The 487587-nt window shown below is 38.7% G+C and overlaps 3 protein-coding genes and 2 long non-coding RNA genes across 62 annotated transcripts; 3 read left to right on the top strand and 2 right to left on the bottom strand.

Annotated features, from left to right (window-relative positions):
* Nucleotides 1-5530: 5530 nt before the first annotated feature.
* Nucleotides 5531-297856, bottom strand: RIMS1 (regulating synaptic membrane exocytosis 1). 45 transcript variants are annotated; one of them, XM_048938239.1, is made up of 35 exons: nucleotides 297398-297836; nucleotides 190008-190221; nucleotides 188454-188465; nucleotides 165946-165993; nucleotides 162183-162526; nucleotides 159725-160593; nucleotides 137308-137375; nucleotides 136663-136773; nucleotides 135248-135347; nucleotides 133421-133544; nucleotides 128365-128411; nucleotides 127135-127247; nucleotides 126054-126184; nucleotides 125567-125738; nucleotides 125305-125461; nucleotides 123997-124068; nucleotides 118718-118874; nucleotides 118041-118166; nucleotides 114107-114169; nucleotides 111701-111814; nucleotides 111155-111244; nucleotides 105970-106053; nucleotides 101967-102044; nucleotides 99753-99824; nucleotides 94787-94969; nucleotides 93344-93456; nucleotides 87893-87922; nucleotides 78398-78510; nucleotides 70701-70867; nucleotides 45084-45316; nucleotides 14317-14458; nucleotides 11774-11886; nucleotides 9310-9411; nucleotides 8120-8259; nucleotides 5531-7766 (listed from the first exon to the last, which is right to left on the bottom strand). In XM_048938239.1, exons 1-35 carry the CDS (start codon nucleotides 297559-297561, stop codon nucleotides 7548-7550), a joined length of 5085 nt encoding a protein of 1694 aa, XP_048794196.1. In that variant the 5' UTR covers nucleotides 297562-297836; the 3' UTR covers nucleotides 5531-7547. The 45 variants fall into 45 exon arrangements, with proteins under 45 accessions (XP_048794196.1, XP_048794169.1, XP_048794150.1 ...); XM_048938212.1 differs by lacking the exon at nucleotides 165946-165993 and having other exon boundaries at nucleotides 160103-160593; nucleotides 297398-297834; XM_048938193.1 differs by lacking the exon at nucleotides 165946-165993 and having other exon boundaries at nucleotides 297398-297833.
* Nucleotides 297857-324039: 26183 nt separating this feature from the next.
* LOC125690162 (uncharacterized) lies at nucleotides 324040-327482 on the bottom strand. Its single transcript, XR_007375547.1, has 3 exons — nucleotides 327433-327482; nucleotides 326714-326810; nucleotides 324040-324219 (listed from the first exon to the last, which is right to left on the bottom strand). It is a non-coding gene; the product is annotated as an uncharacterized LOC125690162 (long non-coding RNA).
* Nucleotides 327483-363065: 35583 nt separating this feature from the next.
* Nucleotides 363066-393381, top strand: ASRGL1 (asparaginase and isoaspartyl peptidase 1). 5 transcript variants are annotated; one of them, XM_048938255.1, is made up of 7 exons: nucleotides 363066-363173; nucleotides 364696-364928; nucleotides 369116-369258; nucleotides 372903-373057; nucleotides 380236-380354; nucleotides 382313-382423; nucleotides 384987-393381. In XM_048938255.1, exons 1-7 carry the CDS (start codon nucleotides 363088-363090, stop codon nucleotides 385220-385222), a joined length of 1083 nt encoding a protein of 360 aa, XP_048794212.1. In that variant the 5' UTR covers nucleotides 363066-363087; the 3' UTR covers nucleotides 385223-393381. The 5 variants fall into 5 exon arrangements, with proteins under 5 accessions (XP_048794212.1, XP_048794215.1, XP_048794213.1 ...); XM_048938258.1 differs by lacking the exon at nucleotides 363066-363173 and adding an exon at nucleotides 363610-363716; XM_048938256.1 differs by lacking the exon at nucleotides 363066-363173 and adding an exon at nucleotides 363675-363817 and having other exon boundaries at nucleotides 384987-393380.
* Nucleotides 393382-399855: 6474 nt separating this feature from the next.
* Nucleotides 399856-465196, top strand: LOC125690157 (uncharacterized). Of its 9 annotated transcripts, XR_007375540.1 has the most exons (7): nucleotides 399856-399925; nucleotides 407565-407675; nucleotides 436817-439683; nucleotides 441210-446738; nucleotides 448621-451032; nucleotides 460722-460837; nucleotides 463372-465196. It is a non-coding gene; the product is annotated as an uncharacterized LOC125690157 (long non-coding RNA). The 9 variants fall into 9 exon arrangements; XR_007375538.1 differs by lacking the exon at nucleotides 463372-465196 and having other exon boundaries at nucleotides 460722-463359; XR_007375539.1 differs by lacking the exons at nucleotides 460722-460837; nucleotides 463372-465196 and having other exon boundaries at nucleotides 436817-436994; nucleotides 439503-439683; nucleotides 448621-457002.
* A 177-nt stretch (nucleotides 465197-465373) lies between these two features.
* Nucleotides 465374-478771, top strand: OGFRL1 (opioid growth factor receptor like 1). 2 transcript variants are annotated; one of them, XM_048938251.1, is made up of 7 exons: nucleotides 465374-465712; nucleotides 467361-467447; nucleotides 468012-468090; nucleotides 471075-471153; nucleotides 471246-471312; nucleotides 471447-471592; nucleotides 473324-478771. In XM_048938251.1, exons 1-7 carry the CDS (start codon nucleotides 465452-465454, stop codon nucleotides 474069-474071), a joined length of 1467 nt encoding a protein of 488 aa, XP_048794208.1. In that variant the 5' UTR covers nucleotides 465374-465451; the 3' UTR covers nucleotides 474072-478771. The 2 variants fall into 2 exon arrangements, with proteins under 2 accessions (XP_048794208.1, XP_048794207.1); XM_048938250.1 differs by having other exon boundaries at nucleotides 468009-468090.
* The last annotated feature ends 8816 nt before the right edge of the window (nucleotides 478772-487587 follow it).

Raw genomic sequence — 487587 nt, 5'->3', positions numbered from 1 at the left:
TGGGACCCTCTTGCTCTAAGGAGCAGCAGGAGAAGTGGAGGTTGCTGCTCCTGGCTTCTAATAGATACCACTTAGTAACTAAATATTTAGAAAACAATCCCCCTCCTGACCTTCCCTCACTTTTTGCATTAATGCAAATAATAATTGGTCTTTATTCTTATGTGCTAGTGTAACGTTGTCATGTTCACACTGCCTATGGACAGCGTTTCTGCAGTCTGTAAATATGTGTACTAAAACTTATTTCCTCTTTTTTTTTTTTTTTGTTTTGTTTTGTTTTGTTTTACAATATTTGTTAGATTTGCAAATCTTGATTTTGGGAGGATCAATAGTGCGACAAGATTCCTTAAAGCACCTAGAACTGTCTTACTGAACTCTGTATGATTATGCAAACTGTATGATTATGGGATGATTCCATCTTCTAGCAAATGAAGGAAAAGGAGGTTATTAGGAGTAGTTAATATGGATTCACCACAGGGAAATCTTGCTTGACCAATCTGGTGGCCTTCCATGATGTCATCACTGGCTGAGTAGATGGGGCTAGAGCAGTGTCTGTTGTGTACCTTGACTTCAACATGGCTTTTGACACTCAGTAGGAGGTATGGGACACACAAGTGGACAGTGAGGTGGATTGAGAACTGGCTGAATGGCAGAGCTCAGAGGGTTGGGATCAATGGTATATAGAATGGTTGGAGGCCTGTAACTAGCGGGATCAGTACTGGGTCTGATCTTGTTCAGCTTCTTCTCAATGACTTGGATTGAAAGGATGGATTTCACCCTCAGCAAGTTTGCTGATGATACAAAGCTGGGAGGAGTGAATGGCACACAGAAGGCTGTGCTGCCATTCAGCAAGACTAGGACAGGATGGAAAGCTGGGTGGACAGGAACTTGTGAGGTTCATCAAAGGCAACTGCAGTTCTGCACCTGGGGAGGAATAACTGCACACATCTGTACAGGTTAGGGGCTGGAAAGGAGTTCTGCAGAGAAGAACCTGGGTGTCCTAGTGGACGACAGGTTGGCCATGAGCCAGCTGTATGCCCTTGTGGCCAAGAGGGCCAATGGGATCCTAGGGTGCACTAAAAAGAGCGTGGCCAGCAGGTCAAGGGAGGTGATCCTCCCCCTCTGCTCTGTCCTAGTGAGGTCACATTAGTCTAAATGTCTGCTGTGTCCAGTTCTGGGCTCCTCAGTCCAAGAAAGAAGGGGGATTTGTAAAGAGAGTTCTGTGGAGGGCCACAGAGACAATGAGGGGCCTGGAGCATAGCTCTTATAAGGAATGGCTGAGTGACCTGGGACTGTTCAGTCTTGAGAAGAGATCTCTTCAATGCTTATAAATATCTAATGGGTTGGAGTCAAGTGGATGAGGACGGGGTCTTTTCAGTGGTGCATAGCGATAAGACAAGGGGCAATGGGCAGAAAGTGGAACATACAAAGTTCCATACCAACATGAGAAAAAACTTCTTTACAATGAGGGTGACAGAACATTGGAACAGGCTGCCCAGAGATGTGGAATCTCCTTCTCTGGAGATATTCAAAGTCTGCCTGGACACTTTCCCACCTGGACAAATTGTAGAGTACCTGCTTTAGCAAGCGGGTTAGACTTGATGATCTCTAAAGGTCCCTTCCAATATCTATGATTCTGTGATTCTATCAGTGAGTGCTGTGGCATATACAACATTACTCTGTGGAGATCTGTCACCAAACAGCCTAGGCAAGTAAGACCAGACAACAGTGACTAAAGACAAAGTGGAAATGCAGAGGTAAAAGTGATGCTTGGAGAGTGTGATACTGGGGCACGAAACATCATCTGCACAAGTGACTTTCAATCAACTCTTTGGGTTGACAACTGCAGGACAAGGGGAAATGGTTTTAAGTTGAGGGAGGGGAGATTTAGGTTGGATGTCAGGGGGAAATCCTTTACAGAGAGAGTGGTGAGGTGCTGGAACAGGCTGCCCAGAGAGGTTGTGGATGCCCCGTCCCTGGAGCTGTTCAAGGCCAGGTTGGATGGGGCCCTGGGCAGCCTGGTCTAGTATTAAATGGGGAGGTTGGTGGCCCTGCATGTGGCAGGGGGGTTGAAGATTCATGATCCTTGAGGTCCCTTCCACCCCTGGCCATTCTGTGATTCTGTGACTTCCTGAATAGAGGATTGCACAAATTGAAGAAAACAGCAGTATCCTGCTTAGGTGTGTAGCTCAGGAATTCTGTCTGTAGCTGAAATGTAACGAAGTTTAGTGTGGAGGATGTTGCTTCCTGATACTTTCCAGTGAAAAAAAGGACAGGAAAATGTGACAGTTATATCATTTCAGTATCTGAGCACCTCACAACTATTTTTTCCATGTGTAAATTCTGCTCTTTCCATATATATATGATATCTCTGAAATATGGAATTGAATCATCACAAAATCTGGGTACAGAGACCTGGGTTCTCAAAGTCACCCAGAAACCTGCATCCTGCTGATATAAATGAGAAGAAAAAGTGAAAAAGACTCTTCAACTAAATGAATTGTTGCAGATATACTAAAAATCCATGCAGACGTGCAGACAGTGATATCACAAAGTCTTTCACTGTGTATCCACTGTTTTACCAAGTGGGCCAATACTGATTCCTAACTGTACTTTAGAAGGACTTCATAATTGTAAAATACGTGAAAGAAAAGCAATCAGAATGAGTAATTCCTAGTTGTCCTAGGAACACGATAGTAATGAACTGCTGCTCGTAACTTCTTTTTCAAGGTAATTTTCTCTGAGGCCACCCATGGGATTCTGTGAAAGCCTTAGTTGACTGACTCACTTTAACAGACCAGACAGCTGCTGAAATCTCTAAAAAACTCAGCTCTTAAGGATTCATTTCTTGTATTAGAAGAGACAGGTGAGTACAGATCTGTAATATTTGCTTTACCTGAATTGCAATATTGTAGTCTATTGATTCTGTCAACTTTTTACCCTCTCCCCCAGTTGCTGCTAGTGTCTAGCTTTAGACACTTTGACTCAATAAGGCAGAATGTCCAAGATTTTATGTTCTAATACACAATTACGTCTTCAAAGCATGCTAGCTTCTAGAGAATACCCCACAAAGGGTCATTTCATTAGACACCTGTTTGTGCTTTCAGGAGCTGGATCACTGTCAGCATCTATGCTCTTGAAGGAGTGGGAGCAGCTTCTCTTCCTATATCTGGCACCTCAGGTAGGACAAACTTGGATCATAAACTCAGAAGATAGATCTACACGACATGCCTGCAACATATACCCTTCACAACCATGGCATTTAACAATTCTGAGCATACAGAGTCATCCACACAGAACCTAAGAAAATACTTACGTGATGTGAGCAACTTGATCTAGTAGGTGCCCCTGTCCATGGCAGAGAGGTTGAACTAAATGGTGCTCCCAATCCAAACCATTCTATGATTTGTTTTCCTCCTAGAGAGACTTGGCAGACCTGGAAACAAGGAATTAATCAAGAACCTTGTTATACTTGGTAGAGTTTGGTGGCATTCTTAATCACATGAGATGGTCAGAGGACTCACCTCCTGATTTGAGAAACCACGTCCTTTTACAACAATCTGCTTTATTAAAAATTACTTTATTCTGTGTTAGCAGAACTATACTGTAGTAACATACAGGGAATACCAGTAGCTTTAAAGAAAGAACAATTTTGTTGTCTGGCATGAATTTCTTCATTTATGGCAAAAGAAGAGGATGAGGCACACAGTTCTTCTTTGATGGAGTGAAGTGGGCTATGGACAGTGGAGCTACAACTCCTTAGAAGCAGAAAGCAGCCATAATAGAGAAGCAGATTTCATATAAGATGAGTCACTTGTCATTGGTAGAATCCTGAAGGCACAGAACAAGGCACTAAAGATCCACTTGGAAATTTTCTTTGTTTTAGAAACACTGAATCATAGTATTCTTATAATCATAGAATGGTTTGAGTTGGAAGAGCACTTAAGAATCATCTGGTTCCAGTCCCTGCTATGAGCAGGGGCACCTTCCACTGGACCAGTTTCTCAAAGCCCTATCCAGCCTGGCCTTGAACATCTCCAGGGCTGGGCATCCACAACTTCTCTGGGCAGCCTGTTCCAGAGCCTCATCACCTTCTGAGTGAAGATTTTCTTCCTAAGATCTATTCTAAATCTCCTCTCTTTTAGTTTATAACTATTACCTCTTGTCCTATCACTGCAGCCCCTGATAAACAACCCCTCCCCATCTTTCTGGTAAGCCCCCTTTAACTACTGGAAGGCTGCTATAAAGTCACCCTGAAGCCTTCTCTGCTCCAAGCTGACCAATCTGAAATCTCTATCCTAGGCTGAAATCAACTTCTGGGACTGTCATTTGTCAGTGAAAATAGGCAACAAAAATGCATATATCATTATTCTGGAAATTACATAGGAAGGAGATCAAGAAGCTCTGGATTGTCCTACCCACTCAGAACAGTTCTGATGGCTCTCTGTCTAACAGCAACTAGCAATGAGTTTTTAAAAGGCAACAGCCCTTGGAAAAGAAGATCAGCATGTAACTTATTTGTCTACTGCAGTCTACTGCTTCTGTCCTGAATTCATTGCATGTGTGAGCCCTGTTCATCAGAAACACCAAAAATGATGTAGTTCAGTATGTTGGGCTCTTTTTGATGTTACATTTTCTATGCTCTAGGGGGAATAAGAAATGCTAAATTTTACTTATTAATAAGGATCAGCATGGGAAAGATCTCCTAGTACTGGACACTAAGTCATGAGATTTATGAAAGCAGTCTTTTTGCAATGGTATGACAAATTCTATATGTAAACAGATCACTCCCACCCCACAGAAGCAGAGATATAACATGCCTTTTGTTCAGAGATTACCATGTTTAATTCTTCTTTTTTTTTTTTTTTCAATAGCTTAATCATGTATTCAGTTAAATAAAGTAATAAACAAAAGTGTTTGAAGTGAGGCAATATTGTCTTTATGTTATTTTTCAGTTGTGATCAGGTATCTGTGGGACATGGAAAACTAAAATCAAACAACATACATCATCTTTAATTCTCTAACAAAATTTAGTGCCAAATTCTGCTCTCAGGTATGTTTCTATAAAGCAGGATCCATCGTGGCATGACAGAACAACGGCATATTTCTGGGTTTAGAAAGGGCAAAAGGTAAGAAGTTGTTCTCACCTCTTAAAGGCTCGGCCCACACCAAACACTGAGCTGACATGCACCATCCCGCTGACCTGGTGCGAGCAGGTGCAGCAACACTCATTGCAAATAAACTGATCAGATTTCACCAGATTGCAATTTGGCTAAGTGACTTTAATTGGCCTGCTTCAGTAACTGAGAGCACAGTTTGGCTCCTTTCACGGTGAAAAGGCAGCCAACCAAACACAACTTTCACCAGGCCCCAGATTCTGGTCCCAGATTTCAACATACACTATTACATCGATCAAACGAACCATAGAAGTTACTTATCATTTTACTGTTCCTTAACACATTTCACACAGTCCTGCAGCGAGCAGAATCACAGGTGAACCTCAGAACATACAGAGAGCACAACTACTACACTGGACATGAAAAGGAAATTTTATTAAACATGTTTACATAATATGAGTTGGAAGTTCATTTAAAAGCACAGGGGAGTGTTAAGACAAGTGGTCAGAATAGAAAGTTACTATCGAATTATAACTAGTTGGTTTTTGGCCACTAAGACAGAACAGGATCTAGTAGTAGTGCACCAATGCTTGAGTTCTTCCTGCTCAGCAGGTCGAGCAGTACCAATCTGTGCCCTATGGAAAGATGGGCAGAGTAATTCCAACGTGTTGAGTAATAATAAATAGTTCACTTGGTGCAGGCAGTATGTCTATGAGTTAAAACCTAGTGTGTACGCAGTTTCTACATGTGTTACAACCCCACAGTAGGAATCTACACCAAAATATTTATTAGAAGGAATTTGGTCCATACTACATCACGTTTTCCATAGGGTAAAAAATAAAGTCCATCTATAGACATTTAGCACCAGACTCACAGACCTAGCCTGGCTAAAACCTGCAAAATGTCTATAAGAAAAATGGATGGCTTAGATTTCTTGGTTACTTCAGTATTGTAATTACGAGCAAACTGTACAAGTACATGCAACATACAAGCTGGCCTATGTGGAACTAACATACATTATTAAATAACCTTTTTCATCTCTTTTTACAAAACGTGCATGCAGCTTTGAACAGTTCCAAGTCATGCTGCTCTATTTGTGTGACCACAAAATCGAATGGCCTGTAAAAGGAGGGGAAACATAACAATGCACCTGCAGAATCTGCAGTTTTTAGCACATTTACAGGATATCACAAGGGATTTCAAGGCCAAGAAGAACTCAAATGAATAAAAAGCAAATTGAAATTTGACTTTTTTCTCCAAAAAGTAAGATATCTTGCGTTAAAAAATCAAGCCTTGTGCTTGCATCAATCTCAAAGAAATGTAAACTAAAATTTGATAAAAACATTAGTAAGTGCAGAATATTTCAACTGGAATTTCCAGTGAAACACTGAACAACTCATACCATGCTCTATCCAGGGCAGACAGGTGTGTCTGAAGCGACACACGTGAGAGAAGCCTGGGTACAGCTGAAAGTGTCATATGCTCAATCCATTCCTGGTCAACGTTTTGGGAAGTCAAATATACATTTATACACAGAAACATAAGTATTCCCTCTCCATTTCTAGGAGGAAAACTGCATTACCAGTAACATATTCTATGTCAAAATTAAGAATAAAGCTGCTTTATACCAGTCCCCAGCATTAGTTGCAGAATTCTTCAAAATTCTTCCATGCAAAACATCATAAACATAAAAGTTAGTATATATAATGCAAACATATCTGCTTTTTACAAAGAAAAAGTGGCACTGTGATGATTAGTTACTTTTAAGAATATAACCTTGGTTGGTCATTTGTTCTGGGTTCCCACATGGGAGACTCTGAAGCACCAGAACCAAGAAATGATTTGAACGTGCTGGAATCATAACTGGCTGCTGAACACTTTAACGATGCTTACAGAGATATGCTTCAGCCCTTTTTTTTTGTTTGGTTTAGAAAAAGAAAGGAAGGGTCTCTGTTAGCGTTGTGAGGACTTCTACAAAACTAGCAGAATCACATGGCAAAAAACTAGTGGAAGTAACAAATACAGAAAAACTTCTGAAACACCAGGAAGTTAACACTGCTTGAGGGCTCTGTCAAAATGTGAAAAATACAATGTTGTTAACAGAGTGAGAGCTTCCAGTTTGGCTCATATTTGACTTAATTTGAATCTAAAGATCCCTCTCTCTCTCTCTCTCTTTTTTATTTTTGTAATATTTTTTTGTTTGGCTTTGGATCATTAAAAGCATCAGAGATAGACAGACAGTTTGGCTGTATGTTATATACTTTTGTTCCATCAATGTAAGCCGTCTCTTGACAAACAATTCAGACATATTTTTGGATAACTACTACAAGCAAAAACAGAAGTGATTGTCTCTCTCCAACAGTGTTTTTGATCGTGTGAATATCTGGTTCCAATCGTTATCCTGGGTGATGTTTTATTAGGCAGCACCTGCTTCTATGACCTAATGCAGGGAGGCCCAGTTGAACTTTCCAGAGACGACTGGGAAGCTCTGCGTGTCAAGGGAGTCAAGGTTGGATCCACTAGTGATGAAGGTGGGAATAATTTATACCAGCCTATTACCACACTGGACAGATCCAATTCCTCCAGAAGGATCTGGGCAACACCCATGAAGCATTTGTGATCCATTCGGCCATAGTCTCCCCAGACTATTACCTGTAAGAACACAAGATACAGGTTCAGCCTGGTTCAAAGAGCCATGCTCACTCCTGCTGTATATCACGATGTATATAGTAAGGAAAATGTTTTTCTTAAGGGTGAATGATTGCTTCCTCTTATGAGAGAACTTAATGGCAGGACAGGAGCAAGAGTCAACAAAAGAGAAATGTTTAATACAGACAGACATTTCACAGGTCGGAAATCACAAGCCATGAGGATGTGTTTGCTGATATTTAGAAAATTAAATACTTAGTGAGTTGGAATGGGTTTGCATACCTTAATTAAACTTAAGTAAACATACAAGTGCTTTACCAAAAGACTGCCTAAATTGGATTTTGGAAGGAACTGACCTGAAGGACTTTACCCTGTGGACTTTCATCAAAAACTAGTGTCTGTTGGTACAAAGGATCAAGGGTCTTCCGTGCAATTCTTGTCTTCTTCTTTGCTATACATGCTCCATTTTCCAATAAATAAACTTTGACATATGGAGCTGCAAACAAAACACCATTAATTTTATGTTTGGACTTAAAAACTTCTATGTTGCACATCTGAGCTGGAGGACAGATGCCATAAAAGGAAGATGAGTAGAAAGAACACGACATGCTATCTTTGTTGTATAGTCTGAATACAGTTACACTTGTTAAATAAACGACACAGACCATAAGGAACCCATTTCATTTTTATAACCCTTAAATTTAACGATCCAAGATGTTACTAATAACAATTCTGTTTCACTGTTTCATCTGTCATTCTAAAAACACTTTCCTTTGCTAGGAATTAACTGTCTCTGATAGTTAAGCTGGAGTCACTATGTAGGGGTCAGAGATACATCACAACAGAAGACTTAAATATTTCATTGAAAGGAATATTTAAAGCTAAGTCATTCAGATAACACAGACACTAACTGCTCTTCTGTCTTAGGCTCCTAAGGAGGTTGCAAAGTACCATTTTGCCAAAGTGCTATCTAAAACAAGAGTTCCTGTTGTTATAGTGAGCAGTGCTTGTAGCAATTATTATATATCTCTCCTAATGAAGATTTCTATAAATAACTAGGACACTAAAAATATTCTTATAAAATGATATTTCATTCATTATACAGATTACTGACACAGGCACTACCATAACATGCAAGCATACAGAAGACTATGACTTGCAGGTCTACTAAGCTGTTTGTTCAGAGCACAGTCACCTGCTCTTCATCTCATTTTTGTGGGGAATAAACACAAAGGACTTCACGTACATTGGTAAAGCCTTTCTGAGAGATGTGACTTGCCTAAAACACATAGGAATACTTCTACAGATGTTCTGTCCAGAATGGGTTTTGAATTGCTAAAACTAATTCCTTGAAAAGTGACATGCAATTAGCAGATGCATGCGGTAGGAAGTTGACTGATAACAAGGATATATGTCCATGCATACATTCCTTGCAAATAAAATGTATTTACATCTAACAAGGTGCTTAAAAAGCCTCCAATCCCCAATTCACCAGCATATTTCATATTCCTGATTTCTGTTCACGTATTGTTTATTTTTCCCTTACCTGGGGTAGATTTGGAGCCAGGTTTTTGTGTGAGGCCACGGGCTCTAATGACTTCTACTTCTAACTGGCCCTTCTTATCCACCATGCCAATCTGGATATCACCTGAGGGAGAAGAAGAACATTTTAGAGAAGCAGAACAGCCTGGGAGATATGAGAATAAGAAAGAGAAACAGAAAGGTTAGTGTTCTATTGGTCTGCTCCATGAGTGTGCTTGTCACCTCTCCCGATCCCTTAAATTTATCTGTCCTTAACCTAGAACTAAATGGGTCTGTGACCCACGGGGGCAAGCAAATTTACAGCAACATTTCAGTATAAACACCATTCTTTTCATTTCTCATTATGACGTTATGACTTCTCACACAGGACTGCTGCCCCAGCAGCACTTCCCTAGCAGTGGTCCCAAATGCCAACAGCCTAAAACCCAAATTTCATGTTCAGAAATCCCCTCAGCTGGACATTTCTGTCTCCAAGCTGAGATGTAAGAGCTAGGAATGCAATGTCTCCTGTCTGATTAACAGGAAGGGGAACTGCTGATTGAGGTTCACTTTGAACTCTCTGTGCCTCAATTGCCTGAGGAGATCCTTTGTGTAAGGCAAATGCGCCGACCAGTTGAGGCACACAAAAAAAGTAGCTTCAGAGAATGATGCCCTGTCCTCCAGGAACTCAAAAGAAGAGTACTGCAAAGAGCTCTAAGAAGTATAAATGTGTCAATTATTCTATTTTTATCAATACAGCATGCCTATTTTTGTTGTGAATGAAATAATGCAGATTGCTAAAACCTGCTTGTGCTAACTGCTGTTTCCCTGCATGAATCTGACAAACTACATTTCCTGCAGAAAAATGAAACTCCTTGTTCCAAGACCAATAAAATGCATGGAAAGCTACCTTAACTATGGGCTGATGCTCAAAGTGTTGGACCTGTATGATTCCATCTACTCTGGAATCAGCTGGGTAGAAATCTAACAGGCCACTTAGAATCAATTAGAATCAATACAGCATGTAGCTTTGCGACTTCAGTGCAGATAAATGAACTGTCCATATATGCATGCCACATCTGAATATGGAAATATTTGAGATTTAAACTCTGAATTAAAAAAAAATACAAATAGATAGTCCTGAACTACAGAATTAGAGGGTTCTAGATTTAGAATTACAGCATTTTGAAATGAAGCGGGGCATGAGATTTTCACAAGCTTGTGCAATGGAAGAGCAGTGGTTATACCTTGCCACATGAGGTATAACAGAGCAGCAGGGAAGGTTTTTACCTGTCAGACTTTGCTTGAATAAACATGTTTTGTGTTTCACTAAAAACAGTGTAAAGGAAAATTCCAAGAAGCAGTATTAAGACTACATCTCAGTATCGCACAACCAAATAAAAATATGGTACAGGAAGCCAGAAGGGGGAGCAACAATCCGGGTATTTGCCAATGGCAGCAGGATACAGAAGATGTGAAAGTTGTAAAAAGTGTGGTAAAATACTTTTTGGGGGCTGAACCCTGAGCCCTTGGTAAGTAAAACAGTTCAAAGAAGTGAAAATGCACATGACTCAAGGAATCTGCAGAAAAATAGGAGATTAAAGTAAAGATGAAAGAAATTTAGACCTCTGTATTCATACCAGCAGAGCCACTTCAATTTAGAAAATATTCTCACTGATACTTCTGAGAGTGCTGTACTGAAGCACTAGGCTCTTACCATTTCCAGCATGTTTAATGGAGTATATCAAGGACTCCTCGCTTACAATCCTAAACATGTAGTATTTGAAGCATGCCTAAAAATTGTCCAAGTACAAGCAAAAAGATATCAAACCACTCCAAAGACACTTGTACAGTACTGTGCTGCTGCACAGCACTCACACCCTATTCATAATCAAGATACAGCTAACACTAATATAGGGTTATCCAGACTGGAGTGGAGTGGAGACTGGTTTGGAGTACTGAGAAAATTGCAGATAGATCCAGACAACTGCTGTAGAAAAGAATTTTGTCATTAGAAACACTGGCTTTATCAATAACTGATAACTGGGCATTGCAGATATGGGTAGAAATTTCAAGTTCTGGGGTTACTTTGGGATGAACCAAGCTTGGACAAGTGCAGAGTTTGGCAAGAAACCGTCTTCATATCCAGTATAATCTGCGGTGATCAAATATAAATACTGAACAGCTGAGATTTCACAGTGATTGGACAACTCACAATAATGCCCAGTGTGAAGGAAAGTGCAACTTCGATCTTCAAACTGCAAGTGAGATTAACAGACACTTAACATCCGCAGCAATATTGTTTCTCAACTCATTCTGGATGCAAGCATGCTAGAAATACCAGTAGGAACACCAGTGACCAGGTACAGGATTTTCGTGTTTACAGTGAAGGAAGCCACTTCATAAAAGCCTTTTTGGTGCTGCAGTCTAGCAGTGAGTTTGATAGGTACTGTTTTAGTATCATCTAACATATAACATAATATTCTTACCCATGGCAGGAGTTGCTAGTGTTTGTCGGCCTACTAATTGTGCAGGTCCAAGTCCATCAAGGAAATCACTGAACTGACTGTCAGCGCCCAGCCGTACCCCAGGAAATATTAAGCTGAAAGAAAGTAAAAGCGGATTAAGCATAAGATCAGGATTAATTTCCATTGCCGTACAGTATTTCCCTGCAAAATACTTCTTACACAAGGCAAGCAGCACAGAATGTGCAACCACAAAATGTTCTTCAGTGTCATGAAATGCAGAGGCCTATTACTTTACATTCCTGAATGCCTGATTTAATTTTTAATACAATTTTGTACTGATAGACATATCCAAATGTCATCTGCATCAGTTAGGATAAACAAGGAAAAGCAATGCAAACATTAAATGCACTGATTGTTGCAGCTGAAGCCATAAGCTGGCACATAATACTAGTGGGGATGAGACCTAAACCTAATGTCCACCCTATTTCAGGACTGAACTGCATTCACACAGACTATATGTGCATTTACAAACTGCTTTCTTTTGAACGCATATGCATTCTCCAAACAATAATAAAACAAAGAAGTGAAAAAATTCAGAGGAAGAATAATCCATAGTGGGGAAACTCAGCTTCAGTTTCCCCATCACAGTCAGCAGGAACAGAAGAATGGAGTCTGAACTAAGTCTGGATAGCATCTTACCCAGTAGGCTATCCACCATTCTGCATCTATTTCTCCCAAAGGAAATTTACAGTTAGACTCAATAAAAAAGTAACAAAATTTCCTATTTGAAGTATCTAGTGTGAAAAGTTTTGTTTTCCAGATATAAGATTTATATGATACATACAATTCACAGCAAGCCACAGTTAGTGGGCTACAAAAAGTCCATTCCTCTCTTCAAGACTAACTGCTCTCATAATGTTTGCATAAAGACATTGACTGTCTGTAACTAAAACTGACCAGAAAATATCAGCACAGTGCTTTTCATTAGAAAACTTTGATTTACCAAAAGATGAGATTTTCACAGAAGTTTAAAGAAATCTTATTTAAGTTTTCTTTAGGTGGAGGAGAAAAAGAACGTTAGAAGCTTCCAGTTCAGCCATTAGCCTCCCAATACTGGCAGTAACCTAACTCCAAGATTCAGGTTCAAGCCTCATGCTATGCTTGTCAAACCACCCAGTCTGCTTCTTCCCTCAGTGGCACTACTCACCACTCCTGCAGCTGCTAGGAACAGTTTCTCGCTTGTTTTTTGTCCTTCATTGCAACAAACTATATTTAACTTTTTAACCTGAGTTTTGTTATCTGCCTTCTTTGGACCATTACCCTCAGCTTCCCTTTAGAGCCTCTGTTAAATATCACTGTTGTTCTCACTTCACTAGCCTCACTGTTACTTTTCTCTTGCCAGGGACTGGAATAGGGATATAGAGACCAGGGACAGTGGTTAAGGTTAAGGTCAATTGCAAACTGAGTCAGGGAACAAACCGCAGGCATCCTGATGATCAGGAATCAACCAGAAGCCTTTGTAATTTTATCAGTGCGGGGCTCCCATCTCTTCAGTACTGCTCACCAGAAAAATAGGCCAGTCTCCAGTCCCTTAAAGGAGGAATTCTTCATTGCCATGGTGAGTGGAGCCTTTCAGACTGGCAGTTTATTGTAGAGAGATGAAGGATAGGAAGATGGAATGCTGAAGGGCAAAGGTAGTGCCCTATCATCTGATGATGGAGTAATTGCACCTTTACACTTCTCCTTGCCACCATCATGGCTGACTGGCTCTTCATCCCTCTTAAAAACTATCAATTGTGTAATAGTGTAAGCATTTAAAAAGATGAAGCCAAAGAAGTCCCTATTGTCCATTTTTTATCTGGTCTGTAAAACAGAATTCCATACCTTCAGTTTTCACTTTTGCATGGGACAACTTGTAAGAATTCTCTGGTGACCACTGAGCCTTTGCACACAAGCTAGAGTCCTATTGGTATCTGTAGGGATGCTACAGTATTTATTCACACTTTTGTGTCTAACTGGCTTTTGTTATCCTTTCCTAGAGGCTCAGTCATTCAGCAGTGAATGAAAACAGCTGCCCATTTACCCACAGTTGTGTGCACGGTTTTAGCTGATGGTGCAGTTGAAGTCTGGTTTTACAATTCTCAATAAGAGACTTGGACCAAGTCCAAACTAAACTCTCTTTGTATACAGTACTACTGAACACAGTTTCATATCACAGGGATTTACACACAACATCTGAAGTTTAACTCCAAGTTAATCCAAACACAACTCAAAGACGAGTTTTGTTTTGAATAATGCAGTCTGAATTCAGTTCTCTTTTGATGAACAAAATGTCTCGCAGGATAGCAGGGAAAATGTGAAACCCAAAGAAGTCCTCTTTCAATCTCGATCTTCAACATATTACATGCCCTGAATTGTTTAGTTTTGCTAACATTTTCTCAAGAAGAAGAATCTGCACACATACCTATCCCCTCAGCCCAAGCTGGGACCTCTGTTCACATCCCAAGCTTTCTTTAAAAGACAAGAGGTTTTTCTTACATCACTGCACTTTTAATGCCACTTACTTGCCCTCAGAGCTGTAACTATTTATGCTGCCATCAGTGGATTCTCGACTTGGCTGTCGAACCATACGACTTCTCATTTCTGCAGCCATTCCTGTCTCTGTGCTTCTTTGTATCGTGCTCTTTAGCTTCTTATTGCCAGCCTCTGAAAGCAGAGAGAAGTAAAAAAAGTGTTAGTTAGAATGACAGTCTAGCATAAAGCCTTTCCTTGCAGTTTTCTGCAACAGAAGTAATGCAATGTCTCTTCTTCAGCTGAAAACTGGTCATGGTTTCTCTTTAAAAGGGCTGACACCCTCTATTAATGTGCTATTATTAATCTTCATACAACTAGAAAGTAGACAGGATGACTCTGATAGTGCATGTTAACCATAAATTTGGTAAGATATACATCACCACATTAGGTTAGAGGAATACAAATTAATGACTGTCTCAGGAAAAAAGAAGAAACAAAATTCTTCGTGCATTCAACAGGAAAATGTTAAACACTGAAACACTTCGTATCAAAAACATAGTAACATATTTTCATACAGCAAAATCCCATTTTTCACCACAAAGTAATTAGTGAGTGCTACATAATTTCTAAGCAGAATAATCTTTTAGGAATCCCTTTGGAAGACTATGAAGTCCACAGAACTTGAGTTTGCAAATGAATGCTACAAAGTGCATTTCATGAAACCATTGAGCAGCTCGATATGTTTGGAAAAGTTTTCACCACAGTATTTTTAAATTTAAATTTAAAATCCTTTGAGTTCCACTTGCAAGCTTCCAGGTCATCTTGGAGCAGGGAGAGCTTCCAGTCCCTTCCAGGCACAGTTCCGAGCTCCAGATGTAACAGCCAATTTACAATGAATTCTACTCCAAATCTTATGCTTTCAAAGAATGGCAATTGTTTAATAATCTTTAACTGAAATACTTCTACCAAAGTCTCTACGTAACACAGAAATCTGTGTTGCCTTCAGTTCAGTGCCCTCCTTATTTTCTTTTAATTCAGCCTCTCATTCAATGGGTAACACTGATCTCTCAAGAAGCAGTAGATATGACAAGGTTTCACATGAACAAATGCAGAAACCTTCTCCTGCATTTTCCTCTTCATATAAGTCATATGTTCATTCACTGTCTGTGAAGTTTCTATTTTCTTTCTGCATTCTGCTTTCAGGAATACCTCAAAAAAAAAAAAAAAAAATTCTTCTTCCATCTTCTCCTGCTACAGAGACTGAAAACTTTTTCATGTTCCTATTTCACGCAGACATTTGATGTTTGGCTATGACAGATTTTCGTCACACTTCAGACAGAAGCCAGAAATCTTGTAGCCCCACCACAGCTTCAACTTTCTGGCAGATGGCTGGCCTTTGCTCTTTGGGTCTTCAGAACTGGTGCAGAGCAGGGAGAAATCCCACAGGATAGAGCAGCTCTTCCTCTCCAAGGCTTATCGTCTCTTTGGTGCTATCAGAGAAGATGGATAACATGGCCAAAACAAAAAAGAATTTGTATACAGAGTGAAGAAGAGACACTGTCGCATCAAAAAAGGCTGTGGTTTTTCTTCTAAACTTTCTATTTGAGTGGTTGTTTAATTATGGCCATCCAGAAGCAGGGAAATAAATGCCTCTCAGTGGAAGAAATCAGCTACCTACATAGAGCCACAGACCTTTTACTCCCTTTTGAGGACAACAGTTCTGTGGTTTTCCTGAGTGCTTTTGTTGCAACATATCCAAATTTCCAGTACTTGGTGAGCTAAAAATGCATTATTCAATGCCTTGAATGATGGAGAAGACTGGGCTAGATGAGGTGGAGCAGGATCTACTCCCAAACAATGTAGCTGGCTGTAGAGGGTACTTCATAAAACTTAAGTGACTCGAAATATAGGAAAGCATAATACAACATTTTGAACCTATGCTTTACCTTAAAAAACAACAAAAAAAACCAACAGATAATGTGCACACCTATATTCTAGCATGCCGATGCTGAAACATACAATGAGCATCAAAAAATAATCAAAAGACAGTCTAAGCTATAAAACCCACAAGCAGACTCTTACGACGAAGAATTCTCGTATTTCCAGTAGGTATGTATTTGCCACCCATGTTGTCTTTTACTTCTCTCTTCTCTGAAAGTGTCTCTGTTTCCATCTGTTCCCACAGAGCAGGTCAGATTATATAGTTTAAACCCTGCAATGTTTACTGCAGCCAGCCAGATCAGACTGCATGACCGGAAAGATAAAATACAGTAGAGCCTGAAAAGCAAGCATCTGAATGGAAATGCCTGTGAATATTTATGGCTCACAAAACTTGAGTGATGAGACACTAAAGGAACAAGACTATCATGACCTTGGCACAAGGCAAGGAGAGAGATGCTGATTCAGGCCACCTGAACAACGTGGTGAATGTGGAAATCCATTAATGAGAGACAGTTTGCTTGGAAAGTATAATAAAAAGCAGATTCATAGAAATAATAACTATACACATTTCTTTTCCACTGACTAAATTAAAAAACAAACAAACAAAAAAGCCCCCGTGATTTTAGCTTAGAGCACAGCAGAGACTGAAAATTGCAAGTGGTTTTTCATGTAAGAGTAATTTAATACTACTATAGATAAAATTCATGTTGCTGCTTGAACATGCTTCTTAACACCACAGATGTTAAATGCATAGACTGTGCAGACTGTGCAGGACAAATCCTTGCACAAACCCACAGTTTCATCTGACTGTGCCGTATGTATCAGATTGTCTGCTTCTGAATGCTTTTAAAGTTGCTTCTCTCTGCCTTACTGTTCTGGATTTCACTTCTTGTTTACCCCATCAACTTTTTTTTTTTTTTTTTTGGTTGAAGATTAGGAAAAAAAAAATCTTTGTCTCCTCCTGTAACTGTTACCAATATCTGCAGTGTTACTTAGGAAAATAAGCGTCATTGCTCAGATTTTATTTTACAATCTCAATCTTAATATTCTGCAGTACAATAAAATATAACATAAAAGTCACCCAAGACAGAATGGCAAAATGCATGAATTTTATGGCATAAAGAGAACTGCTTTTGCCCAGGACTAAGAACTGAAACGCACATTTCATGGGTTTTTAAAGTTTTACAGGTCAGTTATGCACATTGTGGGTTTTTTTATTTTCTATTTTTTTAATGCCTACTGCAGCACAAGAAGAAATGAGAACAATTTATCTCAGCAGCACATTCTGGTAACCTTCTCAGGAAAGCCTTGTTCTGCACGGCATGAGGTGGTTAAAGCAGAGCTGAGCTGGGACCTTCTACTATTTCTGGAGGGGGTCAGGTAATGCGGAGTCACTCTGGGGTGCAGCTTCCAGTCCTGGATTGACTGCACAATGAGGTGTGGGATCTGATCAACTACCAGTGTTTCTCTGGCTCCTTGTAATGTGTACTTTTCTCCACTATCATTTTTGTCTTGTATTGTATTCAGGCTAGCAGTTCTGCATATAGCTTTGGAACCCTGTCTTTACATGAACAGTAGAAGTTCATTAAAAATTTAAGTTCAATATCTACGCTGTGATACACTGAGAAGATTTTCTACTCTTGTCTGAATATTTATTGGAGAGCACTTGGTCCTGATGCTGATTTGTATTAGTTTGATATGTACAGTTAAATTTTATAATATGTGACAGTTATTTGCCTGCACTGTATAAATTGCATTATACTCATTGTGCAGACTGAAGATAAACTGTCTCTATACTGAATACCATCTAGGGGAAAAATGAATTCCAAAATGTGCTGTATAATTCTATCCACTCTGTCTATTGTGTAAGGCTTTCTTTGAGCAGAAATGCAGATTAATGTGCATAAATACCACTCACACAAACAAATAGTTTAACAGGTATAAGCTAGAGAAAAACGATTACAGAGCAATTGTGATAAACATTTTTGCAGGTTTGATAACAAATGCAAAAGGATCATAAAACAGTCATCTGTAGCTGTAAGACATACTTGGCTTGCACACTTTTTGCCATTCATTATCAGCCCTGTTGTAGCTGCCCTGCTACAACACACCAAGGAGCATGTGGCATTTGCTGGTTCATTCTACATCTTATAAATAGAGTTTATAGTGATTTTTTACTCCAACAAGAAAAATGTTAATGCAATTGACATATTCCAATTTCTGTACTTTTTAATCACCTCCAAACATAGCACCCAGGGGGAAAAAATGACAACAGAACTATATTAGCAAGAAAGAGTCAGTGATAGTACCTATAGGAACAGGATGGCCTACTAAAGATATTTCAAGGCTAGATTTACATTTCTACAGGCATCCAATTCAGAGAGAACAATGCAAAGACAAACAGCTTGTATCACCTGTATCCCTGTAGAGTCATGACTGCTCAGTGCGACACCGTTGTCCAGGCTCTCGATGGTCTATGTATGTGCCCGTAAACAAAACTGCCATTTTCGCCCTTTTTTCAATATAAAAAAAGTCTGAGAATATCTAACGGAGATGTGCCACAGCCCGCTGGAATTAAGCTTTTATGGTGTAATGTAAAAGTGTATATTTGATGCCATGGGACATTTGGGGACACAAACTTGGTGACTTAGTCAATAGGATGCTTTAACAGATCTCTGTAGGACAAAAAAAATGACATGGATATTTGTACTACTGATGGTGAAAGAGACACCTTAAGAATTGCCCAGAATCTCACCTGAGAACAACTAGTTAGATAGCACCAAAAAAACAAAGAAGACATGAGTATGTAGTATGTAAAACTGATGACCTATTCAAAAGAACACTAAAGAAAGCAAAGCATGCACCATTGCTCAATCCACTAAAGGAAGTGATTACAAGCCAGGTGCTGATAATACCACTGCCTGACTCAAGGGCAATTCAAGGTTTCAAGCATGCTCTTGGGCATGAGGAAGAAAGCCTAAAAGGACTACAGTTCCAAGCCAGGTCTGACTGCAGCCTGGTTGGGTTGTAGCCATATTGTTGGCCTGCACATCCATGTTCAAAATAAAAGTAAACAAGAACTTGAAAAATCAGGCCATGATTTATTACCTGATAATGGCCTTAAAAATTTATGCAACTGTTTTTGAAAATCTTGCCTCCTTAAGATGGTGTTAGGCTTATTTACTAAAAATAATGTGAAACCAAGCATGTGGCTATGTACGATAATCTTTAGAAATACGATTTTCCCATGTTGAAAATAACCAAACTACCGAGTCTAACCAGGGCACTTGTATCTTAAGAATCATCTTGAGAAGATCAGCTATGACTTCTTAAATTACTGATATTTTTTGTCCAAAGATTTCCAAATTAATAGTTTTGTCCATACACAAATGAGGTGAAATGAGCTACTGTCTGACAAGCCAAAATGAGGCAATCAGTGATGATATATGATAATGAGCTTTCACTGCTGGGATTGCAATAACACTTTATAAACATACAGAAGTAACAGCATCTTAATTACCTTGTTCACATGTATGAAAAGTGCTATATAAAATCAGAACATGTAAATGGATCCAATAATAGGCACACATATGCCCAGTTCTTCAACTCTTAAAACTTTACAAATTAAATCAGTAACATAAACAAGTCACATTTTCAACAAATTATTTACTATATAAACAGTTTATAAAATTTCAAGTACTTGTTTTTTATATACCCTTGAGTAGTCACTCTGGAAAGGAAAGACATGGAAGAAGAAAGAAGCTCAGAGAACTGTTTGCACTTCAACATTAACATTTTTACAGCAAAACACATTGCCTCCCTTGCTTAAGACCAGCCAGCTCCTAGAAGAGAATTGGCATATGGCAGAAAGAAATCATCTGCCCACTGAAAGGGTCTTGGGACACAGCTGCCAGTAATACAGAAAGGGAGAATGAAACTGTAGTTCAGAAGAAAGCAGAAGAGAGACTTCAGATAAACTAAAAGAAAATCATGCTCCTTTAAGGATTTAAACATATTTAAATAACTGTATAAAGTCCGGAAGTAGTTTCCAGGTATGTGCTGTAATTTCAATTGTAGTGAATGTGAGATTTTTTAAAATAAGGGTCATCATAATTACAAACACTTTGGCATTGATCATTCTAATCTCAAAATGGCAATATAAGGTTAAAAGACGGTATCTTACCAGAGAGTATCAGCTACAGCCAATTTATAAGACACCACTAATAAGAAAGCTTACTATTGCTATCTATTTTCAAGCAGTTTCTTGAGAAATATGTGAAAAAAGTAATGAAAACCCAAAGCCCACTTCTTTTAATAGTTTTCATATGAGCTTTAAGTGGAAATGTTTGTCAAAACCACTGGTACCAAAGCATCTTCTAGGAAAAATTATGTTACATGCTTTTTTTGTGCAACTGATTAGTTTCTGAATAATAAGTCAGCCCTAATTTAACAACACAAAATGCTAACCAGGACACATTACAGTCCTCTCCTTTTACTCATGACAATTACCACCTTCATAACCAATGTCCATATTCTGCATCTTTCCTGCAGTTTGAGCTATTTGGACTGCAAACAAGTCCAAACTTGTTTCAAGTCCTTCAAATTTTATTTCACCACTATCAGCATTTCCAGGTCAGCATTACATTTCCTTTCAAAAACATTAGTAACCTGCCTTTAGAGAACATTTCCAGCCTACCAAATCAATGGAATAGCAAACTGACATAGGCTTTTTTTCATTGCAAAGCTATAACCACAGCTTAACACATGCTGCTAAATGAAAGTGCTATATAGGTTCGTCACAGTAACACACAGAGAATACAGGCTTACCTCTGGTTTAAGCAAAATAAAGGATTGGCTGCAATATAATCCTTAGCAAGCACCCAGTATCTAGAGTAGCTTCACCTTTGTTTAAATATCTTGTGCTGTTCCTGCGTAGAACAATCTCTGGAGTTGCCTCTCCCTCTCTTCCAGCCCCTTGGCACCGCAGCACTGCGAGGAATGATCAAGTTGCTTCACTCACAAGTTCCTTTTACAACTGTGATTACATTACAGGGCCTTGCAGCAAAAAAGTACTGAACTACCTGCCAGCAAGCATTTCATAATATATTGCCCAAAGTTCAAAAATTCACTCAGCTGTGTATTTTCTAGTGATGTGCAAGTAGAGAGGAGTACAAAATATTCTTGGCAACCTTGTTTGATGCATTTTTTTCTTGTTGTTGTACAGAACTGGATGAGGAAAGTCAGATAAACCCAGAAATGCATTTCTTTGTCATGGAGGTTTTGACTCATTCTACATGAATTTCAGTACAGAACCGACCAAAAGACTGAAACTAAGAAAGCACCATCAGTACTAATGTACAGTTACACTGCAGAAAAGCCTTAGTGATGTTACTGAGAGGGGCACTCCAGAGTTATTCGCTGCCTCTTAAGTGCCTACATGTATTATAAGAATAGAACTTCACCACTGAATTATTCCTTTCACCTTTACACTTCATTTTAAGGAAACAGACATTACCATGTAGTTATTTCCACGTCAAATTGTTCAGTTTATCTGACATTAAATTCCAAAAATGTAATACATTTTTCTCTTGCAAGTGGTTAAGAATCAATTCATTTAAACACTTTTGAAAACTTGGTAGTCAAGCATTACAGAGACTGATGTGCTCAATCCCTTTTACAAAGAAAGGAAGATATCCAACCTACTGTACATAATCACAATATTAGGATGACCAAAGATAAGAGGAAAAGGAAATGAGTCAAAAAAAAAACAAACAAAAAAAACACCCCAAAAGAACCAAACAACCAACCAAACAACAACAACAACAAAATATAAAAAGGCTATTTCAAGAATTATTATAATGGGCAAAAAATGAAAAAAACAGTAACATGCATGCAGTAAGTTTCTCTCACTAGAGAGATGATGATGATGTGAAGTTGCCATAGAATCTTAGAATCATTTAGGTTGGAAAAGGCCTGTGATTTTACAGGTCCAACCACCCACCTCACCCTATAAGTCTACTGCTAAAGTGTGCCCCTAAGTGCCACATTCATACACCTTGTAAACGAATCTAGGGATGGAACTACCCCACTTCCCTGGGTAACCTGTTCCAATGTTTGACCACTTTCCTGAAGAAATTGTTCCTGAAATCTAATCTAAATCTGCCCTCATGCAATTTGAAGCACTTTTTACAGTAAAATTCTGATGATTTAAAGTATTGTAAAGTGAGTAACGAGAAAAGTGACATGAATTATATAGTATCTTTCAGCTAATGAACATTTATCATTACTTATAGTTGCAGGTACTGTATAGGTTCCTAACAGCTGCAAAATCCTCTGACGGGATGCTCTACATCTCATGCCACACCCCAGCAGAAACTTCCAGTTATTTTCATTGCATAGGTACAGATTTCCTTCATGGTGTAATACTTGAAGCAATCTGTACTTTCTTGTTCTGTAAAAAGTCACTTTTCAGAGGTCAGAACAATGCAATGCCCATACAATGGCGCTGCAGGAATGCAATGCTATTGCTGCTAACGCCGATGTGTGCGTGTCACCTTTCTGAGTCATGCCTTCTGCATGTGCATGGCAGGGACCACAAGCCCAGGCTGTCATTTGCAGTGTTAATATCCAGCAGATTTATACAAAGTGCTCAACTCGTGTCAAGTACGCAGGATGCTTTCTCTCATGTAGGTTCTTGCTTGAAGCCAGTAAGCCTGGGAGAAACTGAGGTTTAAATAAAAATGGCGGGAAGGCTTTCATGCTGTATGTTCACCGAAACCATCTGTGGGACCCATTTTGGTCACAGCCTTTCCTCCTAGTCCCAGGAAAAATCATTTCTTATATTTCTTGATAGCTGTTTGACCTGCTGTTCCAGATCAGCACTGTTTGCAAATCACTTCTATCATCATCAGTGACCATTCTAAAGTTGCAGCAAAAAGCAGAGCAATGCTCTTCTTCAGCCAAGGCACCTATATTAAGGTTTAGACTGTTTGTCAATTTATTTCGTATTGCCTTTGAGTACTGTTTGAATTGTGCCAATGGAAAGTCCCAAGCAAGCTATGTTGTGATGATGTAAAGACCTACTCTTCATATTTGAGGCTGACCCAGGTAACAGCCACAAAATAATTTTATATTACTTACAACAGCTACTATGTAAAAACACCTACAGAGTCGGGCACTGGATCTGTGCTAGATAAACACTGCATAACTGCAAGATATAATTGTTCCCCTTGTGTTTATATTATTGGAAGTGGACAACTGTACACAGAGACTCAGCTTAGAGACAGATCGTTCAGCCAAAGTTCCCAAACAAGCGCTCTGGAATAACCCTTCTAAGAAACAGTAAGGTTTGCATCCAGTATTGCTGTTCGGTGTCTTCCATCAAACAGGCACAGAAGAAAACTATTGACAAAATGGAACGGTTCAACTGCACTATATACAGACACCAGCATAATGAAGTTGCCACAAAATCAGTATTGCTTTTACTACTGTGCAAGGGAGGGAGAAATGTGAGAATCAGGATTTTTTACAACATTTTTTTTTTTTTTTTTTTTGCCATTAAAAATGCATTCAGGTTATTTTCACAGCCCCACGTAGCTGCCCTTTTCTCAGTCCGCTCAGCTCTCTTTATTGGGTTGAAAACTTAGTGAGGAAGCAGTTTCCTTTATCAAAGGCAAGGGAGAAGAGACAACAGTCAATGTAAAGGTACTAATGGAAGTCAGTGTACTAACACAAGCAGAAGGGTTGTAGTGTTTTCTGCTAAATTTTGCAAAATTTTCACTACAAAGATAGTTGACTTGTGTAATTCATCTGTTACAAACATGTTACAAAGCTAAGAAAAATATAATCATAAAAGAGAATTAGTTAGATATTATAAATGAACATCCGTGACTATTTGAGTTAAAGTCAATTAATGCAAGCAGACTGCAAGTATTTACTGCACTTTAAAGCTCTTGCGAACACAAGGCAGGGTGAGCAGGAAAAAGCAAATGAAATAGTGCTAATACTGCATGCTTTTATAGAAAAACAGGGAACAATCTCCCAAGACCTCTAGTGATTTCTGAAATGAAAACTCTTCCAAACCTTTACACCAAATAAACCACAGAACTACTTGCACTAGATTTTTTTTTTAAATGCAATTGTGAAGGCATTTTAGCAAGTTCAATGATCAAATACACATTTCCTGAAATAACACCATACCTGAAAATATTGTTTCACATATGCTACTAAGAACTGGCATTAAAGTACAATATGAAGTAAATACCTTCAAATTATTTAACAGCAATTTGTATCTCTCTATATTATGCAAAAGCAGAGACTAAGATTTCAATTTTCTTACTGTTCTGATATAAAGAGCACTGACAAGCTTATTCCAAATGCAGCGACGAAAACCATCTTAAAATTATAAAGTGGAAAAACAAAAACTGCATATGAACATCAGCACCAAATAAAAGGAAAAATGATAGCAGAAAATTAAACAACTCTGTATGAAGGGAAACATCAAAATCCACATCATAAAAGCAAATAAAAAAGTCTAAAATAGTCAGTTTGAACCCCAGATTTCAAGACTGAATTTACTTGCAGATAGCATATAAAAAGATGATCACCAGAGTACATGCCACAAAGTGAAAATAAAATAAACAAACTTTATTTTCATGGTCGTAGGCTTACCATTGGTTAAACAGAGGTTTAGTATTGGTTAAACAGAAACTTGCCTTTTAGAGTAAATTCTGCCTGTGTCTTAGCACAGAATAAATCAAGCCAAGTCGTACCACATCTTTCCATAGATTTCAATATATATATTAGCTCATGGATGAAGATCATAAAATAAAAAAAGTAAAACAAACTTGCCTTTTATACCAGGATTACACCATAGTGCTTGAATCTTGCAGAGCTAATGGTTTGAAGGTCAGGCTCTTTGGAACAGATGCACTAATCTCTTATTATCTGTATATTATACAAATGAATTCAGATAGTATTTTTTCTTGGGACTGACACATAAAGCTCTATTTGCTGCTCAGGATTAATCTCATCATTAATGAGAGTGCTTCTTTTTGAGTGTGTTCACACTGTGAGAGGTTAGTTGTTATTGCATATAAGGCTATATAAAATTGTTATATAAACAGCAATGGCCAGTCAAACTGTACGCAAAAATAGGACAGGTAAATTCTGTGCAGGTAACACATCAGCAAAATAAGGTTTAAACACAGTAAGTGCATAGACAAAAAAGACTGCTGTATATAATATGAACAAAAATCACATTGGGCAAAACATAAGATCAAAATACAACCTGTCTCTATGGTTATGATATAACCTGAAGGAAACATCCAATTTTGATACTACAGCTGCTAAAAATTATTTGAATTTATTATTCTTTCATACATTGTGTCTGATTGCATAAGTTTTCAGCAGAATACATATAGACGCTTTTTTTCCTCCAGTTTTAAAAATATGTATTTAATATTTTCACAAAAAGAATACACTCTAGAGGCATCTATTCTTCTCAAGTCAAGAACTTCCAATGTATGGGCAGAAAAATTCTCAAAATTATTCCTCTTTTCTTCCACATAAATTTTTAAGCAAAGTAAGTTTTTCTAACCCTAGATGAGACACCGTTATCCAGTGATCTTCTTTGTATCTCATGAGAGAATGTGAAGTTGGGAAAACAAAGATGTACAATGAAGAACAAAAGTGTTTCGAGGGCTTTAACTTTTCCAGAAATATTTCTGCCATTTTCAGAAGAACTTTGGTCTACATAGGTTCATTGACTATATCAACATAAACATGAAAGCATGAGAAATGAAAAAAAAAAATCCAAAGTCCATGTTCCTATTGATTCTTTTCTTCTACATCTGGAAGAAAGATTTTTGTTATGTCTTTGTTCACAAAAGCAACTCTCACCAAGGTTCATCTTGTGTAGATCTCCATGGGACTATTCCTTGTGAAATGCATAGGACTGGACCTCACCCTCATTTGGACACTTAATGAATCATATTTAAATAAAACTACCAACATGTTTGTAATGTGACCACTTAAACAGTGATGAAGGCAATGCATTTAGAGACCAAAGTCAACTTTCCCATAAAATTCCCTTCCAGTATAATATGCCTGTAACTTGAAAATAATTACATTTACTATAATTTATATAAAATAATATTATGTTTTAAATACAATCCGTAATCAGTTCTTCCACTAATATGAATCAGTGAGTTTATACTATGCTCTCTTCTATTCATCCCAACAGCAGAATAATAAATATAACATAAACCCACAAGCCATCCTCTTATTCAGGAAGGCAAGTAACCAAAGCACATTCAGGCATTTTGTAAAAATAACTTAAGACTGTGATAAGCATTGTGTTGCTAGAAATACTGCTGATCCGAATATTAAAAAAAAAAAGAAAGAAAAAGAGAAAAAAAGAAAAAAAAAGAGTTTGGCACCATATAAGACAGCAAGTGACATCATGCTATGTTTGGAAGGATGTTTTTGGAAGTAAAAGCACGAGCTGAAAGAAACAAGATATATAAATTTTCAAGGCTTCACAGATATTGATGAATCTGTTAGTAATTATGTTAATTTAATTAATGAGCTGTTTACATTGCTTACACTTTTCTTTGTAGTTCAACCAGCTTTATCATATCAAAATATTTTATGGATAACACTAAATTAAGATGTCCTGACTCTGACTGTAGCCAACATATACTTGTATAGTAATATCACTAAAATATGTCAAGTAATCAGGTAGCACTAATTGCTGATTTAACTATTTTTGCATTGCAGAATGATCCATAGTATTAACCCTTAAAACAGGTATTTCCTAGCAGAGTATTTCATTAAAAATTTGAAATAGAAACATTTTCACCGTGAAGGCACAAGAAATGAAAATGCTAAATGAGGCCAAAGATGGGTGTACGCACAACCCACGTTATATCCTAGCAGCACAGAGGTGAGTCCTACTGTAACACACTGAAGGGGCTAAACATCATATACATCACATTGCTTTCAGCCGTGGATTCCCATTTCACAAAGGCTAATACTGTTCCAGTTCAAATTGTAAACATTACTAAGCATATTTAATATATATGTAATATATAGATAAGCTCTAATGTATGGACAGTCAGGGTCCCATGGCAACTTTCCTTAGACCAACACCCCATTTCTACTGATTAAGTGCATGCACACCTAGTCACACACAAATGTGAACAATCTGCAGGCACTCTGGCTTCTTTGACTTCCAGGCATGCAGAATAATTCCAGTGAGATTACTACATCTCCTACAATGTACGTGTGTGTACTTTAAACAGTTACAAATATTTTTAATTCGGTAATTACAGCCAGAAGTTTTGAGGAAGGCTCGATTCCCCCGCAGACCTCCAGAGGGTCACTTCCAGCCCTTGAGTTTGCTCCTCAGTAAAATGGCACAATGGCAGTTACCATTCCTTCATAAAATCCTTCGAGGTCTATGGCTGCCAAGACCACAAATTGCGAAGAACCATCACAGATATTAAGAGGTCTGAGAAACTATAAAACTCAGAATATAAATGAAGAGCACATAAAATAAATCGCACTACAAAACTAAATTCAACAGTACATGTTTACAGAGTATCCATGGCAGTTCTTGCTCCAGTTCGGATTGCAAAATGGTTGGTGTACTGCTTGCTAATGCATGTCTGAACAGGATAGAAAATTTTGGACATCAATCAGAAAAAAACAAACTGAAAGGGCCACCCATTTATTCTACAAAACAGTCTTATCAAATTCCCAAATGTTTAAGCCCCGAAATCAATAGCATTTTTCAGAATCAAGCTCACAAGAGCAATTGATTTCTTAAAAATTAGCATATATCACCATCCAAGATAACTTCTGATACATAAAAAGCAGCCACCTGCACATGTAACACACTGATGCCTATTGGAAGAACAGTCTGAGTGAAAAAGATATGCTCTGATGCAGGGCATAAAGGTTCATTTCTCAATTTCGCTCCTTCATTTCATGCCCAGTGTTCTAAAAAACACTAATGATCCTGCTTATCACTCTGCACTGCTTCTGTGATAAATACTGCCAACGTTGTAGTGATGGGGTAGAAGATAGCCTATATCTTATATGCCACCATAACCTCACCAGCCTTCCTTTTGGGTTCAACCGTTGATCCAACTGGATGTTTGATTTGCTTCATTGTTTCTCCAATTTCAACTAAAATCTAAGTCACCAAAATATTTGTGTTCTTTCAGCAACAGATTATTTGAAATGATATGTAAAACATAATATTAAAATGATAGTAAAGAAGTACGGTATAAATAAAAGCAATAACATGTGGAAAGCTTCTTCCTCCAGCAAAGCTGATAATTTCTTTAACCCTGCACCAAACACATAGCAGAACTAGATGAATAATACAGTGCAGTTTGCAGTGCTCTCCTGTTGCATTCAAAGACTAAACAGAAAAGTATTACCCAGCCTTTAAGAGTAGTGAACATATTTACTTTTTCATCATAACCAAGGCATCAAAGGACAGTGCTACTGCATATTCTGCTTCACAGAATCACAGAATCACCCGGGTTGGAAGGGACCCCAAGGATCATGTAGTTCCAACCCCCTGCTTGCCTGATAACAATACACGGAAAGGCTTGAATCATGACAGTGGTACTGACACTAATTCTTAATAAGAGTTACAATAAATTTACAATTCACTATATTGCTTCCATCTACAGAGCTATTCAATCTTCAGTTTGATTGGAATTATTCATATTAATTACATAGCACCGGTTTTCATGATTACATTTGCTTACGAGAAAAGACATTTAAGAGGCGCATCAGATAAAAATCTGCCTCCTCTAACTTCTTAAAGCCTTCCTATGGGTTTCTAATGGTATTACTTTTCTTCTGAGGCTGAAACTATCCTTTCTATAAATATATCATGCAAACAGTAGATGAAAAGATATATAATGGACACACAGAGACTTAAAACTCTGGTGTTACATCTCTCATCAAATCCTGCCCTTCTTACAGACTGTGAGCCACCAGCAGAGCAGATGAAGGAAGCCTCTTTCAAGGTAAAGAATTTACTCCATCTTAGTAAGACCATTGTTCCATTTCTCACAAAATTAGTGAGAAAAGACACTCGTACCAATGAAAAAACTCACTCTATTTTAAAAAGTGGTCATTTCATTAGCAGAGTGCCAGACTCTTCAATGCGTAATTTGAACTCCGCTGTCATGCAGGAAGATGGAGTCTGACATTGCTACATTGTTTGCTTGTTGCAGGCCAAGCCTCAAGAAGACAGAAGTATCTCATATTACAGAGTTCAGCATCTAGATCACTGCTTAAGAACTCTTCTATCTAGGCAACTCTGCTCTGTGCAAGCAGGGCAAGAAGAAACCTTAAGAAGACTCAGCTACGGGAGAGTCAAAGCCCGTGGCAGCAGATGACATTGCTATTAAGGCCTCTGAATGAAAGGAAGGAAGGAGCAGAAAAAAGGGGGATGCAATCAAGATAAGTAGGACTCATCTTGCTGAACTTCATGTGTTTATAGACCATTCCAGACTCCCTGAGAGCCTGTAGAGAAAAAGAGTCATGTTAGGCTATTGCACAGAATGTACAGAAGTGCACATTTCTCTCCACTGTCTGGAAATAAAGCCTGAAGTGAAGTAGCAGCTACTTTGCAGACAACTAAGCTTGTCCAAATTAATCCCACTCTGTGCTTACAGATCTTGGTTTGCTTCCTCAAAGGATGGTGCCTGACTTGTCGTCATTAACAGGGTTCCTGCTCTCTAGGACACAACTCCTAGAGCTTCAGGAGCTCCAGCTCCTGAAGTACAGGTTATACTGCACAGTACACAGGTGTACTGAAAAAGCATGACCAGGGAGACATGAACACATGGGATTCCTTGATGAGATAAATGGCAGATGAAATTAGATTTGTCTGGAAGATCTGTGCTCAAGCTTTTCTAGATACAGCCTCAGATTTTACCCCCAGAGACAATAAAACACATAAAAACACAATCCCTATCTTGGTCACATAGGTTGAATAATTGTTCTGAAATCTAGTACAAAGATAAAACACACAGTTTTAGAAAGAAGGTTTACTATCTTATGCAACTTGACAAATGAAAGAACTTTGGAAAATGGTTTCAATGCTGCTGAATAAAGTCCTGATAATTTTCAGTGTCATTGATAAAGGAGCTTAACAAAGATGAGCAACACTGGGATTTTGTACTTAAAATAATTAGATCAGAGTGCAGAGGCATCATTGAGCCTTCAGCAGGTCATCTGTATTTGGTAAAATTTCCTACATGACCTTTCATAATGCGAAGTAGAGAAAATAAACAGCAGAGAAAATAAACAAAATAATTAGCAACTCTACCCTATGCATTATTTAATGTCTTCAGCATCATACCCTTGTAAAAGCACTGCTAGCCAGCACTAAGCTTGTTGGGACAAAGAAAAGGAAGAGATAAAGCCATCTTAGATCAGTGTGAATGGCTTGACAGTACTACTGAAGGCATGTTTGATACATGCTAATTAACATGCACTTGTTCTGATTTTGCTTGTTTGTTTAGTTTGATTTAAAGTATGGCAAGGAAAGCAAGCTGCCACCCACAACAGATACTACGTCTGTGAAACAATGCTTGACAACAAATATTCAGTCACCAGCATTTGCAGAAGTTTGTTTCTGGGTCATAATGACAAGGACTGCCTAAGAACTTCTAGCCTTCTTCAGAGTACCCCCTCTACCCCTCCACCATCTTCTGCCCAAAGTGGTACTGCAGTACCCTGTTACAATCTGAAGGTGGGTATTAGAAAAAGTCTCTCTTCTGATTATCTGGGGAAAGTGATCAGATGTTTAAAAACACATGCTCCAAAATAAATGTAAGGCAATTTATTAGATCTAGCATTTTAGTGTGGCAGACTGAGAGAACCTGAACCTTGGCTAAAAGAGAAATTTGGGGATTTCAACAAACTCCTGTAAAGTACAGGTCTGTACTCAGATATGGAGCACACGAACACCACATGAAAAAAAAAAACCAAAACTGTTTACAATTCTGTAGTACAGTTAAACCAAAACTGTAGTTTGCCACTCAAACTTCCATGTCACTTTTTCCAACATGCTGTTTTCCTGAATTCCCCAGTCAATGACAATGGTTTATCTGTTAAGAGCCAAGTATAGATCTAGTTCTAACGGCACAAATATGTCAAGGTTGACTGTTCCAACATAAACACAATAAGCTCTCCTCTAGCTATGATATAAGGCTATTGCCAAAGCTATAAATTTTTTCACATTGAAGAAGAAATACATGCAATATAATTGCAACTCAATTCTGCTGCACCAACTCTGGATATGGTTGTGGCTCAGAAAGGCCATTACTGAGAAGAGGGAAAGAGTCTTGTTTGCAGACCAGCTGAGTCTTGCATGTCACCTGTCTTAAGCAACCACCTCGAAGCACTGTTGAGCTCCTCTATGCATGTAGAACTTGGTTCTTAAGAGACAATGCCTCTAAACTAAAGACAACTGAATCTTTCAAAATCTTTACTGCTTAATCATTCATTTCCTATCAACAAATACTACATTTCAATAAGGGAGTGAACCATATTGTGTATCTACTGATGAGTTTGTTTTTTAATGTCCCTCGAACATTTACTGTATTAACATTTTAGTCACTTTACAGTCCTTATTGTATCAAGCAGATGGATCCAGTCAAAGAAATCCTCCTACCCTGTCCTGACTATGAACTGCAGAAGAGCCGCTTGGGCAGGAGGAAAAAAAACATAGTGGGATAATTTTCAAAGGGAGAGTGATGGGCAAAACTGATTTACTGTTATCTATAAATTCTTGGTCACATCTATACTTAATTCAGTGTTTCAGTTTGGCCATGCTCTGAGAGAGAACACTTTGCACCGTCGAATCTAATCAAATGGCAGAGCTATAAATAAAGCTATCAAGAACCATCTGAAAGCAAAACTAATCAAAACAGCAGCCCTGAGATTTCTCCCTGGGAGAGATGTGCAGGTATTTTAACCTGCTCTGTAAACAGAGAATCTATTTGCATTTTAAGATAACATTCAAGTCTGAGAAGTTCCGTCCTGAGATCAGAGAAAACTCTACAAATAATAATTATTTTTTTTTTTACCCCCAAAATCATAAAAGCCTATGCATAATAACATTTCAATACTGTTTCACACTGATAGTACTAATTAAAAAAAAAAAAAAAAGCTGGGGAGCCATTTTGGGCATTCACCCTGTCTTACCTAACCGCAAAACTTCTGTGCTTCACAAACCATGAAAGTAAGAGCATAAAGACAACTGCTTCTTCTAGGCTTAGTAGTAGTCTCCCCATTATGTTTATGGTCTTAATGTGCTCAGGAGCTGTAAACCATGGGGTAACTGGAGAAGATGCAGCTCAAAGGAAAGCAAGGCAGATTTATTCTTTGCACCAACAGTGTGAAGAGGCACATCACTTTCTCATATAGACACTTCTGTCTTGGTTTTCTTTGTCAGTAATACAATACCCTGTATTTTTCTTAAATTATAAACCAAAAGAAATGAATGAGCAACTCTGAGTTGTCCAACTTTCTAACAGAATTTCTACTGGGGTTGCCAGACATGTAGATTTCTTCAAAATAAAAAGATATTTCATTTCAAGATTTCTTTTAAAGCATCACACCAGAAACAGCTTTTTTTCTTCTTTTTTTCCTCCCATATGAGAAAGTCAGTATGGGTGAATAAAATAAACTACATAGGAGTACTTGTGTGGGAGCATCAAGGACTTCTGTAAACAGTGAATAGTTTCAAAGCAATTCTCAGTTAACTTATGAGGGTAAACATATAACAGATCACTGAAAAAAACCAAAAACATTTTATTCTTTCAGTTATTTGAATGTCTTAAGTTTATGACACTGCAGTTAAATATTTGTAGAATTTGGTCTGAAAATCTCAACAGGTTGTCAAATCTTACTAAACTGAACTGCATGCTCAAGAATGAATCTTCCAACAGAAACCCGAAGGTACAGAGAGAGGCAGCATACACTGTTCACCAAAGTCTAAGCAAATGACTATACCCTGGTCAGTAAAATGGGAAATAGTAATTTAGATCCCTGTTGCATATTTCATGTCTTATTAAGAGTATCTTATACCAAATAACTCATATATGAAGCATATAAGCTTGTAATAGCAATCAACACAGATGTAAACATCAATATCTTACAGTGCTGGTCCCCTTATGAAGTTATACGACCACCATTTACTTAAAATTGCATGCATCAAATCAAAGAAAAGATAGCACAACATTCAAAATGCTGAAACTGTCAACATAAGCCACAGTTTGCACTTTGACAACATATCAATGATTGAGAGATAATTAGCTCCCTAGTCTTTCTTTGTATGCATAATTTGTCTCCCCTTAGCAATTCCAAGAAAATTCAGCAGGTAAGTAAAAAAGATTGCCTAAAAATTACTGCAAGTTTAGTTTAAGCACTTGAAATACCAGTACGTGTTCAAAGGAAAATAATAAACTGTCATTGTAAAAGTTACAATGCATATTTAAACATAATCCTCTGTTGAATTCTCAGTCATTTTCCTTAAAAAGAAATCATGTGTTACATTATAATAGAAGTCATCCATTTGCACAGAGATTGGTCATTTCCCAGCATAAATACTGCTACTCATGATCAGTGTCTTTAGATGGATTTATAATACAGCAGATAGGGAACAGTCCCTGAGGTTTCTAGAGTGTACCGGAGATAACTTCCTGACACAGCTGGTGAAGGAGCCAACAAGGGGGAGCAAAATCCTGGACCTGCTGTTTTCAGCAGAGAATGTAAAGGTTGGAGGCCGTCTGGGGCAAAGTGATCATGAGATGCTAGATTTCTCGATCCATGTTGACTCATGGAGGGGAGTCAGCAGAACTGCCACCTTGGACTTCTGGAGGGCAGACTTTAACCTCTTTAGGACCATGGGTAAGAGGGTTACTTGGGGGGTAGCTTTGGAGAGCGTGGGAGCCCAGGAAAGGTGGGAATACTTTAAGAAAGTAATTTTAAAGGTGAGGAGCTGACTATCCCCAAGTCACAGGAGACAAGCTGGCGGGCAAGGAGGCCAGACTGGCTGAACAGAGACCTTTGGCTGGAACTCAAGAGCAAAAGGAAGGTTTATGGTCTCTGGAAGAGTGGGTGAGCTACTTATGATGACTACAGGTATGCAGTGAAGTTGTGCAGGGAGAAAATCAGAAAAGCCAAAGCCCAGCTAGAACTGAACTTGGCCACTAATGTAAAGGACAACAATAAATATTTCTATAAATACATCAACAGCAAGAAGAGGGCTAAGGAGAGTCTCCATCCCTTGTTGGATGCCGAGGGCAACTTGGTGACCAAGGATCAGGATAAGGCTGAGGTACTTAATGCCTTCTTTGCCTCAGTCTTTAATAGTAAGACTTGTTACTCCCTGGGTTACAACACTGGGAACACAGCCCCCTGCGCTGGTAGATAGTGATGGGGAACAGAATGGGCCCTGCATAATGAGATGGTCATGGACCTGCTCCGAAAGCTGAATGCTCACAATTCCATGGGGTCGGATGGATTGCATGCTAGAGTGTGGAGGGAGTTGGCAGATGTGGTTGCCAAGCCACTCTCCATCATTCTTTGTCAGTCTTGGCTAACTGGGGATGTCCGAGTGGACTGGAGATTGGTTAAATGTGACGCCCATCTTCAAAAACGGCTGGAAAGATGATGCTGGTAGCTACAGACCTATCAATCTCACTGTGGTGCTGGGGAAGATAATGGAACGGATTATCTTGGGAGCCATCATAGACCAGTTAAAGGTCAACCAAGGGATCAGGCCCAGTCAGCATGGGTTTACAAATGGTAGATCCTGCCTGACAAACCTGATTTCATTCTTTGACAAGGTAACCTGCTTAGTGGATGAGTCTATGTGATCTACTTGGACTTCAGTAAAGCCTTTGACACTGTCCCCCACAACATTTGTGGAGAAGCTGGTTGCCCATGGTTTGGATGGGCGTACGTTCTGCTGGGTGAAACACTGGCTGGATGGTCAGGCCAAAGAGTTGTGGTCAATGGAGTTAAAGCCAGTTGGTGGTCGGACACGAGTGGTGTCCTCTGGGGCTTGGTACTGGGGCCTCTTCTATTTAACATCTTTATGAACAATCTTGATGAGGGAATTGAGTGTACCCTCAGTAAGTTTTGCAGATGACACCAGCGTGGGAGGGAGTGTTGATCTGTCTGAGGGGACCTGAATAGACTGGATTGATGGGCTAAAGTTAACTGTATGATTTTCAATAAGGCCAAGTGTCGGGTCATGCATTTTGGTCACAACAAACCCAGGCAACCCTCAGACTTCAGGACTAGTGGATTGAAAGCTGCCTGATGGAAAGAGATCTTGGTGTACTGATGGACAGTCAGCTGAATATGAGCCAGCAGTGCATCCAAGTGGCCAAAAAGGCCAATGGCATCCTGGCTTGTATCAGGAATGGTGTGGTGAGCAGGACTAGGGAAGTCATCCTGCCCCTGTACTCAGCACCGGTGAGGCCTAACCTCAAATACTGTGTTCAGTTTTGGGCACCACAGTACAGAAAGGACATTGAGGTGTTGGAGCAGGTCCAAAGAAGGGCAACAAGGCTTGTGAAGGGCTTGGAGAATATGGCCTATTGAGGAGAGACTGAAGGAACTGGGGCTGTTTAGTCTGAGGAAAAGGAGGCTGAGGAGAGACCTTATTGCTTTCTTCCAATATCTGAAAGGTGCTTACAGTGAGAGCAGGGTTGGTCTCTTCTCACCAGTGACAGGACGAAGGGAAATAGTTTTAAATTGCACCAGGGTAAGTTTAGGTTGGATATCAGGAAAAACTTTTTTACAGAAAGGGTTGTTAAACACTGGAATAGGCTCCCCAAGGAGGTGGTTGAGTCACCATCCCTGGATGTGTTTAAAAACTGTTTAGATGTGGTATTCAGGGACAAGATTTAGCTGTTAGTTAGGGTAGTATGGTTAGGTCGTGGTTGGACTCGATGACCTTTTCCAACCTGAGCAATTCTATGATGACCAAGTTTTCTCCAGCAAGCAGGGCAGCCAACACTACTGAAGAGCCAAGCTTCCTCCTGAAGAATCACAGTTTCATTGGATGCCTCTATCTTTTTTTTTTTCTTCCTCTTCTCTGTGTGTATCAGATGGGTTGGCAAAAAGCAACGTGCACATAAATGAGCTCTGGACTAGCAAGTAGTATGATTTGCTCATTTTCTCCTCCTCTTTGTTCTATTTAAAGATTTGCCAAAGTGGTCATTACTTACATTAATTTAATTTATATGCCATCGAAAGTATGCAGAGGATTGTAGCAATAAATATTATAGAGAGATCAAATTCCTTAGTCACACTGTTTATACTACACTGCTGCTCCTTCTCTTCTTGGAAACTGAGTCAACAATGGACTGGCCAATAGCCCTGGCTAACAGACACACTACCACCGACTGATGCACATGTGGGAACAAGGCCAGAAATTGTCTTTGTTCATCATCTGTCCCTTCCTGTCATGCAGTGCTGCTGTCACCTGGGTCTCAGCCACTTGAACTCCTTCATGGTCTGCAAATAGTAATGGAGGGAGTTGCTTTTTAACACTGCACCTCAAGTGTGCTCTGCACAGTTCTCTAGCTGAAATTTTTCAGCTAATTTTTGTTTCAGCAGGAAAAAAAAAAGGGAGATACAGCAACACTAAAATGGTTTGTGGATCAATACCTGCTCTATGTGATGTTGGCAATGTCTTGTAAAACTTAATTCATCTGAATTCTTAGTTAAGGAAATATACAGACTATATTGTACCCTTTCAAACTGGACATAAGTTCTAATACCAGAAGTCATTTTTCATCTAATACAATAACTTGATAAAAAAAAATTGAAAAATACTGCCAAAAAATCCTTTATGTGTTCATATTTCATTCCTTGTGATTTGAAATTCAGTGTCTCTAAGGTTATTATCTGTGATTCCTCTGTACTGCAGAACTTACAGATATCTACACAGATTTTGTGGTAAAAGCAGCAAGTGATATTATCCTTGAAAATCACTTCAAACGTCTTTTGATGCTTTGTTTTTTGTTAGTGTTTACTGCTTTACATTTCTATTAGCAGCCAAAAAAACCCTAAAAATCCCTCAAAGCTCGCATTCACATTCCTGTAAAAGTGCTAGAAAGATTAAAACAAAGTCTGTGAATCCAATGATACTTTGCATTCAGCTAAATGCACTTTATTAAAAAACTCAACTCACTAATATTTTTTCATCAAACAAAATCAATGATTAAGAATAAAAATATATATATTTTCTAAGACATCCTGAATTAACTAATTTCTTGCCCCTAGCAGCTTGAGAGATATGATGCTGATATTGTAAATCTGGTGCTGGAATCAAAGAAAGATGTTCTGCCAATATTTAGATGCAAAGCCCTATTCTGTCCTTGACTGAAGCTGCACTGAAGCTACAAGCCACAAGAAAAACACTAGAGATGATTGTAAAAGAAGATTGCAGAGAAAATTCCAGTTGTGTGTTTGCAGGGAAGAATAAAGAGTAGCTTTAAAATATTTTTAAAGAGTTTTTGCAAATTTAACATTTTTCAGAAAAATAAAACCATGAATGGTTTGTAAGAAGTACTGTAATACACTGACTAGATTTCAAAATTTCTACTGATAGTACTTTGGCATTGCTATTGTACTTTTAATACTGTACTTTTGGAAAGGAATAAATACTTCTAAATCCCATGCTACCTATATACTGAAAATGGCCCAAAGTACAGTTAATGGAGATAAATTACTGCAGTAAATCTCTGTTAAAAATGTAGAGACAAAGTGCAAATAAACAGAAAATCAAAAGAATACTTTTGATCCTGAGTCAACCAGTGACCTAATAGGAGTCAAAGTCAAAATTTATATTTCAGGAAAAAGGAAAAGAACTACATGAACTACATGTAACACCAACTCAGAGAGCGGTTGGACTTTGTTTGAAAGTACTAGCCCTTATTAGGAAATCTCCTGGAAGATGAGTTACTGGAACTGAATTATGTTTCTATTAACGGTACTGGATTCCTCAGCTAGACGGCAACAGTAAATAAAAGAGAGCACGCTTACATTCACTCAATAGTTTCAAAGAATTAAGTATCATTACCAGAACAAAGAGTTCCTCTTACAAAAATAATCAGGCCTTTTCCTTTGTTTTCAATATTATTTTTCATCTTTTTGTTTTCCTCCTCCTGCAGCAACAGGTTGGTGCATTAAGAGCTCTTGCTGCTTTCAATGGGGCGTTCTTTGCTTTGGTTGCAAGGTTTAGAGCTCTGATCCTGTCACTGTCTGTAGGGTACTATTACTGTCCTGGCTGCTGCACTACAAACATTTTTTTTTAGATTGCTTGAAAAAAAAAGTCTTTCTTCATGTCAATTTCTCTTCATTCTTCTTTTTGTGTAACTGAGTTGTAGTTCTCATGGAACACGGATTACACAAACTCTAATTTACTGCATTGTGCAAAATAACAAACCAGACACGGAAGACTCTTGTAGACTCTTGCTGAGCAGCAAGATGAGGCTAATGAGTGAGGTGCAGAAAGGACCACAACAGTTCCACTGAGTTGCAGAAGGTTGTTTCTCAAGGGTATGCAGTCTAATGTTTAAGACCTGCAAAGTGTGCAGACATGATAACAAAATGCAGGTATCTGTAGGAAAAGAAGCTACATAAATGCCACATATTTTTGCAGAGTTGAACACCCAGTGGAAACAAATACTTTGGAAATGTTCTGCTACACTGTAAAGAAACAAGTGAATTACAGAAGGATAAACTAAGCCTGTAGGGCAACTGCACAACTGTAAGACTTTTGTTAATTCTAATACCTGAGATAATTTTTGAATCTACAGTTAGAAAATTTAAGATCTTGTAGCATTTTGTTTGACTGAACAGGAAATGGGAAACAAATAAACAAACTACAAACCAGCAACAAAAAAAAAAAGAGCATCAGAAAGGAAATCCTCCGAAAATGGTGACAAGATTATGTTAGACAACAGAAACAGGCTGTTTGATCTCTAGTATGTTACATTCCTTGAGAGGTTTAAGATAACTTTCTCCTGTTTTGACACTTAAAAATTTCATTATGATTTCTAGACAAACTTTACTGATTACTAATTTATACCCAATTGTTCTTATGCCACAGTTCCTGATAGCATTGTCCTTTAGCTTCAAAAACATTTTTGCTTTTTTGATGTCTACTCCCATTGCATTTTTACACAACAATCATATCCCTGTTCAACCTTCATATTTATAGGCTGATCAAATCAGGAAATAAATCATTCTTCAGGGTTTCTATTCCCATAAACATCCAGCATTCATTTTCCTGAAGGTTGAGTCACCAGTATTCCAAATGAGCTGTCAGTTGTGCCCCTCTCAATTATCTTCGCATTTTCTTAGCTGCTCAAGGAAAAACCTTCCCTGATACATCGAGGAAAGCATTTTCCTTTTACTTGGCCAGACTTTATAAACTGTATATTCATTCTGTGATTTTTATTATACCCATCTCTTCCACCTACATTCCTCCTAGATGACACACCTCCCAGACTGGATCTGGAAATCTTCATTAGTCATTCTGAAAGGAATGATCTTACAATCTGCATTACCACATTTTATCCAAGTTCTATTACTCTGGTCCTTGAGTCCATCAATCCTTCCCCTATATCACCTGGAAGTGATATGCTTTCCAAACCAGTATCATCAGCATATTCTAGCAGCGCATGCATCATCTCTCTTTAAAATATTAACAAAATCTGACAGTGTTTTTTTGTCTCAGAAACTCAACCAGGCAGCATTCTTTGACTGGCATTTTAAGAAAACTAGCTCATGCCTTCCTCTTAACCAGCATCTTCCCTGATGTCCAGTACTCCTTACTAATCTCCAAGTTCTACGTCCACTCTTACAAAAAGAATGATTTATTGCAGTCTAGATAAAATTAGTCCAAACTTGTCCAAAAATTGGCTTTCTCATCAAATATAATTTTCTAAGTACATTTATTTAATGACTAATATTAAAATAAACTCAGAGGCTGAAAGTTAAAGAAACATGCTCAGAAATGCATTGTCATTTCTTTTAATGGCAATCAATATATTAAAATAATTTGGAAAAAAAAAAACACACACCACTAGATGTAAAGTTTGTTAAGACCTTGTAAAAAATATCAATATTATTTTCCTGAGCTCCCTTCTTTATGAAAGGAAGGAATGGCTTTTCTGAGATAGAAAAAAACCAACCTCCCTTCTCTTAAAAGTCTCCACCATTCAGTACATTTTATTCTCGATTTTTTATCTGCTTTATCTGTACTAACTACTACACTGACATGTATGAAATCCCCTTTTGTGTCATAAAGCTACAACAAATTATTATCTCTGCTCGCATTATCAAATTAAAACCAGATTTTTTTTCTAGCATTATCTACTCTGAAATTATGTAGCTCGGAACTTGGAAGATTTTTTTTTTAATTAATTTTCATGCTATCCAAGCAGTCTTATTTTTATCACAGTGTAGTGGTGCTTCCTAGCAGTCCAGCTGCTAAGGGCAGCCCAGTGTTGTTAAAATACCTCCACTGAACTGTCACATTCTGCATCACTGGAGGATACACTGATACCCAACAAAACCAAGAAACTCTATAACTCTATCCAAAAAGTCGATGCCCTTGGCTTTATTTCTGTTTGCTGAAGTTAAACTTCCCTAACAAAAGACGGACAGCAAACAACTCCAGTTCTTAGGTAGAAATACTTCATTACAGTTCATACAATAAACATGGCAAGGTATTTCCATTTAGAAAAAAAACATCACTATCAGTGAAACATGAAACTGGACATGCTCTTCATTCTTCCAATCTCCTTAGTTTCCTCATCTGCCACTGTTTCAAAGCAGTTATGGAGAATATACACAGTACCCTAGGTAAACTCTCCCTTGTGTCTTATGTATGATCACTAATGCTTTGCAAGCAATGACAGTGGAAAAACAGCCAGAATACTGAGACGAGTGGTGTTGAGCACCATGTCTCAAAACCATTACCACTCACAACACTGGTGGTTTCGTTTATACTTACTTAGAGCTGGCATTTTAAGTCTTTCTACCTGTACTAGCTATCATGTTCCGTAAATCTTAATTAAGTAAACACTTCCAAATTATTTTGTAATTCCTTTAAACTCTTACTCTCATTGCTTTTAACAGAAAAATTGGTCTCCATTGGAGGCGACTAAAGAATGAAAATCCTTCAAGTCCATAATTAAAAAAAATGAAAACACAGACAGCTCACCTGTCCATTTGCCTTAGAAATTTGCGAGCCCAGCAGGCAATTGTATCAGAGTGAACACGTCACAGAGATGCGATACTACCCAATCGCTGGTAGCAAGATGGTGAAGATACGATGGCAGAATGTTTGCAAAACTCTTTATGGACTTTAGAAGAACAAGAAAAAGTGCTCTTCTGACAGCACACTGTTAACAAGGTTAGAAAGCAAAAGGGAGGGAGGGATCTTTTCACTTTTTCTAAGGTATTCTTCTGCACATACTAGGAGATTTGGCACAGATGGGAATATTTCTGTTTACAAGCAATTGATCTTTCCTTTTTTTTCACAGGTGATGCCTCTACCATTGCTTCCACCCACCCAGAAGTGCATTATTAAGTCTCTATTTGTGGTATAAATTCTGCAGTAAAACTTCTACTTCATTAGGTTGCAGTTTCTATTTCAAAACAAATGAAGAACAGCAAATCAAAATGCTGTATTAACAATGTCAACCTAAGTTACTCATTGGCCAGGAAACTATGAGAAAATTATGCAAGTTGAATTAAAATAAAATTGCACGAAACATATCTGGAGTTGTTTTTATGCTTACAGGTCTTCAGTGTGGGTTCCTTCTTTTCTCTTCATTTGTAAGAAAAACTGGTTTGTCATCAGAAATACTGCCTGCAGATTACAAGCATTCTTCTCTAAATTGTGAAATCTACCCAGTTTGTAGACACAACAAACAAACCATACTAAGTAAGGATTTCCTTATTTCAATGAACAAAGAGTATTACAAAATCTGAAACATAACTGGAAAGGCAGGTACATAACTGAAAGGTACTTTTCTTTGCAGAGTTACTTAAGAATGAAATGTAATCCTATCACCGACAATCTTGAGTAAGGCTCAAATTCAGAAAAAAATATTTTCCAACAGCAGTGGCCAATAAGGGTGTACAAAAAATTTTGCTATTGGTCCTGAATCTAAAATGCAAGTAAATCTGCCCCATAAATGCAAAAAGGTTCACGCATGCATGCACAGGCTCACACACACAAACCAGCACTCCTCCTTTTTCTTTGAAAAGAAAATTAACTCTTAGAAATAAATGCTACCTAGTAGCAGTTTCACACACACCTCTACATTTGTATAGGATTAAATCCACACAGTATGCTAAAAACAAGAATTACGTACAAAAATAAAATAAAATGGATTTCAGCCCTAACTGACCATTTCTTCAAATGCAAAATCAAGATGGAAGTTGATTTTACTAGCTTTGGTGACAGTATTAAAAGGGAAGTTTTGATATACTTGTTCCCCAGAAATTTGGAAACTCAGATTTTCAATAAATACCCAATCTTTTGTTATTTTTTTTCTAATCAGTTAGTTTGAGTTATCACACAACCATTTTTAAAGATCTAGTTTATGCTGCATCACCAAAACAGATTTTTTTAAAATTTTTTTTTATTTTTATTTTTTTTACTGAGAGTGGCAGAAACATAGATTTAGTTAGGTGCAATATATTTAAATTAATTACTCATTTTTAGATTCCTCCTCTACTCTTGTACACAAAAAGAAGGAAGTGTGCCCCAGATTTATGCATAAATATTTAGTCTCCAATAATGGATTTTCTTTGGAAAACCTATCAAGTTTCCTGCGTATATTCTTACAAAAATACGTACTGATTAATCTCACTGATTTCTGACATAATTAAAATTTAAAAAAAAATTCTGATTAATAAAACAAACCACATTTTATTTGCTCATGTTATACCAGAGATAATATTGCTTATCTAAGCCACTGTAAGGGAATAGTAAATTTCATTCTCAATTCAATTTTACCATCCCAAATAACACATAGTTGGGGTTCACAGTTTGGTGTTCGCATTTCATGACGTCAGGTGCCCCACTCCTTACAAACTTTCTATTTACATCAACCAACATTTGAAGAGCTATCGCAACTACATGGGGAGAATGGGAACATCTGAGCTTTAACTAAATGATGTTAAAAAGTGTTCAAAAGTCATTTTTTAGTTTTTAAGTTAATAGTTAACCCCATTAAGAAGTTCAAGCAAGGCAAATCATCCCTAATTTAGCAGCTCCCTGTGCCTTCCTCTTAATCATACAACCTGGTTCCTGAGTGCTGCTGGACTTCTGGATAAGATGCTGCAAAGATATGCTCTAGTACAGCAATTCCTGTTTCAAAGACATTTAGGAGTTAGAGAGGAATGCCAGATCAAATTACAGAAATACCCTGTAAAATAGTTAAAATATTTTGTTCTTTAATAAGGGGAGTGAAATGACAATCTGAATCCTTTCTTAACACCTTATCACCTTTTATAATCTAACTGGATGCAATTTTTTCTAATACATCTAAAATAACAGCTTACCTTATACAGATATCTGTATTCAAGGCTCAGATTCAAGCGCTAACAATCTTACAGCACTTTTGAGCAACACAGCATTAACATTCTGGGCTTCAAATATGCCTGCTAGAGCTATTATTTAGTTCAACAGCATGATTATATGCTTTATGGCTTACAACTCCTAAATGAGTACTGCAGAAAAATATTGAAATCTTTTCATTGGAGCTGACTAAGCTTTACATTTTATAACACTTATACTGCTCATCTGTCCATAAAAGAAAAAAAAAAAAGGAAAAACGGAGATACTACTTACCTTAGTCTAGATTATCCTGACTATGTAAGAGAAGAGGTGAGATGCTGCATATTTAAATTCTAAATTCAATGCTAGGCTGAAGATTTTTTTTTCTTTCTTTCCTTTTCTCCCTTCACTTTCTTTCAGTAAGAAAGAACCCTTAGGGTCAGCTCCTGCTCACACTGAAGACAAGAGCAAAAGTCTTCATCAGAATTCAATAGGAGAAGGAAGGGGACTTTAAAACATGTTTGTTTGTTTTTCTCCATTTTTTATCTTTCTGAATGAACTATTTTTTCCTTCAGGCAATGCAGATATTATGCTTTTAAGATCTCTGAAGTAGCACTGAAGAGTTGGAAGTCTTATGTTCCTAAGGAAGCATCATTCTCTAGCCTAATTTAGCTTAATTCACTGACCCTATTTTGCCAGTGTTGTTTTTAAAGAGAAATTATTGGATTTACTCCTGACTAACAAATCAAAGATAGCTTTTAAAATCACATTTTTTGGCACCAAAGGTACAAACTGCTACACAACTTACATCATTGATATTCATTTGCTTAGATTTCAATTCCCTCATTTGCAAACAGAGCTTCCACTATGAAAAAAATTCTATACATAAAAGGTTGTCCCTTGTCAAATGATTATGCACTACTTATACCCACAGATAACTCTTTGCATTTATTTGCCTACCTGTAAACAGGGCTTCTAAGAGATGAAAACACTTTTTGTTGATCAGGACAGAAAGCTGTTACAGTGCATAGCTAAAAGGCATTTGTATTTGTTTTCTTGTAGTTGCCTAATGATCAAAGAACATTAACACATCAGAAATTTTTTCACAGTCGGAAAATCCTTTCTCCTAAGTAGACTATACCCAAATACATGGAACATAAATGCCACAGATGAAAGAACGGTAAACCACATCTGGTGAGAGTCCTGCTTCCAAATAGCATGCGTCTTACTCACCTGTTTGGCTAAGTTGAGATGTGCTTCTGCTCCTTCGAGACACTATGGCAACCACTTTGGCACTAAGACTGGAACGCCTTTTCTTCCCACCTGTTCCAACCATGCCGACAGCCGTGTCCGACTGACTCCCATCATTGTGCTCCAGCTTATACATCTCTCCGCTCACACTTGTGCTCTTAGTGATTCTCCCTGAAGTCCCCATCCGTCTGCCTTGCATTTTAGGAGTAAATGTACTACATTTACAAAGTAAAAACAAACATGTTAATTTGTTTGTGCAGCAGTGCTTTCAGAAGTCTTTTTTTTAATTAAAAAATTAATTGTAAGTTTAGGTAATTTCTTTTTTTTTTATTCACAAATATAAGGTTAATTTGGGTACTCCTCAGGATATATGTTTCCAGTATTGTAATTTGAGCTTCAAGAAAAAAAAAAAAAAAAAGGAAGTGAATGCTTTCCCAATAGCTTATCAGAGCGACACAGGAAACACTGAAAAGTCATGTGTAACCTTCCTGTTTATATCCCCAGAACACAGAAAGCAACAATTTTAGTGCCAAAGAGAATGAATGGGCCAAGAGTATATATGTTGGTTAATACGTGTATCTTATAGGCACAAAAGGCTTAAGACTTTCTAGATGTGAAGATAAAATCTCATGCAATTTCATACTTCAAGGAAAGAAGAGATAACACAACATGCAGGATTTTGTATGTTTACACTCTCTCACTTTTTAACAGTAAGCATGAAAATTGCAGCACGAAGGCAAAGTAAAGGTGAGCTAAAGAACTAATAACCCAACAGAACTTCTACTGACTGACAGAAGAATTCCTGATTCAATTTTGTTTATTTTTTCTTTAGGTATCATATTACATTTGAGTGTTTCTACGATTATTTTTTTTTCCTGGTCCTGCACACAGAAGCTGGATAAAGTATTTTGAAACATACTCATGTGAACAGTCTAAAACATGCACAGGACATACTAATGCACAGTTCTAACACTATGCTATGGCCAGGTGATGCCCTAGCTCTCATGACAGTACTACATTAGTTATCACTCTGCAGGGACACAGTAGTGGGAGCTGCAGCCTGACTCAGTTTAGTCGTAGTTGTTAAATCAGTCCAGTATGTGGAATATTCCTTGAACTTGTATTGCTGAATAGTAGACCTACTGGCAACATACTGGCTGTAGGGTCTGCTTCTTCAGTAATTCTGCATTTTGGATTCAAATGTTGAATTTCCTTGTTCTGTTTTGCTGTCCCACCCAGTGGGTTATCTTTCCAGCAAAAGTAATGGCCCTGACCCCCCATCACCTTAAAAAACAAATAAATAGAAGGGTTCATTATCCCAGAACATGTTCCAGAAAGACAGAAAGTCTTGCCAGGGAGAAATGAAGGCTTCTGCATGAAAGGAGCTGACATCCTGTGATGTGGTAGATCTGAACCCTGCTAAAGCATCATTCAGTCCTTTCTAAAGACTTGAAATCTGCCCTTGTTAATTTCTGATTTAGAAAAACAACTAGAGCCTTTGCATAGAAGAATGTGCTTTGTTGCTCTGCAGTACTCAACACATTTTAGTGGACCACATGAGGCACACAGAGCTTAGAATACATTATCTCTTCTTCTCTCCCATTCCATTGCATCATTAGTGAATGGCTTGTAGTTTTGCATAGCAAAAATGGAAGAAAATGTATTTAGAAATTGATACATGCTCCTCCTCCCCATACACATATCTGTTCTCCTTAGGAAGGATTTTTAACTGTGCTGTTCAGTCTTTCAGAAAGAAAAGATTCACAAAAAGACTACCTTCCACAAATATGTAATTATTAAGGAAAAAGATCTATAAGCAAACTACTTCTTTTCACATTAATGTAAAAATCAAGTAAAAAGCACATTAAAATATTTTAATTTTTCAAAATAAAAAATAGATTTATTCCTGAAAGCTGGTAAGGAGTTATAGGACTCACATGGTGATACACAAATGACAGTAACATCATCAAGGTCTTTAATCTTGACTGCAAAATTTTCTCACAAGTCTTGCTTAATCAGTAGTTCAACCCATTCACACAATTCTTTTGCAAAGTACTAAACTTGCTTTAAAGAGAGATTTTCTAAAATACTTTAGAATCTGTACCCACAATTTTCAATATAGTCCAAATAGTACAATTAAATGTATTAGACTTAAATCCTACTGGCCAGACTAACAGCTTGAAAACAAGCACACTGCAAATACACTAGATTTGGACCCATAAGAGTTCTTAGAAGTGCTTCAATCAGAAGCATTTCTGATACTGTTTGAAAACAGCATTCCAGGGGCATAGTGCACTGTAAAATCTGGAGACTTAAATACTGTTATCTTCCATTACTAGATGGTACAAAAAATATAAGAATTGGTGAGACACGAACCAAACACTTAACTACTGCCCCACAAGCTCCTGATGGTGTAACCTACTTTCCTGAAGAGGCGCATCTCTCATGAATCTCTTGTCTACTTCATTTGAATATAAAACTATTTATTATCATCAAACACTAGTGAAATTTACAGTATAAATAAAAGAGTCCACAGCCTTTTGGCTTGCCTGGGCCATGTTGAGTGAAAAGGAATTGTCTTGGGCCAAATATAAAATATGTAGTTAATATATGTAAGTAACAAAACATTTTAAAAAATATATTTTTCATTAAAGCAAAGAAAAGAGGGCAACAAAAACATTAAAGTTTCTGGTTAGACATATATGTTCTACATCACACATCTGAAAAATACTAACACTGTGGTTTGTTTTCTCAGCTCTAAAACAGATAGCTTTCAATCAAGGTGGTTACACTTCACTAAAATAACACTATCAAATGCATGCTCATGAAACATGAATTAAATGACCTTTCTGGAGCCACCACAAGAAGAACTGTTCTACAGTTCCAAAGCTATAGAGTATCTTTAATCTCAAGCAGTGTAAATTCATAAGCAATGAATATCTGCCAATCACATTTGTTTCCATAGAAGCACATATTTCACAGTACGCATCCTATCAGTCAAGATAGTAAGTAATTAACAGTTTGTTTCTTCAGAGTCAGGAATAATAGTAATCAGGCTTAGACTTTTTGTTGTTGTTTTGTTAGTTTTCTTACCATAATAGCACAGTAATCCCTTTTTCTTCAAAACTTCCTGTAAGCCTTTTTCCCACAAAATATTTTCCAGGTCCCTACCCAGCCATGCCATTCTTTCCTTCATTTTTTTTTTTAACACTGTCTAGAGAGACTAGCAACAGGCACTGAATTATGTGAAGGATGCATGGCTAATCAGTAGATAACTGTAGAGTTCCTGTCTTGGTCTTTCATCACTGAGTGCTGTGTTTCTTTTCCCTCTCAAGTTGCTTTTTGAAAAAAATCTTATAAACTTGAGATCCTGGTGATGTCTAGCTCTCCTCAAACTGGACAGTAAGTGGAAAGTTATCAAGCAAGATGGGATTATTACAGAAAGAAACAAAGTCCCATACAGATACCATGACAACATAAAACTTTTTCTGTCATGAAATCAAGCTATTAGAGTCTAATTTTCTTGAGGAACATAAATATCCTTTTCTTGAATTTATATTAAATAAATGATGCCCCTAAAACAGTACAGATGCTTGCTGAATACACTGCTGTCTCTTGAAGTTGTAAAGGACACTAAATTGTGATGTTTTTGTTGTTGTTCATAGAATGCAATACATTCATATTTACACATTATCTAAGCTAGCAGCTTAGACCATAGACTAGGCATGGTCTTAAGGCTTAGACTTAGACTAGGCATGGGTAATTCCTTTCCACACTGGATTTTAATGACCACTTCTGTGATGCCTATGGTATCTTCTATTTAAAGCTGAATATAGCATTTTTCCCTCATCTTTTGTCATTTATTTAACTTGACAATATTTCACTAGAAGAGAGGGAAGAAATTGAAAATATTTCTGTTGGGAGCATATGTTGACATTTAACACTATCCATATTGACACACAGTATATTGAAATACTGCTTTATAGAATGTATAATTTACAATAAAAAAGAATGAATTACAGAACCTCCCCTGCAATTAAAGAAATAACTGCTTATCATACTATTGACTTTGTTGTGCTAATTTCAAGTATTTATGGATATAGTAAACACTAATACTATCATATTATCATACCATCTGCACATTTCAAAAATAATAATCAAACTGCAATGCTCTAATTTCACATTGATAATAGTTTAGGGGACTGTGATGTCCATCAACTGAGAAATAGAAGTTGATAGTATAATTTTAAAAAAATCCAATTTTTGATCTAATAGTTTTCTAATTCAAGAATACTTTCTAACTAACAGATAAATCACTTTTTCAGAGATGTATATACATTTCAATTTTCATTGTTTGGGACAGATAGAGAAACTAAAAGATTCACCTTAAGAAGACTGAAGTGTTTGGAATTCAGATATTTGTGTTTGTTTTTACCATAAAATACCAATTTCACTTTCCTAAGAATTATTTGCTGGTGTACTTCTAGGAAAAAAATAAAAGTCTCTGGTTTACTAGAAACAAACTTAACTGGATAGGACCAGAATCCCAAGTTGCTCAGTATTCTAAGTCGTTGTAACTGAGCAAACAGGGAAAATGATTAACCTTCCTTCTCATTCACCTAATCCCTGGTCCAGTTTATTATTTGACATTAATTGAAACGCTATAAAAATATCAGACATTTAATATTCAGCCTTCTTATACTGTTTAATTGAATACCTTTAGAAAACAATATTTTTCCATTCCATTACTGGCTATCACTTGGAGGCATAGCTCCTAGCTCATCTTTAACAACATCTATTACTTTAATCACTATGCTCAGGGTCTAATTTATAAAGCACAGAGAAGCAGAAGACCTGCAAGAATTTACAGATACTCTTTTGCACTTAACCCTTCCAATAAAATACCTATTTTTTTCTTTTTCCTTACTTGTCTTTCTGGGAATATTGACACATTCATTTAAATACAGATATGTCTTGTGCAGGCTGAAATTGATAAATTATTAAGTTATATTGTCAATTTAAATCTAGTTATAACATAACAGATGAGTAAATGAATATAAATCTCTATAGGAGGGTAACTGAGAGTATGATATTAATCTTTCACCCACATTTCTATTTATTTTACCAGTTTTAGCAATTATTTAAATAAAGTAAGCAAAAAAATTATCCTATTTCTAATCACTGGCATGGTAACATCATTTATGTTACACTAGCTATTGATGTCGTGTCTGTGCATCTATTTTCATTTGGAACTCTTTCAAAAAGTACTAGAATAACATGCATTCATAATTTAACTTCAGGATAGTCCAAATATATTTTGTTCTCCTACAGCTCTCTCTCTCTTTTTTTTTTTTTATGTAGTGTAAAAATTAATTTTCTCTCTCTTGCTGTTGGTTATTACTTCAGTGCCATACACAATACATTAAGATGAATGAAACAACTGAATAGTAGCTGTATTTCAATGTAAGTATTTTAAGTTTGTTCCAAAGTTCTTATTGGTATTCCTTACAAGTTCTTTGCTTATGTTCAGCTCTACAGATACGAAAATTGTTTCTATACAGGGGACACGATAGGAGGATTATATTTCTTTCCTACCATAATAGGCAATTTTAACAAAATCAGTAAAATACGGTTTAATTTGCAAACAAACACGGATATTGAAGATGAAAAAGAAAGAGTCGCATTACTACTATTTTCTAACTGAAGTATCGCACTGACCCTCGCCCCTCGCCCCGACCCCAGTGGAGGAACCGGCCGTACCCCGGGTGCCCGGAGCTGTCCTTCAGCACCACGCGCGGGATCCGCCGGGTCTCCCGCGTAGGCTGGGCGGCCACTGTTCCCTCTACAAAGCACAGATCGCTCATGTTTTTCTGCCGGAACACTCTCAGTTGAGACAGATCGCCTCTCCAATGCTATCTGTCCTACACAGGTTGAAAGACTGTACTTATACGTCAGCGACCACAGCTGTTAAAAGCAGCAGTATTTTCAGTTTTGCTTGCTGCCAATATCTGAAAGTTGTACTTCACTCATGTCTGTAAGCGTGAAGAAGGAATCTCTAAGATAAATACCTGATTCAAAAAGCAGTTTGAATTACAAGCTGACAGAAGATTTAACTGTGAAGTAAGTTCTATAAAATGAAAAAGTGCAAGGACATTTGCTTATATTAAGCTACAGCACATATGAAACTTAAAGCCAGTTGCATGTATATACCACTACATATCTTTCTACATACAGATCTCTAATGCAGAAAAATAGACAGCAAAAATTATTTGGATTGAGAAAATTATTACAGAGACACACTCAGTATTACCCAACAAATACGTAAAGTATCTGCCAATGGTACATATCACCTGAAAAAGATATTAAGAAATAGGAAGTGAGAGCAAGCTTCGCCCGTAAACTCACCTACATAAAATGCTGAAGTGCATCCTTCCAGGGGAAAAAAAAAAAACTTAAATGATTAGCCATTGCTAAAATTACAGTATTTTCTTCATTATTTTAGGATCATTGATGGCTTAGAAAATAAAAATACTTTTTAGGTGTTTATTTTCTTTTTTTATCTCATCCATTTTCCCAATAACGCAAAACATGAATAAATAAATAATCCTCTGTATTTCCTGCAGCACTGATGACATTGTAACGTAAGTGTCTCCCACAGAATTGCAGTAACTTGAATCTTTAGACTATATCCCTGGCCTTCACAACCACAAGCTAGTGAATTTCCTTTCTATTCTACTGAATGCAGAATCACGTACGAATTCATAGTCCCTGTGGCATCCTTCTGCAATGAGGTAACTCATGAATTCTAATAACCTCCTAAACATATAATAGTTTTGGACCAAATGGAAGATGAGCAATCCTTTAATAATGAGGAACATTACATTTCTAAAAATAATCTACATCTTGTTATTAGTATTACATGATATATAATTAATAAATCCAAACTCAAATTTACCTATCCACAAATTGTTCTGTCAGCCTTGGAATATAGTCATATTTACCTATGATAAATGATGTAAGATTAATTACTATGCAATTTATGTATTCCATAAATCATACGTGGTGCTTTACAAACCAAGGGACAGGAGAGACATTTTTAGAGTACAAAGTTAGTTTTGATTCAATGAAATAATCATTTTCTACAGTCTTGTACCAACTGCAACTACATATTAATCTAACTCACACATTGATCACATATTATATCCATAAAATAAATATTAGAGTCACGAATAATTTTGTTCTGCTGTAAAATCTCTGTATTAGGGTCCTAATGGTGTATTAACAATAGCTGAAATTGTCACCTAAATTATATCTGTTCTTGACAATATTCCCGCTTCTCAGCAACATAAATATTTCCTCTGAAATTACAAAGTCTCAGCTCCTTTGTGCTCAATCTGTAACTCACACTGTGGTACGGGTGGGGAAAACTTCATTACAGAAGTCTCTGGGAGCTTAACAGATTCACATCCTACTTTGGAATGTCAGGAAATTTCTATGTTGGAATATAATATCTGAATCTGCATTCTGGAAATGCTCAAGTAATACACTGACCAGTGAACTGCAAGTTTCACAGCTCTGAAGGATTTGTATTTTTTAAACTTGTAATACCAGCATTTCTCCATGGAATGAACGAATAATACTTCCAAAGGTAATTCTGAACACCAGAGGATCTGAATGGGTTTTCCAAGAACATTTCAGCAAGTAAATTATATGTTCTGAAACTAGCACAGAATTTGTCTCTGCATGCAGAAATCTGTGTGTCTGTCTGTGCGAAGAGCCATGGCATTATCAGCTTGAAGCCAGCAAATACTACAAATTGTAAAATGAAACCAATACAAAAGAAGTCAACTTTTGCTCAGGGTTAAGGATGGCTATTACTGCTGTTGCGGACAGGCTAATGGAATCAAAGGGCAAACAGCTCAGCTGACTCAAACTTGACTGCTAACAGAGATGTATATACTAAATTCAAGGGTACCAAATACAGAAAGCACATCAATGTTAAATCTGGATCAAGAAATTAGGTAGTGTGATTATAAAAAAGGTTGAGTTTTTTTTATGCTCACCACTCAAAAACTTCCTTCAGTGGCAAGAAGGCTGAATTCATCAGTTTTTCTTTCTTTGTATGACAGTCAGCATGTTATTCTCCCTGTTACAACACACTGTGCTTTGTAACTCCCACTGAAAGTCCTGAAGTACCTGTAACCTTTCTGAGTAAAAAGGCTAAATCCCAGATACAAATCACTTACTAGTCCTTTAACGAAGTAGATAGCAACAGGGAATAGACACAAAATAGAGAATCATAGTATCATAGAATCCTTGAACCTAGAATGCAGGGGGAAAATCTAAAAATGCAACAGTAGAATTACAAGAATAACAAAATACAGTAAAGTTGTATAAAAGAAAATAATGCAGGTGAGAGCTACTTTGAAGTCTGAACCCTAGCAAAAACTATTTTTCCAGATTTCTTCATTCTAAAAGTGACATGCACGCTCTGTTAAAAATGTTTCAGGACAATTTTCCTACAATACCAGCTTATATTTTATCTTAATCAACTGCAGTAATGAAATGAAAAATTAATTAAAACTATTTTTCACACTTTTTTCAAATCATAAAACTTCTGGCAAGATGACAGCTTCTTTGAAAGGTAAAGTACAATCAGACAATAAAAATGCACAAGCAATGCTTCCTATTAGATATTTCTTGTACAGATGTTCTGAAGGGATTGAAGACTCCATTTCCCTCCCTCTCTGACAGAGGCATAAAGCAATTTATAATAACAGATTAAAAAAAAAAAAAAAAAGTATTTAGATAATACATACACAGAACATTAATTACTCTGGCTTCACCTTGGTCTTATACAGAAATGTCCTCAGAACCAGACATTTCCATCTGCAATATGCTGTTTTGGGGTAAAAAGGATGCATAATAATATTGTTAAGCAGCTTAGCTTAACTGTGTTAATTTGTCATGCCTCCACATTAACCATTTGGAGGACACTGTCCTCTATCTTCCCAATAAAAGCAAGAGTTGAGACACGAGTTAAACCAGTATGTCTGCCCCAGAAGGGATCATCTAAGGATCAAACTCAATTAACTACAATAAAATTGAAATTTTTGTTCCTCTTTAATGACACTGAGAAGTACAATAATTAATACAGCAGTTTCAGTGCAGTGATAGTTTTTGAGCTACTATTATATATGGAAACAAAATAAGATTTGCTCATTTATGTCAGATATTTTGGTAGGTCTGTAGAAATTTTAGATGCAAAATGCTGGCCACTTATACTTTTGCTGGTTTGGATGTTGGTAACATCTATAATTCAAGTTCGCAAAATAATAATTTGGCTAGAATTTTTCATGCCTGGTCTCTGCACAAGGTTGATTTTTCTTCTTTTCTAAGTTCCAGCAGAAATAGCAGGTCTAGTCCTCTTAAAGGAGATAAGGAAAACACAGTAATTTGACACTGTAACATAACAAACAGATTTTCCTCACTTTGAAAATTGCTTATGTCTGACTGAAAGATGTCAATGAGGTAATCCTTTTATCAAGCAGAAACTGCTTTCTATCTTTGAATACCTGTGTACATTTCAGAAAACAGCATCTTTATGTCCTAACTGTAATGACTTGGAAGACATCAACAACAAAAATATCAAAAGATGTTTTATCACATTCTGTTGATTCTGATCACTTGTAATTCCCACTGCCAATTAGATTGTCTGAAATTATTTCATTTCCTGGCTAGAGGCAGAAAGTCAGTATTTTCCAGGAAATTTCCTTCTATTGACTACTCTGGAACTGGGAAAGTTAGATCAACTGTCCATGACGCAGGAAGGTTGCACCTTCTGTGTTGGCAACCAGGCAAGATGTAAGGCAAGGTCATCTGACTGGAGTGAGATGGACAGTAATCGTTGGAAGGAAAAAGACTGGTTCTCTGAAGAAGGAGCATAAGAAAAGTTTGGGAATATATTTTTCTTGAGGCTCTTTTCTGAAGGCAAAAAGGCTCCTAAAATCCCCAAGGCTGAATGTAAGCCTTTCCAACATATCTTCACAAATATTTATTACCTTATCTCATAAGATGGTCAATTTCTCTTTTGCATCCACAAAACACTATTCCCTCATTCTTCAGAGAAAGTGTATTGCTTTTTCATACGCCAGCAAGTTCTGCAACTGTAACTTAGCAAGCACATAAACAATTCAATCTTTTACTGTGTAATTGTGTTAAGCTGACAAAAATTTTAAAGAGCTTCTTGTGTTTTTTTGTTCCAAACTTTACATATGATGAGGGGACCGAATCCACAGCACTAAGCCAGAATAAACTCAGATGCAAGATGCAGCATATGATCACTAATGAAAACACATTTGAAGAGATTTGTCCATCATCACATAAAAACTCTAGGACAGAAACCTGAAGAGAGAGCAGTAATTATCTACCCGAGCCAGAAGGCCATCCGTATCTTCCTGCCAATCCACACTCCCCATCCCCCCATCTTTCTCATCCTCTAAATGTATTCTAGTTTCTGTAAAAAAAAAAAGGTTTTTAAAAGGATTGGTGACATGCACAGTCTACAGTTATCCCCGGGATAGGCACATCTCATGTGCTGGCAAAAGAAATTTCTGCAGAGAGAGACGTGAGTGTAATTCAATGAAAAAAAAAACAAACAAATCAAAACCCAACAACAGATATACACAGCCAGGCTCAGTCACAGCATTTCCTATCTTTCAGCATTTAGCTTTGCATTACTCATATCTGTTTTGTATGCTGCGTGAATGTTTTCTTTGGTAATCATACTTTATATTACACAAATTTGATTTTACTGATTACTGTCACATTTTACTATGTGACTGGTGTTAGCATTTGTTTAAATGTACAGCTTAGCCAGGGAAACTTTGCTAAAAACGCAGGGTTTTTTTGACTTCTGACATGAGGAATTTTTAATTCCAAATTTTCATTTTGCACTTTATTGAAATTGTGTTTATCTTTCAACAAAACTTGGCTTGAATTCTTCCATCTTATAACTGTATTTTTCAATTTTAAATAGTTGCATTTTAACAAAGTACCAGTTATATCACTGCTACTCAATGCAGTTATGTTGAAGACTGCCAAATTTTCCATTAGCTTGAAGTTTCATTCTGTGTAAAAACTTAGAGTAGATCATTTGTTTTAAGGGTCTACTTATATTGACAAGTATCAGTCACCCCCCACTCCCCTGCGGAAGCTGAATAAAAATACTCAAATAATTGTTTCTTAGGCACAGAAAACAGTCAGACTCCTAGCTTTTAAATAAAAACATAACTGATATACCTTTTAAACATAGTTACAGGATTACCCTCACGCCCTCATGCTAATATTTTCCAGAGCAAAATGTTATAAAAAATTGTAAGAAATGTATTAATGCTTGTAAAATGCATCACTATCTTGAGTAGAGGAGTTTCTAGTGCTGTTTATCACAAACTTCTCTGAAAATTATATTATTGTTTTGACTTACAAACTTCCAATTCAGGAAGACAACCACAACAACAAAAATGTGAACATCATGAATTCACATGTGAACTTTCTGAGCTTCTACCTTTGTTTCCTGTGTTCATTTTGCAATTTTTACAGCCTCTGTTAGTCTATCCACTAACTCAAGGTGGTGAATTTTAACCAGAATTGATACAATGTGAATTGTACACCAAGGTTTTACAAGTTTTCTGAGGTCTGATAGAAAGAAAAGAGATGCCTTATATAGAGTCCCCGCTGAAGAAACCTGCTTTATGATCTCAGTACTTATTATTCTCTTGGTCTGCCAGCTGTATGCCCTGGGTAAGGGAAAATCATGGAGGCACAGTGGATGAGGCAGATGGCTACAGTGTGGGTTAGGATGTGACACTCCATTAACAGAGTAGTTTCAGAACTTCTTGCATGCAATCTTTTCACTACAATGAATATTAAAGTGGAATTAAGTTAATTTATTTTTTTATCAGCTCTCCATGTTAACACATACGTGTCTTTCATGAGCACAGCACTAACACAGACATTTACCAGGGATACATATGTGCATGACAGTGTGTAACATACAGTAAAAACGAGCACACTAAACGTGGAAAGCCTGAATCAAAAAATTTACTGAATCTAGCACCCAGTTTATGGCATTCATTTTCCTGCATTTTTTTTTCTTGCAATAGAATTTTCAATAGCCACTATGAAGTGAATATGTTTTGTTGCTGATTTTAAAGCATCCTGTGCTTTGAAACATACTGAGTCTTATGATTCTGTCCTATACGACATCCTCTGCATCACTAGTATTAAGAGGATCTTTGGATTGAACAAATGCTAACACCAGTCACATAGTAAAATGTTAATTTAAACAACTTATTTTTAAATAAAGACTTTGTAATGGAAAATTCCAAGATGAAAGGAATCTCCTGGAAACAGAGCAGGCTATGAATCTAATACAGGCTTCTATTGTTTATTTTTAACAGTAAGACCCTTGGAAAGTCTTCAGTCTGCCAGCAGCACTGGCTACATTACAGATGCTTTGGGAACCCACAACATCTGTGGGAGGGAGGAAGTTTTCCATAGTAATATCAACTAATTAATCTCACTCAGTATTTAAATACAAAACTAGAAACCACTGAAGTAACTGCACAATAAATGTTGCTTATTGAATTATTTAAAAAGTGAGCCTCTACTTGGTGACCCTAAATGTCTTGTTTATGGTAGAAACCTTGACTACAGAGAAACAGTCATACACAGGCAAATTATTGAGAATATAACTGGAGTCATAAATATAGCAGTTGTCTTAAGATATTTATAACAGTCTTTTTTATACCAGACTGGAATTCCATTATTGTTTTAGTCATGCTTTAGAAAAGCTAAAATAGCCAAATAAATGCTAATATGAGCGATAAAACAATCTAATTCTTAAAGCTAATGCAAATGAAAATGCTTGATAACTCCATGCAAGTGCTCAACACTACACAAAACTCCTGCAAGTCAGAATAAAACATGTAAAGAAGGGTTTAATATAATGACTCAGTAAAACACCTGCCATGTACTTCAACTGCCCTCCTTCCAGCAACTCATTTGTCACAGTACAGGCTATTCAGTTCTCCTCATTTATTTCCTTATCTTCCACCAAACAGCTAATCTTGCTGATAATATGACACTTTTCAAAGTGTCAATTCTCTAAAAATTCCAACCCTCAAAATACACGTCTTAGTTCAAACATCAACCTGACATCTCTGGGTCACCCACAGAACGCATTCCTGGATTTCTATGAAAGTTACTTGAGTAGTACAGATGAATCAAATTACGTATTATATGCATTATCTTATTTTGAGGCCATGGCAAAAAATGATGGAAAGACACACTTAAAGTTTCCAGAGGAGAGCGAAGATTAGCAATAGACTCTTCTCAAAGGTGAAACACTTAAGATAATTTTCTCTTCCATTTAGAAAAACCACTGCCCCCCTTCCCCCTGCCCAGACTAACCTGAAATAATGGGCCGTATAAGTTCCTATAAAGAGAAAGTAATTCAGTAATTTTTTTTCAATAGGCAATGAGGAATTCTATACTTTGTCCTTACTAGCAAAAGACAGATTTGAAGAGAGGTCAGCAAAAGAAACAAGTAACTATTTTTCCTGCTCCAGAGTATTCAGTTCCAGTATACTATTAGAGAAGTAAAAATAAATTGATCTCTGGAAGCCATCTATCTAACACGAGTACAATAACATAACAGACAGCAGTATAATTAAAAATAGTTGCTAAACGTTGAAGTCAGAAAATAGATAATTAGTTCTTATGAAACTAAAGATACTCTACACGCTTATAAATTTGTCATGGCTTCAGTTACAACTTAATGAACTGAACTCAAAACCTAGAAGTTAATCTAGTAGCATAACACTTTGAAGTTGATTCTGCACTTTAATAACTACTAGTATGATTTCTTTATTCAAATTAGAAGAGTCACTTATTTTTTATCATTGTTCTGTTAGTTGTACAATAAAGCACAAAATAAATGTATTCCTTCGTTATAAATATACAAATTACCGTTGAGAATGCAGCACAGTTCCAATATCTTGTATTTCTCTTCTACAAAGGAGGGGTAGCATACTGTACGACGATTTTATACAAAATACTGATACCAAGAGGTAGAAAAATCAGGAACATCTTATCTGGCCCGGGAAACCCAAACTCTGATCCCTTTCATGCTAAACTACATCTAGTAATTCACTGAAAAATTGATCCAGCTAAATTCTTTTTAATTAATATAACATGAACTTGCCCTGGTACAGGTTTGTACAAGGAGCATGGAACCAAAAATAAGCAAGGTACAAAAGAAATCTGTAACACTCAGCACATTATCAGCATCTGAGGATAGTGAAAGTTCAGATCATAAGTGGAGCAAAATGAATAGTCCATCCAAAGACAGTTTGGAATAGCCTCTAGATTAGCTTTTATTAATGAATGTACAGCAGTGTTCTGCTCTTGCTTCTGCTAGTTCTTTCTGTAAAATCTATAATAATAAAAGATTTTACATTTCAGTTTTTAATTTATGAGTGAAGAATCTTAACTACATCCTGTACACTGTAGCAGAAATTCAATATATGGATTTTAATTACTTTTGTAATTAACATCAAATGAATCAATCTATTTCAATACAGAACATATTCTCATTAGCTGAAATGCATTAAAAGCTTTTGGTCAGCATGTTTTCCTTGACTGTCATGACATGAAGTTAAACTTAGCTGACTATGTGGTGCTGTACTGCTACATATCAAGTGAATTACTGAGCTGACAAGAAGGATGGATACAGTCTAAACAGAGGATGGGGGAAGAACTAAACTTGTTGCACAGATCACATCACATAAGTTTATGACAGCAACAGACAGCACTAATGTGAAAGCTGAGAGGAGATCAGAAGAAACTTCATACTTTCTCTACTCTGTTCTCAATCATCACCCTAAATGGCTAAACTAGTTCCAATTTACTATGTAGGTGGGTGGAAATCCAATGGGAGAAAATCTGTTTCCAATCTAGAAAGTGCACCATGGCTATATTTCACTGCTGGCTGTCCTCAGTGAGACAGTAAACGCCCAGTTATTTTATCTAGCTCTACACTAAAGACTTTGAGCATTTTTTGCAAGAGAACAGCAGAATAAGCAGTATGTAGTGAAATTCTGAACAAAAAGAGGCATCTACATGTGCAAATATTACTAAATAAAAAACATCTACAAGCTTGAAGATGCCAGTACAGATGTGTTTAAATATTCTTTAAGTTAATTACTCTGTCATTAAAATAAATTTTGAGGTCATCAAAGAAATAAGACCCAGAAAACCTTGTAAAAGATGTGGGTGAGAGCAAAAGCAATCAGTAAAGTTAAAGATGGACCCTGATAATGTATTAAGCTCATACGAGTCTTCGTGATGGCATAGGCTACATTAAGGGACACTAGAGGGTAACTATGCAGTCCTATATTTTTACATGTGAAACAGAACAGATGTAGGAAGAACTGGCTTACAGATAGTACATATAACAAAGTAGGACTGAATTACAACCAAAAACTTCCAGATGTGTCACCTAATAAAGCTAAGGCTTAATGATACATCATTCCTGCAGATCTGTTTATGTCCAATCTGTTCAGGTATTCATTAAAGATAAGCCTCAGGACTGCTCAGCAGTACATATACCAGCTCAGAGTGGTTGATAACTTTTTTTATCAGGTAGTCACAATGAGCCAGAATTTGTGTGTTTTCAGTGTACTCATGGGACACAAAGTACTGTGGTCAATCTTAGAACTTGATATAAAAACAATGATATAACATAGGAAGAAGTTGTTGGAAGTGAGTTCAGGTCCAATTTAAGTGTCAACAAGACAAGGCCTTTCCTGCAAAACTAGGCATCAGCTCTCAGTGTGCACTGCTACATGGGATTATTCCTCTCTAAATGCAGGATTCTGCATTGCCCTTGTTGAACTTTATGGGATTCCTATTGACCAATTCCTCCATTATGTGAATGTTTCTCTGAATAGTGGCATATTCATCTAGTCTTTCAACTAAACTTGTCAGTTTTCAACAGTTTGCAAAACTGCTGCTGAGTGTGCACTTTTCCCAATCATCCAAGTCATTAATAAAGATGTTATACAGTATTACTGCAGTCCTGACCCCAAAAGTACGCCACCAATGACTTGCCTCCAGCTGGACTTTGCGTAACATAGCACAGCTCTCTGAATCGCCAAGTTTCAATAAGCTTCCCTGTCCATTTGCCCAGGCTGCACTTCTGTCTAAGAAAATAATAAAGATAAGCCCAAGAATAACTAATTCTCTCTCATTCACCAAGCAAGTTAATTAGTGAATGAAGACAGTCAGATTGGTCAGGCACACTATTTCCTTCATAAATTCACGCTGACTATTCACCATCACCCTCTTGGTTTGTACATCTAGAAATTGTTTCCAGGATTATTTGCTCCATCACTCTCCCAGGAGCTGAGATGAGACTGACAGGCTGTAATTTCCCAGATCCCAGATTTGTACATGGGAATGAGAATTTCTTTCTTCCAGTCTTCAAGAAAACTCCCTGGTTGCTTTGCCTTTCCAGAGCTTCGCAATGGATACACAGCAAGAAGTGCATTGGAAATCAAAGGAATGACAGAAAATGTGGACCAGCTACGGAATGACGGAAGCTAGCTGATAATAAATGACAGTGTATCCTTAACCCCTTTTAGCTTCAACTCCAGAGGGACTTCAGCTTCTTTGATCTTGTTCCTGTATACATATATAGTGCCTCTGTATTCTTTCTGTTTCCACTTTCTAACAGCTTACTTTGAATTCCCGTATATAGGGATGAAACATTCTTTAGCTTGAAGGAGGTGATCACTGAAAATCAGGCTGCCTTTCCAGATCCCTCTTACAGAGTATTACATGGAATTTTGCCAAGCAGAGCCCTGAATAGGACAAGGCCAAAGACGGGTTGGGATGCTGCTTTCACTTCTTCCATTCTCTTAGGATTGTGAATTTCAAGTTATCATGGTCACTGCAGCCAAAGCTGCTCCCAGCATTCACACTCCCAACTGTTTCTTCCTTGTTTGCAGTTACTGAGTCCAGAAGAGCATCTTCCCTTGTCGGCTTCTTGATCACCTGTGTCAATACATTGTCATGAAAAAAAAAAACAAAACACAACTCCTGGATTGTTTGTGCCCTACTACATTGCTCATCCAGAAGATCTCAGGATGGTTTGAGCTTCCCACAAGGACCAGGGCCCATGAATCTCAATCTTCTTCCAGTTGATGGAAGCCCATTTTCATCTACTATTTCTTGGTCAAGAAGTCTGATAGCTGACACCCACAACATTATCACTTTGGTCATCCTTCTAATCTTAACTCACGATTTCAGTCGGCCATCCATTTCATCCAGTTCCCTGCATCCTCTCTGCTGTCTCACATAAAAGTAACTCCCCATCCTTGCCTCTCTGGCTTCTGCCAGTCACAAGAAATGTATGAGTGTGTTTCACAAACAAGTGAGTAGCATAGCATAAGGTCTGAAATCAGGACTGGTTTAAGTCCACTGTTCCAGATGATTATATTTAACCTGTTTCTTTAATAAATCAATTTAAAGTATTTTAATTAAGCATAAGCTTTTAATTAAACAACACGTGTAAAAAATAGTTGAAAATATGGCACAAACATAATTATATTTAGTGCCTTAATGAATGTTTGATATACAATAATAAAAATAAAATACAATAATAAAACTCCTACAAAATATGTGTTTATCAAATTTTAAATGAGAAACAACTACAGTATTTCTTATAGAGGGATATTTTGTTTCAGATTAAGAGATTCTCTTTTGTTTCACAGTAAGAGAAATTGACCTTAAAAAGAGTTATCTAGTTTCCCATATAATTGACAGATAAAATGTAAACATCTTATATGGCAGACAGTTTTCTAAGTACCCCAGAACAAAGACCTGCTGTTTACCCCCAAAATGCATGACAGTTCCCTACCTGATGTTACTGAGAAGTCCATCTTCAAAGGTATGTTTGATTAAATAGGCTTCTAATGAATAATAATGCCACTGTATCACTGGGAATAATTTTAAATCAAGAGAGCAAATATCCTTTTTTATCTGATAAGGTCTACAAGGTGCTAATTCATGATCACGTATTTAACACTGATACTTAATTATCAACCATTTGCATTAAATCCTGAGAATTCCTTTCTGCGGCAATTAGCACTGCACTGCGAAATGTTCCTGAATCACGAAAAATAATCTGTAGGAAACACATGGACAAAGGATTGTTTGACTGTATTACAAATTCATAGTGACATGGAGTCAATGACTAATAAAAGCTAAACTGCATAAAGAAGGACTAGTAATCTGACTTCAGTTATGAAAAAAACACAAAACCTACATGTTATGACAAGGCAGATTCACCGATCTCATTCAAGTCAAAATTGACACAACTGATACTGGCCTGGAATTCCACTAGAGACCATGACAGTCAACACTTCCTACTAACAAGAAAGATATTTGAAATAATGTTATATCCAAGTTATGATGGCTGCTCTGAAAGTAATGCCTCTTATTTTGTTACCCCACAAAACCAGAGATGGGTGTTGGTGGCATGGCAATAGAGGTTGAACCTTCCACCAATATTCAGTTACACTCTGTTGCTGTGTGACAGATGGCAGCAGAGTGGCAATCCGACAAAGTGGTGTCTGACATGGAAGTGCATATGAAGTTAAGGTGAGTTATTGAATTCCTCCATGCAGAAAAATTGGCACCCATTGACATTCATTGATTTATGGAGACCAAAGGGTGTATGTGAGCACAGTGAGGCAGTCCATGGTGTTTTCAGCAGTGTACACAAAAGACAATCACAGAATCACACAGAATCACCCGGGTTGGAAGGGACCTCAAGGATCATGTAGTTCCAACCCCCAAGACAAGCCACATTCACAGAATCACAGAATCACAGAATTGTAGGGGTTGGAAGGGATCTCCTGAGATCATCGAGTCCAACCCCCCTGCCAAAGCAGGTTCCCTACAGCAGGTAGCACAGGTAGGCATCCAGGCAGGTCTTGAACATCTCCAGAGAAGGACACTCCACCACCTCCCTGGGCAGCCTGTTCCAGTGCTCCGTCACCCTCACTGTAAAGAAGTTCTTGCGCATGTTTGTGCGGAACTTCCTATGCTCCAGTTTCTGGCCATTTCCCCTTGTCCTGTCTCCACTCACCACTGAAAAGAGTCCGGCCTCGCCATTCTGCCCCCCACACCTTAGATATTTATAGACCTGGATCAGGTCCCCTCTCAGTCTCCTTTTCTCAAGGCTGAACAGACCCAGTTCACTCAGCCTTTCCTCATAGGGGAGATGCTCCAGGCCCTTCACCATCTTGGTGGCCCTCCGCTGGACTCTTTCCAAGAGATCCCTGTCTTTTTTGTACTGGGGAGCCCAGAACTGGACGCAGTACTCCAGATGAGGTCTTACCAGGGCAGAGTAGAGGCGGAGGATCACCTCCTTTGACCTACTGGCCACGCTCTTTTTAATGCACCCCAGTAAGCCATTGGCCTTTTTGGCCACAAGGGCACACTGCTGGCTCATGGCCAACCTGTCATCCACCAGGACACCCAGGTCCCTTTCCACAGAGCTCCCCTCCAGCAGGTCATCCCCCAACCTGTACTGGTGCATGGAATTATTCCTCCCCAGATGCAAGACTCTACACTTGCTTTTGTTAAACCTCATCCGGTTTTTTTCTGCCCAGCTCTCCAGCCTATCCAGGTCTTGCTGAATGGCAACACAGCCTTCAGGCGTGTCAGCCAATCCTCCCAACTTCGTATCATCGGCAAACGCTGAGGGTGGCCATTATCCCCTCATCAAGGTCATTGATGAAGATGTTGAAAGGTGCACAGCTCTCATACCACAAAATGAAGTACATTCTGATCAGCTCATCCATGCAAATTGGTGGATTATGACCAGAAAACTGTGTTTGAGCTCCATACTACTGTTAGCTTCAGTGCACTGGGAACAATGGTGGCAACGCTGGAATAATGCAAAGTTTGCTTCAGCTGAGTTCCTGTGCTCACACACAAACAGAATATCATACGCAAGTTTATCAGGACCTACTGAACCAACATGAGACTGAAAGTGATGGTTTCCTGGACTACATCTTTACCAGTGATGAAATGTGGTATCACCATTACAAAGCCAGAGTCAAAATGACAGTCCATGGAGTGCTGACGTGAATTCCCTGCTGAAGAAAAAATTCAAGGTGCAGCCCTCAAAGGGTAATGTAATGTACACTGTCTTTTGGTATAGCAAAAGGGTGATCATTCTGGACTTCCTGGAAACTGAACAAACTATCAACTCTGAGTGCTACGTCACAATGCTGACCAAACTGAGTGCTCAAACTTCCAGACTCAGGCCAGATAAGACAATCTTGCTTGCAACATGATAACACCAGGCTCCATACCAGTTTGAAGACCATGGAATACATAGCCAATCTTGAATGGACTGTTCTACAACACTCAATCGTATATTCCAGATTTGGTGCCTTCTGACTTCCATCTGTTTGCGCCAATGAAAAGTGGACTGTGTGAGAAACATTTTCCAAGTAACTATGCCATCATAGCAGTTGTGAAACAGCGGGTCTCATTTCTGGTGTACATTTTTACAAGCGCTGCATGTAGGTTCTTGGTCATCACTGGTGAAAATGCATAGGTAATGGTGGTGCTACGTTGAAAAACAATGTTTTGTAGCTGAGAATTTGCTCTATCAAATAGTGTTATTGGGCTCTTTGTATCTGTTGTAGTTTCCATGGAAATAAACAGGAGGCATTACTTTCAGTGACCTACACAGTTTATCCACGCTGGTTTATATACTCATATTTAGAACTGGCATCAGTCATAATTACATCTCCATTAGAAGTGCTGTTAATCAACAGAATATCCAAAGTGAAGATTAGGATGCATGCTATGTCACAACATTCTGACAGGTAATTCAATTACAATTATACTGTGGGAATGAAATTAGTCCTCTGCCTTAAAGGGTTCAGACACAAACTTGTCATTGATCAACAGACCAGAAAGATTTGCTTTTTATTTTCTGAGTTACTTAGCTTCTTCAATATGCTCAAGTTTTCAAATACTAGAAACATTCATATTTTTAAGTTTTGACTCAAGGAACATTTGGAGTGTTATCTACCTATTCAGATAAGATAAGCTGTATTTCTTTGTTGTTCTGCATCAATTTATTTCCTCCTTACTATAAACAGCATTTTGTTCTACAAATGATGTGCATAATGATCAATGCAATTTGAATGTAATGTAGTGGAAGGAGCAACTCATCACAATTAAAACTGCCGTATGAACTTGAACAGTTACATATTTATAGCTAACCTGCATACATTTTTAAACCACAAGGTGCGTTGCCATGTTTAAAAAGTCTTAACTGCTCAAACAAAGAAATATTTCTAAATATAAGGTAACACATATTATCCAAAACGATAGAATCTCAAATCATCAAAATCTTATCAGTTCTTCTAGCTTTATCTAGCTTTTTTTTTTGAGGATCTTTTCCTTCCAGAGGACTTAGAAGGCAAAGTCAGGCAACTGTTAACACTGATGGAGCTGGTGGTAAAGTTATTGGATAGAAACCGCAGTCACTATGACCTGAAACTGCAGTCCTTCTGACCTTTAAGAGTACCGTATTTTGCACAAAAAAGCAAAGTTGTTGCTTTCTTACTGAGAGCCCTAAAACAGTACTGTATTTTCACTTGCCTAACAGCTTCATTTGTATCTCTTTCCAGAAATGCAATAAAATGAAGCATGATAGGGTTAAGTTGACTAAAAGCATTAGCTAGAACTACTGCTGACTTAAAATGAGCTGGCTTATTTCACATTCAGAAATTTGACACCAGAACTCTAAATATGAAAACTAATCAACACTTTTAGGCTCGTGTAGGAATGCTAGAAGAGGACAGTTTAACAGGTTACTCATTTGAAGGCTGCAGTACTCTCCAGTTAAATTTTGCTATTTAGGATAGTTTGTTTGCTGGTGAACAGCTGTAGGATTCAGTCTCCTCAAACTCAATGGAGAGAGAGATGGAGATAACCTTTCCAAAGGTGATTCAGAGCAGGAATCTCGCTGGTGTATTCTGAAGGCTGATATTTTTCTCTTCAACACAAAAGGTACTGAAGCATATTACTTTGATAAGCTTAATTTAGTGAGATGTGTAAAACTAAGCCAACTTGTTTGAGCTTCTATATGCTTACTAATTTCTTTACAGCTCTCATTTTTCAGAAGATAACCAAAGAAAAGAATTTAGTACGTAAAATTGGCAGTTCAAAGAACTTCTGGGCCTTAAATGTAACATTACACGCATACACTTGCCACGGTCACTTGGCTGACAAACTTCCAAGTGAAGATGATGATGGAAACGTGATTTCAGTGAGATAGAATACAAGCAGATAAAAAATGCTCTTTTCCTTGCCCCTCCTCCTCACTTATTGCCTCTCCTCATACTTGATATATGCTAACATCAGGTTCATCAGAGGAAAAAAAAAACATCTGAACTTCAATTCAGTAACAAAACTTAAACTTCAAATTTCTAGTTCACAGAATTTAAGGAAACATTAAGAACAAGAGTCAATTTAACTTAATGTTAGATGTCAGAATTAAAAGAACCAATACTAACCAGTTATCTAAGGTTCCCCTAACAATTAATGCTAGAAAAAAATATTTGCCTCATTTTTTACCTCTCTTAAGAAGAAAATCATCTAAGATAAAAGGAGTTTTCTTCTTTTTAATGATATTTTAGACAAGTTTCATAAACTATTTAATAAACATCTAATTTTATATAAACTATACTGTAGACATACAGCTTTTAAGGCTGAATCTCACTCTGGAAAACTGTTCACAATACAATCAAACCTTTCCCAAATCAACGTTCTACTCCTATGTAATTAGAAACTGTGCTAAGAAGAGATTAAAGACTGTGTTACAGAAGCTGCTGCTTGTCACAGATGACAAGGAAGCTAACTTTTCCTCAGATTGTAAGAAAAAGGCCTTCTCTTCTCTCAAACATCCAATTTCCTTTCATTCTAACCTTGCTTGATATAAAATCACAATGATATCTATTTTTCCACATCTCTAAGGAATGTGATCTTGCATAGCTACAATATCCAATCACTAAAAAGTATTGGCAACGCACATCAAAAATTCTGAAGAGTGGATGATAGGCTATTGGATAAAAGGCTTCTCAACATAGCATCAAAAAGATTCTAAAATTCACTAATTGCATTTAATAGTTGAAATGATCTCATTTGGAGAGTGTTGTCCAAATGCTCCTTGAGCTCGGGCAGCTCGGGACTATGCCCACTGGGGAGCCTGCTGTATGCAGATGAATGTATTCCTAACCTCCAGCTGTCCCTCTCCTGACAGCTCCATGCCATTCCCTCAGGCCCTGTTGCTGTCAGAGAACAGAGCTCAGCCTGCCCTTCTGCTTCCTGTGAAGAGCTGCAGCCACCATCAGGCCTCCTCTCAGCTCTTTGCTCTGGGCTGAGCACACCCAGGGACCTTTGCTGCTTCTCATATGTCTTGCTTTCTAGACCCTTCACCATCCTTGGAGCATTCATCTGGACACTCTCTAATAGTCTTATGTCCTTCTGACATTGTGGCACTGAAACTTGCACACAGCACTTGAGGTGTGTGGCCACAAAGAGCAGAGCAGAGAAAGGACAATCTCTCCCATCACCCAGCTGGCAGTGTTGAGCTTGCCACATCCCAGAGGACAGTTGGCCCCTTGGGTTTCCACGGGTAAATTGCATTAGGTATCTTTCACCTTACTGGGTATTTTAGGGGAACAAAACCACGTTAGGGTTAAAAATTAAAAAAAAATTATGAGTAACATATGAATGTTAATTTCTTCCTCGTATTTCTATGAAAGATATGCATATTATTACTATATATTTAGTTCACCATGTAAGTACTATCCAAACTTAAAGAGAAAAAAAAAAAGCAAGCAAGTATAGAGTACCTCATGTCTTAGACATAATGTTGTGGACAGTATCAGATAGAATTCAGATGCTCTATCTGAATTCTGACTGCCAAGGCTCCCCTGGCAGGCTATTGGTTTTGTACACAGTGTTGGCCTACTCTATAGACAGGATGCACTGCTACTCATCAGAATGGAAGAAGTAGAATGAGGACAAGGCTCTAACCTCAGGTTTTCTCCTTTCTCCCATAGCATAACGTTACTGGTTCTCTTGGGTTGATTCTCTTCCGATATTTGTGATCAGACATTCTGCAATCAAGGAATATCCCTGATAAAATTTTCTCAACAAAGAGATAGTTATAGGAAAAACTATCTATTATTCAGCCTGCCACAAATACTGTGACAAGGCCTAAATGAGGAAATCCAGTATTTAGAAAAAAGATGTATTTCAGAATGACTAAAGCTCTTTGTAAGAGACAAATAGAAAAAAAGTTAGGCTGCACCGAAATGCAACATTTAAATACATAATTTGAAATGACTTTAAACACATGAATAACTTTCACATTTACAGCTGCATTGTTGTGTTCTTCTGGATTACAGACTGCATTGTTAATGCAGATGTCAGGTTGTGTTCACTCATCAAAAGCATGGCTTGGAACAGACTTGTGAACTTTCTTTAACAATAAATCAAAGTGGAGCTAGCTCATACACTGAGCCCACATTCTGATTTTCACTGACATTCCTCCCCACTGCGTGAACAGATTAAAGAGCGTTCAGCTAAATGTCATGAGTGGCGAGTCTGTCTAAAAATGTTCTGAAGTATTATATGATGCCACCCAGAATTTTATCAGATTGATTTTCTCCATAGGCATGTACATACACATATATATTTATACGGTTCCTAATTCATATCCTGACTTTTAACACTTAAAATCATATTTTTGAGAGTTCAGACATTTGTAGATGTTAACACCGACAAACAAGCCAACGCTACAGACACAGTAAGTGCTGGAAGTTTTGTCAAGTTAAATGTAGACAAGATCCCATCTGTATATTTAAAAAAACATGAAACTGAAAAGTAAATTACTATCAAGGATGAAAGACATTTGATTACTGATAATGCAAATGAATTAAACAGCTTTCAAAGTAGATATATTAAAATTACTATATAAATACTAGTTTCACAGCCAGTGATTCATCATCCATGAAAACAGCAAAACAGAAGCAGGCATATAGGGAAATAGTCATATAGAAAGGAAGAAAAAGGGAGATTTTACAAAATAGATTCTTCAGATGACAAAATTACATTGTTTCTGCTGTAATACCTTACTGGCATGTAGATTATTATACTGATTCACAATCCATAATGAGATAATAATATGCCTTTATGCCCACCTTCCCACAAATACATAACTTAATGGGAACTTTTGCTTTCTGTTGTAGATGTGTAAGTGCAAAAAACTACCATCATCTTAGGCTAGCAACGGAAGATAGTTTATATGTACACAGGCATATTTCATAGGTTCTTCTGTGGCTTTTCAGTTGTATTTGTATAACTTCTGGTTGTATTTTGGCAGATAGACAAAAAAGAGGTGTGATGAAACTGAAGCTGCATTTGAGAACTCACCTGATTCTGCCCCGAGGGCGTTCAGATTGCTCTGACATAAAACTTGTGCTGCTGAGGCGTGAGGCACTGCTGGTTCGCGAAATGGCTGATACGTCACTGACATCACTATCTGATGATTTGGCAGAGACGTTATCACAACTTCTGTACTGATCTGTTTGTATGTTATACTAGAGATTAAGAAAAGAAAGGGTGAGGAGTCTCATCAAAACAGAATGTATATACTGAGACAACAAATGACCTAAGTATGACAATTCTGTCAAGCAGCTTTTCAATTTAACAGTATTCGATGAATTCAGAGAAACATTCATATTAAATAATCTCTTTATGTCTAATGAAGAATTAAAAAGTGGTATTTATGGAATAGGTCAGATACTTGAAATATATTACAACACTGGAATTTTAAAAGGTTGCCTCATCTTCAGTACTCTTGAACTACAATGAGGAAATATTTATGCATTGTATGCACACCTTCTCAAGCACATGCATATACTCTATTTGATGGTGGATTTTTTTAAACTTTCCAAATACTAAAAAATATGCCATGAAATACTTGCATAGAGTTCTTTTGCGAGAGTAGAACTTTATATAATCTGAATGATATATAGTCTTATGCTACAAGAAGGTGGCTCTGAGGGGTTGATTTCAATTCTTAAGTTATTTCTTTGTATTGTGATACTTGAGAAACGGTAAAGCAGAAAGCTAACTCCGTAAAAATAATATTTGTTCTCAAGGGGATTGGTTCCCCTACCTGGCTTTTCTACATGTGCACAAGCATAAGAACTAACAGAGGACCTGTCAGGAAGAATATGCAAAGAGGGGTAGAAATTGGTACACTTTTATCAAAAGCAGAAACTTTGGTTAGTTAACTGACTGAAAATCCATACCATCTTTTATGCAACACTTGTATTACCCACATCATCAGTAAGACATGCAAAAATTCAGTCCCAGAAATGTCAGACTTAGCTAAATTAACTAAAGTAACTATTCAGTCACAGAGATATGAGAATCAAACCATTGCCAGGTTTCCAAAATTGAAATTCACTATCATTAGAGAGAAAGGGGCAGTTGGCTGAGAAAGGATTCTAACAGTGGCATACTTTCTAGAGCATTTTATGTGAAAGCTATGAACACATGGCAAGATGAGGCAGTTTCTGACAGAATGCTCTACAGAGTTCACTTTCTGGATATGCTCTACAAAACTGCAAGTCACTGAAGTTTATGTATGAATTTTACTCAAAGTTGTAACCATCTATGCGTATCCCCAGCTGAAGTAGGCATTAGATTGCAGGCTGAGCCAGTTGGCAGATGTCATGACTTAGCTTAAAAACCCTGGCAAACATCATCTTAAGTTTGTACAAATGAATGTATCTCCTCCTATCCTCTAGTCATGTTTATTTTCTAGTACTCCATTAGTTGCCTGTTAGCAGCTATCTTAGAGGTCTCCATAGCACACTTGGGAACCCCCTGTTAAAACAAGTAAAATGAAGAAGTTAACTGGGGTAGAGAATGGGAAGGAATAAAAATGGTGAGTATAGGAGTCTGTAGGAAAAGCTGGAGTTACACAAATTAAGCATCTCAGCACATGTTCTAGCATTACTCAGTTTCTCTACGTCAAAACTCACTGGGTAACATTTTTCTTCTGAAGTCTATGCTTCAAAAAAATCAAAGCAATAAAGCATGAAAATATTTTTTTAAGTCAGGTTAAATAAAAATGTTTAGAGGCTTGAAGACAAAAAAAAAAAAAAAAAAGGATTAACTTTTTCCAGATTAACAGCACCATTACTGAGCCAGTCTTGATATTTTAGGCAAAAATTCCACATAATTCCTAAAGGAATCTTTTACATTGTCCTAAGATGACACACCTGAAAATAGGAAAAACATCTAAGCATGTGTAGTTTTACTGTGAGATGGGAGATGAAGAAAGAACTAAAGCCACATCTCCTACTGCTTTGGTATTCCAACATCAAAACTGCAGCATTAAATATAGAGATTCCCAAGGAAGAAAGAACCCTTCCCTTTGCGGATATAGAGATTAGCATAAGAAGTAGCAAGGCTACAATTTAATGTTGAGTGTTGCAGCATTTACATTTTACTTCTTAGGGATTTAGCTCTTTCTTCCCATAGCCATTCCTTCTGCTGAATTGCCTGTCATCTAAAGGACACATAAAACATTGTCAGCTTCTTATTTCCTGCCCACCCTTTTCAGTACAGTTTGGCAATCAGACAGTAACTTTAACTAATATCCCAAGCCCTAATCCTAAAAGCCTGTATGATGGATTGAGAAGATGACAAAACACTCAAGAACTCACATAGCTTTCTCCCTTTCTTTCTTGCAGATTCTCCGGTGTAAGAGCACAGGGCATTTGAGTATAGCTGTACCATTTGATTTGTTCTGTTTCTAGAGAACTTCTTTGGGCAGAAAATCTATATAGATAACTTGCACTATTGCCACTCAAAATTTTCTTTTAATTTCTTTGAAAGAATATTTTAATTTCAAATCATGTGAAGGGGCAGGGAGAAGGGAAAAGAAACAGATGAACAAAATGAGAGCACATTGAAATTAACTTTTTTTTCTTTCAAACACAGAGAGAAGTAAAGAGCTCTTACATTAGTGATCATTAAAAGAAGACTATTTTACCGTTACAACACTTCCAAAATAATCTTTCAGAGGAAAAATGTCACAAGCTGAGATCCTCTTATTTGATACTCTCAGTAGAGTAATGCCTGCAAGTTTTCCAGTTGGAACCAACAGTAAAATCATATAGTCCCTCTCATCTAGAGTCCTACTCCTCTTCAGCATAACTGTGTGTAATGCACTTCCCTATCATGTCACATTTAAATGTTACATGAAGCTTCCAAACTAAGTGAATTTGCAGTGAAGTTTCTTCCCTTTCAACTCTATCTCTTACACAGTTAAAGCCTGAGTATCATTTCTATTTTGAAGTGCACTATTTTTCCCATTAGGAAGGTTGCTGAATTTTACAGCTAGCTTCAAATCTCCATACTGTCTGCACTGTTAGTTCACTTTTGTATTGCAAACATGTTTTTTTCAATATAACTATCAGAAATATAAACCCTTAACATGCAGTTCTCCATTCATTTTACCACCTATGGAGTCAGTTCTGTGCCAGCAACAGGAGTACAAAAGGGTTATGATGAACTGCAAACGTGTTGACACCAGTGAAAAGAGCACAGAAAAACAATGAGTGCACTTCATATATACTTTCACAGTTGCATAATGACTAGCAGTATTAGCAATTTACTGATTTTAACACAATTTAGAAGTAATTTAATAATTCATTATAATTAAATTATCTTTCATATTAATAAGTTTTATTTCTAGACTTGTCCTCAACATTTGGAGGACAGAATAGTTAAGAGCTTTAACAAGTGAACAAGTGCTCCTTCCTCTGACTTCAGAGAAAGCCTCAGGTGTCTAACTCCTGAAAATGCATGTCCAAAAATGTTTTAAATAAGAAAATCAAATGGGGTTTAGGTTAATGAATCTAGGTTCATAGAGGGTCTTGAGCATACAGCTGCCTCCTGAGGCACCTTACTCTAAAGATGAATTTTGCCAGGAAATGCTGAATCATGGCAGAAAACACCCAGTTTTAAGACTATTTTCAAAGGGTTCCTATGAATGTTGCCTGGATTCAAGGCCTGGCAGCCACCACTTTGGTGTGCCTAGACTGTCTGTGACTCCTACCAGGACCTGGGTCTGTGTCTGAGGAGCAGCCCACGTGATGGTCGAGATGCCAGTAAATACCAGCGTATCAGGTGGCTTTATATCCAACTCAACCTACTGCAAACCTCACTTATCTTTCTTACCAGAAACAGCAGAAATGAGTAAGTCACACCATGGAAAAGTTGCAGTAAAGCCCAGGGGTCAAATTTATCATAATGAATGTTTTGAAACCATACCAATATTGAAGTGACTATCAAAATAATACATAGGTACAACTATTACTTGAATGTCAACGCAAGGGGAATCAAAAAAAGTTACTGCTGACATCAGCCTCTAAAAGAATCCCTTTCTGCAGCCACAGGGGCTCTGCTCAGCATTATATAAAACTTTGGTAGTCAGCCTCTTATCCATATCTCCTATCCATTCTACCCTTGTAGGCTTTAACTATCAACCTAAGTCTAGATTGCCAGTAGTCTAATGACATGATTATACATTTTATGCTAAATGATTTCAAATCACATACAGTGTCAACTGAGTTGGAAGCACACCTAAATATAGAGTGATGTACTTTTAAGTAGGCACAATAGCGCTCTGATCACTAACTCTTAAATACAGACCTAAAAAAATGTGTTGCACAATCTTTGAAAAGCCAGAACAGCTGTAGCAGAAGTCTTGTACAGTTAATGTACAAGAGCCATCAAGACCAGCATAAATGATGTAGATAATTACCTATTCAAAATTTGTTAATTTGGATAATTTTGTTAATTTGTAAATTAGTTGTTTAGAACACAGATGTTTAAAAATAGTTACACACCAACTGCACTGTGTATGTTTGAAAAACTAGTTCTTGGCTACCAAGATGAAGAAATTGAGAAATTGAATGGGAAAAATTACAAAAATGGAAGAAAAACACCAGACAGAAATTGGAAATTGTACTGACTTGAGTCGATAATAACAGCAAATTTAAATTTAATACATTAATTCTGTCCATACACAAGTAAAATCTTAAGAGGTTTATGAAAGTGTATGTGTAATAAAGCAAGAATATTTGGGAAAAAAAAAAATAGAGGAAGAAGCAAGTATTTCTGAACTGGCTGTTTTGAAGGGTTTTTTTCTGAATGTACAGCAGCACAGTTTCTCTAATAAATATAAATATTTATTTTCTTATTTTCAAATAGGAAGCAGAGTTCCTTGCAAGTAAACTATGCTTGCAAGTCTTGTTTCTTTTATAGCTACTTTATATTTCTTTCTCGCTATTCTATACTATTAGACCACTGAACATTTTTTTTTTGTCTTCCATTGAAGCAAGTTTTATTCCTACAGTTTTCAAAGATTTTGGCACCAGAAATTAGGTATAATCTTAAGTCCTTAGAGATCAGATTCACTAGCTTTACTGGATTACTTGCCACAACTTACTACATCTTCATTAGAACTGTCACATCTTCATCTGTTTGGTCTATTTTTTCCTGATCTGATGACATCTTCACAGGATAAACAGCAGCACTAGGTTTGCATTTAAGAACATATTCAGTGTTTACTGTCACCACAGGGATGTGAAGCAGACAGCTACATCACTCAATGTAGTGTAGATATTTAAATGTGCTAATATAATTTGTTCTCAGCACTTCAGAATTTATCACATATTGGATCATCCTACTATACCACATCACGTAGAAAATGCAAGAAAAGTTAAAGATTTTTGGATTTAAGTATTTCATTCCCTTTACCTCTTTTATAGCATTCTGACATCTCTGTCAGAATATGATGTACTTCCAAAATATTTTTTCTTAATAAAAATGGACAGGGAATTTGCTTTGCTGGAGTTGTGGGCATAGTGAACAAACAATCCTTTAGCAGAGTTCTTTCCATCTAGTATCCTGAATGCTGAAATTTCAATTTTAATTTCCACATACGTTTAAAAAAAATAAAGATAATAATAGAAACAGCTAAGCATGAGTGGATAAGGGAAACACTGCAGTTTGTTTCTTTCCAATCATTTAACCATTCACCAGATCTACATTAGCCTTAGAAAAGTATACCAAATAATAAATCTGGCCAAATCATAAATCTGAAAAAGGTAAAAATTTGGTCATCCTTGACAATGTCCTCACATCACACATTCCCTTTCTCTCCTGAAAACACTATCAAGATCATTTTGCCAAGTTAGAAATATGCGAACTCGTTGGGAGTTTGATAAAGACACATTGCATCTCACTCTCTTGTCCCGAGTTGACACAGTCAACACGATATTAAATGATACTAAATGACATATTAAAATTATTATGCAAATCCTGACTTCTGATCAGAATCACAGAATGCCTGAGGTTAGAAAGGATCTCTGGAGGCTGTTTGGTCCAACTTCTGCTTAAGCAGGGCCACCTAGGGCAGGCTGCCAATACTTCTCTTTTTTGGGCAGGAGAGGGGTAACATTTGTAGCTGGCAGTTGGTCAATGAGGATGAAAAGCTTTGTTTCTCTCATTTTTCTTCCCTGTTTTAAATTCAGTGTTCACAACGAGGTGGTCTCAAAAAGGGAAATATCTTCATTATAAAGTCGACTTCGTATTTAACTGTGAAAAGATGATGATACAAAGTAGATGCCTAATTGCCTACTACCCATTCTGAAGTGAATTTCTGATGTTTTGTACTGCTGGGTACCTTCTGTTATTCATTATTTTAATCTGTGTCCACAGGAGCACCAAGTCTGTAAAACACAAAGAAGGGGCACTTGGGAGGGGCAGGGACAAAAAGCCTGGCGCTGCACTACCATAACAAATGCCAGGAGCATACTGCCGTCTCAGCTCTTGAAAAACTGTCAGTGTTTGCTGTTTTCTGTACATTACCACTTCACACACTGAAAGACTGTCTCTTTTAAAATGTGTTCAGATCTTACTGATATGAAAAACTTCTTGTAAAAATCTCTCTTAGGGTCTAAATTATTAGAAGGTGTAATTTTATTGAAACTGCTGCTGAGATCTTATCTTTAGTATATTTGGCTGTTAAATGTGTCCTGGAGTTTTCTGCAGCGGACTTCTACATTTGCAGTGCCATCCCGTGGTTACTCATTGCCAACACACTACTACTGAGTAGGCCTTGGTGGCAGTGGAAGAACAGAACTGCAGGAATGCTCTTTGCGAACCCTAATGAATAGCTGGTTTTGTCTTTGCCCTTGACTTACACTACAGAAACAGTATGCTGCATCTCTAAACAGGAAACTTCTGCAGATATTTCCCCTCTCTTAGGTTTCTAAAAGCAGCAGGACTTCAGCATGACTCAGCTCCAGCCCCTCACATCTTGGCTTGTGAGAGGCAGCCTGGATTTCTGAGATCTTCTGCAGATTGCTTAGAAGTCTATAGAGATTTGAACTTACATGCCTGTGGGACAGCATTTCAGCATTATCAACAAAAATATATATGTTCTGTCTATATAACTTCATTCATGTAATTTTGTATACCTTCAATAATCAAAGGAAATTTTTACATTTTTATTGGAAAAGGAGATCAAAGTAATAGGTATGTATTTCCAAAAGAAAATACTTTATCTGTGATATCATTAGGATGCAAAAATATTACACAGATATGAAAACAGCTGCGTGAGATTGGATCTAATTATGCCTCGCTCTCTGTATATGACACAGCAGCAAAAGCCTAGAGAAGAATAAAAGATCAGGATCAGCATAGAAGGATACTTCTCTTGTCTCCTATTTCAACCCCCAGCAATTTGTAGATCTGAGACTTCTTAAAATCATGGTGACATGGCTGTTTAACAGTTGTTGAAGAATTCGTCTTCCCTGAATAATTTTTTTCAAGCGTTCTGCTTTTTGCTTTTTAGGTAAAATCAAAGTCTAAGTGTAAAGTACATGAGGGGAGTAAAAACAATGTTGAATAGCCCTTACGGAAGACTCTTTGTCAAGCTTTATAACAAAATGTTCTTGAGGGTGGTATAATATTTTAAATAGACATTTTATATCTTCAATTTTCAAGCCAAAATATCATTTTAATACTGCTAACTTTACCTTGGTATATTGCTCACGCTCATGTTCTTGACTAGAACCAGACCCTGACGTCTGATTATAACGGTGCACTTTCATTTTCATCTGCCTTGTTCGCTCCTCCACTACTAAGCTTGCTGCAAAAACACATAATGAAAATCAATTAAAAAGAGTGAAAGATCTTCTGGAAAACACACAAACAAACAAACCGGTTTAGCAACAATTTTAACTTATTTCCATCTAAACGAAACAAAGAAATGTACAGACATGTAAAACAAGTAGGGTGTAAAAACATCACAAAGGAGCACTAACATCAATAAACCAACCACTTCCATCGCCAGAAGTCTTTACCTGAAAATGGGCAGACATCTCAATTTCTTATATATAATCAAGCTGATGCAACAGATACGAAGAGAGTGAAAGAATTTAGGTGGTAGACTGGATTATAACATTATAATGTCTGAATAGAGAGGACATAAACCTATGATCATCTACCTGAATATGTGCTAAACTGTAGAAAATACTACAGCAGCATTCTAATAACTAATACATTAAACAGGTATTAAGATTTGCTTTTAAAGCAATTAAATCCTATTACTATCTTAATACCTAAACACTTACCATAGCTAAACATTTTTTTTTTAAGGGAAATGATCTTTCTATTCAACCTGTTATAGTAAAATATACAATAATTTATTTTTTTTTTTTTTACAAGAAGTCCTTTAAAAATTCTACTTTATAATGCTCACTTCTACTTTAAAGAAATTGCATGTTCTTCTATTTTTTATTTCCCTACCATTTATGTATAAAAAAGGAAATCTAATATTAAACCTACAAGAGATTGTGGTGCTGTAAAGAGTACCTGATTCAATTTGAACGAGTAATGACAACATTGGCTGTGCTTGCCACAGGAAGATGTCCATGCACTAAAGGAAAAAACTGGTGTGAAAATACCCGGCCTAAAGCTTCCTTAAAGAAAGTTAACCTTGTGGTAATGCGTAATTAATAGAGGGAACTGCGTATTCTGCCATTCTTAAAGTTGGTTGGACTACAAATGCAAAGGAATACCAATAAAACCAGAACCTTGAAAACTGGTACTCTGTGGCAGTTCTCAAACTACACCCAAATATTCATCAGTATCTATTCTAAATTACAGTAACATTCACTATGTTCATCACTTTTCACAGGTTATAACTTCCAAGAAGAATTATTTCTTTTAGTTGCAATTTTTTTGTATAATCATAAGTTCAAGACCTGTGTTTTACTTGGGAAAACCCCTACAAAATCTTTTTCTGCTTTTGGATCAACCATTTTGGATCAACCACTTGTATGATTCTCTCCAAAGATTAGTTTTTAAGAGTCCCTCCCAGTTCAGTGACAGGAGACAGACATCAATTTAAAGGCTTCATGGAATCACTTTTCCATCACAAAACAAAGAGAACTTTAAATTAAGGAAAAAACAGGTGTACAATCATGATGTTTACAGATTTACATTATGAATTTAAAGGTACCAAAGATACCATAGGTGAGTTTTATGCTGCTACTTAACTATGGGATTCTTCACACTTTTTTGTTTGTGCTTTGCAAGCATGAACACAAAAAGAAGTACGTAGTACCCTCAGAGCTGAATATTTTAAGCTGTGTTACAGTACAAACAACAACTGTGCTTGCATGCACCACCCGTAACAAGTTTGAGGAAATCATGAATTGTCTGTGCACTGGTTGGGTATGAAAAAAATACGAAGATATCACTGTCAAGAATGTTTTCATGTCCTCCTTTCACATTTCTTATTTAAAGGTAGGGAAACTAAATACAGCAAATTACAGTGAAGTTCTGCTACAGCTACAAGTTTAAGGCAAAAGATAAAACTACCATCATAATCTTCAACCTCCCACACTTCAGAGGGATCAATCTAGGAAATTCTGCACATGCAGAATGTCACACTGGGCCCAGTGAGTATTCCAAAGGACTATGTTGGTTAACGTGTACCTTAATTGCAATGAGTCCAGTTCCACCATCAGATATGCAGGCACAGCTCCAATTACTTCAATGGAAGTTGCATGGAGGTATCTGAAGGCAAAATTGAGCACTTTAGGTGAAATTTTTAAAGACGGCCTCTCATTTTATGGACATATATGAAAGGATTAAGATATGTCAATTAGTGACTGAAGTCAAAAACTCAGATATCTCAATCTTATCATATATTCATGAAATAGACTGAGGATATAAAAATCAGAGGGAATATCGAGACCCCTTTAAAAATTTAGCCCTATATGTGTACTGTGCACAGGTTACAGTTACTCTAAAAATAACCGTTTCACCATGTGACTGATAGGTGCTTCACCCTGCTAACTTATGATACCTGAGGAAGTATAATATGCAATGCCTATTATTCCAGCAAGTATGCACGAAAAGTACTGTAGTCAAAATTGAGTAAAAAGTCAACCTTAACTCAGTAATTTTGGATTATGCTCGTATTTAAATCTTAATCGAAAACTTATGTTTTGCATTAATGGATGCCATTATACGAAGTAGCATGAGAACAAGTAGTGAGGACTGTTAAGTTGATGTAAAGACTCTGAAAGAAATCTGTTTTCGTGTAAGAAGCAAAACGTGCCATTAGCTACTAGCTAAAAACAACTGGTTATCAATGTACTTCTAAGTAAGGCGTTGCAATCTAGAAATTACAACTGCATTCTTTCCAGCTTTGCTCACCATGCACATCTAAGTGTATGATATATCTGGTTCAATTCTGTGATGGAAAGTTTTGTCTGCCTGAAAAATAGAGCAGTCTACTCTTCAAATTTTTATCAGAAAAAAAACAAAAACAAAAAACAAAAAACAAAACCCCAAAACTAACACAGGAGCAAAAGCACATGAGCAGAAGATGTACAGTAAGAACTATAAGAACTATATAAATATAAGAAACACCAGCATACATACACAGTTCTTTCTTGGAACACAGCTGGTTATCACAGGTAATGAAAATTTGACATAAACAATTATTCAAGAGCTTAACCTATCTCTGAGAAAAAACATGGATCTACTTTATTATTTACAGAGTGCTCTTCCCAGAGCTCTTCAGGAGAACTATGCAGTAATCTACATATTGAAGCATAGAAATCCCCAAACTCTGAATTTTACAGTGTCCTTAGAATTCAAAATATGAAGATTTAACACAAGTATCTCAAATTAGTGGTACAACTACCACCAACATCAGTTGTGCATCAGTCACGCTTTGAAGAGCTATCACTCTCATCACTTTCAGAGATGCTCAATCAGATCTGAGATCAAACAGCATAAGAAGTGTTGAAAATAGAGAACTCATGGAGTAAACTGCTTAAATAAGAGGTGCACATGTAGAGGAAAAGCCTTCATTGTAAGGAGTTTTCTTGTGTAAACTATGTGGAGATTGTAGAATAATAATGTATATAAGCAATAAAGCCATGAAAAAAAGACAGACATACAAATGGAATCAAAATATTATTCTTCAACTCCCTTACTTTGCTTGGAAACCATTCTGACTCCTGTAATCTCGAGAGTACTGAGTCTGTCTGGAATGGAGTTAATTTTCTCCACAGCATCCCATATAGTGCTTTGTTTCAGATATGCAGCACTTAAATGTCTTAGCTATTGCTGAGCAGTGCTTGGACAATATTAGGGCCTTTTCTGTTTCTCATTCAGTGATAAAACTGTCTTTCAAAGGTAGCCACTACGTGGAGACTATTTGGGCATCTGTCCACTGGTGGAAGATGGTAAGTAATTGCCTTTACATCACTTGGTAGTTTGAATTTTTTTTCCTTTCACTTACTAAACTGTCCTTAACTCTGCCCACAACAGCCCACACATTTTTACACACTTCTGCTCTTACAATTCCCTCACATACCTAGCTGTGGATGGAACAGGGAGTGAGGAAATTGTGGGTGCGTAATTGCTGGCTGAAGTCAACCCACTGTACTGACCTACCAATAATTAACCAACTATGCCTAGCATAATTCTGAATAGTTTTCCATCAAATAAGCAGAAGTTCTCTAGTTAGCATTTGGTTTATGACTGAACTCACTGCTAAGTGCCATCTACCTTCCACTGTGAATGGGATTGAAAGCAGAAAACACGGTCTCCTAAGATTAAGACTATTTCCTAACCCAGAAGCGTACCAGCTGTTCCTGGGTCTTTTCTTCAGATGTCATTTAAGAGATCCTTTTGAACACTGGGCACTCTGCACTGTAATTCATGAAATATCTTGCAGGATTCTAAGTAAGTCACATGTTGGAAATATAACTAAACATCTGGATTTCTAATCTTTGTAGAGTTGATAATGGTATGAGAAAAAGAACAATTTAACATAAATACATAATGGAAGAGTTGTTTTTTTCACCTATAATCTCAAGAAGTTGCATGCATTTCTTTTGATAAAAGTAGTTTTCTACAACATTAAAGACAGTTCTTGGTATATGTTTCCAGCATAGGGAAAGAGATTTTCTTTTTTTTTTTTTTTTGACTAGAAGCATTTAAAATACATGCTCTATTTTGATTGTCTAAAATACGCAAATCCAAAAAATGTGACTTAAAGGAGGTAGGGAATAAACTAATGAAAATGGCTGAAGCTCTTTAATTTTCAGCCTGAAACCTACCCAGGAAGGAAAATTAGGATAGGACAATAGGTGTGGTTTTGTTGTTTTTGTTATTTTGATTGTTTTTGAAAGAAGAAAGAGCAATTTCTTAATTTTTTCAAGAGATTATAGAATTTATATACAGTCATACTCCTTATAATATGTCATCACTATGGTATGGTTTACAGAATTGCATCTGATAGCATTAACTGTTTAACAGCCTAACATCTCTATCTCTATCCTCAGACAACTGTGAGCATATTTTATCCCCTATCTGCTGATTAAAAAATACAGAGGTTAGGCCTGGTTAGAATACTACCTATCCTTTCAATTATGTACAGAATAACAGAACAATGAGCAATACACTGTACTAACAAATCACATATATTATGGCAGATAGATGAAAAGGCAGAATTTTGTATTTTTTTTTTTAGAAATACTTCACAAATTTATTTGTAGATAATGCTGCATATGGCATACTTCTGCAATCTGAAGTCTGTGAATCTAATAATGTATAAAATCTGACTTTAAAATGAATTCAACCTGCATTGGTATCTAAAACATTCCAGTCTTATGAAAGTGACTATTACAAAAGCTGCAAGAACAGTAGTGAACAGTGCAAAATAAACTGAAGTAATTTTGAGATTTTAAGTCTCCTCTTTAAGTTTTCAAAGAAGTATCAAAGTAGATATCATTTGCATGATTTCTTAAATGGCAGCTATCTACTAAGCTGATAGCTCAGTATATGAAGTGTGGGCTCATGTATGTATAGACTGTATCACAGGAGCAATACTGAACTTGTATGGAGCTAGTCCTTACTAGCTCTGGTCTTAAACCAGTGAGCTTGTACATTTACATATCCATCTCTTCCACATTACAAAAAATATCACAGACAGCCTCAATTCTGCAGACTTTGGAAAGCTTTGAAGCTTGACAATTGATTACATTTAAAAAAGAAACCACTCATACATTTGAGAAAAGGGATTACAATTATTTTAGCACTGAAAAGATCTCTTTTACAGCAGTGTGACTGTCTTAGATTCTGATCATCATCAAATTCCTAGGAAAATTATTTTCTGCCCAACACTCACTGTTTACACAGGCAGCTCCAGCAAAATATCACTATCTTGGAAACGGAGACTTGCTGTTACCTAGCTAGTAATAAAGCAAGAGAGAAGGGAAACACTGGCAATGTATATGAAGATAAGCCTCTGTACATATAAAACCAAGAAATTCTTAAAAGCCATAACGTGATAAGGAGCTCTAGGACATAAAAGTAGAGAGAAAGGAAACTGGAAGATAATTTAGTGTCAGTGGATTCAGATATTTTAGGAAGACTGTAATTCCAGCAGACTGTCAATCCAAGCATACTCTTCTTGGAAAAGATTCAGGGAGAAGCCACAAAGTCCATAACACAGTTTTGCAGAAAGAGATTTAAGGAATGACTAAAAAGAAAGTAGATTTGTTAATTGACTGTGGTCTGTAATTATTTACACAGGAGAAGACTACTGTGAGAAGAAGGCCCTTTGATTGAGTGGACACATTCAATAAAATCCAGTACCTAGGATAAAATAGGTAAGGCCAGATAAGTAATACAGCATATGTTTAAAAGAGCCAGGTGGTTAAACACAAAAACAAATTTCCAACACTGACAGTGATTAAGTGAAAATTCCTTCCTAAAAGGGCATTCCTACTCAAATTAAAATATGGGCCAGAAAACTAATGCCAGAATGACAAATGGTATTACCACATCTATAATTAAAGCTGATAATCATATTGGTCTCTTCAAGGCTATAGAAAACCTATGGATGTTTTTGCACTGGTTATATCATTTCAGGTAAAGATGACAAACTCAACAAACATGGAATTAGTTTGAGGCACTGTGCATATCTCTGTTCAAGACGGTGAAAACACGAAGAAAATTATATACACAGTACAACCTCCAAGTCTTACCTGAGCTATTAATTGATGGAGTAAGGTAAATAATAATAAGGCACCAGGAGTTAAGAAGGCTGTAACCTTTACCATCAGATATCACGTTTTCTTCATGATACAAACTTCAAGTGAAAAAATCTGGAAGTCTAAAATGACAGATTTGCTTACAGAAAGGAAGCTACTGAAAAGTAAGTTGAAATGAAAACTTATCTAATAAAAAGCAGCTTTCTATGAGTTCTTTTAACTCCAACCATGCCCCTAAATGCCTATGCATTAAAAATGAAATTGATTTAATTTGTTCTATCAAGAAACTGAGGATCAGGCCATCTCCAGACACCATAACAAATATTGGATTGCTGACAGAAGCCAGAGGAATCTATTGCCAGGATTGTTAGTGCACTGCTAATTAGCAACAGGAATCAATGCTCTGCTCTCATGCAGATTTCTCCCCATTTGTGCTCAGTCAAGGAAACAGCGCATGTTCCTGCAGAAGAATGGGGAACTGTGCTTACTGCAGAAGCCAACACAGATCAACCTATTCCTCACTGTTAGTCGTCATATAAAGGTATACATGCTGATCTACACTGAAAAGCCAGGAATTTCATCTCTCTGTGCTGCTTAGATGTTCCATGGATGGGAACTGGAAACAAAAACAAAACTAAATAAAATGGTATCAGATTTGAGAAAGGTGGAAGCTGGAGATGAAACTATGCAAGGCAATATCCAGAATAAAGTCAGTATAAGGCAGCAGTGAGATCTGGATGGAAGAATTCCCTAGTGCAGCAGGTAAGGAAAGGGAGAAAGGAAGGAAGAACTCATGGAATAGCTGGCTGGACAGCACAGAACAGAGAGCTGACACCAGTAGTGGATGAGGATGAAACATTTCAAAAATAACAGAGATTCTCTAAGTAATTTTTTCCTCAACCTTCAGGCTGAATTTTGCATATTATGAAGAATCCCTATGAGAAGTTTCAGGACTTCAAAAATTCACAAAAAGCTGAATTGGGAAACAAAAAACAAAAAACTGAGTTTTGAAATCATGAGCAGATGAATGTTTTGAAATATAAGGCTAGTAACACTGAAAACTCAATTTTTGTATATTTTTTGAATACACAGAATTTGTTATCACTTCTCTCTATATATGCTTCTTAAAAGTACATATCATCTACACGTAGACAGCAAGGGAGCAGATTTTGCCCCTCTACCTGACTAGAAGATGCTGTGGCTTTCTCAAGTTCTGTTCAAGGACTCACATTTGCAGTATACTATTTGTTTCATGGCTGTGTCCCTTGCTACATAACATCCTCTAACTCTTGACTCACATCCCACATCTATCTCTTCTCCTTTACTTTTATTTCTTAAATGCACTGGGGAAGTCAGAGGTGATAATGGGCTACTAAAGTAAATCAGCTGAACATCAGGTTATGCACAGTCCCCGGAACTGCTGCCATTCCTCTTGCCCAGCACCTCTTTTGCCCACCTATTTTTTCTAATCTGCATTCAACTCCCATGAGCCACAGGAATCCCTGTGGCTGGAGTGCCCCACGACCTTCTACACATTCCCAAAACCTGGGCCAAATCTATCAAAATCTCATGGAAACAAGTTCTTTCACAAACCTGTTAAGCCATGTTCTAGTTTCTCAGTCCAAATCAGAGCAAGGCTTGTGAACTTGAAGAGTCACAAACAATAAACTGTCACAATTAATTGTATTGTTCTGTTTGGGAGAAATATAAATAATGAAGAAAGCAAAAGTGACAGATACAATTTATGAAATCAACCATTTTTAGTACTTTCTCAAGACATTTCATAGTACATACTTAACACTGCAAAATAATGTCCAATTGCTAGTACCTAATTAAAAAAAAAATATGGTGAAAACATACTCCTCAGTATTGACATGGATGTCAGAGTACACGCCTAGTGGAGTAGCTGCTGTATTTCACTTCAGCAAGTATGAACACATCAGTGGGATCCAGCCCTTCAAAAGCAAATAAGTTGTAGTAGACACAATCCTCCAAAGCCTGTATTCAAACCAGAACAGCCCGATAGCTGAAGGACTCAAATTCAGAAAAAGTTAAAATTGCTGCATTAGTGTTCACGCAGGTTAGCATTCTGTTATTAACACTGGAGAGACTAAAATGTTCTTTTTCTCCAAGATTCATTCTGACTTCAAGATAACTCCAGCTTTCAGAAAAAAATAGGATTTCTGAGGAACACATCTTGGCATGGGTGTGACAAGCTGCACTTGTCACTTCATGGCAGAGCCTTGAAGAACTTTTGTTACTGCTCACCAATTCACTGATATCAGCACATGCCAGGGGGGATTCACAGGAGGTCAAAACTGCACCTGTGAGGATTGTCTGCTGGCACGCAGAAACCTGCCCTACAACACACTCAGCTTTCTGAGTGTCAGGGGCTTGCCATGCAAACAAAACACAGCTCAGGTTGAACTAACTTTTCTTCAAAAATCTCTGCCTACGTAGAGATAGATAGTAGAGATAGATAGTAGAGAAAAGGGTAGTTTCTGGTCATTAGCACTTCAGCTCTTCCTAAGCCCAGATCTAGGAAACATCCTTCATAGATGCCAAGAGCTGTAGCTGCATTGTTACGATTGTATTGGAACCAGCAGCTGTGCAGAGCTCAGGAAGTTAGTAGCTAAAACTTCATCTATGGATGAACTTTAAATCATTCAAAGCAGCTTCTTTGCCATTTAAAATACCATTACTGCTCCTTGTAAGTCTATTATTTTTATAGGAAATCTAGAAATCACAAAATAAACCACTGTCAGATTCTAAAGAGGGATAAAAACACATAAATATTTGAGAAACATAATTTTCACCTGCTAAATGCTATTAAGTAAATGCTATTAACTAAATGTATTAAGTAAACTGACATGGAATATACTAATAGAAAAGCCAGTATTAACAGTTGCCAAACATTTGTTAAAAAAAAAATAAATACATATTTACCTTTTGTGGAAGAGTAATAATTCTCTTGTTCTTCAATGAATTAAATGCACGGAATGATGGAAACAGAAAAAGAAATCAGCAAATTTAAGGTTAGAGAAAGAAATGTGTTACGTGTGACAATGGCAAGTACAATAAGCAGTACTCTGGCATATGCAGAAGTAATGCAGAAAATTAAAATGACAAACCATGACAAATAATAAAGCCTGTGACGTTTTCTTCAAAATTAACAGGAACAATGAAGTTACTGAGAACCAGATTGTGGACTCCTTAAATATTCCACTAAAACAGTATTCTCACATCGAAATTTATGAACATTGCTTTAAGTATCATTCTGACTTCTGAAAGACATCACCCAGTTTTAGTTTCTGATGCCTTTCCTGAAATTCTGAGTATTACAAATTTATCTTCTGTTAATGGAAATCTGTAATACTCAATAACCACTCAACCATGGAAAACTGGTCTTTAAGGTGTTTAAGGAAAACATTAAAGACTACGAGCCTTGAATTAATTTGCAAGAGTTAGCAATGCTGAGAGTAAAGATTCCACAAGCTGCCTCAAAATATGCAGTGTCACCTAAGAATTTCAAAATAAAACCAGAAATATGAAGACAAAACAAACAGTGCTAGAAGACTAAAATCTAAAATTGAAATCACTTCTTCTTCCAGTCAATGATGGATCTAAGACAGGGTCTTAACTGCAAGCATTTGATCTTTTACCATCACTCAAGCCAGACTCTCACTGCAGTTACATTTCACTTCACATACACATGAAACTGTTTTTTTTCCTTTTTTTTTTAAGGATCTTAATTAGATATACAAATTGCAACTCTAATCCCTTATTTCTCAACGTGTTAATTTTCCATATGAAATTATGATTCCTGTTTGCTAAAAGGAACACAGGATATTGAAACATTTCATTCGTGGATGTTGTGACTACCATTGAAGATTTGTACACATACTTTATGTATATATTATAGACATGAACTTCATAAAAGCATCTCCCATTCATTACCAACAGAGATTCCAGTCTGACTTTCCTTCATGAAACAGCTGCACACACACACATGCACTTCAACCTGCATATACAAGAGCTATGCAGCTTTTTCTGACATAAGCCAAGATACAGTAATACCTAATGCTGGTCAGAGTTTCATTTTTCTAATGATCACTGCATAAGGCTTACTTCTGTAAATACCTGCCATTGGAAACATATAAACATTCTAATTCAGTTATGTTTATTGGCACTCTTTGTATGTAAATAGGTTGCTGATTATTGCAGTTCTTATTCCCATTACATGATTTTTGAACATGAAACTGTTGAAGCTGGGAAAGCGAAACCAAGCTGTGAGGCGTCAAACAGAAGCAGACACATGGAGAAAGACCTGCTTTCCTTGAATTAGCTCATTTTTATACTACAAACCATCATCACGCATTTATCTTATTGGTTCAAAGATTTCAATAGTATACGACATGTTTTTTCTTCACTTGTTACATTTCCTAACAGTATCTACCATTGCTAAAAAGGAGTGTAAATAAGTCATACAGAGCTTCAGGCTTTATTAGTAATTAATTGTTATGCAGAAGTGCAGAGACCCACCCTATTCAAGTGAAAATCCTGATGAGATCTGAGAGTTGGTGTGAGATAAAATGATAGTGTAAAGATCACGGAAGTATACTTTTATACAAAAGTGCCATTTAAAAGCTGTGCAACTATACAACAGATTTGTTGTACGAACAGACAAAAAAGTCAGTGAAGAATTCCCACCCCTCTTAGCTTCCTTAAGTGATTTGCACAGTTCTATCAAACATGATGCAAATAAATTCTGATGCAACTCTATTGCAAATTGGCAAAAGCTAATATATGGAGAGCACAGAATTGTCCATATCACAGCTTAGATTTTATTGCTTTAGTAACAAAATATCTCTGTATTATCAGATCATTATATAGAATTTTCAGTTAAAACAAAGAACAATTAACGCTTCACTTGCAGCACAAGTTAAGGTAAATACTACTATATTGTGAATTTTAGAAAACACAAACAGACATGCCTAAATCAGAGTTAACTTTCATATTCAAGCATCTCAAGATCTTCAGTTGCACTAACAACCCAGTGTGGAAATTACTGCTTAATGGAGTTGCAAAGAGAAACATATTGCCATGCCCTCCTTGAATATCACAGTGATTAAAATAAAAATCATGTTCTCTAACAAACACAGGAGCCTACAATCTTAACTGTAACTTCTTTAAAACATCTGTATGTACTGGCGTGGCTAAAAATTTAAGACAGAACACTTTCAAGAGAAAATAACCAACATGATTTTTAGTTTTTTCATAACTAGGCAAAGTAGCTATCTCCTTAAGAACAGTCACCAAAGAGCTTGGTTTTATTGGTTTTTTTTGCGTTGTTTTCTTTTGTGTGTGTGTGTGCACGCAATTATGCTATATTGAGGTTATTAGATTATCCTTTTACTGAACTTTTTCTTCTACTTTTTCTCCCCGTTCCTGATTGGTAGTACATGCACCTTTATGTCTTTAACAGAATGGGGAAGATTAGTCTTCCTACAAGACTTTGTTCTCTTACGAAGTAGATCTACTGGTAGTAGAGTAGTGAGTAGACCTATTCAATTAAGTCACAAGTTGACAGTTTATAATTCTAAAATCAAAGCAGTAACTAAGACAATATTGCTTGATAGAAGCAAAGAAATAGCCATTGTTTTTTAGTTCTAAACTTGATAATGAAAGAATGGAATGTCTAAGATTCACCGTTACTCCTAGGAGAAGCCTTATTAGCATGTGGGTTATCATCTGCGACAAAAAAGAGATAAAATATCACACTTTCTTGAGAAGAAAACCACAGCCACTCTTGCTTCTTTGTTAACTCTCATATTTTCCACAATGAGAATTTCAAAGAGTGAAAAAATTACTCGATTCCTGTATACTTCCTGAATATGTAAACAGTCAACAAAAAACAACAACAGTATTGATATAAAGTCATTCAATCTTTCTATAACAATTACTATGATTTGCAAAACAGATATAGATTGATATGATCTATATTCAACCCTTCTGACATAACAAAATTATAGTGTATGTGCAGTGTAAGAAAGTGCTTTACCACAAAAATGATACTTTACAGTACATCACATTGTATTTCCTTGAAATGCAGGATATCAACACTGACCACCAGTAAGGAGCTTCATTTTTAAATGAAGAAAATGCAAAGAACTTTCAAACTTTACTTCTTGTAACATTTATAGATCACACTGGATTTTGACATTTTCTGTACCCATGGTGACTGCAAACTTAAATCAAATTAAGTCACATTTCAGTTCAAAGTACAGTGAATGAAAATCTTTCATGGACAAATATATTGAGATTCAATTGTAACTACAGTCAACGCACTTCTAATCACTCATCAAACTGATATTCAAACGGCAGGAATTAAAGAGGTGAAACTGGTAACAGAATCTGATACCGAAAATCAGAGCAAATATTATTTCTTATAGCCTCACTGAAGCTACTCACCTAGAGAAGGTTAAGTTTATACATACTAATATGCTTATATCACATGATACTGTCAAAACATTTAAAAATATTTTGCAAAATCTATTAAATTTTGTACTTCCCTGTAAATACACTCTCAGTCTGAACAGTGTGTAAAACCTGGGCATTATCAGAAAATCTTTCTTTCAAACGGATAAGCTAATCACACAGAATCAAAATACTATGTAAAGAAGAAAATCTGTTCAGCCTTCAATTCCACTGCCATATTGACATCGGCGGTATATGATGCATAACAAAGTAAATAACCTATTTGTTTATTTTCTACATATGGCGCAAGCATATGAACCACAAACACGAATAGGAGTTCAGTGAAACAGCACTGTGTTACAGATATTCATGGCACTGACAGCTTTTAAAACCAACAGCAGCTTTTGCCTTCTGTTTAAAGTTCATTTTTTCTTTGCTCTTCTGCATACCTCATACAACCTCTTCTCTACTTAGTTCCACATGTTCTACATTCACTTCCAAAGTTTTTAACAAAACATTAACTAGCATTTTGTTCCCAACACACTAGTTACCAAGAACAGCTGAAAGATAACAGACAAATACCCACAGGAAAACCAAAATAAATTAAAAGCTGAATTGTCATCGTATATTGTACCAAGTTCTGAAATTGCAGATGAAAGAAATTTGAAATGCACCTTTCATTACACTTCCCTAAAAAGCTGTCACTTACTAGTATGTAGAAATAGAAATTGTATATGTATATTCAAACTTGTTTATAATCAAGACAGTCCTTAGTTCACTACGAAACACAATAAAAAGTCTCAAAAGTAAACTTTTAAATGAAAAAATATTGTATTAGTATTTTAACCATTCAGAATACACACATGTATAAAACAAGAACACATTTTAATGCATGTTAATTAAAGGTGTACTATGCCATCACAGTTCAGTCTAATAAAATTAATGCAAAGTGACTATCTATGTTAACGCGAGTGACTGTACATCATACAAAAAAATACAGCAATCTAACATGATTAAAAGGTCATAGTCAGCACTATTACCTATTTAAGAAAAAGATCTGCCATCTTCAGTAAGGCACAATAAGGTTCATTGAGGCACAACACAATCATCTGAAACATTTCTTTCATTTTCACACAGAAAAAAACCTTTAGTTGTTGCTTGTTAATGAGAAAAATGGGCTTTTAAACACAAAAGAAAACCTGAATGCACACATATTACCTACTGTGAAATTATAACTAATTTTATGGCCATTTGATTTTTCTACCATAGTTCAAGCTGTGTGTATAATACGTTGCTAGAAAAGGCAGCAGCAATATTTACACCTATTTGATGTTAGCTTGTAAAAACCACCTCCCACAGCCACTAAGTCTTCATTGTCATTTTCAAAAAAGAGCAGCGCTCTTTGCCCAATCAATTTATTCTTAATAATGTAAGAGCTGATGAACTGTGCCTTGATATTTCTTGCACTGATTGTTCTAATTCTTTAATCACTGAACTTGTCCCACTCCAAAAGGAATTTTTAATATTGTGATTTTTGTTTATGATTAGTCTATGTAAACAATACACAGCAATTAATACAAACCATAAAATAAGAACTGAATAACACTGTCAAAATATTTGCTCCAGATTTCTTTGGCTGAATACAAACTAGATGTGTTCATGGAAACTACCATGACTCTAACAGGAATTTTAAAGCAGACAAATATAAAAGGCTATTAGAAAATTAAGGCAGTTAAACCACATATAGTAACCCACCACTCAAAATCTACTAGACTTTCCAGACTACAAATATGCTTTCATTCTCTTCTATTTGGCAGAGTTATAGCTTTTAACATGTAGCTGTGAAAGCAGAATTTAAGTAAAGCGAAGAAAAGTAAGAAGGCAAAGAGTTAGAGCCATCATAAGCTCATTATTTGATACCTTGCTCTATACTGCCACTTCTTACTGGAACTTGCGGCAGCTGTCTTCCCCTGCGACTGCTGAAGGATGTGTCTGCAGGAGGAGACTGGGTGGGACTTCCTTGTTGATGTATTCTGCAGATGAAATGAAGATAAAATAAAATAACCCAAAGGAAGAGAATTTATATATTCTTATTTTCAGACACAAATTAAACTGCAAATAGAGAAGATGAGTTTGAAAAAATTTGCATTTGATGTATGCCTTATGCATGTATTCAGGACTGGACAACTAACCAACTTCTATGGCTTCACATTTAGCTTTTCTAACTGCCTTCCATCTAACGAGAAAAATTCTCTATCCTTCTGTTTTTTTCTGTTTTGAGAAAGTACAAGTTGAAAAACACTCAACTAAAAGCAATTTTCTAAAAATCATTTATGATTATTGTTCTCCTCTACTGGTACAAAGACAGCACAATATGTCACCTTTATATTTCATTGACTTTCGTGTTCCCTTCATGATGATGCCCTATTGCACAAGATCACAGAACTAGACAGCAAGCTTTTAATGCCACGGCACAATGGGTTATTTTTCCTTGAACTTAAACAAGGAAAAACATCTTTAGATGTGTGTGTGTGTCATGTGTGTGTCTGTGTGTGCACGAACTGGAAAGTGAACAGAACAATGTATAAGATTTTCAGTATTTTTACCTAAGCAAATATTGTAATCCCCTTGACTTTGGCTGAATTGTATCTACCACTATTTCAGAGCACTTCGGCTTCTTGACTTCTTACACACACATACAGCACCTTTAACATAGTGGGCACTTTTAGAATGCTTGTAAGTTTGCATTAGTAATAGGTAGGGCCATTGGTAATAACTAGAGAAAAAGCTTAGGGAAGTAAAGCAAAGGTGAAAAGAAGGAGATCGCTGAGAGGGACAGTTTGTTAAGTAAGCATCCTTGTCAGCTACAGTTATACCATACTAACTACTGCAGAAAAGCACTGTTTATCTACTGTGCTAAGGGGCAAGTAGATAACTTGCTGTTTTAAGTAATGCACTTGTACAAGTTCAAATTAATTTTAGCTTTCATACTACGTAGATCAACTGACTTTCTTTAAGACTGAGATGTAGCAGTCAGAAAAGGATGCGATTTCCTGCATGGTGTTGAAGCAAAATACTTAAGTAATTTTCAGATGGATACAAAACAAAACACAACAATGGAAGGACAAAACACAGCTGATTTTTTACTCTTGCACTGCGTAACTATTTAAGATCAACAGAAGTACCATCTAGATGGTGAAGATAGGCAGCATAAAGGATATGGGGAAGTGTAAATACCATGAAGAGAGGAAAATCTACAGTGCCAGGATGAGTGAACGCGCCATGTATGCTCAGGAAAGTACAATACCACACTGACACCTGGGAGGCAGAACATGAAAGCTGAACTGGACATGTAATAGCAACCTTGTCAGAAGTGGAGAAGGTGGAGCCGAGCCTCCGGGCGCAAGGTGATGCACAGAGCATAAGGCTCTGACACTAGAGTGCTCACTCGACCTGGAGCGAGCGTGATGTTTTCCCCTAATGACTGGCTGTTCAGTTGTTCGTGGGGCTGGAAATCCCCTTCTAGAAAGACATGGTAGCAGACCCCTAAAACACCAGGGCCAAAAAGAAACTATTCAGTTGTTAGCTCTAGGCACACCTTCCCATGCCCCCCTCCACCAAAGAATGTCACAAACATTGGCTGCAGGGCCAGGATGGGCATTTCAGACCCAAGTTATTAATTCAGATTATAAATCCATTTCCAAAAGAATAAACTACAGAACACTCACTGCTGCAGATACACATCACTCTACTTGTGGAACTGCTGAGCACTGAATACGGTAGACCATTGGCCAAAACCCTAGCTGCATCTCAAACAGCAAACACAAGCTAATAACATGTATGAGATAAAAAGGGCTAGCACAGAGTAGGCTATAAATACCTAGTTTTAACATAGAGCATTTCTGTTTTCAAAACATACCTTCTGTCTTTATCAAAAATATTAACTGGCTTCCAATTAATGTCCCAAAGAAGGACAACTGGTATTTGCACACACATATCATTTCCTTAGGAGTCTGAAGCAAAGAATCTATTTAAGTAACGTTCTGCGGCAGAAACCGACACAATTATACAGTTCTGAAGGAACTCTGATGAAAACATCATTAAAATATGCAGCAAAACGATTAATCGTGTTAGTGTAATTAGCAGCACAATGATTAGTAGTTTGATTACGTGTTTTGCAAGTATTAGACAACCTAGAACATCTCAGGTTTGGAGAGCAACTAAGTCAATGTCCAGCTGTGCCTTTTTACTAGTTCTGGGTTTTCTGGCAATGTAGCTTTCTGTAAATGATAATATTGCATCCTTTATTTCAGAAATGTCCATAAAGCCACTCATGATATCTTTTCATTGTGGGTTTCTATTTCCTAATTTCTCCAGATTTATGAACTGTCCCTGCACACACACAGCACATCTTTCCCGGAAGTTACAATCAAAATAACCAAGGGACTGCCTAGTTTGTAATGTAAAGCTATCACACGCTTACAAATTATCCTTAATAATAACAATAAATAAATAGTAATAAAAAAAGATTGCATTTGAAATAACATTTACGCAGATGCCTACCAAGAATAAAGGTTCCGTTTCAGGACCTACCAATGGCAGCCTACATGGAAGTTCTGCCACGGTGATACAAAAATAGGATTTGGTTCCTTTTGCTGTGTCTTTCTCTTAAACCCTGACACTTTCTAAACTCCTAATTCGTTCTGGCAATAACAGCAACATTCTTACAGGGACTGACTCCCTGATTTTAGAAGATGCTCAAGATGATGGTGATGAGCTACGATCTGAAAATGCCTGTTCTGTCTCAAATATAAATGTAATCCATGCTGGTCTAGAAGAAAGATCAGTTGCAGAAATGAAGAAGTCTACAATATCTGATTTGGAGAATGAGACAGAGGAACAAGGATGGGAGACAAAAGCTGGTGTGTGACTGAGGAAATGAGAGGGAAGTTAAGAAGTATAGAGAGGACGGAATTAAGGAGAGAAAATTTGAGAGAGAGATGACACCTTATGATAAATGACATTACAGCAAAAATATGTTGGTATCTTGTTGCTTGGTATCACTGCTTCTCCCAGAGGAAGGTAACATGACAAACTGTCACTCAACTGGCCATGGACCACAGGGGCATTCAACAGGTTCCACATCTGCCTTCCCACAAGGAAAATCAAGCTTCCTTCTCTTCAGACTGATATTTCAGTGACATAAATAAAAATAAACAGATAAATAAATCACAACAAAACCACATGCTGGCACATGTGGAACTATGAAAAACTAAAACTAAGAGTGCAGTACCAATCCAACACACCTTTGGTACAGGGACCTACATAATTCATAGCAAGCACAGTTAACAACTGTATCATGTTTATGCAGCCTTAAATTTAGTATTTTGAGAGTAAGAAATTAGGGATGGATGAATACACTTCAGAACTCTGATGAATTATTTTCACCCACTTTTTTTTGTAGTCACATTCATACAAGCATAAAATTATCTTCTATTTTCACAGCAGTTTAGCTGCTTCAGAAAATACTGAGTCTCATCTTCAGGCTTATCTCACTGAACCATTAAGGGAACTGTTAAAACACTTGTAAATTTTTGGGATTTTTTTTTTTTTCCCCCTCTTACACTGATTTCCTAAAATATCACAGTACTTAAGAATGTGATCTTACACTTTGAGCATGTTGAGGGGTATTAGAGGGAATCTGATAGCATGCCGGGTATTGAGCACCTGAGCTACTTGTAGATAACATCAGTAAATTACAAAATAAAAGCTAGATCAAGATAGAAATGGATAGTAGAAGAATTACTATGGAGTCATATTTGCCATTTGACAAGCAAATTACTTGCCTGTTATCAAAATCTTCTGGCACTGGTGCAGAATTAACAGTATGATGTAATTCTAAACTGTATCACTTCAATTTGTTTAGAACTTTGCATGTCACTTCTAATAGTAGTTAATCATTTTATGGAAAACAGAAATCTACACCATATGCTGTGAAGTATTAAAAGGAAAAAACATAATTCAACATTTCCCTACACTCCTTTGTTGCCCTGTGTTCACTGTTCTTAAAATTGCTAGAGCTTACTTTTCTATTGTGGAAAATAAAAAAGGAGCTATGGTGACTGACACTTTTGGAAACTTGCTTCACTTAAGGAGAAAAAGAATAGATTTTTTTTTTCTTAGTTTCCCTATTCGCCTATGAAATAGTTATTTCACGTTGTCTTAAAAACAAACAAAAAAACCAACCACCACTTATCTCTTGATAATGACTACATTAAGTTAATTATGCATTACCTCTTAACTAATCAACACAAAATAGGAAAAGAATTTCTCTCAGCACAGCAATGATTAAAGTATGAATTCATTAAATTCCATATGAATTCTGTGTATATAGACACTGTAGCAACATTTCACCATTATCTCCAGACTTACTCTTTCCCACATACCTGAATACATCATCAAATGTATGTTGTAACTTGCATAAGAACTGTAAGAAGCTTTGAAATATCCAGGAAAAAAAATCTCAAAATTTCAGACTTATGCTGGTCATTTTAATTAGAAAAACACATTGCTCATGCCTCTAAAACCAATTTTCACAAATGTAACTACACGCTTAGAGGTAAAGTCATGCGCTGTTAATGTATTCAGCATTAATCCCTCATAAGAACAGTTCTTTCAAATCAGTTCCTTTCAGAAAAAATATCTGAAATTTGGTTTCAAGATTATAATCCACACCAGCCATAAAATAAGATTACTAAAAAAACACATGGGATTTAGTGACATATGCATTTTAGATCTTGACATCCGTAGAAGGAAGATGCACTCAGCTCAGATGCTGAAATACCAGGTTTGAAATGTGAATGTACATCCAGACAGATACATTAATTCCTCCAATCTCATATGTTGTGGGATTTCCTTTTATCTGACACTTTCTTCCACTCTGTTTACACTGTCCTTCTTTAGAATCTCTTACATTTCATTTTCCTTCCCCATCCTTTATGTTCCCATGTCCATTTAATGCTTGTGTTTCCATATTTTCCACCCCAATCTCTTTATATCCAACTCTCATCTTTTCTTCTTTCTCAGCTTCTTGCCAAGGTTCATAAAACCATTCAGCCTGCATGATTATCAACAACTGAGACCACTGCAGTCTTGGTCCCAGGGGCTCCCTTAGTTTTCAGAAGTTAAAAATAGGGAAAAATATGGATGTAATGAACTGAAAGGCAAAACTGCTGCTGTTTTAAAGATAGCAAGGACCTCAGCCTTAACTCTGGCAATATGCCTGGTCTAAATTGAAATAAACTGCTGCTGGGACAGCAGAAGCCTCAAAACCAAAATAATAGTAATCCGGTCCTTGAAGCAGTAAAAGAAAATAAAAGCTCTGCACTTTTTTTCTAGATAATGTGTATTTGCTTTGAAAATAAAATGTGTCTTTGTTATTCATGGAAGTTTTTCAATCCTCACAATGTAAACAGGTGAGCCTCTCTGTTCATCAAGAAAACACCAATCTTCTGGAAAAAGCAGGATCTCAGTCCTCCTCACTGCTCTTAGCTCAGCCAACACACAGGCTTAACCAGATACACACACATGATTAAACATTTATCCTTATTTCTTCCACTTGTTCTTAAAAATTTGAGTACATAAGCATTTGCTACTATAATGTAAAAGCTGAAAGTTACAATAATAATGCATGCACAAGAAAATTCAGTGGAAGCAGAAGGTAAAGTATCGGTGTCCATATTAACTTTATGTGATGACAGCTTACAGAATTTTTCAACATCTTTTTATATAGAATTTAACATTTTTTTATATTAAAATGTGAAATTGCTAGCTTGGAATATAGGAGTGTGATTTCAGTGTAGCTCTTTCTTTATCATTTGATCAGATATCTCTTGAATTATTAGTCTCCTCATGTATTCTTCTCATTATTAAAGTTATTTTAACATAGACAATTGTTTTGAAAAACAAGTATGGTAAAACAGAAAGGGGTGAGTATCATACTAATGAAATATGCTGTGCATTTCCAAATTTCATCTTACAGAGATCAAGATAGTAGCAACAGGTCTCATACTTTGGCTTACTAAATGTATGATTGCCAGTCTTTACCTCCCAATTAATCTGCAATGATGGAGACTGCCGGAAAAATTGTATGGTATTGACAACACTACAAGCAGTGATAATAAAATGGATGCTATAAATAAGGCTGTAAATTATGGCAACATGGCTTATGGCATTGTTATGCATATTCTGCTTCAAATGTAGTATTAGATGTATATTATGAACACTGCAATCAGTTTGATCATAAGAGACATTTACTCATCAATCCTACCTTTCTGTTTCAGCTGCGGAGCCTTTCCTAGCTTGTTTTTGGCTGCTATATCTTTCCACTTTTCTGGACTGCCTGTGGAATGATAAGTCAGAAAAGCAATAAACATAGAAGAAAAAAATACAAAACTATGAAGATTGCATATTTATTAATGCATTGTTAAAGTAATAACAGAAATGGCTGACAGATGAAAAGGTGACAGCTATCTTCATGAACAGGTTCATGAACTTGGGATTAAAACAAATAGCCCTGATTAGCTTTGACTGAGGCTGATGGTGTGAAGGTTAAGAGGTACCAAAACAGGGAGATGACATTAATCCTGACTGGACATGCCACTAGCTCCTATTTCAATCATGTCTGATTAGATACAATGCTTCTCCTAGGTCTTTTAGTGCTCTCTTGCTAGCACTATAACAAAAGCAGAGTAGACAGTAGGAAGAAAAAATGCTAGAGAAAGGACCAATAATATTCAAACAGAAACTTTAGGAATTGCTTTTAAATCTGTATTTATAATGCATTCATGCATCATGTAATAATGCATCATGTCAGATTCAAATAACTCTGTTATTTGACGTATACTGTATTGATAAAAACTTGGCTTTTCAAAAATTTCATTCTATTAAACATTGTTAAAAGATTACGAGAAAGACTTTGAAACAAGTCTGCTTTTTTTCTGATTAATAGAAATGTATTAGAAGCTTATTTATTTATTAGATTATGAAAACAGTGACAAGTCTCATGTTTCCAAATTTCTATTATTACCCAAAGTAAAGAGAAAATTTAAAAATTAGGATTTATAATTTAAATTTTAAACCTCTGATAATCACAAACAGTTTTTAGGGGAAAAAGAAGTGTGTACAGTATTTCAGGAGTGGATAAAGAACGACAGTGATGATTATTCATTGTTAGATCGTGGAAAGTACCAACCCTTACTTGCACACCGCACAGGAAAGAGAATGAAGAAATAAGTAAGAAACTTGCAGTGATATAATCAACTTCTATACTAAGGTATAAAAGGATTACTGTGGGCAAAATAAATAATAAATAAATTATAGTAACGAATAAAGATTTGAAAGATTTGGTTTTAAACCTTAGTGGTTATACAAAGAGTAACCCAGTGACTGAACTGGAAGATACACAAACAGCTGTAGCATCAGCTTATATTCAAAGAATATAATCACAGTGTATTTTCACTGCAATATTTGATCAGCATTGCAGTGTGACACAGTCTGAGTCACGAAAAAGGAAAAAATGCAGAAATATATAATGTGTGTTTTCTTACATGTTTGTGATTATTTTTGTTAATGAGCAGAGGTACGCATGAATACCCAACGCCTTCCAGTTTTCAAAATAACATTTTCTTACAAAAAATAGTCTCTTGGAATAAAGATCCTTTATCACCAAACTGACTTTTCCAAATTTATTTTCTGGAATATATTCCCATTTGTTATTTATGCTTTTGCCAGGTCAAACACAAGGTAGATACACAAGGAAACATAAGAAACACATATAGCTTTAATTAAAACCTAAAGTGACCAAAGTATTTGAATGTATCGGTAGATCCACAGACTGCAGCATGATCTTCCAAATGATGCACCCTTTTTACTTTCTGTTTGGTTTATTAGGGGTTTTATTTTTCCCTTACTCCTTTATGTCACTCAATGACACTGTGGCATTAAGTACAGTGGAGAAAAAGAGTACATAGTGACTACTCATTGTAGTATGAAAAAGAAGAAAATGTAATATACAGTTCCAGTGAACTGAACAGACTTTTTTCTCTGCTCTATGTTCTGTTACTGTGAGCAGCAGGTGTTAAAAAAGTATGATTAAGATCACAATTTTCCCTGTTTCTTTCCTCTTGCTGAGATGATGCTGTGTGCATTCTGCACAGCTCACCAGCATACCACAGCACTCGCAGTCCTAAGTGGACACTGCAGGTAGGCATCCTTTCATGCCCATATCAAATATACAATGAGTGCATAGGGGATAAAGAAGATGTTCATGCCATATTTGAATTTACCTCTATAATGTACTTTATAGGGAATTAAATACTACCTATGAACAATACATGCATACCATGTACTTCTACATAAAAAGAGAAAAAAAAACAAACAACCCTAGCTATTTAAAAGTTTTATGCAGGGCATATAAAGATAATGTATAACTATAGCCAATACCTCATTTACTTGGAACTATGATTTGAGTAAATAAGGATACCTCTGTGCTGCTCCAGGTTTAGCACTTAGGTGGTCTACACTGTCCTGTTTTGGAATGCAAGACTCCAGCGTCCTTGTTCTTCACAAAATTTGGAAACATGGATGTAAATTTGGACAGAATGAGCAAAAACAGAGAGATGGTCACATGCAGTGAAGGTGAAGACATGCAATCACATATATAAACCAGATGCATTAAGGCACAATCTGCTGTCTAAGTCTTATTTCTCACTTCCCCTTCTGTTGATTTAGTCTATACACTTTAAAAGAATGTTAAAATTTTGAGATATAAGAAACTAAGATGCAAAAAGGATGAAAGCCACAATTTTAAATTTTAAACAAAGTCTTCATGCCCTACACAACAAACAGCAGCACTGTAGCTTAACAGTTGCTGTTATCCTTCCTAAAAAAAAAAAATGACAGTATGGTTCATTAAACTAATGTGTAAACCTATATACAACATCTTTCCCTTACATTGAGAAATTTTCCAGTTTTCCTGAAAATGCAAGCAAATTTCATACAGTTTAATATTTTATTGCCAGCAGTTCTGCTATGGTAATCATTAACAATAACAGTTCAATAGTAAAGGCAGAAAAACTTAGCAATTTAAAATAAAATTCAAATCACATACAGGATTTTTTTTTATTTCTATACTGGTTTCATTTCTGTTGAAGTCTTTTAAGAACATCAGAATTTGTTTATAGCTTTCAGCTTGGCATAGATATTATTAGCATCTTGGTTTATTGTTAGCTTGCAATGGAATATATCACACAGACTAATTTCTTTTTCTCAGTAAGATATATCAACATAAGATCTTTTTCAAGTATCTGTCTTAGCTCTCAGAAAGTAAACAACAAAATTTGCGGTATATTAATAATCTAAATACAAATTAAATCTGCATCCATACTTTCAGTGTAGTGAGCAAATGCTAAAATTTCTGTTAAGGTTCTAAATGCAACAAATTTCATACCAAACCAGTAAGTCATTACATACACAAACAAACACAATATATATTATAAATACAGACAAGTTATTCACAGTTCATGTGCAAGACACGTGCTTCAAGTTGCTTATTGCTATTAAGCATAACATAATCCACAGAGGTAAATGAAAGAATATTGCTATCAAAACTAAAAACTAGTACTCCCAAAGTGGCAAAAAAAAAACATTTCTATTTTTAAAAAAGGCCTTAAGACATCAAGAATGTCACATTCAATACTTCCTGATTTTTCCTGAGTTTTCTGAAATGCTGAATCTACACATGTGAACAGGGAAGTCACTACTCTGAAGGCTTGGCAGCTCCTCACTCATTCCTAACACTTCACTTCATGTCTTTCTAAACTGTCCCCCCCGATTCATGTTGCACAGCATTGCTGAAAGAACAGGCAAGAATCATTCCAGTCAAATTAGCCTTCCCTTGGCAGTATGTAGCACTCCTCAAGTTCCCATGGCTGTGCTAGAAGCACCACTGTGCTCAGCAGGTGCTTCAAGATGGCACTTAGACAAGAAGTTTACACATGCATGGCCACTAAAAGCAATTTCTCATGAACTGAAAGTATCCAATAAATATTTTTAAAATGTTTATTTTACCGAGTCTTGGTTACATGCTTAATTTATACCAAGACATCCAAAAATATAACAGTGTAAGTAAAACGCTCACCTAGTGTTCAGTTTCCATTCTTCTTGTTTCTAGCACTACTTATGCTTTCACAGTTTCACATTTCACCAATTACCAGAAAGTCTTTCACTTTACAGAGAATTTCTAATTCTAATTTCTAATGTATTAAAAAAAAACAAAACAACAAAATCTCTCAAAAATAAAGCTGCCAAATTCAACCCAAAAAGTTATTCTTTAAAAAAATCAAGAAAAATGCAAAATTAACCAAACATTTGTTAATTCTTAACACTGAAGTATAGTGTAACACATCTTCATCTTTTCAAGGTTTACCAAGGAGTAATTTTTTCCAATATGGAAAGTGATTTTCAGAATAACAGTAACCTTGCCAAGACATTTACCAAAATGCATATTATGAACAATTATCAATAAATATTATGCTGCAAACATTGAATTGGAATGATCAAAATCACGTGTAAGTCTTTCGTTTAAGAAATATACTCAGGAATAGATCTTGATTGCATTTTATATGCAAATTGGGCAATCTATAAGAATTCTGGAATGTTCTCAAATGAAGTGTAAGATGACATCTGTCGAAGTCAATTAATCTGTGAAAATATGATCTGAAAGTGGTGATAAGTAATTGTTAGTTATCCCTGTTCATCCATCAGACACTCAACACCCATAGTATCAACTGTCAATTTAATAAAAACACACCTTAAAATAAAAAAGTCAGAACTGAATACTCCTGGCCAACTGACAAATAAAGGTGAGAAAATAATCAAAATGAATGTAAATTCAAAGAACAGAAGATTTCTACAAAGATAAAGCATTCCATGCTAATATTCTACACACTGGATGGGCACTGACTACACTAAGAAATGAGACTGCAGTTTCTCTAATACAAAATATTGCCCCCCAAAGACTCTGTATATGCGAGATGTTTATTAGAAGGTATTAGATAATTTCAATCTTTGATACATTCAGAAAAATTTTGCTGAGATCAGAAGGCTTTAATTCTGCATTAAGAATGGAGGCATCCAAATGAGAACCCATTTTCACTGAAATGTATTTTAATTCTAATCACTAGAATGACAACAAGATTTTAACATCAATTCTGATCCACAGCTTAAAAAATGTGAAGAAAAATTTACTTTTTAAATGTCTAAAATATACAAAGTACATTTGCAAAGGGTTAATAACTGTCCCACCAAAGGGCTCAGAATCAATGTTGTTAAAACACTGAGAAATGCTGTATCTGAATGGCCAATTTTGAAATAACGTTTCACAACTTAAGTTTTATAATTTATAATGCTGTCTTAGTCTATTTAAAGGAGAAATGTTATCCAAACACAGTTACAGGTCTCACACTCTTCCAGTTTGCATTAGCTGAATACACCCAGTATCAAGCAAACAAGAGAAATTAGAGTACAAATGTAACAAATGGAAGCATTCTTGAATAGAAAGCAACCACCACACTCAAAGTAACTGAAAAAGTTACAGTTTTAAGAGCAGATTTTTTAAGAGTGTACGCAAGTATGGATTATTTACATGTGTATTCTCTCATTTACTGTAACACAAAAAGTTTGAATTTAAATGTCAGTAGAAATTATGTCTGCTTCTGATATAGATGAATCAGGAAAAAAAAATTAAAAAAACAAAAACAAACAAAAATCCCACTGCCAAAGCAATGAAACACCCAAACTGACATGAGTAGAAAGTGCATGGTCAGATAAACATACAGTGCTTCTATTAACTATAATTCACATTCTGTGTAAAAATGTATTTAAAGCACTGGTGGCTTTAACAAAACCTACCTTATTAGGAAAACCTTTTCCATGATGAACATCCTAATTTAGGACAGAGTTTAAGAGCACTGCCAATTTCTACATACATCAATCAGCAAGAGATACCAAGATTTCCAACATATCATGGCTTTTTTTTTTTTTTAATTAGAAACAGTTTGTTTGAATAGAAAAAAAAAACAAAAACAACACAAACGACAGTAAAATTAAACACCTAAACAAAAACAGGCTCTACAACAGGTATTTATCATATTATAAAGCACCATAGTCAAAACACCACCGCCATTTACAGAAGCAGGTAAAACAGACTGAAGAACATTGGCAGACAATGTTTTGTTTTAATGGACGTCTGATTATATGGCTTGGAACTGTTCAGGCAAACAGAAAATCTGTAAGGCGTTAATTCTAGGTGCTTTATAACAGTTCGATAAAATGCAGGGATGATATCTAAAGCTCTATTTTATTTTGGGCTTCTGGAGTTTAAAGGTATGTCTCTACAAACATGCATACTTTCAAATTTCAGAATACTCCTCTAAGAGTGCAAGATGCAGTAAGCCACCTTTCAGCTGGGAGGAATTGCCTAGTACCTGTCATCCTCCGGAGATGCATGCTGGATATGAATCCTGGGACTAGTAGGTCGTCTCCTCTCTAGGGAGGGGGACCATCTACCCCTGTTTGCCCGTTCAACAAAATAGGAAAAAAACAGGACATTTAGTCTGTGATAAAATTAAATATATGGGACTTGGGACTGGAAAAATACCCCACAAAGTAATGGAAAAGCGAGCATCACAATATTTTTACTAATTTCCAGGTATATTATTATGGCTGCTCACTGCAGAATTATTTCAGATGAAACTAAGGATATGTTTCCAAAAAATCAGAACTTCATCATATTAACTTAAATCTTTCACACAGCATACCATACATTATTAGTCTCCAAAACTAGACTATTTAAAAGCCTGCCTTTCCCACAGAAAGTTGTAATTCAAAAACAGAAGTTTTCAAAAGAGCATATGATATTATTTTCTATTGTCTATTGGTTACCATATTGTTAAACTAATCCTTCCTTTTAATCCAAAGGACTCTTTGCAGTGAAAAATGCATCCTTGGTAAATATATAGAAGCATGAAGTATAAGAAAAATCTGAAGACATAAAGTGACCCTTCTCTGGAAGACAGTGAAAGAGTCATCTTCTGCTCCATTCATCTGCCTATAGAGATCTCTTGCTTTAACTGCAATGGATGTACACATGCTTACTAATAAAAAGCTCAGTACATTTTAAGAGTTAGGCTTTTGAGTAAACTATCACAAAACTGGTATGACCATGATTGTCACAAGCATTTGTTTCTTCAGATTCTGTTCACTTTTTTGTAGCAGCAGCAGAGACTCTTCATGTGTCAAGGACTCTCTCAGCAGAGCAGTGATAAATAAACCAGAGCTCTTGTTCCTGTGATAGTGTGGCAGAATTTCTTACTCCCTAATAAAGTTCTGTTGCAGAATCAGAAAAGTTAAAAGATGAAAATAACAGCTTTATACAGGTACATTTCTTATTCAGTAACTTCAGTACCAGAGCAAATACTAATTTACAGTTAATTTAATAAATCTAACAATACTGTACTATGTAATCTAGTGTCTTATTGTGACTTTTTTGTTAACAATTTCATTTAGTTTACAATAACACACAGTATACTGTAGACTGACGTTGCTTTTGTTTTTGGTGATGTTATGGGGTTCTAAGAGTGTACATGTGACAATTTAGAAAATCCAAATTGACTGATTAATTTACAAAAGCAGCAAAGCGTTTAACTAAATGCTGCACAGTTGTGTAATAGTCACTTTCTGAGGCATCCTTCCAGTCCGTGTAATAAGGAAAAGGGTTTGATTTATGCAACATGCAAATAACAAAGGTTTCAAGGAGATTAGCATCACTTGAACATCTGCTGGAATTCTCAAGAGGAAACAGGTTGTTAGCAGTTACTTTCTTTTTCTCTCCAAAGCAGGAGCCAAAGAAAATGTTAATGCATCAGTGCACTCAAAGCCCTTAATATGCTGATATCCACTCTAAGTATCAAATAGCGTTTGATAGAATTAAGTAGGGCATGCAGTATGATCTTTGAGAACATGCTCTGAGTTTTAATGACCATGAGCCACAGTAAAAAGCAGAGAAACATGCAGTAATCTATTCCTTTACACGTTTGAAAATAATCAAAACCACAATGCATTACATACTTAATGCAAGCAGTTATTTTGCTCTACATATTTTTAAATATAGTGACGTTCAACATTGCTGTTAAATGCATGCATGCAATATGAACACCAAGTGCTTCAGATTTACTAAAATAAAAAATAGAAAATTTACAATGAAATCAGATCAGACGTCTTAAACAGAACAAATGATGCTCCAACTTTTCTGTTATCTACTTACGAGTTTAGCTTTGTATCTTGTCTGAGTGGTAGTGACCAGCTGACATTAAAAACACTGGGGATCTTTGAAACATTTCAATTCCTACTTCACCTCAGATCAAGCCCAAGCAGAGCTGCACTGTGTGCTACAGATAGGCAGACTCTATTCTACATGAACTCTTTACTTTGCTGTATTACTCACTTTTACTTGCTCAGAATTCCACTACCTAATCCTCTGAGGAGCAAAGCATACAAGTGTTACCAATCTGTACAACTAATTTTGTGCTACCTGCTGTTACACACAATAATTTCTTGGAACATGAGAAATTTACACAATCAATAAGCCATACTCGATATTAATAAGTAACTGTCACTGGCTACAGTCTTAAATATCACCAGATCATCTGGGGAAGAGGCTGTAATGATGAGAAACCACAGGCAAATTGATTCGGGACATGTAAATCCCATGCCTATGTGCTTTCATGATTTGAGGCTGGTGATAGCACACAAGTATCTCTGTTTTAGGACATGATACAAAGAAGCAGAAATTTTGAGACATGGTGATGACAATGAAAACTCTTACAGTAGCAGCAAAAACTGATTTTATGGGTTTGGAAGGTATTATTACTAAATTATAAAACTAATATAAGTCTTATTGATATCTACAAACCTTGACAAGATAATTATTTTGACCAAAAAACCTAGAAATTTTTTCCTGTTTTTTTCCTGAAGAAGATATAATGCCACATTTATTTTTATATTTTGAGGATAGAAAGACTATATTTTAAAATCTACAAATCCATACTGTGAATTAAAATAAAAAAGTACCATAAGCACAACTAGAAGTGCCTTCAACATAGTTCCTACATAAGATATAAAAAAAAAGTTGTGCTTTAGAGATTGGATTTCACAAAACCCTTGTGTTTCTCCTTGCTAGAAGCAGAATCAACTATACCTGACAGTGAGTTGCCCCATCTCTTATCAGAAAGTATCCAGTAACAAAGCTTATAAAAGCTTTTACATATTGACTATTGGAGTGTTTTATTATACTTGCTTACAAAAATATTCTTTCCTAATGTTGTGAACCGTTCTAACATTTCCTGGTGTTGTGAACCTGTAAGATAGATAAGCCTACCATACTGTAATTTTAGTGCCTTACTCTTGTCTTGCTCAGCACAGACAAAAATGTTTTCTATGTTCCTTGAACTTAATTATTTGTTCTTCAAACTAAGGACTCTTCTATCATTACATGCAACTGATGAGTAACCTCATGCTGAAGTGTAAGTGGATATGTTCAACAGTGGAGTATGAAATTTCCTGAAATCAGTTTACCTCAAAACTATAAGATTAAATTGGTAAGATTAAATTTTTAGATACTAAATACAGCACGTTCCTGCCAAAATTGGGCTGAATTAGGAAACAGTAAGTATATCTATATATAAATTTTAAAAAAAGTTCTTGATGACAACGCTCTGACAAAGCCACACACCTTGTTATTCACAACAAAACCGCCATGGAAATATTCAATTTGAATTTCATTTAATTAATTAAAAAAAAAGAAAAATCTACACCCCCATAAAGAATGCCATGCCAAAAGAAAGTTTTTAGTCAGCCTCAGGATTTATGAAGCAAACACATAAAATTCTTGACAGTTTTTTTGGATCTGGAACTAGAGGCAAACTGGCAAAAACTTCTGGCAGTAGAGGCCATTACAAGAAATCAAATTCCTCTCTTTGTGAGCAGCACATGTGAAAAGCTGCAGATTCTACTCAATGTCTCATGGAGAGATGTTGCTGGAGATGAATCTAAGGACACAACAGATCTAATTAATGTCAGTAACAGATACAGTTTTGAGGACAGTATTTTAACCAGATATTCTACCATTGCCAGCTACTGTTCATTAAAAATTCCAGCTTGATGGCTGGCATCCTGAAATAAAACTACAAAATGTAGACTACCTATATCCATACATTATTGCATTAAATAGCTACTTGCACATTAGTAAAGCTGTATGTAACTACACTCATAGTAATATAATGCAACAATACATTTTCTAAAATGTCTAGAGTGGTATCCTGTGTTTTAGTGTGGATGGCCTTATTTCTTTTTATTTTATTTTTTTGATGACTAGGCATACACTGTTATGCTATTTAGTGCTTTATCTTAAAAAAAGAGTGAACTAATGTAGATCAACTTGAAATATTCCAGTAGGGCATGAGTCAGTTTTGTGCAACAAGAGCACAGCTTGAGAACAGTAAAATTGCAATAAAAGAGCAGTAGGAGGCTGGGGAGGAGGGAAAGGAAAATTCCCCCCATGCATGAAAAAACAAGAGACATCTTTTCTCAAAGAAAAACATCATCTTACTGCCTTTCTTCACAGTCACTCTCCCAAAATAATACATTGATACAACAGTTTTCCTAACTATATTGTAAATTCACTGAGAAAGCAACTTGATACTAACTGCCATATTAGTTTGCATTGAACTGATGTAATTATGTCATAGTAGATGAGAGTTTACTATAGCCTTAAGTGAAGCTAAAGCCTCATTCTAAAATGGTGTGAGTATCAACCAAAACCAGAAGGTGCTCAAAAGTTCCATTGTGGAATAATCCCATCTGTCAAACACATCACTTATATTTAGTTCATCTAGGATTTTGAACCAAGATATTCCATTATTAAAGGTTCAGAAAACATCCAAAAAATACCTACACAATTTAAGTGACAAAACAGTCTTTTCATGTAAATTGCAAACTTGACTTCTTAAACCTTCAGTGAGCCTAAAAATTATCGTCACAGAGCAAAAAACAAACAAACAAACAAAAAAAAAACTGCAGTGATTTGCCTTGTAATTGCAAAAGCAGATGCAACAGATCAGATTAAAGAAGCAATGAGGTTTGGCTGGGTGTCCTATAGAAAATATGTGGCTTCAAAAACTACAGTTCTGGATTAAAATGTGAGAGTTTTGTTGTATAATTTATAAATTATGTCACTGTCTCATTAGCGGTCCACAAAGCAGGCAAGAAATACATGTAATACTTTTTAGCAAATGATGATGATTAACAATCAAGTGATACTTGCTCAACACTGTAATGTCAAAATGCTCAACACTGTAATGCTATTATCAGCATACTGAGGACTTTTGCAAACAATGACATCAGCTTGAACTGAAACAAGGAAAGAAGCCAGAAGCAATTATAAACTCCAAGACACAATTTACATGACATACATGAATATAGGAGCAAAAATGTCTACGAATATCAAAACAGACATGAATGTACAGGAATGTAGAGTACTCATATAAAGAAAAACGAAACGTAGAAAGACCACCAGCACAGATGACAAGAAATTTATAAGTTTTTATTTTATACCTTTCTCGTTCTGGTGAATGCAAACTAGTATCTGGTCTCAAGCAGTTGGTACTAGCACTCCTAGCCCTGTCAAGGGAGGGCTGTAGTTCACTAGTGCCAGTGCATTGCATCCAATGGTAGAAGAGAAAGAAAAAGAAAACAAAGAAAGGAATACAATGTTAGATATTAACTCATAAAATAATGCTCTCTTTACAGAAAATGTAAAATCACAATGATTTAATTAAGGAAAACATAAAAGAGCTGGCTGGATGACAGAGCCAAGTTTTGTTTAGAAAATAAAATCAAATAAAAGACTGCTAAAATATTCTTGCTAAGACTGTTGAAATGTTTAAAACTGAGGGAGACAGAATATCCACTGGCAAAAGAGTGGAATGAGAAATATCAAACAATAAATCTAAATCCTTATTATTAGCAGTAAGTCTTAAGCCAACATAAAAGGATGTGATACACTATATATGACGTGAAATTACTTTACAATGAAGCTCATTAATTCTGTAAATCCATCTTGGATACAAAAGGAGAAGGTATTAATCCTTAGTGTCTTACCTAACCAGTAGATCATCTCCAAATTTCGGAATTCGTGAATTAAGGCAATCACGAAGGAGAGAAATATCCTGTCTAACCACTGATTTGGTCTTAGCACATGCAGGAAGAGTTGAGCTTTGTAAATTAAAATTATTTAAACAAAATAAAAATAAATTTGACATGTAAGCAAAATCACGCACAAACAAAAGAATGCAACAAAGACAAAGCGTGCAACATACAATGTTAACAGTGAAGAAAATTGTGCATAATATAAAGTGCTTGTCTTTCATCTGTAGGGGTAATTTAGAGTGTATGAAGTTATTTTAAGAAGTCCCTTAACTCATGTTTATCAAAAGCATATGAAACGCTGTTGTTCTTTTTTTTTTAAAAATACATATATATATGGGAAGACTATTTCATCTCTAAAAAGTCATTAACTACTACTAAAGGGGACTCTAAATACTTCTTACCTGTATAGGTTCCAATGAATACCATTTTCTAGTAAAGGCATCTTGGGTGGTAATGTTTTATAATGACTAACAGAACTTCTTGAAAGTGAAAAAAGAGAAGAGAACAAAACAAAAACATGCCAGAAACAAAAAGACAAGTAATAGTAAAGCAAAATTGACCAGAACTGAAAATAAACACATAATATTCTACTATATGTAATATCTGCATGAGGAGATTTCTGAATGTATATTCTTCTCAATTCACCTGCTGTGATAGCTACCCGGTGGACAATTTTTTTTAATTTACTCTCTTGTTAGTACAGCCCATGAATTCATGACAATACTAGTATAGCTCAGACACTGTTCTTGTAATGAAAGTAATCTAAATTCCTACTACTGAGATTTTTAATTAAAATATACAAGCTCTTGTAAAGGATTAGGCTGCTATTTATTTGTCTTAGTAATGCTGTATTTAGACCTACAGAGACTTTAACTGAGACATGCTTCCAAAGCTAAGCATAAAATGCTTGTTAAAACAGAGATATGTAGTACCACAAAGACAGTTATAGACATACTTGCATCTGGCATCTCTGAATGTTTTTTGGGTGGTATATCAGCTTCAAAACCTAATTAAATATTCTTTATAATCATACCCTAATTAAGGGATGTTTAGATATTGTGTTGAGGGACATGGTTTAGCAAGAATTATAGGTGATAGGCAGACAGCTGGACTCGATGACCTTGTAGGTCTTTTCCAGGGCGATTCTATAACAAGGAAATTATAACTAGGAAAAACACAAGGAACGGCTGCACTCTCTGAATTCAGTGTTCTTCTAACCTAACTATGTAGATGCCCATGCACAATTTTTAGCTGGTTAGCTACCCGCCTGCCTAGTGGATTTGTAACACAATTGAAAATCCACAGCTGCTGGGCAAAGAGTGACAAAAGCTCGTCATATAATAATTACTCTGTGCGTTGAGAATTTAAATTCTGTCACTGCAAAATTATAATGAAAATTATAATCTTTATTACCTGATTATTGAAAAAAAAAAAAAAAAAAAAAAGCACAGAGCTGGGGATATATAAGGGGTAAAGCAATGGAGAATAGAGTAGAAAGAAAAATGCCATAGAAAAGAGGTAGTGAAATCTAGATATTGCATGACAATAATCTGACACAAAATAACAGGGAGTTCAATAAGTGATTAAGGTAAAATCTAAAATGTTGAGTCAGAAGCTTTTTGGCTGAAATATGACAATGAAATTATTCTTTTTTTTTTTTTTAAAGGTAGATTTGCTCGATTAAGATAGTAAGATAGTTAGTTATATTTAGCTCTGGCAACAGTTGAGAAAGAGAGTTTCAAACCCTGGGATAACACATTTTTTAAGATTGAAAATGAGCATAAACTGAAAGGTTTAAGCCTGGATCAAATTATTAGCACAATTCAAAAGGAAAAATATAGAAGCATTACTAATTCCCTAAAATCTAGGGTTGTGAGGAGGATGCCTTTAAATCATGACCTCCTTCATCCCTCTGCTTTCTCCTCAAATGTCCAAAGTCAGCATGAGATTAGGTGTCACAAGGAGTAAAGATTGTTGGCCAGTGCTTGGCTATAATACAGACATAGAAATGGAAATAAACAAAAACACAAAAACAACTGAAAAAAAATGTCTGAAACCATAACAAAACTGCCATGCATTGGTGGTCAGGACTACTGTGACTAGACAGATAATCTAGCCCCCCCCCCCAAAAAAAAACAACTGCATAATCAGGAATTCTTTAGCTGCTTTAACCCTTACTAGTGATACACATATATCAGTATATACAAACATAGATATACGCATCTTCAGCTGATTTAAAACAAACAAAGAATAACTGACACCTGAATCACAATGTACTGTGAAGGTCTGTACTTACTGTATGCCGGGCACACAAAGCACACACAACTAACCAGAGGTGTACCAGATTCCTGTATTTACCTGATGGTATGTAGGCACTCAGCACTTCTTCCTCGTTTTGCTCTGGGCAGCATAAGAAGCTCACTGCACAGACAGGATGGGTGGTGAGTGAAACAGATATAATTATGAAGCATTAGATGACATGGGTTATGCCAATGAAACGCAAATGAAAACATTAAAAAAAAAATAACAAAGAAACTTCCACCAAAATACATAGACTGCTAATGTTCAAACCCAGACTGCACTTCTCAAAGTATGTGAGCCAAAAAAAATGCCTGCAATAACTACATTTTCAACAAAACCCTTTCACCTAGTATCATGAGGTTTCTCCCATTAAAATTCAGTACTGATTCAGAGCTCCTCATGACAAAAGCTGTCTCCATAAATCATTTACATTTCTCTAATAACCTCCTTTCTTATACATCAAAGAACTACAAAGAAATATTTTAGAAAAAAGACAGGTGATTGTTTTTCTCTAAGCCACAAAAAAATACAAGAAAAAAGGAGGGAGAGTTTGTTACTTCACTGCAATCCAATTTATGGGAAGAGTAAATCCTTTTTGTCCTTCTGGGAAAAAGAAAAATATGCATTAAAGGGGAATATGTTTGTTCAAATAGAAGTTCTGACTGATAGCTGTTTTCAGTATTATTCAATGTTATCCTAACAAAACAAAAAAATAGCTGATCAGTTATCAGATTCTTTGTTTCTTATTGTTTCCAATTCAGAAAATCAGCCAACTAATCTATTACTCATTTGATGCAACTGAACACGTGCTAGCATCAGAAAGATGGTAAAAATAAGACATATTTATGCCTATGGTAAGTATGATTATGATATGAAACATCCCTTGACTTAATCTTGTAGTTTTATGCACTTCAATATGATCAAGAAGACGAAGTACCAACATCCCACAAACTATTGTAAATATGAAAGTAAAGCTAAACTTCATGGAAACATGCTATTTTAAAATAAGCAGGGAATCGTATGAAGTACTGTGGTGACAGAAAGAGAAAAGATTACAAAAGCAATGAAGTAGCAGTTGTTCAATGTGCTTTCTGCTTCATACCACTATAAAATGATTAATTTAATTGATGCAGCACAGGTAATATTACTCTACTGTTCTGAAATCAGAAAACTAAAATAATGGCTTCTGAGTAACAAGTGAGAGTTAAGTTTGTATCTGGAATCACCAGCCTGAATTAGATGCAACAAAAGCTATTAAAGGTAAACTGAATTGTTTTTTCTTTTAAAGAACAAATTCCATTCCAAGTGTTAGAGCACTAACAGCATTTATATGCAAATTTCCAAATTACAAATACATGTATATTAGGAAAAGAATACCATTTTCTGCAGTAACTTAAGATATTTGAGATTTTCTTTCAAGAAATGAGGAAATTAGCATAAAAACACTACAACCATGAAAATGCTATGCACTGCTTAATTTTCAGAGACAGGAATCCTTCTGAGAAACAGGATAAAATCTGAAAAAGAGTAGTTGTGAAAGGTAATTTGATAATATTTATTCTACTTTTGCTAAGCCAGAGGATATCTCCTGAAATGCATCCATGGCAAACCGTAATATTTCACTGAGAAAAGGAATATAAACACCAAATCCACCATGAAAACCTTAAATTAAAACAAAACAAAACAAAAACAAGGCAAAAAAACCTGTAACAGATTATTTACAATGTAAGATGATATTGGAAGTTCTACACTAAAGCTGCTTTGGAGAAATTTGTATTAAAGATTATTATTTTAGAATAAGAACTTCCTAATGGGAATACTTAAGAACTCAGATTAGCAGACATTATTTAGGAATAAAACAAAAAGTGAAATAGGGTACTTGAGAATCAGATGATGATGCTAAATTGAGAGGGAAGTATATTCCTTTGTTGGATTTCCAAATATAAAATTTTCCTAAACAGTTTTATATACACACATACATATACATGTATTTATATACACATGTACACATATGTGTGCGTACATAAATATATATACATATATACATACATATATATATATATATATATATATATATATATATATATATATATATAAAAGAATACATTAAAAAAAAAAGGTAAAGTGAACCGATCAGTTCTGCTGGGAGTGTATCATACCAAACACTTTTCTAAGAGCGTATCATAGATATGTCTACAAAGCTTCCTTAGAAATATTCAATATTAACTTAGGATCACTAAGATCACTGAGAAAATGATCAAAAGTAATGAGCAACTGCAATTTCTGCCATGCAATTATCAGAAAAATGTTCACTTTTCCGATCAAGTTTATGTTTGGTATCTACAAGAATATACTTAGATGATGGGTTCGGTAAATGAAGAACATAATACTTGCTCTAATGTTAATACTAAGACATTGTACTTGTACCAATACTGAATATTTACTTTTTTATACCCTGAGATGTGAAAGATTCTATCAACAATGAGGTTGTTGGCAACAACATAAAAATCACAAGTTGAGTCTGATCCACTCTGTGATTCTACTCTTATTCATGGGAAGTCAGTGAAGCCTCCAAGAGTTAAAAAGTTTCAACAACTGAAGGTATCTGGGGAAAAGCAAATGGAAAAAAAAAGAGAGAAAAGCACACAGGATGGTTCCTTGAGGAAAGTAAGTTCAGGGAACCTTTGATTAAATCCTGCTAATCCTATAAGTCACGTACATCCTTCATGTCTGATCTTTTAAATTTCTGAAAAGTATCTTCTGAACTCTGCAAACTGAAGACTATTTCCTATTCATCCGAAAAAATCCAGCAGTACTTTGCTGCTGTGCCCTTTCTGATGGCTCATCTTTGAAAAAGCACCAGTGCATCTCACAGACATAATTCATGTATGTATTGTCATTTATACTATGTTTTGAGGCAATAACATAAATCTGTATGAAGCCAACTCTACTTACTTCTTTCTAATGATTAAAGCTACTTTTAATTGTCTCTTCCAAATCTGTCGAACAAGAAAGCTATCCAATAAATATTTTCAGTAATACTTTGAATATATTCCTACCTATAACAAATAACATGAAACATCTGCAACAAGTGGAATTCTTGAACTAGCTTAACTGTAAGTGCAACGTTGCTATAGTTAAAAAGCATTTCAACTCATCTCTAAAAGGAAATCTGATACAAAAATCCAACTTAGGCAATTCTGTATAAACTTCTTGCCTATAAAGTAGGACACTGAAATGTTAAGCAGTTTCAAGTAAATGATTAATTCCCATACATACATCATGACAAAAAAAAAACAAAAAAAAACAGGGAAGATCATTCTAATTTTCTTCCATTTTTTGAAGATATTCCTAAATAACTGAAAACAATGCCTACTAGTAGAGAACATATTCTCTGAGCATCTTCATATATTCCAAGGAGTGTCAAGCATCAATGATTGGAGATATTTCTTAATTACAAGCACTGTAATTATCCTTCCTATATTTGTATACTATACCAAGTTCACCAAAATGTGATATAAAATTCTGTGAGACTGAAAAGGTAAAAATCCAAAACATATTCACATAGGAAAGCAAACTGTAGCATTCAACTCCCACATGGTAGGAAGTCATCCTAGTATTTTTCTCACTACCAAAACAGACAAATATGTTTCTCTGGTCTCTGCTACAAGTTTTATTAGGAAATATATGTAGATTTATGGCTTTAAGCAAATTCTCAGGGCACGTGTGCATGAAACAAACAGCATGGTAGTCTAGGACAAACAGCTAAGAACCATTAGTCCAGACATCTTCTATCACTGTCAACCCAGTGCAGACTTTCACCAGAAAAAAGGCAAAGATAATTTAATTGTGACTACTTTTTGCAGTGAGGATGATTACCTGACCCTTTCCAATTACTAACAGGCTGTAGTTTTCTGCTAAACATTTGAAAAGTGGGCGAACCGACAAACACATTTCTAATCTTATTTCCAAGTTCAGACTGACAGTATACCTTTCTTGATCAGACAAATACTGACTATCCATGTCTCTGGATCTGTAATCAGCTGGACTTCTGGAGGCCTCATGGTGTCTAGTTGGAGAACGTGATCTTCTCATTTGATGAATTTCATCTAAACTCCTGAAAGGCACATATATGTATGATAATCTTGTTTTTCTCACAAATGATATAGTTTAGTGGACAATTAAAAATTCCTGAAAGGCAGACATACGTGTGATAATCTTGTTTTCCTCATAAACAATACAGCTTAATAGACAATTAAACGGTACAGGTTGATTGAGCAAATGATAAATACAACTGGTAATTTAAGCTAGTTGTTACTTCAAAATAAATTATATTCATAGTATACAAATTGTATACTGCACTATTTATTATCGTACAAAAATGCTTAAATGACTTCATATAAGATTCAGTCACTGCCTGAATAGCATTTCCAAATCTGAGATGAATCACATGGAAAATATTAGTAAGAGGTAACTCTTAGAAAGATATGATTAATCTCGTGGCTGCGCTTGAATGATTATTGAAAGAATACATCAAGTCCAAATAACTATTAAACTGAAATACAATTCTGTTTCTACAAAATGCTGAACAAAAGAAAAGTAAACAGATACCAGTGAGAGATTGTACAAACTTGAAACCGACCAGTTTCACTCACTTGTGATGCCTACCTCTGTGATGGCACATTTGGTAAACGTGAACGGGTCCTGCCCTGATCGTCGCCACGGTGAGGAGATACAGATCGTGAACGATGATGTGTTGTTCTTTGCTGTTCTGGCACAGTTAGTGTTGTAGATCTACTTTCTCTAGTGCTAGATCTATAACCTACTGGTAAGAGGGCAACAGAAGGAAATTAGAGAATAACAGTGTGGATTTTGAATTAATTCAGATGGTTAGTCCTTTAAGGAACACACAACTAAATGCTTACACAACTGTCAGGTGGTCATTCAGCTCTCTTATATCCTGACATATCATGCAGCCAGGACAAAATATTAGGACTACCCTTTAATTTCTATATGTGCAGAGACAGAAAAACTGAGATTACTTTCAGTATACACTGGAAGGTGTGAGGGAGAGAATTGAGTCCATTTTCTATCTTGGGAAAGAGTACACATAGTAATTCGTATTTCAAAAATTGTCATTCAGTAGCAAATATTTGAAACAAATCTAAGTAATGTAGGTTTACCTCATCTAACAAATGGAGAAGCCATGCCTGTGTATTACAGCAGACTCACACAGGATTGCTCAAAAATAAAGCCTCTTTCTGACTTTTTTTCAGTTAAATATAAAAATGCTGTCCCACTCAACTTGGTCAAAGCCACCTACTTTCAAAAATAACAAGCATTTATACCATATTCTATAAAACTTTGAGCACCATATCCACTGCAGACCATGTTTTCCAAATACTATGAATGAGATGCAATATTTTTCATAATCTCTTCTTGCATAGAACTTTAAAAATGTACTATCATTCTGCCACTTGTTTAACTGCTGATATTCCAGTTCTTTTTTTCTAAATAATATACTGATCGTTCACATTTTGAACCTCACACTAAAAATCCTGTACCAAATGAAGATCAGCATGATGTGCTGCTTCCAAAAGGTGCTTGCTACCTTTCCAGAATATCCTACGTGGATTTGTTCAGAGTTGCCCTCATCTAGACATTTAGATGAGAAAAAAAAATCTCCCTGAATTATAGGAAAGGTCATCGCTTTAGTCATCCCTAACTGAACATCACAAACCAACAAAAAATCCCTTTGCTGTTTCTATTGCATTTGTTTAGCACCAAATACCTGTACTGTGCTTTTTACATTTAGCTAAAAAAGCAGCCTGTATCACAAATCTTCTCTCCATACAGGAAAAGATCATCATCTAAATACTACATCTTCAACTGGATAAATGAAACAGGTTGCTTTGCACTTTTTGTGCTTTTTTCTCTAGTGTTTCAAGGTTTTTGGCTTAGGTTGTTTTTCTTATTATTTTGCATAATTTGAATAATTCATGTAGTTCTTTTCTAATATTATACCAGATTGTTACAAGCCTCTTAAAAGTATGGCCTGTATATGAAGTCAGTATCAGACTTGGTGACGTGACACTTAACGACATGCTCAGCTACAACTCTGAACTTTGATTACAAGAATCAAGGTAAGACTCGCGTTATTTCTCTCAAATTACTCATCAGATTACCAATGTAATTCTAACGGACGTTTAACATCTGAATACATTATCTCAGCATTAGACCTGAAGCAAAGCATTTTGTTAAAAGTGATAATAATCTTTTACCATAAAACAGATTCACTTTAATAAACAAAATTCAAAAATTCAGAAGAGGGGCCCACTAAACTGTGTATTTTGTCATCCAAGAACCTCTAAGGCCCTTTTCTCTGATTATAAAGCTCATAACTTCACAACCCCCAGAAATGCGTCCATCTGTTATACACGATTGAGCACTACAAATATAAGACAGAGAAGGTGAGTGGGAAGGAGACATGATTCAAAAAAGATGATTAGACAGTTTTACTATGGAATTTCTTGTTAATGTCAGCTCAAAACATACGCAGAAAAACCTCTGCAAGTCTATTATTACTTTCTCCAATTATTGTCTTACACTTCATGGTTGGTGCAAGAACATGGGAAATAATCTCTTTTTTTCCATCTCTTGAAGCAGGGAGATGTGGGAAAGTCAATCAATTAGGGGAATAGAAAACAATATGACTTTTGATAGATCTTAGAGGGTAGGGACAAAGGAAAAGATTCACAATAAAAACACAAAGTGGCTCAGAAGCAAACGCTAGTGTTGCATTTGCATGTTTGCACTGTTCTCAGATAGCACCAAGTTAGGCATATGAAATAAAATGAACAAACGTGGCATCAAATTTTAAATGTGATAACATATTAGTTAGGGGAGGATGGCTGTTATCTTTTGAAAGCCAAAGAAAGATAAAAAAAACCCAAAAACTTCGTGAATGCAAATTAGTGGCAACACGCACAACAAATGCTTGCCACTTAATCACAATGGGTTAGTGAGTACTGACTACAAAAGGGGCCTGATCCCAGAAAGTATCTACTCCAAGGTTCATAAACTTTTTTACAAAGAAAGACTCCAAAGTCATGTTGGTTTTGATGCACTGTGATGCTGGAGTATCTTATCTGCTGAAAATGTTTTTCAGAGCCAAGTAATAAAACTAGAAAGAAATATCAGGATACCCTCAACATAAGTACAAGGACTGGGTGAAAACTTCAAAGCAAGACAGTGACTCACTCGGGATTTCAGTGGAGATTCCCTCATTTTCTGTAATAAGATTGACACAGAAAATGTCTAGTATTTTTGTCAGAGGAAGACAAATGATTACACACAACAAAAACTGATGTGTTCCCTTTCCCAGTCTAATTAAACTTGAACTTTACGCATCAGAATATATTTTCTGGAAAAATAACATGTTTCATGTAAAATCATGTACTCTCTAACACACAAAAAAACTAGGTTATATTTATTAAACATTAAAATCAAAGAAATCCAAGTCTGCTTTCTAACCTTTTTAACTATTCTGAAATGCGCTTCAAGTTTTCAACAATAAATTTCAATTTAAAATGTGCTTCCAGAGTATTTCTGGTCCACCTAAGAAACCAATACCTAAGATTATCCTGTGCACTTAAACATCTGGCATATGAAGATGCTATTACCCTGCATATTCTTCATAGCTGAGCTACCTGGAGACAATATTTAAAACCTGTGCATTGGGTGAACACAAAGCTTATAGCACAGACAGAGCAACAGTAAATAATATTTCTCCTATGTTTTACTTTTTGTTCAGTTGGTTAAACTGCATCCATAGTTCCACAGTGAGCATGACAGGGACAGCAACAGTAACATCTCCTCGTATCTTCAAAAACAAAGGTTCTGGGCTCTCCAGAGTGAGCAGAGAACTTTTTCTTTTGCATGGGAGCAGCAATACAGCTTATGGCAGTTCATGGAGAAGAAGTTTCTCAGGTGGTCATGGGAAACTGTCAGGTGTGACATGAAATGGAAACTGCATGGATGATGAAAATGTTTTGATTTCTAAAGCACTAACTTTATTTTTTTGAAAAAGGCAATACAGGCAATGCAAGGTGTTATGCTGATGTCACCCTGCTGCTTCAGGAATGTTAAGTGCAACACAACCATTTATACAGATAATTTTAGATAGAAGAATAAATTCTTCTGGAGTGTTACTCAAAAGCATTACAGCTCATTAATATGCTCTTGTATACTGCCAACTCAATATGAGCCACTAATGCCTCAGATTATATTTTATTTTGTTTTTATAAATCCTTTACTGACTCTTTTTATATACTCAGTAATGGTGTGGTCACATTTGGAATATTGAGCTCCATCACAGAAGAAAGACAAAGAGTTAAAGCACTCTGAGTCCAGAGCAGGACCACAAAGCTAATTAAAAGCCTGGAGCATCGTACATCTGAGGAGAGGCTGAGAGCATTAAAATAATATTCATGTAAACAGACATAGGCATACCACAAAAATTTGTCAAAAATAAACTGTGTTAAGCAGAGCTTCAACTGAAGTTACTTTAAAGCTGTGAGTATAAACACCTTTTATAAACAGTTCCATGAACAGATTCTAAAAAAAATCCGGTGGTATACGGCATTGCAATATACTGCAATTTTCTGCAGTGATCTCTTGAGGAAGTCTGCTCCCATGTATGCTTCAAAGCCGCGCTCGAGCACTCGCTGTCCTAAGAACTTTCTGTAAGAACTGCAGTTATTCAGGGGTTGACCCAGAGAATAGAGTCCAATGTACTCAGTTGAACGTTCTTGAAAGTTTCTGGCTAGATGGAAACGGTTTCAAATGAATGCCCTAAGGAATGGGCAGCATAAAAACATTCCTGCTCTAAGTATGTATATTGAGAGGTAAGAAAGCATACATTGGTATGCCACATTTTTGAAACCTATGATTTATTTTTAGCTTAAAGGTTCTCAGCTTCTGTAAATAACAAGATTAATCACTTCATTAAACCAAACACAATTATAAGACATAATGGAACAAATTTCCTGCTTAGTTGCTCATATGCAATTGTATGAAAGTAAGGGAAGTACCCTAACACATAAAAAGAAGCAAAATTTGTATCCATATGTGGTAATAAAATGTACAATGTATTTTTAATCAATATATAATGAATAAACTGTCAGATTATTTTAAACTCTGATCAGGGAGATAGAGGACTTTCTAAAACCTGCCATGATTTAATTCAGTAATTGTCATCTGGGACATCGAAGGAAAAAACGATTTAGTACTGCCAATGAAACGGCGAATCTTAGGATAGCTTGGGACAATTCTGAAACCTATCATCTGACTTATAACAACAGTCAAATAGAAATAGAAAAATATGGCATCCAAAGTACAAAAGGATGATAAATTGAAGTCTAACCATGGTACAAGCTAAATTTATGAACATTTAGGGTAATGGTAGTTCATGAAGACTCAAGGAAACTATAGAAGGTACAGCCATGCTACATGCATCATAATCTACAGCATGCATTCTCAATAAAGTCTATGGAAGACTCTTTTACATCTATGTATCAAGCAAAAAGCAAAATAAAACATGCTTGCAATAAACACTGAAACCCTAATTACTGTTGTAAAGCAATTTTTAAAATTAAATTAGTATTTTTAATAATGCTTGGAACATTACGTGGTAAACAATTTGAACCATCACGTGGTTCATATGTGAAGAATGGTATGCAAAAGAAATACCAATCAACGAATTATAGAATCTTTTAATCCACCATATTTGAGAAGGACAAGAACCATGGAATGATCAGAAAAACTTGTTCTTCCCACTATGCATTCTCTAAAACCAGTATCTTCAATATTCTGAAATGTTATAATGAAAATAAATAAACAAGCAAGCAAGAAAAAAGAAAGCAGGACCATGCTGTTCACCCACGCACCTGGAGGAACAACTCCAATACCATCATCAACATCATAATCTGAGATGTCACTATCACTGATTGGCCGAGATCCTGCACAACAGTAAGGTAAACAAATACCTGAACATCTGGCCATGTTATAAAGCGTAAAAATAGGTTTATTTGTAGTACTAATACTGAAAAGATGATTTTAAGTCTAAACAGTACAAGTGGAGAATTAAACTGCATCACTGATTTGGTGATGTCTCATCAAACAGCTGAGTCAATCCAACAGGTTCACAGATGCTGCAGCCTCCTCTGCCTTTCTTCCCTCAGTACTCTTCTACGAGGTTAGTTTAGCTCACTAAGCAAGGAAAAAGATTTCTTTATTTCTCAAATAAAGAAAAAAAAAAGGTACTTTTGTGCTATTTCAGTGAGTAGAGCAAGCTGAATCAGCTGAACAGGAAAGCAGAGGTGGCAGCATATGGTAAGAAAGGAGAAGAGGAAGCAGCACTGACAGCCTTTTAAAAAGTTCAAATATCTCCTGAAAACTAACCTTTAGTTTGCTATCTCTATACATATTCTCAGGCAGTAATTAAAGTAGTATCACATTTCTACAATTCACTCCTGAATATGCCCAATTTCTTAATCGTTAGCTGGAATTAATGACTTTTATGTCAAAAAGAAATAATAATAATAATTAAATAAATAGCTTGAAAGCTTATTAAAAATAACGTCCTACATCCTTCCCACGTTAAAATAAATCTTTTACTAAGTTAAATGAAGAGAGAGGCTACAACAGTCAAATATTTCAATACATTCATTATTTTTAGTGTGAATCATACAAACCTTGAATCAGAATCTTCAGAACAACTGTACCTCCCAAAGCAGTTTCTCTTTGCTGCTTACATTCCTTCTTTCATCTGATTATATGGTATAGTATATAAAAGTACATTGGAAGCTGAAACTAAACTTAAATGAAGTGTTTTTACACCTCACAAGACTTCAAAGCCTTTTTTAAATAAAAGGCTTTTAATTATTACAAAAGTATCCAACAAACGTGGACTTTTTCCTTTTGAAAGGAGATTCATGAAAACAAATATTTGATCAATTTTACTTTGCTAGTGCAAATCAATTGATTCAAATAGGTTTCATTTACTTGAAAGTTATGCATCACAGGTGAAATGTTGGCACGTGCAAAGGCATCTCTTTTTGCTGTTCGTTTGTATAACACTAACAGACCATGAAATAGCATTTTTGACTTGTATTGAAAACTAAATATCGGTACAACAGACCCAGGATTTCAAATTTAAAAATTAAAAAAAAAAAAGATGAATGGATTGGACCTACTCTGTAATTTTTTGCTAGAGCTTTCTCCACCATGAACATGTCTTCTGGGCATGAAAGGTGATGGCTGAGGCAGAGGTAGTGAAGATTCATCATGTGTCTGTAGCTTATACCAATGTGGTTCATCATCTAAAAGCGCTGTCTCCAGCTCTATTAGAATCTAGGAGGAAAATTATCACATTTTAATTTAAATTTTAATATGTAATTTTAACATGTATTCAAAAATAAATATCAAACTCAGGATAAATGTGATTGTGTGCGTCACCTCTCCAAGAAATTCACTCTCTTCTTCTTGGACTCTTGGCTGATCCCATACTGTTATTTCAAGCATTCGTTCTCTAAAATCTCTACGATGGACATGCGAGTAGAGAAAAGTTTGGTTCCATTTTGGCTCTAGACTTTTCTTTACTGTTTTGGTCCTCCTTTTACTTTTATCACTGTAACATAAATATTTGTTGTAAATTGTTTGTAAATCACAAGAAGCCATAAACTCATCAGCACTTATTGGTTTCATTTTTCCTGATCTGATAATGCCTTAAAAGAGAAAAGTATTTGCTGTACAGCGGACTGCATTCATCCAAATGTCCGGAGAGTTAATTTTATACTGAATTAAATACCTCTATTGCAATTTTTTTCTCATAATTAGTCTAAATAGGAAAAAAATACATATAAAAGAATATTGCAATTCAAAAACATTCGCTTAAAAATTGATTCAATAAATTACAAAATAATTTTCTCAATTGAAGTACTACCTCCTGTCTGGAAGAAAATACATTTTTACATAGGGATTCCTTGGCCGTCCATCTACTCTTGGTGGCAAATCTGTTGCTTGTAGAACATTCACTATTAACTGATGTCCCACCTTGTCATACCACAGTTTCACCTACATGAAACAAGTTACCAGAAAAAAAACATTGAAAAAAAAAAAAAAAAAAAAAAGTAATTTTTATATTGCATCACATTAATCACAATTTAGAAGTAACATTTGTTTTCCCAAGAGACAATGAGATGCATATAATTGCAAATCTATTAATAAAATATGTTGGTGTATACCAAAGACTTACATATTCACCTAGCTGAATAAAATGGTATTACTCAATTATACTTACATGACTTACTGTAATCACTGGTACCTGTAAGTTCATTCAAGCCAGCATCATCTTAGTTTTGCACTTCTGAATCTACATTTAAATAGGAAGCTAAACTGCAGCTAAACTTCAGGCATGTTCAAAATCTACCTCCTCTCATCTGTCACATTATAAAGGTCTAAGGGAAAGTATAAAATACAGCTAAATTCTTTCCTCGTAGGATCGTAACAGAATTTTTGAGTCTGCTGTGTACTTAGAAATTAATATAATCAATATAAAAAGATAAGAATATATAATAACAAAGTCTAAGAATTCACTGTGTGTTTAATAAGTACAGTTTCAATTAACATTACAGAGAATTCCAGGAGCTGATGTTTATCTAAATTCAATTGCATTTTTCTACTGTATAAGTTAACATAGCTCTTTACTTGCTCCTGTAAAGAACGTAGGGTGGTATGGTGCTTGTTATTTGCAAGTGCAAAAGAGTACAGCATGAAAACATTAGAAGGCACGTTTGTGGGCTCCTCAATGTAAATTTCTGCATGTTCTCATTTATTAAGACAACAACTCTTTACTTCTGCTGTGATTACAGTGAATGTATACTTAAACATTTGAAAGATGTTAGACTTCACTAGCAACAGTCACTTCCTTTGACTTCCCAATAGACCTTGGGAAGGCAGAGGGCTGAAGGACCAACATCTGATAAACATTCATTATTAACTTAGGAAAAATAAAATCTGCTCACAGAAAGCTGCCCTGGTAGGACTTGTGGTGCATCCCGTAGGGCTCCAGGGCTGGTTGGAGAAATAACAGAAATAGAAGGTCTTTCCATCTTCTGAGATTCAAAAGAACTTGAACCTAAAAATATGCAAGAAACACATGAACTCTCCATCTGAAATTATGAAGCAAATTTGGATAATTTATGAATTGTTTTTCTTTGAACATAATAAAGCTTGTCTTTATGCATAGTATTAATGTCTTAGCATACAGAATTTTTTTAAGCTGATGCAAATGAGGTGGTGAAAATAGTCTAGATACTTTTAACCCAGATTAAACCTGACATTTTTTCTTTTACTCTAAATAACATATTACAAAGTGTTCCTTATCTATCATTGACATACCATGCCTTGAATAAAATATCCTCATTGTACAGAGTGCATAGCTGAAAACTTTAATGAGTAAATGATTTTTTTCTTTTTCTTTTTCTTTTTTAATAGTAGCTTCTGAAATGTGATTTTAACTCCTGAGAATTCAGAGGCAGGAAGATATGCAAGACAGGCATCTGGCACAGAGGACACTCCTGTCTATGCAGGAGATCAGTAGTTCTCTATCAATGAAGCAGAGCTCACACAAGCAAGGACAAGCTCATGAAAGGCAAGGAGCAGCATAGCAAGTTCAGTGGCCCTGCTGGACCCAATGAAGTTTGTCATTGCTTCTCACGCAAGGCTCAGATGAGAAAGGGCTGGAAGCCATGGCTCTCATGCAACCCAGCTGACACTTCAAATGACAGCTAAGGAAACTGTTCTTTTCAAGTGTCATATACAAAAATTTCACCATAGGGTTGCATTCTCCATAAGTTAAAGAGAAGCAGAAACTCTGGACTTAGGCTGGATGGTACAGGAGGTGAAGTCCTGATGCCATTTGTTTGTACTTTTGGCAGCCTCTTCTACCTATCTCCTCTGTTATGCTAGAAAAAGTAAATGACTTCTTCAGGCATGTCTTATACACCCATACAGTATTAACAGTACAAGTAACAAAAGAGCATAGTAAAATCCTGCTAACATTTGAAATGTATATAGTTTTTAATGAAATCTATATCGTTTAGAATTTAACACACAAGATTCAGATAACAACGATTTTTTTTCACATAAAAATCTCAAGACAACGCAGTCTCCCACTGCATGGTAGGCATTCCAAAAATTCATACTGAGTACAAGATCAAGCTCAGTCAAAGGAACAAAGAGAGTGTACTCACTGGACTCTAATGGGGGATGAGAACTCTCAGGAATCCGAGGAATATCACTAAAAAACATGAATAAATAACACAAAATAAACACAAAATAATTAGGAATGAGGAAGAGTACCTTCTTCTGTAACAAACATGTTTCTGAGAAACAGTTTCAGAAACATATCTCTTTTTGTTCTGATGGATTATGGAGAAAGAAGGGGGAAGTATTTGAACCCAGTTCATCATTTTCACTGGGTTTCATGAAAATCTTAACAAGAAACTATTACTTCCTTCAAACTTAGAAGACAAAACGAGTGCTATGATGTAAATATTATGGATGGATTCTAGTATTTTCACAATCTAAAGCCTGAGAGGTTTTATGAAGAGAAGGGGGTAAATGGCAGTATAGCTAATGACACTAAACTATTCTTTGGAGGAAACATTTACAAACTAAACAGAAGACAGAGATTAACTCACTAGTAATCTTTATATAAACGTCTCAAGGAGTTCACAGAATGAAACTGATGAAAATGTCTTACAATAAAAAAAAAGAAAAACCAAGAAACATTAGAAATGTTAAACAACAAAAGAATAATACACTTCTTCACAGGCTAAAAAAATATCACAACTCGTTACAATTGGGTATAGAATTTTTTCAACATAGAAACATCCAACACATACACATAAACAAAATCAAACCAGTTACATCCATACACGTCTGTCAAAATTTTGTCATCAACACAATTACTTTTCCACCACAGTCTAGGTAATGATAGCTCCTCATTCTGTCCTGTTCTCAACAAGCATTGAAAATATATTGCAAAGGCAAGATATAACTATTTTTCTGCAAATATTAGAAAAGCAGAGCAAGAAAATGGAAACAAAGCTCTTCAGCAGTTCACTTGAAACTATTTTCTTCTGCAAATACTAATTCAAAATTTAAACAAAAATAGTATTTTTGAAGAACATTTAAAGATTTTAAGTGTAAAGGTGAGCATTTTAAAGGTACTCAGGTATTTTTCTGTTCAGTGAAACATTGCCTTAATGATTTAGAAGTCAATAAAACTAAGACATATATATATATATATATATATATATATATATATATATAAATGCTACTTTCAACAAAGAAACAGACACTTAAGTTAGAAAGTGAACGTAATAGTTCCCAACCAACCAGTCTTAAATTTATTTTTCAAGTTCTGCATTTTAAATTTTCTGGTACACATGATTTAACAAAACCTACTTTGGCTCCCAACTAACATTTGGCATTAGACTTCATCTCAGCACTAACCAAGAAAGTTCTTGACTTTTCCTTGACTTTGTGAGTAAGGAATACTGTGATTTCCTCAAACTCATGGAAATACAACTGTATTATTTGCTCTTGACATGGCATAATACTCCTTCACAATTAAACACATGACTTAGTGCTCAGCAGGGCTGCTGTGTGGACTTCATAGCATGTTCTCTCTTCTGTTTCTAAGGAAATTTTCATCAGTCTGAAATATTTGTTTATTCCAACTGATTTTCCTGCTCAATATGACATTAAGTCTGCGATATCTCTTGTGCTAGAAATATGTACTTTCTCTTCTGCAGCATAGCATTGCTCATAAGAATACAAAATTTAGGATATTTAAAGAGGGCTTATAGGTATAAGAAACATTTCAACACGGGAAGTTCATCCTACATACCTGGGTGGATGGAGAAAGACATCAACAATAAAAAAATCTTCAGAAGAAGAATCTTCTTCAGAAGAAGAAAAATCTTCAGAAGAAACGGTTTTAACTAACCTAAGCCAGACTAGCTAAAATAAATGGTTTTTAAAAAAGGAAAAAAAGGATCCATTTGCAGTTTACATTAACTGTATTACTCTAGTAACTCTCTGAAATCTATCACTGTTTAGTTTGTTATGGAGGCTCAGTCTCCTTGCAAAGACCTAGGGTACAGTAACACAGGAACTGAATCACACTGCAGAGACAACATTTTTTGCAATAAGATTTGTGGAAATCCAAGCAAATATAAGTTGTATATGACAAGGAAAACAAGAGACAAATAAAGAAAAATTTGTTTTACCTGCACTATCCCATATGAGCTCACCCGAACACACAAGAGACAGTTACCATGCCAGAGTGCTTCTCAAACAGTGTGCTGCCAAAGCCTATGCTGCCTTACATTAACAGCCTCTACCACTGCTTGCATATTCATAGCTCATTTTCTCCCCTTCATATTTAGATGCCAATCCATTAAATCTAATTTTAAATGGTTTCTTACCTACCTTGTGTATGCAATCACAAGTATTAATGTCAATTAGTTTCTACGGAGTTTTTATGGTACTACTGTGGTTATACCATTTGCTATGCCTTTATTTGCTAATTGTATTGAATTCTTCACATTTTTCTCTCATAAACACCCTACAATTATCCATTACTCAAAATTACATTTACTGATAGACACAGAAATCCAAATTTACAAGACTAAGCAAACTGTATAGACATCAATTTTGTAATTTGCAGTCGTCTAATTTGTGGCCTTCCAGTCCTCCTATTATTTACTTTAGCAAAACCATATTAAATTTAGGCTTTTTAGACCTAATATACTAGGACTTTTTAAAAAGAGACCATTAGATGTACTGCTACATTACTTGCATTATTAATACTAAGAGATGAAAACACTTAAATTATGCAGAAGAAATATCATTTTTCAGGTCTTTCGGGAACCTATTCCCTCACAGGAATTTTAGGTGTAATGGATTACCAATTAATGCTTTATCAAGCAGCTAGAAGTTTGCTGAATCAGAATCTAAAGTAGATACAAATCTTGGCTATACTAGATCAATTGGATTAAGTCAAATTCACTATCAGGAATGTGAAATGAGCACATAGTTGGAATAACAAGGCAAGGAGAAGCCAGAAGGAAAAAAAAAAAAAAAGTAATCCAAAGCAAAACATCCACAAATTCAAACAAACAAACAAGAAAATCATGTGCAGGATGTGGTGCTCATCATTTTTTTGTTGTTGTTGCTCACATCAGGATTTTCTTAGTCACATAATGCCTGGGTGGGGTTTTTCTGAGATTTTTTCATGAGGTTTAGATGAGAGAGAGGTAAATCCCAATGTGATGTAAAACAACAGGTATTAATCTAATTTCTAAGGGAAAACAAAGAGATCCTTAAATTTGAACAGTTGCATGCTCTAGACCCTTTGGGTTATTTATTTGCTCTCTGTAGAAAAAAAAAAAAAAAAAAGGAAAAGGAAAAAATAATAATTCAAGCAGAACACAGTTCTACAAGGATAGAATTATTATAGCATATAAACACCTCCATATTAAGACTCCATTTATGTCAAAATAAAAGAGTAATTTGATGTGCTCTGTTTTTGCTTATGTCTGGAAAGAAATACGTGTGGGTCATACAAAGCAAAACATTACATTTCATTGGTCCTATTTCTGCCTCATTAGTGCAATAATTGCTGTTCAGATTTAGAAGCAGTCTTTGTTTTTGAATACCCTTTATTTTCTAGACCTTAGTCCAACAGTTGTGGTATTTTCCCTGGATTTTTTTTCAAGAGCACATTAGTGGAATTGGCCACATTGTACTTTGTTTTTTGAAGTCTGTACATTTATAGAATTCATGAACAAGAAGTCAATTTAAGAATCAAGATAAAAATCTAAGGATATGTAACATTTACAAATACATTGATATCTAAAGCTCACTATTTAAAAAACTAATACAATAGTTTCTTTTTTGTATCAGTTGAACAGATCAATTTTCCTTCAATTGAGAAATGATGTTATGTCCAGTCCAATACTTCTTTTCTGCTGATTTAAAACATAAAAATTAAGTTTTCAAAAATCCACTTATGGCATTTGATTTTAAATCATAAAGACTGAATGTCAATTTTTGATCAGGGCTGTCTCTTAATTTACCTGTGACTTAAGAATGTCAAATAAGCTTTCTACTTCCATACTGCTTCACTCTGGATGTTAATTCGGGCCCTAAACAACCACTATTTTTGCATCAAGCTCTAATTTGCCATTAAGATCACCAACAAATGTTAATTTCATTTAAATACTTTCAAATACTTTTAATAGTGATTGCCATTAAAAAGGAAGAGTTCACTTGCAAGGTATATCTACATTTGCACAGTGTGGACAAAACCAAACACCAAAAGCTGATATGAAATACAAGAAGAATGTTTTAGTCAGAAGGAAAATGAATAGCGCTTTCTGTTTCTCAAAATAAAAACTTGCCATATTTGAGAAAGATAAAACTTATAATTAGGATGAAATCCAGCACATTCAAAATGAAAGAATCATGCATTTATAATGAGAAAACAGCTCACCATCCACCTACAGGTTACTGGTACTAGAGACATACAGTGAGCAGTGAGCATCTCTGTGAAGGCTAAAAACTACGGATAGATTTAAACCTCTCACATTTTTTCTGAAACTAGTCAAGAGTCACTTTTTATTGTAAACCATGTGACTCATCTCTGCAATCTAATTGTCAATTTACAATATTATTGAAATTCCATCCTGTAAGATCACTCAAAATAGTCCCATTAGAGTCATTTTCAGGGAAGGAGTGTAAAATATCGCTGTAAAGCAATTGTGACAAATGTAAAACCCTCGTTTTATCAATTCAAACAGATGATTCTTCAGAAATCAAGAATGCAAGAATTGTTACTGCCAAACACCAAACGTGGATTTATAAAAGAAATTATAATTCTAAAAAAAAAGAAAAAAGCCAAATACAGCTTTTTCAGTTACAGCTGTATTTCTTTTTTCCTCTCTTTAAAAAAAACCTCTTTAAAATCCCACTAGCATTGACATAATTCAATTCCTGCAATGCTCAATGCTTGCTTCCTAACTTTCTTGCTTCCATTTATACTGATAAATCACTGTAAAGGCCCAAGACTGCAACAGGCAATGACGAAAATGGAATGTACAGAATGTCAGCAATGGAAAGTCAATCACACTCCATTATTCAAAGATAAAAAACAAAGAACTCACAAATAACCCCTTTAGAAGTCCAATTAGTAGTAGGACTAATAACTGTACTTAAGAAGCTAGTATTTAGTCTTACCCAATAGGCCTTGAAACAATAATTTCAACTTGAGGTTCTGACTTTGATTCTAAAATAATGTTGTAAACTTCTTCATTTGTAGCTCCAGGCAAGGGTTTACCATTCCATTCTAGAACTTCATCTCCTTGAAGTTAAAGAGAATTTTAATTCATTTCAATATTCTTTTGCAAAGAAGCACAAAACATTTATGAAACGTACATAACTAAGTTACATTGCTCAAAATAAATTTAAAAATTATGTTGAAATCCAGAAAATGGTTTTTGAGACACTACCAAGGTTTGTTTCACAGAATGTAGCTACAACTTCTACAAAAGAAAACATATAAATGAAACAAATTGTCCTAATTTATTAAGTACTTCAGAGGTAATACAGCAAACATTACTGTGCTACACAATAAAAGTCTCTTTAAGAAGACTTTAACAGTAAAAACTTTACTAACAGTAACTTTAGCTCACAGTAATAAATGTTGACAATAAATAATTAATCTTCAAAAAATGGAAACAAATATCTAATGTTTAACTTTAATCAGGATTTTTCATTACATTTTATATACTGTGCAGTTTGAATTCTCAACAGAAAGTCTTCATTGTCTGTGTCAAATGAGCAAAAAAGAAAAGTCAGAATTAAATCATTACTTCTAAGGATGCCAGGGGAAAAGAGAAACCAAAACCTGATGTAAACGATATTTAGATAAGTGCCTTTTTTCAGCTTGTCACTTCCAGAATTTTAATAATATGTACATTGCATTGCACTTTAGTACTATTTTGAAAAGATAAAAGTATTTAATTATAGTTTCTTAATAAAGATCAGTGTATTGAATTAAACTGCAGGAACCATAAGGTAATCTTACACTCTCACATCCCATCCTATGTATTGGCCAGAACTGTGCATCCATTATCTGATACCACAAATATCCTTATTTTCTTTCTTGTAATTTTCAGTAACTACATTCTGCACTTAAAATCTATAATAAGGGGTGCTAATAACAACTTGTTTTTCAAATTGAAAAAAAAGTAACAAATGTCAATACAAAGTAGGATACTTTTGGAGACTCATCATGTGTCCTATTTCTTTATTACATTATTTGGTTAATGTAATCATCAAAAATTCATAAAAGTTCTCATTTGAATTTCTGGATTCCAATGAAGGCACTGCTTAAAACTTTTGTTCCTAAGACACTTCCAAAATAGTTGTTTAGGGCTATGATAAGAATATAAACCACCAAGAAGATGTTTAGAAAACCGTTCAAAAAGCATTGTTCATATTTCATTTAAAAATAAAGCTTGGAAAGTGTAAATAGTACAGTCAAACACTTGCAAGAGCAATAAATAATTATTATGTACTTTAAATACTTTAGGATCATTTCATAGAGCTGTTTTTCTTCTTTTTTTTTTTTTGGTAACATTTCATGCTGAAAGGATTAATAATGTTTGTTGCATCCATCATTCAGGTGACACTGCAGTGTTAGTAAAATTACTGCAGTGGGTTTTTGACACAATTGAGTAAGTTTCATAAGTTTTTTATGTTGCTTCTACAGAGTATAAAAAACACCTCCTGAGATAAGAAAGCAAAAATATACCAGTTAAATTCAACCATGGCACTTCAGCACAGACCAGAAGTGTATTGTATTTTTTTCATACATCCAAGCAAATGTAGTCATTAATAAGTTAGAAATGTAGGAAATTGTAGCATTCCATAAGAACATTACAGTGTTTTTTATCTATTCACCATATATTAGCATATCAAAGAAGTGATGTTAATATAAATTAACAAATGCATTACAAGAAGTCAAGAACAATATATTTTGTATGTAACTCATTGATTTACCTGCTCTGAGATGCCCCACCACATCAGCCAAGCTACCTTTCTTCACTTTGGTAATGAAGGCACCGAGTCGTCCTAATTCTGTCATTTTTCCTCCAACAACCTGGAAAATCATAAATTGGTAAGTTTCCAAGCCACAGACATACATCATATATATGTGAACATTGCAAGTGAACATCAAACCAAAAGTATGAAAATCCCCAAAACACCATTAGTGGTACAACTAAAAAATCTGCCAATACACCAAAAAGGAGCACATGCAAATAGTTCACACAAACACTGCTACAGTTAAAAACTTGGCCTCCCATCCAAGCACATAAGAAGACAGAAGATCAACTTCTGTCTTCTATTAAACAGAACTGAATGGTGTTTTGTTTTGAAGCAGTCTGCTTGTTACACAAATGGGTAAACAAAGGGGAAAAAGAAAAAGTCTCTCAGGTGATTCAATTTTTGATAAAATATAAAACAAAAGAAGCATTGTTGCTGACTTGCTATCCTCTCTATCCATCTCATTCTCTGAAGTCAGTACTTCTGTCAAGAATATTCTAGGATGAGTGCCATAATGAAATGAAACAGTAAAATGGTAGTTCATTAGGTATTATTACTTCATGCTGCCTACATGGTTTACTAGTCAGAGTTTTCATATAGATCCATACCCATAAAGACCCAGAAGTTTACCCGCCAACAGGGTTGTGAAAAGGGAATGTGCTAAGTTTACCATTACCTGGAGCTTAGTTTACATCATACAAAACTCAAAAAAAAAAAAAAAAAGAAAACAAAACAACAAAAAAACAGAGAAGCCTTTCAATCTATGTTTCCTACTGGGGCCAAACTTTTGTCTCACATTAAGAAAATTATGCTTGCTGCTAGCAAAAACCAGCCTTCTGCAAAACACTACAAAATGTTTAGTAGAACAAAGCTGTTTTTATCTTCTCTCCCTTTGAGATGAAATAAGTGACATACCATTACCAAGTTCACAGGGGTTTTTCCTGATTTAATTCCCATCACAATAAACCACCAACCTAGACCACATGTGAGGGCTTGAACACAAGTAGAAGCTGACTTAGTTGTAAATGAATGGGAATGTTTCCTCTGTTTCTTATTTTCTGTTTCTATTGGTTTCAGTGGAAAGAGGATGACACCTAAATTAAGTTTCTCAGTCATTTTTGGAGCTCCATATTAATAAAAATACGCATATATTTGAACACTGTACTCGCCAGCAGTCTCCAGAAGGATTCCTTTTAAGTGTTCTGGCATCTTAGGGACAAAAATCTGTGAAGTCCAGTACAAAATGAGTAATTTGGGATACTAAATGAAATGGAGTAATTGAAGAGTACTCTGACTTGGTACATTAAGGTTCCAAACAGTCAGGTCAGCAGAAATGTCATTCATTAGCCCATGAAGCATGTAACACTTACTTTTAGCCCCAGTAATGCACCTGATTCTTTTGGCATGGTTGTTCTCTTGTTAAGAATAACACGCCCAATTAAGCGATCTCCCTCTTTAGAAGGCTGCCACGTTACTGGATGCTGTTGATAAAAACAAGCAGTGAACAAAAATAAAAATAGAAATGCAACCACTATGTAAAAAATTTCAGCAGTAAGTCTACAGCTAGGTTTATATTACAATTAAATGTTTAATACAATTCATTATTTAAAATAGAATGCTACTAATAAGATTAGACATTTGCTATTGATTTCGGGACCCTGAAAATTATAAGTTCTGTTCTGTAGTATAAAATGTATGTTGCACAAAGCATACATGTTCATTATACAATAATATCCTTTCCCATTCTAATAGAAAAAAATATTACTAATTTCTCCGGGAGCAGTACCACATTCACTGCTTCTTCTGTGGTTAGTATTGGATTTGAAATCTATTAAAAATTAGTAGAGATTCTGATAAAAATCCCTTCTGATTTTTATTTTCATGATCCATGAAACCAAATTTTCACACTCACTGTACGTAATTTTTTTTTAAATATCTAAATATGTATAGCAAACTGAAATTATCAGCAATCATTTTAGTTCACAGTTACAACGTTCTTTTTCCTTATTGCTTACCGAACTAATAGGAGATGTCTCCCTGCTGTGCCACGTGGCAGGATCCAGCCAGTAATAATCCAAGTCACCTGGAAGAATATGAATAGAAAGAAATGTGTAATCTCTCAAACAGAGGAAGATGTATGTGTGATCACTTCTGGCATGCATGGGTTTTAACAGTTTGAAATATTTTGATGAAGTGAATACAAAAACTGCAATGTTTGAATTAAATTCAACATATCAGTTTGAAAATAAGATAGACTAAAAAAAAAAACAACAGAAGTGTATAATAACACAATTATTTGGACCTCTATTTTTTCATTAATCACACTTCAGGACTAGTTGTGCACTCCAACACTTTTTGTCAGTAGACTTCCCAGAACAGACCCCAGTGCACAGTATTTACAACGCTCCTCCTCCCTCATCCCAATAAAACACACATAGGACCACAACTAATGATGATGCTAAAGAGAATACTTCACAAAACAGGCATTTAGCTATAGTTAAGGACAGAACGGTAGACCACATTCTAGAATCTGGCAAATAGTTAATCAATACAACCAGTACAGACAGAGGGACACGAGAGCTAGAGGAGAATACACAGATTACCAGGCAAAACAGCCACAGAAGAAGAGTAAATAGTATCAACAGCAATTATGAGGTTGCAATCTTTCATTTTGCTTGGGACAAACTTACATACTATATACCTCAAGAATAAAATCTGGTCTGAAAGCAGTGGAAGGTTGAATTGGTTGCAAAAATAACCAACTCTACTGGCTGTTATCTACAATGATGTAACTGCACTCCTAAGATGGAAAATTAAGGAGCAGGAACTGTAGTAAGAAGACCACCAGGCAGTGCAGTTAGAATTTTCTTTACAAAAAGAAAGGGTGCAAATGGTACCGAGAAGGACTCTGAAGAATGATACTGGCTAGAACAGAACAAACAGAACACGACTTTGGATTTGTTCTTCCAAAGCATTTCTGTCCAAGTGCTAATTTTAAATGTGAGTTCTGAACCTTGTCACTATTTCATCCCTTAGGGTATTACTACGGTATGTTAGCAAAATGCAGTTGCGTCACTAGGACTGAAAATTACAGCTCCTTTCAAATATCTTTTTCAGTAACAGTGCTATATAGAAGTTCGGTCTTAAATAATCAAAGAGCTATTTTTGAAAGTTTTTACCTAAGAAAAAGTAGACAATTCTGACATTTAACATACAGTGCTTTTTAAAAAGTAAGGAAGCAAAAGCTCTAATAACCTAAAATTTAAACTTTCAAGCTAGAGGCTAATTTCAGTGCCTGAAAGAAACAGTTACTTCTCATTGAGGTTTCTATCTATACCTGCACTTCAGGCATTTTTTAGCTTCATTATGGGAAAGAACCTCAGTCATTCGAAAAATCACAGAAAAAAAAAAATTACAGAACAGTCCTCAGGATGTCCACAAGCTCTGTGTTGATCACTTAATAGCCACAGGGTAAAAACCCTAATTTCAGTAAGGACAGTGACTTATTTCAGATACCCTTAGTAATTTCGCCATGCTCTTAATCTTCAGAAAACAAATCTTATTTATTTCTTACAAGACATCTTCACCATCTGATTTGATGGAACACATCTCCATAACATTACTGTTAGACCAGTTCTTTTACTAGCACACAGTCATGCAACAAATGTCCAAAGAAAGCAGGCTTTTAGCAAGAAAACAAAGGGGTTTTGCATTTACACAAAGGGTTTACTACTTTCCTGACTGTCTTTATACAAATACATAGATGCTCATTATGAAATGCAAGTTATATAACCATTTATGACACATAAAAAATTTAATACCATATCAACTATGTGATCATATTCACAAGCTACTTTTAAAGAGCTTATTATTACCATTTGCATAACCACACAAGGCATTAGCTACTGCAGTTCTCGAATTTTGAGGGCTTAACTTCACATTTGAGATCTTGCATTTCTATTTTTAGGGTTGTTCTCACACCTTTAAAAAGACTTCAGAACTACAGCAAGAACAACAAAATGATGGAGCCAGACTGCCCCCCTGAGCTGTGTCAGCAAGCTGGGACCTGTGGCACAGAGCTCTCCAATTTTCAGTAATGGACTCCAATTTTCAGTAAAAAGCAATTCCCTTTTGCATACACTGGCCCCAGCTCTTTGCCTCCAAGATTCAGTTCTCTACAATAGAGAAATACTCAGGCAGGAATAAACCCAACTCCAGCAGGCAGAGATGAATCCCTTAGTTCTCAGGGATATTTTTGCTCTCTTTTTCTTTCTTCCTTCCTGCCTTCAAGTTTCCCTACTACCCCTCCTCTGGTTCCTTCCTGTACCTAGTATCCTCCACAAAGTTTTTGCTGCAGCAAGATCCTCTCAAACTTCTCTTTTGGCTTCCACATGCTCACCTTCCCTTGTCCATCTGCTTACCCTGTCATGCTGTTCCTCCCCGTCCATTCTTTTGCCATCATCCATCTTCTTTCTCCTTCTGCTACTGGCTTTGGTGTCTGCTCTTCAGCTGTGTACTTTAATCCCTGTGCCCCTCACAGCACGCCCCTTTATTCTAAGCTGCATCTTCACCACCGCCCACACCCCACACATGAATCCCTGGTCTTCTATCCCTTTCATCCCTCCTACCTGCTACAAACTTCCATAAATTCCAAGAAACTGATTGCTTTCATGTGTCCAGCCATAGGTTTGCTTATTTTTCTCTCTGTTCTTGGAAAATGAAAGTAGGAATTGTTCTGCAAACTCAGCTGTGCTGCGCCGCAGTAGCGCTGGGCATGCATAAATGTAGTGAGTAAATAAATCAAAGTTCCTGACAGAAAGCCTACAATTTGGCCAATATTTTAAATATTCAAAAAAAAAACATGAATTGGGGAGTAAAAGAAAAAAAAGGGGGGGGGAAGTCCAAGTTGTTTAAAAAAAAAAAAAAGACTGAATTAATGAATTTAAAATTAAAGATTTAAATTCAGCATTAAATAACTCATTGGCAAGCAAGCTTTTAGTTGAAACTAAAGCAGTAAAAAGTTGTTGTTTTTTTTTTTTGTACAATGGAAAGTATCAGTTTCTCTACACTAAATAGAATTATAATCAAACATACAAATTAAAATGTAATGGAAAAAAAAAATCCCCAAACGGACTTTAAAAATATTTTATTCCAGCAACATTAACACTAGATTTTTTTTTTAATATATCTGCAGCTGAATAGTATAGTTTTAAAATATATTTCTTGTCTCATCTGCCTATTATTTCTTTTCTTATTGCTTACTTACGCAGTTCTTGCATTACAGTATCCCAGAAGTGATGTTCAGTACCCAAGAACTGCATATTTCTTTAAATACATAAAATAACTTCACCAAGCTAGTACTGAAGAGTTCCAGGCACAGGTAAATACCAAGGAAGACTTTACAACCTGTAAGTGTCGTTTCACAACTTTGTAGGGAGATTCTGTCACTACAAAACAAACAAACTCAAACCCAAAAAATCAAACCCAAATAATCTATACACAAATTACTCTCTACACTGGCAAAAAACTACTAAAAGTAAGTGGTATTTTACAGATTTAAGACATTATGAAGAAAATAAAATTCTACTGAGGAAATCATCAATTTAGCACATTTAGCTCAGCTTCAACTGCTTTCAATTGCTTGTTAAACAATGTTCTAAATCTAAAAACATGAAAAATGTAAAAATAATAAGCCTCTAAAAGACATGGTAAGTGTAGTACCATTACTTCTGAACATCACTAATATATTTCTATAAAACATACAGACATACTTTGAAATCGAGCCTACAATTAAAAAAAAAATGTATTTGTAATTATAATTTAATTCAGACTAATGGAGTGAAAGAAGTATATCTTTATAAAATCCTTCTACCTAAGGGAGTAATTCAAAAAGTTGTATTCTGTCAGCAATAAAATACTTCTCCTATTAAGTGCTCAATTACTATATTGTTGGACTTCAATGTGCCACTGACATAAGTTACTTAACATGACACAAATTGGGCTGAGTCTTTTCTTGAGAAGTTTTTTTGCAGTCTTCAATCAAATTTCTAATATATTGCTTTGATTTTATGTCTGCAATATGCACGCCTTCCAAATAAGGGGGAAAGCAAGCTCCAAAACACATTTTCTCTGAAATACTTCATCACAAGCAGTGCTATTCATCTGAAAAGCTGATGTTGTAATGCTGTGAAGTGAAATTCCACAAAACTGGTAAGCATTAGAAATGACAGCCTCGTCTTTGCTGTTAAGCTGAAACATTGCTTTGTTGAAACAGGCACAAAATACAAGAAAGCCTGTTATCCTGTACGACCAGCCATGCTACTCCAGTGAGTCCTGAATAGTGGAGATAAAACACCACAAGACGCTTTCCCAAATCCAGACTGTGTATGGAGAGTGGTGGTATTCAGCAAAGAATGTGCTTCTGGTGCACTGTGGAAATCCAGATGCACCAGGTCTGCAGCTGCTACTTAAGATGAGAAGCAGACAGTCTATTGATAAGATGCAGTCAGCCCACATTAAGCACTTACTTGAGTCTAACATTCAGCTGCTAATTAATAAGGCAGTTCTAGAACATACCTAGGAAACTCAGACAATTATTTTGAGGGGATGCATCTATAATTAAAGCACAAACTGGCTTCCTATACAGACAGATTGGATCTATCTGATTAACAGTCATAGAAGCCATCTCTGTATTTGTCTTTGTTAACTTTTAGGCTCAGATACAATGCGTGTTAATGAGACAAAAAAATCTCATCAAAGACCTGTTATATCCATCACAGCTCCCATGGAAGTGGATCAATATTTCATGGAAACGATCAAATGTTTCCTCATGTAAAATCAACAGAAGCCACATATCAACCCACAAAAATGTAAAGAAACACAGGATATCAAATTGACTGTTCTCTTTCCTCATCACCATACTTAGAAGACCACTTTACTATTACTGGTACATGTCAGCTTTTTACATGGGTAGGCAGTTACAGGACAAGGGGGGATGGTTTTAAACTAAAGGAGGGGAGATTCAGATTGGATGTCCAAAGGAAGTTCTTTACAGAGAGTGGTGAGGTGCTGGAACAGGCTGCCCAGAGAGGTTGTGGATGCCCTGACCTTGGAGGTGTTCAAGGCCAGGTTGGATGGCGCCCTGGGCAATGTGATCTACTACTTGATCTGACAGCTGGCAACCCAGCCTGTAAGAGGGGGGTTAGAATTTGATTATCTTTGAGTTCCCTTCCAACCCAAGACATTCTATGATTCTATGTCTTCAGTGTACTGATTCTGTCATCAAAGAACACCTGGTCTCAATCACAGACATGATTTATTGTATTGTTAAATCAAGAGGACACTTCTATTTCCAAGAAAAATAGCAAAACTAATTAGTTGAATAAACAATGCATGTTTAAATGACTACAGTCAAAATGCTGACCAGCTTTCCAGAGAAAACACACTACAACCCTGACTTGATGTTCAGCCCTCACATGTAAGCGGTGAGCAGACAGTTCAGAAGCTACCCATTGCCTATATATGCAGAAATCCTCACAAAAATGCTCATTATCTCTTCAAATCAACTGACTTCAGATGCCTACAGTTAAGAACTTAAGTCATTGCAGAAGGTCTGTGTTTTACCATTTATGCAGCTTAAAGGCAGGCTGCCTCATAGAACGTGTGGGAGGAATTCAACCACATGACTGCAAAGTTTAGGTTATATTTTGTACTAAAGATACATAATTGCATTGGATACAAGCTCCCTTCTGTCACATATAATCAGCACTGCATGCTGACACACTCCCAAGTTCCAGTAAAAACTGGAACATACAAGTGACAATTTAGACATATAATAGTCACATAAGAACTGTGCTCTCACATGCCTGTGACTCCTGCAGCTCCTAATTTAGAGCCAGCCCCGCAGATTATCCCATCAAACACAATCTTTGGGCATTATAGCATAGTGGTGAAACACAAAATAGTTTTTCTTTACCTTCTCTAAATTTTTGAGTAACTAAAAGCGATTGAAAAAGAATTCACAGAGCTTTAGTGAGCACTACGCTTTTAGAACTAGACAACCAATAACCTACATACACTGAAAATCAATTTTATTCTATACATGCATGTCTAGAAGATGGGGATATTTTGTATTTTTTCCTGCACACAAAATGTGCAGGATTTATATATTTACATTGATTTTATATGAATCCATACATAGGATTTATATTTACAATTGATTTTATTTTGAAACAAACAGTTTAAAAATCTTCTGTTAAAGAAGCAGTTACATTACAAACACAGTGCAGACTGCAATGCTAATTGCTACTTGCAAACCAGAGGTAGTTCAGCAAGGAGCAGTAAACTAATGAGATACTATTTCGTTTGTTAACACCACCACTATTAAACAGGATCTAGTGAGAAGGAAAAATCCACGTGACTTCTACTTTCGTGATAGTTACAAAGTTGTTTATTTACAAGAATGAAGAGATCTATGCATGTCCATATTTATTTTTAATCTTGCAAAAGGCTGCTTTGCCAGTGACCGATTATTGAAGGCTCTTCCAATACACTTGTTTTATCAAGGTGTAAGGTGAGCTGTCTGTACACTGATTAAAATATAACATAGGTTTTTTATCCAGATATTTATTTAGCAAAGACTTTTTTTAAAACTCGTTTTGTGATCGTCTTTTGAGTAGATTTGCACACACATCTTTTGTAAGTATAGCTCTGGTGTTTGTTGTTGGCTGAAACAGGTTTGGCAGAAGTTCTACTGGTATAAGACAATCCAGCACAAAAACAACAGGGACAACTTGCACTTTTGATGGGTATATCTCCTACCTGAATCATCTCCATCATTATAAGGTATCAAACCCAAAGATTACAGATCTCACCAACTGAACCTTGCAGTCAAAAATCATGACTTGCCCAGTCAAATAGCAAATTAAGGATTTATGAATGTTTCTAAAAATTTCAATTAGGACACCCTAGAGAAGGGCAAAGCATAACAAAGAAGGTCCTTAGTTTCCTGAATCTTTGGGGAATTTGCTTGCGAGGAGCACCAGCTTACCTTTTTTTAGTTCCTTCACTCAAACATTGAGAGTGGTGAAGCATTCATCAATCCCTTCCAGCTCTATTATTGTTTTAATCCTACAGACATTCTGAAATTTTATTCTGAGGATGCGTAGGTCACTCATGCACTCGTGCAAATGTATATGATACAGTTTACAAAGCCCACAAAGGGATGATCTCAGATACATGTAACACAAAGTCTTCAGAAAACATGTTTTGAGTGATAAAGAATCTGGAGAGTCTTATAAATTTAAAATACCAAGCAAAATGCATAATATCCATTAATTCAAAAAGTTCCTTTAAAAGCATTATTCAAAACATTTTATTGAGGACAGTAGAAAAAGTGTTTAGCTCTACCAAGAATTTTAAATCAGCAGGCAAGTATTTTAATTGTTTTCTGACGCTGCTGCAATATCTAAAAGGAAAGAAAAAAAAAATCAAGAAAAAATTGGTTGCCTTGGGTCTAGCTCAGAGTCCTGATTTTACTGACTTTGATGAGTCTTGAGTGCTTGCTAATTCTGTAGATGGATGGATGTAAGGAGACTTTTCTGAAATTTAGAGCTTCTTTTAATTATTTTATTATATCCATTTAATTCTAACTCAATATTGACATTAAATTCTTTCTACTGTATTATCTGAGTTCCTGTTTAGTATAATTAGCACTATCTTTCTTTTGGCATAATCTTTGAAGGCAATATTTTCATTTTTATCTCCTTTGGTATTTTTCCTCTGGCAATTTCTAAAAAGATTCAAATTAACACTTTGTATCTTAATATTCATTAAAGCCAGATTCACGAAGAAAGTGAAATTCAAATCCATGCAGCAAGTAAAATCTAGGGTGTTTTAGTTGTCATTACATAGAATTTTTAACAAGGATAAGCAAATGAAAAATAATGCAATGCTCTGAAGCAGCAGCTCATGCCTTTAAAATCCTATGGATATGATGCCAAGTGACTTATCAGTGCCCTGGTAGCACCTACAGCAAATAAGGGGGTGTATTTGAACATACATTTTCTCCTACTGTGGGGAAGAAAAAAAGGTATTTTTGCTCAGATACAGAAGGTAATACACAGTGTTCATGAAAATGCTGATAGAAACAACAGCAACATGGAGCAGTACTTCTCATTATCCACAGGAATGGGACAGGCAGGAAGGCAGTGAGTTGTGTTGATCATCCAACATAAATGCACACACGAACAACCAGGTAGATCCACACAAGTCACTGGAGAAATAAACAAGGAAATTCCATTTCAGAACAGAAGTTATTTATCATGAAACTCTGGGGAGATAATTTATCTAAATATTACGATGAAAAAGAAAGTCTGAGTTAAAAAAAAAATAACACAAAAACACAAAAACAAACAAACAAAAAAAAAACCCTCTTGGTTGTCCTGTGCTTCAGGGCTGTAAAGGAAACAGAGGAGATGAAATTCTCTGATTATGATTAAAGACAGAATCATTCTGCAGTACTGTGATGGTACTACTCTAGATCACCAAATTAGGAAGACATGTCTGCTGAGCTTCTTTTTTGATGAGTATTCATCATACTCCTCTGTTATACCGCATCAGAGGGTAAGGGGAGGTTTTAAAGGCTTTTCTTTCTTCCATTCTGATGGGAATACTGCAGAAAGCATTTCTAGAGTGAAAATTCAGAGATCATTGACACTAGGAAATTAACCAGGAAAGAACTCGGAATTTTGCCTCCCACCAGTAGAGAGGTTAAGTACATCTGCAGATCAAACTCGTGGAGACCTTAAGGTTTTGCTGTTGTTGTTTGTGCTTCATTTTTACTTTGCTTTCCACCAGTCTGTCTTCTGGATACCTTGCATCTAACCAACATCCTGACATTACAATGACCTTTAGGGCAGTTCAGCCTCTACAATTTTCTCCTTGCAGAAAACAGTTACATTTTCACTGCTAAATACTTAAGTCAACTGAAGTGTGGCTACAATGGAGAGATTAATCAGTTAAACTCAATAGCAAGTGAGACAGGATCAGCTTTGCAGTCATTTGTAATTGTGTGGTCTGGCATACAAACAAAAGACAAATACCTTGAACAGAGTCCAGTGGTGTGGTTATAAAACACCCTTCAGCTCCCCAGTTCTACACTGTTCTAAAGTCTGGAGACGCTGCTGTGTGCCATCCCTACAGCACAGCCCCAAACCTGCCCAAAGCAGGGTCAGTCCCAGCCCTGGTTCACCTACTGCATGTACTTGTGCCAAGATGCGCAAAAGTTCATTGCATGGCAATTTGTGGCTGCCCACCACAGTGAGTAGTCTGAAGAAACAGGGTTTTACCTTCTTGGTGTAACTAAAGGCAACTAACTGAGTGTTAGAATCAGTGCAAACATTCTCCCCAGCTTCCTCCTTAAAACTGTTCACAGCTAGGGCTGACCTTGGCCTCTTTCCAAGCTCAGCAGCATCTAGTTTTCCTGATATTCCTGCTGCTGTTTCAATCCATCTGTTTCGACTGCTCCTCAACCTCATTTCCTCTAATTCATCTCTTCAGATTCTCCTCTGTATACACTCTTATTCTCCTCTAAACTCTGCAATAAGAAATTACTTTCACAAGCTGACTTCTTAAAATACGTTAGAATAACTGTAATGTTTGAGAAGATAAAAATTCTTTGCACAATCTTTAGGATTCATTCTCCTCTTGATTTTTTTTCTTTTCTCCTTCCAAAAATGACTTTTGCAGGCACTACCCAGATAAAAGATTTCAAAGACTTTTGTTATTTTCAACACATTGCATAATCCCCAAGGAACTTGCAGTCATCAATCCTTCCTCTCACTTTCCCCTGTGATCCTTAGTGATTTAACTCAGAATCTCATTCCTAACACAGATACCTATTTTTTCACAAAGAGGCGTAATGTCCTTCACTGGTTCAGAAAGTGCAATGCATCAGTATGGTGATGCAGAGATAGATAATATACAACATAATCGTAACTTCGTGTTTATTAAAACATATATAATATTATTATTATAACCATAACTGGATATAATGCAAATATAGAATAAAACATAGAACAAGACTATGTATACACTTTCACTAATATTTTTTCTAAAATAGGATACATTAATAAGTAACAGACACATATTCCAATCTGATCTTACTAAAACTACTGATGGTACATTGCAGGGGATTGAGGACATATCAATTGCCTTCTGCCCAACACAAATAAGACACCTGAATATTTGCTTCCTGAAGTAAATTTCTAAATTCTTTAGCAATGACTTCTCCAACGTACAAAATATTCGTAAGAAATCAGATTATTATTACTTTTCAAAAACATCTACATTTTGATGTGTGCTTTCACAACAAGCATTTTTTGTTTAAAAACTCAGGCCATATAACAACAGTAATGTCAAATTATGTCTGGCACATAAGTTTTTTGAGCATAAACATAACTGAAACACAGAGTTATAAGCAAAATGATTCCTTGCTCCCTGCTCAAGCTGTGCATTCGCTATGATTAACACTTTAGATTCAGAGGATACATCTCCACTCAAACCGTACAGTTAAAAATATGTTATGGAAAGATATATTTAAATAAACAAACAGAAAAAACATATCTAAAACCTCTGCACCGTATAGCCACTTGTTTACCTGTCCCTGAATGCAATGTATGGAGCAGAAACTGAAGAAACCCCGCAAACATAGCAGCATCAGCAAGAGAATGGTTAAAAAAGAACAACTGGCATCTAGTTGTTTGCAAGTTGCAGTCTGCAACTGTAGCAAAGCCAAAACGATATCAAAAATCCACTCCAGTGTGAAGAAGATGATAGTAAAAAAAAAAAGTCCCTAAGGTCCTTGCGTCCCGATCCTTAGCCAAATTTTTCTGCAGCGTCAAACATTCAGCACTGGTGACACCAAGCAGGGCTATGAGAGCTCTTGTCATCCAAACAGATTTCTGCAGTGGAGTGCAAGCATCGATTACTGCATTAGTTCATACATGCTCACTGCAGCAACGAGGAGTTTCAGTCTCCAGAAACAGCTAATGGTTTCAGGAATCCAGAATTAACAATTCATCAGGAAATAAAGCAGGAGAAAAAAAAAAAAAAAAAAAAAAAAAAAAAAAAAAGAGTTCCTCCCTCCCTGGGTAGAATAGGGGAGAAGTTTCTTAGTGTTTTTGGAAGCCAGTGGTACCCACAGGCTCAGGAATCAATAGCACTGCTGCAGTTATTTATATTCAGCAGTGGTGTGCTGAACAAGTTCTAATGAACTGCGTAAATGAAGCAGTCAGATGGCTGCTTTAAGTTACATAAAAATTCGCAAGCTGTAGCTTTACTCTCAAAAACGCAACGGTCCATGAAAAAAATTACTGTGTCTTTTAGAAATTAAAGGAATATTTTAATATTTCTCTTATATAATGTGTGCATGAAAAATAAAAAATAAAAATATATTCTAAATTAAAAACATACAGTATGTTGATTTCTAAATTACATATTCAAAATTAAAGAGAAAATCACAGTATGTATCCCAGCATACAGGGGAAAGATTAGCAAATTTTATTAGCTGTAGTTATCTGATCTCTAGAGAATTTTATCTAACTTAATCATATCCAAATCCTAAAGCAATGAACTTATTTTCTGAGCAGAAACAGCTTTCCATGGTGAAAATATTTGTTTCTCAGTAGCATATTTAGATACTGTACAGCAGAAAAAACAAATAAACAATAAGCTAACTGTTCAGAAATCACAGTGGAGAAAACAAAATACGATGAACTAACATATTTAAAACTCTCTGCAAAGAGAAACTTGTAAGGGAAAAAATATGAGTAATTAATCTTACTAGAGTTCACAATTATTTCATCATATATATCATATATATATATATATATACATATCCCAGTATGAATAAAAACATGTTTCTAGTGAAGTAGATTCCCTGTAATTCTTTCTGGATCAAAACCAAGTTACTGAATGCTGCCTTTCACACACTGTCCAATAGCAACAGAAATGTTGCTGATGTTCCAGGTGACTGCTGACTTTCAGTGTTCCAGCATAGCACTAGCAGAAGGACAACATTGTTTGCACTGCTTTTTCACTGCCATGCCCTTGTTAGGAAATGACACTTCTAAGGAGTGATCTAAATGCGTATGTTTGGTGGCCCTGCTAGGCAGGGGGGTTGGAACTACATGATCCTTGAGGTCCCTTCCAACCCAGGTGATTCTGTGATTCTGTGATAAGGAGGGCAATGGACAGTCTTTACATATTACGAAGATGACTATCTGGACATCTACTGGCCAGGGAACACATGTACAGCTTCCTCCTGAAGCTGGAGAGCATTTCTTGCAAAAGGAACAAGAGGCAGACCATGCTGAGTGGCAAGCGCTACCACAACACACCCTCCCTCACACTCTCTCCTGACCGTCCTATGTTTCTCCTTGAAGAACCTCCTATTCTTTGGCTAGGGTCAGAATTGAGGCTGTGCTTCATTTTCCAAAGAACGTGCCATGCCTCGATTCTGAATGCTCTCTTCTTTCATGCATCCACCACAACAGATGAAAAAACAGATGCAAAATGTTTCATAGAATCCCAGAACATCCCAGACTGGAAGAGACCCACAATCATCGAGTCCAACCTCCATCCCACAAAGCATCACCCAGAATCAAACACTGTGTCTGAGAGTGTTGTCCAAACACTGATTGAACTCTGGCAGCTTGGTGCCATGCCCACTGCCCTGGGCAGCCTGTTCCATGTCCACAGCCCTGCCGTGCAGACCTTGTCCCTGACCCCCAGCTGCCCCTCCCCTGACACTGCTCCATGCCATTCCCTCAGGCCCTGTCACTGTCACACAGAGCAGAGCTCAGCACTGCCCTTCTGCTCCCTGTGAGGAGCTGCAGCCCCCATGAAGCCTCAGCTCCTCTGCTCTCGGCTCAGCACACCAATGGAGCTCGGTGCTCCTCATACTTACTGCTTTCTGGACACTTCATCTTCTTAGCTCTCTTTTGGATGCTATTTGTATATCTCATACTATGGTGCCCAAAACTGCACACAGTGCAGTGCCATCACGCCTCTTACCCAGCCAGTAGCTCTAGATCTGATGCACCTCAGGGTGCAGTTGGCCCTTTTGGCTGCTAGGACATAGCGCCGACCTTGATTCAGCTTGCCATTAATTTTGTCCTAAAATCTCAATTCTTTTAAGAGAGACTGAACTCTATGGGATTTCTTTCCTGACTTTTTTATTAATTGTCATTTCCATATCATGCATGCATTTGCAGGAATGCAGCTGTGAGCATATGAAGAACAAGAAGGTGACTGAAAACCACCAGCACAGCTTTATAAAAGGCAAATCACTCACCCCTGACCAACTGACTTGTTTCTTCGGTGAGATAACTGGACCTGAAGACAAGGGGTAACAGCACTCTTGCTTAAGTCTGCTAATTGTAGCAAGACTTTCAACCAGCTATATCCTTGTCACTGTATCAGAGAGAGATGGATTGACAGGGGAAATACAAGATGGTTGGAAAGCTGAAGCATTTGACTCCATAAATGACAGGCAAAAGTATTAAATTCAACTGGTGGCAAAACGTTAGTGATACAAAGAAGTATCACAACAAAGATTTCTTGGGAGGAATCAAGCCTGTGCTTTGTTCAGCTAGCAGTACTCCAGACCATAAAACATACTTCTGGGATCACAGAAAACTTGAGTGTAACTTACGATGGACTTTGGCTGTGCATCCACAATTAAACTAGATGGAGAAAACATACCTGCATCTGATAGGTTTAGATGCAGAGTTTGGCTGACATTAATATAACTAACTAAAAGATTTTTGTTTTCTCTGTGTGTATTTTCCAAGCAGAAGTGTATCTTCTTTTCAGTCAGGTATTGCCCAATATAGAGATTTTATTTTTTCAGATTCTTTGGCAAAATACAACTTTTCAAAGACAATCATTCACCACTTTTCATTTAAAATGGTGTTTCCTTTTATATATATATATATATATATATATATATATGTGTGTGTGTGTGTGTGTGTGTATATCTATATATATATACACAAGGAAATATATATACACAAGGAAATATATACACACACAAATGTATACATACATATCCAAAAATGTTTTTGTGCTGCTTCTACATTTTACTTTTCAACACTGTTTGGTACGTCATAACTGCTCAGAAAACCAAAACTTGAGAAGAGGGATGACTGTGATGAAAAAGACACATAGCTCCTAAGCCATTGTCTGCACCCCAAACACCCACCATGCTTGTTACAGTTCATAAATGTTCCTTTCAGTTCAGATATGAATGCATTCTGTTTATACACTTAGTCGTCTGGCAAAAAAATGCACCAAAGTAGAAACAATGCAGACACATCAACAGGGCACATGGAGCTACTAAGTTTGGCTTTTTATTTAGCTTCAGATACATCAATGTCATGCTGTCGCTACTCCATGGCTTTTAGTTCAAACTTGCTTTTAGTTCAAACTCTGAGTTGAACGAATTCAAGTGGAAGCAAAGGAACTTAGCAACTGTTCAAAAATATTATGTAAATCTCACTGATGCAGTACTTAAGATCTTTGCTATCTAACTTTCATCATCCAGTAATATTGCAATATTGAATATCAGTTACCCAATCATCACAAAAAAAGCCAACAGCATCTTCTCAGACTGATCATCTTTATAATCCTCCTTGACTGAAGAGGATCTACAACAATCACTGCTGTAATGTCAGAATTACAGACTTCTGTCTTCTAGATTTCCTCTGACATCACAGGAGGATGAATTATCTTCAATATGAAAAGAGATTTTGTGAAGCATCTATTATTTCTTTGTGATAAGAGCAATACTTAAAATATCTATAAAGGATCTGCTAGATAGTCTTTTTAAAGTCAAAGGTTTTCTTAACCTAACCCTAATTCAAACTATTTGCTTATCCATTCAACTGTCAATGAAAAACAGATGCTTTCAGGAAAATGGTAACCGGTATGTACATACCAACTTCCTAATTTACTGAGCAATAATGATGCCAACTTTAACTATTATTTCTAAACTGTTCTTTTAAAGTCTCCATAGAAACAGACTTCTCCCAACTCTCGTGCCCTACATCATGGTGGATGTGAAAGACACACATTCAAAGTCTCTTCCCTACCTGGAAAGGAAGAGGGATGAAGTGCTGGTATGAAGTGTTGGTATGACAAACCTACTTTTGACAGCTGTGCTCAGGTACAGGCCTGAGCTCACAAAAATGGACTGCACAGACCAATTCAATGTTACAAACTATAGGCAGAAAAGACAAGCATCTAACCTGCACTTGAATTTGCCTGCCTGAGGAGAGTAACCACAGCAAAAGCCACTATAATCTGCAAACCTGGGCTCCAGCAAAAACAGATTTGACCAATAGCAATAATGTCATTATAGCTTCTGATGAGAGTCAGCTGCAGCACCCTACCAAAATTCTTTAACACAATTCCATTTATTTTATTTACTTCTTTAACTTACAACACTTTTCAACTCTTTTCCCCATTGCAAAGTATAACAAAAGTTAATGCTGCTCCTGAAATTATTCACGTACAGGCTGTGGTTGAAGGGGTGTACAGACATGGGTGAAAGACATCTAGGGATCACTAGTTCATTCTCTCATCCAGTTAGGGACAAGTCTGAACTTAATTTACATTCCCTCTTTTTCTTTCAGATTTCTCCCATATCCTGTAATTCTAAAAATTTCAGACTTAAACATGGAAATTAGAGCAGCAGTACCATATGTGCTGATTTCATTCTGAAAGACCTATATCTATTAAACAGCATTTTTGTTACTTTTGAAATTTTATATATAATCCAAACAAACAAATATCCAACACATCTATAAGCTGGGCTAAACACTGAGCATGTTTTTTGCTTAAGCATTTGCTTAACGTTTAAGCCAGAAAATTCATTCCTAATCCTTATAGCAACTTTTTAGGTCAAAGTAAGATTAGGCCCACCATAGTGCATACAACTGACGTTCTGACAATAAGCCCTAAGTTAATACCATTATTTGTTGTGGGCTTATTTTGTTTTTTGTTGTTACTGTTTTAAAACAAGACAAAGATGCTTATAGAAAAGAATTTTAAACGAAAGGCTTGAAGAGAAGTCTAAATGCAAATGATGAATTTGTTTGTTCAATAAATAAATAAATAAATAAATAAATCACTAATAAAAATTAATGTCTTCTGAGGTGCCTCCTTTCAGTGGCCTGGATGAACAGCCATTCCCTAAGACTTCTTTGGCAGTAATATGTAAAACTGGGTAACTGGAACAGATTAATCAACTTCGTGTACAGCTGATCTGAGAGCATCTTGTCAGTGGGAAAAGAGCCCATAGCAGCTGAACCTACTCCTAAGAGCCCCTTTCCATTCTAGTTGCCTGGGGGCAGTTCTGTCCTTCCACAAGCTCTGCTTCAGCACTACTGGCAACTCCATGTGCCTGCCCCAAGAGAGATAACTAAACCTATCAGGGCATGGTGACAAGGCTCACTGAGTTTTCATAAAAATTGTCAGAAACAGTGAAGAACCAGAAGAATCTTTATCTACTTGAATTTGAGTTTGTGAGTTATTTTTATGGGCTTTGTTTTTTCTCTAAGTGCAAGTCATTCCCACCCTGTTTTTTACATACAGCCTGAGCCCATAGAGAACATCACATTGCCTGTTATCTCGTAAGTTTTGATGTAAGCTTACAGCAGTTCACAACCTTCTTACAGAAAACTAGCAAAAATACTTTACCAGGAGAATTCAGTCACATATCTGCTGCAACACTGCCAGTTACATGGCTATGTATCTCAGTGAAGCATTGGGACCTTTTTTTCCCACTTATGTTCAGCTTGTTTCATTTGCATATGCATGCATGCACTTTACTTAATTGCACGTACACAGAACAGATTTCTCACTGTCCAACACTAATTTAACAAGCACTTACTTATAATGGCTATGGAGTTATACGTAATTTCAGCTACTCAAAAGTACAGAGTACTAATTGTACTGAATAGTTTAACACCGATCAAAATTCTGAAACTAGAGCTAGATTGGAGTTTCATTAAAATCCAAATCAGATGCAGATTTGCAGAACGTAAATTGGAACTAACTTTTAAGAACTAGTAATCTCCATAGCAAGAGTATTTTACTTGAAGTTAAAGCTCAGTCACAGATTTAAACAAATTCCACTCATTTTAAAACTTCATGCCCAACTCTCCCAGTGAACAGATGTAAAAATACACCAGCAGATGTTACAGTAGGACTTGACTTGCCTACATTACAGATTTAAAATACCTACGTGAAAATACTCAGCTAAGAACATATAAAACCAGCCTCCTCTGCAGCCTTTCTGTGATTGACGCTTTTTTCAGCCCATTTATACACCCTGCCGCATGCCCTACTTTGGATGCCAGCATTATAGAAGAAGAAATTGGTGGGGCAAGGATTGGATTTCTGCCTCCTTCCTCCAGGAGCACCCCCAGCACAAAGCCCTACTGCGGACTTCACAAGGTTGCGAGTAACACAAAGTGAGTTTACTTAGGTTCCTTCCAGTTTGCCATCAACACCTAATTATGAAGCATATTTTCAAGCCTCAACCATGTGAACAAAATGCACATTTAAGCAAACAGGAAAAAATGACTATGCAAAATGTGAAAGCATTACATCTATTTACATTAAAGCACATGAGCAGTTTTCAGCATCTCCTCAGAAGTTGAAAACATCTGTTGTAACTACAGTGGGATAAAAAGCACAAACTTGTCAGCACACAAATCTATTAGTTTAGAAATAAGAACTTATGTAGAACTTTAGAAGAATAGGGTCTTCATTCAATTTGCACCAAATCTGATTAGAACTCTGCACGGATGACATTAGGCAGAAGATGTTCTGTTTTAAAATTAGGTCTGGATTGCATTTATAAGTGCCTGGTTTATACGATCCCAATAAGTCTACACAGAGAGTATAAATGCAGTTTATGCTTCCTAAGAGGACTCCTTTTGCCTTCCTAGGTTGGTGTTACATATAATGCTCAACTATTACGGATTTAAGAATAAGAATTCCTACAGCCTGTATTAATAATAAAATAAAAATGATTAACAGCAAACACTAATAATGTCTTCTAAAAGGTAAAGTATTTTTTAAAAGGAAATCTTAGATAACAGTTTTGGACACTGCTAAACAGTTCACAGAATCTCAGGTTGGAAAGGATCTCAAGAGATATCGTGTCCAATCTCCCTGCCAAAGCAGGTACCCTACAGTGGGTCACACAAATAGGCATCCAGTTGAGTCTTGAATATTTCCATAGAAGGTGGAAAAGCACACAGCCTCTCTGAGCAATCCTTACCCATAAACTTTTTCCTCATGCTTGTATGAAACATCCTGTGTTCAAGTTATAGGCTATTACTCCTCCTATTGCTGTGCATCACTAAGAAGCCTCATCCATTTGCCTCCCACCTCCCTTGAGATATTTAAGAACATTGATCAGATCCCCTCTCAGCATTGTTTTCCCTAGGCTCCAGCCTTCTATTATCTTGATGGCCCTCCATCGGACTACTTCTAGGAGATCCCTGTCTTTTTTAAACCAGGGAGCTCAGGTCCAGACACAGTACTCCAAATGTGACCTCACCAGGGCAGAGTAGAGGAACATCACCTCCCTTCACCTGCTGGCCACAAACTTTTTGTAATGCACCCAGGATACCATTGACTTTCTTGGCCACAGGGACACACTGTTGGCTCACGGTCAACCTGTTCTCCACCAGGACTCCCAGTCTTTTACCACAGAGTTCCTCTCCAGCAGGTCATCCCCTAACCCATATAATAACCTATGTATGTGGTTATTCCTCCCCAGGGGCAACACTCTACACTTGCTCTTGTTAAACCACATCAGGTCCCTCCCTGCACAACTCTCCAATCTGTCCTGGTCTTGTTGAATGGTAGCGAAGCCTTCATCAGCCAATGAAAAATAGAAAAATGCTACATAACTTTTTGAGTCCTCCACCAAAGATATAAAATTGCATTGGATTCTCAAAGGCATTTATTTTCTGGAAAGTAAAGGTAATTTTGAAGTAATCTATATTAAATAATTATGAGTGATGAACTTGTTAAATTACACTTACAGAAGTTTTTTTATGCTCAGAAGACAGGCTAATGCAGAGATATTTCATGGAGAATTAAGGTACTTGGATAAAAATTGTGAAGTCTCCCACATCACATTCAACTCATCTCGACAATGAAAATTAAAACCTCTAGTTAACATGCATCAGGAAATAAATCTCACAGCTGGGTTCCTAAATCATTTCATCTAATACTGTTTGTAAGTTATCTGTTCAGCTTCAACAAAAACAACTATGAACTGTGTTACATATTTGAACCAAATGGCTCGTACTGAAAAAGGAAAAAAAAAAGTCATAGAATCATGGAATCATAGAATAACAGAATGGCTTGAGTTGGAGGGGACTTCAAGAATCATCAGGTTCCGATCCCCTGCCACATGCAGGGTTGCCAGCTGCTAGATTAGGTATTAGATCACATTGCCCAGGGCCCCATCCAGCCTGGCTTTAAACACCTCCAGGGATAGAGCATTCAAATCTCTCCAGGCAACCTGTTCCTGCACCTCACCACTCCCTGTTAAAAACTTCCCAAACAGCTAATCTAAACTTGCCCTCCTTCAGTTTAAAAACCATTCCCTCTTGTCCTATCAGTATATACTCAAGTAAAGATTTCTCTCCTGATTATAAGCTCCTCTTAAATACTGGAAGACCGCAATGAGGTCTTCCCACACCTTTCTCTAATCCAGGCTGAACAAGGACAGCTCCTTCAGCCTGTCTTCATAGGAGAGCTGCTGCAGCCCTTGGATTATCCTCATGGCCCTCCTCTGGACCCAGAACAGCTCCACATCTTTCCTATGCTGGGGGCCTCAGACCTGGATGCAGTACTCCAGATGGGGCCTCATAAGGGCAGACTAGATGCAGACAATCACCTCCCTCACCCTGCTGGCCACTCCTCTTCTGATGAAGCCCAGGATACCATTGGCCTTCCAGACTGCAAGTGCACACTGCTGGCTCATGCTAACTTTTTCATTAACCAGGACCCCATGTCCTTCTCAGCAGGATTAGTCTCATGAAGCTCTTCTCCCAGTTCGTATCCTTATCTGGGATTGCCTTGACCCAAGTGCAAAAACTTGCACTTTGTTGAACATCATTAGGCATCATTAGGTTCAGAAGGGCCCACTTTTCAAGTTTATCAAGTTCCCTGTAAGATTTAGCTAATTTGGCTGTTGCCAAAAAAAAAAAAAAAAACCAACAACAACAACAACAAATAGTAATAGTTCTCTAATAGTTGCTGTATCTAAGAGTCTAGACGGCTACAAGCAGTTTGTGTAGTGGATTTATTGGTAAGGTTTAACAAAGTTCAAAATTTATGTGGAATAATTCTATCACTCTAAATCCATTTATATTATATTATTTTGGCACCAGATTTCTGACAGAGTTGGTGACTTAGAGGAGAGGATGGAGTCCAGACCCTTCAGGGCCTACAAACTAAAGAGCTACAACTAAGGACCTATGTAGTAACTCTCACACATTACCAGCAAAGCACTAATGGAATGGTGGACGAAATTGTGCTTTGATTATGCTGTTAAATCACAGGGGATGGGTTTCTGATCACAGTTATAACAGCGGTATTTTTTCATCATTTTGAGTCCTCTTAATAACTACTGAAGAATATTTTTTTTTTCACTTTAATATATGAAAAGATTTCTAAAAGGTTTTCTTAGTTAGTAAGAATGTCCTGCCTTTCCATCTGTCCTCAGAAAATACTGCAGGTTATTTCAAGAACTGATGAAAAATTAATTCTAAAAATAATTGGACAAAAAAGCAAACAAGCAAACAAAAAACATAAGAGCTTTACATCATGCCTAATAAATGTAAAGATACCCTTCTGGTATTAATGTATTGCATAGACATACACTCACACGAAGGGATCTCTGAGGTCCCCAGTTCAAATCCCTTTGCTTCAAGTGGAGTCAACTAGAGCAAACTAGAATAGGTTGCGCAAGGCCTTCTACATTTAGACTTTGAGTAACTCGAAGGATTCAAAATCCACAACATTTCCAAACATCCTTCACATGCAAAAAGAGTTGTTGTTTTTTTTTCCTTTTCTTTTGCTTTCTTTAGATTTTATTCTTTTTTCTTTCTGTTTTTTTTTTTTTAATATGTAAGTGGACCAAGACTTCATGGGCAGGTTCACCGCCTCTTCTCCTTAAAAATGAGCAGAAAAACAAGCCTCCCTATTTTGAATGGAAAAGGTTATACTTGTAGTTAAACAAACAGTTATTCAGATGGGGTGGAAAACAGATGTCTTCTAATATGCGTACAGGGATGTCAGGAGACTACAACATCAGATAAAGACAGACAGACAGATTAGCATATCTGAATCAAAGACATGCCAGGATATAAAAGGGAATGCAGATATGCCATTGGCATTTTGAGTATGAACACCTGCAGAAACCTTTCAAGTTACAAACGCAGATAGTTAAAGAGCCAGCTACTGCTTCCAGAGAGATACAGAAAGTATTCAGCTCCATATAATGCCACTTCAAGACAAACTGCTGTTACAAACCAGACAGTAATCTATCACAGCCTCTCCTGGTGATCCTAATTTTATCTACTCACCATTCATAAATTCGATTAACCTCTTTAGCAAGAAGAAAGGCTTTGCTTACAAGTATGCAGTGGACTACACCAAATCCTCACTGCTAAGTGTTACCAGCAACACAAAGTCAAACTGAAGTAACAGAACATAGGCAAACTTGTAAACTTCAGATCAAAATCATCTAGACAATAGGTTAGGTACTTCTCTTTCCTGTATAAAATTCTCTGTGCTGTATAGTCTACCACTGTTAACAGTAAACTAAAAGATCTTTGATATTTTAAAAAAGTCTTCAAATGTCTCATATGTTAAAACTGAGGGGTATAAGTAAGGTTATGACACTTTACAACGTTCTCAGATTGTTACAGAACTCATTTTCAACTTCAATTCATTCAAAGAAAATTATTCTGCAGTGAGGCAAAAGGACAAAGCAACAACCAACTGTACAAATGTCATCAACAGAATAAACTAGAACTGTTAAACTGTAACCATTCTTGTCAAAGAGGGAAGAAAATTAGCAGTCATCAGTTCATACTACTTTGTAACAACCTCATCTAAAAATGCAAAAGGAAACATTGCAAACCAAATGTAAACAAGTATAAGAAACTTCTCAGCTGAAAAAAAAAAAAAAAAACAGGAAGGGGAGAAACAAAGGTGTATGTTCAAAAATGAGGCAAAAGAGAGAGTAAAATACAGCTGTTGGTTTTTGGTTTGTTCTTTTTTTTTTTTCCCCAAAACCATGGCCATGTGCATAATATAGATAAAGGTCCTTACCTTTTTCACTGACACTTTCACTTTCTATCTCCACATCTTCACAGCTAGTATATTCTGGTGTTGATGCCCCTTCTTCCTCTGAGCTACTAACTGACATCTGCCTTTTCTTTCCGCCTCTTTTTGCTCTATGAGGCTTTGGAGGGGATGGCCGCACTGATTCCGACTGGTCAGAGCTAAGGGAATCATTCCTTAGCATGGTCTCCATTTTCTCCCGCTTTGCTTTTCGCATGAGAATAGCAGAGCTAGGATCAAGGCGGCTCTGTTTTTTAAAGGTATCGTGGTTCTTGTATTCTACGTGTTCTATGGGAACTGGACTATGCCTGGGAGTTGGTGGACTATGATTAGTTAATTGTTTAGAAACAGAAATTCTTACATCACCTGTTCTGTCTATAGAGTACGACCTCTGAGTTTCCACAAGAGATTTTCTGTCCTGAGTTCCCTGTAATTGTGAGCGTTTTCCTAAGTTATTCTCAGGTACCTCCGCTTCCTCCATTTCTGTGTGTGGCAAAGCTACATCACTGTGTCTTCTCTCATGCCGTGCTTTAGAAACCTTGGCATGCATGCGCATTTGCTGTTCCTCAGGATGTGGTTTAACAGGGTATCTTGCCAGATTGGGGTCACTCCTGTACCGAGTATGATATTCATCTTCCTTCCTTTGTTTTTCATCATCAGGCACTTTGCCTTCCTCAAGTTTTTCTGGCAAGTCGGGATAGTCTTGTGACTTCCCTTTTTCCAGTCTTCTATTTTCATGCCTTTCTTTACGTTCCCTATCACCTGCTGGTCCTTCTTTTTGAAGTGAGGGTTTTGGCACACGCTTACGCTCACCCTTTACAACTTTGCCATTCTGGTCTGAAACCAACGTCTTCTTCCTACAATGAAAAAGGAATACAGTAATTTGAAAAAATTAATGCACAAATGAATACTTGCATAAAATACTGCAATACACATACAGTGATTTTCCAATATACAGCGCCAAGCCAAAGCCAATAGGACTGATTTTGTGGCACTGAGCCTTCCTTTCCTCTTTCCTTCCACATCGATACATTTTCGGATTACGTATCATAGATTTTCCACATATGTACTCTATGGGACAGTCAAAGATGCATATGATCCAAGTTAAGACCCTGTCCCCTTTTTTCCTCCATTGTCTTCATGAGCTGTTGGCAATATGCTGGCTCATCACTAATGTTCCCCATTCAAAAGCATTGGACTTCCTTTGAAAGTCTCAGTAAAAAGTAGAGGACATTGTTATTGCATTATTGATACAGACATCTCATTTTTGGATAGCAAAGCAGAAACAGAAATCCTTTTGATGCATTAAAAGTGTCCTTCAACTGCATGATGACTGCTCTGTGGCCCTTCTCAACTTTGGGGAAGAAAGAGTGAACAGAATCAGAGGAAGGCATCAGGTATTGGTTGCTATTATTACCTATGCATAATCCTAACTGGAGTTTTGCTCCTGTTAAATTAGCACTGACCTTAACCACACAATAGGTTACTAGCCATCCTTGCTCATTCATTTTTCAGCTCGAAAAGCCATGGAAAGAATCTACCACAGTATAATCTCATTTTGTTGCCACAGGGCCCCTCCTCATTTGCTCCATCATCTGGCAGTCAGCAGCCAAAAGAGCAGCAAGTGATTCATCACATTATCCTCCCTTCATTTGACATTCTTCTCCCAGTTCATTATAACCAGTGCAGATCAGGAATTTACTCATTTAGCCACTTAAAATATAGAATCATAGAATCATTTGGGTTGCAAGGGACCTTTGAAAAGGCCATCTGGTCCTACTCCCCTGCAGCGAACAGGGACACCTACAGCTACATCAGGTAGCCCCGAGCCCTGTCCAGCCTGGCCTTAAATGATTCCAGGGAAGGGGCATCCACCACCTCTCTGGACAACCTGTTCCAATGTCTCACCACCCTTATTGTATAAAAACCATTTTCCTTATATCCAATCTAAATCTTCTCTCTTTTAGTTTGAAACCATTTCCCCTTGTCCTGTTACAACAGACCCCTGATGAAGAGTCTGTGTCCCCTTTTCTTATACCCCCCCTTTAAAATATATAATAGTTTTTCTTGCTGGCTTCAGTTTTTCAAACAATTTACTTTGACTTCAAGATGGTGCAATCATTGTTCTTCATGAATGTTCAATATTCAATATTAAAAGTGTATGTCAAAATATGCTTTAAAAAAACCACTTATTTACTTTCTCTTCCCCTCCACTTCTGTTGCTCAAAAAAAAAAAATAATCCCCCCCCCCCCCCCCCAAAAAAAAAAGAAACACAACACACTTCAGATGATGTATTTGCTTATGTACACTTAATCCTTTCCTGGTAAGTGAATCAATTCATCCCTGCATGGCTCTAGACTCACATACAGACCAGCCAAAAGCCCTGTGTAACGCTGTGGCACTAGTATTATAACTGCAAGGTTCTGCGAATGCAGAAAGCCTTACCTCTCTCTTGGAGGCTCACTTCTAGACCTTGATGAAACTTGCTTTTGCTCCAGGCCCATAGCTGGCTGCGATACTTCAGCTCCTTTCCTCTGATCGGATTGAACAGTGGAAGGAGAGATCTCCTGTGATGAGGCAGCTGCTGTGCTTAAAGGAGTCTGTGATCTTGACCTCTCTTGAAGCCTGGCTTTCTTTTCTCTCGGTGCATCAGAGCTTGCACCAGTTGCCGTATCACTCAGTGTTCCATCCTGGCTGGGTGATGGCTGTGGTCCACTTCCAAAAAACCACGCTCCGGATTTTGTTAAGATTTCTTGTTGCTTTCGACATAAATTGCATACCCACATAACCTAGTTAAAGACAACAAGAAGAGTCAGTGCAGCTATCCCTCAGACCCAGGAGCACATGCTCACTCTGTCATGGTCAGCTACGGCCTCCCATTTCCTCTAAACTGATGAGGTTTGTGCTCATGCCAGTGCTCAAACATGCTTCTCCAAGCGCTACCTGCACTGGCCAGAGCCAGGCATCCTACAGGCACATGCTCTGCAAGCTTCTCCAAAATATGCTGTCAATATATGCCAGTATAGCAACCCTCCTCAGCCCAGCCCCAGCTCCCTCAATTCAAAGTGACTGTATGCTGGCTGTGGTGAGGTCCACCAGGCTGGGCAAAACCTGGAACTGGTTGACAGAGCTCTGCCCAGTTGCTCATCCAGCCACTGCCACAGAAACTGACACAGAATTTCCCTTTAATTTTTCTTTGTACCACATAACACTATTCCATAAATAAACTCAACATTTACTGCATGTACATTTAGCTACGTCCACAACAGCTACTTACCAGAAATGTAAGGAAGGACCTATATAAAACCTACTAATAGAGAACTCAATGCACCAACAGCATCATATTTTGTACTACTTCAAAAGGACCAAAAACCATCTCTCTGATTTACAGTGATAAATCATAAGCAAACAAACAAAGACCTGACAATCACAATTAAGCTGAATTCATCAGTGGTGCTGCATAGGATTTTTGCTTAAGTTCCAGACACAGAGGTAATCAGAGCACATACAATAGAGCAAGACTGGACATTTCAGGTCTACACACTACAGAACACAGTCTTAAATGCAAGAATGAATCACTAGCAAAAAAATAAAAGATTCTTGACCAGAATGAAGTCTGGGATTTTTTTTTAATTTTTTTTTTTTTTAGTAGATGGGACAAAAAGAGCGTTTGAAGTGAAGAACAAACACAAAATGCATACAGAATACATGAGGTAGGAATTTTTTCAGAAATAAAGCTAGAGATGTAAGGAAAGTAAGGTTGAAAACTAAAGAGGAAAATAGAAAAAAAAACTGAGTTGAATGTGGAAAGAAGTAAAGGAATGAGTGAAAAACGTTTAAATTATTTTGTGTCAACAAAGGGATGATACAACTGTGGTAAAATGATACAACACTTAGAATGAAAAAAAAACAGAAAAATAATCATAACAGGGATTATTTATAAATATATTTATGTATAAATATATATAAATATATTATAAATATAAATATATTATACATACATATTTATATTATTATACAGGGAGGAAACTACAACAGGACAAAGCTCTGGCAGCAAGCAGTTATTCTCTAGCTTGGAAGGAAGCACATGCCTTCTATGGTAAAATCAAAATTTTAGACATTTAACACATATAAGATAACAGAGATTTATTTATAAAACACCCTAGAACAGATTGTTTTAAACTATCTGTTTAGGTGTGAAGAATACATTACAACTTCCAACACCATTTCTCTACTGTTTGACCAAACCACACTGAGAAGACTCAGACTTTTCCCTGCATCTGGACCATTACATTTCTTCTATGTAGGAAGGATAGTAAAATACTAATTTAAAAACTTCAATTAATTAAAAAGAAAAAAGAAAAGAAAGAAAAAATAAAAAGCTACAATTATTCCAGCAAAAAAAAATATGTCTTACATCAAAAATGGATAGATAACTCTCAGTAGGACAAGAGGAGTAGCAAATTCATCAAAACAAATACTGGCCCTTGAAGAGAAAACACCCTCATTCCAAAATATTCTATTTCCTTAATCTAGAACGCATCTCAAAACAGCAATTCTGGTTATCAAACTGTATTAGCAGAATAGATTTCAGTCTGATATTATTATTATAGGTATTCAAAATACCAGCAAGGCTAAAAGGAAAAAGAATTTTCACACGCAGAAATGCCTTTATAGGCTCTGAAAAAACTGTTACCTCATTAAACAGCAATTGTGTGCATGCACACACATTTATGTGTAAAATTTATGTTGGTGCTATAAACTCAAGCCATTAATAAAAAATATGGCATGGCCTACATATCACTGACTCAGAGGGAAAGTTGAAAAAGACTTATGAAAAATTTAACAAAGCGAAGCTTATTTAAAGGAATGGTAAGGAATACTAATATCAAATTGAAATATTCTTATTTTCTTTCATGTGGATGCAAGTATGCACCAGTACTTTAAAGGAGTAACAGACTTCATTTACAATTTAATGTATTTTATCATTTAAAATATGTATAAAATCATGTAATAAACGTCAAAAATTATCATTAATTTACATAATCACTTTGATATTTTAATTAGTTTTACAAAACTACTATAAAATCCAAACAAATAGGAACTGCCAATGCGCAAATAGATACAAATAAAAACAGAATACAAAAAGAAATACTAGACATCTAAGTACAAAGAAAGCATTTTCTCATGTCTTTAAATAGCACAATTTAGACACAAAATACAAACCCATCACCACAGACTGCACACACAGAATATCGGCATTATACTCACAAGAAGCTACACTACCATCCCTCTTCAGGATTCTCTTTAGGACTTAACAAATGCTACATTTGTCTTGAGATATATTCAGACCAAAAGAAAAAATAAAAGAGCTTTTCTTTAAAATGAAAAAAAAAAATAATAATAAAAACACAAAAACTTGAGGTGCTATAACAGTTTCAGTGATAAAACCGTATACATAAAACCATTTTTAGAAATAAAAACTGTATATTGAAAAACATTTTTAGAGAAGTATGTGGAGCAAGCAATTTAGCAGCATGCAGGAATTATATCCTGATTGAATATACTGGGATGTGATCCAAACTAATCTAAACGAAAGCAGGTCTGTGTAATAACTTATCTTAACAATCCACAGATGTTAGGCAACCAAACAAATGCTCTGATGAAGGATTACAGTTCTCTAATGTAGCTTCTGGGCCTCCATGCAATGCATCAGTAAAATGAAGGGTGTTAGATTATCTATTTTCCTCTGGCCTGTCACGTCAAAAGTAGTTTGCTTACTTTTTTCTGGATGGTGAGCTCTGATGCAGCACTGTAGTCAGTCAATCAAGACATGTATAGAGGGCTTTTTTTTTTGGTTTTTTATTTTTGTTGTTGTTATTGGGTTTGTGGCTGGTTTATAAACACACAGCTGCACACGAAGCTATTTAAGTGAACCAAGAAAGGGGTGCTCCTCATCCAAACAGTTCATGTGCACAGCTTAGGAAAATGTTCATTTGCACTGCACAGCAAAGGGATCTACTGCTTTACTGCTACACAACAAACAACGTGGCACATACAGAACTCAGCAGAGGTGGGTCAATTCCCACACAGATTCACGTCAAAAACTCCACAGGCTGCGTGAAAACATGCTAGAGGGATTCCATGCTTGCCTTCAAGTGGAATATGGGTTATTTCATTCACAGAAAAAAATATTCCTCAAACTTACTCTTACAGGTACTGGTGATCCACAATGAGTAGGAACAGTATTCCTGTACTAACACAACATGAAATTCCAACTTGAAAGAGCCCATAGTAAACAATATATACAACCATGCACACAGAGAAAAAGAGCATTTTCAATTATGAAAATAAGAACACTTCTTTATGATTAAATATTTAAAAATTATATTTTAGAGTGAAGAAAAAGGCTTTTTCTTTCATATTCTAATTTGTAGTCTTCATTCCAAACATGCACTAGAAGGGAAACAAATCTTATACCAAATCTGTGCGCCTCCAAACTCACACTGAAGTTGCTGTGAACTCCCCAGAATTCTTTACCCAAGCCCAGACACTTATGAGGCTTCATTGTGAGTACAATCCTTCACCCTTTACGAGTTCAGAAATGGCAAACTCACAATTTCACAAACACCCATACATCCTGCTTCATCTACACACAAGAAATTAGGTATAATTAGGTGCATTAATATAGCAGGCCACAAGGCATGCTATACTGAACCTTCATGCTATCAGAATTATTTCCCTTCTGAACGATGTCTACACAATGCCTTTTCTGTTTATTGTGCTTATTTTGTTTGTGTTTCTTTAGCCACCTTCTTGTATATACCTCTAGAAGACACTAGTTGTTTTAAGCAGATCTAATTAGGCAGACCCTTTTCTCTGCTACAGACTCCATTAACTTCAGCAGAACTGTGCCACCATCCTACACCACTGCTTTAAAGTCAGAGGGAAGAAATGCTATCGATTTTTATCTCATGATACTTTCCATTCATACAATTAAGTTAAACTACATAACACTTCATTTTTCTCAGGTTACAGAAAAGAAGCAGCAAACAAATCAGTAAGAAGCACTGCATTCATCTCCTACTACACCAAATTGAATCCTGTAATAAAACAGTAGCTAAAGGGTTGTAACTCCTACACTCCATGAAAACATAAAGAAATGAAACTGAAAGTCTATTTCAATGCTTACATTCAGAAGTCCAAACTCTAAATAAGCAAACAATTGTATCATTCTAATGAGAATGTGCTTGTGAAACCAAGCATTCATTAAATTAATTTTGAAAAATTATGTGGGCAGCTGATTACATCCAATGTCTCTCAATCACCAAAATTGAAGGTTTTCTCACCATTTTTCCCCTCACTTGCTCTTCTTTCTCCCTATCCCAGTTTGTCCTCTCCCTTCCTTGCTTCCATCTTCACCATATCACACAATCCACTGCATCTTCTCCTTTGACTGTCAGGTCAAAATAACCAGCTGAACTTAAAAACATAGTAGAAATTAATCTGCATTTTTTTAGCTGGGTTAATTTTTTGTCTCAGTGATCTTTCTCTTGGAGGAATATGCTGAGGAATTAAAATAACGTTCTCAAAAATTGAGTCAAATGGAGAAAAGATGTTTCTCCAATGCAGTGGCTTACCATCTCTTAGAAAACTACATCTTAAAACATCTCAAATACCAGCACATTATGCTTACACAAACATTTTTGAGCACTGAAGCAAAAGGACACAAAACAATCTGCACTTATACTAGGATCTTCAAAGCAAGGTGGCTGCACGTTAATTGTCTCCTGGAGATGATCTCCAGAACATTCCAGCTCAAAAACCACCAAGAAAACTTAACTGATGAGGAAGTACTAGTGGGCAGAAGACCAACAGTAAGTCACGTAGCTTTCTGTCTGTTTACCAGCTCAGGAGCAGACCCAGAGTATATCTAATTCATTAGTGCCTGAAGTAACCTAGGTCTTGCTTTTGCTGCAGCCTCCCCTCCGGAACAACAGTTCAAGAGGACAATTAATTCTATTTCTTGCCTCTTTGAGCAGGGAGGGGACTGCTTTGCTCACACTGATGCTCATCAGACATAAGGGGCTCAGCCATTTCAGGACTGTGATATATCACCATATTAGCACTCCCTGTTCTTCCACTCTGCGCAGAGCAGACTTGCTTCATAAACTAGGATTTCTGCTAGATATTTTTATCCCAACTTTCCAAGAAAATGAGGCAGCTTATGCCAACAGCTGATTGGTTTCTTCCCTCTTTTCTCCTCACACTCCAACACTATTTTCCACCAGAGGACAAATGCAATTACATTTTGCATAGGCACAGAAGTTTTCATGAGATTATATCCTTATAAATTTCAAGGAAAAAAAAAAAAGGCACCTTTGTAAATGCCCTGTAAACACCCCAGTGCAATCTTTTATCACCATCACAGAACACACGTAGCAACTGCACTTCAAGAGATGCCTGAAAGAAGAGGACCCACTGTTAACGGGACTATTTGTCATCTTAAAATCTGCAGTGCCACTCAGATATTTGACTTACAGCATCCACAAGGCATGTTTAAAAGCCCACCTCACCAGATTTTCCCACATGTACCAGACGTAGCGTTTCACATACTATTTCTGCTCACGTTTCACAGTTAACTGAAAAGTTAACTTTACAAATCAATCCTCATGTGTACAATTGAGGACGACAGGAAGATGTCTGTGTTTACATGGAAATGTCTATTGGCATGACAGTTATTTAAGTTCTCATTTTTGTCAATGGATATCTAGTCAGCACAGCCAACAGGATCCAACAAGAACACACTAACTCTCAAGCAGACATGATGAAATAAAATGAAACATCATGCTTAATCTAGGTTTGCACCACCAGAGACAAGTCAGCATATCCCAACTGGCTGCCACAGACCAAGTCAAAGGGCATAAGCCTGCCACTACTGTTATAGCACATCTACCAGCCACATACATGTGTCGTGTACCACAGGCCATCAAACAGTATCAAATGTGTACTTTTAGGTAACTGAACACTATATGAATCTCAAAAATCATAATCCTGCCATCCTAAGTTTCTAAATCTACAGTTACAAACTGTCCATAAAAAGAAACAGAAAATGCACAGTGAAGCAAGAAGTCCAGTTAATAGAAGTCCTTTTTATGTCAGTTTTGTTGATATATCTGCTAAAACAGCATTACTAGTCATCTTAAGATAAAATTAAAATAAAAAACAATCAACTTCCTACACATGCGCTGCTGCCAAAAGCTCTCACATACAGCTGCCAATCCTTCAGAAAGCTTCTGACAACTTCTACAAAGATTAAACATTTCTAGAATAACGCTGCAGTAAACTGATTGCTGGAAGTGATTAATTCAGGCAATATAAAGTTACCATATGAAATATCTCTAAAACAGAACATAGCCAGGACCCAGTCAGTATCACAGTGCACTTCTCTGAGAATGCGTTTGGAGTTCAAGTGAGGAAGAAACCATGTTTGCTACTGGAGAAGACAGAGTTTCTGTTTAAAAATCTGCACCAATACATTTACAACAACTTGAAATCCCCTCTACCTGCAAATAAGTTTGTTAAAATTGTGATTGCACAGCAAGAGTAGGTCTTGGGCAAATCTATGAAACCTTGGATCCGAACTTCCTCGCAGCAATAGTTTTGAGTTTGATAGAACCGGTTTTATTTCTACCTAAACCGATCAAAAATTTACCAAAAAATTTACCAAATCTGACATAATAGGCTACTGCACCAGGAGAAGAGAATGAAGGAATGAAGGAATGCATGACTCATCCTAACTGGCTAAAAACCAAAGAGGTTCAAGAATTTTTAATCATTTGCACTGTCTTCTTCTTGTCATAAGGATTTCGTTTTTGGAAACAAAGGATAACCCTCAAAAAGCTTAAGTGTTAGACAGTATAATCATTAATCATCTATGGGTCACAATAAGGCTTATACAACTTCTTTTTCTGAAAATAATCATCTGAAACATCTCAATGGTTTGCTTTCTCCACAGCTCCTGTAGAGGAAAAAAACTGATCATCTTTTGCATATTGGAGTGCTCACTCCTTCTTTATTTTGTCCATACTATCTAATTCCACTTTGGAACTTTTACTTCCTCGGTAACTGAAAAATTCTAAGTACCAACAATAATCATAGCTTCAGAAAACTTTAAGATTTCCTCATAAATGAATCAATACATAAGTTTCTTTATTAAATTTACTGCACTTGTCTGAATTAATGTCAATTTCTTTATTTATTTCTGATAATGCAGTAGCTGTAAATTGCTAGTCATGTTTTTTAGCAACCTTCCCTCATCATATACCATTAGAATACACTAGAAATAATGATCTCACCAATTATTTTCTCCATTTTCCTAACAAGAAAAAAAAAAAAAAAAAAAAAAAAAAAACTTTTGCCTAATTACTTGAACATTTGGCTGTCTTGATGAGCCAAAAAAGCATCAACTGCACTCTTATTCACTTCATGGTTTCCATAGTTACAGATATACATGGAACACAGAAAAAAAAAATGTAAAAATGACAGAATTCCAACAAAATAAGGTAAATGGCATGAAACAGCTTACAGCTAGGACTAGTACCAAATTTAAGTTGTCAATCAAAAGGCTCAGAGAACTAACCAGAAGCTTTTCACACTATATATTCACTTCTATTTTTGCAAAGCTTAGTAAAAATAATGCATAAAGCCAGATTATCATTAATAGTGCTTGAGCACGTATATATTTTCTGCAGAGAGTTGCACTACAATATTATTATTTATACTTCTGTGATTCCCTTCTACACAAACTTTTATAAAAATATTCTTTGACACAAACTGTATTAGAAACAAAGAAGCAAGAGAGAATTTCTGTATCGAATGGAACATATTTTATGACAAAATAATTTGGATATACGTGCAGAAGTAGAGAAATTTTTTTAAAAGTCAAAATGGAAACACAGGTAAACTGCAGAGTAGTGTTCCTGGAGTCAATAAAGCTCTTGGAAGGAACTCTGAAAGGAACTTGAAAGTGAGTCAACTGATTGAGGTCATAGGTGACTTGATGGGCATAAACTCGATCTTCATTTTGTATTCTCAAGTTCAAAGAAACTTAAACATAATATTATTGACACCATCCTTGAAGGCATTCAAAACCCAACAGTACATGGCCCTGGCAACCTCATTCTGCTTTTCTGTGAGAAAGAATTTGGACTAGAAGAACTCCAGAGTGCCATTCCAAGACCAATCATTTTGTGATTCTGCATGAAGCACTGAGAAATTTAAATATTGTCACACTGTGGTTCTGCAACTACATTAACCATTTCTATGCTTGCAGTACTTCACTACTCGAATGGCTGCGTCTCTTTAGCCCCACAGCATACATAAGTTTCTGCCTTAAATCAAACAGTGCATAAAATCTGAAAATTACTGAGCTGGAAAAGTGCTGTAATTGTGCCAGGGTCAATGCAAAGCCCATTGAAGTGAATAAGCCAATTATTTTCCATATGACAGTCTAAAAAAACAGACATATGACAGTCTATAAAGATAGTTACTTTTCTCAGCTATCCAAGAGTTTAAGATTACCACCACCAAATGCTTGTGGAATGACTGAGTACTTGAAGGCTTTCAGCATGAGTTAGTGAGAACCAATTTGTCTTACATTTATCTCATACAAATGGATCTCTAGAGATTTCAAAGGTTATGTTTCTTTACTCTGTGTTGAAGGTCTTAACAGCTGAAAGTGCTCCCTCTAGATTCAAGAGTCTCTGTTTAAAACCTGCATTAGAGGTGCCCAATCTGTGAAATGCATGTCACTATTGAGTTATTCAGAAGAATATATTGGTCTTGACAGGCACTGTGACCTACTGTGGGATGACTAGAAGATCTATTTCGAGCAACTTAGTCTGCAGGGACGCTTCAAGGTAAAGAACAATGGACGCAGATGAGCAGAATTTACAGAGACTGCTTGGTTCCACAGGGGGAGACAGTGGGGCTGAGTAACAGCTGCACAGACACAATGTGGAAATCAAGGAGCTGTGAGGAACAAGAGGATCATTACTGGCTGTGAAAATAGGGATGAAAAGCAATAGGGGACGGCTGGCAATCAAGAGTATTCCCAGTGGGAATATCTCATGAGCTAGATAGACAAGCAGAGTGACAATTACATTAGGATAAAGATTTTTACAGATGACAGTAACTACACGCCTAGGGAACATAATGCAGCTTGTGCAGTGCACACAGATCTGTCAGTTCAAACAAATACTGAAAATCATTCTGTTTGAGAGGAGAAACAGCAAATTTTTGACATACTGCAGGAGAATCCCACTGTAGTGATCTCTGCTGTGCCACTTGACAGAGCTTTCTGTAACCACTTTGACTGCCTATCTACATGCTGCCTGGCAAATAATCAAGGTGGATGACTACCAGCTTTATTTACCCATAATGTCCCTACTGCTCCCCACCAAATCCCATGCTAGGGAACTCCAGCTGACGACATTTGCTTAGAGTTCCCACATCTCCAGTTCCACAAGAAGCCTAAAGTCAGAGTCTTACAATCAGGATATGAAACCAGGCCTCTAATGTGCATGCAATTCAGTGACATAGATGGTGGCAACATGGTAAGCTTTCTCCTGCAGCAGCCAGTGGCCTTACCACCCTTCTTCTAAGACAGAAAGCAAAGAAAGATGTGAAATTCTTCCTAACTAATCTGTTAGAGATATTTATGATATCACACACAGATACAAAACTAAACACAACCCAGACAAACTTGGAAATGAAAGCTTAAACACAGTTATAAGCAAACTATCAGCTTGATCCTTCATGCTTTAATATTTTTAAGCAAGTGTACTTTTAGTGAAAGAGTAAAATTCAGATTAAATAGTCACACTATATTTTCACATTATTCATATTCAGTTTTGTAATTTAAAAAAATCATCATGGTGGAAATATATCTACATAGAACTTGGGGGATGTTAAGTATAACACAGGACCTACCTATAGGCAAGTATTTTGCAAGTATTTTGCAACAGTTAGTACTGCCCAGTAAGGGATTCAGCACAGCACAAAGTAGGCTTATGTCCTACACAATAAATATATTCATGATTCACAATCTATCCTAGACTCACATTTAACTTTGTAGCTTTTTTCATAGAATTAAAAATACTTTCACTTTATATTTATATCACGTAGGTAAGCACACCAAATACTTATAGTACAGAAAGTGTATCTTTCCTGCTTTGTTATAATCACTAAAGCTTCTCATAAACAAACAGACTTTTTTGTGCAACATTCTGCCTTACAAAGATCGGCAATCTGGCCTCCACTTCTGAAATAGCTACCAGACCATCCGGAGAAACCACAACATACCATATGAGTTGGCTCAACATGTTATTTTATGGCCCTACCAAAAAAATGACAAAGTTTCTGGTTTGGGGTTTTTACATTTCATCTTTGTTGATCCTACCTTCTGGGATGTCCATGGTCCTTTCTTTTAATTCTCCCACCTCTTGCTCCAGGTGCAGAGTCTGAGGCTAAGTTGGTAAAGTCTGTGCTATCTGTGCTATCAAGCTCGAGCACAAAGGAATCTCAGTAAATCTGGGATGGAAGATTTGAGGAAGGGGAAGAGAGAATATCAGTGTTCTACAACAAATTTGAGTTGATATCTAAGATTTTTTTTATTTTTTTTTTTAATTGGGAAAAGCAATACTTTTTGGCAAGGAAAACTGGATTTTCAGGGTAGTAAAGACTACAGAGTGACCAAGAAAGGGATAAACATGTGAGTTTGAATATGGATTAAGAAGACAAGGTTAAGGAAAATGGGGCAGGAAAAGGCAATAGGAGATTCGTGCCAGCATAAGAATATCAAACATTTTTAAAACAAACTAAACAATGCACTGTTACAGCCAATTCACAGACCATCACTGGTATCAATTTCAAAAGGTTATCATCCTGAATTTGCAGTACTACTGGAAGATTACACAGGGAAAAAGGAGAGTTTCAGTAAGGTAAGATGATGTAAAACAGTGCAGAGCATTACAGTAATGATATTTCATTATTTGATGTAGCTAATGTTACAAAAACAGGTTCAAAAACTGAGATCAGAACTTTGTTAGATGATCATAGAATCATTCTGATCTACTGCACTTACCTGTATATTCAGATATCTAATGAGGCTTTGTATTTCCTAAACAAATAGAAGACATATAGTGTAGTGATGATTTAAGGCTATGGGGGGAGAAGCAACAGTTAATTACATCCTGCCCCTTTAGCATCAGAAATAGAGGGATGCATACTGCATGATGATACAAAATAGAGGGACTATGAGTCCTGAGTCCACATTTTCACATCAGTGAAAAATTTGTGCTCATATATATACAGTTCAAACATAATTTTATGTTCAACAGAATTAAACAGTCTTTTCAGCTGGGTAATTAATTTGTGTATCCCAGGTTTCTGTGCAGAAATGTAATGCCTGGTTAGGTCCCCATTAAGTGTTAGTTCCCAATGCATCTGTACTTTACTTATATAAGGGAAAGGGAATCATTTTGGCAGCCAAAAAGAGAATTTCTTTAGTCCATGCTTTACAGATGGTAGCCTTCCCATAGCAACAGCTTCCAGAGCTGGTGGTGCCCATCTACAATTGCCTAAGATTAGGTCCCCTTTCCTGCTTACAGATGTTAGCTGTATTTCATGCGTTCAGAACTCAGCTGTATTCAGTGTAGGTGAACACTAAACACAACCACAAGGTGCAAGGTTTATAGAAAGCAGGAATATTTCTGATCACATTATAAATCTGAAAATAACTTTCACATATACACCAGCCTTTTGCTGGATCCAAAAGGCTTGACCATTTATTGAACTGAGAAGATCGCTTTGACCAATCTATCTTATAATGTCCCTGTGAATAGTACCATCCCTTTCAGTTCTGACTGAACCCAATCATGGTCTCAGGAATCCACCTTCGAACTTTTATTTATTCACGTTATGTAACATAGCCACCAGAGCCATCCCAGCCAAATAAATCAACTTTAGCTGTTTAAATCCAAAACACATGTAATAGACAAATCAATTTAATCTTCATCCAGTTACAGTTTTTATGTAGTTTGTTCTACAATATTTTATTCCAGTAAATTTGTTGTTTCTAAAATATGTCTTTTAATCATTCACTTGTATTTCTTTATTATTATTATTTAATTAACTCTATAGTGAATTTCTTAATCAGGTCAGTAGAGTATATATTAATAAAGTCAACACTGTTCTAATCTGGTTGTCTCCGTAACTTTTACAAGATTATATTAAAATCAGTTTACTCCAGCTTTAATATAACTGATTTACTGGTGGCTATGCTATTCTGGTCCTATAGTATTTAAAGCTTTCACTTCACCATTTCAGCCAGTCAAAAGAGTACAGTGTAAGAAAGGAAAACTTGTGGAATGAGTTGGCATAGGATGAAAATGCAAAAAGACAGGAGCACGTAAGTGGAAAGAACCAAAGCTGGGTGAAGAGAAAAATTACAGAGATAACAACAAAAAGCAGAAAAAAATTCAGAGAGAGGCGATAGGGAGAAAATAGGACAAATACAATGAATTAACCACAGTACTGGAGAAGCAACAAAATGGGGTTGTCTTGTCACATACCAAGGGTTATTTCATTTGGAACAGAGATAATGCATGAGCATGTGAAACTTATTTCAGGGGAAACTCCTTCCTTTCCTCAGACCTATACTGGGATTTTGTTTGATCTTCAAGAGTTTAACACTCCAGTTTTTCTCAGATATATTTATTTTGGCTCTAAAGGTCAGAAAGAGAAAGATATTTTGGGACTCTGGGTTCTTTCTCTCTTAATAAAAATGCTGTTAGGCAAACTTTATTATTTATTCAGATAAAATCAGACTAAGACACTAACAAAACTATACACACACGTACACTATGACAAACCATGTAACAAATGAGCTTCTGAGGACTCAGCTCACAGCTGAAAGCAGTGGCAGATTGAGTATGATAAACTAAAGCTCTAAACAGAAACAAAGCACATCCACTAGCTTTAGTAATAACCACATGGCATTACTATCCTCTATTTGCAAAATCTTCAAGGTTGGTTGCAGCTGGTTTTTTTTTCCCTCTTTCTTTTCCCTCCTGCCCTGCCTCTTTTAGGGAAATAAAAACTGTTCTGTTGTCAAACACTAAAAGGACTTCTTTTCATCCCTAAAAACATAGGTAGTAAGAGCATTACCAGACTTGTAAGCTTTTATTGCTAGCAGAAAGTAACACTGCTGAAAGATTTAAGGCCCTCATTGAATGTCAAACTGCAAGCTCAAGCCAAGAGTTTTTCTTTATGATTATAATGGCTGTTTTTCAAAGCAAATCAAAACGGAAATTACTTTTTATTTCAGTTTCTATTTCATGTATTTACTTATCCTCCAGAAAAAATACTACCTTATTTGGAATTTAATCAGTTTGGTTGGAAAAGCTGCTGAGGCTACACCATGCCACCTGAATCTGGAAGCAGAAGAAAGTTAAGAATATCATTCTCTTTACTTGTTTGAAGCACAGGTATTGTAAATTCATTGCACTTTTTAATGCAATACTGTGTAATAATTAAACTAGAAAAGATAACTACTAGGCAGCTAAGGTTAGCCATCCAGAGTGCCCTCAGACAAAGGAGGAAAAAAAGATTACAGTACATATCTTTCAGTTATTCAAGAAGATAAACTGGTAAGAAACAGTAACTGTATATATGCTGAACAATTTATATACAACAGAATAAAACCAAGAACAGAGGAAAGATGATCTATCAACTCATAAACATCACAGTATCTACATTTATAACACAGACAGAGCCAAAAAAAAAAAAAAAGAATACTAAGTGACCTATGAACAGCTTTAAACTAAGATACTAAGATGCAAATTGCTGTCAAACAAAGTGAACACTGTACCAAGAGAAAGGGTAGACAGTACAGGGGATACAAGTTTTGAGAAAACAGCCAGAACATTCAGATTACAAGCAATGTAAGCTGTACATCAGGAAGTTATTCTTGCCATAATTTAGCATTCCCCAAACAATTGCTTTTGGAAGCAGTTGTTAAAGCACATGCGTCTCCAAATCTGAGACGTATAATAGAGATTGACGTACAGTAGAGATGTTGACAAACTCTGTGTATAAAAGATTAAAGGATCATCTCCCTTGAGAAAAGGGGAAATAAAAAAAAAACCTTTCAAAGTACAGTTCCAAAAATATACATGCTTTATAGTAAATATAATCACAGAATCATAGAATGGTCAGGGTTGGAAGGGACCTCAAGGATCATGCAGCCCCCCTGCCACATGCAGGGCCAAATACAAGCTGTTACTTCATGTACTAAATCAAAGTATTAAATCCAGCAAATTAACTGAAAACAGCAGCACTTATAGATATTTATGGTCAAAGAAAAAAAACTAATTAAGCAGTATGTGGTTAGTTCATATCCTGACACTCAGTGACAGAAAGAAATGACTAAGAAAGAGAGCAGATAGAGCAGCGTAATGGGATTCAGCTGCCTATACACTGGCATGTAGTTCTATCTACAATGCCTTAATGTTTCCAAAACATGGGTATGGAGCCATCAGATATGACACCAGAGTTATCCAAGATTCGCTTATACCCTGGGGAGCTGCTGGAGTGAAGCTCAGCAGTATCCAAATTAGAGCAGATGCCAATTCTGAAAAGCAAAGACCCCAGCTGATATAGTTCAGACAGAATCACAGAATCACAGAATCACAGACAGCTAGGGAAAGATTCAGAGCAAATTCAGTTCCAGTCAAAGCACTCAATGTCTTTGAGGTACGATGACTGGATGACTGCAGTTAGTGTAATGAAAGTGTAAACACAGCTTACATATAATGCAGAGGTTTCTATTTGGGACTGATTCCTGCTCAATCTGACAACAGATGTACTGTCCTGGTCTCTTGTGGACCCTCAGCAGCCTCCTCTTTAGCATTCTGCAGAAGTGACCCTGAATAAAGCTCCTCTAAGGCGAGCAACAGGCTCTACTAAACACTATCTGACTGATCAGAAAACTGTATACTTAGGTCTATAGAGCAAAGAGGCAAAACCCACAACACAGGATGAATAGATACACAGGGATGAAGTTTTATGTATGCAGAAAGTGACCAACAGCAACAACAAAAGGAAAAAAAAAGCAGAAATATTAACTCTTCATCATCTTAATTCCCTACTACTCCCTGTTTCATTGTTCTTACAAGGTCAAGAATTTGTGTTCTCTTTTACCTTCTCACAGGACTGCCTATGAAATAGGTAAGGAAAGCCTACAGCTATAAAGGCCAATCCAAAGCATGCTAAGCAGTAAAGCTGCTGGGCTATGAAAGGTGTTTTCCTGCAGAAAACAGAATACAGAAGAGAAAAATGAGCCTTGCTGTATATTTACATGCATATGTAAACAATAAAGCATTTGCATTGTGATCTCTTATCACACGCCGCAGTGATAGAAACTGTACCACCACTAGTAATATCCCAAGAATATATAAAAAAATTCTTCAGTCATGACAACACAATTATCATGTGTATGTCAAACAGTGGATGTGAGACAGTGAGGCAGTGGGTGGTGTGTCTCAGCAGCAGTGACAGCAATGTAAAAGACAAGATGCATTCTGGATGGCCATGCACAGATGTTGCACCATGAAACTAAGGGCATTTCAATCAGCTCATCTCTGCAAACTGCCTAACAGAGGTATTGAAAAATAGCATTCTGTAGCTGAGAATTTGCTCTATCAAAGTGTGTTACTGTGATCTTTGCACCTGTTGTAGTTTCTACAGAAATAAATAGGAGGTACTACTTTCAGAGTGACCTACATATATGTTGTAATAAATTGTTGATAAAATAACATTTAACTCCAAAGTTGTCTGTGAACATGTTGGAAATTAATTGATGTGTTTTATCCTGCATACAGAAGTTGCACAGAAAGTGATTAAACCTCAGACTAAGTAACTTGCAGCTCCTTAGAAATCTCTACCTAGATTTAAAAATTATTTGGTGTTATTTCCTCCTTAAATCAATGCAGATAACACTTTGTTCAGATTTTCACTTAATCTCTTACTGGTCATTAAACAACCAGCAACAAATATTTTATAATGTTTTATATAGCAGCTTTGGGAAGAAGCTTATTTATCTTCAAGGGAAAAATGAAATGTAAATGCATCCAAGAACTCTGCATAATGTTGCAGAAAATTTCTCTGTAACTATTATTACTATCCTCAAATTCATATACCATATTTATAAACCTAAGGTATATGCATGACAAACTATCCCTCACTAATTGCAGTATTGAAGATACACAGATGGAAGTAGCCATCTGTTAAGTAAAATCTTAAATGAATATAAATGAAATAAAATGCTCCAGAATCCAAAAGGTATAAAAGATACAAAATCACAGACAGGAAGTATCTTTATCTAGGACACAGCACTGCTAAAATTACACTGAATTTTAATCCTGGATGAGGATTAACGTTATTTATAATAAACAAATAAAAAAGAGAGAGAGAAAGAGAGAGCAGGAGAGCAGAGATTACATCTAGTCCTCATAATCACTTTGTTCTCTGGAAAATTTTTCTGCTATTTGTCAATTTCTCATAATGTTTAACAGGTCATAATCTAATCAAATGTCTCTTTGCAGCAAGATCTCTTTTTAATCAAAATATCTCTATGTTTCTGGGATGACAAAATAACACCAGAATTAATTTTACTAATTTTGCTTATATTCAGTTATCAAAAACTTCTATAAAATCACTTCTGCACAATCATTCTTTGCCTGTCTCCATTGCTTGACTGCATCTCCTCGCTTTCCAACCATGCTGAGGCCTGCAGCCAATTCCATGCCATGCTCCTGGACAGCCCCAACTGAATGCATTCAGTCACCATGTAGATTTACACTGCCCAATTTTTTCTCCATCCCAGCAGAAGCTGTGTGATAGAACACCAAAACAATATCCCTTGATTTGCCAATTGGTGGCACTGCATCTACGGCCCACATGCACAAAAGTGTGAATTTGGGGTACATTTCTGTGAAGCGTTCAATAAGATGCTCAATATTGTGAATGTGAAAGGATTCTGACTGCCAGAAGTCCATCTCTTGATCAACAGCCTTCCTCAGACACGAGGAACAGATGAGAAGTATAGTAACAAGCTGACAAAGCACAAGCACGGCCATCACCAGTGCTTCTCAGTGATAAAAAAGGCACTTTGATGTCTATTTTCAAAGCATTGGACAACATGAAGTAATTTCCAGTGACTAGAATCACTGGACAAATGCACAGTCAGAAAGAGAGCATGGGCTCACCCCATCCTTGCTCAGCAAGAACATGCTGGCTTTCGCATTGTACTCTAACTTCAGAGCTATAAATCTACCTGACAAAAGGAACTTATCAAATACATACAAGGTCAATTTCAGAGAAGCTAGATGTGGAGCAATTAAAGTTACTTATGTCATTCACAGTTTGCGGTCTCTGGATTAGCCATCTCTTTTATCCCAGCTCCTGGTTTTAACCTCAGAGATGATGTCTCCACACACTGAGATTCAGTATGGAAAAAAGATTACCTACAGCACAATTGAGACAGCTAAATTTATTTTCATGCATTTAAATGTATTTTATTACTTTAAATGTTAGAGCAAATGTTATGAATATACTTTCTCCACATCTTTTTGCTTGTTTGTTTGTTTGTTACCGTGCATTACCTCCTTAGCTCTTTATTCCACAACAGAGAGGATAATGCTATATTTATTAGATATAGTGCGTAGTGTTTTAGAAATCTCAGATGCCAACCACTCCTGCATGGCTGACAACCAACACAATATTCTATTACAAAAATTAAAATAACAGAAACACAGTAAATATTTTCCACAGTACCTACAAGGCATATTGTTTGCTTGAAGTGCAATACGGCAAACTAATTTCAGAAATAATAATGAATGCAAGTCTCATATGGCTATGAAAAAGCACAGCAATTTTGGACTATGAGATACCAGAAAGCTAAGAGTCTTATTAACAAGATTAGATTTGTCTTGTTATCAAAAGGTAATAATAAATATATTTCATAAATTTCATTCATGCATGAACTAAAGGACATGGAAAAGTAGTACACTGGGAAAAATTCAGACAATTAAATGTCCATAATGTGCTGAAGGGAGGCAATAACATTTCCAAACAAGTCTGGTGACCACTCAGTTGAAATTACAGTTTGCTATGCACTGTTTTTCATGAACTTAAGGATGACATTTGTTTTCTATTGACGTAGAAACATACTGAATTGAGCAAACAACTGGAGGACCAGAAAACCAGAAGAGAAACAGGTTCCTGAGGTGGCAGTGCTTTGAAAGTGATCCCATGTAATTCTTATAAAGCAGAAGTCAGTACACTCAACAACTAAGCTAAAATGGTGACCACCTCCAACAGTAAAGATCTACTGAGATCTACTGAGATTACCTTGGTTGAAAAAGAACTGATGGGCTGGCCATATTCCCAAATAACTAACCTTATTTTTCTGATGTTCAAAATCATCTACACAGATATCCTGTCAGCAATATCCAGCCTTATTCCCAAATACAGCAGTATGAGACATAACTCTGAATTATTGACTGTGTAAGCTTTAAATATTTATTTTCAAAGTAAATCTCAGAACTTACTGAGTCTTAATAATGAGTCAGCAATAAAAAATTGTTTTTAAAATGTTCCCATTACAGGAAATCACCCACTAAAAGAGAAATGCACTATTTAAAATTAGAATTGCAATTCTATGTGTCACTACTATTATGGGTATCTGCAAATCTTTCTGATGGCACAATCACAAGCAAAAAAAAAGCAATGAAATGCTGTTAATATATTTTCTATCTGCCATAATTCATAAGTAGATGCAATAAAAATTAAAAAGAAAATTGATTTAATGCATATGAACACATCACTTTTGCATTATCTGTCTGATTCTTTTATCCTAATTTTATGAAATTATATGTATGTGTAAAAATGTTGATAGACGATGATCAGAATTGTGTCTGTTTCATACCAGGCAATTCCCATTTAGATTAGACCACACATACCTACACTGTCACATCAAATCTGTAAGTTTATATTTGATTGTTTTCAAAACTGCAGGGCACTGAATAGATACGGATCAGAATTTATTATAAAGTTACAGTTCTTAGTATAGTGTTGATTGTTTTAATGTATATGAACACATCAAACAGAAACAGACTCTTCTCATGACTTCATACTGTGTTTCACTGCTAATATTTTCTACTTTCTTCATCCTCTTACCTAAAGAACAACACATGCAGGAAATCCCATCTTGGATGGCAGTTACTAGAATATGTGTCCCCTTCTTTTCAGTATTTATCTGCAGTTGAAACTAATTAACTAAAATATTTTCCTTTACACAACCCCCTTAAGCCATTTTATTTACAGAAACTTAGGGAAATGATTCACTATATTTTCTGTCAGATAAGTGAATAAAACTCTTTCTATGTTCCTGCATTTTTGAAATACAATTATTTCTCAAATCCCTAATATCCTATTTCCCTAAAACTTTTGAAATTTCTTGGATCAAGTGATGCAAGACCACAGTGAACAATTACTATTATGCAGTAACATAATAAAAAGGACAAGTCCTCTTGCAATAAAAGGAAATCAAGAAAAACCAAAATCTTATTTTAGTCACAGGTCAAAGAATTTCAAATTCTTATGGAAAAGCATTCAAAAACAGAGGTTCATACTGTCATATTTTTAAATTTTAATAATCCTTAAGAATATATTTTTTAAAAATAAGGGTTCTTTTAACCCTCTACTTATATTAAATAATACACAGCTAGGAAAATAGCATCAGCCTGGGAAAAGAATAAAAAAAGCAACAAAAACATTCCCTTCTTATTTGACTGAAGACACAAAGCAAAATGCAGGCACTGAATTTCTTTTTTTTTCCATAAAAATAAGTTGAAATATAAATAATGATTATTTAATTGATTTAATTACCTTGAATGATACACAGATTTTAAAAGTCATTAAGATGTTTCATGAGAGCTGTAATCCCTGTATTAGTGTATATACACCAGGGTTATGCACATATATCCATATATGACATATGCAACACAGAGAAGTCTACACAATATATGGTTATGCATACATAAAAAGAGGTGATATAAATTTTTTTAAAAAGCTTTATTGACTTTTGGGATCTTATCAATATTTAATTTCTTTAACAGAAACTTTTGCAGTAGGAATGACTACAATCAAAAGTATTGCTGACTTTTTCTTAATTAAAAAAAAAAAAAAGCAAAATATAATTCCCCATATTCTTTATCTTGAATCAGATAACCTGAAACAAAGGTACTTAAAATACAAGGAAAAAAAAAAAAAAAAAAGGATAACCAGTTTGGTATTAACACTGCAGGGAACTGAAAGTGTGGATTTTGCTATTTTTTTTTAATTTAGCCTCCATTGTACTACATGGGGTTTCCAGTATCACTGAAGTGGCGTCTCCACAGATCACCCTATGATCTAGCTTGCATACTAACAGCAAAAACAGCAATAAAAGACTCAGCAACCCTTAATCATAGGTTAAGAACCAAGGTTATATCAGTGATATTTTTTCTTGGCCATCAGCAGTAGAAAAGCAAGCTGCTTGAGTATGGCTAACAGGTAAGCAGAGCCTGGGTACAGCAACAAGTACAAGACAGAAGTTATTGGTTCAATACTGCATTAAAGCTATAAGAAGAACAGCAGTCCAGTGACTCTTGAGCAGTCAAAGCATTTATAAAGAACTCTTGAGAGCAGAGCCTGCTTTTTTTTTTTTCCTCCCATGCACAAGAAGTAAGCAATCATTTGTGCTAGGTAGACACTGAAAAATGGGCAAACTGTCAGTTAAACATGTTTACTTCAGCAAACTTGGTGAAGAACAAGCTAACTTTAAGGATTTATATGAAAATTAATGATAATGATGTTTTGTTTGACAGTGAACTAAGTTTTGCCAAAAAGGAGAGGAAAAGAAAGAGCTCTGCATTTTACTTGAGCTAGAATGCCTCAGCTTACTGAACGGCTCTCCTTTCCCCCTCCCTCCTCATCTGCTGAAAGCAGTAGTGATTACTGAAAAGCAATGATTCTTCCATGACACATCTCAAATTTCCACACAATCTCAAATTTTTTTTGGAGACAGATTACGCTAGGTGATACAGAGATAGAATTTATCCACTACCACTTTCCAATTTGCCATAAAATTTTTACCTCCTGAGGCAACTTTCCTAGCGCTACATCTGTATTATTGAGAACTTACACACATTATCCTTTTAAAGGACATAATTTGGTATAACAGTTCCATGAAAGGAAATGTAAAACATTCCTGACAATCCAGTCATTTTGCTCTGACAGTTTTAACAACTTTCTGTAAAAACCATCAATACACAGCTGAACTTCATGGCATACACATTCAAGCTGTTAAGACTTAAATTACCAGCCATTATGTAAGCAGTTTTTAAACATACTTCAACAGAACTGAACGATAAACAGTCTTTAAAAACACCTGACACACAATTTTGGAAGTGTTTCCAAGTTGTCTGTCTTTCAGTGTAATTCACTGGCATTATACTAAAGTGAACATAATTTCAGTGTAACCTAGATCTGAAACATAAAGTTCTGATATTTCACAGTACTGACAATCACCATCACTTTCTGCCATCACATACACTTAAGTCCAGTTAAATTAGTTCTCATCTATCCATAATGTATTTTACATCCTGATCTCCTCCCAGTCATTCTTGTATATAAACAGGAGAATAAGTAAGCAAAGTGTTTTGCTCTACATTTCTGAAAAACAAAGGAAAGCAGTAATAAATCTATTTTTCATTTGTTCCAAATTCTTTTCACTGTAAATCAGAACAAAAATCACAGTCTGAATGAAGTCTATACAATGGCAGGTTGCTAGGGATAAGCACATAGCTTAAGCTGAAGCATTGGTCTACCATTTAATTCTATTTACGTTCTAAAAACATCAGTTAGTTCAAAACACCCACAACAAAATATTGCAATTTTAGTTTGAAGAAACTGTATTCACTTATTCAAGGCTACTTTTGCATCCTACAATACATCTCCTTATCCATAAAGAAACAGAGTTTCTTTCCTTTTCAGAGACTCTGAGAGAGTCTCAGAGTTTCTTTCATCTGTCTGCAAAGGAAACACACCTTTCTACAAGCAAGTATTAGGTAAAAGCTTTTAGGGGAGCAGTGCAAAGAAGGTCACATTATCAGGTGGCTTTTGCAATGCGGTGCTCTGCTACAATTGTAGTAAAGAAAGGAACAAGCAGCAGCAGCCAGGATGTTGAGGGGGTGGAGCAAAATAGGCAAAGAAATGCTGGCCAGGTATTCTATTGCTTCTCCACTGTCCTAGGACTACTTATATTGGTAGATCACATCAGAGAGAACAGTAAATAAAAAGGAAATAATAGCATTAACAAACCCACCACTATTTTGGCAATTAAATTGCCAAATAGCAAATATAGCAGAAACAGAAGTATCCAGAGCTAAACCACTGACCCAATAAGGAACTAACAAAACCTAGAATGTGATCCATCAAATTAGAAAAGGTCAGTCTGGCCTGATTTTCACTGAGCACCTACATACATCACTTCCTTCAAAAAGGCTTACTCGTAAAATCCTCTTACTAATAGTCTGCTTTCTTAAAAAGCATACACAGATTTTCAGTGCATGTGGTGAAATAGGCTGCCATAGCACAACATCATTTTTCAATAATAGAGGAAAACACTTGTATTTCTCCAGCGTGCCACATAATCACCAAGTGTTTTGAGTGAACTCAGTCACCACTGATATTATTATTATCGTCATTAACACCACGAATATTCTCACCACACAGCTGTACCTAAGCCAGGTTTAAACTAGATAGCAGACCCCCTATCTGACAACGTGTCCATTTAATACCATCTGCCCGAAATCACATGGAGAGATAAGCAGGCACAGGTCAGTAGTATGAAGAGCTAGCCATACTCAAAGGACACGGAAGAGCTAATGATACATACTTAATAATGCATTTCAACATACTATAATAAGAATCACTGAAAGGTACGTGCCTCATTAGCTACTAGGTTGTACCAATTATTACCAAGTAATTTTGTAAATGCACGAGTCACCGAATTCCCTTAAGCCTAGGTTATTGACCAACTCCCATTACAAAAGATTAACGTTTTGGGATGTACTTTACTGTTTTAAAGAGGGAGAATATATATTAAGTTTCGCAGTATATTTGTGAAACAGCCTTTGGTATACATTTGGCATTTTCTTGAAATGGTAAAGAATGGCTTCAAAGGGAAGCCACCTTTGTAGTTTCCCATGAAGCATTTTGTCACCTCTAAACAACTTTAAAACAATCTTAGCAAAAGATGACAGCTGCATGGGACCTCTTACTTATCCTACAGTCAGAAGCAATCAAATCACAAATTCTTTCTTAAACTTACCAAATTCAACCTTTACAATTTTATTGGGCTGGTTTTCCTTCCAATAAATTACTTTCTGAAATCTTTAGTGATGGTGAAAATCTCTTTCCAAAAGCACTTACGGACAACTTACATCTACTTGCTCTTATGTATTCACTGTTCTTTAGATTAATTGTTGTTCTTATTTTTAAAACATTGTATTTCTAAGCATTAACTACAGTTTCTCTACTTTTTGTCCCTCTGATCTCTCTGTAGTCCTCTTCCATATGATGAATTCTACAATTCTTTTATCATCCTTTGTGCCTGCCACATCTTGAATTTATCAGACAGGTAACACATAATACACAACATCAGGTGAGATCTCATTAAAACTACCAATGTGGTTTAAAACTTCAGCACTAAGGGAAATACCTGGAATCTAGGACCATGCTTGATTTTTCCTGATTTCACTGTCCTTTCCAAGTGATGAACTCCAAACTTGTAGGAACATCTAAATGTCTAAACATATTGAAAAAGTCTATAGATCTATCTATATCTATCTATAAGTCTATCATTAGACTCATTAGATTGAAAAGGAGGTTGTCTCTGCATGTATGCTGGTCAGGTATGTCAAGCCAGTGAAAAGAAATTCAGAAAAAAGATATTTTTCTGGTGTGGCCCTGTATAAATTATACAAATTGCCTTGCTTGTAAGAGACATTATTTCAGGTATGTAATCATGTTTTTTAATTAATTCATGTCACGTGGTCTGTTAGCTTTCAGAGACAGACATGGCTTAAGCAATTGTACTTTGTAAAAAAAGGTGTCTCTATTCCTCACACAATCAGGACTAATTATTAGATATTCTCCCTCTGACTACCACGACTTTTCAGCTGTTAAAGGGATGTGGTTCATCTTCACCATGAGGACAAAAGGACATAGCCTTCTATGTCACTGTGGCATTTTCTCAGCATGGGGAATCTTGAAGTTCAACACAGCAAAACCTAAATCAAGGCAAGTGCAATCAAGGATATCTTTAATTGAATTTTGGACAATCTAAAGAAGTCAAGTATGTCTTCAGTACATATTTCTTCAGAGCACTTCAGCGTAGTGAAGTCTGTTTTCTGGAATCTAAATGACATTATCATCAAAGATGCAATCTCTAATGCATGTGCACACTACCACAGCTCTAACTATGCAGCAAAGTTTTGTTCAAAACTGAGGCGTGAAGTATTTCTCAATCACATAAGCAGGTCAGGTGGAGTTCAGCTGGATTGTTATCCAAAATCTATGTGGTTACACTTTACTGAAGAGGCACTTTCAGCATTTAAGAACTTTGCTGTTTCTTGTCGCAAGTGCACTATTCTTCCAGTGCACCCCAGTGGATTCATCAATGATGCACTGCTTCATCAATAACAAGATGGTACTTCTCGCGCTATCCTAATCTAATCCTTAGATAAATAGACTGGAAAAGTCCTGTATTATTTCAGCACTTTGTTCAGAGAATCACATTACAAAGTACAATGAAGTTTTATCAAGTTATATTTCATAGTAACCAAAACAAAAATTGTGTTCCAAGAATACAACTGCTTATGAAAAACAAAAACAAAAACAAAAACAAAAAAAAAACCAAAAAAAAACCCCTACATTGCAGGGCCAACAGAATACATCACTATTTGATCCCAAGGAAGCTTTACAGTTTCCCAAAATAGTAGCTGCACAGTCTCAAAAGATTCACTCCATGTTGCTTACTATATCTATGTACAAATTCTAAAGGATAAGTTATCCTTTGCCTAGGCAAACTACTTTATAAAAATCAGAAAGATGACTTTCCTGAATTTTTGCTGCAGCCAGAAGTGAAACACAACAAACTACATAAATCAGTGTAAAGTTACATTTCAATTACTTTAGATTTCCTGAAGCTGATGGAAGAACTTTGCAAGCAAAAAGTCACATTATTAGCAAAAGTCGTTTTTATGAAATTAAAAGTTAATATATTTTATTACCTCCTCTATTTTTCAGACTATTAAGAATCCTCAATTTCTAATTAATTCCTTACATCATCCTAATGTAAATCAACACCCTTGGGTTTCTTGCTGAGCTAACTTTGAAGGGTTTGTTCACCTAAGGGATAGGAGAGGCCTGGTTGTTCGGTTTTCTGTGCTTCCTCCCTCCCCTTCTGATCATTTTTTACATAATATGTTTCCCAGTTAACTAACAACATTATAATAATAAATGATAAAAAGCATGGATTCTAACCACTTTGTCCTCCTTTGGGAAAGCATCCAAGGAAGCAGAAAAAAAAAAAAGAAAGAAAGAAGAGAAAAAGAATAAAATAGGCAAGTATTAACAAGCAGATTTCAAATAAATGCAATTCTAGTAACTCTTTACAAAGAGCTAAGAATGTAAAACAAGCAAAAAAAAAAAAAGCTTTAAATAAAAATGTCACACTACTGCATGTGTAGAAAATGTTTTCCCACCCTAACCCACAGAACCATGAACAAATGAAAAATAAGTTACAAACAAATGGAAACTTTCCATTTCCATTTCTGTGACTCAGAACAGTAGGTGAAAAACAAATAATGTATATTCAGTTTCTTTCTGAGTAAATACAAGCTGCGCTATATGCACTTCCATTAATAGCACAGCCAAACACATCCAAGTGAACTGTATTTTCACAGACTTGCTCTAGTGATACCACCTGCAGGTGACACAACATAATGCATCCATTTACCTTAAAAAACGAATGTATGAAAATTTCTGCCCAAGACACCTACACCATTTTTCCAGAAAAAGAATTCAATGTATTGTACTCACAGGGACACGAGGGCTATGGAGAATTTCCAAAATAACGAGAAATGGGTATTTTTCTAAGGGTTTTTGTTTGTTTGTTTTATATCAAATTTCAGAAACCCTTTTCTGTTGAGTTTTAGAACAAAGAAGATGAAAAGGCCACAAACTAATTCTACTGTGGACGTGTTTATCTGAAATAGAACTGATGGCCACTTTTAACTGAATTTGCATTGATGGGAAGGAGTAAAATTTCACATACAAAATATCAGCATCTTAAGGCCGTATTTGAAAATCATCATCTCATGATAGTCAACAAAATCACGTGCAGTAAAAAGAGTATTTGTGAAATATTCTGAAACACACTGGATGATCAGCCAAAAGCAATCTCTGAACAGTGCACTTCCAAATACAGATCCTTCCAGTCACGGACAGGTAACTGACCAGTTCTTCATAAGAACTGCCCTAACAGGGCATGTGGGCAAACACTTCCATTTCGTGGGGAGGCAAAGATTTATCTCACCTGTCTGAAAGTAGGGTATCTGATCCAGATCAATCTATAGTTTTACTTTTGAAATAAATTTTAAATAAATTTACAAAACTTTCTTTGTGGTAAGGAAGACTTCTTCCTAACCAAAAAGTGCACTGGTTTTATATAAGAGAAACCTATACAAAAAGCTCTATAAAGAAGAAATTTGAACTGAAGTAAGTTCAATAAAAAAATCTTAATGCGGAGATTGGCCTCAACAAAAGGGTTTTTTCTTTCATTCTCTCCAAAACAAGTTTCCTTCGAGCCACCATTCAGTAGAAGTATACACTATGTACTCTTACCTGTTAACTCTGCGAAACCTGAGTATCTACAAAAACATTAGATACATTATTCTACTTCACATATACCTCATAGTGAAGTGATGAATAAAACACTGAAGTAAAATGAAGCATGAAAAGCCAAACTTAAGGTGAACAACCTGCAGCGTGAAAATGTTAAGGCTTTTTCTTAAGAATACACATCAGAAGACTTACATTGTTTGATCGCAGAGAGACACGACCTCCACATCGAGCACAAAACTTGGTCCGGCAATAAGAGCATAAATGGCCACAACCATCTGCAAACTTTGTTTTATGACAGATTCCACATGTTGGAGCATCATCCTTGTGCTCTCCCTGGTAACGGCGGGCTTCTTCCCCTATCTTTCTTACTTGCTCTTTATAGCTTTCAAATTGTTGATGCAACCTCCTGCATAGATGAGAAAAAAGTTTATATAGCAAGAATAGGAGGAAACACTACTACCGTGTCTTTCTTTCTTTCAATTTATAACTAAACCTAATATTCTTGGCATGTTCACAGTAATACCATGGCTCATATCAAATACGCACCACATTTGGTAAAGGAAAAAATTAATACATATATATCAATGTTAGGTTTCCTTCAAAGCTGGTGAGCATATCACTTGACCACAAGCTGATTAAAACATACAGAGATGGCACAAAATACACAGCTTTACCTAGAAGCATCTACTCTGTGCAAGATAAAAGCTAAACATAATTGTCTGAGCAAATCTGCATTGACTTTTAACCATATATATATATATACCAGCAAGTATGATCAAAGTCAAAATAAAGTAAGAGAGAGAGAAACTCAACTGTCATTTGCAGCATTACTTCTGTTTTCAAAATCTAAATTGCTAGCATACATATCTTAAAGATTCCAACAATCGTATTACAATCACACAGGCACTAGAAGAATCTGAAAACAAATTCCAAAATCAGATCAGAATATTAAAAAAATGTAGTATTCCCTGGCTAGTGTTAATTACAGAGATCTCTGAGGCTTGCTGTCTCTTATTACAGAGATTCCTTTCAACTTAGCCACAGAAGTATCAACGAGCAGACACATTTTTAAGATGAAGCAGGATGTTCAAAGGAGTAGCGCTTCTCCTCCAGCTATCCCACATCACAAGGAGAGTGAATCTCAGAAATGAATCACATAGAATTATATAGAATATAGGTTGGAAGGAGACCTTTAAGATCACCCACTTCCAACCCCCTGCTATAGGCAGGGACACCTCCCACTAGACCAGGTTGCTCAAAGCCCCATCCAGCCTTGTCCTGAATGCTTCCAGGGAGGGGGCATCCACAACCTCTCTAGGCAACCTGTTCCAGTGTCTCACCACTCTTACAGTAAAGCATTTCTTCCTGATATCTAGTCTAAATCTACCATCTTTCAGTTTAAAGCCAGTTTCCCTAATCCTACACATCCTTATAAAAAGTTCCTCCCCACCTTTCCTGTAGACCCCTTCAGGTACTGGAAAGCTGCTGTAAGTTCCCCTGCAGTCTTCTCTTCCCCAGACTGAAGAGTCCCAGCTCTCTCAGCTTGTCCTCATAGGGAGGTGCTCCAGCCCTCTGATCATTTTCATGGCCCTTCTGTAGACCCACTGACAGCTTGCCAAGCAGCTGGACAAACTGTTCTGCTACCCAAAAGACTCAGCTTCTAAGTTCGTTAAGGCAAGCACGTTCATTTATTTTCAACACCTTGAGCAAAGACCTCAAGCAGACCAAGTGGGCAAGTTACAGTAAGGCATGTACAAAGTTAAGGCTTTTCATCATGCTGTACGGCACCTACAGACTCTTCGCCCACCTTCTCAGATTTTGCTTTATATCTACATTTCCAAGGATAACATTATAGAAGCATGAACAATTAATAGATTATTAATAGATACAGGGATTCTTGAGTTTAATAAATGGTTTGGGTAGGTGTGTTGTCTACTGAGATCTTGATAATAACTCAGCCACTTGCTCTGAGCTACTTACTCTCTTAGCACAGAGACTGACACCATTTAACCAATGCATTGCTAGCGAGAGATTCTCTTTTACTTCGGGATCTTTTTTTTTAATAGGGTATTGTTTTGACTTTTTAAGAAATAAATAATCAGTGTTATTTACAAAAAACATTGTTTGGTGAAGTACTTTGGATACATTTATTCTATGACAACACTCAGAAAATAATAACTATCAGAAATCACAGTAAAATATTCAATTTGGATATGAATATCACTGCTTGCACCGATTTTCACACTTAAGAATAACGATCTTATCTGGATGCATTCTACTGATGCAGCAATAGTTAAAGGGAAAGCTAAGAATCCAACTATTACAAAGATGATGTATTACACTTAGTGCTTTATGCTAATGAAAATCTTGGAGGAGGTAGCAAAGGGATTTTTTGTCTTATTTTTATTTCTTACTAGCCTCCTTAAAAAACCTTTTCAGTGATGAGTAAGATGAAGAAAGTAGGTCAATAGAATTAGGAAAAATACTGGAGAAACTTAATACTTTTGGCCACATTATTGGATTACACATATGATTTAACGTATTTTACACAGCTGATCACTTAGAATGCACAAAAACAACTGAAAACATTCAGGAATAACTATCATAACCAACTTAAGGAATACATTTAAATAACGGGGAGGTCTGTAATTAAATTTCCCTCTATATAAAAATATATTATTGAAAAGTAGAACCATGAAAACTAAATTCTGTTCTCCTCCACCATAGCAAGATTTAAAGCTCTGATTTTTAATGTGGAAAGGAAAGGAAAGCAGTGCTCCCATTCCTGCTCTTTTCCAATTATACACTGTACATCTGATTTTTTGTTGATCTTGTACGAAGCTTAAAAAGCACATTAATATAATGTTTTACCCTTCTCTGTGCACTAAGGGCTAGATGAAATTATTCACAACTAATTTAGCTGAGAGATTTATTTCTAAATCAGTATTACTTACAAATTTCTTACTTAATGCATCATTGTATGATCAGCCTTTTCACATACAGGGTTTAAAAAACACCTGCTTATCTTGCATATACACATTCTGTGTTACTGGAAAAATTCTAACATATTCTGTATGACAGGAATGGAACTGAAGACAACGGCAGCAAATTTCAGGAACCAGCACACAAGGTTGTATGAATGCTATTTGCTGATGTTGGAGAAGAAGAGGCCATCAGAGATGTGCTTCACTCTCTAAGCTTTCAGGTCATTAATTCAGGCTATACTCAGAGACGCAGTGCTATCAGACTTCCAGGCCTCCAACTACACTTACATTTAAACAGAGCTGTGTAAATAGCTGCTTCTCTGCTAATGGGCTTAGTGAATGAGCTGTAGGGGAAATTAAAGGAATTTTTTTCCATCAAAATCTGTTATTTTTCCAGTAGCAAATGCTAAAATACAGATGGATAATTTTCAAGATCGCTCCATAAGCACATTTTCATCAGATGCAGGAAAAATTTAAGTCTATTAAATATTCCTTAATGTAGCCAAACACTTAAGTGTTAGGTTAGAGACTTAATAACAGCACATAAAGTAAATGCAACAAATATCTATTCAGTCCCCTCTGACAAGACAAACAGGCCATGATGTAAGAGGAATACGTGCATGTATTTATACTATTTTTCATCATGTACTCCAAAACCTAGATAATTCTACTACTGACATCAATACCGCAGCCAAAAAGGGGAATTCTCCCCTCCCAACAGTTTCCAAAGAATGAGGAAGAACAGAAAAAATAATACTGGAAACCATCCCAGTAGTTAACACTGATGATTGAGAACGTACATAAATTGGCATGAAGAAGTTTCACATAAGTTTTCCTTAAAAAACAAAAACCTTCACAACACTGAAGTCCCCATCCAGTTGCATTCTATAACATATACGATAACAAATACAGCTAAATTCAGTATTCATTTTTATGGTATTTCACATTCATACAGGTGGTATGTATGAGTGCGATCAAAAAGATGGGTGTGTATTTTTTGGGCACACAGTACAACTAAAAAATATCTTCTGTTGCTAAGAGCCTAGTGGAGATGCGTGGTGAGGCACATCATAGCGTCTTTTCTGGACTTGTAAGCACCACCCTCAATACCTTACCACAGATACACCAGCGGTTGACACCACCAATGATAATGACAATGATAACGACAAGAATAAACTGAAATTTTCATGCCTATAGTGGAAGGCTTAAACGACTAACTTTTACCTTATGATCATAAACCCACATTTAGGTTTCCCGCTTTTCATTTCAAGAGAATTTCATCATGCCATATATGTACGTTTTCATTTGAAAATGCAGTATTTCACACTGATACAACAAACACTTGAAAACATACCGGTAGGCAATTTTGCAAAGCCTTACTCACGTATTTATGGGCTACAAAAAAACCAGAAGCCTTAAAGGAGACTTGTGTGAGTAACCATCTGACACACCATGAAATGTTTATATGATTGGTAGGACAGACAACAGACATGCAGATATAACCCACAGTATTTACCGATCAGAAGGTGGCATGTCAAACCACACAGAAGTTATCATTTACGGTGGGGTTTTTTTTGAGCTGGCCCAAGATGTACACTTATACTGCTGTAATCACCTCCACTAAGCACATCTTAAAATTATCGCCCAAAAATGCCATTTTTGATAAGCAGAATGCTATGACTTCTTAACTATTTTACACTTGCATTCCTGTTGTATATATCTGAAATATTTGCACATAAACACTGAAGATTAACAAGAGAAAAAACGGTGCCCTTGTGTACATGTGCTCTGTTTGCACAGATCTTCTAAAAATGCCAAGATTTGGGTCACCTGTATGCACAGCTACATTTTAAATTATGTTTTAATGTAGTATGAGATCATGTTTCAGTTACTGAAAAATCCAGCAGAGGGCACTAAAGACCGCATTTTCAATCCCTCTGTTCAATGACTCTTAAAATCTTGATTTAACATTATAAAAATATTACTCTTCCTTGTGTTTTTGTCAGAAGACAAAGTGCTGCCTTCTAGCTGACCTAACCTAAGGAACTGTAAGTGGCTGCAGCACAAATGAAAAAAGAGCATAACAAAAAGCAGTATTTTCCCGTGTTCACCATGCATACTTGTGTTCACCCCCACACACTAAGAAACACAATGAGAACAATTTTTTTTACAAGACATCAATGAGACTTTTACAAAGTTCTGTTCTTAGCATTCTGTTTTAAAGCAAATTAAAAAGTGCTTCAAGAGTGCGAACTCAGACTCTACACATTAATTTCAGTTACAGAAATAAACGTACAAAAGACTAATCTTCAGTAACACACTAGTATGATAACTTACAAAAAATGTACAAAATAACAGGAGGTTCTAGCACTGCTGGTTATTTAATATGCCCATGAAGGCAACTGCTAGAGCTAAAAATCTGACTTCAGGCAGTTGTGTCAAAGCTGTGGTTTGAAAACCACTGCTTAGCAGCTCCAGGAACACTGGGACTACCTCAGTGTCACTGGCTTCTCACTGCTGTGCCTGTGTTGCAGATCCTGATGCCCACATCACCTCATGTAGATGTTCCCAGAGAAAGCAGCAAGGCATCAAGCTTTTCCCTTAAGCACCAGCAGCACCTGAACTAGGAAAAGCTGTCAGCCTGCGATGGCTTCAGGGAATACACACTTTAAACAAAAAGACAAGACAAGCAACCATAGCAAGATGCTATATATTGTGCTGTCTGAATTAAGGGAAATATGTAGTTCAGGATGAACCTGGGATGTTGACCAGAAGAGCACCTTAAGTGCAGTGAAGAAATCTAGATAAATCTTCTGCTTCATATATCATCACATCACATATAAATCTGTTACTAAAATTTATACCCTTACATTATCTGCACAAGTAGGACAGATCTAGGTTGAACACTGAATTCATAATTCTAACTCTTCCAACTCTTCAGTGTTTGACAGAGCAAAACGAATGCATCAGCATATTTGAAGTCCAGGTGTTTCGCATGCTTGAGGTGTGCTGCTTTTTAGCATGCGTTATATCTATTCTGGTTGCTTCGTGAAGATCAAATAACTGTTAAATATATTCATACTGCAAAATACTGTACTTGTGATTTTGGATGTTTTGTCAATATTCCTTAGTATTGTTAGCTGGAGTTCTTTATTCAGTACAACCTGTCATTTTAAGAGCAGAGTATAGCATTTGACTGTAAAAGGTACTCGCCAAAGGCAAGCAACGTGAATGGACTTGAATAAATTGTAAACAGGTAAGAGCCTCATCAATCACTTCATCTGAGAGTAAAAAAAAGGCCTTACTGGTGTAAGTGTAATATAAGCACTAGACCTGCTGCTTCTGGTCCCTTTGCCATTACCTACTGTCAAACTCCACTCCTCTGCGACTTCGCTTACCACTTTGTCAGCCCTTCCCTACTGTCATTTCACATGGGTCTCATCTCTCCCTCCTATATGTTTTTCTCACACTTTTTTTATATCACAATAGTTAATACAAACTATATATATGTCCAGTAACAAAATACTTTTTCTCAAGATTCTACCTAGCCTGAAGGTTTCTTCAGTCTCTCTTGCTCAGACAACACACAACTCTGTTTCAACTCAGTTATTTAAGCAAGAATCTTCATTTGTTTCCCCCCTTGTTGCCCCTAACTTCGGAGTATTACCACCAAAACCATTCCATCATCCTCTTCCTCATAGGTCTTGATGTCTACAAAGATCTAGACAAAATATTAGGTTACTGGTATGCTAAAACTTTCACTTACCAGGCCAAGCAATAGAGACTGCTCTGTCTGCTCATATTGTTTTGTTATTTGCCTGATTCTTACAATGCAGGTCAAAGACTTTTTTTTTTTTTTAATCTGTCCATAAAAACCCTCACTGAGAAGGTTTATTGTCCATGACAAGCACTCCCAGGTAATATGGTAATATGAATCTCTCAACATTCTTCAGAAATCAATGAAATTAGTTTTTGTATTTCTTTTTAATCATTTTGTGATCCTTTTTGTTTCTGAGTCAGGCAATATGCTCACAGTTCTCACATCCACAATGAGCAAAATGTTTCCAATGGTACTTTCCTATATGCACGAAATCCTAGGAACCAAGAGCACTGTACTCACAAAGCATTTCGCTATGAGATTCATGATAAAGTTCAGACTTGACCAAGAGAAATGTTTCACTCAAAGACCTCACACAGGTGTTCAAACCTGTGTTTGTCTGTCTGACAGGGATCTCTTGGAAAGAGTCCAACGGAGGGCCACGAAGATGGTGAAGGGCCTGGAGCATCTCCCCTATGAGGAAAGGCTGAGTGAACTGGGTCTGTTCAGCCTTGAGAAAAGGAGACTGAGAGGGGACCTGATCCAGGTCTATAAATATCTAAGGTGTGGGGGGCAGAATGGCGAGGCCAGACTCTTTTCAGTGGTGAGTGGAGACAGGACAAGGGGAAATGGCCAGAAACTGCAGCATAGGAAGTTCCGCACAAACATGCGCAAGAACTTCTTTACAGTGAGGGTGACGGAGCACTGGAACAGGCTGCCCAGGGAGGTGGTGGAGTCTCCTTCTCTGGAGATGTTCAAGACCTGCCTGGATGCCTACCTGTGCGACCTGCTATAGGGAACCTGCTTTGGCAGGGGGGTTGGACTCGATGATCTCTGGAGGTCCCTTCCAACCCCTACAATTCTGTGATTCTGTGAACCTGGCCACTACAGCAGAAAATAAGAGCTTTTCGCAGCTAACAAGTCATTAGACCTTAATTCCAGTTCCTTCGCACAATCTCTTATAATCAGAATGGCAGCACCATTAGAGGACCATAAAGGCTAAAACAAGAATCTCACCCAGTTTCCCTTCCCATCACGTCAGGCTCCTTGACAAAGCAGCGTGGGCTGTGGCTGCCTCAGCAGAGCAGGTGGCTACATCACTGGGGCTCTTTCACCAGTACAAACTTCACACAGCAACTTTCAAACTAAAACTTAACTAAACGCAGGTGTCTCGCTCCAATTTATAGGAGGGAGAGGAGGTTCTTTTATTATCTATATACCCGGCGTGAGATTAAGAAGCAACGGTTCAAATGTTGGTCCAACCAGTTTATTACAAATCTTAATCAGGGGAAATGGGGAAGGGGGGAACGGACACTATTATGATTAGGGTAATGGGGGAAGGGAAGGAGGGTGATAGAAAAGATAGAAAAGAAGAAGCAAGGAGTCTTTATAGGCAGCAAGAGGGACATAGTCACCACCATGGATCCAGCGAGGTTCGTAATTCAGTCTTTGATCTTCAGTAGCGGTGGGTTGTCAGGCAGAGTTGTCCTGTTGCCAATGACGACGGTGAGAAGGACGACAACGACCATGGCGATGATGGCCCCTTTTCAATGCTTTCAAAGTGGTGAAGTCAGCTATCTTTGGAGTGACAGCTGAAATCCAAAGTGGTTGAGTCAGCTCTCCTTTGAGTGGCAGCTTCTGGCTCTGGGGCCTCAGCAGGAAACTCCTTTGTTCTTATCTTCCTGGCCTTGCCAGCAGATAAGAGGAAGCAGGGAGGCACCAACTTGCATCTTGCCTTCGCAGGATACAATGGTATCATCCCCCAGCCTCCCATAGCAAACAGGAGTTATTTGGTCACAGGCTAGTTCTTCCACCAGTAAACAGTCCTGAGCACTATCTTCCAAAGGCAAACAGCTCCAAAGATGTAAAATTGTCCACACAGCGATGTTGATTGCCACACAACATCCATCACTTGCCTCCTCAACAAGTCACTCAGAGTCTTATCACAAGAAAAACCTCAGGAAGCAAGCTTTGAGCCAAAAAAAAAACTAAGAAGGATTCTCACAGCAGGTTTTCTACAAGCATATAAAAGATCTCCTTAAACAACTAGTATAGAATAACATTTTACAGTTTCCTGGAAGCTTCCTAATGTAGGTTACTGGAAAACTTTATTTTTATATACCCCTGCTTGTTTTTTAAATAATCTCAGCCCACAAGCAGACTTTCTTACACAACTGTGAGTCAGAGATGTGCAGTATCTACAATAAGGAATTTAGATTCTGGCTTCCCACGGTTCCCCCCAGATGACCGTACCCTTGCTGAAGTATAACAAGAGAAACCCACTAACCAAGCAAACAATGCTCAACAGTGCTAACAGGTATTGGTGAGGCATTCAGAGAGACTCTGTGTTAAGTCTTGTATTAAGTCTTGTATTAAAAAGCACTCATACGCTAAGATATTAGTAATGAAGAAATCAATGCCTTCTGTGGAAAAAGATTATCCCTTCTTTGTTTGAAAGCATCTATTCTTATATCTCATGTCTTTTATACAAAATAATTTAAATGATATTTTTTTAATGAAATTAATGTTTTATGTTGAGATTTCATAATAATACAAAAACCAATATTGTTGCTAAAAAGATGTTCTATTTTTCTCATGTGACTATTTCCACTGACTGAAACAAGAGTCCTATGCTTCATGGTAACTGCATGCAGAAAAGCTTCTGGTTCAAAATGAAAAGTCTCGTTTTTCATTAAAAGTGTTTCAGTAGCATGAGAAGGGTCCGAGATGTTTTTGAAGAGACTGAATAGTCTCAACAGTAAAGAAGCAGCAGCAGAAGTCCACTACTTTAGACAGACCATGAGACCAGGTTTCACAAAAGCTCAAGTCCTTCAAAAGTCCTCCTTAAGACTTCAAAAACGTCAGTCAGACTAATTAACAGGAATATGATGGTGATCTAGAAATGCTGGTAAGGAGCTGCACACTCCCTATCTCCTACAGGTAGGAAAAAGATACAGTTTCACCACTTTCTCAATTTCTTAGTATTATCCAAGTAAAATTTGTAATTAAATGGACAAGGAATAATTACAATGTCCATATTCAATAACACAAGGTAAACTTACCTTGCTTAATATAATAAGAAGTCTCATCAGGTTAGTGAGTTTGTACCTAGTTCAACACCAACATATTTTTCATAAACGTTCCCAACTAAGCCCTCTGGAAACATTTTAAACACTGCAAGCAACAGCCACACTCCTCCTGGCTCATACCTGAACAGCAAATTCAATGAAACTTTCTTTTGTGAAATGACAAGTCCTGGTACAATACACATCATCCTTGGTCTCCTGAATCAGAGTCAAACATGAGTCTAAAAAGCAGACTGCCTTTGCTCCTTAGGGCTGACTCAATACTGCACTGCAGAAAACACACTGTATTTGCTGAATGTTCAACCCCTGTACTACTTCTATGATCCTATTTTAACTATAGTGCCTGCCCTTCCAGCAATTACTTGAACTTTACTTACTCATCACTAGTCCCGTGGGTCAGGCTTCTCTCTCATCTCACTACTGCAGGCTTCACAAGCTGAAAGACTCCTACGTGCTAACACAGTCAATTCAGTGCTTTGCTAGAACACCACATAACAAATATAAATAGGTGCATACAATAGTGTCATGCAGAGGAGGTATATCTCTGCTCACTTGTCTTGTACTTCTACTCTTCTGTGGCAGACCTAATAGGCTGCTGTTGGCTCTCCACTCAAAAGAGGACCTAAAGAAGAGGGATGAAACTGAACACTACATAACATACTCAACATGGTGGAGCTAAATACCACCGTGAAGCTGGGAAAGCAATCATGGGAGTTGAAGGTGTAAAAAAAAAAAAAAAAAAAAAAAAAAAAAAATTGAGGGTGGAGAAGGGGGTGTTTCAACTGCATTTGCAAATTTACAAGTAATTTTCATACACATTTGTTAAAAAAACAAACAAACAAACAAAAAAAAAAAACGTCCAAAATGGGTTAAACGCAAGCCCTTTTTATAAAGACTTCTAAAGAACTGCTAGGAAGTTCTTTAAAGAAAGTTTCATCAAGATACAGGAAGAAATCAGTTATTTATTCCCCACCCGAATCAACTCCCCTGGATTGTCTCATGGCAACAAGTTACAACACTGTGTGTAAAGTAAGTGCACATCAACATGCTTGAGAATCAAGAGCACTGAGTAGCTGGTGAGGAGGCAACGTTCTGTAATACAGAGAATGAGTACAAAATCACTCTGTGGGGAAAGAATGAATGTAAATACCAACAGAATATGTCTAGTTTAAAAACAGATCAAGAACTGCTACCTAATCCTGGGTGAGTTTTAACTTTACTGATCGGTCAGCTAAAAAGCATCTCTACTCTTATGATGTGTAATAAGAAGTGGAATATTACAGGAACTAGATTCATAATTTCCCTTATCAACTCCATCATATCTTAATTTTCCCCATTTATCTAAATATTGCTAAGTCTTACTCAGAACTATGCTTTCTTCCACACCTCATAAAAAAGATACACAAAAGACTTCTGCTGAATGAGCCAACTTGTATCAACAGCACTGCCTTAATGCCACCGTCCCTGGAGGTAGAACATGCTGGTGTATGGAACAGTAGTCTCCCCATAGGAAACTCTTCTCGTAAAATCATGTTTTGTGAAGTGGCTCAGTCAGAGAACATCCCTTGAAATATGTTAAGTCAATGTGTAAGGAACCATTAATTTTCCCTTCAAAAACATTGGCTTTGTTTTGTTAAGTAACATGAACGTCATTTAAGCTAAACTTCACTGAAGTCACATTTTTGTGAATGAACAAGACCCAATCTCTTCTCAGAGTGAAGGAAAGGAGAAATCATAAATAAAGAAATGGTGTTCTCTTTACTTTACTGGTTTAATTTATTGAACCACACAGTATGCTAATAAGCACACTTTTTTCTAAGGATGGTTATCACACAGTAACCAGCCAGCCGTAACATGGAAAATAACTGCAAAAAAAATAAGAAACAAAGTACCAGAATCAGGGAATGGCCTGGGTTGAAAAAGACCACAATGACCATCTAGTTTCAGCCCCCCTGCTGTGGGCAGTCACCAACCGCTAGATCAGGCTGCCCAGAGCCACATCCTGAAGACTGAAGGAAACTGGCGGGGGGTGGAGGGAGTGGTTTACAATAAAAATACCGAGGAATGAGTTACTGTATGAGAAACAGAGAATATAAAAGAGGACCATTTATCTAATTGAACAATATTATAATTAGTAACATAGAATTATACAAACATTTGAGTTGGAAGGGACCCTTAAAGGCCATCTAGTCCAACTCCCCTGCAATGAAGAGGGACAACTACAGTTTGTTCAGGTTGCTCAAAGCCCTGCCAGCCTGACCTTGTATGTCTCCAGAGATAAGACATCCACCACCACCTCTCTAGATTAATCACATAGCACAGAAGAATTTGTAGCAGTCAACAAAACTAGCTATAGCAAAGACAATTTGGCTCCATAAAGACCAAAAACTGCACATCAGGTGGGACCATCTGAATTCTCAATTATCTGTTTCCATTTACAGTCAACTTATCCTGTAGAAACTTACACTTCCTGGCTGTTAGTCTGGAAAACCACATGAACAGCAATATCCAGAAAAATTATCAGAAGACAATCACTGAATTACAGAGCTTTGGTATGGATACACAAAAGACAATCACTGTTGTTTTGCACTCCCATTAAGAAGCCATGGAAAATAGATTTACAACCACCCAAGCTAAAATTTAAGCTTATGAGCACCTGGCAAGTCAAGATTTTTGCATCTTAAAATGCAGCCCTCCTCTGAATGAAAAATTCACTGTGCTTAATACCTCAAAAGCTGTTGCAGGCTCTTCCACCTCCAACTCAATGATTGCAATCATTTTCATGCTATCTGTTCCCCTACTCCCCAAATTTAATTATGCAGTGACAGACTAAAGGTGTGGTTTTTTGAGTGTCAATATCACACGAGATGTTAGGTTAAAACAGCATCAGCCATCACTAACGTCAGCACTTGCAAATCACAATGGATTTTATCCATCAGACCAGTTTCAAAAATACAACTGTACAGGCCCTGCTATGCCTTGAGAATACTGCTTTTGTTGAAGTTATGCAGTGGGAATAGATGCTTAAGCACACTGCAGCCTGTTGCTAACACTGCAAAGCACATAAGCAAAAAAAGCAATCTCAAAGCTGCAGTATATTATTTCAGTCAGCTGGCACCTGTGACAAAGTTTGGAAAGTTGAGAGATGTGCATACTGGTTCAACATAACAGGAAATTGCTTTGGAGCAATGCTTATTAAAACAGCTTTTTGAAACAGCCTTTCTCACACATACATTTAAAAAAAAAAAAAAAAAAAACCTGAATATTTTTGGCATCCAATGTGTTAAACAGATGATAGGTATCAGATGGCATTACAGGGTGAGCAGCAAAAATATGACAAAGCACAGCGGTCTGTAAACAGAGAAATTCTAACTACCATATGGTGGTAGCAACCAGGACACGTGCAAAACAGGAAAAGATCTCACAGTGAGGGGTGTGACAGAAGCCAGCAAGATGCAGAACAAAAAAAAAATGACAATAGGGCTGCAAGCGCAACAGCGATAACATTTCAAATTAATTATATTCAACCCAGTCCCTGTGTGTACAGTATGTCTTCTACCTAAAAATAATTTAAACAGCCTTGCTGAGAGCATCTCTAATTTATCATCGTGTTCAGCTTCTTTTATAATATCCACATTACCAGGAACAAAAAAGGCTTGCACATCTATTTTAAATATACCATCGATGTGCTTGAACACAAGATAATGATTAAGCTTGTCTCTAGCATTATTTAATTCTCTTCATTCTTCAGGATGCCAAAGTAAACACAAATGAAAAGCATATGGCAATTTAGTGAATTAGAAAATTAGAAAAGGAGAACATTACTGGTTTTATTTTGTGCTTTAAGCACAGCACATAGCAAAATTAAATATTTCAAAGCTTTTTATATTTGTAATTTACTTCCTATCTGTAATGCAGTCTTTACTGAAGTTAAATATTCTTCTCAAGAATACTATCTGAGAAAGAAAACTAAGTGTGCTCTTTCTACATTTTTATTACCTCTTTTTCCCCCCAAACATCACTGATTATAACTGTTCTAAGAAAATTATCTTGAGCTTGAAATTATTCTCACTGGAAAAACGGAGCTTCTGATGTGGTGAGAATCATTCCTTCTTGATGCTGAGAAGACGCAAGCTAAGAATTAAATCAGTCTTAACAAAGGATTTTTCTATAAAACTGTTGAGTAGAAAATATGAGGCCAAATTGTAAATAAACTTTTTTTTTAATCTTAGGCCTCCACAATAAAGACATATTGGAAAGAAAGAAAAAAAAAAAAAACCATGACATTCAATTTGGGATCTTTTCCTTCTTTCCTGCTATCTATAAACATTTTCACTAACAATTCAGCTTGGTTTGAGGGCTGCTCCAAAGGTAACACCTCCTATTTTACTATGTTGGACCATAATGTCACAGGCAGATGTTTGCGGTACGGCAGGAGAGGTTGAACCTTTCCACCAACATTCCATTATATTTTGTTGCCATGTGACAGATGGCAGCAGAGGGGCAGTCTGACAATGTCACATCAGACATGGAAGTGCAGATTAAGCAAAAGGTGTGGAACTGAATTCCTCCATGCAGAAAAAAAATGGCACCCACTGACATTCCTCAGTGCTTGCTGAACATTTATGGAAACCACACAGCAGATGTGAGCACAGTGAATGTGAGCACACTGAGGCGGTGAGAGGTGCATTTCAGCAGTGGTGACAGCAAAATGAAAGACAAGTCACATCCAGATGGCCACGTAAATTTCTACGAGTGTGGCATGCAAGCTTTTATTCACTGCTGGCAAAAATGCACAGCTAGTGGTGGTGACTGTTGAAAAATACTGTTTTGTAGCTGACAACTTTCTCTATCAAATAGTGTTATTATGCTCTTTGTATCTCTTGTAGTTTTCATGAAAATAAATGACGCATTATTTTCAGTGACCTACGTATTTTTGACCAAACTACCCCCAAAAGTCAGCCATATATACAAACCTAGTCCACAAAGTTCAGTGCTGCTAATTTACTCACATGTAAAAACTCATATTGGAAAACCCTACTATGGACAAAACACCCAAAAGACACCAAAAGAAAAGCTTCATTGACAATGTGCTCATTAATCACATCTAGAGAGCCACTGCCCTTCTCTCCTATGTAGTCATAGTGTAATTTAAAGAGCAGAAAAGCTTCTGCCAATCCATGCGCCATTTAAGTCCTGACAGAAAAGCCCCAGGGCTCATTTTAAACTAATAATATCTTAAATATCACAAATGTGTGTCCTCTGGGACACACTGCACAAAGCCTGCTAAGCCGCTTCATGATTCTGCGTTCTACTCTGAAATCCTCGTAAATGTGGCAGAAAGATGCTTTTTCCAATGGCTTTCCATGGTGTTGTGCTGCTGCTCTGCAGGGGCACTCCCAGCTGCCCTTTAAACAACACGCAACCCACAGAGCCTTAGGCTCCCTGCTCCTTTCCAAGTGCCACAGGAGCCCATAGGCTGGGAGCAGCCACATGCAGTGAGCTGAGCCCAAAGGAAATTTGGTCCTTTGCCACAGAAGGCTCCAGGTACAAAACTTGGTGCTCCAGTATGTCTGTGTCCGGGGAAAAAGCACAGATCATTTTTCAAGTGACCAAATCAATATTTATTTCAGAATACTTGGAACCAACCCCAGCATTAATGCCCTGTGCTAGCACTGGGAGAAAGGGTATTATTTCATAGTTGCTTCCCCTTGGCTAACCTTTTAGAGAGCCAAACACTCTAAGGACTCAGTACCCACCACACTCAGTATTTCCTTAAGAACAGATTTCCAATTGGAGATAGTTGTAAAGGAACAACAGTCTTCTATCTTAAGATTTCTTCAATTGTTCTACAGTGTTGCTAGTTGCTAACCTGAGTTCTTGTGGTTTTGATGATCACTAACATGTTCTTCTGCCACATTCACAGATAGTTCACATTACATAAAGCAGGCATAGAATTGGGCCATTATTTTGTAGTTCTGCCCTGTACCATGTTTTATGTTTGTTTTCTTTAAATGGCATTCATTCCCTTCATTTAGGGTATATTATGCAAAATCTAAAGCACTAAAGGGTATTTTTATCTAGCATGCTGTACAATGTTCATCCTTTGCCACTGTTCAGCTTCTATGGGTATCTAGAGTGAGATGAAGATTTCTTATCAGCTCTCTAGGAAAATTCAGGTGAAACAATTGAAAATGTCTCTCCATTATCTATAATCCAAACAGCCTCTGAGACTGAAGGCTTTGTGAAAATTTCTGGAGCTGGCTAATAGCACAAGTACTGAGACTTTGTGTTTCAAAGAAAATCACCTAACGAGCCATCTGTGCATGGCACCATGCCTTGGTCTAAAGCCAGAACAGCCGAGGGGTGACCTGGGTCCAGAACATTGACATAATCTAGCCATGTTATTAATGGGGCCTTGTGTTTATGAGCTGCTCAAAAAGTAGGAAGCTCAGTACAATCTGCCACACAAATTCATCATCATGTTGAGTGATGGATCTCAACAGTTCCAGTATGCTTTATGAGAGGTAATACTTTTCCTACCTGAAAACTGAAAAGCAGTAAGTACTTCTGGGAAGCAAAAACTCACATCTTTTCTTCAACTATGGATTACCAAGATTATCCAGATAATATTCTGACATGTACCGTATTATGTGGATATTCCAGTAACAGCAGAAAGAAAGCATTCTGCTAGGATTACACCAGTGTGAAACACTGTCTCTTGTTCTTTAGGACTTGACTTACTAAAGGGCAGATGGGAATTTTATGCTTTTTCTTCTGTGATGAGGACTGAGACATAAGAAATTGTTATTTTGTACTAGATTATACACTTAATGCTCACTGTCACTGCTACAGTAACACAATTTATTAAAGAACCAAAATATTTGTAAGGAATATCAGAAGGGAATGGAACATTAAGAAAATAAATGTTAAATGTCCCTAGATTACAAGTGTGAACAGAGATATACAGTAGATATCCTGCTCCATATCTTTTGTTAGATGATGTTACCTGGAAGATTATTTGGTATTTCACACAGAATCTTCACTCAAAGCATTACTCATTTGCTGGTTTGAGGCTAAATAGTTTACTACTTTAGCCTGGAGGAGTCTGGAAGCACGGTTTTATACATCTCCATTAGTAGCCAGTTGTCATAACTAGCTGAGTTATCATAACTAAGCAGTTATGATTGGTGCTATGTACATCTGATGAGTGAGAAAGAGCAGACTAGTTGCAACCATTATATTGGGAATATTATCAGCACATGCACTGAAAGATCTTAAAGCAATAAGTAAGGAAAACCAATTTTACTATGTTATAAAACATGCGAATTAGTTCCTCTAGGAAACCCATTTATAACATGGAAAGTACAATATGAGCCCATCACCTCCTTGCAACATGGTAACATTTAAAATCTTCAGTAACTGAGAAAAAAAATACCCCAATTCTAACTTTAATGAACAAGTATGAAAGTGCCCCAAACTCTTCTGTTCCTCCTTGGGAAATGGGAACAAAACAAGACCACACAAAACAAAACAAATCCACAGCACAACAACATTTAAGTCCTGGAATTCAGGTCATGTGCAACATTGCACTCACAGGCACTGTCAAGCTATATGATGCATTAAATTTAAGGTAAGAAGCAAGTCTTGTTCTGGGAATACTGAGAGAAGATCAACACCCGCTAGGTGAATCACTCTCACCACGCAAAATGCATGCCTTACTTCCAAGGACAGTCCTTCAGTGTTTGTCCTGCCTTTCACCACTACATTAAAAAGCTTTTAGTGGTAGATAACACATGTGTAAGAAAGTGTTTATATTTTATAATCCAGTCATCTCTTGATCTCCTTTGTGATGAACTCAACAGCTTGAGACCTCTTCAACAAAGTATTTTCTCTAGCATCATAAACCTTATAATAGCTCTAAAATGAACCGTTCATGACTTTCAGCAAGCTTTATAAACATAGAGCCTTAAGAATTGTATCATTCCTTCATTTGTTTTCAAACTCTGCGTTACAAATGCCCAGGATGAATGCCAGCTTCATTGACCCCACAGCCTCTTGGGTGATCCAAGTGCCCCTCTGCAATACTAAGCACTGCATGAGAAGTCATACAACCTTACTGAATTTTCCTAATACTCCAATATGGAATGGTAAAGAAAGAGGAAAAAGGGAAAAGGAATCAGCTGACCAAAGAATGCCACAGCCAAGCCTTTCAGCTTTCTATTTCACAAGTAACTTAGGCCTATTTCATTTTAACTATTTATTCCTAAAGCAAGAGTTGGTTTAAGTTTTATTTGGTTACTATCAAAATGGGAAGCAATTTCTTTGTCTTCATAGAACACAAATACACTTTCACTATATACTAACAGAAATATGTATGTAACGTTCTCCCTTCTTACACACATCAGCAATGCTAGTATGTCCATTTGAACACGGGTCTGTATATTCCTTAGGATATTAAGATCTAAAATAGATTCCCATTTTGACTACTTGCAGTTCTAGATTTCATCCCCATTTTTTTAGTATCCTGTATTTAATTCTCTGTACTTCATAGCTTATAATTCCGAACAGTTTTTAGCTTTGTTTATTAAGAATAAATACCAACAAGTAAAGGCAACTGAAGTTGTATCATTGTGTGCTGTTCAAATAGATTATCTACATAAAATATCAGCTTCTCTGGAGCATATTCCTATTAAACTTGACTGCTGAATGTAATCAAATGAAACTTCCAAAGTATTACATTAGATTTTGCGTCTCTAAGAAATACTAATAACAATGCCCTGTTTTCGTCTATAGTATCTGCAATTTTTTTTTAAGTAATGAAAAAGGGCAGTTTCTTTAAAAACAAACAAACAAACAAAACAAAACAAAAAAAACTTGTCCATTCCAGTGAATGTTTTTCCCTTAAACATTTGTACCACAGAAAACTTTTCAAATTCATAAAGAACAGCTGCATCTCTTCAAGAGAGAAGGCTCACACTAATTCACTATTCTAACACAATGCCATTTTCTCCCCCTTCCTTTCAAAAATTCAGGGTAACATGAATTATAGTAGAATTTTTAAAACTAAGGCTTATCTTCCTTCCATCAAACAAACAACAGCAACAAGAGGTAACTGCAACAGAATGCTCCTACAAGTTGTTTCCTTACTTTCTTTTTTTAGTTAAATCCCAGTCTTCAGTTAGGGGAAACTCCTAAGAAACAATTCTGAAATGTACAGTGCTGAAATGCTACATACTATTTTTAGCTTTCAGATGTTGGCAGGTAAGGAAGTAGTGCTTGCAAATACTGAATTTAAGCAGAGCTCCTTTGATTTCCTTCTTCAAGGATGTAACAGACAATTAGGATGCCCTGCTGTCAGAAAAGTTTCTTAATTAAGTTCATGAAAAGGCTTTTGAGTTCTTGACTCAAGTAGAACATTCTTGTTTATTGCTCATGGTGTCATCACTACCAAGGCTATAAATACCTCTCCCTCTTTGCCTCATACAACCCAGCCACTATTCTCTTGGGAGCTCTGCTATCACGATGGGCATCAGTGGCAGTCTTTCCACGAATCTTGCAAAGCTCTCCATGCTTCTATTACATTTTGGCCCTCTATCTTAAATCACAAGCATTCACCTTTTAGAATTTGCAATGCATTACCATAACAGTACAAAAAAAATAATAATAATAATTCAGGAATTCAGGTTTCTACTGTTTACTTATTGTCATGTTCTTCTGTGACCAGAAAAAAATCACCAAAAAAAAAAATAAAAATAAAAATCTAGAAACCCTACTTCCAAAGAAGGATTTTCATTGACTCTGAAAACGTGTGTAAAAATGATGGAATTTCATCTCAAAATTATACAGCATTCCATGATTAAAAAGTAAACCTCAGTTTTAACTTTCAAGTATTTATTCTGATTAGACTTAGGTGTACAGCTCTGGCAAGGATATGATTTGCATTTTGTTTGTGAGGAGAGCCAAAACGGATTCACACAACAAGAGGCATTTAGAGTGACAAGATCTGAGAAACAAAAGATAAAATTTCCAGCTCAAATCTTCACAAGTGCTGAAAATAAAAAGGGAACAGAAAACAGCAGTACAAATGCTGTTCTAGGAAAAAAGAAAAATTTAAAGTACAACTTCTGTCCCATTTTCATTTTTAGCCCTTTCAGAATCTTTCAAATAGGCTGTTTAATTTTCTTCTTCTCTATTAGGAAAACATGAAACGCATTAGCAGACTTCCACTATGGCAAACCAATATTGCTCTATTTACTTCCTTCCTTATTCATTAGCTGAAATGATTAAGTCAAGAGGATTAATAAGTATGTAATTTTCCATTTCTAGATCTCACAGTGCAGCAAAATCTATAACGTACCAGATCCTTCTGAGGCACAGTCATTTTTAAAACAGTTTTTTGAAACTGGCTAATATGCAAACAAACAGTTCCTGCTTGATTCTTTAAACCTCAAAACTTCAGACGCTTTCAGTAGAATCATCATCCCAGCAAATCTCCAGATGTCAATTTGCAACTGTCAAGCCCATATACTCAGATGTCCCCATATTAGATATCTTAGAAAGAATCTCAAGTAAGGCTAGATGCCTAACAGATAGGCAACCGAATCCTAAATCTACTTAATATGTAAGTCAGTAGTCTACAGCGTGGTTACCTTCTACTAAGGCAGAAATCTGACTTTGGTTGCCTAAATAACTCCCAATATTGTTTTTGTTCTATATTTCCTACTTTAATTCTTTTCTAAAAAATAATGAATAGTTGTTCATTCTGTAAACCTAATTGAATACATCTTAAATACATCAATCTCTCTGGTAATATGTTTCCTAAATTAACAGCAGATAGTCTAACATAAAGTTCCTTACAATCTATAGAGTTGGTAGGTGTCTCTATCACATTATATTACATTACAGACCTTATAGCAGCCTTCCATACCTAAAGGGGCCCTACAGGAAAGCTGGGGGGAAACTTTTTATAAGGGCGTGTAGTGACAGAACAAAAGGAAATGCCTTTAAACTGGAATACAGTAGATTTAGACTAGATGTTAGGATGAAAGTTTTTACTGTGAGGGTGGTGAGACACTGGAACAGGACACCCAGAGAGGTTGTGGATGCCCCCTCCCTAGAAGCGCTCAGGGCCAGGCTGGATGGGACTTTGAGCTACCTGGTCTAGCAGGTGGAGTCCCTTCCTGTAGAGGAGGTTGGAACTAAATGATCTTAAAGGTCCCTTCCAACCCAAACCATTTTATGATTCTATGATTAACCGACATCCAAAGTTAGCGTTTTGGATTCAGTTATCTTTCAAGTGAAGTCAAAAGAATTTCTTTGCTATTAACTTGAAAAGAAACAGGTTGGATTGTTTCATTGATGGACTTACCTAATGGAGGTTTGAAATTCCAGACTGGCTTAATCACATCATATATTTAATCACAGAAGCACAAAATCACGGAATGTCAGGGCTTGGAAAGGACCTTGAAAGATCATCTAGCCCAACCCCTCTGCCAGAGCAGGAGCACCTAGATTAGATCACACAGGAACGCAGCCAGGCTGGTTTTGAACATCTCCAGAGAAGAAGGTTCCACAACCTCTCTGGGCAGCCTGTTTCAGTGTTCTGTTACCCTCACCCCAACACAGAATCACAAGTGAACAAAATTGAGGAACTGCTTGTTTGTAATGTAAAAGATAAGCTTTGCTAATATGTAAAGTAGATAATCATCTGACTGGAAATGAGAAAGATTGCCAGAGCTTATTTCAGTAATGATCTTAACTGCACTGACAAAACAATTTCTTTGGAGTTATTACCCAAAATAATAATATGTCCCAAATTGCTGCGATCTCATTACAACTTTCCAGTACTTAGTGGGTGGTTACTAAAAAGACAGACTCTGTCTTCTCAAGGAGCCAAATGGAGAGGACATAGGGCAGTGGGTACAAGTTACACTGGGAGTAGTTTTGTCATTACATAAGGAAATACAGCAAGAAAATCAATCAACAGACAAAACTTTCCAGTAATATGGTGGAGTCCTCATGACTGAAGGTTTTTAAGATGCGACTTGGACATGACACTAGGTATCTTTTCCATGAAAGAGTTTGGGCCAGATTATCTTTCAAAGTCCCTTCCAAAACTGGGCTGTTCCAAAACACAATGAAAACTTATACATGGTGCGTTTAAGAGAGCTATCAAGTGCTATCTGATATTTCTTTCTACAGACTATAGTAAGAGTCTGGACAACAAAACTGATGAACTTCTTTGTTGATTTTAAATGACAAGATGTTGAAAATGAAAGAAATGCTGATGATTTCCAAGAACCCAAATCCCTTGCTTTGTCACAAACAAAATGTTCAGCAAAATTCCCAACCTTGCTTCAGAAAATATTAGCATCAAAAGGTTCATTTATAAAAAATCATTTCTGTAAGTTAGCAAAAAATGCAATATCCTATTAAAGGCATGCCACAACTCCATACAAAAAAAGGACAAGTGTAGAAAAGTTCATTTTATGTGCAAATTGCATTTTCGCTTTTCACACAGCATGAAAGCAGTTAAGATTCCAATTACTTTGATGTACTTAAAACTGTTTTAAGAGAAGCTAAATATTTAGTTTAAAAGAACATTCAGTAGACATGATAACGTTTAAATATATAATTAATTTGCACTTGGGATTGTCTTGGCGCTGCCTGAGCTGATTTTCATTTGTTTTTGCTCTGAAAGCTATTGTCTAGCAATCAGATAACTATCGCTTAAGGCTGTTTTGTTCAGCTTTAGCTTACAGTAGTAAGAAGTAGCTATCCTGTGTGGATTAAACTGCCTGTATGGTGCGCAAGACTGAAGACAGAGGATGATATCAGAAGCCTCAGACTGCACACAGAAATGACAGTGGTCAAACAGCAGCCACTGCCAACCTCCTGAGACAAGAAAAAAAGCAGTCCTAAAGACAGCAAAGAGATTATAAAATCAGAGTAATTCAGAATCAATGAAAAACTGAGCTAGATTGAGTTCAGTACAAAAATTAACCTTGGCTGACCATAACACCTAGGATGAACAAAGGCATTAACAGCTTAATCAGCACACAGAGGGAAGAAAGCCCCTTCTCTCCTGGTGAAATGATTATCATATTAGCCAGAAGAGAAGGCTTCAGGGGGAACAGAGAGCAGCCTTTCAGTATCTAAAGGGAGGCTGTAAGAATGTAGAGGTCAGACTGTTGAGATAGGACAAGGGGAGATGGTTTCAAACTAAAACAGGGAGATTTAGACTAGATAGAAAAAAAAAAAGGTTTGGTTTGTTGTTTTGGGGTTTTTTTTTTGGGGGGGGGGGGGGGGGGGGAGGGGTTCTTTTTTTGTTTTTTTGTTTTTTGTTGTCATTGTTGCTCGGTTTTTTTTGTTTGTTGTTTTTTTTTAATATCAAAATTAGTGAGGCACTGCAACAGGTTGCCCAGAGAGGTGGTGGAAGCCCCGTCCCTGGAGACATTCAAGGTCAGGATGGAGCAGGCTCTGAGTAACCCAATGTACCTGTGGATGTCCCTGTTCATTGCAGGATACTAGATGACCTTTACAAGTCCCTTCCAACTCAAACAATTTTATGATTCTAACTTCCCTATCTCCATTCTGTTCAGGAAACAACAAGGCTGTAAACCTTCAGAACCTGAGGAACACCAGTGAGCAAAGCAACAAAGAAAGGGGGTTTTGCTTGGTGGTTTTCTTTCCTGTGTAACAATATTATATTCATTATTGAGTTTCTCCTGTATTAATTTGGACTATAAGTACGTAGTATTATAATAGGAGTAGTCATTTGAAGTACTAGATTATTAAAATGTTAATAAGGCTAACAGTAAATTTGTATCTACATAAAGCCACGCTCATTTTTACCCATAAAATTTTGAGTGTTGTATTATATACAGTTTCTATGGGAACCTCAAACACAGAACTAATTTAAATCATAACCACCCTTTGTACTCCTATTTGTTTATAAACTAATTTATTTCTTGAAGTCTGACATGCAATCCTCCTATCACGCTTCTTTTCCAAGACTAATCCAAAACTTCCCAGGACTTTTATATTTCTTGTCACTCCTTTTGGTTTGGAAGGAGGGGGCAGGGGAGCAGATTTTTCAGTCATAGTCATTTTGGAATGACAGGCGATTAACCTCTGCATCTGTCTCAAGTCATAGAATCCACCAGAAAAGCAGAATTCACGCAGTGATCTCACATCAACATCCTTCTACTAAACTTCTATTTTCTGTTGTTCTCTTAACAAGTACGCAGCATTTTGACTCATCTCCTCTTCCACTCTTCAGTGTATCTTTTTGTATATTGGTGCTTCTACTCTCATAACTCAAGGTTTCCAAAAGGCAGAAAAAGCAGTCCTTGATGTGATTGCCAAACTGAGCCTACCACCCCACGTTCTCTGCCTCAATCGCAGAAGATGTCTCTCCAACAGCTCTTTGGCCAGAACATCTCAACACTCACTTGCCTCAGCTTATAGATGTAACAGAGAGCTTCATTTGCTATAAAGCAATACCCTGATTCATTTTCAAATAATGCAGTAATTCCAGTCTTAGTTTGGACAAGTTGTAGTCAAATGTAAACCACAACCACTGTAAAACAAAGCATTTTTATTGATGTGAAACATGGAGCTGAAGCTCTTTATACGATTTAGAAAATTACCTTATCAGGAAAAAAAAATTCAAGATCTGCGCATACACATGCATACACACACAACAAGAAAATGTGTTCAACCAGACAGCATCTCCCTGATGAGTGCTATCATCATGCTGGAAAACATCTCTTTTGGAACAGAGAAGCATGGTGGGATCTTCAGACACTTAAATTATATCAGTGCTTAAAACACTTATAAATACTTAAAATATTTTTTCTAATCTTCATTAAAAAAAGAACCACAGAAATAACATTTGCGCAACTATAACATAATCCCAGTCACTGTTATCAAATCTGTAATATTTCTCTGAAATAACCTGAATTCATATTTACAAGCCACAAAACCACACTGAATCTAAATGGAATCTTTCTGGTTATGCCTTAATAACAACTGTATATCATGTTCTCCTTCAAACTGAAAGGAATAAACCCTTTGATAATAACTTAATAATAGGGGAGTATCCTTTATCCATGTTGAATAATTGTGCAGTATAATATGTTGATTGTTGATTTATTGAAAAGATTTATACTGTTTTGAACTTTATAAATTCAGTTAGTTTGAATTTATGTTGCATGTGAAAATTTCATACAATTAAAAGATTCTCAGGACAAGTTTCAACATTTTCCAAGCACTTTATTGGAATGGCCATACTCACTTATACGATTAGACACAGATTTATATTTACATTTGCAGATGTACAGATGTGCAGATTTCCTACATTTGCATACATCCTCAATAATAAAAGTGCTTTGCAGATGAGAAAAACCTCTTTTTCTGGTTACCAGAAAAGTAACGGTAGGCAATTATGTAAAAACTAACAAAATATCTGGATCAGATGAGAAGGAGAGAGAGAGAGATCTCACAAATTCTTGACCAGATTGGTAGATGAGGGAAGGTCTGTTGATGTAGTGTACCTAGACTTCAGCACAGCCTTCGGCACGGTCTTTCACAGTATTCTCCTGGGGAAACTGACTGCCCATGGCCTGGACAGGTATACACTTCTTTGGTTATGGAACTAGCTAGAGGGTCGTGCCCAACAGGTAGTGGTCAATGGAGTTAAGTCCAGCTGGCGACCCATTATGAGAGGTGTCCCCCAGGGGGACAGTACTAGGGCCCATCTTGTTTAATATCTTCATTGACCTAAATGAGGGGACTGAGTGTACCTTCAGTAAGTAATGCAGATGACACCAAGCTGGGATGTGGCGCTGATCTGCCTGAGGGTAGGGAGACCCTTCAGAGGGATCTAGATAAGCTGTATCTCTCGGCTGAGGTGAATGGGATGAGGTTCAACAAGGCCAAGTGCCAGGTCCTGCACTTTATCCACAATAACCCCCTAGTCTGGAGGAGTCTCATGGAAGACCTCAATGCACTCTACAACTTCCTGAAGAGAGGTTGTGATGAAGAGGGGTTTGGCCTCTTCTCCCAGCCAACAAACAGGACCTAAGGAAATGGCCACAAGCTGTACCAGGGAAGGTTTAGATTAGACATAAGGAAGAACTTTTTCTCTCAGAGAGTGGTCAGGCCTGCCCAGGGAAGTTTGGTGGAGTCACCGTCCCTGGCAGCGTTTAAGAGACATCTGGATGAGGAGCTACGAGATATGGTTTAGTGCTAATGGTAGCAACGATAATGGGAGGACGGTTGGACTAGATGATCTTGCAGGTCTTTTCCAACCTTGTGATTCTATGATTCTATAAAACCGAAGTGCTCTGCTCTTCAAGGTCTTCTGTCCAACACATTTTCAACATGGTAGCATATGCTGCAAATTTAAAACTACAATAATTCCTTTACTCCTCACATAAGATCTAGAGCCAAGATCAGGAATGCCATTGGAGAATGGATGGCCTTCCCACCACCTTTAACTATCACTACGGTGCAACTAAATCAAGAAACCCACAGCCTAGGGAAAAAAAAAAAAAATTATATATATATATATATAATTTTTTTATATATATATATATATAAATATATACATACATGTATATATATATATACACATACACACATACACACCATATTTTATCTTGATACAGGTAAGAGCATCAAAAGCTGGAGGTGAAGAGGTGGTAGGTCTGTTCACAGACAAGAGGAGGATGATAAGAATAGCTGTTCCTCATTTTGCTACTGACTCACACATAATACAAGTTGTGCATTACACACACAAGAACAGGGAATACCTACAGCACTGCTGCTCTGGATGGAAGAAGAGTGCAAAATGAAAATGATAGTCTTGAGAGTTGACAAGCGAGGTTTAAGCTGTGGACATCATCTCAAGGGTTTTCTCCTTAGTTTTCCTTCCTTCTTCTATGCTGTATCAATCAACTAAATGCAATTATATTTGTCCTATCTATGAAGTCAATTTTTGTGTGATTTTTCAATAGTTTTACTTCTTTCTACTGAGAGACTTCTTATGTATGGCTTTGTCTAAGATTTTTTCAATTTTTTTTTCCCCCCACTATACAAGAACATACAAACCTAATAGGCCTACCTTCTTTTAGAGTTAAAAGTGTCATATGGGTTCATCTTCTGAAGTACTCTTATCCATTCATTATACGAAAAAATTAGGTGAAATATATCAGGACAAAGTCCAAGAACAGGCACCTAACATTTTGGTGAAGCAATGCCTACTTAGTAAAAGTCAAATAAAAGAATTTCAATAGCCTAAATTTCCTTTCTGTTGCTCATGACTGCATAATTATTAGGCAGACATTCATTTTCTATTTTTGGAAGTCTTGCTGTTTTCCTTAGTCTTTTAAGTCTTATCTTAGGACTGCTCAAAACAATATACATTTTTCTGTTTGGATATACAGTATCAGTCAGGAAAGTCTTTTGCCTCTTCCAAACATACTTCCAATCCCTAACTTCTTAAAATTAACCAAGGTTTAAGAGAAACACTTGAAGAGAAAACTTTAAGAGAAACACTCGTTCCCTAACAATACATTTTTGATCTATTCTTCCTTAGCTTAGCTCTCTCTAATATTTCTGCATAAAATTGTAAGGTCTTTGGTACTTTTTCCTGCTCCTCTTCATTAAATATTCACAGATCACACTTCCAACTATTTAGTATCATATAACATCTAGTCTGTAATTTTTTTTTAAAAGCAATTCTGAATGCAGGACTGTGATTCTACAAACTGCTAATTTCCAGTGAAAAACACTGGATTAGAAAGCACTTCACTTCTTGTGAAGCTCCTATCACCTTCACAAGATCCATGCCCATGAAGAACCTGTAGTCAGCAGCTTCAGACTTAAGACCTTACAGAACATCACCATGGCAAATGTCTCTGGAAAATTGAAAGAAATATTGAAAGGAAAGAAGCTGAGACTGGGATGGCCTATAATGGGTTAAGTAAGGAAAACACATTTTATTCAAATTCTTCCTTCAAATTCAGTTGTGACAATGCCTGAAAAGTTATGTGAAAGTTATTAAGGTGTAATTTTTGAGATCAGCATGACAGAAGATTCATACTCTTTCCGTGCATGTTTGTCTGCTCAGGCTACAAATTCTTTCAGACAATAACTGTTTTCTGTGGGATTTTCTGTGCGCAATTCTTATGAGGATTGCATGCAACACCCACAGTTCCTAGATACTACAGCAATCTGAGGGAGAGCTACAGAAATATTCCCACAAACATTCCACATAATGAAAAATTTAATCAGTGCCTTCTATCATGAAAATTTAGTATGTCAGCTCTAACATATTCCCTCAGTTTCACCCTGGGATTTGAAATGAATTCCCATGCACTCCTCTTTAACAGATTATGCACTGAATATGGCAGCTCATTAAAACATTTTTAAATAAAGCATAATTTCGGGACTTCTAATGTGAACATGATTTCCAGTATTACCTTAATACATATTTCTCCATTGCAGTACTTCCCCAGACATCACTGCAACTACATAAAAGCAAAGCATCAAAGCACACTTTCCATTTTAATTTCTATTTGCTCAGCATCAAGAAGTTGCTTCAGGAGGCTTGGGGTAAATAACTGTTTGATGCACATACTCAAAGAAATCCTTACTACCAGCTAGTGAAATCCACAGTTTGTATTAAAAGACAAAACAGCAGCCATAAATGATGAGCTGAACATCCCTGTTGCTGCACAACACAGAACAAAGCAAGGGAAAATGCACGGAAGAGGGCTCAGCAGGGATGGGCAGAATCATTCCCAATGTTATTGTCTGCTATCTCTCTTCTTTTCTCAGCTGCAACACCGATGTTAAGCCTTCACAACCAGAAGGCCAAAAGCATGTGGTTTTAAAGAGAAAAAGAACAATTTGTGAACAGCTACGTTCTTTACTATATCAGTAGGACTAACATTGATTTCCTTCAACTCTCCCATCCTGGAGGGAAGGCTAGTCTAGATACAAAGAGAAGGGCAGGGCAGGCTATGTGAGGCTGTGGAGGAGCAGGGAAGGCACTTCCCCAGCTATTCCATGCCTACGCCAAAGCTTGCTTCCAACAGGCAATGACTAAGAGAGTCTCCAGAAGTAAAATCTCACCTAATAAAAGCCAACATACAGATAGTTAACTACATTACAAACACCCTTTTAGCTTTCAATTACTTCTTTACAACCAAAAAGATTGCACATCCATCAGTAGAAAAAGTAAACGATCCCAGAGATATATTTCCACACTGACCCATGGACTGACACTAACTTTCTTGACACAGTTAACAACTGCAGGTTACTCAGTTGTCCATTTTTAAGACCCCATTCCTAAGCTGCAGGTAAGAATAAAATAAAGCTGATACATTCATGCCTTCAGAAAATTAACTGCCTGGAAGAAAAGGTTCAGGACTGATATTTGCTCTGATTATTCATCCTGCGAGCAGAAAAAGTCTGCCCTATCTCCAGTTGAAAGTCTAGGAGCAGAGTCTCTCCCACTTGCATGCCCTCCTTATTTAATCTCTCCTTTTGCTCAGCCACTACCCCCTCCTTCTTTGTTCTATTTTCCACTTCCATTATCACCTCCCCCTCACCTCTCACATTTTCCCTTTTGTCTTCCCAACTCCCCCTTTCACTTTCGCTCCCCCTTTTCTACTCCTCAGCCCACACAGCCTCCTCTGTTAGTTTAACTGTGTGAGAAATTAAGAGGAAAAGAAGAAGGAGAAAAGATAGAAGGATTTACGGAGGTGGAGAGCTACAAATAAGAGGGAGAGACAAAAAAAGAAAGATGTGTTAACCCATATCAGTTGTGTCAGCATAAGCAAGGATGTGAACACAGAGATCCCAATCCAGCAGACAGATGCTACCTGGTAGGAAGCAGTTTTGCCAGCAGGGACACCATTTAAGAATTCAATCAATAGCAAATCTCTGGTGGAAACAAATAAGCACACCATATTCAGACTTACATTGAAAACCATTAAAATCACACTGGGTTTTAGTGGCATAGTCAGAATTAGAAACTGTAGTACAAATGGAGTGACTCCTTACTCAGAGCAGCTCCAAATGCAAAAGTGTCTGCATAAATACTTACTGCAGTCATCTACTTCTGTGCAGACCACCATATGGACAACATTCTATTCATTCAGATAAACTACCTGGAAAGCATACTGTTTAATACTAATATTTTACTGAAAATATCCATAATGGCCAATCCCATTTGTTTGTAGGCATCCTCCCCCCAGTATTCATGAACTATGTGTCAGAGCCTGGGACAAAAATCCTACAGAATTGCTAAGCCCGCCTGGCTTTCACTGTTTCATGGCAATAGAATCAATGAGGCAGCATAGAGAGTGGTTTTTAATTGGATAATATCAAGATTATAATTAGTACTGTGTAGGAGCAGAGTTAGGGTAACACAGCACAACGTAGAACAATTTCACCCAGCCTGCTACAGCTAATACCTGCAGTAAAACACCTAATAGCGTCTGCTGATTTTCTGCTTTCCACATGTGCCTTCCATTTCCAGCAGAAGCCAATGAAAGCAGCTTTGAGAGGACCAAAGAAGAGAGGTGCATTTGTCCCACAGAGCTAATAGCATACATGGATTGCGTGGACTTCCAGGAGCAGGCACTGAATCGCTATGCAGTTAAACTATGAATTCAACATGATGCGAAACACATTATTTGCTGCACGCAACTTTTCTCCAGCCCACTGGAAGGGAGTCCAAGCTATTAGAATTTGATTTGTAAAAGCTGGAAGCATGAGTTCAGCACAGCAGATTCCCTCTGCTTCACACTCTTCCACGACGAGTACAACCAACAGCCTGACAAAAACAGCCTGAGATTTAACTTTTTATTTTTCATTCTCTCAGGACATGTATAGAATAGGTCTGAACACTGGGGGCTGCACCATGGCAACATCACACAGTGTGAGAGCATGTACATCAAAACTTGCTTGTTCCTACGCGACACAAGAAGATGGATGCTAAGAGGAGTAGCACCAATAATGAAGATCTCAACTGAGCCTGGTTTACAACCCTTGCCCTTGCAGCTCCAGGATAGTGGGAGGTTATCCCTTCCACAGCCCTCTTCAGGTGTATCGTTTGAAATCTGATGAAGCCCCTCAGCTATCTGCCTCCTCTTTTTTTGTCTGCATCCTACGATGAGAGACGCAATAGAATTAAATTCACTGTATTGCATTTACCTCAATAAAAGGTTGCCTAAGATTCTGTATCCATAATAACAAAAATATCAACAGCGGCCACATAGGGACTCATAAAACAGTCGATACAATTTAGAGCTCCATGAATGCTGTAGGCAAGGAAAGCTGGAGCATGGCCAGATTTCACAGAAAGTCACGTAGGCTGCAAGGGATCTCTGGAACTCACCCAGCTTACACTCTGCATGGAGCAGGCAGCCAGAGCACTTCTGCAAGGCAAAGGAGCCAACCACTGAGCACGGAAACAAAGCAGGCAGCAGAGCAGCTCCACTGAGGGTCAGTAAGCTCAAAAGTACCCTGCCTGAACAGCAGAACAGGTATAGTGACGGTAGCCAGCAACTGCCAAGACAAGACAAGAGGCAAGTCCTAGGTCAAGCCACAAACTTGAGGTCACAAGTCTATGACCAGAGTGATCAGGGTACGCAACTGTCCAGTAGAAATCAGAGAAGCTAACATTTGTTGTTGTTCTTTTGCCCCCAAGAAATCAGTGATGTCCCCTGATTGCCATGACCTCCTCAGGACAATATAAAGCTGGCCTATCACAACTGCCGGAATCTCCCACAAACCTATATGCATCTCTAACAAAATCTGCAGGAAAATAGAGAGAGGGACAGAGGAAGAGAGAGAGGTGTTCTAAAGTATGCTCAGTATTTAACAAAATGTAAAATCAAGTCCATAAGCTGCAGATTGTGTCTGACCTGGAATCTAGCACACGTCATTTCCATGTATCATTACAGTCTTTAAAATGCTATTGAAAAAAACTAACACAGAGATTAACATTAGATCTATGAACAGCACTTGCAAAGACCACTTGGAGCACTGAAAAGGCCTTTTCTCCTTGCATGAATGAGATCCTTCCCAGTTTGGTTGTCCCCAACACCACAGCTATCCCAGTGAAGTTGTTTAAGCTGGCTTTAAAGATGTTTTTCTAGATTCACACAGCAGAAAATCATCTCCCAGCAACTCAGATCTAGTTAGTCCACAACTGTGTGCACAGAATGCTCTACATCCATTCATACATCTTCTGGCTTACTTTAGTCTCTTGAAGGAAGCATCTTCTATGTGTTCAGGGAAATGCCCCATGCCTGGTCTATCCACTGTGATTCAGTTCCTGCGCACTCTTATATAATGGAATTTCCATAAGACACAGTACTTTTGTCAGATAGCTAATTTCATAGTCTGCCATATTTTTTCCCCTTTCACTGCAGCTAGAATATAGGTATTCTCTCCATTCCATGGGGAACTGGCTGCAGCTTTCTGCTTCTGATCTACTTTCACTATAAAGAGAATTATGTTGCACTGGCAGCGAAAGTCTCCTGGCTTATTAGTACTTCCTTTGCTGATCTTTAAAAGGTTGTATCCTGAGAGGAAGAATTCAGCAGCTAGGAAATGGGCCAAAGAAACACAATACTTGAAAGGAGCTCTCTCTTTCCAATCTGAGAAATATTTTGACTAGATTGACTGAATGCATTACACACCCTATCATTAGATTTCTTCCCAAAATCCATTTCCTGAAGATACCTCTAAAACTTCTGTCATTTCCCTACACCCATATCTATTGTCCTTAATCAGGTCCACAGACTAAATCTGGTAACACGAATGCAGTTTTAGAATCATAGGTTGGAAATGACCCTTCAAGACCAAATCCAACCGTTATTATATATCTTTATTTTCCCCTTAAGAAATCCCGTATTTTCAAAATACTTCAAGAAACTAAGACATGCTACCTGATTTCTACAATCTCAGTCAACTGTATGATGGTATACACTTGGTACATTTTGATACAGTATTTGATACTTATTACTTGCAATTATTTTTAACTCAGATTTATAACCGCCCTCAAAACTAAGTGAAATTGACTCTTAGTTATCCTTTTATCTCATTCCCCAAGACTTGCCAGGATGGAGAAGAGACAACTTGCCTTCTGGAACAAAGTTTGGGCCAATGGGAATGACGGGGCAGTTCTGCTCTGTGGCTCACATCTCGTTGCCTGAGCACAAGGCACATAATGGTGTACAAAGGGCTGGGTTATGGGTCACTGCAACAGATTCTCCAGCACTAGGATTTGGCTGTCTCATAATCAGGTGCTGAGATACACTTAGGTGGCATATTTAGAGCACTTCTTTTTCACTAAGGCACACAAGAACTTCAAGGAGAGCATCTTCAAAGTTGTTTTGAGTATACAAAAAAAAAAAAACAAACAAACAAAAAAAACCCTGAACCTCCAGACATTTGGCTTAATCAGGTGTTTAACTACAAAGAAATGTCAGAATGGTATGAATCAATCTATTACCAGTAGGTTTTAACTTGGGTCTACTGAAAGCACCTCATTTAATTAAAAACTGGAAAAAAGAAAGAGAAAGGGGCTGAATGAAGAAAGAATTGACAAGTATTACTGGGAAACCTTGAGCTCTGACATTGTATATTCCCTTAGTTTTTGAAAGGGCTTGCAAATAGTCATCTGCAGACAGTCTGTACAGCACAAGCCATTTTCCCTATTTTCCTCTAACATGTTGGAGAGGACATTTCCTGTACTTGATGCCAAGACCATAATTCAAAAGGATAATTATTTGTCATTGCTCCACAGAAGGGGCTAGCCTGAGGTTGGAAGCACAATTTGTATCCACTACAGAATACAATATAAATTGTGCTCTACTTGATTCACCTAATGATCAATATAGATTTAAATAGTTTTCTCAGTCCCGTGGTGAAAAGGGATGAAGAAGTCACTAGGTAGTACTGTAGTACTGGTGCCACACAAATATAAGACAAAATAACAGATAACCCAAAGACATTGCTGATACTATCAGGTCAGAGAAAAGCCAGCGACAAACAATTCCAATTGTGTTTGATCAAAACATCTTGCCAACACGAAGTGTTCTCTTCATGCTTTCCTATGTGTAGTGATATTGAAAAGCTGAAAGATCAAAGGTCTGTGATGTAAACCTTATACCAGTTTCAGTTAAAACAAGCTTTTAAATATTAAAAAAAAAGGAAAAGAAAGTTAGCAGGACATATTACTTGTAATATGTTCCCCAACAAACAACTTCTCAGTGCAGTGCCACAAATCGGGCCCTCTGCTAAATAGCATCAATAAAACAGCAGCTCCTGCTGAGAGAATTAAAATTAAAGAAATAATCCCTTATTCAGAAAATTCATACTTTAATTTTATGTACACACCCTTAAAAAAAAAAAAGATTTGAGAGGTGCCTTAAATTACACTTCCAATGCACAAATCTACGATCCACTATGCTACATTTAGACCATCCTCTGTGTCTCATACATAGGAAGCAGAAAAATGGGATACCATTTTCAGATACATGTGTGAGAAGCCTACAGTAATACCAACATCGTGATTTTCTGACAAAAACCACAAGTGTGATTCAAGTTCTGCTACACAGAAGCAGCAGCTGAGATTTCAGCAACACGCACACCGAGCCTCCAGAGCTCAACTCTAACAACAATGGATATGCTCCACAGCAGCATCAGCAAGATGGATCATTTAGTCAAGAAGCAGAATCATTATTTATACAGCCCATTAACTGGCTGTATACACACACACACACACACACACTCGCAGAGACACACATGGAAACCTTTTCAGCCTGAGGAACTATTATACAATGAACTTGGGGAGAGATAGGATTTCACATGGAGTTGCAGAAGGAGTCCTGAAAAAGCCTTTCAAAATGGATTTCAGAGCATCTATTACAGATTTTCATATTATATATGAAATATATGTACATATATGTATATATATATATATATATATTTTTTTTTTTTTACAGTTAACAATTTTTACTTCCTTCAACATCTATGCTAAAACACTCTGCTGCTATCACTGCCTCAAAGAAGCTCCTTTCACAGCAGAGAACACAATTATCTCACCATGAACACCATCTGCCAGGAGATACCCTCACTTCGCTGGGCACAAGAGATGATGGAAGAGAAGCCCAACCAAATGGCACCAGCAGCAGCACCGTGCAGCCATCCTGCTATGCCATCCTTCCCCTCACTCACAGAGGCGACACCCGCAGCTGCCAGCTAATGAAACAGCTTTATATTAAGTCCTAATTGATTAATTTTTAAAAAATAAACTTTCAAAACATCAAACTGTCTTTCCCAGTCATTAATTCAACCCTCTGAATATTTTATATCTCCAGACACTTCTACTTCTGCATGCTTATTTTAAGAGCACTTCAATCACAGCACTGATTCTGCTTACATACATCCAACCACTTTTCAATTTTCTTGCATGTGTAAACAGAATCAGATCTACAAAAGCATACAGCAAAAATAAATAAATACAAACGCTTGGAGTTTTATGTTATAATATTGCACAAACTATACCAGAAACATGTGAAGCCACATTTACTAATAACCACAAAACTCACACTTCTGGCATTCATCTCATTCTGTACACAGAATATCTGTGCCTATTTTCACATGATTGAATCTGGCAAACAGAATCTTTTATTTATTTATTAAAATAAAACAGAAGGAACAACGCTTTTGACTGAAAAAATAAATACAAAAATTTCACTGGCATAGACATCTGACTTTGACAAAGCTACCTTAAGACTTATTAATTCACAGCATACAGCTGGTGCTTTCAAACAAACAAGCATTTACATTATTAATGTTGTTCAGAATAATTCACGGGGGTATGACAGGTCAGAAAGCTGACTGGATAACAACAGCTTCTAGATTTTATTCTCCAAATATTATACAATACATAACCTTCCAAAGACTACTGACTGAATAGTCAATGTCACCAACATAACCAGCCTACCAGTGTCACCTCTTGCAAGAGTTCTACTAATTCAGCCACCTGTGTGGCACAGAGGGTAGAAAAAGGGGACCAAACACTTGTCAAAGTAGAGCAGTTAGCCTGTTCTACTAAAAACTGTATACTTGAAACCAGAGCCAAACCTATACTCTTTAGGAGTGGTGCCAGTCTCATGTTGTACACAGCAACCATTGCAAGGCAAGATTCTGTCTTCTTGAGGGATGCTTAAAATGCTCCAAGCCACATAAGATCAGAGCTGAAAGAAAAGCAGCTGTTACCAGCATCAGCAACTGGTTCCTGGGTCACCCCACATCAGGAACCCCTCAAAAATCTCCTTCTGAAGAAAGAGGCTGTTCCCCAGCACCCTCAGCTAGGGACATCACCCTTCAGACTCCAGATATCACTTCTGCAAGAACATTTTCTTTTCTGTTTTCACATGCTTTCAAACTGTAACATTTGGGGAAGCTGCAGGCCTTTGCCCTTCACAAAGATAGAAGTTTTATCTCTTACAGCTCTATCTGTTCTTCCTGGGTTCATAGCTCCTAAACCAAATTCCAGGAGATCACGTCATACACCCACTTCCACTCCCTGTCCCCTTGTAACTCTACTCCTTGATGGGGTAGAGGTGTGGATCATGGTCCTAACTGGATCAACTGTTGGCAGAAACATCATGTGCTGTTTGCTTGATAATCATGGAACTCCATGTTAAAAAAAAGGACACCCAGCTGAATTCACCTGTTAGCTTTTCTTCCAAGTCATCAATTCAATTGCTTGCAACTGCTGTCCCAGCTTCAATCATATAACTTGAGGCTCAGTGAGCAAGAAGAGGAGCAGATACAATAAACGTGTCCCACAATGGCTGCTTCTTGGCAATTTTTTTTGAAGTCTAATTTTAAAGTCAGTACGGCAAGAGATGCAAAAATAACAAAGAAGCACGGATGGAAAGCAAGGAAGTAATTTATATATTTTTTTCACTAGTAGAATCAGTTCTATGAGATCTACATTGCTTCCAAAACCAAAAGTTGATAGCACAAGTACATACTGCAGTGCTAATTTTCTGCTTTTTAGAACTTCTCTCTGAAGGCATCAAAACATTTTCAGCAATAATATAGGCTCCAAGCACAAGCATACCACTCATTTTTCCCTGGTCTAACGCTGTACTGAAGAATTTAGTGTCCTACTATAACCTATGATAGATAACCTACTATAGGCTATACAGAGCATTCATCTATACTGGCAGTGAGAAAATGGCATGATGATGAAACAAACCAGCAATAAGAAAACACAAGAGAATGCCACCAGGGGCAGTAGATCACACTAGACTACACAATTGTTTCAAGAGACTGAAGTCTCTTCAAGTGCACTTGAATATTTTCTTGTTAACGAAGACTTACATCAGCTCACTAACAAAGCCACGTGGAACCTACAATATTCATGACACCAGCATGCTCATGCTAACAGAGTCTGGCAATTTGTCAAGTCTAAAAGCATGAAAAATGAAAGCAAAAATCTAATTTGAAGTGAATATCAATGTAATTCCTCACACTGATCAACGCATTCAAGATCAATATTTTAAAAACTTTTTTTTTTTTTTTAAAAGAAAAATGCACCCAAGTTAAACGCAGTTTTTTTCTGAGAAAAGCATAAAACATTACTGCTTACTCAGGTAATTAACTGTATTATGAGACCAAGCACCAGCTTCTTGCAACTGAGATCATTACAAACAGAAAACTGTTGAAAGACAGAGGCTTGCAGGTTTTATTTGAGTATGTTTTTATAGGAAATGGCCATTTTTCTATCCTCATTAGGGCTTTCTCTCCCCAGAAAAAAATCAGCATGTTCTCACACCCAAGTGGAAGGGAACACCATAGTGCAAATAGATGTCTAAAAAAGAACTTGTGAATAGAGTATTATTTTTGCAGGCATTAAATACACCCAGATCACACATTGAAAACTGACTAATCTTTGTCAAATGAGGTAAGTCAGGAAACTTTGTCACCATTTTTTTTAGGGTTTTTTTTTTTGTTTGTTTGCTTTTTCAAAACACAGCGTCCTTCCATGAAACAGTCTAAATGATCAGCATGGCAAATGTTCTTCAGAAATGGTCTCCAGCAAGAAGCAGCAATCACATAACCAGCAAATAGCTGAAGATGTTTCCAAATTCCTTAAGAGAAAGAGATGGCAGGCCAATGTTTCTAATTCTTCCACATTTTATACAGTCACCACCATCTTCTTCTGCCATTGATTATCAGTTGTGCTCCTTCTCACGCTCTTTCTATATGGCTTACCACTTTCTATTCATTTTCTTCCTACAGTCTTTCAGACCTTTTTTCTTTTCTTTTTTTTAAATCATGACTTTAAGATTTCCTGCCTATTCTTAGTGAGGCTGCAGGATACACCTACTCTCAGGAAAGCACTGTAAAGTCTGAGAGAAAACTTGCATAAAATTACTTACATCCATGTTATGCAAATACAAACATCCCACAGTTGTACTTTGCTATATCTCCTTGAAGCCTGCTTTGGAGAGTCGTGTATATTCCATTAGTGAATTCCACTCATTTAATTTTCCCTCCTTCTATGTGATGCTTTACAAATCACTGTATTCTTGCTCATTATAGATCATTATCTTCCATTACCTTCTCTACTTCCCAGTCTCACTTTCTTTGCCATTCATCAATTTCCTATAGCATACAGCTGCACAACACAACACACAACAAAGCAAGCAAAAATCTAGAAATTTCACTAAAAACCCCAAAGCCAAGCAAGCCCGATTTTGTAAGGAGAAATTGTCTAATAAGGGAAAGTATGAGGGTTGTCCAAAAAGTAATGTCTCCTCCTATGTCACTGTGTTGGCTCATGAAGTCAGAGGCAGGTGGTACAGCAGCAGAGATTAAACCTTTCCAGCAATATCCTGTTATATTTTGTTGTTAGACAGATGGCAGCAGTGGGGCAGTCTGACAGCATGACAACATAGAAGCACAGATGAAGCAAATGCGTGTCACTGAATTCCCACATGTGTAAAAAATGGTTCCCACTGACATTCATCAATGCTTGCTGAACATTTATGGAGACCAAACAGGGAATGTGAGCACAGTGAGGCAGCCAGGGGAGGGGTGCATCTCAGACAGCAACAGGGAATCACTTTCACTAGAGCAGATTTTTATGAGCATGGCTCATAATGCAGGCTCTTGTTCACAGTTGGTGAAAATGCACTGCTAATGTGGCAGCTATGTTAAAAAATAGTGTTTTGAATTTGCTCTATCAAATATTATCAAATAATTGTCACTTCACACTGATGACAGGTGACAAGACGAGGGGAAATGGCATTAAGCTGTGCCAGGGTAAGTTTAGGTTGGCTATTAGGAAACATTTCTTTACAGGAAGGGTTGTTAAGCACTGGAATAGGCTCCCCGGGGAGGTGGTTGAGTCACCATTCCCTGGATGTGTTTAAAAACCATTTGGATGTGGTGCTCAGGGACATGACTTAGCAGAGGGCTGCTAGGGTAGTTTGGTCAGGCCATGGTTGGACTTGATGATCTTTAAGGTCTTTTCCAACCTGAGTGATTCTACGGTTCTATCATGATCTTTGTATCTCTTGTACTTTCCATGGAAATAAATAGGAGGCTTTACTTTCAAAGTATCCTAAATAATTTTTAATGTCCCAAGAAATAGAGACTACAACAGCAACTGCAAGAAAATCCAGGACCCCGGGCTCTCTTCTGATGTTTCAGGAGAGCATTGGCCTTCTTTGCATTTCAAGTGAGTTGCTGGCTCATGGTCAGATTGTTGTCCACCAAGATCCCAAAGCCCTTTTCTACAAAGCTGCTTTCCAGACACTTAGCCTCAAGCCTGTACTGGTGCTTGCTGTTTTGTTTGTTCCCCCCTGCATTCCCCCAGATTCAGAACCTTAAATATCCCTTTGTTGAACCTCATGAGTTTTCCCTCTCCGTTTAGTTCTCCAGCCCATCCGAGTCCTTCTGAATGAGAGCACATCTATCTGATATTAACGTCCACTCCTTCCAGTTCTGAGTCACCCGTGAACTTGCTAAAGGTTCTCTCAGTTCCATCATGCAGATCATTACTGAAGGTGTTAAATAGTACTGGGCCCTTATACTGATCCTGGATTACACCACTAATGACTTCCCTCCAACTGGACTTCATTCCGCTGACCACTACCCTCTGGGCCCTATCATTCAGGCATATTTTAATCCACATCACTGTCAATTTATCAAACCTGTATTTTGCCAGCTTGGCAATGAGGATGTTACAAGAGACAGCATCAAAAGCCTTACTAAAGTTCAGGGAGACAATATTCACTGTTCTCCCCTTATCCACCAAACTAGACACCTCACTGTAGAAAGCATCAAGGTTGCTTAAGCATGATTTCTTCTTCGAAAATGCATGACAACTACTCCTGATTACCGTCTTCTCCTTCATGTTTTCAGAATTGGTTTCCAGGATTAATTGCTCCATAATCTTCACCGGGTTTTAGGTGAGGCTTATAGGCCTGTCGATCCCTGTATCTTCTAGCAATTCCCTGAGATTGAAATGGCATACAGTCTTCTATTGCTCAGAACCTCTCCAGCCACTTTGACCTTACAAGAGTTATCTATCAAGAGCATCCTTGCAATGACATCAGCCAAAACCCTCAGAATTCATTAGTGCATTCTGTCAGGTTTTATGTACTTATATACATACCACTCTGAGAAATATGTTTACTTGGAGCTCTTAGTTTTCTAAAAGTCAAGTCAAACCCACAACTCCTCATGGCATGATCTTGGAATTTGTTGGTTAAGGAGAATCAAAAGCATTCAGATGGCAAGTGAGAAGTTACCACTCACAACTCTGAAGAATTCATGAAGCATACATAAACATTACAATTACATACAGTAACTACGTAATTGGCTATATGTGCATCACAGTACAAAATAAACTCCAGTGCACTGGAAGACTGCATTTAAAACAGGCGACAGTTACTACCTGTGAGGGACTTGAGACAAATACCTTCAGACTAACTGCTCAGTAGCTTTGCTGAATAAGCTATTCAAAAATAATCTACATGCCATTCACACTGAGTATCTATTTACCAGAAAACTGACAGTATAGGACTGCTGTGGCTGACACGTACTAACACTGTACTCTGCAATGCAGCTGGCCTTTTCTTCATAAAAAGACAACTTAAGACTGAACTTAATGCTGCAGCAGGAAGTACGTAGATGTAGAACAGGAAACAAGAATTATTCACACAGGCCAAATACTATGTTCTTATAGCATGTCCCTGAGGACATTAACTTTGAGTTCACCTCTCTAGAGGACTGCTGGAATTGGTAAAACTGAAAGCCAGCTTTGGCACATCTGCAACTTCCTCTAAAAATTGCTATACAGGTGTCTTAATCACCACCACCATACAAACCACCTCGATCCTTCAGTTTGAGTAGACTTAAGAAGCCTCTCCTTCAAATTAAAAGAAAAGCCATAATTCTGGCCTTTTTATAAAATCACTTTGCTGTCAATTGAAGTCTAAATTCTGTATTGCAGGCCAGTTAACACATAAGTTTAGGCTTTGAAAGATACGCATCACTGCTTGAATATCTAGTGTATGATATCAACAACACAGAGCAGATTGGGTCAAAAGCTTTTACCAACAGCACATCGTGCTACTTAATCACAACCTCCCTTATTTGCAAGTACGATGCCTCTTGACTCAGTGTCAACTTTTGCACCACTGTTCTTCACAAAATAGGTTTTAATTCATTAAAGATGTGCTTCTTTATTATAATGAAATAAATAGCCCATCTGATGTACTACATACTTTTTTTCTACAATCTTATAACTAATTTTAGGTTAGCAATTCGGGATATTACTTTGATTTTTTTGCAAATATGTGTATATTTCCAAATACAGATGTTATCAAGAAGAAAGATTACACCTGCTTTCTCTCCAGATTGCACTATATTTTTAAGCTATTACGAATTCTTGTTTTATCCTACTTCTGTTTTGATGTCTAACAGATGGCAGAATTACTTAATCTGTTTTCAATTTATTATGTACATACCTTATACAGAGAGGATGCAAGTAAAGAATGGGACCCCGTTCCCTTGAATGCTTCCCTGGGGCAGAAGGATAGACTTGCATGTGCAGCTTCTGCTACAGACCAGCAGAAATGGAAGGTGCTGACAAAACTCAAGTTGAAAAGTTGCCAGGTAGGATGAAAGGAGCACAGTAAGGAAGAAAGGAAAAGCACTGCTCTGGAGACCAAAGGAAAGTGGGGGGTTTGCATGACTTGAGAAAACTCTGAAGTTGGATCAGTGCCTCTTCTGAAGGAGGCTTAAGTAACAAGATTTACATGACAGACCAGAGCTCCTCCTAGTTAAACAGATAACTGCTTTAGGTAATCCAAGTGTGCTCCAGTAAAACAAACCTAGCTTTTAGGAGGTTGCTGGTTTGTTCAGCCTGAAGAAAGGAGTAAGAAACTTCTACCTAAAGACTCAACTCTAAGTCTTGTGACACAGCTTCAATGATCCTTTCAATAACCCTTGATATGAGAGACTAAGAGGTGAATGAAACTACATAAATGCGTCAGCTAATGATGCTAATACACAGGACTAAGCCTCTTAAAGCCCTCTGGCTTGGAATGAAACTGTGATTAAGTTCTTCAGATATAATTTTGTTTCCTAAAAGCAAAGTGCTAGTCACATATAGTCTCACCACAGCCAATGGTGGAAGAAAAATGAAAAAAATAAGACTACCATTCAACTTATTACAGATGTTTATCTGCCCTCTGAAAGTAGCTTTCAAGTGCTCAGAAGACAAGGAAGGTTTGAAGACCCTCAGCCCAAACCACCTGCAGAGTTGAGAGATAACAGCTTCTGAGTTTTCCTCGCATTGCCTGTCATATGCTGTAAAGCAAAAGCAGGGATCTGCCTGTACCTGTGGCTCCAAAACTGTCAAGTGCTGTGTTTGCTGAAACTTCCAAAAAATGAAATCTCCTAAGGGCAGTTAAGGCCCTCTAAAATATGTTTGGCTCATCTAATAAAAACTGTGATGGTAATAACAAGTAAAAATGCTTTGCATTATTGAAGCGTGCATCCTCAAATACACACACACTCCATGCTACAATCTATGTTCTGCCACTTAGAAGGCCTGGTAGGAGGCTCAGGGATACTGCAACAGGACTTACCATAATGCAGACCTAAAGAAAAGGTCATTAAAGTGGCCAATCTGAGTAAAAGCAACTGTCTTAAGTAGTCCAACTGAGAGATGATCACTTCCCATTCCAACATTATTACTGTCTATCAGCACCACAGCTAATGGCATTGCCTGTCATTTTCACCACTGTCAAAGATGATGGCCAATTAAAGTAACTGCTTTATGAACCCCTCAATGAAAGCGAAGCTGGTTGAGTAAAATGATTATGCTTTTTATGAATTCAAAATATAATACTTACGTAACATGGTTGCAAGAGAGACTATTGAGAGTTCCCAAAAAACAAAGCATTCATTGTACACCATGCTGAAGTGTTATGCTTAGAATCATAGAATCAAAATCCTTAGAGTGGAAAGAGATCTTTAAAGATCATCTAGCCCTGACTTCTGATGATTTCTGAACATCTATACTGAATTTTAACATCTTAAATATTGTTATACTGATGATATACTAATGATACACAAACTTAAATCAATACACAGAATTTCATTTTTGCAGCTTCAAAAGGATTTCCTCTGTTAAGAGGAAAGAAATCTATTATGATTATAATTCTATGAAATGTAACATATGCATGTCCTGATTTGGAATTCATTTTTCAACTAAATTTTATAGAATCACAGCTCTATTGAGCTTGAGAAGAGCAGCTGGCAGTCCCTGTTCCCACTCCACCACCTACCACCCTGCTCAAGTAGGGTGGCATCAAACAGGTTACTCTTGTCCATGTCTACTCAGGTGTTAAGTGGAGACTTTGTGTTCTCTCTGTGCAGCCTATTAGAGTGTTTGGCACTGCAATAAATTTGGCTCTTGTTTACAAGTGTTCTCCTGTGTTTAGATGGAATTTCATGGGTTTTTTGTTGTTGTTTCTAATATTTGTTCCCAGTTCCTTTTGTCCTGTCACTGTATGTCAGTGAGAGGGATCTGGCTCGATCTCTTTTACCTCCTTCCACTCCAATCAGGTATTTAAACAATGATAAAAATCCCTCCAGCCTTCTCTTCTCCAATCCCAACTCTCCCAGCCTATTCTCATAGCACAGATACTTTGAACTCTTCGTTGCCTGTGGGATTCTCTGCTGGACTCCAGTCTGTCCTTGTCTCTGCAAGGAGTGTAAAACTGGACATGGCTCTTCATGTGTGGTTTCACCCACACCAAATGGAGAGGATCCCACAATTCGCTAGCAGTGCTTTCAATGTGTTCCAGGATGTTGCTGGCCTTCCTTACTGCAAGGATAAACTGCTGCCTCATTAGCAACAGTGTCCCTGCACTTTCATGGTTTCTTTTCCTACCAATTTCCATCTGGGGGCCTCCCAGTAAGTACCAGTCCATGGAATTGCTCCTCCCCCGGGTGCAGGACTTCACACTTCACTTTTCTGAACTTCACACGGCATGAACTTCACAGGCATTTAGTTTGACTGGCTGCATTCAACTGAGAGGCTGTCATTCTGTAGTAGATGAGACATCACACTGACCCCAAAACACCACGCACTGCACAGCATGCAGTTACCAGCAGGGGAGTGAAGCACGACTCAGCCCACAGCACTCCAGAAGGCTGGCAAGCCCTCACTTCACAGAGATGGGAGGGAGGGAAAGTGGTCCAGGAAAAGTCCTCTACTACTGATTTTCTGTTTTGTCATTAAGATGCATTGAAAACATGGTTTGCATTGAGAATCTTTTTCCAAGTTTTTAATTTAAATAGCAAGAAAAATCCTGCCCTAACCACAATCTTCTGCTATCAGAATCAGCCCAAGAGGTTCAAAATGATCTATATTAAAAAAAAAAAAAAAAAAAAAAAAAAAAGCTACTGGAGCTTGTAGTTTGTGTTGTCACATTCTGCACTTAAAGCTTAAAAAAATTTTACTTACAGCAATGCAAATTAAACCCAAATTATTTGAAGATAATTTTTCAAGATTCACATTGCTTAAAGGGGCAATTAAATTTACCTGAAATATATATTCCAATGGGAGAAAGAAGTACATTATCAGACCAAGTAATCTTATTAAAAACTTCAGCAACTATGGAGAATTTAAATTAGTCCTTTCCAGATTTATCAAGGTGCTCAAAGACAAGACAAAGACTCAGATAAACCATATACTGTAATATAATTATAGATAATTTAACACACTGAGAAATCCAAAAGAAAGAATGGAAGGAAGGAATAGCATTCCTATTGTTATTCATTATAACAAAAATTTCTTATATATTATTCTTATACATTATAGCAAAAACTTTTTATTTCAATCAGTAGACTTGAACAAGCTTTATCATGGAGAAAAAAAGTAGAATGACTGCCATCTAAATGATAAGAGTGATATGGTCCTCAGGAATAAAAGTAACTAACTGATACAGCTGGTCAACAAAAAGGATGGGAAACTGTTATCCAAAAGGCACGCATCTCATAAAGAAAAGGGAGAGTGTTCCATACACAGACTCCACAGGTGGGAGTTTTCTTCCTCTCTTCTGAAGCACTGCCACCTGCTTTACTGGAAGATCTCAGCAGGCAAAAGGAAGCACAAGATGAAATCGGATCACTTATAGAGCACAGCAATGTGAAGTTGTAAGGATTTCTAAACAAGTAGCTTAAACTTAATGTACCACTGGCAGCCAGAGTGCTAAGCCAATGTTGAGTGCAACAGGACCTGGTAAATATCAGGAGAAAATCATTGGCTTAGGATAGTGCACTGTTTCCAGCCCTGAAATACTCTCCACTTCTTAAGGAAAATTAGGCCAGCAAAGAAATTTGCTTTTAGACTCGATTTAAAGTAAAGTTACATAAACAGTTAATTTTCTAAACATTTACATGACATGCCGCTATGGAATACGCCTATTATATTACATCATTCTGAATGCGTAAGCAAAAGAGTGAAGAACACATTAATAGGTTGCTACTGCAACTTAAAAATACAAGCATTCTTGAAGCTATAATGGCAAAATTCTAAGTATCCAGATTACAGATTGAGCACTTAGATTTTTCTCAAAAAGAAAAATAGATAATACAATTTCTCACTCCAGAGAGGACAATTCTCCACTTCTCCCTACTGAGTCCCACACATCCTGGACTCCTTTCCTGCACATCTCCCTCTCTGGGCAGAGCTCCACTTGGCGTCATCACAGTAAGTGTGGAATTAGTTCTAGAAACTGCCATTGAGAAGCATCGTGTGAGAAAATGGATGTCAAAAGAACTGCTTCCCATTAACTTCATAAAAATCAGGTTCCCAAAAGAAGAGGCTAATGACACACTCCTGGCAAATCAAGAAACACTCTCTTTGAATTTGAATCTGAAACAGTACTAAAGAAAGGAAAGGACTGTTGTTATTTTTATCTTTTTTTACCTCACTTTTACTAGCTTATGATCACAAAGGCGTATGGTACCAGGAGTCTCACCTGGTTCCTTTACACTGGAGGATATTAATCAATCCAGGACTATGAGAATAGAGGGAAAAAAAAATAAAAAAAAAAAAAATCAGAGATTTCACATCAAAAAACTCCAGAATCAGACAAAAAAAAAAAATGCATACGAAGGGATGAAGGGAAAGCCACATTCTCCCACTTCAGAACACAGTGTGATGCAGTCATTCATCCTCAGGATATAGTCAACTAGCATTTTGATTCTTGCCTTTCAGTTTTTTCAAACAACTTAATTGTCATCCTTTGCCAAAATGAATGAATGCGAAAGGTTTTATTCTCCAGCTACATTTTATGTTGTGCCTGTTGAATAGTCCAATGCAGGAAAGCAAGCTGAACTAAACGTAGCTTAAGCTTTTTGCTTGGGCAGTGATTTTAAGAGATTTCTAAATAACAACACAGAAATGCAGAAGGACATTGAAAAGACATGCTTGAAACAAAATTACTGACATTTGCAAATCTTATATGGAAAACACCTCCTTCACATTACTTCTCCTCCAGACCTGCTATACTGCACCATTTCTTCACTTGTACTGCCACAAGGAACAGACTAATCTGAAATCCTTGGAATGCACTAAACCTGACTTAACAACTGATGAAATTTGTTAAACAATCACTGCATTGCAAAGTAGCTGCTCTTTTTACATAAAGGCTGTGTTTAACTGCAATTTAAAGCATAGATTAATGTCATTTCCAAAGCAATACTTGTATGTGAATATATTCACTTTCACTGATTTATCAATCCATTTTCACTTTTGCTTTCTTCTATCACATGATTCAACAAGACAGCCTATTACAGACTTTCTATTTCCTCTCTGATGTTTCTGAAGTTTAAATTAATAAGCATATTTGTAAAAACTATTTATGCTGCTACAATGGAGTTATTTTAACAGCCTTCATTCAACTGTACATGTTTAATCTGTGACAGTTCCATTTCCCCTCTGTAAAATACTGGTTTCCTAATACCTGCATAAGAAAGGACAGAATTTTAGAAAATTAGTTCTACCCACCTACTGTTTACCCAGGATACTCATAAAAGGCATACTGAGTTACAAAACCGCTGGGGTAAAAATAGATATAATTGTTTAAATTATTATCTGGCCTTCTAGTGCTTAATACTCATGACTGATGAGAAATCACTTCTATTCTGTGATTGAATCTAATAAATACATCTATAAATAAACTATAATTACTAATTAGTTTCTTCTGTTTCAATGCTAATAATATGGAAGTAAGAGGTCTGAACTAAAACCAGATTTAGAGTTGATGTGCATTTAACACTGAGATGCAAAACTTTTAAGCATACTTTACTCAAACAAAAAACAGTTTATTGATGCATTATTCCTATAATATTGGTCACATACTGATAAAATATTACCTAATGTTATAATAAAATACAAGTGTTAATCTTCTACAGATTCTTAAAATTCTTTCTTGAACACAGTCTGTTTTTTCCTCACACAGTTGTGGTGGAGTGGCTTTACCTATCTTAGCTCTTATCCACAGAGGACATGAAAAATTTGTTTCCTGATTGTGACAGTATTTCAATGCAGCACTGTATGTCTGTTTCAAGCACAGATATGTAACAGGCTGTCATTTTTGTCAGAACCAAAGCTCTTCTCCTTCAGAAGAAGATCTGTAGGATTTGATGTAAAAGAGTTTGTTAAATAGATTCCAAGAATGTTCAATTTCCTCATTTAATTGAGTCAGTATTCTTGCCTTCTTTTTCCAATTGGGAGAGTGGCTAGAATACAGATAACGCAGTATAAGGGTGAAATTATATGGTGTATAAATTCACTACAAAAAAAAAAGTTAAAACAATTTGGAATGGAACACATTTCAATTATATAATAAATTTAAAAACTTTTCAATTACATTGCAAGTCTCCCTTGCCAAGCATGAAAAAACAGTGGAACAATGGTTATATTTTTCTGATTGATCTGCACAGTTAGGGCACCCAGAACAGCACTACCTACCTACTGAAGATGATAAGTGACAATCATATTAGTCATTTTTTTGCATTGGTAGTCTAAGAAAAAATAAAATCTGTTTCTTGAGTGTTCATTTATTTATTTTTTTTAAATATCACTTCTCTTGGCTTGTACCGCAACATGGCAAACTCACAGAAACATCACTCAGAAACCACACAGCCTAAGTTAAGAAAAGCTATTTTAAAATGTCATATTACATCAAGACATGACAGAAAGTTGGTGATAGAGACAACCCAAAAAATGTTCTAGAACAAAAGTAGTAAAGTAATTTCTGAAGCTCTATTTCCTGTGCTACTACTTGTATAGACCTGACTTTCTCAGATAATAGAAAGCAAATAGTACGGTCCTAGAAAACTTTATCAGATGCAGACAGTATCAGACACACAGAACATCTTGTAATCTACTTTACTGCCCTGGAAATGAAGAAGAAAGGACATCAGTCCTCTGCTAGAACAGTAGTAAAGTCACACGACAAAATTCTACAAATTACTCCATAAAACCAGATTCCTCTCTGTTCATTGAACATTCACTGAACACTATGCCCCTTCCATCAGGAAAACACAGAGAAATCTTCTCAAACAGTTGGGTAACAGAGTTGCATGCAATAGGATTATTTAGTGTTCTCTGAATCCAAGCTTTATTTGATGTTTTCCAACATCATCTTCCTAAAGGGATCCAGTACGCTGTGTCCAAGCAGTCCTGGACAGAATGAATTATAGAATCTTTTAGGTTGGAAAAGACTTTCAAGACCATCAAGTCCAACCATGAACGTAACAAGTCCTACCAATAAACCATGTCCCTAAACACCAGGTCCCCACCTCTTTTACATATCTCCACCTGGACTGCTAATTTCAATGACAGACCACCCCAACAGTGAATAAATTCTTCCAAATAACCAAACCAAACCTCCCCAACAGAATTTAAAACCATTTCCTTGTGCCTTATTACTTGTCCCCTGAGAAAAAAAGAACCAACCCCACCCCACTGCAATCTCCATTCAGGTAGTCATAGAGCGCAATGAGACATCCCCTTAGCTTCCTCTTCTCCAGACTGAGAGTTTGCAGTGGCCCCAGTTCCCTTGGCCACTTCCCATAACTCATTTTCTAGTCCTTCACCAGCTTTGTTGGCACTCTCTGCACACACTTAAGCAACTCAATATCATTTATGCAGCAAGGGGTGCTGACAGATGTATGTATGTGCACAACTCCCTTATGAGACAAAGGACTGTGAGTACATGCACGTAGAACAAAAATGCATGTCACAGAAAATTTCAGTCATTTCCTCTCCTTGGCTTCTGAAACAGTCTGGCTTACAAGTATCTTCACAGAATCATAGAATGGCCTGGGTTGAAAAGGATCTTAAAGATCATTTCAAACACCCTGCTGTCGGCAGAGTTACCAACCACTAGACCAGGCTGCCTAATTATTTTTTTTTTTTTAAACCTTGGATATCAGATCATACTCACAAACTGATTTGCTTGGCAGAAAAATAAAAAATTCTGTCCAAAAAATGCTAAGTAAAAATTTGACAGTAGTCCCATAAAGCATACCATTATTTCTCCTTGTATTCTCTTGTATATAAACAATAAGCATATTAAACAAAATATTTATCTTAAAAAAAAAAAAAAAAAAAAAAAAAAACACTACCACTACTCCAGTTTCCATATCTGGAACAAAATGCTCTGTAGGCACATAAAAAAAGTTATAGAACAATACAACACAGCTGAACACAGCTTCAGCTCTAGACAGACCAAAACAAATGGTGTGCTTTCTGATGTTTCTAACCCATTAGCCTTCACCTTCACAGTAACAAACCTGAAGCAGAACAGTGATTTCATATAAAGGAGCCCAATTGCAGACTCAATGTATTTAAAGTGTTTGCTAGTTCAAAAATTCAGGTGTGTTCTCTATGGACATACATGAGAAATGAAAATGTAGTTGCTGCTGATATTAATAGATTTGGACATTTTCTACACATCATGGCTCAAATAACAAATTTTCACATGAATAATTAAAAAAACCACTATATATTCCAACTCTCTGGTGTTACCTATTGCAATTGGCAACAGTTTGTATTTTAAGTTGTCTCCCTCTTTCTGCAGATGACTGATGGCAGAATATTCCAAATATGTCACTTCACTACAGTCTATCTAGTCTACATTGAGCCTCTAGATCAGCAAATTCATACACCTTATATAGTTAAAAAAAAAAAAGTAGTTTTGGGTGCTAGCATCCTAAGACTTAAAAATGTGCAGAATACTATGAGAATCACATGAGAAATGTTTTCCTTTGATCATGCTTCCTAGCTATTCTAATGGATGGGAACTGTGCTTTAGTGCTGCTATTAAAGGTCTACTTTACGTAGATGTAAGAATTACATCATGAAGATCATTACACAATCACCTGCGAAGTTTCAAAGCTTTAAAAAGCAAAGTAATTTAAAATGTAATAACATCACATTTTAACTAATATAACCATCATTTCAAGACAGATCTGTCTGACCAACTCGAAACAGTTTTCTCCCTGAAGCAGTTTTTAAACCATAATGAGAAGGGTCATCAATTCTGAAGGTATCCAAGTAAAAAAAAAATAAAAAAAAAATTGCTTATACACAGTTAAACCTTCTCTTAAACCAGAGCCAAAGGTTAGTATTTTTGTTGCTAATCACCAAGATGAACCATCTTCCACCAGTCTCATTTCATGAGAAAAATTACTCCAGGAAAGGAATTATTTTCAGAATCCAGGAGATGCAGAAGCAGTTCCACAACAGTCAGTGTTCACAGAAGCCTACTGTAAAACACAATCGAGCTGCTTAAAAGGGAAACTCCCTAGCATGAAGGCGTAAATGAGAATTCAGCCTCTGACTTCCAATCCTCAAGCCTAGAAAGGGGAAGTGAAATGAAAAACAATGCAGGATACAGACAGGAGTTCTTCCACACTGCAGATTTACTGTCAATCCGAAAAAAAGAAAGCTTATTTTATATAAAGAAGAACTAAAGAAAAAAAACCCAAATCTCTCCTACCACCTCCTTCATCATATAGACAGCAAGATGGAGATATGTGTAACAGGAGAAGTGACGTGGGCATAGATTCCAGGGATAAATATAATCTAAAAGCATGAGAAAGCTACCACTCTTCACCATACTATGTTAGGGTGGATTTAGAAGAGTGAGATTTATAAATCTGCCTGAATGACAGATGTTCTTGTTGTCCAACAGAAGAGCTAGAACAAAAAGCTTGTTTTAAATATCAGCTAACAAGCTACCAAAGACTGAGCGGGCTGTTCAGGAGTCTATCTTAGGTCAGAGTGGACGTAGCACATTTTATCTGAAGTCTGTGGCTGTCGCAACTGTTCAAAATTTATCCTGGCCTGAGACTGTACATCTCAGAAGTTGTATATCCAGAACAGGCACTCTAACTTGGATAAAACTTTGTAATAGCCTCCTATGAAGAAAGGTTGAGGGAACTGGGCTTGTTTAGCTTATTGCAGCCTTCCAGAATTTGAAAGGAGTGTATAAACAGGAAGGAGAATGACTGTTTATGAGGGTGGATAGTGATAGAACAAGGGGGAATGGTTTTAAACTGAGACGGAGAAGATTACATTGCCCAAAGAGGTTGTGGATGCCCCATCCCTGGAGGCACTCAAGGCCAGGCTGGATGTGGCTCTGGGCAGCCTGGTCTGGTGGTTGGTGACCCTGCACATAGCAGGGGGGTTGAAAGTACATGATCACTGTGGTGCTTTTCAACCCAGGCCATTCTATGATTCTATGAACATTAAGCCAAAACAACCGACTGTAAAAAGATGATTTCTATTTAGTATGGAGGTTACAATCTGAGTGGGAAAAATTGGATTTTGTTTAAATTCTTTCATATTAAAAGGAGTTGTACCAACAGAGCGCTTAGTTACCTTACGGCAACTTTTCAAAAATTTTAATTACATTACTTAAAATCTAAAATACATTTAAAATTCTTCAGATCTAGAAGAGTTTAAGCAACAGTATAATTGCTGGCATAAGAACTTTTTAGACCCTGAGTCATGGCATATCAACAATAAAAGACTTCTTAAACTAAATAATCATGCCAAAGATGCACAGAACCTTTGCTTATTGGTTAATCTATTGCTTTGGGAATTTGCTTGTTCCATCTTGGTTACGAAATAGGTGGTGATTTCACATCCATTCACTTTACTCCCAATAAATAGTAGCATTAAGACAGTATTTTCAGAAGCACGAGTTCCCATATTTATAGGTAATTTATGCCAGTAAGAGTCTAAACTAAAAATGTTTTCCTCCAAAATTTGAAAAATCTTTGATCTATAGCAGGAAGAAAAAATTGTATAGTAAATGCATTTACACTGATTGTGTTCTCTCTCTTTCCCTATCACACACAATTAAAATTAAAAGGTATCCATTTCTAATCACGTCACTGAATTAAACACTTCATGCAGATTTTTCACAAATTGCTAATCACAGTTTATTTCCATGTTTCCCATGGCTCAAGGAGTTAAAAAGAACATCCACTCACATAGCATGTGCCCTCATGCTTCCTACACCCTATATGGTCTTCCCATTTTCTCATATGCCCCCTTGGGCCTTCACTGTTATTCTTTAGAAAGTAGCACATACACTTTTTCCTGAAACTACAGCACACTGTTATTCACTTTTTTCCACTTAGTGAAGAACTATTAAGACAGCAATACTTATAGCCTAGTCTAAGGGATAGAATTAGAGAAATACACAAACAAAACAGACATTTTCATGCTTGATGATTATCCAAGTTCTCTGAGCTCAGACAGCATTATTATCTCCTCCATCACCCCAGAGGACTGTGCCTTGTGGCTAATTCTTATGTCACTCACACCAAGAGGAAAGCCTAGCTGTCACTCCCTTGCCCTGTACATTTGCAGAAAAAACTGTGCTTGTCAGAAGTTACTATAATAGTAAATATAAACAGAAGGAATTTCAAAGGAACGGAAGATTTAGTCCACCTGGAACTATAAACCCACAACAGACAGGGTGCTTGTATGGTGAATGCCAGGTCAGGCTTTAATTTCTGAGCTCAGAGGGCAACACGTGTCCTTCCCTTCCTCTGAAGCAACAGAGAGGGCTGGGTGCTAGCAGCAGGTTGTGGCACACATTGCTGCTTCCTGCCAGCAGGTTCAGTGCTCTCCTGCCTCTGTGTTAAAAACTCCTCCCAGTCTCCAGCTCTGCCTGACCTGCTGCCACATCCCATGCTGGAATTATGTTCTCAAAGGATGGAAATAAAACAATTCCACAGTGTCTTCCAAGATCAAGTCAGATGAAGATTCTCCAACTTCAATAAATAAAAATACAGATGAGCAGATTACTGCAGTAGCCTCCAATACCTTTCCTCAGAAAGCCCTCTCAGACTGCTTGCTCTACTACAGTAAAAGAAGAAACGCTCCATTTTACAGGAGTAATTTATCCTAAACCAGACTCAGGGACAGTTCCAGCAGAATGAGCCAAGAGAAGAGCCCCTAACATGGGTAGTTTCCTTAAGGTTCTCCTGAAGGCATCCAAAGATACCTTTCTGAAAGTCTCCGTTATAGCTATCCAAAACAGCATGCTTAAATATGTACTGTCTCCACACCAAAACCAGCACTTTGGAAATTATTTTTGAAAGCAGTAACGAGTGAAGGGAGAGTGTTAAGTTAGCTGATGAAGTCTTACTAGGCACTTGAGAGACTGTAGTAAAGAGGCTACCTGAATTTTAGAAGTTCTTAACATTCAGCCTTTTGTCCTTGTATCTAGGTTACAAGCAAAGGCAGGACACATGGCTATCTAAGAAGGACAAAAGAGATAAATAATTTGGGTTAGGAAATAATGGTTGTCTCCAGGAGCATCTCCTCCTTACAAATGAAAACTTGACTCACATAACCTGATTCATTCACACCCAAACCAGTCACTGCAGGTTTCCTTCACAGCCAAGAGAAAAAGGCATATTGAGGAACATCTCATTTGTTTTATAGGCCTACTTTAGACTGAGCCATAGGCACTCTTAGATATAGATGTATCAATTCCTTTCAATTAACAAGCCATTTTGCCATTATCAGCTAGCCTTCAGGAAGCCAGTGTTGTTGCAGATGTTTATATGTAGTCTGATGCACCCTATTTTAGGATAGCAACTGTCTATCAGTCAGTTTGCCAGTATTAACAGCTCCTCAAAAAAAAAAAAAAAAAAAAAAAAAAAAAAAAAAAAAAAAAAAAAAAAAACAACAAGCAGAAAACAAGAGGAGGGGTGAGCAGTGTGGAAAAGCAGCATTCAGATAAGATACTGACTTGTATTGCCAGTAAAGAAACAATATGGAGAAGTTCTTTGTGGGTACAATGTGCAGCTATGGTACTCATGTCACAGAGACACATTGTTTGTTTTGTTTGTTTTTGGTGTTGGTTTTTTTTTTTTTTCCTCCAGTGCTCCAAGAACCAAATTTGAGCTTACGATGCTTCTGATCAAACCACTTATGCATACAGTTGTAAACACTGGAGTGTAAAAGACAACATAAGAACATGAGAAGTGCTCTACCAGCTCAGACCAGTGGTCCATACAGCTCTGTATTTTGGCTCTAAATGAGGGAAAGCACATGAGCTCAGTCATTTTGTATAAGCTTTTCCCCTCACTCTCCACAAGCATCCACTGCTGTTGTTGGATGATGCGGAATAAGATGAGGCCATTTTTGTTATTCAGGAAAAACAAGCAGCATTACAGAGTTTCAAGGAAGGCTCCGCTGAGAAGCGGCTGACAGCACTAATCAAAATTTACTGAGAAACCTTTACCTTATCAGAAGACAGTGACAGAGACTTAACAGTATTCTGATTTCTCACAGCCAGGACAGCTGGGAATACAAAGTAGAGACCCCCAAAGATTCCTGCTTCTGCCACCAAGCAGCAAGAGGAACTGTGGCCAGGTCTGGCAGGAAAAGAGGAGGAGGAGGAAAGCATGGAGTTGCAGGGACTTACTTTTTTCTTCCTTTCAAAAAAGGCCCAAGAGCAGCTGCTTTCTGAGATAACCACCCAAATAGAGAGAATGGATGGGCAGAGCCAAGTCGTCTTTCTTCAGGCAGAAGAGAAAGAACTGCACTTCTTTGATTGCCTCCCTCATTTCATCTCTTTCCATCTTAGCAGTCTTACCATTCTGTATGGCACATCTCCTACCTTCAACAAGCTTTGAGATCTGTAGCTTTTTCATTAAGGCATGTAAGACAAGCATTTGCCATCTTCAATCTACATCTGAGACCCAATCCCCGCAAAAAAAATTGAGCGGATATCAGCACTATCTGAAATGTCACCAAAAGCTGTAGACTGGTACAGAGGCGAAGCTGCCAAGTTAAAAAATAGAAACTGTCATTCTGATTACAACCGTGAGATGCATTTCACTGATGGGCTGGCTTTTATCTGTTTTATATTTTATTTAAAAGAATGAAACTCTTGAAAAGTAACTTTATTAAACGTTACCTATTTCAGAACACCAAAAACTGGCAGTGCTGACTGTGGACAAAAATTAAAAGCAACCGAGAATATTCCAACACTCGTGCTCATCCACAGTAGGTCAGCAGAAAGCACTGTGACGAATCTGCTGCTGTTTTTCTTGTTTCCAGCTGCAGCAATAAAAGGGTGGTTAGAAACTGAAAAGTTATCTTTAACAGCTGTTCTTTGTGGATGCTCAGAGTTACTAAAGTGAGACAAGTCTGCTTTCAGGGCATCATACTCTCCTATGTAACACTTAGAGCTGCACATAGATAGCTATGTACATACTGTAACCAAATATATCATACCCATTCATCTCCAATAACAACTGCTCTCCAGTAATAGAGAAAGACTTCAAGTGAGCCTCCAAAAAAATCACCTGGATAGACTGCCTTCCTGTAAGCAGACTATACAATACCCAACATATCCAAAAAACAAAATACTGCTAAGGTAGAAAACAAGTTCAGTACTTTTGATCTCTTCCTTCTGATGTGAAGCATGTCTTCAAAAGGAAGCAAGATGCTTTCAAAAATTGTTTCTACAGTACAGTATTTCATTTCATCGATGAGGGAATTGAGTGCACCCTCAGCAAGTTTGCTGACAACACCAAGCTGAGTGGTGCGGTTGATACGGTGGAAGGAAGGGATGCCACTCAGAGGGACCTCGACAGGCTGGAGGGCTGGGCTCAGGTGAACCTGATGAGGTTCAACACGGCAAAGTGCAGGGTTTTGCATTTGGGCCGGAAGAACCCCAGGCACCTGTACAGGCTGGGAGGAGTGGTCCTTGAGAGCAGCTCGGCAGAGAAGGACCTGGGGGTCCTGATGGACGAGAGACTGAACATGAGCCAGCAGTGCGCTCTGGCAGCTCGAAAGGCAAATGGGATCCTGGGCTCCATCAGGAGAGGGGTGGCCAGCAGGGACAGGGAGGTGATTGTCCCTCTCTACTCGGCTCTTGTGAGGCCCCACCTGGAGTACTGTGTCCAGGTGTGGAGCCCTCAGTACAAGAAAGACATTGAGATTTTGGAAAGGGTCCAGAGGAGGGCGACTAAGATGATCAGGGGGCTGGAGCACCTCCCCTATGAGGACAGGCTGAGGGAGTTGGGCTTGTTCAGCCTGGAGAAGAGAAGGCTGCGGGGTGACCTCATTGCAGCCTATCAATACCTGAAGGGAACCTACACCCAGGAGGGGAGTAAACTCTTCAAAAGGGCTGACAACAGCAGGACTAGGGGAAATGGTTTTAAGTTGAAGGAGGGAAGATTTAGGTTGGATGTTAGGGGGAAGTTCTTTACTAGGAGAGTGGTTAGGCCCTGGAACGGGCTGCCCAGGGAGGTTGTGGATGCCCCGTCCTTGGACGTGTTTAAGGCCAGGTTGGACGGGGTCCTGGGCAACCTGATCTGAATGTGTATGTTTGGTGGCCCTGCCAGGCAGGGGGGTTGGAACTACATGATCCTTGGGGTCCCTTCCAACCCGGGTGATTCTGTGATTTTTCAAAATGCAAGGAACCAAAAGCACTCACTCAACACCAACACACCTTAGATGCCCATAAATACTTTTGCTTGCATACAGTAATTGACTGCATGTGCATATACAGGAAAGAGAGACTTTACACTCCATACCTGCTGCCAAACTTAAGAACCTGGCCAACTGCCCATCCCAAAAGAGAAATAAGGTCTACCACAGTTAACTACCACAGTAAGAGATATTTGTTCAACCAGTAGGAAAAGCAACACACTTGGGAAAGTCATACCCCCAGACGAGCCTAGTAAATACAAATCTCTCAGCAGGCCATCCGCAGTATTCTTTCCTTAAGCATGTATTTTCCTTTTATGTACATATATTACACTTGCTAATACTAATGAGAGCACTGAAGAACTCGTTAGAACAAAGGGAAAACAGTGCCCCAAGGGGTCTGTGCTCACTCCTGGTAGAAGCAGTGACTGCAATAATTTGAGCTGCCTGAACTACAAGAGATCTCCTCAAAAGACTAAGCATATCTGTATTTTCATTGGAACACTGCCATAGTGAAGTTTATGTATATATTTTAATGAAGGCTTCTGAATAAGCTTCAAAGAGACTACAATGCACAATTTAGTTAGCTATTTGTTAAAAAGAGAGGTTGCTTTGAAACTCTGCCATCTGATAAAGAACAAGCACATTTAGTCTGAGGTGTTACATAAACCATACATGTACAGTGCTTCAGATCTTCATTTAATTTTAAGTCTTCTAATACACCATTATGATTTTCCAAACTGTATTTAGTGCATGATCAGATCAGGACTCACCTGAAAACAGGTCAAATAGCAGGAAATCCAGATTATTCCACTTAATGGATAGTTCTGGTTGGATACTAGGACAGTGTTTTGCAATTCCACCTTGTAAGGCCTGACACAAGTAACCTGCAACATTCAGGTTAAGTCCTCGATGTAAATGCAGCCTTAAACACCACATCCCAGACAGTGCTCAATCAGCCTGAAGCAATGTGTAGCTCTGCAAGAAGCAACAAACCACACTGGCCAAACTACAAGAGATGATGGGGCGTTTGATACAACAGCATTTCTTTACACCTAGTTTCAAATAAATCAGTTCTATAAATTTAAAAGGGAATTATTTCAACCTGTTATAACATTCCCAGTTAGAACACAGTGAAATAAAATCTTGTCAAAACCATCTATTAGAGTGGCAGTCACTCTAACAAGGAGAAAAATACAGAAATACCAATTTTAAGAGTGAGCACATGTAGGATGGTTTGCTTCTTCCAACACTACTCATTCTCAAAAACCATGCTTTCACTGCCATTTATGCCTAAAAATTATGTGGTCCAAGAACACGTTTCCAGTTTACTTCAAAATTTCCATTTTGTCAATGGATCAAGACCCATTAATTTCCTAAAACTGCTTGTGTTAAAGGTGAAAGAAATACTCCAGATGGTATTTACTGCATTTAGCTGAACTAGTAGATGGGCTTGAGGAGAAAAATTAAAACATTTTGCTTTATTCTAAGCAGCATCTTATAATTAGATGCATTTGGTGTGCATTTCCTCATTATATTCATCACACAGTATTTGAGCAGCTTCTAGAAGCACTTGTGCTTACACAAACATGTAGCTTTTGCTACAGCCTGAAAGGCTGCTGCTGCTGCTGGCTCCTCCTCTTGGCTCTGCAGATTTTATGAATGACTAGCAATCACTGACAGTGAATGACTGCCAACTGCCCACTCAACCCTTTCTACTCTTCCCTGCACATACATACTAGAGAAGCAAACAAGCTTCATGACTGCAAATGAGCCTTCAGTACACTTTACAATGTACGGCATTCATCTTTCAAAACAGGAACTAGATGTTCTTCCGGATACTTAAGAGTATAGAAATAAAATATTAAAAGCTTATGTAACATCCTCCCCCCCCCCCCCCCCCCCCCCCAGATAACTTTTAGGCATTTAATCAAAGTGAAATTGTCAGTGCTTCAGCAACAAACAGGAAAACTAGAACTAGGGAGCCTCACTTACTTCTAACAAACTGAGATTTACCTGGAGCCAAAACATGAAACCTGTCTGTTGTTTTATAATACCATAGTGGTCCTATTTCAGCATAAAAGATTCTTCCTATCCAGAAGGCAGTTAGTTCTGTACCACCACTTTCTTCATGTAATGGATACGTGAAAACAATCAGTACAATTTTCCTTGTTTATCACAACAAAAATATCCTATAAAGAATGTTGAATGCCGCAGCAGTTAATGTCAGACAGCAATCAATCTATGTTGGTGACTATGAGCGACCAGTAAAACACTCACACAGGAGAAATATTTGTATTATGTTTTAGTTACTAAGGCCAAATGTAAATCCAGTAGCTCACTGCATGCTCAGACATTACTGTTACGACAGAAAATAAAATAAAAAGCAAGCTATGCTCTGCTGCATACCGTTTAAAATGCACTTCCACTACTTGCAGCCCCATAGTATCACCACAAGGAAGCAGCCCCAGGCTCTGCACTGAGCACGCTAGGCCTCAGGCTGGCCAGACTTGCTCTGCCTGAGCTTTCCTGCACTTCTCTTCTGCTTCATTCATTTTGTGCAGCTGTAAAAGCAAACACATCCTGGTTATTTAGAAGAGAAATCAGAGGTGCTTGGGATATGTAAAGAGTAGAGCTAAACAGCTTACAGTTAGCAGATCCAGAAAAGATACAGATAGTCAGGAAAAATGCACATGATCTAGAAGAGAAGCATACCAAAAGCTGTCAGATGAGGGATTGCCTGATGCCTTCTGCATGTCTGAAGTTCAGATTCAGCTAAAACAAAGCATGACTTAAGAGACCTGAGCACAGCAAACCATTACCCAGAATTCTGCTCATGGGTTGAGCGTATGTCAAAACTGGAAAAGGAGATACTGTCAGAGATGGTTGATGCTGAAGCTTAACCTCATGTCCTAATGCATCACAAGTTTGGACAGAGTTAAAGAACTAATATATCACAAAGGAATCTTATACATCATGTTTCAGCACAATAATGAACTGCACTGACTTAGAAAAACTGAAGGGATCTTACCAGTATACTTAAAATGTCAACAACTTTAAGAGATTTCATGCAGTAGCACATCTTTCTAACATAAACATGCTGATAACCAGATAACAGTGCTAGTTCACAGCACATGCATTACAAATCCCATTCTCCATATAGCAACCAAACTACACTAAACGCAAACTAAACTAAACGCAACTCAAACTAATGCTCTGTTCCACTGACGATGTGAATTCTGGAAGTCTGAAATAAAACATAAGCAATAATGTATATGGAGACAGAAATATCTGAACATCTTCATCTCAATTTGAAGTGCCTGTCTTCAGCTCAGACACACAAACACGTATCACAAAAGATATCAGAAGTTTCCAGTGAATTTTCTCTTAGATGCTATGGCTGAAAGCAAACTACTTCCTGTCCTCCAGTTCCCAGTAAAAACTGGGAAAGGGCACAGGACATAAGGAGGCATGAACTGATGCTGGATGATGGAGCCAAACTTTATTTCGAATCCTGATAAACTGTATTAGAACAAACCCTTAGCAGCAAAGATTTTTATTTTTACTTCACTCCTTGCAAAGTAAACGGAAATACAGAAAACAGCATCATTGACTCTCTACTTCAGGAAAATCAAATAACTGCACAGAAACAAAAGTTAAGAAGGCCTGAAGCTGAGCTTGTTCATACCCAAATTGCCTGTTTTTCTTACTCCAACAGCAATAAATAATCTAAAAAAAGATCATCACTTCTTACTATGAACCATGCCTTGCTTACTTGTCTCATTACACCACTTCAAGCTACCACAAAGCTATTATTAGAAGAGCAGGAGGTGACAGTGTCTGAGACACCCTTGGAAGTTGTGTCCAATTGTCACATTGTGCCGCCCTTTCCACCCCAGCACATTGATGTATTTCCTGCACCTAGATGTTTGCTGTACAGTTTCTGAGAAACCTGACCAATTTGCATTAGTCGGTTTCTGGAGCCAGGCACCCAAGGGAGACAATCAACTATTACCATTCTAGCAGTCAAGTAAGATTTTCTTTATGTGAAATCTGCTATCACTTTCGCTTCTGACACAATAAAACTCAGCAACACTTTCAACACAACAGTATCACAGTGTTTTGCCACTCTGCTGGTCATCCTCCAGCTTGAGGCAAGTCTGATGATCTTCTACAGAGACTAAATTCTCATTCACTAGGCTGACAGAAAGGAGCGAATAGAAGGGCAGGGATGAAAATTGATATCCAAAACAGACAACGTGTCCCCAAATTCATTTACATTTGAAATTGATCCTCTGGATCTTTTGTATTTTCAGAACAATCAATGTGATTGCTTAATACATTCACACTAGTGCTATTCATAGCACAAAAATCTCAGCAATTCTGATGTTTCTTTTGATCTATTTTTTGTAGGAATTCTGATGCTGACGTGATTAGGCTGAGAGCATAACGCTTTGTTTGAATGTAATTCTCAGGCAATACCAGAAGACCTTTATCACTCCAAGATCTGAAATACCATCAGTTTTAAGGAAGCAATTACAGGTTTTTCATGAAACTACTTAAGATTTTTATGACAGATAATGACTAAACAGTACTCACCATTCTTTCACATCCAATTCAAACAACTTTAGTTATACTATCACAGAGAAAGTCAACATGTTAGACATCTTAACATAATCAAGGAGACTGGCAGTTATGTTCACATCGCACAAAATCAGCTCTTCAGTTATTCCCGATTACATCTGTGCTGCCGCCCAGCTGGATGGAGCTGAGAGCTGCATTTAGACTTTGGTAGGGAACATTCACTGTACTTAGTATTTGTTAATTATCAAATGCCAAAGTTATGTTTACAAAGACATGCATCACCCTTACTGCATGTCTTCACTCCATTAGACAAGAACTAATTCATTTAAGCACTGTCTTCAAATAGGACAGCTACCCTGATACTGTGAAAATCCTCTTTCCCATTATCATGCAATAATTCTTCATTTAAAAGGAAATAAATAGTAGCAATTTATTAAATCCTGGAGAGGATACAGTATGAATCCAGCAAGATATATGTGCATCAATATGGTGGCAACTAACATTTCAGACCTTGCTGGCTCTGGCCTAAGTAGGATCTGTAAAGTATTGGGAAGGTAGAGAAAAGGAGACACTGTTGATTTGCGTTGGCTTTTTTTCCCCTCCCTTTTCTCCGCTGAAATTAGAGTATTCCTTGTTAAATGTACATATATATAGCTTACCAATACTGAACTACTTTTGCAGCCTCTATATCATTCTTTGAAGGTATCAGAACTCATTCTTTACTTAATCCATACTTGCATACTCCTACACACACATAGGATCACAGGATATTTGAAGTTGAAGCAATCTCTGGAGAAAAATCAAGCCCAACCCACTGCTCAAAGCTAGGTCAGCTCTGATGTCAGATTGGCTTCCTCAGGGCTTTATCCAATTGGTTTGGAAACCTTCAAGGATAGAGACTACACAACCTCTCTGGGCAACTGCTCACTGCTTGACTGCCCCACAATGAAAACATTTTTTCTTATAACCACTCTGAACTTCTCATTCTATCTAGAATTCTTCATCCTCAACACAGGAAGGCTACTAACAGGTTCTTTCAAAGCCAATTCTCCTCCAGGAGAAACAAGCCCAGGTCCCTCAGCCTCTTACAAAGCAAGTTCTTATGAGTCCCACGCTGCCTTCAGCAGGTCTGTGGTCCTTTTTTGTGCAGTTACACAGCTGTAGCACCAGCACTACCTGAACATGTGTGGTCCCTGAGAACCCCTAGATGAACATCAAATGCTCAGCACACACACCAGCCCGCTGCCTGAAGACACTCTCCTGCACCCTCCACAGGAACTGAAGGAAAATAGGTACTTCGAGTTGGTTTTCAGTATCCTCCTAAGCTGAAAATAGCATCCCAATCTGAAAAGTACATACCTTTTCGTTAACTGACATCCCACAGCATAAGCTGAGTGGACAGCAACCCAAAGAGAATTTTGACCACACACCACATGATGAAGAGCTTCTTCCCAGCCATGGGGAAGAATGGGTTCAGAGTGCTCAGAACATTTTTTCCCCAAACTATCTGATGAGATTTTTCATCTCGGAGATATCAATGAACCTAACAGTTTTCATTTTTCAGCAGTGTATCAATTCAGAACCCGTATCAGACAATAATATACTGAATAACAAGTAACTGACACAACTGTTCTGTTCAGTTCCACAGTGCTTATGGATATTTATTTATCTGCTTTTAGCAAGTAAGAATGGACCTCCACATGCAAAAACTGTGTTGAAGGTCTAGGACAAGAAACAGACTACCGCAAAATGGAAAAGTATTAAATAAAGCCAGGCAGAACGATGACAAAATCATCAACAGGCTATGATGCTGAGTGAGGAAGGAAACAGGAAAATTTGCTCTCCTGCAAGTCTTCAGGCAGAACATATATGTTCACAGTTCATCATGACTACATGTCAGATTCAGATGCTACAGTTTCAAGTGCCACAGAAGGGCATATCTGTACTGCCTAACGATAGATGTGTTTTACCAGCTCCAGCAGGACATAAGGAACATATTGCAGATTGGGTAGAACAACAAATGGTGCTTAAGGAAAAGGAAAGTGGGTCTGGAGCATTCAAGTCTTGAGTTGTCCAGCATGTGGATAAGGTCATCAAGACAATTCCTAATCATATTCTCATGATTGATTAACTGAGAGCATATTTAAATTTAAGTTAGTCTAATGTTAAAATTTAACTTTCTGAAGTGAAGCCAGCCACAATATACTAGAGCATATAATCTCCACACACAAAAAAGGCCAAAAAAATCCTGACAGCAGGTCAAGGGAAACAATTATTCGCCTCTGCTCAACAATAATGAGAAGCCCCTAGTTCACCAAGTATGTGAAGGGGGGAGAGGAGGCATAAAGACAGAGCTAGGCTCTCCTTAATGGTGTCCAATGATGCACCACAAAAGTCAATGGACACAAACTGAAATAAAGGCAATTCCATTTAAACAAACAGAACACTTTTCATCCAACACAGGTTGCACAGATAGGTTGCAGCAAAAGGCAGGAACAACGCGTAATTTATGGTTTTCAATAAACATCATTGAGACAAATTGTCAAAGGTAGAACCAATGGAGTCTCTGAAAGCTATATGTCAAATAAAAAAAGACTAACAACTTCCTTTTTAATGAAATCCAAATTTAGCTTTAATAATTATAATTTTTATAAAAAGGAAATAATCTTCCAAGTGAAGATTGGCACTAGTTCATGTTGTCAAACTTGACAGCATGAAATCACGGAACAAATGACGAGATTCTGCAGCTGCTAAATACTGTCAAATACACTTCACAAGTTTTATTCTAATGAATTCATTAATACAAGGCCCTGTCTTTGCAAGAACTACCTCTCTTCCTAACATACAATTTGGACCAAAATGGTTCTAAAACATTCCTCACTGCTCAGATCGCTTTTCATTCATTCAACATTTAAAAGCCCTAGTCTGCACACAAAGCCATATCATAGCCCTATAGAGCTGACAGAATAGACAGACTATTTGGAAACAGCTGGAACAGTGCAGAACAAGTTCTTACAGCTGTTCTGTTGGTGACTGTGTAGATACACAAACAGCTTCAGCATGAAGACAGGCAGCCAACGTATAAAGTAACCCACCTAACAAGAACAACCACAAGCCACTCATGCTGCTCAGCTGCTGACTGTAGCTGACTAGCTGTTGAGAGCAGCTAGTGAGGAATAGTGTTTTGAATTACTCCAGGTACATCTATTGGATTTCATATTTTTATACATAAAGGAAAAATATTAAGTAAATCTGTGTAAGGAAATTGTGTATGAGGGATTCACATCAGTATAAGGCTGATCCAGCTTAAATCAATGTAGCAGTGTGACCCAGTTTGGTGCTTATTTTCAAAAGTGTAATGAAAAACACAATAAATACATTAATGTATCAAGAAGGCACAAGTTCTTTGAATACTACATGTATACACTGCTTAATACTGGAATGGCAAAATTGTTATATGAATTCAAAAAAAGCACAAAAGTTGCTTTCATTGTTACTAAAGAGAATTACAATCAATTTGACATTAAAAATAGAATACTTCAAGAAAACACATGCTAATAAAAGTTATTGTGTATGCACTGAACTATCTGACTATTGTTTGCCCTACATTCCATTAATTTGTTGAAAATAAACACATGATTGAAAGTTCCAAAATTCAATAATGTAATTGCACTCAAAGCATCTACAATGACCTGGAGTGGTGTTCCTGCCATTCTTCAAAAACATCTTAAAAATCCACATCAGCTGGACACAATGAACAAACAAGTCCTGCTTCTTACCATCACTCAGCTCAAGAATGTCTTAGGCAATTCACTTGCCCTGACCAAGACTGCAGGCACAACATGCTTTTTTGCAGACCTCATCACATAGCTTATTAGCATCTACTAACTCTTCATTTCTTCCTCCAGATGTCATTGTGGATCACAGAACAGAGTAAGTGAGGGTTTGCTCAAATACAACAGCTGTAGGCACAGAAATAAAGGAAAGAAGCTACTCACCTTCAGAAGGCCTCAGGTACAAAGGAATCTCCAGCAAGATACCCTCATCTCCACTGCCAGCCCTTAAATGAGGTCTGAGAAGGGGATGCACCTGAGTTCCCCTGGGTTGGCCTTGCCTTTCCACCAGGTGCTCAATCACTGGTTCAGGCCATGACTTTGCATTTCTACTACAAGCATATTTCAGTACAGCTGTGATGTGGATAACTCATTTGCAACACTAATAAGGAATGTGTTGGGTTCTTGGGGGAATTGTTTGTGGGTTGTTTTTTTTTTTAAAGGAAAACATAAAACATAGAAGAGCGTCTGCTTAAATCAAAAACTCAAGTTTCACGTATAAAACAGCATTCATTAATAGGAAATAATTAAGGAATAAATCTTAACCATAATCACATAAAATCAAAAAAGGTTTCTCGGCCTCTCTCAGGTAAAAACCCCAAACATGGAGATATTCCTGTTTTGTTATTAGTATTATTTTATCGCTAATAAAAATAGAAAAGTATCATCTTCTATTAAAGCATTTATGTATCACTGTCACTAACCCATACTCATTTTCATCTGGATCAAGACATGCATTACAGTTTTTCCTAAGGAAAATGAGCATGTCTACATTCTGTTTGTGATCAAGCTTACTTTCTGACCTTTATGTCATATCTCCTAGACACAAAGTTACATTAAGCATATACTAGCTATAAACTTTTTATTTGTACTTAGTCAAGTTGCTGTTTTTATTCTTACAATATTCTTAATATGCTGTCATACATTAAGACCGATTACTTAAAATAACTGATACTTTTTGGAGCCCAAAATACTCACTGCCAAAAACACTTCAGCTCCTATATAGTGCTTCTTTGTTAAGCTTCACAAAAAACTTTACATGGAAGTCCACATCTTGTCCACACCATTTACTGAGAAACAGAGGTACAGAGAAAATGATAAACATGTATGTAGTCGCCATTAAGAAACTGGAGAGCCTTCTGAGTCCCAAAATGGTTGCTTATTGATAGCTCATGTTTCTGTTCTTTACAACATCACATTCAATCGCAGGCAGTCTTTGTCAGTTCTGAATCCACAGATTGAGAAGAAGGCTTATTTCTATATTTTCCTTAAGTGCTCATTATTACAGGTTTTGGGGCAAGATTTCCTCCTCTGGCTCCTCCTGGGCTCTCTACTGCATAGGACTACATGTAGAAACAGCCTCCACTTCTTAATTCTGAGAAGAAGGACTTCATTCCAGCATCTAACTGCTTCCAAACAGCTCCATGGCACAAGGAGTGGGATTCACCATGCCTATCTTCACACACTCAAAAAAGATTATCTGAGCTATTCACTCTAGGCTCCTTTTATAGTCAGTATGGAGAAATATATTCCTTTAAGACATGACTCATCAATTTTAGGATCTACCCAGTGATGAGAAGAATCATCACACCCCACAAGCTCTCGAACAATTATTAATGGGAATTTAGGTTGACTAACTCAGATTTACCTTTCAGATACACAAACACAAACTCTTTTATATTTGTTAATATATCCCATCTGTATCCCACCTGTAGTTTCTAATTAAGTTCATACTAGCAAAGGCTTGGATTTGGGTAGGTAACCTACCTTAACGTATACGTGACCAGATTTGCTACTTTTGTGGCATCTGAACAGCCAGAGAAGTATGCTGTATATACACCAGAGCACTTGATTTTTAACTTGTGATATGCTACTTCTCTCAGCAAAGTATGACAACTACTATTACACCAGCTGAAAAAGACATTTGCCTTTCCATACTTCCCATCCAGTACCAAATTTCAAACGTCTAACTCAGCTCTCAAAGCCCTTGATTTGAATGTGAACCTCCTCTCAGTCTGGCTTAGAATTATATATCCTTGGACTAAATGATCTGTTAGAAAGTTGTAGAGGTGTCCTCCAACATCAAAATATCAACAGGCTCCTAGGCTGCCTGTCGATACTTCTACATACCAAGAAAAACAGAACATCTCATTCAAATGGTCATTCCCCAGTATCATGTATGCTCTGTGGTTTCTCCCTTCCCTACTGCCTAAAGTGAGCAAAATCTGCATTTTTCCAAACAAGCAGGCATCTTCTGCCTCGGGGCAATGGAGAGACATACTCACTGAATGTAATCCCCAGTCACCGGGCTCGTAAGTCAGCTTCCTTGGATGGAGGTGAGTGCCTATTCAGAGTTCTCACACACAACCACGAACTGAAAGCCAACCCACTGTGAACACCAGGAGGTTGTGCAGAAGCAGCACCTGACACCCCACACAGACAAATTGCCTTTCTCCACTTCCCAGCCAGTGGAAGGATGTGGTCCTGCACCCCACTGGGAACTAAGCACATGGATAAGTAAGGTGAGGAGAAAACCACATTTTCTCAACACTCAGTTCACTAAGCAGTTCTTTTTGACCTCTGCCACTCCACCTATTTTCATCACACAGACGCACAAGCTGCCTAGTTTATGCACTGTATTTTTAAAATTAGTATTGCTTTCTGTTTTTTCAGGTCAAGACAAGCTGCCCACAAGTCTGCTGATGCTCCATATGTTGCTGAAAGATGAGAGGAAGAAGGGTAAGTGAATGCTGGCAGAGATCAAGCAAGAGTGGTTGTTATTTCAGTGCCATCACATGTAGCTGAAGATTGAAGTCATTCTCAGTCGGCTCTTCCCTAGAGGAAAATTTTTCCTTTTAAAGATCCTACGTATAAATCCTCAGTGAACACGCCGCATTCTAAAAAGTAAATCCTGGACACTGGAGGACTATGCCATATTTTCTACATTAAAAAATGTACAGTTCCATTCAGTAAAAATTGTAAATAGGTAACAGACTGGAATCCACCTCTATCTTATTTTTAATGCACGTGTGATGTGCAGGAGAGGGATCTATGGAGTTCTAAAACAAAAGTTGCTACCACTGTCAATGGGTGGTTAAGTCTGAAAAGGAAAAGGCTGTTTTTTCAGTTGGCTGCAATAGAATTCTCAGGAGAACAGCTGCTGTCATTTGAGTTCAGGCCAACATGGTAAAATTTGAGAAAAACAAGCGATCCTGTGAATTTCTCACTACTTGGAATTGAAATGCAGAGATGCCTGCATCAGATATTTCACAAGCATAAAGTCCCAAATCAGGGAGGAAACTGAACCTACCAAAGATTTCCTGAGCCGTAACCTGTTTTGCCTCTGGCCCAGCTCTCATCTCCAAAGTCTTACCAGGTCCAAGACCTTCAGGAAGCTCTGCGATCCCAAGTGGAGGCCAACAGCAGTACATCACAAAGAAGCAATCTTTATGGGTTCCTTCTAACTCTGGATGTTCTATGATTCTATGAAGCTTCCACTTCAGAAGGAAAAACTCACTTGTCAAAAAACAGCTTTCTCATTGATCAGCTGAAATAATGACACTGTCTCAGTATACATGAATATTACCATTGCCTTCTGCTTAGGTACACATCTTCAGGTTTGCCTTTTCTAAAAGAAGCACACATAAATACATTTCCAACGAACTCTAGTAAATTAAAGTTCTACATACCCAGCTTTCTAAAGCTGACACTGAAGCACACACATGTTATTCGTGCCACTTACTGGAGGACTGGCTGGGTACTGTGCTAAGGTGGGTGGCTTAAAAATGACTATAATGCCAACCTATGGCTGCACAAGTAACTGAACTCTGAACACTGACACTGGCAACAGGTTTGTTATTATTTTTGTGGACTTAAGCAGAAAGATCCTCTTAAAATTACCTAATGCCTTAAAGTATTAATTGAGCATTCACACAAGTACTGAAGACACATTTTATGAGCTCGTTTGTCAGCACTACCAAATACTAAAATTACATTTGAGTGCCTGCACTTAAATCTTTACATTGGCTCTTTGCAAAGCCTGAAGAAAGTATCACAACCCTTTAAAAAAAAAAAAAAAAAAAAAAAAAAAAAAACAGTAATTATCTTAAATTCATGTTATGTGAATAATGAGGATGTATTATATACTTCTTCGTCACTGAATGAATGTAAATCTTTAAGACACAGTTCCAATGTGAATGGTTATGGGAAGTTCACATAAAGTATTTGTATAAAATATTTGTAACTATTCCTAATAAATATGCTGTGCTTTCAAAAAATCCTATAATTAAAAATGCATGGAAAGCAAAAGTAAAATGTGAATAAATACAGTGAAAATTGAATTTGCTTTTAAATGACTGTGAAAATGTGTAGAAGACTGTTCTGTTTTTCCAGTTCCAGGGTACTCAACAGATGTTCAGTGAAGAAATGTATTTGAAATACGAAAGGATGTAACACTTTTTCAGTATTGCAACAAGAAAAATGCAAAAAAGTTATCAGCTACATGGATATCTCTTCTCCAGTAAATGCTATCCTACATTCTGCTCCTAGAGATACTAGCACCGAGTTTAAAATAATATTTACCTTAGAAGTCAGGAGCAATCATAAGATTCTGCATTTGGAATGTGGGCAGTGTTCTTTGATCAATACTGCACCCATATAAAAAATTAAGCAATTTAAATGATTTAAAGCAACTTCAGTTCCTTTATTGGTTATAATTTTGTGCACTTGCAAAAAATATCAGAAGTCCACCATTTTATCACATGTGAGCAAGAAATTCAGTTTTACATCCTATGGACTGTATGTCAATAGCAGAGTATAACTAAATTACAAATTTCAAATTCTGTTACATCATATAAACTTACTTCAGAACTGTCCAGCTGTATCTGAAATCTAATTATTTCAAACACAGTGGTAGGTAAAACCTGACTTCCTTTCATTAGAGTTAAGGCATTTATGTTTTAGCAGTAACTACTGTACATCAAAACAATGCATTAATCTGATCAGCCTCCTGATTTTTATAGATTTTCAACTGCTTTATTAAAAGAGTGGCTAATATAAATCACATTGTAATTGCCTATGTATGTTTGTTCTTTAATGCTTATATCACTGAATTCAAAACAGCAGAAAAATATCCAGGCTTAAAGTATAAGAAAATATTTTCAAAATCTGTAGCAATTAATTAGGCATGAATAATCACATACTGTCAAACTGAAATATTTTCTTAAATGGGGCTGGTGTTAGTAAAAAGCTCTGATATTTGACACTATGATTGGTTGGGAGTTTTCTATATTTACTGTCCAAATGTCAAGTGACATACTGTCAAGTAATTTAGCAAACACTTCTGTAGTGGTCATTGTCACAAATAGTAGCATCTGTTTCCCACAAAATACTCCAAAGTAAGAGCTGACATTTAAGAGATGTAGCTACCATATACAGCTTGAGTCTCTGTATTAACTTGCGTAGTCAAAGTGCCACTGAAAACAGACTGGGCTTGTGGTAGACATGGCAAGGAAGGAGTATTTAAAATGTGCTTGAAGTTATTTTGCTCTGTTTAACACAATTGAAGAAGAATGAAAGTGAAGACAAATTGTAACATTTTTTATTCTACACTGATTTGAAATATGCCAGTAATTTACAGGGCTTGATTCAGCGAACTGCATCATAACCCATCAATACTAACTGAATTGTTAATGAATTGTTCACAGTCTTTTCATTTAACTCAATGTTTTATACAAACAGAATCTGAAAATGAACAAATGAAAGCATTTTTAAAAATACTGATTAAAGTAATATTACTCATGGTAAGCTTGTACTCCCCTTCCCCTTAGGATACTGACATACTACTCTCCACTGCGGGCTTAGGCTCAAAGCCATTTACTTGTCACCTTACAAAGTCCCTGCAAAACTATGACATCCTAACTTTCATCAAATATCCAGTCAGGAAAAGATATTTTAATCCAATTGCATGTTTTTATTGTTGCTTACAAAGTCAGTATGCTTACTATTTAACTGTTGTTGTTGTTTGCTTTTTAATTGAACTGAATAAAGTAGGGGGAAAGCAAAGAAGTTCACTGAAAAAGTTACTATAAGCAATCCCTTTTAATACACATTTACATTACTTGTTTGTAAATCACCTGGGGGCCACAGGGTTTTCTATCCATTATTTAAGAAGTCAAAAGTATGCTGCCTCTGCGTAACACATGAAAGCAGAGGGTGACATTGCACACAGTGTCATTAAGACCAAGCTCATGGCTGTCTAGCAGAAACTGGCCCTGTCCAATGACCCAGTGGTTATCAGCAGAAAATCCAAAGCTCTCTCTCCATATGAGTTGTTTGAGGCTTCATTTCTGCACCCAGAACAATATCACAATTTTGAAGCTCATCAGAAGCACTTTGCTTACTCTTCTTACAAAGCAAAACTTCATGGGCAGCATCATCCTTCATACATGACATCCAAATGAAGCACATGAGAATGGAAGTTGAACAGGGAAGAAGCTGGCGTTTAATAGAATCGAGTTGATTCTTTAATATCTGTTCCCATGTTTTAAAATCCAAGGTTAATGACAGCAGTAAGGGCCACCATACGTGACAACTGAAGAAGAAGCCTACATGGAGTAGACTTGCATGACTTACGTATCTTAATGGATGGAGAACACTCCCGCAAATACAGAATCAAAACAGAAAAGCTGACAGATATTTTTCCTACCTCAATTGAATATGGAGGGAAAAAAATATTATTTTAATGTACAAATTGAAATGAAAGAGAAGCTTCTCAACTACTTTCACAGAATCACAGAATCACAGAATGGCCAGGGTTGGAAGGGACCTCAAGGATCATGAATCTCCAACCCCCCTGCCACATGCAGGGCCACCAACCTCCACGTTTAATGCTAAACCAGGCTGCCCAGGGCCCCATCCAACCTGGCCTTGAACACCTCCAAGGACGGGGCATCCACAACCTCTCTGGGCAGCCTGTTCCAGTACCTCACCACTGTTCCAGTACCTCACCACTGTTCCAGTACCTCCCCACTCCCTGGGTGAGAGAGTGTTTCTCTTTTCATACACGCTTTAAAAGAACCCACTTTGAAAGAATGCCCTGGCTATGCTTGAGACCCAGTAAGTGCATACTATTTAGGAGGTAAAATAACAGCAAATTTGCTAATGCAGTGTTAAGAGATATCTGGGATTTGCTGTTCTTTGAATCACGGGTCAAAAGGAGCATCTATTTAGTTCTATTTTCCAGCAGTGATGCAAAATGGATCAGGCTATTTATAGCATTTTCTTCATTTTTAATGTAACTAAGGATTCTGAATGCCTAATTACAGTCCTTTAAAAAGAGCCAGGTTTTCAAACAGTGCTGACTTTGAAAATCCTCCAAGGTGTTTCATGTTACTCATCTGACAACTGTCAAATTTCAGCGGCCATTTTTAAAATCGAGGCCACCATTTTTTTCAGTATCAGTGAAGGAGTATAAGATATTGGCCTGGGAAATGACAAAGGAATGCAAGGGAATATTAAAAACAATTATCCTGAACAGATAACAGATCGCAAGTATGCGCTGAGGAAAACCACACCAATTAAACTTATCAGGTGGAGTCCAGCTTCAGCTGAGAATGAACTCAGTAACATCAGCATTATTGAAAATAGCTAATGGTAAGCAGCAAAATCAGGTAATATTAAATGCTTCTATGCTGCTATCTGCTGTTCTGTAGCATAAAAGAGGTAAATTACACTTAAGAAGATGTGCAAAAGATGATTCATCCTAACTTATGTCCAGCTCTAACTTAATTTAGTTTCTAAACCAGTATTTTTCAACACACAAATCAGTGACGTAGTAGTATGACACAGGAGCCGCAGACATTTAGCTGACAAAGAGACACACAGTTAGGTTAAGGCATTACAAAACTTTTTCAACACTGTGTCTTCTAATTTTAAGTAAACACATATTTTGTTTTTACACCTAACTCCCACTTACCAGATTTTCTATACTAAGAAAGGTGCTACTGGCTTCACAGAATCCTGTAAAAACAGCAACTAAAAAACAATCACACTCCACAACAATAGGCATGGTTTTAAATACAGGTTTACAAAACAAATAAGGCATTTCCTCGCTAATGAATCTCTATGACTGTGAGACAGATATTCCTGACTTTGTACTTTGAAAAGCATTCAGATTTTGAACAAGTCTCAATTGTTGTCCAGAGAACATCGGGGAAAAATAACCATCTCTGGCACAGTTTATTCGTAGTGAAGTGCCTTCTGTTACCAACCCTAGAACAAGTGTTTCTTCCTTCATCCAGGACAATATTTCTCACTTGAAGAACATGAAGCTTCTAGCTATTAACAGCTTTCTGCCTCCTCTATTTTAGGAACTCAAAAACAACATGTGTATGAAAGGAGAAACAACCTAACTTCATGCACCATTACTCTACAATAGGTGACATCAACCATACTGGACAAACTACTTTTGCCTATTTTAGAAGAAGCTCCTAAGGGAACTGAAAGCTTCTCGAATAAGAAATAAAAAAATAAAAAAGTGACAAATCAATTTTTGATGGTAGGCATGCAATTGACAGTTATTGATTGCTTCATTTTAGCTGTGGCTGCTGGCTGCCCTCGGTGTCACACAGCCACAAAGAACAGTCCCTGCCAGCTGATTATCTGAGAGTAGGATGTGCCACACCACACAGGTACTGACAGATGGGAGAGCAGAAGGAAAGAATGAGTCAACATTGGTCTGTGAGCCCAAAGAATTGGCTGGCAAGGGAAGAACCAGGTATATCCACAGGTCCACCGAGGGACAGTCACACAAAAACTAAAACTAGCAGGCATTTCTAAAAATGTCATTAAAGCACTCATTAGCATGGGTATGCAACGTTTTATTTTGATTTATACAGTACATAAAGCTTCAGCCTGACACCAGTTGCATGTAACGCTTTTGAAGGAAGAGGAACAATCTAAATACAGAGGTAAATCTAAGAAAACTGAGAAGAAAAAGTATGGGTCTTCCAATGAGAGACTTGTGGCAAGAGCATTCATTGATAAGCAGGCTAATTTTTCTAAGCAAAGAGAAATATAGTTGAAATTTAATAAAGTATTTGATGCACTGTCAAATGGGAAATCATATAAACTGGAGAAGTTTTGGGTCAGCAAAATGACTGGCTTTATAAAAGGTTGGCAGAAAACAAGCTAAAGATAAAGCAGGAAAATATACATCTGAGAGGGATGCTAGTACACTAGCAGAGGATAACTAATCAAGCTTCACAGAACTGGGATTAGGATTGCCTGTATTTATTATTTACCTGAATGGCCTTTGCACAAGATCTGGAATTGTGATGAAGTTTTCCTGCAATACAAATTCAGGAGGCAAGGTCAATTAAGAGAAAGATTGAACTGTACATGGAGTCAAGGGATCCTGACTAACACAGTAAGATTACATTCAGCAGTACAAAATGTAATGTCAGGCAGCTACAGATTAATAACATCTATTAAAAGCTACAAGTTCATTACCTGGAAATGAGTGAGGAAAGCAAGAGAGCAAGCAGCCCAAGCGTGCTCATTTGTCACAGTATGACTGTGAACAACTAACGCAAACCCAGAATATGGGGGATATCGTGCATTTCTGATGGATAGCCAGACTATGCCATTGCTCTCCCAAAACCTCACCTGTACTTTGAAAAGCTGCAGATAACCCACTGAGATCCTCGTGATATACTTAGCTTAAAATGTTCATTTTTTATACGATGTTATAGAAACAGGCTGCCAACAATAGCCTACAAAGCTATATTGGAGTGGAGTTTTTTAAGTATTTGTGTAATGTTATATATTTTGTCACCTTAAGCAATTTATATGCTGCATGTATTTTAATTATATATGCATTCAAGTTCCAAGCAAAGGCCTTCTAAACCTCATGAATACAGGTATACTGAAAAAAGCCAGAAAATTAACTAATGAGAGAATAGAAAACAGTGGCCATTGATGCTTTACTGTATAAATGATACAGAAATGTACCCCTCATTTTGTTAGGTCAACAACTTAAAAAAATATATTCATATAAATTAGAAGCAGTCAGTCCTTAAGAATTCAAGGATTCATGGACATTAAAATGCAACAAACTAGAAAAATTGGTAGATGTATAGGGGTATAATATTCAATTAGAATGAAAGAAGAGAAGCAAAAGACCAGAAGAACGACTTAAGAGGAATGAGCTTCCCTATCTCCCAGAGGGTCTGTTCAAGAGGCAACCATTTCAGTCTAGTTAAGTTTATGAATCTGTCAGTTAAGCGTTGAATCTTGGTAGCCACCCACTGAAAATTTCTGAGTCTTAAGAATAAATTATGGCTCTGACCAGACTCTCTTCCCCTGAATTGGTAAGGAGGGAGAGAGAAAAACCTCCTGGAACATTCTGCTGGAGAAAAAGGTGCTCAGGAGGACCTGGGCATGGCGCGTGCCTGAGCAGAGGAGACCTAATCATCCAAACAAAATATACAAGCACACAACACTGATTTCTTTAAATATATCGAAGTTAAAAGCACAGAGAAAAAAGAGCTGAACAGTAAGATACACTGGAATTTATAACATCTAACTACTGGAGCAGATCGAGGTTGCTTTCTCCTCACTGGCATCTGGAGGCCTTGTGACAGGGGAGTCCTTCTGCAGAGATTTGAATGGATACCTGAATGCTTATAAAAATCATCACTCCTCCTGACACATATGAATACATTCATTTTTCTGCAGCTGAATACTAGAAAAAGTAATTTTATCCACTTTCCAAAACCATTCTGGGAATGCCAAAAATAAAAGTTACAGGTCTACAATGTAAACAGCCAGTCTCTTCTATTTTACTTAGCTGTAAGTGCATAAGCAGCTGTTAGTACACTGGGAACATCATTCAACTCACCAAATGCTGAGATTGAGTTTTCCAGGTCAGAGAATAAATACTGAGAAGATCCAAAACAGGCTACAGCATGCAAGAGGAGGAGGACTGAAAGAACATGGGAAACACCAGCAGAATTACATGGTTACTCAAATTAGATATAAATATTATCCTTCTGATTCAGATGTGTGATCATCTTTCTCCTTACTGCTCCTTTAAAGTGCAATCACACATAAAATCCTGCAGTGGTATTTTTATCAGCTATTTCAATTATTTGGTAGCATTATGGCATCTGAATTACAGAGGAAAGTGCTGCTAAAAGCCATTTTATCAAATAAAAAAGTGCTCTGAAGTAGCTATAATCCAAATTATGACCCACTGATACATAAAAGTAGGAATTTCAACCAGGAATCATTATTTGACAAGTATAAAAATACAAATGAAATTGTACATGTATCAGTGTGCACCGATATACATACACAAGGTTTTCTTTCAAATGCAATACCCGAGGACCAAAAGTAACCCAACTGCTATACAGTGGGGGCTGATCTAGGAGATACTGTCAGGACAATATATAAAGAAGTCTTTCCTCGGCCTCCCACTGACAGAAGAGGACTGCAGCACGAAGTAGAGCCCAAGAGTACCCTTCTCCGCTGCAGCACGGAAGCAGTGCCTTGGATGTTCATGCTGTTCTGCACCATCTGAGACCCAAGTGCCCACCCTGAGCATCCACACCAACCCCTGATGCCCAGCATATTGGTTTTCCCCTGCATGAGGCATGCTGAGGAACACCAGCCCTGCTTTCCTAGGCAGTCACTGACACATGGGTGTGAGCTGTTTGACCCCAGAAGTTGGTACAGTGCTCCCTAATGCAGGTTCCACATAATGGTACTCTTCTAAGCCTGCCTTTCTTTGACTGAAAGGTGAAAAAGCCACAAAAACCAGCTGCTCACTGGTGATGATTCTGCTGAAACTACTTTTTGTGAAGCACTGACCAGTGCCAGCTGGGAGACATTCAGCTGTATCAGCAGCCCACCTCTATCTCCACAGTGCTACTAATTTCACTTACAGCATAATTTTGGACTGCTCCCAAAAAGTTAGTGGGCACATTACTTCAGCTGAACTCTGTCAATTGATTCAAAAGGATACTCTGGGTTCCTCAAAGCTACGTTTCATAATGATTTCATGACACAGACACTGCTCTTTTCTGAAGATTTATGTTTTGGGTTTCCTTGCAAGGAAGAGAATGGGAATCTGGGTTTTGTTAGATGGAAGTAGGATGGTGCTGAATCCAGTGCCTGTCAGTGGATGTTTGACTACAGTCAGGCTACATCTTATTTTCCATTGATGCACATTTGGCTTCAAAACCATTCAGTTTCAAAAGGACTGAGAAAGTAACATGCCTCCTATATAGACTGTGACTTGGCAGGAAAAGAGATGATTTGAGGGATACACATACACAAGACTACCTCTGATTTACACCAGGAGCTCACAGCTCCGCATCAACAGCAAAGCACCTGCGTATTTCCATAAGGACACAGGATGTACGGTTTTCAAAGGCTGCCTAAGCAAACATATCATAATGTAACCTCTCAGTTAATAATTTGACATGCTGCGTAAGTTTTGAGAACATACATAGTAGGGTGGGTTTTTTTATTTGCTGACATATATTGCCTTCTGGCAATATACTGGTGAAACATGCTAATTCTACTTATGTGTTCCTTGATTTCTGATTTCTCACATGTGGAAACCTGAACTTGCCTTTAGTTCTTCACGGAATTTCTATGTGGAAACACACTGGGCTTTTTTTCGAGTAACTTGAAGCACATGCAGCACAATAAAAATCCACATGCCTGTAAGCACATAACTACACACCACAGACAATCTTCCATGTTCATCATCCGCCTTTAGGGGTGCAAAATGCAGGCATCACCTTGCAGCTCTTACCCCAATCTCCTTTACTAGCCAAATGGGCACCTCCAGGCCATGAGTCATTTCATCTTAGCACAAAGGTAAAAAATAGGTTTTTCAAGGCTGTGACTCATCTGTCCTGTTTTTCTCCAATCCCCACACACAGGGAGCCTTGGGTGACTAACTCCAATGTAGACGTCTACATTTTGCCATACAGATCCCACTCACAGTCTGTAATTTCATGAGCATTTAACGCAAGAGCATGAAACTCCAAAGCTGAACGAGACAGGTAACAGAGACAATTTCCCTCTCCTTCCCACCTGTGCCAAGTTAATTATATATGTTGCTCGTATATCGTGTGTGGTCGCTAAAGAAACCTGACAACATACCTTGAATTGTAAGACTATCAAAATATTTTCCAAGTGCTACCTTTTCTAATACTCAAGTTGAAACCTCTTACGAAGCCAAGAAAAAGCTCACAGTGAATATCACACACAGAATCACAGAATGGCTTGGGTTGGAAGGGACCTCAAGGATCATGAAGCTTCAACGCCCATGCCACATGCAGGGCCATAAACCTCCATATCTAACACTAGACCAGGCTGCCCAGGGCCCCATCCAATCTGGCCTTGAACACCTCCAGGAATGGGGCATCCACAGCCTCTCTTCCAAGGAAGGAAGGAGTTATATGAAACGTAACAGTATTAACAAAATGAAAATTGGTCCAAGGGAAAGAAATCAGCATCTCACAAGAGCTGCACACTTCAGAGGACAACCTATAAGAATAAAAAGGGGGAGGAGTTGGTTTATATTCTCACAGACAAGCATAATTAAAATTTTCCCAAACTGATTAATAAAAATGAAGGAAGAGGCACGGATCCGTAAAATTGCGCTTAATATTAATGTGGAAACTGTAGCATCCAGCTAACCCTCAGGATATGCCTTTGGTAAAGGAGTATACACAAAAGCCACAGTGGAAAGCCTCAGTGGGATTTTTTCATCTTGCCCAGAGGTGACAGCAAAGGGAGAACAGAAAGAGAAGCCACTCTTCACTTCACCCAAGAGTGCCCCAGACATGGGAGGAAGAACAAACACAACACCACTGTGTAAGAAAGAACATGAGGCAGTTCAGAGAAAGTTGGAAATCACCACACATTCATTTACACTGGACAAAATAAATTGTTAATCCTACTGTCTACAATATGGCCGTTTCTGGTAACACAGGCAGGATCCACTTGAGCAGCTTCAGCTGAGAAAAACTTAATTTCACTGCTACTTTACCTCTTTTGTCTTTGATGTTTTCTCATGTAATTTCCACCTTTCTGAGCAAAAGCACAACTTCATTTTTCTGAAATAGGTGTTTCTACTTTAACTCATCCTACTGTACAAAGTCAATTCAGATGACAGACACCAAGCATGCTACTTTCACAGAGGCAGAAATCCAAATAAAGCAGTGCTGCAGACAGAAATCTTTGAAGTACCCAAAAATGAAGACAAATCTCAGGATCCCAATAACAGGATGTCTTTGTCAATAACCTACAGGCTTCTGTTGGAGGAAAGGTGTCAGATGAAATGAGAGACGCCTATTAGAGAGTATTTTCAGAGTTCCCCTGAGAAGAGGCAGACAATTAAATTACAGTTATGACTTTGGGAAAACTGCTGTCATAAAGAATTAATAATATTACAATCCTGTATTATACATATATTAGTACGTTACCTACAAATATGCTCTACAGAATTAAGTACTGGACCACAACTACAGCCCACTTGTGCAAATCTATTCTGCAATCTCCCGAAGATAATGTAAGTACACCTCCAATTTTCTTTGAAGACATCAATTTGAGCTGCATTACTCTTTTTTTTTTTTTTTTTTTAGTTTTGTCTTACAAGAATTTCAAGAGATATTAACATATTTGTCTTTTACAACTGAAGCACAAAGATATTTCTATCTTTTGAGGGGTTTTCTTCTCAAAACCAAGAGCAATCTATCCCTTCTATTAAAATACCTAGCAGGCTCATTTTCCTTCAGTATACATCTAATGCATTTAGGTCCCAAACCTGTAATGAGCGCAGACGCAGAGGTCTGCCCACACACAGCAGGAAAGGGGCCATAACTCTGACTCATCTGGTAATTTATGCTTCTATACTGGTGTTACAATAATGTTAATATTGCATGAAAATATTTCTATAACACTTATAATATTTGTTAAATAATAGTATTCTAAGATTGTCAAATTGCCACCATGATTCTTGATCAGACCGCATCATCCTTCAGAAGACTGCACTGGCAAGAGCATATCAGAACCTAGCTTTGGTGCTTCTACTGTTTGCAATGACTGAGTTCGGAGGGCAATATGGAGACAAATCAAAATATTCTACTCAGTTGTTGTAACAGACACAAAATTGAGTGGTTTAAAATGACTCTTCTGGTGCCAACCTATATTCACCAACAGATATTCATTAAGGCTTAACCCTGCTTTTCCTCATTATACCACACATACATCTCATATTTCTATACAACAAATGCAAACAAAGATAACCAAGAATCTCAGAAAGCGTAAAATAAGTTAAAAAGAAATTAAATCCACACTGGCATGTGTAGAGCAATCACTGGACTGGACAGATGATGTATGTAGATGCAGGATAAGTCACATGTAGAATAAACATATGGGAGTTTCACATTTTATGCATATGTATTTCATGTCAGCTAGGATGGGCTCAAAAGTTGGGATTGGAATTGAAACTTTTGAATAGTATTTTTTAAATGTCATTTCATCAGTTAACTCAGTTAAAGCAAAAAAATTTCAATTTTTTCCCTTTGAAAATTGTAACATACCTCATATTTCATGCATGAAATATCAAATGTAGTAAACACAGATAAGAGCTTTGCCATTCTGAATTGGAAAAACAAAGCAGATTTTATTCAAGTTTTGCCAGTTTCATTTGCTTTTGCTCTAACAAAGGTTGTTTTCCACTTCCATGCTTGTATTTCAAGCATTTTGACTGTTGTGTCACTAAGAATGCCAAGGGGGGATGTTACAGGAATGCAGCATCTAAACCCTCTGTAGCAGTGATGGAATGTGCAAGGATGCATTTTGGTCAAAAAGACAAAGAAAGAAGATTCTCCGAGGAAAAAAAAAAAAAAAAAGGCTGGTTTGAAATAAAACTATTGCTCTAAAATAACTGCAGCTGTTTTGGTTTTGGTTTTTTTGTTTGTTTGTTGTTAAAAAAAAAAAAACTAATATCCTCAAAGGACTATATATAAAGGTTAAACAGATAAAGTAAGAAAGACGTGATTATGTGTGAATGCATGCATGTGGCAGGGGTGCAAAGACATGTATTTATGTAGATAAGTATGCTACTGGATAAAACAAGGTTATATTTGGGAACAAAACTGATTCTTACACAGAAGCAATTCCTAAGCTCTTGGGATCTCTTCTTGGAAAGGTCAGATCACTCAGTTCTTGTAGTTCCTTTCCAAATTTTGATATGGATTAATGCCACTCAATTTTCTATTGCCCTAGCACAAATCTGGTGCTTGTCTATGTCTTATTAAATAAAAAATAGATGAATAAATAATAAACAAATAAATAAATCAAACTGTGCTCTGATTTACTTCTTCCTAACTAAGTCAACAACAAAAAGACCCTTGCCCCATTTCCTATCCCTACCTGACTTGCGGTCTTCATATGTGCAAACACATGCAGTCTGATAGTACTTCGAGGTTCCATGCTTCTGGGGGACCATAGTGTGTAGATAGACAGAGAGACAGGGCTCATCTTTCATACAGTAAAGGATAAGAAGTGGCAGGTGGAGTTAATTAGTTCTTCAATCACTGAAAGTCATTACTGCATTAAATTAAGATTGCTTGAAGGCACATAGAGCAATTTACCTTGCAGAAAATAAAGGAATTAACAAATTTGGGCATAAAGAAACTATTATCTCATCCCCGAATAGCAATACTTCACATTTTCTCCGTGCCTTTCATCCAGAGATCTCAAAGCATTGAGGTATAATTTTTTTCTAAAGCTGAGTTCTATTTTTTTCTCTAAGTAGGTACAACTTGCAGATTTTTGTCCACTCCAAACTGAAAGTAGCTACAATGCCCAGGACCCAGGCTGCATTCATGAGCTAAATCTCCAAGTCTGAACACAGCCAACTTGCAGCTGCACAGCTTTGTGCATAGCTGGAAGGTACATCTGGAGTCACACCAGACCCACAGCATACAAGCAGGGTGTTCACATCACCACGTCTCCAGGTACGCTTGGATAGATCTTACTGCACTTGACAGGAAAAGCACTCCAGAGCGCACTTGCTGCACACTGGCTGTATTTGAGACTATTCACTTGGAAAAGGGAGATAGAGCCAGGCATTGTGGTTCTCCCAGCCACAAAAACACATCAGTATTGCTCCATCTCTTTTCATTTCCCACAAAGAAGTTTGTGCTTCCCATTTTTGCCTTCCACAGTAAGCAGATAGCATTCAGAGAAAAAAAAAAAAGAAAAAAAAAAAAGAAAAAAAGAAAAGCATACTTTCTTATACTTCATACGTGGTGGCATGTTCACTAACAAGTCAAAACAGCTATCTCTACCTTTGTGTGCCAGAGAAAAGCAAAGGGACAGTACAATCCATGGTACCACAAAGATAAGCATTCTTTCATGAAGCAAAGACAGGGAATTGCAGGCAGAGGATTTGGTTTTGTGCACATTTAACTGCTTGTGTTGTGGTGTTCCAACACACACTTCCTTGCTAAGAGGTAAAATCCTCAGGACGTGGCACTGCAGACTCAGGGTGGTGGCAGCTGAAGACAAAGTCTCTGTAGTTCTGCCAGACTGCCCATAACAAATGTAGGGTTAAGTGCAGTATCTGAAGCATCCCAGGACTGGATAGGTACAATGCTGATGTAAAACTTCACTGATTTCCCTTTCCTTTTATATGCAGATTTTCTTCTGTACATCACAGTATCTCAACAAAAGTCTCAATTTTACACACATTTCTGACCTAATAAAAAATACACAGGTATACACACACAAATTCCCATAGATATACACCCTCATATAAAACTAAACATACCACAGAAGGACCCTATAAAGGAATGTAAGGAAGTAAGGAATGGTCAAGATTCCCTCACCTATGAAGCAATTTTTTTCCTTCAAAAAACCTGCTTCGGACTCAAGTTTGCAAGGTTTCAGGTTTTCATGAAAGTGCCATAGCCATCAGGATCAGAATATTTCAATACATCCTCCCCACAGATGGTTCTGATTAAGAAAATTTCTGAACATTGCATTTCAGTCATTCTCTAACGCAACTTTCTTCCACTTTGGGGCAGCATCCCAAAAAACAGTAGTGAGCACACACACTGTGGTACTGATCACAGAGTGTGTCTCACTTCTTATAGTCTACATATAGTCTAAGTAACACAACAAATTTTCACAAGTGCACTGGCACTGAGTTCTTGAAAAAACAAAGTCAAGAATATGACAACCACATCTACTTGTCTGCAAAGTACAGTAGCCTCTGTGTAGGAAAGGCTGTCACTGGCAGTTCACTACCATGATGGCTGCAAAGTTAGCAAACTCTTAGATACCATATTATCATGCCAGTAGCAGCAGAGGTATTCAACACATTGAGCATTTCAAACCTCTATCAGAAGTACTGCACCTGCGCTGAACTCAAAGGCAGCAAGGATTTCACCGTGAAATCCTATGTTGAGTATCACACTAAGCATACCATACTTCGTGTCTGTCATAATATATTACAGGGTAAACTTCCACTGTTTATTCAGTATTACATTTTTCAGAGAAAAATACAGCTAACAAATTAAATCCAACAGAGTCCTTTAAAACAAGACTAAACAAATAGCAACTCTTATTAACACTCCATTTCTTTCCTTACACAATACCACATCCCAAGAGCTCTTGAGAAATCTGTCTCCACCAGTTTTCATTAAAATGAAAGGCTCTAGAATCTCCATATATGTTGCTAAGTACATCAAAAGGGTAGTATTAACTATGCAGCTCCGTCTGCAATCCCTTCCTGAATAACTGAAAATTTAGTTTTGATATGGTTACAGTTTAACTTAAAATCTTTGCACTATCTCGATTTTGAAAATACCTGACATTTAATTCTAGGTTTTTTTAGTAATTTTTGAATTCTCACAGTTACACCACTACAGCTGACCATTCATTGAATGGAATTTAGTGAAAAGCTGTAAAAACTTTCTGCTGCCTGGCTGAACACATTTTGCATGTTTCTTAGCCTTTACTTACGGGAAGATATGTCATTGTATGTATACAAGACCACGTATGTACTATGGAGATAGCTTAAATCTTCATGATTTTCATCATCGTCATTTGTGAAGAAAACAGCTGCTTTACTAGGGCCTGATGAACAAAATCTTAGAAGACTGATTCTGTACAAGACTACGTGCCTAAGTGATTCAAATAGCACACAGTACCCAGGGAATACAGGGGCATCACTACTTGCACCTGGTGAGTAAGGCACTAATCAACACACCATCAGAGATATTTCTCATCTCAGAAGGCAGAAATTCTCATGCCATACCATTCAATTGGTTACTCCACTAGATCTTGAAGCTTACTGCAAAAAACCCTGCATTCTCTATGACTGAGAACACTCTATGCTGACAAGTAAGTTTCACACAGGTTCCCCTTCTGTGTTAACACTGCTTTCAGTTAATAAATAAACAAATAAATAAACGCATTTAGGCGAGATGAAGAAAAAGCTTTTTGTTTTTAATTTAGATTTATCTGTGAACTCTCTTTATCCTAACAGTATTCCTTGGCAGATAGGTCTGGAGAAGTGAATGCAGCCACTTCTGATGATCCAGCACAGGGCCATGCACTTCAGACCTGAAAAAAGTCATGTCTTACCAGTCACAGCATATAAAACCTACACAAACACACAGCACACAGAACTGTTTATCAGGGGCACACTTCATTCTTCTTTTGTAAGACATGCAGCTGACACAAAGTGGAACACAGGAAGCTCCATATGAACATGAGACAGATCTTCTTTACTTTGAGGACAACAGAGCCCTGGAACAGGTTGCCCAGAGAGGTTGTGGAATCTCCTTCTCTAGAGATATTCAAGACTCATCTGGACAGCCTACCATGCAACCTATTGTAGGGTACCTGCTTCAGCAAGGGGTTGGACTCGATGATTCGCAGAGGTTCCTTCCAACCCCTGAGATTCTGTGAGTGTTGGGATTAATTCCACCAAATTTTAATGTACATTAATTATTCACACACGCTCAGAGTTCAATTTGTGTAGAATTCAGAAAGAAAACAAAACAAGACCAGTGCAACTTCAAAGACATAAAAAAGCTCAGTCTACTGTACAGAATAGAAATATTGAGCTATGCTCAATCTCTCCTACCATAAGCACCTTTGTGACAAGGAACATAAAGCAAATGAGAGGAATAGCAGCCTTCGGATCTTAACTATCAGTTCTCTAGTAGTGAAAAAGTGTGTGGGTCTGCTACCAGCTACTTTAAGTTATGCTTTCCAGAAAAAGCAAGCAGTTTGTGTTCTGAACACAGGTTGAACAAACGTAAGTACCTGATCTAAACAAAACTCACGTTACCCCGACATAACCATTCAAAACTATTTCTGACCTTTTTTGATTATTTCATTAAAGGTTGGCTTACAAGTTCCATTTGGGCTTTGTTTTGTTAACCTTTGTTAACCTCATCAAAACACAACACTTTTTAGCATCTTTGGAAAGGGGATATTTTAATGAATACAAAGACATGGCTGTTTTATTTGCATACAGTTAAAAGAGAATGATGAATGCTACTGAAATGTACAAAATGGGTGGCTGCTGGTTTAGGTCAAAGGTTGGATATGAGGAAGGCAAGGCATCTCACAAATAAGATCCTCAAAGGAGCTGGGATAATAAAAATATAAGCAGAAATTGTCAGGAAGCAAAGGAAGGCCACATGTGCTTAAGCTCTGAAGGAAAGAGACCAGGACTTGGAAATGAAGAGGAGTGAATGGGGAAGAATGAGAGCACAGAGAGGAAATGGGCAGGCAGAAGAGAGGATTGATTTGGAGCAAGAGCTGCATTGTATGTTTCTGTGTCAGCAACAATTAAGAATACATGTTCCTAGCTATATTTGATACAAACACATAGGAAAAAAAAATGTTTTTCAGAACATTTAAACAATATGTAAAGACTGTCTTTCTCATCCTTCTGTTCCCACAGACACGTTACCAAGACACGTTACTGAAGTAGGGTTCCACCCAAACATGTCTGTAGTAGCTAGTCTCCTCCTTACTGTGCCTTCATGAAGAAAGCAGACCGTCCTTACACAGAGGGCTCTGGGGAGACTTCATTGTGGCCTTCCAATACTTGAAGGGAGCATATAAACGGGAGGGGGAATGGCTGTTTAGAAGGGTGGATAGTGATAGGACACGGGGGAATGGTTTTCAACTGAGGCAGGGGAGGTTCAGGCTAGATATTAGGAGAAAGTTTTTCACACAGAGGGTGGTGATGCACTGCAACAGGTTGCCCAAGGAGGCTGTGGATGCTCCATCCCTGGAGGCACTCGAGGCCAGGCTGGATGTGGCTCTGGGCAGCCTGGTCTGGTGGTTGGTGACCCTGCACACAGCAGGGGATTGAAACTACATGATCATTGTGGTCCTTTTCAACTCAGGCCATTCTGTGATTCTATGATGATTCTCCTATGTGTATATTATATGCTGCCTAAAGGAAAATTTCATGCTGAATCAATCAGAAAACACAGAGTATCTATGAACAAAAAAGCACACTAAAAATATTAAGAAAATAATAAAGGACTTTCAGCACAGTTCATCTAGAATCAATTAAAACAAATATTTCCTTACATTTTTCAACATAAAATAGTCCAATATAAGAAAAAAAAAATCCAGACAGGAGCTACTAAAAGGCCCAAACAGTTCCCATTCTTACAACATTCTCCACTCCTTAGCACAGCATCAACCAGTCTCATCTCTGCCTCTTAAATGTACATAAACAGTAATGGAACAAGTGAGTAGGAGATTACAAAATCCAATTTTCCTGCTTCTAGTACAAATTTCCAATACACCAACCACCCACCTATGCTATGTTACTCACTGCAGGAAACCCCACATTAGCTACTGCAGAATGCATTTAAAAAGACAAACGTGCACCTGTAAAAACTTACACAAATATACACCACCACATGCCATTGGAGACCAGGAGATCAATAATTACAATCAGAAGGCACACACCATGCTTTAAAATAAATAGATAAAATTTGAAATTCTAGTTTTATCGAGCATTTCAGCTATTTCATTTCTATTTAGATCTCCACGCCTAACAAGCCATCAGAACACACCCAACACTTCATGTTCATTGCAGAGTAAAGGCAGAGGGAAAAGGAAAGTATGAGTGGCCAAAATCGAGACTGGATGATCAGGGCACTGGCACCAGGTCCTATAAAGGTATACTTCCAAATTCACAAACTGCTGTTTTTCTCATGGCTGAAATATTTAGCTTAAGGAACAGCTCTTCCACGCATGTGTTGTTCTTCTGCCTCTGCACATTGCTGAATTTCTCTGCACATTGCTGAATAACCTCTTCTAAAAGGTGGCATAGTTATGGAGCTATTTTCAAAACCTGGAACCCAAGTTTTTTCTCTTTAGTATAAACTAGTTTGTCACAAAATGCCACTGTTTTCAAAATACTATCAATGTGTACACACACACGCTCAGCAACGTGTAATTGCATGTATATTTGTTAATCAGTAGTGTGCCCTTCCCCTTGAGGTTAAAGAGAAAAACAAATGACGAAAATCCCTTGGTATATGCAGAACCCCTGGTTCTTGAGGAGCCATGGAGATTTTGGAAGAGCCACTTTTTAAAGACTGAAAGCTGATTGCTCCTTAGGATCTGTGGTCTCTAAAACAGCCGTTAGATTTCCCAGTAGCATCCTGGACTTTGTGGCACAGAAAACTGTCTCTCCTGCACTAAGAATGAAAATTATCTTTCCAAATTCTTTTATTTGCTCCTTATTAGACACTTAACCAAGGTTTATACTGTCTAATTAAGGGCCAAATAAGGTCTGGAAAGCAGCAAGACTTCTCATTCCAATATAATTTGAATTCTGCAATAACAAGAATGTGATTTAAATACAACTTTACATTAAGACATGGAGCCCTCAGAAAAAGAATATTAAAAAATTCAGACGGCCCCTTTGATGAACTAATTTAGATTTTCTTTACAAGTAGACAAGAAAGATTTTCATATTAAATGCCTCATGGAAAGTGTGGCCTCGGCTTCGGCCTTTAAATGAACTAAAACAATAGAGAAAATTAACAGAAGATGTAAATAGGATTTTTTAAATCTCTTTTGTTAAAAAGTTGGAGCTCAATTTATTCTTAGCATTATATGCAGATCCTGTATTGGCTAAAAAAAAAAAAAGATTAAAATAACTTTCTTCTCTATATCGATTGCATTTATTTATATAAAAGTCTGACAAGTAGGATTTGCAAAATTCCCTTCAATATTTTCTTTAATGTTTAAAAAAAAATCACTTAAGAATCAAATGACATCCAAAATATGTAAAAAACAGGTGCTGAGGGAGAGAATTTTGGAAGGGAGATTGGAATAAGCAACATAGTTTTTCAAACAATCGCAAAAATGCCTAAGGGGAAATATTGCTGTGACATTTTATGGGTTAACAGCTCTGATACTAGGTTCATTTCTAAGGAAATGAGACCAGGTGATGTTTGAACATCCTTTTCACTCTCATTTACTCATGGAATGCATTTTTATGCAAATACAGCTTTGTTAAACATGCTCCCTGTTCATACAGGAAACAATGTTTGCTGTCATCAAACACCACCAAAGCATGAAATTTCAACACACGAAGAAATGCTGGTCGTTAAGTGTTTCAAATCTTTATGCAGTCACAACACGCAGGGAGCACGCACATCAAATCCAAACAATGGGATCTGTGTTTCTCTATTAGAACCTGGAGACTGCAACAGTCTGATGTGGTTCTGGCAAAGAGCTGTTCCATTAGTCAGCATTTGGATACATCAGCTATCTGCACGGCAAATTTTGGATGGTAAAAAGCAGGTGAGGTGATTTAGGTGCATTCTCAACTGTGTTTTAGTAAATGACAAAGTTATGCTTACATAGATGATAGATGACCCAACTGAATTAACTACATCAAATTTCCAAGTTTGAGAGCAACAACACAAACCCTTCTTGTGAGCACAAAGTGTTCAGCTCGCTGTTAAACTAACATCATCAAATAGTTATTCCTTGCACTGTGAATCCTGTGTAATACTTTCATATCCTTTTTTGCATCCTGGCTTGAATCGGGAATGGTGTGGTGAGCAGGACTAGGGAAGTCATCCTGCCCCTGAACTCTGCACTGGTGAGGCCTCACCTCAATTACTGTGTTCAGTTTTGAGCCCCTCAGTACAGAAAGGACACTGAGGTGCTGGAGCAGGTCCAAAGAAAGGCAACAAGGCTTGTGAAGGGCTTGGAGAACATGCCCTGTGAGGAGAGACTGAAGGAACTGAAGGCTGTTTAGTCTGAGGAAAAGGAGGCAGAGGAGAGACCTTATTGCTCTCTTCCAATATCTGAAAGGTGCTCACAGCGAGAGCGGGGTTGGTCTCTTCTCACCAGTGACAGGACAAAAGGAAATGGGCTTAAATTGCACCAGGGTGAGTTTAGGTTGGCTATCAGGAAAAGCTTCTTTGCTGAAAGTGTTGTTAAGCACTAGAATAGAGTCCCTAGAGAGGTGGTTGAGTCACCATCCCAGGATGTGTTTAAAAACCATCTGTATGTGGTGCTCAGGGACATGATTTAGCAGAGGGTTGTTAGAGTTTGAGTAGTATGGTTAGGTTGTGGTTGGACTTGATGATCTTTAAGGTCTTTTCCAACATGAGCGATTCTATGATTTGCCATAATCATTTGACTCATATCTGACCCCTGGCAAATGATCACCTTCAAAGGATGAGGTTCAGCTTCCCAGCAGGCAGCAACCCCTATAACAGAACCCTAAAGACAGATTAAATAAAGTCTGGAGATTCTCAGATTCTCCAAACACACAGGAAAGGAGTGAAGGAGTGTCAGTGAGACCAAAAAAAAAAAAAAAAAAAAAGTAAGGAAGAAAGCAGATGGACAACAGAAGGGAAGAGAAAACCAACCATTATCTCAAATTAGCAAATGCAAAACTGAGGTAGAGGCAAATTCAAACTTCTCCAAAGCAGGAGCATGCAAAGCACAAAGGTTAATTGCATCTCAAGTCTGGTTTGGGACAATCCCAAGCACAGGCACAGGTTGGGCAGAGAACAGCTTGAGAGCACTGAGGAGAAGAATTTGGGACGTTTGGTGACTCAACCTGAGCCAGCAATGTGCACTTGCAGCCAAGAAGACAGACCATATACTGGGTTATATCAAGAGAAGCATGACCAGAAAGTTGAGGGAGTGCCCCTCTAATTTGCTCTTGTGAGGCCCCACCTGGAGTACTGCATCCAGTTCTGGAGCCCCCAGCACAAGGACACGGAGTTGCTGGAGTGGGTCCAGAGAAGGGCCATAAAGATGATCATAGGGCTGGAACACCTCCCCTGTGGGGACAGGCTGAGACAGTTTGGGGTTCTTCAGCCTGGAGAAGGCTTCAGGGGGACCTCATGCCAGCCTTCCAGTACCTGAAGGGTTTAAAGAAGTGCTAGGGAGGGACTTTTTACAAGGGCAGGTAGTGACAGGACGAGGGAAAAGGAAATGGTTTTAAACTGGAAGATGGCAGATTTAGACCAGATACTAGGAAGAAATTCTTTACCGTGAGGGTGGTGAGACACTGGAACAGGTTGCCCAGTGAGGCTGTGGATGCCCCTTCCCTGGAAGCATTCAGGACAAGGCTGGATGGGGCTTTGAGCAACCTGGTCTAGAGGGAGGTGTCCCCGCCTACAGCAGGGGGTTGGAAGTAGATGATCTTAAAGGTCCCTTCCAACCCAAAGCATTTTATGATTCTACGCCTCTGCCCAATAATTTAGCATTCACTCTGATTCTTTCTTAAAGTGAAATCAAGAAGTACAAATCTCAGAGTAGCACTGGCAGAACAATTTCCTGGATGACAATGACTGATAATTACTGCAGACGCTTGTCACAAGACTGCTGGCTACAGTTAGACTGAGCATAATGGCAGCTCAGTGCAACTTTGAAAAAAAATCAGATACTCTGATTGTAATTTCTAGCAAACAAGCAGCTGAATTAGTAAGCTTCCACCACAGTTAGCACTTCTGGCAAACCTCTACCCTCAGAGTTTAGCCAAAATCACCAAAGACCTGGGAAATTAATCACCACCTCAACTTGAAGTGATGCCTCCAGAACTGCTTGACTCCAGCACATGCTCTGGATATTGCATCTAAGTTGTGATTGAACAACTCAGTATGAACAATTGGTACCTTTCAGGTACTTTATTTTAATTGAAAATAAATGTTTCCTGAATAATAGCAGCATCCATGACCTTGCTCTTGTGATGGATGGCCACCAGGACCTATGAGCTGTGACTTTTTTTACCCCCTCTTCTCTGGCAAATGAATGTCATACTAAGTGTGTTGTTTCTTCTTCTTTTTTTTTTTTTTTTTGGCTGCTGCCTCTTTGTATCTACACTTGTGGTCACCAGCAGCATCCGAACAATTACAATTGCTTATATCACTGTGAAGACATGACTGTATGTACTGCATTTGAGATTTTGTTGTTCATCCTTTAACAATCACACAGGGACAGATACTGTTCCATACTGAAGTCCGCACCCTTCCACCTTTATGGCCATCCAAATCAGTTAAACTAAGCTTAATCACTTACTATAGTCATCCTTCCCAAATGTAGCATCCACACTTTTTTTTTTGCCTCTTTCATCTCTCTCTTATGTCTTCCAAGACACAGGATGACACTACTGCTTATCTGATTTGGAAAACTTATTCTTTCTACAACATCTAGAAAAGAAAGAGCAAGAGCAGCCCAGGATAGTCAGGGTTTAGTTCTGAGTTAACCACAGCATTGCTGAGTCTCCAGACATTGTGAATGTAAGGTTTGTTCTACAGCCAAAGTGGTTCTTCTACTTTAAGAAAAAGGGTAATGAAAAACCCAGCTGTAAGTGCTCCTTTATGGATTCTACTTCAGGATCCTCTGCAGAGACCTCTTTATTTGTCTCCATATCCCCATTGTGCCTCAGCCATTACTGGTTAAAATTGGCACCTATACCTACTGCAAAGCAACTATCCAGTTGCTTGTGTGAGCCAGTTATTCTTACTTTTACACAAAGACACATAGAGGAGTGCATAGTAGAAAAGTACCAGAAAGATTCTCTGGCCAAGAGCAGCTGCTGATTCAGCAAAGCTGGGACCTTTAGATACTCTGAACACTCTCTACAGTTTTGATTAAACTCTCTGCTGCACATAGAGATCTATTTGTCCCCATTGTTCTTTCTCCTCACCTGCTTAATCTTCCAGCTGTATGTGCACCCTCTCTTCAAACTTCAACTTCCTTTACTCCTTTTTCTTTCCATTCAGCTGATCCCTCTTAACTCCATTCTTTACCCACCCAAAAAGCAGAGATGCCACCTTTAATTAAAAACAGAAGCACACAAACACACTATTCCCTCAGGCACTGTGCCTGCACAGATTAATCTGAACATGCACTGAACCTCCAATATGTCAGGCTGGAGATGACAAGGCTGGACAGACACAGGCACATGGCACCCTGCCTATAAACTTTGAAACTAACATAATATTTAGTTCTGTCTTACAGCTGACCTACTCGTGCTCTTCGTATCTCATCTCCCTTTTGTCTGTTTACGCCATTAGGAAAGTAAACTCCTGGTGTGGAGCCTTCCCACAATCCTCCTCTGACAGCAGAGGCTCTTTCATAACCAGAAACAGTCGTCTTTGTAAAACAATACAATTGAAGCAAATTTCAAACATTCAAAATCACAAAAGCCCCAAAATTCTACGACTGAGTTAATGCAGCAAACTGCTTTGGAAACAGCAATTTGGATTTACTACTGTCAGATTTAGGGACTTTGTCTGTGCTGAGTTTCTAAGTCCTCTGCTACAGCTTGAGACCTCACTACCCTCCTCCTTGTCACACCAGACCAGATCTCTTACACAGACCCACATTCCAGTCAGAAATTTAGAGGCAGGCCAAAAACGGTTAGGCAGTACTGTAAAATGTTGAGTTTCTGTGAACATCAGATTCAAATGTACTGAGGTCCTGCACCACTCTTAGTCAAGCACCCCTGTGTTTTAGGATGCCCTCACTACACCACCCAAGCTAGCAGAGAGCCAGGAAAGCATCACTGCCAAACCCTGAGCTTCTGAACCAAATGACTCAGGCTCCTCCCTTCACAATCATGAGACTGGCTCACACACTGAGCATTTCTCATTCTTTTTATTTTCTACTTGCCATTTATTTCTACACTGACAATAAATGTTCATCTTCTCCTGATCTGTTTGCTTAACTATCTACTGTTCAAGCCCAAAATGAAATGGACGCACAAATATGCCGGTTGCGGGTCTGTTACCAGAGGATCCATCACTTTTCATTACCTAATTATCAGTGTGCAGAAGTGCTTTTTTACACTTGCTCTGTACTAGTCAAATAGGCATCTGCATCACTCACTGCCCACTTTCAGGCTTCCATCCTAGCTAATTCCAGCTTTCTCCTCCTATCTTTCTTCCATCATATATTCTTCCTGTTTGATCCCTGCAGACCTTCCTATATACCCTCAGAGTTCAACCTTCTGAGTCTAAAGTGACATGTATTTTCTTAAGGTTTCCCACCCAGTTGCTGCATAGTTTTCCTATTCCTGCTGTCCCTCACAAGGCCACGATCCTCACTCCCATGTTCTCCTCCCTTCTTTCTTCCTCTCCTGTGGCAACTAAGCAACCGCAGTTTTTCTAGCAAATAGCCTTGCCAACCCAGTGCAAAATACCAACTATTTTGCAATCTTTTTCTCAGTAATCCAGCGAGGACGCTGAAAACCTTAGCTATGATGTGACTCAGAATTAAAAAGATAAAAATGAAATATGGATTATACAAACGTAACTCACTTTTACTAACCCTAGGGCAGCCTCCAGATGAGGAAGTACCTACCCATGATGTGCCTGAGGAAACCTAGAGCCAGCCAGCTACCAAAACCGCAGCCTGCTCCTGAATTCCCCATGATTTAAAACAGTAACCAGCTTCCCAACTCTCTCCTCCTGCACATACACTCAGATTAGGAAGGCCTTGCCCTCAATAGAGCAGGGAATCAAAGATGGGATGCAAAAGCCCAGTAAGTGTTGAAAGCAGTCTTATACACCATGTGGGGCCCAGGTCAAAGCAAGGAAGGTACCGCTAGACTTCTGAAGTGGTAGCAGATATCCATGTTCAGACACAGACATTCCATTCCGGGAGAGAAAACCCCACAGGAGTCTGCCTCTGTACATCAGTTCCTTCTGTCTGCAGTTGCCACAAGGGTGGGAAAGCAGGCAGTACTGTGCATCAGTCTGATCCAGCCCTCTCTCCATCATGACCTGTTGGTGAGGGCCAAGAGAGCACAAGTACAGCTTCCTTGCTGTCACCATTCTTCCACAGTTATCATATACATACCTGCAGTCCCACTCCACAGTATTAAAACAAACAAACAAACAAAAAAAAATTCAGATCAACTGTGGTAACAGAAAAAAAGAAGCTTAACCATACTCTCAGTGGCCTCAGCTTTAACCTAGAAGAAACACGACTTTTCCTCTGCTGTCAGGGAAAACCCTTTTAATTTTCTTGTTCATTCAGTTCCTGGCCTCTGACAAGGGAGTCAAAAGGCTGGCAGTTACTGAAGTTACTTATTGATTTCCTTGGTTTATTTATGAATGCCAGACATGCGAAGGCCTGTCTTCAAATTTAACACCTGGTATTTAACACTCTTAAATAAAATGCAAGGAAGACTAGGTCCTACTCACCTCTGCAACTTTCATATAACAAAAGTTGCCCTTGCAGAAAGTTCATCACCACTTGCCATCCATAAAAATTCTCAAATTTGAAGTCCCTCCACTGAAACTGTGCATGGAAGTTCCCTGTTTTCTCTACTTTAAGAACGCCTTCTGTGGTCTCAGTTGACCTCCATTAATCTACCGGTAAATAGGAAAGAAACCATTGCTCTAGCCCAAAATATATGCAATAGCAAACAGTGAGAAAAAGAAAAAAAGCACAATATGAGATCAACAGGATTGTCTTCAAGGGTAATTCCATGTACAATATGTTGCAGTAATCCACCTCAAGTTGACAGAAATGATGCATCATTCTGACAAGGTCTCAATTTGTAAGAAATACAACAAACAGTTAAACACAGACAGAAAAAAAAAAAAACATTTGACCATCAGTTCTACAAGGACAGAGCTGAAAGCATTGCTGAACTACAAAACCCTCTAAAAAACAAGAGAACAAACCTCTGCAATAATAGGAAGCACTACAATTGCTGCTGTTCTCCTCAAGTCTTCCCTCATCTCCACTAATTCTACCTCAAGGAAGCCTCAGCTTGAATATATTTGATCCCATAAGGGATAGAAACCAAAAAAGGAAGAATCAGAACCGTGTGGTTAGATGAAAGACAGAGCACTGTGTCACCTGGCTTGTAACCAGAACTTACCAGATCTTTTTCCACATGAACCATTTAAATCCGCTCAGATGGGGACAAGATTAGAACTTGAAACACTGCCACCAGAAAAAGAGAATTTACAAGTGACCAGACTTCTAAATTCTCTGAACCGGTCAGTCTAGACCAAACAATGCATAATTAAAGTTATTTTACAGTGAATGATACTATTCTTTGAGAGACTCTTTTTAAAAGATGGATGCTCTCTTTTTAAAGGGGGGATGCTTTGCTTTAAGATAATGCAGTTTTACCAAGAATTTGCAAAATAAATTACACAGAGATTTTGCTTTTAAATTTAAAAACTATAATCAATATCAAATCATGTAAAACACAGAAGAATCACAATATGCTAGTGATATATTCTTAGAATGGATTTCACATTAAAAAAAAAATCAATATCTAATTTTGCTCTAAATGTAAGAAAAATGTACTTTGCATTTCATCTCAAAAGACTTACATACTTTTTACATATACAGTATCAGAACTAATTCATATAACTGCAATCTCCACCTCTGAATGAATGCAGTTCCTTTATCTGACTGTATTGAAAAACAATTTGAAAGAGAAAACAAAGAAAAACAAAATACACAATTAAGACTGAAAGAAATTAGGGGTAAAAAGAATCAAAAAGCAATTTAAAGAAAAAGACACACTTTTGTATAGTGATGAATGTTTTTTGGCTTTTTTTGTTGATAGTCATGCTTCAGTTTCACCTCTCTGAATTTTACTTTTTACATAAAGCTTATGGAATAATAAAATGGTTACTGAATGCATTTGAGAAATACATGCTTCTTTCTGCAAAATAAAAGACATACAGTGAAGCATCCCACCTGAAAGACTCAACAACACTTAAGTTTTACTCCACTGAGCAGATGTGCTTTCAGTGACACTTGTTCTGAGGAAGAGACTCACGGAAGTTAATCAAACTCAATGAAGGCACAAGACCACATCAGTGCAGCTGTTTGTTGGCCCATGGCAGCAACTTGTTTAACTGTGTCACCTGTCGCAATACATCTGCAGGCAAAATTGTTCCCCATTTTCAGCCCCTGATCAAATTTCACCAGGATGCTCTCCATATATCAAGCAACATAGTACTGCAACTAAAACCTATAAAATAGCTTGTACGTATTTCTGTACAGTTTGGTTCCATATTCTTAGGCACAAGCACACATACACATATAAAATCTCTTGTAATTCTCATCCATAAGATGCAGACCCATTACCCTGATACTTTGCAGGTGGCATCCAGAGTCAAAATCAATATAGTTAAAATAGGATAATCTAGAGTTCTCATAAATTCTGTCCTTTCTTCTCAACTGCCTAGCCTCATGCACTAGGCACTCCATCAGCCAGCTGTTTTGATGTTCCACATCTATAGCTAAAAAAACATAGCCATTTGGCAGAACATTTAACAATACAGCTTAAGCTTTTCATGCAATGTCAACATTTTCGCATTGTCAACATTATTGTAAATAACAACACCAAGCAGACTTATCACCTAAATTAACTGAAATTATCATAGGTTGTTCATGTCCTTTCATAGCTCGAGCTTTCACATTATGTTTTCATCAACATCTTTGCAATTTCATTCAATCAGTACAAAATCTAGCTGCCTGATGTCAAATGCCAAAACGATTCTGAAGTTAATATAGCTAACGTGCAAAAGTGTGTATTTTCACATGAAAAGATCATTTAAAACCCAGAGAATAATGAATATAAAAGAAAAAAAAAGACCAACCCTGATTATCTTATTTTTTATTTCATCTCCCCTCTTTTAGTCAGTTTCCCTCCTGCTTATAAACTCCCCTGAAATACTGGAGGGGCCACAGTGATGTTTCCCTGAAGCCTTCACGTCTACGTGCTGAATAAAACCAGCACTTCCAACTTGTCATCAAAGGAGAAGTGTTTCAGCACTCTGATCATCCCTGTGGCTCTCTTCTGCATCCACTCCAACAGCTGTATGTCCTTCTTGAGCTGAGGGCCTCAGGCCTGGACAAAGTACTACAGATGAGGCCTCACAACGGCAGAGTAGAGAGGGCCAATCATCTCCTTCTCTCTGCTGGCCGCCCCTCTTTTGAAGAAGTCCAGGATATTGGCTTTCTGGGCTGCAAGAGCACACGGATGGCTCACGTTCAGCTTCAGGACCCCCAAGTCCATCTCAGCAGAGCTATTCTCAGGGAGCTCTTCTCCCAGTCTGTATTTGCATCTGGGATTACCTCAACCTAAGTGCAGCTCGGTGCACTTGGCCTTGTAGAACTTCATTATAGCTCTCATGGGTACTTTCCTCAAGCCTGCCCAGGTCCATCTGGATGGCATCTCTTCCTCTGAAACTCAACTGCACCACACAGGTTGGTGTCATCAGCAAACTTGCTGTTGGCTCACATGATCCCACTGTCTGTATCATTGATAAGGATGTTGAAAAGCACCAGTGCCAAATCATTGATAAGGATGTTGAAAAGCACCAGTGCCAAGACTGTCCCCAAGGGACACTACTCATCATCAACCTCTACCACTCATCACCAACCTCCACCACTCATCACCAACCTCCGCATGAGAGATGTGGGAAGTCTGACTGCCAGCAAAGACCAAGACCCTAATTCAAGATCACCGTTTTGGAGCCTTCAGAGCATACTCAAAGACACTGGAATTAATCTTTATGAACACTGTCTATTAAATTTATAATGCTTGCTGTCCTTGTGGACCGAACTAGGTTTTTAAGATGTCATATCTCTTACTAGTAGAAGTAGAGAGACTTACTTGTAGGTACATAATTTTTTAATTTTATCAGTTCAGAGCATACAGTATTGGTAACTAAGAGAAACATTTGAAAAGATATTTCCCACTCAGACCATTCAAGTGCCTGAAGACTTCCAGTAGAAATTCTCAACACTAAGAGAGCTCTACTTCTTGGTACAAGAAGAGTAGACTTTCTCTACACCAAAATAGCATGGCTGGGCTATGTTGCACTTATAAGAAATGTCCTAATAAATTTCACACAACAAAGCCTAAAAAAGTAACTCTTTGCTTACAGTAAATATCTGCATTTTGATACAAGGCATTTAAATCACAATTCTAACTACAAATTTGTCTTTAAAGACCAAAATACAGAGCATGTGTAAAAATGCACATAAACTTCTCAGTCTTAGAAGATTAACAATGTTTTCTTTACCATCTTACCATAAGCGCAGTGCACAAAGTCCTGACACTGAAAATACTAACAACAAACAAACTCAGAAATAGGCTCTAAAACAGATGTTCTAGTTCAATCTAGAATTGATTGGAAACCACTATTTATTGTGCCATGTCTCCTCATGTCTCTGATGGGGCAAGTACATAAATGATATTGTGTGTGTGTGTGTGTATCATTATTCTGAAAACTGCAAGTAACTTTTCTTGCCAGAAAGTATATTCCAACATGGCTTTCTTGTTTAAAACTCTCTCTGGACATAATTTTCTGATATGCAATCAAATTCTAAGGATGATTACTTGTGTGGTAAGTGCAAAGAATTATACTGCTATCCCCTGCCTCGTGCAAACTGCCTTACCTAAAAAATTATGATAGCAAATTGATAGTGGTATTCTTTTCTGTTGTTTGTTGTGAAAACTAGAAACAACTCTAAATAACATTTTCTGCCTAGATTCCAAAACTAAGCATCACAAACACTGTATAATACTCTACCACATCTGTGACATTTAAGAAAAGGGTTAAACAATTCTATCTCTTGACATACGCAGGGATCTGATAAGCTATCTCCATCCTTACACATTCAATATATGGATCTGGGGTTAAAAAATAAATAAGTAAACCACACTGAGTTTGTAATTGATTACATACGATTTTGAAGCATGTTTAATTACCAGTGGAAAATACCAGAGAGAAACTGCAGGCACTCAAGTTTTTCTTTTTTTTTTTTTCCCCAAAATCAAAACTCCATGCCAATGCTGTAGTTCCCTGGATAAAAAAAAGAGGCCAAATCAGAGCAGAAATTAAAACTAGCAGGTGCAGAAAACCAGTGCAGTGTGCATCAGTAGGAAAAGTAAGGGAGAGGGTAACAACATAGGAATTATAACTGGCTCTAATGTTGGCAACCACAAGTAAAACTTCAATTTCATTCTTCAAGTTTGCACTTGAAGAAAAGTCTGCATCCCAACAAGCAGCCTGAAAACAAGTACGGCACATGTTAAGCCAATATTTTTAAAACAGCCTTTTCTTAAGGTAATTAACTTCAAGTCTTAAAATGCTTTGTAACTGCTTGATGAATGGTTCATGCTACATCTTTGTTAGTTGTTTCTCTGTATTTCAGAATTTCAAAAGCCTCTTAATGGTGTTCTCCCTCAGAAAACACTGCTACTGTCCAAAAAAAACCAAACCAACCCCAAACCATACCAATCTTCCATACAGTTCCTTTTAAGATCTAGATTTATTACAACTGTGTCAGAAAGTATTTGTGCAATGTCATGCTTTCTACATGACAAAGCCAGACATGAAGCATGGGGGGATTCTTGTGGAATTCTCTGTGGGAAGACACACACACACACACACACACACAGAAAAAGTCCTGTCAACTTCAATAAACCCACTGAAAAAGGTATCAGAAAAGAACTCTGGATGAAAGTTCGCACCCCAGGCCTTCCCAAATTTCAGCACGTACAGATCTGAAGTCCTCTTACAAGGTGGGAGTGTTTACTGCTGCCTCTCACCCCCTATCACCTCCTATTCCTCCAAGGATTTAAGGAAATCCCTAAAACTTTGCTCTTTTCTGCTGACAGTCTCCTTCTCCTGCCTCACTGGTGAGATGGACCCCAGAAGAATGGCCTATGATTGTCCTGTAATTACCATGACTATGTGCAGTTGTATGTACACATTTTGACTGCATATAGTAGTGTCCTTGTACTACTCAGTTCACCATCCTGCTTAAAAAAATGCTACCAATCCTATGAAATTTCCTGAAAGCCATGAATATTCTCCTTGCAGCCCCCCATCCAATGCAATTTGGTCTCCTTTGATGAAAGAAGGAAAAGTGAAATTCACGTGACCACAGGAAGAATAAGCAACAACAAAGGAGTTTCTATCAAATATATCTATTTTATCCTCTCGTTCCTTGCTTTCAAATGCACAAGCAGTTCCCAGAACTCTTGATTCTTCTTTTGTCTTCTCAGTGGGATTAAAGATAGACTTAAGAAGCTACATCCTAAAGATAGTATAGTCTTCCTCATGATGGCCCTATGACTCTTGCTTTCATTTCTGCCAAGTGTCCCAGTTTCAACAGAAAGGATGAAGAATGGTGTTACTTCTTCTTTTCCTCATGCTTATGGAAGTAGAATTAACATCAGCAGGTTTACACCATTCAGGCTAAGGTGCTCATGGAGCCCTAGGTCCCTATTTTACCTGTAAATAGAATATAAAATGAAGGTGGCAGCAGTTGCCACTGTGCTTCAAGCAGTATTCAGTGTTTTCTGCCAATATTAGGTATAGTCCAAATGTTATAAATGGAGAAGGAAACAAACTGTCTCCAGGAAATTGGTTAAGAGCACATGCCTCCTGGCCAATCTGTTAAACTCCAGTTATGTAGCAAGTAGTTCAGCATGGAAGCTTCTGGTTGCACACAGGAAATTATATGGCCTATCTTGAAACCTCTCTCATCACATCAGATTCTAAGCAAAGACAACTAACTTCAGGATTTAGCAGCCCTAAGAATAGAGCAGCTCCAATACCCCTGAATTCTACTAAAATCAAGGTTATGCACCATACTAGGTGGTCAAAATTGGGTGTTAAAATCACCTTTTCCCTAATTGTTAACTGCCACTCCCATAGCAATTCTTGAAACAACTCTCAAAAGCTAGGATCATTTTGAGTGCCTGTTAGCTTCTCTTCTAGAGCTACTCAACTGGAGTTATACAAGTTCAACAAAATGTCTAAGTCCCTGAGTTAAGTTTCCAACTATTGCCAATACATTGAAAAATGATCTTTTCCACCTTCTTCTTAAATCCCATCAGAGGTGTAGCAAGAGTTTTTGCTTCCACTTAAAGTTGCTCCAAAAAATTACTGCCATGGTAGTTAGGAAGCTTTTTCTAATTTATTTTTATTAAATCCATCTAACGCTGAGTTACAGTTGTTCCCCCTTGGATAAGCTACTTTTCCACAAGGAGAGAAGTACTCTGGCTATCCATGCAGTGTATGATTCTTTTGGGCTCTGAAAGCCCACAGCTGAACAGAACTGGAGCTCAGTTATGTGTTCACAGCTCTCATGTTCTGCACATAGTACTTAACTAACCCAGTGAGACAAAGCACACAATGGCATATAAGCAAATTTAAGCTTAAGTACATCCATATAAGCATATGCAGTTCTGTGATTTGTCTATGATTGAAATTTGCTGCATATTCCCTAGCGTTATTTATCTTCAAGGTACCTTGTACATACAAATAATATAGTTGTCTCAGGCTGTCTATGTTTGAATGTACACTTGAAATTTTTTATCTATTTTTCCTTAAGAAAATTGTCTGGTTTGTTGGGTTGGGTTTTGGTTTGGTTTTTTGGTGGTGTTTTTTTGTTTTTCATTTTTGTAAATGACTGTTTGTTTCTTTCTTTATCCTCACTGAAAAAATTCCTTCTCTTGCATCCCCATAATTTGTTAGTCACAAAAGAGTCAACCATTCTACATCTGTACTTCAGGCTAGAAACATTAACCACTCAACTTGAACCTCTTTCAGCTTCAGTATTACCTACCCACATAGAACAGGAAAAAATGCTTTTTATGTGAATGAGTCTGCAGGGGAGGCCGTGACACATTCTACCACTGTCCTTCACAAACAGTGCAGGAACACTGGAAGCATGGGTCTGAAAGATCATGCTCCAATTGACAGAATTGCTGGAGACCAGAATGATCAGACATCCCCAAAATCTGATGTTATCACTGTGAAGCTGGAAGGAGAAGGACTTCCTTCTCCTCCCAGAGCTCTCAGTCCTTTCAACTATTCTGACTCTTCTAAAAAAGGCTTAATAGCCCTGGGTAACCAGATGAATGTAGCATGAGAGCTTCACTTGCAAGGAGAGCTCTATCAGGCTCACTACTGAGTTAGGCTCCCGAGCTCATAAACTTCTCATTCTTCTCCATATAAGGAGCCAAACTATTGAGCAATACCAGAATGGCACTTCTGTAGGACACAGTTTCTTCAGACTGGGAAGTGTGCTTGGTTTAGGCAACCACTTTCTAGCCATCAGGCTATTAGCACTTAAAGTAGAAAGAAGCAGTAACTCCACCTATCACCTACGTGTTGCTGTATTATCATTTTGAGTTAATGGTTGAATATCAATATGCACTATACACGCACTGTATAATAATCAGCTCTTTCAGAGGACTTGAGCATGTGACAGTGTAGTTTGTGACTCCCTAATGGGCTTAGGCCTAAGTCAGGCAGCAGACATGCCTGCAGCTAAGGCACATGCTTGGGAGCTATATAAGCTCTGGACATGCAGGGACAACCAACTTCTCTGCTGCACCACTACAGAAAGATCTGTGAAGTGCACTCAAGGTGCCTCAGTTTCTACATTGTGCCAGGTAAGCATCAAACTGTGTGGATTTGAGTCTCCAGAGCTATATACCAGGCCGGGACTACACTTCACTGCACAGAAGCATAACTATTCTCAAGAGCACCTAGTGACATGGTGCAAAAATGCTGATGCCTTTAGATACAACACTAATTTCAAGGCAATTGGCTAATATTAGTAAAGTGTTCTTCATTGGTAAGGTGAAGTTGTTCATATGAAAGCAAAAGGGGGAACTTTCACAAAAACCTTAACTCCTCAAGCACATTGCTCCAAGATAGTAAACAGATCAAGATTATAGAATGTTCCCCTTCCACAAATCCCACATACTGTGGTTTGAAATCTGATGCTGTAAGGATGAAGGGATGACAAGGTCTCTGCCATTGACCAGGAACACATAGGAGGAAAAAAGAAAAAGAAAAAGAAAAAAAAAAAATTGCACCATACAACTTGCCTGCCTTTATCCTAAGGGCCTGACAAGTTTCTTCAGCCCTAGACTATTGAAGGAAACTCAGTAGGTCAACAAACTGACAGTGCAAGCTTCTGGAAAAAGACATGCAGGTTTCGAACTGAAAGATGCATTTCTGCCACACCCCCAGAGCAAGCACAGAAAGTATTTCATCGTACATTGTCCTGTTCCTTGCAGGAGCATCCTGCTCCCAAGCTGGCATGCTGCAGTGCATGCTGATGTCAGCATGAACTGGCAGCAGGATTTTACAATGCTTTTAGCTCAGAGTCAGAAATGGGCATAGGAAGCCAGAGAGGTACAGACCTGGAGGAGAAGGACATGGTCTCTTCACTGATGACCCTAATCCCTTCTCTTGAAGACCACAGAATCTACTCAAAGCAGCAGCTCAAATTTCTTTGGATTTGCAATGCTATGACTATCAGCTGAGGAATACAATAGTTTAAATAAATGGTAATTTTTCCTTACAGTTTTCTGCTATAAGGAACGCTGGAAAGTGTTGTAGAAACTTGTTTTGCTAACTATCAGGACAACCAGAACACACAAGAAACACTGCCCCTCTCTAGCCCTCGTGATGCCTGAGGCAGCATGTAACAGACCTCTGCTCCACTGAGAGCTGAATGCAGCCTAGTTCACAATACAGATCAGTATTAAGGTCCCTTAACTTCCAAGGGACATTCCAGATGTGTAGGTGGGTGTTACCAGAAGAAACGTGTACCTGCAGGTGGTTTAAAGTGGCAGCTGGAGACATTTGGAAAATTCAAACAACTTTTACTGGAGATAATAGGAAGAGAACGTGACAGTGTATGACTTTTATAACATAGCTGTGTCATCCAGTAGAATCACTTTGTATTTATAACAAGCCTCCAAAAAATTATGGAAGTTACTGTCTCAAAAGTCATTGCCATATGGATCACGATGGATCCATGTAATTGCCAACAGTAATCCAGCTGTTTGCCATGATCTAATTTGTAAGCCAGTTGTCCGATTTTAAGGTTTACAAGTTTCCCAATGTACTTTCAATTAATTTCCGACTCTTTCTTTAAAGAAATATAAATGTATACTTAAAATCACAATTTCTCAGGCCTGGATGGTCATTGCTATGAACTGCAAAAACTGTTGTAAGAAACAAACCTTTGAATATCACAAATCTGGGAAGACAGTGTCAAGTAATTTCAAGATGAATTCACAAACTGCAATTTTTTACCTCTTTAAAAATCATATTTAATGTATCCCAGCTCGTTCAGTGAAACCCCTAAAAATTCCCATAATTTCACAGGAAAGGAAGTATTAGTCCAGAATTCAGAAATACCAATATGAAAGAAGAACATAACTTAGAAAAAAAAAAAAAAAATTATCCTCTACCCCATGTTAACAAGAACAAGGCTGAGAAATTACCATCTCAACTGACAAAAGTTCATTCTTGCAGCGACTGTAAGATTTACAGTATTGCTCTACAGCACCACAGAACCAGTAATCTTCTTCAAGGAACACAAGCTAAATATTTATAGGGAAGTAGCTGTTCTGGAAGAAATGGGAGAAGGATAAATGTAGCTTAAAGCCTTTGAACTATTTCTCCATTTAATTTTCTTCTGATAAATAGAATCTAAAGAGGAAGCCATTGCTCACATTTCACCACATTGACGAAAACAATGTGTCTCCACAAAGCACATCTCCGAGAGAGCCACACCGCAGGGTAAGGAGCAGCAACCCACATCCGCTGTCCCAAGCCGAGACCCCAGCATCACGTTCCCAGCCTCACATTCTCACTGTGAGACGCAGCGCTGGGCCCAGCTTATGCTGCTGCCCTCAGCTCCGGCAGCCCATGCAGAACTTAGAGCAGGACACCCATGAAGAAGAGCAGAGGCAAAATCGGAATGTAGCATGTGAGGGCAGAAGTCAGGAGCCTGAGGAGATGAGGCAGCTCCATCAGCTGGTGCAGCTGTGCCGTGTCACTGGGTATTTCTGACGCTGCCGAAAGCACCCAGAGCGGGTGCCGCCTTGGGAGCGGCCCTACTGAGCACAGCGGTGTGTTGGGCAGGCAGCATTGGCGGGGACCCACCTCCTGCCACCCAGGGCCTGGGTCACCTGGGGCTTTGCATACACTGCCCTCACCTACCTGCCACAGCCATTAGCAAGAGAGCAGGCCTGATGGGGAGCTGGGGAACAGATCCCAGCGTCACAGAATGGCCTGGGTTGGAAGAGACTTCAAGGATTGTGGATCTCCAACCCCCCCACCGCAGGGAGGGCCACCAACCTCCACATTCAATACCAGACCAGGCTGCCCAGGGCCCCATCCAACCTGACACCTCCCTCCACAGGCGACAGCTTCAACCTGTTTATCCTCATGGCTCACTGCGGGCAATGTTACGTTTGAAGCCACCTCTAGACGGAGGAGGCTGGAAAATGTGGTCACATGTGTTTCTTGGCAAGGGTGAAGGGCGAGAGGGAGCGAAGCTTCAGAAGTGCCAGGGACCTGATGTGCAAACGTGGCACCTACCGACACCCCTCTGTGCGGCCGGAGAGTCCGAGCCCGTTCCGTCCCGCCAGCACGCAGGCACGCTTCCCTCTGCGATGAGCAGCGCGACTAATTACATAGATTTCCTAGTTACGAACGCCTCGCCGTCCCTACCGCGAGCCGCTCCCACAGCGTGCCGCTCGCAGCCGCTGCCGCGCGGGGGGCCGGGGCGCGGGGCGGGGCAGCCGCCGGGGCCGGAGCCCTGAGCCGTGCGGAGGGAGACGGCCGAGACCGAGACCAGGCCAGTCGGGGGCAGCACGGCCGCTCCGGTGAGCCGGGCAACCCCACCCAGCGGCCCCTCCTGGAAGAGGCGGGGTCGCGGGGACCCCGAAGGGATCACGACTCGCCCCCGAGTGGGGCTTTCCACCCGCCCTCCGCTGTCCCGCTCCCTGGGGGCGGGGAGGGCCGCCGTCCCGCTCCGTCCCGCGGCGCCGGGCTCCCCCATGGGCAGCGCCGCTTCGGGAGGGGCTGCCCGGGCGCGGGCAGGAGGAAGTCAGGGGCCGAGGCCGCGGCCGCGGCTCGGCAGCTCCGTGCCGGGCAGGGCCCCGCGGGGCGGCCCCGGGCAGCGGCCGGCTCCGGCCGTGGCAGCGCCCGCTCCCGCCCGCCCGCGAGCGGCGCATGAATGAGCGACCGAATGAATGAATGACGGGCGTCTGCTTACTTGAGCATGGCCTCTTCCTTCTCTTCCTCCTCTTTCTGCCGGTCCATCACTGCCATGATAATGTTCCTCTCTTCCTCTGTCAGGTGGCTCAGGTCGGGCAGCTCCTGCATCGGGGGGGGCACCGTGGGTGGTCGAGGGCCGCGGGGCCCCGCCGAAGAAGACATTTTATCTCTGCCTCTCCCTTACACCTTCTGCCTCGGCGAGGCGAGCCCCGCCGGCTCTCCTCCGCCCCCCCTCACAGTGTAGTCCTCCGAGCGGCGGCGGCCAGCAGCTCTCTGGCAGCAGCGGAGGAGGAGGCGGAGACGCAGCCTTTCATGGTTGCTCGCATCCACCCCAGCCCGGCTGCGCCGCCGCTCGCTCCCTTTGTCTCCGCGGCTTCACGGAGCTCGGGGGCCGCCGCGCCGTCGCCCGCAGCCCATCCTCTCGGCGGTGGGCGTGCGGGGCGGGGGTGCCGCGGTGCAGGGGCTTCCCGATGGCCGCCGGCGGGGCTGCGTGCGGACGGAGAGAGGCAGGGAGGCGGTGTGCACCGCGGGCCGGCCGGGAGGGGCGGGTGCCGCCGCCGCGATGCGATGCGAAGCGATGCGATGCGATGCGATGCGATGCTCCGCTCCTGCGAGCTCGGCGCCGCGAGGAGGGAGGAGAGCTCGGGGCCGCTTAGGCGGAGTCCGAGGCGCGCCGCCGCTGCCTCCCTCCCAGGCGGCCGTGCCAAAGCCGGAGCGCCGGCGCCGCCGTCCCCCGCTCCCCTCGCTCTTCCCGCCGCCCCGGCACTGCCTCTCTCCTCGCGTGCCCCCGCAGGTGTCCGCCTCTCGAGGCGGGGTCGGGAGCTCGCTCCGGTCCCCACCGGGACCGCTGTCTCACCGAAAGCGGGAGGCACCCAGGGAAACGGGGCGGCCGCCGAGGAGTTGTGCCGCCGGCTTTCCGCGGGGCGGCCCGAGGCTGCGGGCCACCCAGCTGCCGCCGAGCCGCCGCTCTCTCGCACATCAGCCATGCTTGCCTCAGCTCCAGCTGCACACTCGTCACCCCGAGGCAGCGCCATGACCGATCCACCATCCCTTCTTAGGATCCGAGACGAGAGCACTTTCTATGCTTCCTGCAGCAAGTGGCACCCGCGGCAGCGGTTCCCTGCCTGTCTCTCTCAACTCTTCTCTAGATCACTCTGGCCAATTTTTTCATAGCTGAAACCCACCAAAATGGCCATGAAACATGCCACGGTGCATTGGTCAATTGAAAAGGAAGGGCACAATAAACAAAGTATTATTCTAGATTCAAACACCTTCCCCTACCAGTTTCTAATCTACCAGTTTTAAGAAACTTGGTTTGGAGGAGCTGGTAACCAATTCAGCAGCCCTTCTCTTAGAAGGGACTGATTACCTGTAATCCACTGGCCCTAAACCCATCCCTGTAGCTCTGAAAAGCCCCTTGTTTGAGCACAAGTCTATCTGTGAATAGTTGGACATGCAAAGCTGAAATATGAAGAAAACTGAACTTTCAAATAAGATGTGAACTACTTCTAGCACATTAAGACCTCTCAGTCATGTTTCTGTCGAAGTCACAGCATGGAAACAGCTCTGGTTTCTAGAGATGGGTATGAACCAAAGGAAAAAAAAAATCTGCTGGCAGTGCTTAATGCTTCTTGCTGCCAAACTTGCTGGGTTTGCAATAGGGAGAGAGACCAGCTTTCAGCCAGCCACACTACTATCTTTCACACAAATCTGAGAGCTATGAACCTTCATGATCCATGGAATTTGAGAAGAATTACTGTGACCATCTGCTTGCATCCTCCCAAGAGATTTTCTGCACCAAACAGTTCAGTAACACAATTAAAAAGAAAAAAAGAAAAAAAGAAAAAAAAAAAAAGTACTACTGTGACCAGTAGAACTTTTGAGTTATAAAAGGTAAATTCAGCCTTTTCCATCAACTCTGAAAGTCTCAACTCTTCCAGCACATGAATGAAACAAACTTGAATGACCAACAGATGGCTCAGAGAGATTAAAGTGGTGTTAGTAAAGCACAACGAAGAACTGGTAAATACCATAATGTCACACTCAGTTAAGGAAACAGACCCTCCAATAAGTCATGTGGTGATTTCTTCCAGGGTCTGGCCACATTATTACTTATAGATGTAGTCAACCAAGCTGTGTACTAGCAAATCAATAAAATCACTTTTTGCCATCTGTGACCAGCAGGGAAGGCTGCCTTCCTGTTACAGTCTGATGTTAAACAATTTATCCGTTCATTTCCAGCAAGCAAAAGTATGGCAGCTAACTCAAAACCAAAGGGAGCAGGAAGGTGAGATACCACCTTAGCATCTGTTGTGCATCACACAGAACTAAAACATGAAATATCTGGAACTGTAACACTAGGTTTAAAGATTATGGTGTTGCATGTATCCATAGACAGACCACAGTCTTTCAGATGCTTTGGGCCTGCACACTCCGTGTAAAAGATGTAGCAAAGCAACTGCAAGAACTAATTCACTGCAGCCCCGGTGTTTCTGAGTCACAGCCTTAAAGCCAACTAAAAAAATACTGGTGGTCTAAGTCTGTAAGAATCAAGTGTCTTCATGATAGTTTTTGAAGAGAATATTACAGGAGGTTAAGTTATCCTACTTACCTTTTTGCTTATTAATTACTGACACAGTCGTGTGTGTCTGTTCTGTATTGCTTTGTTAATTGCTGTACATTGGGTCAAGCACATGAATAGTGCTGTATGCTGAATACCAAATAAATAGAAAAAGTGTAAGGGGACTTCATATATATTTTCTCATAACTTAAAGGGAAAAGCTGAAAGCTTTTGCGGAGTAATTGGAAAAAAAAAAAAAAAAGAGGAAATAGTGTGAATAGAATTCAGTTACTGAAAATCAGAATCATAGAATTGTTTAGTTTGGAAGGGAACTCTTTATATGATCTGGTCTAACCTCCCTGCTCAAGCAAACTCAGTTAGAACAAGTTGCTGAGGACTATTTCCAGTTGGGTTTTGCATATCTCCAAGGGTGGTGGTCCCACAAACTCTCTGAGTGATTTACTTCAATGTTCAACCTCTCCCACAGTATAAAAATGTTTTCTAATGTTCAAACAAAACATCTGGTGTTTAAATATACATCCATTGCCTTTTTTCCTGTCAGTGGACACCGATGAAAAAAGCCTGGCTCCATCTTATTTACACCTTCCCATCTGATATTCATTCAAATTAATAAGATCCCTTGAGCATCCAATTCTTCAGGCTGAAATGCCCTAACTCTCTCAACCTTTCCTTTTATGACAAGCCCTTTAACCATTTTCACAGCTCTTCCCTGTACCCATTTCAGCACGACCACATTTTTCTTGTACTGGGGAATCCAGAACTAGACCAAGCACTCCATGTATGGCTTCAACAGAGTAGAAGGCAAAGATCACCTCTCTAAATTGCCAGCAGTGCTTTTTCTAATGTCTGCTACATCTTAGGCACAACAAATAATATTACATTATTTTATATATTTTTGCACAAAGAATGTTGTCATGGTTTTATGATTTTTGGTTATTGGTATTCCACATCATAACATCATGTAACGCAAGGGGAGTTAAAAAGTTAATGCTCCAATTCTGTGGGTTGTCATTAGTTCAGGTTACCTGGTTCTCAGAAGGGAAGAACTATACACCCCAGAAGGCCTTCACTGTTCCATTTCCGTTTTCCATTTAGAGGGAAAGATAAAACTGCTCACAAGTCACAAGACATTCCCTTCTTTTACTGCTCGTCTTTTTGTGTGCACTCTAGCCATCTCGCATTCAGCATTAGAGTAAGGCCTTTAGTTTTGGACACTCTCACTCTCATTTTATTTGATTTATTAGCTTAAATTCCAATTATATTGTATTATATTGTGTTATCTCGCATTCTGATATCATATTTAGCAAATTAGATTTCTCCCTTAGCTTGTTGCAGCTGTTCTGCTTTTAGGCCCATCTCCCTATCATCTCCCTACCATTCCCCCTTTTTCCCCCTCCCCTGGGGTGTGGGTCCATGGGTCCCTCCATCCTATTAGTCATGACCCATTAGTCATGGGCTGAACCAGCCTAGAACCTGTTGACAAAAGTAGAGTTCTCTAGGGAGTAATACAGAAGAAACCATAAAACCATATCTCATTTTTCATCAGGCTACATGAGGACACTCCGTTTTTACTGCTAAATACTTCAAACTGAGTGGTCATTTTTTTTATTTGCCCATTTTTGCTTTGTAAAGATGAAATATTTGGCATTGCCATCCAACCAAAGATGCATGGAAAGCCAGTCTACTTCAATACAGCACATCCTCAAGACAAAATGATACATTTGAGCTTTGAAGAGAATTTCATTGCCTGGTTAGTAAGAATGCCCTCTGCCCAGTAATATCCAAAGTTTTATCACCAAGATGCATCCTATTACCTCAATTTCTCTGAGGTCCTACAAAGGGAAGACTACTGTGAAATCTAGAAAAGGTATGCAAACACAGCTGTTGGTAAGCTACTTTCTTAAACTGTGCTATCTAGAGAAGCCAACCACTACCATGGTATATGTGATTAAAAGAAAAACTTAGTAGTTCTTACTAAGTGAAACTTATAAAGTCTTCCGTTGCTCATCTGTCAATTCTCCTTGTAACATTTCTATTTGTTCTCTGAATTAAAAGTCTTCTGAATTACTAGAATTAAAAATATATATTTGTTCTGCACTAAGTTCAGCTTCTGTTATCAGGAAATGAAACTGACTTGCTACCTGTGTGAGAAGATAATTATGCTATGAAGTTGGCAACCTGTAGAGAAAAATTTTTACTAACTACCAAACTCTTGTTCAGAAGAATGACTGTGCAAGCTGGACTACTTTGGAAATAAGTTAAGCTAAATTTGGCAGGAGCACTGAATGTTTAATAGGAGAGCCTGTGTGGGGAGTTATAGAAGGAAGAATTCTATATATTCATGAACACCATTTTTCATTCAATTTTCCTTAACTTCCCAGTGAATTAAGCATAGAAATATAGTTGAAACCCACAGAAGTCTTAGCTGAATAGAAGTTAGCAGCATTTACTCCAAATGTACAACCTAGAGAGTCAATAGTTTCACAATACATGGTATATGTGAACACTTGTGCAACTCCAGATTTCACTGAGTTTAACTTAAAAGCATGTCTAAACTTCTTAAATTGTAGTTTTCAGAGATCTTCATAACCCCATAATTTGGTTAATTCTTATTTTCCAGCACAGTTTTTTGTATGAAAGTTTTACGTTTTAAGGATCCGTCTTCTCTTCTGAAACAAAAATCATTTATGCAGAATAGCAGAGAATTAAAGTTACGCTTTTCAGAAGGGTTGTAGTAAGATCTTCAGTTATTTCAGACATCATTGCTTGTGATAGAAGCACCCATGCTGTGCATACATTTATTAAGTGCTACCCGTAAAATATTCTTATTTTTCATCTTGTAATATTTATACATACCTACCATTGTTTGACAGTCTTTCAATTCCAAAGTCTGAACCTCAGCTAGGTAGTATTTGTATATTCATCACCATCTTTCATATATTTTCCTTTGTTCTCTCCTCCTATTCTCACTGATGCTTCATATTCCTGTGCCCCATACATGACAGTTGAATTCTTTATTTATGGTTCCATGCCTCCTTCTCTCTTAGAATCTTTCTGTCATTCCATATCTTTCTTTCATACTGTACAAAGCCCATCTTCCATATTTCTTAATTCCACCAATACTTTCTTTCCAAGCTTTTTTTTTTTTTTTTTTGGTAGCCTAGTTGTAAGCAGTCAAGACTGTCCATTTCCTTGTTCCTTCCCTTAGAAGGGCTGTTTGTCAGACTCATGGGATGCTGAGGATAATGAAAGCTGTAGAAGAGTTTTTCAGTCAGCTTGAGAGGGTTTGATGCTTGAGGGACGGTTCTGAAAGATGAAATGTACTGCAGCATCAAGGGCTTAGAGTCATTTTTCACAATGGGTTAGGAGAAGTGGGGCACTGTGACTTCTCTGTCACTCAAGAGGCAGTTGAAGGAATTGAAAACATTCAAAGAGAGTCCAACATCACAGCAAAATCTGCTTTATTATCACTGCATGATTTTTCATGAACACTTTTTTGTTTTGGAATCTGATTCACGAGTTTTTAATTTTTGAAGTTTGGGAGTAGTACAGTATTTTAAGAAAGAGAAGATCAAAGTTAGTTCTAGCATGAGAACAAAATAAAACAATCTTCTTCAAGGCAGCAGAAAAAACACTAGAGCAAAGCAAGTTCATGTCAAGAAAGGATTTCAGGACATGTTCTGGACAAAAATTGTTATTACACAGTTTATAATGAGTACCTACATACTGTAATAATCAACACCTTTAAAGTAGTCTTGGTCTTTTTAAAAATAATTTACATATATATATGTATATAAAAATATACTGTGAGATGTATATATAACAAATCAGAGTCCCCTTTATCAGGGTGTTGGAGCTCAGTGGTTTAAGACCTCTTTTTTGAGAGTAGTCAAAAGATTCAAGTATCACCAGAAAGGTGACAGAAAACCTGTGATTGCATAGGTGGGCTTTCTTAAAAACTAGACCAGAAACCCAGTTCCACTTCCATAGGTCTCCAGTTATTCCCTTTTTCTCTTCTCAGCTCCCTCCTGGTTAGCTGTGTATTTCTGGACTGGCAGTTTCCAGAAAAAAAGGAAAAAAAAAGAATCAAGCCATTCTTCAGGTGCAACTTGCCAAAACTGCATAAACAGGAACTGTCACCTTCCTCCCCCACGACGTGATGCTCTGTCTGTGAGGCTCCAAATCATGAATCCTTTTAGGTGCAACACTGCATTTGCAAACTCATATCTGATTTGAATCTGTTATGAGTCAATTCTTATTCAGTCTGACTACTGTCTAAATGTGGTTTTTTATTCCAAAAATATTAATGAGGTTTTAAGTACAACGTTCTCCAAAGTACTGAGATCAGTTTGCATTTTTACTCCTTTAACTAGGAAGAACTGTAAAAATGATAGAACTGATACCGCAACTCCCAGAGGAAGAAAAAAAGGCATCATCTGCTTTTCCTTGTCTGCTGACTGTATTGTCTAAATCTGATAACAAAGACAGATTGAACTCCATTCAGTTCAGGTGAAGTCTGCATAAAGCCACTGCAAAAAAGGACGATAAGCTGTAGTATCTTTTTACTTCTGTCAGACCGAGCAGCGTTAGATAAAAAAAACAAAGCCCGATTCTCTTGCTCAGCAATCTGGCAATCAGAAAAATAATAATTCCAAAAACATTGAAGTAATACCACCTTTTCTACAATCATAGACCATATCTTTTTGGAATAAGGGTGTTATTGTTGCTCCAGTTGTTCTACTGATCAGTTCTAATGGTACTGATAAAGTAGCTCTCATATATAATGAACACTGCATTGCAACATACAGCATTTTTTAATGCATTTGCTTCCAACTAAACTATCTTACCATTACTTTTTCTTCAGAAGAAAATATTTAAAAGTTTTTAATGCTTTACACCGTGATTTGCAGCAGACAGTGAAGTAAGGGTAAGATCTAAATGAACAATGTCTAGCACACTAATGCTGTACATGTCGCCAAAAAGTCCTACAACAGCTGCCAGCAGTCCAGAAATACTCTTGTGTAGAGAATCTGAGGAACTCCTGCTGTTTTATCAACTCTAATTGGCAGTAAACACCTGATTCCCCAGATAGACCATAAAGGAGCAGCAGGTAAGATGGTTGCAGTGAGCAAGGAAAGGGGTCATCCTCCAAAAACATCCCTGCATTGGATTATGCACCGTGGCAAGTTTTGTCTTACTTTATATTCCAACTTGGAAGATATAAAATAATACACAGTTCTCATGCATCTCTTTTCATATATAGCAACATGCTTTGAATGAAAGTCAACATTAATAAAGCAGACACAAACTGGTAGATCAGTTTGCCTTAAAAAGTAATGACACAAAGTCTGCACAAGAAAATATCTTCAATTATCCAATGGATATGATCAGAAAAAAAAAAGAAAAAAAAAAGAATAAGCTTCCAGGCACACAAACCCTTTTAAGTTTGAAAGGGAAACTGCAATATTCAAGCTAACCACAGCCTGGGAACAGTCACTTTGAGCTTAACTTTATTATTCTAATTAGTTAGACAATTTGAGAGAAGAGTACTTGGAATATGTGGAATAGAAAGGGTATTTGTAAGAGCAGCAACACGTTTGGGCAACAGAGAAGGAAACAGAGGGAAAGAAACAGAAATGTAATTATTACCTGTGAAAGAGGAAGATGTCAGATGACATGTGAGAGCAACCAGATGTCATAAAACCAATATCTGTACTGACTTCATGATTTCAAATAAAGTGTAGTTTCATTAAAATGAAAGGCTTTCTCAGAAATGTGTCAGTATCTGTGTTACTAAAATTGAAAATAAAATAGAATGTTTTGTTTCTGCGGTATAGAACTTCATTTTGATAACATTGTTTTGATCCTTTACTTTTACTAAATTATTGAAAGAGCAACCGCTAATGAAAAATGTAATGGATTTGTGAAGGGAAATACTGCAATATGAAAGAGACAATTATTAAAGTATTAAAGGGAAAGCTTGGAAAACAAAGTCATGGTAATCCCAAATTAACGTTTTGGGGATCACTTGTTCTGCAAACTTCGGATTTTTGCCAGTCAAATTTCATACTTGGAGGAAAAAAATAAGGAAAAAAAAATCACACACACCGTAAGTCTGTTCATCAGTTCTCACCTCACTGTACCATTTTCATAAATGGAGAAGATGAGGTACAGATTGAATAAGTGACAATATTCAAGTCACGCAAATCACTGGAAGTGGTGAGAAAATAGTAGAAGGTCAAATCCCATTTCCATGGTCTAACAATTGATCTGCCTCCCACATCTTAGGATGCTCTTGAAATTAATCAAGCTGAATAATAGCAGTATGTCCCTTGGTCTTCCCTTAGTTGCTGTATTCTGAGCCACAACAGAGACTGAATGGTTGTAATGCACTGCAACACAGAACAAGCAGGTAAGCTAAGACAGGTGATTTAAAGTGCTCATTGCAATATAAATCTGCAAAACAGTTGTTTTCTTTTCTCTCTCAAAATACTATTTTTGTTACTAAAAGATGCAATATTTTATTTATACATCAAATTCCCTTTTATATACATAGTTCTCTTGATTTGTTCTGAGTCTGTAGGTACATATACATGTTATAAGCAAATACCAAACAATGAACAGAGAGAATTAGGAACAGTGTCACCTAAAGCAGTGGCTAATTACCTGAATCATCCTGTTTTGATATTACAACAAAATTGTAACAATAGTAATGCAATGTATGGAAGTTTATAGAAATTTCCTTGTTTCAGAAATGAAAATCTTATAAGGAAGGCTGAAGATGCCTGAAGAGTGTTTCTAAAATGACTTTTTGTTGGCCTTCAGTACTCATTCCAATGCCAAATAACTACATTCTCAAATTATATTGCAAATCACCTTTAAAACCTGAAATATTGAAGAAAAGATGAAACTCCACCTGGCCTTTTCCCTTTCTCTAAGTATGTGAGACTACGCACTGAACTCCTAAAGGAGAGGTCAGTGTCAGATCAGTACTTGGTGCTCAAATTAGAAGATGTATCTATGTGTGTTTGTTGTTGTGCTAAAAATAGAATAAGAATTACATTTGTTGAAACACTTTTTGTGGTCAAGGCATAATTACAGAGCAAAATGTTTCTACAAGTATAAGAATGTCTTCAGTTAGAGTCAATATTGTAACCCTCCGTGCTAAAGACAAAAACAAAGCACCACAATAGAAGATTATCAAGATGAAGAAAATGGTGAAGAATAAATGAATTTGCAGTGAAGGAGAAAGCATTTGCAGTCAGTGGAGTAATAGAGAAACAGAAGATGGAGTTTATACATCAGTATCAGTAGACTGAGCATAGCAGGTTCTAGAGTGAAAACCCAACAGCATAAGCATGTTAGGTCCATTCCATGTAAGATTCTGAAACAAGTCTGCTTCTTTGTTTTCTATATTAAGCAGTCAAACATAGCAAATAGATCTCCTCCTAGCCTTCTCTTCAAGCTGAATAAACACAGGTAGAAATAAAACATAGGCATCAAACAAAAAGTGAAAATTCTCTGTGAAGGAAGAGTAATTTGGCAGAGCTCTCTGCTAGAATGCACACGCTTAGCATAGCTAAGAATGACCTGGAAAAGGGGGTGAGCAATGAGATTTAAAATTTTTCAGAGGATACAGTTATCAAGGTTAGCAAGGACAAGATTTGACCATACAGTTGCTGTAAGATCTTATAAGGCTTTATAACAGAGCAATAGAATGACTTCATGACAGAATAATAGAGCGTTTTGTGAAATGCCGTGCTGAAATACAATCTTAGCTTCATATATCAAACAGCGGACTGCGACCTGACCATCACCACTCAGGAATGACAGAGATTCTGGGGTTAAGATGAGTAGTTCCAGGAAAGCATCATCTCAGTGCACAGCAACGGTCAAAAATAAATCAAATGCTAGGAACTCTTAGAAAAGGAATAAAGAACAGGGCAGAAAACAGATGTACCTCTGGATAAATTCACATTTCTTATACCTTGAATACTATCTGTGGGTATAGCCTCCTGATTTAAGAGAGGATACATTATAGCTTAAAAAGCAATTCAGAGATGCTGATCAAGCAGTTCAGCATGGCTTCAGTACAGCTGATGATTTGGTGGTCTGGGATTCTGCAGAAATGGTGATTTGTGGGAATGTGACAGAAATCTACAGAACTGTAAAAAGCGTGTCCAAAGTGGATAGAGATCAAATATTCACTGTCCTTTCCGTGGACATTAGGAGACGTTAAATGAAGCTGGGGATGTTGGTTGCTCACACATCAGGTACCAGGTCTGCAAAAATCCTTGCAAAAGACGTCATGAGTGGAAGAAGTTTAGGTGAGTTCGGGGTAGACTGGATGTGTACTTGGAAGAATATTCATGAAGTGTTGCTAAATAAACAAAGGATAAAGGCTCAAAAGACCCCCTATATCTAAAACAGTAAGAAGATTAAAAATTATTGGAGGAAACTATAATAAGTACTGATGTTGCTCTTATTCTTCCCTAAACATTGACCACTCTTTAAGACAGGGCACTGGCTAGAAGAATCTTGCTTTGGAATCAGTATGGCAGCTCCTATGTTCTTACTAGTTGTAAGGTGTTTGTTTTTAAATAATCCTCCCCAGAATTAGCATCATACTGAACGTGCTACGCAGTTGCCAGCCTGGCTTGCTTCATTCCACTGTCAACTCAGACACAGCCTAAAATCTCACTCATTTACTGTCCAGAATGAAGAAATATATATTCTATCACAACAAAACAACTTTGTTATGACTGCAGAGTGAAACAAAGCGATGTGTTGTCAAACCATGATCTGCTTCTATACATACTAGGAATAAAGTTACATTCTCATATCTCATTAAATTCAATGCTTTATATTCTTCTATGTTCACAGTCTGGAAAGAAAACATTTGCTAGACTGGAGATAGGTGAGATTTCTTTATTTTGAAAAGCTCAAGCCAGTCCTGTAATATTTGTTAAATTTTTTATAGTGACTTGACCCAACCCAGATGCACTGAAGAAAACCCCAGAGAAATCAACCAGCTGCTGCTGATGGAAACTAGACAAAAAGAAAAAAAGAAAAAAAAGAAAAAAAAAGAGGTTGTCAGACTGAACAGCCCCCTATACTTGCAACAGAAAAGGGTTAAAAGCCATGTGTAGCTCGTTGTCCTTTAAAGGCTGTACTAGAGCATATAGATAGACTGGTGAAAAACTGTGATAGAGACAAGCTTTGTTCAGCAAGTAAATAGCAAATACAGATTTCAGCTCTGTCATGGTTTTATGATTTTTGTTCACTGGTACTCCACATCATAAGATCATGTAGTGCACTGGCAGTTAGGGTGCTGATGCTCCAGTTCCAGGTACCTGACCCAGAAGAGAAGAACTGCATTCCCCAGAAGACTGTTTGCTGCACTGTTATCGTTTCTGCTCAGGGGAAACAGATTTTGGTTTCCCTTTTCTGGAAGCACAGATTCATGAAATCCCTCCTCCCCGTCAGTCATAGAACCGGGCTGAACCAGCCCATAAACCATGGACAAGCTCTTTGGAAAAGATTGTCACCAGCCTTCTCACCTTGTGTTAAAGAATATATATTTTTTCCACTTTGATTTAAAAACCCACATTGTTTTCGATGTAGTGGCTGTACCACAAAGGGGAAAAAAAAAAAAAACAACAAAAAGAACAGAAGTCAAAGCTATCAAACTTCAAAATAATTCTTTCTGAGGGCCAGAGATAGTTGTCAAAGAAATGGCAAATACCCTGTTGTCACAGTTGACAGTTAAGGAAATTAGTTTACACTAAACCTGTATCAGAAACTACCCACCATTAATTAATGTAGGTGTTCTGGAGCAAACCTGTAGAAGAGATGCAATGTACACATAACATTGCAGCCTGAAGCCTTACACACACTATACTTGCTCAGTTTACAGTTAACATTATTGCACCACATTTGCCTTTCTATCTGTTTAGCTGAAAGGGGTGTCCTCGAAACATAGTACCACATCGTACCAGGCGGAGTTTTTTTGTTTGGGTACCTCTGTAGAGGCAACAGAGCCTATGTAAGTGCTGCTGCTGAAAAGAATTGTGTCCCCAGAGATGCAACACACTAACTGAAAGTCTTCAGGTGTAACGGTAATTTAGCTGGCATGAATCATGTCAGCCTTATGTCCTAGAGCACTCTGCGAAGTCTTTTGGCTTCCTGCAGGGTGATTTTGGCCAAATCCTGGAAGCTCAGTTATAATCTGAAGATCTGGGGGAGTTGTTACCCCAGGAATGGCAAGCAACCATAGTATTTGCAGAGATCACTAGCTTTGTGGATTTCTGGCAACACCCATAAATCTAACCTCAATACCTGGAAAAGTTATAGGTGCTACTGAAAGGCAGTTAAAGAACAGTGCAATTATCAGGCATAGTCAATTTGTGTTCATCAAGGAAAAGCCCTGCTTATTAATTTAATCTATGTGTAAAATAAGTCTTCAGGTTAGTGAATAAAAGGAAAGTTGGTGGATGGATTTCAGTAAGGTCTTTAACACCATCCCTCACAGTATCCTTCTGGTCAGATTGTCCAACTGTGAGTTGAACAGGTTCACTCTATGCTCTATGCTCTATGAATTGGATGGATCTCAGAACTCAAAAGATCATAGTACATGGAGCTATAGCTGTCTTCTGCACAGTCACTAGGGGTGTTCCCAAGGGCTCAGTACAATTCTGTTTGACCTTTTTTCTCAGTGATTTGGGTACAGGAGTGTGGAATGCATCCTCAGCAAGTTTGCTGATGATATTAAAATGGGAGATACTCTTGATTCCCTTGAATAAGAAGAGACCTTGTAGAGGGATCTAGACACCTTGGAGCATTGGACAGGCAGTAACAGCATGAAGTTCAACAAAGGCAAACACCATACAGGTACAGACTGGGAGATGAGTGACTGGAGAGCAGCTCAGCAGAGAGAGATCTGAAGCATGCTGGTGACAGCGGGCTCAACATGAGCCAGCACTGTGCCCTGACAGCCGAGAGGGCAAACCACATTTTGGAGTGTATTACACACAGCATAGCTAGCTGGTCATAAGGGGTGATTCTCCCACATTTTTTTTTATAGGTATGACCTCACCTAGAATACTGCATTCAGTTCTGCACTCTACAATATAAAGAGGGTGTTAAGGTACTTGAGTGTGTGCAGAGGAGAGAACAGAAGATGTTAAAAGGGCTAGAAAGCATCTCCTATGAGGAGAGGCTGAGAATTCTTGGGTTATTTAGTCTGAAGGGCGGGATGGAAGAATGTACAAATGTATGATTGTTTGTTTTTAACTTAAAACATCAGAAATATCAGAAATATATCACACATAGCTTGTCAATCTCAGAAGAGATGCTGGTCAAATATGGTATCAGTGAGGGAGAGAAAAGATTGCTTTGCCAAGCCTCTTGTCTACTAATGAAATATTGCAATATCAGACTTGCAAAAAAATGACATGAGAAAAAAATTGTAACTCAGTATAAGAGGACAAAATGTCTAATGTGACTGAACAAAAGGATGAAAAAGATAGGCATGGAAAAAATACCTAAAAGAGAGTAATCAACCTGTCAACATTTTCTCATAAGTTTAATCTCTTGTCTATTCTAAATGGTTTTGACAAGTGCAAAGAAATTAACATTAATCTCTTAAGTATCTCTAAGTGTAGATAAACACAAAAATATAGGCAAGAAGAGACTTCCAGAGGTCACCTGGCCCATCCTTTTACTTGATATACAATCAGTTATCATTTATGATCAGTCATCATTACTGCTGACATCTGCCTACCCTCCTCAGGACTGCTAATCTATTCCAGACACTGGCTTCATTTACTATTTGAGAGCTACTCCTAATGTCAAAAATCAACTGTGTTGCAATTTCAGCTCATTGTTTCCTATTTCATACACTGGGCCATTTTTACCCTTTTTGCAGGAGTCTTTAATGCAGCTGAAGGCTTCTGTCATGTCTTTTCCTCCGTATTCTTCCACAGTGTTTCCACCCTTGCAGTTTCAGACAAAAAGTAACCAAACTTTTTGAAGGAAGTAGTATTTATGCCCACTCTTATTATTTGCTGCCTAAAGTGTGTAAATTCTATTCTTAATGCTCTACCAGAGGAGGTGACTACACAATTTTTCAGAATCACTTGAAAGAAAAGAACATGAAAGTCCTGGGCATACAAGATAAGTGGCTACACTTCAGTTTCCCCATATTTCTTGGAACAAAGTTTCAGTAACTTAATTTCACGATGACATTCAAAAATACCTTGATTTTGAGAAGTGGATTTAGCTTCTGATTTTAGAGTCTTGATTTCAGTTTGATCTATATTATGAAACATTATGAATTTAGTAGGACCTCATGGAGACGTAATGAGATATTTTGTAAGGACCATTTTAGAGGCTTCAGTGTGTTGATTTGTGACTGAGCTAGCTTCAAGGAGCTAAGCAATACTTAAGTATTTTACGAATACTACTGTTACAAAAATCTGTTATAACTTGTTTCTATAAGTGTCATTTACCAAAGGAATACATCAAATACAATTTTTAATATAAGAAATCATTTAAAATAAGGAGCATAAATCATACTTTAAATTAATATATAAGCAAAAAAAATAGTTATGAATTGCACTCAGAATTAGGGAAAACTAACAATCTGATATTGTTTATTCTGATTTACTTCTCATTACATTTAGAGCTCATTAGACCAGGAGCCTCTCTTGCTGATGAAGGTTACTGCTGTGTTGCAGCAAGATAAACGCAAGGGTCAGCAATTGCTAAGCCATTCAATCTCTTGCTCCCATTTATACTCTTGAAAGGGAGAAAGAAAAAAAGGTAGAATGATTCTGTTTCTATTCTTGTTGAAGTTAACACAACAGGATCCTGCGTACTGTAGGTGTTGCTAGGAACGTACCGCACAAGCTGGTCTGTCTCTTTTACTGTACCAGCTCTCTGCCTTCTACCAGCTGAGAATGCCATGGAAACAGGTTGGAAAGCAAAAGCTGGTCAGGCTGGGGATTTAATTTTTTTTAGCACATGCATCAAAGGATACTTTCTTTGGAATGGCAATGTGAAACATCCTGCCCCATTTCTGATCTCTGCAGAGGGTAACAGCATTCCCCCTGGACAAAGACAAAACAGTACGGCCAGGTCAGCACAAGGGGCTCTTTGTCTTGGTATCACCTAAGCAGCAGTAAAAAAAAGGAGTAATTGGAAAGATGAGGCATGGGAATGCAGGAATATCTTGAAGTGTAAGCAAATAAACTCAGTTTACATTACTCAAAACCTTCAGGTGAACTCAGAAGCAAACAAATGGTGAACACAGAAAATAAAAAGATTCTCATGGTGCTAGCTATATTTTAATGACTGATTTTTAACATACTAGCAAACATCTTGCAAAACAGAATTTCAGTTCCTAGTTGTTATGCTTCTTGTCTATTTCAGTGAAAGCCTGTTATAAAGGAAGAAACTAACCACAGCAATATCTTAGTCCAGTTATGAATACAAGCCTACAGTCTGTAGGTGTCTAACTCACAGTGGAGTTGCTAAGATTTAAGCATTTCTCCTTATCACATGCTGCCAACTTGCATGGTTTAACCTTTAGCAAATGTGGGGCATCACATCTTGTCGCAGGCTGCAAGAATGCTCAAACTAAATGGAAATGCTTTTGAAATTGCTGTCCAGCAAGATTAAAAGCTGAGCCAGCAATTTCAGCAGAATTAACCTCTTATAGGCCTGTGAGCACAGACCTCCAGGCATGTATGCAGCTACTGTAGAATTAGTATTGTTAAGTGCTAAGAACCACATATGTGAGCACATATTACATGCCAAACGACTCTGTAACTTGCTACTACAGAATCCTCCAAGCATTAACCAGGTTCCTAGTAACAGATTTGAAAGCAAAATAAAGCTAGCTATCCACTTAAATTAAAAAAAAATAAAAAGCCCTAACAGAGCAAGAAGAATTAATACTAAAACACTGCATTACTGCAACAGCTGTCAGAGATCACAGGCCTGGCTGCATACCAATTGACACACAGATTAGCAAGGCTTAGTCACACCTGGCGTAGACTTAAGTTAACAAAACTATCACCATTCATACATCAACATTAAGTTGTTGTGGTTTAAATAAGAGGGAAGAGTAACAGAGGAACAAAAACACAACAATAACATTTATAGCTACAATACTATTACTTGCCACCTGCTGACCAACACACAGCAACAACATAGTACCCCACCAGACATATTGCTGCCAACTAACACAAAGCATCTCCTCCAGGGAAAAACAACCAACCCCCCCCAACTGCCTCCATCTTTATACCCCATCCCATGGTATCACATGGCATGGCATAACCCCCTCTCCCCAGTTGTGCTGCCTGTCGCAGCCCCTTCCCCTGCTGCCTCACATGAAGGAGACAGCTCACAATTGGGGACCCTTTGCTTAGTTCAGCCTTGAGTGTGTTTCTGTCTCTCAGTAATCACCGAAGGACTGGTGGGTAACTAACTCTGTTTCAGCAGAAGCTCCAGCATAAATGAAAGTGTGAAGGTAACCACTACTGCTAAGATTGTCCTGAAATATTCTATTGTAGATAACCGTGGTGTTAGTGACCGAGCTAGATACGTTTCATCAAATAGTTGTGACAAAAAAATAATTATCCAAAACTACTAAGATTTTAGGTCTTAACAATTGATCCACTCTAGCCAATGAATGGTTTGTATTAATGGTGTGTCAGAGTAGTGTTTCACTCATCAACAAGAAAGAATGGAGACTTGTACTGGTAGTCTTTGGGGTTTTCTGCTGAGACCCAAGGCCATAGATCTGAGGTACATTGTTGTAGGCGACTGCGAGACACCCCTTGGGATGTGACATGGCAGGACCTCCCCAGCTCTATGATTGATGTGTGGCACATGCTTTAGGGGCACAGATGAAGCACATAGGGTATATAAGCTAGAGTTCACGTGTAATAAACACCATTTTGCTGTCCATCTCATTGGTGTATATGTGCAGTTATTTGGTCCTGACCTGGTCAGGGTTAGTAGCGTAGGAGGCAATGCAACAGTACGTGAACTGTCCCATCTATATCATCAGACCTATTTTAGATACTCAAAGATGCTAATCCAACTAGAACAGATTCTCTATCTAAACAGAGGCCCCTAATAGCATTTGCAACTCCTGTAAGCATTGTGCACCCTCATGTGAGCTTGGCAGACCTGATTTAAGAGCTCCCATTAACCCAAACCATGTCCTGTGGTATATAATAGATATTATACAAATTCACTTGTAAGTCCTTCTCTGTCACAATGTTAATCTTTCCACTGCTTGTGAAAGACAGAAGAGAGAAATTCACAGTACTGTTGTCAGCAGTATTGTGTATTGTGAGGTGGCACCTAGAAGATGATGTCTGTTTATTATATCTAGCTTTGTTTTGTTCATTCTGATATACTTAGCCAAAGGATCCAAGCAGTATTAACTGTACATGAAGTTTGACTAACTAGCCTCACAAGCTTTGTCTAAAGTAGTGAGTTATAGAGTGCCATGGAATAGACATAAATATTGGAGATCAGTCATCTCTACTTTGCAAATTGCAGGGGGAGGAAGCCAAAATTAGCAAAAGCCCATCTGATCTGACAGCACCCAAGAGATTTTCTTTCACTGTTGAATGCCATCATTTCTTTCTCTCCTGGAGAACACGTCTTGCGTCAGAAAGACCTTCCATGTTTTCCAGTTTCACATTTTACACTGTGAAAGCAAAGGGAGCAAAATTGAGACTCAGATAAATTTTCTGCTCAGTCTTAATTTAGTCTCTAGAGCCAAAGGATGAAGTTATCGTGCCTGCTCTTTAATTTGGATAGCACAAATGCATGATCTCCAAAGAGTACCTGAAACAGGAGAACAACTTTGTGCTGTATCCTGTTTTGGGATTTAAGGTAGGAAAAGTTTGGCACGCGGGCAGGATTTGATGAAAGGCTACCATATCCTTTTATAGCGTGAATGCTGATTCAGTTTGAGAATATGCTGCATGCTGAAGAATTAATCTCCAGCCAGTTAGAGAATTGTTTAAGACATTTTGGTGGTTTCAATCAATAATCCAGAAAGATAATGGTTTAAAGCTTTCTAAACAGCAACTCTCTTTGAAAAAAATAAAAATTAAAGGCGCAAATGCAATTGCAACATCTTTTTATGCAGCCAGACTAGGAAACTCAGAGATGAAGTGACTGCCTTGGAAAGGGGGATGCAGTGATAAAATTGTGACTGGACTGAAAAGAAAATTAATTCACAGTCCTCTGTTTTAGTTAATATTTGCCATATGTCATATGTGGCAAAAGGGGGGACTGCTTGAGAGAGGAGCTGACCACAGTGCACACAGGTTGGAGCAATGGCCTCACTGACAAGGGCACAGCCTCACAGCACCCAAGCAAGACAAAAACAGCAGACTTGGTAATGGGCTCAGCTAACAGCGATCAGTGATATGCAACATGATATGTTACGTCTGTGGCTCACTATAGAAAGTCCAGTCTTGAATTCGGGATGATCAAGGAACAGAGCTGAGCCACAGAACTACCTTTACTGTAGCTCAGGCAAAGATTAGGGCCTGGGCTTGAATGCAGCACCTGGACCAGAGGCTTATGATGTCTAGGTAGAAGTCCCAGGTGTTCTCAGGGCAAAAGCAATTAGAGCACTCAAGGCATAATCCCTACACACTGTATTTCCTGCTCCTAATATCTATCAAGAGAAACATTAAGCACTGCTATTATTACTTTTATTGAGGTGACATAGTCTTTCACTGAGTGTATGGATAACTTTGTTCTTACTTTGTTTTAAGAACTACCTTAATATTCTTCTGCAATTATTTCCAATTTCACTTATAGGATGCCACAGTTATAAAATTATATTTTACAATGCAAATAGAGGCAAAAAAAAAATATCTTCTGGTTACCTCCCATAAAAAATAAGGTGCTTTTCCTGAAAGATAACATACATTTCTATAAATGATACAGGAAACATATGGTGGTGCTTCCTGAAAGAAATATTTTATCAAGACGAAGTTTTCTAACCTTGGGACTGTACAATTTTCTGACAGTGCCCAAACATTGCAGTGAGATTTTTACATAAGAGAGATGTATGCTACCTTGCTTGTGACTGTAACTTGTACTGTATTTGAATAATAACATTTGAATAACCAAACAACAGCAAATGTGAATTAAAAAATAATAATAATAATAATCCAGTAGGTCCTGTTCAAGTGTTTACATGGAAACAGTGACAGTCAGAGACAGTTTATCAAGTTCTCTTCATGCAAGACCATTTAATGTAAACTATTCCTCTTTCAGTCTTCTGATGTGCCAGCTGCAAAGGGTGAGGTTGTGACCTCTTCATTTCACTGGCAGAGCTGATTGACAGCAAAAGGCATGTCAACACCTACACACAAAAAAAACCTCAAAACCACTCTGAGATTCGGGGGTGGGAGGCAAATGGTTGAGGCCAGGCTCTCCTTGGTGGTATATAGCAATAGGACAAGGACTAATGGCCTATAATTTGAACATAGGAAGTTTCATACAAGTATGTGGAAGAACTTCTTCATGATAAGGGTGACAAAGCCCTGGAACAGGTTGCCCAGAGGGATTGTGGAGTCTCCTTCTATGGAGATATTCAAAACGCATCTGGATGCCTACCTGCTTTACTGTAGGGTGCCTGCTTTAGTAGAGAGGTTGGACTCAATTTCTTGAGGTCTCTTCCAACTCCTATTGTTCTGTGATTCTTTGATAGCTAAAGTTCAACCCTGCCTAGAGTTCCTAAAATAAGAAATTCACAGAGAGATATGAAAATTACTAGGGGGACAAATGCTTCTTTATGATTGTGAAATCGCTTACAGTGAAGACAACTGTAATAGCAAATATTGGGTTAAGTATTGATTCTTTCTTTCTTGCCTAAATTATCCAAAGCAACTGTTTATGTAGGTGTTCCACCACAAAGTATTCAAACTGAGATGCCTCAAGCATTTTTAAATTTCACAGTGCTTGAAAATTTGCTATCTGGAAATCAGATTCTGCAAGTTTGTTTGTTTTTCTACACAAAACAAATGACTTCCTGAATTTTTAAATATTTTTAAATATTTTAAATATTTAGCACATCACATGCAATGAAATTCATTGTTTCAAAGCATTATTTTAGAGATCTGGTGGGACTCTGAACTATGAATGTGCAGATTTACAAATAATATGCCAATTTAGTTCTGGCCATGAAAGCATTCCTTGCCATATTATCACACCTTTATGGGTATTGCAGATAAGTGCTATGCCTTCTTATGAAATTTATAATATTGGCTAAGAGATAAAATATCAGAACTTCCACATTGCTTGCCTTATTAGTGACTCTTCACTGATTTCTGTTATATCTACGTATAATGACTGTCCTAATGAATTTCAAATAATCAAATGAACAGTAATCTAATAATCCATTTTGAAAGTTTTGTTTTACGTAGATAAACCATTCCTATTTATACTTTATTACTGCTGGCTAAAAGACCTTCTTTTAGTGCCACAAGAATGCAATTAAATATGGATGAAATAAAAAGATGCTGATATTGATTAAGAATAGCAAGGTAATGTTAGAGTTTATTATTTCATAACAGCATTACCAGAAACTCAATCACCCTTTGATATGGCAGCACATACGGCACATAATATCACCCACTGTTCTGAAGCGCCCTGTTAGACAACCATATGTGCTGACAAGAGTCTCTGGTTGTTCACGGGCTTATTCAAGATATACTGGCTGCTTTTTCTCAAAATGTCCTTGATTTACTGTTTTACATCTAAATTAGAACTTTTAAACTGCAAATATTCATGCTTAGTTTTAAAGTGCTACAGCACATATAATTTTAGCCTGAAATACCAAACTTCATTTCTACCAGACAAAAACAAGGAACGCCATGACACTCAGGAAGAAAGGCTTATTTTATTATTGTTAACATTCTTGCCTAAATACTTTTCCCACTTTATTTCCTAACAGTACATCACTCTAGATGTGACTTTCTTTGTGATGGTAACATCATAGTCCTCATTTCACCTTTTATATTTTAGTATCCAGTTTGCGTACACACTGTAAGTTCTCTGCGGTTGGAAGAGTGGAAACCTCCCATAGGAAATAGATGTAAATACCATCAGTTATGACACAACAAATAATGATTCTTTTGTGAGTCAGCTGTGGCTGCTCTGAATAATACAATGTGGAAGAGAGCTCATCACAGTAAAAAGGGTACTGTAGGATATTTTCTGAAAGGAAAAGTAGAAAGCATGGGAGTACACACCAAAAATAAGAGCATTTTGCAAAGGCAAGTTAGGCAGAGAGCAGCACAGAATAAAATTGCAGAACATGTCCTTTGAAATTCTTGACATTGTCTTTTTATTAATATGAATTAAATTTGGATCTTCCTGCTTTTTAAGTTAACATAAAATTAGGTCATTTTATTTCTTTGACATAAGAATTCCTTTGGAAACAGAATTGAGATGATTTAACGTAGAATTTAGGAAAGTTTGATTTAGTTCCTTATGATTTTCTGTTGAACAATTAGGATCACACAGTGCTTGCGAAGCACATAATAAATGGCCTCATAAATAAGTCTGCAATAGAGTCTGTCAGTAGGGAATCATCTCTTAGTAGTGTGTGTCTCATGGATTTTCCTGTGACTAAGTTTTACAGTATTCAACATTCTCCTCAGTGACCTAAAAGTAAATATAAAATCAGCACTAATAAAAGCTGCAGAAGACAGGAGAGTTGTCAGAGTTGTAACTAACAGTGAATGAAGATAAGTCAGTGTGATTTGGGTCAGCTGGTAGACTTGTTGATTCAAACAAACTAATTTAATACTGCAAGGTACAGCTATTCCTACAGAATACTGAACTCTAAACTGGAAAAAAAAAAAGTGACTTGAAAATAAATTATGGAGTCACAGCAGACAAGAATCTGAGTTCTTATTGTGATGCTATGCACAAAGTGGCATACAGACTGAATGTGCAAATAGAGAAGTAGTGAATAAAAACAGAAATATTTTTAACTCTATGTGTAACACTGGTGACAATGACATGCTATCTCTAGATGTAAAACACAACTTAAAACTGGTGATGAAAAAGACTGACAGAGCAGGAGAAAGCTGAAAAAAAAAAAAAAACCCAAACAAAAAAAAAGTGAAAGACTTAAAGAGTTTGCTGCTTATTTTAGCAAGAACATCAAAAACTTGCTTGGATCTGTTGTTTTGCACAGTGAAAATATCACGTTCTCTATCAGAGAAAGGAGCAATACTAGAGAAAGGGCAACGCGTGTTTACTTAAGGCCAATCTGCCTTTAAGAAAGAAGTTCTAACAACAGAAACATTTGAGATTTGGTCCCACACCACATCCTTATCTCTAAACCAGAGAGATGTGGATTTGAAGAGTGTGCTCCTCAGTGGATATAGAGTTGGTTGTAGCCAACACGTTGTTGTTAATGATTCAATATCCAGATGGAGATCTGCCACAAACAGTGCCTCTAGCAATTCATCCTGGGACCAGCGCTCCTCAACATCTTCATCAGTGACACAGACAGTGAGATCAAGTGCACCGTCAGCAAGTTTGCTGATGACACCAAGCTGAGTGGGGCCATTGATACAATAGAAGGAAGGGATGCCATTCAGAAAGACCTGTACAGGTTTGAAAAGCGAGCACAAGAGAACCTAATGAGGTTCAGCAAGGCCAAGCACAGGGTGTTGCACTTGGTTGAGGCAATCCCAGATACGAGTACAGACTGGGAGAACTCATTGAGAGCCTCCTTGCTGAGAAGGGCTTGGGGGTCCAGATGCACAAAAAGCTGGACACAAGCCAACCGAGTGCTCTTGCAGCTCAGAAGGCCAACAGCATCCCGGGCTTCATCAAAAGAGATGGGACCCGGGCAGCTTGATCTAGTGAATGAAAACTCTGCCCCAACACAGGGGAGTGGGCATTAGGTGATCTGTAAGTTCACAACAGAGATAAGTAGGTGAAACATGAAGATTTAAAACAAAAACAAAACGAAACAGTGCCAGTCTGAGTAATCTAGCACCCTTTCTGTTCCTAAACACCATGAATTCATGATACACAAAACATTTTCTACAAGCTCCTTTTGGTTGCTTTACAAATAAATGTCATTGTCGTGTTAACCCCATTTCTTTCAAAAAGAAAAAAAAATACTGACAATTTTAAATGGGAAAATATTTAAGATATTAAATCTTAAAATATGAATTATAACGTTAATATTTAAATCACTTTTAGCTAAGGTGTTGACGTTTACATGCAAGGGCACTAATGTAATTGTTATGTTTAATAAGGAAAAAACATTCATTCATAGATGACAGTAATAAGTTCCTGCACCTCTGTTCACATAACTATAAGACGCACCTGGAAGGTTTTGTATAGAGTATTCGTCTTCTTCAATTACTAATCCTCCAGTCTCTATTGTTTTGTATTGTGTACCTTCCTACGAGATTCGTCTCCCTGAGTTCCGGGCCCGCACGGAGCCCTGTCAGCACCACGGCCAGCACCCACGTCTCGGCCTCCTGGAGCCAGCTTAAGGTCTCACACTGCAGAGTAAAAACCTTTCAACTTGTAAGATCAGTGGATTACCTTCGTTATGCTTTCTACAGAATCCCGAACAATTATGGACACGGGGAGAGATTTTTTTTTTTTTTTTAGGTGATTAAAGATGCATACAATCGAGCTGCAAATCACAAAGCAAGTGAAAAGTGTCTTTTGCAGGTAACCAACACTGACAGAATGCACTGCCAAACTTAACATGTGGTGGTTTGGCCCTGACCAGCAGCCAAGCACTCACAGCTGCTTGCTCACTCTTTTTGCCCGTGTTTTAGAAGAGGTCAGTAGGTTGGAGAGGGGCTCGATGGTCTATTTAGGTGACAGGAAATGCCTCTTACATATTTCTGTGCTATTCAGGACTAGTAAAAGGAGTATTTGGCTTGCTGTGTCTGAGACCAAAATAAATCAGCTTTTTTCATTTGCTTGCTTGTCCAAGGTCTCACGGACTTATTCCATAGTTAAAACATCTGAAGTTAAAAGAGCACAGAGCTAAACTTCATTTACCTCCTCTTTGATTAAATTGTTCCTGCTTTGTACACTGGAAAATTGCTTATGAATGTGCAAGGAAAATATAGAATGCTACTTCACTGATTTTCAAACACACAAAATAATCTATAAAAATTTGATACATTTTGAAATGAGGTCTCTAACCACTGACAGAGGAGAACTCTAAAGGTGTGTAACGGATGTGAGTATAGAACATGACACCATACCTGATAGATTAATCTAAGTGTTGCAAGGAATATGCAGAACCGCAGTGCTTTTGAATCTGAGCTCAAAATCTGGAGGAAGTTTTCTTATGTGCTAGCTGGGCTAAGCTTGTATTGGCACAGTTGCATATGCCAAATTCATAATTCCACTTCATTTTTAGATTCTCAACTATCATAGATTGACTTGGCACAACTTCCTTTTCCATTTTGGATTCCCTTGACCTAATTTCCTTGGGACTGGTATCAGTGCAGCCTCATTAACTGCAGTGGCATAAATCCAGACTTACAGCAACATAAACGTTAGATCCATATTTATAATGATATCCATATATTCTTCATTACATTCGTGGACAACAGCCTACTAACAAGTCATCCAACTTCCTTCCAAACAGGCAGACTAAAGAAAATAACTTACCAATATCCAGCTACAGACAAAGTGAAATCACATAAAGCGTACTAAAAAGCCTCTATGTTTCACTGTGTCTTTAACATAGTTTTAAAAAATTAAGAAAAGAAAAATAGCAACTCTTTTCTGTTATGGATCCATAATTGCTTCTGGTGAACTTTATGATTTTAATAGGTCTTTTTAGTCTGCAGTGGTTGAATTAAACAGCAATGTACTATGATTTTAATATTCATAAATGGAATTTGTCTGATGAGACCAAACTAATAAGTCATTACACAGGGATAATTCAAGAGAAGTCTTATTCTACCAATAACGTCTAACATGTAATGTATATACAGACATAGGCTCTATCAAAAGAATGAAATTGCACAGAGTTTGTACACTATATAGAAGATAAGAAGTCAAATCACATAGGATCTCTTCATGCAGCATTATCATTCAATCATTGACCTCATTGCAGCCTATCAATACCTGAAGGGAACCTACACCCAGGAGGGGAGTAAACTCTTCAAAAGGGCTGACAACAGCAGGACTAGGGGAAATGGATCCAAGTTGAAGGAGGGAAGATTTAGGTTGGACGTTAGGGGGAAGTTCTTTACAAGGAGAGTGGTTAGGCCCTGGAACGGGCTGCCCAGGGAGGTTGTGGATGCCCCGTCCTTGGATGTGTTTAAGGCCAGGTTGGACGGGGTCCTGGGCAACCTGATCTGAATGTGTATGTTTGGTGGCCCTGCTGGGCAGGGGGGTTGGAACTACATGATCCTTGAGGTCCCTTCCAACCTGGGTGATTCTGTGATTGCTGCCATTAACAGACACTTTTAAATGTCTTTACAGATGAGTCTGTTAAGCCCAAATCAGTAGAGCTGGAACTTAATTGGACTAAGTGCCTTCACACATCAGTAATTTCTTTTACTTTCTCATTCCAAGTATGAGGAATAAGCATGTAACAAGTTATCTGTGTCTAGACATTCAGCTGTCAGACATCCCCATAGGTGTTTCTATAGAGCATTGTCATTTTTCTTGTTTACATAGTATCAGTTTGTTTTAGTGCAAAGAATGTTGAATAGTGGACAGGCTGAGGAAAACAAAAGTAATAATGCCAGAACACTGGGGACATTCATTTACTTAAGAAGTCCTAAAACTCCAGAATACTTTTTCAAAAAATACACAATTCATATTTCTCAGTGCTCCCTTTAAGAAACAAGATATGCATAGGCAAAGCAAAGTAAAACATGAAAGCAAACATAGCTCGGCTTCCTGGAATGTTCAAGTATGAAAATACACTGATAGCATCCCTGAAAATCCTAGTTACATTTCTCTTCTCATCTCTCAGTTCTATATTCATCCTCCTTTCTCATTATCAATAAAGGCATAATGAAAATTATGATATATTTGTATTTAAATATAAATACCAAAACATTGATTTTCTTGTCATGAAGATGTTGAAGATATAGCAGAGCAGTTGTGATCTGCATAGCACTAGGGAAAACATACCTCTATGCAAGAGGAAAGGCTTTCATTCAAATGGCATCCACCTGTAATTTAAAAAAGTGAAGGCTTTGGCAAAACAATTATAAATTAAAAATTATTTTTAATGCTTCTAGTAAAAATTTATTGAAATCCAGCTGAGATATTAATATTAGTACTAATAATGCATGCAATTTACGGTCCTCAGAATCCTAACAGAGAACACAACATTCCTCATTACAGTCTCAGTAGATTTTTTTAGTCCAAACCTTAATCTATGTCTAAAATTAAGAGAGCAGATTTACACCTACTCTGTTCCTCACCTACACTGTTTTTCTTAACATTGCCTTCTTATCATACTGTAAGCAGGAGGGAGGAAATAAGAACAGGAGGAGTGAAGGCAGTCATGAGGAGGTTTCTGAAAAGAGCACGTCCTTAACTTGTTAGGTCAGCAGGTATCTTGGGGTATGCACAGTAGGTGTTGTGGGTAGCTGAATAGACAAAAGGGGTGCACAGATTGACTTGAGCTGATGAAAAATTAGAAATTCCAGAACATTCAAGATTTTCTAAAGTTATGCCTATGATTTCAGAAGATAACTGAAGTCCAGAGATAGAAAATAGATTCACTTAACACTTTTGTATTAATTAGCATAAACAAGTTCAATTTTATTTTAAAAGGAGGCATAACTCAAAACCTGAAGTACTATCAGTAACCATCTTCCACTAACCCTCCTGCATGCATACCAAGCATAGAGGACTGATCTAAAACTAGATTCCAAGACAATTCCTGTTCACTCAGTTTGTCTCTCAATTTGCTGTGAAATGTTATTGATTGATAGAATGCAGCATTTGCAACCTAACTGACTACAGTGTGGATAGATAATAAAGTGTGTGGATTGTTGTTAGTCTCTTCTATCTTTCTCATTAGTTATTCCTCTTTATTCTATCCTAGCTTGTCCAGTTCTTTTTTTCCTCGTTGTTCCTTCCAACTCTCATTTATGTTGTTTCACTTCTCCCATCCTCCTTCATTGCATCCTTTCTCAAAATGTAACACCTTTTCCATCTCACTCAGCCTACTTCAGTCTCTTACAGAATCATGGAACTACAGAATAGTTGGGGTTGGAAGCGGACTATGGAAAATCCCTAAAAAAACAGTTTCAGTGTCTCAACAATTGGTGCATTGCTGAGTGGCAAAGAAGGTCAGGAAAGCACGCGCTCAGTTTGTAGATGGAATTTGGGAACCAAAAGTACTCTCCAAAGACAGTATAGGATAAGGTGGAGGACGGATGTGCCACTCACACTTTGCAAGTTAGGTTAGCAACATCTAGGTAGCCTGTGACCCCTGGTAAATCATCTCATTGTTTTCTTGGGCTTTCCTACTTTCACAGAATCACAGAATCACCCGGGTTGGAAGGGACCCCAAGGATCATGTAGTTCCAACCCCCCTGCCTAGCAGGGCCACCAAACATACACATTCAGATCAGGTTGCCCAGGACCCCGTCCAACCTGGCCTTAAACATGTCCAAGGACGGGGCATCCACAACCTCCCTGGGCAGCCCGTTCCAGGGCCTAACCACTCTCCTAGTAAAGAACTTCCCCCTAACATCTAACCTAACTTTCCTGGAAATCTGCCAGTAATCTTTTGGAGACAGCTATTGCATTTTAATGTTTTTGTGCCAGACCTAACAACTTGCAATATTCATTGTTCCTTAATTTTTAGTTTGTCAAAAATGTTTTCAGCTAGAAACATTTCTGCCAAAAATCTATTGTATCTTTAATAACTCTTATGAGTATGTCTTCTCTATAATTTAGGCTACTATTACATTTTGATATTTGTTTCACTGCTTCCCATTTTTCTACAAAACTTGTGGAAGTGAAGGAGGACTGCAGCTATTCCACTCCACCTAAACAGAATGACTTGCTGTTTTCTGCTCATTGGACTTTATCAATATCAACAGGAACAGGATGCCTGAAAAATTTAGGCTTGGCCTTTTGGTTTGCAGTGCTGGTGGAATAGAGGGATCATACACCTATGTATCATCAGTGTACATAAATATGTATGCATAGGCAGATTTCATCCACACGTCTGTACACTCCAAAAAATACTACCAGAACTTCCCCCTTGCTGTTGATCTCTTTACTTGTCCAAGGACAAATATTCCAGTACTCAAGACATCACTTACTGTAGCTTTATAATAAATATTGTAGTGCTTTTAAGAGTGGGCCAGATAAAGCTTAAAAAAAAAAAAAAAAAAAAAAAAAAACACAAGATCCACTAAAAAATGCCTGTGCTGGAATTTATGTTCTTAAACACCATGTAGATCATTTCCCCTGCCTTCCTTTTGTTGCCGATGTGCTTACAGAAGCCCTTCATATTCCTTGCTAGTCCCCAGGCAAGCCTTGACTTTCTCAGCTCCATCCTTCTATGTTAGAGCACTGCCTCTACATTCCTCCTAGGGCATCCATTCCTCCATCTTTTTTTTTATGTGCTTCTTTTTGGGGTTTGAGCTCATTCAGGATTTCCCTGTTGATCCATACTGACCTTTCCCTACGCTTGCTCACCTTTCTGCTCATCAGAAAGGACTGCTTTTGTTCTCCAAGGAAGTTCAACCAGCTCTCTTGTGCCCTGTTGTCCTCCACATCAGCTTGCCATTGGATCCTACCAAGAAGATCCCAAAAATTCATTCTCCAAAAGTCCAGGTTATGATTTTTTTTGTTTTCCTCACTTCTAGGACTTAAAACTCTATAAAAACTACAACTCCACTGTAACAAAGTTCACCTTTAACCTGCAATGGTCTACTTGTTAAAATAGTTTTCCACTTAGTGGGATGTTTTAGGTTCTCTCAGTCTTTTGAATCCTTCAGTTTTGCAAGGTCTGGATTCATTATAGGCTGATACAGCATATATATCCTTCCATTTAATAAAGACATTGAGCCACTTTAGGCAAAAAGCAGATCTCCATAAGACCTATTAAAACACCCTGGTAAGGGATGTACAATTCACATTTTGCAACTTACATGTCCACTAGACTAGTTCTAAATTTGCTCAAAGTAGCTTGTATTTTTTTTAATATTCTTTACCCAGATATAATGAATCTGAATTATACTCCTTAGTTTTACTAACTTTACTTCTAATCCAAATACAAAAAATACCAGATTTTTTTTTGCTATGGCTATCAACAAAGCTACATTGATTGCTGTTACAATCAGAAAGATTAACGCAGAGGAAAGGCAATTCAGGAGTGGAATGGCAAAAGGGACAAACAGGAAAAGAACACTCACCTGTCTCTGAAGACCTAGGCTCACAGGCAAAAACTCCACAAGGGAGGAATCTCCAACCAGAGATCCTTCCCCACTACCAGTCAGCCCTTAAATGGGGTCTAAGAAAGGTGCAGCCAGGCTCCACCCCTTCTGGTCACACAGCTGAATTGCCTTCACCTGTGCTCCCAGGGCTGACCAAGTCCTTTCCCCAGGTGCTCAATCAGCTGTTCAGGCTGTGACTCAATAGTTCCCATACAATTGCTGTTAATTAAACATCTTCATTAAATTCCATTCTGATTGCATTTTGTATCAGCCTTCTTGCGATTCTGCTCAAAATCACTCTACAGCTGATGCACCTATTGTTTCAAGGTGATGGCTAGGAGGAAAAAGACATGAAGGAGAGAAGGAAAAGTTGTAACAAATTTCACATCTGAATACCTTTGTTTTACTGATCCCTGTAGCACTGGCTATGTTCAAAGGTTATGATAAGAATTATTCTATTTGTAATCAGCAATGAAGCTCATCCAAAAAGAAAGTGTCTGTTCAATTTGCCTTTGAAATACATTTTGCATAGTCTCAACAAAATACTTTTCAAACATTTGAATGTTAAGGAACTTTTTAGCTAGTTAGTAGGGGCTCGGCAATGTTTATCCCTTGACGATGAAAATTAATGTTAGATATCATGCAGCTTTTAAATAAAGTGACGAGCTTATCTAGAGAGGTAGTACATTTGATGTGCTCATTAGTGTAAAAACTTGAGGTGGCAGTGTATGAGTAAGCCAGGCTGCAGTGGCTGTGTTTGTATACAGCATTGTCTAGCTCAGTCTAAATTACAAAGATAGTAGACAGAGAGGTGTGGTGAGCAACATCTCAAATCAAACAAGTGTCAATTCAGCCTCATTTCCTGATTTAAACAATTACATAGCTGACTAACATATACTTAAAAACACAAAACCTAATGAATAAGCAATAAGACTACTTGACCTATATTCAAAGCAATTGTTAGCTTCTATCCTCTGTATTTGAGTTCTGTCTCATTCACCGTGGAGCTTTCTGAAGCTGCTATTTTTGCTCACAGATCAAGTTCTCTCTCCATGATAACCCCAAAAAACAACAGTGGACAGAACATCACCGTTGCCATTACTGTTCTGCTGGTCTGGGGGATGCATTTTGCCAGCATGTTCCTCTAATGTTGAAAACTGATGGTTGTTCAATTTTTGTTTTGTAATAAAATAACATAGAAAATCAGAAGAAAGTTTTCCTGGGTTCCTCAGTTCATTAACAATCACTGTCTTTTGCTTTGAAGAGCTCCAAAGGCAATTCCCAGTGGTCACATAAGACCTAAAATTTTCTTTGGTCAACAATACTATCATCACAATCTCCTCTTTTTTCCTTCTCCCCCTGTTCAAAAATCCATGCCTTTGCTCTGGTCCCACTCTCTTCTATTAGAGAAACTTGTATCTACCAGAGATATCCAAAAAACAGATAAGAATTGCTACAATAACAAGCTCTGCAGATGTACTCACATGAAACAGGATCTTCTTTGACCTCTAGGAAAAAAAGGGACAAGGTCTCATCCTGTATTATTACCTTAACTGACTTTAGAACAATACTTCACTGAACTGCCACCCCACGATGCAAAAAATAGCATGGGTAGTTTTAGCTCTGCACGCCTAAGAAAGGCTCAGACCTGAGAATAAAATAAAAGCTTTATTTGGCTCCCAGTGGTAGTTATTTTCAAAACTTCTTGATTTTGTTTCCAGATTGAAGTCATTCTTGGTAACTTTGCAGCCACCAGCTCCAGCTCTAAATTATTGGGGTGTGACAAGGAAATTCCCAGCTAAATACAATTGTAGAAACTAAATTTTCCAGAATAGTCCACATAAAGCACTGCAACTCTGCCTGGGTATGTATCTTAATTGCCTTATTTGTTTCTTAGTGGCAATAGCATCACGAGCTCCTTTATCTCTTACTGTCTACTCTGTTGTTGCAAGCAGGCTGAAAAATTACCTAACTAGAAATGAATTCCAAACCGCTCGATTAAGGTGCTTTCTACCTTCTGATGCCTGGCAAAAAAACACCACTTGAAAATAAATGCCATAGAATTTGAGAGTGTTGTGCTTTGATTCATTATTTTTTTTTAACTGTTTTTGTTTACAAATATTTCCTTTTTGTCACAAGACAGAGCGCAGAGTGATTAATTCAAGAGTGAATGCCTGTATCATAGACATTTAAAATTAAATGGGATTAATCCAACCTTTACTGGCAGCAGTGTACTTCAACTGTTCTCCTTGAAATCTCGTATACTTTCTGGGTCTCCTTTTGAAGGTCCAGTTTAGATTCACTGCCCATAAAATTGCCTGGATCCTAGGTCTTCAAAGGACGGTCAATGCCTGCAGCAAAGCGGCAAATTCAGAGAAGCGAGACTTAATCCATTTCTCAACATGGATTCAGTCTTTGGAAGCCTTCGTTCTCCTCCTTGACTGGTTAACTTACAGATTCATTTGCAATAGGTCTAACCTAGTCCAACAAGCCATAGACTGGATCATGCTCCCTGAGAGCAAGATTCCTGTTGAAGAATTGTCTTTTTACTTACTTACTGCTGGAAAACTGTTCAGAACCTGAATGTTTGAGTACCAAAATTATTCTCTGGATTTCAGGCCTAGAATTAATTTATACGAAATTCACTTCATTTATGCTGCACTACCTCCCCTTAGTTTAAAGAGCTCTCTTCCTACATTGATCTTTACATTTATAGGTAGTGATCACATCTCCTTTCAACTCCTGATTTAGTGTACAAAGAGCCAATCTCCCATAGGCTTCCTATTTCCCTAACTGTCTTGCTAACCACTTCAAAAATACACTCCCACTTGAGATCATCTTCACCAAACAGTACTGCATAAAGCATCTGGCAGGAGGACTCAAACTATTCTGAACTTGCATTTATACTTGCAGGTCTGTGAAAGCTGGTTTGGTGGAATTTCTTTTTTTTTCCAGTGAGATAGGCAAGAAGGATATGCTTTTATCTAGGACATCTACAGTAAAGCTACACCTGCTGTCAAAACCAAATGAGGCTGTCACAGAAGGCATCCAGTAAACACTGGGCTGAGGAATAAGAAATGCATCCAGTTGCACAGGTCTGGCATCCCAAGTGATTGCTGCTGGTGCCCTCCTGAGGGGCTTTTGATATTGCACTGGGTACTAAGTGCAAAAGGAAATAGTTGGAACTGGATAAAACTTACTTCCTTGTGTAAGGAATAGAGTTTGGATTAGCCATGAGGAAAAAGCACCCCTTCATAGTGCTGAGGTGACCAAATGCTTGAATACTTTTGACAAGAGGAAATGCTGAGTCTAAAGTAGCTCAGCTCCAGGATCATGAGATGTGTCAGAAGACTCTTCAAAAAAAAAAAAAATAATAATAATAATAAAATTATCAGCATTCACGAGCAGAAAAGGGCACAGAAAGGAAATGGAATTTCCCTTGTTTTACTGAAATTGCTCATATAGAAATCCTCTGGCATCAACGTGCTTGTTCTTAAACATTGGTGATATTTTTGCTGAAGATGGCAAAGGCCGCTGGAGAGGAAGGTTGTAAGGATCTTAATGGTACGGCATGTTCCTGTACAAATCCACAGATCTGCAGGAGGAGATCTGTGGAGTTCAGGTGTGGGAAATGGTAGTGGGGCATGTAGTTATATGAAATACTTTCACATCTGTCAATTGCTTAAAAAGGTAAGGGTCCAGTTGTTTGTCTTCTCTGTATCAACACAGAAGCTTCAGTTGTTTGCTGCTAATTCATGACACACCATTTATACCACAGCTGACACTTCTACCTGAACTACATCCAATCCATTTTATGCTGAGTCCATTCTTTCCAGTACATGTCTCAGTAAGAAGTCAGCCTTTTGAGATGGAGTAGACAGCAATACAAAAATAAATAAATAAAAATCAATGCATAAATAATACAGAAATGCCTAAGTATACGTACCTCATGTAAGCTGTGCAAAATGTGTTTGATTTAATTTTCCAAAAAGGCAGAGATAAATTCAGTAAGTAGGAATAATATTATACAAGTAACATTAAATTTAGACTGTTCTAAATCTTGTATTTAAAATGCTTGCTGGTCTTGGATTTTAAAAAGCTGCAATAAAATATTTCTCTCTTGGTTTTGGAGAGATTCCAATGCAAAAAAATGCAAAGAATAAATCATGTTGTTGGGTCAGAGCACTGCCTTGCAAAGTCACCAGCAGTAGCCAAAGCTTCAAAGAATTATGAAAAAGTTCCTAAGAATGCCAAATAAAAAACATCCACTCCCCTTGGAATTTCCTCTTAACAGCAGTCAGCTGGTTTTTACCCTGGAATGTAAAGACTTCTGACTGTAATTACTTCTAGTCAGTAATCAAGATTTTTAGGGTTCTGATGAGATCTTGAAGCAGTAACTTCTGAGTGCTAATCATGCACATGTGAAAACACCTTACTAAGTTCCATTCAAATCATCCCTAACAAATAAAAAAGTTAGAATTTCCCAGGCTTTGGAAAGGTATTTTGCTGAAGCATTTAGAATGTTTTACTGATACAGAATAAAGAAACAAGTATGGGTCAAGGAGGGAGATCAGAATTAAAAATAAAAATAAGTTACCTTAAAATTATTTGTGAACAAATATTTTGATTATTTTGGTGGCTTTAGTCTTTGTGATCAAACATATTTCTATATAAATAGATGTAAGTAGTAACTCTTTAAGGGAAGAAAATCTTGAAGAAGATGTACCAGTAAGGAAGAAATTAATTCCTTGGTCAAGCACAGGTTAATTAGAAAATAATACAGAGAGCAAAGACAAGTGGCCAGACTGTTTTAATACTTCTATTGTGTGTATATAACTCATAGGAGAATCTTCAGAGTAGGTTGAACTTGCACTATGAAGCACTGAAAGAGATGAAGCTGAAGAAAGTTATTTTGGCTAAAGTCAAGAAAAGTATACCATGTTATGATTAAAAAGATAGGTGAGATGAAATTAGTGAAGTGGACGTTCTTACAAAGAGGGTGCTGGTTAATTATCATCAAGTAAATGAGAAATTTGTAGTTTCTGGAGTTAAATGTTGTGCAGAACTTCTTGTAAGTAAACAAGCCTCAAATAAAGTCTTATCATGACCAGGGGGATAAAGACCGACAGGCAAATGAAATGCTGTTTCATCTTCACGTCTTCAACAAAAAGATCCACAGCTTTTCATAGAAGACACAGGTATTGTCATGGAAACAAAACTGAAAGCATTGCTCTGCAGAAGGGTATTTCAGGACCAGTAAAAGCAAAAAAGTGTATTTGCTTCTTTCAGTTATGCTAAACAGGGAACATCTGTTGTCATGGACCTCATTATAAAGAGCAGGCTTTACCCAGTGGTTTAAATTGATCATTAAATACGTAGTTAAGAAAGGATAAACATTAAAACACTATGTAATGTAAAGAAACAATATAATTTAATACTTTTCCATTATTTTCATCTTATTTTCCTGTTGGACATATTAAAGTTTATTTTCTGGATTCTTACACGTATCTGATCATCTTACATGAAAAGAAGAATTTCACAGAATCACAGAATTGTAGGGGTTGGAAGGGACCTCCAGAGATCATCAACCCCCAGTTTGTATGTTCTTGTACTGTGGTTCAAAAACGACTATGTTGGCTTTTAAATAAAGCACACAGAAAGAGGAAGGTGTTTCACCTTGGCATTGTCCCATTCACTGATGGAAAATGCTGAGAATGATATCTAAGGTTTTCAGACATTCTGAAATGTGACCTAATTAACACATCATGTGAAACCGAAGTAGTATTGCTTAATAACGTTGTGCTTAATAACACTGTTATGTGAGGAGGAGTCATTTTTATCATAAATTAGCACTTAGGATTTCTCCAGGTGTGGTGATAATGTGAAAGCTGTGTCCCTTTCCTGATATCCTGAGTAACAACAAGCTCTCAGAGTTGTGTACCATTCAGAAAGAAGTATCAACCTTACCTAATTTAACAGCTACAGCTATTTTACCACTGACAGCCTGTTCACTGCAAAATAATAAAACAGAACTTTCAAAGAAGACATTAAGAGTCAGTTTCAAAACAAAAGCTGTTTTTCAGTGCAAGAAATCCCATAATCTGTAGGGAACACTTTGCCAAAGGGAGCTGAGTGTTTCCGGGAACTCAAAGGAACACTACATAAATTCATGGAAGAGAAATTCTCAAAATGTGGCTGAAGAAGCTTTGGTCTGTTCTCCTATGCCCATTTTCTGCTCCTTTAGTCTCAGCACTTCCTGCCTGGTTGAGAAGCTTTCTTCTCATTGCTGTGCTACCATATATCCTCATTATTTAAATCTTCCAGTCACACATCTTGAGAAAAATAATTGAGTTTGTAGGATAGCTCTTTCTGATACAAGTTTTGCTAACTGAAGCAAAATCATTTCTTATCCCACCTAGTTCTTTATTCAGCATTTTTGGTTTTGATCCATTAGCTTCTATTCGAGATGTTGATTCATTCACACTGCTGTTTAGAATGTAGTTGTGCCACATTGGTTTCTGACATGACATTCCCTATCTACCTTTGTATTATTTTCCAAAACCCTTGTCCTTTGCCTGGTATTCTCAACAGATAACAAAGTTTTTATTGTTTCCCTGAGCAATCTTCATCTTCAGGAAGTCACATCTCTCCAAAATCTGTCATACTTTGTTACCAATTTACACACCCGGAGAGCTTTGCAGCATGCCTGGAGCTCTGTTCTTTTCTGGAAGCCATAAGGGTGCAATGGAGGCCACAGTTTAGCTTCTGTATTTGAATATACTAATTTCAAAACTAATATGTGTATGAGTATTAAGCACTCGTTTAATTTGTTTGTGAAGACTTCAGTGAAGAGTTATTTTGAATACTCAAGGGAGTTGAAAACCCATCTTCCCATAAGCTGGGAATTTCAGGTGAGGAAAAAAAAAAGAAATTAAGTGAACTTGATTCAAAAAAGATATCAGCTCTTGTGTGAAGAGACAGCCCACACGTACCTATGGCAAGTAGCGACCAGTAATATTTTAGCCTCTCAAAGGGCATTATGAAGAAGAATAAGTGGCAGGAAGCAGTGATGGGCTGACACTCCTTAAGGACAAGTGATTCAGGAACTGTGGATGACCCCAGTGCAGTCTGTGATCCTGCCTGCACAGTATTATCCCATGGAGGCTCAATTCGAATAGCTGCCCAGAACCAGAGCCTAGTGGCAGGATCCACCAACAGACCCACGCATGGGAAGCAACATACCAGGTCCAACGTTCATCTTAGCTTTGTAAAGAGCAAAAGTAGATAGGGTTAGAAGGAGGACAGAGACACAAACCAGCAGAGCACGAGCAGGGACTGATGGCCCCCAGATAAGCTGGGATTGTTGTTCTGGGCCACAGGACAGGGATGGGATGACCCCAGGGGAAGCAAGGCTAAGACACCTAGACCTACTTGTGTACTCAGGGCCTTGACAATACAAATCAACACAGAAGTTGAGATTAACATGGTATAATGCAATTGAAAGCACAACAATGATAGCAGAGCAGCAAGATCCAAAGCTACAGAAGTGAGGATTTACCCAAGCACAGAAATAAAGAAGCCACTTACCTTTAGAAGACTTCAGGTACACAAGGATCTCCACCAAGATAACCTTACTTCCATTGCCAACCCTTAAATGAGGTCTGGGAAGCGTTGGATCCTAGTTCCACCCCTTCTGGTCACTTAGCAATATTGCACACACCTGAGCTCCCCTGCGTTGGCCCTGTCTTTCCACCAGGTGCTCAATCGCCTGGTGTTCAAGCCTTGACTTCACATTTCTGCGGCACACGGTGTCCAATAAATATTGCAGTATTATGAAAATGAAATGTAGATGCCAGAGGGGAAGAATAATACTGTACTATGCTAGAAACTTGCTGTTTTTTGTTTTTTGTTTTTTTTTTTTTTTTTTTTTAGTTATTATGTTCTTGTTAACTCAATCTGGCTTTACTTTGACAAAAGGCTAATAGGGCTTACAAGCAGGTAATGTTTTTTTTCCTTCTGGTTTGTCCAGATGTGTCGCAGACAGATTCTTCCTAAATAGAATATCATGTGTGTGTTTCAACTTTAATTCCTCCTTCAAACAGATAGCCAATTAGTCCATTGAAAATATCTGACACTGAATTAAATCCAAGTGGCTGATGAAAAAAATATAGCAAAAATGGAATTATACAATATTCTGTAGACAATGGTTTAGTCAACCAAACCCTGAGACTGCACTTAAGATTTATAACAGGTACATTTTAAACATTTGCTTCAAAGCTAGTTAGCCTAGACTTCCCTTCTGATCTGAGGAGATGCTTAAAAGTTTCTTTAAAAATTTCCTAAAAAAATGCATTTAGAATGTACCTTAAAAATATTTACTTCTCTTTGTTGACTATTAAGAATCTACTCTTTAGTGCAAATACTATGGAGCAGACAGTTCATCGTTAGGCGAGATAAATCCTACATTGTATGTCTGAACAAAGTTTAAAAATTATTGTTCTGTCTGCCTACTAAGTAAATCATTCTATCAGAAAGACATTTACTGAAGTATATTCAACTCTGTCCAGTTCCATTTAACATCTGTCCCTCAGCATCCCTAGAACATGCCTTGGAGAAGGAAGCAAGTTAGCTAGAAGACACTTGTTAGCTTCGATGTCTTCCTTCTAGACACCCAGTTCTGTGAAACTTCCCCTTATTCAGTTAGACTGTCAGAGTTCATTATTGTCATGCTGTAGCTCTATGTATTAGCTTCACAGTTTCAGATAGCTTTATATCCATTATAAAATCCAAAGCCCTGGTTTAATGGGGAGATCAGAACAAATTCTCCTTTTCACAGCACTATTTTTTTTTATTGTTGGCACTTGATCATGTGAAAGAAAGTGCCCATGTACTTATGCCTATTGGTCATGTCTTTCAACAAAATTGTTACAAAAAATAGGGGAGAAAAAAAAAAAAGCTTATTTGCCTAATTATTTTACTTTTATCAGAAGGCTGCCTTTATAAGATACATCTCAAAGTTATGCCACAGTTAGGCATTTAAGTAACAGCTACTTTTTAGCCTAAAGGAAGTTATGATACCTTTGTTAAGTGAAAGCATTTATTTGTTTTAGAGAGAATATCTTCAGTTTTAAAAAAGTTCATTTTACACAGGCTTGTCCACTCATACATAACTTTTGTAGCTAGTTGAGACAGTTCAGTGGTCACTTTTTCTATACAAATGCCATTTCACTGAAATAAAAATGTTCTGAAGAAGTAAGTCAATTTTGCTTACCTTTTATAAATCAATTGAAACTTTCTTATGAATCAAATTTTGTTTGAGCTCATCATATTTTGGTTTTTATTAAAGACTCTTTTCATTTCCAAATGCAATTTTTCTACTATGAATTATAAAATAGAAAATAAGAAAACATCAGAAAAAAACTGAGCTCTACTAAATGAGAGTTAATTTTAAGTGTCATTCTCTTGAAATTCTGATTTTTTTTTCTCCATTCTAGTATTGAAAAAAACAAATTTTTCAAATCCATTTCCCCATAATATAAATTCAATTTCCTGTACAACTCATCGTTTCTGTGGTATGTATTTGAGAAAGCAATCCTTCTCCGCTTAACATCTCTTCTAAGACAGACAGATGAATCACACCCTGGAGGTGCCTATTTCGTTCAGATGGCTATAAAGAGAATCTAGGTTGATGAGTCTAGACATCGACAACTAGCTTTCAGCTATTTACCCTTAGGCAAGATGACTCCATTCTATTGAAAAGATGAAAATACTGTACAATTACTTTTCAGGAAGCATGATTGAAAATCATTTATCAAGATTTATCAACAGTTTGTCCTCTAATTATAAGCCTTAAAAGAGATGTGCTGGGGATGTGGTATAATACCTGGCATTCAAGAACATATTAAAAATAAACCTGTCGGCTATGGGCCGTGCCAGTGTGTCCAATTTATTCATCTCTTTGGCTTTAGGCTGAGATTGCTTTGCAGGTCACACAGAAATAAAACACTCTTGCCCATTAAGCATGACAGAAGTTTGCTGGACTGAGTGTATGGATGAGACTCAGGAGGTGACCAGGACCCTTCCAAACACTCCAGGCCTTCATGCCTGTTTTCTTTGCTCACCCTTGCGGGCCAAGGTCACATCAGTAGATGCTGAGCCAGATGGGATTTCTCAGAGGTACTGAACCTTGTTGCTGGCTTCTACGGACCTTCATGGCTGTGTATATTTAGTCCTGCCTCTTAATGGAAAAAAGGACCATTGATCTCTTGACATCTCTCCTACCCTTTATACATCAGAGTCTTACATTTGCCCAGTATTTGAAGCAATTCACTTGTAGTGATTACAGCTAGAATTTCATACTTTAGGAGACCTGGAACTTTGTCACTGTGTACCACTAAGGATGTTGTAAGCCTGCAAAAATTCCCAGTGCCCTGCTCTGCTTGCATGAGCTGTGGGTCTGAGAGAAGACATCAGGGGATATTATTCACAGGAGGAACAGGAGCTCAAAAACTGGAGTATGATCAAAGAAAAAAACACATGGCTAATGGAAAAAGTAAAAAAAATATTGAGGCTTTGCTCATCTGCATAAGGATAAAGGAGTAGGAAGAGAAGGGTAGGGTAGCTGTAAAATTTAGCAGGTCGAGTGTACGTTTTTGGACAAGTTTGAGCACAGTGAGTATATAAGCTTCTTTTTTATTACAGTTTTCAGGCCAAAGAGAGAAATTTTGTGTTTATTGGGTCATTGTTCAAATAATCAAGGCTGTTTGAGAACTTAAAATAACTCTTCATTTCATGGTTTTCTAGAAGCCTAATATTTTTTTACTTTCCTGCTCTGGAAAGGGCACATGATATGCCTGGGATGTGTCTACTCTCTTAGCAGATTTTTTAGCAGTAAATTACTTTTTTCTTGAAGTGAGTGCATCTACAATTGTCTAGTGAACTTTTAAGCAATTGCAGATATTCATTTAAGATGTGGCTGTAGTGATTTAATTCAGGTATGTGAAATCAGGCAATGTTTTTCACTGGTGTTTTTCACTCGGTGGAGAAACAACAGCGTCAATACTGGAAAGAGTGAAATGGTCAACTCAAAGGGCATGATCACAAATCACCCAGACCAGTGAGGGGCTTTGGAAATCCTCTGTCACTCTTCTCCCCAGCAGCTGCAGAGGCATTAGAAGTGCCCAATTCTTACCCTCAGACTCAGCTTAACATGATGCAGATTATAGTTCTGCCTAATACTCTATCTGAAAATGCAAAAGAAACTTGAATATATACATCAGGATGTCACTGAGATTTCACAACATAACAGTTGCAGTAATAGAAAACATTTAAAGCAAATTGTTGTCTCTTTCTTTCATTATTTCCTTCACTATTTCACAGTGTCCAAGTTACTCTATTCATACTAGCCATACAGATCTTGTTCTCTTTTTTTTTAATTATTTCAATTCAGCAGTTGTATTTCTGAAGGAAAAACAACACAAACCAAAAAACATTCGTAGAATCTGACAGTTGTAAGAAAGCTTGCTATTTCTATCCCAGAAGGCTCTCTCTGAAGAGCACCTAGTTCAAAAATTCCCAAGAGCATGTCTCAGGACCTGCATCACTACAATGCACTAAGAATTGAGCGAGCACGCACTTTTAGAGCACTTAAAACAGCTGTGCTTTGCCAAGGAGAAGGTTCTGTAGGTCATTTATCCAAAAACTATCAAATGGATACTCCTGGAGCAGAAACAAGCTGGAACAAGAGTTCTGATCTCATGCTCCAGAATGCATGGATGAGGTCATTCATAGCCCCTTTCCCACAGCTTCTGTGTGAGAAAGGTGAAATGCTTAGAGCTGTCTCGAACAGCAATACTCACTTGACCAATGTGATCTCCTTCAATGACCAGGTGACCCACCTGTGGATGAGGGAAAGGTGTTGACGTAGTCTACCTTGACTTCAGCAAAGCCTTTGACACAGTACTCTCCTGGAGAAGCTGGCAGCCCATGACCTGGACAGGTACACTACTTGCTAAATAAAGAACCGTCTGAAAGGCTGAGCAGAGAGTGGTGGTGAATGGAGTTCACCACAGACTTGGAGCACAAGTTTGATGATGAGCAGCTAAGGGAACTGGGTTTATTCAGTCTGGAGAAGAGACTCAGGGGAGCTTATAGCTCTCTACAGCTAACTGAAAAGAAGTTGTGGTGAGGTGCAGGTCAGCTACTTCTGCATAACTAGCAATAGGATGAGAAGGAATGGTCTCTAGCTGAGCCAAGACAGATTTGGGTAGGATATTAGGAAAAATTTCTTCTCTGAAAGAGCAATTGGACACTTGAACAGGCTGCCCAGGAAGGCAATGGAGTCATTGTCCCTGGAGATGTTCAGTGAACTTGTAGTTGAGGTACTTAGGGACAAAGTTTAGTGGGCAATATTGGTCATAGGTGGACAATTGGACTAGATGATCTTAGAGGTCTTTTCCAACCGTAATGATTCTATGACTCTATTCTACACTTCTAAGAAGAAACTAGAAAACTCAGGAAGAAGGAGGATCTCACACCTCCAGTCTCCTATGCCTATCCCTGCTCCCTCTCAGTCCTTTCAATCCTCTCTGACTTGAACTTCACTATACTCTTTCCTTCCCAAATATGACACCGTTCCATCCTGTTCTTCTCTTTTCCTTTACTTCACTCCTGCTACCCTTCCCTCTTTCCTGTTTCCTTGGCAAGCACACACTTGCTTAGTGTGCATTCCTTCTTTGGGAAAGCACTTTCTGAATGTCCAGCTGTGCTGGACTTAGAGTAAAAGCTCAAAACTTCAGTAAAACAACATAGCAGCAATACTTCATCTCTAAACACAGGGTAGTTAGCTTGAGTTCTGCAGTAGATGCTATCCAGTTCATTGATCCCAGCTTATACAAAACTCAGCAAGTTGACATTCCATCCAAATTACCCAAACATATTGTAAGGCTGCAGACTTTTTGAGGTTGCCTCTTCACATGGTCACTGAAGGAAACTCAGTTACTGGGATAAATATGATTTTCTGAGACTTAAATAAAACTCCAAACTATCTCTTTGGTGCATTAAGAAAAGTATTAGAAATTGTCACACCTAAGAAAAGTTAGCAGGGCTAGGCTCCTGAATTGTTTTCCTTTCATATGGGACTCTCACCAGTTTGTATAAGAGATCTCTGTGAGATCTCTACATGCTTTTGCTTAGACTCAAAATCTGTGAGAACTTCTAATATTAAAAACCTCTTTTCCATTCTCAGATGTGCTTAGATATCCGTTTTTGTTGCTTGGTAGTGTTTTCATCTCAGAAGAAAATTAACAGCACGTGAAAGCTTATCAGGGTTCTGTGGTAAATCTATTCAATTTAAGATATGCATATTTTTTTCTCTAAATTTCATTTGCACATAATATCTACAAAAAATTAATTTTCCGGGTACATACCTCTGAAATACTTGCTTCTTTGAAAAGCAATATAAAATTAATACTCTGTCACTATATCAAATTATATGCTGTTTAAATGCTAAAAATAACTAAAAATAACTGTGTTTTGTTTTTTTTTTTTTGTTGTATATGATACAAACAGCTGGGATTTATGTGGGAAACCTTCTAGCACACCTTCATCTATGTTAATTACAATTAGAGTTAAATAAAAACATTCCTACTTATTTGATTCATTTTACCTTCTCAGTGTTCATAAATTGTCTGCAAATAGACCAACCCTTTCAGGATTTCACTGTTTCTTTAAATTTAGAACCAGCATGAAAGTTTGGTATTCCAGATTCACAGATGAAGAAATGTTACCTACTTGGTTTTAGATACAGCTCCTCATGGGTACAGGTGATGTGCTGGGCTTATCCAGCAAGGAGGGGTAAGGAGGCTTCAGAAGTGCCCTCTGCGAGCAGAGCTCAGCAGCTGTCCCATGTGAGATCAAAGCCAGCTCCAGCTGCTCCAGAAGAGACCCACTGCTGCCAGAGCTGAGGCATGCGCAATGCTGAGTGTGCTCTGCAAGAGCAGATTTAGGGAACCGAAAACTGTTGCACAACAGCAGCTGGGAGAGAGAGGTGAGAAGCGCGGGAGAAGCAGTCTTGCAGCCAGCAAAGTCAGGGCAGGAGGTGATCCATGTGTGGAGCAGAAGCCTCTTGCAGCCCAGGAGAGGCCTGTGGAGGAGGAGGCTGTCCCTCTGCAGCCCGTGGATGCCACACAGAGCAGATCTCATGCAGCCATGGAGGAACCCACCGTGCAGCAGTGAATGCGGCCCGAAGGAGCCCCCACAGGGCAGGCACTGAGCCACAGCCCATTCCTGGGCAGGGTTTTAAACCCAAGGTGGAACAAACTTCAATAAAGAATAGTTGGCACACAGCTGAACATGTCTCATGGGAACAGGGATGGACTAGGTTAGTGCTCCTCAACAAGTGATGTGTAGACTAGAAAGCACACCATTTTCAGTGAAATGATTCCTGAGTGTACAAATAGGTTTCATTACAAGCAAGCAAAGCAAACAAGAAAACATATTTTTTTCCAGTTTAAATTTCATTTTATTTGGTTTTAAGTTAACACTTGGGTATGTTAGATTGAGTGTGAATATTTTCCTTGTGTCATTCTTGCACTGAAAATGGTAGAGAAGAACTACACCAATTGTTTTCAAAATGGCTCTCCAAAGTGATGAAAAGAGCGAGTCTCATACTTGTCTACTTCACCCTTGTGATTTTTAATGCATAAATTTTCCAACTAGTGCTCTGTTTTGGTCATACTGTCTTTTAGCACACCACTGTTATCCAGAGGTCCACACCTCTGCATACAGCTCTGCCCAGAGAAGGTGCTATTAGATTCAGTTCTCTCCAGTTAGGGCTTGATGCTGATTGATCCTTCCAACATCAACAACCTTTGGAAATCCTAGCAGTGCTGTGGAACGATGCTGTATTACTGAAATCTCATCACTGTGAGAGCACTTTATATTATTAAAAGTGCAATTAAAACAAAATCAAATACTTCCATTAACTGCAACAACCAAAAATGATACTCCCAGTTGCTTCCTTCTCATTAAGAACATTTGCATTTGAACAACTTTTCAACTGTGTATATTTGTAATTAATGCAATTACAAGCCAGAGATCTGTTCCCAAAAGTAAAGAAAACTTCTTTATCAGTTTTAACATTTTAATTGAAATAAGACTTTGTATAGTGAATTATTTAACGTCTGTTATCTGGGAAGTACATATACAGATAATGAGTCAGCCTGCGAATTTGTGACTGTGCCCATTTATTTTAGAGCTGGTATAAGTTCTGGTATCCACAAAGGATAAATTGCTGGATTCAGCTGTGCAATATTGAGTGTTACGACTTCACTGGTTTAAAACAGAAGCATATTGTTTATTTAACTCTTTGAAATCATCTTTCCTTTCCAAATTTATGTATTGTGTGCAGGAAGATACACACTCATAACACAGGAAAAAAACTTCAGCTACATTGAGGGATTGAAGGGAGATTAAAAACATTCATGACAAGAAAGGAAAAAGTGAAAAATGATATCATTTATAAACAATATAATCTGGGATTGTGAAATAATGTGATGTAAAATAACAGGACAAAAGAGCTTTAGGCATAATCAACATGATATTGTGCTAGATGCTGCACAAACACATAGAACTTGGAGAATTTTGCTTCAAATAATGTATTACATCAATTTTCAATCCTGAATTTTTTTTTTTTTTGCAAATATCTCCCAGGACTTCAGGAAGCCTCACAATCAGGCCTTAGTTTTAATACAGTTTACATGTAAGCATTACTGCAAGGCTCTGCATCTCCATGTTTGTAAAACTCAACAACACAGTGTCCTTTGAAATGAAAGCCATGGATGTGTACCATCAGTAAATCGACATGGCGAGATAACAGGTGTAAAGATGTGTGTGGGCAGAGTGGACAGTTCACGAACAGCTTGGAAGGTTTTTAATAAGGTTCATCTATTGTAACACAACTTAGCTATTATTGATTGGATAATTTCTTGTCGGTAGGTCTCTTTAAAGGAGGAAAAAAGGCAGACTGAGTTTGAGAAAACTTATCAGTACAGTGGAAACGAGCACAAAAGGCTAAGCAAATGCAGTTCCAGATTAGGTATATTGAGATATGAAAGGAAATCAGGATGAAGATAACAGATCTGTGGAGAAAATACCATAATACTTTGATTGTGAGTTCATAATTAACAAAAAAACAAACAAACAAACAAACAAAAAAACATAGAAAAAAAAATTGAGTTCTCCATCACAGAAGGACTGCTCTGCTTTTTGTGTCTCTTCAGCTGCTGCCATGGTCAGCTCTCTGGGACTGGTCCAACAAGAAGGAGAGGGCAGCAGTGGAAATACTATTGACTGCAGCAATGCAGTGTGCCAAGCAATGCTTTCACCATCGTGTAGATAGGACAGTGCTGCACCTCATATTTCTAGACTGAAATTTCTGTGTTCCTTAAATGTGTACCAGAAAAGCATTGATTAAAAGGAAGCAACTTAGCATGCAGTGCTCCATCCTTATCACTCACTAGGATTAGCTGGGTACCTTAGGACCACTTGGCCAGAAAGCTCATTGCACTTTCCAGGAAATTCTACTAGGGCAATTCACCTAGATTAGCTTACTAAACTAGGCATTTATCAACATTTATCAGCCTTCCTTCTCCTCCCTCATCAGTATGGGCCTCACATCAATGCTCTCAAACTGTCTTCTAGCTATGGTTCTTTGTTTAAGGATATTTCAGGTGAAGAACTGGAAAAAAGAAATTCCATGATACAACCATATGTAATTAACCAGAAGGAATCTTTTAAATGTATGATCTAATCCAATCAGGAACTGATTCAAGAATGTTCCATCTGTTGCAGAGTGGATCAAACAATAGTCACATTAGTTCTCTTGGGGTTACATATTGTTAAACTAGGAATTAGCTGAATTACTCCTTGCCTTCATATAGGACAGTTCACTCATGGCCATTTACTGGTGATTCTCCATAAAAGGAGACTTTCTCTTCTTTCCTTAAGGAGCGCTGTTGCAAAGAACAAATAACACCAAAAGCAACTGAATCCCAGAACAATTATTTTTTTTTTCTTCATTTCATTCTCAGTTCCGTATCCTGGTTATTGAACTACATAGCTCTTCTTTTTTTTTTTATACCACTAAAGTGTTTATAGATTGTTATCACGCCTGTGTGGAGTTTTTGCTGTGATGCAGACAAAATGAACAAGTTCAGCCTTTTCCACTTCCGAGTCACTTTGTTGCTCTCATTGAATATTCTCCAGCTTGTTGAGACCTTCAGGACACTGACTTCAGGAAATTTGTAAAAGTTACCCCAGAATTATCTCCTTTCTCAGAGTTGGTTGAAGTGGGGAATTATATTCAAAAGTTCAAAAGTACATGAGGTATGGAAAAGAAAAAGAAAGAGAAAAGGACGCAGAGAAAACAAATCTTATTTTCCTTTGGAAAGCATATTGAGTAAGTTTTTAAAGTCATGTACAATCAAAGCCTAATTCTTTACACTTTATTTCAGATTATAACTAGACTCTACAGCTTTCTTTACTTGATCTTTAAAGTATTAACGTGCCTTCTGTACAAAGTAAGTTTATTTATGTGATATCCCTTCACTAATAGTCAATCTTAGCAAAATTTCCAGCTAATGTCAATGTAACAGAGTGTAACAGGTATCTGACATATTTTAGTGGCAATATTTAAACATAGCTATTGATAGTCCATAAAATAAAAAGCAGTAAACTCTGGATAGCAGATGAAGACCATGGGTATGTTCAGCTCAGAGAAGAGGAGGCTGAGGGGAGGCCTCATAGCAGCAGCAGCTCCTGGCTCTTCACCAGAGCTTGGTGGGCATGGAACAGGCTGCCCAGGGCAGTGGGCATGGCCCTGAGATGCCAGAGTTCATGGAGCACTTGAACAGCGCTCTCAGAAATACGGTTTGATTTCGGGTGGTGCTCGAAGCATGGAGCTGGGAGTTGGACACTGATCCTTATAGATGTTTTCCAACTTGGGATATTCTGTGATTCTATTATTTACAATTTTATCTGCAGATGCACTGTGATGTGTTCAAACATTAGGCAACAGTTACTGACAGTTAACAAGAAGAGTAACTTTTAAATTCTGAAATTAAAACCCAGATGAAATTTGAAAATAAGAAAAATGGAATGATGCTCCTTGATAGATTAAGTAAGAAAGATGCAAATACACTTTAGCAGAAGGTAATTATTTCAAGGCACATACTGTTCAGTATAAGATAAATGATATTTTAGAAGAATTCTATAAAGATCCAAGTGAGAACTTCTAATAAGGAAATTGACAATTATTTTAAAAGATGAGTCTGCTGTCACTTACACATAATGGGAAAAATCTCTCAGATTTTTCTTTTCGTCACACAGGAAATTGAGAAAACCAATTAAATTTCTCAAATTTAAAAAACTTTCACTAATGACAGGTTTCCAATAGTGTGTCACAGACACTACTGTCTGCTCCTACTTCAGACTTTACTTCAAATACTTCCTCTTCTTACAAAGGAGCTACTTGGACAGCTGTTGTGCAAACAGGAACAGTCTCTGCACTGCTTAAAACAGACGGGGTCATTTGCACTGTAACAGTTTGCAAGCACTTCGTTACTAAAGGCTGCCAATGCATTGTTGAAAAAGAATTTGAAAAAGTGGGCTTTAGAAAATATAGTTTATTCATTATGAGGAAAAAACAAACAAAAAGCAAGTCTCAGAATGTGCTCTGCAAACTATGTAATGCTAATTACCTCAAGTTCCTCTCTGAGGAGATAATTCCTTCCTTGCAATACTTTCAAATGTCCTTTGATTGCACTGAATAGCTGTGCAAAATCTTGAGTCACTGAAGCCTGGAAAGATCTCTAGCACTGGACTAAGGTAGGTAGTGCTGTGAGTTACATGAAAACTACATCAAATCTGTGAGCCATCAAATGAGATTAGTCCTATTCTTCTTGGTTTGGATACATCTACTACACCTTTGTATTTATGTTGGCATATGTTGTGAAACAGGCAATTCCCAGTGTCTTTTGTTTAACAAATGGTGTTATCAGATACATACATGTTGGAGTCGCAGAAAAAACAGGATTTGAGGTGGAAACTAAGATTTATGTGCACGTGTGTTATTCAGTAAACTGCAGCCTGTCCTAACTGAAGATTCTGGTGGTTACTGTGGCAATATAAAACAATACAGAGAAAGATCTTTAAATTGTCTCATGTTTTTTTTTTTTCATCTGAATTGTGGACTGGGAGAAGTATTTTGGACCAGTGAGCTAGTGTAGAGAGTAGCTAGTGTAGAGAGTATATATATTTTATATATATATTTTATGCATATTCTCATTTTGCAGTTTAATCACAGGGTTGTTGGGCTATAAATGAAAGAATGCAAAGGATGAGCTGCCTTACAAAGCCTGTACTGTGTGTGTAGCAGAGGCAACCTTCCTTCACCAAACCCCCACCAAAGGAAACACTGCGTGTCCAGCCAGGCCTAATAGTAACATATTGTGTTCTGACCATAAAACTCTTCCAAAAAACAGTCTCTATGGTACTCTGCTACGTTTTCTGACTATGATGAAACCTAAGAGCACTGCCTTCTGGAGGCTACTCTTCCCTTGTCTTCGATCTTCTGTATACAGTGACAGAATGAAAACAGGAAAAAAAGTTGCAAATACCAAAAGCAAACTCTATAAAATAATAGAAAACAGGAGGAATTTGGTCTTGACAGATATTTGGGCATGCTATTTCTAAAATTTACCCACAGAAATATTAAAGAAGTAACAATATAATGGAGCTTCTATTGCTTCAGAACTATTTTCAGATAGAAACACATATTGAATATATTTGTGATAACAAACTACTATCTTCATGCCTGATAGCTCTTGCCTTTGTAACAGCCTTTCCAAGAGTTAATGCCCTTCCTTTAAGAATGTACTTTATAAATATAGATGTATAGACACACACCTCACTAAACACTACATCTCTACACTATGTACATACAGCTGAATTGCAAGTCCAACATACAAACAAGAGAGATCTCCACTTCCCATTTCCACACTGCATTCTACTGTCTCTTACAGATCATATTTTCTAGGATGTCTGTATTTATTGTCCTCCGGATTCTCTCTAAGAGTGCTGTTCCACAGTAGCCCAGCTCAAGCCCTATCAATATCAAGTAAGGTAGATCAATTAGTTCCAGTGCGTATGACATTTATTTAATCCATCACTTAATATGCTTTGCCATTTCAACAGCAGCATCATATTGTTGATTTGAATTGAGTTTGAAGGCCACAGTAATTTCAATTTCATTTTCTGTGTTGTCTCAACCTACCAAGCCTCAGGAGGAGGAAGGTGGTGAAGATGTTATTCTGATACAGGAATCTATGGGTAAGATGTGATATTATGAAGAAAAAATGACACTGAGATAATAATGTGAAATCAAAGCTAAATTAGAAGTTTGACTATTCACTGAAAACAGAAGTCGATTTGATGTTGGAGGAAAATTGCATGTCTCATGAAGTGCTTAGAGCTGAAGGCTTTATACTCTTTAAATTGTATCTCTGTGCATATTTGCATGAAACAACTTGGGAAGTTTTATTATCATGCTGAGTAGTAGGATCCAGAGCTGGTAAGAACTGAAAGATGTATACAGTCCCAAGGCAGAATCAATTATCTCTATGTTGCTCCTGATGGATAGTTGTCTGACCAGCTCATACACAGACAAGCAGTAAAGCATTCACAGTCCCAGCGCTTTCAACTTTTCTAGCAACAATAATGTGATGATAATATTCAACATGAAAATTTCCTGTGATTTAAGCCCATTTTATACTTCCCTATTCCCATTCCTATGAGAGAATAACCTACTCTCTTCCAATTTCCACGTCTTTTCAATACTTGAAGATTTGTCATGTCTCCCCAGAATGTTTACTATCTTTATAGTAATACAACACAGTTGACTCACACATAACCTAAGTACAACTATCCATTCCTCATGCCTACATTTTAGATAAGAAATATCATCTAAATAGAGTAGTACTTTGAATTTAGAATTGAACTGTGTTCTACTTCTTAGAGACTACTTCTCCACCTCAATATTAAGCTTCTCTTGGGTGTATTTCAGTTCTCTCATCTCTGAGTGGACTTTAAACATAACACACCTGTAATCAATACAGACAAACTTTGCTCATGGATATTATGTACCTGCAAGCCATCACATAGAGGATATTTTCTGCAGTTTGAAATCACTATGAGACAGCAATAGTCACATTAAGCTCATTTATTTGTAAATGAAAATCAGTAGAGAAGTGATTCATGTAAGCAACACTATCCCTAAGCAATTCTAATTTATGTATCTTACACTTACAGAACGTGGCAGAAATCCACAGTTCCCCAGCTTTAATGGTATGCACATCCTTATGCAAGCCTATCTTTCTCTTAACTATGTTCTTAAATCTCTTTTGTACAGGTGTTGTAGGAATATTAGATATTTTGTGCTTTTCTGATGTTTAAATTTTAAAACTGAAGCATTAATGTTGTTTCCAAATAAAATTAATCTACTTATCATTTTCTGTTGCATTATCCAAGCCAGTATGTACACGTTCAAAATGTTCACTGATAAATCTCTTGGATCTCCTCTGTATCTTCCCCAAACCAACGTCTATTCTGTACTTCACAGTTTGAGGGTGCTGTTCATCTCTCCAACCATACACATGCGTACACATCCATCTCAAAACGCACGGTTTAGTCCTCAAACACTGTTTTCCAGTTTGCACTCACCCTTTACTAGTCTTTATATAATCAGCGCAGAATGCTTTTACGTTTCATTCTGTGAGATAACCATGGAGACCTGAAAGGGTTGACATTTCTAAGCAAGGAGGAGTAAGGCACTGAAGAGCCTTTGTAGAGAAAGTAATCCTAAACTAATCCTGTTTATTTCAGCAATGGTTGTTCTACAGCCTGTACCAGTCAACATTATTCAGAATTTTCAGAAATGTTTCTTAATCTGTAAGCAGTTAGAAGAAATAAAGGAGAAGAAGAAGAAAAAAACAGATTATTTAATTGTTGTGAACAGTTAACAACATGATCAGCTATGTCAGAAAAACTGCAACAGCAGCTTCATGTGTTGTTCCCAGGCATGTTAAAGCAAGCTAATTTTAGCAGTCCTTATGTATTCTCAGAACATGTGTTCATTCTTTATGAAATTGTGGGATATCTTAGTAGAGGGATTTCATGTGAATTATTTATGATAAATCTTGTGGCTTGGTTTGGCTTAAGTCCACTCTGAGTGAAAGAACTTTAAATTTCTTAAGTGGAAGCATGATGTGAAATATTAAAGAGAAATATTTATATATACATTCACTTTCTATCTATGGATTGCAGGCATGAGATAAAAGGTTCCTATTGTTGATTATTTCAGCTCTCTGGGCACTACTGCAGCGCACTCACTGCAGAGTTCGAAGCTGTAGCTTGGGGATTTCAAACTGACAGAAATGCTCCAAACTAGCACTCTCCTTTTGATTTGCCTACAAGACTTCTGAGCTAGAATACCAGTATTTATATGGTACAGAAAAAGATCAGATATAATGAGTCCCGTTCCTCACACACTGGAGAAACAATTACTTGATTGAATAACAGCAGTTTGGATGAGGTAATGACTGCAGGATACCACACCCAACTCCTAACTACATGATGCATCATTTAAAGCTTTGCCCTAGGTAAGGGAGATGCTAGCTGACAGCACAATCAGGTTTATATTCAAAATCAGCAAACTTCTCACAGCCTGTTTTAACGGATGCACTCAGGTACAAAACCTGCCACGCTGTCCAGCCGGTTGTCATCTTTAAACAATAGCATGTTTAAAATGAAAATTAATTCAGTAGCTGCTCAAGTAATTCCCATTACTGAGTTTAATGCTCCCAGTTATAGACAAATCTTCTGTACAGAACCTTACAGTGACAGATTGGTTCTTCCTTGTTATCAGGTATCTAGCAAGTGAGCCTCATCAAACAACTCCAGCAACCATGAAGGATGTTTTTGTTCCCCTGGATACACCCTTGTGTCCTTCACAATTTTATTTTTACTTTGTCTTTAAATCAAGAATAACCAAAGAGTAGAATTTGAACACACCCAGCAGATTCAAGGTTGTTTAGTTTCTGGTGGATGCAGTGGATGGTTACCACATTATAGTAATTCTGTCATCTAGATCCTTTCACTGCAAAGCCCAGTGTAAAGCACTTAGAGCTCTTGGCCATTTTTTCATAAAATTTTTCTCCTGGAAGTTTTTGAAGCACCTCTCAGACAATAATACAACATTCTACATCTTGCAGTTTTCTCTCCATATGTAATGGAGCTTGACCAAAGCGGGTCTTTGTTTTGTGCATTCTCTTCAGCCATCCTGGACTTCATAGTTTATTTATAAATTTGGACTTTAATATTAAAATAAATCCATGGCTCTCATTTTAACATATTAATATGCTTCAAAACTCTGTAGGTCATTTTTCAAATTACAGCAAATCAGTTGAACTAACTGAATTTATATGCTCTGTACAATCTGAATACAGCAATATATAACCGAAGTATTGTGCTTTCAAAGCTACAGGAGGAGTATAGTGCTTTAGGTAAAGCTGTTTGATCCAAAACACTTCTAATGCTCTGAATACAACGTGAAATGGAGAGTCTAACAGTGTCTGTGTCAGTCAGCAAGTCAGTACTCAAGACCTTGTAGATACAGTGGAGATGCAGATTGTTTATGATTCAGTCAGGGAGCATGCAAAATGAACTTAAACTTTGTGAGAAAACCAAATGTATTTTGCTGACTATTCTCAGCATGTGGGAGGTGCTCAGTCAATTAAGTTAAAACAGATAAATGTTTAAAACTGAGAATGCTATAAACATGAACCATGCAGCAACCACCTGCAATGCAAACTACGCCTGAGATTCATAAATATATTCAGAAAGATCTTCTGCTTGGAGTTGATAACATATTGCTGTACTAAAAATTATGACAGAAAACAATAAGGGTAGTATTAACACTGCCCATTCTACCAGCCTAAGAAACCAGGCTAGGCTTCCTCTTATAGCAATTATGGGAGGATAAGTATCTCAAAGGTTATTTCAGAATATCTAAGACAAGCAGCAGTGCAAGTCTCCCAGAAAGCAATCCAGACCACCAAATTATTGCTTATCTTGGTTCCTCTGAATTGTTCCCTGGAAGTGCTAACTCTTCACTGGTTACAGAAGGTGTCTAGACTCTTTACTTGGAAACCTACGTCAGTATTTAAAATCAGGTGCTGTGAATACTTCCTGCATTCACTGGTACTTCCCTAGTACTTCCAAATTGGCCAACTCACTGTATTTCATTAAAGACAACGGAGTTCAAAATTTAATTTTTGGAAGTTCTGCAAAAAAGTGTCCTACAATATTCCAACCACCTCAAGTAGTAGAGAAGTTAGTTGATAGTGCCATGTACCCCTGCTGACTGCAGATCTGCAAAGTCTATGCAGCACGTGAACAACCTTTTAGTGCATAAACATCAAATGTAATGGATTTAACTCCACAGGTGTAAATACAAAGAAATTTCAACAATGGAAATTGATAAAAAATAAATATCGTGCCAATTGCCCCATTCTTTTGTACAACATAAATAACACTTACCTCTTCCCAGTGGCATTTTTTAAGAGAAGAAAACATTTTCTCCTCTTGGTGTAGATTTAGCAAAAAATAAAATCGATGTGTTTATGAAAGACACAACAGCCTCTTTTTCAGCATGTACTGCACTAAATGGTCTTATGGACCTTTACATCGTGTCTATATACACCTTTCATTAGAAGAAAAAGACATAGGTGCTGAAATCTCTCATATTACTTAGCAGTCAAGAATTTAGCTATGTAGGATAAGTTAGTCATCTAGGTCTCCCTCTGTTGTCAGCAGAGTGGCAGGTACTTCCAGAGGATGAGTCATCTCATCTATTTTAGACACATATCTTAGAAGATTATGAATCACTCTGAAAACCCCTCTCCTTTGGATTACGGAAGAAGCCTAGGCAACTATCTTAGCCAGGACGCCCAACTTCTAGGCAGCTAAGGCAGGCTACTCAAGTCTTCACGTGAAAGTTACATGAATTAGAAAGGAGCATTTCTTTGAATACAGATGCATTTATTCTGAACTATCAGACCACAACACCATTAAATCATTAACAGCATACCCTGATTCTAACCAGTGACCTTGAGGTGAAAAGCTCCCTATCCCTCTGCCAACCTTGTGCACCAACTAATTTACATTTGAACACTTTGCTAAGGCAGGTGCAGCTGAGCAAATCCCACGGCAAGCCTATAAATTAGTGACTGAGGAGTAAGTATTTTTCTAGCCAATTCAGTACTTTTTTTATCCCCTTTGGATCATACTGCTTGTTGATTCCATGCCCTTTGCTTTAAATTCCTATAATAATGTGTTCATAAAAGCTGCACTCAAAACATGTATTCAGACACTGAAAAAGAAGGAAGTATCTTCACAGTGGAAAATGTTTAATCTTTCTTTTCCCTTCAAAATGGCCTGGATAGGGAAAAGAAATCTGCTAATTAAATTATAAAATTTTTTAGAGATCAAAACTGTAGCACACATGAAGATCGAATTCAAAGAATACAGGAAGCAGTGCAATTCGCATTTGTCATCCTTTCACACAGATAGTAACAATATAGTCAGGAGTTTGAGAGAAACACACGTCTTTTTCATCCTTTCTCTCCCTCTGGGGTCAATGCACTGTGATCTATTTTTAACAGGAATAAAAAGTTCTCATTGTTAAAGCAAGTTGGATGCTCCCATATCTCACATGCAATCCGAAAGCATTTCAGAAAGCCTAGTGTCCTCCTTTCAACCTGCTTTCGAGCATTTCTATTGGCTATAGATATAATTCATCCACAGTATTGCAATCCCGAAAACTGTTATTTTTTCATAGTAAAAAAATAATGGAACTTATGAATAAATTGTTTATATTGAAATATTTTCTTTAAAAAATGCGTAAGAAGAAAAGGAACAAAATGAAGCAAGCAGAAAAATAATAAATCTAACCACAGGCCTACAAAATTCTTGGGGCACTGATGTCCATACATTAATCACCTTTCCTTCAAATTCCACCTTTAGAAGGGTTTGCCTAAGGGATTAGTCTGAAGAATTATCTAACCAAATGTGTCGAGACTGATACTTTGTCATGTTCTTGAATTTTCCATCATTTTGAGATGCTGAATTGCCAACTTCTTTATGAAGCCAGTTGCTCACGAGGAGGGAAACCTGAGAGGTGGGGGGAAGGGGGAGCAAGCTGGTGATAGAGGAAAAGAGGAGGGGAGGGGGAAGAAAGGGAGAGGGGAAGAGGAAGGAAAAGAGAAAGAAAAAAAGAAAGAAAAAAGAAGAAAAGGAGCAAAGATGGCAATTGCTTTGGAATTTCTTGTATCTTATTGATTACAGCAGGAGACAACTTTGTATTCAAATAAAAAGTTACAAAATACAGATTGCATTTTACTCATAGTACCTTAAAAAATAATTTCCATGAGCATGGGGGTTCATAAGCTCTGAAGGCTCTCTGGTGTGATATGGTAGGTCCATGCCACAAACCTGATCCATCCGATATACTGAACTCCGCACCATATTATGAAACTTACAATAGCTCCAGAATACCCTGGAGCATCCAGCACAAGATGGAAAAAGTCCAGAAGAGGACTACTAAGATGATCAGAGGGCAGGAGCACCTCCCCTATGAAGAAAGGTTGAGGGAAATGGGCTTGTGTAGCTTAGAGAAGAGAAGGCTCCAGGGAGACCTCATTGTGGCCTTCCAACACTTGAAGGGAGCATATAAAGAGGAAGGGGAACAGCTGTTTACGAGGATGGATAGTGATAAGACAAGGGAGAATGGTTTTAAACTGAGACAGGGAATGTTCAGGCTAGATATTAGGAGGCAGTTTTTTCACACAGAGGGTGGTGACGCACTGGAACAGGTTGCCCAAGGAGGCTGTGGATGCTCCATCCGTGGAGGCATTCAAGGCCAGGCTGGATGTGGCTCTGGGCAGCTTGGTTTGGTGGTTGGTGACCCTGCACATAGAGGGGGGTTGAAACTACATGATCATTGTGGTCCTTTTCAACCCAGGCCATTCTATGATTCTATGATTCTATTACAATGTTTTCTACAATTTTCCTTTCCTTATTGATAACATTAGAACCTAATACTAGAATTTGTTGACTGAATGTGTAAACATTTGGATGAATAAATAAATTTCCTTTTCCTGTACAGTCCAGAAAAACCTCAGTGTAACTTCAGTGTGTGAATGCTGTTAACAGAGAATCATAGAATCATAGAATCACAAGGTTGGAAAGGACCTGCAAGGTCATCTAGTCCAACCGTCCTCCCATTACCATTGCTACCGCAAGCACTAACCCATATCTCATAGCTCCTCATCCAGAAGCCTCTTGAACACTGCCAGGGACGGCAACTCCACCACCTCCCTGGGCAGCCATTCCAGTGCCTGACCACTCTCTGAGAGAAAAAGTTCTTCCTTATGTCTAATCTAAACCTCCTCTGATACAGCTTGAGGCCATTTCCTTGGGTCCTGTCTGCTGGCTGGGAGAAGAGGCCAAACCCCTCCTCACCACAACCTCCCTTCAGGAAGTTGTACAGTGCAATGAGGTCTCCCCTGAGCCTCCTCTTCTCCAGACTGAACAATCCCAGCTCCCTCAGCCGCTCCTCATAAGATTTGTGCTCCAGACCCCTCACCAGTTTCGCTGCCCTTCTCTGGACACGCTCCAGGGCCTCAATGTCTTTCTTGTAGTGAGGGGCCCAAAAATGAACACAGTACTCAAGGCGCTCGGCGAGTACTCGAGTACAGATCTGTTTCATACTGAGCCACAGTACCCAACTGAAAGTAGCTACTGAATGTAATGATACACATAGTGATTTACTATTTTCTTTTAATATTGCTTACATTTAATAATCATTTAAATATTTTAAATTGAGATTATATTAGGAAATATTAGTAAATAGGGACTTATTAAACAAAGGAGAATTTCTGCTTCATAAAATAATTTTTTTGATTTGCACTTTACAAAAAGCTTTAATGCGAGGTTCTGTTCTCATTTGTTTTATTTCTCAACACATGTCACAGTTCTGAAAACAGTACAACGGTGCTTACGTTTTGATTCCTAGCAATCCTCTTTTCTGTCCTCAATTCCTGTCTTACTTAAAACAGTCATAATGGCCTTTTTTTCATCTGTTTACTCCTATGTTATGAGTACTGCAGCAGCTTCAGTGTCTTCTGTAAAAGACCCTGCAAATCCACTCCCATTCATCTTCCTTTAACCACCAGTTGTCAAATTGCCTCCTTCTGTAACTTCAGAACAATACTTAATCCTGAATTTCTTTTTCATATGAGCTTATTTAGGAATTCGCTAGCAGCAGCATGATCAAATCTTCAGGAAGACATCTAGTTCTGCAGGCATCTAACAGTCCAGCATGCATGTGTAAGCTGTATTTTTGCTTACTAAAAGGCAAACGCAGTCTGCTGCTTTCAGCATTTTTAGAAAGTTTACAGCCAGTAGTACCAAAGCAAACAATATTCTCCACCTATGATCAGCACAACCAATGCTACAAAACTCTCCATACCTCCAAGATGACATGGCTTGAATTCTTCTCAAGCTCTCATGAAATAGTTGCACCCTGTGCTGTGCTTTGTACACAACATCGTGGCTTTCTTTCCCATGTTGGAGAAGAAAGTCACTATAATGCTTCCCACTTTCAAACAATTCCCTTGGTTTCTCATTCATAACACAAATAATTTCAAAGTGCCTTTTGTTTCCAGAATCCTTACATGGCTTACTCCAAAGTATCCCACAAATCTCATCACTTGTTACACTGCATTTCCAATGTAATCTCTGAGCAATCTGACACCAATTCTCCAGCAGAACATACAAGGCAGATATCAATCAGCTGTTTCATATTTTGTATTCTCATTTTAAAATCTTTCCTTTTTCCCTGCTTGATCAGGTCTCCCTGCCACTGGCCTTACAACTGACTTAATTGATTCATGCTTCAGAGTGATCTGTTAGCACACTATTTGTGGTCTTGTTTATACAGTATTCTTTCATTCTGTAAACAATTTGCCAATCATCTTAGAAAATCTGTTCTTAAATCAGGCTTTTAGATTGATACGCAACCACACTGAAAACTGCTTTATGTCTTTAGTTACTTCAGTACAATCAGGGTCCTGACTCAGAGATGAAAAAAAACCCAAAAGATCAAGTTTTCAAAATAAGACTGCTTGCTCCTCAGTCTTCCCTCACACTTATCTTCCATATTGAAAAGTATAACCACAATGGTGTCTTGTTGTAAGTTTTATCAGATTCATTTGTAATCATTATAATAGTGTTAGAGATGCTGTGCTAATTATACTTATTAGAAATTAAGAGGAAGAAATGCAACTCACTATTAAGAAACAAAATCAAATGCTTGCTCAAAACCTGCCTTGCAACAAAGGACATGGAGAAAGCTGCAGTTCTACTAGCAAGTAAATTGAGGAACAGCTCTGTTGAATCACCTTTCTAAACATGCCTTTTGAATCTTATTTTATGCACTTTGCAAATACTTTTACTAAGCATTTTGTAATACTAATTACTATATCAAACTATCTTTACCACTGAAATTTTCATGGTTCTACTGCTGACACATCTTTGTGTTTCATTACATATAAAAACAAACACAGAACATTTGAACTAAGCAAAATAATCATGCCTTTCCTTTCTAATGGGCATTCAAGGTCATTACAACCCTCCTGGTAGCAGAGTAGCTTCTATATATAAACATACTTGCATTGTTATGCACTTAGGCATAGCAAACTTCTAAAGTTTAATTTTTCCCTACCTACCTTATGCAAAATTAAACCATCTCCACAGGGTCAACAGAGGTGGTGAGGATGACTTCTTATTTAAGGCCGAGAGAGATACATCTACTAAGTTGCTTAGGAGGTTCACTGTTTTGTAATATCTCTAGAAAAGAGACATAGGCAGGAGAGTTTTCTCACATTTCAAACTGACAGAGAGAATCTTAGATAGAATAAAGGGGTCCCAGGATATTTTCCTTTACTTGGTTGCTTGGTTGAGCCTTTATCATTGAATCAGAGTATAGCCCAGGCTGGAAGGGACCCACAAGGACCATGGAGTCCAACCTCTGACCCTACACAGCATCACCCAAAATCAAACCCTATGTCTTAGAGTGCTGTCTAAACGCTCCTGGAACTCTGGCAGCTCAGGGCTGTGCCTACTGCCCTAGGCAGCCTGTTTCAGTACCTGAAGAACCTAACACCCAACCTGACATTCCCCTGATTAGTTACTACAGTCAAGTTACTAAGAATTAAGTTACTAAAAAAATATTATTTTAATTCCATGACAGTAAGTCCCCATTTGCTGTCATTTTATTCCTATTTAAATGCTTAAGTATCAGGGCACTTGTTTTTGCAACTGCTATGCTGATGCCCTTTTATTTTTTGCATTCTGTGATACACTGCAGTTAGGGTCAATACACAATTGTACATTTGGGTGACAAGTCGTACTGGAGAAAGAAAGACCTTCAATAGATTTCAATTTCTCATTTTGTTCATTTTTTTCTCTTCCAGAGAAAAAGTGTCTTTTCCATTTTTTTCTCTTCCAGAACTTGGAGACAGAAAAAGCCTCCCTGAATTATTTTGAACTTCAAAAAAATTGGGCTATCCTTTTTCCCCAAGGTGTTTTATATACATTGACAAGGCCTTTAAACCTTGGACTTCATTCTAAAATCTGTGCTGTGGAAACTTCTATCGCCCTCAAGAGGATTACATACATGACAAAATACTCACAATTGAACCTTAGTTACTGCTGAAGTACATTATAAAATTTCTCTGAAAACCCCTGGAGTGTTCTTAAGTCTGAAGCAGTACCTCAAGTAATATTTAAGCAAACGTATTCTAATCTATTTTAACAGGTTAATTTTTTTTTTTGTCTCAAATACAAGCTTAGCACAGTTAAAATCTTTAATTAGTTTAGCACATTTACTGTACATTATTAAGAGGAAAATGAACTGCACTTTTCCTAATGTGATCAAAATTTAGAGGCAAAGTAAACGTGAGAGGCAGGTAAGGAAATATCCCCCAGATATGGCATTTTTAAGTGCTTGCAATTGTGACAGCCATGGAGCTTCAAGCACTTTTAGCTGGAGAATGGGCTTGAACCAAGGCAAGGACAACTCTTGTGAGCTCTGAGAATGCTATCCTTTGAACCGATGGCTCCAGCAGTTCCCTGCACTTGATGGGAAGACTTGTAAGCTTCTGTCAGACATGTAGATACGTTTTCCAACACGTCACGCACATATTCTATGCAAACCAGACAAATAAGAATGATCAAAATGGTTTTATTACTTTATTACAGCTTGGAATAAACAGTAAGAGAATGGAAAACAATCTCACAAAATCGACCTTGATCTGCCTGCTTTGAAGTTAAAGACAGTAGAATGGGGCAGGCTGACATTTATAGACTGCAAAGATTGTGGGCAGGATTTCAAAAGCACAAAGGTGATAAGTACGTTCCTTCAGAAGTGTGGTGACAAGAATGTAGCATGGCTTCAGGGCTTTTTTAGCACAATAACAACAGAAAGAAAAGGAGAACAAAAAAAATCTAATTTTGGTCTCTGTCAGTAAACTGTGCGGAAATTTCAGGGCTGGCCCTGTTTAATATCTGTACTGATTTGGATGAGAGGATTAAGTGCACCCTCAGTAAGTTTGCAGACTATACAAAGTTGAGAGGGAGTGTTCATCTTCCTGAGAGTAGGAAAGCCCCACAGAGGGACCTGGACAGGCTGGACTTCTGGGTTGAGGCCAATTGTATGAGATTCAACAAGACCAAGTGCTGAATCCTACTCTGGTCACAACAACCCCATGCATCATTCCAGGCTTGGAGCAGAGCAGTATGGAGAAAAATGATCTGGGCACGTTAGTTGACAGCCGGCTGTCCATGAGCCAGCAGTGTGCCCAGATGGCCAAGAAGGCCAATGGTATTCTGGCTTGTATCAGAAATGGTATTGCCAGCAGGAGCAGGGAGGTGATCATCCCCCTGTACTCAGGTCTGATGAGACCACACCTCAAGTACTGTGTTCAGTTTTGGGCCACAAACTGCAAGAAAGACATCAAAGCCCTGGAGAGTGTCTGCAGTATGGCAACAAAGCTGTGAAGAGTCTGAAGCACGAGTCTTACGGGGAGTGGCTGAGGGAATTGGGATTGTTCAGAAGAGAAGGCTCAGGGGAGACGTTACTGCTCCCTCCCTGAAATGAGGTTGTGATGCGGTGGGGGTCAGCCCAGGGAACAGCAATGGGATGAGAGGGAATGGTCTCAAGCTGAGCCAGTAGAGGTTCAGGTTAGATATTAGGAAAAATTTCTTCTCAGAAAGGGTAGTGAGGTATTAGAACAGGCTGCCCACAAGGAAGTGGTAGAATCATCCCTAAAGGTTTTCAAGAAGAGACAAGATGGGGCATTGAGAGACATGGTTTAGGGGTCTGGAGGTGATGAGTTGATGGCTGGACTAGATGATTTGAGTGGTCTTTCCAACTTAATTATTTCCAGCTTAATGATATCTATGAATTCAATTGCCTTGTGCTCAGACACTCACCTACAGCACACCACCAGCAGAGCAGAGCACTGAATGTGGACATTTCCTTTCATGATAAATATATGGCACAGCGATAGGAACTGCCACAGCCAATTTTAAATACTAGCTTTGGAAATGAGTTAAACCCAACCTGAGTATGATTCAAAACTAGGATAAATTAGAAATGTTCCATTACTATTATTGTATCATATGCTCTATCCCAACAAAGGGTGTTCTCAAAGACCTGCCCACTTCAGTCTCTGTCAGTACCCTTTTGCTGCAGACAAAAAAAAACAACACTGCGCACAGTAACATACTGTAACTTCTTATGTGGGGAATCTGCTACATGAGGAACATCTGAGTTTTGGGTCTCGCTTCAAGCATTGAAAACAGCATCAAGAGAAGAGGACAGAGTGTAAAATAGATAGGACCACATCCCTAAGCACTCACTGTATCAGTGTTTTATGTATTATGGAAAGGAAAAAATATTCTGAGCAAAGATCACTTCAGAAAAGGAAAACAAAACTATCTCTAGCTTAGTTTTATTTCTGGGCAATCTTCACAAGAAAATTTTTCCAAAAACACCTGAGCACCCCAATGCTGCAGTGATACCCACGAGTTCTGCCTACATGTAGAGATTCTAGTTTGCAGCCTTCTTGAATTAGTGCTGTGTTTCTGCAAGTTTATCATGCTTCCTCAAGCAGCTTCAGAGTTGATCAATGATGTATGCTCCCAGAACTCTATTAAAATACAGAACACTGCTTTAAACGTTTTAAAGATTTTCAAATACTTTGTAGATAACAGAGAAATTTCCACATAAGCATTTACTCTAAAAATAAAGAAGATTCATTAGGTGTGCAAGTTAAAAGAGCTACTTTTACAGTATGTTTTATTTTTTTGTTGGTTCTTGAAATCCAACTTTCAATGACATTCCAAGGGAATTCCTTCTCTAGAAGCAGGCAGGATTGTCCTTTGTTATACAGGTTTGGAAGGAAAATAGAAGCCCCCATTGCAGCTGAAACCAGCCTCTGAAATTGTAAGGCAGACCCTATGACACAGCTCTGTTGTCACTTAAACACGCATTGCATCCATGCACAGTGCGATCATCCACTCTGTAGCTTCAGCCCTGCAGCACCTACTCACCTACAGCACTCACTGTAATACATTCCCACCTCTTTCAAGTATATTCAATTCAGTATGCAAGCAGAAACACTTATCTCTACAAGGCTGCACATATAAAGAACGCATTTATTCCGTATATTTTTAAAGTTGCTTCTCTGGCAATTAAAATATGCAAAGCTCTCTTAAAAAATTAGCAAGAATGAAGTCAGGTTTCTGCAGTAATGATTTAAAACTTAACAGTTTACGTAGACTTTGGACATTTCACCTCTTCAATGTACAGTGATTTTCTCATTATTCTACTAGACATCCCATTCCTACACAAAGGTTTAAGAGACTACTGTCTCCCAGTGAGACACAGGAAGCAGTGCAGCACTGACTCCTAAGGAATATTATCTCCACCAATTGCCCTTATTTCACCAGCTGTCCCAATAATAATAACATTTTGGAGGCCCTCTCCAGACAGCAAAGGTATTCCCTTCACTGTTCCAATGCTAACTTGGAAACTGCTTATGACTCAGTTTTAAAAACAAGGGTGGTAAAGAAGGTGGTTAAAAAGTCCTTACAGCGGAAACCTGATGAAGACACTGATGTCCCACAAAGTGGCACACTTATTGAGCCATGACAATGTTAGGTCAACATTAATTTTGCAGTTTAAGGTTATTATATACATTTCATGTCCAGTTATCTGTGCAAATAATTGAAATAAAGATTTTCAAGTATTTTGTCTAGTTAGCATCTAGCTAGCATCCCGTTTTGACGATACCACTGGAAGCAAGGTGAATAAAGATTTACTCTCAAATAATTCACACCCTAAATTTAAATTCCTCTTAGTTGATCCTATCAGTGACATTGTCCAGGATGACAGAATCACAGAATTGCAGGAGTTGGATGGGACTTCAAGAGATCATCGAGTCCAATCCCCTTGCTAAAACAGGTACCCTACAGAAGGTCACAGGTAGGCATCCAGATGGGTCTTGAATATAGAAGGAGACTCCACAACCTCTCTGGGCAACCTATTCCTGTGCTCTGACATGCTTACCATAAAGAAGTTCTTCTGCATGAAACTTTCCATGTTCAAGTTTTAGGCCATTGCTCCTTGTCCTATTTCTACACATCACCAAGAAGAACCCGGCCTCATCCATTTGCCTCCTACCTCCTTGTAGATATTTATAAATATTTATCAGAACCCCTCTCAGCCTTCTCTTCCCCAGGCTGAACAGGCCCACATTACTCAGCCTTTCCTCATGTGGGAGATGTTCCAGGCCCTTTATCATCTTTGTGGCCCACTGCTGGACTCCTAGGAGATCCCTGTCTTTTTTTGAACAGGGGAACCCAGAACTGGACATAAAATTAATCTTCAGTGGACTGACTGCTTGTTGCCCTAAGTCCTTGCTATTCTGCACTGCCAGCTCAACTAAGCTCAGCTCACGAGTCCAAGGCAGGCTGCACTCTCCTGCACCTTGGAGCAACAAAAGGAGAAAAAGGGAGTGAAGAGACGGGGAAGTGAACAGTGAAGAGAAACAGTGGAGCAAGAGGGCTGGATGCTGGGAGAGGTTGCACAAGTTCTGTGTTTTTTTGTTTTTTTTTTTTACCATTAGGTAAGGAACTTTGGAAATTATTATTTTCAATTAGGTTTTTTCACTGTATTTTTGAAGATTTTTTCCTTTCCAGAGACTTTCTGTTTAGTAGCTCTTTTTACACCAAGTAACGATGTGTTCCCCCAGCAGTGCAGTAGTAACAGCACATTTCTCTCTCACCTTTGTTATCTTTTGGAATCTACACAGACACACACCATCCAGCGTCACTCGGTCAGTTCCCACCTGACGCCTCACCTCCTCACGCCTGGATGCACTTCCCAGGCCCATGCCGCGCGAACCTCACTGCATTTACGGAGTCGGAGCACTGGAAGTCCCAGCTCGCTGGAAGGAGAGCAGAAGGAAGGGCGGACGGCACGTATTGTATTGACGGGTTTGGCTTTGGGGAAGAGTCATTTTTCTCGTTTAACACTAGGGGAAAACAAGCGGTGGTGAGCGACGAGGAAATTAAAGGTGGTGCAACATCTGATAGGAAAGGGTACATCACCGAGAAGAAATGAGGGCGCTTATCGCCGCATCGCCGAATGAAGCCGCCCCGGCACCGCGCCGGGAGCCGTCACTGCGGCAGCGGCGGCACACGGGGAAGGAAACCGCACTGCTGGGCACTGCTCCCGGCTTTTGTGGGGCTGTCACCTGCGCTTGCCTTCGGGCAGGCATTTCTGCCCGCACGCCACACGGGCTGAGGCAGGGACGGCCTATTTCCACCATCCGTAATGCACAGGGCTGCAGGCACGCCAGCTGACCGAGCTCAGAACCACATCGGCTTCCCCAGCGTGACCGCAGCCGCGCTCTGTCAGCACACCCTCCTCGAGCGGCCGCGGTGCCGCCCCTCCGAGGCAGGGGCGGGCGGGGCGGCGGCCATCTTAGCTGCGGGCATCCCCCGGGGCGCCATGTCTGGTGAGGGAACTGCCGGCCGTGTGGTCCGGTTCCGCGCCGCACTCAGCTGCCGTGGAGTCGGGAGGCCGCAGCGGGGTCCGGCTCCGCTCTCCGTAGGGCTGGTGAGGCTGGCTTAGTGCCGGCAGGGACTCGGAACGCGGACGGCGGACCCTGAGGGCTCGGTTCTGCCGCTGTGGACAGGCTGTGCTAGGTTCCTCCTTCCAGGGCAGCGAGAACGTGACCGTGGGGGAAAGAAAAGGGCAGCTGTCCGTTGAAATAAAAACTCGGGCTGCCTCCAGGAGAACGGCCTCGCGTACGGCAGCCCGGTGAAAATCGAGACGTTTCTGCCCCGGGCAGCGCGGGCTGGGCCTGCAGCGTTGGTGCAGTGCCTGCTGCCTTCACGGGGCTTCATCTTCTGGCATCAGTGGGAGACGAGGTTCCTCATCCTCAGATGTGTGGCAGCGCTGGTTTGCTCACAGGAGGCAGTGAACAGTGAAAGCGGTTAGCTGCCAGATTTTGATGCCTTGTTTTTCTGAACAAAGTACAATGATTTTAAGAGGTCGGAGGTTTGAAATCCACACAGCGTGGTTAAGTTGCTAATGCAGGGCTGGGCTTTATCTGTGTTTCTACGGGTGTACTCAAGTAGTGAGGTTAGTCATCTAACCAGCAGTTTGCAGGACTGAGGCTCGAGTGCTCATTTCTGCGTAACCAGTAAGGTAATACCAAAGGCAGGCAGGGTCTGTGGTGAGATGGCACAGTTCTGCTGAGCGGGCCCTGCAGAAGTCAGCACACCCCACGCCCTGCTGTCAGCTGGCTGCAGGCTGTTCAGGTTCTTCAGTGCCTGGCACAGGGGGAACTTGCTGTTGGAGCTCCTTAGAGGGAGTGTTCGGCTTCTTGAAAGGTGAACTCATGGGAGTCAAACAGCCTATCTGCTCATTCATCTGCAGGGCTGTCTCCATTGGAAGGGAACAAATACTAAACACAGTTCTTTCCAAAACAGGCTAATTAAGAACAACCTGTTGGCACAGCTGGAGGAATTTGACAGGATGAGGCCTGTCATTGTGGTACACGGTGGAGCTGGCCGGATCTTCAAAGAACGAGAAGAGGGATGCCGTGCTGGTGTCGTCAGAGCAGCGCTGCAGGGTTATGGTGTCCTGAAACAAGGAGGCAGCGCCTTAGATGCAGTTGAGGAGGCGGTACGGTCAATGGAAGATGACCCTCATTTTAATGCAGGTAATTTTTAAAGAATTCAATATCTGTATAATCATGTTCAGTGCTTGATTCTAATTACTGTGAAAATACCGGCTCGCATTTGCCTTGAATTATGCATATTGTAGTGAAGTAACTATTAGTGTCACAAAATATGAATTATTTGTTTATTGATGTAATTAAAAAAGCATGTTATGTACCATTGTTTCTTCTGAGCACACTTAGGCAGTCAGGTTAGTCTTTGTTGTTTCTCAGCATTCTGTACCTACTGATTCATTCTTGTTCTCCAGTCCTACTGTTATGTAAATCTTCCCTGTCCCCATGCTGAGTTTTTAGTTTTAAGACATGGACTCCTTAATGGAGTGTATGTTCAGTTAATATTCATATTAAAAGTCACTTGTACGGAGCTTGTGGCAATATTTAAGCCTTAATTCTTTACCTCTTGTTAAAGGAAGATTTTGGGATATTGTGTATGTTTTAGTTAATGCTTGCAATTAGTGCCTTCTTAAATAATATTATAAAAATAATGCAACTAATGATATGAGTCATTTAAGGTTTAGAACTGAATTTCCTAGCAATTAATGTCAATTAATGTTAATGATAGTTAATATCCAATATTTTTCTCCTATTCGTATAACTTCAAGTTTACTATTTGGATGCATTTCAGTGAAAATTCTTCACTGTTTCCAGCAAGGTATGTCAGGAATGAACATGGATAAGAAGACTGTCAGAGTTCAGTGTCTCAGATAGCATACTTGATTCTTGTGTGGATGCTTAATATGCACAGATTCACTTTTTCTTTCTCACCTTGCAATTGAGAAAGATGGAAAGATTTTTTTTCCGTATGAAAGTTTTGAGTGATTCATTGCGGACTTGGATTGAATTTCTTGCTTTTTAGAGGTTTAAATGAGATATGTGTACCATGAGGCAGTTGCATAATTAATATGAAGCTGGTGTTCCCTCATTAACTTTTTCTTCACTTGCTGTCTAAATCAGTCAACCTTTAGGGCTGTGTTTTGCTCAGGTCAGTAAATCTGTAACTGTTTGACCTTTGGTGCTTTCTATAATTCTGGATTCTATCTCTGAACAAACCTCTGACCAAATAGCTTACATTTGCTATTTCAAAGTCATCAGCTTCCTATATTGCAGGAAAAAAATCCTAATTCTCAAGGAGCATCATTTTCTAGCCAATGGTAGTTGTCCAGTGTCAATGTGGAAGCAACTTCAGTATAAATTTAAGCCAAAAGATTGTTTACATCTCTTAATCATTCCATGTAAACAATTTCATACTTTCTTGGTTTCTTATATGCTAATTTTGATGGTTCTGTAAATCAAAATTATGTAAACGGAAAATGTATTTTAATTGAATGGGATTCTCTGGCGAAAGCTTGCTTTATAGCAGTCTATTTAGGCTTATTTATTTAAATGATAAGCAGCAGTGTGTGTCATTTCGGCACATATTTTGGTAAGTGAGATCACAATGGCAGTATTAATGCAAGCTTTTTTCACCCTTAGTTTGCAGTCTTATCGCTAATACTGCTATTCTGAGCTTGGGAAGTGGATAACATGAAGTGAACTGATATGGGACAGAATACGTATTTGTATCAGAGGAGGTTTAGGTTGGACATAAGGAAGAACTTTTTCTCTCAGAGAGTGGTCAGGCACTGGAATGGCTGCCCAGGGAGGTGGTGGAGTCGCCGTCCCTGGCAGTGTTCAAGAGGCGTCTGGATGACGTGCTGCGTGATGTGGTTTAGTGCTTGTGGTGGCAATGGTGATGAGGAGATGGTTGGACTGGATGATCTTATAGGTCGTTTCCAACCTTGTGATTCTATGATTCTATGTTTCTCTTATCTCAGAGCATCCACATAGCTCTTCATATGGAGAAGTTTCCACAGACTTGTGCCTTACACGCATTTCTTGTTTCCAGAGTTGCAGAAAGGAGGTTTGGGCTGTAGTTGAAAGTTACCGTCTTTCCCCAGGGAGAGAATTGCAGCCTCCCTCTCATCATACAGCCACTTAAAGGAGGACGTGCTGCTCCATGTTCAAAGTGATTGCACCATTTGAGGACAGGCTCTTAGACCCTACTGTAGCTAATGCCTGCTAGACAGTTGTAACTTTTCGTTTTCTTCACGAATGTGCAGAACATGTTTGTGGCAGACCTTCTCATGGTCTGACAGCGTATACTTATTGAAATATATATTAAACTAATATTTTGTCTAAAGATGTTTACTTATACTTGTTCTAACAATATTTATCTGTTGTTTATAGTAGATTAAATTAAGAATTTTTAGCAAAATTTGCTTGAACTGAGCTTGAGCCTTGAGCTCTTGTTCACGTCTGACTATGCTGATCTAAGTCCTTAACCACTTATATATACATCCAGCTGTGTTAGTGCTCGTTAGATACAGCTGCTCTCAGAGTGAGCTGACAGCTATGTGAAGAGGGCCCTGATTGGAGTGGCTTTTTAAAACTCGTGGTATTTATCTCTGTAAAATAAACATTTGTTTTGTTGTAATATTTTCCTAGAAAACACAGACATTGCTAAACAGTAACAATAAATATGGAGAGGAATAAGCTTAATAATCAAGTTATGTCCTGCGGTTTTCTGCAGAGGAACAGTTAGGAAATCTTTAGAGATCTCCAACGGACATAGGAGATTTCTAATGGGGTGATGCAGGAGGCTGGTAGAGCATCCCTTGGGGCTGTCATTCTTCTGATTACTGCTGTTTGAGAAAGGTACACCTTGTTCTAGAGGGAATTTTGTGAGCGTGGGTGTGAGAAGAGCCTACCTTGACAAAGGAAACAAGAAGAACATGGCAAGGCTTATCTAAGAAATGAAAGAGGGCCTATTCCATACATCAAAATAAGGGAAATTCTGGAAGAATGATTTTAGCACAGATGTCTGAAAGGAGGAATGTGTAAGCTCTCCACACATCAGTATGGCATAGAAATAACCTATTCTGAATGATGTGGCACTGAGCTCAGAAATAGCTTATATGGTTGGAGGGGAGCAAAAAGTAACTGTTTGGGGTGGAGTGTAGGCAGGTGTGTCTGTTAGGTGGAGTTTTGAAGACCCAGAATGTAGTTGCCACCTGTAAGTGAGGTTTTAACATACACATATATTCAGGGCAGAAGTGCATAGGTGTAGTTGCCTTATGTCGGCAGTTACCAACAGTAGTTTCTGACCTGCCCTAGTGTCAGTTTAACAGGAAAAGCAAACAACAAAACCTGTTTTAGTTCTGTACAACGTTTGAGTATTTCTACCTGAGCTACTCTATAGTTCTACCATGAATTTTTATATTTCTTTCTAAATTCAGTCTTACCCAGCCTAGTTCGCTTGCACACATGTTGACTTAAAAGCTTAGCGTTCCCCTGGGAAGAGTTACTTACGTTATTTAAAAAAAAAAAACAAACAACCAAACAACAAAACACAACAACACCTATTTGCATTGTCTCATCCTGTATCATCAGTTTTCAGTTAGGTTGATGTCAGCGTTGATGACTGCTGAAGAGAATAACTACCCAGCATTTCATTTCTATCTTTATTCTAAATTCCTCCATCTACTGTTATTTGAGGACTGGGTTATTTCAAGGTTTTGGTGCAGTAGTGAATGAGCACTTCTGTTGTGCTGTGTCAATTTTGACAGCTTCTTGGAATGCTCTTTGGCATTATTTCTTTGATGGGACTGAACACTACACGATATTGTTGGGTGTCCTACAGTTGGAAGAACTGTAAAAGTGAAATAGATATTTTTACGTGAGTGTGATGTGATCTGGGGGGATAAAGAATCTTGTTTATGATTGCCATTTTAGCTTTCATAGCTGGTATATAATTTTGGATGGAATTGCATAAATGGCATTCTGTATACCATCTTATGACCAATTCACGATTGTATGAGTTTCAAGTGCGTTTTTCATCATATAAAAATAAAACTCAATTTTTTTTTTTTTAAGTAGCCATTACACCCTGTCAGATTTCTGTCTACAGTTGGATTTTGCAGTTATACTCAGCAATGTTTCTGCTGTTTTGTTTTTATTCAGGAGGTAGGTCCTTCCAGTAAGTCAGACATATAATTGGAAAACAGAAAGTTTGCTTGATGAGATCCATAAATTGAATCAGTTGCTGGTTAGCTCTTAATGACTTAACTCTTCTTCTCTTACTCCTCCTCTTTTTAATTTAATTTTTTTTGTTCTTGTTCTTTGGTCTTTAGGCTGTGGTTCTGTTCTTAATGAAGAAGGTGAAGTAGAAATGGATGCAATTATCATGGATGGAAAAAATCTGGCCTCTGGAGCAGTATCTGCAGTTAAATGTATAGCAAACCCAATAAAACTAGCTCGACTTGTCATGGAAAAGGTATGCTGAATCTGTACTTGAATATGAAACATTTTTTCCTTAATATTTCATCTGGTGTGTTGAAACACCTCGTTGATGTTGTTTAGGGGAGGATTCACAGACTATGAAAGAATGAGAAATAGAAGGTAGCGCTTAGAATCTGTGGTTGTGACTATGAGGAACTTTTATTTTTAACATTTTTGGATTGTTTGGGTTTTTTTGAATGCTATTATTGAAAGATAGCACTCTGAGGAAATGAGTTCTGTTACGTAGTTGGAAGGCTGGGGTAGAATGTCTTTTAGTAACTTGAGGGGGAAAAGTTGTATCCGTTTTCTGTAGATCACTTCTTATAATGACAGTTAAAAGCCACTGATGGTGTCTCCTCTATGACAAAACCTCATTTAGGATAAAGTTTCAACGATATTTTTTGGACAACAAAACAAATGCATCCCAGCCACCTCCAACAAAAAACAAAACCAAAAATCTGCCCTCCGTCTCTTGTGTGCTGTAAGGTCTCTTGTCATTGAGTGGTGCTTCAGCTTTTCAAAAACGTTGAAGCTAAATTTAGTAGTACATAAGAAATTCAACTGCATAAGGCCATGTATAATGGTTTGGCACTAATACCACAAAATGAGAAGTACTTCCATTTTGTGGTGCAGTGTATTTCTGTTTGCCCAGCTGCAATAAATTCTGTGTAGATGACAACATTCAAATATAGATGTTAACCTAAATTGCTTGATATATCTTGAGGTGAGCTTCTGCTGTTTTTTCTGGCAGACGTTACAAACTGGAATACAAACCAGCTCATGTTACTCTTCTGTTCATCTTAGGAAGGAGTTTGGGGACACTAACCCAGGCTATTTTATGGTGCTTTTCAGAGTCTATTTTATTTGTTGTATTTTACTGTAAATAATTAAAAATATTTTGAACTCGGTGATCCCTGGGTGATAAGTCTGGTGTTTCCTTGGTCCTAAGGATTTTAGGATGCTTGTTTCCCAGTGATGTTAAGAGACATTACTGCCCCAAGGAGAACATGAAGTTCTCCAAAACAAGTAACAAATGGAAGAGTTCTGCACCTGCTTGTAACTTTGTGTTTCTATTCCTATTCTGAAACAATATGGGCTCCATCTGGTGGTCAGAGTAGCTCCTTAGGCTGCTGTTGTGCATGTTTGTCTTGTACATTATCGCGTTCTTAGTGGGCTCCAATTTGCTCAAATTCATGGTACAGGAGAAGGGAAAGCACCAGAGTAATTTGTGTCTTACTGTACTACTGAGCACATCAGTCTCTAGAGATGGAAGGCTTAGTACGTTAACAAATTAATCAAATGGATACTTGAGAAAGCAGTTAAATTCCCATAAAATTATTCCTGTTTGTGGTGAACAGCAGTGGAATGATGCATTGAAATGACTTGTTTTTCTTAATGGGGCGTGTAATCCCCCTCAGCTCCTGTGCTCCATGAGATGGATGTCACGTGAACGTTGCAGCGCTGATTCACTGGTACCCATAAACTGTTGGTGCATACTTTCCCTTATATCGTCCTCATCCAGCTCTTGAAATGAGAGGAAAATTTAACCTACCCCATAGACTTCTCAAGGCAAAAGGTGGAAAATTCTGCTGTGCTTTTTGCACTGCTGGGCTTCTTAAATAAAGAGCTGATCTGAGTTCCAGGCCAGCAACTGAAAGTTGGGGATTTTCTTTCCGCTTCTGATAAGATGAACTAAACAGAAATTTTCCAACATTTGTTGTTTGCTATTAAGAACTCTAAAAACTATTATTTATTTTATTTTTTTCTTTTTGGATTGCTCTGTTTTAAGTGTGTCCCAGAAAAATGAGGCACCTAAGAAAGTTAACGAATACATTCGTGAAACTAGAAGGAGAATGAGACAGGAAAATCTGTTCTTTTGGTTGCTTGGCAGTGCTCTATGAGCTCTTTTGATGGACAGAATATATTAAATTCTCCCTAGGACACTTTATTTTCAGCAAGGACTGCAAAAAGCTATATAGGAGCTTATTCCTCTGTGTACAAATATCTATTGCTTGTGTGCAGCTCATGAAGGTGGTATGTTATCAAAGTCTGCACATGGGATGCTCCTTTAAGAAATTTTTTAAGGAATTGCTTCATTTTTTATGTAATAAAACCTTATTTTCTAAAACAAACAAAAAATACTAGAAAAGCAATGGAATTGCATTCTTGAAGAAAGCAAGTGATGGAGGAGGCTATCTTCTTCTGAAAGTAAAGTCAAAAGAAAAGCTGAATGGAATTTTCTATAAACGGAATTATTGAATCATGTGCTTTGGTGGTTTAGTTCCAGAGGCAGAGGGGGGGCAGCGTTGCGCAGAGAAGTTCCCTTCTAAGTTGAGAACACTTCAGCTTTGTTACAAATAGGTAGGGTCTTCCATTGTCAGGTAACAGCACTTGCCTAAGGCTGTTCCCTGCTCTTTCAAATGTGGAGCACACTTCCTTGTGACTGTTCCTCTTGTTCTTTTGAGTGGTACTGTCATCAACTGAAGTAATTTCTTAAATATGAGAGAGATTTGATATTAGGGCCACCACCTGGTGAATGGCCAGTCAGGAACATTTTTAATGTGACATGGCACTTCCTGCTTGTGTAAGCATTTGGAAGGATTAGTGCAGAGATACAGCAGGCTGAAGCAGACTTGAGTATCTGTGGTTTGGGAAGAATTTGGGCTCAAATCCTTCACGCTATTCAGTGCTTGGCTTCCTCATGGTAATGATTGCTTATCATTGCTTTACAAATCAGAAAAAGTTGATGTTCTGCAGCATCTTAAAGTCTGAAGCTTTGAGACTGTTTTGACTATGGAGTGTGTCAGTGCAGTGTGTCACAGAAATGAATACCAGATTTGGGAATTCTCACTGCAGGCTGAGAAGCAGAGCCCCCGGGTGCCCTGCAGGGCTCTGCAGGCCTGCTGTCTGCAGCATCTCCTGAATTTGCTTTTGGATCTTAGCCTGGTCCCCATGTTGCTGCATGGACATACAAGCTTGCCTAAAGGTAGCAGTGTTCTGTTGTGAGTCCTGTATTGTCAGGCCATTGCTCCTGCCTTCCTAGGCTCTGCTGAGCAATGAACACCGTGATCCAAATAGTTGATGCATTATTTTGGACACAGGTTCAAAAAAAAAAAAAAAACAAATTAGATGCTGGAGATCCTGCTAAAGCATAAGGATTAATGGAACAAACTTAACTGGTAAGTTTATAAAAAATAGGAATTAAGCAAGCCATGCAGACTTGGAAGTGTGGATTTGACCAAGGTTGTTGACTTAAAATCTGGTTTAAGTGCTTTGCTAAATAGAGGAATAAATATAGAGATTCTGCACGTGCAAATGTTGTTTGAAGAGAGCAAACAATTTTTATCAAATCTATTAGAATGATATTCAGTTCCTAAATAGGAAATTCTGGGTGTGTGAGAATGGCAGGTTGTTGAAAGAAGTATTAAAAGCGAAGTGGTGTAGCTTCTGTTAAGAACCACTTGACTGTATTGCATTAAAAATTTTCTGGATGTAGGCACAGAAAACCAGGAAGTTTAAAAATGAAACAAAATTTGGAATGTTCTTTGCATCCATCCTTCTAAAAAATAGTGACTATAGGGAGCAGTTTGTATAAGGAAAAACAGGAGGTGTCAGTAATTTTTTGCCTGTCTTCTGCAGACAAAGCACATGCTGCTAACTGACCATGGCGCCCGCCTCTTTGCTCAGGCCATGGGTGTTCCTGAGATTCCAGGGGAGAAGCTCATAACTGAGAGGTCTCGGGAGAGATGGAAGAAGAACCTTGAGCCAGATTCCAACCCTGTGGAGTTCCAGAAGTAGGTTTTTGTAACTTTTTTTTTTTTTTTTTTTTTTAAATTCAGGTAGTTTACGTGGTGCAATCAGTTCACACACCCCCTGCCAGTCTCCTTCCAAAAAGACCCCCCCCAAAAAACTAAAAGAAGAAAAATCCCAAAGCTTGAAGGCCTGTTGTCAGCCTTGATAATATTTCAGTTCTGAGTGAACTGTGGTTTGCCATAATCTTCCCAATATGTCCTCAAAACACTAACAAACAAAAAACACCCTCAAAATCCAGCTTCTAGTGAATTTGCTGAAGTTTAAGTGAGTATGCAAGTTTTCCAAAGAAGAACTGTGAGTTAGGAACTCTCCAGTCCACTGTTTAAAATTACAAAGTCCATGTGAAAAGTAAAATTATAAAGCTGGTTTTGAGCAGGTGATCCGACTTGTTTTTAAACTGGTCTAGGTAGTTAAACTGTGTCATATTTTGATCAAGTGTGCCGAGTGCTGACTGTGACTATTGGTTACTGTAGATAGAAGCAGAAAATGACCAGGAGGTTCAATGTAGTGGTGGGTGTGAGAAGAGATGCTATCGGATGATATTACATGGCAGCAAAATGAAAGTCACTTGAAAAATAAGCAGGCTTCACATAACAAACCAGAGAGGAAGACAAGGTGGATGAGAAAGGAATGAAAATCATGAGGTGTCAAATATCTTTTATGCCCATGAGGTAGGCATGAATACTGAATTGTTTTGAGTTTGCATTTGTATGGCAACAGTTGCTGCATAGGAAAATACTGTATTACATACTGCTGCTAGTCTGCTGTGTGAAGTAGTAGTACTAAGTGAAGCAGAGCTGAAGAATTTGTAGATCAGAGAAAAGGAAGAAGCTTCTTCTGTGGGCACGTTAACTAAAATCAATGAAGTTAGGCCATAATGTATATAAGCTATACGTTACTTACATTAAATTGCTGGAAGGAAAAAGAAAGTCTTGATACAAGTGTAAATACAGTCTTGTAAACGAAGTGAGGTATCCGTCGTCGTTCATCTTGTCTCCCCTGGAAGTTTCAGGTTTTTTTTAATCTGTGTGGTATGCAGGGACTGTGTGGTGTTACAGCTCATTGCCAAGAATTCTGAGAATGGTGTAGCTGCCAGTGTCCCCTGGCCTCCTGAAGAAGAGAGCTGGAAGCATGGCATCTGAGTCTCTGATCATTCTTTATAATTACTTTGCCCCTTTTTTTTCTTACAGTTAACAGTGTTAGGCATCTTTAATTTCAGCTTTCTCTTATTCTGGAGTACCCAATACTTGAAGATTTGTGTATTTCTGACAAGTTTGAGACTTCTTGTCTTGGCCACACCGTGCTTTTCCTGACAAGCACTGCCCACTAACGTAGGCAGAAGTTCACAAAGCTGAAGAGAGGTCTCTTTATGCCAACCTGTTTGTTCCTGTGCTGTGTGTGGAATGTTCTTTTTCCTCATTATGTCTATAGTGATTATGCAGAAACTTGCCTGAAGCAAATGGGCAGAGGTGAAGTACTACTGGTCGGAGGCAACCTAACACCAGCTAATACTGGGAATGTGAAGGTTGGCTTGTACTTAACCTTTAGTCAGGTTCTCAGAGTTTATTGGCTCTTTTAGAAGCCTTAGACGTTCAGAGCTTTCCAAGCAAGGAGCTTGGAAGAAGAGAGAGCTTTCTCTTTTGCTGTTTAGAAGCCTGCATTCATTTACATTCAGAAATTATGATTCTGTTGCATGTACATTCAGCTATCTTGTGCCCCTTCTACTAACAATAAAATGTGGAGGGTTTTTTTTCTTTTTATCTTCTGTCTCTCAGTCCAGAGATTCTGACCACATGCTTTCTAGAGTTGCTGAAGATTCCCTGAGAATTCCAGCACTGCTCACACTGCAGCCTGACCTGGGCCTGGGATACGGCAAGGGCACTGTGTACTGCTGACATATAATATGGCACTATGCTTGATTTGCTAGGAAATTGTCTCAGTTCTCAAATACTGCAATTTGAAAAGACACTGTACACAGAAACGTACTGCGTTTGCATTGATTCCTCGGCATTGCATACCGAGGAATCTTAGAACACCCTGCTGTAGGCAGGGACACCTCCCTCTAGACCGGGTTGCTCAAAGCCCCATCCAGCCTGGCAATGAATGCTTCCAGGGAGGGGGCATCCACAGCCTCTCTGAGCAACCTGTTCCAGTGTTTCACCACCCACATAGTAAAGATTCTTCCTATTATCTAGTATAAATCTGCCCTCTTTCAGTTTAAGGCCATTTCCCCTCGTCCTGTCACTACATGCCCATATAGAATTTTCCTCCCCAGCTTTCCTGTGCCTGAAAGGGCCCTATAAGATCCCCCTGAAGCCTTCTCCTCTCCAGGCTGTAGAGCTCCACCTCTCTCAGCCTGTCTCCATCAGGGAGATGACCCAGCCCCCAAGCATTGAATGCTTCATAAGGACAAAACAGTGGAACTGAAGAAAGTCTGTCACCTCAACAAAATATATTTTTTTTAAAGTTAAAACTCAGATGGACTCTGTTACAAAAGCTAGTTAAGTGATAGCAAATTTCATAATAAAAAAAAAAATAATAACTTTCCTGATGGTGACTTTAAGTGGTGAATGGAAAGCATGACAGATATAATGTGTTCTGATTTAAAAAATAAAAATCTAAAATCAGTTTGTGTGACTGGGCTATATAGCCAGGTGAAAGGAAGGAACAGGAATGTATATCAAAAAGAAATTTGGAGAGTAATGCTGTTAATTTCAAATTTCATACTTTGGCAATAGGTGAAAGTACTGATGCTACAGATATGGCTCTACTTGCCATTTTCATTAGAGGCGATGATAACTGATGTAAAGTCACTGACAAAAATGGCTTCTTTGGTGCCATTGAAAGACACAACTAAATCTCTTTATTTGTGTGAAGCAGTAAAAAAGAAGAAAACATTGAAGGGATTTTATTTAACCTTTATCAACATATCTGATGTAGCTACGGATAGTGCCCTGATGATGATTGGTTAAAAAAGAAAAAAGAAGAGGGGCTGAGAAAATTCTATAGGAGATGATGCCATTACCACTGATAAATCAGATTTGATGTAATTTGACTGTGTTGGGCAGCAAGAAAATGCTTGTGGGTAAGCTTTAAAAATAGTGTCATGTAAGCAGTCATCAAAGCTGTGAATTTCCTAAAGTCCAAGGAATTGAATCATCACCAATGCTAGGAGTTCCTTAGAAGTGTGCATGCTGATCGTGGGGTCATCATTTACTTTTCTGAAGGAAGGTGGCTACGTTGGGGTAAAATGCTAAAAACGACTTCATGATTTGCAAAGTGGGATCGAGTCCTTTATAGAATTGAAAGGAAAACTTGTGCTGGAACCTGGACACTAAAATTAATATTTAGCATTTCTGATTCCTGCATTTTGAAACATCAGCTATATGCAGTCCTGTGAACATTGAAAGATACGCAGCTTTGCCTTCCATTTTGATTTTAAGAATAGATTTCAAGATTTCAAAAAAAAATCTATATTTTAAATGTATTTGCAACTCTGTTTTCAGTTGAAGTAAATACATTACTTGCAAATTTTCACATGGATTGTATGGAGTTGTAACCAGACATTCAGCTCGAAGAAAAATTTGGTCACATCTCTTCATCAGGAAGATCTCTTATCATATAAAAATATCCCTTGTTTCACAGCCATGCCTTATACATACTGCCAAAAAACAATGACGTGAATACTTGTGAATGGTTATTACCAAGGATGGAGCATGGGAAGAGTAATATTTCATCAAAAATCTGACAAACACCTCTAGAATTCAGTAAGAGCGGCAGCTACTGCCATCAAACCAGACTGATGCATCAGTTTCCCAAAAACAAGGTCAGACATCCCACTAGTTTTTTGTTGCTCTTTTTTATTATGTTAAAAAAAAAAATAAACCTCCATAAAAAAATAAGCCTTGTGATTAAAATTCATTAAATTTGTTGTATATTTTATATGTGGCCCAAGGCAATTCCTGTTTGCTCGATGCAGCCTAGACAAGCCAAAAGGTTGGACAGCCCTGCTCTAGAGTGTAGCACAGATACTTGTGGAGTTATTCCTACAGACATTAACATTAGACCTATGACTATAATACAGTGTTTCTACTTAGACAGTTTTGTCTGCCTTGTTAGTGTTTCTGAGTCAGTGGACTATGCAACGAGTTGTTGCATATCTGCCTTCTGAAGATGAACAAAGAAAACATGACACCGAAGTATTCAAAAGTTTAAAAGAATAGTAATTAGAGTCTAGTTTTGTGTTTGCTCCACAACAGCTAATATGTTTTGGGCACACTCACTTTATCATTTATTGGTGCTCCTGTACCAAAGTAGGTATCTGCTGCATGTGCAATCTTTGTACTTGCAGTATTCTCATGGCAGCCCAGAAAGCCAACTGTACGCCGAGCTCCACCAGAAGAAACATGGGCAACAGGTTGAGGGAAGTGATCCTGCCCCTCTATTCTGTGCTGGTGAGGCCTCACTTGGAGTACTGCATGGGCTCCTCAGAACAGACATGGACCTCCTGCCATACTTCCAGAGGAGGGCCACAGAACTGATCCAAGGGATGGAATACCTTTACAGGGACAGGCTGAGAGAGCTGGGGCTGTTCAGTCTGCAGAAGGGAAGGCTCCAAGGAGACCTGATAGCAGCCTTTCAGTATCTAAACGGGGGCTGTTGCTAAGAAGGGGGCAGGCTCTTTAGCAGGATCTGTTGTGATAGGACATGGGGAAATGGTTTCAAACTAAAAGTGGGGAGAATTAGATTGGATATAAGGAAGTTTTTTATTGGAACAGGTTGCCCAGAGAGGTGGTAGATGCCCCATCCCTGACATTCAAGGTTGGGCTGGATGGGGTTCTGAGCAATGTGATGTAGCTGTACATGTTCCTGTTCTTTGCAGGGGACTTGGAGTATTATTTTTTATATATATGTATATATAAGATATATATATAAAATCTTGGAGTATTATTTTATATATATATATATATATATATATATATATATATATAAACCCTATTTAAGAGTCTATTCCAACTCAGACAGTTCTGTGATTCTAAATACATGCCTTGGAAAATGTAGATCTGAACATGCGTTTCTTAATTTCTCAGGAGGATCTAACTTTAGTTAGTTGAAAGGCACTGTATGTCTAAGCAAGGGAGTACTGAATCTCCTAATATTCTCTTTAGCAAACTATTTGTAACAGATGGATGGGTGGGAAGCCCATCTGCACCAGCATACCAGTTTGAGATTAGGTTCGTCTCCACATAAATGTCAGAGCCGTCTGTAAGTCCTCTGAGTCATCAGTCAACTTTGAATTGCTGTGAATGTAGTGTAGGGGCTGACAGTAAGATATTTTACATAAACAGGAAGGAACTGGGAGTTGGTTCTGTGAAAAATTGACTGGATATCATAGAATCATGATAGCAAGTTGAGAAAGACTTCTAAGATCATCTAATCTAACTGTCCTCCTGCCACCAATATTACCCACTAAACCATGTTCCTAAGTACCACATCTGCACATTTCTTGATCAACTCAAGGGACAGTGACTACACCACTTGCCTGGGCAGCCTGTTCCAGTGCCCAACCATTCTTTTTGGAGAAGTTTATCCTAATACTTGACCTGAACCTGACATGGCATAACTTGAGGCCATTCACTCTTGTCCTGTCAATAGTTACCTGGGAGAACAGGCTGACCTCCACCTTGCCACAACCTCCTGTCAGGTAGTTGTAGAGAACTATAAGGTCTGCCCACAGCTTTCTCTAGACTGAACAATTCCAGCTGCCCCAGCCGCTCCCCATAAAACTTGTGCTCCAGGCTCTTCACAGCTTTGTTGCCCTTCTCTGGACACTCTTCAGGGCCTTGATGTCTTTCTTGTAGTGAGAGGGCAAAAACTGAACACAGTTCTCAAGCTGTAATCTCACCAGAGCTGAGTACAGAGGGACGATCACCTCCCTGCTCCTGCTGACTGCACTACTTATGATAGGATGCCATTGGCCTTCTTGGCTACATGGGCACACTGCTGGCTTGTGCTCAGCCGTACATCAGCCAGCACCCTCACATCCTTTTCCTTTGCACAGCATTCTGGCCGGTCTGCCCCAAGCCTGTAGAAGTGCATGGGGTTGTTGTGACCAAAATGAACTTAGCTTTGATTTTGGGGGTTACGTAGAGACCCTCACCAGTGCTCAGACAACATCCAAAAATAGTTGTGCAGTTCACTGAAGGATTGGCACAAATTATTTTCCTTTGTGGAAGGACTGAGACTTTCTGGATCTAGCTTTCCCAACCAAATGTGGTTTTATGTACTTATGTGAATTGCCAAGATTGGACCTCAAACTGTTGCTTCTCAGTACTGTCTTGCTTCTCAGTACAGCAACTGTTATGGTAAGTTGAGTAGCCTTTTTTTCCTACCACTATGAACTTACATGTATATTGTAAGCAGCCTATTAAATACGACTGCTGAAGAAATCAGGCAGTAGTTGAAACTTGCATTTTCTTCAGTGAATGAAGATTTTTTAAATGGTTTGCAGTTTTAACATTCTCCTGACCAAGCAATTAAACCTCAAGATTGCTTAGCTGCAAAGTACAGAAATGCAAGTATGTATTAGTGATGCATTATGAACAATACTAATTGAAAGCCACATAAATAACCTTTTTTTTTTTTTTGGCATTCAAGCATTTGGGAGAGTAAGGAAAAGGAAAGAGGAGGAACAGGAAGGAAATGATTCAGTGCATTCTAACAATGCTCTCTTTTTATGTATTTACTTGTTTACATTCATTGTCGTAAATAATTTGAGTTAACTGCTCATTAAGACAGTGGGAGATGATTCTTGTGTCTTTGAGTTGGCGCTAGGGGAAAGCTGTACGTTAGGCATGCCATAGCCAAAAAACTGCTCCAGGTCTGCTGATAGTAAATAAGTCATGGGGAGAGATCAGACTCTTTAAAAAAAAAGTTAAGAGCTATTGAATTGCACAGAAAACAAAAGTTGTGAGAATTGCTTTTTACTGGTTATTTTTGTAGTGAGAAGCATGATAAAAATGGCTTTCTGATGAGCAGTATTTTTTTTGCAATAATCTTTTTCGATTTTTTTTTTAAAGCAACCTAGAAGATAAATACAGCATGCTTTGGCAGGTATGTTTTAATTCTACCTAATTTTGTGAACTGTTTTTCTTGGCAGAGACCTGGGAACAGTTGGTGCTGTTGCTGTAGACAGTGAAGGAAATGTAGCTTGTGCAACATCCACTGGAGGACTCTCTAATAAATTGGTTGGCCGTGTTGGTGACACAGCATGCATAGGTATGGGCTGTGGGGACTTGCCTCTTGTTTTTTGGAGGTAGGCCGTGTTGGTGACACAGCATGCATAGGTATGGGCTGTAGGGACTTGCCTCTTGTTTTTTGGAGGTATCTCATTAAAAATTTTAGTGTTTGTCACACATTCTCCTTTCTATTAGTGGAATGAAAGAAAAAGTGATGCATCTGAAACTAAGGTCTGGCATTCAAATGTACGAAAACTGAAGCTCCTCAATACAAACCTCAGTTTGCAAATAGGGGTTAGAAGTAGAGATATGGTGCTGTCATCATCATCCCACTTTTCTGTTTCGAAAGTGGGAATGGGAATTTGAATTTTTGTCCTTTTCTGAATGCTAATTTATTTTTCTGTGTGTCTTCTGTTCGTTCATTCTAATAAAACTATCAATATGAACATCTATGCTCATAGCCAAACAAAAAGCATAGTCAATTCTGTGCTGTTTTCTTCATACTTAATGTATGTGTAGTTGTAATGACTGTTTGTCAGATCAGTGAGCCAGAATTGCCAAACGATTTGCATCTTGGAGTAAATTCCTGTTCTTAGAGAGCCCAGATAAGACTGCCTCAGAGCCTAATGGATGTGGTACAGAATCAAGGAAATATTTTAAGATCTCTCTTATCAGAACATAAAGAGACACTTGAAATCCCTTCCCCAGACTTGTTTCTCTTGTGGGACAAACTTGCCATTTGATTACTTCAGGATTATATTACTGAGTTGGGATTTGGAAAATAATTATTTTTAGTAAAGCATGTTCCAAACTCAGATAGCACTGCTGTTGGCAGCACGTGATTGTTTTACAGAACTAACTTTTTCGCACAGCCTGAGTTACTAATGTTCCGATACGCCTTGGTTTGAGTATGATTTTCAGCTTCGTTGCTTACTGCTGCCTTCTGACTGCAGATACCCTTTTCTTAGGTGGGTCATGTTCATGGTATTCATAATATGGAAAACGTTTGTGGGGAAGAAGTGAAAATGGCACCATTCAGTATACTGCTTTCAACTTCTATTCTTACTGGAGGTCTGCAGAACTGGATACTGAAGTAACAGTTGTCCTGTTGAAGATACGAGATTATTGAAAGGGAATTTGACAGGTCAATTGTGGCAGCATTTTTCCACACGTAAATCATAATATGTTGAAAGAGACCAATCTGATCAGGAAAGTAGGAAATGGAGGAAACTTTCATAGCTCTTCTGTACCTCTTTTGCTCCCCAGCCCAACACAAGTACCTTGCTTATCCATGTAACTCTGTGGTATGCACCTCCCCGCAATTGGGAAATGTTTTTCATAGAAGATGTGTTAGAAATATGGGTGTTGAGCAAGCCAAAGCTTGGTGTAGAACGGTGTGGAATGTGCCAGTCAAACAAGGATGAGGGAAAAAAAAAGGAGTGAGAGTTCAAACAAAAGAAATAGTCTGCTTGTGGTGAGGACTTGAGAGATTCTTCAGGGTGCTTCATGATGATTCACCAGAGCTCGGCTTTTCAAATCTCTGCTCTCATTTTGCTCTTGCAGTCAAATCCCCCACAAATTTTGGTCACTTCATCTTGTCCTCACAAGGCCTTTTGTCATTCTGTCTCTGTAATATTGTGTGACCTGGCATTTTGCATTCTACTGGATCCTCTTGGATCCAGTATTGATCCTCAATCCCTGATGATCCCTCACTATTCTGGAATTTTTTTTTCCCCTCTTTTCCTGGCTTTTGTGGCACAAACAGCTCACTGGTCTTCTAGTTCTTGTAAATTGGCATTTGACTTCATCTAGCTGTTGCTGATGTCTGTCAGTGTTGAAATTGAGGCAGAAATGTGAAAGATGCAACTTACTGACACTTTGCTCTTGGAAGTGCACAGAACTCCTGGACCCTTAGGAAAAGTGTGTTACTATAAACATTGCAGAGCTTGTAAATTGTATTATCCAAAATACTGCTTTTCTTTTTCTCTCTCTGAAAAGGAAGCGGAGGTTATGCTGATAACTGTTCTGGTGCCACTTCAACCACAGGACATGGAGAGAGCATTATGAAAGTAGTCTTAGCCCGACTGATCCTCTATCACATGGAGCAAGGTATCTTCCAAACTTTTTGTAAGCTGAAATAGGGAGGATGGGGAATGTTGCCTAATGACAGATGGCAGCGTATGTACTGTCACCTCAGAGCAGCTGTCAAAAAAGTTGCTACTGTGGTGTATGTGGATTGATCACCTCTTTAGAAAAAACAAAGTACTGAAGTGTTAATAAGGTTAGCATTGCTCTGAGTGGAAAGAAATATTTGGGCTTCTTGATGTTAAATCATTTTTAGATGAATGTGTATTAAAATATATGATTGTTTACTTTGTATTCTTTATCTGAAGTTTTTTTTTTTATAAAGCCTATAAAACTATATATATAGTTTTAAAATAATTTTTTTGAACAAAGATAGAAAACAAAAACAACACTTTAAAGGAAACAATAGGAAAGAGTTGGAGGTACAAGAATCAGAGCTGAAATAAGAAAGCTCGGAAAATCACCTGTCTAATGAGCTATGATGATTTTTGTTTTAACAACTCTGATTATAGCAACAGAAATATTTTTAAGACATTTTGAGTATGATTTACAATTTCATTTTGTTTTGGAAAATCTACTGAACTGACTGGGTGGGTATGTGGCAAACAGCTGACACAGTATGTCTGATGTGACTGTAATATCATCTGGCTGCGGGATGACCCTGTGAAGCTTTACCTTCATGATTTAGCCTCTCATTTAAACCCTTCGTTATGTTACAGCCAGTAAACATTGCCAGACAACATACTTGCATTGCGTGCAATTGAAGAACCATTAGTATAGATATTATTTTTAGCCATAGCTCTGGGATTGTACAGTGTAGCTCACTTTGAGATCAGATGAACTGGAAATAGTTGGAAAACTTTCCATTTACTTTTTTGTTAGGGAAGCAGTAAGTAGAAAGACATAACAGCTGAGAATATTTTTGTTACGCTTTTTGCTTTGCTGTTTGCATATAATGGATGCACTTTTCTGCAAATCTCTTTAGTCGTGTTACAGTTTCAGTGTAAAATATAACCTACAGATTGTTTTCCAAAGCTCTGTCACATCATGGTCTCCTCTTTATGTACTCTTTATATTATGTCCCTAGCCATTCAGTTTGTGAATGATTTTCAAGCCCGGGTGCAAACCAGTTTTTTCTCTAAATGTAAGTTCACTCCACTGCAAGACCTCTGCACTGATAGGTGTCTGGCTCATGATACACCAGGCAAATGGGGCTCAGATTAAAACAAAAGTACTAATAGAATAATCAGTCCACATGTGTGCATGCTTAAAATGAATACTTACTTGCACTTATTTACCCTGTTCTACCTTCATTCATCCTGCCCAGAAATGCAACTCAGATGCCAGGTAAATACATCAACAGTAGCTTTCCTTTAGTTTTTCCCCCACGTTTCCACGAAGATGCTGAAAAGAATCCCCCAAGTTCTTACAACTTTTTGAGTCTTTGAATGCTCTATTGAAGTTTCATGTTTAAAAACAACAATAAAGCTGTTCTGTAATTCTGTTTTGCTATTCAGTAATTTACACAGCAAATACCTTCTTTTGCAGCCAGTGTTAGAAATTTTAGTTTGCTATTTTATGAAGGAATGGCTTTGCCAGTCTCAACGACTGTTGGAATCTCTGCCTTATGGCAGCAGCTGTTGTCTTGATGAAAAATCAAACAGTGAAATGCTGACCCTTTGAAGTCAGTGCCGCTGACTTGAATAGTCACAGTGTCGCCCATAATGACATGGAATGGTGCTCTATCCTGTCAGTCACCAGTACTGTGAATAATTCTGATTCTGCTGGTTTTGTTTGGTTTTAACTTGAAATTTGCAAGGAAGACATGAAGGTCATTTTTTATTCTGCATCATGAACTGCATAACATTACTGATAGTCTGTGTGTTCAGACTTGCAATGAAGAAATACTCTGCAGCTAGTAGAGGCGTGTGAGGATAATGTGCACAGTAACTTAAGAATTCACATATATCTGTTATGATGAAATCTGTAAGGAACAGATAGAGTTGTTTTGCTGGTGCTTTCTGGTGTCCCTGTCTTCGTTTTACTTGATACTTTCAGAAGTTTCAAGAAGGATAATGCTGATCTGTTTTCAATAAATTGTGGAGATGTGAAATAATGTGCTTTGGGCTCTGTTACGGCCGGGGACTTTGAACGCAGATGACAACTGGCATTTTTTGTTGTTTTAATAACTTTTCCCAACGTATAAATGTAGCTAATGGCATACCTATGAGAGAAAGCTTGCAGATTGGCATTTTTCCCTCAAATGATGGCATAAAAAATGTTGTGTCTTGAACATAGAGTTGATGAGTTAGTCTGTATCAAATGCTGAAACCTGAGTATAATCTGAAGCTATTCAAACCCAGTCTTTGCAGCAGAACCGTACTGTGGAAGCTGTTTGTGACTGTCCAGTGCCATCCTATAAAGCAGTTCATTTCCTGAACTGGAAGTTTTTTGTCAATTTAGTTGAAGGAAGAATTAGATTTGGCTGGCTCTAATGTGGAAGCAAGAGGAGGATGTGAATCTTGAAGAGAATTTTAAAATTCTTCTCAAGGCAGATATTGTGAAGTTATCTTGTTCCTCTTTTCAGGAATGTCACCAGAGATGGCTGCTGACACTGCATTAGAATACATGAAGACTCGAGTCGGGGGCTTGGGAGGTGTCATCGTTGTTAGCAGTTCTGGAGAGTGGGCAGCGAGGTTCTCCACCAAGCAGATGTCCTGGGCTACTGTAAAGGATGACAAACTACATTACGGGATTTACACTGGGGAGAGGCATACAAAGTCTCTTGATGAAGCACTTGCATCTGAAAGTGAGGGATTCTGAGATTGAAGAACCATTGACTATGGTCAAATGAAGATCTCCATTCTTTTTTGGAGGACAGTAACAACTGATTTAATTTTTCTTGAGAGATCTGTACTTTATTGATTGATTCACAGACATTGCTATGCTTTGACCCAAAATGAAATCCGACATCATGATCATGGATATATGTATAGTGCTTACTGGTGCCTTCGGACACTCAGATCTTCCAGGAGAATGTACAGTTTGAGGGCTGTAGGTTTATGTGTTTCTTTAATCCTACATTAAAGGGAGCCTAAATTTCAGGAATAGAAAAGCTCTTTGTCATGCCTGTTCTCAGATGCTGCTTCCAGGATGATTAAAGAGATACATTTTTACTATCTGAAAACTGAATTCTGAAAATCACATAGCTCTCCAATGTATCTTGAGCAGTCATACCTCGATAGCAAAGTTCTTACTGTCAGTGAAAAATCATTAAACAATAGTAAAAAGTTAAGACTAATTTATCATCATGGGCAGTAGGGTGTATTGTATGCTGTTTTCTGACTTAACTAGATTTTTTTTTAAACTGTGTTATAATTTAATGGATTTTAGCAGATGCTATGATATGGGTTTCCTTTGGGGCCAGGTATGTATGTATTGCATGCCATCATACAGTGGAATGTTCTTATAACCCAAATAAACATAGCAAAAACAAATTAGATTTTAAAACTACTTCCACAAGTATCCTAACTGCAGTAGGCTGTGTTATTGAGTTGGCTTATGTAGAACAGTAAGTTTGCCAAGACTGTGTAACTCGCCTTCTACTTTAATCTGTGTTTTATTGGATGTTGCATATGAGTGAATGTAGACATTGATGGCTCAAGCATAGACAGCTTGTGCAAAACAACCATGGATTTCTTGCATACCTTGCTCCTCAGGAGGTAATGTAGAAGATGGCTACTCTTGTTAACTGTTTGTGAAACAACAGCAGTATTTAAGATGTGCTCATAGTCAGAGAACAGCCATCTCAGTAAAACTTTGTTCCTGCTTTTATGTGTGAGGTACCGATCTACAGGGCCAAGCTGTTCTCTGGAGCAAAGCTGTATTGTCTTCACTGCCAAAATATCAAAGCAATCCAGATTTTGTGGTCAGGACTGTACTTTGTTTAACTCACCTGTCCCTACTGCAAGATCAAATGTAGAACAGGTAAAAAATACAATCTTTCAGTGTTCTGCCAAATATCTCTTTGCAACAATATTGTTTTGATGAAAATAGTGACTTTTTAGTGGAAAAAAAGCAACTTGGATGTTTCTAGCATGGATGATGTTATGAATAGTACAGAAATCTTGTCTTATACTTGCTTTTGATCAGATTTAAGACCAATTTAAGAGACATATTTAAGAATGTGTTCCCAGTCACCCTTCCTTTACTTGCTGTGGCTGGGTCGATGAGCACTTCACTCACTAGTGCAATAGGTGGGCAGCCAGCTCTGTTCTTATTGTGCACTCTTGAGTGGATGCAGGCCTGTTCTGGTCAGACTCCAAGTTGACTAAAACCCAAGTGATTGTTGGCATAGGAGCAGGTATAAGCTTGTATACCTGTGGAGTGGTTTGTTGATGAGGGTTTGGCAGTATGCTAACCTGGGCAGTTGGCTTTAGGTTTGCTTTGAACAAGCTCATATCTGCCCAGAAGCTACCATCAGCCACAGGAGTAGTACAGATACTATCTCAGGGCTGTCTGAGAGAACAGCAAATGGTTACTGTGGTTAATTTGCCTCAGCTGTTCTCTGAATATAATGTAATAAATAGCTGGCACTTAACAAAGAACATTATTCTCTATACGTTCTTCTGTCACTCATCACCAGGCTAGCTGGGCATCTTCCAGCAGTGCATTAAGCAGTGTGACTGCCATCTGGGCTGTATGATCTGTTCTCTTACCAGCTCCTTGGTAGTATGCTCCGTATTCCTTTGTGAAAAAGCATCTGCTTTTTAAAAAGATGTGTGTCCTCTTGCCTTTCAGCTGTTAGGCATAGTTAGGAATGAGGAGGCCTTGTGAATCGCCTGGAGACATTTGGTCACCCCTAGGCTGTATCCAGCTTGCTCCATGAGCTCTGGTGAGGGCTGCGGGCTTCCCTGCCAGTTGACTGCCTCAACCAAAGCCCAGCAGAAATGTACGTGATTTCCACATGCAATCTGCCCAGCACACAGCACTCCCCTTCCTCTTGAAAAGGTGGGGTGATAGCAAATGATAGGGATTGGGTAGACCTAATTTCTGAAGAAACTGGGGAGCCGGGGATGGAACAGGTGTTTTCCTTCTTTTCCTCTTTACGCTTTCAGTCACATTCTTTAGCTGGAACAACACAGACTTAACTGCTGCTGATGTGAGAAGTTGCTTATACTGCACAAGGCTATCCAGTTTTTGAATATGAAAGTCTCACCTCACCTCTGCAAATATTGTGATATTCCCCATCATAAGGGCTTTTACAGTTTTTATAATTGCAGTTACAGTCAATATGTAGTTGAAAGGCACTGAACTTTGGGGTAAAGCTTCCGCTAGGACAGAGAGCTGTGTGCCATTGTTGTGCTCTGCTGCTGGAAATGAGCCTCTAATTCAAATGGCTGTGACCTGGATATCAAAGAAGGAAAATTAGAGGCTGTTGCCAAGAAACTGAGTGTCCTTGGCATGTAGCAAAGCAGCAACAGAGTTTTAATTATCTCATTAAAGTGTGGTGTCCTGTTATTTTATATCGTCTATAAAGCCAGTTTCACGTGTTGTTCTTTTTCCTCCTTCCTGCTGTGCAGATACAGCTCCTGGCCCAAGCAGGGAGCTGTGATGGGTGTGCATACCACAGTGAAGGTGTTGGCTAAAGCAACCCAGCAGTGAGCACTGACTTTACTCATATGTTGTTAGCTCTGTGCAGGCCTTCCTCTTTAGTCTTTGCTAGTTATAAGTAATTACAAATGTTCTATGGGATCTGTAGCACATTGCTGCTTGGAAATTTTTGTTTTTTTTCAGGGTGCTACTTTGTTGTATGTTTTAATTCTGTCTCAGGTGGCTTTCACTGACTTTGAAACCTATCTTAGCAAAGTTTAGTGGCACTCTCTGTTTTTCTTGCTTCTCTTCTGGTATGGTTCTTCTTTGATAAGCTTTGAGAAATACCTGCTATAGGACAGATTTCAATCTTGGTTACATCAGTCTGAATTAAAGCACCAATACTGAGGTCTGCGACTGTACTGGAGGAAGTGAAAGCAGACATGGGCTGGCCTGGCCACAGCCAGCATCTCTGTGAGTACTCTGCCTTCTCTAAGGAGAGGGAAGTACATGGGACAGAGTGTGGTGTGGGTAGTAACTGGGGAATGACAGAGCTCTGGTTTCAGGCACCATCCAAGTGAGAAAGATGCCCAGGGAAACTGTTAAATATGTGCACTGGGAAATAAGTAGGTGTCAAGTGAGTCACATGAAGGAATCTAAGATCGTGCAGATAAGGGTGAGCAAAAGCTCTTTTTGTTTTAGACACATAAACTAAGATTGAGGGGAATCTCCTTTTTCCACTGTGCTCCTTGCTCACAGGGGGTGCATCCGTACCCCGCAGCTTTTGTGCAAAGGAGCTTTGCTGGACCAGGTCACGTGGGTTTTATTTGGAGATATTTTTAACATTCTTGCCTTTTGGCCTTTGAAATTCTCCTTAGCAGTGCGATCCTGATTTTCTTGCAGTTCCTCCTCTAAGTGCTTTTCTGCTGAGGACATTATCAGCTACTGTGCAGTCAGTGTAGGCTTTAGCTCTCAAGCTTTGCACTTTTGACCCTTCCCTGCCAGTGCTTTCTTCCAGTGTAAACTATGTAAATGTACGTAAGCTATGTAAATGCACAGCAGCATGCAGCTCATTGAGGGCTCATATGCTCCCAGCCTGATGGCCCAGCCCTGTCCTGCCTCCCTGGCATAGCAGCCCCTGTGCTTAGCAACCCAGCATCAGCCGGGAGCACTCCCTTCCTTCCTTGCTGGCTCCCCATGGACCACAGCAGGGATTTGATGATTTTTCTGATGATTTGCAAAGCCTTGTATAGATTCAGGTCACCAGCCAACCAGCCGGCAATAACAATTGGTACTGCAACAGAACCATGAGGCTGGCTGATGGTGGGGATGCCAGAGCCACAAGAGATGCTGGCTGGACTAATTCCTACAAGTAGTGGTGAGTGCAAAACTATATGCAGCACAAAATGTAGACCTTATGGTTTTAGCACTTGCTTTTTCTCAGCGATTTCAAAATATTTACTCATAAGCAGTTTCTGGAATAATTAAGAAGCTGCTGCTCCTCTGAGGAGAAGAGTGCAGTTCCTGGGTCATGAGTACTCTCACGTCCTCTGTGCCTGGAACTCATTTATTTCATGGAACTTCTCGGCGTTCCTGTATTACAGGAGATAACTGGTTCTGTTTAAAAGCAAGCAAACTAACTAAAAACTGTTCTGTGGCTTTACCTGGGGGTTTTTGCCTCTTCTGTCTCACCTCAGGTGACCCCTTAGATCTCCTTGGAATAAGAGTATGCCCCAGCAAAGCCCCCAGTAAGATAATGGTTCAGAGATGAAGATCTTAGGGAAATTCAGTAGGAGATTAACTCCAGCATGTGTTTAAGCATTTTAAGCCATCTAATTCTTCTTCCTAAATAAACAGGCCATAGGTCCTTCTCTCTGTTATTCCTGCAATAAGCCAGGAAATTTTGAGAAAGTGGGCTATGTCCCTGCAACTGGCAGGATGGTAATGAAGCCTTTCTCTGAGAGGAGAGCCAGTCCATTTCGTAAACACCTTAGTTTTAACATATTGAAGAAGGATTAAAGCAAGGCCCTCGTGGTGAGCACCCTGGTAGCTCCTGTGCTGCCAGCAGGCTGCATCTGCAGTCCCCATGGGGCTGGGTCTCAGGCCTGGTGCTAGAGCACAGGTCTGTTGCCTCAGATCCGAGGTACACGGTGATGTTCTCTGGGGGACAAATGTGGAGAGGTCTCACATATAACGGTAATATTTATGCTGCCATTCACATTGTCAGACGAGTATGCAGAAGCTGGGAGCTGACTGCCCAGTTCCTTAGTGGAGCAGACAACTCACAGTGCTGCTCTGGTAAGTGTGCAGGGAGTGAGGGGCTGCTGCTCCAGGGCCACCACATACATCTGAGGCAGGGCCGAGATGAGAATCACAGAAGTTGGAAGGGACCTCAAGAGATCATCGAGTCCAATTCCTTTGCTAAAGCAGGTACCCTGCAATAGGTTGCACAGGTAGGTATCCAGATGGGTCTTGAATGTCTCCTTACTAGGAGACTCCACAACCTCTCTGGGCAACCTCATGCTCCATCATCCTTACCATAAAGAAGTTCTTCCACATGTTAGTACAGAATCTCCTGTGTTCAAGTTTTATGCCATTACTCCTTGTCCAGTCACTACATACCACCAAGAAAAGCCTGGCCTTATCCATTTGCCTCCCACCTCCCTTTAGATATTTATAAACATTTATCAAGATCCAGAAATTCTGATTCCTGGCCTTGCATCCCAGGTACAGTGCACTGCATTATGTTGTTTTTCCCAATAACACTTAGACAAACAGATCTTGATATACCAGGAGCATAGTAGCCTCTCAGTAAATTGAGCAGGGCTTTAGCTGTTTAATTCCTGTGATTTGTGTCTGCCTTGTGCTTGCTCCCAGTAATCTCAGTAACTATTGCGTATTTTCTGTGGAACTCACAGCCTGAAGCATGCTAGACTTCATGTAAAGCAGAAATGAGCCTACTTAACATACATTTTCTTCTTGTTAGATTGAGATCTGCAAATATCAAATAGCAAAGAAAATTTGCTTCATTCCTCTTAAAAAAAAAAATCTCCATCCTCACCAACTGTAGCTTGTTTCTCCAGTTGTTTCCTTGTTTGATTTAGAATTCAAAAAAATGGGAAAAGTCCCATGGATTACACTTCAAGTACAATTGCTTTCAATGAAATTACCAGGTAACATCTTTTCATAAGCAGATTCTGATATCTAAATATGTAAAAAAAAATATGCAAAGGTATGTCTGAAGGCTAGAATAAATTCTGCCATGAAAATAATTCAGAGAGTTTTGTGCTAGAAAACTAGTTTCTCAGCATCTGCAATAGTCTAAGGTAATTGCCATTGCGACAAGGCAGTAAACCTCAGAAATAACTGAGCACGGTTAGATGTGGACTAGAGCCTTTATGTTTCTGAACTTCAGGAATCTCGTTTGCAGCTATCAGAGGCCCCGGCATGCTCTTACGGAGTGTCCTTGAAATTCAGCAGTCCAGTTCAGAACAGGTCAAGTTATTTAACAGCATTCCCCGCCCCTCTTTGTTCCTTGATGAAGTAGTACAATGTCATTTGTCAGAGAGCCAGAACTGGAGACATGCTGAATATGTGAATACCAAGGAAGTGGTTTCCTTAGCAATAACAGGCATGTGAAAATCAAAACTTCCTTTCCTCCTCATGTGACCTTTTTCAAAGCAATTCATGTTGGAGACAATAGAAGTGAATTCCAGGCACCCACAGTGTTCCTGCAATGCCAGTGATCTGCCGAACAGCAAAGTTATCTTACCTTTTTATTAAGGTATAATTATATTTTTCTTTAGCTGAACTCCACTAGGTGTTTTGCATGCTCATGTGTACGATGTTGATTCTCCTGAAATAAAAATTGCCTAAGGCCATAGAAACAAATACATAGAAAATTGCTTAGCAATTTTCTTGCCAATGTGGATTGAAACTTCTGTGTGACACTGAAATCCTGAAGTCCTTTCTATTGAGAGGAAATGATGGCCTGAAAACTCTTACCAATTAGTTTTAACAGCTGGACCTCCCTGGATGCAGAATTTACAGAAGGTAGTTCACCTACTTTATATATGGTAAAAATCAGTATTCCTTCTGAAAGTCTGTAAAAAGAAAGTGGAGAGGGAGGCTGTTTATGAAGGCAAACCAACGAGAGATGGCATTCACCTCACCCATCCCTCACACTGCCGCGGTATCAATCCTCTTTGCTATTTCAGAACTGATGGGAAGTTTATTGGAGAGGGCCCTCCAGCAGCTGAGAGCACGCCCCTGGCAACTGGCAGAGGGGTACGCTCCAGTTCCCAGAGCCTGCGGATCTCCATCTTGCTTTAGCCACACCTGATGGGCTTTTGTTGTCCGGGATTTTTTCCCCTCAATTCCAGGATTTAGTCTTAAACTCCAAATGATGTGATTTTTTTCAGGAATTGAAATGTGGATAGCTGAGTTAGGAGCTGGTCCCGCTAAGCAGGAGAAGAAATCTCAGACTTCATCTGAAGGTGTCTGTGAAGCTGGGGCAGAGACATGGCGCAAATTTGGAACCTGAATGTCTGAAAGAGAATTGGCGATCTGTCTGCTCTGGGGTCTGGTACATCTCTGCTGTGTGCTGGCTGCACCAAGGCACAGCTCGCAGCCCAGCCAAGCATCTGTGTCCTGCAGTGTGCGCTTACCTGCATTTAGTTGCCACAGAATTGCCAGGTCTGCCTTGGCAAGCTGTCACAGTGAACATGTGACCTAGTGCCAGGTGCTGCACAAACACTGAACGATGCTCCTGTGGCTGCTGAAAGTGTGCTGTCAAGGAGGCACCTGAGAGAGGTGTCTCAAAAAAGAGGTGGAATACAGGTTTAGGAACAGCCTGGAAAATGCTCTCCAGCAGAGGAAGGACAGCAGTGGGCTGCTCACGAGTTCTCCACCAAAAACTGTACGGGAAAGGATAAGGAGAGTGGGTCAAAGCCACGTGCTGTACCCTGGCACCAATACCCAGGCTCCAAACGACAAACCATGCCGATTTTATTTGTTGCCAGAGGCTGAGCTGGATTTGTTCCATGGGTAGACATGCCTGTGTTGCTTTCTTTCAATTCTGTTTTGCTTTGGACATGCTAAGGCAGGCTTTATTTCTTTTTTGTGTGTCATTTAGCTTGATAAATATCTTTGAAAAATGACAAATGTTTTCTAAGTAAATATTCTTTATAAGTATGTTCCTTTTGGGGGAAATCTGTCAAAATATCTTCTGATCTCTTCTTTCAAAGGACAGATAACACATTCAGGATATGCAAGCGCCTCCTGTGTAGTCCAGTTATTTTTCCCCCTTTCTTCTTACATGTTTCAGTTTTAAAATTGTTCCCATAGGCCATAATAAGTCAAGCTATAAAGAAAATATATTTGATGTCTTTTGAAAAATAACAAGCTGTATCCTTTACATGAAATTTGGGTTGAGGCATGCTAGACAAACTTTTGTCATGTTCTTTTTAATCTCACTTAAGAGAGACACATTTCAGCCATTGGAGCATTTGCTGAAACAATTCAATGAAACAGATTTCAGGTTCCGTAGCTGCTAGAAACTGTTCAGCATAGAGTCATTTTGTCAGCACTGCCTTTCAACATGCTGTCCTGCTGTTGTGACATCCACCCAGGAGTCCACTGCTGGTCCTAAGCAGTGAGGAGCACAATGACCTGATGCATGTGTCACCACAAGTTCCTTCCACCTCAGCCCATTCACAGCGTTGCGGAATAAACATAGGTATTAAATTATTCAGCTGATGGAAAAAGAAATACAGTTCACATCCAAATCTGTGTATTACAAAGTTCCTAGGCTTCATTTTTTGAGGAGTACGTTTTAACACAGCTCTGACATCTAGAAGGTTGGAGTCCAAGCTCAAGCAGCTCAGCATGCCACAGGAGTCACCCAGCTGTTAAACTGCATCCAGCTTAGCACACTTGTGAAATATGTCCAGAAATGACTGCGAAAGTCATGATAATCAGGTGTATTTTTCTAGATTGGAAGAGTTGCTCTGGCTGAAATACCAGCAAAAAGGCTCCTCCAGCAACCACATACGAGGACGGGACACAGAGACAGGAGCAGAAAGTAGGGATGAGGATGGGATGTGGGGAAGAGCTGGGATAAGCACTGAGCAGCACAGGTTGCAGCCTTCTTCTCAGCGCAGGCACACAACCTCACCTCTTTGCGGGTTCTTTAGTGTCTGAGAGCCACCAGACACACCTAGCAAGCTGACATGAGTGAAAAGTACCAGAACTTTTCTTTCTAATGATTAACTTGAAAGCATGCAATTGCCCATAGAGCTTATCTTCTCTTGTGGACGGCTTAAAGGCGCACAGACATTCAGCACCTCTGCCATTGCTGCTACTGAGACCTGAAGAACTGGTTCATTACCAGTTCTGCAGGTATACAGTATGGATATGGATCTTGCATCTTTGGTTTCGCTCGCTCTTGGTGCTGGTCTCTCCACAAGGCAGATTTGTTCCTGTCCCTGGCTCATTCCCTCCCGTAGACAGTCTCTGGGAAGAACACCTGCCTCTGCAATATCATCTTGCATCAGCAGATCTCACAGAACTTTACAGAAAGAGAGGAAATGGAAGGAGTGAGGCGGATGTGGGGCAGCAGGCAGGGTGGGTGGGCAGTGCTGTGGCTAAATAGGTCACACTGCAGACCAATGTGTGGGAGAGACACTATGTGAAATAATGTAGCGGATCCTGGAGCCATACCCAAATTTTCTAAACCCTGTGTGGCTGCCATTACTGCTGCGACCCACAGCACGGTGTCCCGGTTTTATCAGTATTCTGTATCATGACAGAGCTTTTCTTGTGCTGGTCCACATATGGAGAATGAGTTGCTGCTGTAAGCAAGCACACTGCTTCAAGTGGCTGCTGTTTCTCTGGGGAACCTAAAGGCTTCACCTCTTATGCCCCAATATCATACAAGCATCACCACGAGTACTTGGGGCTTTTCTGCTCTAGTTTTTGAAGAAAATTATTTATGAGAGCTACATTGAAAGAAAACTGTAACATCAAGCACTCACATATTATGAAATGTGAGGATTACAGTTATGGCCTCTCATTCAACTCTTTTTTGTCATCACACGATACAATCTTTAATTATATTCTACCAGCTAAACTGTAACACAAATGTTAATGCCAGCTTTTACTGGTAATTTACTGCAGGAAATAACATGCTGAACACAAATGACATATTCAGTGATTTAATATTACCAAGGCAATAGTGCAATGAGATATTCTGGTGTTTCTTGTTCACTCCTCATACTGTGTTTACTGTAAGAACGTTTTAATGAACAGCATGGAAGGAGCTTGAAAGCATATTTTGGCAAAAAAAGAAGATGCTTAGTCCACGAGGAAAGCAGTCTCAGGCAAAGGCAAAGGCTGCAGACTGATTGCTTTGCTTTCTTGTCCCGGACATTCAGCTAGAGAAGTTTTATGAAACTCATTTGATAAGTAAGAACTGAGCAGCCGGCATTGCAATGCAGAATTATTAGTTTGTGCTGTTTGATGTTCAGTGGCCCCTCCCCACCATACAGAGGGCACTGATCCCTCAGAGCTTGTGCACAGCGCATCATATGCTAAAATTACACGTGAGAGAAGTGCACAGCAGGGAAAGGGCAACGCTCTGAGCATATCCGCTTGCTGCTGCCTCTAACTGTCCCTAACACCGTCTGAGTCTCAACTCAGCAAAGCTAGGCGTGTTTACAGCAGTCTAAAACTGAGTAAATCCCAGTTCTTGTGATGTAGTGTCTCATGTTCTCTCTTTTTTTTTGCTTCTGGAAAAGGTGCAAAGAGCTATAGGCTTTTACTGTTCTCTTGTATTACAAATACAGTTTCTTTTGAATTGAAATGCAGAAGATCTTGTATCAGCAGAACGTTTCTGTGTCTTCAGAGACATTTGTTCTAGTCATAATCTAATTGTTTGCATTTGAGTGCTACATTCTCTTGCTCTTTACTAAAACCAAGTGGCAGTAACTGAACTGTCCTGTTGCAAGACAACTTAAGAAGTCACACCCAAGCTACTGCTGCTATTTTAAACCCGTGGTAACGCTGCTAGTGGCACAAGGACCACAATCTCAGGTATAGGAGCAGCCCAGCAAGGCCCTTCATTCTTCAAACAACTCAAAGTCATGCTGCCCTTATTGTTGGCCTTCAGTACTCAAAGCTTTCCTCATGCCTGGCTTCCCTTTGACTTCATGGCTAAGGTTTCAGCACACGATGCTATCAGACAATAGCGGAACACAATTCAAAACAACTGCTGGAAAATCTTTGCCCTGTTCCAGAGCTGCCAAGCTGGGACAAAAGCAAAGCTGCAATACTTACTGTGCAGAGAGCAGAGGCGCTGAGGCTCCCAGGCCTACAGCTGTATGTGCGTTTGCTCACTGTGCACTTAGGTTTTTGTTCTTTCAAAAAAAGATTGCAAAGAGTTTATAACACGACCACAGAACTTACAGAGCTTCTATATCTTTTAAGAATTCACTATAAGCTTTTTTTTTTTTTTTTTTTAAACTTTTTTTTCCCCCAACTTTTTCAACCACAGCATTTCTCAGGTATTGATGGCGATCCCTTAGTATATAACACACCACCTAAGTCAGAACACTTTTTTTTCTTCTTGGTCTTAATAAACTCAACTCACGCCAACTTTCAGACACTTAAGTCACCAAACATGTATCCAGGTCACCAAAACTGAGCACTGAATGGTTGCTGCAATGGCCCCTCTCTATCTTAATTATAAAGCTGTCCATCAGCCTTGCAAGCCTGGATTTTTTTCTTGGGGAAAAAAATGGGGAAGGAAAAGGAGTGAAAAGATGTCTCAGAAGATCTAGTTACTCTCTACGTAAACAGTAAAATTTGAATCGGGAGGGGAAACAGAAAATTATCATTTTACAATTGAATTTTTATTTGGAGGAAAGGATGGTGGAACAACATCTTGATGTATCCATCAAGATTCAAGTTGATGCCCAATGGGGATGCCCGTAATATCCCCACTTACTTCCTTCTTTCTCTGTAATAATGAGTATTATGGTTTAACTCCATACAATTGCTGATATAACCTATTGGCATCATTCTTATTAAGGTTTATTCTTAGAAAAAGAACAACTATTTTCTTAAATTTCTTTCCTCAAATGTGAAAAAAACTGGAATATAAATATAAAATATAAAATCTCAATATACCTAATCTGGAACTGCATTTGCTTAGCCTTTTGTGCTCGTTTCCACAGAATCACAGAATCACAGAATCACCCGGGTTGGAAGGGACCCCAAGGATCATGTAGTTCCAACCCCCCTGCCTAGCAGGGCCACCAAACATACACATTCAGATCAGGTTGCCCAGGACCCCATCCAACCTGGCCTTAAACACGTCCAAGGACGGGGCATCCACAACCTCCCTGGGCAGCCCGTTCCAGGGCCTAACCACTCTCCTAGTAAAGAACTTCCCCCTAACATCCAACCTAAATCTTCCCTCCTTCAACTTAAAACCATTTCCCCTAGTCCTGCTGTTGTCAGCCCTTTTGAAGAGTTTACTCCCCTCCTGGGTGTAGGTTCCCTTCAGGTATTGATAGGCTGCAATGAGGTCACCCCACAGCCTTCTCTTCTCCAGGCTGAACAAGCCCAACTCCCTCAGCCTGTCCTCATAGGGGAGGTGCTCCAGCCCCCTGATCATCTTAGTCGCCCTCCTCTGGACCCTTTCCAAAATCTCAATGTCTGTCTTGTACTGAGGGCTCCACACCTGGAGTGTGTTCCCAACACTACCCTTAACTTGGCTTTTGGATGGAAATAAACCTTAAGGTCATGAGTACTCGCTGAAAAGCGATTTGAGCCACATTTCATGAACTTGGATCAAAAAAGGCAATAAGATATCACTGGTTTTGCCCTTAACATTCCAGTGTGTATTTCCGTCATTTAAAAAACAAAAACAAACAAACAAAACACAATAGAAGACTGCTTTTTCTTTTTCCCAGTCTCCCACACAACAGCTATGCCACAAATCAGATGCCACGTAGGGTCAGTTACTCTGATTTCCAAATGTCTTGTTTAATCTCCTCCTTCCCTTCTGTTCAGCTTCCCTTACAGTACAACAAACCCCAGACTTCATCCACCAGTCTGTATGTATGCATTAGGTCCAGAACATTGTTTGTATTTCTGATGACCTCTGGGGAGAATACATCAACAGTTTTTCATCTCAGTACAGCAATGAAAGTGAGTAAAACACAGTTGTTATGTCTCTGAGCAATGGGTTGGATGAGGAGATTATCTTCATAATTAAAAAAAAGCCCAGCCCCCACAAAGGTCTGAATGGCTCCTCTATTAATCACTACAAGGACACCATTTACTTACTGCATTTGTGAGAAACATGGCATAACAAAGTAGACACTTTTTTTTTTTTTTCTAACTCAGAGGGCATTTCATTCACAGACAGTAATGGCTTTCCCTCATAGATATTACAATAATAAAGTGAAACCGAAAACATTCAGTAAGTATAACCCTGCACAAATTACATATGTAACAGAACCTCGTACATTTACCAAGCTGTGCAGAGTGTGAAACATTGCTCACCCAGCTCCTGAGGGACCCAGCTGGGTGCCACCGTCTGCGGCCAAGCAGCACTGCCATGGCTGCTCTGAGTCTACAGAAACCTCCTCCCTGCGCAAGAGGGATACAAAATGTTGCTCTTACAGTGGGAACAGTTTGTGAGCAGGAACTTCCAGCACTGTGGCAGCTCATACTGCTGCTGCATGTCACCTGTGGGTCTGCTGTGATGGGTGGACCTTCCAGGCGTCAGGAAGCTGGACCTGACTGTTGCAGGAGGAATTTGGGGAGTACGCAACTAAGTAGAAACAGAATTTTTGCTCTGCCACTGCCAGTCACTGAGGATTTAGAGCAAATTTATAAGGAAGGTGTAATTAAACATCTGGAAGTTAGTGGGAACCAGGATAAAATGCAACAAGAAACTGGCTGAAGGACAATGTCACACAGTGAAGTTCCCTCACAGAAAGAAGCTCCATTAAATGTGGAGGTTGGCAGCCCTGCCTGTGGCATGGGTGTAGGAGATTCATGATCCTTGAGGTCCCTTCCAACCCAGCCATTCTATGATTCCGTGAGCAGAATCTTAGTATCCTTCACACTCCAAAGCTGTGGTAAAGACCCATCAAAGGCAGCTTTTATCAGCGGCAGAGACAACGATTACACACAAACCTTCTCAGTTTGTCAGGCTGCTTCAGTCCCTACCAACTTCTCTCTCCCAGCACAGCTGTCACCCTGTTTTTCTCCTGATTCCCGTTCTGGTCACCTGTTTCCCATCCTGTCTCATGGGAACCAACTTATGGGAAGCAGCACAGAGTGCGACAGCCCGGCGAGGGAGGCACAGGACGCTTACGGGGGCCAGTACGCCATGCAGGAACTGAACTCCCTTGCGCTATCCATGAGCCCACACCAACCGAGGGCTGCACCGCTGCCCCCGGGAACCGCGGGCCGAAGGGAAGGCGTTCCCGCCCGCACCATTGGCTGTCCCCGCGGGACTACTCGCCGTTTCTCGGCGCTCCATTGGCCGGGTTGCCCCTTCCCCCCGAGCCGATTGGCGGAGAGGGACGGAATCCCCTCGGGCGCGGGGAGGCGGCGCTCGGTCTCCGGGCGAGGGCGGGCACCTGCGGCCGGGGCGGCCCGGGCGCGGCGGGGGTTCGGCGGCGGGGGGAACAAAGAACATGGCGGGTGAAGGAGGAGCTGGGCCGGCCCCGCCGGGAAGCACGCGCCAAGGGAAGACAACGCGCTGAGCCTCGCCTCCTCCACCCCTTCCCCGCCTCCGTGGCGGGGCCCGGGGGAGGCCGGCGAGGCGGGGCGGGGCGGGGCTGGGTGGGGCGGCTGGGAGCGGGGAGCTGCGTGCCGCAAGTTTTGCCCGGAGTGCCAAAGTTGGGCTCGGCTCAGGTGAGCAGCGGGAAGGGCGGGTGGCGAGTGGGGGGCTGCGGGTGGGGGCGGAGGGGTGCCGAGGGGCGGCACAACTTTTATTTTTTTGATATTATTATTATTGTTTCTTCGTCCCGAAACTTGAAATTTCGCACGGCGAGCGCGGCTGTCATGCCGGCTGCAGCCTTGGAGACGCGGTGCCGCCCCGCCGCTCGGCAGGGCTGGGAGCCCTGGGCTCGTGCTGGAACGCAAACTTTTCTTTATTATCGTTTCTGAGAGCACCGATCGGCCGGGCCTGAGCGAGGATGCGCCGGTACCGCTGCGCGCCTCGGGGCCGGCTCGTAGCGCGGAGTTCTTGCTGCCGAACCGTGATTAACGCGCTCGGAATTAATTCTGCCGGAGGTTGGAAATCCCGCCTCCCCCGCCGGGATGTACATCCGGGCAGCGCCGCGCGGATCAAAGCCCCTCCGCGTTCTTCTGTAGGAAAGCGCTCAGTCAGGGCGCTCCCGCTGCCGGCCCGCACTTCGTGCTGTGCCGGGCAGGGCCGAGCGGCGCCTCCGCGCTTGGCCGAGCGGAACGCGAGGGCGGCTGAGCCGTGCGGGCAGCCGCGTCGGGGCGGGTCGTTGTCATCTCTGCCCGTGTCGGGAGTGAAGCGGCGCCGGTTCTGGTGGGCACCGCTGACCGCACCGAAGAAGAATATCTCTTTAAAACGTGTTGACATTTAATTGACCTTTGGAAGTTCGTTCTGTTAATCATACTCGAAGCGCCGGCGCTATGGTTGACTGATCTGGTGTTCTCGCGCTCGGCCGTGCTCGGCATGTAAATTCTGTGGCATAATTGCTACTTATTGAGCAAGAAGTTCTTTTCTTCTCCTGAAAATGAGCGAGTTTTGCTGTGCCTCTGGCTGAGTGCTACTTGTGGAGCTCCGAATCAAAAGCTTTCCTGTCGTTAGTTCTTGTGCAGGGTGGGACCTGGGGTTAGAGAGAAATTCCATTACTGAAGCTGTGTTTTTCTCCTTCCTGAGGCCTCAAACAGGGCAAGGTAACCTTGAAGGTTACTTCTGTGTCTGCTGCAAATCAAAACACAGTGGTTCCCTCTTCTTTTTTCTTTTGTGTACGTGTGTTTCTCCAAAGCCTTTCTTCTCTCCTGCTATTCGGATGCAGAAGTCTGAGTCAGAAGAGGTCCCAAAAGCAAAATAAAAAACTCCAGAAGTGAACGGTGTGAGCTGCGTGCTGCATGTGTCACGGCTGGCGGCCCTAACTTTGTTCTGAGCTGCGTTTGTGCATACTGAAAATTGAAGTGTTATGGCTGAGAGGTCTGAGTAGATGTTGGTTTGCTTTCTGAAGGGTATGTTTCCCAGCGAGGCTGGTGCCACTGGTGGTGCTTTGCATGGCTGGAGACCTCTTGTGCTGTATGTTGTATTTATAAGTCTGTTTTTCATGGAAGGTGGGGGAAACATTAGATCTTAATGTAATGTAATATCTGTGCTTCCTAACAGATTGCTAGCTCTTCGCTGTTACACTTAAAACTGATTAAAAGCTATTGCCCCATCCTTGGAGCTGCTCAAAGCTGGGGCGGATGGGGCCCTGGGTAGCCTGGTCTGTTGGAGAGCAGCCCTGTCCACAGCAGGGGTTGGAACTAGATGGGCTTTAAGGTCACTTCCAACCTGAGCCATTCTGTGATCTTATCATTATAAAGCCAACAGCTCTGAAGGGGCTCCTGCTGCAGTTCCCTCAACCGTTCCTCATACTGCTGTACCTGGGACTCCCTGCGCAGCTCTGGAGTAGAGGTGATGCCTGCACTGCTCAGCAGCTCTCCTGGTGCTGCGTGTGTTGGGGAGGTGTGGGACCTGTTTCAGGTGCTGCTCTTAACAGCAACCTATGCTGTGAGTACTGAGAGAGCTGCTCTAGTGGTAGAGTGCTGTTTGCTTAAGTACAATAGACACAAGTGTTGCATGTGATTAGTTATACTGAATCTTTAGAAAGCAGAGTGCAGGTGAATACTTCAAACACATTCCTCTGTTGCGGCTGACGGGAGAAGGCAGTGAGGAACCCTGGGCAGTGTGAGAACTCGTACACGTGGTTGCCTGGCTGGCAGCTGCCCCAGTGCCTGCAAGCTCATGGCAGGCACCTGCACCTTCTGTGGGAGAAGCTGAAAGGCAGCGACCAGGGACAGCCATGGGCGGAGGGCCTGGAGTGGCTGGCAGGAGATCTGGGAGGTCTGACCTGCAGGTTAGCCTCTCTAGAAGCTCAGCCCTTTGCTCTAGCTGGATGAGAGTATACAGCTGTTCCCATTTGCAGCTGCATACTCTGTCCTGCAGTTAGGTTCCTGAGTAGTCACTTTTCAATGCTTCCCCCATCCCAAGGCCAGGCCAGAAGCTTGTACCTAAGGATCCTTCTGCAGTTTGGGGCAGAATTTCAGACGTGGTGCCCTCTGGGGGCAGGAATCCCGGGCTGAACCTCACCTACTGACATTGCATGGCCAAGTGTGGGGTCCTCACAGCAGAGATATCTTCAGCTGTGGAGTGAGGCCTGAGGTGGAGCTGAGGAGATGTGAATCTGGATGCTTCCTGTCCTGGTGCTTGTGCTGTGCTAAAGGCTTCTGGTATAGCCAGCCCCTTCCCAAACTCATGGTTGTATTGTCAGGATTAAGGTTAGATCTGGAAATCATGCCTCATAACACATTTTAATTTCAGCAGATGGGAGTGAAGTAAGGATGCTGAGAACCGAACAGAGCTTTGGACACACATTGGTGGTTAATGCAGTTCTGTCGGTGCGCATGCCCTGGGAAGCAGGCTGTGTGCTCTGAGAGCTGTAGGCACTACAGGGTTACACGGCAGCCAAGCAGGCATGCTTGGAGTTTTATTCCTATCTAAAACTCTATCAGGCACCTAAACCCCTGAGGGTTAAGAGAGAGTCTTATGAAGGCAAGGTTGATGTTCTTTTTATCTGCATTCCTAGATTACTCTGAGAAGGATAATGTGAAGTCATTCACTGAGGATTATGGCATTGCATGAGAGGAATGTAACATTGGGCCATAAATTAACAGAAACCAGGAAAGCTCATTCTCAGGTCCTGCTCATTTGTGCAGTGGTTTGCATGTGACCCTTTACACCAAGCACTTGTAGTGCAGAAATGTACCTTTTGTAACAACAGAAACTGCCCTGTCACTTACATTTTGTGAAGGCTGTGAGCAAAGAAAAGTGTTCTCTTTTAATTTCAGGTGTGTGAAAAGTAAGGTTTTGCATCGTTCTCTAAGGCCGTTTTTGCCTATATCACTTCATGTTGAGTAAAGCAGAGCAGTTGTGTGGCCTCGATCAGTGTTAGCCCAACAGATGCCTTTCCCCTGTAACACTGCATGAGTGGAGTGCTGTTGTAGATGAGTGTAGTTGCATTTTAACATACCTGCTGGTGAAGATGAGCCCAAGTCATCCTAATATGACGTGCCTGACATAATCCTAAAGGGATTAGTTATTAATACATTTGAGGGGAAAAAAAAGTCTGTTCTTGCCTCAGTGTTTCTGTCCAGTGACACACATGCTAAATTAAAGCTTTTGTGGGGAGTTGATTATAAACTTTCTCTGCATCTACACAGCAGTCCTTTTCTTGGAGCTGTCAAGATACATTCTAATAGCTCTAATTTTTAGCTGACTACAAAGCTGTATTTATTCACCAGGGACTTTCTGTGCTAATAAACATCAGAAAAATTTTGGTTAAAGACCTTTTTGTAGCTGGCCTCCTGTCCCCTTTTCTATAACTTCTGGGCAATTATTTCTAATGATCAAAAGCAAGATGTGTTTAAACCCCTTGTTTGCATCTGTAGGAGGCTGTGCAGGGATAACACTTAGAATAGCAATCAGTGATGATCACAACTGGTTTTTGTTGTTTTTTTTCCCCCCTTGAGGGGAATTCTCCCTTGGACTGAAACTGACAGGGAACTTTTCTCAGCACATTCATCTCTTTCTCCCTGTCCCACAACTCTGTTCTGACTGCAAACTGGGGTTGGCTCTGCTTCTCCCCCCCATATAACTTTTAGTGTGTGTGCTCTTGGTCATGGCAGTGCTGGTTTCTGTGCAGCGTATTCCTCTGCAGGTTGCTCACTAGGGCTTAGCAGGGACATTTGTGTTGTGTTGGTAAAACCCATTCACTGCCTTAAGTGGTCAGTTAATGCACTCTCATCTCTTCCTAGTGCTGAACTGTGTCTTTTTAGCTTGGTGGACCATTTTGTCAGCGTGCATAAGTCTACTTGGCTTCTGGAGAGCTGGGAGGAAAGAACTTTTCACACTGAGGTTAAGAGGAATCTAAAAGTATAACATTAACAGTTTCAGGTTCATGACCCTGTCAGTGTGATGTCAGCTTTCCACCAATAAAGTGGAGTACTTAACGACCGTGGGAACAGCGAGCATTTTGCTACCTGGAAGGTGATGTTTGGCCTCGTGCTGTAAGCCTGGTCATAGCCAGGGAGAAGGGAGGCTGCTGAAAATAAGCAAAGGGCTGGATTTCAGTAGCTGTATTGCACCTGGTCTATTGTGTGCAAAGGTTAATGCATGTGCTGCATATAAACTGCAGTTTTGTTCCTTACATGTTGGTTTTTTAAATACATTTTACCTGCATAACACTGTGAGTAAGCAAGCTTTTTCTCGAGCACTATAGCATATGGTGTTGTTAACAGGGTTGCTTTCCGCATATTTTTAGTGGAAGCACTGCTTGACATAGTATCCAGAAGTCATCTTGCATCCAGTATAAATTTCTAGCAATGTTCAGGTACCTTCAGGGCAAACACTGCACAACTGTAAGTGTAAGCTGAAGTGTGGCAGACTCTTCTGCAGAGTGTGGAGCTTTGCAGTTCTCTCTGTAGTACATGGAGTAAAAATGGCTCTGTGATCAGAGATTGTATTCATGTCAGTGTACTGGAGGTGAATGGTAAACGTTAAGACTATGCTAATTGTTTTGGGAGTCCTTATGTCCTAATTGCAGATGAGCTCTGTAGGAGAGCGGTGATGATAGGAACAGAGAAGTGCCCTTCCCTGTTTCTGCAAGGGAAGCTTCTCTCCTCTTCCATCCTCTCCAAATTAGTGCTTTGACCCTGGCTAAGGGCAAGCAGAGCCAATTCCTGCCCCAGGAACCAAAAATATGAGGGTAAGCACGCTGCGTGTGAGATATGGGTCACTCGGCCACCACAACAATAACAGCTACGTTTCTGCATTTCTTCAAAACTATGTGAGAGACGTGGACTGGGAGTCTGTTTCCAAATCATAGGATGGAAGCGTCCTAGATGTTCCTGTGGTTTGCTAGTGTGAGTTTTGTTTGAAAATGGTTGTGGTTGGCTCAATCACAGAATTGCAGGGGTTGGAAGGGACCTCAAGAGATCATTGAGTCCAACCCTCCTGCCAAAGCAGGTACCCTGCAGTAGGTCACACAGGTAGGTGTCCAGATGCATCTTGAATATCTCCACAGATAGAAGGAGACTCCACAGCCTCTCTGGGCAACCTGTTCCAGGGCTCAGTCACCTTACTGTAAAGAAGTTATTCCAATATTAGTACAGAACTTACTGTGTTCAAGTTTTAGGCCATTATTCCTTGTCCTATTGCTACACACCACTAAGGAGAGCCTGGCCTCGTCTGTTTGCCTTCCACCTCCCTGTAGATATTTATGGACATTTATCAGGTTTCCCCTGTCTTCTCTAACCCAGACTGAACAGGCCTAGGTTACTCAGCCTTTGCTCATATGGGAGATCCTTTTTTTCTTTTTTTTTTTTTTTTTTTTTTTTTTTTTTTTTTTTTTTTTTTTTTTTTTTTTAACTGGGGAGCCCAGAACTGGGCACAGTAGTTTAAATGTGGCCTTACCAGGGTACAGTAGAGGGGGAGGATCACCTCCCTTGATCTGCTGTCTACGCTCTTTTTAATTCACCCCAAGATCCCACTGGCCTTCTTGGACACCAAGGCACACTGCCGGCTCATGGCCAACTTCTTGTCCACCAAGACCCCCAAGTCCTTCTCCACAGAGGTCTTTTTCAGCAGGCCATCCCATAACCTGAGCTGATACATGTGGTTATTCTTCCCCAGGTGTAAGACTCTACACTTGCCCTTGTTTAACCTCATGGGGAACACCAAAGATGAATTTCTCTCATGTGGCCCCCTTCTTTCTGCAGAGTGTCCCCTGTGCAGGAGGCTTGTTGTTTCAGCAGGAGAGCGTTGTCTTCAGCACAATATCCTCTGTGTGGTCATCTTGCTTTCTTTTTAAGTATATAGATAGAGAGGCGCACTGTGTTGTGTTACAGCTAACTTGTTAAATCTCAGTAAATGGTTCTTGCTGGATTTGGGAAATGTTGTGTTTGGGACTATTGGGAAATGCTCCACCCAGATACTCATGGGAAGATGTTATTGCCAGTGAGGACTGTTTTCTTGTCTATTGTATGCTCTTTATTCAAATAAATAACCCTTCTGTTTATCTACATTGCTTTCCTCTGAAATAGAAAAGATTAGCCTAGAGTGTGCTACTGTGGACACTGGTACAGAGGAGCAAACAGTATAACCTCAGCTGGTTCCCTGCTCTGTGGTGGCACCATGACTTGCACGTGTCTCTGTTGATGTGTGATCATGTTTAATGCTCTGAGCCACCTGTAATTCACTTCTGCCAGGTGGTGTTAAGGGATTAGTGAGTGTGTTTCACCTTCCCTTCCATCCATTGGTACCTCAGGACATAATGCTTTTGGGTTATGCAGAAATGCTCTCAAAACCCTGAATTCAACCACTGTATACTGTTTCTGATTTCGTAGCTGAGTATAAATATTGCTGATATTTTAACTTAATCTTTACTCCTTGCTGGAGCTGATTGACAGAAAAAATACCTTTATCAAAAGCACGGTTCTTTGAGGTGGCCACATAAAACAACTGCTTTCAGCGCCTTCAGAAGGCGTAAGGAGTGCAAATTGATAAATGCTGTATTTTGATTATGTATGTATTTCAGTTAATGAGCTCTACTTATCGTATCTCTTTCAATTTTATTACACACTACTAACTAAGGTTTCAGAACTGTCAAATGCATATCTTTTTCCTTCTGCAGGCTGGGTTATTTTAGTTCCCGTTATTGTATTATTTTCATGCTCTTCTCTGAATCTCTTTCTCTCTTTTGTTGTTATTCTCCTAATAATCTGATTCTGTCCTGTGTGTTCATCCAACAATCTGCAGAGGGGTTCTGTATGTTCCTTTTCCTCCAGAAACAAATGTGTGAATTAATTCCTTCTCTGCGTCGGAGACTTAACTGAAAGGAATCTGGGGTTTTTAGCTTTTCTAAGGTGATACTCAGTCACAGATTTATTGTGGTTTGGGTTATACAATCTGTTTATTTCTTTAAATAATAAACAGGAAAGTTTATTATGCCACTCTGAGGTAAGAAAGTTAACTTCTTCAGTATAGTTTCTGCGTTCTTATACTACCTAGGCAGTTATGTTTATCTCCTGTAATGGAGAGAGAGCTATAATCAAAGGTAATATGTCACATTGAGCACATTTTAGGTTTTAAATGAGTGTACCAAAAGGACACTATTTAAATAATTGTTGTTAAAAGCTATCTAACTTCTTGCAAACAGTCTTAATAATGAGAATTCTGTGATCTGAATTTCTGGAATTACAATAACTTCTGTTTATATGTGTGCTGCAGGTTCTTGGAAACTTGAGGAGCAATCTTCAGTTCCTGAAGAATGCAATTCTCACAGGATGTGTGTATCCTACATTGAAGAGAACAGAAGCAGGATCAGCTGGTGTCCAGGAAGTAAGTTCTTGTTCTCTCTCCAGACTTGTTGCTGCTGAGGTACTTGTTGTTCCAAGATGTGTAATGCACAGTCATGATCCTTCACCTAGATGTGCTGGATTAAAAGCTGATGTTGATGAGGTCCAAGAAGATGCACTACATGTTGCTGATACTTCTACCAAATTCTAGTTTTGACATCTCTTTTCCAAATGTTTCAGTGTCCTGCGTCTCGTTTTGGCTGCTTGTCTGCAACTGCTGCTTTCGCATTGCTGAGTGCAGGGGGAGCTTCTTTTGGCATTTCACAGTGAGTTCAAATGCAGTTGGAAGAAGCAGATTCATCAGCAACAGTTGGAGATACTCATGCTGTATCTAACAGCTGTGAACTTGAGTTCATATAAGTAATGTGTGTTGGTCCTGTCCTGTCAGAGACAGGAAGAGAAGGAATGATTTTTTTTTCAGTATTTAATGAATATCTTAAGGTTTTTGACAGACAGATTTGGAAAATGTTTATTATGAAGCAAACTAAGAAAACAATTGTGAGTGAAATTATTTTGAAGTTTTATCTGGCTTTCTTTAAATTTGCATTTTTGTCTGTTGGTATTTCAGTGTTTATTCAAATAGGATTAAAAACTAATTTACCTGTCTGAATTTGCGGATCACCTCATCTGCATGGGAAGTGATGGATAAAAGGCACTATTTTTAAATTTGAACACAAACAGCACTTCCAAATTCTTGTTTCAGTTGGAGTTCTTTTTGTTGTTGTTGTTTGGGCTTTCTTTTCTCATTTTTCATCAATGATTCATTTCATCTTGCTTGGAAGCTTCAGGAGAGTTATGGAAAAACAGCTGGATTTTTTTTGTTTTTGCTGAAGAATGCCTAGGGTTCCACTGGTGTGCACCTTTCTGCTTCTGTGATGTAAAGTGGAAAGATGTTGAAAAGTGTCTCTACCTATTACCGTGTTCCTTTCCTTTCCCTTTTTTTTTTTTTTTAATATATATTTTAAATCCTCTGTTTGTTGAAAGCTTTATCAAAATCAGTGGTTATTGAATCCTACTAATTGGTGTTTGAGTCTCGGACACTTTCAATTTAAACACTTGTTAAGGATACATGACTTCCTTCAAATGCAAGAAAAGTACAAATTAAATAGTGCCATAGAGATAGCTGATAGCATTCTCTTGCCTACCAGTCCATGCTGTGTGATAAAATGCCTCTCGGTTTCAGATTGACCTTGCCTTGACTTTCATACAGATATAATCTGTTTGATGTCTTTTAAAAGCTGAAAGGAATTCATACATGGAGTGACATTGCACATTGTTGCTGACATAATGTCCTTCATTTAATTCATTCAAAGTAGTAGGATTAGGTAGTATCTCTACTCCCTTCCCCTTTTAAGTTGTAGATACTAGATCAGTACATTTACAAATGAGAGGCTAATCTCTGTTTTATGACCAGCTGTAATTAAACTCAAATATTTTCATTCTGCAATTGCTGATTTGAATCCAGGAACTTTTTTTGTTTGCTTTTACAGTCCATGTAGATTGTCTTGCAAGGTGACTTCATATATTTCTTAACTGGCTTGTGACAAACAAGATGGAACTTGCCAGAGTAGGAGCTATTTTTTTGTTCTTTATTCAGAAATGTCATTATAGGAAATACACTTTCTTTCCTGTGTGCCCTTTGGGAGATCTCCCACAGGCCATCAGTACCTCCTCACGTGGGTAACTTTGTGGAGCTGAGCACCTCACTGAGAATTTCATAGCTTTCCTTGGTAGCTCTGCAAGACAGAGAGAGAGTTGATCTCATGCCTCTGGAGTGGTATATGGATGCCAAGTGCTAAGAATTCCTGGAATGTAGAGTTGTGCAGTACTGATAAAGTTTGCTTTGTTTCCTTAGTGACTTGATCCATTGAGAAAATGTGGTTCCCTAGGAAGCTTTAATAGCTCCACATTGGTATTGAATAAAGGGGAAGGCCCCAACATAATTCTGCTTGTTTTCACCTGCTGCCTAAAAGATTAATTTTCTTAGCCTAGGAGTAGAAAATACAACCCTGAGTTTTGAAAGGGATTTATAGATATCCTTCACACTTATCAGTTTGAGTAAATACACCACAGGCTTCTGTGTCGCAAACAACTGTGGTCTTTTCATAACCTGCTAGGTTTACAGCGCAGTAATTTCATTTGGGGGCAAGAAAGTTTCAAAGAAAATCGCCTTCTAATTAGAGTGATATAATCACCCTGTTTGCGTGCTGTGGTTTCATATGACTTCAGAAAAATAGTTGAGTGATTAATCTTTAATTTTACCCATCATTAACTTAATAAGGAAACTGAAGACAGGATGAAAAACAAACAGCAGAACTGTACAACTGAAGTGTTATTGTGCCAAATTCTTTTGGCTTCTTCATTTGGTAAGAGATGCCATTCTGTGAACTATGTGAATTGTGGCAGCAACTGCTTACCTCAGATGATTTGTAGAATTCCTCAAACCTGTTTGAACTTTATTGAAGCCTTTACAGAGCTTCCTCCCTCCTCCTCGCTATCCTCTCTGGGTTACTTATTTTTTTTTTTTTCTTCTATGATTTTATTTGGAAGCAAATGTTGCATGAATTAACATCTAATATCTCAGAATTCCCTCGCATCCACTTTTCCTCAGGGAAGAAAGCCATCTCAAACACTGTAGTGAAATGTTCCTGAAGTGGGTTTGGTGCTATCCTAGCACCGTCTGCTGTCTTTAGTCGTTTCACTGATCAGTTAACTTACTCAGTAGTGCAGTCATGCAGTTTCTGCAAGAAGTGTGATAGGGTTGCTCTAATGTCTCAGAGAGCAAAACAAATGCAACAATGGAAACAAGTTACTTTATTTGATACGTTTTTTTTTTAATTCTTAGCAGATGTAAAATAGCCAACATAATTCTCTAAATGTAATGCTTGAGCAGTAAGTACGCCTGTCTGCTTGAACATATTTCTCTGGAAGTCAGGCTTCCTTTATTTTGTTAGTAAATACTCATAAAACTACCCCATGCACCTCTGCATGTAACAACACAGCAACAGAAGTTGTGGCAATCTAAACTAACCTGCTTGGAGGCCTCTGCATGTTCATAGTGTAAAGTAAACAGCTGAGGAATGTGTATTGCTGTTGACAGTGAGCGACTGTAAACATCCTCGACTGGAAGCTGTGAAGCAGCAGATGGGGCTTTCAGTCGGATGTTTGCAGCTGCCAACTGCCACAGACGTCAAGAAATGTTTGACACCTAAAGCATAGTTGTCTGTTTAAAACTTCTATTCTATTTGGTTTATCACAGACATATGAGTTTAGGCCAAACCTTTCTACATATGATATGTGGTGCCTGTGTCTAGAAACCATCCAGTTTCTCATAGGAGCTGTGAAAAAGCTTTTTTTTTTTTTAAAAAAAAAAAAAAAAAACACAAAAAAACACACAAAAAAACCCCAAAAAACTGAATACAAAGTAAAACAAGAAATAAATTAGGCTATATTTTTAACTACAAACTTTCAATTGTGTTTCCAGAAGCAAGTTGCCATGTAGCTTGCTTGGCTGTACATGTTGTTTGGCTTGGTTTCTAGGCTTTGCTGAAGATATGAGATTACAAGATTAGTACACACATGCAGCCTCTCTGTAATAGTTCATTTAGAACTTGAAATCTGAAGCCTTGTAGGAAACAATCACTTACAGGGCTTTTGGAAGCTGGAAATACACCAATTACAGTGACATTGGGGGGAAAAAAAAAAAAAAAAAAAAAAAAAAGACTATTTTTTCCTGGAAGAGGCCGACCCTGAAAAATGATGGAGAGAATGTGGAAGCTTTATTTGATTGGTTTTGTGTCTGTCATGTATCACAGTTCCTCAGTCATTTGTGGTCCAGCAGTTCACCCCCTTCTCCCTTTTCCGTTTATTCACCTTCCCTCTTCCCCGTTGCAAAAGTGTAGGCCATACTGAAGGCTGGTTCAGATGTTTCTAGAGGTCAGCTGAGATGATTTGAAGACTCCAGTCCTGCCAATCAGTTTTGTGTGTGGGTGGACTCCAGTAGTTAAATTTGATGCCAGAATTCTAGCTGGAGAGAACAGCTTGTGAGGTTGGGATGGTACTCGCCTGCCTTTGGTCTAACAATGACTGCTGTCGTGTCAGAAAAAGAGCAGCAAGGCTATAGCACATAGCTGTGTCAAGCTGAAACTGAAAGCATTTGTTTGCTTTTGAAAGAAGATAGGCATCTTGTTGGTATGTGTTTTAAATGTCTACACCTTTGGTAGAGAGAGCTTTGTTGCCAACTTGTTATATATTGTTCTCGGTGTCCTTCTTTTTCAGATATGTCTATGTACATAGACATATGTCTATGTCTATGTACATGTCTGTGTCTATATACAGGGGTTTATAATGTATACTTTAACACATCCCTTACGTTTCATACAAGATACAGATAACCTAAGACTATTTTTTGCTGATTTTTGTTCTTTAAATGAGCTATTGTCCCCTCAAGACTCATAAAATACTATTGACATGTCTACTTAAAGCTGTATGTAGAGGGTCAAGAAAACATACTCTCTTTGAGGGAACTTAGTTAATCCATGCTTTGTGTACCGCTTTTAGTGGAAGTTTGTGGACTTGCCATAAGTTCAGGTTCTATTGCATTTCAGTAGTGCTTGATGGCTCCTGCTAGGATTAGTACTGAACATCTTGTGTGCTTTGCCATCTTGACAAGGAATTACAGTCTAATTCAAGGCCAGCTATAAAAGTGGAAACTAGATAACGCAGACGGAGGACAAATGGGGAGAAGTGGAAAACCAGGGGGATAAAGGGAGCAGCTTATGTCATGACTGTACAGAGTGGCTATCTGTGTGTAGGAGGTGGTGAGCTGTTTTCTGATTGCAAATAGAGAAGACAGAAGTGGCAGCTTCTTAGTCAGTTATATTGCCTATATATATCCTGAAAGAAGACAAGTTTGGTACCCAAAGGGAGTGTATAAACAGGAGGGGAGCCAGCTCTTTGAAAGGGTAGATAATAGCAGGGGAAATGGTTGTACGTTGAAGGAGGGAAGATGTAGGTTGCATATCAGGGGGAAGTTCTTTACGGAGAGAGTGGTGAGGTTGCCCAGAGAGGTTGTGGATGCCCCATCCCTGGAGGTGTTCAAGGCCAGGTTGGATGGGGCCCTGGGCAGCCTATCTAGTATTAAATGGGGAGGTTGGTGGCCCTGCATGTGGTGGGGGAATTGGAGCTTGATGATCCTTGAGGTTCCTTCCAGCCCTTTTGTGATTAGTAGGATGGTGTATGGGAGTGAAGTACAGATGAAGGGATGTTTTTTGGCTATTTTTTTTTTTTTTTTTTTTTTTTTTTTTTGTAAGTGCAGAGGGAGCAGATTAAATGGGCAGACGTTTGTGGAGTCTTTTCTCACAAAACTGAGAAAAACTTGTAGTTAACTCAGAGGAAGAAGTGTCATAAATCCATATTTAACTTACAGGTATTGCTATTTATGTGGGAACTATTGAGTCACAGCCTGATTGATCACCTGGGGAAAGGACCTGGTCAGCCTTGGGAGCATAGGTGAAGGCAATTCAGCTGTGTGACCAGAAGAGGTGGAGCCTGGCTGCACCTTTCTTAGACCTGGTTTAAGGGCTGACTGATACTGGGGAAGGATCTCTGGTTGAAGATCCCTTCTTGCTGAAGCTTTCCCCTGCGAACTAGAATCTTCTGATACAGGTAAACAGTCTTCTTCCCTTCCTTTATAGCACCTTCCTATTATGCCTGTCTTTCTGTCATCACACCTCTGTAGTAATGCCTTTTCCATTGTGTTGTTCTGTCCAATTGCTACGCTGTCTTAACATACTGAGATCAGGGACTGATATAGATATCAGAAATGGGGCACTACATCTGTTGTAAAAGTAACGAGATCTTCTGTAAGTATTGTAACGTGACTTGGGACCACGACCCTGGAGGAAACAGAATGAAGGGGTAAATTTACAAAGGCTTTGCTGAAATTTCACAGTATCAATGACAAAGAAGAAATGAGAAACACAGCAGTCAGGTTATACCTGAGTGATGGGGATGGGTGTTTCTGTTGACATCACAGAGCAGTAGTTGAGAGAGATGAATGAATGCTAAGTTCTTTGGTGGGTGCTTTAGCAGCATTTCTAGATTTAAATCTATCTTTTTTGCTAACCCAGAGAATTTCCCAAGTGACCTTGTAATGAAATTCATGGAAGCAGGACACACTTGTGAAACACTATCCAGGCAGAGCATTCTTAACACCCTCGTCATCTGGAAAGCTCTTCTGTATATTTAAGGAAAAGGGTTGAGCAAGAGGAGAGAACTTGCATAGGCAGAGTAATATCAAAAGCATTTAGTATCTACTTTGAAGATTTACATATTGATAGTATTTGTGCTTTGGCAGGAAATTCTTTCAATACCCATTCTATTATTCTTCTTCCTGAATTACGTATTGTCTCAAAGTTCAGAATGTTTCCTCTTGGGGAAATGTAGAAGTACATTGGGACTGATTTCTTCAGCCTCTAATCTCATTGCATGCACATGAGGAGCTTTCTTCCAGAAAAACAGCTTCAGACAAGTTGCCTTCTGCCTGCGACCTCTTAAAATCTGCTAGGATTAAGCTTCAAAGAATGTTAGAGTGGTGGTTCTTAATTTCTGTCTGCAGAGGAAAGCAGCCTATTGGTTTTATTTTACCCTCTATTCTGTTCATGAGGCCGTGCCCTGTACTGATTGAGGTTACTGTCTCACTTGGAGAGAACTTGCTTTCGGGAGAGGAGATTTAAGTCCTCTTCACTCCCTTTTTGATTTAAAAGGTGCGTCCTTTAAAAAAGCTGCTTTGTTGTCTGAATTTAAAAGCAGAGAGCAGCTCTTCTCTGAGTGTTTCAGAAGTCATGTCTGCCTTTGAGAAAGGAGGGAAGATGACAAAGTTTTTTGGTTTTTTGTTGTTTTTTTTTACATAAAAAACAACCACATCCATACATACTGTTTATGGAAATCGTCTTGGAAATGATGGGACAGCTGTTGGAAAACGCACAATCCATCTGCCTACATATGCACTTGTTACAAAGAGAATACAGCTGATGATATGAATGGAAAGCTTTCAGTACTGAGAGCTGCTGTTCCTACTCAAGCCACATTTGAAACCATAAATTGTTCAAATATGCACTTTAACTCTTTGCTTGAAAAGTGAGTGTTTAATAGCCTCACTTCTTATGGAGCTTCTTTATTACTGGTAAGTGGAACAGACCTAATACATTTGTGCTCAATGTGCTTCTTTTGTTTAAAGATACAGCAAGGCAAGATGAATTAATCCTGCCACTCTGTAAGAAATCTGAATTGGAAAGGATTACTTATAAGTTGAATTGAGTATATAACTTTTTTTCTCATAAGTAACTATTTATTGACCAAGATGCATGAAATCACTCCTTTTTATTTTTTGGTACTTATATACAATAAAACTTTGTGCAGACTGTTCTTTTTTTTTTTTTCCCCCAAAAGCTTCATACAGTTGTTATGAAAAAAAAAAAATAAATGAACAAAGGATATGAGAAGGAAGGCACGTGCAGTGGAATACTGTTTTTCCAGATGATGCCTTGAGGCATTTTGTTTTTTTTTTAGCAATGCATGTAAATGTAACTTTTTATTTCACAATACTCCTCTTGATTTAATATGGATAGCCAGCCTTTTGCCCCAGTTCAACCTTCCTGTCACTGGTGCTTGCTTTCTTTCCTGTCAGTAAGTTGGAGATGTTTTCAGTAACTTTTGTGTTATGTTGCTGCTGAAGGTTTTATTTTTTTCCACCTCCTTGTATGTCATTTAATTAAATACATACCTCCTCTGGTAATGCAGAGTGACACAAATGAGCTCCAGTGCTTCTACCTAGCGAGGCAAGAATACCATCTGAAGTGAAGGATATTGCTCAGGAGTTTTTTGCTGTCTCTTCTGGGCATCCAGATGTACCTCAGTTGATAGCTGTTTTTTTCAGTGTCCTTGGTTCCTTCTTTATTGCATTGTGTAAAGGCTGAGAATTCCTTCTTATCTCTACAAAATGCTGCACTGAGATCTTCTGTTGCTTTGCCTTCCTTGGTGGACTTGCCGCTATTCAGTAGATGCAACTTAACCTGTTTTCTTTTGTCTTCAAGATCCTCACAACCTATAGTCCCACATGGAATTGTCTTATGATGCTGTTTTCTATTACTGCCTTTACCTTCTTTTTTTCAAATTTCCCAAAGTTTTTTTTTACTTGATTCCACAAATAAAAAGCTAATCAACACCTTTATAACTACTGCAATGTAGTAAAAGCCTTGGAAGAGTTTGTGCACTCTTCTGAAGCTACAAGCTGTTAGGTATCTTCTTACAGTCATTTTTACATTACTTTTTTTTCCGTTGCCTTCGTCACCACCTTTGTACTTTGAGAGGAGGGTAAATATTTCCGTATTGGATTGTTGAGTTTGCAGAGTTGATAGCTGCACTTCTGATGTGTGCTGCTTCTTCTGGGGAAACTGTCGACTTTCACCTGTGCAGACTGGTAAATACTTTTTTCTTATCCTCAAGAAACCTTTTTGCCATTCAACATAAGAATGTGTATATTGCTTGTTTATTTATATTTTTGTATTATACATATAATCTCAAAACTAGTTGTATTAACCAACTCTACAATATAAGGCTGATATAGTCTACTTTGTATTCTTTCATTTGTGTCTGTGTACAGGTGTGCATGCATACATGTACCAGCTAAGCTCAAAATAATATGATATGAATCAGAAGAGGGGAGAAGAGATGCACAGGAGGCTGTGCAAATCACAGAATGGCCAGGGTTGGAAGGGACCTCAGGGATCATGAATCTCCAACCCCCCTGCCACATGCAGGGCCACCAACCTCCACGTTTAATGCTAAACCAGGCTGCCCGGGGCTCCATCCAACCTGGCCTTGAACACCTCCAAGGATGGGGCATCCACAACCTCTCTGGGCAGCCTGTTCCAGCACCTCGCCACTCTCTGGATAAAGAATTTCCCCCTGATGTCTGACCTAAATCTCCCCTCCCTCAACTTAAAGCCTTTGTCCTGCAGTTATCAACCCTTTCAAAGAGTTGATTCCCCTCCTGTTTGTAGGCTCCCTTTAGGTATTGAAAAGCTGCAATGAGGTCACCCCACAGCCTTCTTTTCTCCAGGCTGAACGAGCCCAGCTCCCTCAGCCTGTCCTCATAGGGGAGGTGCTCCAGTCCCCTGATCATCTTCATGGCTCTCCTCTGGACCCTCTCCAACAGCTCCCTGTCTTTTGTGTACTGTGGGCTCCACGCTTGGATGCTGTATTCCAGATGGGGCTTTTTCCATCAGTTGCCTGAGTGGAAAGCAAAGCAGAACAATCAGCCCTGCATTCTAGAATTTCTTTAATACAATTAGTTTCAAGCACTGTAGCTGTTTTTATTTACAACATTATTCCATGGAGTACGTGCTCATTTGAAACTCGTGCTTGACAATTAAAAAAAAAAAAAAAAAAAAAAACCAAAAAAAAACCCCAAGAAACAAAAAACAACAAAACTCTCAATACAAGCAATGGAATATCTGGTATGTTTACGTGAAGACCAAATGCTGCTGTTCATTTAGAGTAAGGATCTTATTAGTGTGCTGTCAATTTAATGTGTAGAGGCTAGAATGAACCTTGGAGTTGCTCTGTTTTGATTGCTGAAAGCTGTACAGTCTTAAAGTCTCTCTCTGAGATTCGTAGTGGTGATTAATACTATAACTATAAATGCTCATCATCAGCACACTGAAATGTTTTCAAAACATATGGAGGGGTTTGTAACAGCTTAACCTAAACAGCAGTGAAACAGATGAAAACCTACGCAAGATATATTTGCAATACTTCTTACTGTCTCTTTGAAACTGTACCTGCTGAGAAAGTTCTTAGTCTTTTGAGCAAATAGTGATGTCCTTCAAGGGACTGCAGCCAGTAATTACAACTTCTGTGTAATGCAAGGGAGGCAATGGAAGGAAGATGGATTGTAAAGGTCCGGCCAGCTCTGCTGAGAGGAGTGGGGAAATGTATCGTATAGCAGGTAGCACAAACACTATCTTCTGAACACCCTCAAAACTAGCTCAGGCCATAGGCTCACAGTGCTGGACCTCCTGCTCCCACAGCCTAGGACTGGGGGCTATGGGTGACTTCACTGGCCCTCTGAGTCTGGCACAAAGTCCTGCCTGATAAGCCATGCTAAACCTTCTTTAGCGCTTTCTGGAGCTGCTTGGCATGCACAGCAGCATCTTTCCAAGCATTTCCAAGCACAGGCCAGATGTGTTTGAAATGGACGTGTGTATCTGTAGGCCTTGTTACTCTGGGCCTGGGGCTCTCACACTGCAGGTGTGTCATTTTCTGTTCTCTGCTGGCCTTGGAAATATATGGCAGCCATTTAGGAGGTCACGTAAATACAGGTATCTGTGGATTGGTGAAAATAAAAAAGTGGCTTTTTTATTTTCTGAGCAATTAAGCAGCTAAACAAATGGGAATTAAGTCTGAATATAAATGTGGTGCTGACTTACTGGGAAAAATGTTTCTCTGTCCTACGGTGTTTGTGGTGTTATCTTAACGTGTATATATATATATATATATATATATATATATATATATATATATATATATAATGTAATTGTTCATGAAAGCTGGTAAGAAATACTTGTGGGAAGGGTTCACAGTGCTGAGCTTTCTACAGCTGTGGTGTAGTTGGTTATTCCTGAGCTGGACCACTTAGACTTGCCTTAATGAAGAAGGAGAGGTACTTTCATGAGGCAATTTGTATGATTAATTTTAGATATGTATTTAGGAAAGGGGTGAAATTGTCCCCAGCTGCCATGCTTGTTCTTCTTTTATCTCTAATAGTATCACTGTAGGATAACTAGCTCGGATGTGGGTATCTTGGCTTAGGAGTCTGTATGTGGTCAGATGAATGCAATCTTTTGCTCTTAAAGGAGGATATTTGAAAGGTAGGAAACTTTGAACCACACATGGTGAGAGATGAAGTGTGAACAGGAAGAAGTGGAATGATTTGGAAGAGCCCACAAAAATCTTACTAGTTGCTGGAGAATCAAAAAGCAAGGGAAATAAAGATAAAAAAACAAGGCTGAGAATAGAGATAGAAACTGCTATTAAAAATACAGTCTTTTCTTTCCTCCTACCACCAGAAATCCCTAAATAGATAGCTGACAGCATTTATTTCATGAATATAAATTAGCAGGTAATTAAGCATTGTATAAAAATAGTAAGAAAATTACATTAAGTGGAAAGAGGACAGCTGGACAGTTAAAGAAAGTAAGATTTTATTAGTAAAAAAAAAAAATAGCTTTAATCCTGGTGCTCCATGACCAGGTAGAAGTCAGGGAGCAGTGCTGAGAGACAAAAATACTTGATAGATTTGTCAGGTGTGTGCCTGAAAAGCCACATGTTGGACAGATTAATGTTGATGTAATTTTTTTTTTTTCCACGTAGCAAGCTAGGAGGATGCTCAACCACAGCTTTTAAAATATGGAGTAAATTAGAATATGCAAGGAATTTGTATCAGTGAGCTAGAGGAGATCAATATGAGAAACTCTGTGAAATGCTAATCTAAAATTGAGTACTCCAGATCACAGATTGAAACTAGTTTGTGTCAATGGTTAACTGTTTAAGTAGAGTGTGTAACTGCTTTATAGGTTGTCAGCTTGATCGGCATTTTGGTCAAAACTATAGAAATAGGGTTTAGATCAAAGCAGGTAAGTATAGCAGATGATTGTGAAATTCCAGGAAATTGAATTCACCTACCATGTTGTCTTTTTATTTTACTTCTTTTGAAATCAGGCAGATTTAGAGATGTCATAAATATTAGCCTCTGTGTTGTAATTCAAGGTATTTGATTTAGCAACACTAACGTCTTGATGGAAAAAAATTGAAATAGTAAGAAGTGTAGAAACCATGTATCAGTGGGATTAAAAATTGCTCAACAGATTTAATACTGTAACTGTCAGTGGAGTATTATCATTGTGTGGAATGTTTCCCAGAGAAGGAGAGAGCTAGACGTTGATTATTTTTTTTTTTAAGAGATGTATCTTAATGATCTCTTATGGTATTTTTGTTGATTTTTATTAGTTTTGTTTTTGTTTTTTTGCTGTTTAGTTGTCTTTATTTTTTTTTGGGGGGGGGGGGGGGGAAGGAGAGAGAGAATGGGGAGGGAGGAGTGTGAGGAAGGGAGGCATTTTTTGTTTAGTAGTTGGTTTACCTGGAGGAGACCAGAGGTATCCTTGTTAGCTTGCAGATGAGCTAATATTGGGAAGGTATAATGAAGATGGAAAAAGATCATGTAACAGGTTATGTGTATCTCCTAGGAAGCAAGCTGGTAACATTCGTCTCGCATGCAGCCGAAATATGTGTATATTTAGAAATGAGAGAGCTAGAATGAACTTAGACTTTATTTCTGTTTTGAAAAATGCCATGCAGGCATCTACTAGATAGTGGGATGATGTTCTAACATTGTTAGAGTGTGCTTTTTAAGGTCAGGTGAGAGAACTAGGTTGTGTTCTGCTTCCAAGATGACTTTAGATCCTGTTATAACATAGAAGAGGAAAATGACGTGTAACCTTGAGTATTATTGTGTACTTTTCTCCTATATGCTGTGAGAATAGTTGGATCATGATTGGACTTAGTGTGTAGTTTATGTGTTGGAAAGGAGAAGACAAGATTGCTAGTGTAGATTGCAAGGTAGTGTGTAGAGTCAGTAGTTAGCAGAATAGAGGGAGATGTAAAAAAGAAATGTTTTGGTCAGCAAAGAAGGTAAAAGTGAGGAAAGGAAAACTGAAAACACTTAATAGACAAACACAGGCGAAATGGTGCCAAAAACTTGAAAATGGATGCTGTAGATAGTGCTTTTGAAATATTCAGGTTTTTTTTCCTCAGGATTTTGAGTTGAGCATTGTTCTGTCAGGCAGAATGTCACCACTGTACCTCTGAAGCATCTGATCAAAAGTGTTCTTGCATGCTTGAGTGACAGGGCAGAAATAGGGTATTGACCAAGGCTCTGGGGAGTGACGGTGGGGACAATGGTTTCAAGAGAATGGCCTTTAACTAAAAGTGTCCTGAAGGAGTGTAACTTAATTTTTTTAGTAGACTTTAATGTCTTTTGAAAATCAGATCCTTAGGATGTGTGTCCTATAAAGTGTAGTTGTGCTCTTTGATTTCTAAAGAGGATATTCAGAGTCACCTTACAGCTTGCATTGGATGGTATTTTTGAAAGGCATAAGATTTGGCTATATTAAAAATAGTATACTAGAAGTATTGTTTGAGAGCTCATAAAGTTGTCTGGTCTCACAACTCAAGTAGCTGAGCTGTAGATTACTTCTAATGCACCAAAACGCAACACGATTATGAGCTGAGGTTAATAGATCGAATTCCTAAGTCAAACTGTCCAATTCTTCTTTTAAGTATTTTTCCAGCTCTTCAAAGTTAGCCAGATTCTCTACAGTAACAAATTTTTCTACTTCTCCGAGCTTACTGAACAAGTAAATAAGTACAGCAAAACCCAAATGCAATTTGGCAAGCCAGAATACCGTTGGAAATGCTTGCCAAAATTGCCTTGGCAAAAACTCTCCTCTGTTTTCAGTAGATTTGAAATGAAATCAGACAAGATCTTGATTCTCTCTCCATGGAAGCCTAGTGATTGTCTTAAATATTGCTACTACTGGGTGAATTGTGTGCAGAGAATGTAGCTGTAGAAATGCTGGATGTTGGTTTCTTTGCACCCCATCCTCGTCTTTGAACTGTGAGAACTGGGTTATAGCTATAAAAGTGGGATCATTCATGTGCTTGTTAAATAAATGGGAAAGAACAGCCACATGTGCTTGTAAACTTTACATTTATGAGACAGTACTTTCTTCACTGCTTAGAAGTCTGTTGTTAAAAAGTCTGGCCTTGGTGAAGATCTGAATGTAGTCACAGGAGCTTCTGGATTAACAGCCAGGAGATGAATCATGTTCTCTTGAAAACAAATCCCAGGAGATGAAAGAACCAAAGAATAATGCAAAGTCTGTGTTAATAACAGCCAGTGTATGTTTTTTCTTCAACTTTCTTGGAGCACTGATGGTAGTGCAATACAGATGAGATGCTACTGATCAGTTTCAGCAGTTTGCTTGTCATATAGTGCAAATGGATAGGGGCACTGATTAAATTTCCCAGGTATTTGTTGTGTTATTAAACTTAAGACAACTGGAAAATGGCATTGGGTTGTTCAAACACATTTTGTTGTGTGTGTTGTTCAAACAACAAACAGGTAAAGGAAGGTGGTAACAGATGATGGCAAAAAATAGATGAGTAAATTGCAATGCAAAGAGTGTATTTAAAAAACAAAACTGCCGTGGACTTTGAAATCTATTTTAGATCCTATTGATTCTTCTATTTATTAATTTTGTATCCTTGACTTGGCACAAAGTACAATATGCAGGCTGCAGCAAGGCATTGGTGTGGCCAATGTGGTGGGTAAGATGGGTACTCTTCAAAAGCATTCTATGTACAAGATTCAAATGCCAAAAATTAGGCGGCATCTCCCTCTGGAGGTCTTCGAAAGCATCTCTGTGCAGGAAAATTGGTACTTATTTTAGAAATATGGCATTATTAAGCACTAAACCTTGGAATTGTCCTGGATACTGTAGTGATTTTGTCATCGTCCTGCATGTTCAGTAAAAGCAGTATATATGGCAAAGTCAGCCTGCTCACTGGCTGAATAGGAGAACTAACCCAGTCCGTAAGCATAGCTTTTAAGCACCACACTAAAGAAAAATTGGTTAAGGAAATGGATGTAGCAAGCTGTGTTAGAAGCTTTTGGCCAACAGGTTGTAGTCTAATCATTTGGCATAGTGAATAATGAATCTAGTCATAGTACATGTGGCTGCTTCTTCAGATGACTGGATCCTAAAGAAGTGTCTGCAAAGGCCAAAATTGATTGAAATTTACTGGATGTTTAAAAAAACACCCCACTAGTGAATAGACTGCTGTATAAGTAGTAATTGTCAGTTGACAAGAATGAGGGATACGTTCCACTCGTATTCCGCAGGGTGATGCAAAAAGTGAATGGAATAAGTTTTCTCCTGTTGCACATAATTTCTCCTGTCTGTCATATGATCCATGTGGATGTGTTTCTCGAGATCAAGGCAGGACATGTGGGAGCTCTGTAAAGTTGCAGACACTGTGTTTGTCCTCTGCCACTTGACAACCTAAAGACAGGAAGCTGAAGGGTTTCAGTTTCGAGATGGATCAAGTGGAGCATATTGGAAACCTGTAAACAAGACGACTGATCTCCTCTCGTTTTTTCCCCTTATATCTGCACCCATAGCGACTGTTAATGCTGAGCAATTTCTGTGGAAGAAGGAAACTTGTGAAGAAGCCTTGTTCTTTTGTATCGTAAAGATGTATCACATGAACATATCTTGTGCTGGCTTGGAAAGTTGGATGTTTCATGCATGGAAGACACTAATTGCAGATACCAGCTTAGTTAAAAGATTTTTTTCCTTTTCCTTATCAGCGCATAGAGTTGAAAATGTTATTGTAAAGGATCTGTAAACTTCTGCTGAAAATTACGTGCAGATTTTTTGGTCTGAAAATTTCTTCTCCTCAACTGGAAGTGGTGCAAGTTTTCCACATCTTGGTTAAATGGAAGGGAGTTGGTAGCTCTAAGAAAGGATAACATAACCGTCCCTGTACAGAATCTGAATAATTAAGATTTGGAATGGAAAACATTTTATCCCTTGACATTTTGCTGTTGTTTTTTTGTGAGGGTGATGCATGATCCTATGTGCTACTTTTTTATGTGGTCCTATGTGTTATTTTATATTGCCAGCTGTGTGAGACTGTGCTTGCATGGTGGGTCTGAAGCTCACATATTGCTGTCTGGGTATCACCTTCAGCTTCAGAAGAGCTGTTGTCTTTCTCCTCTCAACTTCTGTACTTAAGTAAGTGTACCCATTCATTTCAGTTAAAATAGTTTTAAAGTGTTGATAGGGGAAGTGCTTTAAGTCCCTCTGACTTGGTACTTGCTGTCTGATGTCTTGGACATAGGTGCCTGCACTGCATCGTGTGTTGTCAGTGCTTTTCTGGTGGAAGGAAGCTTTCTAAACCAGGCTGTGATTTCTAGGTGTATTGAGTTACAAGACAGTTATACACAGAGATGTTTTCTTCTCTATGAAAGCTGTAGAAAAAGCAATTGCTGCTAACTGCATCTGCAGATGTCTGTTTCTGATGCTGGTAGAGTATCTTTACACTCAGGGATTAATAAAACTTGTACAGTTCAACTTCTAAGTTCTTCAACTTTCTAAAGATGTTGCATGGTGGCAGCAGATCCGTTCTGTTATGTGAAGTATGTGAGTGGAAACATGCTAAAAACTGCTTTGTAAACTAAATTAGGGTTGTGATATGTTTTGTATATTAAGAAATAGTTTGCATTGAATTCCAATTGCTTACTGTAAGAATGTCTGAAGGTATAAATAGTGTGGATTTCATTGTAAGCAGTAAATCAACTTTCTGACTTACAGTTTGCCAATGTTTTGCCTTTTGTTGCTATCATTTTTATTTTGGAACCGTTATTCTGCTCTTAGGAGAGAACTGTCCACTGGTGGAAGTTCCTCTGAGCTGACCTAAAGAGTAACTGACCTTCCACTAATGCAGTAATTTTTCTAGGTTAGTATACATTATGTTGGTTTTTATAACTGTGATCTATTTCAACTCTTGTTTCCAGTCACTTCAAAATTAATAAAATGTATCTATTTCGGAAAACAATTTATATGTTTATATATAAGTTCTTTACAAGGAGAGTGGTTAGGCCCTGGAACGGGCTGCCCAGGGAGGTTGTGGATGCCCCGTCCTTGGACGTGTTTAAGGCCAGGTTGGACGGGGTCCTGGGCAACCTGATCTGAATGTGTATGTTTGGTGGCCCTGCTAGGCAGGGGGGTTGGAACTACATGATCCTTGGGGTCCCTTCCAACCCGGGTGATTCTGTGATTCTGTGATATGCTTTCAAATTCAGTCTGAGAAATTATATTGCTGCAGTAAATGTTGCTGAATTTACACACTCTACTTCCTAAAGAATCTGAAAATGTCCGATGTAAAACTGAACGTCATCTAGTCTTGTGTTTCAAACTTGTCATTTAAAAACTGAGGATTTTATTGTTTTTAGAAATGAAAATCTGAACTTAATTTAACTTTTAACCTTGTGCAGTTGACATGACTGCTGTGTTGGTGGGAGGTATTGTGTTGCTGGGCTCTCAAGCAATTTTCTGGCACTGGAATGGGCAACACCAGGACAGATTTTTTTATTTTGAAGAGGGCATATATGTTATGCTTCTTAAATGTGGGTTTTGATCTGTGTGGAATGGCTAGCAGTGATGGCAGAATTGGTTCTGAAGGTCTTCTGCAGCAGCTTCAGTGCAGCTTGGGCTGTGAGTGGACAAGTGTTGGCAGCTGCAACTTAAAAGAAAGAGAAGAGTATTTCTAGCTAGAAATGTATGGTAGTATAGGCAAGGAAATAAACACCACTGCTTGTTTGTCTCATCACAAGGCAAATACAGGCTCTCTGGTTATTTTGTGTAACTTCCAAGCAAGCAGCCTGCATGGCCCTGCTGTCATTCCTCTCTTTGGTTTTGTTTTTAGTGCACAGGCTAAAATTGGGATGTTGCTGAACCCTGTCTGACAAGCCAGTTGTTCAGATAAGACCCATAGATTTGCAGAGCTGGTCAAAAATATCTCCGAAAAGGAAGTGCCCAAGCTGCTTACATCCCTTTCTTCTCCCTTTAATACTTGGCAGGCTTTCACTTAGCTTGGTCAGGAAATGAATATGGTGTGGTAGTTGGAGAGGTCACTTCCATCGAGCAATCTGAAATACTAGCTGCCTGCTCTCATCTTGGGCCAGGAAGGCCGTAGGCAGGACCGCAGGCAGTCACTGGAGTTCTTCTATGTTTAATTTTTTTTCCTTTGGTACTTCTGAGATTTCCTGGTGCTTGGAAAGGCAAGTTAAGCTTCTTTCCACTGTTGGGTGGCTGGATCTAGAAGGGATTTCTTGCAAGTTACTTTTTTTCTGAAAAGTAGCCTGCTAATTTTACAAGTGAAAAGCTGGGCTCTGGAGGTGAGTGGCAACAGTCCAGGTTAATAAAGTGAATCACAACCCAGAGCAGGGAAACAGGATGCAATTTAGCAGTCTCGGGGGGGGGGGGGGGGGAAGGAGGTATGGATTTTAATTTTTTTTAAAGTATTACTATTTAAAATTTTTTTTTTCTACTACCGGATTGTATGTTTATGAAAATTCTTCTGCCAGAGCCTGCCTTTGTCTGTTCTTACCTTCTGCTGCTGACCCTTGAGTTTCTGCCTTCCTGCTGCTTGAATGCAGGGTGGGTATCCTCATCTCCCTGGCACTGCTTTGCCTCCTTCTTCCTGTCAGTTGTGACTGTCATTGGCCCTCAGCTGGGCTGTGGAATTGGAAGAAAGGAAGAAACAAGAATGACTGTGGTGCCCTTTTCTGCCTCCTTGTTTCATACTGTCAGTTGACTGTATGATGTTAAAAGTTGGATTTGTGTGCCAATGGCATGCTGAAGGCACCTTCCTGGTTCTTTCCCGAGTTAGTAACTAAGAGACTGAAAACACTTCAATTACCAAGTGGAATGGTTTTTCAAAAGTTATAATTCACTTGAACTTTGTGAAGCTTGAAGTTTATATTTATACATCCTACTCTTGGATTATAGTTGTCTGCATTTATTTGTTTAAGTATGGGGTACAGCATGTACTATTTTTGGTGATTGCTGTATTGTTCCACTTCCTTAAAATAAATGAAATGAAAATAGAATAATATTTAGCAGTATGTCAAGCAGGGAGAGGTCAATGACAGTCATACTCAATTAGCAAAGTATATACATGAAGAATTACAAAGGACAGAATCCTTCTAAATACTTCAGCTACTGCTGCTTCCAGATTGCCCAGCCTTTGTGGAAATATCATTTCAGTGTTTTTTAATAGTAGTGAAAAACAACCAAAAACCCACAGCATTCCTTTATTTTATGTGAGCAGTGTGTAAGTTGGGCGGCAAGAGGAGGAGATTGAAATAGAAAGCTGTTGCTAAATTGGTACCTTTCAGTTCCTTTGTTCAGCATAAGATTTACTTTAACCACAGTAAGATAGATGTGGTTTTTAAAGAAGCCGCTGTTTGAAATAACTAAAAATGTACTAGCATTTGACTAATGCATAATTTACTACTATTTCATTGGAATATTTTTTTGGGTAAAACTTTTGTTACGCAGCATCAGAAACTGTCCTATCTGTGGCAGTGCTGTTTCTGTAAACACCACCCCAGGGCTGGCTGCAGGACTGTGTTTGTTCAGAGTTAGTTGGGAGACTCCCTTCCAGCAGAGGAAATGGGCTGTTCTGTATGAGCTCTTGCTGGAGATTGTTCACATCCACAGAAGCCGTATCCTCTGCAGGAAAAGAGAACTTGGACTCTTGCCACAATCTGTCCGTGATGTTAATGAGTGGGAGAAGCCATGTGTTCATTGCTGCAGCAGCAGTTATCTGCTAATTCAGGGAAGGAGTGAGAAAACAAAATGGGGTTGGGATGAAATTTAAATGTGACACTTAATCCTACTCTAATTGCACATGGAGTGATGAATGTTGTGTTGCAGGCCACGGGGTGAAGGAAGCTGTTTGAATGTACCTGAAATCTATACATCAGGAAGAACCAGATCAAATGGGATCTGGATCCAAGCCTCATCACAAATATATTGTTTGCCAAACAGAAATCTCAGTTGAGTTTCTGTAAAACCGAAGCCCTGCTTGTTTTCATCTCACAGCAACTGTTGTTTAATAAAGATGAGCAACTTGATCTCCTTTGGTTGCTGACATACCATAGTGATGAGCCTCACTGAAATACTAGTAAAGAAGTTTGAAATATACTACCCATTTAGGAGAAACACAGAGCAAGTCCAGGTGAGTTTTGCTGCAGTCTTTCTGCTGGGGTAGTGCGTTTAAATCCTTTTCTCCATGTAAAGATTGCAGCTTCGAGTAATACCTATTACTGTGCTTAGTTTTCTTTGGCCTCCCTACTCAGGGAGCCCAAGCCTAAGAGATGTTCTGTTTTTAGTGACTAGTTAAGGGATTGTATAGGTGATCAGTTTGGTGTTAAATGTGACTGCAGCATATAGTCTGGATATCCGATGATTGCTGTGAGCTGCCTACTTCAGGTCTGGATTGCAGCAGCAGGGATGAAACAGGACTGAGGCATGGGCCTAGCTCACAGCCATGCCAGCTCGCTGCCCTAATCCTCTTGCAGAGGGCTCTTAGTTGTAAGTTGCCCTTCTGTTGGGATGCAGTTGAGGAAAAGCACAAATGCAGTTTTATAGAAACTTTATGTGGTAGAGGCTGACGCTATGTGATAACTGGAGGTAGAGAGGACTAATTAATAAGGTGGTGGAAAGGTGAGTGCAGGCTTTGATCAGCCCAGACCATGGCAGTAGCTGCTGTTTGATTGAACTGAGAGGGTAGAACTATAAAAGCATATAAAGGGCTGACTTCTCAGGCTGTTTTTTTCTGGCAGGAGCTCTCAGAATGTGTTAGCCATAGCAAGGTTTTGTCTTTCCTTAATTTAGTGAATATTGTGGTAAAGTGGAATTTGGGAGAGACTCTGGATGAAAAAGATGCAAGGAGCAGTTGAGAAGGCTGCCATTTAGTTTTTATGCATAAGGCATGTGCTAGGCTGGATGGCTGGCTGCATCTGTGTAGCTGGAAGTACTGATGATGCATTTAAGTTGGTAGGCCTGTTTTCTATGATCAGAAATGAAGAGATTTCTTCTGTAAGAAGTTCCTGTGTACAGAAGGGTGTAGGTATGGAATAGAGACAGTTTTGTGTTCAACAACACTGGCAATTGTTTTTAATGGCAAAGTATGTTACCCAGAGACTAGGTAAAGGATCTCCACATTAAAAATCAATGGAAGGTCTTCTGGTAGGGGAAAAAATAATAAAAAGAGAGCTATGTCTGAGTTGTCACAAGGGAAGACTGAACTTGAAATGCATGGGTTGGAACAGTGCAGATATCGTCAGACTGTAGCAAGAACCCCATTAACTAACCTGAAGGTTTATGATGGAAGTGGAAGAGTGGAACTGGATGCAACTACTGTGCTTAGAGGTAAAATGCAGATCTGGGAAGTGAATGAAGAGGTGAGGAGACCAAAGTATTTAAGGGGGAAAATATCTAATGTGTGAAAACTCTGCTAATGACAACTGCATACTTTCCCATAAAATTTGTTTGTGAATTCTTCAAAAAAGGGAGGTAATAAAAAATAAACCAAAAAATTGGTTTTACGTGGTTACCAAACTGTTAGTAATAGAAAATGTTCACTGTGGTTGTGTTGGTTTTTTTTGTTTTGTTTTGTTTTTTTTCCAGCTCTTGCACTTACTAGCATCATTTGTGGGGTCATTTTCTTGCCCAGCTGGTGTTTTTCAAGCCTTGTGCTAAACCTTGTTCCTGGGTTTTGTGGATCTACTCGTCCGCATAAAAATGGCAACATTTCACATTGGCAATATCCCTTTCTCAAAAGCATCTTTATCTAGAACTTTTTTCAGTAGAGGAAAAAAATGCATCCATCATACTCCATCTGCTCTGTCATGCAAATAGTGCCTTGTCACTACTGAAAGGCCAGCCTGTCTCAAAGCCTCACAGATTGAATGCCATTTGCTGCAGTTTATTCAATAGCAGAGCTGGCTGCCTTGTGGGTGGAGGGAAACGTTAGAGGCTAGCTGAGCGTAGTTTGGGTAGTCTAGAGAAAGACACCTTTGCTCAAAGGGGAACTTCTACTTTAAAGGTAGAATCTAATAGTGCAACTTAATTTCTTTAAAAGCTGTATAAATAGCCTGTAGGTTCCTTTCTATCCAAATTTTGCTGCTGCACAAGCTGAAAATCCTTTTTACTATCGTAAAACTTTGATTTGTGGAGATGTGAGACCTTTGAGGGACGAGGGCCAGCTTTTCTGTTTCTGGCACAGCATGCAGGCTGGCTGTTGGGTCATGCGCTCTTTGTGCTGGCAGTGCTCTCGATATCTGTGTGACTGGAACAGCTCTTGTCATATGGGCATTTCAAACACTGAATGGGCAAGCAGCACCAATGCTTTTGGGGGTGTTTTTTGCACGTTTTTATTTAATGGAGGATGTGGGGGGGATGACTTAGAGAAGAACAAGTGTTTACATGTAGAGAATTTGAGGGAGAGAGGTTAACACAGAGAAACTATGAGCCTGGAGGGTCTTTGTTACAGTTAGAGCCAAGACTAGTAAATTAAATATTCCAGTTTAGAGAGTATACATAAATTACCTCTTGTTTTAACCTGACAAAGGCTTGCAGTTTTATGGAACAAAATAGGAATTGTGCAAAGGTTTGCTGATGAAACTCAAAAGCAAGGTGAAACTTGCTTGTAGGTTTTATATTTAATTAAGCATTTAGTCAGGTTTGCAACAGAACTTGCTTCCCTTCTTGAGTTCGTGATCAGACTCCTCAGAGAGAAACCTCTGTGACTACAGAGCTCATCTTAATCAGGGCGAGGTTCCAAAACTTAGTTTTAGGCATGAGAATAGAGGCGTTCTTTCTTCAAACCTAGTTTTGATACCATGTCAAATGATTTGGGAGCTTTCTTTGAAGCGATTTACTTCAAATTCATTTGCCGCCCCACTTCTAGACAAGCCCTTCACCTTCCCAAGGAATTATGAGGTAAATCTTTCAGGATGCTATGCCTCTGAATTTTATTCCTCCTTTCCTTATTGATGTCTAAATTGCACCGCATCTGTATTAAGAAAACTGCTTTCAAAATGGCCTTTCTGTATCTGTGTTCTGCAGCTCTTACAGCTTCGTTCAGTTTATGAAGTCATACAAAGGAAAGGAGGAAGGTAGACTTAAAACTTGAATTTGAAACCTCGGAGCCATGTTAAAGCTAGTCTGTAAGACATGGCAGATTTTTGACTAAACACTCATCCTGGCCATCAGTCTAAAGTGTTCGTAGTCTGGCTTCTTTTTTCTGACATATTTTTCTGTAACTTTTTTGAAAGTCTTTTACAGTGCACTGCCTCTTATGTGTACTGAGTTGATTGCATTTGGTAAGAAAAATCAAGATGTTTTTTGTAAGCTGGTGCAATAAGACAGTATTAAAAAATATGAACCCTGTTCCTTATTCCTAAGAAATAAATTGGACACCAATTTGCTCTAATGTAAAATTCCAGCTTATTTCTTACAAAATACCAGGAAATCAGAGATCTCACCAATATCCAATAGTTCTGTGTTGAGCAAAGATGGCCTTGTTTAAATTTCTTTATCATTTGACAATGATTCTTGACAGTTCTTTTCTTGGTTCCTATGAATTCTGCTGTTCTCTTAGTAAATGTTTTTCCTTTAGAGTAAAACTTACTAATTTTAGTGTGACAGAAGCTCAGTCTATAACTAGCAAAGCTGCTAATTCTTACTAAGACTGGATAATTTTGTGTTTGGGATGGCTGAATTTTCTTTTTTAATTGTTTTCAGTCTTTGCAGTAATGATTTGGAACACGTCCCATCCTTTATGCAAGGAGCATGTGAAACTTTCCTAGTTGGCATCAATAGCAAAGTGTGTAATCGTGTTTGGACATAGTGCAGCTAAAAATGTTTCTCTGACACGTCTATCTTGCTGAAATCAGCAAGAAATTTAAACTTTGGTTCTTATTTGCATGAAGAAATGAGATAAACTGTGCTGTTGGAAATTTCTGACTAAAGCCATCTCAACCAGATGCATTTAGGAGCACTTTCCTTACAACTCTTGTCAAAAAATTACACAACAGGAGAAGGCAGAGGGAGCTTCTGCTGTAGCTCAAGGACACTCCTGATAATGCTTGTTTCACAGAACAGCTTTATTTAGCTTAGCAACCTTGTTGCTAAATATTCACCAACCCCTAGCAGCAGCATCTCAGAAGACAGGCTATTTGGGAACAGACTGAATTGGAAAGGTGGGGGGTGGAGATGCGTGCTGTGACCATGGTGTGAGGAGTGAGGGAGGAGGGGATGGAACCTTAGTTAGAGGGTGCTGAATGTAGAGCTGCTTCTTGATGTCCTGCAGCAGTCCTTACAGCTTTCTATTTCGGTTTTTGTCTGTCCTGAGAACATGCAGGTAGGCCTATATGACAAGCCCCAGGGGCTGCTTCTCTGTGTTGAAGTGAGATTTGCTGTTTTGTTGAACTTTCTTGGGCAAAAGCATGTACCCTAACAGTTGGGGTTTTGAGTAAATATCTAAACTGGTGTTGAGCAATTCTCTAGGTTGTACTGACATCTGCTGGCAGTTTGTATCTTAAAGTTGTATTTGAAACTTTTATTCAGAGATGGGGCAATTACATATTTACAATCTTTTTTTATTTCAGTGGGTTGAAATACTGAGCTCTTCAGGTATCCAGGTATCTAGGTGTACAGTTCCAAAATGTAATGGAGAATGCTTTCAACAGGGAAAAAACAAGAACTCGTTGAGGTGATCTTGAAGCCATTGAATAAAAATGCCAAATGTGTGTCTGTCTGTTTATAAGGCAACAAATTTGAGTTACCAGAACCAAAAGGAGGGGGGATTCTTAAATACCTTGAAGCTTTCCCTTGGGACTGCTGCTTTGTATGCTCTCCATGTTCAGGATGGGAATACAGCGCAAGAATTTTGCTCCCCAAATGCACTTCTTTGTATGATATAGTCAATTAAGCTTTCTCTGTGTGCATTACAGGTGAATTTTGAGAATGATTTTGGGCACTAGTTTGAGCTTTCGTTTGTGAAATACGCTACAAGAGACCTTACAATATAAACAGTGCCTTAGTAGATTTGCTAATGCTGTTGTGTCCCTAGTGTTCATTGACTCTTCCCCATTTCAGTGATTTCAGGCTCATGGAAACTAGCAGATGTCAACTCATTTGATAGGCTGTAAAAGCGTTATACTGTACAAAAAAAAATCTTTCTCTGTCAACAAACTGAGGATCGTAGTTTTTTGTTTCCCCACATCATCTGCTGTTGGGTGATATAATCAGGTGATGGTGCTTGACTATAACAGATATTCTGGGAAGTGAACAGTGAGTAATTCATGTGTGTTGATCCCCAGATTATTGTTATTGCAAGCAATTAAATGTTTAACTTATGAAAGAGGAAACAGAATAGGTTTGCTTTTCAGACCTTTCCTTCTGTGCTTTACTGGGGAAATCAAAGTGTGTGGGCAATAGTTTCTCCATAGTGCAGCCTGTACTGTGTAGCTCAGGATAACTTCCAGGTGATAGCAGTGCATTCCTCCTTTGTTTTGGGGATTTTTTTATTTTTTATTTTTTATTTTTTTTTGCTACACTACATTCTAGTAGCTGCTTCAGTTGTAACTCTCTGTATTACCTTTTACAGTCCTAGAATACCAAGGGTTGCCCGAACTCCTTGTCTCTTCAAGATCTGGGGAAGAGAGAAGGCTCTGTTGCAGCAATTGGTTCTTAGTGTGATAGCTTTGCTGAGCCAATGGTCATCCATGTAGTGGCTGGCTGTAGTGGTAGTGCCTTCCCTTAGCTCCCATAGCTGCTCAAGGAGCTGGGAATGTTCAGCCTGGAGAAGAGGAGGCTCAGGGGAGACCTCATTGCTCTCCATAACTTCCTGAAGGGAGGTTGTAGTGAGCTGGGGTTCAGCCTCTTCTCTCATGTCATTAGTGATAGGAATAGACTTCAATAGGTTTCAAACTACAGCAGGGGAGATTCAGGCTGGACATGAGGAAGTATTACTTTTCAGAAAGGGTGGTCAGGCACTGGAATGGACTGCCCAGGGAGGTGGTGGAATCACCGAGCCTGGGGGTGTTCAAGGAAAGACTGGATGTTGTGTTGAGGGACATGGTTTAGTAGGAGCTATTGGGAATAGGTGAACGGTTGGACTGGGTGATCTTGTAGGTCTTTTCCAACCTTGGTGATTCTATTATTCTATTCCAGCACAGCTTTGTGCAGGACTTGCTGGCAAACTGCCAGTTTTGTGCCTTCTTAGAGACCTATGGAGGGCCATACATTGCAATGAAAACTGGTTTTCTTTGCTGCTATCTGAATATCTAGACACAGATGAGGAACTATGCATTTGTGGTAGGCTTCTACCCCTTTGGCCAAGGGATATTATGTTACTCAACTTGCTGCCCTTCCCTACCTCTCTTACTTTAGAAGCGTTATTCAGACTTCATTAGTAGTGATTAAAGTAACATAGATACCTGAAATGACTTGGAAGTGAGAAGCAATCAATAGAGGAACTGCAGAAATACTGAGCGTGCGCTTATTGTAAGCATTTGATTGCTGTCATATTCTCCTATTGCTTATTTTGAATGTAAGCCTTTCAGAGTAGCATTGCAATGTGTTGAGTGTAAATGCAGTGCTTGTTGAAAGCTTTCCTTCACTTGTTTGAAGTTAAGCATATCTGGTGGGCAGCGTATCTGAAATGCATATGCAAAACTGACTGAAGTCCTCAGCGACTTGTATCATTCATTCTAATGCAGAAGTTCAAGAAGAGCATGTAGTTAAACCTCAGAAGGCATTGTGGAATTTTGTAATAGCATGAGACTATAATACATTCCTTGGTTTTTATTTTGATGTTTCTTGTTCTGAATTTCATGGTTATTTTTCCTTCATCTATTTGAGTATTTCATTGCCACTGTATCATCTGCCTTGATAAATTTTCATTGTGTGCTGACATTGTGTGCCCAGCTATTGAGCTGGCTGTCACAAATTTTCTTAGATATGAGGCTAACAGCTACACAGGCATGTTTTGAAACTAAAATTCTTCATTGCTGCAGGGGGGGAAAAAAAGCCAAAGCAGTTTTTATCCAATATGAATTCTTTAGCAAATGTGAAACATGGACAACAGGGGCTGTATATGTTTGGGTGGCCGTAGGGACAGAGTAGGCGACTGGGAGGGATTTCTTTTACATTTCCTTGAATTTTCAGTTCATTAAAGTTTGAAAAATGTTTTGTTTTGGTTGTAACACAGGTTAATATTTTCAAAGTTGTCTGATTTTTAAGCTCCGGATTTTGAATTGTACAGGGAAAAGAGAACACTAGTAAGTACAAGTTCCTCACTTGAGTAATATATAAATAAGAATTGCATCGTAGTCCTTAAAGGATCTGTTAACAGTAGAAATATCAGATGCCTGTCTGCAAAGGATGAGAGTGTTGTAGTAATTTCAAACAGGAACCAAAGCAGTATTATTTTTTTTTTTTTTTACCTTCTCTCACCAAAGGTTGGAGTCCCTCTTATATATCATACTTAAATTGGAAAATCTTGAGTGAGAAATGTTTGGGCAGGTCCCATTCAGCACTTAAAATGTTGACTGCAGTTTTTAGGGAAAGCAGCATCTTCTGAGCGTAGAACTTGTGTAGGTTATTTAGCTGCTGACCAGAGAACACATTTATTCATCGTGGACAGCTTGAGAAGGGGACCTTTTAATTCTTGAAATTCCCCAAATTCCTTAGTTAGAAAGCTTCAGCCTTCTTTGCCCTTGCAGTTCCCATAACTTTGTAGCAGACCAAAGAGGATCAGTACCTTCAAATTTATTTCAGCTTTTCAGGTTCCTGTGCATCTGCGGGCCTCCCTGTGAATTAAAAAGTAGGGCATGCAATTATGTTGTCCTTCTCTTCTTTTATCCTGCTGCTGTAGTTCTTTCTCATGACCAAAACCAATGGGGGGGGAAAGGTCTGTGACTGCAAGAACTGGGCTCGTAGCTACATGACTTGATTTCCTGAAGTGCTGCAATGAGGTGCAGCTAGTGGGAGAGGAGAAGTTGTTACTGTACATGAACAGTAACTTGGGTCCAACTGTACAAAACAGATGTTGAGACCAAAGTTGAGCTTTCTTCAGACACGTCCAATATGTTGGGCTATAAAAGAAAGGGTTTAATGATAACAGTACTGGTGTTGGGGCAGCCTCCTGTGGGTTACACACAAACAAAGCTGCTCTGCCTTTTCAGTAGCAAATGAACTCTTCTTAACGCAGGTTGCTGCGATTCTGGGAGGTGATTCAGGTCCTCAATTACTTGTGCAAAAATGCCTCTGCACGCATTTTTTGTTTAAAGTAGAAGCTATCAATAATCTCATCTCAAAGCTACCAAATTTTTTTTCAGTGGTATTTTTACTCCTGAGGATTATGGCTGTGGTACATGAGCAAACCTTCTAGCTATGTCCATGTGTCTGGTTAGATTATTACAAGAAAGACATTGAGATTTTGGAAAGGGTCCAGAGGAGGGCGACTAAGATGATCAGGGGGCTGGAGCACCTCCCCTATGAGGACAGGCTGAGGGAGTTGGGCTTGTTCAGCCTGGAGAAGAGAAGGCTGCGGGGTGACCTCATTGCAGCCTATCAATACCTGAAGGGAACCTACACCCAGGAGGGGAGTAAACTCTTCAAAAGGGCTGACAACAGCAGGACTAGGGGAAATGGTTTTAAGTTGAAGGAGGGAAGATTTAGGTTGGATGTTAGGGGGAAGTTCTTTACTAGGAGAGTGGTTAGGCCCTGGAACGGGCTGCCCAGGGAGGTTGTGGATGCCCCGTCCTTGGACGTGTTTAAGGCCAGGTTGGACGGGGTCCTGGGCAACCTGATCTGAATGTGTATGTTTGGTGGCCCTGCTAGGCAGGGGGGTTGGAACTACATGATCCTTGGGGTCCCTTCCAACCCGGGTGATTCTGTGATTCTGTGATCCTGTGATCTTGGTATTTTATTGTTCTTTCTTCCGTTTTCTGTCCTTTAGAGGTAATATATCTGAGGAAACTGTGAATACTTGGTAAGTTTTGGAGAGAAGTCTATCATTTCAAACGCAATCAGACTGCTGTGACAATCATCTGTTGTTGTATAACTAGAATCCTAAGTTTATCAACCTACTCTTTAAATGTATCCTTTTCCTCACAGTATCCAAAGATGCTTCAGAACCATAATTCCACTGATAACTTAAAATGTGACAGATCCTGTACATGTTCCTTGAAGCCAGCACTCTAGGATTTGCTCTTAAATAGTATTAAAAGCTTTGGGAAAATTACATTGGCTTTTACTTGTGGAATACAAATGAAGCCTTTTCTACCTGACTTTTTTTTTTTATTAGTGTGTATTTATGTGCACTCATTAAAATGGTGAATTCTCTCTTCTGCAGAGACAACTTCAGGAGATTCGGGAGCACTCTGGAGTGAACCAGGAGGAAGCCTTGAACTACAGTTGTGTCAATGAGAGTGGCTGTCCTTGGGAGATGCTGAAGCTCAGCTTTATGGTGGACTTATCTTTTGCCTCTCAACATGTGCACAAAGGACTGAATTTTGTTTGGGATTCATATGGTATGAAAGAGTCGTGGCTGTATGGTTTCTTCCTCCTTTCACTTAAGTCTGTATGTTTCCTGCAGTCAGTAATGAAGTCTGTACAAGGTCTGCTGACATTTGGTCTGCTTTCAAGAGCTCTGAGTGACAGGTACTGTAAACATCCTACACTCTCAGCTGTGGAAACTAAGAAAGCTGGGAGAAGGCTGTTTACTCTCCCTGCCTTGGAAGTCATCTGGAGGGTGAGGATGGAACATTGTGAGCTGTGTGTTCATTGTATTTCTGACAGCCTGTATTTCTTATTTTATGTTTGGTGTCAGTAAACAAATAATAGCATTATATCATGCCATCAGGCTCTTGCATTCTGACTAAGGCTTGAACTCATAATAATAATTTTAAAAAGGTCCTTCTTTACAATGTACTTACTTGCAGTCCTGGCTTGATGGAAACTAATGATAGCAGTAACACGCAACAAGGCCTTCATCCTTAAATACTGGGTAAAGCAGACCTATTTTACTGTTTGTTCACAAGTTAGTGTGCATGTTTTCAGGTTCACACGTCAGTGGTGTATTTTGTTCAAGTCTTCCTTAAATGTTTGGATCTTGTGTTCACTCAATGTGTTTTCCTACCTAGAGGGACTAGAAACAGATGTCTGAAGGCAAAAAAAGAGTTCTAGGGGATTTCAAGTTTCTGTTCCTATTTGAAGAAATTGAGATATCAACCCCAATTAGCTCGATTTAGAAATAAACTGAATTAAAAATGCAAAAGTATTTAGCTTGGATTTTATACTGGCTCTTCTGTGCCACTTGCCATCCAGACTAAATTATTTGTTGTACTTTTCTTGGCAATTTTTCTTCCTTTTCTGGTTTCTTTCTATTTCCCATTAGTTAAGTAGGGCTTCTCATTTTAAATGCAGAATAACTTTTTTCTTGAATTTTAAATCTAAAATCCTACTGGTGTGGCCTATATCCTCATAAAATGTACTTTTACAGCTATTCTTAAGCTGTGATGTTGGCAGAAATGCAATGATTCGTGCACTTTCTTTTTTTTTAGTTTATTGGAGGGGGGCATATTTTGTGCTTTTGAAGTTTTTCATAATGCAGTTAAATTCAAAGATAACCTTTTTTGCTCTATTATCATATTTAAATATCTGCTACTTTAGATTTTTAGTAAAGGTATTTAAAGAAAAAGCTCTGATATGAAATGTCCTAAAGGTTTTAAATAATTTGGGAAGTGATGGAAATGTGGAGAGAACAGCAGAATGGTAGATCTAGTAAGGTTTTGAAATAGTACTTCTACAAAGTGGTCAAAAAAAGGAATTTGAGCAGGCAGATCTCTAAAGAAAAAAAGGGGGAAAAAGTCCATGTTTTGAAGCAGTAATTATTAAGGAAAAGGAAATGGAAGGGAAAAAAACTCAGGGTTCAGTAAAGTACTATAGGCAGGATTTAAGATGATGAGATGATGTCTGACTGTACATAAGCACCAGTTCTTCAGGTTTATGAGATTTTGGCTCTTGATATGTCTAGCGATACTAGAAGTGAGAGGTCAGTCTTATAAAAATATGGTTTTGTGGAGAAATAAGCTGTTGAGACTAGTGAAACGATAGAGGGTAGCATTTCCTAACAGACATGGTTCCCTTGGCAGAGATCTCCAAGAGTGATGGAGCACAGAATTGTATCCTCATCGCAGTCGATAATTCTGATGGTAGGCTGTGCTGTTGAGATCAGACAGTTTCTTGAAAGGAGGCATCAGCTTTAATGTGTTTTACTGTTTTTTATTTTTAATTTAGATTTGCTTTAGGCTAGGAACTGTTATTTTCTGTCAAATAGAAAAAAACTTTGTTTAACGTTATCTATTTGTTGTCTAATGATGAAATTCCATCTTTGATTTTATCTGTGTAAGTTGGGACTGTTGAAGCCTTTCTCATACATTTTTCTTTGGCCATTCTTTCCTGTGGCTTCACTTGTGCTGGTATTCATGTGTGCTTAAACTGTGAGCTTAGTTCAGTGGCTTGACTCAGCTGAAAATTAAACAAGCAAACCAGCTTTTATTTGGACCGTATGAGATAACAGCTTACTGCACTACTGTGATGCTGTGACCAAAATGCTAGTACCTTCAAATATGATCACCTTTCTAAAGGGCCAGAACAGCTTTTCCTGTAAATAAGGCCATCAAATCCTAATGCAGTAAGCGGGTGAAAATAAAGGATTTTACATGTTTTTGTATTTGGCAGTAGATTGTTCTATTGGTGCTGTTTGAAAGCAATTGCCAGCATAGCGCGGAAATAAATTCAGATTAAATTATTGTGATTAAAGCTTTTGATTTCTTGACAGCTATTTATGCTTCTGTGTCTTTGAAAGATTTGTTTATAAAGTGTAATAAAATAATTGTGTTGGTAATGAGGAGCTACTGGTAATTTTGCTGCCTCCAGATCTTTAATTGTAAAGGTATCCTTGGATATATTTGCACCAGACAAAGCACTGTGTAAATTGCATTATTTCTAGATCATGTTTTGCTTTTTTTCCACAGGTATCACTTGCCAAGCCAAAGGCAAGCTAAATATTCTTTTCTAGCACGAAACTCAGATTTCAAGGAGTTTAAGATTCTTTCCAATCAACGAAATATAGAACTTTCCTATTGTGAAAGAACATACATGGCTTTTTCAAAACTCTATTGCCACTAATGAGTTTTGGATTGGGTCTTTAGAGAGGTAATCTGGAGAGCTACCACAGCAAATAGTCTGTGGGAAATCTGTGATTGGAGGCATGGGCCTTGTGCTGTTTTGTTTTTGTTTTTTAATGAATGTTGTGCCAAGATGCTAAAGTGACTTGCTCCGTGTGACTCTTGGCACGGCTGAGGGCGATATCATTCTTGCATGCTAAGCTCAACGCGTTCCTTAGATTGGTTGATTGACTTTTTAAATGGGGAAGAAGAGATCTTATTTATTACCCTATTTCCTTACTGCTAAACATTAGAGTGTAGAGGGTGAAAATTGCAGACCCCAAATTTAATACACATGAAGCATGTATTTTTCCTCTAGACTGCATTTTTGGTTATGTAGCCTAATATCTAATTGTCTAATACCCAGTTTTGGTAGTGTAGGGAGTCACTGTGGGAAGTGCTTGGGAGTCCTTGGGCAAAGCTGTCTCTTGTTTGAAGATTGCAGCCTGACCTTGAGTTTTACAAGTGAAATATTAGAGAAACATTGCATTAGGAGTTTCAAAGAGCTGCCAGTGGGGGAAAAGGGAGGTGAAGGAGAAAGAGCGGAAGAGATGTGGGTTACTTGTCATACAAAGGGGGGGGGGGGGGAAGGTGGGAGGGGAGGAATAATATCGTGCTCATTTTCAGCACAAACGATTTCCTGATAGTACAACGAAAGAGCAGCAATTGTCCTTGATGCTTATACAAAAGTTGAGGATTGCTTTTATGCAGTAAATTTAACTGTCAAAGACTCTAATTCAGTGTGTGAGAATTGAAAGGTCCGTGACAAGCTATTGTACTTTGAAGACCTCTATTCTAAAATCAAAGAAAGAAAATCGCTTTGAATGAAAGAGTGGAAGAATAAGGCATTATGTGGGCTTCAGTTATAACTGCCCCTGAAATTAGTGGATTCTAGACTTGAATATTCTCTGTGCTGTGATGGAGATAAATATGTAGAAGCAACTCTGTGTACAAAAGGTAAACAGGTGTAACATTATAATATATTTATGATGTGTTAAAGCAATCCAATTAAAGCGTAAGAGAAATCAACTTAGTTAACTTTAAAGCAGACCACCTTGGCTTCAGTTAATGCTTTCTTCAAACTTAGGTTTCCTCTTTTGTACATCTTTCTGGACACTTTTTTTCCTCTTAAAAAAGCACTTTACTTAACAGAATGCTGAAGCTTCTTTTATTCTTGTGTGGAACTTTGTTTCTTGTCAGCTTTGGGCTCTATCCAAGACCCACTCAACTACAGTTAGGCTTTTGTTTCCTTATTTTGCTTTGGTTTTGTGGATGTTAGTGTGAATTAAATGGAAATAAGCTTTTATTGCAATAGCTTGATGTAACGAGTCCTGTTAAACTAATCACTGCAGTCTATGGCTATGAAGTGTCTCAGAAGAGAAGCTTAGGGCTCGCTTATTTTAAATAGTGTGTTATGATGGCTAATTGCATCTTATCTAATTCTCCAAGTGGGAGTGTAGAGTGAGGCTGTGTTGCCTTAGCCTTACTTTTGTAACACTTAACTCCCCTCCACAGGAGGAAACAGTTCTGTTCCTGCTGCAGTTAATAGGAAGTTCTTGTTGCTGCCTCCATCCTGTTCTTGAGGTGCTGAAGTAATACGGCAGAGCAAGGGATGGTGATCCTGGCTTTGGAGAGAACCTTTGTTTTCTCTTTTGTGAAAGATAATGATGCTTTCTCTCAAGGTGGGTGTGGTAAAACAAAAAACAGAAATCTTTTTGTGCTGAAACGGCTTGCCTAAAATTGTATCGTTGTGTCCTAGTTTGTCTTGTTATGTTCCAGCCTTTCACTACGGTCTAGAGAGAATGCAGTGCTTGATTGTATTACTGGGGAAAAAGCAAAGGACCTGACACCAGGTTATCATATGTGTTGGTAAAGGCTCATTCTTGTGCTGCTGGCATGTTGACCTCTTACCAGGTCCATGTTGGCGTGCAGCTCCTCTTGTAGTGATAGTTCTGAGTGTGTACATACAGGGCAGCCTGAGTTTGTCATACCTAGGTCACTGGGGCTGTGCCCCATCAACTGCAGCTTAGATGTCAGCTCCAAGCTAGCCTCACCCCACTTGCTGACATCCTGAGCATGCTCTCAGACTGGGGTAGGGTTCAGGCCACCCTGCTGCATCATTGAGGTCAGCAGGACTAAACTCAGCACTATTACCAGCTGAGGACTTCTGGACTTTGTGTCGTTTGAGGCCTTCCTCAAGTTGTTTCTTAGTATCCTAAAGTACCACTGAAGAAATACTGCTAAAACAACTCTGCACCAGTGGGGCAGTGATGTTGATGTAGACAAATGAAATAACTTAAGGATCTGCAAAATTCCTGTTCCTTAGTTGCCTCAGTGGAACTATAAACTTCATGAATAGTTGAGTTTTGTGCAACTTGTCCAGCTTGCAGATATTTTTGGTGAGGATGTTGAAAGGCCATAATCTCATGCTTAGTTGATGCAATACAGGTGAAATGCACACACTGACAGATTTTCCTTCTCCTTGGTGCTTTCCACACTTACTGCTTTGACATTAATGGAGCTTCTAATTAAGATCTCGCAGCTTCAATTCATGCAATTGATGAAATGCTCCAATATACTCTATGTGCAGATTGCATAGAAAGGCACATCAAATCTAAATGGAAACAGGTTGTATCACCTTGTGGTAATTGCATGTAGCGTGCAGCTACTGAAATCAGATGTGACAAAAGCAGTTGTCTCTGTTGTCACTCAGAGCAGCTGTAGGTCACAGGGCACAGGTCTGTGGAAGCAGGGGTGACCAGGCCTGTCTGCTCCTTGACAAACGGTCTGAACTGTGTGCTCATGGTAGTGCTCGCCATTTTTATGTCCAGAATCTTGTCAAGCTGACTTTTAGGGACCCTGGCCCTTCTGATTCCTGTGATGTTGCCCTCTTGCCCCAGGAAAGGGCTTTCCTGAGAGATGCTCTGCTCTTGCTTTGCTGTTTAAACATCAGCCTCATTTTGTGATAGCTCTTGCTGAAGTTTGCACGCTATCTGAAAGTCTTAGCTAGTATCCAAACCGAGGCTGCTTGGTGGAGCTGAGCCCTATTGCTGATGCGAATCTCTTTTCTGCTCTTTCCAGTGGCAAGCTTTATTCTGATGGTGTGTTCTTACCTGTGGTTTACCCAATGTTTGTCTTTCCTGCAGAGCTGTGTGCCTGTTAGCTTAAATGCTCCTCAGTGAGGCTTTGTTGTTCTCCAGCTCCGAGCTGAGAGCTATGGAAACTGACTGCAGACTGACCCTGTATTGTGGTAGGAAGGGAGCACAGCTAAACTCTGAGGACAAAAGAAAATGAATGGAAGGTATATAGTAAGGTTCTTCTGTGAGTTGTTGAGCTCTTCCAAATCGGGGAAGAAAAGGATTAAAAGTGAGGAATATTAAAGACAAATCGAAGCTGATGTTTGAACTACCAGTCCAGGAAACTCCAGATACAAACTGAATGGTAAGTTTTCCACTGAAGTCCGTAAAGAATTTTTAAAGACAAATCTGAATGGAGAACAGCAAGGATTTACATCTTTGTGTACTGGAACGGAGTAATTATTGGCAGCTGGAAAAGAAATTTCAGATTCTAGGCAGTGGGAAAAAAAAAAGCTGGTCCAGGTCAGAGACTGGAGCTGAGTAGATTTAAAGCCTTTAAGGGGTGAATCTAATGGTTTGGACACGTATAATAGAACGCATTTGTGGAAATGCTGATACGGGAAATGAAGTGTATTAGTTAGGGCTTAAAAATATATATACCTGCATTTAGATTTTTTGAGTACGTTTTCAGGCTGGAACAATGTCTGAAAATATCTCAAATGCATTGTTTGTGCTTCAGGTTGTAGTCATTTAACTTTTGAGTCACAGGTTTTTTTGCTCTTTGTAAACCTCAGAGCACATATCCTGGTAGACTTGGTGTTAGGGCTGGACTTGTGTGTCCTTCAAGTGTTCCCCTCCTGCTGCATTCCTTCCTGAACTTCTAAGGACCTCCACAAGTCTGGATCCACTTCAGATTATCCTGAAAGAAAGGTGAATGTATGTGGCCATCACCAGCAGGGTGAGGTCATCTGCCTTAGCTTTCTAGGGTGATTTTTAATGTCTGAATTTGGACCAGGACACCAAAAGATACGTGCAGGGGAAGAAAGCTTCATTTTATTTCAGGCAGGAACATTGACTTTTTTTGTTGATTGTTTTCTAGGACTTAACCTATATATGACCTCATTCTGGGAAACATGCTCAGAACAGTTTTCCAAAAATCATTTAAAATAGAATAAAAAATCCAAAATCAAATTTACAACCAGTTTTAATAGTAACATACGGATTTTAGGCATAGACAAGTACTTGACATTTTACTGAAAATCAAAAAAGGAAAAAGGAAAATGATAATATATATTTATAAAATAAGTGATGCACAGTGCAAGGGTTGACTGACCTGAGCGGTGTCTGGCTCTCCTGTCCAGCTCCTCTCTCCACGGTGTCACAAAGTATGACATTTTCCTTTGGTCCGTTCTCCTGCCTCCTGGAGACACCCTCCCAGCTCCTTGTGTCCCCCAGTCCTGCAGCCTCCCTTGCGGCAGGAGAGTATGAGAACCTGGCATGTCCTTGGCTCCATACAGCAACAGCTAGAACGTTAGTGTGTTATCAACACTGTATTTATCCTAAAGCTAAAACGTAGTATCGTATCAGACAGTGTGGATAAAAAGTCAACCAGCTGAAACCAAGACAGTAGCAATGATACCAAATGATACAAAAGAATAGGGTGAAGGATGTGGGTGTCTGGACAGTTCTAGAAACAGGCCCATGGAAAGACTTAACAGAAGCAATCTGAGAATGGCTTGGGTAGAGAGAAGGCTTGGGAAATAAAGAAAACATTCTCCAACAGGAAAAGCAGGAGGAGCTTATGGAGGTGATGTGCAGCTTCCTCAGTGAGGAGTCCCTACAGTGCCTGTGCAAAAAGACTTTGCTGCTATCGCTGTTCTGGTACAGCAACAGTTTGCCTTTCTACTTTGGCACTCTGTCCAGAGAAAGCAATCTAAGATCCTTACCCAGAGAATTAAATCAAATGTTTTCCTCAGTTTTCTGCAGGGCCCAGAGGGAGTGCTTGGGTCTGGCACCCCATGCCACCCCTTCTGCCTGCCCTGTGGCCATGTGTCAGTGCAGGGTGCGTCCTTTGGTTGCACTGCACTACACTGCCTCCAGGTAAAACTGAAAATAATAGAAGAGAAGGATATAGCAGTAACAGCTAAATCTTTTTTGCAATCCCAAACACAGATACAGGTTGGGTGGAGAATAGCCTGAGAGCAGCCCTGAGGAGAAGGATTTGGGAGCGTCAATTGAAAGCTTCAATCTGAGCTGGCAATGTGCACTTGCAGCCCAGAAGGCCAACCGTATCCTGGGTCATGTCAAGAGAAGTGTGACAGCAGGTCAAGGAAGGGGATTCCGCTCCTCTACTCTGCTCTTGTGAGACCCCATCTGGAGAACTGTGTCCAGTTCTGGAGCCCCCAGCATAAGAAGGATATGGATCTGTTGGAGCAGGTCCAGAGGAGAGCCATGAAGGTGATAAGAGGGCTGGAGCACCTCTCCTAGGTGCAGGAGAGCACCTGGGGCAGGCTGAAAGATGGGGAATCTTCAGCCTGGATAAAAGAAAGCTCTGGGAAAATGTTATAGCAGCCTTCTGGAACCTGAAGGGAGCCTACAGGAAAGTTGGGGAGGGATTCTTATAAGGGCATGTAGTTACAGGACAAGGGAAAATGGTTTTAAACTGGAAGAGGGTAGATTTAGATTAGATATCGGGAATGAATTCTTTACTGCAAGGGTGGTGAGATGCTGGAACAAGTTGCCCTGTTTTCTAATTCAGGACCATGTTGCTGGAAAAGCAGAAGTGATTTTTCTGCTTTAGATCAATGTGAATGCTGTATGCTGCTTAACCTCCTTGTTCGTTTAGGATTCAGGCCATAGTTAAGGCAGTCTGAAATGTTTTTGCAGCTAGCTAGTCCATGAAGTACAGCACGTTTGGCCTATTTTTGGAGTTTTTTGTTTGAGGCAGAGATGTTTTCGACAGTTGCATAATGGACAGGACTTCTTTTTTTACAATCCTCCTTGTGTGCCAGCATCTGGTTACTGTAATCTCGCTGCTGATCAGCCTGTAGTTTTCAGAAACTTTCCTTTTATTTATTTTATTTTATTTTTTTGCCTGTCATGTTCCCTGTTTTTGGAGGTGGGGAGAGGTGAGGCCTTCAAAACTGGCGGTAGCACAAAGCTGCTGTTTGCATTTTTGTAGAGCCCTCTGGCCCCAAGCAGTACAGCTGACAGAGGCCTGCTACATTTGCATCTTGCATTTTGCTGGCACTTTTCAAGTTATTTTTGTCACCCTCTAAATACCCTCTTTGCCCCCACTGTATTCTAGAGGGTGTGTTAGAGAAGCAGCACCAAGGGACGAAATGATATCAGACCATCTTAGATGGCTTTCTGTGGAAAGCATTGGGACTCTGTGTCCCTTTGGTACAGGAAAGGAAAATTTTTTATTTGGATAAGGCTTCAGAGAATTTTAAATGCTAGAGCTTTGGGAGAGTCTATTTCACGTTTTCATTTTGATTAAATTTAGAATTGTTCATTTTTTCTGTCAAAATGTATATTTTTAGGCAATGAATTTGATATGCTGAGGAGATGCAGATCACTTCATTTTCTGTGATTCTTCCAATGAAGGGTCAGGAGAAGGCAAGACTTGGTAGCTGGCGGTACAGGGAAGTCCTGGCTTGTCTGGCACTGCAATATTCCATCCATCTGCCCGGGATTTCTGTCTGTGTTCAGCTCAGATAAGCAACGTGACTGTGTTGATTTCTGTCTGTATCAGAGGGGATTGCACTGGGCAGGTATTTTGTATTGTGCATTGCTGCTGGCTTGTTTTCTTTTCAGTTGCTCTTTCAGAAGATCTGAGCTCAGGATAAACATCCACTCTGCTGCTGAGTACTGTGCTTGGAGCCTTCATACTATGATACTCAAGTGGAGTCACTCAGAGGAACAAGATTGCTCTGTGAACAGACTCCTTCCTTCTGTGAGTAACAGGGTGAGTAGAGAGACAGATTAACCTTGCACTATACTAAAGCAACTGTAGGAACAACAAAATGAGTGTTCACAACTTAGGAAAATCTGGAATTTCAAATAAACCCGCTGCACTGACCTAGGCACAGTTTGTCAGTCATTCCTATAGGGTATTCAAACTAAGCAGTGAGGTTCCTGCTGTGATGGCTGTTGGGAAAGACTTTGCAAAGTGTGTCAGTTCTTCCAGGGTCCAAATGCACTTTCCCTTTCCAAGGGGAGCTGTAGGCATTTGGTTCCTTGCAGAGAAGTACTGGAGGCCAAAATCAGCAAAACACTTTTAAGCATGTCCTTAAGCACTTTGTTGATGAAGGGAGACACGAACTCTTAATTATCTGTGCTGTATAGTAATCTGAGAGGCTACTTGAATATCTTTTCAAACACTTATACTCTAGCTCTGCCCCAAAAGACTGAGCCCAAGAAGCCAGTGCTTTACCCTCTGGCTGCATTTGCATTCTGTGAATGCGCTCACTAACCTTCAAGTAAATGGGGCTGATATCTGGCTCTCTGTAGGATTTTTGCCTGTCCTGAGTGCTTATCAGCTTAGAAAAATAGGTGTTATGCCTTATTCAGCATAAACTGGAGCACTGTCCATCTTACCCACATACTGTCGAGTGGGAGATTATTAAATCATCTGAAGGAAAAATGAAGAATGAAACTAGAAGGGGAAATGGCTTTCCCTTTCACACGCTCACATCTGTAGCATAAGCATTGGTGGCCTCAGCCCTATGGCACAGCTGGCACTTCGAAACCCTTCATGGGAGGCAAAGAAAGAAAAGAAACACCCCCGTTCCCTCACCAAAGCAGCAAGTGATTGCAGCTGTTCTGGAGAAGGGTTGTGTCAGCACAACGTACGTAGCCCTGCTCAGAAAGTTGGTGTCAGCAGCCATGAAAGCTGGCCTGTCAGCATTTCTGTTGTATTTCATACACAAGATGCATGTTACTGAACAGTTACACTGAAGGCAGAGAATATTCCTTGGTAACACAACTTGGAAGTAGCATCTTCCTGTGGGAGTAATTCAGACCGTGTGCTGCAGAAACCTGTGTGGTTTGGATGCAAGGCTTCGCTGCTGGGGCTCACTGCAAGCTGCGTGGGGTGCCAGGGCCACAATGCCACAGCCTGGCAGGGAGCCTCAGCCCATGTAATTACTCCTGGTAATTCTAATTAGCTTCTGATCATGCCAAAAATACACATTCAGCGTGAAAAAAGCTGGGAGATGCTTAGGTTTTTGGCCTCCAAATCCTCCAGAGGGTATATATAACTCTAGCTTTGTCCACCGGTCTCAATGTGTCATCGTGGTGGGACCACTTTAAAGGGTGGAACAGAAAGCTGGGATGGAGCTTGAATATCAGTTGATCTTCTGCTTTAATATAACTTCATTGCTCCATTGAAGTCACCATTTGACTGCTTTGTCTGTCTCTGAAAAACAAGGAGCTTCTTTCTCGTTGTCTGAAGGCTGCAGCTCAGAACGAATATTTTGTTAAGTAATGTAGCTAGAGAAACACAGCCAGACTTTAATTTTATTATTGTTACTATTTTAACTGAATGAGACCTTTTGTCTCCTGTGAATAGTCAATGACTTGCCACACAGTCCTCATCTCTGCTTACTGGGAAGCAGAAATTCATTAAGAAAAAAGCAAAAATAAAAATAATTAAAAATAAAAACAAAAACAAACAAACCCAAACCGACAAAACAGGCAAAAAGTCATGCTCAGAGTAGTTAAGGAAGCAGGAGAAAAGGAGCATAAAATCCCCAGGCGCTTGCTGTTGATTTGATCTCTATCTGTGTACAGGAGCTTGACTAATTAATTGCATGTGGCTCCAACTCTGTTTTCTGAATCTCTTGCAGACCTCTGGATGTGACTGCAGTGATCCCAGCTGGCACAGAAACTGCTGTGATGCTAAGATGTGCCTTACTACGTGTTGGTTGGTACCAGCCTGCTGCCTGCCTCCCAGCACAGAGCTGCATAGCACAGCAAGCTGTATGAGGCTCTCCTTCCTCAGCAGCCCTCGCTGGTGCTCCTATGGTTTGGGTGCTTGCGTGAGGAAGTGAGAGGAGTATGAGGAGTGCTGCATTCTGCTGGGTCACTGGTGCTGGGCGGAAACTCCAGCTCTAGTGGAGTGCAAGGCCTCAACAGTATTTTTTAATATATGTACATCAGGAAACAAAGAGCCACCACTACCACTGATAACAACAGTCTGTACCAAGTGCTCTGCACCAGTCATCTGGCCACAGCCAAAGCCACATTTAAAGCAAGGCAGTGTCTGTGGAAGAGCTAACATTGATTTAACAAAGCGATGCCAGAGGGAACAAGTTAGAAGAAATGTTTCCATGGCTGTTGGTTTCTTTCCTTTCTTTTTCCTACGTCTTCCTATTACTTTTTTCATCTTCAATTCATACTTAAACCCTCCCAACCTTTCTGAGAGTCAGAAGAGTGGTTCTAAGAGTCAGGAGCCTCTCAGAAAAGGTCAGACAACCCAACTGCACAGTATTCTGATTTTCCCATGGGCCTTCCACTAGTACTGGCACTCAGTCAAAGCAAACATGTATTCTATCTGTCAGAAGCAAGCTTTAAAGCTTGGTGATGTGTCTATAGCTTAAGGTACTTGTACTTTTTTTATGTATACAGGTTTTATATCTCTCCCTTAAATATAAGCTGGCTTTCATTTTCCTTTATGAGCCTGATCATTTTTCTATACTTTTCAATGAGAATTGCATCGGGCTTCTCACTGCCTTTTACAGGGCAGCATTGATCTCTCTCCATTTTGGAGGGAGCTGAATGATTTTGTCTAACTAGAGGATCTTATCCTTTGTGTTTACAGTTCATTTCAGGATATCTTTCAGTATGACTGATATAAATGCTAATTGTGGGTGGGCTAGGTGTTAGGGGACTTGTGCAGTCTTGCAGTTTATGTATAGGCAATATATTGCTCTTCCTAAGGTTAATAACAACTGATTTTTGTTGTATTGCTCTTCTGAGAGAGTAACTCAATTATTAATTTTTAGTTGCACATGCAGGCAGAATCCTGTTTGTTTCACAAAATGCAAATAAATGCTCTGAGGGCTAACTGCAGGAGTTTCTGCATAAGCTACAGCTTAACTCCATAGAACATCACCCCATAGCTCACCCAGGAACTGAGTGGGTCATCAAACCCAGTGTGTATTCTCAACCCCACCTTTCTAAAAGCACCTCAGCTTGCAGGATGCCTTCTCCCACGTGGGCTCATGGTGTCTCAAGCTGCCCAGTTAGTGTGCTGGGTACCACGGAGTTTTAATGACCTTCCTCATCTGTCTGCATGTCCTCCCTTAAGTTATATGGAAGCTCAGATGTGTTCTCTACTGGTGTCCTTGACATGGGCTAAAATGGAGGACAGAACCTCCTGAGAGTTTCTAATAGTGTGGTGGTCTGACAACTCAAATGATTTTGGTGACTCATAAGGAGGCACAAAGGCCACCTTTTTTTCTGACTGAAAATCAGATGGCAAAACCCAATAAATTAGGCCTGAAAGAACTGAAAAACCTCTCTTTAGTTACCTGGGAAGGCGAAAAGGAAGAGGATCAATGTATTCACTACAAAAGCATCACAAAGTTTCCTTTCTGTCCTGTCATCCATAGTGTCTTCAAAAACACTTCTTCCTGAGACAGAGCTTGAACTGGTTCTTTTTCATCTTCAGCCCTTTACGCTATTACAACTAATCCCCAGTGGAAATATTTCTTTTCCTTTCATTACTTTTTGTGCAAATATTTATACAGTTATCTTGCTTGTTTCCTTTAATTCGTATACCTTTAGACCAAATAAATTTAGTTCTTGTCATCTTACTTTCAAGGTTGTATTTTTAAGTAATAAAGCAACGTTAAATATAGTTGGAAACAGACAACATAATGCACCTAAGATTTCACAGTAATTCAGGCTTTTGGAGACAATAGTGTCCATTTGACTAAGACCAGCAATACAGTGTTATGAATTAGTCCCTTGTCAGGAGTTTTTGAGCATTTGAAATAATAACTGTTTTTTAAAATGATTTACGTGTTTGTGGTGTAAAAGCCTATCTTTGAGATCGCGTGTAAACTCTTCAACCTGTTTTAACAGTCATTACAGTGAGAACTTAGATATTTAATTTCTAAACACTGAATTAATTTTTCTTTTATCTTGTTTAAGCACCGTGCAATAACTTGGAAACTCTTGTGACATCTGACAAGGGACTTCACAGTGCCTGATGGAACCTGTTGCATGCTCCCTCACATCCTGCTCTGGCAACGGTAACACCATTCATCCTCCAGCTAGTGGGGCTGGGAGGAAGTCCAGGTTTATTGCTCTTTCCTGGGGGGCTGGAAGGTTCAGGAAATTATGGGATTTAGAGATTCTTAACTTCTGAGACATTTGCTTCAACTGCTCGTAACTGAGAAATTCAATGTGCCGCATTCATATTTCCAATGGTTTGACCAGTCATTTGAGCTTTGCAAACTCACGCTCTTGGCTCTAAGCACTGGATATTTTAAAGCAGGCTCATAATGAGTGATAGGAAGCTACCTTTTCCAGGTGACACTCTAGACACTTTTTGCCTATGTACTTAGTTAAATTTACCAAGCAAGTAAGCAATAAAATAAGGTCCATAGAGGTATATAAAACCAGAGTTGCTTGGATTTACTGCCAAGAGTTGCATGATGAGTATGATTAAGAGGCACTTTATGCTGACTTTCTAATAATTCTCTGCTAAAATATGTACTTCAGACAGTTTTGTCAGCTTTATTGTTACTTTCTAATTTTGGTCTAAAGATTTTTATCAGATACGATTTTTCCCTTTAGGGATTATAGGATGCGTAAATTTTTGATGATGAGAGAGTTCCTGTGATTCATTCCAGGACTCCAGTGTTTAAGATGAAGCTCCTCACCACTGTCTGTAGGAAGTGTTGTTTTTCACTCACTCTGAATTCTTTTCTTGAATCTTCAAATCTTCAGGTTTTTTTTAATATTATTTATCATATAGAAAAAAAATCCTTTATGTTTGAGATCAGGGGTCTGTATCCTAGTGTGAATAAAGGAAGTATTATTCTTTTCATTATTGGAAAGAAATGGAGCTGAATTCATATAATTTTGCTCGTATTACCACTGAGTTCAGACTGTGATTGTGCTGAAAGAATGTAGAAACTGAGGTCATCTTTGGAAACCTACTGCCCCAAAACTAAACATATTATGTTATCTTCATTTTCATTATGAAAATTATTTCAGTCTTATTTTTTAAAATAAATATTAAAATTGTATCCATCTTAGCCATGAGTCAAATGTGTTTTGGACTTGACTCACTTGCCCAGCGTAAGTGTTACTGCTCTCAGTCTGTCTGGATTCTTGCTTTGGTCCAAAAGGGCACCAGTGACTCATAACTCCAGTGTCACACCATCTGGACCTGCATAGATAGAACTACATCAAACCACACCTCTAATGCCTAAGAGGACCTTGAAGAAAAATAAAATAGAAAACTAAACTTCGCTGTTTCTTGGAAACAGTAGGGTGAAAACTCATCAAATTTTTTCTTGTAAAATATTTTGACTTTCCAGTAACAGCCTACAGAGGCAACATGAATCTACGGGCTCAATTCAGATCCATAAGCACAGGTGTCCAGTTATTTACTAGCAATCCTGCCTGACTTCCTCAATCCTATCTGCTAACCTTGTAAACACATTCTGGTTGCATAAATGCCTGCCCTTTGTCAAGATGAATCTATAGGCTCTTTGTCTGTGTCCTGGCTTTGGGGGAAGTTGCCCACTCAGCTATCAGACAGAAGCAGTTTGGTGTCCAGTGCAAAGATATGCTCATGCAGTTCTCCTGGCTGCCAGATACAACTCCAAAGGATGAGAGTGTTGCAAAAAAATGTTGTGCCAGGACATCTGAGATATTTCTGCCTGGTAGCAGTCCATTCCACCTTCAAAAAACTGTATCTGGTAAGGGATGGGACTCATTTTACCTAACTGTAGAGAAGCTACAGTCTTTGCCAGTTTACATTGGGAGTCTAGATTCCTAGTTTAGAAATATAGGCACTTTGAAATGGGTTTTGTGATGAGGAGCTGCTTAGGATGAGTGAGGTGATGCTACCTGCTTCTTACTTGTGATTGAAGAAGAAACCTAGGTGACTAATTCAAATTGTAGCCGTAGAGGGTATATCTACACTGGGTAAGGAAAACCATAATGAGCCTGCAAGAGAGCACAAGGGCACAGCCAGGTATGGCTTTAGTACACGACCACTGAAAATAGGAATGTAGCTTTGCTGCTGTATTCAGGTCCAAAGCCATGCCTTGGGGTGGTTGTGGCTAGGCTGTTGGCTGTAGGGTATACAGCCCTTGGAAAACAGCACAGCAGGTAAACTCCACTGCAACACTCACCACATGGACCAAGCTATGGATCACCAAACTATCCCATCTTGTTTCAAAAACGCACATTAATTCGCTCAGTGGCTGTCAAAAATTCTATGAAGTTCAGTGTGGATTTGCTTAAATATTTACCCTTTTTCTCAGTGTTTTTCTGTTTGCTTTGTTTTGTTTTGGTGGGACTTGCCAAATTCCACGTTCTTGCTGCACTTTAGGAGTATTTATGATCGTTAGCTCTAGAGTTAACATGTTCTTTTCTGGGAGGGTTGTGCTAGGCCTGCAGTAGACATACTTCCTTCTCAGGGAGCCTTCGTGTCTCTTTAGAAATCCTCAGGTCATACTGAAGACGCTCATTTCCTCTTTGTGGCAATAGAAATTCCCCAGGGAAAGTCCCGGGGCACTTGCCCTGAGCTGTCAAACTAAAAACACAGCACTGCTTCCTCTGAGTACATGATGAACTTCATAGTTGTGTGATGGTCTACAAGCTGACTCATTTTTCTATTCCCTTTGTCTTCGCTTCATTCTATGATAGTTATATATATATATGTGGACATATACATACGCATACATACTGTAATTGGGAACGTGGATGGGCTATGCACCTAGTTGTATTTCAGAAAGCTAAAATTAGGCTTTTGGTGTTAAAACTGTATCCATGCCCTGAGTTGTGGTTCAGCTTTCCTTTCTCACTGTTTCCTTAGTAACCATAGTTACTGCACCTTAATTACTGCGAGCTTATTTCTCTGAGATTCCTTCTTTTACAATTACTGGTGTAATTTCTTACAAATTCCAGCAGAAACCCCCCACAATGAACACCCCATTTCTTCCTCTGGCCTCGATCCCTTTCCTGGCCTAACTGTTCCACCCGTAAATAAAACCTGCCCCAGTTTGCTTTGTGATTGGTTTCCCACCAAACAAAATTGGTTAGTCACCAATTTACCTGTACTCCTTTTGGTTGATGAGAGCACCTGATGCCACCTGTGTCTAATCTAAAGAAAATAACTCGTGCTCCTGGCTCCTGCTGAGTATGGTGATGCTCAGCAGTAAAGCTTAGAAGATTGATTATCCTGAATCATTTTCACCAGCTACCAGAGCTGCTAGTATTTTTTTTTTAATATATACTTGCAGTGCTTCTCTTCTTAAAAAGTATGCAAGGATTTCAGGTCTTTGGCTAGCAGGGGAGCATAAATCATCATAGACACCGTGATGCTGATGATTTGTATTCTTGTAGCCCCTATTCCATAGTCCTGAACAGCTACAAAATAAAAGGCATTCCCTTGTCCCAGATGATAGATAATCTTGGCATAGAAGAAGGAAAATAGCAGATGGATAGAGATGCATGGGGGAATACAGTCGGTCTGGGTCAGGATGGTGCCTGTCTAACTGCAGTTGAATTTTTAAGGCTTTATGACTGGATCATTTCAAAGGAGAGATACAACATAAAGATGACTGTTATTGTGCTATCATAAAAGAAAAGGAGGAACATTTTGTAATATATCTAATAAGTAATGAAAGTCTTTCCTTTTTTGTGTGATACCTGTTTACACTGCGGACTTCTACATGAATAAATCACTGCTGTAGTTGTCACAATCCAAACCAGTGCACTGCCATAAAAACAAAAGCTAGACCACAACACTTTATTATTATTATTGTTATTAATTTTGATATAGAACATGGCTGTCAAAAATGTTCTGGCTAGGTGAGCAGAATTCAGTTTAAGATTGATGCCTTAGTGCAGGTGCCTATAGCTCTTCCTACTGCTGCATATTCCCATTTCAGTGAGCATAGAGGGCATTGGCTGAACAGCCATCAGCTGTCTGAACAGCCATCAGCTGTCTGCTATGCAGTGAGTCCAATCATTCTTAGGCTCCCTGAGCTGCATTAGTTGGGTTGTCACTGAGTATAACAGAGCTTGTTGGTTAGATTTCCCACTAAGTTCTTGGAACTTGGAGGCACAGCCTAAATTTCCAACATGTTCCATCCTTTTGCCATCTTTTAAGTGCTCTGCTCAAATGTATCTGCTCAATCTGAAGTCTCCAGGTTGGCCAATAGATCATGCTTTTTAGATGTAGGTTTACTGTAAGACTGGTATCATATCTTGCTATACTGAACATCTCTGATTCCTCTGAATACCACAGACATCACCAGACATCAGAGTTAGGGTGACTAATTCAGTTGTCCTTGCTCTTTAATGCTTAAGAAGCCTGCTCAGATCCTGCCAATATGATGTACATCTTCATGTTGGTAATCTCAAAAGCTGGTATATGAGCAGTGGCTAAAGGATAACTTGGTAACTATCTCTTTCCTAGTGTTGGAGGAATGCTCAGCCTAGATCTGTACAGGGGTAGCATCCCATTAGGGACAAAGAATTTGATGTGGGAGTGAAAGAAAGCTAGTAGGCAGAGATCCTACACAGCACGTTCTCAGTCAAACGCTTTAGGTTGCCATGGCTTTTACTACAATCCACTGTCAGTGCTGTATTCTTATTTTGAATGTCTTGTCATGCACATCACATGAACTGATCGCTGTCTCTGCACTCTGTACCAGTGACTCAGCTCAGCAGGGAGCAGATACAGCAGGAGCTACTCATCAGGTAACTGTGAGTGGCATCACTGCTACAGGGATGCAGTATGCTTTCTGCAGACTGGATGCAAACCTTCCCCTGACACCAGGCAAACCCACGAGCTGCCAGACTCTGTGGTTTGTGCCCTCATGACAGGGCTGTGGTGTTGATGTGCCTTTCACTTGGTGTAGTACTGCACAGGCCGGGTGCACCTCACGGATCTATGGTGATATCTAACAAGCACACAAGGGCAACCTTAGGGCCAGGAAACTAACAGATCCATGCTTTGGTCCTGCATCTTGTGCATACAGCCCACTGAGGTGAAGACACACCATTTTCTCAGTGTTACCGATCTCATCTACCCTTCTTCACTCTCTATGCTCACTTTCCACTTTATTTTGTTGCATTTTGCATTTAGTTTTGTAGCTAGACAATGGTGCTGGGCTCATACACGCTATCTGACTTGCACCAGTGCTAACACGAGCTGATCTGAAGTGAATTACTCAAGGTCAGGGATTTAGCTTGCTTCCTATGGTTTTGTACACGGGGCTGTACAATAAGTCCTTGACTGGGACAAGCAACTTGCTTTAATACAAGAGAAAAAGACATTTATTTGCAAGGAGAGCAAGACTGATGCTGCTGTTCTGAAAAGCAGGCATAAGGAAGGATGTAAATTTTTGTTCATGTCTAAACTGTATGATTTTCTCTATATTGTTATATTGATTAGCTTTGCTAGCCTTCTCCATTCTCAGAGGAGATAAATGCTTGCAGTAGAAGAATTCTTGGTTATTTCAGGATACACCTCTTTTACAAATGAAAAGAAGTGTTAGAGAATGAAGCAGCAGCACTGCATCAGTGTATGAAACTGCATTACATGCAGAGACATCCACAGAGGACCAGAACTGTCTGTGTTGGTTTGTTGCCATGCAGAGAAGCCACAATTATATGAATCTATTATTTTACTGAAGTGGAAATAGGAATACTTTTCAACCAAAGATTACAAAGATTGCTTTTAAATGTCAGTTTTTAAAGGATATTAGCTATTAAGAGATGTATTGGATAGTGTCCCCTTCATTTTGAGTATAGCTTGCAAAAATAAAAATGTAGTGGCTCCTCATGGCAGGCTGTATTTAGACTTTGAGGTGGTTTTGTGCTCACTCAGAAAGTCAGTACAAAGCTTTAATTTTTTTAAAGTGCAGGGCTGCAGTGATTCTACATGAATTCCTTTCCATACTACACCTGTTTTACAGAGCAGACCACTTGTGAGGTTTCTGACATATACCTAATTCGGGGGGAGGGGGGGGGGGGGGTGGAAGATTTTGATACTATTTATCTGGCAGCTTTACTAAAATTTACTCAGAATTGTGTTCTCAGGAAAGCACAATTTTAACCACGTGAAAGCTTGAAAGAGCTTACTAATCCTAAGAGAAAGAAACTACAGAAACATGTCAAATTTAGTTGTTTTAATTGGAGGTATTACAGAAAACAGAATGTCATTTTCTTCCAAAGAATCAGTGTCCATTCATTTACAGGAAGGGTAAAAGGTTATGAAACTTCCCTGAAAGTATACAAATACATTGCATGAGGAAGACCTTAAAGTTTGTGAAGCAAAGGCAGCATTCTTAGACTATGCCATACCTGGCACTTCTTGTAAAAGACCGCTTGGAGTGATTGCTCCAAGGTGGAGCAAACTGGTTTGGATGAAGTTGAGCTTCTTCACAATGGCCCTGTATAGTGCTGTGTTTTGAATTTGTAGCTGAAACACTCCAATGGCTGCTGCTAAGCAGTGCTTTCACAGCATCCAAGCTCTCTCCTTTTTCCACTCGGCCCCCATGGGAAACAAGTGGGCAGGAGAGTGGGAGGGCAACACAGCTGGGACAGCAGACCCAAATGGACCAAAGTGATATGCCACACTGTAAGCATCATGCTCAGCAAGAAAAGCTGAGGTAGGAGAAGAAGGGGTGGGCCAGTGTTCAGAGACTGGCAGGACATCGGTCTGCCTGTGCAGTCTCCCATGTTTCACTTCCTTTATTCTCTTCCTTTACTGATTAGACTTTATCAGACACCACAGGCTCTGTCACTTTTGTTCTTCCTATGTTCTCCTTCCATCCTGCTAGAGGAGAGGAATGAGCAAGCAGCCCACCATGGTCCTTTTTGGTGCCCAGCATGGGACTTGAGAGGTTCAAGACAAGGAGAGATTTGATTGAATGGCACCTCCTCCTTCTCCTCTGGGACAGAAGTTGCCAGCCTTGCACAATTACTCTTTAGGTTCTTGGGCATCCCTGCACAAGGGCTGTCATACCAGTGTAGGCCATGAATATGACTTTGTCTTTTCTTAAGGGTAATCAACTAGCAGGGGATATGGCACAGGAATCTGCTCACCCAGAAGACAGCCTGGGTGATAAAGAGGGAAAGACGATCTGGACTCTGTCCTGGATCCGGCTGGGATGGAGTTAATTTTCTTCATAGCAGCCTATGTGGCGCAGTGCTCTGGGTCTGTGGCTAAAGCAGTGCTGGTAGCACACCAAAACCATACAGCAGCTGGTGTGCTAACACAGTCTGACATCAAAGTGCCATCACGTCTCCAAAGAACTATCTCCAAAGGACTGAACCAAAACCAATGGATATTCAGGACCATCTTTAAGCACATGTCAGTGTGTTCCTGGTAGGGCCCTGTTTAGTGATATTTTTCACCAGCTTCTTGTGCCATCTTGCAATTTACAGACTTAACCTAAAGAGTTCTCTTTTGCTTTGGGATTCCAGTAGTTGTGCTAATACTTTATTATCAGGTGTGTAATATAACTTCTTACTTAAGGAACTGGTGCACTTGGGTCACTACTGCTAGAAATGGTCTTTATGCTTTGTTTTGCAGTTTGTGCTGTTCTTTTGCAGCTATATAGACCTGTAGGTAATAACATCACAGTTAGCTTACAATAATTTATGCTTGGATGAAGCCCTGAAGCTCTACTGCTATAAACAAAATCCCACAGTTAGCTGTATTTTGAATTTACTAGCCATCTCAGACAGATATACTAACTCTGGAAGCCTGGAAGAGTAATCAGTAATCAGCAAATACATTACAGTCTCAATTAATTCACTGCTGCAGGTCCTATGAAGGGCTTGTTTCTGCCTATGTTTAAATGATACTTCCTTTTTTTTAACAATGCATTTTGTAAAACCAGTATAGAGTCTATCTGGCAGCAATTCATTTCATTCACTTTTAAGTCTGCTAGCTTAGCCATCTTGTTTTCCTAAACTTCTCCAATGGTTAAAGAAGCAAGGACCTTTTCTTGGTCATTTTTCACTTCTTCACTTTATCTTATATTAGAAGACAGTGAGAACTGACAGCAGACCTGTAGAGCAAAACAGTCAGTGCTGAGGACCTGGCCTTTTGAACATGAACATTTTGGAGATCTTTTTCGTCTTGAGACTAGCCCTAGTCTACTCCTATGGACTGAATGCCCACTGCACCTGCAGTGCATTACGTGCACTCCTGCACTTTATCTTCCAGGTTGTTTTATCTAAAAAAATTAAGCTAATGTGCTTTGAGACTCTGTGAATCATAATGTGAACCAAAGCCCAGTAGGTGGAAGGACTGGGAAGTTAGTGGTAAAAGCACTCTTCTGATCCAGACTAATGCACTAATAGAGACACACCCTTGAAGAAAGAGACACTTCTTCAGGCCTAAATTTAAGTGTTTATATTAGGATTAAGTGAATCATGACCTAACAGTTCCAGTTTTCTGCAGGGGACTCTGAGCAAGTAGTTAGAGGCACAGAAGCTGAAGATGTCTGATGTTGCATGGGAAGCTGACATCCTTCTGTATCTCAGACAGATGACAGAGATGTAGTTGTCATGCTTTTTGCTGTTGGTTTTTTTGTTGGTGGTGGTGGGGTTTTTTTTGTTTTCTATTTAAATTGAATCACTTCTCATTTTCCATCATTTTCATACCCAGTATGCTAATCATGATTTCTTTCACAAGTTTTATTCATTTCCTGATGTTTACTTCCTGGCTCAAAACGTCTCACAAACACATCAGCCATCACTACCTTTCACCCCACCATCTGAGCGCCAACCTCATTAAATCTCAGGACTGCATAAAGGAATACTGAAAGAAGGTTTAAATCATATATTGGTGGATAACTGACGGCACTGAGAACCTGTGGTCTATGAACATACCAAATTATCAAGCTGCTTAAAGAAGTAATGAATACTGCTCACACTATCTGCAACAAGCATTCCTTTGTAATGTAGATGAAAGAACACACCAAAGCCATGATACTGGAGCTGTGTCTGCTCAAAAAACACTGCTGAGGGTGATTTCTCCTACTCTACATTTTTAGTCCTAAAACTATGCTGTGGGATTTGTTTTTGATTTGTGTGTTTGTTTGCTTTTTGCATGCTCTCAGAACTACAGATTATTTTACAGCTGTAGGCCAGCTATGAGTTGTGCTACAGGGTGACACGTTTCATGGAAATTTAATGCAAATAGTAATCATTCTCATCAGGAGCAGAAACAGGAGATCTCTCACATTTCTAGCATCTGCAGACACCTGCATGAGAGTGAACTCCACGAGAGTGAACTGCTCATGTCGAGCCAGCTCCCTTACAAAACATCCAGCACAATGGATGTTTTTTACAACCAACAAACTCAAAATTAATGCTCTTGTATGCCTGGAAACCTTTATTTCATTTTCGTACTGTTTCCTCTGAAGAATGTACTAATGCATAAAAACATGTAGCATATTCTTTCAACATGTGTTCGTTCCAATGTTAACTTTATCTCCTGATCTTAACCTGTAGCTTCCCATTACAAAGAACCATTACATAAAACACCACAAACAAAAAAATGCCACCATTTTAATGTTCTGCAAGTGTGCTACAAGTAAACTGTACTGTACTGAATTGGATCAAAATACTCGATGCATTTTGAGCACACTACCACCAGTATATTGCTGGCCCACTTTGCCACATGCAGAAGGACAATGCTGTGCTTATTGACTCATCTCTTCATTCTGAACAGAGGGAACTCACTTGGATGCCAATGGTCCATTCAGCCCAGCCAAACACTGATTTAAAAAACAGTGATGTCTTTCCCAAGCACACCAGAGGCTGCCTGTACTGTACAGAGGCTGCAAGGTGGGTTCAAGCTGTACTATGGGGTGTTACAAAGCTAAGCAAGCTAATTTTGAAATACTGCACACACTTACTATATTCAGATGATATAAGTTACTGCACCAGACTCCTTGAGTGAATATTCCTTAGGATTACTTGTTAAGGCATAACTCAGCTTGTCCATATCAGAAGAGTTTTCTATACTTTGCTCACTCTTCAGTGTCACCTGCAGTAGTATTACAGCTCTTCAATTTGCCACCTCTCATGCTCCATTCAGGTGACAAGAACACTTAATGCATGGGTGGCACTGAGCAGATAAAGGGCTAGAGGGCTTTTACAGGCTCTACTAAAGTGCTTTCTTCAGACTAGAAGTGCACAATACCATGGTGATAAGGCTGTCCTGTGCTGATCTAAGGAAGCCTGTGATAAGGAATATAATAGGAGCAATAAGATATAAAAAATCTTTCATTCCATAAACTGTGTATCTGCGTATACCAACTGCCTACAGTGTTTTCTCTGAAGGTCATGTTTGCGAAGTGTTGCATGCTTCAGCTCCATCTTAGATGGTTTCATGCCACAAGGTGTGGGCCATTTATTGCTTGTCACTCCAAAGCCATTGAACTCTTCAGCTGTGCAGTCTGCTCCCTCCAGCCTTCCCACTGAGAATAAACAATTGGCAGGGATAGGGAGAAGGGGACATCCAAGAATGCCAGGAAGGGCTAACACAGAAAAAAGCCATGCCCTATACAGCAAAGGATTGAGCTGGTGTTTTAGTGCTATGCACAATAGTTTAACTGTGTGAATTAGCCCGCATAGCTGTAAAAATCACTGGGCCCATGATAAGAAAATGAAAGACAGTATTGTTGATGGTTTCTGGTTACGCTTGTTTGCTGTTATATCTCACTCTCTGTATATCTGCCTTAATCTGTGAAGGATCAGCAACCAATAAAAACTGCATTTCTGATTGATTTCACCAGCTTTTTTTATTTATGCAGGTTTGTGCAGGTGATATACAAAGCATGATAAAGGCTGGAGGGAAAGCAGGTGGTGGCAGTCACTGCCTACAGTTAGTTGTCCCACTCACATTGAATGACTTTGAGCCACCTCCAGGAGGGACTGATTGCTGTGGAGTCTGTCAGAGGTAATGATGGCAGCCATCTCCAAACTGTCCATCATGAACCACCTGAGATCCACAACTGTCCTTCTGAGAGCAAAGTACAGAACTGCACAAATACCTATCATTTAACATTGACATTTTTTAATTTGTAGGAATTCAATGAGCTCCATGAGTCATGCCAAGCTTGACGTCAATTAGATTTTTGAAATAGGTGCACTGCACCATCCTGACTGCAGAAATTCACTCAGTCACATACAAAAACTCAGTTAAGAAGGTCAGAGTTGGCTGTCTTGAAAACAGACAAAAGATTTGCTGACCATATCCTTTACAGGGCCACAGTGAGATCCTAATCTAGACTAACAAAGGTACTGCTTCATTTTCAGTGGCATGTCTGCATGTTGCTACTGCTGAACTGCACCTGAAGCAGATGTCCCTGCTTTAAGTGGATTAAAAGTCAAGCCCTTTAACTCAAGCAGAGTGGAATTTATTATTGTCTCCTCATGATGGGTGGGGAACGAGCTGTAGGTGATGAAATAACACACACTGTACTGATGTATCAGCAATGTATGACACCATCACCTCCTTCTACTGTTCTATAGTTATCTATTATTCATGGAGCACAAGAATGGCTATTCATTTAATGACCACAGAAAAGGCAACTTTCTTGACTTAGTAGAATCAATGAAACTCTAGTCAATGCAGCTCAAAGTGATTCAGCTAACCAGCCAGGCATATACAGGCACAGTTCATAGTAGGCCTACCACGTATTTGAGATGTTCTAGAGCAGCCAAGACATCTGCATGGAGCTCACAAGTACACCATGTAACCAGTGGAGCTCTGGAGCCCTTTCTGCAGCAACAGCTGGATACAGCAGGCAATCTCCAAGGGCACCTGGATGCCCACATCTGACCATGCAAAGCACTCTCCTGGGTTTCTTTCAGAGAGTTCCTTTCTAGGATCTACAGCCAAATATAATGGCTTTCCTACTGCAGTTCAGGAGCCCTGCTGTAGGGAAGCTGAGTGCTGGCCCAGGCAGCTGGCTTCAATCTGTTATGGGGGTTGTGGAGGACCCTAAAATATATTAGAGGTCGGTGCTGAGCAGCTTATATAGGCCTTGCTGCATCCTACAGATGGATTAATTCCTCTCGAGAAACTGGCTGCATTCTCACATGATGTTTAAAAAGTCAGTAATTGATGTAATAGCAGCCTGCAGTTCTTAAGATCTTCTGTCTTTCTTTGAAGATGGCTGAGATAAAAACTTCTCTGACCTGTGTTATGTAGAAGTCAGAGTATTTGACTGAAATAGATCTTCCTGGCTTTAGCACTTAGTAATCTCTTGTACTGGAATAACTGGATAAACTGAAGTGCCAGAAGTTCACCACTTTCTAACCACCAATTATGACTATGAGATGACTGAAAATTATTTTTTTTTATTATTAAGGATTGTTTTGCAGAGATCTGATTAAACTCCCAACTATCATCCTATGAAGCCAAGTAAGGTGCTGAAAAGTCTTCATGAATTCTGGCAACCTCTTATTCAGAACTGGAACCAGCAATAAATTGCATCTGTGAAAGAAGACATTGTTCATGGGAAAAACGTAACAGCCTGGCAAAGTACAGATCTGCCCCGCCACATCCAGAGCTTGTTGTCATCTCAAAGACTCCAAACTACATCCCTCTGGGCAGCTGAGGTATAGTTGCAAGTAACTGATGACAAAAATAGGAAATGACTCATTCAGGGAAGGAGACCTTTTTTTCCTCATTCAGCTGCACGACAATGCAGACAGGTCCCAAACCAGGTCCCCCATCTCTTCACAACTAGTGGTTCTTTCTGGACCACTGTTAATCTACATAAGAGCTGTTCAGTCCTCTTTCTCTTCATCAGACTCACTCAGAAACTAGCCACTAGTCCAATGGTAAGCTAAAGGATGAAAACTGATTGCATGAGAGTTGACTACAGCTAAGACATAAAAAATTTAGATGAGTATTTGAAGGGGTTGGGTGTTTGTTTTGTTTTTGTTTCTGTTTTTTGGAGTGCCATACCAACAATCATCAATTCAGTTTCTAATTTGAGAGTTCTTTTATCCTGTTTTCCTTCAAGGCAACGACTAATACCTTACAACATATCTGGTTGGCTAACAAAACACATACTACCCTGGTGACCCAAACTTCAGCCAGCCTCACTTAGATCATCTCTCGCATGGATTGCAAGCAATATGGTCTGCTCAGCTATCAACTCTTAAGAAACTCCAAAAATACTTCCCAGTAGTTCAAGAAACTCCATCACATCACTTCAATTACTTGGATTACCAAAAGCAAAGCAAAGCAATCCTCTGCTCTTGGCACTGCCCAATGATGACACCAAGTCAATTAATTTGACTCCCAGTTCTTATCAGTGGCCTGAGTTCCAGATCATTAAAAAGGCCTCCTAAAACTCTGTGATGAGTTGACAAAGCAAAGCTGACAGGAGTTTGCTCTTCGGGTATAAGTGAGCTTTCTATAATCAGGTGCAATTATTTGTATGAGAGAGAGCTTTCTTACAGGAAGTTTTGTGTGTGAAGTCAATTGCCATACAAGCTAAAGATTAACAAAATCTTCACCTGTTTTTGGATTCATGTGCAAAGTGAAGTTCTGCTGTCCCTAATGTAAACACAGTCGATGTGGGATGCATAGATAAAAGACGTAACAGGAGGGCAAGCTGAGCTGGTCAGCACTAACCAGTGCTCCATACAATGGATACCAACAAGCAGCCTGCAAGGAAGAAGGCAGAGATGGTCGGCCTGACAATTCTGGTTAGAAGCAAAGAGCCCATGTTTAATCCCGAGTTGAACACAGCCACTGCAACAGGATAAGCCTCCATCTCACCAGCTCTTCTCTCCAGGCAATGCTTCTGTCCCAAACGCACGCTCTAGCCAAGTACAAAGCCTTACCCAGCCAAACCCGCCCTGCCGTATCAGTTTTAACCCCAAAGCCCGAGGGACTTCAGGAAGAGCTGAAGCCGCCCGGGCAGCACGCCGCAGTCCCTCAGCCCTGCCTCCCGCACCCCGAGCCCTCCTCACAGGAACGCAACCCGTGCGCTGTGCGACCCGTGTCCGCACGCTGCCGCTCACAACACGAGCGGCTCCGCAGAAGGAGCTGCCATCTTCTCGACACGCACCCGGCTCGGCTCGCTCCTCCCGGCTCGGTCCCGGTGGGCGCCGAGCTCTCCTCGGAGAGGAGAACTTCACAACAGCGCCGATTCCCACGGCGCTTCCGACGCCGCTTCAGCCCCGCAGCACCGCCCCGCGCCCCACGGCCGGGCCGAGCCCCGCTCTCCCCCCCGCCGCCCGGGCGCCTCCCGCGAAAGCCCCGGACCCGCAGCTCCGCCCCGCGCCCGTCTGTGGGCTGGGGCCGGGCGGGGGAGCGGCCCCAGCGGCCCCGGCCCCGCCCCGCCATGCCGCAGCCGTAGGCAGCCGGCGGCCGCTCCCAGCCCTCGGCCTCCGCGGCCTCCGGGAGGCGCGGCGGCGGCCCGGCGCTGCCCGATGGGCGGCCTGCTGAGCGGCGTCAGCTTCAAGGAGCCCACCACGGTGGAGGACTGCGACTCCACCTGGGAGACCGACTCGGAGCCCGAGGCGCCGGAGCCCGGCGGGGAGCCTCGGCGCCAGCAGCAGCAGCAGGAGGGGGTGTGCACCGCCGCGGGAGGCGGGGAAGAGCCGCCCGCCGCTGACGACCGGCCCGAGGAGCCTCCGCGGCCGCCGGAACAAGGGGAGCGAGCCGAGGGGGACGCCGGCGGCCCCGAGCAGGTACCGCCCGCGCCGGGACGAGCCCGGGTCCGGCACCGCGCTGCGGCGGGGCGGGAGGAGGGAGGGAGCGAGGCGGTGCGCCGCCCCGATCTGCGGAACCGCTGGCGGGGGGACCCGAGGGAGGGCGGCCCGCTTCCGACACCCGGAGGCGTCGTGTCGGGGTGCGGAACTCCGCATCTCCATCGGAAGGAACGGCGCGGGTGCTCGGGCGGGGAAGAGGCCTCCGTCGGCCCGCCTCCATCCGTCGGGCCCGGCCGCTCGCGGCTGCGGGAGCTCCGTGCGGGGCCGGGAGGCGGGTCGTACCGCGCCGGCACCGGAACGGCCGTGCTGAGAGAAACGAGGCCTCGAGAGCGCTGCTCCCGCTTCCAGCGGAGGTTCCGTGTCGCGTTGCGTTTGGTCTGGAACTTGGCCTCAGCATTGAATGGTTGAAGAGCCGGGACGTTGGGGCAGGCGTGGCGGGGAGGTGTGGCATCCGCCGGCTCCGAGCGGAGGTTCCTCCGCAGCCGCTGCTTGGCCGTTAGTGTCGCCGGAGTTTGCCCCGAACGCAAGGTGCACCGACTGGGTCTGGATTTTTGGCTTACGAACTGCCGCTGTGCAAAATTAAACAAGTATAAGCGTTTATTGTTTTCATTTCTACTTGATACGCGGTGCTGGTGGCTTGCTGATGCCCGTGTCGGGCTATCCCTTGCTCAGGTAAGCGCGTTTTGCCTGCAGTCAGAGTTGGGCTGCGTGGAAACAAATGCCTGTCAGTAATGTAATACTGATAAGCAGTGAGTGTACGATAATAAATCGTCATCGCAGAAGTTTCCCTTTTTAGTTGTGACTTTAATCTGTTGTTTGCCGGTGGCAAGGTATGGAATTACTGTATTTTTTTCACTCTTATTTGGCCTTTAGTCTTAGCGTAGAAACTTAGTTTAGCGAATTAAACAATCCAAATCACTTTGTTACGGTATAGTTACAAAGAAATAATGTAGAAAATAAAGTGGTTGGCAGCACGTTGAATTGCTCTGTAGAGCAGTACTTCTTTTTCTTCAATACATGCTGGTTTTTTGAGTGTTCTCACCAGTCAATGGAATGACTTCCATTGACCTTGGTGTGCTCTGTTTGTCTCAGGTTGTAGCAAACAGCTGCTGTTCAGAACAAGGCCTTGTACAAGTGCATTTTCTCTTTGCAGGTTTTCCTTTGGGAATTTAGTGGTATTTCTCACTAGGATTATAACTTAAGTTCTGAGGAAAGAATAATACAGAACAGTTCATGAAGGCACTTGTACTACAGATTGTTTGTCTGTGACTGTTTTCTTCCACAGAATGCAGGGAAAGCAATTAAGTCAAGATACACATGACAAATATTATTTGCAAATAATGTGGCTTCCTGATCAAAATTAGCATTTTCACATTCAGTTACTTATTTAATCTTCTATTAGCACCATCTTGGTTGCTTCAAAGTCTTACCTTTTAAATTTGGGAGTAAGTATGTGTATGTATTCAGCAGAAAGATGTTTGGTGTTTGACCAGACAGTAGGCAAATATGTGTACTTGTGTATGTTTACATTGCTGAAATATTGTGAAAAATAATTACTTTAATATTACTCAGGTTCAGTATTTGGTGTGTTTGTGTACCATTGTTATTTACTTTTTAAATGTTTCAGAGCGGTGATGGAACAGAGCTGACAGCCAAGCCAAAGAGAAGCTTCTATGCAGCAAGGGATTTATACAAGTACCGACATCAGTATCCAGTAAGAATATTTTACGGTTTAAAATTCTCTTTTTAGTAGAGAGCAGCACATGACCTGGGAAATCCTGAATGTAATGATGCTTAATAAATATCATATATTTATTATGAATAAATAAGAATATATGAGAAATAAGAATAGTTATAAAGCTGCTGGAAAGGCCCAGTGTGTGCCGGTGAGAGGGGGATGAAACAAGGGCAGCATCTTTTCATCCTAGATGTATGTGCAAACACATGAGGTGTGTAAGCCTGGGAATAGTGACAGAATCCCAGAAAGAGATGTATGCATTGAAAACTGAAGAGGGTACACAGAGTCTGGATAATGTGTTATTGGTCCTTTGGAAGTTCCTTGAGCCAGAAGGCCAGGTGCTGCTATGCTTGCTGTTTCTTCTCAGCAGGAGAAGGAGGTGGTCAGAAGGAACTGGCAGATCTCTAAACTGCTTACCTGAAATACTAAGCCTTTATTGTCCTCAAATTATTCAAAGAGCAGAATGTCACTTTGTGGGTGTTCTCAGTAGCGGGTTATGTTTTGTAGGCTGATAACGTCCTATTTTCTTTCTTTCAGCAGAACTTTAAAGATCTTCGATACCAAAATGACTTGTGCAATCTCCGCTTTTACAAAAATAAAATCCCTTTTAAACCTGACGGTGAGTAATCTGTGACACTAATAATGATAACAGTAGAATGTTCACCCATAACAATAACAGAGCGGAACTGTTATTATCTGATAAATTTGAAGTGTGCGGCTATATGTTGTATGATTTGAACTTCCTGTATTGGACTACCATGTTGATAACAGGCTGATAATGCTTAAGCCAAAGTTTGCTTCTCCTCTAGGCAGGTCATGCTTTTCTTGTGCTGAAAAGTGCGATGAGATGTTGTTAGCACAACACATTTACTCTAGTGGCACTGCCTCTTGTTAAACAAAGATAATGCTGTTCCACCATGCTTAACAAACTCTTGCTGCTTGAAAAGGAGTGACAGGGCTTAGGCTGTTATTCCTAGCACCATGCGAGGGAAAATGAATATGTTGTCACTTCCTCATGTGTGAGAAATTGTTTTGTTATCAGTAGTATAATAATCAGAGTCCCTGGTGGTTCTGGTAATGAAGCAGGGCTCTCACAAGCAAGGTACTGTGCAAACACAAAACAAGCTGGAAAATCACAAACCCTTGCTCTAGAGAGTTTGCCATCCTTTTGTCTCTGATACTTTGGCTGCAGACAGATGGGGGAAGCAGAAGGAGACAATAAAACAGTGTTGGTTAGAACGATAGGCAGGAGTCTTGGCACATGAGAGCTCAGCCATTGACCAAAAAAAAAAAAAAAAAGAAAAAGAAAACTTCAAGCAGCAGAGTTCTGAAAGTATGGGAAGGTTACTTTGAAGGTGTATGCAGAGAGATTTTTCTCAGTGTGAGAGGAGCTGAAATACAAAAGCATGTATTTGAATACATAAGGAGTGGGAAGTGGAGGCTGCTGTTGAGGGCTGGTCAGAGATAGGAATCAATCTCTTAGCAGCAAACAGGTTGTGACACCATAGGATTGGACAGATCAGAAAAGACTGAAAGTGAAATATAAAGTTAAAAAAAAAAAAAGAACAAGCTGCTGTTGTCTAGAAATGTGTTTTCAGCAGCATTCAGAGTAGATGTACAGTTGGCAACAGTGTGCTTTTCAAGGTCAAGAAAAACAGTGTTGAGATGAAATACCTAAATTCTGATGGAAAGCTGGAATGTTATCAAGAAGGATGTAAAGATGTCAGTTATAGCCAGGAAGGTTGAAAATTACAGCTGTTGATAGGCAAAAAACTGAGTTATAATAACCTCAGTGAGTGAGAAGATAAGTCAGGTTATGCTAAAAAAAGATAATAATCGTGAATTTTAGATCTAGATATACACAGGCTAATGCTGAAGACTGCATTTTCAGCTTGGCTAGATGAAAACTTAGATCTGTGAGTTACCTGCAAGTTCACTTGCAGAGAGTAGATCAAGAAAGAAAGGGAAAGGTTCACAGGACCATGTGAGCTCGAAAGGGAAAAGGTTTTGGGTGATCCTTTAAAGGCTGGAAAAGGAAGGAGGTGTTCTAGAGGATTAACCAGGTGAAGCTATAGGAGGCCTTACCTCCTAAGACAAATGTTAGTTTTGGCAAGTTTTAAAATTTTCTTTTTCAGGAGAAAATCATGAGTGGTGGTGTCAAGGGTTAGCTGATAGGCCGTGAAAGCTGAGGTCACGATGACAGAGCTCTGACTGTGAAGGTATTTTTGAGGATGGGAAAGAATTGTTACCACCTTAACCTTGCCCTGGTCCGTGAGAGTATTTAGAGGGAGTTGAAGCTACTGCATTTTGGGCTAAAGTAGTAGGGAATGTTACTGAGGGAAAGAAAGGATGTTTGTAGAGCACTCCTAGGTCTGAAGTTTAATTCCACAATGTACAGACTCTTGAGTTACAGTCTCTAGAGCTTGGAATTCAGTGGGAAGCTTTCTGATACTTGAAACATAATTACTTCGCAAGTTCTGTGGGGTGTGATGAGGGCAGGAGAGCCTCTTAGTCAGATCCTTTCCCAGCCTTCCAGCCTTGCCTGCGCTGTAAACTTTGTGTTCTTATCTCTTTGGCTACTTTTTTAAGTACAAAGGGAGTTTTCACTTGTTACTGGGACTGACACGGAAAATTTCACTAGGCAGAGGTATCCCATGTGTAATAGGAGACCATTCAAATGGGGCTTTGGGCTTTTTAGGTCACTCCTGTGCTATTTGAATTTGGAAGAGGCCATGCTGCCGTGGTTGAACTGCTGGTTTCAGACTAAAAATATGCTAATACTGGCTGTTCATGGGAAGAGAGATAGATTTTGGAACAAGTAATGTCCTTATGTGCATGTGTACAGTGAAAAGATACCCTGGTCTGTAACTGAATTTCATGTCCGTGATCTTGATGTGAAAAATGATTAATTTTTTTTAGGTATACTTTGTCTCCTTTTTCTGTCACTCTGGCATTGCAAGAAGAGCTGATTAAATGCCACAACTGTTTTCAGGCTACTAAAAGCTGAACTTTCCATTTGATGAGCTTGACCTGAGCTTCCAAGTTCCGACTTACAGCAATGGCATTGATACTTTTGGCCACAGAAAATTGCCAAAGATTTTCAAATCTTAACATTACTTGCAGCAGGAGAGATTCCTAGAATGAAAGATTTATGGAAGTGTTGAGGCCTATTCCAGAAAGATGATAAATATGCAGAGCTTTCCTGTGTTCAAGCGATGGCAGTTGACTCGTGTTTCAATAATACACTTAAGTGGTTTGTCAATTACCAGTCAGTGTGACAAAGAAAACTAGAAGATGAGAATATTTTGAAAATTGTATTTCTTTAAGTTATTGTCATGTACCCTTAAGTGTTTTAAGTCAATTGATTTATTTTTCAATTAAAATTTGATGAAACTCTTATTTTTCATTAAGTTTCAGCAACTAAATAAATTATTTTTTTTAATAGGCCTTATTTTACACAGTATGTGAAAGAAAATTAAAGCATGTATTCTGTCAGTATGAGGCACTTGCCATGTAAATGGCATAAATGATGTACTATCTTTATGTAGCTGAAAGCTGGTTTTGGTGGCTGCCTAACAATTTTTTCTAATTATTTTTGTGCAGGAGTTTATATTGAAGAAGTCCTAAACAAATGGAAAGGAGATTATGAAAAACTGGAACATAACCACACATACATACAGTGGTCGGTCACTTACTACCTATTGCTATTTCCAAGGATTAACTGGGTTAAGTGTTTATGTACTGTTAGCTGTAATTCATTGTTTCTTTTAACAGGCTTTTCCCTCTGAGGGAACAAGGTCTGAACTTCTATGCGAAAGAATTAACTACATATGAAATTGAGGTAATACAAGTTGAGCTTAAACCATCACACTGATATTGATACATAACTACTTCTTGTTATGCAGAGTTGTTTTTATACAAAGCAGAAGCACTTGCTTTAATGTCACTTTGAATTTTGGATGTTTTCTTTATTAGGAGTTCAAGAAAACAAAGGAAGCAATTAGAAGATTCCTTTTGGCTTACAAAATGATGCTGGAATTTTTTGGAATAAAATTAATTGATAAAACTGGAAACGTAGCACGAGCTGCTAACTGGCAAGAAAGATTTCAGCATTTGAATGAGTAAGTAATGACATGCACTCGACTCCAGAATTGCTGTAGAATCTCTTTAGTCTGTTGTTTCCTACAGAAAGGGAAGCTGCATTTTTCTGAAAGTTGCCAGTAAAAAAGATAAAAAGAAATACTCATGTCTAGTTTGTATCTGTTGTACATTCTTCCTTCCCCTTTCTTTGAATCATAAAATTATATCATGAAATCATTTGAGTTGGAAGAGAACCTTAAAGGTCATCCAGTCCAACTCCCCTGCAGTGAACCAGGACATCCACAGCTAGGTCAGGTTGCCCAGAGACTCTTTCAGCTTGACCTTGAATCTCTCCAGGGATGGGGCATCCATAGCTTCTCTGGGCAACCTGTTCCAGTGCCTCACTCTGCTTATTATTACAAAAAAAAAAAAAAAATCAAACAACTTTTTCCTCCTATCCAGTCTAAATCTCCCCTCTTTTAGCTTGAAACCATTTCTCCTTGTGCTGTTACTGAAGAGTCTGTCCTTCTTTCTTATAGCCCCCTTTAGGTTTTGAAAGGCAACTCTCGGGTCTTCCCAGAGACCTGGAAGGTCCCGAAGGCCTCTGTTTTGGTTGTGCTTCTTGCCTGTTAAGGAGCTGACATCCTTGTGTTCTGTACACAGCTTGAGATGTTGTTGAGGATCACAGTACCAAAGTAATTTGTCTGTCTTGCTACAGAATGCTCTCACTTGATCATAAGGCTCAGCTTCTCAGTTATAGGGAATGGGTTGCTTGTCTTTGTACTGACATTTTTTCTTGAGGAAAATCAAATTCTCAACACCTGTATGGAAGCTGACTTATAAAGATATTCCTTCCTCCTCAAAACAAATTCTATTTTGAATTTGATATTTATTAACTACAGTGCTTAGACTTGTATTGAGTCAAACTTTACCTTCAGCTTTCAGCAGCAGACCATTTGTCACCTTACTTCATCATTACAGGGAGAGTAAGTTTGCACTGAATTTTGTCCAGTGCAATGTATTTAAAATTTCTTTTCACATCTTGTGATTGCTTTATTTTTAGCTCTAAGGCCAGAGGTACCAGCAGCTTTCTTGCAGTATTTTATTCTCCTGTTTAAATGAAAACTTGTTTCTTAAGGTAGGCTTGCTGGTGGCTAAATCTGAATAATGGGGATAATTTGTTACTAATTTCACTCAAATTTTATGAGCCAACTAACAGGGACATGCTCAGAGTCAGGCCACAGATAAAATGAGGTTTCAGGAGACCCAAGTGTCACTCACTGCGCATTCATAGATTGTAATTACTATGTTGTTATAATACAAAGTAATTATATGAGTGTCTACTTGTGTACACACTACCATGTAGCTACTCATAGTACTCGTGAGCAGCTATACTACTTTAAATCAGGAGTTGTGATTCTTCTAACCTAACTTCTGCTGTGTAAATTTTAGGTGTTTAAGTTATACTGTTTACTTGTATGTGTTTATGAGGAGCTTCACACTTCAGAACAAATTTCAGGAGATAAATTTATTTCATCTACTGCCTCAGTACCTTTTGCAGACATTAATTTTCAGTCCCAACATCCTTGCAAAGATGATGAATGGATGAAACCTGGCAGGCTTCATCAACTGTGAGAAATAAAACTTGAGAAAGTTTGAAGTATATATCTTGAGTGATTAAAAATGAATGAGAAAATGTATTTCCAGTTCTGTTTCTGTAAGGCTTTTCTTTTCTGATTCAATGGATTTTTTTTTAACCTTTTCTTCCAAAGGTCTCAACACAACTACTTGAGAATCACTCGAATTCTGAAAAGTCTTGGTGAACTTGGATATGAGAGTTTCAAATCTCCCCTGGTAAAATTTATTCTCCATGAAGCTCTTGTGGAAGATACCATTCCCAATATTAAGCAAAGTGCTCTAGAGTATTTTGTGTATACTATTAGAGACAGAAGAGAAAGGAGAAAGCTCCTGAGATTTGCGCAGCAGCATTATACACCATCAGAGCATTTTATCTGGGGACCCCCAAGAAAACAGAAGTCAGAGGGAGGCAAAACAAATAAAAAGCCAGCATCTCCAATTTCTGTGCACAGTAGTTATATTTCTAAGCATAAGAAACTGAAAGAGCCTAAGAGTACATCCACAAGTGGAACCTCAGCTAGTAAAGCAACTGAAGAGAGAAAAGTAGAACTCACAAAAAATGGAGAAGAAAATGATCAGGATGAACAAGAAATGAACTGTGATGCTGTTAAGCAGAGCAGTGAAAAGAACAGCGGTGCTGACAGTGGCCAGCTTTCAAAATCAGAAGCAATTCACGATCCTTCGGACAAAAAAGAGGACACTTCTTATTCCAAAAAGGATGATGAAAATATGAACAATGACTGCAGAAATCACCCAGACAAATCTTTATGTGACCCTGAGAATTGTTCAAATAATGTGTCGTCAGATCTACAAGATAACCTTGATGAGGATACACCTTCAGGGGGAACCACCACAAAAACCAAGGATGAGATCAAATTATGAGTCTGAGGTTAAAAGTCTTTGTTTCATAACGAATGAAGCAAATTATTCATCACTTCTTCATTCTTGGTGAAATTTGCATCTAATCTAGTATAAAATGTTCATGCTTGTTGGGAATGCATCAGATTAGGCTTCTGTTACGCTAATGTATTTTGCTTTTTTTAATCTCTGTTTGTCAGATGAGAATCAAGTGTAGCTATTTAGAATTATTGTGTAAATTCAAAGCCTGGGAATTCATTATGCTTTCCAGACATTGCATAGCAGGAAAAAAAATAGCACTTTTTCCCATTAAATTAATCCGGTGTTTATTTATTTATTTATGTTAAATGTAATTTTCTAGTAAGTCTTAGAGCATCCGAATTGAAGTTTCTTTTAATATGCTTTCAATGTTGATTTCTTTTTGTGAAATGACTAGAAATTATTTCAAAAACAAAATTTTTCACAAGTGGATTTTCCTTAGGAGCTATGTTTATTTCTAATGGCAGCATTTGCACAGCTTCTTTTACCTTAGATTAGCACCCTTGTCTGAGACAATAGATCTTGAAACATCCTATGCAGCTGGATAGCCAATACATCAAATAAATGTTTAAGTTACAGTAAAACTGTACACACAGCTTTTGGGTGCAAGGAAAGTTGCACTTTATCTTTTAGTCTCTTTAAGGTTTCCTCATGCCTCATTTGCCACTTCTGCTGATTTGAGTTGTGAGGTGGAGTCAATCTTAGGTTTGGTCTCAGTATGAAAGTTCTTTAGCTCTCTGTCATCATCTCTGTCATCAGCTGGCTTTAGCAGCTGGGAAGCCCCTCTCCCTAGGGATCAACCACCAGCAGCTCAAAAGCAGTTCTGTTTTTTTGTTTTGTTTTGTTTTTCCCCACAGGAAAGCTACTTAGCCATCAGAGCCATTGGAGGAAATGTCACCTGGCCTGTCCAGCTGAATCTGAACTAAATTGGGTGGTCTGTACAATGCAGAATCTCCTGATGCTGGCCTGTGGAAGAAAGCCAGTCCAACTGGTCTATGAGTGAAAGGAATTTCAAATCTTTTCTCTCTGTCAGAGGTTTTTCACTTTTTCATGTTATTTAATAGGCTGAGAACTGAGAAAAGACTGTCTGGCAGGCTGACTAGAGCAGGTAGGAATTTTGGTTTTGTTCACTTAAGGACCACGTGATTTTCCTGAGCATCTTTTTCTAACTTCATGCCATTCAGTCAAGCAAGATGCTACCCAGCAAGTTAATTGTATACCATATGGATTAAAATGTAGTGTAGGTAGAACTCATGCTTTCTACAGTGCTAAAATAGTCTACTATATGTATTTTCTATTTTAAAATGTATATATTATCCACTGCCTTTGATGTATTTTTGATGAAATATTATAAAGCAGGTACCTGACTATGGTTTGAGTAACAGAGTGCTGCAAGACTTCATTCAAGCCTTGTAACTTAAAATGACTGTCTTCAGGGGTTTAAAAACGTAGATGGAATGTCCTGTATTTTTCTCTATCACTAATTTCCTTTATGGCAGTGCATCATCTCTTTCTTTCCCCAGGTAGCTTTTTTTCTTGGGGTCAAACAGAGTTGCAATTAGAGATCTTGGCACCTATGGAGAAAGATTAAGCTCTTTCCATCCAAACGAAACAGAGGAAAGTTATATTTCTACTTTTTCTGTGCTTTTTTGTAAGGAAAGGATTGTATGTAAATCTTTGTTTTCAGTTTTGGTTGGTTATTTGTTTGTTTGTTTTTTAAGGGTAGCCCAGGTAGCTCAACAGGCATTGAGTCTGATTGGAAATGTGCAAGAGAATTCCATCATAGTCAGTGTTTCATGAAAGATGACAACTTAGTTGGTGCTGAGAATGACCTTCAAATTGTCCTGGTCTTGAACCAGGGTCCTCCTTTTCATGCTTGTCCCTGACCTTCTGAGCAGAAGAGGGCAGGAAATGCTTAGATAAAATTAGTCCATGTAGTTAAAGACTCCAACCCTACGCATACACTCAGAGAGGACAGTTCTGTGTTCTGCCTATGACTTTTTAAATCTTGAGTGCCTAGCCATGCCAACTTAATAGCGTTGTTTTAACACAGTTATTACTTGAATGGCATAGGAAAAATTTACACTGTGTATGAAGAAGTATAAGCTAGTATTACAGAACCTTCAGTTTCTAGACTTCAGTATTGAGATTAAACATTTTTTAAAAAAATTGCATAGTGTTCAAGTGGGATAAGAGTCAGTAGGGGTTTTATTATATTTATATTGTAATTTGATTGATCTCAGGAGATTTGTCTTCATTTGACTTCTGAACACAATAGAAAGAGAAAAATAGCTCTTTAACCAGAAGGCTGCTTGTAGCTTTCTGTGGGATGCACACCCAAAAAACTGCACTGCAATGTATTATTCTGTTATTGTCACATGTCTTGCAGCTACCCTGCATGTGCCTGCTGGTTGTCCACTCTTAATTAAGTACTTAATGTAAAAGTTGACTTTTTTATTGGCAGTTGTATGCATTCAGGGTATCTGAAAATAGAATTGAGAACTTTGCAACTTGTACCCATATTCACTTTTTTTTAAATCCCCATCTCAGTATATTTCTATCATTGTTATTAAAGAGAAAAGTGATAACAGCAGTGACATGTCAACTAGCTGTGAAGAACTTTGGCATGAGAAAAGTTTTCTGTGTCAGCTGGCCTCCTTCATTCTGTAAACCGTGTCTTATATCTGTGTCAGCAGACTGAAGTGTCTCCCATGAGACTCTTCAGCTTTAAGTGACAAATTTGCTCTGCGTAAAATGTGATGGTGTATCATTATTTTCATAGAGGAGTTGTTTCTTCTGATTTTGCAAGTGCTTGAATGAGGGATTCATTGCAGAGCAATGTGTAGCATCCCACTGAGATTTTTGAGGACCAAATGGGTGCGATGCATTTTATTACAGACTTGTGTCCTTGGCAGCTAGGAGCACCCTGTGCTTGTTTGTAAGTATTGGCTTTCAGGTTTTCAAGAATTCACATGAATGCCAATACTTCATTATTTAACTATTACTTCAGCCACTGAGTGTGTGCAAACAAAGTCAGGACACTTGCTCACTATTAAACTGATATTTTTTTTAATCTTGCTGTGCACTTAAATATTCAGGGATTTCTGTGTACTTCTATCATAACGTGTTGGCCCAGTGTTTTATTAGGATCTGAACTATTCACATATTAATTGAATGGGAACCTCCCATATAGGGGTTCTTACATCTGAGCAGTCTTTGCGACTGAGGGAGAAGTGTGCGTATTCACAGGTCTGTGAGTTTGATTCTGTGTATCCTCTGGTGAGGATACTTGAATGTGTGACTTGACAAAATGCTAAGGAGTGTGTACGTGTGAGTGAAGGCAATTGTACAAGGCATGCAAAAGTACAACATTCTAAGATTAGTTCCATCTCTGTGCCCTACTTGCCGGGATGTGACTGTATCTCAGTACCTGATGGTGATGGAGCATACAGGCTGAAAGCTTGGATTCACAAGGCATGCACCACCAGCTGTTCAGATAAGAAGAGCACTTACACACTTGCACATGTCTAGGGACAGGACTTGAGTTATTGGTGTCTACTGCTTGTATTTAAAGGTATGATCCTGAAGGATACTAAATATATTTGCAATAAGCCTCTGAGAGCTGTTCTGTGGATTGGTCAGCTCCTCAGTTTCCTGCTCTAAGTTAATAGCAGTCTAACATATTAAGCATTTGTATAACCATAGTTAATATTTAATGTAACCCAATATAAACCTCTGTGAATTGTTCCAGGAAAATACTAACAATCTGCAGTTACATGTATCTGCATATGTCTACTAAACTCAAAAAGTTTACAGACCTTTTAAGCTTTTTATAACTTTGGTGGGTGTCAAAATTACCTATAAGGTAAGTCAAGGGAGTTTTAAATGGAAAACAGCTTTTTTTTTTTCCTTTGCTTTTTTTTTTTTATTTAATAAAATTTATCTATATCTGTTTAATTGAATTATTTTATGCCCCTTTCTTTGCCTGAAAGTTGTAACGGTAATGATTTGTCTAGTGCCTGAGGAGCAAGGAGGGAATAAGAAGATACTGGTTCACCTGTTGTAAAGAGGCTGCTTGGTAACAGCGTTTTGTGATAGTATTTGTGATGCAAACTGAATCGCTGTAGATGGTTTCTAACCATGTTTATGGCTGATCATGGCTGAGAGGCAAGTCTTTTAAGATGTGATATTGCCTGAGATGATACTGCAGTATTTAGGAAAAAATAGTCTCATAGAACTGGAAAGCATTTTCCTTTTGGAAGATGTAGCATTGCTCGTTCTTATTAAAAAGCAAGTGATCATAAGTATGTTAATGCAAAACTAATCACAAATGGTAAAATACACATCACATATTTGTGACAAAAGTAGTAGTCCCCTGCGCCAGGAGAGATTCAGGCTGGATATTAAGGAAATACTACTTTTCTGAAAGAGTGGTCAGGCGCTGGAATGGGCTGCCCAGGGAGGTGGTGGAGTCACCGACCCTGGTGATGTTCAAGGAATGTTTGGATTTTGTGTTGAGGGATGTGATTTAGTGAGTACTATTGGTGATTGGTGGATGGTTGGACTGGATGATCTTGAAGGTCTTTTCCATCCTTGGTGATTCTGTGATTTATGGGTAGGATGCAAAAATGTGAATGAAATTTATCCACTAACAAAATTGACAAAATCACGTTAATGGTGTACATTAGGTTGACAACAGCAACCTAACAACAGCAGGACTAGGGGAAATGGTTTTAAGTTGAAGGAGGGAAGATTTAGGTTGGATGTTAGGGGGAAGTTCTTTACTAGGAGAGTGGTTAGGCCCTGGAACGGGCTGCCCAGGGAGGTTGTGGATGCCCCGTCCTTGGACGTGTTTAAGGCCAGGTTGGACGGGGTCCTGGGCAACCTGATCTGAATGTGTATGTTTGGTGGCCCTGCTAGGCAGGGGGGTTGGAACTACATGATCCTTGGGGTCCCTTCCAACCCGGGTGATTCTGTGATTCTGTGATTCTGTTATAACCAAAGATATATTCAGCCTTGTATCCTGGGAGCAGTGATGGCCACCAACAGTTTGTGGTGTGAAAGAAAAGATAAAGGGTTTGGGTTTTTTTCCTCCATACATTTAAACTTTTTCCTCCCGTGATTCTTTCAGCCTTGACAATCCCTTTTGGCAGCGAGCTCCATATTTTAATTTTGTTTTGTTTGGCAAAAGTAATCTATTGTTCGTCTCAAATCTGTTTATTCAGGAATTGCTAGTATGTTTGAACACAATTACTGAAAGTACTGTAGGATGAACAGAAATACATTTCCTGCTGTTTCTAAAAGCCTTTGGAAATTCTAATAAGATACCTGTTTAGGCAGAAAATGTCACTTATCCAATGCTGCTGATGATATTATCTTACTTGTCCCTTCAGAATAAATGTTTACATATAAATCCTCCTGTATAAAGTACGGGAAGTCAGATTCTAAATCCAGAAGTGAATTGCATTCCTACTGGTGTGAAAGCAAGATCAGTCAGCGGAGAAACCTTTTCCTAGTCTGAGCAAGGTGGTGCTGGATCTGAACTCAAGTAATAAAAGCATGTATTTGGGTGAGCATAAGTGGTGTAGTATAATTATGTAGAAGACAAAAGTCCTGTCTGGGATGTGCTGAGAACCATACTCATCATTCCATATTTCAGTAACTAATTTTGATGCATGTCTCCATTTCCAATTGTGATTAAATATAGTAACTCTCAAATAGTATTCTCATTGTCAAAGGGAGCTTCAAAATGGAAGTCAAAAAGGCCTACAGATGGACTCTCTCCTCGCCTTTCATGTTGCGATTTGGACCATAATAGTAGAGTTCACTGCTCGCAGGTATTTAAATGCAGTCCTCCAAGGGGAATGTAAATTGTAACATCTGTGAGCCATTTATTTTCCTGAAGTCAATTCCTCATATATCCCACATTTTTAGTATACTTACTCTTAAGACTATAGCAGAAATTGAGAGTTTATTTTAAAGAATATATTTAATATATGCCATATGTAGTGGGCTCTTAAAAGATAGTTCAGGAGCTATGGAGATCAAGTGAAGGGAGACCTCCTGTGGCTTTGCACTTCTAATGGCTTTTGTATTTATTTTTGAAAGCATAAAGCTGTTTGCTATAAAATGACAAATGTGAGAATTGGCAAATTGTTCTGAAAGAAGACTCTTTCTTCTTAGGAACTTGGCACTTCTTAATTCTACCTTGCTTACAAGTCTAGTGGTATATTCATCAGCTAAGGTTTATTGTGAAGTATACTGAACGTATTTACTACTGTGGCTAGCAGCGTGACATTTATTGTTTGCAGTAAAATGGGTTATGGCATTTATATTTTTGGGACCTGCTGAAGCATGCTTGCTGGTTATTAGTTGCTCCTTTTCTGTCTTAACCTGTTCCTTTGTTGTCTGCCTTTTAAGCAGTTTGAGTTGAGTGACAGATAATGAGGTATGGTTTTGCATTGATACAAATTGGACCTATTGTACACTTCACTGTTAAAACTTACTCTAATAAAAGAAGGTGTGGTAAATGTAAAAAAAAAAAAATTAAATTAAAAAAAAAGAGGGAAAGGAGACCCAACGATTTTTACTTGTGAACTGGAACAGCTACATCTCCATTTTTATGAACTATTCTGCTCTCTTCTGTGTTCCTTTGCAGTGTTTAATGACAGAATGCCGTGCATGTTTGGTAGCACCAATACCATATGTATGTGGTAGGAGTGGTAACCAGTTTCTGGGTTTGTAACGCACTCTAAAGATATATTTTATAATTCTGTAACTGTATGGCAGTGTTATGCCAAAAAATTGTACAAACATAAAAAGCAATAGTTTACGTTGCTTACTGCTATATTTTCAGTCGTTTGTTTGTAATATGAAATACTTGGATTTCCTTTCAGGTAAATATATTTTTAATAACAGCAGCCAAAAATCTCTAAACTAATAAAGCTTCTTCATTTAGCAGCATTGTTTTAACAACATGTACCAATACTGTGTACATCTAATACTGTGTAATTGCTGTTCAGAGCTTGTTTGTATAGTCTTGTATAAATGTACGAACACCTGAAAGTAGGGCATTAAAGGCTCTGGTCCTCTTTTTTTGTCAGCAGTAAAACCACCATGGACAGCAGAGCATCAAGGAAAGGCCCAGAGTGTGCTTTACTAAAATGTGTTGAGGGGTTGTGGTGTGTCTTTTATTTAACTGGGTGGGGAGGGATAGAGAAGGACAACACCAAATAAACAGAGGGGTTCAGACAACCTTGTATGAAATATGCGTTTTCACAAGGTTAAAATATAAAATACGCAGAATCCCTGCAGAACAGGGAGCCTTCAACTTAACTTCAAATTGCTGCCCTTTTGTGTGGTAGCTTCGCCCCAGCTCCACAAAATCGCGCTGGGACCAGCTCATACATGGGTTGTCCTTCAGCAGCCTCTTTCCTCCTGCAGGGGGAATCTGTGGGTGCTCTGAATCCCCAGCTGTTGGAGACCAAGATTCTCATCTTGCAAAAAGAGGGCAGGTGCTCCTTGTGTGGAAGGAATGTTTCATGTGCGGTCTGTGTTGATAATGAAGCTTGGAGTTAAGATGGATATGCTGACTGACTTCTGTGTTGACGTGTCACCCAGTGAAGGAGTGGGTAGGCAATACCACATGTGCTGGTGTGTTGGTTTCCCTAAGAAATTCAGTCACAGCTCCCTGAAAGCAGGCTGAAAGGCCGAGGTAGCTTGGATGGTTCATTGCTCCTTCGCAGACAGGAGGCAGTTACCTTCTCTAACCTTGAAACATAAACTTTACAACCAAGGCTTATGGTCTGTGTGTGGACATTGCTGCTTGTTTTACCAGCAACTTGGGCTTCTGAGCACATCTGCAGCATAAAGATCGGTCCTACGTGAGCATGGACCCTTAAGGATGTCAGAGCTGCTTCTGGGGAGTTTTTTGGAGGGTGTTACAAGGGTGAGAGCATAGACTAATGTGTCACAGCTGCCTGGTTCTGAGCAGGTATATTCAGACAGACCAGCTCTGGCAGGAGTAGCAAAGTGGGAGCTGGGCCTGCACCTTCCCTGCTGCCTCCCCGAGCCCAGGGGCACGCACCCAAACCATGCCTTCAGTGCCTCTGGAGAGCTGCTTCTGTTGGGCAGGGAGTGAAGCGACAGAGCTCTGTTCTGCTTTTGTTGTTTTGTTGGGATTTTTTTTCTTCTGACAGAGCTGTGCCTTAAGATGGAGATGAGGTTACTTTATTTTTGTGTACACAGATGGTCTAAAGCAAGGCCTAGAATGTTTATAATGATCACGTTCATTGCAAAAGCGTGATTTAGCTAAGGAAACCGGGGAGTTATCTTCTTAGAATTACATTTTAATGAATTTATTACACTTTGTTTATCTGGGTTGAGTAATAAACTGGAAGACAAAGTATGAAATGTCTTCATTCCCTGAGATCACACAGGCCAAGCGTTATCACTTCCAAGTGAAACCAGTGGGAGTGATGGGAGAGCAGCTGCAGTTTGAAGTTGGTCCTCCAAAGAAGCAGCAGAAATATTCACCAGTGTTTTGTGGCTATAGCAATATATAATGTCACAGCTTTTTGAACATGAGCTTCACATAATATTCTAATTAGTGGTAGAAGTCAAAGCCCTGGTATGACTTTGTTGACTTATTTGCATCCTATATGAAAGTTGTACTTTGGCTCCACTGAGGGATGATTACAAGTAGTCCCTAGTGTTGTCCCCATGGTGAAAGGCCAGGCTGGCACGAAGAGCCATGCAAGCAAGGCCTCTGCTCCCACCTGTCCAGTGGCACCGTAATCAAGCATATTTCATTTTCAGTTGGAGAAAGGGGCTGCACATATTGACCTTCTCTGCACTATCATGGCATCTTCAGCAGCCAAGGTTAGGACAGGCAGAGACCTGGTGCCTGTGGGCTCAGTTATGCCCTGTGTCCTCATAGAGTGTGGCTGCCTCCACAAGTGCAATGACCTGCAGCAATTACTTGCAGCTCAGAACTTTCTTTAAGGTTAATCTTGGTCCGCATGCAATGAGAGGAATGTAAAAACAGAATGATTTTCCAAGAGTTCTCCCTATGAAAAGCCGATTTATGAAGGTTTAATTACACCCACCCATTTGCCTTATCTGATAAAACCTTGGAATGCTTTCAAAAAGGTTGATATAGTGTATGCAAACACTGGACATTTTTGCAGGCAATATTCTGTAGACATCGTAATTTCAAGACTTACTGAGTGTAAGACGAGCATTTAAAATTCAACTGGTTCTTTCTATTTTTATTTAATGTATAAATCAGACATAATTCATGCATAGCTCCTTCCAGGTTTAGACATTTATTGAACACTATGTATGGTTATAATGGTTTTGTGGCAGCTGTTTCAAATTTCAGAATAGAAATAGGGGGAAAAAAACAACAAAAAAAGCCACCAACCCTCACACTTTCCTTCCTCCAGTTTCCTTTGAAAGTCTAAACAAGGAAGCTTCAGACCTTCAGCTTCAAAACTGGCATCTGAAATTAGGGCCTTAAATTACTCCTGAGAACTAGGCCTGGAGACCTCCAGCCCTGCATGGACCCTCAATTACTTTGAGGCAGATATGTCTTATTTAGTTAACTAAAAATGCAGAATATGCACAGTAGAAATTTTGAGACATTTTCCAGCCCCCAATCTCCACCTGGGTCTAGATGCTGAGAGGGAAATGGGGACATTCATTCTCCAGGCTACATAAGGGACCTCACCCTGTTGCTCACAATTTCTTTTCTTGCTCAGTTGCTACTGCCTTTCCTAAAAGCAAAAGCAGACTTTTCCCAGCTCTCCAGGCTGCACTTTTTCAGTGATGGCTAGTGGCCCATTGGTGCATTGTTACCTGTCCTGGGGCCTCTGTCCTAAACTGGCATCAATGTTTTCAAGCCTTTTGTTGTTATCCTACCCTTAAACTGTGCAGACATCTGACATCAACTGTGCACCAAGCTGTTCTCCCCCAGTGAACTGTTGACGAACTTGTGACCACCACAATAAGGCCATACAGTCTCTCTGGCAGTGAGGAGCAATAAGGAAGGGCTGCCATCTCTTGGGACACAAAGAGCCCAGCTCAGATTGAGAGTACGTGGGGAGTGCCTTTGCTTTAAGGACACAGGTAGGTGATTGCAGTGAGTACTCCCTTGGCTTTATATGTAATTCTCCAGAAGATTATACAGGTATCAGAATTTGTTTGTGATAATAAGACCCAGTGCCATAAAGCTAGCAGCAATATGTCCCAGTAGTGCTTTTTAGAAGCTTTTCACCACTTTGGATGAAATGCTGCTGACAAAATTTCAATCTTGAAATCTCCTGCAACTATGAGATAATGAAGAAATGTTGCTGAGTCACACTTGTGGAGGGTAAATGCCTCCTGGGGGCATGGCTGGGAACACCAGTGCCTATTTCGGATGTGTCCCCAAATGCAGCAGATGTGAATGATTAAGTAACGTGCCCCGTGGCACATTCTCTGCTGACTCATTTGCTGCTCTGCTACTGAGATAACAGGCATCCTACCAAGTAAATTCAGGGCAGATTTTGGCCAGGACTTTGCAAAAAGCTTTCCTTATAAAGTCAGGATGGTGATCAGTTTGTATAATAAAAGTCACATTGTAGTTCAAGGATATTGCTGGGAAGAAGCTGGATCCTCTGGGAACTCTTTGCTGAAATCAGAAAAGGGGCAAATGCTGTGCCAGAGACTCTTCTGTTCACACCTGAATAAGTCCCAGTGACCATCATCCACTTTGTCAGAAATAATCTGGGAGCTTATATATATCCCAGTCTTGAAACACCGAAGTCTAAGAACAAAGGTAAAGGTAGGAGTTTGGTGCCTGAATGCTACCTCGCTGTTTTGCTATGAAATCAAAAATATCGAATGAAAAAAAAATGTTGTGACAAGAGCAAAATCTGGGATGAAGATGACTCCAGTCCTGGATCTGTCCAACCCTTATAGTCTTATCAGTTAGGTCAAATATCTCCTGCATGCCTGATGCTCCAGTTCTGGGTCTCCGGTGGTAAAATTTCAGTGTCAGGATGCAGATGGCAACTAGTGAAATGTTACAGAGATCTGCATGGGGTGATGATAAGAGAAAAGGAACAGGAAGGAGTCTGTTGAGTAGGAGGTTTCTAACCCAATGATGCTGCTCAGATGACTTAGAGATGAAAAAAGGAGCTTCCAAGCCATGGTGGAAGACTTCTTCCAGACTGGAGGAAATGCTTTGCTCTCTTCTACCCACTCTACTCAGCCAAAACTGAATGTCATTGACTTGGAGATGAGTAGAAATGATGAATGTTTCAGGAGAGGCTTATGTTACATTCCAAATCCTGATGTATTTATGGTTCTGTGAATCTAATTTCACCTTCCAGCAATGGGAGCTAAGAGCTTCATTAAATAGCTGAGCCTATCTTGATTAGTATTTCCTCCTGTAAATTTCAGTGGAGCAACTGCTGTTACTCACAGTTCTTGAATTTTTGGTCTGAGCACAGGATCCTGGACACACCAATAGGCTCTGCACCAGATCTATGGGTGCCTGTGCTCAACGGCAGCTCCAATACATGGCAGCTCTGTGGCACCTGGGATCAGACAGCTGTGAAAAGAGCAGTGGGAGAAAAAGCTGTGAGATGCCGCTTTGGGCTCTTCCTGATTCATTCAGGAACTGTGCTTATGCTCAGCTGGTCCCTGCCTGAGCTCTGCTGCAGCCATGCCTACACAGAATCACACAGAATCACAGAATGGCCAGGGTTGGAAGGGATCTCAAGGATCATGAATCTCCAACCCCCCTGCCACATGCAGGGCCACCAACCTCCCCATTTAATACTAGACCAGGCTGCCCAGGGCCTCATCCAACCTGGCCTTGAACACCTCCAGGGACAGGGCGTCCACAGCCTCTCTGGGCAGCCTGTTCCAGCACCTCAGCACTCTCATAGTAAAGAAATGGCCTGGCTCCTGGCTGAGCTGGGTGACCTGATTCATATGGTTTGTCCAGCCTTGCAATAAAGAACACCTTTTTTATTTTTCAATTAGCAGCAGCTGTGAGCATTGCAGTGCTGGTGGTGCCTGCTCCTGGTGGTGTCACAGCTCCAGGGCCTGCTAGCTGTCAGCGTCTCCCCACAGCTGGTGGCTTTACTGGCACTTGTGGGCTCAGACTTTCTCCTCACCACCCTCCCACTGGTCCTGACTTTGGGCTGGTGCCATTTCCCCTCGTACCTCCTCCCACTAGTCATTGTTTGCATCACTTTTCAATAGGAAAACTCAGGACCAAAACCAATGGCAGTTACATGTTTATTAATTGTATCCATGTTCACATTTGCGTTAATGATAGCACTGCCGACCATAGTGAGGTTGTTGCCCTTCTCTTGAGGATAACCTCAGTGGGTTGGAAGCTGCCCTTAGCCTGCACGTACCACGCCAGGCTCAGGCATATAAAAAACACTGAAATCTAAAACAATATAATCCCCAGAATGCTTGGGATTTACACAGTGCTACTTGCACAAATCATGGCATTATTTCAGTTTCTGGGTTAATTTGACACTTCCTGACCACTAAGATAATCAAGAAGGCTGGAGCACCTCTCCTATGAAGAAAGCTTGAGGGAAATGGGCTTGTTTTGCTTGGAGAAGGCTCCAGAGAGACCTCACTGTGGCCTTCCAGTACTCGGAGCATATAGGCAGGAGGGGGAACAGCTGTTTACAAGGGTGGATAGTGATAGAACAAGGGGGAATGGTTTTAAACTGTGACAGGGGAGGTTTAGGTTAGATATTAAGAGGAATTTTTTCACACAGAGGGTGGTGATACACTGGAACAGGTTGCCCAGGGAGGCTGTGGATGCCCCATCCCTGGAGGCATTCAAGGCCAGGCTGGATGTGGCTCTGGGCAGCCTGGTCAGGTGGTTGGCGACTCTGCTCGTAACAGGGGGTTGAAACTACATGATCTTTATGTCTGGTCTTCAGATCAGGCCATTCTACGATTCTATGATTCTGACTTTGCAGTGGTAAGTACCAGAAAGATTAGAGAACCTTTGCTTCTCTTTGAGATGTGTCTCCTACAAAAGACAATTAGTAAAAATCAGTTGAACCCCTGAAGGGGGTTCACCTCTTTTCACAGGTGAAAACTGCAATGCTCTCTGCTGATGAGAGGACACTATTTGAAAAATACTCCTCATTTTCTGTGACAAAAAAACCCTTTGATTTTCTGCCCCCAATTTGCTTTTCCTCTGTCTTATATATCTACAGTAATAGTTGAAAATAACTGAGGATGAGTGGGTGATAGATGGCTTGTAAAGAAATGCCGTGAGACCATAGGAAACTGATGATATGCTTTCTGTGAAAGCCAAGCGACAGGACAAGAGAGGCAATTCACAAGTGCTAGAACAGCTGGCAACTCCAACCCACGCCATCTGGATTTGTGTGATTTTGTAATATTTATTGTCACTAACTCTGGGGGGAATATGAATAGAACTGGCTGCAAGTGGAAATGAGCTGGCTTTTCAACG

The sequence above is a fragment of the Lagopus muta genome, chromosome 2, assembly GCF_023343835.1.
Source record: "Lagopus muta isolate bLagMut1 chromosome 2, bLagMut1 primary, whole genome shotgun sequence".
Classification (NCBI taxonomy): domain Eukaryota; kingdom Metazoa; phylum Chordata; class Aves; order Galliformes; family Phasianidae; genus Lagopus; species Lagopus muta.
This window is presented reverse-complemented; position numbering and strand designations above follow the sequence as displayed.

Coding starts and splice junctions, on each gene's coding strand:
- RIMS1 (XM_048938239.1), bottom strand. CDS start 297,561: ATGTCTTCTTCGGCGGGGCCCCGCGGCCCTCGACCACCCACGGTGCCC. Junction 111,245..111,700: donor GGAGATGATCTACTGGTTAG/GTAAGACACTAA, acceptor CACTGGCACTAG/TGAACTACAGCCCTCCCTTG. Junction 93,457..94,786: donor CCTTCTCCACTTCTGACAAG/GTTGCTATTACA, acceptor TTTCATCTGCAG/AATACATCAACAAGGAAGTC.
- OGFRL1 (XM_048938250.1), top strand. CDS start 465,452: ATGGGCGGCCTGCTGAGCGGCGTCAGCTTCAAGGAGCCCACCACGGTG. Junction 471,154..471,245: donor AACCACACATACATACAGTG/GTCGGTCACTTA, acceptor TTCTTTTAACAG/GCTTTTCCCTCTGAGGGAAC. Junction 471,593..473,323: donor AGATTTCAGCATTTGAATGA/GTAAGTAATGAC, acceptor TTTCTTCCAAAG/GTCTCAACACAACTACTTGA.
- ASRGL1 (XM_048938255.1), top strand. CDS start 363,088: ATGCCGCGCGAACCTCACTGCATTTACGGAGTCGGAGCACTGGAAGTC. Junction 369,259..372,902: donor CTCGACTTGTCATGGAAAAG/GTATGCTGAATC, acceptor TGTCTTCTGCAG/ACAAAGCACATGCTGCTAAC. Junction 380,355..382,312: donor TGGTGACACAGCATGCATAG/GTATGGGCTGTG, acceptor CTCTCTGAAAAG/GAAGCGGAGGTTATGCTGAT.